The sequence below is a fragment of the Staurois parvus genome, unplaced genomic scaffold (assembly GCF_062004578.1).
Source record: "Staurois parvus isolate SC_StPar_1 unplaced genomic scaffold, SC_StPar_1.0 ptg000530l, whole genome shotgun sequence".
Taxonomy (NCBI): domain Eukaryota; kingdom Metazoa; phylum Chordata; class Amphibia; order Anura; family Ranidae; genus Staurois; species Staurois parvus.
Genome location: NW_028318326.1, coordinates 3,417,764 through 3,994,479, shown reverse-complemented (window position 1 = coordinate 3,994,479; position 576,716 = coordinate 3,417,764). Strand labels below are relative to the sequence as shown.

The 576,716-nt window shown below is 42.0% G+C and overlaps 3 protein-coding genes and 2 pseudogenes across 3 annotated transcripts; 3 read left to right on the top strand and 2 right to left on the bottom strand.

The window, feature by feature from the left end:
- Positions 1-63,721: 63,721 nt before the first annotated feature.
- LOC149451586 (U2 spliceosomal RNA) lies at positions 63,722-63,838 on the top strand (annotated as a pseudogene).
- A 9,256-nt stretch (positions 63,839-73,094) lies between these two features.
- HNRNPA3 (heterogeneous nuclear ribonucleoprotein A3) lies at positions 73,095-96,912 on the top strand. The gene is made up of 12 exons (XM_089690444.1): positions 73,095-73,225; positions 86,016-86,042; positions 88,424-88,546; positions 91,109-91,255; positions 91,355-91,565; positions 91,984-92,073; positions 92,154-92,276; positions 92,624-92,689; positions 92,892-93,032; positions 94,897-95,013; positions 95,584-95,671; positions 95,762-96,912. Exons 1-11 carry the CDS (start codon positions 73,205-73,207, stop codon positions 95,652-95,654), a joined length of 1,137 nt encoding a protein of 378 aa, XP_089546570.1. The 5' UTR covers positions 73,095-73,204; the 3' UTR covers positions 95,655-95,671; positions 95,762-96,912.
- Positions 96,913-119,665: 22,753 nt separating this feature from the next.
- NFE2L2 (NFE2 like bZIP transcription factor 2) lies at positions 119,666-167,881 on the bottom strand. Its single transcript, XM_089690443.1, has 5 exons — positions 167,671-167,881; positions 127,150-127,410; positions 126,985-127,059; positions 123,916-124,098; positions 119,666-121,369 (listed from the first exon to the last, which is right to left on the bottom strand). Exons 1-5 carry the CDS (start codon positions 167,710-167,712, stop codon positions 120,179-120,181), a joined length of 1,752 nt encoding a protein of 583 aa, XP_089546569.1. The 5' UTR covers positions 167,713-167,881; the 3' UTR covers positions 119,666-120,178.
- Positions 167,882-201,143: 33,262 nt separating this feature from the next.
- Positions 201,144-201,265, bottom strand: LOC149451583 (U2 spliceosomal RNA; annotated as a pseudogene).
- Positions 201,266-293,404: 92,139 nt separating this feature from the next.
- Positions 293,405-576,376, top strand: AGPS (alkylglycerone phosphate synthase). The gene is made up of 20 exons (XM_089690442.1): positions 293,405-293,626; positions 361,004-361,093; positions 380,495-380,585; positions 387,222-387,342; positions 388,560-388,634; positions 399,060-399,131; positions 405,205-405,284; positions 410,575-410,655; positions 420,439-420,564; positions 437,870-437,978; positions 444,495-444,622; positions 476,608-476,659; positions 487,057-487,133; positions 490,118-490,230; positions 508,948-509,017; positions 515,013-515,074; positions 523,899-523,988; positions 535,956-536,055; positions 536,914-536,971; positions 576,234-576,376. Exons 1-20 carry the CDS (start codon positions 293,481-293,483, stop codon positions 576,353-576,355), a joined length of 1,863 nt encoding a protein of 620 aa, XP_089546568.1. The 5' UTR covers positions 293,405-293,480; the 3' UTR covers positions 576,356-576,376.
- The last annotated feature ends 340 nt before the right edge of the window (positions 576,377-576,716 follow it).

Here is a 576,716-nt window from a genome sequence, read left to right as displayed (position 1 = left end):
TTGTATGAAAAAAGCAATATCAATTTAATTTGCATACAGTTTTGCATGACTGCGCAATTGCCATATAAAAGTAGCAGTGCTGAACAGCAAAAAAAATGGCTTTCCGAAGGTCAAGTGGTTAACTACCGTATTTTTTGCTCCATAAGATGCACTTTTTTCCCCCCAAAAAAGGGGGGAAAATGTCAGTGCGTCTTATGGAGCGAATATGGAGTGGACGGTCCGGTATTCCAATTGCCGCCGCGTCAGAATACCAGGCCGGCCGCTCGTATAGAACCTCACCTGTTCCTCGGTCCAGCGCTGTACAGTCTTCCCGTGCCGATATCTTTAGTGTGGGATGTCGGCTGTGACAGCTGGGTGCCCAGTGCGCATGCGCAAGAAGCGCTGTGCTTTGTGAATGGTACGGCGTCTTCTGGGACACATGACAAGTCCCAGAAGATGCCGGACCAATCACAAAGTGCAGCGCTTCTCACGCATGCGCAGTGGGCACCCGGCTATCAGCCGGGTGCCCATACTAAAGGGAGGACAACTGTCAAATTTAGGTACCCACTCCACCTCCCTTCCCAAAGGTCTGCAGTCTCTTAGTCATCCCCTGTACTGTCTGCAGTCTCTGGTCATCCCCTGTACTGTTCGCAGTCGCTGGTCATCCCCTGTACTGTCTGCAGTCACTGGTCATCCCCTGTACTGTCTGCAGTCTCTTGGTCATCCCCTGTACTGTCTGCAGTCTCTGGTCATCCCCTGTACTGTCTGCAGTCTCTGGTCATCCCCTGTACTGTCCGCAGTCTCTTGGTCATCCCCTGTACTGTGTCCGCAGTCTCTTAGTCATCCCCTGTACTGTGTCTGCAGTCTCTGGTCATCTCCTGTAGTGTGTCCGCAGTCTCTTGGTCATCTCCTGTACTATGTCCGCAGTCTCTGGTCATCTCTTGTACTGTGTCCGCAGTCACTGGTCATCTCTTGTACTGTGTCCGCAGTCACTGGTCATCTCCTGTACTGTGTCCGCAGTCTCTGGTCATCTCCTGTACTGTGTTCGCAGTCTCTGGTCCTCTCCTGTACTATGACCGCAGTCTCTGGTCATCTCCTGTACTATGACCGCAGTCTCTGGTCATCTCTTGTACTATGACCGCAGTCTCTGGTCATCTCTTGTACTATGACCGCAGTCTCTGGTCATCTCCTGTACTGTGTCCGCAGTCTCTGGTCATCTCCTGTAGTACGTCTGCAGTCTCTGGTCATCTCCTGTAGTACGTCCGCAGTCTCTGGTCATCTCCTGTAGTATGTCCGCAGTCTCTGGTAATTTCCTGTACTGTGTCTGCAGTCCATTGGTTCAGAATATTTTTTTTCTTGTTTTCCGCCTCTAAAACCTAGGTGCGTCTTATGGTCCGGTGCGTCTTATGGAGCAAAAAATACTATAATAATCTGTGAAAGTAAAAGGCTTATACTTACCTGTTTTGATGGTGTTCCTGTCCAGTACCATGATTGGCTCTCAGTGGTAGCTTCAGGGGAAAGGAGGGACATCGGATGCCCCATACCAAGTCTATGAATTACATCACCATCCGGGCATTTTCAGCCATTATGAGCATTCTCTCCTCTCTCCTGAAGCCAGCTGCTAGAAAGATAATGTGACCTAGCCGGAGCATCCTCAGAATAGGTAAGTATCAGCATCTTCCTTTCACAGGGCAGTTAGAATATGATTTAGAAGGGGTGGGAGCAGAATTAAGCATAGTGAGGAATAGCCTGAAATCCCACTTTAATGGTCCTGTAATCCATTTTTCATGAAATTGTTTCCTACTGGGTTTTCTGACTCTTTTTAGCATCCTCTGGGAGCTCCCGAACATCTCCTTTTCTCCTCACTTTTTCACTTCTTTTTTTGTTTTGGAACAAGCAGTGTATGTCACACTTGGTTCAGACCTATGTGTGCACACATGTCACGTGTAGGGCAGCCTTTTTTATTATTATTATTATTATTATACATGATTTATATAGCGCCAACAGTTTGCTCAGCGCTTTACATTATGATGGGAGACAGTACACGAGACAGTATAATAACAATACAATTCAATACAAGAGGGGTTCGAGGGCCCTGCTCCTTGGAGCTTACAATCTAGGAGGGAGGGGATAGTGGTACAGGAGGAAATAGCTGTGGGGGATGGAGTGGTAGGAGAGTAGAGGAGTTCAGTATTAGCTGAGGGCGGGGTAAGCTTCCCTGAAGAGAGAGGTTTTCAGAGTGCGCCTAAAGGTGAGGAGAGTAGGTGATAGTCTGATGGATTGGGGTAGGGAGAGTAGGTGATAGTCTGATGGATTGGGGAAGCCCTGGAGAAGTCCTGGAGACAAGCATGGGAGGAGGAGACAAGGGAGCTAGAGAGTAGGAAGTCTTGTGAGGAGCGGAGATTACGGTTTTGGTGATATTTGGAGACAAGATCGGTGATGTAATTTGGGGCAGTATTATGAACGGCTTTATACGTCAGTGTTAGCATTTTGAATTTTATCCGTTGGGCAATTGGAAGCTAGTGGAGGGATTGGCAGAGGGGGTGGCAGATACGGAACGGTTAGTAAGGTGGATGAGTCTGGCCGCAGCATTCATGATAGACTGAAGTGGGGATAGCCTGCGGTTTGGTAGGCCAATGAGGAGGGAGTTACAGTAGTCGAGGCGTGATATAATAAGGGAGTGGATGAGTTGCTTAGTAGTTTCCGAGGTCAGGAACGGTCGTATTTTGGAAATGTTGCGGAGGTGAAGTCTACATGAGTTTGTCAGCGATTGGACCTGGGGCTGAAAGGACAGATTGGAGTCTAGGATGACACCTAGTACTCTGGCTTGAGTGGTGGGACTCATGATGGGACTGATGATAGTGTTGTTGGTCTTGATGGAGAAGTCAGGGGGGGGGGGGCGCGGGCTGGAGGGAATAGTATGAGCTCAGTTTTGGAAAGATTTATTTTGAGGAAGTGGAGTTAGACCGGCCATAGATTGTTTGAATCTAACTATCTATGGGCTGGTTAATTGTACCCAATTGTTGTTGTAAGATTTGGGAACAACCAGTCTGTTGGATTTTACATGCAATTATTGCCAGCTAGCAATAATCACTGTGTTATCCCGGCAGGAATGGCTCCCCCCTGCCCCCTACTGGAAGAACACAATAGCTCCACGGTAGGGATTCCCCCAACAACACTGACTGTGTTTGAGTGAAAAGAAGAGAAAATACTTTCATATGTCACTTTGCAATCAGTGTGAATGGTTTTTCGATTAACTATCCTTCCACTTTTGCCTGCAAACCCAACGATCTTCAGACATTTCACAAAGGATTTTATTTATTGGTAGCAGGTAAGCTTTCATTGGAGAATAGACACTGTATGTTTTCTCCTTTTCTGCCTACGAGCAATTTTCTTATAGTTGTACAGTGAGCCATGCATGCGCAGCTCAGCGTACAAACTCAGCATACTATTGCTGCTGGGGCAAAACCGGCTGTGTGGGACATGTCATACAGTAAGTGCCCCCTACATCTGCTCTTCTGTATATGGCATCTTCAATAGTATGAGTAAAATTGAAATTCAGCTAAAAATAGAAGGATTTTTTTAACATGTCATCTAGTCTTGAGATTCCAAGACAGCACCTGCTTGATACCATGATTAGCGCAGTACTAAAAAAACTAGATCGCACATTGATTTATAGTATGTTAACAAATTAATCCCATCCTCCTATCCTTCACATTGCTTTATTATATGTCATGGTGAATATTAATTTGCAAAGCCAAGCAGTGTGTGAAATATAAGTATAAACTGGCCTAACCATGAATGTAGAAGGAAGCTTTTCATTTAGAAATAAATAACTGAGTAATGATAATTCACAGATTGCGGCTTAGCTAAGTGACTCCCAAAACAATTTCTAAGAACTCTTTTCATTGTGGTAGAATTAAATACGAACTCTTGGCAAAACATATATTGAGTCATAAATGTACTAAGTGAATAACTACTGTATATGTGGCTGGCTTTTACATCAGATGTAATGTTTGGAGAAACACCCCATCACATAAAACTCAGAGGCTGTGGTATGTCTGTGATACAATACCTCTAATGAATGAAAAAGTACACCTTTTCACATCCTTCATCCTCAATATCACCCTAAGATCTCATTCACATGGCCTCAGCCACTCAAAGGTCACGTTTGCCCACACGAGGATGCACAGGTGTTCCATACATCCCCATACAGGCAGTCTCATTCATATAAATTGGGACACAGCAGCTGCACAGACACAGTCGCTGTTCCTATTTTGACATCCATGCAGGTGCAGATGTATGGTCCTGAACACACATGGAACACCTGTGTACTTCCGCTGTAGTATACCCATGTGAATAAGGGCTAAATCAGTGGTGGTAAACTTTTTCGGTAAAATATAAAATCATGACAGGGGGGTAGAGGTTCATGCCTTTCCCAATTCTTTGGATTTGTGGCAGGATCTTTGGGACATTGGGCTGAGTCCCTGTCCTTGCCCATGTCTTTTTCTTGCCTTGTTCCCGACTTCCCAAGGAGTATAAGGATGTTGCATCCTGCTACCAAGATGTAAAGTTGTTAGAACTTGGGATTCACCCCGAATACACCAGCTGCTGGAGAAGGCCTCTGATGGGATCTGTAATTACTGTACATGGACTCTACCTTTGCAGGTATGCCAGGGCAGCACATAATCTGGTTAGGAGTAGGGTTTAGGGAATTAGGAAGAGACTGTGTAACAAGGAGTATTTGGAATATGAAGTATGGACTTGTTAGGTGCATAAACTATACACCAATTGATACAATAAAAATGATGTTTATTAACAAATCCTAAAACTATTTATCACAATATTAAAAAAGGTTATGCACTCAATATGTGGAATAAGGTATATTCTCCCCAAAATCAACAAAGGTACCTAGTTGTATTACAAACACTATAGGTGGCCCAGTAATCCAATTCCTCTAACTGTGGGGGTTCCACCTTCTACAGCTATGCCCTACATGTTTTGTGACTTGGGTCGCTTCTTCAGGAGCTTGTAGTGCAAATATATGAGAAATATACAAATAACCACTTGCCGACTACACTATAGCCCAATGACGGCTACAGTGCGAACGGCTGGTCCTCGGGTGGAATCTGTTGATGTCCTTCCAGAACCCCGCCCCCCTGCGTGCCCCCGTGGTGTGCATTGGGCATGCTCTGTGATCACTGTGTCCACCAGACACAGCTGATCACTGAGAGAGGTAATGGGCTAATCACATTGGCCCTTTACCATGTGATCAGCTGTGTCCAATCACAGCTGATCACAGTGTAAACAGAGTTGCCAGTTATCTGTGTTATCTGAGGAGAAGAGAACCAGTAACCGACGATTCTGATGGGGACATCTATACTGATAATCAGGGCACTGATCATCAGTGCAGCCACATATGTGAGCCCATCAGTGCCACCTATCAGTGTCCAAATGTGCCACCTATCAGTGTCCATCTGTGCTGCCTATCAGTGCCCATCAGTGCTGCATATCAGTGCAAAATTATGACAGAAACTAAGAAAAACATTTTGTTTTCAAAATTGTTAGTCTTTTTTCATTTGTTTAGCAAAAAAAAAAAACAATGTTGCATTTCCAAGCAGTTGTGATTCAAAGTGTGACAGCACTGAAAGCTGAAATTTGGCCTGGGCAGGAAAGGGGTGAAAGTACCCACCATTGAAGTGGATAATAACCAGATACAATCTTTTTTGACTACTTTACTACAGATAGTGCATGTACACACTTACTACGTACCGTTGAATAAAAATTAAAAATATCAATGCATACACACTCTGAGGGCTGTAGCGAGAACTCCACAGGCCATGCATGGATGCGGGGGCACACAGTATAAGCTGAGGGAAGGGGTTCCCTGTGATTATACAGTGAAGGAAATAAGTATTTGATCCCCTGCTGATTTTGAATGTTTGCCCACTCACAAAGAAATGATCAGTCTAAAAATCGAATGGTAGGAGTATTGTAACACTGAGAGACAGAATAGCAACAAAAAATTCAAAAGAAATGCATGTCTAACAAATGATGCACTGATTTGCATGTTCATGAGGGAAATAAATATTTGATCCCCTTTACAAAACATGACTTAGTACTTGGTGGCAAATCCCTTGTTGGCAATCACAGAGGCCAGACGTTTCCTGTAGTTGGCCACCAGGTTTGCACACATCTCAGGAGGGATTTTGGCCCACTCCTCTTGGCAGATCCTCTCCAAGTCATTAAGGTTTGGTGGCTGACGTTTGGCAACTTGAACTTTCAGCTCCCTCCACAGATTTTCAATCGGATTAAGGTCTGGAGACTGGCTAGGCCACTCCAGGACCTTAATGTGCTTCTACAGTGCCTTGAAAAAGTATTCATACCCCTTGAAATTTTCTACATTTGTCATGTTGCAACCAAAAACGTAAATGTATTTTATTGGGATTTTATGTGATAAACCAACACAAAGTGGCACATAATTGTGAAGTGGAAGGAAAATGATAAATGGTTTTCAAAATTTTTTACAAATAAAAATTTGAAAAGTGTGGGTGTGCATTTGTATTTAGACAATACTTTGTAGAACCACCTTTCTCTGCAATTACAGCTGCAAGTCTTTTTGAGTATGTCTCTACCAGCTTTGCACATCTAGAGAGGGACATTTTTGCCCATTCGTCTTTGCAAAATAGCTCAAGCTCTGTCAGATTGGATGGAGAGCGTCTGTGAACAGCAATTTTCAAGCCTTGCCACAGATTCTCAATTGGATTTAGGTTTGGACTTTGACTGGGCCATTCTAACACATGAATATGCTTTGATCTAAACCATTCCATTGTAGCTTTGTCTGTATGTTTAGGGTCGTTGTCCTGCTGGAAGGTGAACCTCCGCCTCAGTCTCAAGTCTTTTGCAGACACTAACAGGTTTTCTTCTAAGATTTATATATGTAAAAGTGTTATAAACAAACTTTAAATAAAAACTGTGAAGTCCATCAATCAGTCCATCAAACAGTTATTAACTCTCACTATCCTATAATATCAAAGTTCAAGATGTTCAGAAATTCTTCTAACGATCTCCCATGTGCATGTACCTCAAAAAAAAGGAAATAATATATAGTGCATTATCCTTTATATAATATAAACTTAATTCATCTCCCACAATCCAGTGACAAATAGTGATAATAGTGGAAAAAAAAAACGGTGAAAATAGTGAAATAATCAGTGAAAACACTGTGTGTGTGAATCACCCTTCAATCCCACACACAGAAAGATATAATTGGAAACTGGTGTGCACTTCTATTCATAGTAAGGGTACCCTTACCAACATTTCAGAAAACACATGCTTATATCAATCCAACAGCTTTCTCAGGATGAATGATCTCCACAATCCTCCCTGGATTGCTGATCCCACTGTTTCCAGGCACTTTACTCCATCCAGGGACAAAACATAAGGAACACAATAGTGTAATACCGCCAATAGTAAAATCAAATGACCTTTATTTGAACTGCTTACATCAAAACAAGCCTTTATGCACGTAATCACTTATAATAGAAACCTCACAGCCATCCAGGAAGAACGTCCAGGTGCTCCAGATCATTCGCTTCCCTTTTCCAAAATGGCCGCCGGTCAACTTCCGGTTCCTGTGTGCGTCTTGACGTCACTTCCCTTGACGCGTTTCGTCATTGGCTTAATCATAAGGGGCCCCCCTTATGAATAAGCCAATGACGAAATGCGTCAAGGGAAGTGACGTCAAGACGCACACAGGAACCGGAAGTTGACCGGCGGCCATTTTGGAAAAGGGAAGCGAATGATCTGGAGCACCTGGACGTTCTTCCTGGATGGCTGTGAGGCTGTGAGGTTTCTATTATAAGTGATTACGTGCATAAAGGCTTGTTTTGATGTAAGCAGTTCAAATAAAGGTCATTTGATTTTACTATTGGCGGTATTACACTATTGTGTTCCTTATGTTTTGTCCCTGGATGGAGTAAAGTGCCTGGAAACAGTGGGATCAGCAATCCAGGGAGGATTGTGGAGATCATTCATCCTGAGAAAGCTGTTGGATTGATATAAGCATGTGTTTTCTGAAATGTTGGTAAGGGTACCCTTACTATGAATAGAAGTGCACACCAGTTTGCAATTATATCTTTCTGTGTGTGGGATTGAAGGGTGATTCACACACACAGTGTTTTCACTGGTTATTTCACTATTTTCACCGTTTTTTTTTCCACTATCATCACTATTTGTCACTGGATTGTGGGAGATTAATTAAGTTTATATTATATAAAGGATAATGCACTATATATTATTTCCTTTTTTTTGAGGTACATGCACATGGGAGATCTTTAGAAGAATTTCTGAACATCTTGAACTTTGATATTATAGGATAGTGAGAGTTAATAACTGTTTGATGGACTGATTGATGGACTTCACAGTTTTTATTTAAAGTTTGTTTATAACACTTTTACATATATAAATCTGTTACACCTTCAGGGGAAGGTGTTGTTTGTGTTAAGGGTTATTGTTTATCACATTTATTTAGGAGGTGGTTTTTTGTTAAAATAATTTCTTCTAAGATTGCCCTATATTTGGCTCCATCCATCTTCCCATCAACTCTGAACAGCTGCCCTGTCCCTGCTGAAGAAAAGCATCCCCACAACATGATGCTGCCACCACCATGTTTCACGGTGGGGATGGTGTGTTCAGGGTGATGTGCAGTGTTAGTTTTCCGCCACACATAGCATTTTGCTTTTTGGCCAAAAAGTTCAATTTTGGTCTCATCTGTTCCAGAGCACCTTCTTGCACATGTTTGCTGTGTCCCCCACATGGCTTTTCGCAAACTGCAAAAGGGACTTCCTATGGCTTTTTTTACAACAATGGCTTTCTTCTTGCCACTCTTCCATAAAGGCCAGATTTGTGGCGTGCATGACTAATAGTTGCCCTGTGGACAGATTCTCCCAGAAAAGCAGCCTTGGGCATCTTGGCTGCTTCTCTGATTAATGCTCTCATTGGCCGGCCTGTCAGTTTAGGTGGACGGCCATGTCTTGGTAGGTTTGCAGTTGTGCCATACTCTTTTCATTTTCGGATGATGGATTGAACAGTGCTCCGTGAGATGTTCAAAGCTTAGGATTTTTTTCATAACCTAACCCTGCTTTAAACTTCTTCACAACTGTATCCCTGACCCATCTGGTGTGTTCCTTGGCCTTTATGATTCTGTTTGTTCACTAATGTTCTCTAAGAAACCTCTGAGGACTTCACAGAACAGCTGTATTTATACTGAGATTACATTACACACAGGTGGACTCTATTTACCAATTAGATGACTTCTGAAGAGAATTGGTTCCACAAGATTTTAGTTAGGGGTATCAGAGAAAAGGGGGCTGAATACAAATGCACACCACACTTTTCAAATATTTACAGTATTTGTAAAACATTTTTTGAACAATTTATCATTTTCCTTCCACTTCACAATTATGTGCCAGTTTTGGTTGTAACATGACAAAATGTGGAAAATTTCAAGGGGTATGAATACTTTTTCAAGGCACTGTATATCCTCAGACCAATCCAAATATTACTGGGACACAAAAATGCAGATCAGAGTCCACAAGAAACCTACAGGGCAAATCAAAAGGAGGGTTCTTATAAAATAAATTAGTTAATTGTAGTTGCAAATGCACTAACAGATGGCTGGATTAGTACCTTATGTGGATAACTTGGGGTACAGTGAGTGCCATCATCGGCCAATACATCTTCAACTAGACGTCTACTTATAGAGTTTTAGGCCATCCCACAACCGTCCACAAGATTACATGGATACAGCCACCAGTTTATCTTAGCAATCAGTACTAAAAAACATAAACCAAGCTTTCAAGAAAGGTCAGCCTCTATTAGTCACAATTCATATTCTACCACAATATAAATAAGTCAGAAGCTGCTACCACATTACAGCCAGACAATTACCTTCTACTGAAAATGATAAAGGTACGCTACCAACAACTGCGCTGAATATATAAAAAGGTGATAAATGCCATTATTGAGCAAATAATAACTGTGTATAACCACATAAACTAAGTTGCCACTTTACAAATAAATACATCACGTAAAAAGACACTTTAACAAGTATTCAAGTGGCGCATAATCAATATTCCATTCAAAAAAAAAATAAAATATATAAAAGTGAATAAAAATATTCCACAACAAAATATATATATATAATTGAAAATAACTGTGTATAGTCCAAAAAAAAAAGTCCAAATAATATCAATTAGTCCATCAAAAAGAAGATCACCACATGAAAGAATCTTGTGCAAAACGGGTGAATAAATAAATAAATATATATATATATATATATATATAAAGATATATATATATACAGTGGGGATCGAAAGTTTGGGCATCCCAGCTAAACATTTGTATTAATGTGCATAAGGAAGCCAAGGAAAGATGGAAAAATCTCCAAAAGGCATCAAATTACAGATTAGACATTCTTATAATATGTCAACAAAAGTTAGATTTTATTTCCATCATTTACACTTTCAAAATAACAGAAAACAAAAAAATGGCGTCTGCAAAAGTTTGGGCACCCTGCAGAATTTATAGCATGCACTGCCCCCTTTGGCAAGTATCACAGCTTGTAAACGCTTTTTGTAGCCAGCCAAGAGTCTTTCAGTTCTTGTTTGAGGTATCTTTGCCCATTCTTCCTTACAAAAGTCTTCCAGTTCTTTGAGATTTCTGGGCTGTCTGTCACGCACTGCTCTTTTAAGGTCTATCCATAGATTTTCAATTATGTTGAGGTCAGGAGATTGTGAAGGCCATGGCAAAACCTTCAGTTTACGCCTCTTGATGTAATCCCCCGTGGATTTCGAGGTGTGTTTAGGATCATTATCCATTTGTAGAAGCCATCCTCTCTTTAACGTCAGCTTTTTCACAGATGGCATCAAGTTACCATCCAAAATTTGCTGAAATTTTATTGAATCCATTTTTCCTTCTACTCGTGAGATGTTCCCTGTGACACTGGATGCAACACAACCCCAAAGCATGATTGATCCAACCCCATGCTTAACAGTTGGACAGAGGTTCTTTTCATTAAATTCTGTGTCCCTTCTTCTCCAAACGTACCTTTGCTCATTCCGGCCAAAAAGTTCAATTTTAACCTCATCGGTCCACAGAACTTGTTTCCAAAATGCATCAGACTTGTCTATATGTTCATTTGCAAAGTTCAAACGATGATTTTTGTGGTGAGGACGTAGAAGTTGTTTTCTTCTGATGACTCTTCCATGAAGACCATATTTGTACAAGTATCTCTTTATAGTGGAATAGTGTACCACAACTCCAGTGTCTGCCAGATCTTTCTGGAGGGATCGTGCAGTCAAACGTGGGTTTTGAATTGTTTTTCTCACAATCCTGCGAGCTGTTCTGTCTGATATTTTTCTTGGTCTTCCAGATGTTGCTTTAACTTCCACTGTTCCTGATGACTGCCATTTCTTAATTACATTCCGAACAGAGGATATTGACATCTGAAAACGCTTTGCTATCTTCTTATAGCCTTCTCCAGCTTTGTGAGTATCAACTATTTTCAGTTTCAGTTTTCTAGACAACTGCTTAGAAGAACCCATGGTGCTGATTGTTGGGGCAAGGTCAGATGAGTCTGGGCATTTAAAACCTTTGAGATTGACATCACCTGGTCTTCCCAGACGATGATTGAGAACAATCCATGACACTGGCAGGTCTCAGCTTGGCAAAGGGGGCAGTGCATGCTATAAATTCTGCAGGGTGCCCAAACGTTTGCAGACGGCATTTTTTTGTTTTCTGTTATTTTGAAAGTGTAAATGATGGAAATAAAATCTAACTTTTGTTGACATATTATAAGAATGTCTAATCTGTAATTTGATGCCTTTTGGAGATTTTTCCATCTTTCCTTGGCTTCTTTATGCACATTAATACAAATTTTTAGCTGGGGTGCCCAAACTTTTGATCCCCACTGTATATATATATATATATGTGTGTGTGGAGTGCCCCCCTCTCAGGTGTGCACTCACCAGCAAGTACTGCCTCCCACTCTCATGGTTGCGCCACTTGAATACTTGTTAAAGTGTCTTTTCACATGAATTACCTTCTACTGTGCCACAGATCAGTCCTTGCCTGTCAACTAGAATATGCTCTCTGATCGCCTATCACCTCTCAGAGTGTGTCATCAGGCAGGTATCAACCCCAGCTATTTATGTGGATTCTGACCAGGGCAGTCGTGCCAAGTGCTGGCGTGTGCCATCACCCAGACCGGCTGAACCCTACTGCACATGTGCGACATGTTTAGTGCTTGAGCATGCATTCATTTCAGTTGCCAGAATAAATTAATATTCTGGCCAATGAAATAAATGAACACCCAAGTGCTTGACTTGTGCTTGACCTAAACGCATTTGCAAAAACATGCTTTAGATGAGTTTTGATTGTGCTTTTCTCCTGCCTAGAGAAAAGCGATTTGGAAGACTTGGGCAAAAGCCCAGTGTTCATGGGACCTTAATGTTATGCTTCAGAAAACTCTCAGAAATCACAGAAATGCAACAGGAGATGGTCAAACACTATGGGCATGATACAAGAGATGATCAGATGCTGCCAGTATGCTATGGGAGATGGTCAGAGACTGCAGGCATATTTCAACACAGTCATAGTCTAGAGACACGCTATGAGATGACCATTACAGACCCTTTGCAAATCAATGCTTCTGCATTTGTGCTCTCTACAATCCCCTTAAAAATGACTTGTCCCTGTAAGCAAAACCCATTATAAAAGATGAGAGGAACTAAAATATAAAAGAGAAAAGGGATGGGCAGGACAGAACAAGTAGTATAGTGTGAAAAAAAATAAACCAAACCACCATAAGAAAGTCTAAAGTATATTTTCTTTCACTATCATGAGTATGTACTGTACATAGCAAGGAAAACAGACTATTATCTGTAGGGGCCCCGAAAACCACACAAATGCCAAAGGGCCACATGTGGCCTCCCAGGCTGCTGGTGAAAAAAAAGGCCTCATACCCAAGTTTGTAGATCTCATCGTTCCCTCTCATGAGTTTTTAGCTGTTGGAGTCTGCACACCATTCCATTCTGTGGGCCATGCACATGGGCAGGGAGTATAATGGCAGTCTCTGTTTTCACCAGAATTACTTTCTATGGCAAGGTCTACCTTGGTTCTCTGATCACATTTTTACATGGAATGAAATAAAGGTTGTAGATGCTGTGTGGGTATGTGGTACATATGAAACGCTTTAATAAAGGAGGATGAAGTGTGCAATCTTAGGGCAGGGGTATTGAGACTGGAGTGAGGGATTTTGTGGGAAACTGTGTTATGCGTAAATGCATTAAGTTCAGTCTTACACAAATCTGATGTCACACAACAAGGCAACAAAGCATTTATGTCACCTTCACTGAAAAATACTTTTATGCAATCCCTGACCACAGTAGAGAATAAAGTAGAACTCCATGTTTTTTTCTTTTTAATTGGCTTCCCAAACACTTTCCTGTTGTAGCACCTTCCAAGGGGGAGCTAGATCCCAGTGGTTAGTCAGGAGCTGTTAGCAGTTCAGATGTAATAGCCAGAGGGGTCAAATTTTAGTCAGGGCTGATAGACTCTGCAGACCAACCCCTCTTGAATTTCCACCTGCTCTAAGGCTTTTGGAGGAGGGTTTAGGAGGCAGTGGGAGGATCTGAGGAGTGACTGGCTGAACTCTTGAGGGACCTCAGCCATTGCTCAACAGAAGACTTGGCAAGGGTCTGGGACTCCCTTAACAGGTTAGGAACCTGCTCAGTAGGAGAGAGGAGTGTGGAAGGAGTAGGAATATGTGAAGCTGGAGGAGGATGGTTGCCAGGAGGCTTAATGGGTTGGGGCCTGCCTGCAAGCCTGGAAAGGAGGAAAACTTGGAGCTCACTGGCCCCCTGAGTAAGGACCACCTGTATGGCAGGGAAGGAGCAGCGCAGTTGATAGGCCAGGTAGCAGCAGCCAACCTGCAAGTGGTACTGGAGAGCTTCTTAGTGTGTACACCTGCACCCCCAGGGCGGAAAGAGAAGGAGCACTCTGCTGGGAAACCAGATTAGCCCCTACTAGTGACTGTTCACCTCATTTAAAGGGACAAGAACCAGATCCCCTGCTCAGGAAAAGTCTCCAGATGGGTGGGTGAAGAGGAGTTCATCTAGGGTCTGAGGTGGTACAACTGGGAGATGCTGGTTAGCACTCCAACAGAGACTGTGTTACAGAAGAAGAAGCTTGTGAATAGTTCCAGGAAGTTTTATTCTTGGTTATTCGTTCCCTTGGGCATCATATACCCCCCCTTACCCAATCCTAGTTAAATCCCCTCGATACAAAACAAAAGCTCAAGGACTGATTTCTGACTCAGAACACAAGTTTGTGTGGAGAGTGATGATTTTCTGGCTGTCCAGGGCTATAGGGGGACCCAATTCATCAGCAATCCCTAAGGGGGTAGTGCTACACTGTGTTAAAAAATATTGCCAAGTTCTACTTACCATCTTTATGCTCCAGAGCTTCATCAGAGTTCTCCTCGCTTTAGCTCCGCCAGTCCTTTTCAGGCAGAATTACACTAATGTCACCCAGTCTATTTCCAGTGACACCAGCATGTCACTAACAGGTCACTCCAGGACTGAGAAACACTCCCAGATTGTTATGTGAGCACTGCTAAGTCCAGGAAGAATTCCTGAATCTAAGGCTCCACCTGCTAACTGGAAATCTGCTAAAAAAATAAGTTATATTTTTAAATATTTAGACTTTCCATATTCTCTTTAAAGTAGAACTATAGACAAAGGTTTTTTTTTTCATGTTGGATATAGCAAAGGAGGGTTATAACCCCTGTCTGATCTTTTTTTTCGCCAACTGTGTCCCATTGCAGTGATTTCCCCTCACTTCCTGTCCCACAGCCAAACAGGAAGTAAGAGGAAATACCTGCAAATTAAGGGAATTCCTTGGGGGGCCCCAGGTCACCAGAACTAATGTCCCCATTGGAAGATTTCCCCTCTATTACTTTTTTTGGGGGCAACCCAAAATGTGGGATTTTCTTTTACTTTCACTTTCAATGATAATGGTAAACAGGACATGGTGAATCTCCCTAATGGGGGGGGGGGGGGCACAGACAGCAATAAACACTGACAGAGGTCTAATTCCTCTGCATTCTATCTAAAACTAAAAAAAAAGTTTTGCCTTTAGTTATCTTTTAACTTCACAGAGCATCTATAGTTTCCAGTCATCTAATTTTTAGAAATCAACTAACGTCCTACTTGCATAATTGCATATTTACATGAAATTCAACCTGTGTTAGAATGTACGTGTGTGTGTGTTTATGTCACTACTATTTCCCATATCCCTGTAATCTGCACTCGCTAAGATGCCCATGCAAACGTTTTTGAAAATATCAACACTCCTCGCTGACACCACCAACTCTAGAAGGCAGGTCCACATCCTTACCACTTTAACAGTAAAGAACCCCTTACTTAGTTTAAGAGTAAACAATTTCTCATTCAAATTCATTAACCCCTTCACGTTGGCACCTCTTGGCCCTTTAAGAGTTTCAGAAGTCGGGAGGTGGGACAAATGGGGCGGGGTTTAGGGATCATGTGACTGCCGTGACATGCCTTCACAGCGGTCACATGATCTGAAAAGGTCCCAATCGAAAGAGGAGACCGGGACCTTTCCGTGAGTACCGGACATGTGTGCTGGGAGCGCACAGGGCGCGTGCTCTCAGCCCATATGTTTTTTTTTTAATTGAACGCAAATGTGCGGCCGCTTGGCGTCTAGCCCCAGATGCCAGGAGGCTGCACATTTGTGTGCGGCCAGCATGAAGAGGTTAAGTGGCTGCATGTCCTCTTAAGAGATCTGAAGCTCAATAGTTTTGCTATGCTAGAGTCCCCATTTAGATATTTGTATATTGTGATCATATCTCCTCTTAAACATCTTTTCTCCATTGGGAAAAAGTTTAGTGATTGCATTTGTTCCTCATAACTAAGGCCCTATAGTCTCTTTATTAGCTTTGCTGCCCTTCTCTGGACTCTCTGGTGTTTCTAGCACATCCTTCAAAAGGCCTGGTGACCAGAAATGGACAGCATATTAAAGATGTGGCTGAATAAGAGTTTTTTTTTACAGTGGTGGAATTCTAGTTTTATCTCTTGATTAAGTGACCTTTTTAATGCTTGACAATAGTCTGCTGGCCTTGCTTGATGCAACTTGGCATTGCATGCTATTACTGAGTCAAGGATCTACTAGGACCCCCAGATCCTTTTCCATAATTGATTCCCCCAGAGGTTCTCCCCCTAGCAAGTAACTTACATTAATTCTTTTAGCCCCCAAGTGCATTGCTTGACATTTTTCAATGTTAAACTTCATTTGCCATGTAGTTGCCCACCCTTTTATATATTGAGGTCTTCCTGTAAAGTTGCTATATCCTGTTGTGAAGTTATTAACCTGCTTAGCTTTGTATTGTCAGTAAACACTGAGATTTAACTATTTACACCAACCTCTATATTGTTTATGAACAAATTAAGCAGAATAGGTCCCAGAACTGAGCCTTGGGGTACCCGACGTACAACTCCAGACCACTCGGAAGGTACACTATTGATCACCAAACTCTGCATGCACACCTGTAACCAGTTTTCTAACCAGGTACATACAATATCGGGCATGCCAACAGATCTCAGTTTGTAAATTAAGTGTTAATGGGGTACTGTATTGAATGCTTTGGCGAAATCCAGATATACCAAATTCACAGGCCTTCCTCTTTCCAGATTTCAGCTTACTTTGGTAAAGTCTCCTTTTCCTATGCATTACAGTACGTTAAACATGATTATCCTTGAATTGCTGTTTCCTAAATTATCCCTTACTACCACATTTGCATTCAGCTCTGTATTGTTTGTAATTAGTATGTCTAGCAGAGCATTACTTCTAGTTGGGGTTTCCATCAATAGACACATGAAATCTTCCTGTAAGACATTTAAGAAATGAGGAGTCTTAGATGACTGAGCAGTTCTGTTCTGTCAATATCTGGATAATTGAAGCCCCCATGATAAAAACATTGCTCTGTCTTGCCGCCATTTCTAACTGTGAGAGGAGATCTGTCTCCTTCATCCTTTCTAAATCCATCAGGTTAGGGGGCCTTTAGCATATACAGTTGTGCTCAAAAGTTTACATACCCTGGCAAAATTGTGAAATTTTGGCATTGATATTGAAAATGTGACTGATCATGCCAAAAAAATGCTCTTTTATTGAAGGATGATGATCATTTAAAGCCATTTATTATCAAATATTTGTTTGGCTCCTTTTTAAATCATAATGATAACAGAAATCACACAAATGGCCATGATCAAAAGTTTACATACCCTGGAATGTTTGGCCTTGGTACAGACACACACGGGTGACACACACGAGTTAAAATGCCAATTAGAGGTTAATGTCCCACATCTGTGGCTTTTTAAATTGCAATTAGTGTCAGTGTATAAATAGTCAATGAGTTTGTTAGCTCTTATGTGGAAGCACTGACTAGGCTAGATACTGAGCCATGGGGATCAGAAAAGAACTGTCAAAAGTCCTGCGTAACAAGGTAATAGAACTTTATAAACATGGAAAAGGACATATAAAGATGTCCAAAGCCTTGAATATGCCAATCAGTACTGTTAAATCACCTATTAAGAAGTGGAAAGTTCGGAGATCTCTCGATACCAAGCCAAGGTCAGGTAGACCAAGAAAGATTGCAGCCATAACTGACAGAAGAATTGTCTGGGATTCAAAGAAAAACCCACAGGCAACCTCAAAAGAAAAACAAGCTACTCTGGAAAAAGATGGTGTGGTTGTTTTTAAGGAGTACAATACGGTGATACTTGAACAAAAATGAGCTGTTTGGTTGAGGTGCCAGAAAGAAGCTTTTACTGCACCAATGCCACAAAATGTTTGACAACACCTTGACATGCCTAACTAGGCCTTTTTGTGTCATTGATGCAGTAAAGGCTTCTTTCTGGCACCTCGACCATGCAGCTCATTTTTGTTCAAGTGTCATCATATTGTGCTCCTTCAAAACAACCACACTGTCTTTTTCTAGAGCAGCCTGTATTTTTCTTGTGGTTACCTATGGGTTTTCCTTTGTATCCCGAGCAATTCTTCTGGCAGTTGTGGCTGCAATCTTTCTTGGTCTACCTGACCTTGGCTTGGTATCAAGAGATCACCGAACTTTCCACTTCTTAATAGGTGATTTAACAGTACTGTTAGGCATATTCAAGGCTTTGGACATCTTAATATGTACTTTTCTATCTTTTACAATTTCTGCCAGGGTATGTAACCTTTTGAGCACAACTGTACTCCCTATTAATTTCCCTTTTGTTTCTTCCCTTTGAAGCTCCAACCATTGGGATTCCAGCTACTCATCACATCTCATAGCAATCTCTCATATTTACTAGTAAAGCCTTCTTAACATACAGGTATACCCCTCCCCCTCTTTTACCTTCCCTCTGATACAGGGAGTACCCCAGGACAGTCGCAAGCCAGTCATGTGCGCTGTCAAACCAGGTTTCTGATACTCCCATGAAGTCAAAATCCTCCTCATGTATAAGTAGCTCCAATTCTTCCATTTTATTGACCAAACTTCTAGCTTTTGTGAACATGCCTTTTAATTTTGTACATGTGCATATTTTTTTCCCTGTTAGTTCTGAGGCTGCAATAGGATTTTGTCAACATACACAACTTGGTTTTAGGTACTCAATTTACAATACCAGTGTTGCCTTCGGTAGCACCCTCTGTTCTTCCAACCCTTTGGCCAGCTTCTCCACCAACAGAGCTACACTCTCCCCATTTAGGTGCATTCTGTCCCTGCTCTAAATCCAGTAATCGACCAGAGAGTCAGCTCAATTCTCTATGAAGCCAAAACCCCCCTTCCTGACCAGTTCCTCAGCCACTTGTTAAGTTCTCTAAACTCCTGCTGCCTCTCTGGTGTGGCTCGAGGTACACAAGATTTCTGAGAAACTGAGGGTGCTGTTAGGGCCTTGAGCTTCTGGGCTTTTGCCTCATTGCCTGAGTGCTTTTCTATCTCCTCCTAAACTCCTTTCCTTGGCGAAAATACCTTGAATATCTAAATCTGGATTAGACTTGCCTAGATGGCTGCATTCTCTTTCAACCCCTATCTCTTGAGAGCCGACCTGACCTGCCACCAGTGACTCTTGAGATTGCGGTCTCTAGTTTTGAAATAATAATGGACTTGCCGTCAAATTGAAATATGCAGCAGTTCTGCTTTCAGAATGGACCCACGGCCCATGGAATTAGCCACAAGGCCTTCCTAAATTCTTAAATGCAAGTTAATTCAATGGTCAGGAAAATTGCAGAATGAATCTCCCATTAGTAAGGTGATATTTTTAGAAAGTCTCTTGACCATGATGTACACTACAAGGGGATTGCCTAAAAATAAGGCTTCCGCTTCTGAGATCTGATACAGTTTGTGAAAATCATTGCTCATGGAGGACTTCTTGTCTACCTTCTTCCATTCATACTGTATTAGTTATTTTATTTTTTTTCCAATAAAGAGAAAAAGGAAGGCAGTTTTTTCAGGAACAGATTACATTTTTTTAATTACGTTTGGAAACTCTTCCATCCCCTTCCAACTATCAGCCTATTTTATCTCTATAAGGCTGTACCAGTGCAAAGTAAATTCAGAATGACCTGGTGCGCCGGCTCCTCCTCTGAGGAAGTAGACTGCTCCTCCTTTGATACCAGAGGATCTGGGCAAAGAGCTGAGGTAGGTATCTAGGAGGGAGGTGCTCTTTGAGCAGGAGTCATTGATGGTTGCACCACATGGGGACAAGGGCCTCTTCACCACAACCCTGGCCCAGGGGTTGTGAGGGTCTGTGGGTGGGGAGGTCATTAGCATCAGGGTACTCCTTTAAATAAGGGGGCACCCTGATGCTGCCCCTCCCCTTGTGAATCAGTAGGGGGTATTTGTACCCCTAACCATTCAATAAAGGGTTAAACTGAGTAAAAAATAAAGAGGCTAGACTTTTGAAAAATAATTTTATTGAATAAAAAACAAAACAACAGTTTGTCAAGTCGATCAAAAAAATGGTTCCATCATTGTAATTCATCGTCAATCACAGTATTCAGCACTGTTGCGACGATGCTGACTCACCGGAATTTTAAAAAAACACAGCTGACTTATCTGCACACGCTGAGAACTCACTGCAATCTGACATGTGTCGGTCAGATGTAAACAATTGGGCAGAGCTAGCGGTAATGTCACTGCTAGCTCTGGCCAATTGTGCTGTGATTGGCTGTGGTCAGGTGCATTGCTTTGGCCAATCACAATCCACTGTAAGAGTGCAGTGCATAGTGGGGCGCGACGGGCGAATAGCCCGGCAAACACCCTTACTGTTCGTGTGTTCGGCGAACACACGAACGGCCGATGTTGGAGTCAAACTTATGTTTGACTCGAACATCAAGCCCATCCCTACGTATTAAGTGTTTAGAAAATTTTGACATGGATGTTACTTGTTGACTTTCAAAATTCCTGTCCCTGGAGGCGTTTCAAAGACAGTCACAGCAAACAAGTTTGTTTGGCAAAGGCACTGCCCCACAAGCCCAATACTTTTTGACCTTTGGTTGCTATTAGTGCTCAGGTGGAAGAAAGAATGACATTTGTGAGAGCTACTGTATTTCAATGCCTAGCATGAGACTTGCAGGGGCTTGATGAGTTGCTCTCACCTTCCACACTCTAATGTCGCAATGACATTCTCAGGAACAGGAGCAGGCAGGACAGGAACAAACAAATAAACCAGTCGGTAATAGTGCACTGTTTTTTTTCTAAAGTACCTTAACTGATGATACCTTACCTTGGCATAAGAGGATCTTGAAGTTGTGGCAAGTGGCTCATGGTTACCATAGGCATTCAAGCTGCTACACATAGACTGCATTAAAAAAAAAAAAGAGGTATGTATTTAGGGAGGGATGAAACCAGGTAAAGCATGAGGGCAAGAAACAGAAAGGTACAGAAAGATAGAATGCAAAAGTACCCGAATGGCACCAGGCAGAATGGAAAAAAAGAGCTTCTTACTTGGAAGCAAAAGCTTGCCCCAAAACACCAAAACCTTTTCTGTGCTTTCCCTGGCTGCTTTAAACCCCATGGCCAGAAAAGGCATGACTGCACTGGACCCACCCTCTGCGGCACACTACACCAGGAAAAGTGTTCCCCAAGGCAATTGGAACATATATGTCGCAGCACTTTGAGACAGCTGAACCAGAAAAACGCCACCTCGTATGTACACAAGCAGCAGAGTCCAGGCTGGCACAGACATGGGAGGGAACATGAGGAGAAACCTGGATGACATATGCTGTAAAGTGGCACACTAACAAGAAAAAAATGCCCAGAGGAATGGCAAGAGATGACAGGGAAAGCGGAGGACAGTCAGATGTGAACCTTGAGCAGAGGAATGACAGGAAATTAAGGGAAAGCAGAGAGATTGCAGCTAAATTGCCCAGATGCAGCTCCAGAATATAAATGCCATGGCATAGAGAAGACAATTATAGTAATGTAGCTCTCCTTAGGGAGGGTTATGAAAAATGACCCTCCTCGTACAGAATGTTGTGTTACACCTGGAAGTAAATAAGAGAACCAGAACCTTTGCTATCTGGAAGAGTGGGTTTGATAATAAAGTCGTCAGTGCCTCCACCCAAGACAGAGCCTCTGTAAACAGAGGGAATACCCTTCCTGGGAAATGAATCAGTAATCTAAGCAAAGTAATTGAGAGCTGAAGAACTACTGCAACCAGCATATAACATTAACCATAAGCATATAGATGCACACCAGTATAGAAATAATACAAGCTTTATCTCAGATGAGATTAATAGCAGTACATACATACAATGTACAAACAGATATTATCAGCGCTAAATATATATACTGCTTAAAAAAATTAAAGGAACACCTTGAAAAAACATCAGATCTCAGAGGCGTAAAAATATCATGCTGGATATCTATACTGATATGGACTGGGTAATGTGTTAGGAACGTAAGGATGCCCCATCGTTAGATGGAAATTAAAATTATCCACCTACAGAGAACTGAATTCAAAGACACCCCGAAAATCAAAGTGAAAAAATTAAGCAGCAGGCTAGTCAATTTTGCTGAAATTTCATTGCTGCAACTCAAAATGGTACTCAGTAGTTTGTATGGCCCCCACGTGCTTGTATGCATGCCTGACAATGTTGGGGCATGCTCCTAATGAGACAACGGATTGTGTCCTGGGGTATTTCCTCCCAGATCTGGACCAGGGCATCACTGAGCTCCTGGACAGTCTGAGGAGCAACCTGGTGGCTACAGATGGACCGAAACATGATATCCCAGAGGTGTTCTAGTGGATTTAGGTCAGGCAAGTGTAGGGGTCATTCAATGGTATCAATTCCTTCATCCTCCAGGAATTGCCTGCATACTCTCGGCACATGAGGCTGGGCATTGTCGTGCACCAGGAGGAACCCAGGACCCACTGCACCAGCGTAGGGTCTGACAATGGGTCCAAGGGTTTCATTCCGATACCTAATGGCAATCAGGGTGCCATTGTCTAGCCTGTAGAGGTCTGTGTGTCCCTCCATGGATATGCCTCCCCAGACCATCACTGAGCCTCCACCAAAACGGTCAGGCTGAATGATGTTACAGGCAGCATAACATTCTCCACGGCTTTTCCAGACCCTTTCACGTCTGTCACATGTGCTCAGGGTGAACCTGCTCTCATCTGTGAAAAGCACATGGCGCCAATTCTTGTGTTAAATGGCAAATGCCAATTGAGCTCTATGGTGCTGGGCAGTGAGCACAGGGCCCACTAGAGGACCTTGGGCCCTCAGGCCACCCTCATGAACTCTGTTTCTGATTGTTTGGTCAGAGACATTCACACCAGTGGCCTGCTGGAGGTCATTTTATAGGGCTCTGGAAGTGCTCATTGTGGCAGGCGCAGCACCCTTTGGTGCCTTGTGCGCTGTGGCATTAGAAAAATTATGCAATTGCTGTTTCTTTGTTTGATTAGACTGACTTTACGTTGTAATTCCTCCAATGCCGCTCTATGGATGCAGTAGGTTTAAAGAGCACACCGAATACTTTAGTTAACTTCTTTAATAACTTCAATCTTCTTCATATAACACTGCTTACAATGGCTTGTTTCTTTCATATTACAATGGTTTAATTCGTATTACATTGGGTTGATTCAATAGCTTATCTCGATAGATTATTTTGTTAAATTCGATTATGATTACTCTACAGTGACTTGATTCGGTGGAACTACAAGTAAACACACACAACAGTTTTTAGACACAGATCTACCTGCACTGTTAAACAACAGAGGAATACACAAGTGCATTAAATATATGTCGACTTCTTCCTCCAACCATTGGTCTCACAAACGCCATCCTACTTACGAGATACTAAGCAGGTCCTCAATGAAACAAGCACTTTAGTTACATCCCCTGATACATTTTTGGTGACGGCAGATGTCGCCTCTTGATATACTAACATTAATCATAAAGATGGCATGGAAGCAACTGATTTTTATCTTACACACTATAGCACTTTACCTGCCGCCCAAAAGAATTTTATCCTGGACCTATTAGAGTTTGCCATGCACAGAAATTATTTCTGGTTTAACAAGACATATTATTTGCAAACTAAGGGCGTGGCAATGGGGGCTAAATTCGCCCCCAGCCTGGCAAATTTATTTATGTCCCGCTGGGAGGAGGACCTCATTTTTGCTAGGGATTGGCCTGAATTGATGTTCTATAAAAGATATATTGATGATATCTTGCTTTTATGGAATGGGGAGGAGGAGTCTCTTATTAACTTTTTTACCTCTCTTAATAATAACGATTTAAATATCAAACTCTCCTATACATACAGTCGGCAGGAGATTAACTTTTTAGATCTCACTCTTGTTAATTTTAATGGAAGAATTATTACAAAATCATTTTTTAAATCCACAGACCGCAACAGCTACATCCCTCTTGGTAGTTGCCATCATCCTAAATGGCTAACAAACATTCCGAAAGGCCAACTGATGAGAATTAGACGTAATTGTACCAATAAAGACACTTTTCAGGTCCAAGCAAATATTCTAAAAGACAGATTCTTGGAAAAAGGGTACAACGAAGTGGTTTTGGATTACACTATTGAAACTGTGACACAGATGGATAGAAACTCTATGTTATTGAATAAACCTAAAGGGAATCACACAACAAAAATATGCCCCTTCATTACTGCTTTTTCTAATCAGTACAAATTAATTAATAAAATTATCAATAAAAATTGGGGCATTTTGAAAATGGATCCGGTTTTGTCAAAGATTTTGCCTGAGAAACCTGAAATCATTTACCGTAAAGCAAATGCTGTTAGACAGATGATTGCACCCAATGTGGTCGATCCCCCTAATAATATTTCTCTATTCAAGGATTTAAAGGGTTTCCATCCCTGTAATGTGTCATCTGCAAATGTAATAGCATCAGAAAACACAGAGCTATTACATTTGAATCATCTGTCACCGGTAGAACGTACAATATAAAGCATTTCATATCTTGCTATAGTAAGTTTGTTGTATACTTGTTACAGTGTCCTTGCCAGAAACAATATGTGGGCAGGACTACAAGGCGTTTACGTTACCGCTTGCGTGAACATGTATCCAATATAAAAAAGGGTTTTAGAGAGCATTCATTATCCAACCATTATCAGATTCATCATAATAAAGACCCGTCATCTTTGAAGTTTGTTGGCATTGATGTGATTGGCCATCACTGGAGAGGTATTAATAAAACACGAGCGGTCTCCCAAGCAGAAACAAAGTGGGTGTTTGAGCTTAACACATTACATCCCGCAGGCCATAATATAGAAGTAGATGTCAACTGCTTCATTGCCAATAGCTGATTGATATACTATGCCTTCTCTTATTTTCTTTTAGTCTGTGCCCAATTTTATATTTTATACTGTATTTATTTTTATACAGCATATACGATTTTATTTGATATGTGAATATAGAGTGCTATATCACATTTTTATGTTTAATTGGCGTTTTCATTTTATCCATTCATACTTTATAATTCGAACAGAATGAGTGAGGCACCAATTTTGACATATTTTTAATATTTTTAATTTTTAATTCTTATACTATTAATGCACTGTATTCTAGATTTTATCATTCATTGTTTATTTGTTATAATATGTATATTCAGTGCACCCACCTTGCCGTGGTCCGCCAATATAGTTATTTGCCAATCACTGTGGGGCCACTTTAAGGCCATAGATATCACTGTTACATTATACAATTACTTGAGCACCGTCACTTTATTTTTGGGGTATATGGAAGATGTGTGTATATTAGCCACATATTTGTTCCCTGGGGTCTGTGGCTGGCTAGCTTTTAGCTAGACCTGAATGGTTAATGGGATTAATCTCCCTGTCCCTTCTATTCTGCTAGCAGTATCGCGGATCCACGGCAAAATGGCGCCGTCATCAACGCGCATGTGCACTGTCTGAAACTTCGGGAAGATGGCCGCGGCTGACTGCGCACGCGCCGTCTTCCCCTACATAAACCTTCGACGTCAGTCACGCCTCTGTACAGCCTCCCCTCTGATGATGTGCCTATAGCACGAAAGGCCTAAGGAAGAGCTGTGCAGAGCGTGACGTCATTCATACTGCCGGAGCCACGAGGAGGCTCGGCAGACATCTTTACTAGGGTCAGTATTGCTACCTTCCTATTTTAACCTTTTATGGGTCTGGATCTGCATGCTACCCTGTATTTTATGCTGAAGCAAATAAATTTTTCCTAAACATACTACACTATCTCTGGCACCTGTTTTTTTGGGGCTCCTTTGTGGAGCTGTTACCCCCACAGAGAAGGTGCCTGTACCATTCAGAGGAGAGAGTTTCACCACCAGTGTGGAGTGCCTGATTGACCTTAAAGGGGACCTCAGGATCCAGTTTTGAGTTTTCGGTGATCCACCGTGAGAGGGATGCCTGCCATCTGAACTTTGAAGGATCTGACATCTGGAATGATTATTCCTACATGCGCATAACCCATGCGTTTCTGGTGAGTGCGCATTGCTATTATTTGAGGCCGCAAGAGCTTTGGAAGTTTGCACCCTTTTATAAGAAACCACGGATATTAATACACTGACTTCTTACTGTTTTCAGTTTAATTTCTCTAGCGCTGCACCATATTACCCTTGTTTATATTTTGCATTAAATACCTATTTGGCCTTCTCTGCCTCCATGGAGCTTCTCTGATTGGAACTTTGTCTGTTTCCTCCTCTGTCTGGTGAGCATGTGTTTCTAGAATATTCTAGCAGGGAGTTTTACACAGGCACAAATGTGAAACTGGCTGGGATTGGTTAAGGCTCTGTACAGTGTGAGGCTGTCTGTGATTGGCTCAGCTCTATACTAACTCTTAAAGGCATATTTTCCTTTTCTGCTTCTGCTAACACAATGAATATATAAATGTCATATAACATTCAAAGACATAAATCACAGCAATGATTCTGCTTTTGGCTTTAACATATGCACATATATACTGTACTGAGGTTATTGGCAGGTTTGGTATACACATATATGTGAACCATATTAGCAACCTAGGACTGGTCTTAGCTGGCCAGCTACACTCATTCTGTTCCTCCTTGCACAAAGGAGCAGACACCGGTCCTGCTGATGGGTTAAGGACCTTCTATGGCCCTGTCCAGCTCTCCTAGAGTAACTGCCTGTCTCCTGGATCCTCCTCCATGCTCTTGAGACTGTGCTGAGAGACACAGCAATCCTTCTGGCAATGGCATGTATTGATGTGCCATCCCGGAGGAGTTGGATTGCCTGTGCAACTTCTGTACGGTCCAGGTATTGCCTCATGCTGCCAGTAGTGACACTGACCCTAGCCAAATGCAAAACTAGTGAAAAACAGTCAGAAAAGAGGAGTAGGGAAAAAAATGTCAGGGGCCTTCACCTGTAAAACCATTCTTGTTTTGGGGGTCACCAAAGCAGCTGAATGGATTAACAACCCCCTCTGCTACTTAACTGAGCAGATCAATATCGCAGGAGTTTAGTTGACTTGATGCTATACTCTGACTAAAAAGGTTTTTTTTGTATATAGTTTATAATTGAGATTCTTCCAGATGAATGTTGCAGCAAAGTCCAGTTTCAGAGGCCCCTGAGGGTGATGCCGCATCTATCCTATATTGTAGACCTGAAGACAAGATCTACAGTCTTCCAGCTCCAGCTGTTGGCCAACCAGCCGCGAATGAAGCTTCTCACCGGTAGGAACTGAGATGTGGCACTGGAAATCAGAGTCAAAATCAGACAGAAGGGGGTGCCAATCTGAGTGTAGAGGGTGAATACTTTAATGGTATCAAAAGGAGTGAAAACTACTGACAAACATACTATGTAGTTAAAAGGTTGCCCGCCGGGTCTGGGATCCGGGTCCACACTGGTAAACGGCGCCATTTTCAATCTCCTGCATCGCTGACAGCTGACGGCTTCTTCCACGTTTATCCCGATTGACAAGGACCCACAACTACACTGCTGGCTGACAAAAGGCTTACCAGAGGATGATTCTATACCGTGCCTTTTAATTACATATGCTTGCGAGTAGCTTTTACTCCTTTTGATACCACTGAAGTATTAACCATCTACACTCAGATTGGCGCTCCCTTCTGTCCGATTTTATCACCTGCAGAGTAGTGCTTCACTCTATGGGGAGCTGCCTTTGCCTGTCATTCCCTATCTGGGACCCTTGAACTTTTTGGACTTTATGCCTATTATATCATGTTTTATCTATACTGTATGTCATTGTAATTGCTGCATTTATTCAACTAGGATCTCCCTGCTTGTGGTTCCCTCCCAGCGCCAATTCCGTTTTTATTCTCCGGAAATCAGAGTCAACCTAGCACTTTAGTCCCTCTCTAATAGTTTCTAATTTGACATGCAACCAGACTTCTAAGCCTATGATCCTGATTTGGCTACCGGAAGCCTAACCTGGCTCTAGCCTATGCTGGTTATCGATCCCTAAGCTAAAACTAGCTATAGAATCCCAGACCAGAAGGGACATGGTTACCTATAATAACAGGGGCTGCATACAAACTAGATTGCAACAAGCAGGTTCACCTTCCAGTATACTGGAAGATGACCACTACACATACAGTAGCACAGACCTAGCTATCTGGCACTGTGCATGTGAAATAATAACAGCTACTCTGACATTCACAAGGATTTAGATATACACTCAGCAGCTATACTTAACCTATTAGATCATAGGAATGCTTGCATAATAGTCCCTTTGGCTTTGGGATTACAATCATGAACAGGACCTGTGACTAGGACTTTCTCTCGCCACTTTCTCCTTCTGGGGCTTCAAAGCCAACAAACCAGGGACAGGAAGTGCATACATAATAAATTTACATGCATTTACAAATTAAGACAATAGTGGGCAGCATATCCCTACAGTAAGAAATTTCCTGTACCCAAAAGATTCTTAGAAAGGGTTGCCCACCCTTCATGCTGCATTTAGCCATGCAAGGTGTGGGAAACGTTGAACCCCAAACTGCCTGTGCATCTATAGTTTCAGCTGTCCTGCTGGTACCCTGACACAGTCAAGACTTCACCTGCTCATCTAGAGTGTCTTCTGCTCTGCTGAGAATACTGCAAGGTCAAGGCCGTTTCAGGTGTCTCATCCACTCTGTTTTTCAAGGCAACTTTGCAGCTGGAAACCCGTGCTTCTCTGGGTGCATCACTCCCTGTTTCCACCTTCAGGGGTGCCTGGCATTCAGCCACGTCCAGGTACGCGACATCCCCCTACCCCCAGGCTGTCTAATACTCACCTGTTTTCAACGAGATCCTGGCTGTCAGGGCTGGATATGGGGGTATAGTAAAAAAAAGTTTGTGGTCATAATGTCAATAGTGTGTCTGAGAGGCAGGGTTCACCAGTATTCCCTGTTCACTTAGCACACTTCTGTACCACGGGTCACAACCCAGACGTTATGTCTGACAGTAGTACAGAGGTGGTGTAGGAGTGCAGGGAACAGGGAATGCTAGTATGTATCAGACTGTCATTAGATTAAGATGATTAAACAGAACCTGTGCCCCTTTATATCAGGTGTCTCTATCAGAGTTCCTCCTTACATCAGGGTTTTATAAGGTTCCCCCCTTACATCAGTTGTCCCCATCAAAGTGCCTCTTTACATCAACTGTCCTCATCAGAGTGCCCTCCTACATCTATTGCCCCCCTTAGAGAGCCCCCTTACACCAACTGTCCCCATTAGAGTGCTTCCTACATCAACTGCCCCCCGTTAGAGTGCCCACTAACATCAAATGCTCCCATCAGCGCCCCCCTTCCCCCACCTCTGTGTCAATTGTCCCCATAAAGTCTCATGGACTAGGGGATGCACTCTAAGAGATCTGGGGGTGCACAACTAAAATCTGGCGGGGGGGCATAGCCCACCCCAGCACTTCCCTAGATCTGGGCCTGCTAGCTGTGCAATCCTCTCAGCACCACACAGCCTCCAATCAGGATAAAATCATAAGTAAAGTAACATAATATTCACTTAGCAGTGATTTTGTTAGGTACACCGATCTAGTAGCAGGTAAAATACCCCTTTGCCTTCAGAACTGTTTAAATTGATCATGTCATCATAAGGATCTTGGATGATGGTTAGGATTCATGCAGAGTATCTAGAATGGATAAACGTACTCATTGCCAGTATGCTAAAAACAGGCTCTTGACAAATTTTTAGCTCTGTAAATATCCAGAGTTCACTAAAATTCCTAGTGATGGGGTTGGAATTTGTGCAGTGAAAGTGTATTCCTTGGTAGGCTATGGTAAATTACCAGTCATTACAAAAGTACATTATCAAGATAAGGCCAAATGTTATATCTAGCATGGCAGAGATGATGCCAGAGACTGAGACAGAAGTACAGATGGGAATTTTGCTAGAGGTCATTGCCAAGTGTAATCAGAGCCGAAGGGCAAGCACATAGTAAATACTGCAGGGATGATGTCAAAAGATGTTTAATCAACACTGGGGCATGCAAGGTCAGAAACAAAAAAGGGCATTCATGAGCTAACAAACTCTATGACAGAAAAATCTGGAACAACAGATGTTTCCTTAAAATAAGGACTTCACAACAATTCCCGTTCACATGCAGTGTGCTCAAGTAAAAGCCTGCTGCTACCTGGGAGTTCGAAGGTCAATAACAGCCTTATCTAGGTGAGAAAGCTCAATGCAAATAAATGAAGTCTGCAGTGGTCATCCAAGCATTGAAGGGTCTATTACTATAAATAGACAAACCCCAATGGTTTTCCCAAAACATCTTGCAGGTGTGCCTACAAACAATACTGCACAAGAATCTACAAGGGACATACTGACCAAGGCATGTGAACTCTTAAAGCAAATCTGAAGTGAATGCAAAACCAGCAGGGAACATTCAACAAATGTTTCTTCGGTATTTTGATACCACAAAGGCTAAATAACATCACTCAAATCCAGGTTTGCCAACCACATATTCATATTCTAAATCTCCCATTCTAATTATTCCCAGAACTGTTGCATTGGGTTGAGATCTGGACACAGTATATGAGGTGTGTCTAAAAACTTTGGTGAATGGAATCAGAAAACAAAACAAAAGATACAAATTACCTTAATTGGCCTTCAAAATAATCACCATCCTGTACAACACACTTTTGGCAATGTTCATAAAGCTTCTGGAAACCGTCAGCAAAGGCCTCTTTAGGATTCGATCGCAAAACCGCTGTCACACATTCTTGGATTGCCACCATGTCCGCAAAATGTGCACCTTTCATTTGGACGTTTGACCTTGGTCTTTTGTAGGCAACTCTTTTTGGGTTGCGGGGAAGACAGTGAATTCCATTTCATCGATTTCCACTTGGATTCTGGATCCAACTGGTAGCACCAGGTCTCATCCCCCGTGACGATGGTTCACAGAAAGGATGGATCCTGGTCACACATGGTAATGCAATCTCCAGAGGTTTCCATCTGTTGTACTTTCTGTTCATCCATCAGCTTGTGCATTACAACCTGGGAATAGATCTTCCGCTTACCCAAATCTTCACGGATGATGGTGTCCACTGTGTCCTTGCTAATGCCAAGTTTCTCCACCATCATTCATACAGTCAGTCTCCAATCTTGTACCAACATTTGTCATACTCGCTCGATCATGTCTGGGGTTCTGCTTGTCGTCCTGAACATGGCTCATCCTCAGTTATTTCCTTACTGTCGCGAAAGCGTTTGAACCACATCTTCCATCCCATACACTTGCACCAACATTTCACGTGTATCCATCACTGTTTTCCAATTTGTAGCAGAATTTGATGTTCACTCGTTGCTCCATTGCACTGTGACCCTGCCTCTCACACTGACTACATTCAAGTGCCTGAAGCGGCTGTACCCTGATGGTCACATGTACTCCATGCTAGGTGGCGCTTCTCAACATGTCTCTGGATAGCTATGTGCATGCGCGCAAACCTGGCCCATGTTTCCATTGAGATACCGGATCATTCACCCAACTTTTTAGACACCCCTCGTATTTCACTGGAGTGCACCAAACACCTGTGTTCATTGGGACATTGTGCATTATGTTGCTGGATGTAAGCAATGCAAAATGGGTTGACTGTGACAATGAATGGGTGCATTTTATTAATACAGTATGTAGTTTGGCTTTTTAGATTATGCTCAGTTGGTATTAGCAGATGTGTGGTAAGAAGACATTCTTTACACCATCACACTTGCTTGCCTGAACCTTAGGCACAAAACAGCATGCATCTATAAATTTATTCTGTGTGTGCCACAATCTGACTCCACCATTTTTAGTGTTACAGTGCCCAGCCTAGCCTTTTCATAGGCTGACAGTAGAACCCAGTGTGGTCTTCTGATGATGCATGTTTTTTGAAGTTCCAGATGATGTTTAGAGATGCCCTTCTGTTCATTACTTTTGTAAAGAATTGTAGCAGTGGAGTGCTTCCTGTCATCTGCAACATGTCTAGCCATTCTCCTCTCACCCTCTCCTTAAGGCGTTTTTGCCCACAGAACAGGTGCTCACTGAATGCTTTTATTATTTTTACACTATTCTCTGTAAACTCTAGAGACTATAAAATCTCAGGAGGACAGTAATTCCTGAAGTGATTCTACCATCACATTCGTCATGAATAATTATCCCATGTTCAAAGATGCTTATTCTGCATCTTTCCTTCTGTATGTGTGCAAACAACAATTGAACTTCTTGATTATGCTTGATTATGTTTGAATCCAGTTTTGCAAGTTGATCTTCAGCCAAAGGATTGGATCTTAGAGTACCTAATAAAGTGTGCATAGAGTGTAAGCCATAAGGTATTTCTTGGTAATCTCTTTGTAGGGACTATTCCCCAAATAGTGTTGTGCTGCACTTTTAGAATCTGTTTTGACTGTAAGAATCCAAGCTGTCCAGAGTATTGTTGAATTTATTAGTATGAGTTAGCTTTGTTGTTTGTTTTTAAGGCCAGCCAATTGCTGTGAGACTAGTCTACTGAGCTGTGCTTGTGAACATTTAAATATTTTGGACTGCAATACTTCAAACGGGTTTCATAGGAAGTTCCCTTGGCAACACAAGGCTGCTTCTGAGATCTGCTTTGACCTATTGAGACACAAGGAAGGCACATCTAGCTGCCCACCTGCAATAGGTAAGGCTAAACTAGCTTGAGGAGTGAAGCATGCATATGCATTGTTATATCAGAGCAGACACCAGTAAAATCGATAATGTTATAAGGGCTCACATTCACGGACTGCTGGTGTCAGACCAAACAAGGTCCATACTTTACGGCTTGCAAAAGATAGATAGGACAGGTCAAAGTTTCAATGGAACTCTTGGGATCACCACGGCGGTGACATGCCATTTTGCAAGAAAACTTTTAACAGTTTAACTTTTTTCATGACAAAGATACCCTTCCTACTGTTTGAATTCAAAGCTTGTTCTAAGTCCCATCTTCTTCCCTTCCTGTATTTAATTAAACAAGTTTTATATGAGATTAGCAATAATTGATTGCACAAGTAATTAAGAAAGTTATAAACAACTCACACAGCTTAATTAAATGCTTTAGCCTCAGGTTATTTTTGCTGATCTGCAACCTAACTTATATGTTAATACTTAAACTAGCAAAGATGGTCTATCAAAGAAGTTCCCATTTTGTCAATGCTTCAGGCACAGGAATTGCTCCTCTCCCAGAGAATGCTTTTAGCTTTACCTAGCAATATCCTGGTGTGAAATCCAGGCACCAAGAGACTGCGGCACATATCTGCTGTAAAGTCCATAAACATATAAGAATGGCAGCAAATTTTTAGTCCTAAATTTAATAAGTAGATGTCTTCACCCTAGCCTGGGCTTGCTTCAAATGTCCAATCAGTTTCAGAAAGATTTAAAAAAGAAACCAGTTCACTTGGTCTTTTTGGGGTATTTGCAATGGGAAGGAGGTTGAAAAAAGGCTCTCCTTTACTACATAATCTCTGAAAGCCAAATTGAGATTTTCCAACGCAAGACAAGAAACAAGTTTGTTTTAATGCCCCCCTTCCCTGCAATATACACTCACCTTTCTTTTGCCCCCTTGTCTCCCATCTGCTCAGCCAGCAGGAAAAAAGAAAATGTGCAGTACGTGTGGAGAAGCATGTGATTCACTCTACGCAACTGTGCCAGTGCTTGGTGACTGGCGCATCATTGTCAGATGGAGACATGGAAAGTCAGTAGCCCTGTGCAAGCACTCAATGTATCAACTCGTAATGTCATTGACCATATATAGTCAATGTTCTTTAATGGTCAATGATGTAACCCAGGAGACCCCGCTCTTTTGTATATATCAGCTGTAATCTGCTGGATCTGTCTATCGGCACGAGGGAAGCAATAGGACCAAACGTGTGACAGCTGTTGCTGGAGGTTTTTTCATCATGATTCACATGGATCTTTATCACTAAACCATGTGATTGAAAATGAATTTACATTGTGGGAAGTTTTTTGCGTTTTTGTTTAATTGAAAAACTGTCTGTCTTTATTTACACTTTACATTTTCTTTTTGTGAATGAGTAGGGGTGCATAGTACCCCTTACTCATTCACATAGGGGGCTTCCAGATTTCAATAAGCCTCCCTGCCCACAGACCCATCCAACCACCAGGCCAAGGTTATGGGGAAGAGGCCCTTGTTCTCATCAACAAGGAAAATACCCTGCATACTGAGGCATGTGGCCTGGCATGGTTCAGGAGGGGGAAAACTTATGCTGAAGGGTATGGTACAGAATTTGGAGGGGATTTTTTTTTTTGGGACCCCCATAAATTCATAAAAGACCAAAAGGGTGTGGTATGATTTGTGGGAGAACCCACATGACATTTATTTTTAACTATCCTTAGCTTCTTTGCTTACATGGCTGGGGATTCCCAGCCATGTAAGGGAATGAGGCCAATGAGATCACTGGTTGTTAAAGTGTCCGCAATTCTTGTTATTATGCGTGATGTTCGGCTCCTGATGAGCAGGTAAATGTTCTGGGTTTGGTCCAAACTTGTGTTCAGACCAAACCTTGAGCTCACACCTACTTAACATATTAAAAAAAAAACATTGTCAGATATGAACTAGTATAAGAAGATTAGTTTCACTGATGCACCAGTTATCATGACAGAATCGCCCTCTCTGTTCTCTAATACAGCCTTTTTCAACAAGGGTGCCCAGGCACACTGGGGTGCCTTGAAGTTTCTTCAGGTATGCCTTGGCAAAATGCCTAAAAATTGCCCAAAAATTGTATGCAAGCCAGCAGGTGGATCAAGCCTGCATTTTAGTTACACAAATTCAAATTTTTCATTGTGCACCATGACAACCTTCTAGCCGCGAGCATCCTAACAACCAATGACACTATCAGTTGATATGGAGGATGTCAGTTGCCTGCACAGCATACTTATTTTACCCTCCCCTGTCCCTCTCTGTCAGTAATGGGGTCATATTAGCTTAGTGATAGAGGGAAACTGTGTGCAAAAGTATATTTGTTTGGAAGAATAAATCTCTAACATCAGGTGTCCTACATGTGTGGGTGTTGCTGCATTAGGAAAAAGTATTAGAATAGTTTTTTACATTTTAGAATGGGGTGCCTTGCGACAGCCCATAATATTAAAGGGTGCCTCAAGACTGTTCATAACTTTAAAGGGTGCCTAGACTGAAAAAAGGTTGAGAAACACTGCTCTAATACGCTATCTTACCAGGCACAGCTATCCTTTCCAGCACATGTCATTATGTGAGAAGGACTTGGGCTGTCAGTCCTTCCAAGCAGGCAAATACTTGCACATATTCAGTACGTCACTCCAAGTCCACATGCTCAGTCAGTCACTCCAATCGTAGTTCAGTTATTTGGCATCTGACAGTCACTTCTTATTACTACCAGCTTTTCTGTTTAAGAAAATAGAACAATCCTTTTGTATCAAATAGATGTCACAATTTAGATTTTTACAGGTATCTGTTTTATCAGCAATGTAGTGTGGGTTGTGTTTGCTGCACTTTTTTTACATTTATAAATCAATAGCTGCTTTATAAATTAGATTTTCCATCTAGATTTTAATTTAAAGAATTACCCAGTAACTGAAATAAGGGTGACACTGAGATCTCAGAATACAGCCCAGGATACAGCATCATTGGGACAGAGTACCTAGATGTGGGACACCTGACCCTTTGCACTGTGTACATTACATACTCCTGACACCGACGTTTTGTACATTATATACTTTTGACCCCTGCACTCTGTACATAGGATGAAGTTTTAGGCCCCTCCTACTGCTAGCACAATATGGCTACATCCACCGATTGTGTTGACTATACCAATACGTTATGAGTAACATAAACAGTATGTCTTTCATAGTGTGACCTAAGGTTCATACATCCATTCAATGATGTTGTCATTGTAAAAGTAACACATATGCGAAATGTAAGCGGAGCTTCCCTCCTCGATACACATGAATATAACTTCGGTATAAACTGCATAGGAGGGTGAGCAGTAAAGTTGCAAATAAATTCTTTTATGGCATAGACAGTAAACACTTTCTCACCGGCCATTAACCTGTCAGCTATATTGTCAGCCACTTGTCACAAACCATCATTGTTAAAAGCTTGCTGAAAATGTTATAGTTATCACATAAAAAAATATCACTTCTAATTACAACCAGCTTTTCTGTCTGGGGAAACCAGCAAAATGCATTTGTATCAAATAAATGTCACCGTTTAGATTTTTACAGATATCTGTTTTATCGGATATAGGGTTGTGTTTGCTGCAACTTGTTTTCTATTTTTTGTAATATACAACAGTAAATATTACACTTACAAAAAGGTTTATAAATCAATAGTTGCTTCATAAATTACGTTTTCTATCTAGATTACTAGGACATGTTTCTTTAGTGTCCATTTAACTGAAAAAACTATGGTGAAAGAAAAAAAGCAGGAGTTCTGGATATTATGTATCCAACTAAAAAGGCACTATTATCAGTTACATTTTAATCCTAATGGGTTGGGCACCACAAAAATGATATTTCTGTGTAAAAGTGTAAAATAGAAATAAAAAAAAATTGTAAAGTGACAATACAAAAATAGAAATTAAATACATGAAAAAAATGGAAGAAACACAAAGAACATTACCTACCTTCCGACCGGCCACCATATACATATATACAGCTGAATGGGAGGTCCAAAGATTCGGGAGGATGTACTTATACATCCTCCTGTTCTTGACGCTCGTGTGCGGCCCACTTTGTCTGTCACCACAGGGACAAACAGGAAACAATTGTTTCTTATGTGTCCCAATTACACTGCAATGCCGCCTAGCACTGCGCTGCAGCATACTGCGGTAAAATGCAGATATGCTGCATTTTGTCACAGGACACTGAGCCAAATCACACTGCAATGTCAGGCAGTGCAAATAAAGCTGGTACAAAACAAAAAAAAAGTGAGTCGTGCAATACTGTATTGTGCACCATACTGCCCCATAGCATAGATGGCAATGCAGAGCAGTCACCACAGTGAATCACTGTGGCTTCTCTGGGACTAGGTGTGAATTTGCTCTAAGGCTACTTTCACACTGATCCGCAGGAAAAACACAGAAAAAACACAATCATTTTTGCTGCATTTTTACTGCTCTTTCTGAGCATCTTGTTTAAGGACATATGACTTAAATACTGCACCAAAAACACTTCTCATAGGTGTTTTCAATTGATTTCAATTTGAAAAAGGCGTTTTTGGAGTGTTTTTTTCAACTGAACAAACATGCTCCAACGATGCTGCAAGCAGGAGTTTTTACACCGCATGCTCCAAAGATGCTGCAGGCAGGAGTTTTTATACCGCATGATCCAAAGATGCTGCAGGCAGGAGTTTTTACAACGCATGATCCAAAGATGCTGCAGGCAGGAGTTTTTATACCGCATGATCCAAAGATGCTGCAGGCAGGAGTTTTTACACCGCATGATCCAAAGATGCTGCAGGCAGGAGTTTTTACACTGCATGCTCCAAAGATGCTGCAGGCAGGAGTTTTTATACCGCATGATCCAAAGATGCTGCAGGCAGGAGTTTTTACACCGCATGATCCAAAGATGCTGCAGGCAGGAGTTTTTACACTGCAACGGAAGCACAACGCCCCAGTGTGTCAACATACACTGACATACATAGGGAAGCATTTTTCTTAAGCTTTTTAAGCGCTTTTTTTTAACACAAAAGCATTCCTCAGTGTGAAAGTAGCCTGACGGCAAGTTCACACTACATGCATTTCAGTGTTCTTTTTTTCTGCATCTAAAATGCACAGAAAGTAGGTTATATGGTTGTCATAGTTCACATCAGTGCTTGCAATTCCAGTGTGTTCCGTTTGCAGAAAAAAAAGTAGAACAGGCTGCATTTTTCCTGCACAGAACAGTACTGGAATGTGGAAAAACGCATAAAAAATGCACCAAAAACGCACTAGAATGCACATGTCCCTATTTAAATTGAAGAAAAAGAGGGGAAAAAATTAACTGGAACGCATAAAAAAAACACACCAAAAACATGTCAAAAACGCACATGCAGAAATGCATCCGGAACACATCTGGACTGCATTTCTATAGTGTGAACCGGCCCTAAGTGTCAGTTAGTGGCAGTGTGTTTAGATAGGACAAAAAAGGAAAATAACTAATTTGTACTATTGTTTCTAGGCCCTACTACAGGTACAGAGAACAAAGAGCGCACACATATGTGGTAGAGCTGTGATCCTCATAAGCAGGAGAATTTACTTTGCATATTTTTTGTTGTTTGTGGGAACATGGTAATGACATAAAAATTTACAAATCAATGTACTATTTGGGGTCAGTTTTCCTTTCACATTAAAATAAAATCAGGAGGAAGCCTAATCTGTCCTGAAAAAAAAAGAAGGTATAATCCAACTGAATATACTAAATTGCTATGATATGTACATTTATACTAACACATGTCAAAGTTGCAGAAGTGGATTTGGGCGCTAAGGTTTTTTTGAGCCTGGTCATGAAGGGGTTCACTGAATCTGCAAAATGTTTTGTCTTTTTCACAAGGATCATTAGACTAAATTTTATCTCATGTTCACTCCTTTTTCCCATCAGGATAGCTTTTGTATCCAGTAGTCAGCATATTTTGACTTGTAGTAGATGTTGTACTTCTGTAAAAACCTGAAGGGAATACAATATTTATGTGTAACCAATCATTTTTCATAAGAACTGTATATGCCCTTGAAATATCTAGTGTAGGTCCACTGTGCTCAGCACATTACAATTATGTGCACATAGGAAATAATGGAGGTGAAATAGTACTTCTTTACTTGAATACACAGTATAACTGCTTGGAAAAAAAGTTATAATAAAATGTATTTTCAGAAAAGTGAATATGTACCTTTATAGCACCTAGTAGATCACATCTGAATTGTATTTTCGAAACTAAACAGTTTATAGCTCATACAGCCTTATCTGATCATGCTTCCATCAATGACATAGAGGCAGTGATCTGAACAGGCCATCTTAAAGGTTCCTCTGCCTAACTAAAGACTGAAGATGAATCCCAGGTATGTTTTTTTTTTTATATTTTTACATTGGTCCAGCTTGTATTTATCATATCTTGCTGATGCCCTTGGAAACTGGAAATCACTGAAGTAGACACAGCTATTCCAGTGATCACCACTAGCTTCTGGGACCCATGCTGAGTGGTCAGCCTGATGCATTGTAAACACAGAAGGTCAGCTGCACATCACGGGCACCATTTAGAGAATGTGTTGCATTTTTTGCTGAATGCAAAGTGTTCTGTGATTGGATGAGGTGGAGAGTGTGACATTATCACCCTGTCTTTCCACCTCATCCAGTTAGAGGTTTACATTCATTCACAATATGCAAAGCTGTCAGGAGCATGTAACACTCCTGTTTCATGATCCTGGTTTTGGCTGAGCTGCATTCTTCCTGTCTGCCCACCTGCAGGGTGATTGCTAGACACAGTCTTTGGGTGGTGTTCAAACCTGTTTTAAGCCAGCCAAACCTGCAGTCTTTTGCTTGTGATAGTATTTGTAACACATGCTTCAAGCTCCCTTTTTCACTGCCTTGTGCCAATGCTTAGACCTGCATCTAATGCTTGGTACTCACAGTGAGAAAATCAGATGAAAAAAAAAAAAATGCTTTCGGAGTGATCGTCCGATAATCTATTCATTAGTACAATGCTTTCAAGAGCCGATCACGACAGTTAATGCGAAAATATCAGAAGGGACATGCATGAAAATGTTCTTGTAAGATAAGAGAACAAATGATTTTCGTGTAATTAGTATAGTATTTGTGTGAAAAAAATTGAGTGACCTAGACCACAAATACTTGGAAACTAAATACATTTCAATATATTACATCACTTCTGAAGTGGTATTCTGTCTTCCAAGAATTTTTGTAGCTTACTAACCTATTTGTTTTCGGTATGAGACTAGCATGCAGCATAAATGGATGATAGTTCGTCTGATATTCTCATCATGTGTACTGGGTATTACCCTTGCCCTCCCAGCTTGTTTGAATCCCCTTGTGGATAACCTCGGATCAGATTTTGATAATGCTCAGAACTCAACCTGCCTTTTGATGATGGATTAGACCCTGACTACTGTTTGGATGCTGCCTGCCTTGAACCCGCACTGTCACTAGACCACTCTGCCTGTCTGCCAACCGCAACTACCTGTTCACTGTGGTTAGTTCACGCCTGCACTGCCATGGTGGCCAGGCACTACAGCATTGTATATAAGACTTGGAGGCAACCAAGTACCAGAAGCCAGCTAAAGTGCTTGACCATCAGTGCCAGGTGTAGGTGTGACAAAAGCATTCTCTGAATGGCGCATGTGACGAGCAGCTGACCTGCTGTGGTCACAATGTAAAAATATACCATGTCTTGAGTTCCTCCTTAACCAGTTGTCGAACGCAGATAGCTGAATGATGGCTACACTGCGGCCGGACAGTTCTGGGAGGGTGTCATATGACGTCCTCCCAGAACGCACTCTCCTGCGCGCCCACGGCGATCTCCGTGATCGCTGTGTCCTACGGACACAGCTGATCATGTGATGTGGTAAAAGGCCAATCACAGCAGCTTTTTACCATGTGATCAGCCGTGTCCAATGACACGCTGATCACAGAGAAATGCAATTGCCGATTCTCGGCTGCACTTTCCTCACGTTGTCAGAACGTGGGGAAAGTACTGCCAAGAACCGGCAGTTGTCAGAGGAGGGATCGGCACCGATCATCAGGGCACTGATGATCGGTGCTCAGCAGTGCCACCCACCAGTTCCATCCACCTGTGCCCAGCAGTGCCGCCCACCAGTGCCCACCAGTGCCACCCACCAGTGCCACCCACCTGTGCCCATCAGTGCCACCCACCTGTGTCACCCACCTGTGCCCATCAGTGCCACCCACCTCTGCCCATCAGTGCCACCCAGCAGTGCAGCCCAGCAGTGCTGCCAGTCAGTGCCCAGCAGTTGTTCCAGTCAGTGCCCAGCAGCTGCGTCAGTCAGTGCCCAGCAGTGCCGCCAGTCAGTGCTGCCTATCAGTGCTGACTATCAGTACCCATCATCAGTGCCACCTATCCGTGCCACCTCATTAGTGCTGCCTATCAGTGCCCTTCAGTGCTGCCTATCAGTGCACATCAGTAAAGGAGAAAAATTACCTGTTTGCCAAATTTTATAATAGAAACAAAGAAACCTTTTTTTTTTTCAAATTTTGTGCTCTTTTTTTGTTTATAGCGTAAAAAATAAAACTCCCAGAGTCAAGTAAATACCACCAAAAGAAAGCTCTATTTGTGAGAAAAAAATTATAAAAATTTCATATGGGTACAATGTTGCATGACCATGCAATGGTGATTCAAAGTGCAACAGCACTGAAAGCTGAAAATTGGCCTGGTAAGGAAGGGGGTAGAAGTGCCCAGTAGGCAAGCGGTTAAAGCAAATTCTGAATGATTCCAGTGCAATCCCAGGGTATCCTGGGAAGGGACTCTTAACCTTTTAATAATTACATACCCCTAATGTTCTATATGCCCCCATACCCCCTCTACTAGGCTGACGAAGTCATCAGTCATCATCATCACCAGCAGTATTAGGTACCAGTATAACTTCAAAAATGTCAATAGCATGTGTTCTGTTTCAAATGCCCCTTTATGCTTTGACATACCTCCTTAGACCCAGTCTGTCCAATCAATAGGGTCACCTGCTGACCTGGCACCATCCACAGGCAGCTTAAAGTGGAGTTTCAGCTGTTTTTGTGTTTATTAAAAGTCAGCAGCTACAAAAACTGTAGCTGATGACTTTTAATAAACACACACTTACCTGTCCCGGGGTCCAGTGATGTACTTACCCGCGCAGTTTCTTCTCTCCTTCTGTCCTCCACTGAGCCAGCATCTCTACTGTAGGCACCAGGCTGTGACAGCTTGCCCACTGCGCATGCGCAAGTCACACCACGCCTCCTGATTGGTCCAGCAGTCACCTGGGACCTGTGAAAGTTCTCAGGACACTGCGGCAGCATGGAGGGGGCCGAACTTCTGGGTCACTTCGCCGTGGCGAACTGAGCCGGAAGTGGGTGCAGGCACCTGTCAAAACCAGGTATCCGCTCCCCCCCAAAAGGTGCCAAATATGGCAGTGGAGTGGGAAAAGAGGCAAATAAGTGGAGCTTCCGCTTTTGAGTGGAACTCAGCTTTAACTGTGTCTTAGTTGAATCCAATGCAATTTTACTTCAGACAATTGCAGTACAGAGGATTTTTTTTCAGTCTTTTGAACTGTAAGAAGACAATCACTTTCCTGAGCCCTATCTTGGCAAAATACTAAAGCTGACTGAGGGAACAAGAAAGAAGTAGGGAGGGTTTAGGTAGGACTAAACCAACTAGCTTTAAAGAATAAGTAAACCCAACATTTCATATTCCTGATATGTACCTTTTGTACCATGTACTTGTATGAACTTGTATCATGTTCTCTTTGTATTGCTTCCTTTGTGTGAAATTCCTGGTGTTCCTGACCACACTAGGAAGGAGAGTACAACATGGTCAGTTCTCTAGCTGGAACTAATCGAATGATCGGCTTGTGCTGACACGCCCCTCTCTAGCAATACACACCAAACTGAGCATGTGCAAAAGGGCTATGGGTTCAGTCTGTCTTTTCAGGAGATAAGACGTGGACATTTGAACAAGAGGAGGCACAGAGAAGAAAGGATCAAACAGACTTTTTACACAATGCAGATAATTAACTCCTTAGGTTCCACAGTGAGTATAACAAGCATGTTTTACTGCATATACATACTGATTTTACTCTTGTGGGTTTAGTAACACTTTAAACTCCTCTGGGTGCCTGCACATAACATCAGCAGCTTTCAGTTTCCTCTACTTTACCAAAACATCAAGGCGGTCTGATTGAGAAAAAAATGTAGTACTTTCTGATCTGTGCTGATGCTTTCCTGCTTGCTTTACCCTCCCTGCCTCCCTCTTGGGAAGTGAGAAAGACCATCATAGTGATGTGCCAATTTGAATGTGTAGTGGGGGGGAAAGTGTTGGGAGTATTGCCTAACTAGACCAGACCAGCATTCAGGTGAAGCAGAAGATACCACATAGAAAACATACCAACACCATATTGATAACGTTCTAGTGGGAACTAAAGCAGGACCTTTGTGCCCCAAGAACCCAACACTAACTGCACAGGAACTGCACAGTGGACAGCGCAGTGGCTGAATGGTTAGCTCTCCCACCTAGCAGCACTAGGGTCGTTGGTTTGAATCCCAACCACAGCACCACCTGCCAGGAATGTGCATGTTCTCCCTGTGCCTGTGTGAGTGTCTCCTATCTAAACTGACCCTAGTATATGAATGTGAGTTAGGGAGCTTAGATTGAGGGTTAGGGACTGATGTGAATATATAATATATACAGTTGTGTTAAAAATAATAGCAGTGTGTTGGAAAAAGTGAATAAAGCTCAAAATCCTTCTAATAGCTTTTATTTCCATACACAAATGCATTGGGAACACTACACATTCTATTCCAAATCAAAACATGAAGAAAAATATATCAAATTTGTGTTGTTCCTTGAAGAAAAGTGAATATTAGACTGTTCAAAAAAATAGCAGTGTTTGTATTCTTCTTTACAAACTCAAACATTCAATATAAAAACTGAAAAATGTTTGAAGATTTTGCTTTCCTTTGAATCACTTAATGAATATTTAGTTGTATAAGCACTGTTTCTGAGAACTGCTGTACATCTGTGTTGCATGGAGTCACCCAACTTCTGGCACCTGTGAACAGGTATTCCAGCCCAGGATGATTGGCCTACATTCCACAGTTCTTCTCTATTTCTTGGTTTTGCCTCAGAAACTGCATTTTTGATGTCACCCCACAAGTTTTCTATTGGATTAAGATCCGGGGATTGGGCTGGCCACTCCATAATGTCAATCTTGTTGGTCTGGAACCAAGATGTTGCACGTTTACTGGTGTGTTTGGGGTTGTTGTCTTGTTGGAACATCCATTTCAAGGGCATTTTCCTCTTCAGCATGAGGCAGCATGACCTCTTCAAGTATTCTGATGTATTCAAACTGATCCATGATCCCTGGTATGTGATAAATAGGCCCAACACTGTAGTATGAGAAACATCCCCATATCATGATGCTTGCGCAACCATGCTTCACTGTCTTCACAGTGTACTGTGGCTTGAATTCAGTGTTTGGGGGTCGTCTGACAAACTGTCTCCGGCCACTAGACCCAAAAAGAACAATCTTACTTTCATCAGTCCACAAAATGTTGCGCCATTTCTCTTTAGGCCAGTCAATGTGCTCTTTGGCAAATTGTAACCTCTTCAGCACGTCTTTTTTTCAACAGTGGGACTTTTGCGGGGGCTTCTTGCAGATAGCTTGGCTTCACATAGGCGTCTTCTAATTGTAACAGTACTCACCGGTACAGTAACTTTAGACCTTCTTTGATCTTCCTGGAGCTGATTGTTGGCTGAGTCCTTGCCATTTTGGCTATTCTTCTATCCATTCGATTAGTAGCTTTTCGCTTTCTTCCACGTCTCTCAGGTTTTGTTTGCCATTTTAAAGCATTTGCGATCATTTTAGCTGAGCAGCCTATCATTTTCTGCACTTCTTTATATGTTTCCCCTCTCCAATCAACTTTTTAATCAAGGTACGTTGTTCTTCTGAACAATGCCTGGAACGACCCATTTTCCTCAGAATTTCAGAGAGAAATGCACTGTAACCAGCATGTACAACATTTGCTGCCTTCCTTCCTTAAATAAGGGCAATAATTGCCACCTGTTTTTCAAAGAATGAATGACCTCACTAATAGAACTCCACACTGCTATTATTTTGAACATGCCCCTTTCAATTAGTGATTCAATTACACAGAATCAGCAGCATGCATCTCATGACTGTTGGGTCTGTTGGATTTCTATTACTCTACTACACCTGCTACTAAATTATTTGCCAAGTAGAAATATAATTTCTACCAAAAACAGTGATTGATCAGGTTAGTGATGTCTGACTGCTATTATTTTGAATACAACTGTATTTATATAAAGTGCTGTGTAAATAGACAACGCTATATAAGTACCTGTAGTAATAAAACTGAAAACTGCTGAAGGTATAGTATGTACACACATCTCTGGGTGTCTGCATGTAATACTTGTCCTTTCACATGAGATTCTCCAGGAAGCAGCACTGATGTACAATGACATCACATACTCCTCCAAAAAAGGTCCAAGCCAAAGTCTGAGAAAATTATACTTTTAATTGAAAAGAAAAAATTGCATTTATTTATTTTGAAGGACTGTCAGTAAAGCAGACTGTACAGGATAGGATAGCTTGTAAGAGGTATCTCTGCAATAATGCATAAGTCTATTTCTCATCATACAAAGATGATCCTCCTTCTTGGGTCTCCTCATTCAAGGCAATCTAGGGTCTATAGAAGAGGAGTAAAATACAGGGTCCTACCCACATCCACTACCTTCAGTCTGGATGGAAACATTATAGTGCAGCTTACAGGACAATGTAAAACACGTGTAGAAAAACTATTTAAAACCTTTGAAAATGTAATAAAGTTTGCAAAGCAAATAGCAGGTTGACAAAATATAAGAGGCAGCTGGGCATTCCTTATATCATGTAGCATGTGTTGATTTACTAAAAGCAGATAGACTGTGAACTCTGCATGTGCGGTTGCTCCAGAACTTAAAGCAGAGTTCCACTCAACCTAACAAAAAATAAAAGTCAGCAGCTACAAAAACTGTAGCTGCTGACTTTCAAAAAAACAGCCACTCACCTGTCCCTCGGTCCCATGGTGTGTCCCCCGCAGCTCCTTTCACCGGCCGCCCTGTATTCCAGGAGGCCGGCATCTTCAGTGTGGGCACCCGGCTGTGATAGCTTGCGTCTTCACAGCTGGGTACCCACTGCGTATGCACGAGTAGCGCTGCGCTTCGTGAATGGTCCTGTAGTCTTCTGAGACCTGTCACTAGTCCCAAAAGACTACAGGGAGGTAGGGAGGGAGGACACCTTCCACTTCCGATCGCCTAGAGCCAGGGGTAGGCAACCTGAGGCTCTCTAGCTGTTGTGGAACTACATTTCCCATGAGGTATTGCAACATTACAAAACTGACAGTTACAGGTATGACTTGCAGAGGCATGATGGAACTTGTAGTCCTGCAACAGCTGGAGAGCTGCAGGTTACCTACCCCTACCCTAGACGATCCTTAATGGGGAGCAGTCCTTAAAGTGGAACTTCCCCTCTTGGGTGGAGCTCCGCTTTAATAAATGAGGTAAAGCTTCACATTACAAAGGATACCCAATCACATGCACTTTCTGAGTGGCAAACAGATGTAACGTCTGCGTTGGTGCCTGAAGTCACATATTAGAAGTGATGCAGCAGATATCGGGTAAGACCGAGACTGCAATACATATATATACACTGCGGTTTTGAAGTGGAATACTGGGGTTATGGCTGCATCTGGATACCATACTCCGGTATTAAAATATACAGCAGCCGCTGCTGTATCTGCTAAAAGTGATGCGAGCGACAAATTAGCCGCTGGATCACTTTTAGAAGCAGTGGAAGGGGTCGCCCTCAACCAAATGCCACCCCCAAGCCCTTTCCGCTGGTTCTTGGGCTTACCCTGCTTGATCGGTGAGCCAGGGAACCAATCTGGAAGTCGCGGTGGCTGGTCATAGAGATTAGCTAAGGAAAGATGGTCTCATCTAATCTCTATAACCTAGGAGAACCTGTGCAATGTAATTAGTTCTGCTCCCGCCCAAATGTAAACAAAGCCTTTTTTTTTTTTTTTTTTAGGAAAGCATTAGATTAATGCTTTTACTATTGAATTATTCCAATTGTTAATGCTATTTGAAAGGTTATCGTGGATCTGGATCTGCTTTTTCCAAAAATGTATTAGAGGGACTGGAGCTCCACTTTAAAATGCCATTTAATTCATTTTTAATATTCACAGCAAACTCCCCCATCCACCCATGTCGCCATGGTTTATTTTGTTGAGAAATCAGTTTTCCCCCTAACATATCTAGCTGTGGCTATCTTGAGTAAGGGCAGATGATTCATGTAGCATTTACTTCCTCAAATCTGTTTGCCCTTACGCCAGGTTTGCAGGCAGGACAATGTGCTTAACTAAGAAAGCCCCTCCTCCCATCCTTCAAATGAAAGAAAATAAGTGCACATGAAGACTCCAGGGATGTATGACATCATTTTGGTCTATGAAACCAGGAAGCAACTGAAGAAATATATAAAAAATAAAATTTAGAACAAGTAAATATAATATACCATCCTATCTGTTTAGTAATGCTAACAGCATAAGGATTAAAAATAGTTAATGTTGATTGATATAGTTTATTTCTGCTTTAACACAGCACCATGTTCTGAGCACCCTATCCTACCCCTACCACAGCTTGTTTTATATTGTTGATTCTATAATGTTAATTTATTCATGTTACTTGATGGCAGGGTTATGTTCGACGCATTTCATAAATACTTCTTCTAGAGCCTGGGAGAGTGTTTAATCTATGGAAACATAATTCATCATTATGATTATCATAATTTCACCTCAATTTACATAGGTTAAAGTTTACTTATAATCTACACTTACTATATTATAGTAACATGAATTGAAGCTAGACAGAGTTAAAACCTTGTGAATTGCCTTATGTCCCCAAGAGACCTGATGACACCAAGTTAAGTCATAGAACCACAAGAGACCTTGGATGTGCCTCACTGCCTCAATTTTATCTGAAATGGTAAAATCGTGTCTAATGCTGCATTCACACTGGCGAATAATGCCAGTGCAAACTGTAGCGGCAAAAATCAGAGATTATTACTTCGGCTGGGAGAAGCTAGGTGCGGCCACTGGCCCTGTACACGATAATGACAGGTTGCCAGCGGCTGCAACTATTTGCAACTCTCTGCACACTCAGTGATTACCTGCAGTAATCACTACCTGCACTCTGTGTGCGTCCAGCAGCAATCACTTTAGCTGTGTGGACAGCAACGAATAGCGGCAGCTGCCAGCAACCTGTCATTGTAGTGAATCTAGCTGCTGAAGATTCTTGCTGCTACAATTCACACTGACCTTTATCACTGGCCTTAATTTTCTCAATTCGCCTTTTGTATATGGAACTAACAATTAACTATCCAAACATTCTCTATCAGGATTTTTTTCTTTATTATATACTATAACAGTGACAGGATACATACCTGTTCATTTACAGCATACATTTGTTGATATAGAAGAAAAAGAGATAGGAAAAAGAAAGCCTTCCCTATCCTTTAATGCAACATTGGAATACAATGTTTCTGCTTCAATCTTCTCTCTGAAAGATCCAGTTCCACTAATATTTTAAATCCTGAATTAAAGGATAATGCCCAAATATAAATACCAAATTACAGTGGTAAGTGTTTCTTCCAATCAAATTACCATTTGGTTCTACTCTTCAAACATCGCAACCTTACCCTTTGTTTGATGGGTTCAAACCCTCAGTTATTGGAGCTATATTCTCTCTTTTTCATGCTACAAAACTGCAATAAAGTACATACACTTTCTTTGTGAATCTCTATTCATAGCACATGGGGAAGGTCACGTGCTCCACAAAAATGAAGGTCTCATAAGAATGAGAGCCCCAACTAAGCAGGGAATCAGAAAAGGAGTGTGGATGCATAAGTATACCTTGCTATGAAATATTGACTATCGGGAAACACTGGCACTTTGTTCTGATTGGGCAAAGTGATGGTGGCTGAGTACACATCACTACAGGAAAGAAGTTAGACTGCAAGAACCATTCAGGGAAGGGTCTGACATGAATGGTCTATATACTTTGTAAAACAATGCAGTGTGGTAATGGCAATATAATTGACAAAAAAGAAAAAAAAAAGTTATTAAATATTGTAAACAAATCGTTGGCATGTACCCATAAATGTAATATCATTTGTAACTAGAAAAGCTACAATTTCTGGGGAAATTGTGTGAAGTGTTCTTGCCTCCACCAGTAGTCTACAACTGGAGTGGGCAGAGTAACTCGGTGGAGTGGCTTGTCACTCTGCTGCCTGCTCACACACCTGGGTTCCTATGGCAACTCACCCTACAGCAAGGGAAGAGAAGAGCGGTTAAAAACAAACTGCTCCAACTTGCTCACTTCACTGGCGGTTGCCATTTTCAAATGGTTGTAGTTTAAAAAGTATAAATCTTACAGCGACGAGCTTTATATTGTGAGAATCACAAGACCCAGACCTACATTTTGATGCATAGTATGTCTCTGAAATATTAAAAATGAAGGCACAGTTGCATTTAGAAATTGCCCTTCAAATTTGAGGTGGCTAGAGTGCAGTTTCAATTAATGTCAAGGGCGGCATGAGTTGCAAACAAATGGTCATATTGTGAAAACTCTCAGGACTATGGCTTAGCCGTGGACATTTTTAGTGGCAGCAGGGATAGCTGAACGTTTTGATATAAGATTTGTGTAGGTGGGCTTGAAAATGAGGGAGTGATGGCAGTTTAGAAATCATGTCCTGATTTTTCAGCTCACACTCTAGCTTTTGTCAGCTCCCACTCTAGTTTTGAACATTCCGCCATTCATTCCTATGGGACCAATTTCACCACAAAAACGTCGATATTTCGTGAACCATTCGGCAAAACGTTCCACAAAGTAATAGCACACCAATCGGGAACAATCCGCACGTTTCGGTATATTACTGTCTATGTAGTGTAAAAACTGTGAGAGGAGTTAGGGTGGTAAATTTGGCTATAATAATAATATATATGTGAGATAACAGTAAGTGGTCTTGCCATGCAAGAACACTTAATAAATTGATATTTCAATACTGGTCACATATACACATGCTATTGTGAATACAATGATAAAATATGGACAAACTTGCCGTTTTTCTTTAGAGGGCTCTTGCTTTAATCTCCTTACCAGAGAAAATTATGAAATAATTACTTGTAGGTCTTGCTACCTCTCCGAGTACAGCTTTAATCTTTCACAGCAGAGAATCAAGTTCATGCCCTGAAGCATTTACAAAATGGGAACATCTTTGGTAGGCAATCTTTTTGACTTTCATTAAGTATTTACTGAAGTGGAAGTCGGAGAGGCCTGTTGAATACAAATTGGAACACGGTCATTATTTATGCAGATTCGATTGTACATAATTAAATAGTGTGCAGTATTCTTCAGTTATAATTTGTAGAGAGTTATTGAAGTTGCCAAGGAATATAGCTATAGTAGAATACATTTAATTCTCATACGTTTTTATTTTATAGCATGGAAGACCTGGATCAGAATTAACCTCTTTTTCACCTTTTCATGTAATGAAATGCTAGCATGCACCCTAGGGTTTTGTAGAAAATACAGAAACAATATGAGTTGGGCACTGAACACAAAAAAATTATAAACAAAGTACCAATTTGTATTCAAAATAATACATTAAACAATCATGATAAAAGCACCAGATGATCAACAACTGAATTGTGTACAAAGACAATCTTATGATACATGCGAGATAACAGCCGCAAGTAAATGGATGAACCCTATTTTTGTCAAACAAGTTTTTATCAGGGGGAAATGATGTTAAATCTGAAATATAAATACGCAAATGTGTAATAATATGACATAGAGCAATGCACAAGACCAATTGTTACAATTATTTACATCATTTACAACATACAGCTGTGTTCAAAATAATAGCAGTGTGTTGAAAAAAGTGAATAAAGCTCAAAATCCTTCTAATAGCTTTTATTTCCATACATACAAATACATTGGGAACACTACACATTCTATTCCAAATCAAAACATGAAGAAAAATATATCACATTTGTGTTGAAGAAAAGTGAATATTAGACTGTTCAAAAAAATAGCAGTGTTTGTATTCTTCTTTACAAACTCAAACATTCACTATATAAACTGAAAAATGTTTGAAGATGTTGCTTTCCTTTGAATCACTTAATTAATATTTAGTTGTATAAGCACTGTTTCTGAGAACTGCTGTACATCTGTGTTGCATGGAGTCAACCAACTTCTGGCACCTGTGAACAGGTATTCCAGCCCAGGATGATTGGACTACATTCCACAGTTCTCTATTTCTTGGTTTTGCCTCAGAAACTGCATTTTTGATGTCACCCCACAAGTTTTCTATTGGATTAAGATCCGGGGATTGGGCTGGCCACTCCATAACGTCAATCTTGTTGGTCTGGAACCAAGATGTTGCACAATTACTGGTGTGTTTGGGGTCGTTGTCTTGTTGGAACACCCATTTCAAGGGCATTTCCTCTTCAGCATAAGGCAGCATGTCCTCTTCAAGTATTCTGATGTATTCAAACTGATCCATGATCCCTGGTATGCGATAAATAGGCCCAACACCGTAGTATGAGAAACATTCCCATATCATGATGCTTGCGCAACTATGCTTCACTGTCTTCACAGTGTACTGTGCCTTGAATTCAGTGTTTGGGGGTCGTCTGACAAACTGTCTCCGGCCACTAGATCCAAAAAGAACAATCTTACTTTCATCAGTCCACAAAATGTTGCGCCATTTCTCTTTAGGCCAGTCAATGTGCTCTTTGGCAAATTGTAACCTCTTCAGCACATGTCTTTTTTTCAACAGTGGGACTTTGCGGGGGCTTCTTGCAGATAGCTTGGCTTCACATAGGCGTCTTCTAATTGTAACAGTACTCACAGGTAACTTTACACCTTCTTTCATCTTCCTGGAGCTGATTGTTGGCTGAGTCCTTGCCATTTTGGCTATTCTTCTATCCATTCTAATGGTAGTTTTTCGCTTCCTTCCACGTCTTTCAGGTTTTGGTTGCCATTTTAAAGCATTTGCGATCATTTTAGCTGAGCAGCCTGTCATTTTCTACACTTCTTTATATGTTTTCCCCTCTCCAATCAACTTTTTAATCAAGGTACGCTGTTCTTCTGAACAATGTCTGGAACGACCCATTTTCCTCAGAATTTCAGAGAGAAATAAACTGTAACAGCATGTACAACATTTGCTGCCTTCCTTCCTTAAATAAGGGCAATAATTTCCACCTGTTTTTCAAAGAATGAATGACCTCACTAATAGAACTCCACACTGCTATTATTTTGAATATGCCCCTTTCAGTTAGTGATTCAATTACACAGAATCAGCAGCATGCATGTCATGACTGTTGGGTCTGTTGGATTTCTATTACTCTACTACACCTGCTAGTAAATTATTTGCCATGTAGAAATATAATTTCTACCAAAAACAGTGATTGATCAGGTTAGTGATGTCTGACTGCTATTATTTTGAACACAACTGTATATGCCTAGTCTCCAGTAGGTTACAGCTAAATGCCATGTTGTGTCAACATAGAATCTGTCCCCCAAAGGGCTGTATGGCCAGGGGAACACAAGGGGCACTATTGATCCCCCCACCCCAAAAATACCTGTGCAGAGAAACATGAAAGAATGTTTTATATATGTTACAAAATTCAACTGTTGATCAGCTGGTGTTATCATGATTGATTTTAATGTATTATTTTGAATAAAATGTTTTATTTTTTGTGTGTAGTGAGCTGGAAGTTTGGCCCCCCTCCTTCCCCTTCAGTGTTCTGGGACATTTCTCAGGTGCCAGCAGACTGCCGGACCATTCAGGAGGCGCAGCGGGACTTGCACATGCACAGTGGGCACCCAGCTGTGAAGCCGCAAGCTGTCACAGCCAGGTTCCCACAGTTGAGATGTCAGCACCAGAAGAAGGAGAGAAGAGACAGTGCGGGTGAGCACATCGCTGGATCCTGGAACAGGTGAGTCTGTGTTTATTAAAAATCAGCAGCTACAACCTCCAGTGGGCGGGATGAAATGCATCAGGGGGTGTGGCCAAGGCGGCTGAGGCCGCTCTTTATACACTTGACTCTCTTGGTTGGTACGAGCAGCGTCCGTCCCTTTCTGAATATTGGAGTCACTGGAACCATTTCAGAATGTTGCTCCCTCTTTTCTCATGCCGGCATGGTGATCCTTTCTGTCCGGTCCAGCTTGGAGCAGCACCGTAAGCTTTCTTCTATGAGCTGTTGACTGTTGCATGCGCACTAGTGACAGTGCCTGGCTCACAGTGTTGTTAACAGGTTGCTATAGCAATGGCGACGCAGTGGGAATTCATGTCCTGTTGTTATAGCAACCTGTAAACAACACTGTGCGCTGGAAGCAACAGAATCAAGTGCGGTCGGAGAAAAAGATAAAGCTCCACAATACACTATTACGTTTCCCGAAGATTCCTGGGATACATGGTACCGATATCCCAGGAGTCCAAGGGAATCGCCTAATGACGTAATCACCTAGGAGGCTGGGACCAGAAGTGCCACCAAAATAAATAAAAAGGTATTTATACATTATTTTAAAAATTAGAATATCCATTTAGCACTGTACTGCAGATGGACATTGTGATCCAAGGGAGATGTCAAAATGGGTGGAGCTCCGCTTTAAAATGCATTAAATAAAGTAATAAGTCGAAAATCTGAGATGCTGTAATTGAAAGTAAAAGTAAATCGTGAAAACAAATATTTGCCAGCAGGCAGGGTCTTTTGGTAGAAGGGGGTCTATAAATCTGCTAAAAAAAACCTTTACTTATCTGCTAGCATTTTTTTAAATCTGTACATGGACTGTGGTGCACGCACAGTACAGTGTAGTCCCAGCATCTATAAGATGCCAGGAATGGAGCCAGTTCCTCAGATAATGTAACTTCAGTGTGCATACGTTACATCATCCATGCCTGCTAAATGGGTGAAGCAAGATGAAGCAGACCTGAAGGACATGTCACCAGCGGAGATGGAGTGGATTTGGGGAGCTCAGACCCCATGGTGCTGGAGAACAGTCCTAAAAGGTAAGTTTATCATAATGTGCATATACACTCACCGACCACTTTATTAGGTACACCTTGCTAGTACTGGGTTGGGCACCCTTTTGCCTTCAGAACTGCCTTAATTCTTTATAGCATAGATCCAACAAGGTGTTGGAAACATTTCTCAGACATTTTGGTCTATATTGACATGATTGCATCACGCAGTTGCTGCAGATTTGTCGGCTGCACATTCATGATGTGAATCTCCTGTTTCATCTCATCTCAAAGGTGCTCTATTGGATTGAGATCTGGTGACTGTGAAGCCATTGGAGGACAGAACTCATTGTCATGTTCAAGAAACCAGTTTGAGATGATTTGAGCTTTGTGACATGGTGCATTATCCTGCTGATAGTAGCAATCAGAAGATGGGTACTCTGAAGTCCTAAGGGGATGCACATGATCAGCACAATACTCAGGTATGCCGTGGCATTTAAACAATGCTCAATTGGTACTAAGGGGCCCAAAGTGTGCCAAGATCCCCCACACCATTACACCGCCACCCTGAACCATTGATACAAGGCAGGATGGATCCATGCTTTCATATTGTTTACATCAAATTCTGACCCTACCATCTGAATATCGCAACTGAAATCTAAACTCACCAGACCAGGCAACATTTTTCCAATCTTCTATTGTCCAATCTTGGTGAGCCTATTAAAATTGTAGCTTGTTTCCTGTTCTTAGCTGACAGGTGTGGCACACGGAGTGGTCTTCTGCTGCTGTAGCCCATCTGCTTCAAGGTTCAACATATTTTGTATTCAGAGATGGTATTCTGCATACCTTGGTTGTAACGAATGGATATTTGAGTTACTGTTGCCTTTCTATCATCTCAAATGCGTCTGTCCATTCTCCTATGACCTCTGACATCAGCAAGGCTTTTTTTTGTCCACACAACTGCTTCTCACTGAATATTTTCTCTTATTCGGAACATTCTCTGTAAACCCTAGAGAGAGTTGTGTGTGAAAATCCTAGTAGATCAGTTTTTTAAATACTCAGACCAGCCCGTCTGGCACCAACAACCATGACACATTCAAAGTCACTTAAATCCCCTTTTTTCCCCCATTCTGATGTTTGGTTTGAACTTCAGCAAGTCCTCTTCACCACATCTAGATGCCCAAGGGCCAGTTCACACTACGTGCATTATAGTGCGCTTTTTTTCTGCATCCAAAACACACAGAAAGTAGGTTATATGGTTGTCAATGTCATAGTTCACATCAGTGCTTGCAGTTCCAGTGCATTCCAGTTGCCGAAAAAAAAGTAGAACAGGCTGAATTTTTCCTGCACAGAACTGTACTGGAACGTGGTAAAACACATAAAAAAATGCACCAAAAACACACTGGAATGCACATATCTCTATTTGAATTGAAGAAAAAGGTTGAATAAAACGGAACGCATCAAAAATGCACCGGAACATGCCAAAAATGCGTCAGCAACGCATCCGGACTGCGTTTCTATGGTGTGAACCGGCCCTAAATGCATTGAGTTGCTGCGATGTGATTGACTGATTAGCAATTTGTGTTACCAAGCAACTGAACAGGTGTACCCAATAAAGAGGCCAGAGAGAGTATGTGCTGTGTTGGCCTTTCCCACCAACCTTTCCTTATGCTTTAGGCTCCATGCACACTGGGTGTGTTAATAACACTGGTAACATTAGCTGTGTAAAGTCATGTAAAAAAAAAACGTGAGTTTTTCAGCTTTTTTTTAGCATCTTTGTATTAGCGTTTAGTCACTTTTGCGTTTTTCTAGTTTTTTTGACCAAAAAAAACCATTTTTTTTTGGGTCAAAAAAAGTTCCAAAAATCTGGTTTGCCAAGATTTACTGCGTTTTTCAGTGTTAGAATGTTTTTACAGCTAAAAAAACTCCTCTAGAAACCCACTAGTTGTGGGTTTTTTTTCCAGCCAAAAAACGTTGATTACAGTTTATGTGTGCATGGAAAAATAGGATAACATGCTGGAGGGTTTACTGGCTGTAGAAAACAAACATTAAAAGCCAAAAACAGCAGCTGTAAAAACGTCTAGTGTGCATGAGGACTTAAATAGACACAATGACAAAAATTATTTAAATCTATGAAAAGTTTTATTTTTTCTCACTCCATGTCCTATTTTTAAAGCATAAGTTCACCTTTTTTTCCCCTTAATTCCAGCTCCCCTATGTACCAATATACTATTAACAGGGCTTTTTTTCAACTGGAACATGGTGGGACTCCAGCACCTCCACCATGGTGGTTCCACCACCTCTGGCTCAGGTCCTCTGCTCACCACTATCACTTGTAAACACAGAAGTCCGCTTTCTGTGTTTACAAGTGATAGTTTGTCTGTCAACAGCTTCCATAAATCTGAACTCCTGAGCAGCTCCCACTGAGTGCACGATGGGGACAAGGGAGACTCAGGTGCCCGGGGTGCAGTGCAGATGCCTGCACCCCCACTGGATGATCTCCCTGCAAGTGAGAGAGGCAGAGCCCCCTACAATGTGGGGAGGTACTAGAGCCGGCTGGGTGCTTCAGCTTAATACAGAAACAAAAGTAAGTCATGTAGAAGATGGTGGCACTTTTAAGGAAGAAGGGGGTAGAAGAAGGGAGCAGTGGAGGGGGGGTTGCATACAGAGGTCAGATTTAAAGTGCAATGAAATTGAGATGTGGTTTAGGAACACTGAGGTAACCAGTTGTGGAAGAAGGCTGAACTCTGCACTCCATGTCTAGCACACTCATGAACTCTGCACTATGTTCGTAGCGCACCCCTGAACTCTGCACTCTGTTTGTAACCCCCCCATTTTTCATTCTGTACATATTGCACTCCAGGTATTTAATACCCTTTTAAAACACTCCCTCTGTTAGTGAAATTGATCGCACCCATTATTTGATGCGGTTTGGAGGGTGTGTATTGGGGGGGAGGGAGGGAGAGTATATTGGTTGCAGAAAAATAGCCAGCCATACATGGGTCGAATTCCAAAAGAATTTTCTTTCAAAAATCTTTTCTGAGTATTTTCGTTCAAATTTCGCACCATTAGTAGGCCACAGCAAAGGCCAGTTTTTGAGCAACCATCGAATTTGAGTGATTAGGCATGCTGGAAATTTTTTGAAAAACTAATGACTTTCTAATCAGTGATGGAAGAATTGTGCAAGAAATGTAATTGAAAAAGAAATGAGCAAGAGCTGTGACCTGGAAAGAAAAGAAAATTCTTGGCCACGAAAATTCTTTTCTGTAGCAATATGAGGTGAAATTAAAAAGACTTGGTCGAATTTCAAATTCAATGGTGGCATCATCGAATTACAAAATGCACAAAATTTCCGATTTTCTAAAGAAAATTTGTTCTGAATTTGACCCATGTATGGCCTGCATTATATTTTTAGAAAATGACCTAACCTTAGTTCCTGCTGTGTTCCATAGAAAACTTCATGACTTCCTGGTATGTAGATTTGGAGCGTGAAAGGAAGTAGTTCACCAGCTGATCTCATTAGCGCACATACACACCCTGCACCCATCAACTATGTTTGCGTGGCAGCCCTAGTGTATGTCCAGGCGGGCCCAGGCCACATGCTAAACTCTCTGGGGCTGCGGGTTGGACACCCTGATGTAGTGCAAGGGCCTTCCTAATTAGGTATAGAGTGAATTAATAGATAGGTGGGTCCTCTTATTCCATAATTTTGGTAAATCTAAAGGAAATTGTACAATCAGATTGTATAGTGTATAGCCACCGTTATACATGCACATAGGAGAGAGTGGATGGACATACTCAGCAGAAGCAAACATTTTGCTGCGTGAAATAAACAAGCGTCAAACACAGCAAAATGCACAGTAAAAAATGTGCAACATGCCAAAATATCCAAATTAACTACTTTGCTGGATGTAGGGCAGCCCATTGAAATCATTGGGCTGTGCTCTGCACATTGGGGGAAAAATAGGCTACATTCACGTTTCTGAACAAAAACATGCACGCTTTGCCACGCGTTATGTAAATGTGCTGCACATGCACACGGTATTTGTGTGTTACCAATAAAAGTTAATGACACCGCAAGCATGGGCATTAGGCGCATGTTTGTCATACATTTTGTGGCACAAGAAATGTGCTGCAAAAGCACCAAAAAGAGGTAAAGAAACGCACCATGCTCAACTCAAAAAAAAGTTCTGGAGCTTCTTTGGAGTATTTGTCATGCATAGGGCAGTACATTAAAGTGAATTGGCTGCCCTATGCGCGATGAGCAGAAAAACTCCAAAACGTCCCCCAGAAACACATATAGAGATGTGAGGAGGGCCTAACAATGGAGTGTCTCTGTCCACTCTCTCCTATGTACATGTATAAAGTTGGCCATACACTACACAATCTGATTGTACAATCTCTGTACAATTTCCTTTAGATTTTCCAAAACTATGGAATAGGACCCACCTATCCATCCATTTAGTCTGTATCCAGTCAGGCAGGCTCTTGCACTACATTGGCCACAACCCACAACAAACCCACGGGCTGCATGCATGTTCTATGGAACACAACAGGAGCAAAGGTAAGGCCTTGTTCTAAAAATCAAAGAAAGCTTTATTTTTCTGCAACAAAGGTAAATATAATGGCATATTGGTACATAGGGAAGCTGGAATTGTTTTTTTAAAAAAAGGTGAACGTAGCCTTTAACACCTTCGTGTCGATACCTTCCATTTCCTTCCGAGGTTTCAGACACCAGGAGGCAGAGTTGGGCATTTCACTCATGTGACCACCGTGATTAGCTGCCACAATGGTCACATGATTGGAAGGCTTACAAGTAGCCATCCGGAGCGTTCCGTCACCCGCCAGTAACTGTGCCGAAAGCACGAAGGGCATGCACTCTTGACCCAGCATTGTTTACATTTTAGTACATATACATGCAGCCTCTCAACATTAAGGCCCACCTGCATAGAGGTTGCATATGCAGTGTTGACCAAAAATATTGGCACCCTTGCATTTCTGTCAGATAATGAACCACTTGGCACAGAAAATTGTAGCAATTACAAATGTTTAGGCATAATCGTGTTTATTTATTTTGTTTGTATTGATTTGACACAAAAAAGTGGAGAAACAAAAAGCCAAATCTGAACATTTCATGCAAAACCCCAGAAATGGACTGGACAAATGTATTGGCACCCTTAATTTAATATTTGGTAACACACCCCTTGCAAAAAAATAACTGAAATCAATTGCTTCCTGTAACCATCCTTGAGGTTTTTTTACACCTCTCTACTGGAATTTTGGAGCACTCTTCTTTTGCCAACTGCTCCAGGTCTCTCAGATTGGAAGGGTCCCTTTTCCAAACTACTGTTCTTAGATCTCTCCACAGGTGCTCAATGGGATTTAGATCTGGACTTATTGCTGGCCAGTTCAGTACTCTCCAGTGCTTTGTCTGAAACCATTTCTGGCTGCTTTTTGTCCTGCTGCAGGACCCATGACAAAGACCCAACTTTCTGACACTGTGCCCTACATTGCACCCTGGATTTCTCTGGTAGAATTCAGATTTCATAATGCCATGCACACGGTCAAGACATCCAGTGCCTGAAGCAGCAAAGCAACCCCAAAACATCAATGAACCTCCACCATGTTTGACTGTAGGGATTGTATTCTTTAAAGGCCTCATTTCTTTTTCTGAAAACAGGAGAATGATGGGCTTTACCAAAAAGCTGTAATTTTGTTTCATCTATATACAGCAGATTCTCCCAAAAGGATTTTGGCTCTCAGGTAAATTTTGGCAAACTCCAATTTGGCTTTCTGTGTCAGCAGTAGGGTCCTCCTGGGTCTCCTACCATAGAGTCCCTTTTCATTCAGATGGCAACATGTACTGTGAGCTTATGCAGTTGTACCCTGCGCCTGAAGGTCAGCTTGAATTTGTCTGGAAGTTGATCGAGGTTCTTTATCCACCAAACAATCCTTCCTTGCAATCTTTGATCAATTTTTCTCTTTTGTCCACATCCAGGGAGATTAGCTACAGTGCCATGGACTGTAAACTTCTTTACAATGTTTCGCACATTGGACACAAGAACATTAAGATCTCTGGAGATGGACTTGTAACCTTGAGATTGTCCATGCTTTTCCAAAATGTTTGTTCTCAGATCCTCAGACAACTTTTTGCTGCTCTCTTCTCCATGCTCCACGTGGCACACAGAGACACACAACAGGTTGAGTCACTTTTTCACCATTTTTACTGGTTGCCGGAGTGATTTCTATATTGTCAGCACCTGTTAATTGATATAGGGGAGTTTAATTACAAATTACAGGAGCATCACAAACTTGTGATGCAATTATTTCTTACAATTTTGAGAAGGTTCCAATGATTTTGTCCAGTCCATTTGTGGGGTTTTGCATGGAATGTGTCATATTTGGCATTTTGTTTCTCCACTTTTTCGTGTCATACCAATACAAACAAAAGAAACATGAGAATGCCTAAACATTTATATTTGCTACAATTTCAGGGCAAAGTGGTGCATGATCTGACAGAAATGCAGGGGTGCCAATATTTTTGGCCTGCGTGAAGAGGTTAAGCATATTTAACTTTCACAGACAATCCTAGAACTGTCCCCGCATATACCGTATTTTTCGCACCATAAGACGCACTTTTTTCCCCCAAAAAAAGGGGGGAAAATGTCAGTGCGTCTTATGGAGCGAATATGGAGCGGCCGGTCCGGTATTTCCACTGCCGCCGTGTCAGAATACCGGGCCGGCCGCTCAGCTCTACAGCGGGACCTTATAGAGATGACTGCTGACCTTTGGGGAGGGGGGGGAGCGGGTACCTGAATTTGACAGGTACCCGCTCCCACTTCCGCGGAGTTGTTCTTTCATCTTACCTGTTCCTCTATCCAGCGGCGCGGTCTTCCCGGCTTCTGTAGTGTGGGCATGACAGCCGGGTGCCAAGTGCGCATGCGCAGGAAGCGGTGCTTTTTGTGAATGGTAAGGCGGCACCTGGGACACATGACAGATCCCAGAAGCCGCCGGACCAATCACAAAGCGCAAGTGCTTCTCGCTCATGCGCATTGGGCACCCGGCTGTCATGCCGAGCGCCATTACAGAAGCCGGGAAGACAGTGCGCGGCTGGATAGAGGAACAGGTAAGATGAAAGAACAACTCCGCGGAAGTGGGAGCGGGTATCTGTCAAATTCAGGTACCCGCTCCCCCCCCTCCCCAAAGGTCAGCAGTCATCCCCTGTACTATCCACAGTCTCTGGTCATCCCTGTGCTGTCCGCAGTCTCTGGTCATCCCTGTACTGTGTCCGCAGTCTCTGGTCATCCCTGTACTGTGTCCGCAGTCTCTGGTCATCCCTGTACTGTGTCCGCAGTCTCTGGTCATCCTTGTACTGTGTCCGCAGTCTCTGGTCATCCCCTGCACTGTGTCCGCAGTCTCTGGTCATCCCTGTACTGTGTCCGCAGTCTCTGGTCATCCCTGTACTGTGTCCGCAGTCTCTGGTCATCCTTGTACTGTGTCTGCAGTCTCTGGTCATCCCCTGCACTGTGTCCGCAGTCTCTGGTCATCTCCTGTACTGTGTCCGCAGTCTCTGGTCATCCCCTGAACTGTGTCCGCAGTCTCTGGTCATCTCCTGTACTGTGTCCGCAGTCCATTAGTTCAGAATTTTTTTTCCTGTTTTCTGCCTCTAAAACCTAGGTGCGTCTTATGGTCAGGTGCGTCTTATGGAGCGAAAAATACGGTAAGTCATATGGTATGCATGATACTATTGTAATTAGGAAAGTTGACTCTGCCTCCCTCATATACATGTAACACCAGGAAAATGGCACAACGTAATGCAATGCCCCTACAGTTCGCTCCAGGGGCGGACTGACCATTTATGCGCTCGGGCACTGCACGGGGTCATTAGGGGGCCCAATGAGATGCCCCTGGTACCTTTCATAGGCTTTTTTGGGTGTGGTTTGAGTGTGGATAAGGACACAGGGGCCCCATGATTTCCTATAGCCCGGGGGCCCCATGAGTTGTCAGTCCACCCCTGGTTCGCTCTCTCCTCCCACACAGCCCCGTTCCCAATCCCCGGGTTAATGCAGTGATCCTTTAGCACCAGTTCAGCAAAGTGTGCAGTTTTGTCACATGACTGTGCATCCCTAGGGTAGGTAGAGTGAACTTACAAAGAGTCTCCCAGCTCACAGAGTGTAGGTTTGGGGAAGGTATGTCTGGTAGACAGCATGCAGTGGCCTGGCAATAGGCTGTGGCACAGCAGTTGTGAACTACTGTTCTAGACAACTGTATTGGGACTACCTCTGGCACTGGGTTACCTATAACCAATGCAAAGGTTTATGAAAATGCTGTTCAAGCACAGCTGACATTTATGTGTGTGTTTGTAAGGGTGTGTGCGTATATGCAGTATATATGTATTTGCATGTTCTTTTAATTTAGCTATAAACTGTACATCATATCATTTATTACCAGGATATGATTAATTGAAATGAAAATAAAATATGGCAAACTCAAATGATGTGTATCCTTAAGGCAAACATGTCAGCTCATTATATATTGCCGTAAGTATCTGTAACGTTCAGCATTTTTTTTTACCCAACCCCTCTCAATTTGACCTAGATTATAGAGATGATCAAACGCACAGTGGGATATTTTTTTTAAAAACAATGATGTGTAAACCGAATCATGTTACAATTGATGAACAATGATGAGCAGTGTTGTAATTTGCATGTGCAATATCATTCATTCTGTATAATTTTATAATAAGCAGCGCAAAGCGCAGTTATGCTTTTTATAAAAGATACATTTCAATTATAGTGTTTTATAATGCTCTATAAAACACTATAATCCAAATGTATCTTCTGCATTCTAGGTCCCACAGCACATCTATCAAGGATTAAAATTGCTGCTGCCCTACAGACTCCCTAGAGTTATGAACTGTGAGATAACATGCAGCATCAGAGTATAGGACGTGGTTAAAGGTCCCATGCCTCTTGGTTTACTAGCTAATTTGCTATATTGAAAGCAATAGAAAGTTGTGCTCAGCCTTTGACTCAGGGGTGTGAGAACTGCAGAAATAACAGTATCTCATTCTGAACTAGTAGGGCACCATTTCAATGGACCAAGACGGTTTTAATTTATGGAAATCGGCACATAACCCTTCATCAATTAAATTTCTTTCTTGGGGAATGAGAGGAGAGTGCAGAATTTGTCAATATTAGGCTTGAGCATTGAGAGTAGGACCCCCTTAAAGAGGCTCCATCTTCTTGAAGCATCTGCATCATGATTGACTGCTATCAATATGGCAGAAGAGCCACAGACTCTATGGTTTGGCTTTCCAGATGGCACACACCTTAACCGCTTGCCCGCCACCCTATAATAGAAGTACTGCTACAGGGCTGCGCAAAATCACGTATATATAATTTGCACCTTTAGGTAGGGGGCGCGTGTGCTGCCCTGCCCGCACTGCTATTGGCTAGGGATGTCAATTACCGGGTGTTGACCGGCGATTCCCGGCCGGCACTCAGCAATTGCCGTGTAAAGCTGACAGGGGAGAGACCTGTGTGTAAAGAAAACAGGTCTCTCTCCTGTCAGCATAGACTTGCTGTTTTGTATCTCTCTGCACAGCAGAAAGATACAAACAGCATGACTCCCTAGTAAAACAGCACACAGTACACAGATAACCCTTTGATCGCTCAAAAGTCAATCCCTTCCTGCCCCATGTCATTAGTACATTGTCAGTGCTTTAGCACTGATCACTGTTTTAGTGTCACTTGGGATGACAGAGGCAGTTCGTCAGTTCCCACCCAGTGTCAGAATGCCTGCTGCAGTCCCACTATAAGTTGCCGATCGCTGTCATTACTAGTATAAAAAAAATAAAAATTCCAGTATATATACCACCATTTGTAGATGCTATAACTTTCAAATAAACCAATTAATTATCGCTTCTCAGCCTTTTGGCTATGATCAAGTGTAGTATCTGTTCTTATCAGTGTCCAGTAGGGGTGCTCCACCATCATTCCTGCTTGCGGGGATGATTGGTTGTATAGTACCCCTGCTGGTAGGATGGGGGTCCTGATGGTTAGTACAGGCTGGAACAGAAACCGAGGCGCCCACAGGCTGCTGGGGCCCGGGAGTAATTCCCCCTGGAAAACCGGAGGGGCCCAGTTCCTCCTGATTTGAACGGATCTACCTTGTCTGGCCAGGGGCCGGGGAGGCAGAAAGTCTGCGAACCAGTGCCCCCTGAGAGTGGTCGCCTCAAGGGTGCTCTTAGAAACACTTGGGTGGGACCCCAATGTGTGAAAAGGCACATGGTCACTGATTCTACACTTTTCCTGCACTGCGCCTTTTAGGGCTAGGCCTTTTGGCCAAGTCCTGGGCAATTTTTGCTACGGGCCTAAGGGCCTGGCCAGTGCACAATTTGCATGGCCACTTATTTATTAATTTTTCTCCCACGTTTGTCACTCTTCACTTTTGTGTGTGTTTTCTTTCTCACAGGATGGTAGGGTGTGGGTCCTCGGGCCTACCCTGAAGTCTAGGGGGAGGATGTGTGGCCTTTTGGTTCCTTCCTCCCCTGTCCCTAGGGGGTTTTCTCTTCGGGAGAGCCCCCTTACCAAGTACTTGGTGGCTGGCTTCGGCTGGCCACAAGGAACGGGGTCCGCCAGGCCTTTTGGCTAGGCGGACCACATGGGAACCTTGTCCCTGTCGTGGACTTAAAAAAAAAATAATAATAATAATTTACACATATTGGGATTTGTTTTTAGCAAAGACATGTAGCAGAATACATTTTGGCCTAAATTTATGATGTAATTTGATTTTTTTTATTGGATATGTTTTTGGTATTTTTTTGTTTATAGCGCAAAAAATAAAAACCGCAGAGGTGATCAAATCCTACCAGCAGGGGCGGACTGACCATTTGAGCACTCGGGCACTGCCCCAGAGCCCGGGGTCAGTAGGGGACCCCATGAAATGCCCCTGGTACCTTTTATAGGCTTTTTTGAGTGTGGGCAAGGACACAGGGGCCCCATGATCCCCTGTTGCCCAGGGGCCCCATGAGTTGTCAGTCCGCCCCTGGGTACCAGGACAGAAAAAGTTGCATTGTTTTAGAACAGAAGGACAGAATATTTTAGGGATTCCAAATACTGTACATTCTATGGCTTTTCAACTATGTATTGGAAAAGGTTACTGCCTATATTAGACTTCTCCCGGCCAGTATTGAGTTTGGATGTTAGGGCACTCCTAGAGTGTCAGTTGAATTAGTGTGTTGGAGAAGTTCCGGAGAGCATTTGCCTCTCCTTCTTTGGCAGGCTAGGGGGGCATTGTGTGAGTGCCAAGTATCCCCCTGGGCATATTTGTCTGATGTGACACTGCCTTGAGATGTGGTGAAAGAATATTACATGATGTTGCTGGTAAATAGCCAGTAGTTTCCAATCCTGAATGCTGTACAATCAGAGCACAGACAGAAGCCAAACATGATACTATGCACTTATCAGGGTACGTGTGTTATACTATATGTACTCTTTTGTACTGTAAAGTACATGCGTTATATGGCTGTTTAATGTTTATAAAGTAATTCTAGGGTGAACTTCCACTTTATGCAATACATTTGGTAAATATATGTTCATGTTTTATTTCCATACTAACTTCACAATCATAAAAATGAAATACAAAATATTTGTAATGTGAAAATAATATTAATAATGGTTTGTGGATTATGAAGTAGGTTTACGTCAAATATGACCCTACTAAAATATCGAATGCATAGAGAGGAAATACAGTATATGATGGTTTTATATGACTTAAAAATATATATTGCGGGTGTGTTTATAATGAATGATTGTATTGTAGAGTTGCGTCAGACAGTCTGGCTCAGACTTGGCTACTGCAAACTTGCAAATCTATAGGTGCCTCATTTCCAGGAATTGCACAAATCAAATACAGAGGTTGACAGCAAGCTTTACTGTTTTTATCATCACCAGGCATCTACGTCCAGGAATTTACAAGCAGGGATTACATACCCTTGACCACTGGCAATATTTCAGTATAAAGCCAAGTTGCTTGGTCCCTGTATACAGCTACCAAGGAGCATGCTAAACATTGGTGACAGGAACAAGTCTCTGCTCTTCTCATGGCAGTCCCAACATTGCTGTCTTATCTGCAATGGTAGATCCAGTTCTATTTTTGTGGAGAGCGTCTGTATGGACAGGAGGAAACTGACCTCACAGAGCTTTACTGGTCTAGAACCCTGAAGATTGATGGCAATGGATTTATGCTTCTGCAGTATGCCACTAAGAGTCATGTCAAATTGGCAATTCTGTCCTGATGACACTTTGGGGGTGATTTCCTAAAACTAGAGAGTGCATGGTATCCAATCAGCTTTTAACCACTTGATGACCGGGCTATAGCCAAATGACAGCTACAGCGCGGACATCCAGTTCGGGAGGGTTTGATATGACATCCTCCCAGAACCGTGTCTCCTGTGCATTCATGGGGCGTGCTTTGTGATCGCTGTGTCCGTCAGACACGTAAAGGGTCAATCACAGTGGCCCTTTACCACGTGATCACCTGTGTCCAATGACACAGCTGATCACGATGTAAACACAGTTGGCAATTATTGGCTTCACTTTCCTCACGTTGTCACAGCATTAGGAGAGGAAAGCCAGCAACTGTGAAAGAGGACATCAGTGCAGCCCCATGTGGACATCAGTGCAGTCCCAACAGTGTCCATCAGGGCAGTTCCAATAGTATTTATCAGTGCTGCCAGCCAGTATCCATCGGTGCCGCCAGTCAGTGCAGCCTTGTCAGTGCCACCAGTCATTTCAGCATAGTCAGTGCCTCCTAGTCAGTGCCATTCAGTGCAGTCTATCAGTGCCCATCAGTGCTGCCTATAAGTGCAGCCTCATCAGTACCGCCCATCAGCGCACATCAGTGAAGGAGAAAAATTACCTGTTTGCAAAATTTTATAACAGAAATTAAGAAAAAAAAAAGTTTTTTTTCAATATTTTTGGTCTTTTTTATGTTTGCTTAGCAAAAAATAAAAACCCAGTGGTGATTAAATACCACCCCTAAGCTCTATCTGTCTCAAAAATATAACATTTCATTTGAGTACAGTGTTGCATGACCGTGCAATTCAAAGTGCTACAGCGCTGAAAGCTAAAAATTGGCATGGACAGGAAGGGGGTGAAAGTGCCCAGTAGGCAATTGGTTAACTTCAGCTTGTTCAATTAAGCTTTGACAATAAAACCCGCAAGCTGACTGGTTTCTATGCACAGCTGCACCAGATTTTGCATTCTCCAGTTTCAGTAAATTATCCCTTTTGTCAACAGAAGTCACCTCATTAACCACTTGCCCTCCTGAGGATTTACCCCCCTTCCTGACCAGGCCATTTTTTGCGATACAGTACTGCATTATTTTAACTGACAATTGTGCGGCCATGCAACGCTGCACCCAAATAACATTTACGTCCTTTTTTCCCACAAATTGCTTTATTTCGATGGTATTTTATCGCCTCTGTGTTTTGGTTTTTTTTTGCGCTATAAACAAAAGAAGACCAACAATTTTGAGAAAAAAAAAACAATATTTTTGACTTTTTGCCATTAAACATGTCCAGGAAAAAAATTAAAAAAATCAAATTTCATCATAAATGTATGCCAAGATGCATTCTAGTACATGTCTTTGCTAAAAAAAAATCCCAATACAAGTAAATTAATTGGTTTACGTAACAGTTATAGCGTTTACAAATGGCGGTATAGATACTGTAATTTTTTTCTTTTACTAGTAACGGCGGTGGGAACTGACTAACTGCCACTGACATCCACAGTGACACCAATACAGTGATCAGTGCTAATAAAAAGCATTGACACTATACTAATGGCTCTGGGCATGAAGGGCTTAACATATGGGGCGATCAAAGGGTTAACTGTGTGCTGTTTTACTATGGGAGCTGTGTGTGTGTGCTTCACTGTAAGCACACTGCTGTGTATGGCTCTGCTATGCATAGCCATACAAAGCAGTGTGCAGGAGCTAACAGGGGAGAGATCTGTGTTTATACACATGCCTCTCCTCTGTCAAAGATACTCAGCAATCACCAGGTGCCGGTGAGTTATCTCCAGCCAGGACCCAGAGATTAACTACCGAGGCCGCAAATGGCTGTGCAAGCAGGGTACATGCGCCACCTACCCAGAACTGCAATATCACGTATATATGATTTTGATTTTGCACACCCATGACACCCTGTATCAGTATTTCAGCTATAAGGCGGCGCATAACCGGTTAAAGGATAAGTTCGCCTTTGGTACATGTTCCACCCGGTTTTAGGGTGGAACATGTAACATGTTCCCATAGCCGCAGCCGTTGCTCCCTCTGACAGATAGTACGGGGAAACTTCTCCCCGTACTGTCAGATTTGAAAACAGCACGGTCGTGCAGGGCTCTGTCCACACGGCTGCACAGCTCATTCACAGTGTTCTGGGAATGAGTGCCTACAAGTCCCGACAGCATTAGTGGCTGTGGGCTTGTAGTTTTCAATGAAGCGCCGTGGTAGTTCATTGAAGCTTCCTGTCATTATATCTGCTTGCTCGTACACCCCGTATGGCAAGCAGATAGTCTGACAGGTGTGCAGGAGACCTGCATGGCATCAGCGATTTACTGATCGCTGGTGCAGTGCTTTACATGCTCCTTTTTACCAGCAAAAAAATGTGCATTTATTATTTTTGTCCAAAAGGTGAACTTATCCTTTAATCTTACGTCTCACTAGGCTTTTTTCATTAAAGGAGAAGTACAGCCAAAGCTTGTTTGGCTATAAATCCCGTGTGAATCACAGGAGTTCAGTTCGTTTTAAATGTAAAACGAAAAAAAAATCTCATATTTCTCTTTTAAGGCAGAACTCCGGGCAAAAACTTCTTTACATGTCCTTGTTGCGGATTTCCTATTTTCACTGAATATGTCATCCATATTCTGGTTCATTCAGTAGTTGTTCTGAAATAATCTTTTCATTTTCAAATTAAACCGTTAATTCTCGTTGGTTTCCTGTTTGTAAGACCAGTGGCTGCTATACCTCCTATTCCACCAGCCACTGGTCTTGGCACAGCCTTTCTGTAGTTCTTTTTCTAGGAAGCAGTGATATAATTCAGCCCCACTTGCAGTGGTGGGAGGACCAAGGTTCTCAAACACATTCAACATATTCAGGCCTAGTTTACCCGCCTACATTCACTACAACTCCTTGTGGTTGATGGGAACTGTAGTTTCCTTTTGCAGCAAAGAGAGGAGAGGATATGATGTAATACCTGCTGATCCACCTCCTCCTTGGCAGAGAAGATGCTGTTATCTTCTGAATTACAGAAATTAGGTCATGAAAATTAATTTAGACTTGTAATGGTAAGGATTTTCAAAATGTTATTAACCGTGTAGTGTTTTGTGTAGGGGGGTGTACTAATGGGTGATATTTTTGCATATCCCAGAGTTCTTTAAATTCCAAAATTCTAGCAATCGCCAGTAAGGAGCAATTTCATACTAAATTTGCTTGCTTAAGCCTGATCACTATTGCTTCTATTTAAAGAGGCATTATAATCAGGTTAAACAAATTATGAAAAATACGTTTCTCCTACTGAAACAACAGAGGGGGCTCTATTCTTCCTAGTGACACCAACGATGTGGCCTTATTGGACCAAAGGCAGCAGGCTAATCTCTAAAGCAGTGGTCTCCAAACTGGGGCCTGGGGGCTGAATGTGGCCCTTTGCAAACCTTTATCCGGCCCTTGGGCCCCAATTCCTTTAACTGACACCAATGATGGGGTACTATTCCTCCCACTGACACCAATGATGGGGTACTATTCTTTCCACCGACAAAAAATGTTGGGACACTATTCCTCCCACTGACACCAATGATGGGGCAGTATGTCTTCCGACACAAATGTTGGGGCGCTATTCCTTCCACCGACACAAATGTTGGGGCACTATTCCTTCCGCAAACACAAATGTTGGGGCACTATTCCTTCCACTGACACCAATGATGGAGCACTATTCCTCCCACCGACAAAAAATGTTGGGACAGTATTCCTCCCACTGACACCAATCTTTGGACACTATTCCTCCCACCGACACAAATGTTGGGGCACTATTCCTCCCACCGACACAAATGTTGGGGCACTATTCCTCCCACCGACACCAATCTTTGGACACTATTCCTCCCACCGACACAAATGTTGAGGCACTATTCCTCCCACTGATACAAATGTTGAGGCACTATTCCTCTCACTAATACAAATGTAGGGGCTTTCTGGCAGAAAATAAAAAAATCAGCTTTTTTTCTGCCAAGGGAACCGGCAGGTTTTTTTTTTTATGCCCAGTGTGTATGGAGCCTTAGGTTCCTTAACCAATTGCTGCCCGGCCTATAGCCAGATGGCGGCCGGGTGAACAGTTTGTCCCTCCGGGTGGACGCCATATGGTGTCTTTCAGAAACGCGAATTGTGCATGCCCGCGCGATCTGTCACTGGCCGTGTACCTCGGACACAGCCAATGTCAGATCGATGTACCAGCCCTGTTGCCAGTACCATGTGACCAATCACAGCAGGTAACATGACAGTTGTATACAATGGATGGCATGAAAAGCCATCCATTGTATACAAGTGTGTCTAGCTGTGAATGGTCACAGCGATCACATGCACAAGCTGGGCCAATCACAGCCCAGCTGTGTCATGTGATTAGCTGTGGCTAAGTCAAAGGACATAAAAAAACTCCTGAATGAATCGATTTCATTCAGGTAAATGCTTGGTTATAGCAAAGAAATTATTTGCTATAACCAAATTGTGAAAAAAAAATACTGATCACTTCCCCAAAGTAGTACAATGTTACTATGGTAACATTATACTACTTTGGTCATAGTGAAATATGAAAAAAAAAGAAAAAAAAAACAATAAAAAATTTAAAATAAAACAAATTGTCAATTTAATTTTTTTTCGTACTATCACCAGTCAGTGTCCCTGATCCCCGCCATGCCAGTTATATGATGATGCTGTACTGCACTGGTGACAGTATGTAAAAAAAAAAAAGTGAAATTTTTTTTAATTTCATTTCCCAAAAAATGACGAAACAATTACAAGTTCAAAAACATCGCCATGCCTGCTATGACATACGTTGGACTGTCTACATTGCAAAAAGGGGCCATTTGGGGGATATCTGTACTGTCCAGACATTTTTGGGCCTCAAGAAATTAGATTGGCTGTCAGTACTTCAGGATTGTTCAATATTCAGATATATCCCATAGTTTGTGAACTCTATAACTTTCCTACAGACTAAATAATAAATACTTATTTGGGTTATTTTTACCAAAGACATGTAGTAGAATACATCTTGGCCTAAATTTATGAAGAACAATTATTTATTTGTAAACTTTTTTAACAGAAACAAAGAAAAAAACGCAGGTTTTTTTTCAAACTGTCGGTCTTTTTTTGTTAATTTAGCAAAAAAGCCAAATCCCAGTGGTGATTAAATACCACCAAAAGAAAGCTCTAGTTGTGTGAAGAAAATGATAACATTTTAGTTTGGGTACCATTGCTGCATGACCGTGCAATTGTCATTCAAATTGTGAGAGCACTGAAACCTGAAAATTGGCCTGGGCCAGAAGGGGGTAAAAGTGCCCGGTATTGAAGTGGTTAAGTGCTTGGGTGTTCTTTCATGTCAACGGCCAGAACAAATGAATATTGCAGCCAATGAAATCAGTAAACATCCAAGCGCTTAACCTCCCTAGCGGTCTGATTATGTCAGTATTTCTGTGCTCAAAGCGGTACATTTTTTTGCATGGAAATATGTAATTTTTTTATTGTAGGCCTGTAATTTTTAGGAATAACTCACTGAAATCTGTCCGAACAAGAGTCTAGTAAGCATCCCGGGTATGATAAAATTTGAAACACGAAATCATAAATTATAATTTAATAATCATAAACAATAATATAATAATAAATTTAATGCAATAATATAATCAAACCAAAAACACTGAAATTTGAAATATAGCGCCAAGTTCGCACATCACTGAGCAAAGTCTCAAAATCGTTTTCAGTGTCTGATGACCAATTTCCCCACAAATCATTATCACTCAATTCTGCAAGTGGTTCTGATTTACTATCGCTGTTCTCTAGATGGTCTAAAACCGCTTTTGACCTAAAGGGACGCTTTTTGGACACCATGGACATTTCTCAGTTTCCAGGCAGAAAGAACAGTAAAAATGCAGGCAGGGCACAGGACAAAGCACTAGGGACAAAATGTATGTGAAATGGTTTGATACAGTAATGTTTTACTATGTGATTTTAGTGTATTTAGTGAATGTCACTTTTTGTCATTTTCAAATTTCCCGCCAGTTCTGTCCCCCGTACATCCCGACGCTCGCAGGGGACAGAACCCAGATGATAGATGCTGGCATCCACCGGATTACATTGCCGGGGACACTGCAGGAGGGACATCGTGAGAGCACAGGACAAGGTAAGAAAAAAACAGATGCCGGAGCAGCGCCGCATGGTAAGCCAGAGTGTAGCTCGGAGTCACCGCTTTTGGTACTGAAACTTTACCCCGAGCTACACTCAGGAATACCGCCAGGGAGGTTAAAGCACAGTTCAGTCCCCCCCGGTCAAAAAAAATTAAATACTGCCGCTGCTGTCTTTTAATAGTAGGGCACTTACCTGTCCAGGTATCCAGCGTTGTCCTCATCCTGAGCTAATTTTTCAGTCGGCCATCGGATGCTGGCGCCGCCATTTTGACTAAGGGAAACCAGCGGTGAAGCCTTGCTGCATCACCGCTGGTTTCCTACTGCACGTGTGGAGCGCACTGCACTTTGTGAATGGGCTGCAGTCCTCTGGGACCTGTTAAGTGTTTCAGAGGGCTGCAGGGGGCCCAAATTTCTGGCTAGTTTGCCCTGGCAAACTGAGCCGGATGTGGGAACGGGTGCCTCCCTAAACCAGGTACCTGCTCCCTCTCCCCCCAAAAGGTGCCAAATGTGGCAGCAGAGGAGGCAGATAAGCGGAGATTTCACTTTTGGGCGGAACTCTTGAACACATTTGCGTGGCTTCATGTATCTTGATGCTGCTGTTCTCCTGCCGGGAGGAAGGCGTGTAGACAAGCTGTGCGAGCACTCAGTGTAATGAGGCCTAAATGAAGGCAGTTTGGAGTGATGAATATAAAAGGTATATTTTACTGTGTATAGCCTAAGGACGGCGCCATGCTGGCCTCCCACACACGCCTGGTGCGGCCTAGCAGGCTGTAGTACTGGACACGTCACCACACTACAGCCGCTGTGATTGGTACCTGGGGATGGAAGATGGAGCCGGTGGGCGGGTCGCCGTGGAACGTGTGTCACGTAAGCGGGAACGTGCCCCCCCGCCTTCCTCTTTCTGTTCTCCTCGACGGCGGCGGCAATAGTAGAGCGAACTCAGAGTGATGCCTCGGCCCGGAATGGATGTAAGTGACACCGTCTACATAAGCGGGGCCGCCACAGTGCGTGTAATAGCGGACGGGGCTGCTGTGTCAGTCGCATTTGGCGCGCCATCGATGGCGGGGCCGGGCAGCGTGGTGTGTGCAGGCCGCGGCCTCTCCACAGAAGGAGCGCCAAAGCCGGGGAGGGATGAGGGTTATGTAAGGCTGGAGGGAGGCACCCAATGTAATGGGTAGCTGGCAGGGCATGCTGGGACTTGCAGTTCCACACACCTCTGAGTGGTTAGAGGCCAATACAGCAGCACTACAAGTACCAGCATGCCATGCGGCTGAGTCTTTTTGGGGTGTGCCTGTACCTGCAGGTCTGGGCTACGTGTGCCTGGTCCTATCACTAGTATGGGGGAGGGGGTCCAGGTGCTGGGATTCTACCATGGCCCCTGTTGGGCTGCATGCTCTCCTTGTTGGGTCTCTTGTATCTGCATAGCAGTGGAAGGTTTGAGTGTCACCTATCAAGGCTAATAAGGGGCAATCGGAACCTGGCTGCTGTAAGCATGCTGGGACTTGTAGTGCCACAACACCTATGGAGGCGGAGGGTGGTTCTCCAGGCCGGGTGGTGTAAATCCTGGCATATCCTGGAGCTGGCAGGTTCTGGGATGTACTGGATGTGTGTGGCCAGTATTACTATGAGTGGGATGGCTCCTCCTACCCCCACCCACCCCCGCACTCTGCAAATGGCAGCTGCCAGGAAATGAGCGAAGAAGAAAATGGAAGGCGGTTGAACTTGAAACCTGAGCGCGGAGGGCTGACCTTGTGTGTGTGAGGAGGGGGGGGTGCAGCTTTCATTTAATCACAGGAGAGCGTCTGCACTGTGCGCCCCTGATATGGAGAGACCCCACCATATGATCACATGCTTTAAATGGGAAAAAACGTAACATTTCAGTAACCCAACACTTCAGTGTTTCCCCTCTATCATTGTAAATCCTCCTGCTGTCTGTTCTTCAGCTGAGTGTATTGCCGGTTTTGAAGCCGCTTTGGGGTCATTTCTATGTCTCATTCATATAGCATAACTTGAGGGGGGGGGGGGGAGATAGAAACTTCAGATTTTTTTTTTTTCCTGAAAACTGCAGAATTTTTAAATCTTTGTATTTAGGGGTGGCTGTCTAGATGTTTGCCCTGTAATACTGGGCAGGCAGATCTTCAATATTAGGTGTAATCTAGAGTTGAACACTTTGCCCTAAGAAAGGGTTAAAGTATTATTAACCGCCTCCCACCCGCCATATAGTCCAATGACGGGGCGCAAGGCGGTTCTCTCGTTCTGGGAGTATGTTGTATGACGTCCTCCCATTCTCACCGTGCATGCATGGCTCCGGGAGTGCGCGGCGGTGCGCTGTGTCCCTCGGACACAGCGGATCACTGATCCACGGAAAGAGCCGAAGATGTCAGCTCGGTCATGTGATCAGCTGTGTCCAATCACAGCTGGTCGCATGTAAACAGGGAAATGCCGGTTATCGGCATTTCTCTCCTCGCAAGCCGTTACGTTGACAGCTGGAGAGGAGAGCCGGTAATCAGCATTCTTCGGAGGGAACATGTACACTGATCATCAGTACCCTGATGATCAGCAGCGCAACCTGTTAGTGCCATCTGTCAGTGCTCATCCATGCCACCTGCCAATGCCCATCTGTGCCACATCAATGCCACACATCAGTGCCCCTCTGAGCTGCTTTTCAGTGCCACCTATCAGTGCTTCTAGTCAGTGTTGCCTATCAGTGCCCGTCAGTATTGCCAGTCAGTGCCATATATCAGTGCTGCCTGTCAATGCCCATCAGTGCCCATCACTGCAGCCTCATTAGCGCACATCAGTGAAGGAGAAAAATCACTTATTTACAACATTTTATAACAAAAACTAAGAAAAAAACGTTTTGTGTTTTTCTTTTTTTTTACATTTTCAGTGGTTTTTGGTTTATTTAAAAATAAAAAATCCCAGAGGTGATTAAATACCACTAAAAGGAAGCTCTGTCACAAAAAAATGATAAAAATGTCATATGGGTACAGTGCTGCATGGCCACGCAATTGTCATTCAAAGTGTGACAGCGCTGAAAGCTGGAAATTGGCCTGGGCAGGAAGGGGGTATAAGTGTCCTGTAGGCTTGTGGTTAAAAGTAAATTCTCTAACGGAGCATTATATTTTTCTCTGTAAATTATTATTATTATTTTTTTAAGTTTTGGTCATCCTCTGGTTTTCTAGGTCCAGCAGTCTCCTCACCCCGAGCCGATTCTTCAGTTAACTGCCGAGTGCTGGCGCCACCATCTTGACTAAGGGAAACCAGCTGTGAAGACTTGTGGCTTCACAGCTGGTTTCCTGCGCATGCGTGAAGTGCACTGCACTTTGTGAATGGGCCACAGTTGTCTGGGATGTGAAATGTCCCAGAGGGCTGCAGGGGAGCCCCAACTTATGGCTCAGTGTGGCACGGCGAGTCAAAAGTGGGAGCAGGTACCTGTGAAAACCAGATACCCCCCCCAAAAGGTGCCAAATGTGGCAGCAGAGTGGGAAGGTGGCAGATAAGCGGATCTTCCACCTTTGGGTGGAACTCCACCTTAACACATTTGGCACCTTTAAGGAGCAGGTACCCGCTGTTCCGCTGCGACCCCCTAGGTGATCGGAAGCAGAAGTTGGTTTCTCTCCTTCCCATAGTCTTCTGGGACACGTGACAGAAGTTTATGGGACCGTTCACAAGGCACAGCGCTACTCGCACATGCTCAGTGGGCACCTGGCTGTGAAGCCGCAAGCTGTCATAGCCGGGTGCCCACACTTAGGATGCCGTGGAGCGAGGACGGTCAGTGAAATTGGCTGTGGTGAAGGTACTGCTGGATTATGGGACAGGTGAATGGCTGTTTTTTTAAAAATCAGCAACTACAGTTTTTTTTAGATGCAGATTTTTTTTTTTTTTAGGCTTGACAGGAGCTCCACTTTAACACTAGGCGAGTTTAGCACTTGAGCATTAATTTTGTTCTGGCCAATGAAATGAATTGACATCCAAGCGCTTGATGCCTGTAAACGCTTGTAAAAGAATTAGGCACTTTTACAAGCGTCAGGCATTTTTTTTTTCTGCCAAAACGCTGCTGTCAGGAGGAAAGGCTTGTAGGAAAGTCTGCAAAACATGCTGTGTGCGTGAGGCCTTATGAGATTTAATTGAGAGTGAAGATCTGAAGTAGGGCAAGACAACAGGCAAGGTGAACGCCATCCTACTGCGCATGCAAGGTTTTGACTGTGAAGGGTGGAAAAGCAGCTGAATTATTAGGAAGCAAATGTGTGCTGGCTTCAGTTGCCCTCAGTTAAAATGGCTACTGTAACATTTCTGGGTGAGTGCAGTTGCAGCCAACTTTTTGTTTTCATTGGAAATGGGCACATTTTGCTAAATGAAATGGATAAATCACATTGCCAACATTTTTACATGCTGGTTGTATTTGTTCCAGCAATTGAGCAAGTTTAACTTAACTTCATCTTTAAAACCAAATAAGATAAATAAAATCCCATATTTTTAGGTTGTCACCAGATAAGGAGAAGAGGGGTTAATCTTCCGATGGGGACACTAGTTCTGGTGATGTGAGGAGATTCCCACACTTTGGAGGATTTTCCTCACATTCTGTTTTGGCTGTGATACAGGAAGTGAATGTATATCTCCCCAATGAGGCACAGATGGGAACACACCTGATGGGTTATACCCCTTTCTTTAAAATTGAACACAATTGGGGGAGTTTTGCCTACTTTTAAATGTTAGAAAATTGCCCTCTGTGTTGTATGTTGACCACTTCCTGACCGCCTAACGCAGTTTTACTGTGGCGCAGCAGCCCCGCTGTGCCAGATCACGTTCAGGATCTGGTATTTACGGGTAGGGGGCACGTTGCCCCTTCTGTGCTGTCATTTTCTACAACACAAGGTGATCAGCAGGTCCCAGCCAAGGACTAGTGGCTGGGACCTGCTGATCGGCTTAGCAAATGACCGTTCAGAGCCTGTGTTTACTAAGGACATGTGACTTTGACCAGAGAGCAACAATCACTTCATAAAAGCAGCACATATTCCGCATGTTACGCATTAAGTACACAGTTAACCCTTTGCCCCTAGATGTTATCCCCTTTTCAGCCAGTGTCATTAGTACAGTGACAGTGTATAATATTAGCACTGATCATTGTATTAGCGCAGGGGTCCTCAAACATTTTAAAAAGGGGGCCAGTTCACTGTCGCTCAGACTGTTGGAGGGCCGGACTATAGTTTTAAAAAAAAAAAAAACTGAACAAATGTGGACACAGTACAGGAGATGACCAGAGACTGCGGACATACAACGGCGGCGGGAATACTAGGCCGGCCGCTCCATAAGACACACCGACATTTCCCCCCAAGTGTGTCTTATGGAGCGAAATAGTGCCCCATCGTTGGTGTCAGTGGGAAGAAACGTGCCCCATCATTGGTGTCACTGGGAAGAAATGTGCCCCATCTTTGGTGTCAGTGGGAGGAATAGTGCCCCATCTTTGGTGTCAGTGGGAGGAATAGTGCCCCATCTTTGGTGTCAGTGGGAGGAATAGTGCCCCATCATTGGTGTCAGTGGGAGGAATAGTGCCCCATCTTTGGTGTCAGTGGGAGGAATAGTGCCCCATCTTTGGTGTCAGTGGGAGGAATAGTGCCCCATCTTTGGTGTCAGTGGGAGGAATAGTGCCCCATCTTTGGTGTCAGTGGGAGGAATAGTGCCCCATCTTTGGTGTCAGTGGGAGGAATAGTGCCCCATCTTTGGTGTCAGTGGGAGGAATAGTGCCCCATCTTTGGTGTCAGTGGGAGGAATAGTGCCCCATCTTTGGTGTCAGTGGGAGGAATAGTGCCCCATCTTTGGTGTCAGTGGGAGGAATAGTGCCCCATCTTTGGTGTCAGTGGGAGGAATAGTGCCCCATCTTTGGTGTCAGTGGGAGGAATAGTGCCCCATCTTTGGTGTCAGTGGGAGGAATAGTGCCCCATCTTTGGTGTCAGTGGGAGGAATAGTGCACATCTTTGGTGTCGGGGGGGGGGGGGGGGGGGAAAGTGTCCCAACATTGGTGGCAGTGGGGGGGGGGGGTGGGGAAGTGTCCCAACATTGGTGGCAGTGGGGGGGGGAGTGTCCCAACATTGGTGGCAGTGGGGGGGGGGGGTGGGGAAGTGTCCCAACATTGGTGGCAGTGGGGGGGGGAGTGTCCCAACATTGGTGGCAGTGGGGGGGGGGGTGGGGAAGTGTCCCAACATTGGTGGCAGTGGGGGGGGGAGTGTCCCAACATTGGTGGCAGTGGGGGGGGGAGTGTCCCAACATTGGTGGCAGTGGGGGGGGGGGGGGGGAGTGTCCCAACATTGGTGGGGGGGGGGGGAGTGTCCCAACATTGGTGGCAGTGGGGGGGGGGGGGGGGGGGGGAGAAGTGTCCCAACATTGGTGGCAGTGGGGGGGGGGGGGGAGAAGTGTCCCAACGTTGGTGGCAGTGGGGGGGGGGGGAGAAGTGTCCCAACGTTGGTGGCAGTGGGGGGGGGGGGAGAAGTGTCCCAACGTTGGTGGCAGTGGGGGGGGGGGGAGAAGTGTCCCAACGTTGGTGGCAGTGGGGGGGGGGGGAGAAGTGTCCCAACGTTGGTGGCAGTGGGGGGGGGAGAAGTGTCCCAACGTTGGTGTCAGTGGGAGGGATAGTGTCCCAACGTTGGTGTCAGTGGGAGGGATAGTGTCCCAACGTTGGTGTCAGTGGGAGGGATAGTGTCCCAACGTTGGTGTCAGTGGGAGGGATAGTGCCCCATCGTTGGTGTCAGTGGGGGGGGGGGATAGTGCCCCATCGTTGGTGTCAGTGGGGGGAGGAAGAATAGTGCCCCATCGTTGGTGTCAGTGGGGGGGGGGAGCAATAGTGCCCCATCGTTGGTGTCAGTGACACCAACGATGGGGTGCTATTCCTCCCAGTGACACTTAACTTGCTGACCCCTGTTCCAGCATGGTGCTGCTGCAGCCAGCATACCTGGTTGCAGCAGCACCATCTGCATTGCACACTTAACTGTCAGCTGTCCTTCACTCCGTCCTCTCCCTCACTCGATGTTCGCGGGGCTGCTCAGCTCTGCCTCCTCACAGGTGATTGGCCACCTGTGTGCCTTTCCTGAGCTACAGTTCTGGCGCCCAATCACCGGTGAGGAGGCGGAGCCAAGCGGCAGCGCAAACATCAAGGGAGTGGCCGGAGTGAACGAAGGAGCAGTGCTTCCTGGACTGAATCGTTGTGGGACTGGGACCTGGAGCCAGGTAAGATACAGCAGCCCCCTGCCCGCCCCTGTACTTAGTGTCCCATCTCGTGGCAAATACGCCCCTGCCAGCGGGCAGGATAAATGTCCTCGGCGGGCCTTAGTTTGAGGACCCCTGTATTAGTGTCACTGGTGATGTCAGTCACTTCCCACTTAGTGTCAGTGTCGGATTGCCTGCCACACTATCACAGCCCCACTAAGTTGCTGATACCAGTATAGCGTCTATACCTATGTAAATTCCAGTGTGTGTGTGTGTGTGTGTGTGTGTGTGTGTGTGTGTATAATACATACACTATATTGCCAAAAGTATTGGAACACTCCTCCAGATCATTGGATTCAGGAGTTCGTCACCTCTATGGCCACAGGTGTGTAAAATCAAGCACCTAGGCATGCAAACTGCTTCTACAAACATTTGTGAAAGAATGAGTTACTCTTAGCGCAGTGAATGCAAGCATTGTACCGTGATAGGTTGCCACCTGTGCAGTAAGTCGATCTGTGAAATTTCCTTGCTACTAATTATTCCACAGTCATCTGTTAGTGGTATTGTAACAAAGTGGAAGCAACTGGGAACAACAGCAACTCAGCCACGAAGTGGTAGGCCACATAAAATGACAGCAGGGGCAGCGCATGCTGAAGTGCGCAGAAGTCGCCAACTGTCTGCAGAGTCAACAACAGTGTGTAGAGAGTTTCATGGAATAGGTTCTCATGGCCGAGCAGCTTCATCCAGGCCTTACATCACCAAGTGCAATGCAAAGCGTCTGATGCAGTGGTGTAAAGCACACCGCCACTGGACTCTAAAGCAGTGGAGACGTGTTCTCTGGAGTGACGAATTGCACTTCTCTGTCTGGCAATTCGGTGTACGTGTCTGGGTTTGACAGTTGCCAGGGGAACAGTGCTTGCCTGACTGCATTGTGCCAATTGTAAAGTTTGCTGGAGGGGGATTATGGTGTGGGGTTGTGTTTCAGGGGTTGGGCTTGGCCCCTTAGTTCCAGTGAAGGGAACTCTTAAGGTGTCAGCATACCAAGACATTTTGGGCAATTTCATGATCCCAACTTCGTGGAAAGAGTTTGGGGATGGGCCCTTCCTTTTCCAACATGACTGCGAGCCAGGCCTCATCTCACATCGGTGCCTGACCTCACAAATGCGCTTCTGGAAGAATGGTCAAACATACCATAGACACACTCCTAAACCTTGTGGACAGCCTTCCCAGAAGAGTTGAAGCTGTTATAGCTGCAAAGGGTGGGCCAAAGTTCATGTGCGTGTAAAGGCAGGCATCCAAATACTTTTGGCAATATAGTGTGTTTTGTGTTGGATCCCTTTTAAAGGATCTGTCCACCACTGGGAGAGGCCCCTAACTGAGCATGTGAAACCGATGTCTGGGGCCTCACACTTCAGTTGTGATGACTTATGTTGCTCATGGGTCCAATACCCATAACAGATGTGCAGAGCACTCTGGGTTAGGGTGCTGATGGCCACATCCAAAGAGCATCTACCTGGCTTGGCCTTCAGGGAGGTAATTTTATCTTGCACTTGATAATGTGTTCAGGGATGCCACAGTAGGCCAAAGCATACTTCTGCTTCAAGTGAAGAGGTCTAAGAAAAGGTCAGTTAAATCCCACCCTTTCCATTCTATCCACTTCTGCAGTTTGTGCCCTCAGAGGCTGAATAACAACTCATAGGGCTCAAAATCCGAGACCAGCTGAGCCCTCGGAAAAGCTGCCTGCGTGAAAGAATATATATATAAAATGGTGAAGCGCTCTAAAGTGAACTACATAACACACAAAAATAATAAATATGATCCATACACAGTGCTCAGATACAATCTGTATCCAATCGTGACCAACCGTGAACAGTAATGAAAAACAGGAGGTCATGTTTTATACAAAGTAACGTGACTTCTAAACCAATATTAACCCCCCCCCCCCCTCCTGTCCCAATCATGGGACTATATAAATGTGTCAAGTGAATCCCTTTTTGGGGACAAATAATAAAGTGTTAAGTGACACAAACCCCTTTAACCTGTATAAATGTGACTACTAAGGGCCAGCATGCTTTTAAGGATCACCTCCCGATCCTACTAGATGTAAACTGGTTCCAGGAATATGAATGCCACACAAGCTCCAAGTACCACCGCTCAGCTCCCTCCTTACACAGGTACCACAATGTAGCTCACCCCCACTCAGGATCATAATAGTGAAACAAAAAAGATTCCTCCATGGTGCAGTAACGTTTTTTAATCCATAAAGAATTAAGCAGAATTAACACTCGCATGTAATCTCCAATACACAGACTCTTATCCTCATGCATATAGGTGCACTACATGGATTTGTAAGGTGTACCAAGATGGCCACCTCGCCCGGAAGTGCGTCACCGGAAGTTGCATATCCCTAAAGGCGTACTGGCCCTTAGTGGTCACGTTTTGGAAGTGAAGGGGCCATCTTGGCCATTCCTGAGGAGTTTATACACCAGAGTAAAGATCACGCTTTTTCACGGCATCACTTGCATGAATTTTAGGAAGATCACTAATATATTTATATGTTTGGACATTATAAAAAATATTTTTGTTCATGTTGATGATTTATACAGGTTAAGGGGATTTATTTGTGTCACTTAACACTTTTTTTATTTGTCCCCAAAAAGGGATTCACTTGACACATTATATAGTCTCATGATTGTGACAGGAGGGTTTTTTTTTTAATAATGGTTTAGAAGTCACATGTTACTTTGTATAAACAGGACCTCCTGTTTTTCACTATTCACAGTTGGTCACGATTGGTTACAGATTGTATCTGAGCACTGTGTGTGGATCATATTTATTATTTTTGTGTTATGTAGTTCACTTTAGAGCGCTTCACCATTTTGTATACATATTTTTTTTGTCATACCAGTTGGGTCAGGTTGGGTGAAAGCAGCTTTATTTAGGGCTTCCATATAAGCGCAAGGGGTATTCATATATTGTTAAACTGCATGAAAGAATGCCTCAATTTCTAGGTAGGGGTGTGCTGATTGTAAACCTTGGTAGGTCCTTGGGTACTTCCTAGCGTTCTGTGTAGAGAGGTCCCCTTTAGGTTCATGGGCTAATCCTTTGCCTCTGGTACCCTCTTTAGCTGCTCCTTCTCACCTCTCCTATGCTATTGCATAGATTAATGCATCTTCCCTAGTGTCCATGGGGTGGGCCATCACCATGTGGGATTGGGAAAAACTGTCTGAAGTGACACATCAGATTGCAGAGGAAAGAGATCTCAGATGGAGCCCACTGTACTAGGCTCTGTTGATTGAGGCGAATACACTTTGTGAGGTTATACCTTCATTTCAAAGGTTTACAATCACTTTAAGTCCCTTTCTGAACATTCAAAGCAGTCTGCCTCTATGCTCTAGGCTTTTTTTTTTTTTTTTTTTGTGGCAGGGATCCTTTCTTCTCTGTCTTGAAGAACCATCATGCTCAGGGCGACTGTTCAGTAACCGGTAATTCTTCATGTCAGGGTATCCTGCTTTGTGCAGGTTTCCTGGTTCAGAATTCATTGGACACAATCTAGGTTTTTCTGTGCCTTTTACAACTTGGGAGATTGTGAGCCCTTCCTGCAGCAGGGAAGGTAGTTTGATCCCTGCACAGGATGAGTGTCAACCTTCCTGTTTCCTTAAAGCGGTGTTAAACCCAGAACCAAAAATGCGAAATATTTCCACTTACCAATCTTTAGATGTGGCTGCATTAGTTTTCTTTCTTAGACTTTTTACCCTATTTTCACCTGGTGATCTGGCCAGTAATACCTCCTGTATTAGAAATTAGAGTCCCTCCACTCTTGATGAAGGAATACAGGGACACCTTTGGACAGCAGCATTGTCAATTGGGAGGGGGGGGGTGTGTGGGAGTATTAAGTACCACCAGGAGATTGAAGTACACTAACAAATTGCAGCCAAACTCCAGCTCATTCTGCAGATACAAAAGCAGTAACAGCAACATTTTTTTTTTTTCTTTTGGGGTAAAGGTTTTTATATAAAAGCTGATTATTGTAAGCACCTAGTCAGTGGTGAATGGTTTGTCTCAACACTAACGTCTACATTTGAAGGGGAGCTTGTTCTGTTGAAAAACAGGCTTTTTGGTTGGATGACCAGATAAAAAAAAGTGCTTAATAAGAACTAATGCAGCCATCAGTCTATGAATTTGCAAGCTTTTTTGGGGGTGGAGTTTATTACCTCTTTTAGGACACTGCTTTGTGGACAGGTTCTTTTTGGCCTCTGGACTGAGAGTAGAGGTTCATGCACTTTGCCTGCCGCACACCTAAGGCTACGTTCACACTAGCCTTGTGTGCAGGCGGCAGAGAGGCGTTTGGGAAGCGTTTTTACCGCTTCCCAAACGCCTCTGCCAATTCTGCACATTACAGCACATGGTGCTGTTCTAACGGGAGCGTTTGCGTCGCGGCAAAACGGACGCCTCTGGACGAGTCAGGAGGCTTTGAAGCCTCCTATTCTCGTCTATGGTGCCGCTCCGCAGACGCCCGGCCGGCGTTTGCGGTGCGGTTGCGACGCGGTTGCGGGGCGTTTGCGGAGCGGTAACACCACTCAAACTGCATTATAGGCGTTTGTGGGGCGTTATTAACGCTCGGCAAACGCCTAGCAACCGCCGCTAAACCGCGCATGCGGCGTTTGCGGAGCGTTTGCCGAGCGTTAAAAAACGCTCCGCAAACGCCGGACCAATGCTTGCCAAACGCTATAGGGGCGTTTGGCAAGCGTTGGCAAAACAGCCTAGTGTGAACGAGCCCTAAGATCGTCACTGGAGAGCCCTGTGCCTCCCTGGATCATCAGCAGGTGGGACACGTTGGTTTCTTTCTTATAGGTATCCATCTGTCTTGATGTTGGACCTGTCCACTGTCCTTGGCAGATCTGCATCCTCTAGTGTTCTTTTCATACAGAGCTTTTCCATCAAGCTACTGCCCATAGTAGTACGGCTAATACTGTATATCAACCCTAGGCCCCACAACTGCTGATGTTTGATGGATGTGAGGAGTCGGGAGCCTTCTTAGAACGATTACCAGAGGTCAGGGCTAGGCAAGCAGGTTCTTTAGTAGGGATTCTTGTGGGAGTGTGCCTGTTTTTTTTTTTTTTGCCAGGGAGAATGCATAAGCTTCATCCTCCGCTCATCAGGTGACTCTAGCGTCGGAACTAGGTCTCCTCTTCATTCCTTTCTAACTTTGTGGGGTTGATCCATCCATCCTACTCCTTAAGTTACTTTGACTCTGTAGGGAAAAAAACCCTTGAGTTCTCTGGGTGTCGACTCAGGACTCGCTCTACATTATTTGTGAGCTATAGTGCTTTTGCTGATACAGGGTATTCCTAGTAGGTTTTGCCTAACCGTTGATTGTACAGCCAGGCATCCCATTTAAAGTGATTCTGAAGGTTGCAAATGTTGTTTTTTTAAATAACAAACATGTTATCCTTACCTGCTGTGTGCATTAGTTTAGCACAGAGTAGTTTCCTGTGTCCCCTCTCGGTATTTATCTTCTAGTGCCACCACTAAGAGACTGCACAGTGGGTGGAGTTATCAATAGGGGAGAGAGGGGAGCAGATGGGCAAGCTATTACAAATGGGGTGGGGGGGGCAAGTACTCACTGCCATGACCTCCAGTGCAGAAGGGGGAGTAACACTTTCCCTGCCATGACCACCAAGACAAGGAGGGTGGTTAACACTTTAACCATACATGGATCAGCAGGGACCAGATGAATTTCGATCCACCTATGGGCAGGTTGGTTTTACAGAAGTCCTTTCGATCAACTTCTGTACAACCAGCCTGTTGGAAAATTTTTGCTGATCAGTGCCACTGTTTATTGCCAGTGGTGCTGATTAGTGTATTCTGAAGGTGGGGAAGCCTCCCCGCTGTCAGAATACAATATCTGCACTGGAGGGATTTGCCCATCCACCTTGAATATGTGGATGGGGGAATCGATTCATTTTATTTCACCCTGCTGGTTTATCAAAAGAAAATAAATTTATGTATGGCTTGGCTTTCACTGCAATGACCACCAATACAGGGGGGAAGGTAGGGGGACACTTTTACTGTCATGCCCAACAGTACAGGAGGGGTTGGTATAATACTTTCACTACCATGATCACCAATCTGGGGGGTCAAACCCATGTGCATTGGAGATAATGGCAGTGACAGGTAAAATTTAACTGCCGCTGCCCACCAATGCAGGGGAGGGATGAGGGTAACTTTCACTGCCACTGACATGTGTATTAACATTAATCGTACTGACACCAATGCTGGGGGGTTATTGTACTCCAAGTTTAACATGTTATATAATACATTGCAAAAAACACAACAGGACTGGAATCTTCTGTGCTGCTAGTGTGCGATTCTCTGGAAGTGTCGGGGGCCACACTTGAGGCCCTCTATCCTTCCAGTTGACAGTCACTGGTTTAGAGTAAATCCTGACAGGTGGCGCCTACCTTCTAATGGGCAAATATGTTGTTGCTTAGGCTAGTTTTGTTAGGGTGATTGATGGCTTCTCTCATTTTAAAATTTTTTGTGTTTTTGTAGGAACGCTGGCCATCTTCAGAAGATTCTGTAAGTATACTTGGGTTTTTCAGCCTGTCTTGACAATTTTCACTTTAAACACTTACCATTTCAAAGCTGCCATATTACTAAACACTTTCCTTTTCTGGATTTTAAAATAGCCTGTTCTTTAAAAATAAACATTTAATGAGTTGACATGAGGCAACCAGTATGAGCTTTAGCCTGGGCTCACACTTCTGCGAACTCTGTGCGATGTGATTTGAACCATACATTTTCCAGGCCCCCCCCTTTTTTTTTTTTCCCCTAGCACTAGAATTGGAGGATCTCATGGGTATTCAAACCCATGCAATCTGATTCTGCGGTTTTGTGAACTGATTTCAGGGTGTTAACATACACATCCTCAGCGGTTCGCATGAATGGGGTGCGATTTTTGATGCGGTGCAGAATTCACACAGAAACTGGTGCAAACTCCGCACTGCATCAGTGTGAACCCGGGCTTAATGTGACCTTAAAAGTCAACCCCTGTTTGTCATAATAGGAACATCTTGATGCATGGAATAATCTCAGCCAAAAATCTTGGTTCTAGTTTGTTGCAGCTTCCCAGTGTTTTATAGCAGGGGTTTGTTTAGGTTTTTATTTTTATAGTTCCATGTCCCCAACCAGCTTTTGCATCCACTTGTACCTGTGGAATATGTAACCACAACCCTATCCAAAACCTGCTTTTGCTGCTATTCTAAAAAAATTGTGTTTGAAAGTATTGTAAAATTAGACGTTCATGCTTAGAGGCTGCAGAAAACGTGTTTTATAAGAGTGCTGTACATAAAAGATTACTTGTAGAAAGGCACTGTACAAGAGGTGCCTTGTGTTTAAAGGACTAAATACATGTTCAAGAGCCCTTCAGATTCGATTCCCTTCTTACTTTGTAGTTACCAGCTAGTGAACATAAATGGGCCTGATGCAGCACAAGGCACTTTACCCACCCTCTTTATACAATCATCCCAGACTGGGTAATCTACAGGCACCCAAGTTTGTTTTAGGACTTTTTTTCCTAGATTAGCTTGCTGGTTTGTGAAACCCTCATTTGATGACTTAACGTGCAGCTTATCTGCATATAAGGGGACTCTGTTTCTTCCTAGCTATGGTTTGGATATTTTTTTCTACTTGAAGTTCAGCCCTTGTGCCATGAGGCTTTGCATCACTGTCGCATAGTTCTGTGATAAATTGGTTGTAGTCAAAAGCAGAGAAAGCTGTAAATTGTTAGGCCGGACTAGTGACAATACTACACTGCTCTTTGCCTCTCTTAATGTCTACACTTCAGAAAATTACCTTCCTGTCTCAGGTGTATTTTTATTGGCTTTTTGTAAGGAAGCTTTTGTCATATGCTAAGGGATTTCTGTGAAAGTAAAATATATTTTCTGTACCGAAATAGAAATGTTGGACTTCAGAAGAAACAGTAAGTATACAAACTGATTTCAAACTCTGCTTAACTTTCATCACAACAGACTTTTTTTGCACACTTGGAGTTTGCCACTGTATTATGTGCACATATCTTTGCACTCTGGTGGTGTACATCTTTAGAGTAATTTGTGGCATTTAGCTTTACACAAGTATATTCACTTTTACCTGTAGTTTTTAGTATTCACTAGTAAATGAAATGTTAAAGCTCAACTGAATTCTGACTTGCCACTTTCCAAATATTGCAAGGCTTTCATGGTGATCCCCTTATTGTAAGATGTATGCAAATAATCCTATCCTATGAGATGTTTAGGTCTCTGAAATTGCATTAAAGTGGGTCTTTACCCCAAAAACTAGTTGTTTGCACTGGCTTCAACACTTTCCCTCACAATAGATGCAAAAAAGCAAGCATTTGCCTTATTTGTACCCAGGTAAGTATAACGTTGTGCTCTGGGTGCCTCACAGCTAATGTGCACCACTGGGTTTTACGTGTGCGCAAATGTGCCAAAGGGCTCTGCCTGTCCTTTGAGACCCAGCAGAAACGTTTAGTACATCTGCTCATGCGTGGGGACATTGCAGTTATGGAGATCCTGGATCTCAGATTGTCCACATGCATGGGGAAACTGTGCTTGTACAGATGTGCTTCAGGCCTCTGCCAGGTAGAGCCCTTCGACACACCTGCCACATGCTTGATTTTCTAAGGTAGTGCCACCTTTAAAAAATGTAAGTGTTTGAGGTGATTGGCATAAAATTGCAGTGGTTAGTATTTCAGACTTGGGCAAATTGTGAGGTTTATAGCTCCAGAATTATTTTCTAGTTTGTCTTGAAAAAGGCACGGGAAAGCCTAGGATTTTTTTTCTACTGTTGATATAAACAGAATATTTTTGTTTTTATATAACTTTTTTTGGATGGTGTGTTTATTAAAGTCACAAACTCTTTACTGGCTTACTAATGAATAATTTAATCTTTTTATCCAGGGACCTGAACCTAAGGAACCTGAACAGTTAAGGAAGCTGTTTATTGGTGGCCTGAGTTTTGAGACAACAGATGACAGCCTAAGGGAACACTTTGAACAATGGGGAAAGCTAACAGACTGTGTAGTAAGTTGTGTTTTTTGCATTTTGGGGGATTTTCGTGTGTATTTTAACCACTTGCCCTCCAGAGGATTTACCGCCCCTTAATGACCAGGCCTCTTTTTGCTACTCGGCGCTGCACTAATTCAACTGATAATTGCGCAGTCATGCAATGCTGCACCCAAACGAAATTTACGTCCTTTTTTTCACACAAATAGAGCTTTCTTTCGGTGGTATTTGATCACCTGTGTGCTTTTTTATTTTTCACGCTATAAACAAAAAAAGGCCAAAAATTTTGAAGAAAAACAATATTTTTTACTTTCAGCTATAAAAAATGTATAGTAAACTCAAAGTTGGTTATAAATTTAGGCCTAAATGTATTCTGCTCCATGTTTTTGGTAAAAAAAAATCCCAATAAGTGTATATTGATTGCTTTGTGTGACAGTTATAGTGTCTACAAACTATGGTATAGATACTGCAATTTACGTCATTTTTTTTTTTTGCTTTACAACGCTGCGCTAGTTTAACGGTCAATTGCGCGGTCATGCAAAACGATGCATAAATGAAATTTACTTTTTTTTTTTTTCCCCGCAAATTGAGCTTTCTTTCGGTGGTATTTGATTGCCTGTGCGGTTTTTATTTTTTGCGCTATTAAAAAAAAAAAGCTGACAATTTTGAGGGAAAAAAAACAATATTTTGGACTTTTTGCTATAAAACATATCCAGTAAAAAAAATGTAAAAATCAAATTTAGTTATAAATTTCTGCCAAAATGCATTCTGCGGCATGTCTTTGCTAAAAAAAAAAAAAAAAAAAAAAAACAATACGTGTAAATTAATTGGTTTACGTGAAAGTTCTAGCGTTTACAAATGGCGGGAAAGATACTGGGATTTTTATTTATTTAATTTTTTTATACTAATGGTGTCGATCAGCGACTTATGGCGGTGATCAGCGACTTATGGAGGGACTGCGGCGGACATTCTGACATTGGGGGGTACTGACTTGGGGTCACTGACATCCCCAGTGACACCAATACAGTGATCAGTGCAAAAAAAAAAGTGACACTGTACTAATGGCACTGGGGAGGAAGGGGTTAAGTTTATTATTCAGGGAAAGGGTTAACTGTGTGAGGGGAGTGTTTTTACTAGGGGGTGTGTACTGGAGGGAACACCGCTGATCGGGAGAGAGAAACTCTTCTGTCCCGATCAGCGTGTCCTGGACCTGTCAGGGAACTGACAGAAAGCACAGCTACTGCAGCTGTGCTCTCTGTCGGCGATTGCCGCCGATCGCCGGGACATGACCGGCTGTAATCCGGCGACTGACATCCGCGGCTGTGATCGGCGGGCCTTGCGCGCCCCCTACCTGTTTTAAAAACGCACGTTTTAAAACGTGCATTTGCCCAGCCATGCCGCCCTGCCACCGTATTTCTACAGTGGCTGGGTGGCATGTGGTTAAAGTGGTAATAAACTTAAACAAAAATTCTGACTTTTTTTTTTTCTTATGGCAAAATAGACCCTATTCGTCTCTTCTGCTGTAAATGCTTCACTCCTGCTTGTCAGCAGAATTGTACACTTAGCCCTGTTTGCGCAGCTCAGAGTAACTTACGGCACCCACTCTTTTCTGTGGTGTGGGACTTCCATGTGTGGGAGTGACGTCATGGCTGCTTGGCTATTCATGCGGCCCAGAGGCCCGAACCCAGAAGGAAGACTGGGAGAAGGAAGCTCCCCCAATTACAGCTTTAATGGTGCACAGCATGTCAAAATTGATAGCTTACTGTATAAACACTGGCGTACTCTAGATGCCTTACTCTGAAAATCCTGTGTTTGCTAGTATCTCTGTACCCTGGGTCTCCTTGTTCTTTTTAGCCTGTTTGTACTCGAGCAATTCCCAAGTTCTGAGTGGCTAGCATTCTGAGAAATCTAGGGTAATATTCATCACCTATACTGTTTTTTTTTTTTTTTTTTTGTAAATTTCATTAATTTGCTTGATGTGCTATGCGCATCTCATTTTAACTGCACAAACATGCAGTGGGGCAATTTTAACACAATTGTAAATTGTTAGGGTTTTTTTTTTTTTTTTTTTTTTTTTGTGTGTGTGAATTTTAGTGCTTACCCGGTTGTGGTCTGCACTTAGATACTCACCCAGCAGATCCAGCATTGTCCTGGTGAGATCCTCTCCTGACAGCGCTCGGTCCCATGCTGCCATGTTTTGTGTAACATTGAGAGGCTGCTGGCTCTTCCGGTTTCAGTCAGGGGGCCTCCTGGAGATGCACTGTTAGGCCTGCCTCCTTGTCCTTTACTGAATGAAAGACACTGCCTCCTGGGATATGTGAGGTTCATATTCCATGACGCATAGGGAGCACAGTGTCGGGGGGAAGTCCAAAGAGTGTTCTTTTAAAAAAGCACTATATATGTAGAGGGCTGAAGGAGGGATCATGGTTTTGAAGGTGAAGATCTGCTTTAAATCTGTACTACTGCTTAGTCCAATTTACATTAATTTTATAATTGCATCTGTACCCTGCATCACATTGTAGGTGATCTATGCCAATTTTATTCGCAGATGTATTTAATAGAATGCTTTACTACTTTCAGGTTATGAGAGATCCACAAACAAAACGCTCCAGGGGCTTTGGCTTTGTGACATATTCCTGTGTGGAAGAGGTTGATGCTGCAATGTCTGCTCGTCCACATAAAGTTGATGGTCGTGTTGTTGAGCCTAAAAGAGCAGTTTCCAGAGAGGTGTGTGATTTTGTATGTGGGTTTTTTTGTTTTTTTTTTGTTTTGTGTCCAGTCCCCAACTTTAGTAGGGAAGAGCCTTATCTATATTGTTAAATACAGGATTCGGTCAAGCCTGGTGCTCATCTTACTGTGAAAAAAATATTTGTTGGTGGCATTAAAGAAGACACAGAAGAATACCATTTGAGAGACTATTTTGAGAACTATGGCAAGATTGAAACCATTGAGGTGATGGAAGATCGTCAGTCTGGAAAGAAAAGGGGATTTGCTTTTGTCACTTTTGATGATCATGACACAGTCGATAAAATTGTTGGTGAGTAGAGTTTCATCAAGTTTTTTCCTCTGAACCCGATGTTCGTGAACTTGACCAACTGTGTACATAGCTGTTTTAATTCTTTTAGCTTTTGAGGAAAGCTTGACCTGTTTTACTTATAGGTCTTGCTTTTACAGGTTATGTCTTCTATAAACTTGAAATTTTATTCAGCACCTATCAGATACCACTTTCTTCTCCAGTAAGAGATTTGGATTAAGTAGCAGCTGGGAGGTTCCGTATTTTTTTTTTTTTGAATCTCTGTATTCATCTATTGGGTTATAAGCAGAGATGGCTGAGAAGCCTTGTACGTAAACAGCTAGCCTCAAAACCTTGAAAGCTGGTTCCACAGTCAGTAAATCTGCGTAGTCTTGGTATATTTTTGTACACCTTTTTGCTAACACCCTTTTTCTCTTTTTAGTTCAGAAATATCACACAATCAACAATCATAACTGTGAGGTTAAAAAAGCCCTGTCTAAGCAAGAGATGCAAACCGCCACCACCCAAAGAGGTACAGTGCTTGAACAATGGTGGCGCAGAATTTGTTTCCTTAGGAATGTTGTTTTTTAATGCTTTCTTTCATAATTTTAGGACGTGGAGGAGGTGGAAGCAACTTCGTGGGTAGAGGAGGAAATTATGGAAGCAGTGGAGGAAGCTTTGGAAGAGGTGGCAGCGGTGGTGGTGGTGGTGGTGGCAGCAGCTTTGGGAACAGAGGTATAATGCGTGTTGTGTGTTTTTTTTTTGTTTTTTTTGTGGTTTCCATCCCCCCCACCTCCTTATTGAGATCTCACAAGGTGGTACTTTCCATTCTATAGTTTGATGCATATACTGTTTGTGGTATTATCTGGATACCACTGCATTACTATAGGTCTAAGTATACTTTTTCTGGGTTGGGTCTGGCAGCTACCATTCTTTTCTGATCTAAGGACCTATGTTTGTGGTGCAGCAATGAATGCAGTGTTTTATGTTTGTACCTGGTATGCTAGCTATTGAAGGGCAGAACATAGAAGGGGCTTCTCAATCTTGGAGTGTTCTAATACATTTATCCGTCCTCTTTCCAGGTGGCTATGGTGGTAGTAGAGGTGGCTATGGTGGAGGAGATGGATACAATGGCTTTGGCGGAGATGGTACGTTTTTGTTTTGCCAGTAGGCTTCCTTTTCTTTTTTCCTTCCCCCATCTCCCCGCTCCTAGGGAGCCTTTCCCTAGTCTTCTGGGGAGGGAGGCTTTTTAGCCTTGTAAAAAGGTGCAGTTTTTCAGATCCTAATGATATAATCCCATGTTTTTACTATGTTTTTTAAACTGTTTTTGAATGGTTTTTTATAACCTAGGGCCTGGCAACTATGGTGGTGGCCCCGGTTATGGTGGCAGGGGTTATGGAAGTAGCCCAGGTTATGGAAACCAAGGTGGCGGATATGGCAGCAGTAGTGGTGGTGGATATGATGGCTACAGCGAAGGAGGAAACTTTGGTGGTAAGTAACTTTTATCCTGAATAGTGGTAAATACTTGACTGTTAATGACTGTGAAATGCATTCATAACATGCAAATTAGTGAACTTGTAACAGCCACAAAGCACTGTGGTCAATATTTAGTTTGTTTAAACCTTTGTAAAAATTCTGGAGCAAAAGCAATGCCTTTTTGATCTTATGAATTCAGAGCTGCCCTGTTCACTCTTGTATGTCAGTCTAATCAGCCTTTCCAGTTCATCCCTTGAACAAAACCACACCAATCCCCACTGTCAAGATTGGGAGCTGTTGTCATTTGGTAAACAGGCAGGGCTGACACCATTCCTTGCAATTTCATTCCACGTAAGGCACAGTTTGTCAGCCCACAATAGGAATTTGCGAGGAAACTGATTTTTGCAAGGAGCAATGGCTATTTTTCTATGCTTACATGGTCTTTAAAAATGGGTAAATGTGAATGCATAACTTGTAAGAGGTTTTTCCTCCTCTAATTTTCCCAAGCAGTGGGACTGTGCCTGCACTGCATGGGTTAAGTGCTTGTTTTTGTCTAGGGGCTCAGGGATGAGCTGTACTTGCCCTGTCCTCCCGATCCTCTGGAAAACAGTGTTCCCCCATGTCCAGGGGTAGACTGTTCCTGCTGTCTTCACGTCCAGAGCCAGTCTGTGTGTGTGATGCTGTCGGGAACAGCCCATTCACAAGACCACTAGCGTGCGGTGGCAGGAGCAGCGGAGACTGGTCTTGCGCTCGGAGGAGCAGCAGATTAGGTGTGTATATCTTTACTTTCAGAGCCACTAGACAAAAATGAGCATTTAACCCAGGGGTCCCCAAACTTTTTAAACGGGGGGCCAGTTCACTGTCCTTCAGACCGTTGGAGGGCCGGACTATAGTTTAAAAAAAAAAAACCTATGAACAAATGCGGACACCGTACAGGAGATGACCAGAGACTGCGGACATACAACGGCGGTGGGAATACTGGGCCGGCTGCTCCATAAGACACACAGACATTTCCCCCCAAGTGTGTCTTATGGAGCGAAATAGTGCCCCATCATCGGTGTCAGTGGGAGGAATCGTGCTCCATCATTGGTGTCAGTGGGAGGAATCGTGCCCCATCATCGGTGTCTGTGGGAGGAATCGTGCCCCATCATCGGTGTCTGTGGGAGGAATCGTGCCCCATCATCGGTGTCTGTGGGAGGAATCGTGCCCCATCATCGGTGTCTGTGGGAGGAATCGTGCCCCATCATCGGTGTCTGTGGGAGGAATCGTGCCCCATCATCGGTGTCTGTGGGAGGAATCGTGCCCCATCATCGGTGTCTGTGGGAGGAATCGTGCCCCATCATCGGTGTCTGTGGGAGGAATCGTGCCCCATCATCGGTGTCTGTGGGGGGAGGCCGCCTGTGTGCTTTTCCTGAGCTACAGTTCTGGCGCCCAATCACTGGTGAGGAGGCGGAGCTGAGCGGCAGGAGTGAGGGAGTGGCCGGAGTGAATGAAGGAGCAGTGCTTCCTGGACTGGATCGTCGTGGGACTGGGACCGGAGCCAGGTAAGGTACAGCAGCCCCCTGCCCACCCCTGTACTTAATGTCCCTTCCTCACGGAAAATACGCCCCTGCCGGCGGGCCGTAGTTTGAGGACCCCTGATTTAACCCATGCAGTGCGGGCACAGCCCCACTGCATGGGAAAATAAAAACCTTTTTTTTTTTTTCTTTTAAGAAAGTTTTGCATGGTGAGCGATCAGTTATGCTTGTTTTGACTTAAGACACATATTGGAATATTGCACTAGTGAATTAATACTTGCCTTCTAGTGAAAATCCTTCTGAATCATTCCTCCCTGAAACACTTAGAACCATTTTTAATTGTATATCTTATCCTGTTGTAGGGAGCTACAATGACTTTGGAAATTATGGGGGTCAACAGCAGTCCAATTATGGACCCATGAAGGGAGGTGGCAGCTTCAGTGGAAGGAGCTCTGGAAGTGGAGGCGGCCCCTATGGTGGTGAGTGGTGTAACTGTGCAGAGCCCTATTCACACCTGTGTTCTGTCATAAGTTTGGAGGCTTTTTTAGGCATACATTTATTTCTGGTCATTTTCATTGGTGTGTACACCTAGATGGATAGCTTGCAGTTGCGGTTTTAAATACTAATGTCATTGAAAGTGCAGAAGAGCAACACCTATAATGTTTTAAGAGCCTGAATTGGTTTGGCTTTCGTTTGAAATTTAGTCATATAAAGGTCTGTGGAAATGCAAACCCCGCTTGAAGCAGGTCAAATTCTGAATAATCTCGGCAGTGCCTCAAACTGATGCCCTCGCCACAAGCGTGTAGCTTGACGACATAAGACCTAAAGCATTTTTGGTAGTACTTTGAACAGGAATTGCTTGAAAAATTACCCCTGGCTTTCACCCCAATCTACTATCTAAAACAAAAGCTTACCTCTGACCTGCATATACAGAAAACGTGTCAAATATGTGCATTTTTACAATACACAGGTGTAAATGAGCCACTATGGTCATTCTACTGCCATATTAAAAGGGTTGTATGGTTAACTGGCTGTACTTATTTTTACAGGTGGTTATGGATCTGGTGGTGGTGGAGGAGGTGGTGGTGGCGGCGGCGGCTATGGAAGCAGAAGGTTTTGAGTCTGCAGTAGATACAGGTAACCTATTGGATATGTTTTGTGATGATGATTCAATCTGTCTGACAGATCACTTGAGTAATAATCTTCTTGTCCTGTATCATTCAACAGGCTACAGTTCTTAGCAAGAGAGCGAGGATTTGTCAGGAAAGCTGCAGGTTACTTTGAGACAGTCGTCCATGTGCATTAGAGGAACTGTAAAATCTACTACAGGAGCAGCGAGGATCCATAGTCAGAAAAGTTACCGCAGCTTATACAGGAGGCATTTCTTGTTAAGGACTGGAATAGCCACAGTTTTTTTTGTTTTGTTTTTTTTTTTTTTCCCCATCAGTGCAGCTGATGATTAATGCAATGTAGTGTTGATTTAGATGTACATTCCTGAGGTCTTTATATCTGTTGTAGTTTGTCTCCCATTTCCCCATGATGTCAGGTATATTGCCCTATCCTTTGTTCTAGTGATACCAGGAATAAAGAATTAAGGAATTTTTAACTTTTAAACCGTTTTTTTGTGTAGTCTAGCAACCCCTGCTTATCAGGGTTCAATGTATTGCTCAACAAAAATAAACTTTCTTTACTATTTTTGATGAGCTAGTGTCAGATTTTAGAAAACCATAGTGGTGTACCTGGAACCCTTTATAGGTACAAGCTTGTTATTGACAGAATGTGAACAAAAGGTGGTGTTACCGAATGTCCCTGTCTCTAGCTAATAAATAAAACAAATCTAGTCTGGATGCCATTATGATACAAGTAAAATAGATGTGAAGGGCGATCAGGCCTTGAAAAACTTGCTTGGTTTTAACATTGAGAATGCAGTTGGTTATGTTTGGTCCAAGCACATTCAGACCTGGAGGTGCCCAGTCTCCCCATCCAACATTCTTGGCACAAGGCTTCTCTAGCCTTAAACTTCCGATCTATCCCATTAAGCTGGCTGTTTGACTCGGCACAAGGCATCATAGAATGAGAACCTCACATTTCCATTTTGTACTATAATTCAGATCATGGTAGTATCTAATTTTGTTGCTGTAGCTAAAATGATTCAGTAATGTAATTGAAGAAGTATATCATAGTTTAGTGTTTTACTTTGTGGTCATTTCTCTACCTAAAATGACATTACCTGCCAAGGCAAAATAACTTGCCACTTACAAGTGGCCAAATGCCCTTGTACGATTTTGTTTAGCTAAGTTGAATGTTTACATTCTATACCAGCTTGAGGCTTCTGTCCCATGTATGTTTTCTAATAAAAACTGGCGTGTATCTGTAAACCTGCCTCAGTTATTTTAGCATACCATTCCAACATGGTTTTAACATGGATAGCCAGTTTGTTTTGGACAAGTGTAAATGTAAAATTTAATTTTCAGGAGAGTAAAATACCAGCTTGTTGAGAAGAGGGGGGGGAAACCCTCCAAGTATCCTATACTGGATGGATTTTGAGCTTTTTCATCAGTAGATACTGAGCACAGGTAATTTCAACATACTACTTATATTGTTTTGGAATAGCAGTGAGAACTACTGCTGTTTTCCCGCTCCAAAGTAGTATAAAATAATGTAAAAGTTCTACATCATAAAAATCTTCTAATTGTCCTCTGCTGAACTGGAAATAGTCAACGTTGAGGTTGTTACTTAATAAAAATATAAGGGACCAAATGCTTATCTGCCTGGTAATGGCTGTTACATGGCACTGCTCATGTTCTCTCATGACCGTTTGGAAAGCTGCTAGCCAGGCCGAGCAAGCCAGTGGATAGCTTTTATACCTGATCAGTCAACATTTCTCTGGATGTTGAAGACCACATGGCTAAGCATGTGTGGGTTTTTTTTTTTTTTTCTTAGGTCTAGTGGAACTCCGCTTTATCGAAAACTAGCTGCTGACTTTTAAAAAAAAAAAAAACAGCCACTTACCTGTCCCTTGGTCCTGTGGTGTCCCTCGCAGCTCGTTTCACCGGCTGTCCTGTATTCCAGGAGGCCGGCACCTTCAGTGTGGGCACCCGGCTGTGATAGCTTGCGGCTTCACAGCCAGGTACCCACTGCACATGCATGAGTAGCGCTTCATGAATGGTCCTGTAGTCTTCTGGGACCTGTCGTGTCCCAAAAAGACTAGAGGGAGGGAGGACACCTTCCATTGCCCGCTCCCCAAAGGTGCCAATCCTTAAAGCGGAACTTCCCCTTTTGGGTGGTGCTTTAATATGCTTGCTTTGTGGTGGTTTTCCACTGTAGGCATGCATACCATTTTTAAGGCAGTTATGGGGCCTTTAACTTGCATTTGAAGGGCCTGCCAGCCAAGGGATCTTTTTTTTTTTTTTTTAAATGTTCATAATTTTACCTCTGCACAGCCATGTAAGCAAGAAATAGAGCAGGTACCAGGAGGTACTTAGTGGATAGCTTGATCTGCAAAAATCCTAAACTAAGCATAAGTCATCTGCTGAGGAGTTCTGATTTGGTTGTTAAAAAGCCTGACGTAGAGTAGATTGAAAGGTAAAATTATTAGACTACACACACAGATATATTACACACAGGTCCGTCTATATTTGGACACAGGCACAATTTTGTTTTTTTTCAGGTATTTACCAAAATATATTCAAGCTATAGTTATATAATGGATTTGGGCTGAAAGTGTACACAGGTTTATTTTGAGGGTATGTACATCCAAATTGGAGGAAGGGTTTAGGAACTATAGCTCTTAAGAGTAGCTATCCCCCCCCCCCCTTTTTTTCAAGGGAACAAAAGTAATTGGACAATTGAATCTAATCATAAATAAAATGTTCATTTGTAATATTTTTGTTGAGAATCCTTTACTGGCAATGACTGCCTGGAGTCTGTAACCCATGGACATTATCAAAGACTGGGTTTCCTCCTTTCTGATGCTTTGCCAGGCTTTAACTGCACCTGTCTTCAGTTGTTTGTGGCTCTTTCTGCTTTTTTTTAGTTTTGCCTTCAGCAAGTAAAGTGCATGCTCAATTGGGCTGAGATCAGGTGACTGACTTGGCCATTGCAGAATATTCCACCACTTTTTTCCTTCAAAAGCTCCTGGGTTGCTTTTGCAGTGTGTTTTGGATCATTGTCCATCTGTACTGTGAAGCTCCGTCCAATCAACTTTGCTGCATTTGGCTGAAATCTGGGCTGACAGTATCTCTCTAAACACCGCAGAATTAATCCGGCTTCTGTCACATCATCAATAAACACCAATGACCCAGTGCCACTGGAAGCCATGCATGCCCAGGTCATCACACTGCCTCCACCATGTTTTACAGATGACATTGTGTGCTTTGGATCATGAGCTGTGCCAAGCCTTCTCCACACTTTTTTTTTTTTTTTTTTTCCCGTCATTCTGGTACAGATTAATCTTGGTTTCATCCATCCAAAGAATGCTTTTCCAGAACTGGTCTGGCTTTTTTTTTTTTTTTTTTAGATGTTTTTGGCAAAGTCTAATCTGACTTTTCTATTCAGGCTTACAAATGGTTTGCACCTTGTGGTGAACCCTCTGTATTTGCTCTTGTGAAGTCTATTCTTGATTGTAGACTGACAATAATACGCCACCTCCTAGTGAGTATCCTTCACTTGTGTGGATGTTGTGAATGGGTTTTTCTTTACCGTAGAGAGGATCCTGCGATCATCCACCACTGTTGGCTTTCGTGGACGTCCATGCCTTTTTATGTTGCTGAGCTCACCAGTGCGTTCTTTCCTCAGAAGGTACCAAGAATGTACCTGTTGATTTGGCCTCCCAATGTTGCTGCTATCTCTCTGATGGATTTGTATAGTTTTTGAAGCCTTACAATGGCCTGTTTCACTTGCAAGAACAGCTTCTTTGACTACATGATGTAGGTTCACAGCAATAGATTCCAAATGCAAATACCACATTTAGAATCCACTCCAGACCTTTTACCTGCTTAATTGATGAAGAAATAATGGAGTAGTCCACACCTGGTCATGAAACAGCTTTTGATTCAATTGTCCAATTACTTTTCTTCCCTTGAAAAAAGGGGGGTGGCTACTCTTAAGAGCTGTATTACCTAAAGCCTTCCTCCAATTTGGATGTACATACCCTCAAATTTAAACCTAAGAGTGTGCACTTGCACTTTCATACGGGGGCTGCCTTGGCTGACCTTACCAAAAATACTAGTGAACCTGCTGCCTAAACCTTTAAGCAGTTAGAGCTTTTGTGTTCCTACTACCCAGGGTAAAACGGCAAATGGATCTTCTGCCACTGTCCCTGCTGACATCCATCCAGGCTGTGTGGGGTCGTCCCTTTTTTTTTTTTTTTTTTTTTTTTATTACATGTTGAAGGACTTGGGTGTCTTTACAGCCATCCAAATCTTCTATGAAACTGATGACCAAGAGTGAAAAATGTAAAGACACAGCTCTGACTGCTGTGGGGGTCAGGAATTTGTTTACATGCCAGTGTAACTGATGCACCGGCTCCAGTGAAAGGTGATACTTTGTCCCTGCCATGGAACAAACATACAGATTAGAAAGTCTGGCCAAGTCAAAACACATGAACTGCATTCTAGATTCAGGTAAGCCCTTTGAAAAGTACTTAAAGAAGTAGGGCCAAAGCTGTATGGATCACCAGAGTGCAGTTTGGTCTCTACTCCTGTGACCTGTTTTCAGCCAACAGTGGGCTAAAGCCTGCCGTCAGCTAATACCACTCAGCCGGTCCAGTTTCTAGAAAGATCACGCCTTTTAAAATTAGGATCCACAGATGCCTGGACAGACAGCTAGCTCAGCCACTTGGCACGAGAACCTGAGCCTCCCGCTCCTTTCAAGCAGGCGCTCCAGTGAGTGCTGGAGGGGCAGAGAAGAGAGCCAATGACTGACGGTCATTGGCTCTCCACTCACTGAAGGGTAAGAACTGAGTGGTCGGTGATCTTTGATCGCTCAGTTCTGTCCTAGAATCAACGGTGAGTATAAATTTCTTTGAAGTGACGGAGAGTGTTGGCGGGTTTTTTCTTTTCTATGGGAGCTCGCTCCCAAGCCCCACTCCAGTCAACACACAGAGTCCCGGCTTGGCCCCACTCCTGCTTCTGTGTCTGAGCCAATGACAGTGGAGAAAGCGGATGGAACGCTCTGCTCTCATGCACATCACTTGATTGAGATCGGATTCGGGTAAGTATAAGGAAGGCTGGGGGGAAACTGCATATTGAAGGTTTTATGTATGAAGGTAAAAAAAAAGCTTTTAGAACCACTTTAACATAAAACTGAATTCTCAGGAGAAGCAGTCAGCAATGGCAGCCTCTATAGGCATGTTTCCTTTAACAAAATCAAAGTTGCTTTTAAAATGTAATTTTAGATACATACGTTTTATGTGCTATAACTAAACAGAACTATTATGTTAAATTTAGTGCATCAATAACAAACTACAGTGTATCATAATGTGTTTCCTACCTTAAGACAATTTAGCTGTTTCAGAAACCCATACTAATTGCAGCTTCTCTGGCCAACGCACAAGAACAAGGTAGATACAGCTTGCCCATATATAAAGAATAACATTGGTGGGTGGAGAGTACTTGTACCTTCACAGCTGGTTTCTCTGCTTCTTCTGCAGTCCTCAGATGTCTTTAGACCCTTATCCTGTGCCAGCTCCTTATATTTGCTTTTAAGTTTTTTTTGTGTTAAGCTTGAAGGCTTTCTTTCTCTAGTTTTGTATAAGTGGGAAGGATTAGAACTCTTGTTGGATTTTTACAGCTATTTGGGGCTCTTGGATGTTTACCTTCACTTCTGTCCTGCTGCCGATTTGATCAAAGTGAGATATTTTCTGCAACATAAAAAGATGAGGTTTCTGGCCTTCCTTTGCTCTATTAAAGATTTTTTTTTTTTTTCTTTTTCCCTTGTGTTGGGGATTTTCGTTTAATTCCTGTTTGGTAAATCAAGAAGTGAGGTAGAAATCTCACTAACAAAGCCCTGGATAGCAGCAATACCCTGATAGGGTGGGGTTCTAACCCTTCTCTGCTATTGGGTGCACATGCCTTGTAAGCTATATTTTATTTTCTTTCTTTTCTGACATGTTAATACAGGAGCAGAAATCTCATTGCAGCATTAAACAGGGCAGGTTTTGAGGAACATTCCTGTATCTAAAAGTAGACATGCCTCGCTATTAAGCTTGCAGAATTATGAGTTTAATGGGGCTTGAAATGAGAGTTGACCAAACTTCTGAGGTACTGAATAGAAAAACATAAGACCGTATACAGTATTTTTCTTACCGTTTGCCCAGTACATGGTCTACCATACAGGGGCCTGTCTAAAAGACTCGCTATTTCGAATGTCTGGAAGCAACTCACAATTTTTTCCTAGTAGTAAAAGCAAGGGTCTGAATTTCACATCCATATCGTTTATATGTGAATCCAAATAACACACTCAAGATTTGTTGTCCGCAGGAGATGGCTTGTATGTTTTGAATCATTTGCCAGGCTGCAAGAGCCATGGCAGGCTGCAGTTTTAACTGTCTGATATGGTGACAGTCACTTTTTGCCAAGGTTGTAAAAACCTGTTTTTCTGCCATGGGTGACAGATCCCCATTATGTTGTGTAATTTCTAATCTCAAATATTTTTTTCCCCCATGGGGTTCGGTTGTGGGCTCTGCAGTACACAGTACATCTTTGTCAGAAAAGGCCAATTGCAGTATACAAGTATCGTATATATTTTATGTAAACGTGAATCAGTTCTAAATGATCTTGTGAAAGATATAGCAATTGTAAAAGCAGTTGTAACTAGAATCTTGTGTAGAGGAAATGTTGCCTGTGGCAACCATATTTAACATAACCATTCATTTTTTTTACCCTAAAGGAAAGATGGCTGTTACTCATGTCGACGGTTCCTCTGCTTGTTTTTGTACATCCATACATTATGTTCTCTAGATCAGTGGTTGCTCAATGTTGGGAACACTAGGACCCAGTAGATACTTCCAAAATATTCTGTACCCCAACATAGCTGCTATGGACCTGTTTCTGACCCCCATTCTAGATCTTTCCGCTGCTGCTCAGATATATCCCACAGCAGCTGACCAAACTCTTACCCCAAAACTTGTCGATCTGGTTCGGTTTATATTGGTTACAATGCCGGTGATGTGCATATTCAATAATTTTTCTTTCCAATAGGTCTTGAAAATTTCAACTTCAATACTAGCACATGACAATATGATTTGCACGTATATCAAAGTGCAATCATTACGAAAAGGATAACTTGGTTTCCATTTAGTACAGTATTGTGCAAAACCTACCTCAGAAGGTACCTATGAGATAATGAAGTATTGCAAACCTAACCACAATTCCTTGTCGATCTTCTCCAAATCTTATTTTTAATGTGTCTCTGGAGGTGACCTGTCACATAAATGCACGCTCCAATCAGAATGTACACAAATTTGCAACAAGCAGTTTCAAACCACATTGGTGAAAGATCATTGGCAACCCCCCACCCCCACCTTCCCCAAAGCTGCACACACATTGCAGCAGTGATCGCTTACTTCCCTGCCAACCTGCCGTGTTTGGTGGAGTTCAGTCAAACCTGGTGGCCACAGGATGCCCCATGTGCTGATCAACAACCTCCTCTCCAGCTTCAGATGGACTCTGTCTGCAACTTGGGCTCTGCTGCAGTGTTGCAGGCTTGAGGATTCACAGACAAGCAGCAGCATAAACATTGAAAACCTGCTGGCCACTGGAAGGAGGTCTGTGCCGCAAGGCTCCCACTAGCCCACTGTAGCTGTTGCATTGTACTAGTAAAGGAAGCTGAAGCCTGGTGTGCATAACTCTGCTGTGAATGTTGGGCTCAGGGCAGCCAGAGCTGGCCAGAAGGACCCACATTCCTACCAATACAGGATAAGCACACTCTTGCTAAGCTGTGGCCCCTCTCTGCTCCACTAGCTAACATCTAGCTGTCAGAACAGACAGGAAGGTTATGGCCTGGTGTTTTTGAGAACCACTGCTCTAGATATTACAGTAGCAATTAAAAAGCAGCTTTGCTTTTTCAGTGAACCCGTATCCTGTCCTATGAGGCTTGCCTAGTCCTTTGTTGACAAAATCAAATCTTGTACAGTCTTTTGACAGCCATGAGTGTTTTGCTACACCCCATGGGGAGGATGGCCTCAGAAAAGTGAAGCTACACCTAATGTTGAATTGCCTAGATTTACCAAATGCACTTGTTTTACAGCACAATTCTAAAATTGTAGGAATGGCTCTGCTCACTCGGAAAGGTGTGTGTGAGCTGAGCAAAGGATGATCCAGGGAGAAAAATGATAGTATTAACCAGTATTTCAGATGTACAATACTTGAGGAAATGGCCCAAAAAGATCACTCCATTTTCAAGACTGCATTGCTGAATGCATGGAGAACATCCCATGCCAGAGTTTGGTATTGCCTCGAAGTAGTGAGCTTGAGGCATTAGGCTTCTTTTTAAATTGCATTTGACTATATGAGCAATGTGAATACAATTGGAATAGCTGAAAGTTGTGTGGGGGAAAAAATACTTGTGTTGTATTTTTTAATACAGCATGGAAGAGCTTCTCTCAGGTATTAGCCTGTGACCCCATTGTACAGCTTTTATCATTTTTATACCTGTGATACCAGAAAAAATTCAGAGGAATTGGGCGTTTGTCTGTACCCTACTGGCACGATTTCCTGTCCCTACATCCTCCTGTGATTAGGGCAGGTAGGGAAACTTAATGCTGAGACAGACGGCAACAAAATCATTAGAATTTCAAATGCTTTTTCAGTATCCAAAACGAGGAACTGTTTTAGCTGGGTATAAACATCAACTTTGCTTTTGATGGCCCTAAAGGGGTAACGGAATCTAAATATTTTATGTTGTACTTTAGTAAATCTAGGCACAATTCTCAGGCAAAATGATCTTTCACTGTACACCGGATGGTTAGTTGTTGCTTTTTGTATAAAATATTTTACAGCGTTACTAGTCTCTTAATGTAGTGTTTGTTTGGAGTTAAGCTATGTCTTTTGTACTAGAAAATTTCGAGCCATCCCTCTTTATAGACCAGTGGATTACATGAGAACTCTCTAGCACAGGACCTCTACAGCCTTTGCAGTATGGACTCAGTCAGCATTATTAAAGGAGTTACAGCAGGAACAAGAGCTGCAAGTTTCCAAGAAGTGACAAAAATCAGAATTCACTATGCTGATAGTAAGGAGCTTCCCCAAGACTAGTTACAGCTGAAATAAAGAAGACAGTCTAGCAAGAGAGCAACATCTTTTGGCGCCTACTAGAATGCTAGCTACTGCAGGTGTGACAAAAAGCCAATAGGTCTAGCAGTGAGACCTGAAAGCAAGGGCCATAAGACTAGGTAAGGTGTGCTTTTATTCTCTAGCCCAATGAATGAATATATAATAGAAGAGATGTACTAATTGTTACTACTTGTTTCACAGGTGCAATTGGCTGGCAACATATGCTATTGAAAAAGCATGAATGACATTTTTCCTGGGCTATCATCTCTTATAAACAAGTGTAAGTCAACTGTACATGTGGAATATGTATACTGTACTGTATTAGTTTGCATCTGAACTCCAGGAATATAGGAGAAAAAAAAACCTCAATCTAATTTTTAGCCGAGTGCCAATGTTTGTTTGCTGTCAGACCTGCATTTTACTGCACACTCGTAGCCTGTGAGTTTTCTCTCCTTAGTGTGACAGAGCACTCTGTGATTGAACTTTTGTATCAGACTTCATCCCTTATGGTACAGCTCAATCTGGGGGAGGGAAGGGCAGCAATTGAAGCAAATCTGACTGCTGTATGCACTTGACAAAGAACCTGCTCACAGGAGCAAAGACATTACTGTTGCCATTATTCACTGGCCAGTCGTTGGCTGGGGACAAGGTCTGTATGACAGGCTGTATTGCTGAACTACAATGAGAATCAGATCAACCTGACTGGCAAACACGGAACTCTGGCTAGATAGAAATACAAACCTTTTGGCGAGCAAAACCATTCAGAGAAACCTCTCCCAGGTTTATATATGGCAAAGAACCTAGAAAAGAAATATTCTCAAGTTCATTATGTGTGGGTTTTTTTTTCTTTCTCAAATTGTTCTACTGAACATGAAATGGTAGTGGCAGCAAAAGGGTTAATATGAACATCCTAAGGTCAAGGGTCTGACAGCAGTGAGGGTATAGACACGCTGCAAAGCCACCTGATCACTTTACACTACCAGAAGGTAAAGGCCTGCCCCTTCCCCATGTGTCCTGGGGCTTCGCTTTCCCACCTAGGAGACCAGCATAGCAGATGTTGTTGATCATCCCACCGGTATCAAAGTTTCTCCCCATTTCACAGGTGTGAACAATGTTATGACTAAGGCCTCTAAAAGGGGATGAAACGCGTCAATCTTTACCGGGTGTTTCCTTTTTTATGTCTTGATAAAACAATAAAGTGATTCTTTTAACCTCCTAGATGCTCTGCTGCCAGACCCTCTTGAGCAATTCTAAAGTGGAATTCTACATAAAAATAACCTTTTATGGATATGTAAACCCTTTATATTATACATTTATTGGAATTGCTTAATGTCTAATTAGAAACGGTCTAATCCAGACATTCAGCAATTTTGTGCTTCACCCACAACGGTGTGCCTGTGTAGCTGCTGTCGGTGTCTGTTAGCAACACAGTACACCCCCCTCTGGCCACACCCCTGTTTTGCTTGGCCAGTCCCACCCGGTCCCTCAATGATCATTCCCTCTGGCAGCAGAATAGCAGACGTGTCACTTCCAAGAGTGATGCTCCTAGGCAGAAAGACACGCCCACCAGCCAGCCTTTGACCGCAAAAGGAGAGACATTGAACTCGCTGGATAGCAGTGTGTAACAAATGGTACAAAAACAAAGCATTTTCAAAGGTTTTTTTTTTTTTAGACATATTAGATGAACTTTAATTACTGAAATTATTGTGGGGGATGGTTTGCATAAGACTTTCCTTCGCCTTTTTGAGGATGACATGCTGGGTATCCATTTAATCGATGTAAGTTAATTCTTTTTATTTTGCCAAAATAATTGTCTACCTTTTTTTTTAAATTTTAACTCAAATTTTTTTGTTACTCTGAAAAAAAATGAAAATACCACATTTTCCAGGATCTAATTTTTAATGTTTGGAATTGGTGATCGTCGGTTGTAAAATGTGCATTTTAACACATGCATAAATTTGCTCTGGCGGGGGAGGGGGGAATAAACGTGCAGCTGAAGAATGGGGGCATTAGAGTGCACAGGAAAAGTATATGTATTTTTTCACTTTTCCTGGTGCCTTCGTGACTTTATAGTTTTGTATGTAATAGAGGTGTGTGTCCTGTGTCTCTGAGGCCTCTTTCACAGTGGAGTTGGGCTTTAATCTAGTACTCTTCTTTATGTACTGCACAGGTGATGTTTAGGAGGATGCTTGGTTCTCAGAAGGCATTTTACAAAAACTGAAGGCATCGGGTGTAATATGTTCATTCACAAGAATGAAATGGGAGCATCAAAGCAGGTTAAAGCAGACCAAGGCCAGCATAACTGGGGGATACAAGGTAAGAATCACTTGCATTATTCTCGCTTTGCACTATGAGTGATCGCATATGCTTTATTGTAAAATAGCTGAATCACATGATTCATAAAGGGTTCCCGCTAATTGCTTGGTTTGTAGTTAGTATAAAACCTTAACCGTAATAAAATCAGGAGTAAGATTCAGTTAGGGCTTTGTATGTACTGTCGTTCATGCTGTGTCCATTAGCATTGTGCCATGATACTATATTGTTTAACTATTTGAAAGTGCAGGCCAGTACTTCCATCATGAAATTCTTATGGCTATATAACATTCTCAATGAAATGCCTCTTTAAGAGGAACTGAACTCTGCTTTTTTGTTTTCTGGGCACAGCTTGCAGACAGAGGGCACAGGATGGAAGGCAAGTCACCAGTATGGTCTAAGGCAGGGTTTCTCAACCATGGTTCCATGGAACCCTAGGGTTCCTCCAGAGGTTGCTCGGGGTTCCTTGAGCAGTGAGCAATTCCTGCCCCTGAGATGTTTTCACTGACGCCATTGATCTTTTTAGCTATCTGTAAGGGGGTAATTTTTTTTCCCAATGACCATTGTAAATGGCATTCTTCCCCCTGGCCTTATCACTAATGTATCATGAGTTGTGTACATAGTAATTTTTAGCAGGGGTTCTGAAGCCATTGTTATTTCATTTGTACCAGTGTGGTGAAAAGTTGAGAGAGGCTGGTCTAAGGTCTCCCAGCAGCTGATCTTTTCCCCATTACTGACTTTACCATTCTTTTTTGTATTGTGTAGCCATCTTAGTGAAGGCAGGCCTTGGCTTCCTTGTGTCAGTCTCCAGCAAAGAGAAAGGTGAGCAGTGTATTTGACATCACTAAATTGCGGTCCAGATTTCCTGTGACTAGCATTAGAGGCAGTCTTAGATCTGACACTACAGGTTATAGTCTATGAGGTTATATAGGCACAGGCATGCCTAGGAATCAATAACATACCAGAAAGTACATTGATTATTTCAGCAGTAGTTCAGGCTAAAGGTGCATCTTTCACGGTACTACTGCTTAGGGACAATTTATCGTTCATGTTCAAGAACACAGAAGATATGTTTTAAATTCCAGTCCATGTCAATGGCAATTAGTGTATTTTTGTTTTTTTTTTCCCCTAGCTTTTCAGTTTGTCGATGTACAAGTTGGATCTCTCACTACACAGACAGCAAAAAGTGGCATCGTGAAGATAAGTTTTCTTGAAGTGCTGGCGAAGAATTAGAATAATTCTTGAAACTTTGTTCCAAGGGGATCATTATGAGTCTACATTTGTATGTCTCCTATATATGTTGAGTTCTTCTGTTATGCACAGAGATAGTATCTGTTAGCTGCCGGTTTTTTCTTTCTTTTTTTTGGCCTTCAAGGCAGACTTTAAAATCCCAAAAAGTCCAGGTTCCAATACCTACCCCCCCTTTTTTGTTTTCTTCCCTGCCACTAAATGTCATTTTAAATTCCATCCAGTGTCATTCAACCCAAAAAAAGTGACATATTGTGAGTGTAGGGCAGTGGTTGTCAACTCATGAACTAAAGGGGGAGCTCAAATGTGGTTTTTGACATCATCGAAGTGTGGCACATAATGTTCAATACATGTAATGCTTGCCTGGACTTGCAGACCTAATAGAGCAAATGGGGAGTGGGGAAATGCTACATTTTTGGCTTGGGATGGATACAGAAGACAATACAAAACGGGACATGTTACATAGGACTAGTAGAGATCCATGCCATTACCCTAATCCAAGGTTCCCACTACAGACTGCTGAAGGCTTCGCATCATATACCAAAGAGTTGCTTGCAGTCTGCAGGCCCCAAGATGGGCACCAGGGGTGTAGGGCATCATGTAGTGGCACCTGGTACGCTGTACAGTGTATTGTCACACTGAGTGTTGTCCACCCTGAGAAGGTCAGTACAAACGGGGACACGCCTGAAAACACCTGGGAAAGTTAAGTGCAATAAAATCAGAAATACTGCTGCCAGAGACCTTCAGAGGGGAGAGGGTAGCCAACTGAGGAAAGAGCCTAGTAGTGTGTGTCTGGGGTGTTTTGTTTTTTTTGGGAGGGACAATCCTGTCTTGTAGGGGAACTTTGCTTTCAGAGCCTTGTTCACAACATGATTGATGTGAGAGGGGACATCTTGACAGTTTTGCATCAACAGGTGTCCTCTGTAGTAAAAGTTTAATTCCTCACCACTTTCTCTTGTGGTTACAATGGGCACATGAAGTAGTAGAATAAATCTCCCAATAAGGGTGACACAGCAATTGAACCTGATGTGTTTGAACACTTCCACACTATTTAATTTGTGGGGGGGGAGGGCCCACTATCCCTTTAATTTATGCACTAAAGACATAAAAGAAAACACATTTTAAACTCCCTGAACAAATCCCAGTAGGTGCTGCACATTGTGCTTTTATTACAGGTACTTATATAGTGCCATCAATTTACACAGCACTATACATGTATATTGTACATTCACATCAATCCCTGCCCTCGAGCTTACAGTCTAAGGTCCAGAACTCTCATTCATACACATACTAGGACCAATTTAGACAGGAGCCAATTGACCTATCGGCATGTCTTTGGAGCGTGGGAGGAAATCCATGCAGGCACAAGGAGAACATGCAAACTCCAGGCAGGCAGTGCCATGATTTAAACATATGGTCTTCAGCGACATAGAAAGAAATGTATAGAGTACGATTTAGATGCACTTCAGTCCAGTCTTCCTCAGCATTATAATCCAGAGATTATCCAAATATTTCAGTGCCTGCTCTGCAACAAGTTTTAGAAACACCGTACCGAAACTAAAAAATAAATTTACCGTTGGTCATCTAGCATTTTACTTTTCCCACTTTTAAGCTTCATAACACCTTATTTTTTAGTTGAATTTCTAAGTTTATGTAGCATATTGTATGTATTGTTTGAGCATAGCACGCTTCATTGGCATCTTGTAGTGTTCTTTTCTCCTGCTTTTTAAAGTTCCTGTTACCACTTATAAAGTACGCTTTAAAAATAAAGACGTAACAAACATTTTGTGATTTGTCCAGATTATTTACATTAGACTTGCTTTTTATAAAGATACCTATTAAAAATATTACATTTTTGTGATGGTGTGATAAAATGGTTAATCTATTATGCTTAAGATGCATTAGCTTTCTTTTAAGTGTGCAGGATGTTTTCTTTCAGAAAGGAAGCTTTGTGTTTTTGTTTTTTGTTTTAGTGCTCTGTAGTTGGTTGATTTGGCTTCATACTCTATCCTTTCAATTCACAATCAGAAACTGAAACTTTCCTCTCTTAGGTTTTCTTTGGTTCAAGGCTGTACTTTACCACTGAGCATGACTAAAACATGGAGCAGGTGGACGCATTAACCCTTTAATGTTGACCTCCTCCCAGCCCTTTAAGGGTTCTAAAAGCTGGGCGGTAGGCATTCGGATCATGCAACTGGCTGTCGGTCACTGCAGTCACATGATCGGAAAGCTCCCAACCGCTAGTATGCATTGGGAACTTACCAATCACTGCTGGCTGCTGTGCTGGGAGTGCGAGCTCAGCACTGTTAAGTTTTTAACAGGGCTGCATATATTCAGACGCTTGGCTTTAAGGCCTACCCGCCAAGCATATATGCGCACTGCTGGCACCAAGAGGTTAAAGTACTTGCTTTCCCATTATATATTTATTTACAAAAAAAAAGGAAAACCCTCAATGACCTTTTGTGGAAAGCATATATCCCAATGTCATTTTGTGGAATGAAGAAACATACTGGTATTAAGGTGGGTAAAACATGGTGCACTAGATACAAGTCCTACACACACACACACACAGAGAGAGAGGAGGAAGTGAATGGGTTTAAAAGCAGAAGTATAGCTAGTTTGGCTATACTCCTGTGGATCACAGGAGTGCAGTTAATTTTGCACTACCGTGACCCGTTTTCAGCCAACAGTGGGCTAAAGTTGGTTGTTACAGAGCCGGTGCAGGCTCTGAAAAGATCCTAACCATATGGTCCGGATCCGACCAGCAGCTGGCTCAGCGATCTGCTGACAGCCTCCACAACCCAGAGCTCCAGTGAGTGCTGGAGGGGCAAAGCAGAGAGGTGATGACTAATAGTGGTGTTTGATTGCTCAGTGCAGAGCCAGTGGGGGCTGATGCAGCATCAGATCGGCACTGCATCCACCTAGGTGAGTATAAATTTTTTTTTTTTTTTTTTTTTTTTTAAACCATACTTTTAACTCCTTCCTGCCAACATAACACAAATATGCACCCTCACAGAACTGGGCTTTGAGGGTTGCATATTTGCCTACCTGTCTTTGTGCTGGGAGCGTACTCCCAGCACAAAGGCCAGGGTGTCACTGAGCCCCAGGTCCTGTTCTAACGATTGGACTCCTGATTCTGGATCACATGATCACTGATAGCCAATCAAAGGCTATCACACTGATCAGTCACTGTACTGTACAGCCCACAAAAACAGATGCAAGAAATGTTTGCAAAACTGGAATTTTCTTTGAAAAAGGAAATGGCAGTGAGCCATAAGGATCCTGGACAAATGTTATCAAGGGTGGAAGAAGTGGAGGAGAAAATGGAGATACAGGCTTAGCAGATATGTAACCTGGCAACCTAGTTGGAAGAGATGTGAAGGGAACAGAGGAAATTGTCATACAAATTGAAGGACCAAGAAAATAGAGAAGAAACAACTTAAGGATCAGGGGCCTCACCAGAAGATGTGCATAAAGAGGACCTCCAGGAAAAAGTAAATAAAGTGTTCAATCCATTGTTCGATAGATTAGTCACAGACCCTTTGAAGATTGAGAGAATTTATAGATTAGGATACCTATCAGGAGCAGCTGCAGACACCCCTAGAGATGCGATTGTGCGATTTCATGATTATGAGCCCGGAGAAAATATGGAAAAAGCTGTGGGAGACTCCAGAGTTAAAATATGGAGAAATGAATTTTCAAGTCTTTGCAGACATTTCTTCTGAGACACTAGCTAGAAGAATGCTGAAACCCTTATTGGATCAGATGAAGGAAAAAAAGAATTCACTATAACTGGGGATCCCTGGCATATCTGATCGGGTGGAAAGACAGGAAATCAGCAAGGCTATTTCTCAAAATAGTGCAGCGCTAACCAAAATAAATAAAGTATTGTAATCAACTGTGCCACAATAAATCAATAAAATACATTTAAGTAAAGTGCCCAAACCAATGTGACCTATAATCAGTGAAATCCAACTGAACAAATGTGAAATCACTCTTGTAAATGAATAATACTAAAACCTATAATAGTATGACAAAGACCCCTATAAATGGGATATAGCACAAAAGTGATTAGTGCTAATGTGACCACACAACAAATCACATAAAAAAACACACAAACATAAAGTCGAATAGTCCATAAATATTCAAAAAATGGTGCTTCAAACAACAGTAAATCATGCAATGTGACAATGGTGGCGATATTCGTGAAAGTGTCAGCACACTTTATCCACAGTGGCTAAATTGCCTCCTCACCACCCAATGGACCACTTCGCTTTCAGGATCACTCCTAGATCCTACTCCAATCCTGGCTGGTAGTATTTCACCTGTAGTAACTCTCTCAGGTATTTTACAAGATACTCCAGGCCTCTCAAGAAAGGTGTATCTGCTAAATATGTTTCTCACCAATAACCATGGTGAGAAAGAAAGAGATCCTCAATAGTGTAGTAGTTTAATAAATTAATCTCCTTTATTAATATAAATAAATGCCCACTCACATTTACAAGGATAAAAAAAAAATTGCTTTACAACCTCATGCTTGGGTGTACTGCATGGGTTAGGGGTTTTAAGGGTTTTCCAAGATGGTGTCCAACACCGGATGTGCATCGCCGCACATCGGAAGCTGCATCACAGCGAACCTACACGTTGCGTCACTAAATTTCATGACTTTCTCAGGGTATCATAGTTGATTATATTTATTTATTATGGCACAGTTGATTACAATACTTTGATATTTATTTTGGTTAGCACTGCACTATTTTGAGAAATATTCTTATATCACATTTAAGGTATAAGTTTATAGTGTCAGCTGCTATAATTTACAGGCATTACTTCCTTTAAGCGCAGGATTTCTTTTATAAATCAGCACGGCTAAGATTCCCAGAAGAACTCAATGACTTTTGTGAAAAATTAGAACTGCAGAATGTGGGAACTGTGGGGTGTATAGATCGGTCAAAGGAACGTGAAAGGGTAAGGTCAAAAGAGAGAAGTGGCAGTCGGTGAATAAAATAGATTGAATTGGCGGTGGGAGGGGGAGCTACAGGCGATGAATCGCTGTCCCCAACCCCCCTTTTTTTTGTTATTTCTTTCCCCCTCCCCACCCCATCTGTGTTTTTCAGCAGGTTTTCGAGTAAGATAAGTAGAGTTGGCGGGGCGTCAGGAGGCCAAACAGAGTTTTAAACCCCTTAACCTCATGTTGAGGGGGGGGGGGGTGGTAGGTGTGCGTGGCCATGTTCAGAGTGTTAACCCAATTTAGGAATCACCAGTTGGGGAATCCCACATCAGATTCCAGGGCAAAATATAGACCAAGGGTTTTGGTGGGAGGGAGGGGTGGGATTGGAGGAAGGTCCATGAGATGGGTAGCCTACACCGCCTCTCTTTGAACAAGAGCGAGCAGAAATATTAAACAGCTATGAGCCTGGTTAATTTAATGACATACAAGGTTTAAATTCTCTCACCAAAATACATACAGTGGGGTAAAAAAGTATTTAGTCCGCCACCAATTGTGCAAGTTCTTCCACTTAAAAAGATGAGAGAGGCCTGTAATTGGCATCATAGGTAGACCTCAACTATGAGAGACAAAGTGAGAAAAAAAATCCAGACAATCACATTGGCTGATTTGGAAAGAATTTATTTGCAAATTATGGTGGAAAATAAGTATTTGGTCACCTACAAACAAGCAAGATTTCTGGTTCTCACAGACCTGTACCTTCTTCTTTAAGAGGCTCCTCTGTCCTGTACTCATTACCTGTATCAATGGCACCTGTTTGAACTTGTTATCAGTACAAAAGACACCTGTCCACAACCTCAAACAGTCACACTCCAAACTCCACTATGGTGAAGACTAAAAAGCTGTCGAAGGACACCAGAAACAAAATTGTAGACCTGCACCAGGCTGGGAAGACTGAATCTGCAATAGGCAAGCAGCTTGGTGTGAACAAATCAACTGTGGGTGCAATAATTAGAGAATGGAAGACATACAAGACCACTGATAATCTCCCTCGATCTGGGGCTCCACGCAAGATCTCACCCCGTGGGGTCAAAATGATCACAAGAACGGTGAGCAAAAATCCCAGAACCACACGGGGGGGACCTAGTGAATGACCTGCAGAGAGCTGGGACCAACATAACAAATGCTACCATCAGTAACATACTACACCCCCAGGGACTCAGATCCTGCAGTGCCAGACGTGTCCCCCTGCTTAAGCCAGTACATGTCTGGGCCCAGCTGAAGTTTTCTAGAGAGCATTTGGATGATCCAGAAGAGGATTGGGAGAATGTCATATGGTCAGATGAAACCAAAATAGAACTGTTTGGTAGAAACACAACTCGTTGTGTTTGGAGGAGAGAGAATGCTGAGTTGCATCCAAAGAACACCATACCTACTGTGAAGCATGGGGGTGGCAACATCATGCTTTGGGGCTGTTTCTCCGCAAAGGGACCAGGACGACTGATCCATGTACAGGACAGAATGAATGGGGCCATGTATCGTGAGATTTTGAGTGCAAACCTCCTTCCATCAGCAAGGGCATTGAAGATGAAACGTGGCTAGGTCTTCCAACATGATAATGATCGCAAACATACCGCCTGGGCAACGAAGGAGTGGCTTCGTAAGAAGCATTTCAAGGTCCTGGAGTGGCCTAGCCACTCTCCAGATCTCAACCCCATAGAAAATCTTTGGAGGGAGTTGAAAGTCCGTGTTGCCCAGCAACAGCCCCAAAACATCACTGCTCTAGAGGAGATCTGCATGGAGGAATGGGCCAACATACCAGCAACAGTGTGTGCCAACCTTGTGAAGACTTACAGGACACGTTTGTTATATATCCTTTGTTGGCAATGACAGAGGTCAAAGTATTGAGATGAACTTTTGATATTGACCAAATACTTATTTTCCACCATAATTTGCAAATAACTTCTTTCCAAATCAGCCAATGTGATTGTCTGGATTTTTTTTCTCATTCTGTCACTCATAGTTGAGGTCTACCTATGATGCCAATTACAGGCCTCTCATCTTTTTAAGTGGGAGAACTTGCACAATTGGTGGCTGACTAAATACTTTTTTGCCCCACTGTATATGGGCTAATAAGAAACCGAGAATTAGGTATGAAGTTCTGTGTAACAATATTGGGAAAGTGTAATCCTCCCTTCTCTTTCTTAAGAACTATTACACTGCGGTGATGCTGTCATGAATTGCAGATTGGACATATAATTCACAGGGGAAAAGTTGGGTTAAAATAAAAAGGTATATTAAGCAATACACGATTAGAGAGGATTATCTGGATACGACAACAGTTTTGCACTATGGATGAGACTAGTAGATTGACACACGAGGTTTTAAGAGTATGGAATAGAATGCACAATCAAGTGGACTAGAAGTATAATTTACTGTTGATTCCCCTGGTGGGTACTAAATTTAACGTTTCTGGGAAATGGTGTAAAGATGTAGATGCACGTTTGGGGGGATATAGTAGTTAAAGGGAAGTTGGGTACTTTTCAAGACTTAAAGAATAAAAAAAAGTTATTTGTGTCTTTAGATGCCTCAAACAGAGACTTTCACAAACTGATACTCGCAGCTTGATTACCCCTGGCTACAACCTATCGACCTGAACTCTACCCATCCTGTTCCTAGGCACGAGAACTCTAACTACCGGAAAACACAGTGACGAGATACGCCACTGCACGCTAGACTGTCTGCAACCAAGCCTCCCACCACACCTGTCCGCCACTCCGTGTACCTTCCTAAAATGCCTCCTCCACTCGTCATATTCCTCTCCTCTGTTCCCAAAATCTCTTCTCTATATCCCTCTGCTTCTCCCAAACAACTGTACATTATGCCCTCAATGCTTCCTTCGCCCCTCTATGGCACCCACTACCTCCTCCTAATACTCAACTCTCCCACTGACCCGAACACCTTCACTGGTAAGACTTACACACTCCTGCACATCCCGCTCTCATGCCCCCTTTCTCACCCTTCTAACTGCGGGGGACATTTCCCCGAACCCTGGCCCTCCACCACCTCGCTCACCCACAAAGCACCCTCCCACTTCCAAGTCCTGCCGCAACCCCCTCAACCTAGTACCTGTCCCTCTGCTCCCCAAAATCACTAGCCTACTGAATGACATATCAGATTGGATGTCGCTCGACTTCCTTAAACTGAACCTCTCCAAAACCGAGCTCCTAGTTCTCCCCCCGGCCCATGCACCCACCCCCACTGACTTCTCCATCACGTCCAACAATGCCACCATCAGGCCCACCCCGCAATCCAGAGTACTTGGTGTCATTCTTGACTCCAATCTATCCTTCCAGCCCCAAGTCCAATCGCTAACAAACTCATGCAGACTCCACCTCCGCAACATCGCCAAAATACGCCCATTCTTAACCCCAGAAACCACTAAACAACTCATCCACTCCCTCATCATATCACGACTCGATTACTGCAACTCCCTCCTCACTGGCCTCCCTCACCGCAGGCTATCCCCGCTTCAGTCGATCCTGACTATGGCAGCCAGACTCATCCACCTTACCAACCACTCCATCTCCGCCACCCCCCTCTGCCAATCCCTCCACTGGCTTCTGATTGCCCAACGGATCAAATTCAAAATCCTAACACTGACGTACAAAGCTGTCCATAATACTACCCCAAACTACATCATCGACCTAATATCCAAATACCACCTAAAAACGCACTCTCCGCTCCTCACAAGACCTCCTCTCTAGTTCCCTGGTCTCCTCCTCCCATGCCCGCCTCCAGGGCATCACCCATCCTCTGGAACTCCCTACCCCAATCCATGAGACTATCACCTACTCTCCTCTCCTTTAGGTGCACCCTGAAAACCCACCTCTTCAGGGAAGCCTACCCCGCCCCCTGCTAATTGCCGATCTCCTCCACTCTTCCTACCACTCCATCCCCCACAGTTTTTCCTCCCGTACCACTATCCCCTCCCTCCTAGATTGTAAGCTGCAAGGAGCAGGACCCTCAAACCCCTCGTGTATCGCATTGTATTGTTATTGTACTGTCTCATGTATTGTCTCCCATTGTAATGTACAGCGCTGAGCGAAATATTGGCGCTATACAAATACTGAATAATAATAATAATAGACGAATTGAGATATTGTCAGTTAAGGCATGTTGTTGCAAAGTTGCCCCAACCACTGGAGGATGATGGAGGACATGCTCCCGTTTGAAAAGATGTTGAACTCCAGGATGGCGCCAAAGCATGTTACTTCTGGGGTATATAAAATTCTTGTTGAATGGGGGGGGGGGGGGGGTCAGAACAGGTCCTCTACTGTTTTTTAGAGAAATGGGAACAAAAATGATGATTGAATCACAGAAAAGTAAAATGTTTAACTTAACACATGGGTCGATTAACGTGAACACAGTGGAAGTGAATTATAAATGTTTACGAGGTGGTATTTGACCCCGACGGTGACATTTGACATAAACGAGTAGAAGTCTCACCGTTATGTTGGAGGGGATGTGGATCTAAGGGAACAATGACACATATATGGTAGGATTGTCAAAAAAATACAGGGGTTTTGGCAAGATGTAATGCAGCTCACACAAGAGATTTTGTGGACAACTAAACAGAAGGATCCGTGGGTTTGTTTTATAGGACAGAAGCACCAGTGAAGCAGAATAAAAACAGTGAATTATACCATCTAATAAGTGCGGCTAAAGTGCTTATTCCAAAATTTTGGCAGGTACAAGAGCCTCCAACAAGGGACTAGTTAGATTATAGGGTGGAATATATAAACAGGATGGAGGAGTTATACCATTTAGACAAAGGTAATATGGGTAAATTTAGAAAGGATTGGGGAAGATGGTCTGACTTCAAGGCATCTGGAAAATATATGGAAGAAGTGGGAGGCCCAGGGATTTGATTGGCGGTAGGAGAATAAAGGGAATGTTCTGTAAGGCAGTAGCAGGAATAGGAGAAGGGAAAAGAAAGGTTGGAGGGAAAGAAAGCATAGTAAGAAAAAAGGAAGAGTTGGAAATGAGGATTGAGGAGAAAGATCATAGGTATAGTTGGAAAGAGATGGGAAGAGCTATATGGTAATGGTAAATCATTAGGGGGTTTGAGTGTGTGTGTGTAGGGGGGGGGGGCATAGCGGGGAGGTGGAATTGCAAAATGTAGGGGAACGGACGTATTTTGCTGTGCTTTTGTAATGAAAAAAAAAAAAAAAAAGTCTAATAAAAGATATAAGCACTACAGAGATAGGATGCATATGAGATGTACAGAAGGGGGAAGGGAGGGTGAGAGGGTAAACAAAAAATCTCACAACATTAACAACCCCCCTTAGCTTTGAATCTGCAGCTGCCGTCTCCCCTGGGAAGTCTTCATTCAATAAATTCTCTTTCCCTGTTTTCTCATTTGTGAGATGAAGAGGAGGGATCAATAGCATTTGTGATCTATCTGGTGATCACAAGGCACATAGTCACTCTGATTGGCTCTGTGCATGTCACCCATGACCTTTACTGTAACACATTCACATGTAGTGGCATTTCAGTGCAACATATCACTGCATCATTGGATAGGTTATAGAGACTTAGAACAACATTTGTGCTTCACTATACTATACACAAATGAAAGAATGATACCAAGAGAAAAAAAAAATGTAACAAAACATTTGGATGTTATATGTTTTATTAATGGTCATCAGACTTGCCTAACGAAAACATATAATATAAAAATTCAAAATTAAACTCAGGAGGTAAAGACAAAAGATACGTTAATAAAAAGATGATTCCCAATTTAATGTGGCCTGCAAAAGATAATGCTTAATGTACTAATAAATTGAATTCTTTTGGTACATAAAATAGGACATTTTATATATTTATATAAATAGGATGTATTGAACTATTTACAGTTAGAAAATTAAGGAAAACTGGGTGCATCTATTGAGGAAAGCATTGCTTTCAGTGCACTGAATCTTTTAAAAAGGAGGTTGATGTTTCTCCATAGCTATAGGGATTCCAGTCCCTCTCCAGTAAGTTGTCCAGCTGGTTTTTCTTTTGATGTCAAATTGCTATAGCAACAAAACCACCATCTTTCAAAAAGAATACAAACACAAGGGTGTGACACTTCTCCAGGAACTCTGATGACCCTCCATATATGCTACCCATTATATGCTATACTAAAGAAAGCCTTCTGGTGTGAAAATCTTCTAAAAACAGGTATTTCAGATTACAGGAGAAAAGTCACAAATAGAGTGAAGAGCACACACAATCAGAAACATTTAAAAAGTAATGTTAATTCTCTCAAAATACCCATTCTTGTAATAATCGGAACCCAGCAAATTATTGGAAAGTTGTTTTTATTTGTATTTTTTTTATAATCCAGAAATTTGAGGAGAGAGTGTAAAATGGCAACTCCAATTCCAACAACAACAGGTGCCCATTTTATGAAATGAACCCATGGGCCATTTATCATGGCCACATACCCAGTGAGCAAAATGTATTTCACCTGCCCTAATCTCAGTAACATCACTAGTTTGTAGTGAAAACTGAACAGTCATTGTTTGGCTTGCATACTGTATGTTCCAATCTTACACAATTATTGCCCGGTCAATAAACCTGACAGTACTTAAAATGTTCATTCTTAAATCCTGAGGCCTCTAAAATATAGTGATTTTAGTAGCATGTAGATTGGCTTAACTAGGTACTATAGTTTAAAAAATATATTTTAATATTATGTCATGGGCGTTAAGTGCTACAGTACAAAAATGCTAGTTCTAATAAAGCGACCCTTTAAGCACAACCCATTTACCCACACTATAGAAGCATAGAATTTTAAGGAAACAAACTAGTATTTTAGATCTGCTCTTTCTTAACTTCTATTTTTTTGGCTTTCGGAACAAGGAAGACATTCCCATCTTTTGTTTGTTGAAGGGAATATTCACGAGGAGAGTATGGTTTTCCATCCTCATCGCGCAACTTGTTGAAGACCTCCATGTACAAGGAACCGAGCTGCTTCTTCAGAAGACGAAGGCTGTGGTTATAATCTCCCTTCTCGGCGAGTAGTTTTTCTTTCTCGTTCTTCAGGTTATCTAGATCACTCTCCAGCTCCACAATGTTCTCCATTTTCCTCTTGCGACAATTTTGGGCTGCAACCTTATTTTTTCCACGCCTGCGTATATCTCGGATGAGAGCAAGTTGGGCGTCGTTAAACTGGTGCTTGGACATCAAAACATTGAAGTCATCCACAGGAAGGTTAACAATTGTATCGACTGAGAATGGTACATTAAGAGCTTTTGCTCTTTGCTCGTCTCTAGTGAAACGAGCCTCCTGGCGACTTGAAGCTTTGTCCTTTGTAAATGGGGTCTTACTGTGACCAGGCCTAACAGGCAACTCTGTTTCTGGAGAATTGTGAGATTCTGTTTCAAAGGATGCATCAAGTGGTACAAAAGGCGAGAGTGAATAAAATGCATCTTCTGTGATTGACATTGGGAACTCTTCAGTGGGATTTTTTGCTTGTACGGTTTCAGGTGTGCTATCCATATCGTCCATGTCAGAGTCACTGTATCCAAAAGGGGCATCTCCATAGACAGAGGAGCTCATAGACTGCCCTGGTGATGTAGCACATGGACTTGTGCCAACTGAAACTCCTGAATCAGAATCATTGTAATCTGATGGATTGTTCCCATTAAATGCTTTGCACATAGAAAGGTCCTTAATATCATCAACAGGTTCATTTAAAAGTTCAGTGAGTGACTGGCCTGAATTGTCTGTTAAAGGCACATTGGTCATTTTGGGGTCAATAAGGGTAAATATGTCATCACAAAAAGATTCCACGTTAAAGGTTTGGTTTGTGTTTACTGTGGGCACATTGGGTACAAAGGAACCTGCAAAGTCATTGGAGAAAACAGGTGCTGCATTTTCTACTGGCTTTTCCATAACGGATACTGGACTGTGAAACATATAACTGTGTACAGTCTCTGTAAGGGGTTCTTGATTTGGATACATACTCAGGTCTGCAAAGCCATCAACCTGATTGCCGAGACACTGTATGGAAAGAAGATACAAAGCAAATTAATCGAGGAAAAATTGCAATTTCACCACCTTAATATACTAGACCAATGCCAAGAGACAATATTCCTAAAACATTATTGACTGATCACAATGGAAGACTTTTTTTGACTTGGTAAAGTGTCACTAGCTCCTGGAATAGACTGACAAGTGCCAAATTTCAACATCCAATTGTCCACTCCAGATTTAAGATTATGAATATTTATTTACTATGCCCATGTAAGTAATTGTGAGCCAGTTTAGGAGTAATCTCCTGACATACAGGCCCTGTAAAAGGACTCTGCCTATCAATATTATGAGGTGCAAATGTGTGTCGTGGTTTAGGATAACAATAGTCAGTTTGTATCACTGTAGGCCACGTAGATCATCATGAGCGCTCTCTTAAGTACAGAGGGTGTTTTATCTGCAGTATTCCATTGTTATGGATACAGATACATAAAAAAATGTTTGTATATGTGTCAGTGTCTGTTTAGCAAACTGCACAAAAAATGATGAACTACAGGCACACAGAAAAGACTACCATTTAGTTCATAAAAATTTGTAATTCTATTTTAATAAAACATTAAAGTGTAACTACACTGTATCTGAGCCCCACAAACCAAAAACACAATTTAGTTCATTTTTAATATTGAAAGCAAATTCCCCCCACATCCATCCCAGTCTCCATGCTTTATTTTGCTGAAAAATCACTTTGAAAAAGCACCCCCTAGCATTTCTGGCTGTGGCCATCTTGAGTAAGGGCAGATGATTCATGTAGCGTTTACTTCCTGGAATCCTCCTGCCCTTAGCTCAAGCATAGAGGCAGGAGGGCATGCTTAGCTGAGAAAACCCCTCCTGGGATATAGGACATCATTTGCCTAGGCCAGAAACCAGGAAGCAACTGAAGAAATGTAAAAATAAATAAAATAAAATGTAGAACATATAAACATAATATACCTTTCTATCCATTTATTAATGCTAGTAGCATAAGTATTAAAAATAGTCAATAGTGTTGATTGAGAGATAGAAGTTCTGGTTTAAGAACTGGTTTACACCGTAGAAATGCAGTCCGGGTGTGTTTCGGATGCATTTCTATATGCACATTTTTGATGTGTTCCAGTAACTTTTTCCCCTCTCTTTTTCGTCAACTTAAATAAGGACATGTGCGTTTTTGGTGCATTTTGATGAGTTTTGCTGCGCTCCAGTACAGTTCAGTGCAGAAAAAAAAAAAATGCAGCATGTTCTACTTTTTTTTCCTGACACTGGAACTGACTGCACGGATGTGAACTATGCCATTGGAAACCATGTAACCTATTGTCAATGCTTTTTTTATGCAGAAAAAAAAAAAAAAAAAAAAAGCGCACTGGAATGCATGTAGTGTGAACTGGCCCTAACAAATATTATCCAATCTATTGCTCAAATATGCTAAATATTCAGATTAGGCAAATTTAATTGTTTATGTCTAAATCTTTTAAAGATCAAGTTGTCTTACTTTAAAGGCAAAGTCTAGACATGTCAACACAGTCAGTAGTTGTATGTGGAATTTGACAGTGGTCGTGGGAAAAAAAAAAAAAAAAAAAATCATCATTTCTGAGGACTATCAGAGCTGTCCCTAGCCCCACCCGCAAGTATATTCCTATTGGCTCATTAATATGTTGGGCAAATTCACTGGCCAATAAGAAAATGCAGAAGATAGGTACAGGATTCGGCTGTGATTAGAAGGTTTTTGCAGCTGTTGCAGTTATATGCATCTTTAGGTGTCTGCACTTAATATGTAAAGCAGTTTGCCACCTTTTCCCCAGTGAAAGTCTCTTTAACCCCTTGTCTACCAATATATGTTTATAAACGGCCTGGTATACAAAGGGTTAGAGCAAGCTCTTGGCTGCTCCTACATCCATGAGCTTGCTATTGATTTTTTACTGCTGAGAAAGAACTTTTATCTTAAAGTGATCCTGGCAACTCTAAAACCACCAAATCACTTTTATGACTCTGGAGGTGTGGGGCTTAAACCCCCCAATCACACCGATCCAACTTTGAAATCGTGCAACTTCCAGTGAAGTCGCACGATTGCAAAGTTGGATGGTATTCTGACTTGCAAGATATATGCTGCTTGCAAGACACATGTCTATAAAAGTTGCACCTAAAGTAGTGCATGCACTACTTTAGAAATCCGTGCAGCTCCGTCCAAGTCGGAATCGCACAGATATGACCACTGTAATTGCGGACAATAGGGTGCGACTTGCCATGCAATTTGCAAGTAGCATGGCAAGGCAAATCGCATGCCAAGTCACACCTGATGTGAATGGGGTCTTAAAGTATTTTTTTTTTTGCTAGAAGATTTTAAATGCATGCAAAAATGAGACTGCCCCAGTAGACACATGGTTAAGGAACTATGTGGTTTTTGTGCCCAGCCCACAACTGTATTGTATTAGACACTCTTTAGCTCTCCTATTTTTATGGTTGCCTTTTATATATAGACTTCTGATAATCAGAATTTGTATGCGATTGGCTTCTATAGCAAACATCACAGTAACAAAGCCTACCTGTAACTCAGGAATAGACAGCAGCTCCTCCCAGACCTGTTCCATTTCTTGCATGTTTTCTGCATTAGTGGCTGTGTTCTGCAGAGTTTCTGGTGCAGGAAGTTGCTCTGTAGGGTGGAAGTTCTGATTGACCTCTATGTGAGGACTGGGTGCAATTGCTGTATGGTAAGTCATTGTAGGTGCCTGAAAACATACATTGTATTTTTTATATCATATTTCAAGTGTGTTTACAATGAATCTCTCGATATCAAAAATATGTAATACAAGCTTAAAAACAAACAAACAAAAAAAAAAAGTTGCCCTAACAGAGAGGGTTAGATCCTTCTCTTCAAGTAAACTGTCTTGTGTAGCCCTCCATCATAACCCAGACAACTGATTAACCTTAGGCAGCCCATAGACTGTGCAGGAAAGAAATTAACACCCCCAAACAGTGCCGACAGGGGAATCCCTCCTGCTGAGCAATGGTCTTCTCCCGCTGGGGGAAGCGGTCCCTGCCGGGAGAAGACCGTGATTGCTATAGCAGCCACTAGCAATAATTGCAAGTGAATCGAGCATGGTCGATCATCAAATGGTCTATGGCCAGCCTTCGTATCACACTAACAAGATCAGACGTCAGACTCAAAATCTGCAGGAAAACAGAGGGGGAGTTTGTCTATTCTGTGTCTGTACACCTAGAAGCAACAACTAGGAGGCATTGGGCAAAGTGTCACAACCCTCTTCCACCAAGAATCACACACAATCTGTGCAGGTAGGACAAATATGGAGACTATGTGGCACTGGCAGGCTGGACAGCTGTAGTGGAGGTGTAATTAAATCCACAAAGAACCAATAATACAATCAGAGACTCTTTCTTAAAGTGGTATTAAACCTGTCTTGGGGTGGCTCCTCTATCTCGTGGACAGCAGCATTGTTTGGAGTGGGTAGTGTTAGAAGGACTTTACAAAAGTGACTAACATATTAAGGCCCAATTCCAGCTAATACTTTGTAAACAGTTACAGAAAGTTCTTTTTAATCCTTTTAGGATAAAGGTTTTAAAAAAAATAAAAGCTGACCATTGTAAGCACCCCTGTCAGTGCTAAATGGTTTGTCTCAGCCTTATAACTGCCATTTTTGCTTAACAGTTTGATCTGTTGAAAAGGAAGTTGAAAAAACAGCTGTATCAAAGCGTTACTAAACCCAGAACCCTGCATTCACTGGTCTCCCTCAGTACACAGAACATGGAAGTGCAATTATTTTAGCAAATATAAAAAAACTGAGGCTTTCAATCACAAGTTATGTGCTGGAGCTCCCTTCCTGGTCACCATTGTTCTCTTGACGTCAGGAAAACTTGTCATAAAAGTGACCCATGCAGACTGCAGAGAAATGAGGCAGACAGACTTAGTACTCTGGATTCAGACAAGTACACACTATACAGGGATATGCTTTGTTCATATTTTATGGCAGAGGTTTACAACCACTTTAACGATCGTTAAAATTGGAAAGGATGGAGTTATCCTTTATACGAATTCACAAACAGGGTAATTAACCTTCCATGCACGTGTAAATGTCCAGGCAATATAACAATCACTTTTCCCTGCATATGTGTAGGGCAGCAGCAGCTATCCAACAGCATTTGATGGACCAGGCAGCCTCACGGGTGTGTTAGGGAAGAACTTGGGATACCAGGGAGGGGAAAAGTTAAAAAAAAAAAAAAAAAAAAAAAAAAGAAGGAGAGAGAGGGATAATGTCATCCTCTGGCTCTTTGTGTAAACAGAAAACTTGCAGTAGTATCAGGTTGCCACCTGGGTTGCTGCAGAGGCATAAAATGTGTAAAGAGAAGGATAATGTCTTCCTTTGGCTCTCTAAAAAGGCAAAAAATTGCAGTAAATTAGATCAAGAATACTTTACTGCAATCCTTCGATGGTGTTCCCAAAACAAATCCATCCCAGGACTATGGCAGCATAATTAAAGAACTTGGGGTGGCTTGGTCCAGCCTCTCTCAACCAGGGTTCCTTGAGGTTTCTTCAGGGGTGCCTTGGCAAAATATCTAAAAATTGCCCAAAATTTGTATACAAGCCAACAGGTGGAAGAAGCCCGCCTTTTAGTTACACAAAGCCACAGGTTTTCATTGTTCACCATCACGACCTTCTAGGTAACCAATGAAATCAGTTGATGAGGATGTCAGCTGCCTGTAAAGCATCCTAGTTTGACCCTCCTCTGTCCCCTCTCCATCAGTTCTGGGGTCACATTAGCTCAGTGATGGAGAAAAACTGAGGGAGAAGAGAAACAGGAATACTAGTCAGTACCAGTGAGTGAAAGTGTATTTTGCTTTGGAAGAATAAATCACATTTAATGTTGGGTGGCCTATATGTGTGGATGTTGCTGCGTTATATATGAATTAAAATAGTTTTTCCCCATTTTAGAATGGGGTGCCTCGGGACTGTCCATAATTTGAAAGGGTTCCTCGGGACTGTCCATAATTTGAAAAGGTGCCTTGACTGAAAAAAAGGTTGAGAAACACTGGGTTGGTCTACAACAGTGATGCCTGTGGGTGCCTCAGATGCTCTGGCCAGGTACTATATGTATGACATATATGCATTTTAAGACTGACTTGTCTAATATTTAATTTCATCAATGAACATTAAAACACAACCTAAGTAAGTATACACAGTATTGATTTGATAAAAAGACATACATTGGCTGTGTGCGGCCTCAATGAAAATAACCATAGTTACAGGTATGGGGCATGTGCACACTCATTATGCCCTTCTGCAATGCTTCGTGCCTAACCAGCCAATCATCAGGTCCAAGCATTGTCACATGGTGGTGGGGTTGTTACTAGCAGAGTCCCCATACTGATCATAGGATATGGTCTGTGTTTGCATAGGATCTTTGTAGAAGCTGCAGCAGGGAAGTCAAGTCAAGGTATCAGAAGATGCCTTCCACCCAGCAGGGTAGGTTTATTTATTTATTTTGTTCGGAAATCTTGCCAGCATGTGCTGCAACTTATATTGCATAGACCATTGCTAGTTGCCCAAACTTGCCCCACACCATACAATTAAATACAAGATGCAGCTTAGAAATATTTACCTCCAACTGGAATGTATCAGCAAAAATTTTCAAGCATTCATCAAAGGACAGTCCTTGGCCCAGATCCAACTTATTCTAGATACAAAAAGAAATGTAAACATTATCTCATTGACCCCAACAAGTAGTCCATGCCGCACTGCAAGTAAACAAGTGTGGACTAATTACCTGCAAGGAGCTTGTGACCGCTGCAGCCTCCATGGGTGCTGGCTGCTGAACAGGGATGAATTCTCCAGTCTCTTCATCTAATTGTAGATTTGCAAAAAAGGCCTTTTCCTGCTCCTTCAGAAGCTGCTCCTGGTGTTCTTTTTCAAGCTTCTTCTGTTTTTCCAGCTCATATTCTTTCTGTCTTTGGTGGTAGTCAAAAACTTCTCGACCAACACCGAGGTCAATGTCTTGTTTCCATAGGATGTCGATGAGTTCGGTATCCTAAGAATAAAAAAAATACAATATAGAGTCAGTAAAAAGTAGAACCCAACTGCCTTCATTACACTGAGGTAAATGGATAAAATGGTCTGAAGAATGTGTTCTGCAGCAGGATAATGACCCCAAACATAACAGCCAATGTCATTAAGAACTATCTTCAACGTAAAGAACAAAAAAAAAAAAAATCCTGGAAGTCATGGTTTGGCCCCTACAGAGCCCAGATCTCAACATCATAGAATCTGTTTTGAATTACATGGAGACAGAAGGATTTGAGGCAGCCTACATCCACAGAAGATCTGTGATAAGTTCTCCAAGATGTTTAGAACAACCTACCTGCCAAGTTCTTTCAGAAACGGTGTGTAAGTGTACCTGGATAAAATAATGCTGGTTTGAAGCCAAAAGGGTAGTCACACCCAATGATTTAGATTTTTTTTTTTCTCAACTCATCTTGTTAATTGATAAAATTAAATCATTAACACTTCTATTTCTGAAAGCTTTCTTATTTTACAGCACCTTTTCACACCTTCCCCCCACACCTTGATTCTGGTTCAGCAGCATCTAACCCTCAGGGTATAGGAGAAAGGCTTTTTCCACCTTCTTTTGCAATCACATGCCATGTCACATGAGATCTAGTAACAATAGGGAACTATCAGAGGAACTGTGCTCATTTCATTTCCTGTCAAAATAATATTCTACAATCACACAATAGGCTGTGTCTAGCTCACAAGGAAAGATACAGATCAGTATATTTGTGGAGTGATGCAAGACTTTGCCTTTTATTAATCTGCTCACAACAAGCGACACAAAATACCTAAACCTACCAGTAATACATCAGTAAAATTCCAGTTAACCATTTCATTGGAATTTGGACAGAGCTTTTTATGTAGAAAAACATGATACAAGTTTCATGATAAGAAGCTCAATTCACAAAAAAAAAAAAACTAACACAGGGGTCTGCAAACTCTCCAAAAAGTCAGTTTACTGTCCTTCAGACTTTAGGGGGCCAGACTGTGACCAAGTAAATAAATAATGTCCAATCTTTGGCATTAGGGGGAGAAATAGTTGGTGCCAGTGTCCGGAATAAAACCCCCCATCCTTGGTGCCAGTGTCCGGAATAAGGCCCCCTCATCCTTGGTGCCAGGGTCCGGAATAAGGCCCCCCCATCCTTGGTGCCAGGGTCCGGAATAAGGCCCCCCCATCCTTGGTGCCAGGGTCCGGAATAAGGCCCCCCCCCATCCTTGGTGCCAGGGTCCGGAATAAGGCCCCCCCCCATCCTTGGTGCCAGGGTCCGGAATAAGGCCCCCCCCCATCCTTGGTGCCAGGGTCCGGAATAAGGCCCCCCCCCATCCTTGGTGCCAGGGTCCGGAATAAGGCCCCCCCCCATCCTTGGTGCCAGGGTCCGGAATAAGGCCCCCCCCATCCTTGGTGCCAGGGTCCGGAATAAGGCCCCCCCCCATCCTTGGTGCCAGGGTCCGGAATAAGGCCCCCCCCCATCCTTGGTGCCAGGGTCCGGAATAAGGCCCCCCCCCCATCCTTGGTGCCAGGGTCCGGAATAAGGCCCCCCCCCATCCTTGGTGCCAGGGTCCGGAATAAGGCCCCCCCCCATCCTTGGTGCCAGGGTCCGGAATAAGGCCCCCCCCATCCTTGGTGCCAGGGTCCGGAATAAGGCCCCCCCATCCTTGGTGCCAGGGTCCGGAATAAGGCCCCCCCATCCTTGGTGCCAGGGTCCGGAATAAGGCCCCCCCATCCTTGGTGCCAGGGTCCGGAATAAGGCCCCCCCATCCTTGGTGCCAGGGTCCGGAATAAGGCCCCCCCATCCTTGGTGCCAGGGTCCGGAATAAGGCTCCCCCCATCCTTGGTGCCAGGGTCCGGAATAAGGCCCCCCCATCCTTGGTGCCAGGGTCCGGAATAAGGCCCCCCCCATCCTTGGTGCCAGGGTCCGGAATAAGGCCCCCCCATCCTTGGTGCCAGGGTCCGGAATAAGGCCCCCCCATCCTTGGTGCCAGGGTCCGGAATAAGGCCCTCCATTCTTGGTGCCAGGGTCCGGAATAAGGCCCTCCATTCTTGGTGCCAGGGTCCGGAATAAGGCCCTCCATTCTTGGTGCCAGGGTCCGGAATAAGGCCCCCATCCTTGGTGCCAGTGTCCGGAATAAGGCCCCCATCCTTGGTGCCAGTGTCAAGAATTATCCCTCAAGGACCAGATAATGGCAAACAAAAGGGCTGCATCCGGCCCCAAGGTGCAGTTTGGAGACCACTGCTTTAACACAAGGATAAAGATCTTTATTACAGCCATGTAACTAAATTTCAAATCCCACTGGATGCAGCTAAAAACGACTGTCCCCTTTTTGAAAAAATTGATTTTTGCCCTGGTGTGTTAGCTTTGTGAACTAAGCTCAAGATATACGGTTTTCTGTATAACTGGCCAGTACTCCATATTCATGGCACGTATTATGGATCCAACATGATATGATTGAAAGTAATGAAATTATTGTGTCTTCACAAACTGGTGGAGAGATTGGTAAACGTTTGGTGGTCTGCTGGTGCCTCAGAATTGCACCACCAATGCATTAGATAAAATTGATATTTTGTGGTGGTCCAAGTACCTCATCCAGGTTCCCTTAGGGGGCTCCTTATAAAAAGGGAAAGACATGTACATCTCAAGGGTGTACAATTGGAGCCTACGACTTCATAATCTGCAATGGACAAGTCCCTTGTAAATGTTTAGATACTCCAACCCTAATCTGCAAATAGTATCCTGTGGTGTAGCCTCCTTTAGGCCAATTATTCTGTATGGATCTCTCACTTTAGTTAAATCTTTATATTTCAAGCTACTTGAATAATGTTTGAGTTGCACTTTATGCTCATTTGGTCAATGCAGAACATTTTAGATCTGAAAAGTGCAACTGAACAGTGCAGATTTGCAAGTTGTCAGAAACCTATTGATAAGTTTGATTATTTTATTTTCCAGGGACAATTTTCACCCTTTTGATCAGCCACTCCCTGTCTACATGCATGCACTCCACAAATGGCTACATGGCATTTCTCAGGGAAAGTTTCATGATGGTGACAACAGTGGGCCATGTCTGCATAATGTGTGACATGCAGGAACACAATTGTGAAACATGGTCAGATTGTTGTCACCCTATAACAGGAAGTGCCTAAACAAGCATCTTCATGGCAGAATCAACAGGTATTCTAAATAAAGACTTCAGATTTATTGCTCAGGCATACCAGCTTGGAATTGAAATCGCATCGATTGAATGAGAATGTCAGTGTCTTAACATTTACGATTTTCTGCAGTTTTGTTCCGATTTCACATACATAGAATAGAATTGAAATTACACTGCAAATTGCAAGAAATCATTGGAAATCTTCATAAGTAACAATAAAGTCTTCAAAAATCGCACCTAAAATTGCACATAAATCGCACGATTTTAAAATTGCAGCAGTGTGACCAGTGACTTAATTTTGAAAACAAGTTCTAAACAAAAAAAAAAAAAACAAACACACACACACTACAATGTTAACACGATATTATAGGGCTCATTCACACCAGCCCCTTTGGGCAGTGTTGACCAATACTGTCTCAGTCTATAGACAATTTGCCTCATGTCCTATTGTTTCAGTTTACATCAATGTGCTGAAAAACAGTGGGACAGGTTACATTTTTATGCAGCACTAATTGGGACCGGAAATATTTTCCCGTAAAAAAAAAAAAAAAAAAAAAAAAATGTATGTTTTTTTACAACTAGTGCAATGCTTTGTAACACATTCCCCCACACCTAACACAATGGAGCATAACCTGCATCGGCTGGTGTGAATGGCCCCTTAGCAATATATGGATAATTTCTCACCAATTCTGTTTTATGCAAACAAATATATATCCTGTACCACTAGCACAGAATTTAGCGGTGTGTAACGTCAACCATTGTATTAGTAAACCCTTTAGTGTTGGCTTTGTGGTTGTAGTGGAACCGGAAGAGTGAGCATTCCATACTGGATTCCACAAGTGCAGAACTCCTTATCTCATTATACATATGTCTAAGTTAGCAATGAAAAGAGCAAAGAATGTGCATAGTGCATTAACTCATAGTAGCCTTTGTTCATATCTCATGAAAAGTACTAGCAAATATCACATGGTCACCCCCACCAACAACTCTGAAAAACGATTCATTAGAGAAGCTGAAAAAAAATATGTTAGGACCACCATGGCTTCCACCAATCCAAGGGATGTTAATGATTTCCCCTTCTTTACTCTAAATGTGTATACCAGGCCAAGAATAATTTTAATACCAGGTAGTACACAGACCCAAACTCCCTCCCACGTCTATGGACACTACGTTTATAGGTGTTGGGGCAATGACAAGATTGCCAATTGGCCACTCTGGGTTGCTGCACACTCTTAAGCTGACAGAAGGTGACTTATGTATGAGATGTACAAGATGCAATACTGAAAAGGACATTTTTACTTGAAAGCTAAAACTTTTCACTGTCACTGACACCAATAACCTGGAAATACTTCAAGAACTCCTTTCTAATTGAAAAGTAAGACTGTGTGTTAAAATCACCCCCTTTAAACAAAGCCAAATTAACTCTTTAACACCATTCTTTCCAACGCAAGAACAGCCAATATGAACAGTATGACCTGGTATCTGGAATAATTTGAATTTCTGCCTAAACCGCACTTATGGCGATTCACAATACAGGAAGCATTTATTTTATCCAGGATCATAAAGCTTTTTTTATCCTGGTTTAGATCTCCTTAGATGTAACTTACCAGGGACATGGACCAGTAGTAACAAACCGGCATATAAATAACATACATTTATTAAGCATCCAGACCCTCTAAACTTTACATTTATGGTATGTTTGCAGCCTGATACTACAGTTGTTTAAATTCATTTTTCCCATCATTAATCTACACACAGTACCCCATAATGACAAAGTGAAAAACAGAATTTTAGAAATGTCTGAATTTATTAAAAAGGAAAAATCTGAAATATCACATGTACTCAAGTATTCAGACCCTTTGCTCAGTACTTTGTTGAAACACCTTTTGGTAGCAATTACAGCCTAGTCTTTTTGGGTATGACACGACAAGCATTGCTCACCAGGATTGAGGGAGTTTCTGCCATTCTTCTTAGCAAATCCTCTCAGGTTGGATCAGGACTGTCTGTGGACAGTCATTTTCAGGCCTCTCCAGAGATGTTCAATAGGGTTCAAGTCAGGGCTGTGGCTGGGCCACTCTAGGACATTCACAGAGTTGTCCTCAAGCCCCACCTGTGTTGTCTTGGCTGTGTGCTTAGGATCATTGTCATGTTAGAAGGTGAACCTTCGACTTAACTGGAGAACCTGAGTGTTGTGGAATTGGTTTTCTTTGAGGATCTCCGTACTTTGCTCCATTCAGCTGTCCCTCAACCCCGACCAGTCTCCCAGTCCCTGCTGCTGAAAAATACCACCACAATGCTTCACTATTGGGATGGTAATGGACAGGTGATAAGTGGTACCTGGTTTCCTCCGCACCCAACATTTAGAATTGAGGCCAAACAGTTCAATCTTGCTCTCATCAGACCAGAGAATCGTGTTCCTCACAGTCTAAGAGTTCCTCAGATGCTTATTTTTTTTGCAAACTCCAAGCAGCCTTTCATATGCTTTACACTGAGGAGTGGCTTCTGTCTAGCCACTCTGTCAAAATGCCCAGATTGGTGGAGGACTGCAGTGACTATTATCCCATCTCCACACAGGATCTCTTTAGCTCAGTCAGAGTGAACAGCGGGTTCATGGTCACCTCTTACTAAGACCCTTCTCCCCCAACTGCTCAGCTTGGCTGAGTGACCAGTTTTTGGAAAAGAGACCCTTTTGTGCCAAACGTCTTCCATTTGAGAATTATGGAGTCCACTGTGCTCTTGGGAACCTTCAATGCAGCAGATTTTTTTAGCCTTCACTAGATCTGTGCCTTGCAATAATCCTGCATCTGAGCTCTGCAGGCAGTTCCTTTGACCTCATGGCTTTTGCTCTGATACAGTATGCATTGTCAGCTGTGAGGCCTTTCCAAATTATGTCCAAACAGGTGGACTCCAAAACATGGTGTAGAAACATCTCAGCAAAGATCGAGAAATGGGAGGCACCTAAGCTAAAATTTCAAAGGGTCTGAATACTTATGTGATATTGAAAATTTTTCCTTTTTCATACATTTGCAAAGTGTAGATTAATCAAAGAAAAATGAATTTTAAAAAACTGTAGTATCAGGCTGCAACATAAAAAAAATTGAAAAAAAAGGGAGATGGGTCAGAATACTTTATGAATGCCCTATACATCCGTACTAAACTGTACATATGTATGGTTTATATTATGTTGAGGTTTAGATAGAAATCCAACTTGATATAGAAGCTCAAGTGCACCTCTGACATCACCGAAGGGCCATAGTAAATGTAATGCTACAGAAAGTTGTAAGACTGCAGAATTTCATCAGGGGATGGTCAAAGACTACCAGTGTGCAACGAGATAGCTTCAGAGACTGTAGGCAGGCTACAGGAGAAGAAGATCAGAGGCTGTAGGCAGGCTACAGGAGAAGAAGATCAGAGGCTGTAGGCAGGCTACAGGAGAAGAAGATCAGAGACTGTAGGCAGGCTACAGGAGAAGAAGATCAGAGACTGTAGGCAGGCTACAGGAGAAGAAGATCAGAGACTGTAGGCAGGCTACAGGAGAAGAAGATCAGAGACTGTAGGCAGGCTACAGGAGAAGAAGATCAGAGACTGTAGGCAGGCTACAGGAGAAGAAGATCAGAGACTGTAGGCAGGCTACAGGAGAAGAAGATCAGAGACTGTAGGCAGGCTACAGGAGAAGAAGATCAGAGACTGTAGGCAGGCTACAGGAGAAGAAGATCAGAGACTGTAGGCAGGCTACAGGAGAAGAAGATCAGAGACTGTAGGCAGGCTACAGGAGAAGAAGATCAGAGACTGTAGGCAGGCTACAGGAGAAGAAGATCAGAGACTGTAGGCAGGCTACAGGAGAAGAAGATCAGAGACTGTAGGCAGGCTACAGGAGAAGAAGATCAGAGACTGTAGGCAGGCTACAGGAGAAGAAGATCAGAGACTGTAGGCAGGCTACAGGAGAAGAAGATCAGAGACTGTAGGCAGGCTACAGGAGAAGAAGATCAGAGACTGTAGGCAGGCTACAGGAGAAGATCAGAGACTGTAGGCAGGCTACGGGAGATGAAAAGAGACAGCAAACAGGATATAAGGAGTTGTCGGCTACTGTGTGCTGGTCACATTATCAGCTTTCTGACCTCTCAGATTCTCGTAGAACCCTACAAACTGAAGCCTTTTTGAAGCAGATATAAAATGTTCTTCTGTTTTAATGGAAGATCTTCATGACAGGTACCCTTTAAATTTATCAGCGTGACGGGAGAACTATTCCTAAGCAGCTGAAGCGGTCACATGAGTAAATCTACAGAGACTTGTTATGACAACTCAATACTGAAATAATGAGTTCTTTGCACGCTGATTTCAGATGTTATTACAGGGCTGTTCACTATTAAAACAAAATGACATTATCGTTCTAGAAGTAGGATTATGGGGTTTATTGTTGAACAAGCCGGTACAGTCAAGGAGAGGGTGTGCACCGATATCAGGGCCTGGAAAGTGCACCTGTCCTTTAAAAGAAAATTCATTTTCATAGTTTTAAGCTTCTCTCAGATAGAACATCATGGTCTTAAAGTGTACCTATAACCAAAACGTGTTTTAGTTTCTTAGTTTTGATAGAGTAGGGAAGGATCAAACTCCCATCAGTTTATTTTTGGCTTTGTCCAGTTTGGGAGATTTCTATTCAATATCTGTACCAAAAGACATAAACAAGAAGTGAGAGCAAATCTCCATCAGGTGAAGAGAATCCCTCACTCCTTACAAATTTCCTACATATTCTAGTTCTAGAGAACTGTAAAAATTAGGATTTTTCATTAAAATTTCTGTTTCTGGGACAATGCTCACTAGAACAAATAAACAGGGAGAATCTCTACAAGGGAGCACAAAAATAAAACATTACATTTTAAAGCAAAATTAAACTCAAATCAACATTGACTATTTTTATTCCTTGTTGCGGTTAGTAAATAGAATAGAAAACAATATGACTTCCTATTCTTTATTACATTTCTTCAGTGACTTCCTGGTTTCTGGCCTAGGCTAAATTGAGGTCATATATCCCAGGAGTCTTCATGGGCATTTTTTTCGCTTTTATGTGGAAGAGGAGCTCTCTCAGCTAAGCACACCCTTCTGCCTGGATGTCTGAGCTAAGGACAGATTGATTCCAGAAAGTAAATGTTACATGAATCATCTGCCCTTACTCAAGAAGGCCACAGCCAGAAATGCTAGGTGGTGTTTTTCAAAGCGATTTCTCCACAAAATAAATCATGGGAGACATTGATAGATAATTCACTCTCTCAATTTTGACTATTTTAATCCTTATGACTATCATTAGTGGATAGAAAGCAAAGTATATCATATTTATTAGTTTTAAACGTTATTTCTTTTAGTTACTTCCTGGTTTCTATGCCTAGGCAAATGATGTCATATATCCCAGGAGGAGGAGGAAGAGGAGGTTTTCCCAGCTAAACACACCCTCCTACCTGCATGCCCGAGTTAAGGGCAGATGTTTTCCAGGAAGTAAAAACTACACGAGTCATCCGTCCTTACTCAAGATGGCCAGGACCAGAAATGCTAGGGGGTGCGTTTAAAAGCGATTTCTCAGAAATAAAGCATGGAGACATGAATGGATGGCAAATTTTGCTTTGAACAATAAAAATGAATTATATAGTGGTTTGTGGGGCTCAGATGCAGTGCAGTTCTTCTTTAAATCCTAAAGCTTGGTTCCAACTGCTGTGACCTCCAATGTGGTACAACTCTCTTGCGATTTCCTTGAAACTTTTGTGATTTAACATTGAGGTCTATGGCACTCAAGTCGCACCAAAGATGTGGAAAGGCAGTGCAGGAACTTTTTTTCTTTTTAATACGACAGCACCTATTGAAATGAATGTGTTTTGACTTGTCATGTGACTGTGTCAAGTTGCATGATAGGTCAGGGTACATCGGGTGTTTAAGGTTGTACATTGTTACAAAATTAATTTTACACTTTTCTTGAAGGTAAATCTAAGGGAAATTGAATAAGAAGAATGTATAATGTAGGCCAGCCTAAGGCTGGCCATACATTATACAATTTCCTTTAGATTTACCTTGAACTATTTAGTGCATTATCGGATACAACTCAAAGTCTTGTTTAGGTTTCAACTCATATTATATGTTTTTTGGTAAATCTAAAAGGAAATTGAAGAAAATTGTAGAATATAAGCCAGCATTAGGCTGGAAATACTGTATAATATAATAGTGTATTTATAAAGCGCCAATAGTTTGGTCAGCGCTGTACATTACAAAGGGGGACAGAACATGTGACAGAACAATACCAATACAATGCAAAACATGAGGGGATTGAGGGCCCTGCTCTTTCGAGCTTACAGTCTAGGAGATATACAATTTTATTACAATTTTCTGTCCAATTTCCTTTAGATTTACCTTCAACTATGTAGTGCAAGGACCTGCCTAAGTGTTGTTTAGGTGTGAACTCATATTATATGGTTTTTGGTAAACTTAAAGCAAATTTCTCAAGAAAATTGTATAATGTATGCCAGCCTTTGTCTTCTGCCTAGAAGTGTTTTTCCCAGCCCAGAAAGGCTTGACAAGGTCCAGGCTATACACTAGATACCTGTCAAGTAAACAACTTTGCACACTGCATTAACATTACATAAGGTAACGGACATCAAAGACGAACAGCTGTTGCTCATTAGAAGACCAGTTTGTGATTAAATTCAAGTCACAGGACTGTAAGTTGATCTGATCATAGAGACAAGACTTCCCAGTAACTCCCGTATTGAGTGTCAGGATGAGAACGAGGTAACCACAAAGTTCATTGGCACACTAATCTACAGGATCATGCCCATTACACTCACGACATTTTCATGCACATGAGGTTTTCCCCCCATTGACTGTGCCAAGTTCCAAACTCCATGACACTTTAGTATGCAAATTTTGACTGGCTGCAGTGGTGAGAGCCTGATCCTTTCCAGTATGTCTGCCAACCTGTCAATGCTTGCTATAGCCTCCTAGGATTTCGATGGCCCCAGGTTCATTCATATGAATGCCAAGCACCGGCAGCTTTGTCAAAAGGAGCCAATGTACCCAGAGGAAACAAATATGGGAGAATATATAAACTCTAGTACTTAGATGAATAAAGCGGTGTGCCTCATTTGCTAAAGTGTCCAAGGAAAGACTAGATTGTTGGCCACAACCACCACATTTTTGCTTTTATTCTCCTAGTGCAGTATGGGGCCAAGAAATGGAATATGATGCATATTCAACAAGTAGAATGTGCAAATAATGCAACCCCCAGCTAGGTCACTTTTAGCAGAAACCATATGTGCTAAGAGTAAATTTACACTCACTAGCCACTTTATTTAGGCACACCTTGCTAGTGCCAAGAAAATATCCCCCCACACCATTACACCACCAGCCTGAACGGTTCACAGCATGGATCCATCCTGCCTTGTATCAGGTTGTTTACGCCAAATTCTGACCCTGCCATCTGAATTTAGCAGCAACCAGTCTGTCCATTCTCCTCCGACCTCAACAAGGTATTTTCGACCACACAACTGAAGCTCACTGGATATTTTCTCTTTTTTGGACCATTCCCTGTAAACCCTAGAGATGGTTGTGCGTAAAAATCCCAGCAGATCAGCAGTTTTTGAAATACTCAGATCAGCCCGTCCGGCACCAACAACCATGCCATGGTCAAAGTCACTTAATTCCCGTTTCTTCCCCATTCTGAAGCTCAGTTTGACCTTTAGTAAGTCGTCTTCACCACATCTAGATGCCTTAATGCATTGCTGTGATGTGATTGGCTGATTAGCAATTTGTGTTATCAAGCAATAAAGCAGGGGTATCTAAATAAAGTGGCTGGTGAATGTACCTTTCCAGTGGCCAGAGTCTCAAAAACACAGCCATTTAGATGCTCCCCAGTTACTACAGGTATCCAACCTGTGGGTTGAGTCAAATACCCGTTTCACCTGCCACATGCAATGGTTCCTTCCGCCAGCTGATATGACCTGCAGTGACGAACAAGCCGGGGAAAAAACAACAGCATGCAGTGGGGAAGCAGCTATTTGACACATCAAAAGTATGGAAAACTTGAAGTGGTCAGGGAGAAGTGAAGTGGTGGCATTTCAAAGCATGGGCTGCTAGAAAGGGAAGTATATTCCTTCTTTTAGCAGTTGTGGTTTTGACTAGAAGTGACACTATGATAACAAAACAAAAGTAGAGGACCCAGCAAGCAGTCAGCACTTTTTACTAGTCATGAGTCAGTCAAGTGAATTCTAATGCTGCTGTAGCCTACATAACTGCCATTTATTGCACAAACATGAATCTGGTTATTGTTGGCAACAAGAACTGTTCTTTCTTGGATAAAAGAAAGCTTTTATAATGAACCTTTTTCTTGTCTTTCAAATACACATAAACCGCCAGAGGACAAAATGCAACATCAGCAAACTGTGTGTTCTTTAGTTCATAACATAAAAGGACCTCTGCATGATACATACTCAATAAAAAGGCGTATTATCTTACACATGTACTGATCAATATGACTTATTTGTTGTCGTTTGCCCCGTGACCATGCTATGTATGACAGGCATAATGGAGTTAAGGATCCGAGGGGTGTATTTATAAAGCAGTGAAAGCGATATTCACCAAGCATTCACTGGTCATGAATCATTATGTAAAAACGGACAAGCACCAGGAAGAATAATCAGCAGTGAATGTTTGGTAATGTCATATTCACACACTATATGAGAAATATGCACCAAGTTTTATTTTGGCAAGCAGATTCACAGTAATCTTAACGCAGCAGAACTTCATCCAAAAAAAAAAAAAAAAAAAAAAAAGGGGGGGGGGGGGCTTGTTTGCATCCCCCCCTCCCCCCTCCCTCTCTACCAATTGGCACTTTTTGGGAGGGTATCTGGTTTTAACAGGTACCCGCTCCCACTTCCAGTTGGATTGCCTTGGCAATCTGAGCAGAAGTTCGCCCACTGCCCCCACCTTTCCCTGCAGCCTTCTGGGACACATCACAGGTCCAAGAAGACTGTGGGACCATTCAGAAAGTGCAGCACAGATCGTGCATGTGCAGTGGGAAGCCGGCTGTGAAGTTGCAAGGCTTCAGTGCCAGTTTCCCTTAGTTAAGATACTGGCACCTGGACTTGAGGATGATTCAGGAACCAACTCGGGTGAGGACAGTGCTGGGTCCCTGGACAGGCAAGTGTCCTTATATTAAAAGTCAGCACCTATAACATTTGTAGCTGTTGACAATTTTTTGGGGGGAGACTGGAGAACCACTTCAAAGCCCAACTCCATGAAAAGTAAAAATCCTCCCATTCAGTGGGCCTGTCTCTGCACTGCAAGACCTAAATGTTTGTTTAAATGTGGGGGGCAGGAGAAGCAGTTTAAAAGAGGAATTCCAGTGCAAATGTAACAAAAAATAAAAGTCAGCAGCTGAAAAAACTGTAGCAAAAAAAAAAAAAAAAACTTAAAACAGACACTTACCTGTCCCTTGATCACAGGGTGTGTGTCCCCCCCTGCAGCCTGTTTCATCAACCCCCGTGTTCTCGATGCTGGCATCTTTAGTGTGGGCACCCAGCTGTGACAGCTTGCGGCTTCACAGCCGGGTACCCACTGCGCATGCGCAAGTAGCGTTGCGCTTTCTGAATGGTCCCATAGTCTTCTGGGACCTGTCATGTGCCCCAGAAGACTACAGGAAAGGGGGGGGGGGGGGGTTGGAAAACTTCCATTTCTAATCGCCTAAGCAATCGTGGCAGCAGTGGGAGCGGGTACCTTTTGATTTTGGGTACCCAATTCCCAAAAGGTGCCAATCCTTAATGGGAAGCGGGGGGCCCAGTCCTTAAAGCGGAACTTCCCCTTTTGGGTGCAGCTCCGCTTTAATTACCTGATCCTCTGCTCCACTGTCAGATGTTGCTCTCCAATGATCTGGTGGTGGACTTTTCCTCAGCATCCTTATGTGCAACACTGGGCTTTGGGCCCCTCATAGGTCTGGATGATGTCAGGGGCATCAGATCACCAGCACATAGGGAAGAAGAGGCTGCAGAGACCAGAGAAGATGCAGAGAAGTCTGCAGGAACAGAGGATCAGGTAAGTAAAAAAGTGCTGTTCCCAGTTCCCCTAGATGTAAATGAGCAATATTCACATAAGTGCCCTAACCCCCCCTTCTCTCCCTTTTTTTTTTTCTCTGACCCTCTCACTCTTCCCTTTTTTGCTACAGTGTCTTAAGTTTTTCTTATGTGCTTTATGACTTTTAGTTATTTCCTACCTTCTTTGTCTTTTTTCTTTCTATAATTAATCACAACGGACAGCGGGGTTTTGAACTTGGAGTCGCATTTGTGCCTTGGGAACGTATTTTCCCTGTACTATTTTGGAATTTGCACATACTTGTATTACACTTGATACCTCTCTTCTGTATTTTGTTGATGATTGTATGGATACATGTCTCCTGCTGTTCGGTTGTCATAAATAAAGTATTTGTTAAAAAAAAATAATAATAATTTTGCAGGTAAAAAAATGTGCATTTGTTTTTTTGTTACAGGAGTCTGTAAACCACTCCTGCAGACCTGTCAATATATCTGCTTGCCCGTATAGGATGTATGAGCAAGGAGATCTACTGACAAGGAGAATCAACGAACTACCACAGCGCTCCACAGCACAGTGGTAGATCATTAAGAACTACAAGCTGACAGCTGCCAAGACTTGTAGTTTCTCATTCACAGAGGATTTTTTAAATTTTGACAGCTAGCGGAAGGAGAAGATCCCCCGCTAGCTGTCAAAGCGGGAGAGCAGGGGGTCGGTCTATTCATAACAGGTTACATCCTGAATATGGGTGTAACATGTAACAGGTTATGAAAGGTGAACTTATCCTTTCAATCATGACCTACTTTATCTGCTCTGGCACCTAAGACATTCAAGTTAATCCATTGAACGTAATACACTTCCAAGCTCTTATTAAAATGCCACTACTAGGGGATGGCACAAGACGAGTAGAATGCCTCATAGATCTCAACAAGGCCACAAAAAGGGCAAAAAGCTTAAACCTAAACCAGCGGGATGTTCTAAATAATGATTTGTTTTGTCTTTACAATCACATCAGCCCTGTATATGATACACGTTGTGCCGTGATTCATACACTAATTACTCGTGTCCCCTTTGAGTGCAATAACAGCACACAAATGTAATTACAAGAGACAACAAATAAAAATACTACAGATTTACACAACAGATGAAGCACAATGCAGAGTCCATGTACACTGTATATGAAGAAAAGCAGAAGAAACCTCTAAAAAGGGATCCTGTAGATGCCATCTGATGATTTATCAGTCCAAATAGGAAGGAATGTTATGTTTATTTTGCAGAACTCCGAAGCAAATACCAGAGACAGTCATATGCATTTGCTTTGTATACATTCAAATGTCGACATTTCATGTAAAGAGGAAGGTACAGCCTAAGTGCAGATGGTAAAGGCAATAGGAGTCCACCATAATTCTCATTCACATACAGTATATATCTCCCCGTTATACAGCACAGAAAAATGGAATAACTCTGCTAAACAGATTTGATATAAGATGCTGTCCGTGGGCTGATGTCGATGGTTAGTCAATGGTTAGTGGAAGGCTGAGCCACCAATTTAAATGCATGTTGTTTGGGGATATGGAACTGAATTCAATCAGGCAGGAACCTTGTTAATTACTACCATACTTTGAAAACCCAGACTTCTTAAATTTGTTTTAAAGTCCTAAAATTTTTTTTTACTAATATTTAAAGTGGTTGTAAAGGCTCAAGGTTTTTTACCTTCATGTATTCTATGTACACTTGTGTGCAGCAGCCCCCCTAATACTTACCTGAGCCCCATCGTGATCCAGCGATGTGCACAAGAGCCTCAGCTCTCCGGGGACATTGTGATTTACAGTAGTGGGAGCCAGCCAATGAGGAGAAAGAGGGGGCGGAGCTGGTGTGTGTGCGCGCATGTGTGTGTACGTGTACATGCTGAGCAGCAGCTTGAGAGCCCCCATAGTAAGCCGCTTGCTGTGGGGGCACGTAGCAGGAGGGAGGGGTCAGGAGCGCTGGCAGGGGACCAGAGAAGAGGAGAATCCGGGCAGCTCAGCCAATGGCTGTGAGCGCTGATTGGCAGATGTTTTTCTAGCATGCCCCCTCTACAGAAGCCGGAAAGACCACATTTTTGACGAAACACGTTGGGTGAAGCTTGAGGCCGTGACATTACTACACATGCAAGCACTTTGCTGAAGCTTTTGGAATATGTGGTTTTATATGCCGCTTGTCAAGCCATTCGTTTGTAACCGACTTTAACCACTTCCCATCCGGCCCATGTATATAAACGGCCAGACAGTGGCACTGCAGGGTCAGGTGGCCGTTTATAAACGGCCTCCCTGCACCCTGGTTCTGCGCACTCCCCGGGAGTGCGCAGCACCGCGATCCGGTGCCCACTGTGTCCTCCGGACACAGTGAAACACCGATCATCGGACGGGACCTCTGTACGAGGTCCCGATCATGTGATCACTGATTGGCCAATCAGTGATCACATGCAAAGTGGTAAGCAAGATGTCACTTCTGACATCATTGCTTACTACGTGTGAAATCTGTGAATGATCACAGAGGTCACATGGTACAAGGCTATTCACAACAGCCTTATACCATGTGACAAGCTGTGACCAATCACAGCTCACTCAGTAGTTCTCAATGGCTGTAAGAATGCAGCTAGAGAGAAGGAGAAAAATGATTGCTTTTACATCCTATATGGGTGTAAAAGCAATTAGTGTTCATCACCGCCCAAAAGTAGTAGAGTGTCACAGGTGACACTGTACTGCTAGGGTGACAGTATGTAAAAATAAATAAATAAATAAATAAAAAAAAAGAAAAAAAAAAAGTGTAAAAAAAAAAAATGTTTAAAAATTATAAATTTTTGGTTATAAACTAATTTGGCTCATTTTATTTTTTTTTTGCTAAAAAGATAACGGAATACATTTTGGCCAAGATTTATGATTGAATATTATTTATTTGCAAAATTTTATAAGGAAAACGCTTTTTAAAATTTTTGGACATTTTCATTTACATAGCAAATAAAATAAAAATCCCAGCGGTGAATAAATACCACCAAAATAAAGTTTTATCGGTCTCAAAAACTGGTAAAAAATTCATATGGGTACTGTGTTGCATGACCACGCAATTGTCATTCAAAGTGTGATAGCGCTGAAAGCTGAAAATTGCCCTGGTCAGGAAGGGGGTAAAAGTGTCCGGACTGGAAGTGGTTAATAAATGAAGCAATCAGATTTACACTATTGGAGGTGTTATTTGCATTCCATTACATGTATGATGCTAATGAACATTGAGGGAACGATTTGGAGGCAAGCGATTGTCCCATGTACAACAGTGTTCAGAAACAACCTGCTTAATACAAACGCTGTTTATGACTTCTCGTGTGGAGGTCGCATATGTTTTGGTAAGCCTCAGAGTATTCTGGCTCTCTGGAGGACACGTGGTGGGAGCGGATTCACGGAGTTACCTTTCCACACGGTGTATTATGTTCACCCTTTAAAGGGCTGCCATTTCATGTGGGGTCACCCATCACGTCTACTAAATCAGTTATACACTATGGGAGGCATTATTTGCATTTTATTACATATATGATACTGCTACTGAGTGCGGAGTGAGAGATCGAGAGACTAGCGATCACCCTATGTACCACGGAGCGGAGGAGCATCTTGCTTGATACAAAAGCAGTTTGTGACTTCTCATGTTAAAGTCGCATATGATCTGGTAAGACTCAGAGGAGTTTTGTGTTTGTAGAGAGTACACGTTGAGAGTGGAACAAAGATATCCTGCTTATACAGTTTTGAACTCACCCTTCAGACGACTATTGTTTTGCATAAGGTTCACTTTTCAGAGGACCTTTAGTGTTATTGAATACGGATTTTAGATTTATAGTGGTAATGAAGTTGGCTCTTCAGAAGTGTTAACTAATATCCCTCTTAAGGGTGGAACTATGTATCCACTATTGAGCTCGCTTTTCAGAGTGTCATATCTCCATTCAGAGGTTTTTTTGTTTTTCATATTTCCATTCACAACGGTCATTGAGATAAACCGCCTTCTGAGGAGTAGGAGTCTATACTATTTATGACTTTAGTTTTGGTACTTAGCACTGCACACATTTTTATCACATTTAGGGTTTTTTTTAATTTTCTGGGGGTTTTTTGCACTAATGCAGCCACCACACCTAAGGCTTCAATAAATAAAGAAAAAAAAAAAAAAAAAAAAACCCACACACTTTAGTTCTTCGGTTTAGATACACAAAAAAAAAAAAAAAAAAAAAAAAAAAAGGTACATGTTTATGTATCTCTTTGCACAGAAAGCTGGAAAGCCCCTTCAAATTATAGAACTAAGCTGGGTCATTATGTATCTCAGTCCTAAGATAAAAACGGGACTATATGAATTTCATAATTAAAAAAACAGAAATGAAAAATATATGCACCCATTTCTCTTTTCTGAGATTTCACAATTTTTTAGGAATACTGACTAAAATGCCCCGATCAGAAACCACAGAACACAACAAATAAATACCATCTTGGCAGTAAACCCCCTGAATTTCAGAGATACAACAAAAATATTTTTCAACTATAAAAAGGAACACTTGTACACAATGCAATGTCATTAGGTACTCTCTGCCTACCAAACAAATCCAGGGGCCGGCAGTCAATTAAACACTAATGCTATCCAAGAAAAAAGCACATCTGTATAAATTCAGTTATGCTCAAAAGTTTGCACACCCTGGCAGAAATGTTGATATTGAAAATATCAACTGTCTTATTTAAAGAATAGTTATCATATGAATCCATTTATTAACAAATAGTTGTTTAGCTCCTTTTTAACCGCTTGCTGCCCTGCCACTGTATATATACACGTGTGCAGGGCGGCAGTGGAGCGCAAAAGCATGTTTTAAAATGGGCTCCGCGCTCCCGACACTTTCGCGGGTAGGGGGCGCGCGCGCTCCTGCCGACCCGCGGGTGACACGATTCGATCCAGGAAGGCTCAATCATTAGATTTCAGCCAGTGATTTCTGGCTGAAATCAGATGATCGGTCCCTGTCCTATCCTGTCCTGTGTTGACATTTACACAGGACAGGATATGATGTCATTCTTCTCTGCCTGGACACATTCCGATCCAGACAGAGAAGAAGACACAGTAAAAGTGAGTACAAAGCACTACACTAACAGTTAGAACACACCTAGGACATATTTAACCCCCTGACCGCCCCCCCCCCCCCAGTTAACCCCTTCACTGCCCTGTCACCAGTGTCACTGATCAGTGAAGCGATTTTTACTGATCACTGTCGCTGGCGACTTCCGATAGAGTTAGCGCCCCTCCCAGATAGCGCCAGTTTGCCCGCCAGTACACCAGTAATCTCGTTTAACCCCTTGATGGCCCCCCCCCCAGTTAACCACTTCACTGCCCTGTCACCAGTGTCACTGATCAGTGAACCAATTTTTACTGATCACTGTATCAGTGTCGCTGGCGACTTCCGATAGTGTTAGCGCCCCTCCAAGATAGCGCCAGATTGCCCACAAATACACCAATAATCCCGTCTAACCCCTTGATCGCCACGCCCCCCCCCCCCCGAGTTGACCCCTTCACTGCCCGGTCACCAGTGTCATTGATCAGTGAACAGATTTTTACTGATCACTGTATCAGTGTCGCTGGCGACTTCCGATAGTGTTAGCGCCCCTCCCAGATAGCGCCAGTTTGCCCGTTAGTGCACCAGAAATCCCATTTAACCCCTTGATCGCCCCCTCCCCCCCCCCCCCCCAGTTAACCCATTCACTGCCCTGTCACCAGTGTCATTGATTACAGTGAACAGATTTTTACTGATCACTGTATTAGTGTCACTGGTGACTTCCGATAGTCTTAGCGCCCCTCCTAGATAGCGCCAGTTTGCCTGCTAATGCACGGGATTTTTTTTTACCAAAAAAATGTAGCAGAATACATTTTGGCTTAAATTTATGACTACCTTTGAGTTTAAGATATATTTTTTATAGCTGAAAGTAGAAAATATTGTTTTTTTTTCAAAATTTTCGTGTTTTTTTTGTTTATAGCGCAAAAAATAAAAAAGCGCACAGGTGATCAAATACCACCAAAAGAAAGCTCTATTTGTGTGAAAAAAAGGACGTAAATTTCGGTTGGGTACAGCATTGCATGACCTCGCAATTATCACTTGAATTAGTGCAGCGCCAAACAGCAAAAAAAAGGCCTGGTCATTAAGGGGGGTAAATCCTTTGGGGCTCAAGTGGTTAAATCATAACAGAAATTACACAAATGGCCTTGATCAAAAGTTTACATACCCTGGAATGTTAGGCCTTGGTACAGACAGACAAGACAGGCAGACGTTAAAATGGCAATTAAAGGTTAATTTCCCACATCTGTGACTTTTTAAATTGCAAATAGTGTCTGTGTATAGTCAATTAATTTGTTAGCCCTCACGTGGATGCACGGAGAAGGCTAGATACCATGGGCAACAGAACTTTCAAAAGACCTGTGTAACAAAATAATGGAACTTTATAAAGATGGAATAAGGATATAAAAAGCCTCTGGAGAAATACAGACTGCTCTGGAAAAAAAGGACAGTGTGATCGTTTCAAGAAGTACAATACAATGTTACTTAAACAAAAATGGGCTGCATGGTCGAGTTGCCAGGAAGAAGCCTTTACTGTGCCAATGCCACAAAAAAAGCCTGGTTACAATATGCCCAACAACACCTTGACATGCCTCACTGGCCTTTTTAGGCATGATCAGTCATATTTTCAATATCAAAATGTCCAGATTTCTGACAGGGTATTAGATAGATAGATATCACAGAAGTGAGTACACCCCTCACATTTTATTCTATCTTTTCATGTGACAACACTGACGAAATGACACTTTGCTACAATGTGACGTAGTGAGTGTACAGTTTGTATAACAGTGTAAATTTGCTGTCCCCTCAAAATAACTCAACACACAGCCATTAATGTCTAAACTGCTGGCAACAAAAGTGAGTCCACCCCTAAGTGAAAATGTCCAAATTGAGCCCAAAGTGTCAATATTTTGTGTGGCCACCATTATTTTCCAGCACTGCCTTAACACTCTTGGGCATGGAGTTCACCAGAGCTTCACAGGTTGCCACTGGAGTCCTCTTCCACTCCTCCATGACATCACGGAGCTGGTGGATGTTAGAGACCTTGCGCTCTTCCACCCTCCATCTGAGGATGTCCCACAGATGCTCAATAGGGTTTAGGTCTGGAGACATGCTTGGCCAGTCCATCACCTTTACCCTCAGCTTCTTTAGCAAGGCAGTGGTCATCTTGGAGGGGTGTTTGGGGTCATTATGTTGGAATACTGCCCTGCAGCCCAGTCTCCGAAGGGAGGGGATCATGCTCTGCTTCAGTATGTAGCAAAGTGTCATTTCTTCAGTGTTGTCACAGTGTGGACAGCACTTTAAAAAAAAAACGTTTTACACAACTCAGTAAGAATTTAAAACAAGACCAGAACCCTCTAAAAGCAGCAGTATTCCGAGTTAATCCAGAATTCATGAATAAGCATCAATTACTATCATCCACCCCCATCACCGGAGCATGACAACATCTCCTGTCTAGGGCCAAGTTGACATGACTTCATGTACACCAGTCAATTCCCCGTCCAAAGTAACAATGTTCTTCAGCTTCAGTCACACTAAGCTACTGATGCTGAAGCACAATTTTATGGCTACATAAAATGTATACAAAATGACAAGGCTGGGATTTGGAACTTTTTAAAAGATGATCAGAATGTGTTCAAGAAGTACATGACTGAATACAGATCACAGAAAATGTAAAATTCCAAAAGTGTCATTAAAACAAATCTTTCAGAGCAAAGTAACAGGCTTACGGGACAGCTCTGGTGATGATACTTGAGCAGAGAGCCGTTGACATTAGTCCGATGCTTCATCAGTCCTCTGCCACTTCTGAGAACTGAACGATCAAACACTGGGTGTCCTCCAGCTAGGAAATGATGCAAGTTCTATTTGATTTGCTATAGCTTCTAATGCATACTGTGAAACGTTTGCAGTGTGCAGAGAAATCAATCATAGTAACTGTTTCAGTACAGCAGAGTTGTAGTTTGATTTTTCTGCATTGTCTGAGCTTTTCCATTAGCCCACACAGTCACGGTTCCCCTACAGCAACCACTGGGTGAGTTTGGCCCCCTCCACATTACCCTTGAGTGGATTCCAGGTCTGTTGCTACTGTAGGATAGATTTTAATTTTTAGTACAAAATCCATGTGAGCAGTTTTGTGTAAATTGATATACACACACACTACAATCTGCACAGGGACACATGGCCACTCTGTACATCACTAAGCCACACACAACTCATCTTCCATGTGCCCAGACTGGCTCCTTGAGTGTGCACATACCTGGACACATCACACCTTTATGAGGGATCACACATCTACTATATTGCCAAAAGTATTGGGACACTCCTCCAGATTATTTATTTCAGGTACTTATATAGCGCCATCAATTTACGCAGCGTTTTTACATATATATTGTACATTCACATCACTCCCTAGCCCTCAAGGGGCATACAATCTAAGGTTCCCAACTTACATTCATTCATACACATACTAGGGCCAATTTAGACAGGAGCCAATTAACCTGCCAGCATGTCTTTGGAGTGTGGGAGGAAACCGGAGTATCCAGAGGAAACCCACGCAGGCACAGGGAGAACATGCAAACTCCAGATCATTGGATTCAGGTGTCCCAATCACCTCCATGGCCACAGGCATATAAAATCAAGCACCTAGGCAGGCAGACTGCTTCTACAAACATTTGTGAAAGAATGGGTCACTATCAGCTTAGTGAATTCAAGCGTGGTACCATGATAGGTTGGCACCTGTGCAATAAGTCCATACATGAAATTTCCTTGCCACTAAATATTCCACAGACAGCGGTTAGTGATATTATAGCAAAGTGGAGGCAACTGGGAACAACAGCAACTCAGCCACAAAGTGGTAGGCCATGTAAAATGACAGAGCAGGGTCAGCGCATGCTGAAGCGCACAGAGGTTTCCAACTGTCTGCAGAGTCAATAGCTAAAGACCTCCAAATTTTGTGATTGACGGATCTACTTCGGGGGACATTCTTTTATTTTTCTTCTTTTAATAAAAGGACTTGTCAAAGACTGTCTTTTTTCACACTACACTTTTTTTGTGAATGGGTAGTGGTACCATGTACCCCATACTCATTCACATGGGGGGGGGTGGGACCTGGGGGCTTCCAGACTGATACGACCCCCACAACCACCGGCCAGCATTGGGGGGGGGGGGGGAAGAAAGAGGCCCTTGTCCCCTACGCTGTTTTTTTTAAACTGCCGGCAATTCTTTTACATTCAGCTGTCAGTTGGGAACCCCGCTGACAGCTGAAACATTAACACATGGTTTTCACTACTAAAATAACGCATGACTTGATAAAATAACTTATGTGGTATTTTAGTATAGTTTTTTTTTGTGAATTCAAACTTTTTTTTTTTTTTTTTAAATGTTGGGATGCAGTGAGCCTCTAACTGGGCCCCCTACTGGCTCTGGGCCCTCAGGCAATGCCTGAATGGTCAGTCCGCCCCTGGACGTGAGTTTTGCGGTTGCCAGGAGAATGGTACTTGCCTGACTGCATTGTGTCAAGTGTAAAGTTTGGTGGAGGGGTATTACGGTGTGGGATTGTTTTTCAGGGGTTAGGCTTGACCCTTAAGGAGTCAGCATACCAAGACATTTTGGACAATTTCATGCTCCCAACTTTGTGGGAACAGTTTGAGGGTGGCCCCTTCCTGATCCAACAAGACTGCACACCAGTGCACAAAGCAAGATCCATAAAGACATGGATAAGCGAGTTTGGGGTGGAGGAACATGACTGGCCTGCACAGAGTCCTGACCTCAACCCAATAGAACACCTGTGGGGTGGATTAGAACCGAGACTGCGAGCCAGGCGTTTTCGTCTGATCTCACAAAAGCGCTTCTGGAAGAATGGTCAAACCTTCCCATAGACACACTCCTAAACCTTGTGGACAGCCTTCCCAGAAGAGTTGAAGCTGTTATAGCTGCAAAGGGTGGGCCAACTCAATATTGAACCCTACAGACTAAGACTGGGATGCCATTAAAGTTCATGTGCGTGTAGAGGCAGGCGTCCCAATACTTTTGGCAATATAGTGTGTGTAATATATATTTACAAAAAATTTTTCTAAGATGGTTTAGTTAAACAAGAAGTTGAGAAATCTCCATAGAACAGTACACTGTGCTGGCTCTGCAAACAGCTGAAGCCAGATGTAGTAAAAGGAAAAAAAAAAAAAAAAAAGAAGTCTGCCCTTTGCAGAGGGAGTGGAAGGAAGTGCAGCGGGATAGTTGCGCAAGAGCCTCAGCAGTCCCAACAACTCCCTGCTGTGCACTGTGTGTGTAGGAGCTCACACGCAAAGGAGCGGGGATCCTTCAAGGGGACTGCAGACATCCAACCAGCAACGACGTGCCCAGTCCATGTGCTGTGCAGCTCTCGAAGACTTTCCAGCCTATAGATGTCTGATAGATGGAATTCATTTTCAGCAGCACTTTGTGACAGTGACATCTGAAGGGATTTTTACACATTTTAGTAGCAGGAATGGTACTTTCAAGCCAACTGAATATATCAATACCAATATTTTATAGAATCCAAACACATTTAATGCTGGCTTAGCACAACACATTATAATAATCTACCCAAGACTATTTTTAAAGTTTTATATCACCTTTACAATTTAATTTAAAGTGCAGTCAATGGCCCCCCAGTAGTCTATAAATCATGGTGCGGACCAACTGAGCTTCATTTAAATTACATACGTGTAGGCCAAGTGTGGCTTCTACAAAGCCTGGCCAAAAGAGTAGAATTCTGAGTGATCTGCATCATCCTCTAAGCAACTGCTGAGCTCAGTTCTGCTGCTATGGGGGAACACAGCACACTGTGCACGTGCGGATTTGTCAATGAGGAAGAGCGCTTGGTCCACTGTTTAAGGGGGGGTATGCTGAATGCACCATCCGCCCTTGGTTATATGAAGGACAGCACAGGACGCTCAGCACTGCGATCTTCTACACCAGACTTTGCGAAAACCGCACTTGGCCTACAGGTATATAATTAAAAGCAAGAACAAAATCACTGACTGAATACCCCGCACCCCCTTCCATGACGCCATTGTACAAACTTCAGCATTTACATATATGCACCACCAATGTCTTGAAGAGGTCTATGACCTGGCATAAACCACTGGTGCATCGGTGCACATGCCATGGATTTCAGCATGTATGCACAAACACTGCCAGCTTCTGCAGATCGCCACTATACTGCCTGGTGCATGTGTGCACATGTGCAGAAATTCTCTGCGTTTGTGCAGATGCAACTTATTAGGACACTACCTCCTAGGACAGCTGTGATGTAGCCATCCCAGACTAGGCTGGGAACCAGGTAATGCTGTCTTGCAGCACAAAAAAAGATCTGAAAAGTAAAAATTAGAATAGTTTTAATAACAATCTGTGTAAGAGAGAGACGGGAGGGATACGATTAAAAATGTTAAAGAAGTGTGAGAAATACAAAAAAATAAACATAGTATACTCAACGACAAGGCTAGATGCACACAGCCTGGCTCTGGAACAAGCTTGCACGAGTGCCCCCAAGCAGCTAGGACTGGGGGCACTCAGAAGGAAGGAGGAGCCAGGAGTGCCAGCAAGGGACCGCAGAAGAGGAGGTTTGGGGCTGCTCTGTGCAAAACCATTGCAGAGCAGGTAAGTTTTACAAGTTAAGAGGTCCAACAAACAAGCCCATTGACATCAAGGAGCTTAATATACAAGCAAGTACAGGGGGCTATAGCCTGGGCAGAGGGACTATGATGGCCAAGTGTCATTTCAGTTAGCTTTCCAACTATAAAACTTCCTTCCCAAAAGGTAAAATAGTTTGAGGGGTGGCTTGCGTAGACTAAAAAAAAAAAAAAAGTACCTACAGTACAGACACCAAATGATCATTGTATAAACATGCACATGTGCATTAGTTGAACTTGCATGTCTACAGAGAAGAGGAAGTGAAAGGGGTCACCAGCTTGTCATAAAAAAACAAAAAGCAAAGAAAAAAACAAAACAACACAAAAAAAAAAAAAAAAAAAAAAAAAAAAAAAAAAACACACATCAACTTGTCAGTCCTGGTTGATCCATTCTTCTTCCAAGCAGGCTCAGTCATCTATATGGTTGCACCAACACCATTTTTTTTTTTTTTTTTTTAAATCGGTAAGTACCAGTACTCCTACTCAAGTACTCGCCGATACCGGTTACTGATACCTTTGCGACTTGAGCCCATACAAAATGAAAAGGCTCAAATCGTACTACAAAGAATCGCATGCAATTTGAATGTGGTGCGTTTCCTGTCTGAATCACATGCGGTTTCCCTGCAGGTGCGGTGTGATTTGCAGTTCAATTTGAGCCATTAGTTTTACATGGCCTCAAACCACACTTGCAGGGAAACCGCATGAGATTCAGACCAGAATCATACCACATTCTTGTTCAAATCGCATATGATTTTTGCTGTGAGAATTGAGCCCATTCATTCTGAATGTGCTTAAATTGCACTGCAAAAGGTATTTGTTTTAGGTATTCAAGCATTTGCACGAGTACAAGTACTCATGCTCAGTATTGGCACTGATACCGGCATCAGTGCAGCCCTAGGTTGGCCATACACTATACAATTTTCTGTTCAATTTCTGCCTAATTTCCTTTAGATTTACCTCCAACTATGTAGTGCAAGGGCCTGCCTGATTGGATACAATTGAAAGTGTTGTTCAGGTTTGACCTCATATTATATGGTTTTTGGTAAATCTAAAGCAATTTTCGAAAGAAAATTGTATAATGTATGGCCAGCCCTAGTCATCTCCCATCTGAGAATGTTAGTCAACCAGGCTCTGGTGTCTCCAACTACACAGAAAATAGAAGGAACACCACATCAAAGGTCAGAAAGTCTAAAGTGATGTTATATTTCATAATCAGTAGTAAGAACGCCAACACATTCCAGGGGTTTGGGCAATCCCCCTTCATCAGGGCCTGTGCATTGTATAATCTCCAAATATGGCTGAATAGTTAGATTTCTGTCACTGGCATTCCGTTTAGCACGGAGACCAATGCAAGAAATTTTTTTTATATAAAAATATGTTATCGAATATGTAACTTTTGTTGCTCTTCAATCACATCCAGCCATATTAAGGCTCCATTCACACTTGTGCGACTCCAAAGTCACACAATTTCCAGGGTCACTGATGCGATTTTACACTCTATGACACTAAGTTGCACCAAAGTATTGCAGAAACCTTTTCTAAGTCGCATAGGTCCAAACGGGTGCCATTGGAAACAGTAGGCTTGTCATACGTCTTTATGGGGTTTGTTTACTAAAGCTGGTTCACTAGGAATCTCGGTCACCTGTGTGCATGGTAGCCAATCAGCTTCTAACCTATGTTTTGCATTGTATTGGTATTGTTCTGTCACATGTTCTGTCCCCCTTTGTAATGTACAGCGCTGAGCGAACTATTGGCGCTTTATAAATACTGTATAATAATAATAATAACCTCAGCTTGTTCAGCTAAGCTTTAGCAATAAAACCTGGAAGCTGATAGGATCTTGTGCACTTCTACATAGAAACTCAAGTGAACCAGCTTTAGTAAATAAACCCCTATGTGTCCAAAGTCGCATGACAAGTGTGAATGGAGCCTTAGGGCCGGTTTATACCAGAATACAGTGTAGGAAAGAAGCGTTCCACGTGTTTACCACACCACGGCCAATCGCATTGCCCGTGAGATCTGAGGTCATCACAGAGGACAAGGGGGCACTCTTTATGTCTGCAGGAAAAGAGATTTAATCTCCAAACACAGAAAGGTTTCTTCACAGTAAGAGCTGTGAAAATGTGGAATAGACTCCCTCAAGAGTTGGTTCTGGCCAGCTCTGTGGATCGCTTTAAAAAAAAAAAAAAAAAAAAAAAAAAAAAAAAAAAGGCCTGGATTCTTTCTTGGATACACAGAATATAACTGGTCACTAACATTTATAGGTAAAGTTGATCCAGGGAATATCCAATTGCCTCTCGGGGATCAGGAAGGAATTTTTTTCCTTGCAGGAGCAAATTGGATCTTGCTTTGTTGGGTTTTTTTTGCCTTCCTCTGGATCAATTGTGGGTATAGGATTATAACTTTTTTTTTTTTTTGGTTGAACTGGATGGACTTTTGTTTTTTTCAGCCAGACTAACTATATAACATTAACGGCATCCCCAATACGGATTGTAAACGCACCATGTTTGAAGGCACCAAAATCGCACAGAACCACTGCAAGGATGAATTTTTAGATTTCCTGGCGTTGAGCTTTAAATAAAACATCGCCATGAACTCTCCGAACTTTGGGTTTGTTTCCCTCCTACCTCCTGTAGAGCTGGATTAGTCTGAAGACCACCTCCTTTTAGGGGTGTGTTCTGGTAGTTGCGAGCTGCCCAAGGAAAGCAAGTTAGCCCAATCAATAAGATGGTGTTTGGAAACACCGGAAACCGATAACGGGAGATGAAGCGCCTCTGTATCTAGGCACCATATGGTGTACCCTCACAATGGTTTTACAGGAGGGAATGCAGCTTCTTTCCACACAAATCCAAGTTCTAATCAAAGACAACAAAACAACCTGCCATTCATCAGAGCAGAAAACTTTACAGTCTCCTGCCTCATCCAGGCAACACAGAAGCCATCAGACCAATCAGACATCCAGAAACACACACTTTACCAAGACCAACAAAGCACTCCATGTCTATTGTTCTCAGCTACACAGGTGATGTTCTGTTGTCACCACCGCCAATTAAAGTGACAGCTACCACTCTGGGTACAAAGCCATCGGTTTAGCAGTATAATCGGTTGCCATAGTAACAGGAAGCTGTCCATGTGCTACAAGTCTTGGAGGTATTCTAATTAGCCTATATCATGTCATCTAGGCTAATGACTTCCACCTGGGGAATATGGGGGGAAAAAAGTGTTCGCTACTCAGGTGACCTCTCCCAAAGCTTCACAATATAAAAAAGGAGAGGAGGGCAGAATGCAATCAATAGCAAACGCACCATAGGAAGTTATAGACTGCCATTTTGGTCATTATATACTATTCAAAAATAAGACGCATTTAAAAATTGGACTGATTGTTTAGTATTGTTGGTTAGTTGGAATCTGAAAGTCCACCATGCTGTTCAGGTTTCCCGTAATTACTCCAGTTGACATGCCAAAAACATAACAGTATGTTAAAGTGGACGAATCTGTAACTCTACCTGTCTGAGTGACTAAATGCCTTAAAATGCTGCATTGTACAACAAAATATTAATAAAAAATAATAATGTGACCAGTAAAAATACTGTGCCCAGGCCTGAAATGAGGTAGCCATCTGGCAACGCTTCACAAGGTGACTGTCCGAAGAAGGTGCTGAGCAGTGTTCTACAACGCTGGAAGTTTGGGGGAAATTTAATGCTACAGCTCTCTCCAAGACATGCAGTGCTCACATTACTGCCATGGAATACGTTTATCAGATAAACATGTAACCACAACAGAACTGAGCATGCACGTTTATGCGGTTCTGGGCCTGAGCGCAGTCAGTTTGTGCCTTCATGTCAGCCCTCTAAACCAGGGGTGCTCAGCCTTTTGAAGAACGGACCACTTAAGTGATTTGGTAACTGGTCACAGGCCACAATGAAATGGTTTAGAATTTTAAACAGCATAATGAACATTTTCCTTCTGCAGCCACTGAATGCCAGCGAGAGGGAGGAGGAGAAGGAGAAACCCGGTTTCAATTGCAGGAGGAAAATGCTCAATTTAGCTCATCAGACTGCTAGAAAGGTCCCAGGCGATATGCACTTGGTATCACTCCACCTCGGACAGAAGCACTACAAAGGAAACATTGGTCTATGCAGCTCCTGCTCCCTTCATTGCCAACTGCTTCCTCTGCTGCCGGCACTGGCTCTATGCACTCTGGTGCTCTGGCATGGCGGGTTGAAAAGACCAAATCAAGATCAATGGGTTGCCAAGCCCAGGCATCAGCTTTCCTGGTTTGAGGTCATATCAGAAGGCTCCACGGGTCACAAGTTGAACACCCGTGCTATAAAGTATTTGACCAAACATACAATTTAGAGGACACACCTGTTTGCACAACACAAGCACTAACAAAATTTTAATCCTGCAACTTGGTTTGCCAAAATGTGCAGGTTTATGTGAACTAAAAGGGGGAGTGCTGGGAGATCCAACCCTGCTGCTCCATCTGTACAAAAGTTCTCAGCACTTTCAAAGACTTTACGAATACAAAAGTACTTTAAAAAGGGAGTTTGCCTTTTATATTCAATCTTGGAATGGATTTTCCTGAACAAAAGCCACATGCACGGTTATAAATTTGTTCATTCAAGAAAAATATTCAGTCCAGCTCCTTCAAATTTCATAATCACTGTAGTCGAAGACGGTCGATTTGAGCAACTAATGATTAGAAAACAAACAAATGTTCTTAAAACGAAAAATATCTCCCAGAGTCAAACCTTTGCATTTGTTGGTGTTTGGGTGCCTTTTCATTGCGTTGTCACGGAATGTGTATCACAATTTAATTATAGTTTTACTAAAAGAAAAACTGGACAGCTCCCATCAATGAAATGGGGTCTTCTACAGACAATTGTTAGGAATGTTAGTAGAGGTCTTCATAAGAAAATGGACAGCAAGTCTGGTCTAAGGTGTCCAACTAACCGATCCTGTTCCATAACTTCTCAAAGGACCAGGAACCACAGCCTGATGTATTTAAAAGCTACAGTTACAAATTACAATGTGTTATAAAATATTGCAAAAAGACTTAAATTTTCGATCAGAGAACATAGCTCCTTTTTAACTAAAAACACATTCTGGCCTCTTACAAAGCACTTCATCTACTTTGACTACCATCTAATATGTGTATGCAGTTATTACTTTCCTAAATGGAGAAGGAGCATCTCCCTACGAATTTCTGCTGGCAGCCATTGATTGTGTGGGCATCTGAAGCCATTGCCCATACACTTTCTTTTTTTTGTGCAGCTGGCTACCCACTGTGCACCTCCTGTTCTCGCACCTGCACAGTGAAGACACTGTACAGTGCACAAAACGGGATTCCAGAAGCAGAGGATGCCCGTTGACTCCTGGGATTGATGACACCGATATCCCAAGAGTCAACAGGACATCCTTGATGAGGTAGATGGCCATAATGAAGTAGACCGGAAGTAGCGGCAATTTTAAACTACAAAAAAAGGTATTTAAAAAAAATAAACAAAGACAATTTCCAAACAGTAAATACTGAGGTATCATTAATTAAATGGGACAAACTTGTTAAAGAGGGTGAAGCTCTGCATTAGCCCGCATGTACACTGCTGCTTGTAAAACGTGAGTTTAGGAGCTTTTAGCATTTTTTTCTTGCCAAAGCCCCTAAACTCAACTCAATAAAAGCCGGTCTCCATGCGCACACAGGCTTTTATCAGAGTTTAGCAGCAGCGTTTAGGGGCAGTTAATCGCCCCCCCCCCTCCCAAACACAGAAGAATCGCGGTCAGGAGAGGAACGTTTTGGCCAAAAACCGCAAAAAACACGTGTAAATGCGCCTAAGCGCTAGGAGTGTATTTCAATGGAAAGTACTCTGGCCAATGAAAAAAATAAACATCCAAGTACTAAACACAGTACCGCAGTTACACCGGGTTTAGTGTTTTTCGGCTGCCAGGAAAGATTGGCGCCCAAGGGAGCCTAGCGTGCACGTAGCCTTACGCTGGCCATACACACAGGCTTTTTTCATTCAGTCTGAAATAGATTCCTTCACCCATGCTCAAAATACCCAAACAGTGCCTGTTCAGATGCACTGTTCGGTTAACAATTTTCTACCAGGAACCGGTCTAAAATTTGCGCAGTGTATGCTCAGTTTTAGAAATGGTTATATTTAGAGAATTTGGATCCTGAGGACTTGTTCACACACTATACAGTATGTGTCTGTGGGATGCAGCACTGTTTATTCCGAATGGCATCCCACTGCAGCTTGTCAATGGACGTGCATTACAGCACACCCACTGCAACGTACATTAGTGAACTGCTATGTGTTGCACTGCAATGCACACCTGTCGGCAAGGTGCGGTGGAGTGCCATTCAAGATGAATGGCACAGTATTGCACCAACATATAATGTGTGTTTGCATGCAACAGAACTTTACCACAATACACATTATGTGCATTGGTGTGATGGGGTGCCATTCATTTGAACAGCATTCCAATGCACCTCAGTGACGGATATACATTTTAGAACGTACTGACGCACAGTGCAGGCAACCTTATTTGGTGACACATGGTAACATAAATCAACGCATTGCCTTGCAACAGATTCATTTTGTTGTGTTGGAATGCCACCAAGAACGAATGGCACTGCATCCCAACATACGTAATGTGCATTGTGGTAAATGTGTGGAAAGGCATGCGCTATCATAATGATACAACGTGAATAGGCTCTAAGAGTATACTAAAAACCACGAGTATGACCTCTGTAGACTTCCTCTGGTGAGCCTCCTCTAGCCAAAAATGGCTGCTAACATGAACCCTGCTTACTGAACAATACAAGTCGATGGGGGAGATTTACTAAGATTGGTGCACTCAGTCTGCTGCAGCTATGTATGGTAGCCAATCAGCTTCTAACTTCAGCTTGTTCTAATAAGGTTGGACAATAAGACAGTTTTCGTAAATAACCCTCATTATCCTCTCCAGGTTGGAGGACTTTAGTATAACAGTTCATGGAAAAGATGAGATCCTATTGTCGCCTGTAGATCGGGGCTATCAACCTTTGTATCCCCCACTTGTAATAACTTCATACACTAGGTAGCGGTGATGGTTTTTAGAAGATTTGTGGGGTTGGTTGATTCATTTGTGAAAATCGGTGTGGTATATCGTATGTGATTTGTACCTCATTGCTGTGCAAATCACATGCGAATTGTGTGCGGTGAGATTGGAGCCATTTTATATGGCTCCAATCGCACCAAAAAGGTGCAGGACCCTTTTTCTGCACAATCGCACTGTGTTTTGCGAACAGATTATGGGGTTTTGTTAACAAACACACACGCAGCGGTTCGCATGAACAGGGTGCGATTGTGATGCGGTGTGGAATCCGCACAGAATTCCGCACCGTATCAGTGTGAACCCGAGCTGCAAAACAGACAGAGGGCTGGTTAACCGCAATTATCATCATTTTATTTATTCTGTTAGCTTGTTTTGAAACTAAGTGACTATGGGATGGATTTACTAAAAGGCAAAATAGGCTGTGCACTCCAAGTACACTTGGAAGTGCACTGAAAGTGCAGTTGCTTTAGATCGGAGGGGAATATGTAAGGAAAATCAGAAAAACAGCATTTTTGCTTGCATATGATTGGATGAAAGAAAATCAGCAGAGCTTCGCCTCATTTCAGCGCTTCCCCTCGGATATAAAGCAGCTGCACTTGCAGAACACAGTATATTTACCTCTAGTAAATCAACCCCAATGTCGGAGATAGGTTTTCATGCTGATGTTCTGTAAAGCCAGCAAATCCTTCTACCAGGTAACCGACAAATTAGCCACCAGGGATTCAGTGAACAACATTATAAAGAACTCCGATTAACACCAAAGATAACCATTTTTTTTTGTAAGTCCTCATGCACACGGGACGTTTTTACAGCGGCTGATTTTGGATTTTGAAGTTTTTTTCTACAGCCAGTAAACTCCCCAGCATGTTATCCTATGTGTCCATGCACACAGACTGTAATCAGCATTTTTTCACAGGGGTGTTTTTTGGCTGGAAAGAAAATCCAGGATTAGTGGGTTTGTAGAGGAGTTTTTTAACTGTTAAAAATGCTCTAATGCTGAAAAACATGTTAAAACACCGCAAACCAACGTTTTTGGACAAACACGCAAAGCGAGGAAAAACACCGCTAAAATGCTAATGCAAAAAAAAACTCACGTTTTTAATGTGACTTTACACAGCTAATGTTACCAGTGTTATAAAAATGCCCCGTGTGCATGGAGCCTTAAGAGCTCAGAAGTGCCGCAGTGATGATCCAGCCCCTGCAATGGTTGTCTGGCCGTTTCCCCAGAGTACATGCCACTTAAAGTAATTCTGTAATAAGATGCCACAACCCATCATCTCTTTCTGAAAATGCTTCTTGCCTGGCTGTCTGGCCGCGACAGTGACCCAGAATGTGTGCAGATCAGTAACTTCAGTGTCAGATCTAAACTGCAAGTTTATCCTATCCCATGGCTGAGAAGGAACTGAAATCAGGATACAAAGTATTTTCACAATGATAGGTCAACAATGGCAGCATCCATACTTCCTTATATCCTATGACTGTAATCAGCAGAAACAACAGGATTCCCAACTTCATTAGCCAAGAATCCACCTTCCGCACCCCTCTCTAGTTTTGTGTCACTTTCTTTCCCACATCCTTCTTCCCTGATTTCATGGCAAAGTCCATCGACTGCCAACCCCTTGTCCAAGGACATCACCATCATCAAGTCTCATCAGACCAGGGACTACTGCTGGGAAACCGAAACCACAGAGTCAGGGTCCAGTAAAAAGGAAACCATATCAGAGAGGCACAAGGAGACGCTTTCCTGGATAATAAAGACAGACAATCAGGGACATCTCATAAGGCCTGCTCTTATGGAAGACTTTCACAAATCCACTTTAAAAACCATTAACTCTACCAGTCCCTATAGGCAGTAGATGCCCATTGTTCATTCCCTTGCCCAAGACTACAATCAGGCAAATTCTGAAGTCCAACTAGTACCACCGGCCTATCTTGAACCACTATTTCCAGAGGAAACCTCAACTGCCCTGAATGCATTTTTTTGTCAAAAGCCCACTGTTCCTTTAGTGTCCCTGAAGTTATAAGCTCTTGGGTGTAACTTTAATTAAAAAAAAAAACAAAAAAAAAAAAACAACTTTTTTTTAACTTACTTTTTTTTCCCCATTACACAGGAGACAGATTCTCTCTATTGAGACATCCAGGGTCTAAAAGATCCTGAATGTCTCCCCTGTACTACACTGAATGTAATGCAGTGCACAACGCACTGCATTACATTACATTCTTTCCTGGCCTTGATGGCCGGGAAATCTGTCAATGAGGACCTGGAAGTGACGTCACATCACTTCCGGGTCAGGAAAAGAAGCGGAGGGGAGCAGATGTGTGCGTTCTCCCTCCTCTATACCCGCTGGCACCCATTGAACTGGTCCCAAGCCCGCAGATGGGCAAGCGAAGCCCGGCACCATAGTGGGCTGTGTGGAAGCAGCCACCTGAATGCTTCCACCTGACAGATGATCCCTGCTGCTTGCCCTCAGCAGGGCTAAAGGTTAACAAAAACTACCTGCCCGGCACCCAGAACTACATATCCCGGGTGTCGAGCGATATGAATTGAACATCCCTGATGAAGTATGGAGCTCAACTGTCCACGAAGAAATACAAAGTCTGATACTTTTCTTGGTAAAAACTGATGCAAAAATAATTTTCCATCAACAAAATTCCTGAAACGTCCTTCAGAAGAGAATAGTAATATATCTGTTCCCTGCTCACCTAACATACAATTCTGAGTTATCTTTACCGATAAAACGAGGGCCGCTCCCCTCAGCTCAATGTCACCAACAGCCAAGATAAGACCAATAAGTAAACCCTGTGAGCTCATACAGCTGATAATCGATTCTCACAGGACACCTGCATAGATTCCGATCTAGATTCTAGGAATGAGACAAACTACGATACAAATGTTATGTCATGCAGACTGCAAAGCATTCATTTCCTAAAACACCTTCAATCCGTATATCCAAACTTCAGCTGCAGAATAACAGGAGACCTTTCACTGTACACGGCCCTCTGAACCCCCTAAGGAGCCCCAGGGTGACTGTGCACATTCAGTTGTCAAGGAGAGAGAGAGCGAACATGCAAACTCGGCCCATTCCAACCCTGCCATTCAGACTGCAGATCCCGCTACAGAACCGCAAAGTCACATATTTTCGGGAGTAAAATCAGGAAAACCTGTCATTACACTGCACTGTATCAGATCAGACATTATATAACTGCTCAGAGGAATGTTCAACAACCAGAGAATCAGGTCGGCCCTTTTAAAGGAAGGAAAAAGGGCAAAGTGCAGGAAACCATAAACAGCCAGAAAAACTAACTTCCCACCCATAATGTGAAATCACCTAATCTGAAATGTGATTGGCTCTGTGGGTAGGGGGGGGGTTGTTATCTCACACTTTGTACTACCTACTGATGGAAAGCTGAATGTGTACAGTAATAAAGAGCTGGTTAACACCACATACAGTCCGGTGTGTTTTTTTTCTACATCAAAAGCATATGGACATTTTGTATGGCTTAAAACATCCAATAAAAACAAAACAAAAAAAAAAAAAAAAACGACGAATGGATTTTAGGTTACATGGATTCCAATGGCAAAGTTCACACCATTGCAGTGCATTCCAGTACAGTAAAACATGCTGCATTTGTTATGCAAGGAACTGCGCTGGAAAGTGGCAAAAATGCACTGGAATGCATTATACACAAACAAAAAAAAAAAAACCATAAAAAAGGAAAAAAGAAAAAAAATGGTAAAAAAAAAAAAAAAAGAAGAAGAAGAAGGGGGGGGGGGCATAAAGAAATGCATGTAAACACAAGCAAGCACATGCAAAAACGCACCCAGGAGACATCCAGACTACATTTCTGTGGTGTGAACCATCCCTACATGAAAGACATAGAAACTCTAATTGTGGAGGATCAATTCACTAAATAAAATCATAAAAAAAAAAAAAAAAAAAGTCAGAATTCATTCTCTCTCTCCTGACAGGGACTCTAACCCTTCCACAGTGTCCAAAGCCAAAAAACATTTTTTTAAAGCTCCAGCTTTACATACACTTTAATCATTACTTAGGTGGATTCATACTTCAGTTTGAAACTTATTTTATGTACAAGGAATCATAAGAAATAATAAAAGTAATATTATATTGAATATTGCTTTGTTAATAAATATTAGTTTTGTAATAATAATAATGCCCTTTTCACACCGACGGTCCAATTGGGTCCACCTGAATAGCCTGATCGGACCATCCATAGACCTCTATGGACCAGAGGGTGTTAGAGGACAAGTGACGGGTTAGATCGGATGACAGTAGGGTGGAAACGGACAGCCGAACGGCTTCCATCTGACTGCCCCATAGAAGACAGCGGGCTGCGTCACAGACTGGTCAGCGGGGCACAGACCTGTCATCCACCTGCTCAGCGGAGAGATCCCTAGCTGAGCAGGCAGATCTGCTGACCGGTCCTAAATATTGTTTTTTTTAATGACATTAATAGAACTTTTTTTATTATTACTTGTACTATTATTTCTTCTAATGGATATCACTGCTAGTAAACAAAAGTTTCAAAACTAAGCCCGAATCCATCTAAATAATGATTAAAGTGCATTTAAACCCAAAACGATTTTAACTTATTTTTTGGGTTCGGATAGTGTGGAAGGGTTAGAGCCTCTGTCAGGATTTTGTTGCCAACTGTGTCCCAGCTGGGAAGGCTGACCCTCTCATTATTGGTCTTAGTGGCCATGGTCACCAGAAGTGAGAATAAGGAAGAAAAACATTTTGGAGTTGTCACTATAAGAGAAAAGGGAGAGGGGTTCTTCTAATGGAGATACCTGTTCCAGCCACAACATCCATGAGGGGAGTTCCCTCACTTTGGAGAGATTTTCTCACTTCCATTTGTGTCTACAGGACAGGACGTGAATGGAGATCTCCCTGAAACAGAAGGCAAATGAACCCCCCCCCCCCAAAAAAAAAAAAAAGTGACAAGGGTTTTAACCCTTCTCTAGTCTAAGAGCTTAAAATATTCTAGCTTTAAATATATCTTAAAAGGGCTTTAGATATGCGTTAAATGTGTGTGCTGGTGTGTAGGCAGTGTGATGTTTTCTTTTATTATTTTAATATCCAAACTGAATATTTCATATTCCTAATATGTACCTTCTGTACCACGTACTTGTATGACAAAGTAACCTGTTCTCTTTGCATTGCTTCCTTTGTGCAAAATCCCTGGGGTTCATGTCAGTCTCTCTGCTTTCCAATTAAAAACTGACCACACTAGGCATGAGAAAACAGGGTGGGTAGTTTTCTGGCTGTGCTAGAAGCTAACCCAAATGATCAGGCTTGTGCCGACATGCCCTCCCTGCACAGCCATTTACTGGAAAGGATTAGTGTGATGCTGTTTCTCCTCCCCTTGCTACTTGGGCAGCTGAGAACAGAGAGTATGTGGCCACTTATAAAAAAAAGGAAAATAAATGAATATATATATATATATATATATATATATATATATATATATATATATATATATATATATATATATATATATATATATACACACACACATATACATACACACACACACACACATATATATACATACACACACACACACACATATATATACATATACATATACACACACACACACACATACACATACATACACACACACACATATACATACATATATACATACACACACACATATACATACATATATACATACACACACACATATACATACATATATACATACACACACACATATATACATACATATATACATACACACACACATATATACATACATATATACATACACACACACATATATACATACATATATACATACACACACACATATATACATACATATATACATACACACACACATATATACATACATATATACATACACACACACATATATACATACATACACACACATATATACACACATATATAAAGTTTTTCAGATATTTATACACAAATGTTTTGCCTTTCATTTCTATTTTATGAAGTGCTTGTTATAAAAGTGGAGGGTTTACATATGCTTTAAACTTCAGTAAAGTATAAGAAAATGACAGTTCAGTCAACACTACACATCAGATGCGGCGATGTGGTGAAGTGCGCTGCACAGTGTACAAATACAACACATCCGCAGGTTTAACACATGCTGGGAACAGGCCACAGAGAACAACTGCACTGATCTATGCAGGGAGACAAGGAGAGTCTGTCATTTCTATATGACCTTCACAACCCAAAGGAAGTTCTATAAAGCCGACCCAATTCTAATGAGATCTCCAAACCAGAGGACTCCAGCTGAGCATTCCCAGGTAGAAAGGACACTGGAAAGTCCATGCTGAGCTACTTCATGGGATCTGCTCCTGGGATTCAGTCACTGGATGGGGTCATGGCATCCAGTTTGTTGCATCTGGCCGTTGTATATGGGTATATGAGCATGGGATCCAGCTGGAAGATCTGGGCATGGGATCCCACTGCTCTCCATCCATTCACTGGACGCCCGGCTCTGACCACATCCATCCATCGCCCCATGCATGGTGGTCAGATGTACTTTGTCACTTTTTATTGCTATAGTTGTTTGATTTGTGTGTTGGTTCAGTGAAGAATTCATATATCGGTACACCAATTGTATTTCCAGGAAGTTTTGGGAGATCTGACAGCCACAATTCTGATTGGTTAGTGTTTAAGTGGTTGTAAACCTCAGATATGAAATATGAACAAAGCATATCCCTCTATAGTGTGTACTTGTCTCAGTCCAGAGTATTAAGTGTCATTTCTTGCTGCTGCTATCAGCATGAATCACTTCTTACAAGTTTTCCTGACACCAAGAGAAAAATGGTGACAAGGGAGGGACCTCCAGCAGATTGACAGCCTCAGCTTTGGTCCTGTGTAAAGGGGGGTGTGTCTCTTCCCTCCAATCAGATTTCCGAGCTCTCCTCACTGAGCTGTGCAGAGTGTAACATCAGCTCTTCACCTCTTTTTTTCTGAACCCTCAGACAAGCTTTAAAAATTCAACACACTTTGTACAGATGTAGAGAAGAGAAGACTGCGGATAAACCGCTACCAACTTAAGTAGAAGAATTTTTTCCATCTCTGTGTATCGCCTGAGGCCATTCACTTTGCTGGGTATGTGTACGGGTTTACAACCATCTTAAGGCTGAGACACGTCCCCCGTTCGGGAGAATAAAGATATTCTTCTAATGGGCAGCACAGTGGCTAAATAGTCCACACTTCCGCCTGGCAGCATTAGGGTCGTCGGTTTGAATCCCAACCACGGCACTACCTGCCTGGAGTTTGCATGTTCTCCCTGTGTGGGTTTCCTCTGGGTACTTCAGTTTCCTCCCACACTCCAAAGACATGCTGGTAGGTGAATTGGATCCTGTCTAAATTGGCCCTAGTATGTGTATGTAACGGACCTTAGACTGTACGCCCCTTGAGGGTTAGGGACTGATGTGAAAGTACAATATATATATATAAAGTGCTGCGTATATTGACGACTCTATACAAGTACCTGCAGTAAATAAAATAATCTGGACAATGAGGGCGAGTTCTGGCATCTGGGGACAATTCTGATTGGATGTTAAACTAGCAGGGTCACGTCAGCCGACCAATCATTAGCCTGGATCGCCCATTTGTGACTCCAAAGCTGACAGATTGGTAATGTGTCTGATCTCTATGGAAATCGTGAGAATTGATCATTAAGCTGGTCATACATTATACAATTTTCTTCTAAAACTCCCTTTAAAATTTACCTTCGACTATATAGTGCAAGGGACTGCATACAATCGGAAAGTGCTTAGGTTTGACCTCATATTATATGGTTGGGGTAAATCTAAACATTGTATAATGTATGGCCAGCCTGACTCATTTCTCCCTCTACTCCAGGACTGTGGATGAAGGGTCAGGCCTGCTCCCCACTCTACCGATCTGCTCTCCTCTAGATATAAAACTTTAGTCTCCTGGGATCAGAGATGACACTTTGTATCCCCTGCAGTGACATCGGCCCGTGTATGGGGGGAGGAGGCGGCGATCATGTGATCACGTGTGACAGCGATCAGAGCAGCAGCGCCTGTGTGTGACAGCTCCAGACACCCCGCCCCCTCCTTCACAAGCCTGTACAGAGGTGACAGCTCGGCCCCGCCCACAGGTGCCCCCCTCACCTGCATGGAGTGCTTGGCGGGGGGTAACTCTAGTTCCATCATGGTGGTCCCTGGCCCCGGCCGGGTGTCTCCTCGCTGTGGTGGTCGCAGTATGTGTTCCTCGGTGTGGCACTCCCTTCGTGTCCCCCTTCTAGTCTTCCCGGCCGGTGACGCTCTTCCCCTCCGCTCACAGGACCGTCCAAAGCGATATGACGGGAAAGTCCGGCGTAACACTGCCAAAGTACCAAGACACTCCCACACCGCCAATGAGGAAGCGCGTTCACCCAGCCACGCCCCGTTCGAGTCTGACGAAAGCAGCACGATAAGGTGGGCGGAACCGGCCATCGCCCACGCTTTGGTGTCACGCCCACTTCCAGTAACCCCCTCGGTGCCGGAGATTAGATGCGGAATTGAGAATATTGGGGCGAAGTATCCCTGAGCTGGGGGAGCGTGACCTATAACATACACTGGACAGGATGACGTCTTATGCACCTTTCTATATTCTGTACTGGGCACGTTCTAGGCGGAGTCAGGACAGGAAGCCCTCCAATTGGACCACAAATGAAATCAGAAACATTTTAGTGATGTGAGGAAGGGGTACAATATTTGCCAACAGACTCAATTCACAAAGTTTTAACCACTTCCCCTCCTGAGGATTTACCCCCTTTCCAGACCAGACCATTTTTTACGTTCGGCGCTGCGTTATATTAACTGACAATTGCGCAGTCATGCAACGCTGCACCCAAAATTAAATTACGTCCTTTTTTCCCACTAATTGAGCTTTTTTTTTGGTGATATTTGCTCGCCTGTGCGTTTTTTATTTTTTGTGTTATAAAAAAAAAGACCAACAATTTAAAAAAAAAAACAATATTTTTGACTTGTTGCTATTAAATGTCCAGTAAAAAAATTTAAAAAATCTAATTTTGTCATAAATTTTGGCCAAAATGTATTCTGCATGTTTTTGATAAAAAAAATACCAATATGTAAAAATGGCAGAATATATACTGGAATTTTTTTACTAGTAATGGCGGCGATCAGCGACTTATAGCGGGACTGCGGCGGGCATTCTGACACTGGTGGGAACTGACTTGGTGTCACTGACAACCCCAGTGACACCAACACAGTGATCAGTGCTAAAAAAAAAAGCACTGACACTGTACTGGCACTGGGCAGGAAGGGGTTAACATGTGGACGCTCAAAGGGTTAACTATGTGCTAGGAGTGTTTTACTAGGGGGCGATGTGTTGTTGGTTCACTGTAAGCACACTGCTTTGGATGGCTGTGTTGTGCACAGCCAACCAGAGCAGTGTGCCCAAGCAGACAAGAAGGAGTGTTAGTTAGCAAAGCAGCCCTCCTTCCCGTCAAAGGTCCTCGGTAATCACCGGGCTGGGACCCGGTGATTGACAGCCACGGCGGCATGGGTAGGGCGCGCGCACAGCCACCTGTAGCAGAATATCTGTTATAGGGCGGCGGGGAAGCAGTTAACCACTTCAGCTACTTAAGGTTTTACCCCCCCTTAATGACCAGGCCATATTTTGCTACTTTAACTGACAATTGCATGGTCATGCAACGCTGTAACCAAACAGAATTTATATAATTTATTTCACACAAATAGAACATTGATCACCACTGGATTTTTTTACTTTAAGAAAATATTTTTTACTTTCTGCTATAAAACAAATCCAACAAAAATAATTTAAAAAATCACATTTCTTCATAAATTTTGTCCAAAATGTATTCTGCTACATATCATTGATTAAAAAAAATCCCAATAAGTGTATATTAATTGGTTTGTGTGCAAGTTATAGCGTTCACAAATTATGGAATATATACTGGATTTTTTTTTTACACTACTAATGTCGGCAATCAGCAACTTATAATGGGACTGTGATAGTGTGGCGGGCAATCTGATACTAACTGACCATGGGAGGAACTACCTAACTGCCAATGACATCACCAGTGACATTAAAGGTTTACTTTTTTTTTTACTTACCTACTGTGTGCAGTGCTTTTGCACAGAGCAGCCCAGATCCTCCTCTTTTCGAGTTTCCCACCAGCGCTCCTGGCCCCTCCCTCCTGTAATTTGCCCCCACAGCAAGCAGCTTGCTATGGGGGCACCAGCTGCTCTTGAAATGGGTGTTCCAACAAGACAACGACCCCAAACACACCAGTAAACCTGCAACATCTTGGTTCCAGACCAACAAGATTGACATTATGGAGTGGCCAGCCCAATCCCTGGATCTTAATCCAATAGAAAACTTGTGGGGTGACATCAAAAATGCAGTTTCTGAGGCAAAACCAAGAAATAGAGAAGAACTGTGGAATGTAGTCCAATCATCCTGGGCTGGAATACCTGATCACAGGTGCCAGAAGTTGGTTGACTCCATGCAACACAGATGTACAGCAGTTCTCAGAAACAGTGCTTATACAACTAAATATTAATTAAGTGATTCAAAGGAAAGCAAAATCTTCAAACATTTTTCAGTTTATATAGTGAATGTTTGAGTTTGTAAAGAAGAATACAAACACTGCTATTCTTTGAACAGTCTAATATTCACTTTTCTTCAATTTTTTTAGAGGAACAACAAACATTTGATATATTTTTCTTCATGTTTTGATTTGGAATAGAATGTGTAGTGTTCCCAATGCATTTGTGTGTATGGAAATAAAAGCTATTAGAAGGATTTTGAGCTTTATTCACTTTTTTCAACACACTGCTATTATTTATTATTTATATGAACACAACTGTACGTGCCTGCTATTCTATTCTATTTTTTTTCTATTATATTCTTTTGTATTCTATTTTTTTTATTCTGTTCTTTTATTTTCTATTCTATTTTGTTTGATCCTATTCTTTTCGAATTTCAGAAGACAGCTATATTCTTTCTGTTCTATTCTATGCCAACTATTCTTGGCTATCCTGACTGACTGACCAGGAAATTACATGAACACGAGTTTATTCATTCTGGTGCAGAGCATGTATAGTGACCTGCACGTGTTTCGCTCGGTGTACATTATGAAGAAGATTTCAAATAGACTTCCAGCACTTTAGTTCCGCTTTAAGGGGCTAGTTCACCTTTACCAAAAAAAACAAAAACTGCCTATGCTGGTAAGGGGTGCCTGTAGATAAAATCAAACTGGCAGTTTTGCAGCTTTGACCAAAGTTGAATAATGTCCTTGCTATAGGTGGAGGCCATTTATGTACCTTCTGAAGCCTTACTGAAAAACTCTCAGAAATGGCATCATCCTGCCTTGTTGCTAGGACGTTTCTAAGAGACACCTAGCTCTACTGTTCACCTTCACCATTACAGAAGTGAGCTGTTTCTCTAATTCAAACCCCCTCACATGCACTCTCTCCCCCCTGATGGAGTAGAGTTGGAGAGCTCACTCCTGTGATGGTGGACGTGAACATTGGAGGTGAGCCTGGTGGCTCTACAGGTCCCTGATCACTTTTACAGTAACAAGAGTGGCCGCCCCCTTATTCATTTGGAGAGCCTAGAACCACAGCTAAAGGCTGGGATTCTTTCAGACAAAGAAGATGGTGAAGCTGGAAGCAAGAATGAATTTGTGCTTCCTGTTTCGAAGCTGTCATTCCCTAATTGTTAAAGCCTAGGGATCAGCTGATCAAGCACAATCTCTGCTTGATCAGCTGCATTGGAGGGCAGGGGAGACATTGGTCTTGTTAGCCCCCTGTGATAGCAATAAAGTTAAGTTTAATAAAAAAATGCATTTTAATAAAATAAATAAAAATAATAAAAAATAAATTTTAAAAGTGCCCCTGACCATCCACGCATGCATGCAAATGCAAACACATCATAGGTCCTGCAGATGTATATAAACAGCAATTGCACCACACATGCATTTATCTCTGTGAACGCCAGAGTGAGAGCAACAATTGTAGGGCCATTATTCACTATTAACTTTACACTGATAACCTGAGAAGGCAAATACAACATCTCCCATGAAACATTTTAGGGTTCCATAATTTGTCGCCTTTTCTCAGGTGCATGCAATTTTGAGTCTTAACAAGTTTACTTGATGCAAGCTTACCTTTTTTATTTTATTGTATTGTATATGTGTGGACAAAAATTTGTTTTAGTGTATTGTTTCCTGAAACAAACGCGCAAATATCATGTGAAATCAAAAATTGCAACAGCCACCATTTTATTCTTCAAAACCTCTGTTGTCAAAAATAAACACTATATTGCCAAAAGTATTGGGACACCTGCCTTTACATGCACATGAACTTTAATAGCATCCCAGTCTTAGGCCTCATGTACAGATGAACTCGCCTACTTGATAAACTCTTCTGGCAGCAGAAAAAGGCTAAACACGGCAAAAATGCATGTAAACACGGTACCGCGTTTAGCCACATTTAGCGCTTGGATGTTTATTCAATTGATTGGCCAGAGTATTTTCCATTGACGTGGATAAACGCCCAAGCGCTAAATGCAGCTAGCATATAGCCACGTTTAGACGCGTTTACGGCACATTTAACATTTTTTGGGCAAAACGTTCCTCTCCTGAACGCGATTATTCTGCGTTCAGAAGAGGAACATTTAACTGCCCCTAAACTCTGCTGCTCCTAAACTCTGGTAAAAGCCTATGTGTACATGGACACAGGCTTTTATTGAGTTGAGTTCAAAACACCAAAAGCTCCAAAACTCACATTCAGGAGCAGCAGTGTACGTGAGGTCTTAGTCCGTAGGGTTCAATATTGAGTTGGCCCACCCTTTACAACTATAACTGCTTCAACTCTTCTGGGAAGGCTGTCCGCAAGGTTTAGGAGTGTGTCTATGGGAATGTTTGACCATCCTTCCAGAATTGCATTTGTGAAGTTAGGTTCTGATGTCAGACAAGAAGGCCTGGCTCGCAGTCTCCGCTCTAATTCAGCCCAAAAGTGTTCTATCAGGTTGAGGTCAGGACTCTGTGCAGGCCAGTCAAGTTTGTCCACCCCAAACTCGCTCATTCATGTCTTTATGGACCTTGCTTTGTGCACTGGTGCACAGTCATGTTGAAACAGGGAAGGGCCAACCCCAAACTGTTCCCACGAAGTTGGGAGCATGAAATTGTCCAAAATGTCTTGGTATGCTGATGCCTTAAGAGTTCCCTTCACTGGAACTAAGGGGCCAAGCCCAACCCCTGAAATACAACCCCACACCATAATCCCCCCTCCACCAAACTTTACACTTGGCACAATACAGTCAGGCAAGTACTGTTCTCCTGGCAACTTCCAAACCCAGACATGTCTATTGGCCAATCAGTGATCACATGATCGGGACCTCATACAGAGGTTGGACACAGTGGGCACCGGATCGCCATGCCATGCGCTCCCAGGGAGCGTGCACAGGCAGGGAATGCGGAGGCTGTTTATAAAAGGCCACGCGATCCTGCACTGCTCCAGTCAGGCTGTTTATGTACATGGGCCGGACGGGAAGTGGTTAATGTAAATAGGTATTACTTGCCTAGAAGGGCAGTGTAAAATTTGTAAGTAGACCAGGGACAATTTTTTTCATGGATGCCATTTAACATAACTAAAATGGTGGTATAGCAATTCACAGACCTATGAAGTCATGGGCCAGACCTGGCTTCCATTATAATTGCAGCCTACATACTCACATAACATTGTTTTGCATGAGGCCATATTTTGTTAATCTTCACATCCCGTTCTGCTTTCTATTTTCTCCTCTCCATTGGGCTTATTAAGGCTGGTTCAGATGTTGGTGAGTGGCATTTTCCAGACACAGATCATTGCTCTCCATAGTAGCAAAATAAACTTTACAGTATGAATGGTAAGCTCTATTTCTCTCTACGGATGAATGGCGCTATTGCTTAGACGCAGAGAAATGGTACATTTTTTTGACCACCAATGCCCATGTTTGTAATTATCTGCATGTCTGAATGACAGTGACACTTGCCTATAGGGATAAATGGAGCCTGTCATTTCCCATGTTGCATTATATAGAATCCATCTGTTTTTTGGGTGGCAAGGTCTTTGATCAAAATAACTTACTCTATAGCACTACAACTCTTTTAAGCATTTTTAAAGCCCCCCCCATCTCCCACTCTTTTCTAGTAGACTCCCCCCTCAGGACCCATTATGTGATCCCCCTTTCAAATAACTATGTGACTCTCATTTGGAATAACTGGCTCCTAATATGGCACCGTTCACACTTGCGATTAGCTGTGGGATTCCCTGTGTTTTAGCTGCGGGCAGGAGGCCTCATTGAAGGGGAGGCTGACAGTTCCCACAGCTATTTGCGGCCAATCACATGATATCTGTGTGAGCTGCCAGCCTCTCATTGCTGTCAGAGGGGCTTCTTGCCTGCAGTTAATCACCTGGCACCCCACTGGTCTCCCAAAACTAATTGTAAACAGCTACTACCAAATTAAAAAAGAAGAAAAAAGCGCCACTTACAAAAAACACCAAAGTGTCAGCAGCATATCCCACCCAAAATAAATTTTGGCAACAATAATCCAAATTAAAAGGTATGCGCTAATAACAAACTTATACAAAAGTGTATGTCATCATCCAAAAAACATTAGTGTTTTAAATACATTAGAGTGTCCAAACATAAATTAGTGTCCAAAAAAATATATATATCTTCAGTGACTTGAACCAATTGTGAGAAATCCACCACCAAAGGAGATTAAATGAACTCACCAGAGCTAATGGCTGGTCAGATTATAAACCAGCAACAGCGCTTGGACATCAGGTTCATTGCTCCCAGAGCACAAGCGCTGTTGCTGGTTTATAATCTGACCAGCCATTAGCTCTGGTGAGTTCATTTATTCTCCTTTGGTGGTGGATTTCTCACAATTGGTTCAAGTCACTGAAGATATATATTTTTTTTTGGACACTAATTTATGTTTGGACACTCTAATTTATTTAAAACACTAATGTTTTTTGGATGATGACATACACTTTTGTATAAGTTTGTTATTAGCGCATACCTTTTAATTTGGATAATTGTAAACAGCCCATTTGAAAAGTGCGAATATGGCCTATATTACCTTTACATACCAATTGGTAATCCCTCTTAATTACCTTTGTGTGAATGAGATGGCACATATACACTCACTGGCCACTTTATCAAGTACACTTTGCTAGTGCCACAAAAATATTACCCACACCATTACACCAAAAGCAGCAGCCTGAACCCCTGATACAAGGCAGGATGGATCCATGCTTTCATGTTGTTTACACCAAATTCTGATCCTACCATCTGAATGTTGCAGCAACCAGTCTGCCCATTCTCCTCTGACATCAACAAGGCATTTTCTTCCACACAACTGCTGCTCACTGGATATTTTCTCTTTTTTGGACCATTCTCAGTAAACCCTAGAGATGGTTGTGCATGAAAATCTCAGTAGATCAGCAGTTTTTTAAAAACTCAGACCAGCCCGTCTGGCACCAACAACAATGCCACCTCCAAAGTCACTTAAATCCTCTTTCTTCCCCATTCTGATGCTCAGTGCGAACTTCAGCAAGTCGTCTTCACCACAGCTAGATGCCTAAATGCATTGTGTTGCTGCCATGTGATTGGGTGATTAGCAATTTGTGTTACCAAACAATCGAACAGGTGTACCTAATAAAGTGGCCAGTGAGTGTACTCTGCCTGGGCACATTAGCACATTGGTATTCTCTGACCAGGGACGGACTGACCATTTGGAAACTCGGGCACTGCCCGAGGGCCCAGGGTCAGTAGGGGGCCCCATGAGATGCTCCTGGTACCTTTTTCATAGACTTTTTTGAGTTTGGGCAAGGACACAGGGGCCCCATGATCCCCTATTGTCCGGGGGCCCCATGAGTTGTCAGTCCGCCACTGTCTCTGACTATGATATTGGATCATCCAACCTACCTGAACAGATCCCAGTGTAGAGATTATTATTATTATACAGGATTTATATGGCACCAACAGTTTGCTCAGCGCTTTACAATATAAAGGGAGACAATACAGCAACAATACAGTTCAATACAAGAGGGATAGGAGGGCCCTGCTCCTTGAAGCTTACAATCTAAGAGGGAGGGGATAAAGCCTCTTGTTAACTATAGATTATTTTCTTACCCTTTTTGTGTGTATTGATTCTTTTTTTTTATGCCTTTCCTGTTTTTTTTTCTTGTAAAAGCAGTATTAAACCCAGAACCAAAAAAAATGTATTATACTGCAGCTTACTAATCATTAGATGTGGTGGCTGTATTAGGTTTTTTTTTAGACTTTTTTTGCATCTGTGTTCATCTGGTGATCTGTCTAGCAGCACACCCCCTGTATTAGTAAGACATCACTCTGGATGAAGGAGCACAGAACACAGCAGACAGAAGCATTGCCAGTTGGGGGTGGGGGATGGGAATGCTAGATGTATTAGCAGATTTGAACACAATAACAAATTGAAGCCAAACACCAGCTCAGGCTTTATAAGTTACAGCAAACAGTTCTTTCCTTTTGGGATAAAGGTTTTACATGAATAAATAAAAGCTGATCATTTTAATCACCCCTGCCAGTGGTGAATGGATTGTTGTATCCATGTAAACTGATACATTTTGCTAAAGCCTCCACAAATGACTCATGTTGATTTCCCCTGGTGGTAGACCAATGGTGCTCCAAAGCTCACAGTGTCTTCCTAGCACCTTTAACAGCATGAGAGTATAAGGTAAAGAGCTGGCAACTTGTTCTCCTGATAAAAGTACTTTATTAATGAAGGGTACAGTGTGCAGAAGCTGTGTGACCTATTTCTTTTTTTGGTGTATCCAATAATCTTTATCCTAAGTCCTCATGCACACTGGATGTTTTGATAACGCTGGTAACGTTAGTCATGTTAAAAACGTGAGTTTTTCAGCTTTTTAATCATTTTTTGCATTAGCGTTTAGCGGTGTTTTGACAAGTTTAGCAGCGTTTTTCCGTGTTTGCATTTTTTAGAGTTTTTCTTACCAACAGAAATTCTTTTTTGGTCAAAAAAACATCCAAAAATGCCAGTTTGCGGCGTTTTGCCTCATTTTTCAGCGTTAGAGTGTTTTTACAGGTAAAAAACTCCTCTAGAAACCCACCAGTTCTGGGGGTTTTTTTCCAGCCAAAAAATGTCCAAGCCAAAAAACATTGATTACAGTCTATGTGTGCATGGACACATAGGATAACATTACTAGCTATAGAAAAAAATCAAAAGCCAAAAACAGCTGCTGTAAAAACGTCAAGTGTGCATGAGGACTTAAAGCTACTCAACCACCATCCTGGATGACCAGAGTATCCATCTTTGTCAGGATCAGGATCACAACTAATCATTCTGACAGGGTTTCCCTTACTGCTATCCACTCATATAGCCACACAAGCCCTACAGCAATCAGGGGTGTATTCACCACAAGGCAAACAAGGCATTTGCCTAGGGCGGCACTTTTTTGGAGGGGGGGGTGGCACTACCCCTCGGTAGAAGGGTGGAAAAAGGGATGGGAGAAGGGATGGGAGACAGGGGAGAAGGGACGGGAGAAGGGACGGAAAAAGGGATGGAACAAGGGACGGAACAAGGGACACTCGCTGTATGGGGACCTGGTGGGTTCCGAGACAGGCTGCAGGGTTTCATGATGGTGTATACACAGCCCGGCTCTCATTCCCAGGGATGTCTAGAGCTGTGAAGGTTAGTGTCTCTTTCTCTCTCTCTCTCTCTCTCACCATGGGGGATGGTGGCTGGTGTATGGGGGGCAGTGGTAGTGGAAGGCTCTCTCAGCTGGGGGGCAGGAGTGTTGTTGGTCAATGTCAGGCTCTCTCTGCGGGGGGGAGGGGCCCCAATTTTTGTGTTGCCTAGGGCAGCACAAAACCTAAATACACCACTGACAGCAATGTCTATGTAGGGATACCTTCCCCTTTAAATATAATGATAACCAAGTAGATTCTTTAGTGCTACACATTGTATAATAACAGTTTACAAATATCTAATCAGGTTACATTTATTTTCAATTCTGGATCAACATACAGTAATATTGGTTGGACATTTGTTATATGTCTGCATATATCTCCATAAAAAAACTTTCTCTCCAACCGTGAACTGAATGCACTTGACACACTTACTTGTTTTGTTTGGTCAGCAGTTCCAGCAACATTAACTTTAACCTACTCGCCCTGAAAACTCTTGGCAAGGTGTGCTGCAATCGGAGGTAAGCAGAGTTTTCTTTTTGACTTCACAACACTTTCTAGATATAATGAATATGTTGGGATGTGTTGCAATCAGAGGTGAACAGAGTTTTCTTTTTGACTTCATAACACTTTCTGGATGTAATGAATAGGTCGGGATGTCTTGCAATCAGAAGTGAACAGTTTTCTTTGAGTTCTTATGTGCAACACTTTCTGTATTTTTAGCCCTATATGATGAGAAGATCAGATGACTGCAAAAGTAACATCGGTGGCATGGTTATGGTAGATAGAATAAGAAGACAAAAGTAATAGTAATGTGAAAAAAAGTTAAATTACTTAATGCTCCTGCCTCCCCCTCCGAAACCCCTCCCCATGTTTTTAAAATAACAAACATGTCATACATACCTGCTCTGTGCAGTGGTTTTGCACAGAGCAGTCCTGACCCTCCTCTCCTGGGGTTCCCCCGCCAGCTCTTCTGGCTTCTACAACCTGCTGAGTGGTACTGGCAGAACTCTTGCGGGCTAGATTCTGAGCCGTACTCTATGTGTCCAGTGATACACAGAATGAGACTCAGCCCCACCCCCTGCTCCCTCCTTACTTGCTGTGATTGACAACAGCAAGAGCCAATAGCTCCCGCTGCAACCTCTGAGCCAGTGAGGAGAGAGAGAGCAGCGTTGCTGTTCTCAGGCACAGCACTGCATCAAGATAGGGCTCAGCTAAGTATAAGGGGTGGGGGGGGGTGCTGTACTCAGAAGGTTTTTTAGCTTAATGCATTGAATGGTAACGACCTTCTGCCTTTAGAAACATTCTAGGGCAAATTTCACACTAGCCCATGCTCTGCTAAGAGATCAGCGGTGGAACTCTTTTCAGAGTGCATCTGAGCAGCTTACAATTTACAATTGAACTAATGCACTACAACTGAGAACCAAGCAATTGGCTCACAGTTGCAGCACGGCCCCCTTTACATAAATGGATGAGTTTTAGCGGCAGCAGTGCCCATCACCTTGACATTCCATGTCAAAATTGCCATGACTGTGACACAAAGCATTGCAGTTGTGGCATGTGAATAGCCCCCTCCAACTGTTCAGTAGACTTTGGGTGGGCAAAGAAAGAGGCCCAGTCCTGCAACAGTGTTTACCTGTTGTTACTGTGAGAAGATCCATAATTTTTCCACTCCCATTAACAGGCCAATTGACAGTTAAAGGGTTGAGACAAACTACACTGACAGTGGTGCTTACAAAGGTCAGTTTTTATCCATATGCTTTACAAATTTCTTTCAAAAGAGAAAAAAAAGCCTGTTGCTATAACTTTCCTCCAACCAGTTCCCATATTTCACTCAGCTCTGTGCTCTAGCTCTGTAGTGTGTGTGACATCAAATCCCTACCCCCTGCTTTCTGCTGTTGAGAAAGATCCTTTCATCTGTATGTTGTAGAAGGCTGTACAGTGCAGATGGCTGCAGATAAACAGGTCCAACGTATGTAGGAGGATTTGTTTCATCTCTGTGTATCATTAGGTATATGTAACGGTTTACAACCACTTTAAAGGCACACGTGCAGAAAAAACACCAGTTTAAGAGGCATATTCATTTTTTTATTTTTTTTGGTTATGCCTCTGAATGCAGCTCTGTTTCAGCCATTACAGTATGTCTATGCATTTTGCAGCATTTAGATTTGTATTTTAGAGTAGCATTCAGGGTAAAAGAACAAAAAATGCCCCTGCATTTGGAGAGTGCTTACTGTCATAATTTACGCACATATGCACGAAAGCATGTGTAAATGCACACTAATGTGTTTAAATTCAATCTAGTGGCTAGCTGAATATAATGAACATTCTAGTCAATAGAATTAATTCTCTTCTAAACGTCATGCCAAAACAAACATTTTTCATGCTGAATTTTCTGCCAGCACCTGAGAGTATTTTAATATTCCCATGTGCATGCATCCTAAAAATAATTATTACCTGAAGTTGGACTTTTATTTGTCATTTACTCAAAGTCAATTTAAAATTACTAATGGTGGCCATACACGGAATGATTTTATATACAAAGTACTCACATTATTTCTGGTAGACTTTCTGTCTAATCAGAAATACAATGAGAAGATTGAAAAGTTTGGTCACTGCTCCATACACTGAAAGGCTAAGTTCACCTTTCAGGAAAAAATAATAAATGCACTTATTTTTGAAGAAAAAAAAAATGTGTATTTATTTATTTTTTTCATATAGGATCCTGCAAAGCATTGCACCATTGATCAGTGGATTGCAGGTACAGAGGTGGCTCTAGGCTTTGAAAAAAAAAAATAGACATGAGGCCCCACTTATGCCCATCCATCTGTACATCTGTCAGCTACGCAGCAGGCTTTCCCAGATTGAGATCCTCATGTGGTGTATGGGAGGGTTGACATGCGCGGACGCAATGTCACTCCTCATTGGCTGGCGCGCGCACTCCAGAAGTCTTAGGTTACATGAGAGATGAGTGTGATAGGACTCTTAAGACTGTCTGCTCACAGTAGTGTTAAGGTGCCTTGTCACCTCTAAAATAAAGTCATGCTGCGAAACAGCTGTTCAGCCACCACGAGGCCCACTTAAGTGAGACAAGGCTCCTAACGCTGCCTGAGCACAGCAGTGTTAGCCAGTTCATCTCCAGAGCAATTTTTTTCTATCTTTCACATACATGTAAAAATCTAACTTTTTGGCAATAAAATTACTTATTATATATTTTCTGAAAACAGAGGTCCTGTAGAATAAAAAGATGATATTTGCACATCTTTATGTCCCATGAAATTTGCGCAGCTGTTTATTAAATGCAAATTTTCAGGAAAAAAAAATCATCAGTGTATAGTTAACGAGGAGTTTACATGTGCACGCATACCCTGGGCTTGCATCTGTGTTTGCGCAGATGTGTGGGGCAACAGGGACTACAGCAATTTTTTATAATTTTAGTATAATTTTAATTTTTAAAACTTTTTTCTTTTTTTTTAATTATTTTTACTTGATTGCTATCACAAAGGATTAATAAACCCCATGTGATAGCATTTAGCATGTGACAGGTACTCTTTATGTAGACATTAGGGGTCTAATGGACTCCACATGTCTCCCCTACCTTTCACACAATCTAACCAAGCACAGATCAGCTTGGTTAGATGTGTCCCCTGGCTGTGCTGGCCAGGAGAGGGTGCATCTGAAACCAGAACTGACATCACTTCTGGTTTCACTGCTTGCATGTGACATCGAAGCATGGATTTGTCTCGGTCTCACATCGCTCTCCCTCCCCTAGTTAGGTGGCCGCGAGGACCCTGTAAGCGCAAGGCCTTAGGCGACCTCCTAATTTGCCTAATTACTGTAGAGAGTCGCCTCTGCACGGGTGCAGTGTAAGGAATCCACAGACACGTCCTCCAGCTTTCTTGGCCATACCTCTGGAGGAAGTGTTTGTGAACTTCAAGGGTGCTTCTCAGTACCCTTGCAGTCCATTGAGAACTACAAGTCTGTCTGCAGCAATAGTACATGGGACTTGTAGTTTCCTTATTCACAGATCCCTTTAAATGAAAGAATGACATTGTTTGCAGGTGGAACCCCACATAGCCCCTCTGCTTTTGAATGTGACAGTGGCTGTGAAGGAAAGGATCTCCTGCCTGCTGTTACAGGGAAAGGGAAGCGGGGGGGGGGTGAGTGGGGTAGGTACTGGAACATGCTACCTGTTTCACAATAGATTTGGGAGTGTAACATGCTCCAAAGGTGAACTTATCAGTTAACAATTATATTAAATTATCTACTTTCCCGCAATCTGAATTTCTACCCAAACCAATCAGAATAATTCTGATTAAATCAATCTGTCTGTGTCTCGGGCCAATCATCCACAGGTTATAGCCACAGGAGCAACTACATGTGATTAGTCGCAAATAGCTGCAGTAGCTGTCAGTCTCTCGTTGCATTCAATGAGGTTTCCCGCCCACAGCTAATCACTGGGAACCTCACTTGGTCTCCAGCAGCTAATGGCAAACAGCCCCATTCGCAAGTGTAAATGGGGCCTAAGTGTTTCCACTTTTATAAATTAGATTGTGAAGAAAATGAAAGAAAGTTTGAATTATATATTTGATTAGGATCCATGTGGTCTGTGTATCAAGGCATTCCATGTGACCTAGTAAGGAAACTTCCAATGACTTTTGCAAGCTAACCTTGAAATTAGTCAAAGTGTTATAAACATGGAGCTCCTACAGCAGGGCTAGCAGGAAAGTGATTGGACTAGTAACATAAAAAAGGAGATCATGAGCATAGGCTGCAACCTTATGGCAATGATCCACAACCAGTAATTCCTTCACCTCTGGATTGCCTCTGATGTGTTGGAAAATTGGTTCAATAGCAAAGACAAATAAAAGCAGTGAAAAAGCGAAACTCTGCTTGGTATTGTTATAGATTGGAAAGGGTTGGAAATGAAAACCACTAACCTTGTTGGTGGCCAGGAGGGTGGAATAGGGGACTTTAATCCAATTGTTCGTTGACAAAGGACTTCCATTTTGGACCAAAATTTGTTCCAAAATCACATTCTACCTTATCAAGTGCATTTTCTGCATCAGTTGCAGTCCTAGTTTATAACTGGAATAGAGCGCTGTAATCCAGTTGTTCATGAGCAAAGGATGAACAACAACCCAATATGGGTGAAAGCTTGATCCAAAAAAGTCCCAGTCCACCCTCTCTGACATTTTCTGTATCAGTCACAGTTCTGGCCTTAGCTTTCAGGTAGCTTTTTCTGCATCAGTTGCAATCCTAACCTTCACTATCAGGTTAATGGTTCCAAAATTTGTGAGTCCACGGAACCCCGGAAAAAAATTTTCATTGTCTCGGAACCCCACCCCTCCCCCAGAGTGAAAACATTATTAAATGCTATCAGGTACATTTTTTAAGACTTAAGACTAACAACTTTTATTATAGTACTACTATGATTGGAAACTTTAATTGAAAATGACATCTAGAAATATATAAACATCAATTCTATCATAGCATGTCATGAGCTTGATTATATGAGAATTGTAGTGTAAGAATCGTAGTATGCTATGAGCTTCACAGCCATACAGCCATACATACATGCATACATGAGAAGCCAATTATAAATATTGAAATCTAATGGGAAGCGTGAGTTTGCTTGCTATCGCAGATCAAACTTATTTGAGGCTCACTGGTGGACAAGCTCACACGCATTTGTTCAGTGATTATTTGAAGTCTCTTGTTTCTTCTACTTAATTTCCATTAATACTGAAAACCCCTGCTCGCAAAGGTATGAGCTACTGAACGGCAACAGCAATTTATTCACTTCCATGCTAAGCAGATAGAAGATTTTGAGCTTCCAAACATATCCAGAATTCTGAGAGCTCTTTCTCAGCAAAGAGATTTTTATACACCAGATAATTTCTCAAATCGATGAGGTTTTCTTCAGCTTCTGGTTCAAGAAGAATGATTTCATGTTTGACGAAAGGATTGAGCACCCACCCAATTCTGGAGACATCCAGCTTTGGGAAATATTTCTTGAAAGAAAGTTTTGAATATTTCCAAATCCTTTCTGCGGAACCATTGGAGCTTCTCACTTCCCTTGGGTTCTGCGGAACCCACTTTGGACAACACTGCGATAGTGTTATCTTCAGTTTCTCATGACAGGATAAAACCTTTATGGTTGAGGTGAATAGGGAGATGGAGAATAGGACAAGATCTGTTCACTATGATTTTAGATAAGTCCTTCAGCTTACAATTTAGTAACAAAAATGTAGTTGCCATAGTTCTTGGTGATGACTGAACTATTAGCATGTAAGAGGCCTGGGGGAATGCTATGGCCCTTTGTAAGCGCATTGAATGCTTCTATAAACTGTAGAGAAAATTGAAACAAATGTCATTCGTAGTAGGACATGGTAAGGCATCAGGACTTGGTACTGCCATGATCTGGGGTCAGGCTTGGAGTCCAGATGCTACAGCAGTAGAAAGGCTCCCACCGACCAGCAGGATAAGTACACAAGCAGGTGACCCTGGCAGATGACGCTGGGTCACCTGATGTATGGGGTCTAAGCATTAAGCAGGATTCACCAGAGCTCCTGATGGTGTAGTTGGGTTTTACTGCATGTTCCTACCAAGTCGCGTTCTCAGGATCGCCATGAAAGGAGATGAGAAAGCCGAGGTCCAGTAGCAGTTATAGTAGGTAGGGATCAAGCAGAAGCGTAATCCATAAACAAAGTTCATTAACAGGTGGTAATGAAGATAAGGAGAGCTGCAAGTACACAAAGGAGCAAGTCATTGGTGGGAGAGCGCACAATTATCTGGCCAACAAGAAGTGCAGAGACATGGATCACATAAGAAGGAGCAAAATGTTCAAGGTTCACGAGAAACAAGAGGCAAGGCAAACTTATTTTAAGAGAGCTGCCCGGCATCTTAGACAGCATAGTGAGTCCCCCTAAATCACCCCTCTTAGTACAATTCCCCCCATTTCTAACACAAACCCTCTCCCCCATATCCCCCCTCCTAGTACAAATTCCCCCCCATTTCAAGAACAAACCCTCTCCCCCAAGTCCTCACTCCTAGCGTAAATCCTCTCCTTAAATCTCGCCTCCTAGTACAAATCCTCCCTCCTAGTACAAATCCCCCCTACTAGTACAGATTCCCCCCGATCCCCCCTTCTAATACAAATTCCCCTCAAATTCCTCCTCCTAGCACAATCGCCTACAAATTACCCTTCCCAGCACAAATCCCTGCATACTCAAATCACCCTGGTAGCACATATCCACCACCCCCCTCCCAAATCCCCCTCCTAGCAGAACCCCCTCATTCCACCCTCCTAGCACAAATCTTCCCCAATCCTGCCTCCTAACACCTCCCCCCCATTACACTTCCCAGCACAAATAGCTCTTCCTACCCCTCCTCCACAAGCTCCCCCTCCCTCAATCTTACATGAGGCAACAACAGGAGTAGTGGAGTAGTTGAGCAGTCTTTGGAGGAGATGGGGGCGGGTAATGAAGCCATGTACTGTCAGATGTAATAGCAATCCCATGTAACCTGTTGTATGGAGGATCGCTATTATGACAGGAGGGGGAGATCACAGAGAGCTCGCACCTCCTCAATGCTTTCTCCTCTCTGCCGCTCCTGTCTGGACTGATCACTTTAGATGCGGCCGGCCTTGAGTGCAGGGATAGGGTGGAAAACTCAGCGGACACGGCACAAAGTACATTGAAAGAGAGGGGCACCTGGCCTGGGGGGCACAACTGAAATCTGGGGGGCACAGCCCACCCCAGCACCTCCCTAGATCCGGCCATGCAGTGCTAAGAGCTACAGCCAAATGGCACAGACGTTGCAGGTTCAGATCCAGATCCTGACAGGTGCCTTTCCACATGAGGTTGCAGGGAATGTGTGCTTTTTTAACAGTAAGATGTGCTTAACAGATCTTGTATCTCAGCAATTGTGCCCCATTAGAAATTCCCTGCACTTCTTTTCCAGTGACACAGCAGGACCTGAAGAGACATCTCTTCAACATGAACAGCAAACAAATCTGACTGAGTTATAACTGGGGTTCTACTTTAAATTGTTATGCAAATGAACTTTCAATATTCTTGTGTTTCAATATGCTCACACTCCTCACATCTGAAAAGTACTGAGTTGCCCCTGCATGTAAAGTTTAAATAATTATGCAATTGTGGCTATCCATAAAAAGAGAATTCTCCTAGGAGCATGTTGCAAAATGCACACATTGCACAACTTGGGTGTGGCTTATATATAAAATGAGCGACAGATTCAAAGAATAATTACAGTTGCACATACAAAGATTTTTTTTTTACTAGACTATGAAAAACAATGAAGGAACAGCTTGTGAGATTCAAGGGAACGCAAATAAAAACGACCTTCTTCTCAGAATAAATGAAGGATATGGCTTTAGAGGTTTATGGAGTACAACTTGTAGCACAATATGGTAAACCATAATATAACCTATGGCTTTATTCTAACAGCAGCTTTTGTGGGTTTGTTGTCCCGTTATTCAATGGTAAAATTAATCTAGTCTCTCAGAAATCATTTCTCACCTTATCATAGATATGTTAGTAAAGGGTCAAGGCTAGTAGTAGTTGGTCACATTCAACTAGACTTGTTTGGTAATGTTAAAGACATTTTGCTACTCATCCAAGTAGCTTCCTCAGTATCAGGTGGGAACAAGGCCATATGCATTTTATATAGTACATGTTGATTGAAAGGAATACCCATTTTTTCCCTTTTATAGTGGAGTAAAACTCTACATGCAAAACACTTTAAGGTTCTCCAGGCAGAAAGAATGGTTTATAGGGAAATAAATTTTAAAACCCAACTCCAGAAATTAGACAAAGTCTACCCTTTCAGTGGGGCTTGTCAGAAGTGATTCATGCTGATAGCAAAGGAATGAAGCAGCAGACAGAAATTACACTTAGTGATCTTAACTGAGACAAGTGCACAAGGCTATGCTTTGTTTATATTTCATGCCTGAGGTTCACAACCACTTTAAAATTACTTTTTGCGATGGTACACACACGCACGCACGCACATACGTTAAATACCTGTTTTTTCTGAAGGGATTTGAACAAGTAATAACATTTACTTTATTATTTGGCCCCCTGGTAGCCCATACTCTTCTCTGCTGTATGAAATCCTGCAATGTAGGTGGGCCCTTGCTTTACATGCAGTGCAGGACTGCTGAACCTATGCTGCATTGTATGTTATTGGAAAGCCTCCTTGGAGAGAAGCTTCCTGGGGGAGGGAATGAGGAATAGGGTAGGGTGCTTAGCTCTATCCTCCTAGAGTAAATAGGCGTAGGAGGGAGGCCCTGCAAGAATAAGATTTTTTAGCTAAGTTTGAACCTTTAAGTGATTGTAAAGGCTAATATTTTTTATTAAAATGAAAAAGATGTCTTACCTGCTCTGTGATATTGCACAGAGCGACCCCTTAACCCCACCTCTGGAGTTCCCTGCTGGCAATGTTCGCTCCTCTGGCAGCGTGTCACTGATCCGGGCTGTGTGGATCCATAGACACATGTGGCACCTGTAAGCCCTGCCCCCTCTCATTCCTCACAGGAGTTTGACTGACAGCAGCAGGAACCTATGGCTCCCACTGCTGCCTGTGTCTCCTGTGTGAGCAGGAAGAAAGGAGAGTGGGGTTGCAATCAGGACAATGCTAGATTGGTACCAGGACTCAGGTACATATTGAGGGATGGGGGGTGGGTAGAGTTACAGTATTTTTGCCCTTAATGTAGGGAATGCATCAAAGCAAGGAGAGTTAGACTTTAGAGTCACTTTAATGCTCTTTGATGAGCTAATTCCAAGACTTAGGTATTCTAATTTACTTGCCTAGAAATCCCACCACATTTAGTGGGCACTTTACCCGTAATGATACTGCTGTCCTTATGCGTACAATAGTTACATGGTACCTCAAATAGTCACATTACCTGTACACGTCTAGGCTGGAAACTGTGTCTACAGCCATCCACTGTACACTGAGTGTCAAATATTGACAAAGTTCCCACAAGTGTCAGTTTTAGGGCGTATTTAGAAAAAAAAAACTAGGAACGTTAGTAAATAATGACATAATCTACTTCAGAAGGCATGAAAAGAATATTTGAAAGGAAAAGAAAATTGACAGGAGAAGAAAAGTTTTAGAGTAGCAGTTTACTGAGCTTTGTGAGCAAACAATAGAACATTACATTTGCAAAGCTGTGTGTGTAGTTACTGTCCATTATAAGGATAGCCATGTATGGAGATCTATCAACTGAAAATGTGATATAGATGAAAAGAAGTACAATATGTGAACTTTGTTACATATTCATGCACATTTTACAATTTTATATGTAGCACTACCCCTGCAGGAACTGCTTGGTAATTTGGGTTCTCTGTTCTGCGCCTCAATTCCCAAGAACAAACTCAACCCCTCAGATACACCCGGTTGAAAGAAAGTTACTGCAAGCACTTATAAGAACCCAAGTATAGATACTTTTATACTGTGAGTTAGCACCAGGAAATAGACACAAGACTGTTTAGTAGTAAATGAACCCAGTGTATTTATTGATACAGGTTAGAATAAATGGTGGTTTGAGCATAAATTAACACACACAAGGTAAGTTCAGACACAGTCCACTAGACAGTATAACCACTATACCAAGGCAAATTAGAATAGAGTTCTGTACCAATAGATTGGATATAACTCATAAATCAGCAGTCAGCTATAAACAATGCATATGGCGCAATGTCTCCTGAGAGGTACCTCTTGGCATAAGCAATAGGTAAAGGTCTAGTGTAGCAGCTGTAAAGGGACAGTCTTTAGTCCTAACTCTTCAGCCAGCTGGCGTTGGGGCCCAGTTGTACCATTGGTGCACATGAGAACAGTCCCAGTTAAGCCTGCAGGCATCAGTAAGGTTAATAGATGGTTATATGGCCAGTTCCTAAAAGGCTCAGTCTCTATAGCAACAGATCGTTATTCCACACAGCAGCAGCTCACCAGTCCAAGTGATATTGCAGTTCACCATCTGGTTACACACAGTGATTAGTCTACTCTCTGCTCTGCATCCAGATGACTCTGGCATTTAGCCCAAACTGTCATCGCTGCAAGGAGAGGAAAGAAAACGGCAGGGATTTCAAATCCCCACCACTTTCTCTCCTCTTCTACCACTGACATTCAGCATAGAATGCCTGCAGGGAGGTTTCCCGCACCACTCCTGTGTGAACTGGGGGTATGACAAGCCTGGGTTCACACAGGAGCAGTGGGGAAACCACATATGACTCGGACAGGAATCGCATTCCTGTTCAAATCGCATGCTATTCTTTGCGGTGCAATTTGCATCCATTTTCATAACTTGCACCGCAATGTATCGGTACTCGGTATAGGCGAGTACTTGACCAAAAGTACTTGTACTCGTGGATAAAAAAAAGGGTATTGGTGCATCACTAATTTTTAACATCTTCATATTTAGTGCTGCAGAATCTTGGTCAAAAGTCCAGGCCGAGGTCAGCAACACAGGTGGGCAGCAGACATAAACGGGCAAGGGTAATCCAGAGAATAGTTGGACGTAGTCTGATCATTAGTAGGGTCAAGCAGCCTGCAAGAAGATGGATAAGAAGGGTATAAGCTGAAAGACCATCCAGAGATTATATCATGCAGATCTAAGGTTTAAATAGGTCATCAGGTGCCAGGATATGTGACATGTGAAATGAGCATGGCTGGCATGAGGTTCATGACAATGACCTTACAAAAGTGTAACAGTAGCCCATGTATATTTTACTGTGCATGCACAAGATTTCTAGGGCATCATCACAGTAGCAACAGATGATGGATTCTAGTAAGCAAATGCTACATGACTCATCTACCCTTACTCAAGATGGCCATACTAGAAATGCTGGGGGGGGGGGGGGTTTGAAAGGGTTTTCTCAACAAAATAAAAAAAAAATAACGAAATAAACATTTTGTCTACCTTGCAAAATATGTTAATTTTATGGGTGTTTCTCTTGTCCTAGCAAATAGAGAATCATATGCCAGAATTATGCGCCTTAAAGACCCGAAGGTGCTCATTGGATTTTGGGTCTCTTTATGCATCTAGGCATAGAGGATATATAACCTTGCTTATTTCAATGTATAGTTTGTGATTGCATATGACTACACAAAAATGGGTCTGTGTATTGTTAGAAATGGAAATACACTACATTGTATTCAAAATATTATTTTTGGTGGACAGAGCCTTTAGAATGTAAATACCCTAATGCATTTCAAATGGTTCTCTTTGGTAAATGGAAGGTGGAACATTAGCTAATTAAAATAATCCAATCTAGCTTGCATCAAATTGCAATATCTACAGCAGGTATTGCAAAAATTAGCCATTATCAGAACCATAGATAAAAAATTCCCGGTGCAAAATTTTCAAAAACCTAGGACTTGCCATGTAAACTGTGAACAGTCAGCAAAACAACAACCCCAAAATGTAAATGAAAAGTCCCCGTCTCTACAAAAGCAGCACGTCATATTTCCTTGAATTAGGCTGTTTCTGTGTTGTGCATGGAATTCATGAGAGAAAAACAGATGTACCAATATCTGTTCCATGCATCCAGATAAGCATATCATATGGCTGCAAAGCTAGCAGACAAAATGAGATTAAAGCACCATTCAGGAGGAGCAAAATACAGTAATATGACTGCTTTCAGCTTAACACGGAACTTCAACTAAAACCTGTCAGGCTTCTACTGTCTACTTTCCTGAGCATATTTTTTCCTAACTTCTTGAGTGCTAACGAGACAGGAGGTAAGGGGAAACCACCCCAATCGCTATACAGACTGCAAAAAAATCTGATACAGGTCTTATCCCTTCCCCAAATATACAGTGAGGAACAGAAGTATTTGAACACCGTGCGATTTTGCAAGTTCTCCCACTTAGAAATCATGGAGGGGTCTGAAATTTACATTGTAGGTGCATTCCCACTCTGAGAGACAGAATTAAAAAAAAATTCAGGAAATCACATTGTATGATTTTTAAAGAATTTATTTGTCTTGCACTGCTGAACCAGGGGCGGACTGACCATTTGGAAACTCGGGCAATGCCCAAGGGCCCGGGGTCAGTAGGGGGCCCCATGAGATGCCCCTGGTACCTTTTTCATAGGCTTTTTTGAGTTTGAGCAAGGACACAGGGGCCCCATGATCCCCTATTGCCCGGGGGCCCCATGAGTTGTCAGTCCGCCCCTGTGCTGAACATAAGTATTTGAATACCTGAGAAAATCAGTGTTAATATTTGGTACAGAAGCCTTTGTTTGCAATTACAGAGGTCAAACGTTTCCTGTAGTTCTTGACCAGGTTTGCACACATTGCAACAGGGATTTTGGCCCACTCCTCCACACAGATCTCCTCTAGATCTGTCAGGCTTCGGGGCTGTCGCTGAGCAGCACGGAGTTTCAGCTCCCTCCAAAGATGTTCTATTGGATTTAGGTCTGGAGACTGGCTAGGCCACTCCAGAACCTTGATATGCTTCTTACAGAGCCACTCCTTGGTTATCCTGGCTGTGTGCATCGGGTCGTTGTCATGTTGGAAGACCCAGCCACGACCCATCTTCAATGCTCTGACTGAGGGAAGGAGGTTGTTGCTCAAAATCTCACAATAAATGGCCCCATTCATCCTCTCCTTAATACAGTGCAGTTGTTATGCCCCCCTCGCAGAAAAGATCCTCCAAAGCATGATGTTACCACCCCCATGCTTCACAGTAGGGATGGTGTTCTTGGGATGCAACTCATCCTTCTTTTTCCAGCAAACACAACGAGTGAAGTTTAGACCAAAAAGTTCTACTTTGGTCTCATCTGACCACATGACTTTCTCCCATGCCTCCTCTGGATCATCCAGATGGTCATTGGCAAACTTCAGACAGGCCTGGACATGTGATGACTTGAGCAGGGGAACCTTCCGTGCAATGCATGATTTGAAACCATGACGGCGTAGTGTTCTACCAACAGTGACCTTTGAAACTGTGGTCCCAGCTCTCTTCATGTCATTGACCAGCTCCTCCCTTGTAGTTCTGGGCTGATTCCTCACCTTTCTTATCATCAGTGATACCCCACGAGGTGAGATCTTGCATGGAGCCCCAGTCCGAGGGAGACTGACAGTTGTCTTTAGCCTCTTCCATTTTCTAACAATTGCTCCAACAGTTGATCTATTTTCACCAAGCTGTTTGGCAATTGCCCCGTAGCCCTGTCCAGCCTTGTGGAGGTCCACAATTTTGTCTCTGGTGTCTTTGGTCTTGCCCATGGTAGTAGTTGGCGTCTGACTGACTGTGGGGTTGTCAGGGCAGGAGCTGAGGAACGGACAGGCAGGCCTAACAATGTAACGCACTGGCTGACGACAACCACCACCCACAGACCAAAGTCCCTCAGGGCGCGGAGTCTAAGTCCCAGGCTGCCCTTCACCAGGGCCCCTGATGGTGGGGATGGACTTGACGCAGCCAGGAACCAGGTCGCGGCCCCCGAGACACCTCAGCTGCGGTAATGGCCGCCGCCAATGGCGTGTAGCTGGTGGAAGAGACAAAAGAGTAGTCAGACAAGCCGGGGTCAACAACAACAGGACAGAACAGTACAGGACAGCAGACGAGAATCACAGGTCACGAGCCGGGTTCAGCAACAGAGGGTCAGATCAAAGGAGAATACAAAGAATAGTCAAGACAAGCCGAATCAGATACCAGGAGAGTCACGAGAGTCAGGACAGAGTAACAGCAACACAAAGACACAAGTGCAAAGAGCATGTGCGGGCCACAGGCTTATATGTCATCAGCCACACCCCTCTGGAGGATGGACCACAGAAACCTGAAGGCATAAAAGGGCTCCCATCATGCACAGCAGAATCCAAGATGGACACCAGCACATGAAGTAACATAACCACAGGAAAAAGGTAGGACCTTGACAGTACCTCCCCCTCAAGGGCCCCTCCCCCTCCGCGGCTCAACAAAAGGTTTCTGAGGAAAGCGGGTATGAAAAGCGCGGAGGAGGGCAGGAGCATGGACATCCGCGGAAGGAACCCAGGAACGCTCCTCGGGACCATAACCGCGCCAATGAACCAGGAACTGTAATTGACCGCGCACCAATCGAGAGTCCAGGATCCGGCTCACCTCATACTCCTCATGACCGTCAACCCGGACAGGACGGGGCCGAGGAAGAGAGGTAGTGAAGCGATTGCAGATCAGAGGTTTCAACAGGGAAACATGAAAGATATTGGAGATCCGCATCCCAGACGGAAGGGCAAGTGCATAGGCCACCGGATTCACTTTGCGGAGAATGCGGAAAGGACCGACAAAACGGGGAGCCAGTTTGGGTGTGGGCACCCGAAGATTGAGGTTGCGAGTAGACAACCACACCCGATCGCCGACCTGGTATGAAGGAGCGGGCAACCGTCTGCGATCAGCCTGGAACTTCTGGCGCTGAGCTGAGTCCCTCAAGGCCCTCTGGATCTGCCCCCAAGAAGAACGCAGGGCAGCAAGATGGTTCTCCACAGCCGGAATGTCCTGTGGTGAGAACCTCTCAGGTAATACCGCGGGTTGAAACCCATAGTTGGCCATGAAGGGAGACATCCCGGTGGAGGAGTTGACCGCCGAGTTCCTGGCAAACTCTGCCCACGGCAGGAGATCGGCCCAATCATCCTGATGGTCTGAAATATAACACCGAAGGAATTGTTCTAAGGCCTGATTGGAACGCTCCGCAGCCCCATTGGACTGCGGGTGGTAGGCTGATGAAAAGGAGAGACTAATACCCAACTGGGAGCAGAAGGCACGCCAGAATCTGGACACGAACTGACTCCCGCGGTCTGAGACAATCACCTTAGGTAACCCATGCAGGCGAAAAATCTCCCTGGAAAAGACCGTGGCCAGTTCCTGCGCTGTGGGTAATTTCCTGAGTGGAATGCAATGGCACATCTTGGAAAACCGATCGACGATCATGAGGATGACCGTATGACCCCGAGACACCGGGAGGTCTACAATAAAGTCCATCCCTAGATGTGACCAAGGACGCTCCCCATTGGGAATGGGTTGCAGAAGACCCAAAGGGAGATGCCGTGGAGACTTATTCTGGGCACAGATCGAACATGCCGCTACATAAGAGGCAATGTCGGCACGGAGGGTTGGCCACCAGAATAAGCGAGAGACGACCCAACACAGCTGGTTCTTCCCAGGATGCCCGGCAGTTTTGGCGTTATGGTAGGTACGCAGCAGGCGGGTGCGCAATCCCTCGGGTACGAAACATCTACCCTCCGGCCTCCCGGGAGGAGCATCAGTTTGAGCCGCCAAAATCTGCTCCCCAAGGGGAGAGGTCAGACTGGTGCGAATGGCAGCCAGGATCTGATCTGGAGGTATAAGTGAGATTGGCTCAGAGTCCTCCCTGGACAACTCAGAGTATTGCCGTGATAACGCATCAGCCCTGACATTCTTGGAACCAGGCAAATATGAAACCACATAGTTGAAGCGTGACAAGAACAGAGCCCATCTGGCCTGGCGGGGTGTCAATCTCTTGGCCTCCGAAAGATAAGTCAGGTTCTTGTGATCGGTAAGAATGAGGACCGGAACCGCGGAACCCTCGAGCAGGTGCCTCCATTCCTTGAGAGCCAGAATGATGACCAACAACTCCCGATCTCCAATCTGGTAGTTGCACTCAGCCGAGGAAAGCTTCCTGGAGTAGAACCCGCAGGGAAGTAGGGGTCCATCGGGCGACCGACGCTGAGACAGGAGAGCCCCTACTCCCGTCTCGGAAGCATCAACTTCGAGGACGAAGGGCAACCCAGGATTGGGATGCGAAAGAATCGGAGCCGAAGCAAAGGCAGCTTTCAGAGCCTCGAAAGCTCTGATGGCCTCGGATGGCCACTCGTGAGGGTTACTCCCCTTCTTGGTTAGGTCAGAGAGAGGCTTTGCCAATGTGGAGAAGTTCCTGATGAACTTCCGATAGTAGTTGGCAAAACCCAGAAAGCGCTGAATGGGCCGAAGACCATTGGGACGAGGCCACTGCAGAACTGCCGCAACCTTCTGAGGGTCCATGGAAAATCCCTCCGCGGAAATTATGTAGCCCAAAAAGGCAACCTGGGATCGATGGAACTCGCACTTCTCGAGTTTACAAAAGAGTCCGTTCTCACGCAATCGTTGCAGCACCTGCTTAACATCCTGGACATGGGACTCCATGGAGGTAGAGTAAACCAAGATGTCATCCAGGTAAACCACTACGCATTGCTGCAACAAATCACGAAGGACATCGTTTATGAATTCCTGAAAGACCGCGGGCGCGTTACACAATCCGAAGGGCATCACCAGGTATTCGTAGTGCCCAGTTCTAGTGTTAAATGCGGTCTTCCACTCATCCCCCTGTCTGATCCGTACGAGGTTGTACGCCGCCCTAAGGTCGAGTTTGGTAAAGACCGTTGCTCCCTTAAGGCGGTCGAATAACTCAGAAATCAAAGGAATTGGATATGCATTTTTAATGGTAATCCGATTGAGACCCCTATAATCGATGCAGGGCCTCAATTCCCCACCTTTCTTCTTTACGAAAAAAAACCCCGCTCCTGCTGGGGAAGTAGACTTACGAATGTGCCCCCGGGAAAGCGCATCCACCACGTACTCCTCCATGGCCTTATTCTCCGCAACCGAGAGAGGGTACACCCTGCCACGTGGAGGAGTGGCCCCGGGTTGCAGGGATATGGCGCAGTCGTAAGGACGATGCGGTGGTAAGGTACCAGCGCGTACCTTATCGAACACGTCCCGGTATTCCCCATAGTCGGTGGGCAACGCAGAGTCCGAGGAGGCACACAATACCTTAACCGGCCCCCGGATGCACCCGGCCCCACACCGTGGAGACCATGAGAGAATCTCGGCTGTCTGCCAATTGAAGGTTGGATTGTGCCTCTGGAGCCAGGGATACCCCAAAACCACCGAATAGTGTGGGGAAGAAATCACCTGAAAACAGGCCAACTCCCTGTGAACAGCCCCAATGGCTACCTCTATTGGCAGGGTCTCGTGGGTAACCTGCGGCGGCTGCAGGGGCCTGCCATCTATTGCTTCGAGAACCAATGGGGCAGCACGAGCCTGCAGGGGAATGGAGTGCTGCGCAGCAAACGAGCTGTCCAAGAACAACCCACCGGCCCCAGAGTCTACCAACGCCTGGGCCGTCACCGAGCCCCCTGTCCAAGAAAGGACCACGGTGATCAGTGGCTTATCCTTGCGGAACGCCGGGGACGAGGAAACTCCACCCAAGATCTGTCCCCGACATGATCTCAGGTGCGAGCGTTTCCTGGACGGACCGGACAAGACTGCCGAAAGTGCCCACCGAGGCCACAGTACAGGCAGCGACCCTCCCGACGCCGAGCGGCCCGCTCCCCCTCGGAAAGGCGAGCAAACCCCAGCTGCATGGGTTCCCCACCAGACAAGCTATCCCCAGGAGGCGTGGGAGGAGAGGGAGGAACGGGTGGGACAGAAAACGCAGGTGCCAGTCGATTGGAAGGCCTCCGCAGGCGTTCCTTGAGTGAAGGCCTCTCCCTGAGCCTGGTGTCAATCAGGATCAGGAAAGAGATGAGCTCCTCCAACACCACAGGCAGTTCCTTAGCTGCAATCTCGTCCTTCAATGAGTCAGAAAGACCATGGGAAAACGCAGCCACCAGAGCCTCATTGTTCCAACCGACCTCTGCCGCCAGGGTACGAAACTCTATAGCGTACTCGGCCACGGTCCGTGAACCCTGATGCATGGTCAGGAGCAGCTTGGCCGCCGAGGCGGAACGAGCCGGTACGTCGAATACCCTACGGAAGGCATCGACAAAACCAGAAAAATCTTGAATCACCGGGTCGTTCCTCTCCCATAAGGGATTTGCCCAGGCCAAGGCCTTGTCTGAGAGTAGTGAGATGAGGAACCCCACCTTTGACCTCTCAGACGGAAAGGCGTGGGGTATTAATTCAAAATAAATACCCAACTGGTTGAGGAACCCACGACACTGACTCGGCTCACCCCCAAAGCGCTGTGGAAGAGGGGCTGAACCGGTCATACCTCTGGACACCGCGGGTGCCGCGGCGGTAGGCACAGCAAGCGGAACAGCAGCGGAAGCGACCACCGGAGCAACAACCGGCCTAATAACACCAGGAGTAAGGTGCGCGGTGCGTGCAAGCAGAGTTTGCAACGCCTGAGCGAACTGATCCAACAGGTGATCCTGTTGATCGAGTCTGGCGACTAGCATTGGGAGCGAAGGCGTGCCTGCACCGTCAGGGTTCATGGCACTTGTGTAATGTCAGGGCAGGAGCTGAGGAACGGACAGGCAGGCCTAACAATGTAACGCACTGGCTGACGACAACCACCACCCACAGACCAAAGTCCCTCAGGGCGCGGAGTCTAAGTCCCAGGCTGCCCTTCACCAGGGCCCCTGATGGTGGGGATGGACTTGACGCAGCCAGGAACCAGGTCGCGGCCCCCGAGACACCTCAGCTGCGGTAATGGCCGCCGCCAATGGCGTGTAGCTGGTGGAAGAGACAAAAGAGTAGTCAGACAAGCCGGGGTCAACAACAACAGGACAGAACAGTACAGGACAGCAGACGAGAATCACAGGTCACGAGCCGGGTTCAGCAACAGAGGGTCAGATCAAAGGAGAATACAAAGAATAGTCAAGACAAGCCGAATCAGATACCAGGAGAGTCACGAGAGTCAGGACAGAGTAACAGCAACACAAAGACACAAGTGCAAAGAGCATGTGCGGGCCACAGGCTTATATGTCATCAGCCACACCCCTCTGGAGGATGGACCACAGAAACCTGAAGGCATAAAAGGGCTCCCATCATGCACAGCAGAATCCAAGATGGACACCAGCACATGAAGTAACATAACCACAGGAAAAAGGTAGGACCTTGACAGGGGTGGGCAGGTGTCTTTAAAGAGCTGAGACAGGTGCTACTAAGTTAGATTAATGAGTAGAGTAGAGGTGGACTTTTTAAAGGCACAGTAACAGGTCTTTGAGAGCCAGAATTCTTGCTGTTTCTTAGGTGTTCAAATACTTATGTTCAGCAGTGCAAGACAAATAAATTCTTTAAAAATCATACAATGTGATTTCCTGAATTTTGTTTTTAAATTCTGTCTCTCAGAGTGGGAATGCACATACAATGTGAATTTCAGACCCCTCCATGATTTCTAAGTTGGAGAACTTGCAAAATCGCAGGGTGTTCAAATACTTCTGTTCCTCACTGTATCTATATCTAACAAAAAGGTTTTGGCTGGCGTTCCACTGTATTTGTAAATATGCGCACTGAGTTCCCATTTACATGAAAGAGGCTGTATATTGAGGCTGCAAATCAGATGCAAAATTTATGCCCCTTGAAAGCCTGAAGGTGCTTTTTTGATTTTGGACCCCTCTATGCGTCTAGGTCGGGGTGTCAAACTCCATTTCATCGCGGACCGTATCAGCATTATGGTTGCCCTCAAAGGGCCGGTTGTATCTATAAGACTAGTTGTCCAAAGCACCCCACCTCCCCTTACATCAGATGTCAAGAATCCCACACCCTCCCTAACATCACCGTGCACCCCCTTTGGGGGCAGAGCTAGAAAGTAAAAAGTGCAGGGTCTGGAGGAGGACCAGTTACCAGAGTCTGCTGAATGCCGAGACCAGGGGGGCCAGAGATGAGGGGGTGCTGCAGCTGCACTGAGAGGTGAATTATTTGGCAGATGAGTTCTTTTCTCCGCTCTGCTGCCAACTGCAGAGACAAGGTGGGGGTGAAGAGAAGGGGGTACCTGCAGAAGAGGTGCAAGGGCCACATAATATGGCCTGGAGGGCCGGATTCAGCCCGCTGGCCTTGTGTTTGACTCCTGTGGTAGTGAAAAAGTCCTACACATGTGCAGTGGTGTATTTAGGTTTTGTGCTGCCCTAGGCAAAACAAAAATCGGAAACCCCCTTGCAGAAAGAACCTGACATTGACCAAGAACACCCCTGCCCCTCACCAGAGAGAGCCTTCCACTACCACTGCCCCCATACACCAGCCACTAGCCCCCATGGCGAGAGAGAGAAAGACACTCACCTTCACAGCTCCAGCATCCCCAGGAACAAGAGTCGGGCTGTGCATACACTGTCATGAAACCCGCAGCCTCTCTCGGAACCCACCAGGTCCCCATGCCGCTTGTGTCCCTTCTTCCGTCCCTTCTTCCGAGGGGCAGTGCTACCCCCCCCTGAAAGATTCCGCCCTAGGCAAATGCCTTGTTTGCCTTGTGGTAAATACACCCCTGCACATGTGGTATTCCACCATAAGAATGTTTGGGGATATAATTGTAAGTATGCCCATGCTGTCTGTGCCAAATAACTTGCTAAATTAAAACGTTAAATAAAAATAAAATTTTATTACTTTCTTTATTTTCCAAAAAACTGTGGCAAAAAAAATTACACCTTCAAAAAAACTTATCATGTTTCTTACTAATTAACTTGAAGTGTCTACTTTGCAAAATGGGAAATGTTGCGGTTGTTTGTGCTATCTTGGTGTTTTAGGGACTCACGAAATGTAATAGACAGGACATATGAGCTGAAAAATGTTTATTTGCAAAGTTTTTTAACAGAAAGTAAGGGAAACATTTTTTTTTTCAAAATGTTCAGTCTTTTTACCTTCATATAGTAAAAAAACTACCATCAAATACAACAAAAAATAGCACTATCTGTCTCAAACAAATGATATAAAATGTATTTGGGTACAGAACTGCATAACAGAGTAATTGTCATAGTATCACAGGGCTGAAAACTGAAAAATGGCCTGGATAGGAAGGGGGTTTAACATGCTGGTCTTCAAATGGTTAAAGCTGAACTCCAGACAAATGAAAAACACACATTAATACAGCTCTGTATTGATACACCAATAAATTATTTTTTTTAAAAATGCAAGTAGTGAAAATAACTGAATTCAACCTTCATCAGCCTCTTGCAGTCCTGTACAGCAGAGCTCAGTGTATAGCAGAAATATATCAGTCCCCTGCGCTCAAGAGTGGTGAACAAAGATGCAACTGTGACACATTCTTCGTGCAGCAAATATTAGCACTGGCCGGCTCTGAAGAAGAGGAGACCGCTCCTCGAAACGCGTCAGGCATAAAAGGGTCCTCACGAATTTGGGAGCTGATCCTGCATACTGGTCGCTTTGTATCTGACACTGAACTTTTTTTTCTACAATTTTGAGTATATTTTGCTTTGAATTAATAAAGGTATCACCCTAGGTAATGCACAAGGCTGGTGCACCCCCTTTTTCCAGCTCAGACTGGAAGAGGGAGAAAGCCTGCCCTAATGTTCATGGGGAAATATATACAGGCTTCCTCCTGTTAATCACTCACAGATAATCACTGTATCACCAGACCGCTTCCTCCAAGGTCCTAATGTAGATGATATCTCTATATCCTGTTCATTTATACCAGAGACCCCTCCAAAGCCATTACTGGTACCAGATGTTGGGCATACATCATCGGTCCTCGGTTACCACCAGGTATCATGATACACTAAGCCTGAATATGTTCAGCAGGGACAAACCAGGCTTATGCAGCATTGTACCTAGATTGATTTAGTCTTCTTTTTCTAGCAATATGGTGGAAGCTACTGGTATGGAAGGCAGTCACTGACCACAGAGTGAGAGCGGCTTCAGCTGCAGATGCATGTGATATTGCTGTAATATGGAGCAGCATCTACCAGGATTACAAAGTGGAGTCTCCAGGACAACTGGCAAAAGTGAACAGTTGGTCTGTGGAGTTGAAGACATAATGAGAAAAGAAGGAGAACCAGGCAGAACTCAACTCTACCGAGGTACTAATGCATCAACGGCAGGCTGTGAAAAGTGTCCTGAAGATATGTGAAGTGCGCTGTTAACAGCAGAAGCCTCTCTTTATTCTCCTGACAGTGTGGATAAAATCAGGCTGGTCACTAGAAAGAGAGTGGCCTGGAGTCCAGCATGCTGAAATTCATATATTATTATTATTATACAGGATTTATATATCGCCAGTCAGTTTACAATATAACGGGAGACAATACAGCAACAGTACAGTTCAATACAAGAGGGAAAGGAGGGCCCTGCTCCTCGGAGCTTACAATCTAGGAGGGAGGGACTAGTGGTACAAAAGGTAGTAACTGTGGGGGATGGACTGGTTGGAAGAGTAGAAGATTCCATTATTAGCTGAGGGCAGGATAGGCTTCCCTGAAGAGATAGATTTTCAGAGATCGCCTAAAAGTGAGCAGAGTAGGCGATAGTCTGATAAATTGGGGTAGAGAGTTCCAGAGGATGGGGGAAGCTCTGGAAAAGTCCTGGAGACGAGCATGGGAGAAGGAAACAAGGGAGCTAGAGAGTAGGAGGTCTTCCGAGGAGCGGTGAGTATGGTTTGGGTGATATTTAGAGACAAGATCATTGATGTAATTTGGGGCAGAGTTATAAATGGCTTTATACGTTATTGTTAATGTTTTGAATTTTATCCGTTGGGCAATGGGAAGCCAGTGGAGGGATTGGCAGAGAGGGGTGGAAGATCTGGAACGGTTAGTAAGGTGAATAAGTCTGGCAGCAGCATTCATGATAGACTGAAGAGGGGATAGCCTGCAATGAGGTAGGCCAATGAGGAGGGAGTTACAATAGTCAAGGCGAGAGATAACAAGGGAGTAAATAAGTTGCTTAGTGGTTTCTGAGGTTAGGAACGGGCGTGTCTTGAAGATGTTGCGAAGGTGAAGTCTACAAGATTTGGACAGTGATTGGATTTGGGGGTGAAAGGACAGATGGGAGTCTAGGATTACACCTAGTTCCCTGGCATGAGGGGAGGGAATGATGATTGTGTTATTGTATAACCATGTCCCACCTCTCCCAGTGAGCACTCCAGTTTCTGTTCCTACAGGCCAAATCTTCAAAGCCCCCATCATACCAGAAGAGATACTGTACAGCCATTCATTCTTACCAAAAAGGCCAGAATAGTGGCGTAGCACACCTACTGGACACTAATAAGAACAGATACTACGCTTGATCTTAGACAAATGGCTAAGAAGTGATCCTGCTGAGCTAAATGTTGCTCCTTTAACAGGCAGAGAATGCTAAAAGGCCACTAATCATTTCAGGGCACCTTTGCATTTGCTGTACCCACTTGGACTACAGAAGGTCATGTCAGAGGGTATGGGGCTATAAGCATAGTTACCTTTTAATAACAAGCGCAGGGAGGTTCAAAATAGTGCTCTAAAGGAGAAGGCCCTCAGGCACTGTCCCAATGGACAAAGAGGTCCTTTTTTGGTACTAGAGATAATAATGTAATGTTACAATCACCCTTCCAAAAAAAACCAAAATCTTTAAACTTGAAGGAAAACAAAGGTAGTGCCTACCCTACCTTCTTTGCTGCTTTGCAACATGCTGCTTTCTAAAACATTACAGGTTCGCTTTTATAACTGTCTGTTAAATACAGAAGTCTTGTCATTTGTAAAATGTGTCTTGTCTTGTCTGGGGGTATTAAAAAACTTTTCCTTAACTTATTCCTCACTCTCACAGGCTTCGTTCTCTTCGTGTGACATGTCCCCTAAAGCCTTTTCTTTTTGTTGCCCCATCTGTTGCAGATACTCTGATGTCACTATCTCCAGTCATCCTTCATTATAAGTGAGATTGCATAGGGCCTGCTCACAACTCGGAGCATCAGAGAGAAGAGGAGAGCACCAGCTGCTGGGTAGTGAGGTATAAGGTAAGTAAAACTTATTTTAAATATTCCCCTAGAAAATGAGCAATAAAATCTTGCAATACAGGGAGAAATCCAATGCGAGAATAACCATGGATTTTTCAGAGTTTAGCTTTAACAGTCTCTGTTTAGATAAATGTACTATTTAACTTCCTTGCTTAAAAAATTCTAGGTGTGTTGGATGCTTGCTCTCCTGCTGTGCTTTGTGGTCCCTTCCATTGGGCCCTGTGTGCTATAGTAAGGTAGGTGCCAGCAGTAGAAACCACAGAGCACAGAGGGGGGACCCCAGCACCTGGCTCCCAGTAATGTCAAATGCAGAAGATCTTTGAGCAAATTTCTCTCTTCAATACAGTGCAGTTCAGCCACACAAGCAACGGGGTGGTAATTAGTTATTTTTTTGGTTTGAAGGGATGCCTTTTTAAGATTTTAAAAACAGAGACACTGTTACTTTAAGCTTTTAATCTTCTGGCCAAAATATTCAAGCTCACTGCTTACGTCAAGAGTTTTCATGTCTAGCGTTACCAGGTTACAATAACCTTTTTTTGTTTGTGTTACATTCTGTTAATATAAAATATCAGATTCAACTCTCATTGGGTTTAGGCAAAGTCATAAGGTATGAGTTAATATTCTGGCCAGAATGTAACGTGAACAGCTGTGGCCAAGGCTGTTTTGTTTTATGATATAAAAAAAGAGAATTTGGCAAAAAACTCAAATTTATGTCACAAGGGTGTCAAATATAAGATTTTAGAACTGAAAATATTATTGAAGCAAAATGTTATTTGGCCCAAAGACTGTGCTAGAAAACAGACAGGTCTATGTTTGGTATTTGATCATGTTTGATGTTCTTCTTTATTCTTACAGAGTTACAAAGTATTTACAGTCAGGTCCATAAATATTAGGACATGGACACAATTCTAACATTTTTGGCTCTATACACCACCACAATGGATTTGAAATTAAACAAACAAGTTGTGCTTTAACTGCAGACTGTCAGCTTTAATTTGAGGGTATTTACATCCAAATCAGGTGAATGGTGTAGGAATTACAACAGTTTGCATATGTGCCTCCCACTTGTTAAGGGACCAAAAGTAATGGGACAATTGGCTTCTCAGCTGTTCCATGGCCAGGTGTGTGTTATTCCCTCATTATCCCAATTACAATGAGCAGATAAAAGGTCCAGACTTCATTTCAAGTGTGCTATTTGCATTTGGAATCTGTTGCTGTCAACCCTCAAGATGAGATCCAAAGAGCTGTCACTATCAGTGAAGCAAGCCATCATTAGGCTGAAAAAACAAAACAAACCTATCAGAGAGATAGCAAAAACATTAGGCGTGGCCAAAACAACTGTTTGGAACATTCTTAAAAAGAAGGAACGCACCGGTGAGCTCAGCAACACCAAAAGACCCGGAAGACCACGGAAAACAACTGTGGTGGATGACCGAAGAATTCTTTCCCTGGTGAAGAAAACACCCTTCACAACAGTTGGCCAGATCAAGAACACTCTCCAGGAGGTAGGTGTATGTGTGTCAAAGTCAACAATCAAGAGAAGACTTCACCAGAGTGAATACAGAGGGTTCACCACAAGATGTAAACCATTGGTGAGCCTCAAAAACAGGAAGGCCAGATTAGAGTTTGCCAAACGACATGTAAAAAAGCCTTCACAGTTCTGGAACAACATCCTATGGACAGATGAGACCAAGATCAACTTGTACCAGAGTGATGGGAAGAGAAGAGTATGGAGAAGGAAAGGAACTGCTCATGATCCTGAGCATACCACCTCATCAGTGAAGCATGGTGGTGGTAGTGTCATGGCGTGGGCATGTATGGCTGCCAATGGAACTGGTTCTCTTGTATTTATTGATGAGGTGACTGCTGACAAAAGCAGCCGGATGAATTCTGAAGTGTTTCAGGCAATATTATCTGCTCATATTCAGCCAAATGCTTCACAACTCATTGGACGCCGCTTCACAGTGCAGATGGACAATGACCCAAAGCAGACTGCAAAAGCAACCAAAGAGTTTTTTAAGGGAAAGAAGTGGAATGTTCTGCAATTACCAAGTCAATCACCTGACCTGAATCCGATTGAGCATGCATTTCACTTGCTGAAGACAAAACTGAAGGGAAAATGCCCCAAGAACAAGCAGGAACTGAAGACAGTTGCAGTAGAGGCCTGGCAGAGCATCACCAGGGATGAAACCCAGCGTCTGGCGATGTCTATGCGTTCCAGACTTCAGGCTGTCATTGACTGCAAAGGATTTGCAACCAAGTATTAAAAAGTGAAAGTTTGATTTATGACTATTTTTCTGTCCCATTACTTTTGGTCCCTTAACAAGTGGGAGGCACATATGCAAACTGTTGTAATTCCTACAGCATTCACCTGATTTGGATGTAAATACCCTCAAATTAAAGCTGACAGTCTGCAGTTAAAGCACATCTTGTTTGTTTCATTTCAAATCCATTGTGGTGGTGTATAGAGCCAAAAATGTTAGAATTGTGTCGATGTCCCAATATTTATGGACCTGACTGTAACTATGCCACAATGGAGTAAAGAAAGTACATTTCAAACAATTTTTCACAGGACAGCTGAATTCCCATATTTTTAAATGGTCCATTAAACTGGCCACACACTTCACAATCTAAATAAAATTTCTGCAACATTGCCACAGAGCTACCTAAAACTATGCAATGTGAAGGCTTGCCTAAAGAATCTAGTCAATTTACAATATTTAGTCTAGTGGTCTCCAAACTGTGGCCATTTGCTTGCTTTTATGTGGCCCTTGGGTCACTATTTTTCCCACTGATATGGGACACTATTCCTCCCACTGATATGGGGCACTATTCCTCCCACTGATACCAGGCATTATTCCTCTGACTGACACCAATGACGAGGCACCATTCCTTCTACTAACACCAACAGTGGGGTACTGTTTCTCCCACTGACACCAACAACAGGGCACTATTCCTTCCACTAACACCAATGATGTTGCAAGATCTCCTTCCCATACACCAATGATGGAGGCTATTCCTTCCACTGAGATCAATAATGGTGAACTATTTCTATCACTGACTCCAACGATGGGGCATAATTCCTCTCACTAACACCAATGACGGGACACTATTCCTCTTATTGACCAAATGTGCTATGTAAGCTTTTTACTCCTACTGATCACTAAGCCTGACACATTGTCCACTCCCTCTGATGCTTGGCTTTTTCTACTCTCACTGGCCACTGAAGGACAGTAAACTGGCTCTTTGTTTGAAAAGATTGGAAATCTCTCAGTCTAGTTGTACTACATAGTTGTCGGTTGGTCTACAGAATGCTATGCATTCACCTTGCAAAGTAAACTTGTGCTTTGTACATGCAGGGCAAAGCAACATGTTCCCTTTAAAACCCAACTCTGGGCTCAGGTTCAACATGCTCCCAACCCTCCCCCTTGGAGCACCCCACAATACTTTTAAAAACAAAAATGCCGCAACAGCTGTATATAGTGGCCAACAAGAGCAAAAGGAAAGAACTGTGCAAACTAAGAGTGACTGGAATTGTGGCTTATGCCAGGTTATATCCTCCTTGTGTGAGGAGTGGGTCACATGCTTCTGCATACTCAGAGGAGTCGGGTATGTCCTTTGATTTCCAGCACTAAATGGAGCTATGGGGGGAGCAAAGGAAATTGAAGTATATCCACTTGCCGACCGCTCACTGCAGCTTTACTGCTACAGTGTGGGCAGAATCACATATATATGCATGTGATTCTGCTTTTCCAGGTAGGGAGTGTGTGCACCTACCTACCCGCGATGTCACTGGCTCCTTTATATGCTGATCAGCCAATGATTTATGGCTGGGACCCTCCGATAATCAGGGCAAGTGACAGGAGAGAGATCTGTGTTGGTAAACAACACTGATCTCTCTACTGTCAGCGGGGATGTGCCAGTTTTTGTCTCCCTGCAAAGCAGTAAAACAGCACATATTGCATACATCACACATAGTTAGGCACACATTTAACTGTTTGGTTGCCCCAAATGTTAACCCCTTCCTGCCCAGTGTCAACAGTACAGTGTCAGTGCATTTTATTAGCACTGATCACTGTATTAGTATCACTGGTGATGTCATCGTCAGTTAGAAAGTGTCAGGATGCATGCTATACTATCACAGTCCTGATACAAGTCATCGATTGCCTCCATTACTAGTGTAAAAAAAAAAACAAATTACAGTATATATACACCGTAATTTGTAGACACTATAATTTTCACACAAACCAATATACACTTTTTTGGATTTTTTTTCACCAAAGACATGTAGCAGAATACATTTTGGCCTAAATTTATGAAGAAATTTGATTTTGTTATGGGATATGTTTTAGAGCAAAAAGTAAAAAATATATTTTGTTTCAAATTTTTCGGTCTTTTTTCATTTATAGCACAAAAAAACCAAAAAACAGTGGTGATCAAATACCACCAATAGAAAGCTCTATTCATACAAAAAAAAAAAGATGTACATTATTTGTGTACAATGTTGCATGACCGTGCAATTGTCAGATAAAATAGCACATTGCCGCATAGCAAAATAAATCGCCTAGACATGGGGGGAGGGGGGTAAATCTTCTGAAGGGCAAGTGGATATACAGGGTATAAATATATAATATATAAATAAATTATAAAATTGTAGCCAGGCAGCCAATCCTTCCACCTATCTCCCCCCTTTCCCGGCTCATCTGCCTGTCCTCTCTGCCAGTTTACTGTGTAAACTGGCAGCTGTACTGTGGCAAGAAAGAGGTAATGTGTGTGGACTCTCTTCTCCCTCTCTCCTAGCAACAGCAATGGACCAATTAGCAGTAAGGAGGAGAGAGGATGTTTCCGGAAAAAGGAATCTCCTTATAATGTGACAGGAGAGTGATATGACAGGAGTGTGACAGGAGCTGAGTGTGACAGGATCTTGTCAACGAATCCCTTCCTAATAGAGAAAGAGCCTGGTCAGCGAAGACCACAGCCGTGTGAAGGACAGCCAGAGGGTACAGAGTGTGACTGAGTACTGAGGGACAAAGCTACCTCCCAGAGTCATCATGGGTAACCCAGAGTGAGCGGATATGCTGTGTCGCTGGGTCTGGTGAGAGGGCCTTGTAGCCACTACTTGTTACCACTGTTAGAAACTGCCATTAGGAAGTACCTACCAGCTACCCCACAGCCCTAATACTGACTGCAGGCCTAACTGACAGCCCTAAAGTGCGCCAAAGAGCTCAATGTTTAGCTGTAGAGTCAGGACTAAAGACTTCCCCTAGCAGTTGCTGCCCTGAGGCCTTGTTATTTTTTTGTTAAAGAGGTACCTTTTAAGAGAGGCTGCATCCCAGGCAATAACTTAGAGTGCACTCTAACCTAGTGTAGTGGTATCATCATTTATACTGCACTTAATGTGTACTAATATTGTTTATTGCTGATTTACTAACTTACTCTTCTGATCCTAAAAAAAAAAATCACATTTTTGCCAATTTAACATAGTTATTTCACTGTCTAGCAGACTATGTCATAATCTTTCAGCTGTGTGCTCATTTATGTTTAATTTGACATTTAATCTAACCCATATCAGATTAGAAGCATTTACCACTAAAGAGGAGAGTTTATTTACTGATAGTAACCCACAGCCAGGTTAAAGGTGTTTTACACTCATGTATTTATCTGTGCTTGCAGTGATTTTTAGTCAACCAGGTATGTCAGAGGGGTCAAGGTTGTTTTTGGAGTCGAGTCACAGTACAAAGAACCCAAAGTCACCAAGCAGCTCCTTCAGGGGTGGCACTACAAAATTATGATAAAAAAAAATAATATATATATATGAAAATATAATAGAAAATATATTGTAAAATTATAAAATATTATATTTTAAATAAATATAAAATTGGAAAGATATTAACATTAAATAAACATATATTAAATATATCAACATTATAAAAATATATTAATTAGTAGACTAATGAAAAAAATATAGTAATCCATGACCTTAAAAAAGTTGCAAGATAAGTAAAATATACTAAAAGCACCAAGTAACAGGGGCCCTTGTTTTTTTTATTATAACGTTCAGGGCTAAATAATAATATAGATTTTTAATTAAATAACAGTGTGTGGCCATGATTGCCTGCTCTTCTGGAGCAGGCAACACTGACAACTTAATTTAATGCCTGTGTTTATACAGAAGTGATATATAATTACATAGTTAGTCTGGCTGAAAAAAGACAAAAGTCCATCCAGTTCAACCATTAAAAAAAAAAAAAGTTATAATCCTATACCCACAGTTGATCCAGAGGAAGGCAAAAAAACCCAGCAAAGCATGATCCAATTTGCTCCTGCAGGGAAAAAATTCCTTCCTGATCCCCCGAGAGGCAATCGGATATTCCCTGGATCAACTTTACCTATAAATGTTAGTATCCAGTTATATTCTGTATATCTAGGAAAGACCCCAGGCCTTTTTTAAAGCAATCCACTGAGCTGGCCAGAACCAACTCTTGAGGGAGTCTATTCCACATTTTACAGCTCTCACTGTGAAGAAACCTTCTGTGTTTGGAGATTAAATTTCTTTTCCTCCAGACGTAAAGAGTGCCACCTTATCCTCTGTGATGACGTCAGGGTGAATAACTCTACACCAAGTTCACTATATGAACCACTGATGTATTTATAAATGTTGATCATATCCCCCCTTCATCTCCTCTTCTCAAGAAAGAATACATTCAGTTCCTCTAATCTTTCCTCATAGGTGAGCTCCTCCATGCCTCGTATCAGTTTGTTTGCCCTTCTCTGCACTTTCTTCAGTTCCCCAATGCCACATTATACTGAGAACTGTTCACTTCAATTCCTGCTTTTCTCCCCATTATAGTAATTCCCACTATCAGTAGAATGGAAAATGTGGACAACTGGGGCACTATGTAAATAACAGCCAGTACACAACACAACTATTTAGAAGAAACATAATACTATATGTGATCACACCAAAGCACATTTGCATGTCAATTATACAGTGTTTTATATAAAAACATTTATACATTAGCATGTATAGGAACATTTCTTTTTTGTCAATGCACTGTGTTAAAATCGATGTTGTATTTATCGAAAATTGGACTGACCAGAATTTATAAATCCTTTTGAATTTTGTATTTTTATATGTATCAAAACATTCTGGAAGAGAAATGTCACAAGTTAGAGCAAGGTGTTCATTGGTAACTGGCTCAGAAATTTTTGTCTGGTCATAGCTGTGGGAATTGTTCTTTTTCATTCGAAGTAAGATCTGAGGTCATTATATAACTGGTATTATAATTGAAAGGATCATCGATCCAATCATGAACATTTCCAGATAGACATGAAAACCACCAAAGGCAGAATACCCAGGACGACCTTTTTAAATTGGCCTTTTGCCTCCAAGTACCTGTGTGAAATAACATTATCTGACCTAACAACCATAAAAAATGTGAGATCCAGACTTCACATAGAGCCAGTTCTTTCTGTGGCCATTTCTGCTACCAAGATCTGAAAACCTTATTTTCCACTGCAAAGCCCAAATTTCCAGTTAAAGGGACTTTAGCTGTTAAATATTTTTATTCTGTAGTTTTGCACATATGACATGTAGGCTTTTTTATTATTTATAGAACACAAATCCTGAATGACTGTATCTTGTTATTTCAACATATATGGGGTCTTTAAAATGTTCTGGCAATTGTTTTGGCACCCTGATGCATGTTGAACATACACATTCATTTTCAATATGCCCTCAACATGTCCTTAAACACACATGAGAATGCAACCTTTGGCATATTTGGTTCTCTCACTACTGATTATTCTGTCTAGTTTATAAAACCTCAAATCAAAAGTCATAACATGGATACAAATTGAAAAATTGGTTTTAAAAAGCTATAAAAGTTAACAAAAACACAAAATTTTTAAAAATATGAACCATCCCAAGAAAAGTCATTTTTCAGGTTCACTGTATGGACAATGATACTTTTTCAATTCGATAAAAAAAAGTTGGAAAGTCTTTACAAACTATAAAATTAGCTGCAAAATAGATTTTAGCTGGGTTATCTACTTCAATCAAAACAGAAAAATGAGAAAGGTTTCCCAGGGCAGCTTTATACATAAATAAATGTTAGAAATAGATTTTTATTGTACTAAAATAGTAAAAATAAATGTTAATTAGTATAACTGTGTCATAGTGAAAGTGCAAAGTGCATTTACCCCATAGCAACTAATGACATTTCACCTTATAATAGTAAGTACATGCAGAACAATCCACTCCAACAATACAGCAGCCAGACTGGCCAAATTAGTTATATTTTCAGCTGTCTAGGCTTTTACTGATAGGTGTAAAGGAAGTTTATATTATTAAAAAACATAATTTACTTTTTGCCCCTCTTTCGCCCTCTCATTCACATCTTGGTTTCCAATCTGCTTGTGTACTCTGTCCTGCTATGATCCAAGGCTGCTACTGAGTGGCTGATGTCTCCATGATGTCTCACATACTGAGGAATTAAAACACGACTGCCACCCATTTAAACAACCTCTTTTGGTGATGAATGAAAAGATGAAACTGCTGCCATAAGGCATTATGGAGGTGGAAAGAGTGCCAAAAAGACAGGAGAGGACAAGAAGATGGTGGGAAAATTGCAAAAGGATGTTCAAGTGAATCTGTACTTCATTTTAAACTTTTAAATGTAAAAATCCCATGTAGGAGCAGACACTTTAAGGTGCCTGCTATTATCTTCCACTTACATTGGAACATGGGATGATATTTGGTGAGGCTAGCCTTAAGTCAGGGAAAGTCAGGTGAAACTATTAAAAATATGTAATACTATTTTTTTTTAAATTTCTTTACTATTTTCTTCATTAGGATGAAATGAACAAACACTTTTGACTTTCAATTTTGAATGAGTTTTGAATATAAGTTTAAACGTAGTCATAACTTTACATCAAGCTTTGAAGCAGTTTCTCTTGCAAAATGAAATTTCCCTTGCAAACTGAACAGCCTGTTTGTTTGTTATAAATTAATCCCACTGAGGTCCATGTGTATGTGTAGGTTGGGATTTGCCAAGATTGGAAATGAGAAACTGCCATGTAGACACTGTTTGATGTTCCATTTGCCTGGGAGTATGGCATTGTTGGCCATGCTTCCCCTAGAGTCTTTTGGTGTGCCTCCCAAATAGAGTGGGATAACAAGATGAGCACGTGACCTCATAGTGCACCTGTTATTGCCACTAGTTGTAATACGAAACAAACTGTAAAAAAGGTTTTGTCATTCCACAAAACCCAATTGGGTGGATTCATGCTACTCCTATCCCACCATAAAGATTACCATTCTAAAGGTAAAAATGGCTGCTAGGGGAATGGGTTGCAAAGGCTTAAATCTTGTAATCTTCTGAAGACTTCAGAGTTGAGTGATCATTTGCTTTCCAACCTGGAGAGACAGTAGGAAACCATTGAAAAGCCCATAACCTAGTGAAGTCTTGTAACAGAGGAAGCATTCTGGGTTGGGCATTCTTTCTGTACAAGAAATGATGGAAAATCACCCCCCCAGCAAGGAGACACGCAATACATTTTTAAGTAGCATGGGTAAGAGTTAGAACTTAAGACACAATTTCTATTGATGTCAACCCCTTCCTTCTTATCAAGGTGTCACGGGGACAAGAAATAAGGAACTCATGAAAGGGAACCAGACAGAAGTAAAAACCCTATTAAATATTTAACTCTTTAGCAATCTATCCAAAACTTTTTTTAAACGACTGAAGTTAGGAAGGCTTAAAAGCTTGAGCAACAATTTGATTCCAAAGATTTTGTGAAGTTTTCTTGGGTCTAACTCAGCAGAAGGAAATGTGAGATCTATATCTTTTGTTACAAAGCACCTTCTTTATAAAGTAGTAATGAACATTTCTTTCCAACCACGTCTGAAAGCCATCACATGAAATGCTGAAGATCTCTGGGATACGACTGCTCCAATGGATGAAGAAAGAGAACAGCAGGATCTAGTTTGTAATGTTTTATTTATTATTTACCAGAGTAGAAATCAGATTGGTCTGTTTTGGAAAGGCCAGGGTTACAGGCATCTTGCACTGATCCTCCCTCTGGCAATGGCAGTTGTGGTTACAGCAGCCTCTTTACATCATTGATCATAATAGCTAACTAGTGCGTGCCAAGATCTTTGTAACAGCTCGAGTCGGTGTAATCCTCTCCACAAAGGAGTAACTACATGTATGTGAATCGCCCCTAGGGAAATAGAACAGCTCCTCATGTGTCTTAAGTGGGATTTATATATTTCTGTTTAAACAGAAATATATAAATCCCAGAGTTTATGTAGCTACAAGAGACAGAATATTTTCTGAACATATAAGAAATCTTTATGAAAAATATTAATTCATGTAACTTAATTGTCATACTAAAAAAGGTTGCCAACATACAGGGCCAGACTGGCAAAAAGCAAACAAAACTTGTTAGCCCACACTTATAAACATGGATAAACTTTGCTATGGTCAGTGGAGGAGTTTACATTGTATTTTGATACTGCTGAAAACTCTGCCAACTTTTTTTAGTTTTGGATAAAGTGGGGAAAAGTTAGAACGTTTGTTGCTTTTTTTTCTACAATTTGGGACTCTGTTAAAGAGATTTATCCTCTTTCACAGTCAGGTGTCAGGCTCAGAGGCCAATAGCTATAGCAGCAGAGACGCTTTCACCAACCAACAGGATGGTATACGAGAATGCGGGGTCTAAGCACTAACCGATATTCACCAGAGCTCCTGATGGTGGAGATGGGTTTTGCTGCATGTTAGTACTAGGTTGCAGTCCTCAGGATTGCCCCACCATGAGGTGAGCAAGCTGGGGTCCAGTAGCAGATATAGCAGATAGGGATCAAACAGAAGCATAGTCAATAAACATGCAAATAAAATATAAATAGATAGGCGCTACATTTGCCCAAACAATAAACTTCATATAGTGCAATAAATACAAGATTAGTACCACCTGAGGGTTATCTGAATATTAGTCCATGCAAAAAACTTTTAGCCTACAGCACTTAGTATTCTCAGATGGCTTCCCATCTAGGTACTAACCAAGTCTGACCCTGCTTAGCTTTTAAGATCAGGCGCATGCAGGGTGATGTGGCCGTGGGTGGCAAAGTGTGATTAGACCAAACAGATATTGTAACCTCTCCGTATAGCAATTCAACCAACAGTGAACATGTGAAGTAAATCATAAAAAACCCTGAATATAAAGACAACTCTTGTACCTGTCCCAAAATAGGGTACTAGAAAATTCCAAAGAGGGACAAAAAAATCAAAAAGTGTAAAAAAAAAATAAAAAAATATACAAAATATATAAAAAATAAATGTGGCTGTGATATTCACCACATGTTCATAACCGTGAAGTGTAGATAACTCACTCACCAGATCCTTTGACCCCAGTTATGGTGGTCAATTGCACCTTTGGTTATATAGGGAACCACCCTTTCATGTTGGATTCTCCATTTTTCTCCTTCTAAATCTCCATGGGTTATAGCCAGATATAAGGGATTCCAATAGGTTTTCCAGTAATATACTTTAGGTTGGTTTTAGATATTCCTCCCACGGGAATGCAGCCTGCCACTGAATGAATCAGACAAGTAAATAGCTTATCTAAGTGTAGTACTTTAATAGGAATCAAAATCACATAAATATTCCACTCACTTGTACAGGTGCTTGTAAACCAGCACCAGTGTGTCAGGCATATTTGTTTTTAAAGATGGCCGCTTTGCACTTCAAGCCTTGCTTTCACTTAGCTATTCCCAGACCAGAAGTGACGTAATGACACTCCGATGTACGTTTTGCCCAAAAAGGCGTCTTCAGGAAGTGACAACTGTGACAAATGTGCGCAATAGAGGCATGGACGCTGTACATGACAAGCCATCTTGTTAGGTCACGGCCATGTTGTCTCTCCTGTCCTCCCTCCTCCCTTTTGAATGGAATGTGGGGCTGTGGGTGGACAGAGGTCAGGAGTGCCTATTGTCCTAGATAAACACAGCTACATGAGCTCCTAGGCTGTAAACCACTATTTAGTCTGGTCCCAGAGGATCTTCTTTGAAAAACCACTTTTCGCTGCCCGATCGTAAAACAATAACTCAGTCAGTCATGACCTGTTAGGCCATTAGGGCTAAAGCATGCCATAAAACATACATTCCACATAAATCATTTTTCATACAAATTCATACACTTCAGCAGGAACTGGGCACATTAATATGAAGTACATATTTGGATAGGTCATTTTTATATGAGTCAAACAAGACCTTGCATGACTATATCAGTACCTACAAAAGAACATAAAGCAGTCTCTTTTATCCGGAGTGGCAAAGAAATGTTAAGTTTGGTATCTGTGCATTCGGAACATAATTCTAAATATTAATCTGCCAGTTGCTAGGATGCTACCGGTACCTATTGAAGGTTATTGACCTTAGTATGAACTTGTAAGGGATTTGGTCATAACCTTGGTTACCGCCTAACACCCATCCCCAAATGGGATGATTGGCCATTTGTTCTCAGGAGACACCCCTTTGAGATGATAGAAAAAGACTGACAACCTGGAGAAAAATGAGCTCTCCTTTAACATCGAACAGGAACCATCTCAGAGACTTGAGAGCAAAGGTAGCCTTTTGTTTGGACACTTGGACTCTGCTCAAACCAAGGACTTTTGCAAGTATTCTGCCTTCTAAACTTCTTTCTTTTATTTCTCTGTTGCTCTCTTTATATTTTTGTTACATCTTTTTCTGTAAATATTTTAATTGTACCATTTTGACCTTTTTAGTAATAAATCCTATTTTCTGAAAAGTGTTGAACTGCCTCTAAAGCTTTTAATGCAAACTAAAGAATCCCTGTCTCTGAAGAGTGCTACTGTATGTAATAATCCTCTGAATACATCTGTCTGTGGTGACAGTGTGTATTACAGACGCTTATACTAATATAGTGTTACTGCTACAATTTGTGAGTTTCCTCCTTCTCTGTAAAAAGGTGGTGGTGGCGGCAGTGTGAAGGGTTAATTGCATAGTTAACCTGACCCAGTAACAATCGCTCTCAGGCTGCTGGCACATAGATTGTGGTCCCTCGAGCTGGAAAATCTTTGTTTAGGGTGCAGCTGAGAGTGGCATTGGAGAGTGACAGCGCGTTGCAAGATCGGCTGGTCCTTCGGTCACGAGTTTGTGAGATGGGCTGGAGTCTGACACAGTGCACCGTCACAACGACTGCCATATCCGGGAAGGTTTATATAAGGACACCTGGTTTTCCATTGGACACCAGTCAGCAAGAATACTGAAAGTTAATTGGATGGCTCCAGGAACATGAGAGATCCCATATATTGGTCAAGAAACTTAGTGATTGCCATAACCTATACAAAAACTAATTAAACATGCTGTGAAACACTGGTTCTTTGGTCAAAAATTCCCTAGGCACAAGGAGTGAATATAACATGTACATATATTAAAACAATGGAGCATTGATATTTTTAGTTTTTGTAATATGTATATTATGTTATACGAAATCACCAATGGATATAAGGACATAGCAATGTATTAATATCTTTATGCAGTACCCCTCAACTCCAAATATTAAAACGTAAGATACTAATATACAATTAGTTATAAAATTGGTTATAAAATCAATTAAAATGAGTTAATGTTTAGAAATCGATACATTCTTACAGCAATACATAAATTGCAGCAATACATTACTAAACAATAATATGATTATGAATAGATACATGATTAGAGGGCTATATAACTAAAAGGTTACGAGCTTATAGCTGGAAGCTCCAAACCCAGGAAATTATATATAAGTATCTTGTGCATCTAACAGGACTAAGTTCTGCGGATGCATTACTAAACCCACCAGGGCTGGGAAACAAGATACTTCCTTTATCCCTCAGTAAGTCATCTGGGACCCCTAAAAGTAACTAAAATAAAACTCTTTTCACCAGTAAACCTAATTGATAGGTGAATGAAAAAATTGGTCATGTCCTATGTTTTTTAGATTTATGACCAATTGCAGATGTAGTAGGGGCGACAGAAATCCCCCTAAGTGAGGATATACATAAAATTGAGTATAGATAAATTGAAAAGACTCTGTGTTACTGATATTAATTGTATTATAAGGATCTGACTCTAAATATCTTAATGGGAGATCCACACTCTCAACAAAGCAATCATAGTCCTGCCAAGTAGGAGATCCCCCCGAAAGAGTAATTACATAGGGCTACTTGGGGGTAAAAGGCGGTATTTCCCCATTATCAATATATACATGATACTTCGTTAATCAAATCGTTATTACATGGGGTGCTTCCCCTTGTTTCATAATGAGGCAAAAGTGGCCAACTTGGAAGTTTAGCTTATAAATAGCTTTTTTTGAAGTAGGTCTGGATCGCTTCCTCAAATAGGTTTGAACTTTATAAATCATTGAACATTGGAGAGGAACCAATATGGCGTTAAATGTATCTCAGATGGAGACCCAGTGGATCCACAGGCTCCAAACTCTGGACCCAAGGGCCTTAATAGGGAAATTGACTTAAACAGTTTCCTTACTAACTACTGATATCGATATATGTTCCACTCTTGGGCTAGTCCTAATGTTACCCACCCCAAATAGAATCCTGGGTACTTTGGGAATTAGATATTTAGCCTCTTTTTTGTTCAAGATGTTAGCCTTACTTACTTTTTTAACAAATTTAGCTTAGCTTTAAGTCTTCTAGTGGGGTCACCTTTTAATTCATGATAGGTAGTATTATCTTTTAGCAACCTTAACATTTCTTTGTTGTAATCAGATTTGGAGAGGATGACCAGTCCTCCCCCTTTGTCCGTGGGCCTAATACCTATGTCTTTATTATTTTCCAAAGATTTTATTGCCTCCCATATTTCTTTAGAATGAAAATTCTTCTGATTTATTTGGATTTTTGATATATCATCCTGGACCATATGTTTAAATACTTCTATATGTTGTTGATTGGAAATTCTAGGATTAAAGGTAGACTTATTTCTTAGTCCTGTATGTGAATACCTATCTCCTGTTTTGTTTTCCCCTTCTTGGGGGTGTTCAAAGAAGAACTTTTTAATATTTAAATTTCTTACAAACTTCTCCACATCTATATAGTTTCAAACTTGTCTAGATGTTTACTTGGTGCAAACTTTAGTCCCTCATTTAAATTGTTAATTTCTTCTTGGCTTTTTAATTCACCTATCAATTAGGTTTATTGGTGAAAAGAGTTTTATTTTAGTTACTTTTAGGGGTCCCAGATGACTTACTGAGGGATAAAGGAAGCATCTTGTTTCCCAGCCCCGGTGGGTTTAGTAATGCAGCCACAGAACTTAGTCCTGTTAGATGCACAAGATACGTATATATAATTTCCTGGGTTTGGAGCTTACAGCTATACGTTTGTAACCTTTTAGTTATATAACTCTTTAATCATGTATCTATTCATAATCATATTATTGTTTAGTAATTTTATTATTGTTTATTTAATTGTAATTTTATTTATGTATTGCTGTACAAATGTATCGATTTCTAAACATTAACTAATTTTAATTGATTTTATAACTAATTTCATAACTAATTGTATATTAGTATCTTACGTTTTAATATTTGGAGTTGAGGGGTACTGCATAAAGATATTAATACATTGCTATGTCCTTATATCAATTGGTGATTTAGCATAACATAATATAAATATTAGAAAAACTAAGAATATCAATGCTCCATCGTTTTTATATTATTATTATACAGGATTGTCATTATATTCAGGGTTTTTTATTATTTGCTTCACATGTTCACTATTGCTTGAATTGCTATAAGGAGGGTTTACAATATCTCTTTGGTCTTAGCACACTTAGCAACCTATGGCTAAATCACCCTAAATGCACCTGATATTGGAAGCTAAACAGAGTCAGACCTGCTTAGTACCTGCATGGGAGACCACCTGGGAATACCAAGTGCTGTTTTGCATGGACCAAAATTGAGATAACTCTCAGGTGGTAATAATCTTCTATTTATTGCATTATATGAAGTTTATTGTTTGGGCAAATGTAGCGCTTATCTATTTATATTTTATTTGCATGTTATAAGTGATAATCACACTTAATTAGGGGCAGCTTCATTTAGAATAGAACAACACTAAGACAAGATTTGTCTAGGGTCACTACAGTTGGCCCAAGCTTTCGGGGCCTTACACTATATAGAGTGATTAGTTATAGGGATTATTTGTTTATACACATCCCTTCTATATTACATTTTGATTTTGGTATATATATATATATATATATATATATATATTTATAGCGCCCACCTATTCTATCTTTATTTCTATATAGTCAGTAAACAAGCCGAAGGTCAGTAACAGATGGTTGCAGGTTGGGATCAGGCAAAAGCATAGTTGAGGAACAAGCCAAAGATTGGTAATGAGTGGTACAGACGGCAGCAGGAGAAATGAGAGCGAGATATTGGCTGGAAAAGGCAAAATAATCTGGGAAATAGGAAGAGCAGAGACATTGCCTAAATCAAGAAAGTTCATGGGAGGAGCAAAGAGTTCAAGGTTCAGAGGAAAACAAGACACAAGGCAGAACTGTCCAATGGCATAGCTTAGTGAGAAGAGTTACTGCTAGACACAGCAGAGGTCCCGGGTTCAAGTAAAGCCTAGCAGGGGCTCTAATTTTTCCCTACTCCATCCAAAGCCAAAAAAATTAAACCTTTACATTCACTTTAAACAGAAACAGTAAACAAAAACAACAACCAAAATTTAAAAAAGATACCATACTGCTGCAGGTATAGAACACAGACAACTATAAGTACCTGCAGATGCCTACTGAACACTCAAATTCCTAGCTTTACAGCCAAACACTAAGCCATACTGACAGGCAAAGTTTCAGGCCTTTCTGATAATGTAGAAGATTACCTGCCCCTTTCTGCCTCCTATTCATTCTTACTGACCAGTGAAGGAGCCCATTATATTGATGAAGTAATAAGAATGTGTGGGAATGGGGTTAAAGGCGACCATAGATGGATTGAAATTTGGCCGGTTTAGTAGGGACAGTCTAAATTTTGATCCATGTGTGGTCACTGTAGTTCAACAGAAGTTGATCTACCAATCGACTTCTGTTCAACCACCCTGATGCATATGGATGCAATGGCTGTGGAATGATCTGTGTATTGTGAAAGCAGGGGAGTCTTCCTATTGTCAGAATTCAATAGTGCAGTGGGGAGGATTCTGCCATCCACCTTAACTGTTTGGAAGGGGGAACCAGTTAGGTTCAGTTTTTTTTTTGTTCAGACTGCTGGTCTATTGAGAAAAACTGAACCATGATTGGCCAGGTTTAGTGGCAATCTGCAACCCTTCTTGGAGATGTCAGAGCTTTGCCTTTCTGAATGACTTGGCCTTTGAATGGGGTATAGTATCATGTGTGGCAGGGATCAGCAACCTGTAGATTGCAATCTACCAGTAGATCACGGCCAGTTGATTTGGTAGATCATGGTCTGAACTTGCTGATCCACCATCCCAGAGCATCAGGCAGAGTGCAATGCAGAGGAACTACCTGTAAAGTTGGAGCTGTAGTAAGGAGCAAAAGCCACATAAGCTGATGCCTCCCCTGTAGTGCTGGCTCCTGTCCCATGCGGAGTGATACCAACTGCACTCCACCTTTTATCCCAGCTAGCGAGAGTGGTTCCAGCAGCAGGAAGGAAGAGATCTTCAGGTCAGTGTGAAGCAATACACTGGCATAATATTATAGGGCTGCTTTCACACTGATGTGCTGCAGTTTAACCATACTGCAGGTGCAGTGCAATGTACTCGCAGCTTTCCTGTTTGCTGTGCTTAGCCATAGACTTCTATTATATCCTGCGCTCGTCTGAAAGGTGATCAGTGTGTTTGACAGGTGGTGAGGAGGCGACACGTGGCCTCCTCACCACCTGATTTGAACCCATGATTGCTGTGCAATGCACACGTTTGTGATGTGGTAAAAATTAGAGGTTTCAATCGGGTCTGAGGAGGGAGCACTGGGCAACACTGTGCCCGGAGATCTTTGACTTCCCCCATGTTATTCAGGTAGATCTCCACCTCTTTAAAGTTACCTACCACTGATATATGGTATCTATGTACACGTTACTTCAGAGACTGCAGTCACAGACTACTAAAAGTCATAACACAGACAGCAATATGCAAGCAAAGGACAGCTCAATTGTAAGTAAACCAAGATGAATGTAGCATTACAAGGTACTATTAAAGAAAAACTAAAGTCAAAAAACTTTTTTGTCATTTTGGATAGAGTAAGGGAGGGGTTTAACCCCTTTCAGTTTTATTTGTCATCTGTGTCCCCATTAGGGGAGATTGCTCTTCCCCTATTGCCGTATAGCTAAAACAGGAAGTGAGAAGAAATCCCTAGAAATAATAAGAGCCCCTATTGGAAGATTTGTCCTTAATTCCTGTCCTGGTCACATGCTAACATTTTTTAACAATTTGAGACAAGAACAGCAATAAAAATCCCTGGCCCCCTGTCAACGTCACTTTTGAAGAAAAATGTTGGGCGGAGTATGACACCCTGACCTCACTGCATTCTCAAACTCTCACAACTTACTCAAACTCTCCAACGACCTGCTAACCGCCAAAGCTAACGGCCACTATTCAGTGCTCCTACTCCTCGACCTCTGCCTTCGAGATTCCTCAGAGATTCCGCTCTCTCCTGGCTCTCATCCTACCTATCACAACGCTCCTTCAGTGTTACCTATAATGCTACCACCTCCCCCTCACTCCCCCTCTCTGTTGGGGTCCCCCAAGGCTCTGTCCTCGGGGCCCTTCTCTTCTCCATCTATACCTCCTCCCTTGGCCAACTCATACACTCTCACGGCTTCAACTACCACCTCTATGCCGACGACACGCAAATCTATCTCTCGACCCCTCACCTCACCCCCTCAGTCTCCACCCGAATCACAAGCCTACTGAACGACATATCAGACTGGATGTTGCTCCACTTCCTTAAACTGAACCTCTCCAAAACCGAGCTCCTAGTCTTCCCCCCAGCCCGCACACCACCCCCATTGACTTCTCCATCACGTCCAACAATGCCACCATCAGGCCCGCCCCGCAGGCCAGAGTACTTGGTGTCATATTTGACTCCAATCTATCCTTCCAGCCCTAAGTCCAATCACTCACAAACTCATGCAGACTCCACCTCCGCAACATCGCCAAAATCCGCACGTTCCTAACCCTTATCATATCACTATTCGATTACTGCAACTTCCTCCTCACTGGCCTGCCCCGCCACAGGCTATCCCCGCTTCAGTCGATCCTGAATACAGCAGCCAGACTCATCCACCTTTCCAACCACTCCGGTTCCTCCACCCCTCTCTGCCAATCCCTCCACTGGCTTCCGATTGCCCAATGGATCAAATTCAAAATCCTAACACTGATGTACAAAGCTGTCCATCATACTGCCCCAAACTACATCACCGACCTAATATCCAAGTACCACCCAACACGCACTGTCCGCTCCTCACAAGACCTCCTTCTCTCTAGTTCCCTGGTCTCCTCCTCCCATGCCCGCCTCCAGGACTTCTCCAGGGCGTCACCCATCCTCTGGAACTCCCTACCCCAATCCATTAGACTATCACCTACTCTCCTCTCCTTTAGGCACACCCTGAAAACCCACCTCTTCAGGGAAGCCTACCCCACCCCCTGCTCATTGCCGCCCTCCTCCACTCTTCCTACCACTCCATCCCCCACAGCCATTTCCTCCCATACCACTATCCCCTCCCTCTTAGATTGTAAGCTCCAAGGATCATTGCCCTCGAACCCCTCTTGTATCGCATTGTATTGTTATTGTACTGTCTCGTGTATTGTCTCCCATTGTAATGTACAGCGCTGAGCGAACTGTTGGCGCTTTATAAATACTGTATAATAATAATAATTCTGTGTGAGATAGCAGGGCGGTGAGAGGAAAAATTTACTGCTTTGCTTACCTTTGTGAGCTTTAGTATTGCATCTTATTCATAAATGTGAAATTGTTTACGTGCACTATGTGGAACGCACTGTATTACATGTTATGATGGTATACTGATGGTTTGAGGAAACATCTTCATTTGATTATTGACTGTCTGTGTGCTGTTCTCCTCCTGGAGAGCTTACCTTTATGCGAGATAAGACCTCTTATGATTTTGAAGTCTTAATGTTTGGTAAGAGTCCTTAGTGCTTTTGGTGATGGCCAGTGTACTTTCAATTAAAGATTTGGTAGTGGACTGTTTTGGATCACCTTTTGCTATAAGGAAGCTCTTTGGACTTTTTGGTTGCACTACAACAATTATTTCAATTTTTACTTGTTTCGCTTTTTTGTTTGTACATTATGTGTTAATTCGATTGGTTTACTTTATTCACAATGTATATGAAAAGTGGTAGTGCAGCATATGTGGCGAATTACAGCAATAAAAAAACCCTTCAATGCGATCCAAAACTAAAAGAAAGTTTTGCCTTTAGTTATAGTTTAATCCACACATTGACAAACTCTGCAAAAAATATGCTTCATTATCCAATTAGTGGATTGGTAACTGCTACATGTACAGGAATTCTTTTTATGATGACAGGTTCTCTTTAAACATTGAGTTTCATTAACTCCTAGATTGTTTTCAGTGTTTCAAACATCAAAGTTTACATTAATGAGCAATACACAATTCCAGTGAGTAATAACCAACTAAATGTTGACAGCATTCTTTTCAGTCATGTTTATATGTGCTGTACATATAGAGATGTGTTTTATTTCAGTTGTAATGTTGGTTAAGAGTGTTGTGGGTTATGTTTATATCTAATGATGTATTCCCACTGTAATGCATGCTTCAAGCTGCCGTCCTAATTCGTTTTCTTTATTGTATCTCATAATGTTGTGTTGTTAATTCTTTAGTTATATATTTTATGTATGAAGATACAAGAGGGATCGTGAAACTTGATAATGTGAAAGTATTAAACCTAACTTTATTCTGAAAGGGTCTGTTCTTAGAGGCTGTATCAACTGAGAACAGTCAAGTTTTTACAGTATATTTGTAAAAAAGAGAGCAGAAGAGCAGTAGAATTAGATTCAGACTTCCATTATGTTGGTGAAAAGCTTGTATTGGGAGTCCTGGAGCTTTCAATATCAATTAGGTTCCTGTTAGGGTTTATTCTCTATTGATGATTTCTCTAGGCATCTTGTCACACATAAGCTGGTTGATTCTGTCTAGATATATGAGGGGCATTCAAGTCAAACTGGGACTTTTAATGTTACAGGTATAAAAGGGATACTAGCATGGCAGTACTACATGCAGTAGTAAGTGGCAAATGTGTCCTATCATTGATAGGCGCAGGGGCATGAATAAGGGGGGGTCAGGGGGGTCTGAACCCCCCCAGAGGAGAGTTGCCAACCATCCCTGCAGGCTGCAGCCCTCTAAATTTCCACTCGCCCGCGAGTGGAAATAAGGTGGGGGTGGTGAACAGTGCCGGGACTAGGGGTGTGTGGGAGGGGTGGTGGTGACAAGCAGCAACCTCCTGTATGGCTTTCAATAAAGCAGCGGGAAGCCGAAGGAGGGAGAGGAGGAAAGGCTGCTTCCAGCTGCTTTATTAAAAGCCATACAGGAGATCGCTGCTTGTCACCTCCCCCACCGCTGCACAGAACAGTTCAGTTTTCTTTCTGGCCGCCCTCCTCTCCATCCCACTGTGTTCCTGCCACTGTGTTCTTCTCACTGCCCAGGCCCTCCCTCCATCCTCCGCACTAATAGGAGAAGAGGGGAGAGAGGCTGGATCTGCTCTGCCTCCCCCCTGTGCCCGCCCACACTTCAGTCCATACAGCTTCAGAGGATATGTGGGCGGGAAACTGAACACAGCAGCTAACAGCTCTAATGCTTCTGAAGGAGTCATGGTGAGTCTGACCTAACCTTCCTTCCTACCACCCACTCCTCCCTTCCATCCACTCCTCCCTTCCTTCCTTCCTTCCTTCCTTCCTTCCTTCCTTCCTTCCTTCCTTCCTTCCTCCCACCTCTCCCTTCCCCCCTCCCTTCCTCCCTCCCACCCCTCCCTTCCTTCCATCACTCCCTTCCTTCTATCCACCTCTCCCTTCCACCCCTTCCTTCCCTCCACCCACCCCTTCCTTCCTTCCTTCCACCCCTGCCTTCCTTTCTTCCTTCCTTTCTTCCTCCCTTCCTTCCACCACCTTGCCTTCCTTCCTTCCACCCACCCCTCCCTTCCTTCCTTCCACCCACCACTCCCGTCCATCCACCCCTTCCTTCCAGCCTGCCTTCCTTCCTCCACTTCTTCCTTCCTTTCTTCTTTCCACCCACCCCTGCCTTCCATCCACCTCTTCCTTCCAGCCACCCCTCCCTTCCTTCCTTCCACCCACCCCTCCCTTTCTTCCACCCACCCCTCCCTTCCTCACTTCCTTACACCCTCCCTCCTTTTCTTCCACCACCCCCCCTTCTTCCCTTCCATCCACCCACCCACCCCTCCCTTCCTCCCTCCCTTCCTTCCCCACCTCCCTTCTTTCCTTCCTTCTTTCCACCCACCCTTGCTTCTTTCCACCCCTCCCTCCCTTCCTTCCACCCACCATTTCCTTCCTTCCACCCATCCCTCCCTTCCTTCCACCCACCCACCCCTTCCTTCCATCCACCCCTCCCTTCCTTCCACCCACCCACCCCTTCCTTCCATGCACCCCTTCCTTCCTTCTATCCACCCAACCCTTCCTTCCACCCAACCCTTCCTTCCACCCACTTCTTCCTTCCTTCCACCCCTCCCTTTCTTCCTTCCTTCCACCTACCCTTCCTTCCTTCCTTTATTTCTTTCTTCCACCCACCCCTTTCTTCTATCCACCTCTTCCTTCCTTCCTTCCTTCCTTCCACCCACCCTTCTTTTCTTCCACCCACCCCTTCCTTCCTTTCTTACTTCCACCCACCCCTCCCTACCTTCCATCCACCCCTGCCTTCCGCCCCTTCCTTCCTTCTTTCCTTCCACACGCCCCTTCCTTCCTTTCTTCCATCCACCCGCCCTTTCCTTTCTTACATCCACCCACCCCTTCCTTCCTTTCACCCCTCCCTTCCTTCAAGGGGAAGAAGTTGGTGGGGGGGGAGCTGTAAAATGCAGCTCAGCTTCGAGCTGAACCCCCCCAGAAAAAAAAATTATCTACAGCCCTTGATAGGCGTCGCACATGTTGCAGGCCAGTCCAGAGACCGTTAATCAAGATGGTAGACAGTAGTGTTAGTGCGTGCATGGAACAGCGTGTGGTGATGAAATTTCTTGTGACCAAAGGTGTAAAACCTGTGGATATCTACAGAAGACTTCAAGCACAGTACGGTGATGAGATGCTTAGTCACGGTAAGACATTTGAATGGTGTAAACGTTTTAAATATAGCACTACCCCCTTAGGTGTCACCGAGTTATTTTTGAGCTCCTTGACATTAGTGAACGCACTCTGGAGGCCCAACCACTGCTGACACTTCAGGCCAGGGGAAACCCTCTGGATGTTACCAGAAAATAGACTGACACACAGTTTAGAGTGAACTGATATTTTGTTTATATTGAAGTTAAATGAAAGCACAGTAAAGCAACATAAAGTAATAGGCAAAGTAAGCAAGTAATAAGAAAAAATAAAAGTCAATACTCACAGCAAAAAAATCTCAATCAATTCTAGAAGTCCTGCAATTCAGAATTTAACCAATAGCCTCAGCCCTGAGATGTTTCTTCCCCCAGTGAGCAGAGAAACTACCAACAAGCAAGGCTGGCTCTCATAGACTGGTGACAGGGATCAACTCTGAGGCGAGGAAAGAGCACTTTAATTAGAAGGGTCAATGTCCCTTGACTGCTGTGAGAAATCTTTTGCGCGCTCAGTGGGGCCCAAGTTGGTGCACTACTAGAATTCAGATCTCCTTGGATGCAAAACAAAAGTGGAAGTGCCTTAAAGGATTAATGCATAGAACAACACTACCCCTTTAAGTGGCATTCAGCTTGGGCAGTACCCCTTTAACACATAAGATGAGAAGCAGATTTTACACAGGGGGTTTTAAGGGGTGGGCAGAAGCACTTAGTGGTGAGGGTTAAGCCCTCTTTAGGCCACAATAGCAAATGGCAACAATGAAAGGTGTCTCTTGATGAATGTGGGCCAATTTATAAGGCTTTGCCCGTAGAGGGTGGAAACTGCAGTGGGCTCCTTAAACTGGATTATGCTGTAGGTTTGTTTGCTAATAGGCTGGGTGAACTAGGCATCAACCTGTGCAAGTTGTGAACAATGTCAGTAACTAAGTAGAGAATGGCCAGCTTGAACAACGTCAGTGACAACTCAAATGACTTGAGAATGGGACTCTCTCATTCGATCTGTGGCATCTTCTGTAGATGGGTGCCCCCAGCGGTCTTGCAGTTTCTCCTTCAGAGATCCCTCCTGACAGTAGCACTCTGAATTGCTCGCCAACAGGCTGGTCCCTCAAATTCCGCAGCAATGTCAACGGTCAGTGATTCCTCTCTTTTCCTCCACTCTCTCACCCTACGGCCTGGTCGGGTCCTCTGGCATTCCGCACAGCCTTCTCCTCATCCCTGCCTTCTAACTCTCCCTGCTCACTTCCTGCCCTTGGGTTCCCAGGCTTCTGTATATATCTGCATCTGCCCACATGCCAGCCCCTTTGGGAAATGTAGTCTTTTAATCTACTGCTTCATAGCAAAGTCCTGTGTCTCTTTTACCATCCTACAGTCTGAATAATAGCAGGGTGTTACATAAGATGGCTGTACTTCCATCAGTGATGATCCTAGCCACGGTGGTTGCTGGCCCACAGCAGTGAATCTTGTGAACATTCAGCATGTGGAACGCCTGATCCTGGATAATTGACGCATAACTTGACGAATCTTTCTGTGGAAACAGTGAAAACAATGATGATGAAGTGAAGCAGGCTGTCCTAGGATGGTTCAGAAGTACTGACAAATCTTTCTATGCTGAAGCTTTCCAGGCATTAGTTAAACACTGGGATAAATGTATAAATGTTGCAGGGGAGTATGTTAAAAAATAAAGTCACTTTCCACTCTTTTTTATTATATAAACGCAAAAATCCTGGTTTGGCTTGAATGCCCTTCGTAATCTATTGCTACATTCAATAAAGAACAAAAACTCTTGGGGGGTTCCAAAGGCTCCCTTTATCATAGCTTAAAGTGTTACTAAACCCAGGACTCTGCATTCACTATATCTGGTCTCCCTGGACCCTGCATTCACTATATCTGGTCTCCCAGGACCCCGCATTGACTATATCTGGTCTCCCAGGACCCTGCATTCACTATATCTGGTCTCCCAGGACCCTGCATTCACTATATCTGGTCTCCCAGGACCCTGCATTCACTATATCTGGTCTCCCACAGTACACACAACATGGAAATGCAATTATTTTAGTAAATATAAACTGTTAAATACCTTTTCTCATCACAAGTTAGAGCAGTCTTGTGACTTCTATCAGTGGTCAGCCCAGCACTAGCTAAAGCTTGTAGGATGAGTTTTCTTTTTGCTCTAGAAGGATGAAAAAACCCTAACTTTCTGTCTGGACAGTGCTGATTGGCCCTGTGCTGATCACATGCACTCTCCCAAGAAGAATTAAAAAAAACCCCTCTCTATCAATACAGACCAAACTGAGCATGTGCAAATGCCTTCGGTTCAGTCTGTCTTATCAGGAGATAAGAGGTGGTCGCTTGAAAAAGGGGAGGAAAAGAGAAGAAAGGATCAAACGGCCTTTTTAAAGAATGCAAAGGATTAACCCCTTAGGTTCCATAGTGAGTATAACAAGCATGCTTTACTGCATATATAGGCTGAATTTACTGCTGTGGGTTTAGTAACACTTTAACATATGTCTAAACCCAGAAACAATAATATAATATATTGCAACCCGTCATTAGATTTGGCGGTTTCAGTAGTTTTTTTGTTCAGATTAGGTACATTTTCTGCAAATGCAGTGTTGTGTTCCACTTATGTTGTATTTTTCTGTTGCACTGAACTGCACCGTGTTACTGATGTTCTGATGTATAGCGACATCTAGTGGAAGTTCTGCCCCACTACATCTTGTTTATCTTTGGATTTAGTATCTCCCTCCATTCTCCCCTTCTGCTTAGTGATAGTTAGTTCAGTACTAGCCCTCTCTGCTACTTCCATATTTCCTATGGCAGCCATTGTCATGTCAGGTACAAATATAATAAACAATACTACCTGTGCCTTACATTGTGAACCAACTGGAAATTAACAAATAAAATAGTGTCCCACAACTATGTGCCAATATGTGTATTGTACCATGTGACATAGTTTTATAAGCAAAATTGATTAGCCCTATGGATGTGCTACAAACCATAAACATACTGTATATATAATGTGTGACCACTGTGAATTGTTTGTTATTTTATATCCACAATATTCTTGTATCTACCATCAGGAGCGTATCCACAGCGAGGCAAACAAGGCGTTTGCCTAGGGCAGCATTTTTCAGGGGGGCACCCCCCCTCCCTGAAGAAGAGACACACAAGGCAGCTGGCAGGTGATGATGGGGACCAGGTGAGGGCCGGCACTGCATTAGCTCACTCACTGGCTGCTACATTCCAGGTCAGTGCAGCACTTGGTGTCTGCTCCTGGGCTGAGCCGGGTGATAGGTGAGTGATCCGCAACAGCAGAGAGAGGGGTCGGCTGGCTGCAGCCATGACAGTTGGTGTGTGGCAGTGTTGTGTGTACTGAGGGGATGGAAGGAGTATAAGCAGAGAGAGGGAGACACGTCAGCAGGAGACAGCAGAGCAAGTAGAAGGAGGAGATTAGGAGAGGAGGATGGAAGGATGGGATCTGCTGCTCCATGAAGTCTGAGAAGATCACAGCCAGGGAGGACTACAAGTACCAGCTGTATCCAGGATCCTGTCTGCTCTGGCTATGGAGTCACAGATCTGTAATTGTACTACACACATATTACATCTACTGTTGTTGTATACTGTTATAGTGAGCAGAGCTATACAGTTGGGAGGACTACAAGTACCAGCTGCACTGGGGATCCTATCTGATCAGCCTAGTCTCTCTTTACCTATCTCTCTCTCTTTATCTCTCTCCCTCCCTATTTATCTTTCTCTCTCTATTTCTATTCTCTTTGTCTTTCTCTCTCGATCTCTCTTTCTACACCTCCCTCTTTATCTCTCTTTCTATCCCTCTTTATTTTTCTCTCTCTCCCTCTTTATCTCTCCCTCTTTCTGTCTTTCTCTCTTGATCTCTTTCTCTCCTTCTGTCTCTCTCTCCCCCTTTATCCCTCTCTATATCTCCCTCCCTCTTTCTCTCTCTCTTTATCTTTCTCTCCCTCTTTATCTCCTTTTTTTCTCTCTCTTTATATCTCTCGCCCTCTAACTTTCTATCTCTCTCTCTTGATCTCTTTCTCTCCCTTTTTCTCTCTCTCTCTATATCTCTCTTTCTCTCCCTCCCTCTTTCTCTCCCTCTTTATCTCTCTCCCTTTTTCTCTCTCTTTATATCTCTCTCCCTCTATCTTTCTCTCTTGATCTCTCTTTCTCTCCCTCCCTCTTTATCACGCACTCTTTATCTCTCTCTTTATCTTTCTCTATTTTTCTCTTCCTCTTTATGTTTCTTTCTCTCCTTCTTTCTTTTTATATCTCTCTTTTTCTCCCTCCCTCTTTATCTTTCTCTCTCTCCCTCTTTATCTTTCTATATTTCTATCTCTCTCTTTATCTCTCTTTCTTAATCTCTCTTTATCTCCCTATCTCTCTTTCTTTCTATCCCTCTTTATCTCTCGCCATCTATCTTTCTATCTCTCTATCTTGATCTCTTTCTCTCCCTCTTTATACCTGTCTCTCTTTATCTCTATCTCTCTCCCTCCCTCCCTCTTTCTCTCCCTTTTTATCTCTGCCCACCTTTCTCTCTCTTTATATCTCTCTCCCTCTATCTCTCTTGATCTCTCTTTCTCTCCCTCCCTCTTTATCACTCGCTCTTTATCTTTCTCTCCCTCTTTATCTTTCTCTCTCTCTTTATCTTTCTTTCTCTCCATCTCTCTTTTTATATCTCTTTTATATCTCTCCCTCTCTCTTTTTCGATGGGGTGGGGCAGATGTTAGTGTTGCCTAGGGCAGCACAAAACCAAAATACATCACTGTCTACCATACTCTCAGTCCATATACACTAAAAAGAAAAAATACAGTCCCAAAATCAATAGTGAACTTTTCACTGTGCATGTGCTTGCTTAACCAAACAGAAGTGCTCCAAACATGGGATGTGCCACGCTCCCCTTACAGGTAACAACTCACCAGAGTTAACGTGACCCTCTATCAGTTTTGGGTCAGATTGTGCTCTATTACAAAGACCATAGGCTTGCTGCCATATTCCACTGCCTTGCCAGCCCAGCACTCCTCTCCAGATATGTCCTCCACACAGCTCAATGAATCACATAGGGAAGCCACAAACAAAAGATTGTTGCGCATCAAACTTTATTAGCACTTAAAAGATTCCCCCATTCATACAAGCTCTAGATGTAAACTCAAATGTAATAGTGCCTAAAACAGGCACTCAGTATTTCCAGAGTCTGATAGATAGCAATGGCTGACTGCGGCCCCACTTCTGGGACCAGCATGCGCTCCAAGCTCAGGAAATGTTATGTCAGCATCAGGTCCCACCTCAACACGTTTCACTCAATCAGGATGTCCTCAGCATTTAAAACAGAACATACAGGAAAATTCTTGTTGATCCTGATTTAAATCCTGATGAAGGGGGCCTCTTGGAACCTCTAAAAGCTTTGGCAGTTTATTGCATGCAACACTAAATAAATTATTTCCGGGCTGAAAAATCAGTCTGGTTCTCGCCTCATATTATCAGGTCCGTAATTTCGGAGCAGTGTTTCTCATACTGCAGTCCCCAACAAGACATGTCTACAGAAGTACCCTTAGTTTACACAGCTATAGCAATCGCTAATCCAATAAGATTAATTCACCCGTGTAACAGGGTTAAGAAGATCATGAAACTATGAAATGTTGGAATTTGCAAGTACCCAAGGACTGAGCTAAAACACAGACATAAAGCTTGTGTACTTATTGATTCTATATGTTATTTAAGGTCTTTGGGTTCCTTTATAGTGCATACGCTGCTGACTCCATTGGAATCTTCAGCGCTCGCTATTTTTCTTCATCATATACAAGATGTCCTGTCATGGGTAGCTGTCACATACCCCGATATGATGAGAGGGCTTCCTTTGCAGCTAAGGTCCAAGCTCCCATAGGGTTGGTGACAAGAAGTGCAAGGCCCCGGGTGATGGTTAGGCTGGTATGCTAGCACTACTTCTGGTAGTACTTGCCTGGTTGGGGCTCCAGGAAGACGGCAGAGACAAAGGGCACACTGGTGGAGGAGCAGGTGGTATACAGCAGCTGGTATCATGATGTTACCCATGACAGATGCAGGATCAGGCAGGCAAGGTGGTACTGGAAGCAGGTGAGCATGGTCTAGGTTCGCGTTGAGGTAATACACAGAGGGAGAACAGGATGCAAGGTCAGGGACCAAAGCCAAGGTCATACATGGAAGTCAGAATGGAAAGGTAGAAGCGTAGTCAGGAGGCAGGCTGAAGTCATACACAGGCAATCAGAGAAGCAAAGGGTCACAACAAGAGGTCAAGCAGAAGAGAAGTTCATAGGCAGGCCGGGTTGGTAACAGAAAATCAGGAACCAAAACAGGAATCACGGAGACAAGGAGCACACAGGAGCTTAAGAACATCCCGCAACCTCTCATGGCAGCTCACTTCCTTAAAGTGGTTACAATGAAGAAGGACACGCACTCAGCTGTGATCCTGAAAAACTTCTGCTATCACTGTTACTACAATGATTTGCAGCGTTCACAAGAATTGCTCATGTATGAGATATGCATACTTACATTGTTTCAGTGTACCTTCAAGCTGAACCAATGGTAGACAAAGCTGGACCAATGAAACTACGCAATAAAATTCATACCTAAATTTCAGTTTTAAACTCTTTTTTTGACTCCTCCCCTTCATTAAAGTGGAACCCCATCAATTTTTTGTCTTTTAAGTTATGAATGGAGTTGGTAAGGATTGAGCCCCCACTGTGTTTTCACTTTTTTCTTCCGGCTTTAGTAGTATGATGTCAATAGTTCCCTATTATTTTTTTTACAAGAATATATTGAGAAAAGACTTTTGCTAGTGGAAACAGGGCTCTAGTTGTCATGATAGAAAGGTGGGTCATATACAATAATAGAGAACCCAGAGGAAGATTACATTTACTGCCTCTCAAAGCCAGAAATGAGGAATCAATGGCTAGTCTTTAACTTTATATATATAACATCAAGTTTCTGACATGTTTGAACAATCTGCTTATGGTGTGACGTAGCCAGTAAATTTGATATGATCTACCTTGACACACAGAAACATTGTGAGAGAAATAAAACAGCCAAAGGAAAAAGATTTACAGATCACTGATTGGACTCCAGAATAGAATAGACATAGTCAGTGGCTCAGAATATTACATTTATGCATTAAAGTTTACTCTAGACTGCGGTGGCCCGAAGCTCTTTTGTTTAAAGTCAGCAGTAGTATATTTCATGTGGTTTCTGGATGGGATTTGGAAAGACAGACTACGAAATAAAATCTTTTATGTATATTTTCTTGCAAATGAGTCAAGAGGACTGTGACTAAACTAGTAAGTAGCAAAGAGGAAAATAAGTTTTAACCACACATATATTTGTAATGAAATATTCCTACAATTAGGAGGATCTGTTGCATAAACTTTATGCATCAAAACTTGCCACATAACATGACCACAATGTCATTTTAGAAAAAACAAGAACCTTTGTTCTTTTCCCTGAAAAATATTTATTTTAATTCTTTCAATGTCTGTAAAGTCCCTAAGCCTCAACTGCTAGAACAGAAAAAAAATGATAAACTCCTCCTGGGCATCTCATAGCTATACGTATCTCAACCACAAAAGAATGCCTGCTCCCCTACAAATGCAATAACAGCTTCCTTCAGGTCTCACACGCAGCAGTAGATGGGAAAAGAGACAACCTTCTCAGGGTATAAGGTCCAGTATTTCATGTTGAATCATCTCTGCTAGAAAGGATAATTGGTTATAATTATTTGGTTGTATGTAGTTATAATCAATTTGCTATAATTATTTGATTATATCAAAGCATAAGTAAAGCTAGTTCTTCTAGTGTTTAAAAGTGTGGGGAAAGGTTAAAACCCTGTCAGGTTTTTATTGGTGTCTGTAACTCTGGTAGGTGTATTAAAGTTGGCCATACACAGATTGAAATCTGGCCAGTCCAACAGAGATCAGACATATTTTTATTGGTGTTTGGGCTCCCTGCTTGACAGAAATAAGTTGTTTATTGGGTTTCTGCTGAAGGGACAGGATGGAACATTTTCCATCAATCAGCAGCTGTAGCCAATCAGGTGCAGATTCCTCCATCCACCTCGTACACGAACAGTGTATGGCCAGATTTACTCTCTACTTTAGTCATGGTTACTATTGTTTAGTACAAAAAGTAAGGAGAATGTGAGGTGAGGTTAGGTGATGTTGAAAATTCCAATGGGGAAGTCTGTTCCTGAGAGATATCCAAAATCAGAAAGTATTATCTACATATTTATTCCAGGTAACCAGTTCAAAGTTCTGAATTAAACAAGCCTGTTAGCATGAGAGCCAGGCAACTAGAATTTTTAGAAGGAGCGGTCAACAATGACAGCCCCCATGTTTCTCTCATTAGAGATTTTCTTTAACAGACGCTACCAGAGACTGAAATGCTCCAGGAAGGCTCTTTTCATGCTGAGCTAATCAAAATGACCACAGATGAACGTCAAATGGCTTTATCTGCCATTAAGAAGGTGATCAGCTACACCTGATTGAGATTTAGAAGGGGTGATCCTTTTTTCAGCTCAGTGATTCTGTATTTGACATTTTTCTCTGATAGGTTTGTGTTATATCTTTCACTTGAATGATAAGTAAATACAGTTTGATAAAACAAAAATGGTGTCTGTCTTCATTTCAGACTGCAAAGCAACAAAAATGTGAATTTTTTAAAGGGGTGAATCATTTCTATACCTATCTATTTACTAATCCTAGCAGCATAAGGATTAAAATATTCAATGTTTATTGAAAGAGCGAAGCTCCACTTTAAAGGTAATGACCATGATTATACAACTATTTTTATATTTACACCCAGTTTATATTTATGTGCATTATTGCAAATACATTGCATGTGTATTTTGGGAATATACTCATTCATTTCAAATGAAGCCCAACACACAGCCATGCAGCAAACAAGGCAACGCATAAACCAGTAAACACCTGAGCTCCTTGGTGATACATAAGAAAAAGACTTGTGTGTACATTTATTGGTGCACAGAGGTGCATTAAGAATCCCTAGGAATGGATTGAAACATCCAGCAAAGCCAACGTATTCACTTCGAATGTTGTAACATGTGTGTGCATGTGTGGATGGGACTCCACTCCAAGATCTCATGCCACTATAAATCTTTTCTTCCAGACAGTTTTAAAGGAGATTGACTGCCTTTTAATTACACTTCAGAAGGATGTGCAGTTAAAACGTCTTACAAGGAAACAATTAAAATAAAGGCAACAATGGAATCTCCCAGAGATTATCTTTCATTAAATTCCTTGATTTAGGGAGTATCCCTTTGCTTAATAGCCCAGAAACAGAAAGACTTATGGATCTCCTAATGTCTATGGCCATCTATACCCTTACTAGGGACAATTAAGTAGAACCTGCTAATATATTGTTAGACTGAAGGAAGAAAGCTATGGAACCACATAGAAAACATATCAACACCATATTGATAAGGATCTGGTGGGAACTAAAAGCAGGACCTTTGTGCCCCAAGAACCCAACATTAACTGCACAGGAACCTCACAGTGGGCAGCATAGTGGCTAAGTGTTATCACTTCCACCTGGCAGTACTAGGGTTTTTGGTTCAAATCCCAACCATAGCACTACCTGCTTGGAGTCTGCATGTTCTCCCTGTACCTGCATGGATTTACTCCAGGTACACTGGTTTCCTCAAACACTCAAAAGAGATGCTGGTAGGTTAATTGGCTCCTGTCTAAAATGGCCCTAGTATGTGTATCTTGTAAGGGCCACTGGATTTGTTTTGGGTCCCTCTGTGCTCTGCACCGCCAGGCAATGTGCATTTTCCACACTTGTACCTTGATAGTCAGTAAACAATACGTGAGCTGGTTTTTAATTGTTTTTTATTAAGGGGTTAGCAACTTGGATGGTCTAAGGGTATATGGGATGCCCAAGGAACTGTGAAACTCGAGAACAAACTTATTAGCTTTGTAGAAAAATAGCAACAGTCTCTGTTAAGGAATTCTACAGTTCTTTTTTTGTGTACCTCCTCAGACCCCAGATTAGTCCTCCTCTCCAACCAGCTGTTCTGAGGGTATCCCTGAATAAGGGGGTCTCAAGAGCTTGCAGTTAAGCAGTCGCGGATTAAAACTAGTTGGGTATTGCACTGGACTGCCCTCTTCCCTTATCTGGTCCAGGGGGTGTAGGAGTACGCACACTGTCCTCACCTGCTAGTGTGGTGGGTTGATGGCTGCCTTCAGGCCCTAGGCTGGTCTGGCTCCTTCCCTGCCAACAGGTTGTCTTCCCAAGGAGATGTTGAGGCAGTAGAGATCCTTATGTCCAGCATCCTGTCTGTAGGTAGGCTCCCCTCCCTGGGGTCCCCTCCCAGGCTCTACACTTCAGCCTTCTCCTCAGTCTATCTTCCACCTGACACTCTCCACTGCTCCCCAGGCTCTGTGATATTTGAGGGTTGCCCTGGTCATGCCCAGCCTTCTGTCAGGGGATTGCCAAAGGTCCCTCAGACATGCAGATCTGGGCCTCCTCCCCTCCTCCTCCCTTGTTCCAGAAAGTTCTCCAGTTTCTGGAAGGGTGAGAGGGCTCCAGAAGCCCTGACTTGTAGAACCTCCCAGCCTGTCCTGAGGTGAACTCCTGCCTTACTGCCAGGCTGACTCATCCCAGGCTGCTACTCAGTCTTTATCTAACCACAAATATGATCTAACTAGCCTGAAGGGCGTTACATGTATGTATGAATGTGAGTTAGGGACCTTAGATTGTAAGTTCCTTGAGAGCAGGGACTGATGTGAATGTAAAATATATACAGTATGTAAAGCACTGGGTAAACTGATGTGGCTATACAAGTACCTGAAAAAACTGCAAAGCTTTTATGTATTTATTTTTTTTTTTGTTGCTCCAAGATTTCAGTACAATCTGGATATACTGTGCATTTCTATTGCTTTATACACTTTACTGTTTAGACCAGCACTGTTTAAAGCAGCACTATTACATGTCTAGTTAGGACATTGGATTTCTATCAGTCCTGCAGCTTGTTCCCAAATCCCTGTTATATACTGATGAATTATTTATTTAGTCCAGAAACTTACTATTGTTATTGACAGTTATACTGCAATGAGATAACAGTTGGCCATGAAATATAGAAGGTTGCTATATCTAGTACAGCGTCAGCTACATGTCAAAGTCCAGTTTGGTTTTCTGGGCAGACTATTCTTCTTGTGTTTGGTTTAGTGCTATTACTATGCTCTACACCACGCCTTTTCCAATGTAAATACACTTTACATTGTTACACTTCAACACAGCCTGGCGTTGGATCAACTCTTATCAGTATGTTAATATTAAACAGAATAAATCCGTCAAAGGCAAATAAAGAAGAGGTGATTTTCTTACAAGCAATTAGCAAACACTTAAAAAAACAGATATTTATGACTCAAGCATTTGGCACATGAACATTATTCCTTTTTTAAAAAAAGCATAAAATTGTAAATACCTTCAAAAAGGGTACTGTTAGGAGCCGATTGGCGGTAGCCTCTAGTGACCCACAGGCCGGAATTCCCCAGGGCGTGGGGTCTAAGCCTCAGTCTGCTGATTCACCATAGCCCCTGATGGTGGGCATGGACTTGAAGCAGGCTGAAACCAGGTCGCGACTCCTGAGTACAACCAGCTGTGGTAGAGGCAGCCGTCAATGGCAGATGGCAGGTGAGAGCCAGGTGTGAAGAGGTAGTAGTGTAGTCAGGCAGGCCGGGTTGGTAACAGTGGGGACAAATGGTACAGAGCAGCAGGCAAATGGATAACGGGTCATGGGCCAGGTTCAGCAACAGGAAGTCAAACAGCAAGAGAAGGCAAGAGAATGGTCAGACAAGCCAGGGGTCAGGGCAGGACAAGGTCATGATAATCCAGGTCAGGCAGGTTCGGCAACAAGCAATTTCAGCACTAGGAACAGGAACACAGGAAAGACCATACGGCACTTGAGTACTGCAGGAGCCCGCTTTAAATAGGGTGCCCTGCGCTGTCATTGGTGACAATCACGTGACCGTGTGCGCGAGTGCGCATGCGTGGCCGTGACTGCTGCCGCGGTTGCCCAGGTCCTAGCGCCCACGTGTTAGTGAATTTTCGGCAGTCTGTGCATTCGGAGACCTATGCGCCGTGGTGATCCCTGACAGGTACCATCCATTGGCAGTGCCCTCAACTTGGACTAGCGCTCCTGCCTTGAGAATGTATAGTAGAAATATCCACATAATGCATTTTATTTGCATGGCATACCGATTCACTATCAGAAATTGTGTGTTTTTGATGTACATCATTGCATACATCAAATACATGGTAGCCCATACTGTTAACTCAAGTTGAGGTATGTTCTAAACAGGTATTTTCTGATCATGTATTAAAGTTCAATTCATGAACAGAGAGTTTCTATGGTGCAGATGCACTGAAAATACTGAAACTGGGCCTTGCATGTGTAGCAGTTCCCCCGTAGGAGCTGCATTATTAAAGGTCTCTTAGGTCTTCTCCTAGAGTTGCCCGCCAGCCAGGCACACAGTCATTTCTTTAGCTCAATGAACAGTCTAGGGGTATGCTCTTCTGATGCTTTATTGTAATATGTGAACAGGTCCAGGGTAATTGTGGGATACTCCAGTAACTCTTAGTAGCAATTTGAGGACACTAAAATTTCCCCTTTAAAGATATGAGCAAAATCCTTGCACAAGTAAATGGTGGACTGAGCTTTGTAGTAGCAACTTATTAATAATATTAATCTTTTTCCTATAGATAAGAGTCCTTGTAAAACAAACAATGAACTGAGCTCTTCAGGGCACCAGACACTATGTCCCCTTTGAACACAGCTGACTCTGTCACACCAGAGGGGTGGAAACAGCACACAGTCTTAAAGCAGAGTTCCACTCAAAAGCAGAGGCTTATTTGCCTCCTCCCCCCTCCACTGCCATATTTGGCACCTTGGTGGGGGAGCGGGTACCTGGTTTTGACAGTTCGCCACTGCGAAGTGAGCCAGAAGTTCAGCCCCCTCCTCCCTCCTGCAGTCTCCTGGGAACTTTTGCAGGTCCCAGGAAACTGCCGGACCAATTAGGAGGCACAGCACAACTCGCGCATGCGCAGTGAGCACCAGGCTCTGAAGCCACAAGCTGTAACAGCCTGCTTCCCACAGTTGAGATGCCGGCACCATGGAGGAGAGAAGGGGAGAAGGGACCGCGTGGGTGAGAACATCGCTGGACTCTAGGACAGGTAAGTGTGTGTTTATTAAAAGTCAGCAGGTATAGTTTTTGTAGTTGCTGACTTTAAATAAACACAAAAACGGCTGGAACTCCACTTTAAGGATCTCTAACACCAGCTTGTACTCACAAATGTCCTTGGATAATTGGTGGCCTCCTTTCAATATATTTCAGACACTTTCCCCCAGCAATACCAGGCTAGATCCTCAGATGAAAAGCCCTTCAGTCAGCTCCAGCAGCTTTCAGCAAAGTAGGACCCCCAGCTAGTCCAGCTGGGATCTCGATGAACTGCAGACACACAGAATATATGCCTAGGGGGCAAACAGCCGCCCTAAGCTGTGATCTCCTCCTCAGGGACAAGACATCTCTGTTCCAGGTCTCAGAATATTTATTAACACGCTCAGCTACCACCTTGCCAACTGTCCCCAGGGATTGGCCAGGGCTACATAATTATTCAGCTGCTAATTTGACTTTCCCAGCCCTCTATCTTTCAGAACATGTCCAGCCACAGAGGGGGAAGCAGTCAACCCTGCAGCCAGTGAAATGCAGAAAAGATCTAACTAATCACATGCAGATACACAGTTTACAGTAAGCCAAGAACTAAATTTACCTAATCTAGCACCTATCTAGGAGGGTGGTACACATAAAAATGCACTAAATAAATAATTAAAAATAGGTATTTCCCCAGATTTTGGCTTACATTCACCTGGAGGTGCAGGTCAGGTCACTTAGCCTTACCAATGCCTCCTGCCCTGTTCTGGAAGCTGATGGAACCCAGGGCTGAGGTCTAGGGTAAGTACTTTTTTCCCTTTAACTAGTACATATTTTTTCAACATTCTGGGTCTTCCAGAAAGTACACATTGCATTTTCATTCAAGGCCTGTTTTAAAATGTAGTAAAACACATAAATGGAATGCACCTTTCTTAGAACATGCACCCAGAACTGTCCTTCAATTCATACAACCAGGTAATACAAACAAACAAAGTAACAAAATGTGTCAATGAGAACAAAAAAACTGCTGAAATACTGTAAATGTGGATGAAAACAAGGCAAAACCAAGCTTACAGCATAGACAACAAATGAGACATAGTTACAGGAACATGAATCAAGCAGGCTGCAAACAAAACACTAAGAGAACTGGATAACAGATCATTATTATTATTATTATTATATTATTATACAGGATTTATAAAGCGCCAACAGTTTGCTCAGCATTTTACAATATAACGGGAGACAATACAGCAACAATACAGTTCAATACAAGAGGGTTAGGAGGGCCCTGCTCCTTGGAGCTTACAATCTAAAAGGGAGGGGATCGTGACAAATAAGTCCTAGAAACACCCATGTGAAGGGGTAAGGCCATATGAAGAAAGGTAGTGCAGGAAGAAGACCCCTGCTGGTAATACCTGGAATCACTCTCAACCAGGGGTGAACTGACAACTCATGGAGCCCCCGGGCAATAAGGGATCATGGGGCCCCTGTGTGCTCGCCCACACTCAAACCACACCCAAAAAAGCCTATAAAAGGTACCAGGGGCTTCTCATAGGGCCCCCTACTGACCCAGGCCCTCAGGCGGTGCCCGAGTTCCCAAATGGTCACTCCGCCCCTGCTCTCAATGTCATTGACTTCAGCAGTGGAGAAAAATCATTGGAGAGAACTTTTAGCTCTTGCCTGGTATTTTTCATCTGCTATGAAGGATTCCATTCGGTCATGTCAAATATAACAAGCCCGGTCTTTAGGGAAGAAATCTCAAAACCTGATCTAGGTAGTCAGCAAAATTGGTTTGCTGATTGATTTGTGATTTTAAAGGCGCTATTCTTACCTGTCCATTGCTATAATGTGCAGTAAAATGTGATCCACAGTACCATATCATTCATTTAGAATTGCAACCCCATGGCATCTACAGTACAATGCAACAAACCCACATTGCAATGCACCACAAGACACGTATCGTGAAGGTGCTGAAAGTCAGTTGTCCTGCATCTCTGAATAGTCATTTTACTTTTTTGATGTGAGTAGGCTCCAATGTGGTTATTTATTTAGAACAAACAAAGCTGGATGACTCAGAGCAAGAACATTTACCACTCACCTAATCCAGCTCATCCAGTTTTGGGAATCTCCTCAGTTGAGGCAGAGACTGACATAAATGTGCTGCTATTGCTGGGCTTTCTTATTTGAAAAAATAAAGTGAATGTTCTATAAACAGCTTAGAATTAAATGTTTCTTTGTAAAAGAACACTATCATAAAATGATAATACAATGTCATGAAAACATGATATAAAAGATTAGTTTATAAACAAGCAAACATAAAAATAGAAAGAAAACTGAGAATGGATTTTTATAGTTTTCCTTTTAGGTAAGCAGATTATTAACTGAACCAGCCAGTGTACGTAAACAGCCAGGCTACTGCCCTATTGTTCCTAGAGAGCAGACTGGTACATCCTCATGGGACTGTACTCCTGTGCACAGTCCCGAGATTGGACACAGCAGATTACAAGCAAAAGGTACAGAGCCAAGGAAAGTGTCTCTGTACTACATAATCACTGAGACCCTTTAGAGCACCATGTGCCATTAGCAGCCATGTCTCGCTTACTGGCTGGAGATCAGGAACCCCTTACCTTCCGATCTTAAAGAAAGCCTCCTGGCCACAAAGCAGCAACCAGCTGGTAAAGGACAGCTCTGGATTATGGGACAGGTGAGTGTCCTATTATTAAAAGTCAGCAGCTACAAATACTAAAGCTGCTGACTTTTAATTTTTCTAACAATGATTGAAGAACTGCTTTAAACACATTTAAACCCCAAAACAAAAATATAATATTGCAGCCAATCCTAGATGTGGTGGCTGCATTAGTTTTTTTTTCCTCTGGTATTATTGAAAAAAATACATTTCCTGTCTCTTCATGGTTACACTCACTTCTCCCTGGTATCTGAGGAATGTGCCATGGTTGCCACCCTGACTGAACTTCAAACATATCTGGTTTTGTTCATGTCAATTACATGAGAAAAGGAGTTTACAGAAGGTTTGTGCTTTCAGATCAATTTACTGAAAGTAACAAGGACATTTGTGACAAGATCAAGTATTTCCTGTACTTACTGAAAATGTTCTTAGTCTGAAAAAAGAAAACTAATGCAGCCACAACATCTAAAGCCCAGTACACACGGGACAAATATCGGATTGTTCAATAGAAACCGGCCAACATTCGGCCTGTGTGTACAGCAGCCAGCCTGATGGAAGTGTTCAGCCCGCTGGGTTGAACAAAAAAACAAGGGATAGTGTGTACGGGGCAAAGGTAATGGCATATATTGTGCTTTTGTTCTTGGTTATCCAATATGCTTCCAAAGAATAACTAGCAACATTTAGTTTTGTTCAGAAAACTGAAGGGTATATAGCTAGTGTTCAATAAGCTGCACTTCAAAAAGAACTTTGAACTAGAGAACTAAACAAAAATGTTGTTTTCACTGTAGATCTCTATCTATAACCAGGGCTTTTTTTCCTCAGAGAATAGGTGCAGGAACTCTGCTTTACGAGTCACCCCTTATCTCCGCCCCCTACCTACCTCCAAGCACCGTCCCTTGGTTCTACCCCCTGTTCACCTCCCAGTTAGGCCTCTTTTAAAGAATACAGACTCAGGTATCATTTTTTGGTGCTGAGTAATTTGTATGGAATTTTTTTTACTGATGAGCTGTAAAATTGATTCTCCGCAGACATCAATAATACACCCACCTTTCAACAATAGATCTCCCCAGCATCAATAGACCCCATCTAGCATCAATAGGCTCCACGTAATAAAATACCCCGCTCAGCAACAATAGATCCCCCCAGCATCGGCGGACCCCCATCTAGCATCAATAGACTCCCCGTAATAAAATACCCCGCTCAGCAACAATAGATTCCCCCAGCAGTGACAGACCCCCATCTAGCATCAATAGGCTCCACGTAATAAAATACCCCACTCAGCAACAATAGATCCCCCCAGCATCGGCGGACCCCCATCTAGCATCAATAGACTCCCCGTAATAAAATACCCCGCTCAGCAACAATAGATCCCCCTAGCATCAACAGACCCCCATCTAGCATTAATAGACTCCCCGTAATAAAATACCCTGCTCAGAAACAATAGATCCCCCCAGCATTAATAGACCCCATCTAGCATCAATAGACTCCCTGTAATAAAATCAACCCATCAGCAACAATAGATCCCCCCAGCATCTGCAGACCCCCATCTAGCATCAATAGACTCCCCCCATCTAGCATCAATAGACTCCCCGTAATAAAATACCCCACTCAGCAACAATAGATCCCCCAGTATCAATAGACCCCCATTTAGCATCAATAGACTCCCCGTAATAAAATACCCCGCTCAGCAACAATAGATCCCCCCAGCATCGATAGACCCCCATCTAGCATCAATAGACTCTCCGTAATAAAATACCCCGCTCAGCAACAATAGATCCCCCCAGCATCAATACACCCCCATCTAGCATCAATAGACTCCCCGTAATAAAATAACCCCATCAGCAACAACAGATCCACCCAGCATCAACAGACCCCCATCTAGCATCAATAGACTCCCCCCATCTAGCATCAATAGACTCCCCGTAATAAAATACCCCACTCAGCAACAATAGATCCCCCCAGTATCAATAGACCCCCATCTAGCATCAATAGGTTCCCCGTAATAAAATAACCCCATCAGCAACAATAGATCCCCCAGCATCAATAGACCCGATCTAGCATCAATAGACTCCCCATAAGAAAATACCCCCATCAGCAACAATAAATCCTCCAGCATCAACAGACCCCATCTAGCATCAATAGACTCCCCATATTAAAATACCCCCACCAGCAACAATAGATCCACCACAGCAACAATAGATCTCCCAGCAGCCAGCATCAATAGACCCTCCAGCAGCCAACAACAATAGTCCCCTCACTCAACAGTAGATCCCTCCCAGCACCAATTGACTTCCCAGCAACAATAGATCCTCCATCTGCCAGCATCAATAGACCCTCCAGCAAACCTCAGCACCCCTTGCCATTACATACATTCAGTGCTGGAGGTGCCAGGACTGCGTCCCCCCCCCCCCCCCATTCCCACTGAAAAAAGCCCTGTCTTTAACTCAATTTCGTCTCAGTATTTGAAGTGGACAGGACTGATAAAACTAATTTCTTGAACCAAAAAGCCAAAAGAATTTGTAGTCTCTACCACCTCGTTTTAAAGTTGACCTATAGTGAAAAGCTAACATAAAGCAATGGTAACTGTCTTGCTGGGATGATTTACCAAAAAGAATTAAAAAAAGCTTAAAAAAGGCTTAGGCTCTAGATCATGTGATATCTGCTAAAGGCAGCAATACGCCAGTGTACGGTGATTGTCTTGTAGCAGAAATCATAGGACCAATTCCCCTAGCCTTTGTACATGTGACCAACACTAGAGAAAACCTGGAACAGCATTTTCCCCAGGGAAGGCAGGTCTATCGGTGGTTCTAATCAAATTTATTTAGCCATATTGACAAGACTGTTAACATAGTTTTACACTAAGATTTAACCACTAACCTACAGGGCACTTATACCCCCTTCCTGCCCAGGCCAATTTTCAGCTTTCAGTGCTGTTGCACTTTGAATGACAATTGCGCGGTCATGCAACACTGTACCCATATGACATTTTTATCATTTTTTTTGAGATAGAGCTTTCTTTTAGTGGTATTTAATCACCTCTGGGTTTTTTTATTTTTTGCTAAACAAACCAAAAAAAAGAGTTTTTTCTTAGTTTTTGTTTTAAAATTTTGTAAAAAGGTGATTTTTCTCCTTCACTGATATGCGCTAATGAGGCTGCAGTGATGTTCATTGATAGGTGGCACTGATAGACACTGATGAGGAGGCACTGGTAGGTGGCACTGATGGGCATTGAAAGGCATCACTGATGGACACTGAAAGGCAGCACTCATATATGGCTCTGATAGGCGGCACTGACTGGCACTGTTAGGTGGCACTGACTGGCACTGTTAGGTGGCACTGATAGGCAGCACTTACGGGCACTGATAGGCGGCAGTGATGCGCACTGATAGCCGGCACTGACTGGCACTGATAGGCGGCACTGACTGGCACTGATTGGCAGCACTGATAGGTGGCACTGACTGGCATTGATAGGTGACACTGAAAGGCAGCTCAGATGAGCACTGATATGTTATTATTATTATTATTATACAGTATTTATAAAGCGCCAATAGTTCACTCAGCGCTGTACATTACAATGGGAGACAGTACATGCGACAGTACAATAACAATACAATGCGATACACGAGGGGTTCGAGGGCCCTGCTCCTTGGAGCTTACAATCTAGGAGGGAGGGGATAGTGGCACAGGAGGAAATAGCTGTGGGGGATGGAGTGGTAGGAAGAGTGGAGGAGGTCGGCAATTAGCAGGGGGTGGGGTAGGCTTCCCTGAAGAGATGGGTTTTCAGGGTGCGCCTAAAGGAGAGGAGAGTAGGTGATAGTCTGATGGATTGGGGTAGGGAGTTCCAGAGGATAGGTGACGCCCTGGAGAAGTCCTGGAGGCGGGCATGGGAGGAGGAGACCAGGGAACTAGAGAGAAGGAGGTTTTGTGAGGAGCGGAGAGTGTGTGTTGGGTGGTACCTGGATATCAGGTTGGTGATGTAGTTTGGGGCAGTATGATGGGAAGCTTTGTACATCAGTGTTAGGATTTTGAATTTGATCTGTTGGGCAATCGGAAGCCAGTGGAGGGATTGGCAGAGGGGGGTGGCGGAGACGGAGCGGTTGGTAAGGTGGATGAGTCCAGCATGGATTCTTCAAAACTGATAGCAGTACAGACCTGAAGGAAGAAAAGTGGGTAATGAGAAGGAGAAATTCTGACCAGTTTGGCTATGACATGTTAAAGGGGATTGGCACTGAATGTCTCCTGTGGGTCACAGAAGTGCACTTAGTTCTACACTCCTTTAACTCAGATTCAGCAAAGAGCAGGCTAAAGTCCGCCGTCATCTGACATCATTCAGCTGCTCCAGACTCTGGAGGGTTTCTAATTTTAATGTCGGAATCCACCCCAGATTTCTGACCGTTAGCTCTCTGACCATGCAACTATGGGGTTTATTTGGTAAAGCTGGAGAGTGCAAAATCTGGCTCACTTCTTCATAGAAACCAATCAGCTTCCAGGTTTTATTGCCAAAGCTTAATTGAACAAGCTGAGGTTAGAAGCTGATTGGTTTCAATGTAGAAGTGAGCCTGATTTTGCACTCTCCAGCTTTAGTAAATAAACTACTAAGAGTCAGCCTTTCCTACCCCCTCCACAGTCTGGCACTCCAGTGAGCACTGGAGGGGCACGGCAGAGAGCCAGTGACTGACAGTCACCATCTCTCTGCTCACTGAAGGCCAAGAACTGAGTGATCAGAGGTCTTTGGCTACTTAATTCTCAATCTCAGAGGCGGAAGCAGCATCCACCTAGGTGAGTATAAATATTTATTTTAAAATTCCACACTTCTCTGTTAATTCTTCCACGAGAGGAGAGCTGAATCACACTCCGCAGAGCTCAGTGAAAAGAGCTGTGTGAGCTGATTGGATGGAAGGGACACAACCCCCTTCACACAGCACACAGGAACAGAGCTGAGGCTGTCAATCTGCTGGAGGTCCCTCCCCGTCACCTTTTTTCTCTTGGTGTCAGGAATACTTGTCAGAAGTTACTCATGCTGATAGCAGAGGAACACAGCAGCAAACACTAATGACACCTAGTGCTCTTAATTAAGACAAGTACACACTATGGAGGGGTATGCTTTGTTTGTATTTCAAGTCTGAGATTTACAACTACTTTAACCTTTTATTCTTTGTTCTAGTGACAACTCTAAATTTTGGATTTTCTCATTTATTTTAGTCCTGGTGACAACAGCTACCAGGACAAACAGAGAAAGAAATCTCCCTAGTGAGGAGGCAGACAGCAATAAAAAAAAAACGATGGGTGTTCTAACCCTTCGCCACTTTTTCTAAAACTAAAAACATTTTGGCTTTAAATCTTACCAGACTTACAGAAGATGAAGAAATCAAACATGGCAGCTCCGCCATATACTCATCAAAGATATACCATGAATCAGACAGGCACAAGAAGATTTATATTTTATATCCATTTATTAGAATTACACAGCAATTCCACATAATACAGCCCTGTCTGGCAGGGGGATGGGACCTGATCTTTCTCTGCTGCAGTTTCACTTTCACTTACAGCTATTTTCCCAGATCCCACTGTGAATAGATTCAGGGACTGTGCCCTCTTGTGCCTTGCATTAATATGCTACAATGTGTGCCTTAAAACAGTACCACAACAACCTGCTGCATGTGCCCTGTGTTCTAGTTCCATTCATTGTGAAGGGCACCCAATACATTGTACAACAGAGTGCAATGAATAACGCATGGTAATGAACGTGCATTAACACACTGCAAGGCATCACTAAAGTGTGGAATGGCCTTAAAAAGGTGAAGCAGCACACTGGTGAGCTCATCTGTTGATCACTCTGCTCTCTCCTCCGTCAGCAGGATTTTTGCACTGCAGCTCACCTGATTGGCTTATCATGCTGCTTCCTTCTCCTTCTGCATGTGCTCTGCCATTCATTGACTGCTGATACCAAGTCAAATTCAGCTATTTACACTGCTTGTATTTTAAAAATGTGTTCCATAATCTATACAATTATCACATAGCAGCAGTTATCTTAGCTCTTTATATCGGCCTAGAGTTTAGTTTAGAGCTGAGGTTTACCTATTTAATCCAGTGATATATTCATAAAACTGTTCACATAGAACTAGCATAAGAAGATAAAATAGGTCATGTACAGTATGTGTGTTTATACTGTGCATTTAGCCATTTTGCTAGAGAGCCAAAAATAACAATCTAAAAAAAAATATCCTGTTAAAAGAAAAAATAAGAAGACCAGCCTTTGCTGTAATGTTCAGTTTCAATCCAGTGGTTTCTCCTGCCAGACTTTTTTTCCACTGGATATTCTTAGTCTGATAGGCAGCATCATTCTATTCCTCAAAGCACAGATTTTCCTGGACCCTCCTCAGCCTGTGACTGGACAGTGAAAAGAGAAGCAGCGCAGTAACAAGCTCATCTATCTGTCACTCTGCTCTCTTCTCCTATCGGCATGCTACCTGTCAATGCATGACCCATTAGGCTCCTTGTACTGCTTCTTCTATTCCAGCTATGCTATACAGGGACTGCAAGAAGCTGCTGCCAGGACAGGTTCAGGTGCCTACACTATGTCCATTTAAAACGCATTTAATGATGTATAAATTATTACAGAGCTTGTGTCTTAGATGTCAGATTTAAGTATAAGGCGCGGTTCCTCATCAATTATCTTGCAAGTTAAATTAGCCAAAGTTGTGTGTTCAACATGGTCATTTTATCACACGATTATGAAAGACTGATGTGATCTCAGTTTTAAATCAGTTTGTTATAGTTTACCTTGGACTGTTGACTTACCAGTTGTACTTTAATATTTGGCTCAGTTTTGGAATTTTCTACATTTGCCAAGAATCATTGCTTATCGCATTAAGAAACCGTATTGAACAAGTCCTGAGCAACAGGGTAACCTTTTCCTACAATCCAGTCAGTTAAACTTTAACTTTTTCGACTGTGTTTTTGAAAAATTGTCATACATCAATAGTTGCAGACTCTAAAATTACTGATGAAAAAAACTAATATGCAATCACAGCATGGAAGTGTACTCATAACGTATGTTCACTAATATGGAAACAAATTCCTCATTGAAAATGAAATTATTATATATTTCCATAGACACTAATAGTGAGTTATAGCTATAAAGTTTTTTGTACTTTCCATTTTTAAATTCCTGTAGTGTCATCTTTTATGATCGGATTTCCTCTACAGTACAGGTTAGAGGAATAGTAAGCAAAAGAAAAGTACTGAGATACTACTACTCCTACTATTACTACATGAAATGCCCATTCACTCCAGATGTGTTGGGACTGTGCTGGGACTGCAACGCATGCCAAATAAAAAATCTTTTTTCCCATCAGGTCATTTCACAGCAATGTACTGCGGTGGTGAGGAAAAGTACGGCATGCACAGCATGGTGCAATGCAATCCACTGCGTCAAGCTTAATGAAATTAAATTTTGTATGTGATATTGCAATGGAGGTTGCACAAAAAAAATGTAAACAGTAAAATGTGTCAAGATCAGAGCATCAGCACCTCTGTCATTATACCGCACACCAGAAGCTGCGTTCTAACAAACCTATGCTGTAACTGCAGTGCATTATATTGAATTCAAATTAAATTGGTTGCAAAACCCTTTGTGATATTATTATTATTATTATACAGGATTTATCTAGTGCCAACAGTTTGCTCAGCGCTTTACATTATGGTGGGAGACAGTACACGAGACAGTACAGTAACAATACGATTCAATACAAGAGGGATTCGAAGGCCCTGCTCCTTGGAGCTTACAATCTAGGAGGGAGGGGATAGTGGTACAAGAGGTAATAACTGTGGGGATGGAGTGGTTGGAAGGGTGGAGGATTCCAGTATTAGCTGTGGGCAGGGTAGGCTTCCCTGAAGAGATAGGTTTTCAGAGTGCGCCTAAAAGTGAGCAGAGTAGGTGATAGTCTGATGGATTGTGGTAGGGAGTTCCAGAGGATGGGGGAAGCCCTGGAGAAGTCCTGGAGACGAGCATGGGAGGAGGGGACAAAGGAAGCTAGAGAGTAGGATTTCTTGTGAGGAGTGGAGAGTACAGTTTGGGTGATATTTGGAGACAAGATCGGTGATGTAATTTGGGCAGAGTTATAAATGGCTTTATACGTCAGTGTTAGCATTTAGAATTTTATCCGTTGGGAAATTGGAAGCCAGTGGAGGGATTGGCAGAGGGGGGTGGCAGATACGGAACGGTTAGTAAGGTGGATGAGTCTGGCCGCAGCATTCATGATAGACTGAAGTGGGGATAGCCTGCGGTGAGGTAGGCCAATGAGGAGGGAGTTACAGTAGTCGAGGCGTGATATAATAAGGGAGTGAATGAGTTGCTTAGTGGTTTCCGAGGTTAGGAACAGTCGTATCTTGGAGATGTTGTCTACATGAGTTGGTCAGCGATTGGACCTGGGGCTGAAAGGACAGATTGGAGTCTAGGATGACACCTAGTACCCTGGCTTGAGGGGTGGGACTGATGATAGTGTTGTTGGTCTTGATGGAGAAGTCGGGGGGGGGGGGGCATGGGCTGGGGGGAATACTAGGAGCTCAGTTTTGGAAAGATTGAGTTTGAGGAAGTGGAGTGACATCTAATCCGATATGTTGCTTAGTAGGCTTGAGATACAAGCGATATGTCGTCAGCATAGAGGTGGTGATTGAAGCCATGGTAATTTATCAATTGGCCAAGGGAGAGGTGTAGATGGAGAAGAGAAGGGGTCCGAGGACAGAACCTTGAGGGACCCCAACAGAGAGAGGGAGTGAAGAGGAGGTGGCACCGTTATAGGTAACACTGAAGGAGCGCTGTGATAGATAGGAGGAGAGCCAGGAGAGAGCGGAGTCTCTGAGGCCAAGAGAGTGTAGTTTTTTGAGGAGGAGGGGGTGGTCAACTGTGTCAAAAGCCGCAGAGAGGTCGAGGAGTAGGTGTACTGTATAGTGGCTATTGGCTTTGGCAGTTAGTAGGTCATTGGTGAGTTTGAGTAGGGCAGTTTCGGTGGCGTGTAGGGGGCGGAAGAGGATCGAGGAGGTTTTTTTCGGTGAGGTGAGAGCTGAGGCAATTATAGACTAAGCGCTCTAGGAGTTTAGAGGTAAATAGCAGCAGGGAGATGGGTGTTAAGTTGTTCAAGTTGGTGGGGTCCAGGGAGGGTTTTTAAGTATGGTAGTGATGTGATCGTGCTTTAGAGGGGAGCAGAAGGTGCCAGTAGAGAGGGAAAGATTGAAGATGTGAGTGAGGGAGCGCAGGATGGAAGAAGAGGGTGACTGTAAGAGTTGTGAGGGGACAGGGTCCAGGGGACAGGTGGTGAGGCGGGCTTCTGAGAACACCTTAGTGACCTCTTCAGTATTAGTGATATGTGGGGTTCTTAGCCCAGTGGCGGATGCGTTTTCCAGTGAGTCCACGGCAGTCAACTATTAGATTTAAGGGTGTGTCAGCCTGTTTTTATTAAAAGGAACAAAAATGAACGTTCATACACACATGGATTACATACACAGGGGTTCTCCTCCAGTGAATACAACAAACAAGAAAAATACTGAGCTACCTTGATCACCCTGATCAGCAGTACCCAGTTCTTCACATAGGCCTACTTCTGGCCTCAACAGGATTCTCCAGCCCCCCTGGGTTTGCTCACTCTCCTTGAGACTTATGGACTTCCTCCAGCCCCTGTGGACTTGCTAGCCGCCTGGCTTTCCCAGCCTCCCAGACCTTCTCTTGGTCTCCCAGGCCTATGCAGCCATCCCGCCCTTCCCCATCCTTCAGGCAAGAAGTCCCACTCACCAGGGATGCAGTCTCAGAGAGACAACCAGGTCTCCCGACAGGGTTCTGAATCCAAACGGCAGCAACTGCTATTCTGCTTCCACCTCCCCTGAGCTATGCCCAGATCTGCCTTATAATGGTCCTGACCACCTGTGCCCTCACACAGGCTGTAGGTAATTAGCAAACCCTGGACACAGTACTAAAGGCTCCGTCCCGCCCAATGCTCTTTGGAGTCTTCAAGCTTCCAGCCGCTAACCAGACTTACAAAATCCAGGGAAAAAGTAAAACATAGTTGTCTCTGCTCACAAATCTTCTGCTGCAGCTTCTCGAACTGACTCTTTGAGAGTCCTTTGTCCATTTTAAAACATTTTGCATAGCGGCAGGGATTCTCCTTGTCACGCCTTACATATACCCACTACAGTGACTAACCTCAGGTGATACACAGCGACGAAACATATCCTCCTACATAAGTTGGACATGTTTATCTGCAGCCCTCTCTTCACTACAGCCTCCTAAAACACACAGATCAAAAGCTATTCCTCAGCTCCAACAGGCCAGGAGCAGGGATCTGACTTCACACACTGCAGACATAGAAAGGAAAGCTAAGTGTAATCTGAGACCTGAGTGGAGTGAAAGGGCACAGTCTCATAGGACAACATACACAGCTAAGGCTGTCTGTCACCTTTGTGTGCTGGAGGGGGGGGGCAGGGCTGTCTTATGAGATTCTGTGGTTTCGGGATAACCTATCAGATGTGACTAATGCAGATAGCAGAGGGAAGAGCAAGGAGACAGAAATCACACTTGGTGATTTGGATTGAGGCAAGTATACACTAGAGCAATATGCTCTGTTTGTTTTTCATTACAGAGATTTACAACCATGTTAAGGTACATTGTTTGAACTTTCTGACCTATTTACTCTTAGATTGTAAGCTCCAAGGGGCAGAGCCCTCCTAACCCTCTTGTATTGAACTGTATTGTTGCTGTATTGTCTCCCGTTTTGTATATTGTAAAGCGCTGAGCAAACTGTTGATGCTATATAAATCCTGTATAACAATAATAATAATAATAATATTTATTAGACAGCTTTTCCCTGATTGTTGTCTGGAATTTCTTTTTTCTACTTGCCCTCCAGAGGATTTACCCCCCTTCCTGACCAGATCATTTTTTGTTATGGTGCTGCATTACTATAAAGGACAATTGCTCGGTCATACAACTCTGCACCCAAATGAAATTTACGTCCTTTTTCCCCCACAAATAGAGCTTTCTTTTGATGGTATTTGATCGCCTGTGTGTTTTTTTATTTTTTGCGCTATATAAAAAAAAGACCAACAATTTTGAGAAAAAAACAATATTTTTTTTATTTACCTAAATTTAGGCCAAAGTGTATTCTGCTACATGTCTTTGCTGCAAAAAATCCCAATATGTCTAAAGTAATTGGTTTACGTGAAAGTTATAGCATTTACAAATGGCGGTATACAGTCAGGTCCATAAATATTGGGACATCGACACAATTCTAACATTTATGGCTCTATACACCACCACAATGGTTTTCAAATGAAACAAACAAGATGTGCTTTAACTGCAAACTGTCAGCTTTAATTTGAGGGTATTTACATCCAAGTCAGGTGAACAGTGTAGGAATTACAACAGTTTGCATATGTGCCTCCCACTTGTTAAGGGACCAAAAGTAATGGGACAGAATAATAATCATAAATCAAACTTTCACTTTTTAATACTTGGTTGAATTTTTTTTTATACTAGTAATGGCAGCGATCAGTGACTTATAGCGGGACTGCCGGACTGCGGCAGGCATTCTGACACAAGGGGGAACTGACTTGGTGTCATTGACATCCTCAGTGACTCCAATTATTTGATCCCCTGCAGATTTTGTAAGTTTGCCCACTTATAAAAAGAAATTAATGGTCTATAATTTTTATCATTGTATTTTAAATGAAAGAGACAGAATATCAACCAAAAATCCAGAAAAAACACCTGATACAAGTGTTATAAACTGAGTTGCAGTTCAGTGAGTATTATTATTATACAGTATTTATAAAGCGCCAATAGTTCGCTCAGCGCTGTACATTACATAGGGGGACAGAACATGTGACAGAAAAATACCAATACAATGCAAAACATGAGGGGATTGAGGGTCCTGCTCTTTCAGAACAATACCAATACAATGCAAAACATGAGGGGATTGAAGGTCGAGTAAAATAAGTATTTGATCCCCAAGAAAAACATGACTTAGTACTTGGTGGAGAAACCTTTGTCGGCAAGCACAGAGGTAAGACGTTTCTTGTAGTTGGTTACCAGGTTTGCACAAATCTCAGGAAGGGTTTTGGCCCACTCTTCTTTACAGATCTTCTCTAAATGCTTAAGGTTTCTTGGCTGTTGCTTGGCAACTCAAAGTTTCAGTTCCCTCCATACATTTTTTATAGGGTTAAGGTCTGGAGACTGGCTAGGCCACTCCATGACCTTAATGTGCTTCTTCTTGAGCTACTCCTTTGTTGCCTTGGCAGTATGTTTTGGGTCATTGGAAGACCCATCCACGACCCATCTTTAGTGTTCTGGCTGAGGGAAGAAGGTTCTCATCCAAGGTTTTACAATACATGGCCCTGTCTATTGGCCCCTCAATGCAGCAAAGTCAGCCTGTATCTTTAGCAGAGAAACAGCCTCAAAGCATAATGTTTTAACCTCTGTGCTTCACTGTAGGGATGGTGTTCTTACAGTCATAGTCAGCATTTTTCTTCCTCCAAACACAACGAGTCGAGTTAATGCAAAAGAGCTCAATTTTGGTCTCTTCTGACCACAGCACTTTCTCCCAATCCTGCTCTTATTTATTTAGATGTTCATTTTCAAACTTCAGACGGGCCTGTACATGTGCCTTCTTGAGGTAGGGGGCCTTTCGGGGCACTGCAGGATTTCAATCCATGGCGGTGTATTGTGTTATCAATAGTTTGTTTGGTGACTCTGGTCCCAACTGCCTTTAGATCATTCACAAGCTCCTCCCCTATAGTTCTGGGCTGATCCCTCACTTTTCTCATGATCATCCTTACCCCATGAGGCAAAATCTTGCATAGAGCTCCAGACCGAGGGCAATTGGTGGTTATTTTGTATTTCCTCCATTTGCAAACAATCGCTCCAACAGTTGTCTCCTTCTCACCAAGCTTTTTGCTGATAGTCTTTTAGCCGCTCTACAATCTTGTCCACAATGTCCTTTGACAGCTCTTTAGTCTTGCCAAAGGTGGTGCCCAAGAAAGAGATTCTGTGGACAGGTGTCTTATATACACATAATGAGTTGTCGTTAGGAGCACCTGCTTAAATTGACAGGACTAATCTGTGTACCACATGAGCACATGGCCAGTCTGTGGGAGCCAGAATTATAGTTGGTTGGTAGGGGATCAAATACTTATTTTACTCACTGAACTGAAACTCAATTTATAACATTTGTATCATGTGTTTTTTTCCTGGAGTTTTGGTTGATATTCTCTATCATTTAAAATAGACCTATGATAAAAATTATAGACCCTTAATTTCTTTGTAAGTAGGGAAACTTACAGAATCTGCAGGGGATCAAATAATTATTTTCCCCATTGTAGGTAGGAACCAAAGCACAAAGTACTGCCTCTTCTATGGTGAGAGAGTGTTTTGATTTGTTTAGGGACTTGACTGGATTTTTTTTTAAACCCAAACATGCTGGAATAATACATTTGTCCTTGGGAAAAAGATAGTGTCTCCAGGCTTTCTGTTTGTTGCCCAAATGTGAAAGAAACTGGTATGCAAAACAAAAGGTAATTGTTTCATATTGCCTGATGGCCACAGGCAGAATATTCTAATAAACAAAACATCCCCAAAACAGGTCCTTCCTCTTGGACCATAGCCATTATACTGTATATAGAGGCCAACCTATAGTGCTGGTTTAGTGAAAATTCCCTGTGGCTCACAGTACAATGTACATCCTGAGGGCTTGAAGGAAATTCCTATATTGTCCATACAGTCATGTTTATGTTCATTTTGTTGTCTGCACTAGATAAAAGTTGGTTCTGGTGAGCTGATTTAGGTAATTGTAGACATTTGTTAAATTTCACACATATTTGATTTTTTTTGTCTCCTTTATAACTTTTTTCATTAACTAGAAGGTCTAAAGTATGTTGATACTTCTGACTGGATTGATAATTAAATCAAACTTATAGTGAAGTCTGAATGTGTATACTACCAAATCCTTTCTGTACTTTCATTCATTAAACATATTTGATAACTTATTTCTGTATTCCTTTCATTGTCACAATGGTGTCTTCAAGGTTGCCCCCTTTTGATTCTGTGGTGGGATTCCATATTTTTTTTTCATTTATAGGCACAGTACAGCCAGTTTTATGGAAATCAACATCCCCTTTTAACCCTGGATCAAAGATATTTTTTTTTATTCAGAACAAAGAAATGCTAGTTAAGTAGCCACCCTTACAACTATTTTTTTACTTTTCAATTTTGTTTTCTAAAGTTTTTCTGTGCAGAGGGTACAAAATACACGGCCATATGTACATGCAGCATTTAGCAACACAAAAGTGTATAAAATTGTACAAAGAACAATTAGGAAGCAAAAGTAAATTGAACAAGTGTATGTGGATACAGAATAACAGTAAGTCCATGTGAGGAAAACAGATTGGGGGTTAAAGGCCCAAGCTGGGTTTCTGCAATCGTGGGTGGCAAGGGGCAGCAACAGGAGGTAGTAGCCAGGCGCACAGAAAATGTGGGTAGTGGTTGGTCAGGAGTATGGATGGGGATAATGGAGAAGAGGGATGAGGAGGACTCATCTTTCCGCATCTGGACTTGTCTCTGACCTTGTATATAGACTTGTTATAGAATCCAATGTGTTGGCCCTGTTTTCTGTGCTGGATTTAAGGTGTTTGCAAACACACACATTCAAACTAACTGTTGTTGCACATGTTCCTGTAATGTCAATTTTTTAATACATCATACTTTCAATTAAATCATACCACCAATGTACATCAACAGTCTCTTCCTGTCCTAGGGTGACAATGCTTTATCAGCTCCGCGGCTGAGTTCACATTCTGCTAGTGTCATTACAATTACTTCCAAAGGAATTAAAAAAAGGTTACAGGATATGAACAGTGTGGAGAGAATATGCACAAAGTAAGGGGACTATTATTTATTTCAGGTACTTATACAGCGCTGTCAATTTATGCAGCACTTTACACATATATAATGAATATTCACATATTTTATTTATTTCAGGTACTTACATAGCGCTGTCAATTTATGCAGCGCTTTACACATATATATATTGAACATTCACATCAGTCCCTAACCCTCAAGGGGTGTACAATCTAAGGTCCCTAACTTACATTCATACATACACATATTAGGACCAATTTAGGCAGGATCCAATTAACCTATCAGCATGTCTTTGGAGTGTGGGAGGAAACCAGAGTACCCAGAGGAAACCCACGCAAGCACAGGGAGAACATGCAAACTCCATGCAGGAGGCGCCATGGTCAGGAATCAAACCCATGCCCATTTAATGCAAGGCAGACGTGCTAACCACTAAGCCACTGTGCCGCTCTATATTTTCCATTAAGAAAAAATTGAGATCCTTTTCAACCTAAAGTGAATTCCAGGCATGGTATATTTTTATATAGTTACATACATTTATGTAAATACCATACCTGGCTGATCCTGGAAGCTGGAAATTACTGAAGTAGACACTGCTACTCCACTACTCCAGGCCTTATGCATTGTGAATACAGGAGGGCTTTGGCCATACATCTCCTTTAATAACATGAAGCTTCTTCAGAAGACCAGTTACTGCAGGAAGCACTTCCCTGAATGTTACCAAAGTAATCCAGTTCCAGTGGGGTGGTTCTATGTTCTTGCAGGGCCTGCAATTCCTCCAGCTGCTGCCTGTGTTGCTAGAGATACCCTGGGCGCTGTGTGGGTCACTGTTTAACCGGATTCCCGCTGCCCTATAGCAGATACACTGCTACAGGGCGGCAGGGGTGCACAAAGTCATGTATATATACGTGATTTTGCATTTCCGGGTAAGGGGCGCTCGCACGCCCTACCCGCGCTACCATTTGTGGCCACAGCTGTCAATCACCGGATCCAGGCCAGTGATTACTCGCCGGCGCCTGCTGATTGCCGAGCATCTACGACGAGGGGGAGAACTGTCAGCTCGTGCACACTGCTTTGCATGGCTGTGCACAGCATAGCCATGCAAAGCAGTGTGCTTACAGTGAAGTATACACACACATTCCCTAGTAAAAAAAAGTACACAGTGAACCCTTTGATCACCCCAGATGTTAACCCCTTCCTGCCTAATGCCATTAGTGCAGTGTCAGTGCTTTTTATTAGCACAGATCATTGTATTGGTGTCAATGTGGATGTCAGTGATACCAAGTCAGTTCCCCCCAGTGCCAGAATACCCGCCACAGTCCTACAGTCTTGCTATAAGTCGCTGATCACCACCATTACTAGTAAAAATAAAAACAAAAATTCCAGTATCTCTACCGCCATTTGTAAACACTATAACTTTCACGTAAACCAATTAATTTACACGCATTAGGATTTATTTTTAGCAAAGACATGTAGCAGAATACATTTTGGCCTAAATTTATGATGAAATTTGATTTTATACATTTTTTTACTGGACAAGTTTAATAGCAAAAAGTCCAAAATATTGTTTTTTAAATAAAATTGTCGAACTTTTTTTTTATAGCGCAAAAAATTAAAACCGCATAGGCAATCAAATACCACCGAAAGAAAGCTCTATTCATGGGAAAAAAGGACGTACATTTAATTTGGGTGCAGCGCTGCATGACCGGCCTATTGTTCATTAAAGTAACACAGCGCCGTAACGCAAAAAATAGCCTGGTCAGGAAGGGGGGTAAATCCTCTGGAGGGCAAGTGGCTAAGAGGATAATTGCATGTAGATGTGTTCTGTACTGTTTTACTGAGGTAGCGATTCTCAGCTTGACTCTCTTTTGCTATAAAGTCTTGTAGAGACTATGCAATGCAGCCACATTTTGGTTTCCTTTTATGATGCAGTGGTAAATGACCACTGCTCAGTTCTCCAGCATTCTCAGAGAAGACAGTTCTCCTCTAATGCCTTTTTATGAAGCGGTGTAGATCACTTCTCCGAATGAAGAGAGAAGCGATCTACAAACACTTTGAACGCTGGAAAACAGCTGCTTTTACTATAATCTTGCGAGATTACAGTAAGAGATCAGTCAAACACCATTTACTAAGCAGTGGTAAATTATCATTGCTTCGTTTGAGGTTCCTCCGATTCTCCAGTCTGGGCTGGAGAATCTGGAGGGAGAACACAGATCGCCAGTGAAGGGCTGACATCGCTCCTTCATACACTGGCCATCTGTGTGCTGAGATGATCAGTGGAGAACATGTTCTCCGCTAATCATCTCTGTTTCCTAAACCACTAATGATAGGAGATGAGCAACGATCCTCAGGATCGCCGCTGCTGATCTGTTTCATAAAAGGACACCTTTATCCTGACTGAGTCACAGAGACATTGCTATGAAGTGTCCATGTTTTTGTACAGCTTTCACAATCTGTTTTGTATTATTCTGCAGTGTATACATGCCCTTTGCCATTCCAGCTCTGTTTTTCAGCTACTCCCTGTCTGACCATTCCCGCAATTACATATCCTGTTACAAGAACCGATAAACACATGTTGGTAGGTTAATTGGCTCCACTGAGTTTGGCCAAGATGGCTGCCTCACCTCTTAACCTCCCTAGCGGTCTGATTATGTCCATATTTCTGTGCTCAAAGCGGTACATTTTTTTGCATGGAAATATGTATATTTTTTATTGTAGGCCTGTAATTTTTAGGAATAACTCACTGAAATCTGTCCGAACAAGAGTCTAGTAAACATCCCAGGTAGGATAAAATTTGAAACACGAAATCATAAATTATAATTTAATAATTATAAAAAATAATAATATAATAATAATACATTTAATTCAATAATATAATCAAACCAAAAACACTGAAATTTGAAATAGAGCACCAAGTTCGCACATCACTGAGCAAAGTCGCAAAATCGTTTTCAGTGTCTGATGATGAATTTCCCCACAAATCATTATCACTCAATTCTGCAAGTAGTTCTAATTTACTATCGCTGCTCTCTAGCTGGTCTAAAACCGATTTTGACCTAAAGGGACGCTTTTTGGACACCATGGACGTTTCTCAGTTTCCAGGCAGAAAGAACAGTAAAAATGCAGGCAGGGCGCAGGACAAAGCACTTGGGACAAAATGTATGTGAAATGGTTTGATACAGTAATGTTATACTATGTGATTTTAGTGAATGTCACTTTTTGTCATGTTCAAATTTCTCACCATTACGTCCCCCGTATGTCCCGACGCTCGCAGGGGACGGAACCCTGATGATAGATGCCGGCATCTGCCGGATTACATTGCCGGGGACACTGCAGTGGGGACATCACAGAAGCGCAGGACAAGGTAAGTGAAGAACAGATCCCGGAGCAGCGCCACATGGTAAGCCCGAGTGTAGCTCGGGATTACCGCTTTTGTTACTGAAACTTTACCCCGAGCTACACTCGGGAATACCGTCAGGGAGGCTACGCACTTTGATTTGCCAGACAGAAAAGTGCTAAAGAAATTACATTAAATTGAAATATATATTATGTAGAAACACAGACAGGTGTTCCACACATACAGTACATTACATATATGGTATATTTAATATATACTGCATATATATCAATGTATTGGCACCATACATTTATATATATTTCCTGAACACTGGCTAGCATCCAACATAGCAGCATTAGTTGCTCATAAATCATACAGCATATCTCTGTCATCATATGTTTGCTTGTTGCCATTCTTTGTTTGTAAAGCTTGCAGTTCCAAACCAAAGTAATTGTGCCCACTATGCTTTGGAATCTGCAGTTACATGCACATGGCATTGAAAAAATAGTAATTCAAAGCTTTGGGGCTTTGTGTAAGGGTGCGGTCTTAAATCAGTGGAACCAGCAAACTCTAATTTGTTCTGGAACCGAAGGGAATTCCAAGCAGCTATTTCATTGTCTTTATGGAACGCCACACCTGGAAGCTTTACACAAATAATAATAATCTTTTTGGCTAGCTATCTAGTACACTTACTGAGCTACCCACTTTTTGACTCTACGCCAACTTTCTTCCTTGTGCCAGTTTTCCTTTTTTGCTGTGAGAGGTTATTATTCTAAGGTTTAGCAATTCTGAGCAAGGTCAGTTCAGGCAAATTACAGTTTGTTAATATTAACACACAAGGTTAACATGCAAAAAAAAAAGTAAACAATTAAATAATTAATTTAGAAAAAAAAACAAAACAAAATGAAAACAAATTATATATATATATATATATATATATATATATATACACACACACACATACAGTGAAGGAAATAAGTATTTGATCCCCTGCTGATTTTTTAATGTTTGCCCACTCACAAAGAAATGATCAGTCTAAAAATCGAATGGTAAGTGTATTGTAACACTGAGAGACAGAATAGCCACACACAATTCAAAAGAAATGCATGTCTAACAAATTATACATTGATTTGCATGTTCATGAGAGAAATAAGTATTTAATCTCCTATCATTTAGCAGGATTTCTGCCTACCAGGTGTCTTTCATACAGGTAACAAGCTGAGATTAGAAGCAGTCTCTTAAAGGGAGTGCTGCTAATCTCATTTGGTTACCTGTATAAAAGACACCTGTCCACAGGAGCAATCAAACAATCAGATTCCAAACTCTCCACCATGGCAAAGACCAAAGAGCTATCCAAGGATGTCAGGTACAATATTGTAAACCTACACAAGGCTGGACTGGGCTACAAAACTATCGCCAAGCAGCTTGGTGAGAAGGTGACAGCAGTTGGTGCAATCATTCGCAAATGGAAGAAATACAAAACAACTGTCAGTCTCCCTAGGTCTGGTGCACCATGCAAAATCTCACCTCGTGGAGTGTCAATGATCATGAGAACAGTGAGTAATCATCCCAGAACAACATGTGAGGATGTTGTCAATGATCTCCAGGCAGCTGGGACCACAGTCACCAAGAAAACAATTGGTAACACACTACCATGATCAGTCTGTATATGGAACCTAAGGGATGAATGCTATGCATTGTGTAAAAAGGCAGTTTAATCCTGTCTTCTCTGATCCTCCCCTTCTTCTACTGTCCCCAATCCATCTGCTGATAGAGCAGAGCCTTGGGGGCAAGCTGCACATGATCAGTTTGGTGAGTATTGCTAGAAAGTTTTTTTTTCTTTGGGAGGGTGCATGGGATAAGCACTGGGCCAATCATCGCTGTCTAGACAGAGGGTCAGGAGTTATGCAGCCTCACGGGACAATCAGGGGAAAATGAAAACTCCTCCTACAAGATTACCAGTGTTCTGCTGGACACTGATAGAAGTCACAAGACTGCTATATACTGCTGATGAGAAAAGGTATTGAGCAGTTTATATTTACTAAAATAATTGCATTTCCATGTTCTTTGTACTGTAGGAGACCAGATATAGTGAATGCAGAGTCCTGGGTTTAGTAACACTTTAAGCTCTTGTCACTTTTGTTACATTGTATAAGCACTTTTAAGTTGTTAGCCCTGACTCACATCTGTGTGGTTGTGTGGGCCGCATTTGCGTGGGCATGAGAGCCCATTCATTTGAATGGACTCCCGTGCCCCAGGACACGCAGGGAAGAAGTCCCTGCACTACTTTGGAAATCACAGGCCGCACGGGAACCGAGGTTCCCAGTATGGTTGCGATTATCAGTGTTGGCGGGTGGGTGGTGCGGCTGCAGGTATTTGTGCAGGTCCAACAGCGGCACAACCCACACAGATGTTAACCAGGGATTAACGTTTGTTGAATATTTTAAATGGTTACATACTGATCTACATCATAGTATAATCAGAGTGAGCGCTGCCATTTTCTGCTGCTAACTGAAGGATTTTTTTCAACTTCACATACTGACAGCTGCTGCACTGAGTATACTTTCTGTAGAGTGGTTCATAATTTTTAGTTTACTACACTAAGCCCTGGTTCACACTGATGTGGTGCAGTGTTTTCTGTGTGAATTCCGCACCATACCAGAATCGCACCCCGTTCATGCGAACTGCTGCGGGTGTGTATGTTCAGTTAACAACACCCCGAAAGCAGTCCGCAAAATGCGGTGTGATGTGCAGAAACAGATTGCATAGGTGTGAATACCCATGGGATCCGATTCTACTGTGGACCAAAAAAATGGGTCCTGCACCTTTTTGGTGTGGGTTTGGTGCGATTAGAGCCATACAAAATGTATGGCTCCAATCACACCGCATACAAATCGCATGTGATTTGCACAAGAATGCGGTGCGGTTCCTGTGCGAATCACATGCGATATACCGCATCACATATATGTGAACCCAGGCTAAGTGACAAATTGTGACAAGACAGTCTGTGTTGCCCAAAGCAACCAGAGTTTTCTATTCAGTCTGAGATACTTGTTATCCTTACATCAGCTACTGACATAACGATAGTAGCTTTGATTGTTTGCTATTGCCATAAGGCAATATTTCCATACATGAGGCCCATCAACACTTTAGGCATCAAGTAAAATTAATCAGTGAATTGCTTTTGCAAGCAAAAAACATGGTTGTGATACTATAGTCAGAAATTCTACCCAAATTATGTTTATTTGCATTTTATATGTTTTAAAGCAGATTTGAGCCTTTCATTGTATTTTTGAGAGAGACTACAGACTGCGCTTTTACAGTGTTCTGTGTTGTTCGACTTTCCTGAGGACTGCAGAGAATAGGACCCGGAAAAAGGGAATGCCTTGGAAATAATTTATTTGCAGGATGTGAAAACAGTTAGAAAACAAGAATAATGACAGCCATAAAGGTTAAAGTGTTACTATACCCAGGACCATGCTTTCACTTTATCCAGTCTCCCACAGTACACACAACATGGAAATGCAATTATTTGAGTAACTATAATCTTTAAATACCTTTTCTTATCAGCAGTATTTAGCAGTCTTGTGACCTCTATCACTATCCAGCTGAGCACTGGTTAAAGTTTGTAGGAGGAGTTTTCATTCTGCTCTGACTGTCCTATGAGGCTGCATAACCCCTGACCCTCTGTCTGGTCAGTGCTCATTGGCCCTGTGCTGATCACATGCACCCTCCCAAAGAAGAAAAAAACTCTAGCAATATACACCAAACTGATCATGTGCACAGTGACTCCAGCAGATGGATTGGGGACAATAAAAGAAGGGGAGGATCAGAGAAGACAGGATCAAACAGCCTTTTTACACAATGCAGAGGATTAACCCCTTAGGTTTCACAGTGAACATAACAAGCATGCTTTATTGCATATACAGACTGATTTTACTGTTGTGGGTTTAGTAACACTTTAAATGAGAAAGACATTCAATTATCAGGGTGACAATTAGAGCCACTCAGAGGGCATGCTGTATGCCAAGTCAGTTCAAATGCAAAACCCATGTGACTGACCTCAGTGCCCTTGTAACCTTCATAGGTGAAATAAAAAGAAAATGCAAAGAAGTCATCAAAGCAAAGAATATATAAAATAAAATGAACAAATAAGTTAATAATAACACTGGCTACATCTTGAAAAGAATTTTAGAAGCCATTTTAATGTATTGGAGTGTTTATTTTTATCTGCTTTTCAGCTGAAACTCCAGAGGAGCAAGGCTGTGAGAATGAAGTACCTTCTCAGCCAGCTGATTTATAATATGGAACTTCAGAGGTAAGTAATAACTTGGTGTTGTGTCAACTCCCAATAAGTGATTAGTGTTGATGGAGTTATCTTTTGGAAGATGGAGAATTAATTTGGACATGGTTACGTAAAGGGCCAGTCCACCTAGAAAATTTGAGACGGAACACTTACATTTTCTGGGTGGACATCAAGAGAATCAGAAATTATGGCAGGGAGCTCCTGCTACTCTAGTATTAAAGACATATAAAAAGCTAGGGCATTACTCAACCCATCAAGTTCCACCTATAACATATAGCCCTAATGGGTGGACTGATCCTTTAGGCCTGACCAGCAATACAGTATAACATTGTGAGGACAGACAACTCATGGGGCCTCCAGCAATAAGAGATAATGGGGCCCCCTGTGTCTCTGCCTACACTCAAGCCCAAGCCACACCCACACAACACCCCTCTTACATATTGCAGTTCAGATGCATAGAAAGGGCATTAAAAATAATAAAAAAAAATAATAAAACAATGTCGTGGGGTCCCCCCTCCCATCCATACCAAGACCTTTGGGCCTGGTATGGGTTTTGAGGGGAACCCCCACGCCAAAATTGAAAAACAAATGGCGTGGGGTCCCCCCCCCCAAGATCCATACCACACCCTTATCTGAGCATGCCGCCCGGCAGGTCAGGAAAGGGGGGGGACAAGCGAGTGCCCCCCCGAACCATACCAGACCACATGCCCTCAACATGGGGGGGGTGGCTTGGGGGGGTTACCCCCCGAAGCACCCTGTCCCTATGTTGATGGGGACAAGGGCCTCTTCCCCACAACCCTGGCCTGTGGTTGTGGGGGTCTGCGGGCGGGGAATGCGGGCCTTATCGGAGTCTCGAAGCCCCCTTTATCATGGGGGCCCTAGATCCCGCCCCTTCCCTCCATGTGAATGAGTATGGGGTACATGGTACCGCTAGCCATTCACAAAAAAAAAGTGTAGTGTGAAAAAAGACAGGAGACAGTCTTTGACAAGTCCTTTAATAAAAGAAGTAAAATAAAAGAATGTCTCCTGAAGTAGATCGAACATCAGTCACAATGCCCGCCGCTGCTACTGCTATCGGAAAAAAAAAAGGCTCGGCTCCCCACGCTGGCTCCCAGCCGTTTGCCTGCTCCAATGGCTTGACAGTTCTTAAATATGTAAGGAGCGGTGCCACCCAGTGACATCACGCATGTGGTAGCACCTCCTTGTGGCATCATTGACCCAGCATGCCCCAGTTGATGACGCCACAAGGAGGATGTCACTGGGTGGCCCCACCCCTTACATATTTAAGAACTGTCAAGCCAGCGGAGCAGGCAGATGGGCGAAAACCAGCATCACGAGAGAACTTTTTTTCTCTTTTTTCGGGTAGCAATAGCAGCAGCGGGCATTGTGTACCCCATACTCATTCACATGCTAGGGCAGGGATCTAGGGGCCCCCTAGTTAAAGGGGGATTCCATATTCCGATAAGCCCCCCCACCCGCAGACCCCACAACCACCGCCCAGGGTTGTGGGGAAGAGGCCCTTGTCCCCATCAACATGAGAACAAGGTGCTTTGTGGGGGCCCCCTCTGCCCCAAAGCATACCCCCATGTTGAGCGCATGTGACCTGGTATGGTTCAGGAGGGGGGGAGCACTCGCTCGTCTCCCACTTGCCTGACCTGCTGGGCTGCATGCTCAGATAAAGGTCTGGTATGGATTTTGGGGGGGAACCCACGCCATTGTTTTTTAATGTTGGTGTGGGGGTTCCCCTCAAAATCCATACCAGACCCAAAGGGCTTGGTATGGATGGAGGGGGGTACCTACGCCGTTTTTTAAATTATTTTTTGCATTGCCGGCAATTCTTTCTTTTTCATTCAGCAATCAGCCGGGAACCCCGCTGACAGCTGAAACATTAATGCATGGTTTTCACTACTAAAATACTGCATGACTTGATAAAATAACTCATGCGGTATTTTAGTAGCATTTTTGGTGAATTTAAACTTTTTTTTTTTAAATGCTATGCGGTATCCTACCGCATACTCAGATGCGGTAAGATACCGCTTGGTGAATTGTGCCCAGTGAGCCTCTCGCCGGGCCCCCTACTGACCCTGCGCCCTCGGGCGATGCCCGAATGCCCGATTGGTCAGTCTGCCCCTGATTGTGAGAGAATTCAGCTCCACCAAAAGAGAAAACTATGCTTGCGTTCTCCCATCAGTAATGCAGTAGCTTCATTACTGCTTGAGTTAGGAGGAGACATGTCTATCTCTCTTTCTTGCTCAAGAGCAATTAATAGTTAAATTTCAGGATGGAAGTCTAACCATGTTCTGTAAAATGACTGTCCACATTTACAGCTTTATGATGCTTAGCTATAATTCTAATAAAGTCCAAGTTTTTATCTTTTATTCTTTAATTTGGCAATCAATTTATGTTTCCCCTTTGTTTTATTTTATTTTATTTTTACAGTTAACCTATGAAATTGTGCCATTTGTAAGTGTAAGTAAGAAAAAACATAATGGCAGAACAAATGAGATGTTTTTCTTTTGTACATAATTGAATATGGTCTTTGTCTCTGATTTTTCTACCGAAGATAGTCATATATTCCCATTCACTGTTTTTTTACCTTAAAGTTTAACTGTAATAAATAGGATTCAGCTCCCTGGAACCCTTTCTGAAGTTTTGATTTACAAGCACCCATGTGGTTCAAACTGCTGAATTTATGCCTTAGTCTTTTAAAAGGTGTAACCTTGCCTTAACTTTTTACTCTATAAATCCTGTCCAGAAACTGAGCATCCTTTGAAGAAAAGAGAGTGAGAGTTTAGTGTCAGATCCCAGCCAGGGTTTAAAATGTTTTATTTAGTGCCTGGATTTAGATCAAAAATTCAAATAACTCAAAGTAGACAAGGCTTGTCTTGAAGGAGCAGTTCTCTCCTGTAAGCAGCACAAGCTTTGGTGTAATACAATCCATCATTGTCCCATATTCAAACATACAGACTTATTTATAGACAGTCTATACAAGGGGTTCTACACATGATAGAACTTGTAGGCCAGGGTAAGACAGTGAGAAAATATGGTGTCCATAGCTTAAAGCATCATAAAAACTTATATTTTCAGTTGGTTTCAGTTTGGTTATGTGTACTATCACTTTAAGATATATTTTTAAAGTTTGTTTGCCTTTTTCATTGGAAATAAAGGTAAATGTAATAGTTGAATTCATCAGGCTAATATTCATCAGCATTATATCCTATAAATGTGAATTAAAAAGTCTACTATACACACAATACCTTTAGAATATTAACCTAAATTAATTAAGTGTAGGTCATCACAGATAGATGGAATGTGCTCACACTGGCAATGGTAAGAACCTCTCTGTTGATTCAAGTTTAATTTAATTGGACTTTTAATGTAGAGGTAACTTTATACATGCAATAATTGTTAGATATTTTTATTTATTTATTTATTTGTTATGGCTATGCAGTATGATGCTATGTAGAAGTAATTGCTGTCAGCTGAAATTTGCTCAGTGGGTGACCCTGTGGGTTGCCTTTCACCCAATATCCCTTGATTGAAAAATCAAAGGAGCCCCTTTCATAGTTTTGTTTTAATCTGTCTCTCGTAGCACCCTCCTAGTTTAGCTAGGGGGAGCTAGATCCTAATGGTAAGACAGGAGCTCAATAGCAGCTAAGGTGAAATTGTGGTCAGGGCTGAGAGGCTCTGCAGGCCAGCCCCTCTGGAATTTCCCCCTGCTCTGAGGCTTTTGGAGGAAGGTCTTGGAGGTACTGGGTAGACCTGAGGAGTGGCTGGCTGCACTCTTGAGGGACCTCAGCCAATCCCCAACAGACTTGACAAGGGTCTGGGACTCTTAAAAGTGTTGGAGCCTGCTCAGTAGCAGGAGTGGGGAGTGTGGAGAGTCGAGAGAAAGATGTGAGGCTGTGAGAGAGGAGGCTGCCAGGCGGCCTAGTTGCATGGGGCCTGCCTGCAATCCTGGAGCTGGAAAGGAGGACAACTTGGAACTCACTGGCCCCCTGAGAGAGGACCACCTGTATGGCAGGGAAGGAGTAGGCCAGCTGATAGGCCTGGTAGCAGCAGCCAACCCACAAATGGTACAGGAGAGGATCTGAGTGAGTACACATGCACTTCCTGGGCGGATAGGGGAAGGAGCACTCTGGTGGGAAACCAGATTAGCCCCTTACTAGTGACTATTCACCCATTTAAAGGGATAGGAACAAGATCTCCTGCTCAGGAAAACCTCCAGATTGCTGGGTGAAGAGGAGAATTTAATCTAGGGTCTTGGGTGGTACATCAAAGAGATGCTGGCTAGCTCTCTAACAGAGACTGTATTGCAGAAGAGAAGCTTATGAATAGTTCTAGGAAGTTTGTCCTCAGTTGTCGGTTCTCTTGTGCATCCTATACCCCCCTTACCCTATCCCAGTTCTAAATCCAATCAATAAACAACAAATCAAAAGCTCAAGGACTGATTTCTGACTTTGAATGCAAGCTTTTGTGAAGATTGCAGATTGCCTGGCTGTGCAGGACTATAGGGGGACCTAAATCTCTTAGCAACCCCCAAGGGGGTAGTGCTATATGTGTGGACTCGTAAATCCGAGATTCACCTATAGCAGCCTACCTGCCATTACCCCTAGCAATGAACGATCTAGAGAAAAAAAAGTGTCTTTCTAAAAGTTTTTATGCCTTTTCAAAACAAAGCCTACCTCTGAGGCTGCTGGGTGATCCCGCAAAATTGGTCAGGATGGCATTATCTCTGGAGTTCTCCTTGGTGGTGATCTTCCGATGGCTACAATGACCTTGATAAGTATATGGCCACATATACATATGGACTGTATATCCCATTACACAAAGGGACTCTTCATGAATCAATGGCTTATGCCTGACCTACAGCGCTGGTGAACTCCATGCTCAACAGGGTTAAGACAGTGCTGGAAAATAATGGTGGCCACGCAAAATATTGACACTTTGGGCCCAATTTGGACATTTTCACTTAGGGGTGTACTCACTTTTGTTGTCAGCGGTTTAGACATTAATGGCTGTGTGTTGAGTTATTTTGAGGGGACAGCAAATTTACACTGTTATACAAGTTGTACACTTACTACTTTACATTGTAGCAAAGCGTCATTTCTTCAGTTTTGTCACATGAAAAAGATATAGTAAAATATTTATAAAAATGTGAGGGGTGTACTCACTTCTGGGAGATACTGTGTATGGACTGTGTATTTTTATAGATATTTTGATCTCAGTGGAACTGATATGGAATGAGATTTCTAGGTACATATTTATATGTGCTGCCCAATACTAGGAGTATAGGCGAAGTGAAGGATTTATTAAATGAATCCTTCCCTGGATCGCACCCCTTAGATGGGTGTGAGAGGGAGGTGAAGATATTATAAAGCATAGTATTGATACATGCAACCTTTCCTTCTCTGGACCACATCACTATAAGGAGCTTTGTGTTGCCCTGGTCCACATCGCCTGGCTGTGCAGGACTATAGGGGGACCCAAATCTCTAAGCAACCCCAAGGGGGTAGTGCTAAAAAGTATCTTATCTAATTTTACAGCATGGGGGTGTAGCAAAAGACATGAGGTTCCCATACTTTAGATCATAATACCTGTTGAGGAGCATATGGAACCAGGAATCCAGGAATTTTAGTGGAGACATTTCTGTGTTAGTTAACCTAAGGGGGTTAATTTACTAAAAAACAAATAGGCTGTCCACTTTGAATGGGAAGTTGAACTTTCCAAGGAAATTTGACCCAGAGCTTAGTGAATGTGGTGACATTCACTTTGCAAAGAATAGCCAATCATGTGCAAGAAGAACAATAAAAGCAAAGCAGCTTTTTTGCTTGTACATGATTCGATGGTGAGCTGAAGTTCTGCTGATTTCCATCATCCAATAATGTGCAAGCAAAATGCAGTTCTTTTCCTTGCATTTGATTGAGTATTCTTTGCAAAGTGCAGCTTAACCACATGCACTAAGCGCTTTGGAAAATTCTGTTGCAGAGTGAAACTTTGCAAAGTGAACAGTCTATTTGCCTTTAGTAAACCAAGAGAGCTCCTTGCTTTTCTGGAAACCAGACACCCGAATATAGACAGATTCAGATCCACAATCTAGACCAGGGGTGTCTAACTCAGTTACATCACAGGCCACCTCAGCATTATAGTTGCCCTTAAAGGTCCGGTTGTATCTGTAAGACTAATGTCCAGAGCACTCCATTACATCAGATGTCAAGAGCCCCCCCCCCCATCATCAGAAATCCAGAGTCCTCCACCCTCTCTTACATTACAGTGGACCCCTCTAACCCTGTGCTGTTGTTGGGAAGAAGTTGGGGACAGAGCTGGGAAGCAGAAAGTACAGGGTCTGGAGGAGGACCAGTGGAGGGCTGTAGTGAGTTTTCTGAGTCTGCTGAATGTTGAGATCAGGGGGGCAGAGAAGAGGGGGTGCTGTGACTGTACAGAGAGGTGCAGGGTCTGTAGGAGAAGTTCTGTCCTCCTTTATGCTGCTGACTGCTTAGACAGGTGGGGGCAAAGACAAGCTTCTCCACAGCTGCACTGAGAAGCAGAGATGTGAACTAAGCCTTTTGCTGATAGAGAGCTCACTTTTGTGCACCTCAGATGATCAAGTCTGTAATGGTTGTGCGCACTGGACACATGAAAACTGTATGCAACATCCATTTTGTTCATGTCTCAACCATTTTGTTATGAGAAGAGTCATAACCAGAGACCGAGCAGCTCTGATCCCCCCACCACCACCACATTCCAGAACATAGCTGTAGTTTCAAAGGTGCCTTGAGCAAACAAGGGTCTAGGTCTTCAAAGAACCTGTTATCTCAGCTTGGAGATCTGGCAGGGTCTGCTAGCAATCAACTCCCATGCTTGTCTTTTTCCTGAGGAGATTGGAAGTGACCAATAGTAAAACTATAACAAAATTCTTTAGTTATGTCAGATGTGTTTTGCAGGGCAATTAAATCTATTTGGAATACGTAGCCGGCCATAAACTGTCTACCCAGAACTAATGGGTATTGTAAAAAAACATCTTGGAGCTACCTTTCCAAGACCCCTGCTCAATTCACAATTTAGCAAAATCCACACACAATTCATAAAATTAGACAGGACCCCAACACATTAACATTAAGTATATATTTGAATGAGGAATATCATACTGAACAAATCAAGGTCATACATGTCTAAGATAGAGCATACAGAAGGGGAGATAGCAGTCTCCTACCTCCTGGGTGACAAGCTCATCCAATACACTCTGTTAGGAATCTAGGAATGACCAGAAAGGTGTGGACTGACACAGGGAAATGCTGGCTTCAGGTATAGTATAACAATACAGTTTATTATTAGCCACCCAGATATATATATATATATATATATATATATATATATATATATATATATAAAGGCACAGTGAACAAACTAACCTTCCACTAATCTTAGTAGGTGCAGGAACACAGGCGTAGTCAGGGCTGGAGAGGTGGAATGGTCAGGCCGGCCGTAGAATTCTGTAACGACTGCCTGGTGGTACCTCTAGCGGTCCTCAGGGCAGGATTCCCCAGGGCGCAGAGTCTAAGTCCCAGTCTGCTTATTCACCAGGGCCCCTGATGGTGGGGATGGACTTGGAGCAGACAGGAACCAGGTCGCGGCCCCTGAGTACACCTGCTAGTGGTAGAGGGATCCGCCAGAGGTATGTGCAGGTAGAAAGCCTGATGTGAAGAGGCAGAAGGTGTGAGCAGGGACGGCTGGATCCGTGCAGGATAGATGGATGGCAGAGTAGTTAGCGTGGTCAGATGGGCCAGGTCAGCAATGTGCGGGCAGCAAGGTACCAAAGGAGCAGGCAGAGAATGGTCAGGGTCACAAGCTGGGTTCAGTAACTCACGGGCAGCGCGGTACAGGGGATCAGGCAGAAGGATGGTCAGGCAAGCCAGGGGTTCAACAGGAGACGGTCAGCAGAGGTCAGGATCAAGCAGGGTCAGCAACGAAGCAGGAACACAGGATACCAGGTACAGGGGCTCATGGGAAAACATACACCAAGGCCCTGATCACAGGCCTGGTCATGCCTTAAATACACCTTCTGCAATCAGCCCCAGGTTTGGCTGATTGCAGGAGTGAGCTTCTGGCTGCTGAGAGCACCCGCTGGTCAGCCCTGGTACTGCAGCCCACACGGCAGGTGAGTCCCACCACCAGTGCTGAGTCCATTCCTGACACACTCTGTGTTTGGTATCCCTGGACATAAAATTTAATGCTGAATATTAATCTACCAGTTTCCAGAATGCCACCTGTACATATTTTAGGATATTAATACTGGTATAAAACTGCATGTAAGAGAGGGCCATACAGTCATAAACACAGTGACCTCCCATGGCCCCTCCACAGACACTTAATTGTTCAGATGGCCTCTGTCAACACACCATTGATACCAGAGAGAAGGGGAATGCCAACACATTTTGACAGCTCTTGTGTACCATCAATCAAATGAAAACCTGTCAAGTTAAGAGAGCCAATATATTACCTTGATCATGGATTGAAATCTGCTGAAACAGGACTTGCAAGTATTCTTTATTTTCACCCCTTTGTCCTTCTGTTGCTTGTTTTCTCTTTTTTACATTGTAATATCTTTGTTTTTTTTTGTAAATATTTTATTTGCACCATATTACCATTTTCATTATTAACCCCTTGGCACCTCCCGGCCCTTTAAGTGTTTTATAAGCCGGGAGGCGGGGCAGGGTTTTAGGGTCATGTGACTGCCGTGATACGCCGTTATGGCGGTCACATGATCAGGAAAGGTCGAAAGAGGAGATCGGGACTTTTCCGTGAGATGTGTGCTGGGAGCATGCAGGGCGTGTGCTCTCAGCACATATGTTTTTCTTAATTGCACACAAATGTGCTGCTGCTCGGCGTCAAGACCCAGACATTTGTGTGCGGGATTAAACGATATTTTGAAAAGTGTTCAAACTGTCTCTAACGCCCTAATGAAAAGAATCCCTGTCTCTTGAAGACCGCTACTGTAGTATAACCCTCTGTATATACCTGTCTGCGGTGACAGTGTGTGTACAGATGGTTTCTTTAAATTCATAATTGTGCTTGCTAATATTGTGGACAAGTGATAGGCCGATCCTATCTGGTTGTAGTTTGGAGATTAAAGAGTTAATTGGTTAGTTAACTAAACTCAGTAACAAACGCTCTCAGTCTGTTGGCACCTAGAGTGGCATTATTGCGTAAATGGTAGCCTGGTGTGAGGTTGACCAGTTTTTGTCACAGGTTGGTGAAAAGGGCAGGGGTCTGACACTGCTCGTCACAAGGCCAACTTTTTATTTTTCACATGCACTGATCAGTCACAAATTATGGTTATTTCACTAAAGACCTCCAAGCTATATTCTTTCTTGGGCCAGTGGTTTTTGGTGCATGGGTCATTGGGTAACTAGGAGATGAATAGCCATGTAGTGGTTTATGCATTATTGACAAGCACAGGATTACTTTAAGAAACCCTTAAAGAATAACTATAGTAAACATGCATAAAAGTGAGCACTAAAAATGAGCTGCTGTACACCGAAAGGCACCAACAACCTCCTAAGACCAACTATTGAATAAAGGTGAAGTGCTAAAACATCAATACAATAAATATGATTATTATGAATATAAAGTGAAAATGTTAACAACCTGAGAGGTAAATCTTTCATCAAACGTATGTAAAAAAAATGACAATATTGCAAATCAGGGGCGGACTGACCATTTGGAAACTCGGGCACTGCCCGAGGGCCTGGGGTGAGTAGGGGGCCCCATGAGATGCCCCTGTTACCTTTTTAATAGGCTTTTTTGAGTTTGGGCAAGGACACAGGGGCCCCATGATCCCCTATTGCCCGGGGGCCCCATGAGTTGTCAGTCCGCCCCTGTTGCAAATGTATATTCCCAATTGCAGGAAAATAAAGTGACAGGAGTGCAAATGCACATCCAAAATAGTGACTGATGGTGCTAAAGTGACAAAGTCTATATAATATTCAAAGGATGGAGCCTGGATCCCTCACTTCCGGTCCTCTGATGGATGGTTAGCAGTAGGCTGGCCTGTGCTGTGCCCGGGGGTTGCTGGCTGTGCTGCAGAATTGGGCTCTTGTTGAGCCTACCACCCACAGAGCCCATGTAGAAAGGAGTTGAGAGGTGTTGCATTCCATTGATGATCCAGCGGGAAATCCTTACCAGGATAGAGGAGTCCATAAGCGGATCCAGCTGACTCACTGAGATGTGATAATTTCTCAAATGCATGATGGAATTATGCATCTGGTTAGTGTATAATTCTAATATTTGATCACCAGAAGATGCACAGTGGATCACTTGATTAGTAGCTTCACATCCTTTGAATATTATATAGACTTTGTCTCTTTAGCACCATCAGTCACTATTTTGGATGTGCGTTTGCAGTGCTGTCACTTTATTTTCCTGCAATTGGGAATATACATTTGCATTATTGTCATTTTTTTTTTACATACCTATTGATAAAAAGATTTACTTCTCAAGTTGTTAACATTTGCACTTTATATTGATAATAATCATATTTATTGTATTGATGTTTTAGCGCTGCACCTTTATTCAATACTTAAAGAATAACTATATTTTCCATGGGAATACCCTTACACAGGTGTGGAAATTTATAATGTTTTTCCTTGTCCACATACATTGACAGCCATCAAAGCATCACAAAACTGAATTCCTGGTCCACTGATTTGCAGACCTGTGCTGAAATGCAGCGTGACCCACAGTAGCCTACATCTATCAGTGGGAAATAGAGGACAACCATTGGCCAATGAGGACTGTCAAAGTTGGTGCAGAAAAATGGATGTAAATATGTTGGAACTTGACATCTGTGTCAAGACTATCATTGGCATTTGTCCACCTGTGTGCAGCAGAATAAAAGGAGACAGCCTCACAAGACATTTACTTTGTGAGGTTTTTTATCTAATTGCGTATTGTCTGGGAGCCACTGGACTTTATTGGGTAATTCCAGTAACACAGTTTAAGAGGAAACAGTCATCACACAGTCTGTAACTAAAAGTGTTTCATCACTTCCTCTTTCCCTGTAGAATCTACACTGGAATCCACCAATGCTTACAGTCAGATACTTAACACTATTAACCACAAATGCTGCCATCCAAAACTGGACATCCCATCTGCTGAATTTAGCCACTGCAACAGTCATTTACTTGTATGTGAAAACAAACTAGCTAAAAATTCCGTAGCAATACAAACTAACATAAAACTGAGCTTCCAACAAAATATCCAGCAATTTGCATGAAATATTAATATTTATCCATTAAACGCAATAGCTAATTTTCCCCTTGTGAGGTTTCTGAAACCACTTAAAGTTCTGCCCTGCTGTGATGAGCTAAAAGCTCAGTAATTTATGCAACAAGCAGTATACTGATCATTTTTACTTTCCTTGTAGATGGTTTACAGCACTGTTATAGGTATTTACTGTATGCAATATAAAGTATATGTAGCAGCACAATATTAAAGAAGGACTTAACTTACCATCTACTCCAGTAGTTTTCAACCTTCCTAATGCCGTGTCCCTTTAATACAGTTCCTCATGTTGTGGTGACCCCCAACCATAAAATTATTTTCGCTGCTACTTCATAACTGTAATTTTGCTACTATTATGAATCGTAATGCAAATATCTTACCTTCAATACTGCTGCTTTCAACACAGTAGCTGCTTTCTACACAGTAGCTGCTTTCTACACAGTAGCTGCTTTTAACAGAGTAGCTGCTTTCAACACAGTAGCTGCTTTCTACACAGTAGCGGCTCTTTACACATGTGTGACTGGTCCACATAAGTACATTATGGCGCCAAGCCTGTCACATACACCTGTATTTGTACGGGGTGTATGTGATGGGGTTGGCACGATGATGTCATCACGCTGAGTACTCGTATGTGGGCGTATCTGTATGTGGGCGGACCCGCCTGGAGACGGATAGAGGAGCAGTGTCTCGGTTCCTAAGACCATCGGAAATATGTGTTTTCAAATGGTCTTAGGCGACCCCTGTGAAATGGTTGTTTGACCCCCAAAGGGGTTACAACCCACAGGTTGAGAACCGCTGATCTAGTCTAAGGCTATATGCGCTGATCAATAACTCAAGTTATTTTTACCTTGAGTAATTTATAATTGGTAATACTTCTTTATAGTCACATCCTAAAGGGAAAAGATGGGGGCTATGGAGTAATCAAAGAAGATTCATATTAACAATCTATTCTACTAACAGTTCTGAAAGTTCTACATATCATACCTGATTGTGTGTGTAAGATGCTTATGTAGGCCATACAATTGTCAAATTATGAAAGATTTTTCTTCCGAAAATCGAAAACGTTGTTTACTCGGTAATGCGATGGTGCCATCAATGATTTTGAAAATCGGCCGACCGAGTCATAAAGTTGTGTTCCTTCCAGGTCACGGCTCATGCGCATATTCTGTTCAGAAAAACGATCGAATGATTTGATCATCAGTCTAAAATCGGTCATTTTTCACTAATTTTCCAACATGCCCGATCGGCGAAAAGGGGAGGAACCATGAAAATCGGCCGGTGCCATTGACCCATTAACAGAGTGAAAATCGGTCGATTACTCTTAGGTCCAATTTTCGGACAAAAAAATCGGTCGAATTTTGACCCATATTTGGCCGGCATAAGGGTGGGATCTAGAAGAACCATTGGATGGCTTCCTCTTTGGGGAAAGTGAGAAGTAAGTATTATATTATGTCCGCTTTTAGAGTTCCAGCTCAGCTCCCTAGCACATGTATAAACTTTGCCCATGTCTATCCTGTGTAATGCCGGCCATACATGATCGCACCATCGGATTACAGAGCGAACAACGTTTTCGATTTTCGGACAAAAATCGTTCAGAATTTGACTCATGTATGGCCTGCATTAGACAGCAACCACATGACCCAACAGCATTGCCTACTAGCAGGCCCGCTGATAATGGGGTAGAACCAGTTCTCCTGTATGGGGCCCAAGCCAGCAGGGAGGCCCAGATGGCATTGGAATCAGATGTGGGCAGAAGAGGGGGTGATTGGTGCAGTGGGAGGGCAAATACAGGAACCAATCCCCTGTGTGTCTCTCCCTGCAACAATTGAAAGCTGACTTCTCCTCTTCTACTTACCGCTGGCTTTCAGCTGCTGCAAGAAGAGACACACAGGGGATTAGTATCAGTAATTGGTACTGATCACTAACTGTGTTCCTTCATAATGGAAGCATAGTAAACTGTGTTTGATATGCTTCAGTTTGTGAAAGAACAGGAGCCTCTGTACAGAGCGATTTCTGTTCATTCACTGTCTAGTGCAGCTGTGGATGCAGAGAAAGGGATGGAGGAATCTATGTCCTCAGTCCCTTTCTCTGTCTTAAAAGTGAAACATCAGGGTCTGTTTGGACACCCTGATAATTCAACAAGCCCCCCCCCAAAAGGGTTGTAAAAATACATTAAAAAAATTAAAAATAGTACAGAATATATTAAAAGATGAAGGTTCTCTGGCCCATACAGTGTGAATGAGTGGTTTGTGCAGCTGGAAGCGCCTGTTACTCTATGAGGATGCAATTTACTGCAGTGTTATCTTTTAGATTTTAGAAGTTATTTTGTGTTTGATTTTAATGTTTTTTAGCAAAAATATTGTTATAATATTTTGAGGGGGGACGTCCTCTCAGACAAACGTTCCGGGGTTCCGTGATTTCTAACAGCAGCCCTGCCTACTAGATACTGGTATAAAACAGTGGGGAATAAATTAGGCTAGGGTTACATTGGGCTTTACGTTTACTTTAAAAAAAAAAAGTGCACTACCGGTTTGTACCTAAGGGGAGCCTTATCACTTAAAAGCTCTCTGCCCAATGGGGCAGGGCACTTTTGATTTCTTAAAAATTATATATTTTATTAAATTTTTATTGCGATACATATTTCAACTGTATATCATTTATTAAAACACATACATTCCAAAATAAACAACTTTAACCCCATTCCCACCTCCCCTAATCCTTCCCCTCCCAATAACAATCCCTGTCCAAGTAATTCTTACCATCTCTTTCCTTCCCTGTTTACCAACCCAAATCTATAACCCTGTTTTCTGTTATCTAGTTATCCCGTCCAATTCTCCAACCCTGCTACTGGGGCACCCCTTACTTTAAAGTATCCTTCAGAGGTCTTAAATTCACACCACCTACTCTAATCCTTTCTAAATCTTTCCATCCTGTCCTCCTCCACATGACGTAATTCCTCCATCCTATATATATATATATAATCGATCCTCTCTATCCAGTCCCTCATTGTTGGAGGGTCTTGTACCTGCCAAAATTTGGGGATTAAACTTTTTGCCGCACTTATCACTGACATCTCTGACTTTTAAAAAAGGCACACCCACGGATCCTTCTGGATAGATATCCCCAAAATCTCTTCTATATATTGAAAACAAAAATTTGAAAAATAAAAGTGAAATTGGAAATGGAAATCTTGGCTGAGACGGGAAATCAATTTTATAGGATGGGGAAAATGTTGAAACTAAGGTCTATTTGTTCAGAAAAAGATTGTTTCTTCTTTTGTTCATAGTGTCTCTTTAACCACTTGCCTAACGGGCACTTTTACCCCCTTCCTGCCCAGGCTAATTTTCAGCTTTCGCACTTTGAGTGACAATTGCGCGGTCATGCAACACTGTACCCATATGAAATTTTGATAATTTTTTTCACACATATAGATATTTCTTTGGGTGGTATTTAATCACCACAGGGTGTTTTATTTGTTGCTAAACAAACCTAAGAACCGCAGAAAATTTAGAAAAAAAAAAGTTTTCTTAGTTTCTGTTATAAAATTTTGGAAAAACAGGAAATTTTTCTCTTTCACTGATGTGAGGCTGCACTGATGGAAACTGATAGACTGCACTGATGGGCACTGATAGGCAGCACTGATGGGCACTGATGTCACGCTGTGACAGCGTGAGGAAAGTATTGCCGATAGCCAGCAAATGTGTTTACATGGTGATTAGCTGTGATTGGACACAGCTGATAACGTGGTAAAAGGCTGCTGTGATTGGCCCTTTACTGTGTCATGTGATCAGCTGTGTCCAAAGGACACAGCGATCACAGAAAGCGCTAGGTGTGTGCCACTGGGGGCACGGGCTGCTCTGGGAGGACGTCATATGATGCCCTTCCAGAACTGAGTGACCGTGCTGTAGCCATCATTCTGCTATAGCACGGTCAAGAAGTGTTTTAAGAGGAGTTCCAGACTCTCCCAAAAAATTAAAAGTCAGCAGCTACAAATACTGTAGCTGCTGACTTTTAATACAAGGACATATATAAGGACTTTTAATATAAGGAAACTTAGCAGTGCCGTTGTCACCCGGGCTAGTTCTTCACTAGCATCCAGGTTACCAGTGCTGGCATTGCAAGCAAGGCCTTATGGCTTCACAGACGGTTCCTACTGCGCATGCACGAGCTGCGATGTGCCTTGTTATTGGTTGCTTAGTCCTCTGGGACCTGTGAATTGTCTCAGAAGACTGTGGTGGGAAGGAGGGGGGCCACACGTCCGGCTTAGTTCACAGCGGAGCACTGAGCCCAAAGTGAGAGCGGGTACCTGTCAAAATCAGGTACCTGCTCCCCCAAAAAAGTGCCAAATGTGGCAGTGGAGGGTGCAATCAAGCGGAGCTTCCGCTTTTGGGTGGAGCTCCGCTTTAAATATTTGTATAATTAGGTAAAAAGAGATCAAATACCCAAAGTCTTTGTCATGGCATGTGGTAGTATCATTTTGGAGGGTAAAAAAATTTGCACCAAGGAACCATGTTAGGTTGACCCAACCCACATTTCTCTAAAACTGACCTCCCCTCCTTGGTGTACAATGAGACAACAAATGGCATGTTATCCATCTTCAGTCAAGGACTACAAAGAAAGCTGAAAGGTCATAAACATATTCATATCTATTTATATCTATATCAGCCTACCAGGCATGTGATCCTCTGTAAACTGTACAATGGTATGATTGCTACGTATGTGACCTCGGCTTTTAATGAACATTCCACTTGCACTTGGCTTGCACTACCCTGTTTAATCCTGACCTATCTTCTAAAATTGGGCAAACAAAAAAGTCAGTCTCCCTCTGCATTTGTAACACAGCTGATGACTCGGACTACGAGGTTCACCTAGTGCACATTTTCTCCAAAATCTGTAAAGGTTTATTTACTAAAGGAGTTGAGAATCTTCACTGCATAAATTGTAGCAATGTTTACTTTGAATAGCCATGCAGATGAAATTAATAAACATGGACTTGCTTAACTTATTGAGTGACAATTCTCCACTCCTTTAGTAAATATTTATATTCAATCCAGAATATTACCCCACAGTCCTTTTTTCGAATGCCGCTAGATGTTCTGAATCTGATGGCCAGCATCATTTAACCCACTTTTTCTGAGCCCAGGTTGTCCTGAAACCCCTTCAGTCTGCTTACTTAGCAGTAAATAAAGAGGCTGAGCTCAAATCTTCCCTTTATCTCCCCAGCAGCATGTTGTGTCAGCATGTAGCAGGGTGTAAGAGCATTTGGGTCAGGTGCAGCACTTTTTTGCTGCAGTCTGCCTTTCTAGGGTTCATTATAAGTAATACTGGGTGGAATTGCATCAGGGTGTCCACTGAGAACACAGAGAACCAAATGGTCACACAATCTCTGTTGTTCTCTATGCTGTGGAGCGAAACCTGCTGTACTGGGATCCCAGTGGTCATTTGGGGGAAGCCCTACCTATTACAGACACAGCATTTCAAAAGATTTTGAGGGAGAAGGAAGTGGAGCAGAGGAGTGTCATAGCATCCTAAGCTATGGGGCCATGTGTTTCTATTGACGCACACAGTGTAGGGAGACACAACTCTTGTCCCTGCATACAAGAATTCTGCAAGACAAAGAAGACACCCTGAAACAGGGTGGGGCAGATGTCAGGGCACCAGCTTAAAATGGAACATAGGCAAGGATTACAGATAAAAAATCTGCATACTCAAAAAGTGCTTAACAACTTCTTAACCAATTCTGACATTTCTCTTATACCTGTAAAAAATTCCATTCCTTCTATTCCTCTCAGTTTATGCAATCAAAACAGTTGACCCCAGGCTCCCCGGTGGGACAGGAGAGGCTGGGAAAGGTAGGAGTGAGAGAAGGGGGACCTCCATTCCACTGCCTGTAAAAGTGATTAGGCGGCTGTATAGTTGCTCAGATCACTTTTACTAAAAACAGAATTGTCTGCTGTAAATAAAGCATACCAGGATCATGGTTGTAGCTGCAACCAGGGCTTTTTTTCTCAAAGAATAGGTGACGGTAACCCCCTCCCCTTCTGAGTCACCTCTTGTCTCCACCCCCTATTCCAAATACCATCCCTTGGTTCCACCCACTACCCACCTCCCAGTACTGCCCCTTTTAGAGAATACAGAACCAAATATAATTTTGTGGTGCTAGGGAATTTGAATAAAATTTGTTTATAATTATTATTATTATTATACAGGACATATATAGCGCCGACAGTTTGCTCAGTGCTTTACATTATGGAGGGAGACAGTACAGTAACATTACAGTTCAATACTAGATGGATTAGAGGGCCCAAAAAGAAAAGCATTAAACTAGATCCCCTGCAGCCAGCAAAAATAAATTTCCCCAGCAACAATAGACCCAATCCCTCCATAACAAAATGACTTGCCAGCAACAATAGGTTTTCCTGCAGCCAGCATCAATAGACTCTAGAGCAGCCAGCAACAATAGTTCCCTCCCTCAACAGTAGATCCCTCCAAGCAACAACTGATACCCCAGCAACAATAGACCCCCAAAACAATAGATCCCCGAGTAACAATAGATCTTCCTGCAGCCAGCCTCAATAGGCCCTAGAGCAGCCAGCAACATTAGCCCCCTCTCTTAACAGCAGATCCCTCCCGGCAACAATAGACCCCCAACAGCATATGACGCCCCCCAGCAACAATAGATCCACCCACAAAAATAGATCCCCCAGCAGCCAGCATCAAAAGACTCTCCAGCACACCCCACCACCCCTTGCCATTACATATATGAAGTGCCAGAATTGCATTCCCCCACATTGCTGCTGAGAACAGCCCTGGTAAAAGTACTTCAGACATTCAGACATTACAGCTGTAGCATGCCTTAGCATGTAGTAACTTCACCTGAGCATAGGTGCAGATTGAGCTGTTGGTAAGAGAACCAGAGATGGGGCACTGGAAAAGAAATACTTTATTGTACATAACTGTACATACAAACACATTGAAGCATGGGATTTCTAATCGGCGGCCTTTCCTATACTTCTTCCCAGACCTGTTGGCCATATTAGTGGAAGTGATTATCTGCTTGGTGTAAAATGGCTTGTCATGTGCCGAGCGAGTGGTTTATCACATGTATGCAGTCCTTTTCTATGGGCTAAGCGGCCATTGTTCCATAGCTGCTAGAGTACCCTGAAATTTCTAAATAAGGATCAAATGTCAGAAAGTTAGAAAACCCGAAAGCTTAACAAGAACCCTCTACACCTGTACACAACTGTACCCCCTACACTTTTACACATCTGTACCCCACTAAACCTATACACATCTGTACCCCACTACACCTATACACATCTGTACCCCACTAAACCTATACACATCTGTACCCCACTACACCTATACACATCTGTACCCCACTACACCTATACACATCTGTTCCCATCCTACACCTATACACATCTGTGCCCCACTACACCTATACACATCTGTACTCCTCCTATACTTGTACACACCAGTACTCTTCTACACCTGTACACATCTGTACCCCACTACACTTTTACACATCTGTACTCCCTATACCTGTACACACCTGTACCCCCTACACCTGTACACACCTGTTCCACCTACACCTGTGCTCCTCCTTTGTCTGTATACACCTGTACCACTCCTACACCTATACACATATGTACACTGCTACACCTATACACATCTGTACCTGTCCTACACCTATACACATCTGTACCCCTCCTACACCTGTACACACCTGTCCCCTTCTACACCTGTACACATCTGTACCCTCCTACACCTATATACACCTGTACTCCTCCTACACCTGTACACACCAGTACTCTTCTACACCTGCACACACCTGTACCCTCCTACATCTGTACACACCTGTACCCTACCTTCCTACACATGTACATACCTGTCCTCTCCTACACCTGTACACATCTGTACCCTCCTACATCTATATACACCTGTACTCCTCCTACACCTGTACACACCAGTACTCTTCTACACCTGCACCCTCCTACATATGTACACACCTGTACTCTACCCTCCTACACCTGTACACACCTGTCCTCTCCTACACCTGTACACAACTGTACCCTCCTACATCTATATACACCTGTACTCCTCCTACACCTGTACACACCAGTACTCTTCTAAGCCTGTACCCTCCTACATCTGTACACACCTGTACCCTACCCTCCTACACCTGTACACACTTGTCCTCTCCTACACCTGTCCCCTCCTACTCCTGTAACCCTCCTACACCTATATACAACTGTACCCCTCCTACACCTGTGCACGCCTGTCCCCTCCTACACCTATATACACCTGTACTCCTTCTACAGCTATACACACCAGTACTCTTCTACACCTGTACACACCTGTCCCCTACCCTCCTACCAAGTGTACTTGGTTGCACTCTCTAACGCCCTCAGTGCCAAGAGGAAGAATTTTTCTGGGCAGTTTCATAAAATATTGGGATCTATTTAACCATTATAATGTAGCCATTATATGGCTGCTGTATCAAATTACGACTCCCAGGATTCTCAGCGCTCTGCATAGAAGTCTATGGGTTTGCTTAGATTTAGCTCTCCCCCAGCTGGCCAAAGGAGGATGGTGCAGCATAACATCAGTATCTCAGCAGAGGGAGAGAAGTACAAATGGCAATACCTCCATCTCCATATTGCTGTAGCCCAGTACCTGGCTACACGTGTTACTTTAATAAATGAATAAATTGCTACATTTCCAAACAGTCTTATTTTCTGACCGATTACACCAATGGTAAACCATGCCAATCCTCATTCTATCCCATCTAGCAGTATCTGTGCATACAGGATGTTACAAGCTCTTTATTGTTCCCTCTCTCATACTACAGTTTCAAACTACATTTTATCAGAATGGAAACCATTACCAAAGAGGTCCATAAGTGCAACAGTATCAACAAGCCCAGCTGTGTGAACCTGATTTATTGCAGCCACATTTTCCCTAGTTAATGTTAACAGGTGACTGAATGATTGTATTCATTGTCTGGTATCAGTGCAGTACACAGTACACAGTAGGGATGGACCGATACCAATACTAAACATTTGCAAGTACTTGTGAAAATGCTCCAATACTAAAACCAATACTTTTTTTGCAATTTCATTGTGACTTCTTTTAACTTCTGTTCAATAAAGTTGCAAGCCACAATGAAATCAGAGGTCCATATTGCACTGATCTGTGGCTTTGAAATTGTGCAAAGTGCACAGTGCGGCTTTGAAATCATGCTACTTCAGTGCCATTTCAAAGCCGCAGATCAGTGCTTTGAAATCACGCTACTTCAGCGAGATTTCAAAGCCGATCAGTGCTTTGAAAATGTGCTACTTCAGTGTGATTTTCAATGTCATTGTGCCTTGCATTGCATCTGTTAAATGAAGTCACAAGCTGCAATTAAATTGCAAATGGGGTGCAACTTGTCATGCGATTTTGAACTGTCAAATAGCATGACAAATTGCACTGGTGTAAACCGTAAAAAATAAATGAATCCAAGGGCAAAATAGATTGTAAGCTCTAACGAGCAGGGCCCTCTGTCTCCTCTTGTACCAAATTGTATTGTAACTGTAATGTCTACCTTCATTTTGTAAAGCGCTGCGCAAACTGTTGGCGCTATATAAATCATGTATAATAAAAAATATTAATAATAAAATAGGTATTGGTAATTGGTATCGTTGAGTACTTGAGAAAAATTATTATCAGTGCATCCTTATGTAGCTAGAAATGATACATCACACAGACAATTGGCATTGGCTGGGTTTGCAAATCACCATTGCTCCTCGCTTCATGATGTCTATAAACATGGATACTTTGTGATCCTAGAACAGGTTGAAGACAACATCAGAAACATTTACGGTAGAGAAAAAGAGACACCTGTTGGTAGAAAATGAACTGCATAGAATCTGAGCTGCATTTACTTACAGATTTGCATACATAATTATCACCCCACCTGAGGGTTGGAATGTGATAAAAGAAAACATCCGTGTTCCACTTCAATACAAATACTTGACACTGTCATGAGAATTTGAGGTTTTGGAATGTTCTCCATAATGCTAAATGTGTAATTCTTGAGAGCTAAACAATATCCTTATTCTTCAAAAATAATCCATACACATCCATTACTTTATGGTCCTGCAATCTATTTTTCATTAAATTGTTTCTTATTGTGTTAGTATGTTTTTTTCTTCCTTTTAGCATCCTTTGTGAGTTCTTAAACCTCTCCTTTTTCCTCCTCACTTTCCCGTGTTTGGAAAGAACAGTACCACGTTTTTTGTGGTCATCTATACTACTCATACCATAGTCCATGGTCCATCTTGAGCATGAGCTTGAGAGGTTTCCTAATTTCCTTCATACAGTGAGACAATGAAGAATGAGTGTAGCCACCCTCTAACAGGAAGTCTGCTCACAAAAAAAAAAGGAATTTTGGAGATTTGGAGGAGGCTGAGAGCAATATTATAGAAGGCACTTTTTTGAGGTATGAATACATAGTTGAATATAATTTTCTTTTTATAAACCAGAGTTTGGTGTCACATTAAGTGACATACATAACAACCCCCACCCTTACAAGAAAAAAATCATATCTTCATTACATGCATGAAAGATACATAAATATTCCTTCCTAGAAAAGTAATTCCTGAAACCTTATTACCCCTATCATTTTTTGTGTCTGTAAAGCATTATGGAAGGTACCCTTTACTTCCTGTCCTAGAGATACTACAGATGAAATCTCACAAAGTCAGTTTATTAAACAGTTGTCCCCAGAACAGGTGTCCCTGTATGAAGATTTCCTCTTGCCTCTAGTTTTGGGAACAACTCTAAGGACTGGTACACACATACCGTACTTTGACTGGTACAGCAGGAACTGGAAGAATTTCGGTACATGTGTACCACTGTCTTTTCAACAGAATCTAGTCTAATGAACATCCTCTGTTGAACAGTCCTCTGGAAAACCAGCATTTGATCAGTACTCGTAGCCAATGGCTGCAAGCTCTGATCTGTGTATTCTGACAGGGGGAGGAGTCCCCATTGTCAGAATATAATAGAACAGCAGGAGAGATCACTGCATCCACATCACTTGTGTTGATGCAGGGATCTGTCAGGCTTTTTATTTCTTTTAAATTCACCAAGTTTCTTTACCTGCTCTGTGCAGATAAGTATAACATGTGCAGGTGCACACAGCAGCCTCGATCCAACTCTTCTCAGGCCCCCCAGTGGCTCTTCTTGCTCCTCCCTGCTGCAGAGTGCCCCCAGACCAGCAGCTTGCTATAGGGGCACCCAAGCAGGCTCGCTTCCAAGCTGCTGCTCTGCTTGTCCATTCATACACATATTCGTGGCTTGGCCCTGTGCCCTCTCTGCCCTCATTGGCTCTCTGGTTGTGAATGACAGCAGCGAGAGCCAATGGCTCCGGCTGCTGTCTCAGCCAATGAGGAAGGAGAGTCCCCGGAGAGCCAAGGCTCTTGTGCACATTGCTGGAGTGTGATGGGGCTCAGGTAAGTATTAGGGGGGGCTGGAGGTACTGCTGTACATAGATGATTTTTTATCTTCATGCATACAATGCAAGAAGGTAAAAAATCTCGAGCCTTTACAACCACTTTAAAGGTTTAACATTGTCTTAAGTTTTTTTTTTCATATTTTTTTTTCTATTGCATGCACACTGACCTGCATATGCACAGCTCAGCGTTCATTGTGCCAGAGTGACAGATTACCGTGTGCATGCACAGGGCGATGTTGTTTCCCCACCGGACAATCAAGAGGCCAAAAACCAAGCACCCAGAAGTAGCCAGGGTGAGCATGACATCAGCTGGAAAGGGATTGACGCCATATTGTTGGAATAGAGAGGTGAGTATTTCAGGGAGTTTACTTCCACTCTCCTAAACACATCTTCCCAATTAGCTCCAATTCACACCTGAGCGGTTTTATGTCTAAGGCTGGTCATACACTATACAATTTTCTGTCCATTTCCTGCCAAATTTCGTTTAGATTTACCTTCAACTATGTAGTGCAAGAGCCTGCCTAACTGGATACACTTGAAAGTGTTGTTAGGTCTGACCTCCTATTATATGGTTTTTGGTAAATCTAAACCAAAAATCTCAAGAAAATTGTATAATGTATGGCCAGCCTAAACCTACATGAGACAGTGCTCAGCAATAGAAACCCCATTATTTTTAGTACAGGATGTTCACAACTCTATACAGACGTACCTCTGTTTACGAACACCTCGTTAATGTAATTTCTGGTTTACTAATGAAAATCCATTGAAAATAATGCCTCGGTTTACAAATTTTTTTCGCAATACGAACGGATTAATTGGTTTTCATTGCATTTACAGTTTTTTTTTTTAATCATATCCCTGAACAGTACTATGGCTTTAAAGTGCACTTTATAAAGAGTTTTGAACAGATAAGACTTTTTTTTACTTTTTTCTGACCTCCGGAACGGATTAATTGGTTTTCAATGCATTTACGAATTAATTTTTAATCATGTCCCTGTACAGTACTATGCCTTTAAAGTGCACTTAATAAAGAGTTTTGAACAGATAAAAGACTTCATTTTTACTTTTTTCTGACCTGAATGGATTCATTGTTTTTCAATGCATTCCTATGGGAAACTGCGTTTTGGTTTCTGAATTTTTTGCAATACAAAAAGTCCCGCAGAACAAATTAAATTTGTAAACCGAGGTACGTCTGTAGGCAAGCTCTCCAAATTGAAGCTTGAGAAGGTACATGAACTTTTTTGGAGCTGCGTTGCGTGTTTCTGGCCCCATATATATTCATGGAAGCGTTTTTGCATCCAAACAACTCTTTTCCTCTCCTTCCAACCAGGAGTGTACATACATATGCACAAATGCCTGCAAAACACTTCAAACACACACACACAAAAAAATGCCTATACAGTATAAGTGCTCACTAGGTGTGATTACAGTCTGAAAGAGTTCCCCTCACTTCCAGGACAATAAAAAGTAAATCACCCCAGTGAAAACACATGGCAGCTACAAAAACCTGACACAGGCTCTGACCCTTCCACTGTCTGTACAAAGTTATAAAACTGAGTTTTAGATATGCTATAAAGCGGTAGTTAACCCTGACAGGAAGGGTTTTTATAATACAAGAGACCCTAGTGGCCTGTCAGTGGCAATGTAATCTGCACTGTGCATGCACAGCTCAGACCACGTTTACAGCCCGCTCTATGTGCAATGGTGAAATGACTCCAGCGTGCATGTGTGGGAGTGATGTCATCGCGGCCTGATCATTTAAGCAGCCTGATAGCGCCAACCTGTAAGGAAGACTAAGTGAAGATGGAAGCCCGCCGGGACCTGCTGGAGCCCCGACAGGGCATCACTGGAGGGCTGCATTTTACAGCTAAGTCTCTCATAATGTGTTAACTGCTTCTGGACTGCTCACTGTTCATGTATGGCTACACGGCAGCCCAGCTGTGCTGGATCACAAACATGTACATACATACCTCCCAACTTTCTGAGATGAGAATGAGGGACACCTATAAGCAAAAGTATGTATTCATAGGACACACCCCCTGCCACGCTCCCTTACAAGGACATTTAATACACAAACAATGATGGGTTAAACTCACAAGTGTTTTTCTACCACTATTATTCCTTTATATTGGCTTTTGAAATGTACAAATACAACAATTTAGAAATTGGATGAATGGTTTGACACTGTAAAACACTATTGAAAGACAAATAGTGCAATTTATATACAACTATATAGGTCAGACCTAAATGATGACCAAATGAGGAGGAAAGAGGGACAGAGGGACTTTGTTCCAAATGAGGGGCAGTCCCTCGAAATCAGACAGTTGGGAGCTATGTGCATGAAGTACTACCCTCTTGAGGGCCGCTGGATTTTGCTGGGTCCCCCTAAGCTTTGCACAGCAAGGCAACACGCATTTTTCCACACTTCTCCCGGAGTCAGTAAAACAGTCCTGGAGTTTGGTTTTGTTGTTTTTTATTAGGGGTTAACAACTTGGATGGGGTCTAGGGGTATATGGGATGCCCAAGGAACTGTAGAAATTTGAGGGCAGCTTCCTAGCAAACACTGTACAGAATGTGGATCACAAATCAGCAAAGGTCTCTTTAAGGAGCACTAAGTTCCCTTTGATGTACCTCCATAGACCCCAGATGAAACTCTTCTCATCCACCCGGCTGTCCTGAGGGTATCCCTGGGCAAGGAGTGCCAGAATTCCCTGTAACGCAGTCCCAGATCAGGACTAGTTGGGTATTGCACCTGACTGCCCTTTCCCTTCTGTGGCCCAATGGGTGTATAAGTACTCACACTTGTGACAATTGTGTGCCTAGATACACGGATGCTGACAATCATATTTGTATCATACTCTGCAAATATCATTCTCACTCCATCCAGTCCCCCCTCCCTCTTTGAATGGAATGTGGTCTGTGTGTGCACATAGTGCACAGCTGGATAAGCTTCATGGTTGTAGCCTGGTGCCAGGGGGTCTGACAAACACTTTCATTTGCCCAGTCATAAAACTATAACTCAGTCGGTCACTTGACATGTAAGCCTTACATCAGAGTGGCCATAAAAACGTACATCCCACATGAGTCCCTTTTCATACAAAATTCATAAACTTCAACAGGAACAGGGCACTTTAAAATAAAGCATATATTCAGATAGGTCATTTTAATACGAGTCACCTGACACCTTACACCCCTAGGTAGCATCTACAAGAGAGTAGAAAGCAATATATTTTTATCCAGAATGGTAAGATATGCCATATTTGGTGTCTGAACGTTCGGAATATGATTCTGCATATTAATCTGCCAGTGGCTAGGATGCTACATGTACCTATTGAAGGTTATTGACCATGGTATAAACTTGGGAGAGATTTGGTCATAGCCTGGGTCCCCCGCCTAACACCCCTCCCCAAATGAGGCGATTGGCCCTGGGCTTCAGTAGACACCCCCTGTTGGGACACTAGAAAAAAGGCTGTCATGCCTGGAAAAAAAAAGAAGAGATTCTCCCTTTTAACACCAGGAACCATCTTTGGGAGAAAAAGACACCCTTTTGTTCCGACACTTGGACTCTGCTTAAACCAAGGACTTCTGCAAGTATCCTACCTTCTTAAACTTCTTTTTTTTATTTCTTTGTTGTTTTATTGCTCTCTCTCTCTTTATATATATATATATATTTGCTACATCTTTTCTGTTAATATTTTAATTGCACCATTTTGCACCTATTTTCTGAAAAGTATTGAAACTGTCTCTAAAGCTTTTAATGCAAACTAAAAGAATCCCTGTCTCTGAAGAGTGCTACTGTATGTTTTAACCCTCTGGATACATCTGTCTGTGGTGACAATGTGTATACAGATGCTTATTCAAACAGCATAGTGTTACTGCTAAGATTTGTGAGTTTCCTCCTTCTCTGTAAAAAGGCGGTGGTGGCAGTGTGAAGGGTTAATTGCGAAATTAACCTGACCCAGTAACAATCGCTCTCAGGCTGCTGACACATAGATTGTGGTCCAGCGAGCTGGAAAATCTTTGTGCAGGGCGCAGCTGAGAGTGGCATTGTTACGCAAGTGACAGCGCGGTCTTAGATTGGCTGGTCCTTCGGTCACAAGTTGGTGAGAAGGGTTGGGGTCTGATGCCGCGCCTGTCACAACACTGTCTTGTTTTGTTACCTTGGTGGGTTGCAGTTGCTTTCAGGCCTTACACTGGGCTGGCTCCTTCCCTGCTGACAGGCTGTCCTTCCTAGGAGACTGTAGGGCAGTGGAGAGCCTTCCGTTTTCTCCAGCCTTGAAGTAGGCTCCCCTCCTTGGGGCCCCCTCCCAGGCTCCATGCTCCAGCACCTTCCTTAGTCCATCTTCCACCCAAACAACAGCACTACTACTGCTACACAAGCTCCCTCACATTTAAGGATTGCTTTTAGCTACCATGCCTGGACTCCTGCCTGGGGATTGGCCAAGTTCCCTTAAACATGCAAGTCTAGGCCTCCTTCCCTTCTCTGCCCCTCTTTTAGAAGTTCCACCAGTTTCTAGAATTGTGGGAGGGCTCCAGAAGCCTTGACCTGTAGAGGTTCTCAGCCTGTCCCGAGGTAACCTCACTGCCTCACTCCCAGGCTGACTCCTCCTAGGCTTCTAACAAGCCTCTAACTAACCACAAAAAATCCTATCTACCTAGAGGGCACTACACATGTAATTCTGCATTTCCGGGTAGGAGCAGCCCCGCCTGTGCTGTCATTCGCTACAGCACAAGTCAATCAGTGGGTTCTGAACAATGATTTATGGCTGGCACCCACTGATCAACTGAGTGAATGACAGAAAAGAGACTCGTGTTGGTAAACAATACAAGGCTCTCTACGAGGGCAACGACATGGCTTTTTTTTCTCCCTGCAAAGCAGGGAGTAAAAAATAGTCACATCCATTCGTAAAAGCAGCAAACATTACACAGTTTAAACTTGTTAAGCACACAATTAACCTTTTGATTGCCCCTAGATGTTACCCTTTCCCAGCCAGTGTCGTTAGTACAGTGACAGTGCATAGCATTAGCACTGATCACTGTATTAGTGTCAGTGGTGATATCAGTTCCCACAAAGTGTCAGTTAGTGTCGGATTGCCCTCCGCACTATCATCGTCCCACTATAAGTCGCTGATCACCACCATTACTAGTATATATATATAGAAAAAATCCAGTATATATACCATAGATTGTAGATGTTATAAAATTTCATGCAAACCAATCAATATACACTTATTGGGATTTTTTTAAGACATGTAGCAGAATACATTTTGACCTAAATTTATGAAATAATTTTATTTTTTAAATTTTTTATTGAATATGTTTCATAGCAAAAAGTAAAAAATATTGTCTTAGTCTGTAGGGTTCAATATTGAGTTGGCCCACTCTTTGCAGCTAACAGCTTCAACTCTTCTGGGAAGGCTGTCCACAAGGTTTAGGAGTGTGTCTATGGGAATGTTTGACCATTCTTCCAGAAGCGCATTTGTGAGGTCAGGCACTGGTGTTGGACAAGAAGGCCTGGCTCGCAGTCTCCGCTCTAATTCATCCCAAAGGTGTTCTATTGGGTTGAGATCAGGACTCTGTGCAGGCCAGTCAAGTTCCTCCACGCCAAACGCGCTCATCCATGTCTTTATGGACCTTGCTTTGTGCACTGGTGCGCTGTCATCTTGGAACAGGAAGGGGCCATCCCCAAACTGTTCCCATAAAGTTGGGAGCATGAAATTGTCCAACATGTCTTGGTATGCTGACGCTTTAAGTGTTCTCTTCACTGGAACTAAGGGGCCAAGCCCAACCCCTACAAAACAATCCTACACCATCATCCCCCTCCACCAAACTTTACATTTGGCACAATGCAAGTAGCGTTCTCCTGGCAACCGCCAACCCAGACACGGCCATCGGATTGCCGGACAGAGAAGCGTAATTCATCACTCCAGAGAACACATCTCCACTACTCTAGAGTCCAGTGGCAGCATGCTTTACACCACTGCATCTGACTCTTTGCATTGCACTTGGTGATGTAAGGCTTGGATGCAGCTGCTCGGCCATGGAAACCCATTCCATGAATCTCTCTCTACGGACTGTTGTGCTAATCTGAAGGCCACACGAAGTTTGGAGGTCTTTAGATAATGACTCTGCAGACAGTTGGCGACTTCTGCGCTCTGTGCTCTTCAGGATGTCCTGACCCCATTCTGTCATTTTACGTGGCCTACCACTTCATGGCTGAGCTGCTGTTGTTCCCAGTCACTTCCGCTTTGTTATAATACCACTAACAGTTGGCCGTGGAATATTTAGTAACAAGAACATTTTACGGATGGACTTATTGCACAGGTGACAACCTATCACGGGACCACGCTTGGAGTCACTGAGCTCCTGAGAGCGACCCATTCTTTCACAAATGTTTGTAGAAGCAGTCTGCATGCCTAGGTGCTTGATTTTATACACCTGTGGCCATGGAGGTGATTGGGACACCTGAATCCAATGATTTGGAGGGCTGTCCCAACACTTTTGGCAATATAGTGTACCTGCAGAGGACAATTTTAACAAAACTTCTCAGTCAGGCTTAGTACTGCTTTATCAGCAAAAGGCTGATCTCTTTTTATCGTGGGGGTCGTATTTGTTTCAGGTTTTCACTGATTTATTTCGTTCTGGAAGTTGCGGAGACTAAGAGCGAGCCTCCGCCCTCCACTCCACCTTACCCAACTTCAATGTGGAGTTCCTCCTGAACACTGAGCTCCGGGCTCCCCACAACAGCCCCTCTCCTGTCACATCTGTCAAAGAAGAGGCGCTGATTGGCTGGAGAGGGTCACGTGGCGCCGGGCCTCCCGCCACTCTTAGCAGGTGAACTAGGAAGTGTGGGGACCACAAGAGGAGACGGCGTTCTGCGGTTGCCAGGCAACGGCGGGCGCGCTGCATGCTGGGACGTCAAAAACGAAATGCCCACGCTGTGACCTCTCCCTTAGGCCCCCTTCGCTGCACAACACGGAAGTATGGCGGCCGCTCAGGAGAGCCCGGTGTCCGCCTGTTCACAGCGCCGGCTGAGGGTTCTCTCGGGGCACCTGCAGCCCGGAGTCGCGACCGCCATCTCCGCCAGCGAGTGCAAGGCCCCGGCGGCTCCCTCCATCCCTAGGAAGAGGTAGGTGGGGTGGGTGCGGTCTTGGCATGGCAGCAGGTGGCTGCACACCTGGGGACTGACATCTCCAGCATCCTTCATGGCCCTGGGGACTGCAAGTCCTAGTATGACTGAGAGAACCAGTGTGCACACAGCCATACACATAACAATCTGATTGTACCATCTGATCACCAACAACACGTAACAATCTGATTGTACCATCTGATCACCAACAACACGTAACAATCTGATTGTACCATCTGATCACCAACAACACGTAACAATCTGATTGTACCATCTGATCACCAACAACACGTAACAATCTGATTGTACCATCTGATCACCAACAACATGTAACAATCTGATTGTACCATCTGATCACCAACAACATGTAACAATCTGATTGTACCATCTGATCACCAACAACATGTAACAATCTGATTGTCATATACACTATATTGCCAAATGTATTGGGACGCCCACCTTTACATGTACATGAACTTTATTGGCATCCCAGTCTTAGTCCGTAGGGTTCAATATTGAGTTGGCCCTCCCTTTACAGCTATAACAGCTTCAACTCTTCTGGGAAGGCTGTCCACAAGGTTTAGGTGTGTCTATGGGAATGTTTGACTATTCTTCCAGAAGCACATTTGTGAGGTTAGGCACTGATGTCGGACGAGAAGGCCTGGATCGCAGTCTACGCTCTAATTCATCCCAAAGGTGTTCTATTGGGTTGAGGTCAGGACTCTGAGCAGACCAGTCAAGTTCCTCCACCCCAAACTCACTCATCCATGTCTTTATGGACCTTGCTTTGTGCACTGGTGTGCAGTCATGATAGAACAGGAAGGGGCCATCCCCAAACTGTTCCCACAAAGTTGGGAGCATGAAATTGTCCAAAATGTCTTGGTATGCTGATGCATTAAGAGTTCCCTTCACTGGAACGAAGGGGCCAAGCCCAACCCCTAAAAACCAACCCCACACCATAATCCCCCCTCCACCAAACTTTACACTTGGCACAATGCAGTCAGGCAAGTACCGTTCTCCTGACAACCACCAATCCCAGACATGTCCATCAGATTACCAGAGCAGAGAACCGTGATTGGTCACTCCACAGAACACGTCTCCACTGCTCAAGAGTCCAGTGGCGGCGTGCTTTACACCACTGCATCTGACACTTTACATTGCACTTGGTGATGTAAGGTTTGGATGCAGTTGCTCAGCCATGGAAACCCATTTCATGAAGCTCTCTATGAACTGTTGTGCTAATCTGAAGGCCACATGAAGTTTGGACGTCTTTAGCTATTGGTTCTGCAGACAGTGACTTCTGTGCGCTTCAGCATGTGCTGACCCCACTCTGTCATTTTACATGGTCTACCACTTCATGGCTGTTGTTCCCAGTTGCTTCCACTTTGTTATAATACCACTAACAGTTGACTGTGGAATATTTAGTAGCAAGGAAATTTCACAGGTTGGCACCTGTGCAAGAAGTCCATCACAGTACCATGCTTGAATTCACTGAGGTCCTGAGAGCGACCCATTCTTTCACAAATGTTTGTAGAAGCAGTCTGTATGCCTAGTGCTTGATTTTATACACCTGTGACCATGGAAGTGATTGGAACACCTGAATCCAATGATTTGGAGGGGTGGCCTAAAACGTTTGGCAATGTAGTGTATATATATTTTACAGTCTGATTATACCATCTAATCGATATGTATATATTAGTCTGATTGTACCATCTGATCGCCATATACATATTACTCACTTGAAGACCAGGCCTTTTCTGACACTTTTTGTTTACATGTAAAAAATCATTTTTTGTGCTAGAAAATTACTTAGAACCCCCAAACATTATACATATTTGTTTTTTTAGCAAAGACCATAGAGAATAAAATGGCAATCGGTGCATTTTGTTTGTCAAACATTTGTGCAGCGGTTTTTGCAAACACAATTTTTTTGGGAATAACACACGTTAATGAATGAAACAAAACCCTTTTATATAAACCATTTTTTTTTTTTTTTGTTAAATTTGAAAGATGTTACATCATGTAAATGGATCCCTAGCATGTCACACTTTAAATATGCACACGTGCATGGAATGGCGCCAAACTACGGTACTTAAAAATTTCATAGGTGATGCTTCAAAAGCCTTACAGGTTACCAGTTTAGAGATACACAGGAGGTCTGGTGCTGGAATTATTGCTCTTGTATAACATTCGTGGTGCATACGCTGCTTACATAGGTGGACGTGACCTATATATACTGTAGTTTGGTAGTATGCGTTTACCAGTGTGTGAAAGCATGGGGGTGCTTTAAAATGTTTTATTAATTATGTATTTTATGACTTTTTAATTTTTATACTGTCCCATTTAAATTTTTTTTATCACTTTGATTATCTCAACAAATGTAAACATCCCTTGTGATAAAGTATGAGAGGTCCTCTTTATGGACATCCATCACCCAACATCTCTCCTCTATGGTGGAAAGCATCGGATTAAAAAGAAACCCCATTGATCTAATGCTTTGCTAAAACAACCCCCCCCCCCTTATTTACATTCGGTCAGATCCAGAAGTGACTTCACAATGTCGTTTCTGTCCTCCTAGGACTCAGGGGTGTCAAACTGGTGGCCCTCCAGGTGTTGTGAAACTACAAGCCTCTGACTTTGGGAGTCAAGCTTCTGTCAGCCTTGCAATGCCCCATGGGACATATAGTTTGGCAACAGCTAGAGGGCCGCCAGTTTGACACCCCGCCCTAGGTTATAGAGATTGGCTGAGGCCATTATTCCAAAGCTAATTTCTATAACTAGTTGCCGCAAACGCTTGATCAGTTCACCAGAAAGGGGCAGCGGGCCACCCTGAGCAACCCGGGCGATCCCTCCCGCCGCTTCTAAAAGTGATCCAGCAACTAATCAGCCACTCGGATCACTTTTAGCAGAAATAGCATTGACTGCTGTAAATTTTAATGGAATTGTTATGGAATTCAGCTGCAGCCATAACCTCAGTATTCCAATTCAGAACTGCAGCATAATATACGTATTATGGTCTTGAAGTCGTTACAATCTAATTGTCTGATCTGATCACCACACAATCTGATTGTCCGATCTGATCACCATACGTATTACAACATAGTTAATACAATCTGATTGTACGATCTCCTTTAGGTTTACCATCACCTTTGTAATAAGGGGTCATACCTAAACTATCCAGTCAGTCTGTAGCCATCAGGCAGACTATTGCACTACATAATTGATGGCAAATCTAAAAGGGATTGTACAATCATATTGTATAGTGTATGGTTATCTTAAGGTGGCAGTACCCGGTGTGATAGAACGGATTTGACAAAAATGGGATGTCAGAGTGATGAGAGATAATCAGTGACGGTTTTGATTGACCAGAGTCAGTGGTTGTGACAGAAAATTTTTTTCCAGGGATCGGTGGTTTTTTTTTTTTTTTTTTTTTGCGCCAGTATGGCGTTTTGCACACAGGGTGTTTGCTCAGCCCTTCTAAATGTCTTTCCTCCTGACAGTAGGATTTTGGCAGAAAAACACTCTTGATCTATCTAGATGTCTGTAGGTGATTCAGGCACTTAGGTGTTAATTTATTCAATTTCGTTAGTCAGAATAATCATTTTTTCTGGCGTCAGTTTTCCAGGCAGTGCTGATCAGAAGCTCCCTGTAAGGCCTCTTTCACACGGGGCAGACTCCAATCGATCATCAGGGCATCTGTCCAGTGATCCTCGCAGAGAAGGTACACGACAGGTCCGAGTCCACTCAGTGTATGCAGAGCACACCCAGACAGAGCCCACTTTGCTCTATGGGCTGTCTGGTGTAAACTGACTCCTCTGTCTGTTTACCCCCAACTGCCTTCTGATCTGCCTAGCTAGAGGGAAATGGACTCCCCTTTCTTTTTTTTTTCTAGGTACATGGGTGTACAGTGACACAAGTCCATTTACAGCTGCTGGCCCATAGGGCTAAAGGGAGGGTCCAATCGGGGTCTGCCTGAAAAACTGACAGGCAGACTTTATTGGCCTAAGTCTATTGGCTGGCAAATGTAAACTGACATGTGTCTGTTCAATTCTGTATTACCTCCGAGTCTGTCCTGGTCCGGAAAAAAAATGGGAACTGTGTCTTTTTTCTGTTCTTTTCTTGGCCTGAATGTGATGGATAGGAGGTAGCCTGATACAAGCGGACAGAAGTCCCTTTTCATCTGGCCACCCATAGATCTAAGACCGGTACAGAAAGGTCTGGCGTCAAAAGCAGCAAGTAACTGCAATGGGCACAGATCTATCCCATTCTGCTCTGATTCCCCAGCAGATCTTTTCATGGATCCCCGATTAATGAACTGGACATAGCCCACGTGAAAGAACCTGAAGGGTTTGGATGTACCTTTATATCACACTTCATTATGTGTGGACTTATTCAACAGGTAATTCAGCAGCAACTTCAGATTTTTTTAAAGATTTTGGCAGGCTCTAGCAAGGCTATAAATGTAGAGTTCTGACTTGGCCGACGTTTGAAGTAGAGTCTCAGCACAGCCCTTTGTACACACAGACACCTTGGTCACCAATGGTGGATTGGATTGTGCTGGAGCTGAGCAGACCTTGCTCTATGATGATGAAATCTGCTGTAGAATACAATTCCCAGGATGCTGCTGCTGACTTCCTTTTAAAATGCCAGTTTCCAGACTCTTTATTTTCAGTACTTTCCTATTCAGTGATCTCGAACAAGAATTTAGACAGTAAAGTCCAACCTTATGATGTGTAAGCTTGGTCCAGGTATGAATGTATGGAAGCCAGGGGATGGCATGACATTCAGAACATGAGCTCTTAAGGCCTCATGCACACGGAACATTTTTACTGCTGCTTTTAGGGGCTTCAGGCATTTTGTTTTTTCTTGTTTTGTTTCTGAATGCCTCTCCGTGTTAGCCCATGTGTTCATGTACACATAGATGTTTAGCAGTGTTCATGGTAGAAAATAGAGCAAATGAGCGCTAAAAGTCCAAAAAGCTGCTGAAACACCAAAGGGTACCAAATAACCTCCAAAGCATCAATTTAAAGTAAGGTGCAGCGCTAAAACTCTAACCACATTTGTGAAAACTCCATATGTTAAATACATAAATAGACATATAAATATATAAAGTGACTTGTGACAAAGTGCAAAATATGTCATTCAAAATAGAAGTGATTCGGTGGTAATGTAATATCTGTCACTATATAGTGACCAATAGTGCTTTATAGTGCTAAGATATTGTGGAAATATAGGATCTGATAATCTTCAGTTATAGGTGTTCCATCCGGTATTGTGGTGATGTGACCAATGATATAAAGACTGCGCACTCACCAGATGCGCAATCAGTAAGCGCATTTAGAGACAGTGCTCTCAGTAGATAAACTGGAGCTATTTCCTCCTGTACCACTATCCCCTCCCTCCTAGATTGTAAGCTCCAAGGAGCAGGGCCCTCGAACCCCTCGTGTATTGAATCGTATTGTTACTGTACTGTGTCATGTACTGTCTCCCATTATAATGTACAGCGCTGAGCAAACTGTTGGTGCTATATAAATCCTGTATTATAATAATAACTGGAGGCCCCTTTAAGGATGAGTATGTTCTGGTCAGGTATTCCCCTCACTGCTCACTCTACTGTCAATAATGGCTCTATCACTCTTCTCCTGCAGCTATCCGGGTTATTAGAAACTCACTGGGAGCCCAGAAAAGAGGATACCAATAGCGTGATACCATTTGATAAGGTGTATGTTTATTCCAACATAAATAGCAAGCGTGTAGGGAACAGAACAGAAACTACTGACCATAAGCAGAAATCCAAGATGGCTGCTGGGACCCATGTGGTGTCGGCGGCGTGACGTCATGACGCTGTAGCTCCTTTCTGACGCATTTTGTGCTATTGCACATAATCATAGGGGGTGTGGTAGGCATCCGAAGTGCATTTTTGTAGTGTGAACGGGCCCTAAAAGAGTCTTAACACTAGGTGTGTTTAGTGCTGGAACGTTAATTCATTTCAATGACCATAATAAATGATTATTCTGGCCAATTGAATTAATGCCCAAGCGCTTGATGCCTGAAACGCCTTTAAATGCTTGTAAAAGCGTTAGACGCTTTTACAAGCATCAGGCATTTTTTCTACAAAAATTCTGCTGCCAGGAGGAAACGTTTTCAAAACATCCTGTGTGCATGAGGTCTAATGAGGGACATGGGTAGTTTTATACAACAGGCTGTATAGTATGTATAATGTCATTATGGCATCTGTCAGTCTATGAAGTCGCAGTGACTGATCATATCTACATGCGGCTTTTTGACACCATTGCAGCACTTTGACATATTGAACTTACCTGTATGAGCATTTCAGGTCCAACTGATTTTTTTTATGCCATTTGCCATGGCAATTGTTTTCAATACTGTAAGTGTGAATGGACATTTCATCTCCTCAAGCCCTTTCATCTTGTAAAACAATATAAAGAGACAGGATGGGATGAGAACTTCAGAAATCTGGTCATTGCACTTTGCATATTGGGGGGTTTATTAAATCAAGCTATTATAGTAAGGTGGAGGGAGTGTTTGATGTGGGGCTTCCTCCTTGCCGTGTGGCATTATTGGACAAAATCTGGTAAATATGGTTTGCAGGTATCTGACACCGAGCAATGTTCAGCCAGTTTTCAGTCTTTAATCACAGAGGAACGTTTGCGTAAGTACTGTAGGTTGCATCCATTTCCCCTTTGTTATAATTTAGGGTGTAACATGTTCCAATACCTGCCCCAACCCCCCACCCCTTCCCCCGTGACAGTGAGTGGGGAATCCTCTCCCTTGCAGCTAATGTCACGTTTAAAAATCAGTACGACTGTGTGGGGCTCTGCCCATATAGCTGCAGGAATCTAAATGAAGAAACTACAAGTCCCATCTGCCAGTGCAGCAGATGGCTTGTAGTTCCTAATAAACTAGGAGGGTGCTAATGAGTGCCTTGGCAAATCATTGACACGTTCTCCATCTTTCTAACTAAAACCCTATACAGGGCAAGGAAGCTGGATGATGTGTCTGCAGGAGCCTGACATCTTTTTTCTGCAAAAATACATGCATTTACAATATTTTTTTTGTTTCTTTTCTCCAACATTTTTATGTTACGTTTAAAGTGATACTCCCTTACAACTTTACCCAGTGAAGTGACTGGCCTCAGGTGATGGACAGGGATGAAACAAATCCTCCTACAGTCGGCAGTCTTCTCTTCTCTACAGCCCTTCAAAGTCCAGAATGTATACAGCTTGTCTGAGCTGTCAGAAAACAGGGAACTGGGAGCTGAATTTACACTTTGCAGAGTTCAGCGAGGAGAGCTCTAAGAGCCGATTGGAGGGAGGAGACACCCCCCCCCCCTTCCACAGGAACAGAACTGAGGTTGTTAATCTGCTGGAGGTCCCTCCCCTGTCACCATTTTTCTCTTGGTGTCATGAAAACTTGTCAAGTGATTCATGCTGATAGCAGAGGAACGAAGCAGCAAACAAAATTACACTTATTGCTTTAAATTGAGACAGGTTCACATTATAGAGGGATATGTTTTGTTCACATTTCAGGTTTACAACCACTGTAAGGTTATGCAGCACACAGAGTAAAAGCATAACAGGTCTGAGATGTCTACAATGCATTAAACACCAGTGCTTATGATAAAGTCCGCAGTCTCTGTTAATGCATCAGAAGCACTGTTTTTTTAATGCGTTGTTGACTTTGCCTGCCCAGGGGGTAAGTTTGTTTCCAGCAGCTGGGAAATTTCTTAAGTATATCCTCAGGTGCTGCGTACTTGGTTTTAGGTCTTAGATGTTTGCATAATAAAGTGTAATTAAAGACAAACATTTAAAATGTACAAACAGGCAGCTTTTTATTGCAGAAAATTATATGAAATGTCTCTTCTACAAAAAAAGAAAAGTAAACTTGCCTGCCTGTTTGCAATCCCCTGCTGAATGTACACAGAGCTACACATGCACAGCTCCGTTTACATTTCAGGCACAGGTCCATTGTGAAAGGATGAACGACTCCCACCATGTTGAGGAACGATGTTATCCCACACTGGTTAACACTGGAACCCTGAATAAGCAGGGATGAAGATGCTGCCATCAGACCGTTGGAGCATAGGTAAATATTGCTGCCTTTAGTCCCTCTTAGGATGAGCATTACGATTAAGTCTGCCTGTCAGTTTTTCAAGTGAATCCGATTGGAAGCTCAGTGTTAGTCTATGGTCAGGCACCTTGGAGTTTGTCTGCGCTAAAAAAAACAGAAAAGGTTTGTATCCTTTTCCTTCTTTTCAGACCTAAATATAGATCGATCAAAGGTAAAAGGAAGTAAATGGATGCTTTTCAGTTTAAATATGCTTGTCCATAGACCTAATATGGGTCTCTTACAAGATTCAGAGGAAAAACACAAAAGTGATGTCTGTTCTGATCCGATTCAACAGAGGATCTATTCACGGATCCACTAATCCAGACGATAAAACATAGATGCCACCTGTCTGAAAGGACCACAAGACAAAACAGGTGCTAGGGCTAGCACACCGAATACTCTGTAGAACATCTTCCAAGTATGTCTATGGAGAAACTGAACAGGTGAGGGAGAAGTGAGAAGTGTGTGGCCATGATGTGTTGAGGAGTATAAGGGGTGGGATGTAATAGCAATTTTGGAAAACCAGGAAACTCCGGACACGGACCTTGAGGAAAACAAGCGATTTATTTAAAACAGCGCTGTTTGACCCAGCTGGGCTCATGCCTACAAAGCCAAGTGGGTTGTATCCACTAAGAAGTGGATATACCAATAATTACGTCACAATGCATGTTTTTCCTCTTTCACTTTCTATACATTCAAAAGACTTTCTAAACTTTCTAAACAGAATATAGCCTTGAATTCCAGCTGCAGATAAGGGTGCTAGCTACAGGCTGGTACACATTACCTTACAGGAAATAAGGGAGGGGAAATGTGAGCTGAAAACTTTGCTTTGCAAGCAGATACTGTTAGAAATGTTAAAATTTAAAGGGGAACTCTGCAATATCTCGGTGCTACCACAGGAGTAGGGGTGGGTGAGTGCCTTAGGACTTTGGAAGAAAACTAGGGTCACCTAACAAAATGGAGTTGAAGTTCATTTGTTCAGGTGGAAATGATTAATCCATTCTTTCCAAAGCTCCTGAAATTTGGTCATGGTGTCTGAGTTTTTCAGTTATTATTTTATTATACAGTATTTATAAAGCGCCAATAGTTCGCTCAGCGCAGTTGGTTTTCCATTCGAGAACTTGCAATGGAATCTAGATTTAACCTCAGACAATCATGCGGTTCTTATGGTTTGTTTCGTGGCCATTAGAACATGCGTCCTAGAAGTTGATATTTTGTGGGGTCTAATGGTTTTAGATTAAGAAGTGCTTCCCACCAAATCTTGTGGATAATATGTAGCAATCTATGGAGCATTTTGTAGACCTTCCCTCAAATTGTCTGATTTCTTAAGATATCTGGCTGTAGATGTATGATGGTGATGATGTGATCAGTGCCTACCTGTGCAAATAGTATGCAGACATCCCACTGTATGACATAGGTCCGTACAGAGTAAAATACGGGTGTGAGGCCCCATGTACATGGGACACTTCTGAACAATGGAAACTGACTGCTGGAAAATGTAGGTTAAAAAAAGTGTGTTTAGCTGCATTTGCATAACACGTTTATGCGCGTTTGCGTTTAGAACCGTTTTTTTAAGATAAGCACAGGAGAACCTCCCAAATGCCCAGAATGCACTGAAAAGTGGTAAATTATTAACTATTTCAGACTGTTTCAGAGAAATACAGAGAGTAGAAGCAGAGACAGCAGTATGTGTTGAGATAATTAGGTGTGAGTTGCTCATTAACATTTCTTTTGTTTCCAATGGTGGGAAAGGTGTCTGGTGGAGTGAGTCATTAAGGTCACCTGGCAGGGGGTCTTCATGAGGAATTTGAGGTGTGAATGGTCATTAACATATCTTTTGTTTCCAAGGGTGGGAGAGGTCCGAGGTGTGAATTGGTCATTCCAATGTGTGACAAGCTTGGTAGAAGGAACATCCTGTGTTCAGTGTTTTGTCCATCTGTGTACATTGAAAACACTTTGCATGCATTTTTCATGATGAAAAATGGCTCTGGACAACATCAGGAACTGGAAAAATTTAAAAAAATTTGCAAACGCTTATAAACGCGATTTGCCGCGTTTAGATGCATTTAGCCACGTTTTGCATTTGAACCGCTTATAAAATCGACTGCTGAACGCAAGTTTTCTGCGTTAAAAAAAACGAATGTAAACTCAAATGCCTGTAAATGAAGATGTGTACATGGACACACAGGAAAACATTAGGGAGAGTTCAGGGGCTGCTGGAAAAAAACGCTGAACAGCTCCTAAACGTGAGTTTATCAGCTGCAGTGTACATGAGCCCTAATTATGGTTTCGAGAGCCACAGCTGCTGCAAAATTTCTGCCATCGACATGAATTACAGAGTATGCTATATTTGCGTAATTGGTGGTACTTGTGTTTGCACATGTATGGACATAATTTCTGCAAATCTATCCATACACGTGTGCATGTAAATGTATGTACCAGCATTTTTGTGTATGCATCTATGGGCAGAATTATGCAGCAGCTATGGCTCCCAGGTGCCTGGGTTACTTTGTATGGCCATACACACTTATATATGTCCGTGTGTGGCAGCCCTACTGAGAATTGCATGTTTGTAAAATTTACATCCATGCACATGTAATCGGCAGTTCCGGAGTTTACACAAGATCATATGTGCGCAGTGTATTTTGTAACACCGTCCTATGGTTAGAAATACACCACATCTCGGGCTTCTGGGCGCAGTGAATACAGGCGTGTTTTATGATCTACGTTGGTGTCAATGACACCTACACGCCTTCTACACAGTTAAATGCTTAGACAGAAGGGTGTGAACTGACCAAGAATTCTACCTTTTATAATCCCAGATTAAAGCTAAGAATGTCATTTTACTCGTTTTTCTGCCTGTTTCCACTTTAATTGCATTGTACTGTATGGTTGAAGCGTCTTAGTTTGATTGGCTGATAATCTATACCCGCTGATTTTGGTCCACCTGCTGTTTATTTAAGGAATATTTTAGGAAAGCATTGAAAGTGAATAGTCCAAAAGGAATTTCTGTAGGAAATCTCTGTGCAGAACAATGACAGTGTTGCCGGCAGAGGTAGAACAGTTGATGTATTATGTTCGTGGTGGAGCAATCACTGCGAGAGGGCTGAGACTGACTAGTGCCAATATGTTATCAGACTCCCTTTTGTTTGGGCTGGACAAGCCTTCCCATACACCAATGCCAACAGCAGCACAGTACAAATGGGCATTAGTTTTGTGGCCTCTTGAAATGAAAGCCCGATGGTTTACTGATCATAGATGGAGTTGCTTTATTTTGGATTCATTCACCAAAATGTGTGCACCATTTCCATTCCTATCTGACTTTTCTAGAGGTATCCAATTGACATTATTATTATTATTATTATTATACAGTATTTATAAAGCGCCAATAGTTCGCTCAGCGCTGTTAATGTTAATGTCTGCCAAAAACGGATATGTTGCCTTGGTGCTGGACACATCTCAGGAGCCCGGAAATACAGGTATTTGCAGGTAAGGTAAAAAAAAAAAAGCTGGTGCTCTCTCTTTTTTTAGGTTGTGAATGGAGCTAGTTCTTAACCAGTTGCCCTCCTGAGGATTTACCCCTCATTCCTGGCTAGACCATTTTTTTGTGTTATGGTGCTGCGTTGCTTTAACAGACAATTGCGCGGTCAGGCAACGCTGCACCCAAATGAAATTTACGTCCTTTTTTTCCCACAAATTGAGCTTTCTTACGGTGGTATTTGATTGCCTGTGCGGTTTTTATTTTTTTGCGCTGTAAGCAAAAAAAGACCGACAATTTTGAGAAAACATTATTTTTGCCTTTTTGATATTAACCACTTCCATACCGGGCACTTTTACCCCCTTCCTGCTCAGGCCAATTTTCAGGTTTCAGCGCTCTCACACTTTGAATGAAAATTGCGTGGTCATACAACATCGTACCCAAACTAAAATTGTATAGTTTTCTTCACACACTAGAGCTTTCTTTTGGTGGTATTTAATCACCACTGGGGTTTTTATTTTTTGCTAAATTAACTTTATAAATTTAGGCCAAGATGTATTCTGCTACATGTCTTTGGTGAAAATAACCCAAATTAGGATGTATTATTTAGTCTGTAGGAAAGTTATAGAGTTCACAAACTATGGGCTATATCTGAAAACTGATCAATCCTGAAGTACTGACAGCCAATCTAATTTCTTGAGGTCCAAGAATGTCAGAACAGTACAGATATCCCCCAAATGACCCCTTTTTGCAAAGTAGACCGTCTGACATATTTCATAAGAGGCATGGCAAGGTTTTTGAAGTTGTAATTTTTTTGTCATCATTTTTCGGAAAATAAAGAAATTAAAAATTTTATTTTTTTTTTCATACTGTCACCAGTGCAGTACAGTCATGAAATAACTGGCATGGCAGTGATCAGGGACAGAATATAGGAAAAAAACCCCTGCTCTTAAATGGATAATCCCTAACCTAAGCTGCTCGCACCTTCCTTTAACCACAAAGTGAAAATAGATGAATGAATAAATAAGTGTTGTAGCGCTAAATAAGTACTATTACATGTGCATCAATATATGAAAAATAAATGAAGAATAAATCAATACATAAATAACGTGTAAACACAAACAAGTGAAATTTCACAAGCCTATAAAGTGACCCCCCCCCCTCAACATACATATCCCCAGTCTGGGGGATCAAATAAAAGTGAAACAAGTTATTCCCTTCTCGGGAACACAACTAATACATAAACACACAGCTGCAAGTGTACAATATTCCATAAAACACACGATATGTGATAAATCATAAACGTCCAATCCAAATGAATGTCCACTAAATCCACTATTTTGTGTACAAACACAAATCAACATAACGGGAAAATTTAATCGGCACAACGTGGGGTGAGTTTAGTGCCAAAAACTTGTGATTTCTATCCTTAAGTAGCCTGAGTGCCCTCTCACCTCCGCACAGTGACCACAAGGGCCAGCTTGCTTTATGGATTATCCACGTTCGCACAGGAACTACCACGTCACCGAAAAGACCCTTCTGGATACTCCAGCAGACTCAATACTCCTCCTGTGCTCTCTCCAATCACCTGGTACCCCTTATGTAGCCGTTCACTCTAAAGGATCATAGTAAAGACAAAAGGGATCCTCCATAGTGTGAATCCGTATTTTATTTAAGAGAAAACATGATAAAATGCCCACTCACATAGTATTAGTATACATCCAGGTTTTTCCCCATACTATGGGTGTACTTGCATGGTTCCTATATGGTGCGTGCACCGGAAGTCCTGTCACCGCGTACCGACGCATTGCGTCACGATAACCACGTGACTTCTTCAGGGTATACGCTCATAGTGACAGGAATGCCTTAAATAGGCAGCCTGGGCGTCAAGCCAAAAGACAACCCCTGGCGGCCATTTTCCCGGAGTCCAGTGCTTACTATACACTGCTGCCATGGATATATTCACCCTAATAAATCCATTGACAGCAATAAGGACATTATATTGGAAAACCGAATACTAATAGGCTGGGAAACACACAATACGCTTGGAATACACATGGCAAAACAATGATATACTCATCTTCATAAAAATGCCTCTTTATATAAAAACAACCACTTTATTAATGCATCTATTGTATAAAAGTGCAATATATATATATATATATATATATATATATATATATATATATATATATATATATAAAATCTAAATCGGGGAGATATATTCAATAGTATATTATAAATAATATATATATATGTATATTATATATATGTATATCTAAAACCGGGGAAAAAACGCAGCTAAAAACACACTATTACCCGGAAAGGACGCCATATGGCGTCCACCTGGAGGGACAGTTATGTGACCGCCTATAGCCAGATGGTGGCCGGGCGGCAACGGGTTAAACATGTTCAGTAAAAAATTAAAAAAAATCAAATTTAATCATAAATTTAGGCCAGAATGTATTTTGCTACATGTCTTTTTGCTAAATAAAAATCCCAATACGTTTAAATTAATTGGTTTATATGAAAGTTATAGCTTCTACAAATGGCAGTATATATACTGAGATTTTTTTTTTTTTTACTAGTAATGGCAGCAATTAGCGGCAGACATTCTGACACTGGGGGGAACTAACTTGGTGTATATTCTGCGCTTTGAATGGATGCAGGGGACAGACTCTGTAGAAATACAGGCAAAATTTACGAAGGATGATTTGTTTCATCTCTGTGTATCACATGAAGCCAATCGCTTCACTAGGTATATGGAGAGGTTTACAACCACTTTAATTTCATTTCTACTATTTTGTCTAAATCAACCTCCATTGCCAAAATGTAGGCAACAGTATATTGCGCATCGGAAAATCCTGATGCTAAATACAGGCGTACCTCGGTGTACAAATTTTAATTTGTTCTGCAGGACTTTTTGTATTGCGAACAATTCGTAAACCGAAACGCGGTTTCCCATAGGAATGCATTGAAAACCAATTCATTCCGGAGGTCAGAAAAAAGTAAATAAGTCTTTTATCTGTTCAAAACTCTTTATAAAGTGCGCTTTAAAGGCATAAATACTGTACAGGGACATGATTAAAAATTAATTTGTAAATGCATTGAAAACCAATTAATCCTTTCCTGGAGGTCAGAAAAAAGTCGTCTTATCTGTTCAAAACTCTTTATAAAGTGCACTTTAAAGGCATAAAGAGGTATGATTACTACCTTCCTGCCCGGCCAATTGCAGGTTTACAGCCGGACGGGACACTCGCCATTGTGACTGGGCGTCATATGAGGTCCTGTCAAAACGAGCCGCCCTCGGGGCCACGCAGTGGCGCAATCTGTTATCAGCTGTGTCGACAGGACACAGCCAATGACCTATCACTACACCGGCCCGTTGCCAGTGTCATGTGACCAATTGCAGCAGATCACATGTCAATTGCAGACAATGGATGGCTTCCTGTCATGCCATTCATTGTATACAATTATGTTGTTAGCTGTGACTGGTAAAGGCAGTCACATGATACAGACAGGGCCAATCACAGCCCATCTGTATCATGTGATCAGCTTTGCCTAATCAAAACAAAAGACTGAATGAATCAGTTCTGTTCAGTAACAATGATTGCAAATATCAATGAAATACATTGGTATTAGCAATCATAATGTGTTTAAAAAAAAAAATCCTGATCACTTGCTCAGAGTAGTTCAATGTTACTATGGTAACATTGTATTTCTTTGGTCAAAGTGTGCTGAAAAATAAAATCGTAAAGAAATGTTATTTAAAAAAAAAAAAAAAATTTAAACATTTGGGAAAAAAAAAATCTATTATTTTCACCAAAGAAATGTAACAGAATACATTTTGACCTAAATTTATGAAGAAATGTTATTTATTTGCAAAGTTTTATAGCAGAAACAAAGAAAAGTGCGTTTTTGTTTTTTTTTCCAAAAGTTTCAGGTGTTTTTTGTTTTATTTAGAAAAAAATAAAAAACTCAGTTGTGATTAAATACCACAAAAAGAAAGCTCTATTTGTGTGAAAAAGAATGATAAAAATTTCATATGGGTAAAGTGTTGCATGACCGCGCAATTGTCATTCAAAGTGTGACAGCGCTGAAAGCTGAAAATTGGCCTGGGCAGGAAGGGGGTATAAGTGCCCGGTATTGAAGTGGTTAAAAACAAATTCGTAAATGCATTGAAAACCAACTAATCCGTTCCTGAGGTCAGAAAAAAGTAGAAAAAGTTCAAAACTCTTTAAAAAGTGCACTTTAACCCCTTGACTACTGGGCACTTATACCCCTTTCCTGCCCAGGCCTATTTTTAGCTTTCAGCACTTTTTTTTTTTGTAAACTGAAAATTAACTGAGGCGTTTGTAAACTGAGGTACGCTTGTACCTGTATTCCCTTCTGTATACCCCTGTCACATGACAGGTTCTCCACATTGCACTGTGGGGTTGGGGGTGGAGCAAGCTGGAAACCTTTTATGTAGCCTGCAGGAAGTTATGCATTCCTGTGGCTGCAGATGAGCACAATTTAAGTGCTGTTGCAGTCACGTGCTAAAAAATGCATTCGAATATAAAATAAAAGCAGTGAAAAAAAAAACCATTATGTAAACCATTATTTGCATTCTAAAGCAGACAAGAATGAAAACTATTGCTTTCATTGTATTGCCAAGTTAGAGATGGAGATTGTACTGACAGCCTTGCACTCAGGAAACCTGTCCTGCAAGCTCATGCTTAAAGCGGAGCTCCACCCAAAAGAGGAAGTTCCGCTTTAAGGACTGCTCCCCATTAAGGATCGGCACTTTTGGGGGGGGGGAGAGCGGGTACCCGAATTTGACAGGTACCTGCTCCCACTTCCGGTCCGATCGCCTAGCGGAAGGTGTCTTCCCTCCGTCCCTCCCCTGTAGTCTTTTGGGGACACTTGACAAGTCCCAGAAGACTACAGGACCATTCATGAAGCGCAGCGCTACTTGCGCATGCGCAGTGGGTACCCGGCTGTGAAGCCACAAGCTATCACAGCCGGCACCCACACTGAAGATGCCGGCCTCCTGGAATACAGGACGGCCAGTGAAACGGGCTGCGGGGGCCACACCGTGGGACCGAGGGACAGGTAAGTGGCTGTTTTTTTAAAAGTCAGCAGCTGCAGTTTTTGTAGCTGCTGACTTTTTTATTTTTTGACAGGGTGAGTGGAACTCAACTTTAAGCCACTTGGGGTGGCTAGCAGGAGAGAAGAAACTTCCATCAGTCATGCCTGCTGGAAGCACCCTACAAGTCGCCACAGCTGATCATGTAGGGAGAAGAGGAGAAGGATGTCATTCAACCTACTGGAGCCACTCTGCACTCTTGACGAGTCACGTGGGGTGCCTGCCACAGGCCAAATGAGCAGGTGAATGGCTTCATAACGGAAAATTCAGAGCACGTGCAGTGACAGTGGCAACGCAACAGCAGGGGGGTCTGCTGTTATAAAGTTGCCACTCACAATAAAAATTGCTAGGAAATGACAGGATCAACCAGGTATTTTCTGTTCCTAAATAACTGAATATGACAAGCTTAAAGGGTAACTCCACTGTGGCGAAAGGAAATTTTAGCAAAAAAAGAAAAAAGTAACATAGCCTATAGCAGTGTTTTTCAACATATTTTCCGTTAAGGCCCCCTTTAGAATCTTGCATAATTCTGGGGCACGCCAGTGTGAGGGCTCGTTCATGGCAGGAGGTGCATCTGAGTGCATATGCTTTTTCGTGCGTTCCCAAGCATTTTTTTTTTTTTAATTGTGTGAAACACAAAAAAGGGTGCTGGTTGGTTTTTAAAATTACGCAGCACCAAAACACATGGTACTATGGTACTTAGGAGTTAATGACACACATGCGCGTCTGCAAAACGCAGCACATTTTTGTGTTGTACGGGAAAACATGTAATTTCACACCTATTACTGTACTGCGCCTGGTGTGAACAAGCCCTAAAATGTACTCTGTGAGGCAGAACTCGGTGGTCTGTAGGTTGTAAACCCCTCCCTTCTAGCACAAATCTGCCATCCTAGGGCAACCCCATCAAATCCCTCCTTTCAGCTTAACACCTCCAAATCCCCCCTCCTAGCACAATCTCCCCACTCGAATCATCCTTCCAGCACAACCACCTCACCTGCTCCCAGATCCCCCACCCAGACCAACTACCCCCCCCCCCCGCTTGCTAGTACAGGAGCCCTGAAGAAGTCAGGTGGTAGCGTGACGCAACGCATCGGACAAGAGCGTGGTGATGTCATATTACGCATGGATGGCAGTCACCATCTTTGGACTCCTTGTATGTACACCTAACTGGGGGTTTACACAGTACATGCCTGATGGGTCTGTGACCCTGTTTTAAAGTGTGAGTAGCTTTTTGGCATTGTGGATTTCGTTAATAAATGCAAAAATACTACACTATGGAAGTTCTCTCTCTGACTTTCATATGAGCCGTTGAAGATTTGACCATTTAGTGATTGATCACGGTGGGAGCTAACCCTGTGTCCAGCCAGAGGGAGAGATCCATCCTGCCTGGGATCATCTGGTGATACATTATACTTTGACTCCTTGAGGGTCAAATATTTAAGGTGACGGATAGATTGGCACACGTTTTTGAGCACGCAAAATATATAAAGTTGAAGATTTTAAATCTAGTACTTTTATTTAGTTTTTATTTTTATTATATTTTATTTTTTAATCTTCATACCTGGAACTTTGCGATATATTGTTTATTTTTACGGTGTATTATTTGGTCACTGATGATTTCACTTTCAATTGTCTCCTTGTCACATTTCTGCATTCACCATCCTTTTTTTATTTGTTTAAATTATGGTAAAATATATATATATATATATATATATATATATATATATATATATATATATATATTTGAAATTTAAATTGAAATTTTTTTATTGATCATATACAGTGTCACATCACTAAGTAATATTTATTCAATTCTTATAAAATTTTTATTGCCTTTCACTACTTATTTCAAGTATATCACAGTATACACAGCGCTACACCATTTCTTTGTCAGTTTATCTAATTTTAATGTTATTACAAGTTGCTTTTCTTTAACTGCAGCGCTGTAATTTTCTTTATAATTCAATGCAATATGGCAACCTGGAGGTGTTTTATACACAGCTCGAGTAAAGAGCACCTCCAGAAATATAATTTCTTGCTTGGGTGAAGAACTCAGGTTTTAGGCCTTCTATGGAACAAAAAAAAATAATTTTTGGTGAGATACTGTCCAAGGGTTATTCACTTCTAGAGGGAAGTAGACACTGCAACTTTTCTCATTAGAACATAGAAAACGCTGATTAATAATGAATTAGTAATTTCCAATCAGAATCACTGTGCGCAGGGCATTTTCTAACAGATTGCTATTCTGTCAGAGAAGAAACAGGTCTGCAAGTTTGGTAAAATCCTTAGTGTTCATTGATCACTCAGAAGGCAATGTTTTTTGTTTTTTCTCAACAAAAGTTGAGTTACTCTTTAAGCACACAGGAAAAGATGATGCTTTGAAATAAATGCAAACAATATAAAATTGGTTCAAAGACTTTAATGACAAAAAGGTACAAAGTTTCTGATGTTGTTCCTGTGTATTGTGATATGCCTGAAATGTACTCATACAAACCTAAAAAGCTACTAAGAGGCTCATTTTGGCCCCATTCACATCTGAGCGTTTTGTAGGTCAAAGCTCCAAAAATACTTGGGGTAAAAAAATCAATATTACTCTGGAGATGGTTCACATCTCCACTCAAAGTCGACTGAAGCTCAAAAGAGTTTTGGAGCTACTTTTGTAGCTCAAATTGGTCAGATTTGCACATTTTTGGCTCGGTTTTATTCCCATAGAAAAGAATAGAGTTTTTTCATGACAGGTTGCCATAGCAATGGCGGCGGAAGTTCCCGCCCCGTTGTTAAAGCAACCTCTCCCGATCTTGTTATTTCCGTTTTTTTTTTTTTTTTCAGTATTAGGCAATTCCCAGGGACTCCTGGGATAGATGGTGACAGTATCCCTGGAGTCCAAGGAAATTGCCTTATGACGATATAGCCTAGGCGGCCGGATCGGAAGGGCCGTATACACAGCTCTAGATATGGTATTTATTCATTAAAAAAAAAAAAGAAAAGTCTAGCCATTTATAAATTAATTGCAGATAGCATTGTAGATTAAAGGAAATTGTAAAAATGGGTGGAATGCCGCTTTAACTCTAACCCCTTACCCTAACAAAATAATATTGAATAATAATAATAATAAAAAAACTAAAAGCTGATGGAAAAACTCGAAAAAGCAGAAAAACCTAGCAACAAATGATGCAACAGATAATAGTTTTCTCTATTGGCTAATAAAAAAAGCCAGAGCTCAAAAACAGCTAAAAACACGCAAAAATCATGGTAAAATCTCTGCGAAAAACGCTATGCTCAGATGTGAATGGAGCCTTTTATGTAGGTGGTTCTAAGAACTGGCTGTTCAATATGTCAACACCAAGGAAGTTGTTTTCTCCAAATAGTGTGTGATGTCATTGCCGTCCAGTGTCTAAATGTTACATTGGTGATTGATGCTGCCTTATTTTACTACTGTTTCTTTACTTAGAATGATGTGGTCTTTTGCTTCATGTTTGCATCATATAACTGTTTGGTAATACTGAACCATGAACTGCTTCATCTGCCTTCAAGACCTGATGTAAACGTGTGAAATATGTCAATTGCTGTTTTGCAGTTAAAGTTTACCATTGCCCAGACTATGGACATTAATCATTAGCATATTTTAACAAGCGCTTCAAAGGAGTTCTGTGGTCACAATATACACTTTCAGTTTATTACATCAGCATTGTAATAGCAAAAAAAAGTTATATTGGACAATCCAGTATATACTTAAATTGGCTGTAAACCCTCACATATACCCAGTGAAGTGACTAACCTCAGGTGATACACAGAGATGGAACAAATCTTCCTACATATGTTGTACCTGTTTATCTGCAGTCTTCTCTTCTATACATCTGTTCACAGTGCTGAATTTTAAAACTTGTCTGAGAGTTTAAAAAAAAAAAAAAGTAGTCGGTGAGCTGACGGTACACTCTGCAAGTGAGGAGAGCTCTGAAAGCTGATTGGAGCTCCTCCTTAATGCTCACAGGAACAGAGCTAAGGCTGTCAATCTGCTGGAGGTCCCTCCCCTGTCACCATTTGTCTCTTGGTGTCAAGAAAACTTGTCAGAAGTGAGTCATGCTGATAGCAGAGGAAGGAAACGGCAAACAGAAATGACACTTGGCACTCTTAATTGAGACAAGGATATGATTTGTTCAAAATTTTGTTTGAGGCTTACAATCACTTTAAGGCTGGTACAGATTGGGGATCTGCTGGTTCAACAGATATTCAGCGCGTGTGTACAGGAGCCTGTCCAACAGAAGCCCGGCGCTAGACCTGCTTTTGACAAATGAGCATGCTGGAAACCAGCATCCAATAGCTACGAGCGCTGATCAGTGTGTTCTGGTGGAGGCATTCCCTTATTTAGTACAGCAACCTCTTAGTTTTTTTAGTTTAGCCTGCTGGGTTGAACAAAAAAAAATCTTTTTGGATTCCCTGCATGCTTTTGCAACTCCTCCTCTGCTGTTTACTTTCAATGTCTAAGGACCACATATCCCATGGTACCTTGCTGCTTGCAGGCAGTGATTCCTGTACTGACTCCGCCTCCTGAAGCTCCTCCTCTCAGTACCTCTGTAGTTCAGAAGGCAGGCTCTGTGAAATGTGTGACACAGTAGTGCCTACTCACAGGGCATAGTGAATATGCATCAGAGAAGTTTACAAACTTCAGGATCATTCAGGTTAATCTGGATGGACTAGAAACAACTAAAATACAACATGGTAATGAAAATATGTATTAAAGTGGAACTTTACCCAAAAGGGGAAGTTTCACTTGTCCACCTTCTCCCCGCTCCTCTTTAGGATTTGGCACTTTTTTCTGGGGGCTGGACCTGGTTTTGACAGGTCTCGCTCCTGCTTCAGGTCTGATCTCTGCGGTGATCTGAGCTGAAGTTCATCCCCCCTTTCCCCCGCAGCCTTCTGGGACATGTCACAGGCCTAGAAGGCTGAAGGATCATTCACAAAGTCCAGTGTGGCTCACCCGTGCACAGTTGGAAGTTGGCTGTGAAGCTGCAAGCAGTCACAGTCAGCTTCTGATTGTTAACATGCCGTTGCTGAGGACCTAAAGACTGGCGCCGGGTGAGGACCAAGCTGGATCCCTGGACAGGTAAGTATCATATTTTTAAAAGTCAGCCTCTTCAGTATTTGTAGCTGCTGACTTTTTTAATTTTTTTTTTTCTAGGGTGAAGAATTGCTTTAATATTTTGATCATAGATATGCCCTAAAACAAGCCATCACCAACCTCTCTAAGCCCTGGATCGCATTGAATGCAACTTTGAAATTGCACAACTTCACTTGAAGTAGAGCAATTTCAAAGCCATAGGTCAGTGTGACTTCAGGTGCCACTTTCCTGACATCTGTGCGGCTTCATGCACAGATGTCTATGCAAGTTTCCCCTGAAATTGCCAAAAAGAGTGCAGGAACTATTTTTAAAATTGGTGCTACTGCTAAGGTGTTGGAGTCGCACCACTTTGAACAGTTCCTTGTAGACAATAGGGTGCGATGCCACCTATCAAATTGCATGACAAGGTGAACCGGGGCTTACTGCTTTTATTGTGAAGTTATTTATTCTCAAAGATCACAACACAGAGGCTAGAGTCCAGGCTGCCAAGATTCTGTTCCTGTGCTTCCTGTATTGTGAACATTAGAATACATTTCTTAATAATTATAGAGAATAATGAAGCTTTTTCTGCCTGTTCGGAATCCTTTAAAACCTACAGTAAGTTTACATTTAGGCCCTGGTTCACATATGTGTGTGTGGTGCCATTAGTTCTAATGGCATGCCGCCCGCACTGGAACACGCAACCGTACTGGGAACCAAGGTTCCTGTGTGGGCTGCATTTTCAGAAGAAGTGCAGGGACTTCTTCCCTGTATGTCACGGGGCACTGGAGTCCATTCAAATGAATGGGCTCTCATGCCTTTGCAAAATGCGGCCCGCACGGCCAAATGTATGTGATCCAGGGGTAAAAAAAACAAAAAAAAAAGTACAAGAGACATTACTAATCTCCAGTGAAATTTTGTCCTCGAAATCTTCAGATGTGTCCCCCTCCCCACACCTCCATAATCTTCCAGTGCAGCGGGAGTTAATAGAACTAATGGAGCATAAAGAGTGCCCAACTACGCCTGCGTTTTCCGCCATGCTTCTGCATTCATAGAAACTGGTACTACAGCTTTTATGAATGAAACCTAATCTATGAATGGAGGGGGTGAGCGTTTTAATCATTCACCAGTCCTCCCTTCATAGATGCTGTTTTATTCATATCCTAGATTGCTTCAGGGTCCATTTATGCAGTAGGAAGTGGGTGGATCTAGCGGTGTGTCATCAGCGGTCCAGGGTGTCGGAACCATAAAAAGACATACAATGACATTGGGACCAAAGATGGAGGCGTGGGACCTGGGCTTTGACAGCAGCTCAGTGGATCACAGGAGGACAACCACGGATCTGCTGGGCAGGTGAGTATGTGAACGGAGCACCAAGTTTATATGTTTAATAAAAAACCTTTAGAAAACATTAAAGCGGTAGTTAAGTCCCCAGTAATTTTTCTCTTTATGGGGTCCCCCAGGTGAGTTATGCCATAATGTGCTAGTATGCATAGCATTATGGCATATTACACCATACTTACCTGTCAAACTCCTATGCCCTCCAGCACTGCGCTGTGAATGATCCGACGGGTCTCAGATGCTTCCATCTTTGCCCAATCTTCCTTCTGGGTTCTATGCCTTTGGCTGCTTGAATGGCTGGGCTGCGATAATGTCACTCCCGCGCATAGGAGTCACATTGCAGTGGCACAGATCGGGGCTGTAAATGTTCGCTGGGCTGTGCATGCATGGCTCAGTTTACATCTCGGCTGACAGGCAGGAGGAAGCATTTATGACAGAAGAGCCCAATAGGGTGTCTCCTGTCATATATACCCTGCCTGTCAGAAACTTTTCAAAACACTTACAGACTTTGGATGTTTTGCATATGGTTTACATTTTCGGCAAAGTCTGAATTGTTTTTGGTAAGCAGCTTGGCTGTTCATATCGAGGGAATAATGGCAAAATTGCCTGTTTTTAGCAAAGCGTGTGTAACGAAACCGACCCAGACTGCGCTTGAGTACTTCCGTCAGACTACCACTTCCCCATCCAAACACTGACAACAGACACCACAGCCGACCATACAAGACTAGACGACACCAGTCTTGAAGTAAACCAGGAGGTAGACTAGTTTATTTGAACAGAGATACAAGATATATACACTCAGGGGACAATTCCCCCTCCTCCCTGCATAATGACACAGGGCGGGGCAATCTACATTTAGTAACAAGAGACACACAGGTAATTCAAACTTCACACCATCAGGCAGTCCCACCAGGAGGGAGGGCTGCTGGAGACCCCCCCCCCCTACTAAGCTAATGCACATAAACACATACATCCCATAATAATTTGCTCCCAAGCCAGACAAACAATAGAACAATGGGATGCAGCCACATAACATTAAACAATCAACAGCCCCCCACCCCACCTATCTCCTAGACATATCTACACAGTCTGAGACAAAGCCCACACAATATGAGGACAGATCACCCTGCACCCCTAACAGGCACAGGGTGATTTACACATAAGAGGGATATGGGGAGCTGAGACAGGGGCCTCCTCACCTATCCAAAGTGAGCTGGGTTCCATGGGCCCCCCCACCCAAAGTGACTCCCGTCACAGCATGTAAACGATTTCTGTAGTCTGCTGACCAATTCTATGGTTTAGTGGTGTGTAGTGTACACACAGAAGGGGGTACAGCATCCCGTATAGCTGATTCTTGACAATTAAGTGCTTTCATTGTGAATCTAGAATATACCATGTGCTGTTTGGTAAGAACATTTTTGGAATGTTCATTCTATTTTTAGTTCTGGGCTCTGTAATTAAACATTATTTAGTTCTGTAATTGAAAAAAAAACAAAAAAAAAACTCTAAAGACTTTATTTTAAGAACAGGGCGTACTCCTGTGTGTTGGATATGTTCCACCAATTTGTATCATGTCTTAATTGAGAATATATTACAATGTGTGATCTTTGTTCAAATAAACCAGCCTTTTTCAACCAGGGTGCCCTGGCAAAATGCCTAAAAATTGCCCCAAAATTGTACAGAAGCCAGAAGGTGGATCAAGCGTGCCTTTTAGTTGCACAAAGCCATAGGTTTTCATTGTGCACCATGACAACCTTCCAGCCTCCGGCATGCAAACAGCCAATGACACCCCACCAGTTGATATGGATGATGCCAGTTGCCTGCACGGCATCCTTGTTTGACCCTCCCCTGTTCTTCTCTGTCAGTAATGGGATCAAATTAGCTGAGTGATAGAAATTGAGGGAGAAGTATCTGTGTGCAAAAGTGTAATTGGAAGAATAAATCCCCTCTAACATCAGGTGTCCTACATGGGTGGATGTTGCTGCATTAGGTAAAACTATTAGAATATTTTTTTTTTTTTTTTTTTTTATAATTTAGAATGGGGTGCCTCAAAACTGTCCATAATTTTTAAAGGGATCCTCAAGTTGTTCTTAACTTTTAAAGGATACCTTGACTGAAAAAAGATTGAGAAACACTGAAATAAATAAATATATGCAATTTATAATGCTTTATATTGTTTATTGCTGTCTAGTCCGCCAAATTCTGGTAACCACACAGATAGTGTTTCTTGCCACAAAACTGTGCTGCTCATTCTGATCTAGTGGATCTACCACCATGTATCCGTGGCAGTGGAACACTTTGGGGGTTATTTACTAAAACTGGAGTGTGCAGAATCTGGTGCAGCTCTGCATAGAAACCAATCAGCTTCCAGGCTTTATTGTCAAAGCTTAGTTAAATAAGCTGAAGTTAGAAACTGATTGGCTACCATGCACAGCTGCACCAGATTCCGAGTGCTCCAGTTTTAGTAAATCTCTTTGCTTCCATTAATTAGTGTTAGTCCTCATGCACACTGGACGTTTTTGGACTTTTTTTATACAGCTAGTAAGCCCCCCAGCATGTTATACTGTGTGTCCATGCACACATAGACTGTGATCAACGTTTTTTGGCTGGAAAAAAAACCCCCAAGACTAGTGGGTTTCTAGAGGAGTTTTTTAGCTGTAAAAACGTTCTAACACAGAAAAACGCCGCTGCTCCTCTTCCCTGCTGAGTGCCCCCACTGGCTGTGATTGACAGCAGTGGGAGCAATGGCCCCACATGATACAAAAAACACATGATACAAATGTTATAAACTTAGTTGCAGTTCAGTGAGTAAAATAAGTATTTGATCCCCAAGCAAAATATGACTTGGCACTTGGTGAAGAAACCCTTGTTGGCAAGCACAGAGGTAAAACTTTTCTTGTAGTTGGTTACCAGGTTTGCACAAATCTCAGGAGGAATTTTGGTCCACTCTTTTAACAGATCTTCTCTAAATCCTTAAGGTTTCTTGGCTGTCACTTGGTAATTCAAAGTTTCAGCTCCCTCCATAAATTCTCTATAGCATTAAGGTTTGGAGACTGGCTAGGCCACTCCACTACCCTAATATGCTTCTTCTTGAGCCACTCCTTTGTTGCCTTGGCGGTGTGCTTTGGGTCATTATCATGCTGTAAGACTCATCCACGACCCATCTTCAGTGTTCTGGCTGAGGAAAAAAGGTTCTCATCCAAGATTTTATAATACATGGCCCCGTCCATTGGTCCCTCAATGCGGCAAAGTCAGCCTGCACCTTTTAGCAGAGAAACAGCCCCAAAGTATAATGTTTCCACCTCTGTGCTTGACTGTAGGGATGGTGTTCTTGGGGTCACAATCAGCATTTTTCTTCTTCCAAACACGGCGAGTCAAGCTAATGCCAAAGAGCTCCATTTTGGTCTCATCTGACCACAGCACTTTCTCCCAATCCTTCCCTGAATCCTTTAGTTGTTCATTGGCAAACTACAGACGGGCCTGTACATGTGCCTCCTTGAGGAGGGGGACTTTGTGGGCACTGCAGAATTTCAATCCATGGCGGCGTATTGTGTTACCAATGGTTTGTTTTGTTGGTAGTGGATCAAATACTTATTTTACTCACTGAACTGCTACTCTGTTTATAACATTTTGTATCATGTGTTTTCTGTTTTTTTGGTTGATATTCTGGGGTTTATTTACTAAAGCTGGCGAGTCCAAAATCAGACTCCCTTCTGCATAGAAACCAATCAGCTTCCAGGTTTCCTTGCCAAAGCTTTATTGAACAAGCTGAGGTTAGAAGCTGATTGGTTTCTATGCAGAAGGGAGTCTGATTTTGGACTCTCCAGCTTTAGTAAATAAACCCCTCTGTGTCTATCATTTCAAATACACCTATGACAAAAAATATAGACCCTTCATTTCTTTGTAAGTGGGCAAACTTACAAAATCTACAGGGGATCAAATAATTATTTTCCCCACTGTATCTTTGTAGGGAGTCGTATTTGCCACCCAGGCTAAATTCCAAACTTGTCTTTATTACAATGGGAGAGTAATAGGACTAAATAATTATTTACACAAGAAAGCTAACATTGCTTTTAGGACAGCTCATAAGAAGTAGCTGCCTTTTTGGCAAGATCAACGGGTATTTTCCTTACTTGCTGAAAACCTTCTTAGCCCGAAAAATAAAAACTCATGCAGCCACCACATCTAAGAACTGAAAAGATGGAAAATATTACATTTGTGTTCTTGGATTTAGTTATCCTTTCATTTAAATGGTAACTTCCTTAAACAAATTGTCCAACTCTGTTCTGGAAGAATTTTGCAATGCGTAAGACTGGGTCATTGTGTTCATGAGGTTGGTATCGTCTTCCCTAAACTGAAACAGTTGTGTTTTCACACAGCACATCCTTTCAGTGAATGTGGGGGTGGATTTTGAGGAAGCATAGATTTAAAGTCTTAATTTTCTCAGCCGATCTTTTTAAATCATGTTTGTGGGCATATACAGCCATTGAAATGGTTCAACCTGCTGATTGAACAAAAAGAAATAGCTAGTGTATGGGATGTCTTTGAGCTGTTAGATCAGCCTTTCTCAGCCAAAGTTCCTCCACAGGTTGCTTGGGGTTCCTTGAGCAGTTTGCAATTTCTACCTCTTATAAGTTAATGACCTTTTCTGCAAATTATAAGGGGACTTTCTCATTCTCATTCCGTTAGCCAACAATGTAATGATGTCCTTCTCCATCAGATTCCAATCTAAAGCCTCATTTACATGGGCGGCAAGGGAGCATTACAAGCAGGCAGATCGTTACTCCCCCAATCACCCACTTAAAACAGAACATTCAGCCTTTAGGGGTTGTACACATGCTGTGGCAAATTTAACTCTGCGTGTCCAGTTTGACAGGTGACATGGTCTATCAAACTTGCCCATTTGAGGTCAATTGACCACATCATAACTGTGAGATGAACGGTTGCGGTGCAGTAACTGCATGCAAAATCCCCTTTGGCAAAAAAAAACTGGCAAAAAAGTTATTCAGTAGGTGTCATTTTTGCTTTCTAAACACCTGGAAGTCACTGCTCTGTCAAACTCTGAAAAGTGATATAACATAGAACACTTTTCAGAGGGGTATTATAAACTACCCCTTTGTGTAAACAAGGCTTTGTGGGGGGGGGGGGGATTCTCCACTGCCCACAAAAGGGAGCGCTTTTCTACAGACTGCCAATATGAAGGATCACTACACTGAACACTAATACAATGAAGCACTAAGCTGACCATCAGTATAATGGGCACTTTTCTACAGAATGCCAGTATGAAGAAGTACAGTTTTCACAGTTTGCATTTTTTCTCTGGTAATTTTTTGTTTCAATTCATTGTTCCTGAAAATAATTTTGTCTCATGCTATCTTTTGGTTTCAGATGTGCTAAATACACCACACTACCTCTTTTATTTTTTATTATATCAACAAATTCATGCTTCTGCTGTGGGTACAATATTTACTAGCAGGAGTTTCCTGAGACCTGAAACTTGTTTCCTTAAAAAGGTTGAGAGAGGCTGCATTAGATACTTGTTGGCCAGTTAGTGTCTCTGCCTTGCATGGATCTCCACTTGCCTACTGCCCTATAGCAGATATACTGCTACAAAGTGGCGGCTGCTTTGCATAAAACCATGTGTATATATGCATGATTTTGCAGTTCCGGGTAGGGGGCGTGCACACCGCCCTACCCACGCTGCGATTGAATGCAGCCGATGTCAATCACCGGGTCCTGGCCGGCGATTATCGTCCGACACTTGGTAATCGCCACTAATGCTGAGAGGGGAGAGATCTGTGTGTAAACGACACAGATCTCTCTCCTGTCAGCATGGACATGTTGCTTTCTCTTTCTCTGCGCTGCAAAGAAAGGATGTAGCATGTCTCCCTAGTGAAACAGCAGACAGTGTAAGCACAACACACAGTTAACCCTTTGATCACCCCAGATGTTAACCCCTTCCTGCCCAGTATCATTAGTCCAGTGTCAATGCTTTTTATTAGCACTGATCATTGTATTAGTATCACTGGAAATGTCAGTGGCCATTTGTCAGTTCCCACCCAGTGTCAGAATGCCCGCTGCAGTCCCGCTATAGGTCGTTGATTGCCACCATTACTAGTAAAAAAAAAAAAAATGACAGTATATATACTGCCATTTTGTAGTTGCTATAACTTTCATGTAAACCAATTAATTTACACGTATTGGGATTTTTTTTTTTTTTTTTTTTAGCAAAGACGTAGCAGGCTACCATGCACAGCTGTACCAGGTTTTGGACCCTCTAGTGTTAGCAAATCTACCAGATCCTTAATGGGAGAGTGAGCTATATTCTGGCTACCTGTACCTGGAGGGGACCTGAGATGTGTAAGTGCCACCATTGATGGGATCTCTTACGAATACTATCCTGAGACGAATTACTACCTGTGAAGGATCTTGGTTTGATCCTAAAAGCGTGCTGGCCCATTGGGTCACAGTAAGGAGGTGAGGGGGCAATTTAGCCATTTGGGGATTTTCACCTTTGCTGTGATCTCACATTCACCTCATCACCTGCATGAATTTGGTCCATTGGATCACGTTTTTACTTTTTACACCATTGTTTGGACTTTATATGTGTATTTATTGGTATTTTGCATTTTTGGTATATATTTCACTTTATGCTGATTGGTATATTGTGTTTTGTGTGTTTTCAATACGGTTATTTATTGAATTATTAAGCACATACCACTTTAATAGGTTGATTATCCCCCATTTTGGGGATTCACTATTGTTTACACTTGATTTTATACCTTTATGTCTTGATCCCATTTTTAGGGATATGGGGGTTTGAAGGTTTTTTGTTTGTTTGATTTTCACTATACGGGGTCCTGACTGGACCATTTTGCGATTTCACGTTTGACTGATATGTATGTCACCATTGGATCCTGATTGGATCAGATCACTTTGGATTTGGTATTTAATATTTCATATGTGCATGTTTTTGCATTTTATTTCCATATTTATTGTTATGTGGTATTTAGATTAGGGCTACACCTATTATTTCATATTTTGCACATACACCTATTGGATATAGGTTTGGGTGTTAGCAGCTTACTTTGAGGTCATCATTTATTTAATAGAAGCGCAGGAAGATTTAATATAATTTTTTGATGTAGTAGAATACATTTTGGCCTAAATGTATGAAGAAATTTTATTTTTATTTTTTTATTGGATGTGTGTTCTAGCAAAAAGTTAAATTTTGATGGTCTTTTTTTGTTTATAGCGCAAAAAATAAAAAACAGCATGATCAAATACCACCAAAAGAAATCTCTATGGGGAAAAAAAGGACATACATTTAATTTATGTACAGCATGGAATGACTGCATAATTGTCCGTTAATGTAATGCAGTGCCGTATTTCAAAAAATGGCCTGGTCAGGAAGGTGGGTAAATCCTCTGGAGAGCAAATGGTTAAAGGAGAAATTCACCTACCAAAACATGTTATACCCATATTCAAGATGGTAACATATTACAGATACAGCTGCCCCCCCCCCCCCAATCCCTCATTTTGACAGAGTAGGGGACCTTGTCATACAACCCTGCACCCCCTCCCCAACCTGCTCGCTGTCCATTATAAAAAGCTGTCTGCTCATATATGAGGTATGAGCAGATAGCTTACACAGACTGTCTGCAAGAGCCCTGCATAGCACATGTGATCTGATTGATTGCAGGCTTATAGCAAAAAAAAAATAAAACAAAAAAAAACCTTATTTTCACCCACAAAAAGATGTGTATTTATTTATTTTTTTTTACAATGGTGAACTTATCCTTTTTAATGTAGCTCAGACCCAGAAATGCCACCAAAGCAGCTAGCCAGCTTATTCAAAAGCCTGGTACCCATGGTAAGTTGGGGCTGAACGAAAAAAAGACTGAGGAGCTCGGGAGGAGTACAATGTGATTTTTTAGTAGAATGATTTCCCTGCTGAGATATTGTGTTCTGACAGATTGACCACTCCCCCCGCCTGAACACACTGGTTAGCGCTTGCTGCCATTGGCTGAGAGCGCCGATTGGATGCCAATCAAGCATGTTCAACAAAAGCTGTCTGAAAGATCGGCTTCTGTCAAACAAGGACCAGTACACATGGGTCGAATGTTGGCTAGTATCTACTGTACCGGCTGATTTCGACTGATATTTGGCTTGTGTGTACGGGGCATAAGGCTACATTCACACAGCAGGTTAGCAGCACATAGTTTGCGGTGTTCAGAGGTAGCTAAACGCTGTCTATGGACACAGCAACACTGCTATGCTCGCATGCAAACTGGTCGATTAGTTGCGGCCAATACTCTGCAGACACACCAAACCTGGACGCACACTAGCTGAGTCCAGGGTCGATTGGCGGTTCTATTCTCAAGTAATTGCTCAGATGAGCATGTTCTAATTCTGTTCTACTATGTAAATGAGATGATTTACTAAAGAGGCCAACCAGAATAATTGTAGTCTGTGCCCACTCCACCATGGACTGGTAGGGCAGGCTGGGGTCTATAATCTAAAAGACTTTACACCCCAAGAGTGTTTGTTTATTTTTCTAAAATTCCAGGAGCAGTAATTTAATTCTAGCCGCTGATGATGTCTGGTGACTCTTTACAGGTTCTCTTTAATAAGAAAACCCCAGATGACCTTCTTATGTGGAGGAAAGTACTATGATTAGGAGTGACCATAATGATGAAGTGCCATGCTGTTATCAGCTGTCAAATATTGTGGTTGTAGGTTTGACAGGTAGTAGGGAGTATTTATGGTTAATCTACCCATGAAGTGCTTTAGGCCTTGATGTCTGGCTTAATGCCTGGAGTCTTATTTTCCTGGCAGCAACCCTTACAGTAAACAGGACAAGCAGCCACATTCCATCGCTGATCCTCTCATCTTGTGTACAGGCCACTGTCAGGAAGGGAGATTTCCTGACTGCTAAAAGTGAAATGCACTGCCTGTGTTTTATGGCATTAATCCAGTTTAACGAGGCAAGTAAAGATCTTAAAGTAGCTGGTTTCTAGGGAAAATGCAGCGGCCTGTTACGGGTTTTACTGGCAATAGTTTAGTGAGTGATATATGCCTTTATATTTTAACCCTTTAAATGTTGGAGATGTTGGTAGTGCCATGGTATTCAGTGACAGTGAAACTGAAAATATGATATATTGTTACAATGATTAATAATCTTACTTTGGCAAGTTTTACTTATTAAGAGAGAAGTTTAGGATTAAAACAAAAAAACGTATACTCACTTAGGGGTACAATATTGCAATTATTCCCCGCAACCTCTACACTGAGAACTGAGCTATCAAACACTGCTGATCGCTCAGTTCTCGGTCTTCAGTGAACAGAGTTTGTAAGGCTACGTTCACACTAGCCTTGTGTGCAGGCGGCAGAGAGGCGTTTGGTAAGCGTTTTTACCGCTTCCCAAACGCCTCTGCCAATTCTGCACATTACAGCACATGGTGCTGTTCTAACGGGAGAGTTTGCGTCGTGTCGCGGCAAAACGGACGCCTCTGGACGAGTCAGGAGGCTTTGAAGCCTCCTATTCTCGTCTATGGTGCCGCTCCGCAAACGCCCGGCCGGCGTTTGCGGTGCGGTTGCGGGGCGTTTGCGGAGCGGTAACACCACTCAAACTGCATTATAGGCGTTTGTGGGGCGTTATTAACGCTCGGCAAACGCCGGACCAACGCTTGCCAAAAGCTATAGGGGCGTTTGGCAAGCGTTGGCAAAACAGCCTAGTGTGAACGAGCCCTAACTGTCAGTCACCAGCATCTGCTCTGCCCCTCCAGCGCTCACTGGAGTACCGAGCTGTAGAAGGAGCGGGAATGGCTGGCTCGGGCTCTCAGCGACGCGTTGAGCTTGCTTCCCGCTCCAGGCATCTGGTGAATCTGGATTGGCTCTGTGACGTCAGTTGACATCTGGCTTTAGCCTGCTGTTGGCTGAAAACAGGTCACTGGAATGTTGTACAGTGTGCACTCCTGTGATTCCCCAGGAGTACTAGGGCCAAAAGAACTTTGGCTCTACTTCTCCATTTAAAGTCCCAGTATGGGGAAGTCCAGCTGCTCAATAATAATACTTAAATAGAAACTAAGGTCTTTTAACTAAATCTGAAGTTTGCCGAGTGGGCCCATGACCATTAGTAAAAACCGCAGGTTTAATCATCACCCACTGATATGACCTGAAATTTATGGTCAGATACAGTATATTGGTGCTCTGTGAACACATTTGCCGTTATGTGAAAGTATGAGCCCTTGGGAACGAGACTCTCTGGAGAGCAGATATGATGCTGAGTAGTGGGAATGATGTGGCCGGAAGAGAAGCCACATTTATACAGTGCAGTGTGCTCCGGTCACAAACTAAATATTCTCTGCTGTGCATGGTTTTTGGAACACAAGCTAGCCATTATTTCCTATGAAATGTACAGTATCAGGGACATAAACTAGCTGTTCTATAATATGCAAGATGTTGAGGGACACAAACTAGCCTTTCTGTATTATACATTGTGTTTAAGATACAAGCTAGCCATTCTATCCTATGCGGTGTATTCAGGACACAAACTATTTATTCTCTACTACGCATGCTGTTCACAATTTTTTTATTATTATTATACAGTTTCAATCTATTTTGGACACACTAGTCATTCTAAATATTTTCTGCTATGAATGGTGTTCGGAATGCAAACTCAGCATTTTATACTATTTTAATGTATTTGGGGCACAAACTAGATATTCTCTACTATGCAGTGTGCTTGAGACTCACACTGGATATTTTATAGTATTATGCAGTATGGCTGTACCGATATATCGGCCCATAATAGGGTTGTTGGCATTTTGCAAATTGAAAAAAAGGTGCCAATAAAAAAACGTTGCATCTCTAAGACTTTGATGCAAAAATGCCCCCTTTGTGACCTTAATGCAAAGTCTATGGGATGTGACTTTGCATTAAGGTCACAAGGGGGCATTTTTGCATCGCATCCCATAGATGTTAATGCGAAAATGCCAGCCACATTAGTTACATTTTTAAAAAAATGTTTTAAAAACTGTCAGTTTTTTGGTTTCAGTTTTCGGCCAAGTGCATCCTGAAGTTTTGGTTTCGGCACCGAAATTGTCATTTCAGTGTACCACTACTATGCAGTGTTCAGGAAGCACATTAGGTGTTCTATACTATGCAGGGTGTTCTGGGTGCACACTAGGTATTCTATACCAGCCTTTCTCAACTAGGGTGCCCAGGCTTTCTCAGGGGTGCCTTGGAAAATTGTATACAAGCCAGCAAGTAGATTAAGCCTGCCTTTTATTTACACAAAGCCATAGGTTTTCATTGCGCACTTTTACAACCTGCCAACTCCAGGCATCCTAACAACCAATTACATCATTAGTTGATAAGGGGGACATCGGACGCCTGCACACCATCCTTGTTTTCCCTATCCTGCCCCTCTTTATCAGCAGTGGGGTCACAGTAGCTGAGTGAGGGAGAGAAACTAAGGGAGAAACACTGGCATACTAGTCAGTACCAGTTTGCAAAAGAATATTTGTTTGGAAGAATAAATCCCCTCTAACTTTGGGTGTCCTACATCTGTGGATGTTGCTGCATTATATAAAACTATTAAAAAAATATTTTTTACGGTTTAGAATGGGGTGCCTTGAGATTTGTGCAGAATGTTAAAGGGTGCCTTGAGATTTGTGCAGAATGTTAAAGGGTGCCTTGAGATTTGTGCAGAATATTAAAGGGTGCCTTGAGATTTGTGCAGAATGTTAAGGGGTGCCTTGAGATTTGTGCAGAATGTTAAGGGGTGCCTTGAGATTTGTGCAGAATGTTAAGGGGTGCCTTGAGATTTGTGCAGAATGTTAAAGGGTGCCTTGAGATTTGTGCAGAATATTAAAGGGTGCCTTCACTGGAAAAAGGTTGAGAAACACTGTTCTACACTATGTTGGGTGTTCATGATGCACACTAGACATTATCTACTATGCGGGGTGTTCAGGAAGAAAACTAGGTATTCTATACTGTGCAGTAAAATGTGTTGAAGACCACCATGTTTCACACATCTGGAAGAAATATGCAGCTGGTGAAATGTGGACTAGACTTCCACACTTGTCCCATTCAGTAAAAAAAAATGGGGCAATTATGACAGACGGCTATGATTGTTAAAAATGTCACCTTGGGTATTTTTTTGTCATTGTTTGTTTGAATAGGAACACTTGAAATATCATCGAAGATTTTTTTATTTTTTATTTTTTTTTTGAGGGAAGCATCATTTTACGTCCATTTAGATGCAGAGTGGAGTTTCCCTTTAAATCTGCTTCCAATTCCAGTGCTGGATTTCCCCTTCCCAGAAGCAGCTCATAGCCTTGTTCAGTGGTGATCATATGTGCTGCATTCACAATCTAATATGTGAAGGGTTTGTGTCCTGCAGTGACATCTGGCGTCTGCTTTGTCTGACTGCAGATTTCTCTCCAGAGCCTGCTTCACATGTGCTCAGCAAGTCCGTATGACTCAAAATGGATGCTGAGCAGTTAGTAGTGATATATGGAGTCGTAAACGCTAGCAAGTCTCTGCACCATTGCCTGTTTGTATGCTCCTGCGAGCTTCAGATAAATACAGTCTTCAGTGGTGAATTTTTTTTAACGTCAAGGTTTTTTTTCTGTTGTGCAAGGCATTGTGGGTAACCCAGAAACACTGTATTATGATTTCCTATATTTGAACTTATTCAGTAAAGCGGTAAAATAAGCCATATTTTGAACCTACAAAGTGCCTACAGACAGTCGTCCGTAACACTCCACTTTAGTGTAGTCATGTTAGTGCTGAGATTCTTTTTGTTCTGATTGATCTCCATGGGTTACACACTTTCACATGTCTTATTGAGGCAGGGCATATTTTTTTTTTTTCTTATGCACATTTAGGAGTCATTAATTAAACTTGATATTTACGGTATCTTTCACAAATCTGTGGTTGAGGTTTTCGTTTGAAATTTGTTCAATGATCACTACATAGATGAATGAAATTTTTATGGTTTGAAGGGGACTGACTGAAGTTCAGTTTATCTATGGCTGTACCTTCTCGACAAAAAGTCGATCTAACAACTTCTGTCAAAGTGAATGTTGGAAAATTTTTATTCGATAAGCCCTGCTGTCAAATTACAATAGAACAGTGGGGAGGATTTCTCCATTCACCTCACTTGTGTGAATGGTGAAATCTGTACATATACACTATATTGCCAAAAGTATTGGACGCCTGCCTTTACACACACATGAACTTTAATGGCATCCCAGTCTTAGTCCGTAGGGTTCAATATTGAGTTGGCTCACCCTTTGCAGCTATAACAGCTTCAACTCTTCTGGGAAGGCTGTCCACAAGGTTTAGGGGTTTGTCTATGGGAATGTTTGACCATTCTTCCAGAAGCGCATTTGTGAGGTCAGGCACTGATGTCAGACAAGAAGGTCTGGCTCGCAGTCTTCGCTCTAATTCATCCCAAACTCGCTCATCCATGTCTTTTTTTTTATAGGCCTTGCTTTGTGCACTGGTATGCAGTCATGTTGGAACAGGAAGGGGCCATCCCCAAACTGTTCCCACAAAGTTGGGAGCGTGAAATTGTCCAAAATGTCTTTAGTATGCTGATGCCTTAAGAGTTCCCTTCACTGGAACTAAGGGGCCAAGTCCACCACTGAAAAACAACCCCACACCATAATTCCCCCTCCACCAAACTTTACACTTGGCACAATGCAATCAGGCAAGTACCATTCTCCTGGCAAAAGTCAAACCCAGACACACCCATCGTATTGCAAGACAGAGAAGCATGATTTGTCAGTCCAGAGAACACGTCTCCACTGCTCTAGAGTTCAGTGGCAGCATGCTTTACACCACTGCATCCAACGCTTTGCATTGCATTTGGGGATGCAGCTGCTCAGCCATGAAAACCCATTCCATGAAGCTCTCTACACACTGTTGTGCTAATCTGAAGGCTACATGAAGTTTGGAGGTCTTTAGCTATTGACACTACAAACAGTTGTCAACTTCTGCGCACTGTGAGCTTTAGCATATGCTGACCCCACTCTGTCATTTTACGTGGCCTACCACTTCGTGGCTGAGTTGCTGTTGTTCCCAGTTGCTTCCACTTTGTTATAATACCACTAACAGTTGACTGTGGAATATTTAGTAGTAAGGAAATTTCACGGATGGACTTACTGCACAGGTGGCAACCTATCACACTACCATGCTTGAATTCACTGAGCTCCTTAGAGTGACCCATTCTTTCAAAAATGTTTGTAGAAACAATCTGCATGCCTTAGTGCTTGATTTTATACACCTGTGGCGATGGAGGTGATTGGAACACCTGAATCCACTGATTTGGAGGGATGTCCCAATACTTTTGGTAATATAGTGTATGTGTAGACCAATCTATGGTCCCCCTAAGCCCTTGACCCTGTAACAATAAGGTGGGCCACTGTAAGAACGGACAACACGATAAAATGTTCAAAATTCCTAAGGATTTTCTTGGGGGGTGACAGTCTAGTTCTAATACCTAACTCACACTATGGTAACAAACCTCATAAAGGTACATTGGTTTATTATCATTAGAAGAACTACGTACAGTGTTTTCCTCCCCTAACCACCACTTTAATTGTATTTGTTATTACTAAGGTACAGGTCTGATGTTGTGGGGTAGTCCATTTCATGGACTTAGTTTCCTGGAGGAGATGATTTTAGGATAGCTTTTATGAGTTATTATGGATATCTGTGGTGCTTAAAGCACTTTACCTGACGATGGTGGTTCTTAAGATGTTGAAAGGTTGCATCCTTATGAATATTAGGGCCTGTGTCTACAGGTTTTTGTTCATATCAGAGCTACTTCTCTTGCCTTACAAGTCAATTGGAATGCAAAAACTATAGCTAGAAACAGTGGCCCACAATCTGGATATTTAATTGGAAATGGCAGGGAAGCATTATCCAGGACTACATACCACATGCAGTGGCTTGGGAGCAAGCCTGCTTGAGTGCCCACATAGCAAGCTGCTTGCTCTGGGGGCACTTGGCAGGAGGGAGGGCAAGGAGCTCCTGTGGGGGATCTAAGAAGGGGAGGATCAGGGCTGCTCTGTGCAAAACCACTGCACAGAGCAGGTAAGTCCCAGGTCACACAGGTGCAAATTGTCATGCAATTTGATTCTTTCAAATCGAATGACAAGTCGCACCCTATTATCTGCAATGGAAGTGGTCAAATTCGTCCGATTTTGAAAGTTCTTTGAAGTCGCATTTTTTTTTTTTTTTGCAGTCGCACAGATGTCTTACAAGTCACACCTGAAGTCACACTGACATCTGACTTTAAAAATCGGGCAAATTCAAGAGAAGTCACACGATTTCAAAGTCGGATTTGGTGTGACCGAAACCTAAGTATAAAAAAAAAATATATATATATATATCGATCTGTGCTCAAATCCTAACAGCTAGTGCATGCATTTATCAGGTGCTAAAGGGGTGTAACCATATATTAACACTAGAAATTCTGAAGGTCCCCCTGCACACTGGTATATACCCTTTCAGTCCTACTCTGCTCTGCCTACGCAAATTCTACTGTGGACACAATGCCAACATAGGGGAAAAGGTAAAGTGGTGGAGAGCTACCAGGTTCAGGTCTGGCTACTGACCCAACAATACAACAAACAAGATATACCTGTGCTCAAATCCCAACAGCTAGTGCATGCATTTATCAGGTGCTATAGGGGTGTAACCACTTATTACATCGGTGCAAATTGTCATGCGATTTGATTGCTTAAAATCGCATGAACGGTCGCACTTTATTGTCCGCAATGGAAGCGGTCAAATTGGTGCGACTCTAACGGAGGCGCACCGATTTTAAAAGTACTTCATGCACTACATTTTGCAAGTTCAGGTGTGACTTGTATAGACATCTGTGCATGAAGTCGCACAGATGTTCTCCAAGTCACACCTGAAGTCACACTGACATCTGACTTTGAAACCTGGCGACTTCTCTTGAATTTACCCGATTTCAGGCTGATTTAGTATAACATGTTTGTTATTTATTTATTTTTAAATGAATTGCCTTTTAATATCACTTTAAACAATGATAAAGCAGCAGTATATTATTAATAATACCTTTTTAATACAAGGTTTGGCAGACTGACAGCCTTGGGAGATGTTAAGTACTTTTAACAAGCTTCCTGTGAAAACAGACCAAAAAGCACTGAAAGTTAGATGCCAGCTATACTAATTTGGCTCTTTAGTATTTGTAAATTGACCAGTTTTGATATAGTAGAACCTATGATCTTTTACAATCCAGCATTTCTCCATCCTGCTGTGTAAAAAATACCCATGCAGAATAATTGTTTCACAATATTGTCCGATGCTAACTTCAGAAATCTATAGACCTATTCTATGTATAGACCTATTTCAGAAATGTATAGACATACTACAATCCAGCATTTCTCCATCCTGCTGTGTAAAAATACCCACGCAGAATATTTTTCACAATATTGTCCATTGCTTGATTCATAAATGTATAGACCTATTCCCTGCTGCTGGATCCATATACAGTATCTCCCAGAAGTGAGTACACCCCTCGTATTTTTATAAATATTTTATTATATCTTTTCATGTGACAACACTGACAAAATGACACTTTGCTACAATGTAAAGTAGTGAGTGTACAGCTTGTATAACAGTGTAAACTTGTCCCCTCACAATGACTCACACGGCCATTAATGTCTAATCCGCTGGCAACAAAAGTGAGTACAACCCTAAGTGAAAATGTCCAAATTGGGCCCAATTAGCCATTTTCCCTCCCTGGTGTCATGTGACTCGTTAGTGTTACAAGGTCCCTAACATCCACCAGCTCCGTGATGTCGTCATGGAGGAGTGGAAGAGGACTCTAGTGGCAGCCTGTGAAGCTCTGGTGAACTCCATGCCCAAGAGGGTTAAGGCAGTGCTGGAAAATAATGGTGACCACACAAAATATTGACACTTTGGGCCCAATTTGGACATTTTCACTTAGGGGTGTACTAACTTTTGTTGCCAGCGGTTTAGACATTAATGGCTGTGTTGAGTTATTTTGAGGGGAAAGAAAATTTACACTGTTATACAAGCTGTACACTCACTACTTTACATTGTAGCAAAGTGTCATTTCTTCAGTGTTCTTACATGAAAACATTATTATTATACAGGATTCATATAGTGCCAATAGTTTGCTCAGCGCTTTACAATATAATGGGAGATAATACAGCAACAATACAGTTCAATACAAGAGGGGTAAGAGGTCCCTGCTCTTTAGAGCTTACAATCTAGGAGATTAATAAAATATTTACAGAAATGTGAGGGGTGTACTCACTTCTGTGAGATACTGTATGTTTCAGATGGTCTTCGAAAGCGTCATTTTTATCCTTTTTTCTATGTAGCAATCCTGTTGGTAAACTGTTTTTTTTTTTTTTTTTTGATTACCAAACTGTTTGTTTTTTTTTAGTTTTCCATATTGAGTTTTCAAAAATGTGTTTTCTTAAAGATCTCCATCAGAACTATTATTCTATAAACCGATGACCTTGCAGGTTTATTGTGAGACCCAATTTGGAGTCCTAACCAGATTGTGGAACACTAAGGTTTTGGATAGAGTAGGGAAGGATTGGTACTCCAGTTTGGTTTTCCTGCAATGAGAGGTTCCATTGGAGAGATTCATTCACTTTGTCTGCTAAAAAGGTTGTCCCCAGGACAGGTAGTAAGAGGAAATTTCTCTAACCGTAACACACAGTAATAAAAATTTTCCTTTTTAAGTCCAGTAGAGGAATACTAGAACATCTGTCAGCTTTTTTATTGTTTCCCTTTTGCAGATTTTCACTACATTCTGTCTGGTAAAACATCCCCAGAACAGAAAGTGAGGGTCAGCCTGCTTTTTGAATAAAGTCATTTTTATTATAATGGATAGGTATTTATTACAAAATAGTAGATATAATACAAACATATTTTGTGTACAGTATGTGTGCACATGCTGAAAAAGAGGAACATCCAGTCCAGAATGACTGCCAAGTCACATTATAAATAAATCCTGGTAAACAAGGTAACATCCAAAAGCAAATGATTTGATCCCAATAGGCTGGGCCCATCATTACAATAGTATAAAGTCCATACTGGCATAGGTTACATGATATATCAGCAGTAATTGGAAAAACATTTGGTAATTATAGTACCATTACAAAGTCACCTGTCCTGTACAATAAGGCTACAGTCACATCAGCAATTAGGGCCGGTGCGAATTGTAGCGGCAATTCTCCCTGCGGCTGTCGGCGGGTAGGTGCTGTTGCCGGCCCTGTTCCTTATAATGACTTCTGACCGACGGCCGCACAAATTTGCAGTTCTCTGCACAGCCAGCGATTACCCTTGCTGATGGACACGCTTTTTCTGCATCTTGTAGCGATCATCGCAGCGATCTGTCATTATCGTGAACAAAGCTGGCAGCCGCACCTACCCACTGACCGCCAAAGGGATATCTGCCGCTACAGTTTGCACTGGCCCTGATTGCCGGTGTGAATGTAGCCTAATGCTTTCTCGATTTAATTGGTGTAAAATGGCGAAAGCATGTGGAGCATTGTAGATACAAATATCTGAGGTGGTCCTGTGTAGTTTTGTCCAGTGTACACTAAGGGGTATGCAAGGTTGGGTAACAAATGTAGAAACGTAAGTATGATACAATGGGAATAGAATAGGCAGATTCAACCCGTATACCCAGAGTTTGTAAAACTTCTAGGGGAAGCCGCTATGCTGTGCAGGGTTTTTCCCGCTCAAGTAAATGGTTAAAGCTGGCTATACACATGTAGATTTTCGGACGAGCATATTTGTAAGAAAAGTCGTATTAAATTTCTTTGAACATTTGATGAATGTCATGCGAAAATTGTCTTTCACTTTTAACATTTGTTTTTAAAGAATGTAATTTCTGAATGATAAACACATACTCGGGCCAAAAATTTGTTTGAGAAGTTTTCCTTCCTGCCTCTTCAAATTTTCCTGTCACTGCTTTAGAAAACGAACACCGATTAGAAAATCAAACAAATATTCTTGAAATGAAAATAATCGAAAGAAAATCTATATACAAATGGCCAGTTCAACCTTGTCCTTCCATTGGGTAAATGGAGGAGCATGCTGTGTTTATTTTCAATCAATGAAATGTGATCTCTTCGTATTTGTAAAGAACCAGGTTTTCAGGGAGCATGCCTACTTTGTAATGGTAATGAATAAAGTACATCCGTTGTGTGAAATCTGAATCCTCAGTATCTGGAGTTTTGGCAATGTCCATATTGTGTATGAGGGTGCCTATAACCCAGCAATGTCTGGTGCAAGTAGTTAAAGTTCTATGGCCCCAGTAAAGCATTTCTGCATGGTCAGGTGCACACTGTGCAGTATGAACAGTCAGGTACGCTTCTGGGTTGATGATGGCTAAACAGTGGGGACAGTTTCCCAAGACTTTCCCATTTAGGCAAAAATATCTAACGGAGAGATAGCAGTTCAATCGGACAGAGGTTATAACCTTTCCATATTCAACCAAAAAAATTGGATATAGATTGATTTAGTTAATGGCACATTGTTGGGTAGTATACTCCTAAGCCATTTACTACTAATGGATACTGGACCTTTGCTGGGCATCAGTCTTTTTCTATGTCATTTTGTTTTTATTTATTTCAGATACTTATATAGCGCTGTCAATTTATGCAGTACTTTACATATATATTGTACATTCACATCAGTCCCTAATCTTCAAGGGGCGTACAATCTAAGGTCCCTAACTCACATTCATACATACATATACTAGGGCCAATTTAGACAGGAGCCAATTAACCCACCAGCATGTCTTTGGAGTGTGGGAGGAAACCGGAGTACTCGGAGGAAACCCACGCCAGCACAGGGAGAACATACAAACTCCAGGCAGGTGGTGCCATGGTTGAGATACGAACCAGTGACCCTAGTACTGCCAGGCAGAAATGCTAACCATTTAGCCACTGTGCTGTTTTTCTTTTCATACACCGTTGATACATCCCAGTTCATATGCAAATAATATTTTAATTTTGGGATGTTCTACCTAAATCATGATGATTTTTTTCCTGTTCCAGTTTAGGTATAAAAACATATAATATGGCATTTTGGTAAAAGCTATGATGCCAGTTAGTAAAGTAAATATAAACACCAAAATGTGTTCTTTTTGCTGTAAATGGCGCATTAATATTTGAACATTTACCTCTAAAACCTAATCTGTCCATAACCGTTAAATACGCCCATTTACTTGAAAGGCGGTGAATGATCGCTAACTGTGCATTAACAATTTATGAGCCTACTGAATTGACCTCTTTAGCACATAAATGTCCAATAAAACATAATATTAGGTCTTTTTTATTTTTTTTTTTTGTAGTTAGGAAAAAAAAAAAAAAAAACCTATTTTATTATTTTGCATCCTGATCATCATAATCTGAGTAATGTTGTTAAGTGACGTGCTGCTTTCCAGGCGTTAAATGTGTCCTGTTTTACAACCGGTCAGAGAAAAGGACAAAAGCATTATTGGTTTATCAAGAATTGTGACTCTCCGGTCCCCTGCCCCCACCCGCCATTCTTTCCATGCCCTGTAAGTCCGTCATACTGTAGAAGGGAAAAAAAAAAAACTAGTCTTGCTGCAGAACTGTTCCAGAACATTAAACCTTATAAAAAACAGCCATCCCCAGCCACGCAGCAGTTTGAAAATGTTCAATCTATTCAGCGCCAGTTGTATTTAATATTTCTCCGATGAACTCAAGTTCAACCCAGCTCTATAATTTTCAGTTTATTTGCCTTCCGTGTTCACGTTCGATAAAACAGTCACTGCCAGTTTCATCCGGTTCTGCGTAACTCTTTCGTCCTCAGGCAGGCCTGCATCACGGCTCCAAGCTTTGGGGCTGCAGAACTGACTGGAGCCTTAAGGGTGGAGGGAATAGCTAGGCAGCAAGGGCGGGTGTCTGTCTGTGTGAACTGATTTGCATGGGAGGTGGAATCGCACAGCACATACATTTGCCTTGTAATGAATTGTCTTGTATATTATGTGTTTATGGCTTGCTTTCCCGTCTGCATCTGTTAAACTTGCCTCCCTGCATAAGCAAAGAGGATAGCCCACCCTCGTCTCCCCTACCGTAGACAACACGCCTTTCCCAAGCAGACTCACCATTTCAGTTTGTGGTTAGCATCATTCCATTGAAACGTAAAATGGTGTTTCCTGGTATGTATATTGTATATCTAAAGGAATGGGACAGATTTAGATTGTAAAGAAAAGGGAAGTGTGTGCTGCCCGTAGCAACGTATTGTGTAAGCTGTACTAATTACTGCCAAACTTTGACATACCTTTCCTCTAGTTCTGTAGGGGCTCATAGATCTGATTGGCATGACTACTCTTCAGAATGATCTGGACATAAAGGGGTTTATTTACTAAAGCTGGAGAGTCCAAAATCAGATTCCTTCTGCATAGAAACCAATCGGCTTCCAGGTTTCATTGCCAAAGCTTCATTGAACAAGCTGAGGTTAGAAGCTGATTGGTTTCTATGCAGAAGGGAGTCTGATTTTGGACTCTCCAGCTTTAGTAAATAAACCCCAAACCGTCAACAATGCATGAGACCCCCCCGGCAATGGACTCTCAGGAGAGCAATAGTGATTGGCTCAGTGAGTGTCCAGTCCAGACAATCTATCCTTTCCCTGAGATCAGCTGGCCAAAGGCTGTCTGGACAGGTAACCTGAGCACCTGTAGTCTGATGATACCCTCATTATAAGGATTCCATCCCTGTGCTGTAGAACCCGTATCCATCAAAGTATCTTTTATTATGGCAAAAGAATAAAACCATGTAAGGCTCATTGCACAAGCCTTTTCCTTTATTCTCCTTGTGAATGTTTGTTCTGGGACCGAATCTTCAACGTAATCCTCACGTTACCCATTAGACCCTGTGCATGCAATGCTGGCGTTTCAGTGCACCCGGGAGACTCAGGTTCAGCGTCCAGACTGTCGGTCTGTGACAAGCTGAAATACACGGCTGATGAACACTACTGTCTAGTATTCATGTGTAGGGCCTTATGCTTTCAGGTACAAATGCCCCCCCCCACGTATTAGGAGAAAGCCATGTAGTGAAGGATTCCTGTTGGCCCATTCTTTCCAGGGATCAAAGCCCTTAGCTATTGTCAGTATTCCCATTGTGCACATTCTTGTAAAGGGGCCCAACTGTAGCAGGTGCTGCAGCAACTACCATTGGAATCGTCACAGATCAATGCACATATTCGCCAGCACACCGTGGATCGTCAAGTTGTCCAAAGCAGAAAGATCACATCGCAAAGGACCAAGTGCAACATTTTGGAACCGCACAGGACCCCTTCATCTTGTGCATACAGTGATTTAACAGTATTTATAGTGCTATCCACCAATCCAACCACATTAAAAAAAAAAATTATTCTATTATAATATATTTATTATTATTATTATTATTATTATTATTGGTACTTATATAGCCCCGTCAATTTATGCAGCACTTTACATATATATTGTACATTCACATCAGTCCCTAACCCTCAAGGGGCGTACAATCTAAAGCCCCTAAATTACATACATACACATACTAGGACAATTTAGACATGATCCAATTAACCTACCAGCATGTCTTTGGAGTGTGGGAGGAAACCAGAGTACCCCGAGGAAACCCGCACAGGGAGAACATGCAAACTCCAGGCAGGTGGTGCCGTGGCTGGGCTTTGAACCAACGACCCTAGAAGTGCTAACCATTTAGCCACTGTGCTGCCCTGTGTGTATGTATATGTGTGTGTGTATGTATGTATATATGTATGTGTGTGTGTGTGTGTATATGTATGTATGTATGTATGTATATATATATATATATATATATATATATATATATATATATATATATATATATATATATATCTATATCTGTGCAGCTCTACTGCAGCAAAAATAACAAAACCAATACAAGGGTCAAAAATTAAAAAATAGAAAGTCCAAAATGTTTCTTCTTAAACAATTCTTCTTCCTGTGACCACCAGGTGCAGCTAACACAAAATAGGTGCTCTATTCCTCCACTCAATATCTGCTCCCCTCCAGCAGTGCGACCTCATGGCATACAATGTTTGGTCTAACCGCACTGTTGGTCCCAATGATATGGACTCTGAAGATCAACTTGATAAATGGTAACTCCAAATCACTCACTCCAATAGACCCTTTTGATCAGCAGTAATCCTCATAAACAAAAAACTTAACATAGTGTTTACCCTTTAAAAGCTTTATTTTCACAGAGATTTTTACACTTATGCACTCACATTTGACAGGTGCTAGACCGCACCAAGTATAACAAGCATCCACTGAAAACTCCTCAGACCCAAGATATCTGTAATCATCCACATCAGCAAAGCCAGTATCAAAAGATAAACGCTCCAGCCAGTCACAAGACCATGGTATATTAGCAATAGCGGCCCTATGCAAGATAACAAATTGCCTCACAGTCAGGAGAGTCCTGGAGCAGTGTGTACTGCAGAGCACTAAGCCGATCGTTTGTGATGTCATCCGCAAGCTCCTCCCCCTTTTTGGACTTTTTTTTTCTTCTTTGACCCTTGTATTGGTTTTGTTATTTTTAGTTCATGGTATTTTGGTTTTCACTTTGTTTTAATAATATTGTGTAGCGCTGCACAGATATTTGTGTGGTGTGTGTGATATGTGTGTATAATATATATATATATATATATATATATATATATATATATATATATATTTTTTTTTTTTTTTAGTCTTTACATTTGCCTACTATTTGAGACATGGGTTTTGTGCACTAGTAGCTACTGTTAGTGTCTATACATACAAATATTCATAGTAGCGTGTACGTTTTTTTTCACTTTTTTATTACATTAAAAAAATTGACTCCCCCTTGCTCTCTGATGTCCTAAGATGTCATAATCCTGCCAAAATGAACATATCACATCATAATTTATTTAATTCTTCAGTATAGCAAGATATACTTGAGCATTATTATACTGCTGAAAGGGAGTTTGGGGTAATGTACACCAGAAGGGTCAAACCCCGAATTCTTTATAAGAAATTATTGGGCACATGTGCCATATGCGCCTGATCAATAGTTACAAGCAGCGGGGCCCAGTGTGAATTTGGAGTTTTACTCTTCAGGTGTTATAATACATGCCACCATACTCCCAGCAGTATAATAATACTCGAGCACGTTTGCTATACTGGAGTGTTCAGAATAAAATGTGATGTGATATGTTCATTTTGATATGATTATGACATCAATGGATGTCAGAGGGTGGGGAAATGTCACTTTTTTTTACTGTGGTTTGATTGGTTGATAGCACTATAAATACAGGTTGTATCACTGTATGAAATGTATCATATACCTGAAGAAGGGGTCCTCTGAAATGTTGCACTTGGTCCTTTTGTGATGTGATCTTTCTGCAATAAAAGCCTTTGACTACTTTTCACGATCCATGATGTGCTGGTGAATATGTGCATTGACAAAGCCATTCTCTAACACAGGGCTTGAAATTTCTACTCGCCTGCTCACCAATGGCGAGTGGAAATTATGGTGGGGGCGAGTGTGTCCCCCAGGGCCGTCTTGCTGAGCAGGCTCGGAGCTCAGGCCGGATCTGTCACTGGCACTGGGAGCCGTCAGACTGCTCAATAGCTGAGCGCAGTGAAAACAAAGCAAGGAGAGTGTGATGTGCTCTTTGCCTCCCCCTAGTGTGCAGTACCCGGATCTGTGAGTGAGCAACGAAGTACTGCAACTCTTGGGGGGGGGCTGTGTGTGTTTGTGTGTACATGTGTGTATCTATACATGTGTCTGCATGTATGTACATGTATGTGTGTGTGTGTACATGTCTGTGTACATGTGTATGTATGTACATGTGTCTATGCATGTGTAGTTCTGTGTATGTACATGTGTCTGTACGTACGTGCGTGTGTGTATGTACATGTGTCTCTGTGCGTGTGTGTACAGGTGTCTGTGTGTGTTTGTTGGTGGCGAGTAACTCTAAGGCCTGGCTAGTAGCTCAGGACTTGAAATTTTAATCCCTGAACTAGAAAATCTACAATTTCTGGGGAAATTGTGTAAAGTGTTCTTGCAAGCAACCTTTACCAAGTAATGATGAAATGTAAGCAGTGCACATAGCAAGCCTGACAGAAGGAGAAATGGATTTCAGCTTGTATTTTGGAGCTCACAGTCCAGCCTTTGTGACTCAGCTGCGTGTGAGTCATGTTTGGTTGCTATAGCAACTCAGTTAGGAATGTCAGCAGCTCTGTTCTAAACACGCTGTTTAAACTTGCCAACTTCACTGGCGGTTGCCATCTTCAAACACTTGTAGTTTTAAAAGTATAAATGCTACAGCAAAGAGCCTTATATTGTGATAATCACAAGAAGCAGGGCTAACTTTTGATGTATAGTATGTGTCTGAAAGATAAAAAATGAAGGCACAGTCGCAGTTTAAAAACGTCCCTTAAAATTTCAGGTGTCTAGAGTGTATTTTCAATGAAAGTCAATGGGAGGGGTGAGTTGCAAACAAATGTTCATATTCTGAAAACTATCCGGAGTATGTCCTAGCCGTGAACATTTTTAGTGACAGCAGGGTTAGCTGAACGTTTTGATATAAGATATGTGTAGGTGGGCTTGAAAATGACAGAGTGATGGCAGTTTACAAATCATGTTCTGATTTTTCCTTTGCACACTTTAGCTGTGCTCTGCTGCCACACTACATGCACCATTCATTCCTATGGGAAAATTTTGCCACAAAAACCGCGATATTTCTTGAACGCTTCGGCGAAACGTTCCACAAAGTAATAGCAATCCAATCGGGAACAATCCGCACGTTTTGATATATTACTTGTCTTTGTAGTGTAAAAACTGTGGGAGGAGTTAGCGTGGCAAATTTGGCTATAATAAGAATATACTTGTGAGATAACAATGCCATGCAAGAACACTTAACTAACACATCTTCCCCATTGTGAATTATCGGAAGAGTCAAAACTTGAAAGTCCATCTAATACATATACAGCTACCTCCTATTACTAAAACCTCCACCTGGCTCACTCCTGGCAAACCTGGTTGTTACTGCTGTCCAGCTTGTACCACATTGCTATATGCTCACCAGACAATTCTTTCTACACCACAATTGGGCAAACATGTAAATGATCAGCCACAAAAAAATAGACCACATCCTTCACTCTATGGCTCTCTCCAGAGTAGCAAGTGGAAAAAAGGCCATTCGTCTCTGAAAGCAATAAGGCCCTAAATACCTCTCAGAATCACTCATGGCAATCATTCCTGTCCAGCCATCGCATATTTCAGTAGACTTTGACAGGCTGTAGGCAGTGGGACTGTGGCCTGTGCCTCCTGGGAGGACTAAAAAGCCAGGTTTGCATGCACAGGGGCTAGATGCCCCATGCGCAAGGGGCCTAACGTCTATAGTAATTTGGAGATTTGGTCACAGAGCAAACATGCACAAGAAGAGGGTATTAAGGAAGAAGCTGGCAGCTACATGCCAGTAAGTTTTACATCTGTAATAGCTAAATTTAATGGAATCCCTCCTAAAAAGAAGAGCCAGCGATCATCTAAAGAAAAAAAAACCAACTTGCTGGACCCAAAACACCATGATTTTATTAATACTGTTAAACTAATATGATTGGATTAGGGTGGTACTGTGGACATAGCCTGTCTTGGTTTCAGCAAAGCATTTGATACAGTTCCACAAAATCTCAGAAAAAGAATAAGTTGTACAAGCTTGGACTTAACCCTACAATGGTTGGATATGCAGATGGCTAAAATGTAGATATCACTTTGTGGTTTTAAATGGATTATGGACCCCCTTCCCCATACTAAATGGGACTTTGAAGGCATCATACATAAAATGTGTAAACTCTTTGTCAGAATTTCCTTAAAATTATGGCACAACACGCCATTGTTGCAAAGCCGTTATATTGTACATTTTACCCTATCGCCATTGAAGGATATTGTACACATTGTTAAACTTTGATCCTAGTTGATCACAGAGATGTTTTTACAAAATTCCAATGCGTTTTGGAGACATATAGCTCCTTCCTAGGAGCTATATGGCTCCAAAATGCGTTGGAATCTAATCAGATTTAAACAAAAAAAAAAACTTTGTTGTGATGGATCACTTATTTTTTTGCCGCCACTCTTCTATGTTTGTTTCACAGATGTGCATTAAGCTGGATAACCTGTCTGCAGATAATATGAGATCCTTGAGTCTGTGCCGTGTTCTCAAAGAAACTCATTCATTGGCATTATGACCTCTCATTGAATAATTTTATGATTCCACCTTGGCTCTTGTAATAAATGGCTGCTAAACACAGGGCATAGGACAATATTTTTCCCTAGTGTTTTTTGTAATCTATCGTGCCTGGAGCGCCGCATCCTCTGTTCAGTATCTTCCCAGTCCTACAGCCTTATTTACATTCACTTCAATGAAAAACCTTTCTACAGCTCATTACCCTGTTGATGGGCTTTCCAATAAAGAAAAAGGCATTTGGGCCACAATTTCATTAGGGTTGAGATTCAGGACTTTGAGGTTCCATGCACACTGGCTTTTTTTTTTTTTTAAAGCTCAAAAAATGCTGGAAAAATGCTGGTAATAGTGTGTTTTTATTAGCATTTTTACAGTACATGTAGAAAAAAAAAAGCTAGGAAGAAGCTATTAGGAGCATTTTAGGATCATTTAGCATTTGTTTGCTGCTGGAAAATCTCTGCAAAAAACTTTTTTTTTTTCTGCTTCTACACGCTGAATCTTAAAAAAACACTAATAGCCTAAAGTAGTGTGCATGGACACATAGGATAACACTGTTTAGCTTCTAGGAGCAGAAACAAATGCTAACAGCAGCTTCTAGGCGCTTAAAACAACAATAGAGTTCCTGGAGCCTTAAAGTAATCTTTTTTGTTATTTATAATAAAAAGAAAGTCATACTTACCTGCTCTGTGCACTGGTTTTGCACAGAGCAGCCCAGATTCTCCTCTTCTTCGGTCCCCTGCTGGTGCTCCTCACACCCATAGCTGTGGCTTGGCCCCGCCCCCTCCCTTTCCTGATTTGGCTCACTGGCTGTGATTGACAGCAGTGGGTACCGAAGGCTGCAGCCTCAGCCAATCCGGAGTGAGAGTACCTGGAGAATGGAGGCTCTTGTGGACATCGCTGGATTGGGATATTGTTCAGATAAGTGTTAAGGGGGGGGGCTGGTTTTAGAACCACTTTAAGATCATAAAAATGGCCTGTGCCATGTTTCACAGGCCACAGTGCAGATCACTAGCGGCATTTCAGGTAACTATAGTACATTTCAGAAAAGTGATAGAATGGAAGGGGGGCCTGAAGAGGGTAAGTAGCTTTCCTACGTGCTGCATTGTGCTTTTACCATTTTAAGGGGCGGTAGGGGAATATTTTTTGTGCACTTTTTCCAGACAGAATGAACACTGCCTTTATATTTTCTGTTACATGTTGGATCATTTAAATGTAGGCTACTGCTGGGAGGCTGCAGTATGCACACACTTGAGAAGAATCATACTTAAACATCTGAATTGCACTATTCTAAAAAAAAAAAAAAAAGTGTTAATTTTTCAGCTGCTGTGGACATGCAATAAAACTGTAAGGTTTGAATGAGCCCTGGCATGTGATCATGATCCTATATGGTCAGTCTTTAGGGCACAGGTGTCAAACACAAGGTCCACAGGCCAAATCCGGCCCTCCAGGCCATTTCATGTGGCCCTTGCACCTCTCCTGCAGGTACCCCCTTGTCTCCGCCCCATCTTGTCTCAGCAGTCGGCAGCAGAGAGATTAGAACTCCTCTGCCAAGTTCTGCACCTTTTAGTGCAGCTGCAACACCCTCTCATCTCTGCCTCCCCTGGTCTCGGCATTCAGCAGACTTTGGCAGCTGACTCCACTCCTCCTCTGGTCCTCCTCCAGACCCTGCACTTTCTGCTTTCCAGCTCTGCCCCCAAAGTGGGTGTACGGTGATGTTAGGGAGGGTGTGGGATTCTTGACATCTGATGTAATGGGGGGAGGGGTGCTCTGGACATCTAATCTTACAGATAGAACTGGCCCTTTGAGGGCAACCATAATGCTGATATGACCCGTGATGAAATGGAGTTTGACACCCCTGTTCTAGGTACAAATGTTTGTACCAAATGTGTGTTGCTACCTTACATGATTTGTATGTTTTGTACACACAAGAGCTGCACACTGAAGGTTTTGTACCTTCATGCATTCACTTTAAATGGCTTCAGTGCACTGCTGTGGACTGTAGAGATGAAACACTCCACAATACCTGTATTTAACCTCCTTGGCGGTATTCCCGAGTGTAGCTCGGGGTAAAGATTCAGTACCAAAAGCGGTAACTCCGAGCTACACTTACCATGCGTCGCTAATCTGGGATCTGTTCTTCACTTACCTTGTCCTGCGCTCCCGCAATGTCCCTCCTGCAGTGTCCCCGGCAATGTCCTCCAGCAGATGCCAGCATCTGTCATCTGGGTTCCGTCCCCTGCGAACGTCGGGACATACGGGGGATGGAACGGCGGGAAATTTGAAAATGACAAAAAGTGACATTCACTAAATTCACTAAAATCACATAGTAAAACATTACTGTATCAAACCATTTCACATACATTTTGTCCCGAGTGCTTTGTCCTGTGCCCTGCCTGCATTATTACCGTTCTTTCTGCCTGGAAACTGAGAAACATCCATGGTGTCCAAAAAGCGTCCCTTTAGGGCAAAAGTGGTTTTAGATCAGCTAGAGAACAGCGATGGTAAATCAGAACCACTTGCAGAATTGAGTTATAATGATTTGTGGGGAAATTCGTCATCAGACACTGAAAACGATTTTGCGACTTTGCTCAGTGATGTGCGAACTTGGTGCTATATTTCAAATTTCAGTGTTTTTGGTTTGATTATATTATTGAATTAAATGTATTATATTATTTTTTATGATTATTTATTAAATTATAAGTTATGAATTCGTGTTCCAAATTGTAACATACCCGGGATGTTTACTAGACTCTTGTTCGGACAGATTTCAGTGAGTTATTCCTAAAAATTACAGACCTACAATAAAAAAAATGCATATTTCCATGCAAAAAAATGTACCGCTTTGAGCACAGAAATATGGACATAATCAGACCGCTAGGGAGGTTAAAGAGGTCACTGATTGTTTTAAAGCCCATTTGCTACTTGTTAAGAATAATTAAATAGCTGAATGTTCATAGCCAGCACAGTTTTATTTTATTCTGACTGATCTATGTGTGGGTATTTTTTCTTTTTTTTTTTTTGTATTGCAAATTAATTTTTAATCCTACTATTTTGGTTTGCTGAAAGGTTTTGTTTGCAGGCGGCTCTTTATTACATTTATCTTGACAGGCAGTGAGGCGGCCAAATGTCCAGATATGGACGGATTGTCATAATAACAAAATTAGATGAAAGCTTTACTGTAATATTTTGTCTGCCATGATAAATAGACTGTCAAAATAAAGTTTATTAGGGGTTTGAAGGCATCCATAGATGACACCAAAGAGCACAATAAATTTTAGTATAAAATAAAGTATAAATTCTTGATTAAGTGTATGTATCTTAGACAGATGTGATAAGGACATCTCAAGTGCTGCAATCTGTATTATGTTTTCAGAAACATAGACTCCTATACAGTGCCTTGATAAAGTATTCATCTCCATTGAAATTTTCCAAATTTTGTTATGTTACAACCAAAAATGTAAATGTATTATATTGGGATTTTATGTGTTGGATCAACACAAAGTGGCACATAATTGTGAAGTAAAAGGAAAATGATAAATGGATTTCAATATTTTTTTACAAATATGTGAAAAGCGCGGCGTGCATTTGTATTCAGCCCCCCTGAGTCAGTACTTTGCCGTTCGCTGCAATTCCAGCTGCAAGTCTTTTTGGGGATGTCTCTACCAGTTTTGCACATCTAGAGAGTGAAATTTTTGCCCATTCTTCTTTGCAAAATAGCTCAAACTCTGTCAGATTGGATGGAGAACGTCTGTGAACAGCAATTTTCAAGTCTTGCCACAGATTCTCAATTGGATTTCAGTCTGGATGTTGACTGTGCCATTCTAGCACATGAATATGATTTGATCTAAACCATTCCATTGCAGCTCTGGCTGTATGTTTAGGGTCGTTGTCCTGCCGGAAGGTGAACCTCCGCCCTAGTCTCAAGTCCTTTGCAAACTGTAACAGGTTTTCTTCTAAGATTGCCCTGTATTTGGTTCCATCCATCTTCCCATCAACCCTGACCATCTTCCCTGTCCCTGCTCAAGAAAAGCATCCCCACATGCTGCCACCATGTTTCACGGTGGGGATGGTGTGTTCAGGGTGATGTGCAGTGTTCATTTTCTGCCACACATAGTGTTTTGCTGTTAGGCCAAAGAATTCGATTTTGGTCTCATCTGACCAGAGCACCTTCTTCCACATGTTTGTGTCCCCCACATGACTTCTTGCAAACTGCAAATGGACTTCTTATGGCTTTCTTTCAACAATGGCTTTCTTCTTGCCACTCTTCTATAAAGGCCAGATTTTTGGAGTACACGACTAATAGTTGTCCTGTGAACAGATTCTCCCACCTGAGCTGTGGATCTCATCCAGAGTTACCATGGGCCTCTTGGCTGCTTCTCTGATTAATGCTCTCCTTGCCTGCTCTGTCAGTTTAGGTGGACGGCCATGTCTTAGTAGGTTTGCAGTTATGCCATACTCTTTCCATTTTCGGATGATGGATTGAACAGTGCTCCGTGAAATGTTCAAAGCTTGGGATATTTTTGTAATATCTAACCCTGCCTTAAACTTCTCCACTACATTATCCCTGACCTGTCTGCTGTGTTCTTTGGCCATCATGATGCTGTTTTTTCACTAATGTTCTCTAACAAACCTCTGAGGGCTTCACAGAACAGCTGTATTTATACTGAGATTACATTACACACAGACTCTATTTACTAATTAGAAGACTTCTGAGGCAATTGGTTCCGATAGATTTTAGTTAGGGGTATCAGAGTAAAGGGGGCGGAATACAAATGCACGCCACACTTTTAAGATATTTATTTGTAAAACGTTTTTTGAAAACCATTTATCATTTTCCTTCCACTTCATAATTATGTACCACTTTGTGTTGGTCTATCACATAAAATCCATATACGTTTTTGGTTGTAATATGACAAGATGTGAAAAATGTCAAGGGGTATGAATACTTTTTCAAGGCACTGTGTGTTCTGTGTTTCCTCTATACTGAAATTGTCAGTTACTTATCAGTTACTAATTCATGAGAAATTATTATTTTTACTGTGAATGAAATCCAAAGCACAACTTTTAGCCAAACCGCTGAACCTGAATTAAAATGTATACACCTGAGCCATCTGCTGTAAGAGGACTAGTTCAGCTCAGTCGTTTTGTGAGATTTACACTACTGCCATGCTATCTAGTTGGTAAAGGGGGTTGTTCACAAATAATCATAAAAGAAACCAGTACATATGATTAGGACATGTGAGCAGCTCTGTAAGTAGACTGTTTGCGTCCAGCGCTGCTCATTTGTCCCTAATCACAGGTAATCGCTCTGCGTGAGTAAATGCATTTATTTGTGTAGCCTGTCATTGATTTTGTATAGACTGAGGGGCCCCAGCTGATCGCAATCACCTTGCCATACCCGATGCAGAAATGCAATGATCTTGGTGGTATTGTGAGTAAAGCCGGCCATACATGGGTCGAATTCTGAAAGAATTTTCTTTAGAAAATCTTTTCTAAGAGTTTTCATTTGAATTTCGCACCATTAGAGGGCCACAGCAATGGCCGATTTTTGAGTGACCATCGAATTTGAGTGATCGGGCATCGGAAATGTTTGGTAAAATGAATTTCTAATCAATGATGGGAGAATCCTGTGAGATGTAATTGAAAAAGAAATGAGCATGAACTGTGACATGGAAAGAAAAGAAAATTCTTGGCCACAAAAATTCTTTTCTGTAGAAACATGAAGTGAAATTGAAGGCTTGGTTGGTCGAATTTCGAAATCAATGGTGGCACTATAGGATTACATTATGCACAAAATTTCAATTTTTTTTTTTAAGAAATTTTTTTCTGAATTTGACCCATGTATGGCCTGCATATGCCTTTTTAGTACCTGTGTGCATGCATGAGATCGCAGGGAGACTGTCTGAAGCCTCCTGGGATGTGACATGACCTCTCAAGAGGCTGTGGTTACCAAAGACTATGTAATCCTTTGTCAAGAGAGGAGGAAAGAGAAAGTGAGAGCAATTTCCTAAAAAACAAAAAAAAACCCCAAAAACAAAAAAACGAATGGTGAGGGAAGCAGAAATTAATTTCTGGTGTTAAGGTTTGCTTTAAAAGAACATTCCAGGCAAAAATGGTTATATGCTCGTTTATGTCTAGGGGTTCCCAAAACTTAGACATACTTACCTAATCTGCCGATCCACCGAGCTCAAGACTGGTCCCTGCCCCGCCCCTCTACGCTAGATATCTTGTGAATGGGCTGTTCCTGACTTCATCACACCCGTAGTTCGGCTCCAGATGTGAGGACTGGAGGAACAATCCACTGCTGGATGTGGGGGAGCACAGTTTTCTGGAGGACATGGTAAGTAAAGCCTTTTCCCGAGCCCATTGACAAAACAAGCAGTTAATGCCCGCACTGCATGGGAAAATAAACATTCTGGCTGTTCTGCTTTAAGCTCACCATATGTGTTACAATCAGGGGCGGACTGACAACTCATGGGGCCCCCGGGCAATAGGGGTTCATGGGGCCCCTTTGTCCTTGCCCAAACTCAAAGTCTATGAAAAAGGTACCAGGGGCATCTCATGGGGCCCACTACTGACCTCGGGCAGTGCCCGAGTTTCCAAATGGTCAGTCCGCCCCTGGTTACAATCTGACTGCAACCTCCATTTAGGCTCCCCACACATATTAAAGTCCAACTGTAGAATCATCTTTAGAGCTGCCAACAACATGTGATGCAATGGCCTGCCGGATTGCATAAAAATTATTTGGATAGATTTAGGTAGGTTCTAAAATTTCCTAATTTTGGAAAGTTTTAGATTGTTTGTACAAAGCTTGTTTGGTCAGATTTTAATTTATATCATGAGCTTTATATCATAAGGACCTACCTAAACTATCCAATCAATTTGCTTCCAATTAAAATTGACGGCACTGTATAAGTTCCTGTAATAAATAAATTAGGCAGGCCCTTGTTGTAAATAGATGTTCTTAGATCTAATGGAGATTAACCCATACCATCCAGTTTGCTCTAATGGAAACATTCCTTCCTGATCTCCAAAGGCACCTGCATATTCCTTGGATTAACATTCTGTAGAATTTACTATGAATTCTCGGTGTTGCCATCATTTATTTGCAGAGTTGTACCCAGTATTTTCTTTTTAATAAACTGTTTATGCTAAGTTACTTAATAAAAATGATTTGTGAGAGGTTTTGAAGGCTTCACTAAACTGAGATACTAGTTGGTATGGGCAGAAGTTTATTCATAGTACAAAACAACTGTCAGTAGATGACCACTAATTTTGATCTATGGTTGCCAATTGACTGTTATTAGTATGGCAGGAACCTGCCCGTATTTCCTCTAGATCAGCCTGTATCAATCCAGGGTGCCTTCAGGCTTCTTCATGGTTGCCTTGGCAAAATGCCTAAAAGTTTCCCAAAAACTGTATACAGGCTTGCCTTTTAGTTACACAAAGTCAAAGATTTTCATTGTGCACCATTACAACCTTCCAGCCATCGGTGTCCTAACAATCCATTACGCCATAGGTTCATAAGTAGGGTGTTGGGCACCTGCACAGCATCCTTGTGTGAACCTCTGCTGCCCCCTCCATCAGCACTGGGGTCACATTTGCTGACAGAGGAAGAGAAATATTGTAATACTAGTCAGTACTAGTATGCAAAGGTGTGTTCGCTTTGGAAGAATAAATCGCCTCTAATGCTGGGTGCCCTACATGGTGGATGTTGCTACGTTATATAGAAGTGTTTATTTAGTTTTTTTTTATGTTTTTAAAATGGGGTGCCTCAAGATTGTCCATAATTTTAAAGGGTGAATTCACTGATCTAGACTGTGTTCTTTACACTAGATATTGGTTAAGCTTAGCTCTACTATAGCTTAGGAACGGCTTCCATTGTGTACCACCTAAAAAAAAAAATCAGATTGCACATCAGTTTCTGGTATACATCTATTTATTACAGGTATTTATATAGCACCCATTTATGCAGCACTTTGAAAATTGCACTCCCTGTCCTTGAAGAACTTACAATCTAAGGTCCCTATCTCGCATGCATACATACAGTGGGGATCGAAAGTTTGGGCACCCCAGCTAAAAATTTGTATTAATGTGCATAAAGAAGCCAAGGAAAGATGGAAAAATCTCCAAAAGGCATCAAATTACAGATTAGACATTCTTATAATATGTCAACAAAAGTTAGATTTTATTTCCATCATTTACACTTTCAAAATAACAGAAAACAAAAAAAGGCGTCTGCAAAAGTTTGGGCACCCTGCAGAGTTAATATCTTGTACTGCCCCCTTTGGCAAGTATCACAGCTTGTAAACACTTTTTGTAGCCAGCAAAGCATTTTCCGATGTCAATATCCTCTGTTCGGAATGTAATTAAGAAATGGCAGTCATCAGGAACAGTGGAAGTTAAAGCAAGATCTGGAAGACCAAGAAAAATATCAGACAGAACAGCTCGCAGGATTGTGAGAAAAACAATTCAAAACCCACGTTTGACTGCACGATCCCTCCAGATACGAGAGCCAATTTAGACCGGAGCCGGCTAACCTACCAGCATATCTTTCGAATGTTGGAGGTAAAGAGTACCCAGAGGAAACCCACACAGGCACAGGGAGAACATGCAAACTATGCAGATTGTGGCCTGGGTGGAAGATGAACTGGGGACCTCAGTGCTGCAAGGCAGAAGTGCTAACCACTGTGGCAAAGGGCATTCACATGATAATGCAGTGAGATTCAATGCACGCTCTTTTTTGGGTTGGGTTAGGAAGCCCTTTTATTTTGAATGGGCTGTCAGTGCACCTCCATGCATTAAAAAAAAAAAGCGTCCCCAATCCCTTTTTTAAAGCACAGTACACCGCAATGATGCAGCCATGATTTCTACTAAGAGTTTCAGTGCTCTGTAAGGGTTCATGTACACTGCAGCTGCTAAACTGACATTCAGGAGCTGTTCAGTGTTTTTTTGTTTTTTTTTCAGCAGCCCCTGAACTCTCCCTAATGTTTTCTTATGTGTTCATGTACACATCGTCATTTACAGGCATTTGAGTTTACAGTCGTTTTTTTGAACACACCAAACATGCGTTTGCAAACGCTGTTAACCGCGTTTATAAGTGTTTGTGTTTAGAAGCGTTATTTAACTGTTCCATGTCCAGATGCTGTCCAGAGCAGGGGCGGACTGACAACTCATGGGGCCCCCGGGCAATAGGGGATCATGGTGCCCCTGTGTCCTTGCCCAAACTCAAAAAAGCCTATGAAAAAGGTACCAGGGGCATCTCATGGGGCCCCCTACTGACCCCGGCCCTCGGGCAGTGCCCGGGTTTCCAAATGGTCAGTCCTCCCCTGGTCACGAGCCTTTTTTTCATCATCAGAAATGCATGAAAAGCATTTTCAATGTATTCAAATGGACCCAGTACACCAGCGCAGTCAGTTCCAGGTTTCGTGTGAAGGAAAAAATGGTAGAAGGTGCTGCATTAATTATGCTCATGATGGGATCCATAGTGAATACAACCAGAAAAGACAGGTAATCTCAACACATACTGCTTTCCCTGCTTCTACTCCCTCTATTTCTCTCAAAATGTCTGAAATATTACATTTTTTACTATTTTTCAGTGCATTCTGGGCATTTGGAAGGGCTCCTGAGGTTATCTTTTAAAAAACGCTTCTAAACATAAACTGTCATAAACGTGGTATGCAAATGCGGCTAAACTGACGTTTTTTGACCTATGTTTTCCAGCAGTCAGTTTCCAGCGTTCGGAAGAGTTTTTCAAATGCCCCGTGTACATGAGCCCTAATACTATGTATATGTGTGCTGGGCTGCAGTTAACAAGGAGTGGCAACACCTTATATCACCATTCCATATTATGAGTGTAGTGGTGTAAATGAGCCGTTAGATACACTTAAGGGTCCATAGATACACTTAAGGGTCCACTTACATTTGTGTGGTGTGTTAATGGATGTGTGTTACCATGTACTGCATTAAGGCAACCTTTTGAAAACAATCAGCTGCTAAGACCTAAAAACATTTTTTAAGTATCAGACACACTAAACTATAGAACATTTCAATGCATTGCATGTGTGCTGCCTTAGTGCATTGTACCGGTATTCAAATTGTATTGCACCAGAATGCATGTAATGTGTTGCTGTGTGTCCCACGATCCTGCAAGGCATGTGTGTTTATTGTGCGCTGACCTGTGTTTCAATAAGGCAACCTTTTGAAATCATGGGCTTCCTATGAACATGCCAATGTCAGACATGCCAAAAAACGTGTGTCACATTGCATTGTGGTGCATTGCCATGTGCATTGGGATTTGTTGAAAATAAGTGGCACAGCAATGTCTCGTAACATGCGTTGTAACACATAAATGTAAATTGTCCTTCAAAATTTAACGCAGGCTGATGCTTTTATTAGTCTGTTGCCCAAAATCCCAGTGCACATTTTGCTTTGTTTTGGCTACTACTTACCCAGCACTCCATTATAAGGCCAATTTCCAAATACTAGAGTTACCCCTAGCAACCAATCAGGTGTTACCTGTCAATGCATTTGTTTGCTGTAAATCACCATTTCATCTTTGCTCTGGATTTTTGTAGATCAGCCCCTGTGTGGTAATGTACAATATTATAGAAGCAAACAAGATCAAACTTGGAGCCAACAGACCGTCTTTATTATTAGATCTGATTTTTTTTTTTTGTTCTGAACTAAGCAACATCTTAAAGCACGTTGTTGCTGTAATATATATATGTCGCCCTCCCTTGTGTTGAAGAATATTTTAGCTAAGGCCAATGCCTCCCTTTCATTGTAATATCTGTTTGGTGTGATTGAACAATGAAGAGTCTGTGGGTGGGTTCTGCGAAGAAGAATAGTGCGGCAAAGGAGAAGGTGTAGAATGGAGTAACACTGCCACTTAGTGGCCAGCAGTGTGTAGTGTTTGTGGATTTTTTTTTTTTTCCTTAACCATTTGGAAACCATTTGACGGGAGGGGCTTCCTTTGTGACGAGGCACAGTGAGCTGTATTTACAATTGGCATAGAAATTATTTATTTTTAATGTTCGTGAATCATAATTCCAGTTTGCAGCTGCGGCCTTAAAGCCTAGAGCTATAATATGGTGTGTGGAAGCAGCCTATGGCTGCAGCGATGGGTGTGCCTTATAGTCTCTATTCCCCCAATCTCCGAGCTGCTGATTATGCAGGATGGTTCATACAGAGGTTCAGTACCTTGGTTGACCTCGATCGATCTCTTTCTGCTCCCCGTGCTTTTTCAGTTCTCCACTTTGCGATACAGCCTTTAAGAATGTGTGCTGCTTAGAATAGATGTTCACTAGCAGCAATCAAAGGAGCCAGTGTTCTTGAAAGTCACAAGCCGGGCTTGTCAAATACTGCAGTCATGCTTTAGCTGTTCTCTTGGAAGGCACATCACATTGCTTTAATGTCCCACATCATCTAATAACGGCTTCGGAGCTGGCAGCCCATCAGTACAGATCTCCGGAACTGTATCACCAAGAACTCCCTGATCTCACAAATCAAGATTATAAATATGCAGACAGAGCTTGTAGAATAGACAGAAAAAATGCCAAACCGTATACCCCTTTCTAATGATACAAAATTGCCCAACCTATTGCATGCCAATGTGTCAAATTAAACTGTAATGAGACATAAGGTGAGGTTCACAGTGTGGGTCTGCTTGTTGTTGTCCGCAGCCTTGGAGTTCACCTAGTTGGCTCTGGCACAACTGGCCTCCTCTGTCTTGCAGCATTACATGCTATAAAAATGACTCCAGGACAGGGTACTAATCAGTCAGAATACTTCAAGGCCCCATTAACACCTGAGTGTTTTGTAGCTTGAAGCTCCAAACTCTCATGGAGAAAAAAAAAAATATTACTCTATGGAGATGGTTCACATCTCCACTCCCAAGTCACCTGAAGCAGAACGTCTGAAGCTCAAAAAAGTTTGGGAGCTACTTTTGTAGCTCCATTCAGGCAGATTCATGTGTTTTTTGGTGCGTTTTGGTCCCATAGAAACGGGCAGATCGCACGGTTTATCGCGCGATCAAGAATGTTTTTCTGGCATGGCAACAATTGATGTCACAGATTAAATTTTTCTCTATTGTCTAATAAATTTTCTCTATTGTGAGAACTCAGCCTGAAGACGCATTAACAAATTGCGCACAAACGTTTGCAAATGCGTGACCAAATGCGCAAAAAAAGCTACTCTCAGATGTGAATGGAGCCTTACTGGTCACTTAACAGCTGCAATAAAAAAAAACAATCATGTTCCCTTTTTTTCCACAATTACGTAGAAAACAGGCAGACAGAAAATGGGGAAAGATTAATTTGGGGAGCAGTAAAAACAGGCAATTGAGCTGTGTTTTGAGGCCCCGCCCCTCCTTAAGCTGCAAAGGCAGCCATACAGAACACATGTTGAGGCTGCAGAAATGATTGGCCTCCCTGTTGTGTTCCAACAGTCAGTACTGCCTCCATAACCCTTTCAAGTGAATAGGGTAACGCCGCAATCGTGTGTATTGAATACACTTGTGGCACATGGTTCAGTATTTTCTGAGTTAAAACGGGCAGTGAGGATGCAATCTTCTGCCTCCTCACCGCCAAACGTCTCTGAAAATGATTCACTGCAGATCGCTTTTCAAGGGGTAGCAAAGTCTGCTGCAAATCTAAACTTAGCCTAAGGGTGACAGCAAAGTTGACATCGGCACTTTAAAGCGGAGTTCCACCCAAAAGAGGAAGTTCCACTTTAAGGACTGGTCCCCTGCTCCCCATTAAGGATTGGCACCTTGGGGGAGCAGCTACCCGATATTGACAGATGCTCGCACTTCCGCGGCAATCGCCTAGGCGATCCCTCAATCCCGCGTCCCCAATGTAGTCTTCTGGGACACATGACAGGTTCCAAAAGACTACAGGTCCATTCACAAAGCGCAGCGCCACGCGCCGAGGGCACCCGGCTGTGAAGCCGTTGCGGTCAGCTTTGGGTGCCCACACTGAAGATGCTAGGACCGGAAACACCGGATAGCTGGTGAAACGGGCTGTGGGGGGCACTGCGGGATTGCGGGCAGATAAGTAGCTACCGTTTTTGTAGCTGCTGACTTTTTTAATTTTTTTTTTTCTTTTCACTGAAACTCTTGTTTAATATAAAAAGTGGGCCTAGCGGTTAGCATCTCTGCTTTACAGCACTGAGGTCCTCCGTTTGAATTCCAGCCAGTACATTATCTGCCTGGAGTTTGCCTGTTCTCCCTTCTCTTGCGTGGGTTTCCTCTGGGTACGCCGTTTTCTTCCCACACTTCAAAGATCTGCTGGTAGGTTACTTGGCTCCTGTCTAAAACCTGGCCACACACGGATCAATCGAATTCCTGCAGGATCGGCTGTCATTTTTTTTTTTTTTTTCTGCGGATCATCCTGCCGGCACCACCAGGCTCAGTAAAAGTCGACTTTCATTAGAGGAGATGGACAGAAAAGTCTCCGCTGAATTGTGCCTTTATCCAATCAGATGCAGTCATTATTCAGGTATTCAGGCAGCTGCTGGAGAAGTGGCTGTCAGAATACAGTAACTGGAACTTCTGGTTCATCCATGCACACTGTTTAACATGGATGGGGAGAATTCAAGTGTGTTGTCACATTCTGCATGCCAGTCCATAGCCCGATCAGATGGGGAGGGTTGAGGCTGCTGACCTACCTAACAAAAAAAAAATGCTAAGAAGGTTTTATGGCAAAAGGCTCTCTGGTATATCAGGCATGGTACCCAGAGAGTGTGAGATGACTGTGTTAATCAGGGGCAGACTGACAACTCATGGGGCCCCCGGGCAATAGGGGATCATGGGGCCCCTGTGTCCTTGCCCAAACTCAAAAAAGCCTATGAAAAAGGTACCAGGGGAATCTCTTGGGGCCCCCTACTGACCCCGGGCCCTCGGGCAGTGCCCGAGTTTCCAAATGGTCAGTCCGCCCCTGGTGTTCATACATACATACATACATACTAAAAGTATCAGCATTCTTGATGAGGGATTCTAAAAACCTGACAGGTAAAACTAAATAAATGACTTTCATCTGTATAATCCCGAATACAATAATGCAATTCAGGGGATCTTGAAGCCTCAAAAAGGCACAAATCGCAGAGTGCAATCCTTTCTGATCTGATGGGCCATAGTACCCGGTGGGGTCGTTGAGACCAATGCAGAGCAAATGATGGGACTGTCCAAACTACTTCAGTGAATTTAAATGGCACATGTGTGCACCGAGCTATCGATAAGATGCATGTCATACAGAGGTTTGCAGTCAGCAGCACATTCGTCTTTGCTGCGACATGTGTAATCCATATAGGGGTTGAAGCATTTACAACATCTGTAATAGTCCCGTCACTCCGTAACGTGTTGAAAGAAGAGGAAATCCAGCCACAGCTGTCTGATGAGGGACTGGCCTGTGATTAGACTGCCACCTGGTGTCTGAACCTGGCACAGTCTGTGTGACCTGCATTTCACACCAGTAAAGGCACAGACGCACCAGTGCTCCGCAGACCTGTCCACAGTCCTCTATTTATTATACTGGAGGTGGCTTTCTGTTTTGTCTAATTGCCCACTGCTTGTTTCTTTTATTTCAGGGCTATGTTTTTTTATTTATTCTGATTATTTTAGAGGTTACTATAAAGGAGATTGGTCAGATATTGTGGCACAAAAAAAACAAAGATATCATGTATTATTATTTGAGGTTTCCACCCCTTTTATGCTCCTCTTGTTCATTTTTTTGTTTTTAAATGAAAGCCTAATTCTTTAAACTCCATCTACATACAAAGATTAACCCCCTCCCATCCATCCACTCTATCCCATCCCTGTTAACCAATCCTGTAATCCTCTGGTAACTAGTACTTGCTTCACAATGTAAGTTACAAAAAACAAAACAAAAGACCAAAAAAAAAAACAAAGTCCTTTGCCTGGAACCTCCTGGGTGCAGGCATGCTTGTTCCCTACACTCCCTCTGCATGAATGTCACTCCTCTTCTGGATCCTGAAACTCAACCTCTGGACAGGCAATAGCAAATGTCCAGGTCATGCAGCCCATGAAATGGATATATGGTTATGGAACTACCTATTTTTCTTTTTTAAGCCAGCAGTTCGTTAGAGGGTGGAGGGAAGTGGGTTAATATTTGCTAAGAGATGGGCTTTAAAATTTATGCAGATGACAGAATTAAATTTTATGATCATGTCAAGGTGCAACAACATAATTTGAATAAGTACTTGTCTAGTAGAAAAGTTGTGAAGACATGCAAGTATTTCTATTAAAAGCAATAAACGTGAATGGTTTCACATGGAGCAAAACCCCCCCCCTCCTTAGAGCATGTCCACCAAGGGTTAAAAAAGTTGGAGAAAATTTTAAGTCATGTTTTAAATTTATAATTCTATACCTTTTTTTTTTTTTTTTTGTTTAAAGTCATGAAGAAATGGAAATTTTAAAATGTAAAATATAAACAATATAAAAAAAAAAGTGGCTAATAAAGATTTTTTTTTTTTTTAAATGGGTAGCCTTGTAATAAAGACGAGGTCCAAAACAATGAAATAATTGTTTGTGATCTTGTTTGAGGTGATTGTAGCCGTATTAGTGCGTTTGCGACAGAAACAATTGAGTACTGTCCGTGATACTTTTTTTTTTTTATGTGCACTAACATACAATTTTGAGGACAAGCTTTTGGGGAGTGTCCCCTTCTTCAAGGTCCAAGCAGTACTTGAAGAAGGGGACACTCCCCAAAAGCTTGTCCTCAAAATTGTATGTTAGTGCAAATAAAAAAAGAATCACGGACAGTACTCAATTGGTCTTGTTTAGAACTCAAATAATTTTTGTACATTTGTTGTACATGGGATAAAAATAGCCGGATTTTTTATTTATTTTTTTTTTTTTGCGTTTCAAACATTATTCTGTAACTGGAATCGGATTACAATGGATTACATTGTTTGTGTTCATATATATAATAAGAAGATAATAAATATGTATGTGCTGTGTATATCTACATCCCTTCAAAACAATATTTCACCTATTAATAGGTTGAAAAATACATTGTTCACACTAATTAGGCAATAGCATGATCATTGGGCCACCTCTGTCTAGTTAATACTTTCTGGGTATGCCAATATTAAACCTCTGCAGCATTAATGCCTAGGGCAGTGTTAGACCTTCCTAATACAAGTGATTTCTATGGAGCAGATGGTCTGCTTTTTGAAAAAGTGGAGATTTCAACAAAAGCTGGCAAAATATATAATTATGTATATGTCTAGTTCCTTATTACATATACCTGTTTGTGTAATTATTATTATTGTTTTTTTTTTTTTTTTCTGTTGGTCTAGAGAACTTTATTTTTTTTTAATATCTTGATATTGTTTTCTCTATAGGACTAGAGACCTTTTTATTTTGAATAAAAAGTAATTTCCACAAGCCCATCAACAGACTTATTTATAGAATATACTGATGAAAGTTCTTTTATCTATGAGCTTATTTTCTAGTGATCTCAGGATACAATTCAATCTACTTTACAGAGGGCAACCTCTGTAATTCTGTTGATTAATCCAGAAACCAAAAACAAAAAAAAAGACATATCCTTTACAACACATTACAGATACCTTCTGGGTATACCCTCATTGAGATTTCGATGCCCCTTCTATCAGAGCAAAGATGATATTAGCGGGTTTATCTGCATTTGTCTTCAGTGATATCCTAAATATATTGCTGCACATCTTATAAAGTAAAAAAATGCAATCTTCTTCTTCATTCACACTAATAACCCCATAAAATCACTACCTATTCCAATTAATTGTTGCATGTCATTTACGTTTAATAAGAAATTCTTTCTGTATTTCTCTTTATTGAATTCAATATGAAAACCCAGTCAATGTCTACGGGACTGAAGTTCTGATTTTTCTTCACAGGCAAGAGCTTCTGAAGTGGAATGGATGGGGGTATAATGATTCCAAATTCACCTTCAACAAGAAGGGGCAAGCTGAATTTACTGGCAAACGGTAAGTGTGAGGTCGGACCCTTTTTTTTTTTTTTTTTTTTTTTTTTTTTTTAAACCTGGGGTGTGTAATTAAATTGAATATTTCTACAATCATAAAGACACCATTCATGTGTGTGCTGCATATTGAGCTGCCTAATACAGGTTAGATTTTAATTGATTCATTTATTTTTGTTAGGATCATTGATTATTAGATGTTAATTGGCCCATTTTGTTTACCAAATGTTGCTATCTGTCAAAAAGTCTGATATTAATATGTAGCTGCTGTGATCACTTGCAGCACATAATACACTTTTTTTGCCTGAAGATGGTGCTAGAGTACAGTCAAGCTGCCTGTAGCTGCAGCGGAACCCTGCAAGGGGTTAAATAACAGAGGTGTGTTTATGCAGATTTACTGCTTGAGTCATACAGGACCTCATCCAGTAATACTGTTTGTTTATTTGTAATTCACACCCACTGACCAATGATTGTAGATGTCCTGTACCACCCACTTCAGACGCTAGCCAGTCAGAGTGGACTTAGTGTTTGGTGCAGCTATGTGTAAACGGAGCATGAGCTGAGGGCTGGAACAATTTAAAGAGACAGATGCCTTTTGTGTTTTGCTTGGGGAAAAAAAAAGCCTGCAGATTTTTTTTTTTTTTCAGCTCCTCTGCCTTGAGGAAAGAAATGACAGTAACTACCGGTTACACTTCTGTGTCATTAGATGCCTATACTTTTCATACTAGTTTTTAAGCATCTCTGTAGTTTTGCTACTTTGAAATGCTAACAATAGCAATTAAAAAAAAAAATCAGCTACATTTTATTTATTTTTAGAAATTTCCTTTAATTTTTTTTTACCTGATTATTAACGTACAAGAATGTTTCTAGTGTTTTACTTCGTATAGTCACAGTGAATGTTAAAGTTTCAAGCTCCTGTGTCCAGCTGAATAGAATTTAATCACCAATATTTTTGTTTGGTGCCATAAAAATATGGTTTTACATTTCTGCTATACTTAACACAGCAAGTGTTTCTGGTACATCTGATTCACTGGAACTAACAACCTAATATCTCTACCTCGGACATGTCTGTAAATATAGTGAGTAGGGATTAGCAAAGGAATTCATAGAAATTGATTTAATCTTCAGCAAAATTTTGCAGTTGGAACCTCCTGAAGTTGGTTTTCTGAGTTGCTTAAGTGAAATGTGCTTGACTTTTTTTTATTTTTTATTTTTTGTAAGATGGTGTACGCTTTGTATTTTTATCCCCTTCCTTTTTATTATCCACTTTCCATTTGTGTATTTTCCTTTTTTATTTCCTAGTTGTCCCCTTTCTGTGCAGAAAACATTTGATATCGAGGCTAACGGGTTGCTTTTTGAGGCAAATTCAGTCAGTATAGATCTTATTTAGAACACATTCATAGGTTTTCTCTTTTTTTTTTGGCTGACTGTTAACAAGTTAAGAGAGAGACATTTGTACACTGCGGTGTGTTTGTGGTGTTGTTTTTATGTTTTTATATATATTATTATTATACAGGATTTATATAGTGCTAACAGTTTGCACAGTGCTTTAAAAACAATGAATGTAGGCATTACAGCTACAATACAATTTGGTACAAGAGGAATATATCTATATATATATAGATAGATATATGCAAGTAGATGTCGTTATTATTTTTCTTTTTTTTTTTTTTCGGAATGGCAGTATTCTAATTCTAGATGATTGTGTTTGTCTATAGGAGGTGGCCACCTTCAAATGATTGGTATCTAAGGATGCTTATATGTGCATTTACCCTTTTCTACCACATGTAGGTAGTATGGTGAAATGGTAGGCTGAAGAAAAATATCTATGTTGTCGTCGTTAAAATAATCTTAACAAGCCCTTTCAAGTTCTTAGGTTTAGATAGAGAATTTTTAAATCATTTGCTTCCCATAGACTGAAGTGTATAGCTGTGCAAAGATAATGTGTGTGCATAGGTGCTTGTGTGTGCATGTGTATATATAATGTGTGTGTGTGTGTGTGTGTATATATAATGTGTGTGTGTATATATGTATAGAGATATATAGATGGATATATATGTATATGTATATATATATATATATATATATATATATATATTTGTGTGTGTATAGATAGATAGATAGAGAGATATTGTAATTTTATTTTTTTCCTTCTTCTTTCTTTAATCATCTATGTAAACACACCAAAAAAATTATGTGTGTGTATGTATATATGTGTGTGTATACACACACACACTCCCACATATATATGTGTGTGTGTGTATGTATATATATATATATATATATATATATATATATATATATATATATATATATTATAATATAATTTTTGTATATGTTTACATAGATGCTTAAAGAAAGAAGGAGAAAAAAAAATATAACATAAACGCACACTTTTTAAAATGCCTTCCCCCACCCCAAAATAATTTTACCCTTAAATATGCTTTCATTAATGACAGATGCTTTCTCCTTTGCTAGTAAAATTGAGCTGGCCTTGCCAGCCTGCATGTGCCTAGTTTTCTTTGAGAATTTTAATGCAGATAGAGCTTATTCTCACTTACACATATGAGCTGTTTTTGTACAAACTTCTTACTTCATTTAAAAAGCGGAAGTATGACCATGTTGCAGCCCACACCACTGTTTAAAATAAAACGACGGCACTTCTAAAGCACAATGAGTTCACGTGACCTTGTAGAAGTAGTTCTTCTTTAATCACGAAGCTCTTTCTGCTGCATTAAGCAGTGAAGAACTTCATGGGGCACTGCAGGCTCCACAGTGCGGCCCACTGCTTATGAATGGGCCATAAAGTGTTGGCCTCAGTGTGTGTAACCCTGCAGAGAAAAGCGTAGAGCAGGTAGCAACATCTACGGTCTGTTCTAATCGGCCCCGGAGGTTTCACTCATACAGGTTTCAAAACTGGAGGTGCTTAGCACACATCATCTTCTCTTGCCAATTGGCCACCAGCAGTTTTGAGACCTTCTTTCCTTTCAGTTTTGTTATCCTAATCTGGCACATGCACTGAGCTGAGGACAAGAAATGACTATAAAAGATATCAGCCCCACATCAAGGAGTCCGTAGGAAGAGGAATATTGTCAGCTGCCAGGTTCCTCCCTGCTATGATGGTCTTTAAAAAAAAAAAAAAATACAAGACAACTTGAGAAAATAATCACTGCATTTGTCATTGACATTTATTTTGACATTTCTGTTAGCATTCTAAAAAAAGACAAAATATATAAAATAAATATATGTATTTTTTTTCCACCAAGGGTAAATTTTTTACACTTTTACAAAGTTTGCAAAAATATGCAACTATCTTTTAAAAGACATTGACGTTCTGCACTTTAGGTAAACCTGGGCAATCCAAACTAAGCATGTGATGAAACAGATGGTTACCATCAGTGAAAGCCACACACAGAACATTCAGTAGCTCCAGAGAGAGAGGCAGTTACATGTAGATGCAACTCTTGACTTTTTATGTAATAAAACAATTTCATGCCTCACAATTGGCCACTGAGGCTGCTACACACATGAAGACATTAAAAACTTTAAGGGCTCATGTACACTGCAGCTGATTAACTCACGTTTAGGAGCTGTTCAGCGTTTTTTTCAGCAGCCCCTGAACTCACCCTAATGTTTTCCTGTGTCCATGTACACAGCTTCGTTTACAGTCATTTACAGGCATTTGAGTTTACCGTAGTTTTTTTGAACGCAGAAAAATGGCGTTCAGCAGTCGATTTTATCAGTGTTTCAAACGCAAAACTCTTGTAAACGCGGCAAATCGCATTTATAAGCGTTTGTGTTCGAAAATGTTTTTAACTCTTCCAGTTCTTGATGCTGTCCAGAGCCTTTTTTCATCATGAAAAATACATGCAAAGCGTTTTCCTGGTACTCAAATGGACAAATCACTGAACACAAGATGTTCCTACCAAGCTTGTCACACATTGTAATGACCAATTCACACCTCAGACCTCTCCCACCCTTGGAAACAAAAGACATGTTAATGACCATTCACACCTCAAATTCCTCATGAAGACCCCCTGCCAGGTGGCCTTAATGACTCCCTCCACCAGACACCTTTCCCACCCTTGGAAACAAAAGAAATGTTAATGAACAATTCACACCTAAGCTAATCTCAACACATACTGCTGTCTCTGCTTCTACTCTCTATTTCTCTGAAACAGTCTGAAATAGTTAATAATTTACTACTTTTCAGTGCATTCTGGGCATTTGGGAGATTCTCCTGTGCTTATCTTTAAAAAACGCTTCTAAGCACAAACACGCATAAAGGCGCTATGCAAACGCGGCTAAACAGATGTTTTTTAACCTATGTTTTCCAGCAGTCCGTTTCCAACGTTCAGAAGTGTTCCATGTACATGGGGCCTTACTGGGAAGAGCAAGATTTGCACACAGCATTAGCTGCCTATATGTTTGGATTCATTGATCATTTAGAGATGTAGGAAACCTAGCTACACACCCCAGTATGCCCATCCACTAAGCAGTGTTCTTCCCATGCACAATCAGCTTTTAAAGGCTTCTCAACAAAATGACCCATGCTGAAGGTAGATTAAAAACATACAGTGGTGGAACTAGCAGCCGCAACCTGTGATTGCACTGGATCTTACAGCTGGCCAACATGGTTTCCAATCATTTGATCACTATGGCAGCCAGTTATAATATTACATGGCTCTGTTTACAAACAAGTGCCTTTCACATAGAGAGGCACTTTGACAGAAGTGGTCTGGAGACACAGACTGTTAAACAACAACAAACAAAAGGTGAAGCCTTATGTACTGATGTCATGCAGCCATGTCCGCGACTCAGAGCAGCGGCCATTTTGGTATGTGTTTTTACATGTTTGTATGCTTTTCCATGTGGATTGTTTTATACTTCCTTTTAATAAATACTACATTATATATCGAATCCCGGGCTCCTGTGGTGAGCTTTTTTCCTTAGGAGTATTCCCCTTTCTGATCTGAGCTTACCAGTACTCACTGGAGAAGTCTGCTCTGTAAACACGGATCCCCGAGTATTCACCTATGAGATCAGCATTAATGCTACTTTACCAGTAGCTTTCTGCTGAGGTCATAGCCATTAGCGGTGGTGGATTTCCTCACTGGATTAAGAGCACTTTTTTGGATATTCAGCATTGGTGTTGCTGTGCCTTGTAGTACTACGGACACTTTTTTTTTATTTTTATTAGTTTTTCTTCACCTTGTTTTTTTTTTATTGGATGGACATATATGTATCATACCCCTTAATCACTTCAGTGTTACTGTTTATACACTTTATTGTCAATTTTGCACTTAATGATGACATTTAATGTTTAGCGCTGCACTTTATTTTACAAAAAAAAAACCTTGCTTTTTTTAAAGTAGAAGTTCATCTTTCGTAACATGTTACATCCATATTCAGGATGTAAGATGTTACGATCCGACTGACCCCTGTTCCTGCTCGATCCCCGCTTTGACAGCTAGTGGGGGATCTGTGAATGAGAGACTACAAGTCCCAAGTCCCAACAGCCTTAGCTGCTGTCAGCTTGTAGTCCTGAATGAACTACAACGGCACTGTGAAGTGCTGTGGTAGTTCATTCATTCTTCCTGTCAGTATATCTGCTTGCTTGTACATCCAGTATGAGCAAGCTGATATACTGACAGATCTGCAGGAGATCTGCATGGCATCAGTGACCTGCTGATTGCTGGTGCAATGATTTACAGGCTCCTGCAGACAAAAATAACAAATGCACATTTTTTTACCTGCAAAAAAATGTGCATTTTATTATTTATTTATTTATTTTTTCTAAAAGGTGAACCTATCCTTTTAATGGTAAATTGCATTTATAATATGGTGTACTAATTGAAGTGTCATGTTCTTTAGGGGTTCTAACACCTTAAGGCCCCAACCCCCTCTCGATACTGACCTGAGCCCTCTCTTGATCCAGTGACTTGCATGGGAGCCTCAGCTGTCCTGGGACTCCCTCTGCTCATTGGGCTATCAATTACAGTCAGTGAGCCAGTCAGGAGAGAATGGGGGGGGTTGGTGAGGAGCCAGGAACGCTGGCGGGAGACCCGAGAAGAAGAGGATAAGGGCTACTCTGTGCAAAACCACTGCACAGAGCAGGTAAGTATGACTTTTGTTTGTTTGTTTTTTTTTAAACAGAACCTTTTAATACCACTTTAAGGTAAAAAAAACATCTGTGCTGCAGGATCCCCCCCCCGACCCTGCTTATTCTTACCTGAGCCCGTTCCGATCCAGCGATGTGCACAAGCGCAGCAGTTGTTGCCAATGTCTCCCTCTTCATTGGGCAGATTGATGGCCATTGGCTCCTGCTGTCAGCCTAATTATGTGGTGGGGGCAGGGCCGAGCCGCTTGGTCTGTGTCAATTGATGCACATTGAAAGGCTTAGGAGCGAGCCCGCACTGGTGTCCCCGTGGAAAGGGGCTTTCCATGGGGGCATTCGTCAAAGAGGAGGGGCCTGAAGTGCTGGTGGGGAACCTCGGAAGAGGAGGATCGGGCTGCTCTGAGCAAAACTATTGCACAGAGCAGGTAAGTATAACATGTTTGTTATTTTGATTAAAAAAGGAACGTTTTAATGTTATTTTAACTATTTATCATAATTAAGTAATTTTTATTTTCAAGTTAACTGACACATTTTGACATTGGTAAATTTGGTTTTGGCATCTGGGTATTCGTGACCTCTACGGTAGATCCCACAGAGATCTATAGTTTCATGCCTGCTTGTAGGTTATTGGAGTATGCTGGAACATGTAGTTCTTCACCATTAGGATGGCAGAATTCTGTATTCTAGTCTAGAGCCAGTTTTTCTGGCTTTTTTTTATGTTTTGTATAATGTGGCAGATATTGGTTTCTTAGCTCCATGGTGAATTGTATTTTTGCAATTTATTATAGTCTCGTATAGATTAAATAAAGGAACGCAGGGTATGTGCGTTTCTTCAGCTATGGTCAGGTGAGATATATATGCTATCAGCTGTATTGGGCTGCCCATTATCAGTCACGTCTCCCTTTCCATTGGTCAGCCTTATCACTAGCTCAGGATGAAAGATGGTTAACGCTGATTCTTATTGCACAGCCCCACACTTCTTTGCCTGGTGGTAACAGAATTTTTCCAGTGTTTACTTCTGGCCGCTCAATCCCTGAGCCACCCAATAAATAACACACATCTGTTCCTTGCATGCAAAAGTGCCTGGCGCTCAGTAGATAAACCCCAGACAATATTCTTTCTGTCCAGCCCAACCACCCAGGCATCTCTGGGAGCCACAGACAATAGACACAGTCAGAAGCGAGGCACTGTATATCTTGGCAGGCGGGAGCCGGCTCTGCACGCTTGATGTTGTATTATTGTGTCTTCATTAATTAATAAGTATGTAGGCAAAACTGGAGGGTTTAAATCAAACGCAGGGCTTGTAAGGGAGCTGTGCGTTTACCAGGCATGTCACAGAGGTCCGTGCACTGTTTACTAGGGAGGTATACACAGATAATGTGGAGTATGCCGTCTCTAACAGATCATAAAAGAGCACTGATTTAAACATGTTCGGGGCAGTAGGGGAAGGCCTTGTACAGTGTGTTTAGCTCAGGCATGTTAGATTTCCAGTAAATATTTAACATGGAAGGTATTTGCGCACAGTGTGCTTTTTTTTTTTTTTTTTTTTTTTTTTTTTTTTTTACCACTAGACATCAGCTTTCAATAGCAACAGAATCTGTGCTCAATTTGTATTTCAGTAAAGGAAATTAAAGCAAGTTCATCATCATGAAATTTACATGCTCCTTATACATTGCCTACACAACATAATTGGACAAGACCCTGTCTGCTTCAGTAAGGGATTTAAAGCAGAAAGTACACTTTACAAATGCCATGGGTTACATTTATTTTTTTTTTTAAATTGAAGAAACTGTTGAGCTGCTTCTAACATACAACCTTGCCATTCCTCAAAATTGGGTGCTGCCCTCTATTAGGCTTGTCCCCACCTCCCAATAGCGCAGACGGACGAAAAATAAAAGCTGCTCTCTGGATCTCTTAGGCTCCATGTACACGGGACACTTCTGAACGATGAAAACTGACTGCTGGAAAACGTAGGTTAAAAAACATCTGTTTAGCTGCGTTTGCATACCGCATTTGTTTAGCCGCGTTTGCATACCGCGTTTATGTGCATTTATGAGTGTTTGCGTTTAGAAGCATTTTTTAAAGATAACCTCAGGAGACCTTCCAAAATGCCCAGAATGCACTGAAAAACAGTAAAAAATTAACTATTTCAGACAATTTGAGAGAAATAGAGAGAGCAGAAGCAGAGAGAGCAGTATTTGTTGAGATTAGCTGTGTTTTTTTTTTTTTTTTGTGTGGTGGTTGGATGTGTACCAGCTCATTTCTGCGCAGAAATTATTGCAGCAGTGTCTAACATATTTTCTTTTATTCGTAACCTCAAAGTATGGTGTACCAGATCTATTTGAGTACCGGGAAAACGCTTTGCATGCATTTTTCATGATGAAAAAAAGGCTCTGGACAGCATCTGGAAATGGAAGAGTTAAAAAAATTTCCAAACTCTTATAAACGCGGTTAGCCGCATTTACCGTTTGACACGCTGATGAAATCTCCTGAACGCAAGTTTGGTGCATTAAAAAAACAACTGTAAACGCAACTGCCTGTAAACAACTGTAAATGACATAGTGTACATGGACACATAGGAAAACATTAGGGTGAGTTCAGGGGCTGCTGAAAAAAGCGCAGAAAAGCTCCTAAACATGAGTTTATCAGCTGCAGTGTACATGGAGTCTTAGCTGCTGTATACTTTTATTGATCTACCCGGCCCAAGGTAGAGCACCTGAGCTGCTTGGTCTGATGTGCTATGCTGAATAACAGCTTAGCCCCCGTTCGTTCACACCAGTGCAATTTGTCATGCGATTTGACAGTTCAAAATCGCATGACAAGTAGTACCCTATTTGTGCCTATGGAACTGTTCAAATTGGTGCGACTCGGACCTTTTGAAAAAGGTTCCTGCATTATTTCTGGCGATTTCATGTGCGACTTGCATTGACATTTGTGCATGAAATCACACAGATGTTGGCAACCTGCGCATGAAATCGCACTGACCGGTGGTTATGAAATCGCACGCTTGTCAATGTCACGCTTTCAAAGCCGCATTCAGTGGGAACCAGGGCTTATTGGCACTCTGACGTGTGAAGCGTGGCAGAGGAGAGTGCTCAGGTGATCTGATTTGCATACAGGGACTAAGGTCCAAAGTGTGACTTTTTTTTTTTTAGTCTACATGTCATTTCCCTAGCCAAGCGGTTTTTATTTATTTACTTGTGGTACTTTATAGCACTGACAATTTACAGAGTGCTTTACATATATATTGGACATTTACATCAGTTCCTGCCCTTTAAGAAGCTTACAATCTAAGGTCCCTAACTCACATTCATGCATACACATGCTAGGGCCAATTTACCTACCAGCACGTCCTTGGAGTTCGAGAGGAAACTGGAGTACCAGGAGGAAACCCACGCAAGGCACAGGGAGCACATGCACTCTCCAGGCAGGTGCTGTTGTGGTTGGGACTTGAACTGATGTTATAGGTACCTTCCAGACTGCTGGCAAACTACCTTCATCCCTCCACTTCCCTCTACCTAAATGCTCCTTTATACATACCTAAATCCACTGGTCACCTGGCATTCCAGTCTTCTTTCTTCTGTGTACAGGAGGCTGGGTCCTTCTTCAGGTATCCACATCACTGTCTGCGTGACACTGATACTTCCGATTGGCTGTCCAGCAGCAGGGTCCTCTCAAGATACAGAAAAGGATGATGTCAGCAAAAGGGGACCACCTGGCGCACACGCATCTGCTGCATTGGAATATAAGTCCCTCTAATGCCCGTACACAGCACTGATAATGAGCATTGACAGTGGACTTAGGTGAGTATAGGAAAAAAAAATTATCTTTAAAATTCCTCATTTTTAACTGCAGCTAAAATAAGGATGTTACAGTTGCATTGTACAATCAGGTTTTTAGATCAACTACTATGTAAGTACAAGTATAGCCAAAATCTAACCACTATGCCACTTCCATGAATCTCTAGAACTATAAAAACTGACAGGAATAACTCCAAATCAGAAATAATTGGACTTTACTGGCACAACATTAGATGTACCCAGGGTGGATATAAATTGATGATTTAAAAAAACTGGATTTTTTTAAATTAAAATCTGATTTTTTTAAAAATTAAAATCTGATTTTTTTTTTAATCAAATTTATTTGAATAAAATGCTTTTGAAATACAAATCTATCTAAAGATAGTTTTCTATTTAAGATACATTATTTTAGGCTGTATATTCTGCAATATTTAAATTTTTGGTAAACTCATTCAATGAATCTGAGCTCTGCAAACTGAGAACCTGCACTGCATTGATGCATTCACACAATTTCACAGTAACCATGAGAAAAAAACATGAAATAAAAGAATTTGAGCAGTTCTCCAGCTATGTGTGATTAACCTAAAATCGGTTCTGGTATTGCTATTTTACTAACCTGACAGCTTATTATTCTAAAAAGGAAACCTTCATTTGGTTTGCAAATATTAAAGATTCTAACTACCAGCAAGAATGAGTTGGATTCCTTACGTTTTGAAGATCACCTGTCATTTTAGATCCATCATGGCAGCACCTGTTTGCAGGCATCCACTCCCCTGCTGCCACCACGTCCCTCACCTTGTTGTGTCACTGCCGCATCACCAGCCGTCCCAATAAAGTCAATGGGACTGTCGGCGAGTCAACAGCAGGTCAGAGGAGCCTCTGCGGGACAGAGATAACAGTTGCTTTTTAAAAATTATGATTTAAATCCAGCCTTTTCATTAGTGATGTAAATCATGATTTAAATAAAATCCACCCTGGATGTACCATTATTAAAATTCATATTTTTTATTACAAACCTATACAAAAAATTGGATGAAAAGTAAAAAGAAAGTCACGGCCCCTTCTTGAAAGTGACTCCCCACTGAAGGGGCCTAAATATGCAATTTCCCTTTTAGAATTGGAAACAAAGCACCTATATCAAATGATAATGATCAGAAAGCAGCTTAATGTATTCCAAAGGTCAGCATGTATCGCACAAAGCGTAGCTTCCTCAGGACTGTAGGGTGTGAAGATGTCCTTTACACACAAACACACACACGTATTGAAATACTTATGAAATCCTGATGTTTTGGTATAGGACTCCTGAGGTTCTTCATGCTCGTAACCCGAATGTTTCTTCTGTCTGCTGGCGTTGTGGCAAGGAAACTGGCACTCTTTTTCACATTTTCTGGGCTTGCCAGTTTATAGCACCCTTTTGGAGAGAGGTCCTTGCCCTACTACGGTTACTTTTGCGTGCTACTATCCCATTTGAGCCCATGTTGGATTTTTGAGACCCATATAATACTTCTTTAGTGTCTTGAGGCGATTATGAATGAAAGAGCCGTTGAAATAAAAAATAAAGTGTGATTTTATTCTATTACACAATGGCTTAAAATAACAAAAGTAAAGTGTATCATGAACAGTTCCATGTATATAAAACCAGAAATATCAAGCAGAAGTTTAAAGATGTGTCACCATTATGTCCATTGTCTCATGTCCTTCTTGTCTTGTTCAATGCAATTGAGTCTGACCACGTGGTGTTTGTCCTTCATGTAGTCTTGTCTTGTTCAATGCAATTGAGTCTGACCATGTGGTGTTTGTCCTTCATGTAGTCTTGTCTTGTTCAATGCAATTGAGTCTGACCACGTGGTGTTTGTCCTTCATGTAGTCTTGTCTTGTGAAGCTTCTACTTCTTCAGAGTCTTTCCGGAAGTAGACGTTAGTGACTATTTCTTACAGCATGCACCTGTTCCAGCTTCTCAGAATGTGCTTGAGTCTGTCTGTTTGGACAGACGTGTGTGTGTGTGTCACTGTGTATGTGTATGAGTGTGTGTTCCAGAGACTGTCCCTTATGGTCATTTTATGAAGCAAGTAAGCATCATAACTTGTGATCTTAAGGCCTTGTATGGCAAACAATACTGCTTAGCAGAGCAATTTCATAGAAGGGAGGGGACGCTACATATATGGTCTTTTGATTGACAGGTACATGTGTAATGACCACATTTATTACTATAAATTAGGAATGTATCTTTACAACATCTCAATGTATAACCACAAATCTACGTATGTAACAATATTACCAACTTATAAATCAAACTAAATACATACAGATACTATTAAAATACATAATGTAATACTTATTCTATTTTGGTTACTTGTAACACCCTGGACATTTTATACTACAGTCTTCTAACCAGCTATGCCCTATTATAGAATATTCAGCTCTCAGCTGGTTAGCTAGCTCAGTTTATAACTCCTGTCATATTTTTCTGTCTCAGCTATAACTGAAGAATTTTAACACTATCACTTTTCCAAGGCCATTCACACATATTAATATTAATTATGATTAATCATAAAAACCAAATATTTTGCAAGCTTGCAATCAATATAGTATAAGTGCTGAATTATGAATTTGATATAATGTTTATCAGCCCATCTACTTTTTGCTGGGCCTACCTTTTTTCGGGTATCTTCAAATTTACACGGAAACTTTCCACTCACGTTTTAACGGCAGCCAGGAGAACCATTCCCATGCATTGGCTTTCTTCTACACCCCCCACGTTACTGGAATTGATGAAGGTTATAGTAGAGATTAGAAAAATGGAGTACCTAACTGCACGCTAATTCTGTTCCTGCATTTGAGGCAGTTTGAGACCCATGTGATACTTTTACCTCTGACTTGTCTGCTCAGATTGCTTGCTATTTCACTATTCTGTATCTATGAACCTCTCATTGATGAGCCTGTTTTTCAGTTTTCTCTCTTTCTCTTCTATTGTTTTATGTTTCCTTATGCAACTTATTTCTTGTAAATGTGTAGAAATTATTAAAAAGTTAAAAAGTTAAAAAAAAAAAAAAAAAAAAAAAAAAAAAAGGAAAAGCTAAATTCAAGATTGCCAGTGTGAATGAGGCCCAATTCTTGCATCTGTGGCGCCGAGTTGAACATACTGCCTTAAAGGGGCCCAGACAACAGTGTTGCCAGAACTGCTTGCCCTGTTTCATGTCTCTGTTTTGAGTAGTGGTGTTCCTGTAGCGCTCAGCTCGGATTCTTTCTTCACTGACCTAGCTCCTTTCTCTTAGCCTCTCCATCATTGCGTGTGTTGCATCACCTTAGCACAGGACGCAGCGCGGTTTATGTCAGTTGGCCAGCATAGTACAGATGCTTAGCAGATTTGTTTTTCTAAGCAGAAGTACTTTGCTGAGGCAATGTTCATCAGGCATCAAATACACATTTGATACGGTTGATCATGGAACAGAAAAATGAGCTGAAAATGCTCCCTCTTAAGCAGGACAGCTTAAGTAAATAGTGTCTGCGGGAGAGAGTAATATAATATTTTGGCAGACCAGTTATTTTTCTACACTGCTTTAATAAATCTTACGGAGCCGGTCCTCTCATGTCTTGTGTATGCGGCACAAAGTCCTGTTATGTGATGGGAGCATCTTCTTGGTAATTGGAGGACGTTTATCCTTCTGTTGTGTCTTGTACAAACATTGATTTATGTACATAGGGTATTATTTAAAGGGAGGCTATTTATTTTTATGTTTATTGTGAAATTTACTTGGCTGTATTTTTTATTTTTTTTTTATTTAAGTGATTTAAAAATTTTACAGCCTTCTTTTGTCATATGTCGTAAACATAATTTTCAATTTATTTATAGGTGTTTTATGTAATGGCTATATGTATGTAAGAGATTGCAGGCAACGTGCCCAGTGACACACCCCCTTTTAATGAAACTGTCAAAGTTGTCTGTAGTGTGACATTGCAATAGGGCAGTGGTGGGCAACCTTTTTTTTCAACTGAGCCAAATCTCGCCAAAACCACGATTGAAATTTTATTTTGAGAGCCACATTTTTAAAACTGAAAATACATCTCCCATATAGTAATTCATCTCCCATATAGTAATTCATCCCCCATAGAGTAATTCATCCCCCATATAGTAATTCATCCCCCATAGTAATTCATCCCCCATATAGCAATTCATCCCCCATAGCAATTCATCCCCCATATAGTAATTCATCCCCCATAGTAATTCATCCCCCATATAGTAATTCATCCCCCATATAGTAATTCATTCCCCATATAGTAATTCATTCCCCATATAGTAATTCATCCCCCATATTAATTCATCCCCCATAGTAATTCATCCCCCATAGTAATTCATCCCCCATAGTAATTCATCCCCCATAGTAATTCCTCCCCCATAGTAATTCATCCCCCCCATAGTAATTCATCCCCCATATAGTAATTCATCCCCCATAGTAATTCATCCCCCCCATAGTAATTCATCCCCCATATAGTAAGTCCTCCCCCATATAGTAAGTCCCCCCCCATATAGTAAGTCCCCCCCCATATAGTAAGTCCCCCCCCATATAGTAATTCATCCCCCATATAGTAATTCATCCCCCATATAGTAAGTCCCCCATATAGTAATTCATCCCCCATATAGTAAGTCCCCCCTGTGTCAATTCACTTACCTTTGCTCCGCGCGTTCCTCTCGCCGTGCTTCCCGCGCCGTTCTGGTCTTCAGGGCGGACTGTGAGAGGAGAGGAGTTTGTCACTCTGCCCCGCCTACATCCTGGCTGCCCCGCCTACATCCTGACAGCTGCAGAGTCCTGACTTTTGGGGCGGCCGCCCGAGAGGAGGGAGGGGAGCGGACGGCCGTCCGAGAGGAGGGAGGGGAGGTGAGGGGGCGGCCGCCCTGCACACGCCCGTCCGAGAGGAGGGAGAGGAGGGAGGGGAGCGGGCGCCCGGCACACAGAAGAGCCGCATTTAAGCTTGTAAAGAGCCGCATGTGGCTCGCGAGCCGCGGCTTGCCGACCACTGCAATAGGGGAAAAAGGAATTTAAATTAAGCCTAAAACTGTCCACAGATCGAAATTCAGCCACTACAGCAGAGACTGGCCGAATTTCAATTCATGTGTGGCAGCTCCTGCTTGACAGAAGTTGATCTAACTATCGTCTTCTGTTGAACCACATCGTTGGAAAATGTTTCTCAGTCGGTGGCTGCAGCTGCTGCTCAGTGTATTCTGACAGCAGAGAGTCCTCACTGACAGAATACAATGACTCTGTGAGGAGGACTCCTCTATCCACCTTGATTGTGTGAGGATAAAGGAATCTTTTGGGTTTTTTTTTTTTTTTTTCCATTCAGCCTTGTATCATGGAGTGCTCAACAATGGCTGTGAATTCTGGGAGCTATGATGTCACCCATAGGCTCCCATGGCCAAGCTGTTGGCGCTTCCTCCTTCCCCCTGCAGCCACCACTCATTGACATGGGGGAACCAGAGCTGCAGGATCATGTGACTGGACTAAAAAATGGAAGTATACAGATCTCCTTTTTGTTGTATTTTTTACACAGGGTAGGTAAGAGAAGAAGGGAATATTTTTTAAGAATAGTGTTCGGCTTGAATTCCACGTTAAATCAAACCCCCCCCCCCCCCCAGCCCTTGAATTCAGTGGGGTTGAGCTTTAACTGCTTCCATACCGGGCACTTTTTCCCCTTCCTGCCCAGGCCAATTTTCAGGTTTCAGCGCTCTCATACTTTGAATGACAATTGCGCGGTCATACAACATTGTACCCAAACTAAAATTTTATCATTTTCTTCACACAACTAGAGCTTTCATTTGGTGGTATTTAATCACCCCTGGGGTTTTTATTCTTTGCTAAATTAACAAAAAAAGATTGAAAAATGTTGAAAAAAAACCCACATTTTTTTTTGTTTCTGTTATAAAAGTTTGCAAATAAATAATTGTTCATAAATTTAGGCCAATATGTATTCTGCTACATGTCTTTGGTGAAAATAGCCAAAATTAGGATGTATTATTTAGTTTGTAGGAAAGTTATAGAGTTCACAAACTATCTAATTTCTTGAGGTCCAAGAATGTCAGAAGAGTACAGATATCCCCCTTTTGCAAAGTAGACAGTCCGACATATTTCATAAGAGGCATGGCGAGTTTTTTTGAAGTTGTAATTTTTTTGTTATAATTTTTCGGAAAATGAAAAAAAATTAAAAAAATTATTTTAACAAATTTTTTTTTTTTTACATACTATCACCAGTGCAGTACAGCGTCATCATATAACTGGCATGGTGGTGATCAGGGACACTGACTGGTGACAGTATTGAAAAAAAATAATTTTTTAAATTTTTTTTATTAGTTTTAATTTTTTATTACATTTTTTTTCCTTTTTTTCATATTTCACTCTGACCAAAGTAGTACAATGTTAGTGTACTACTTTGGGGAAGTGATCACTATTTTTTTTTTTTTTTTTACACAATTTGCTTATAGCAAAGAATTACTTTGCTATAAGCAAGCATTTACCTGAATGACATCGATTCATTCACGTTTTTTTTTTTTTTTTGCTTAGCGGTGATTTGACCATGGCTAATCACATGACACAGCTGGGCTGTGATTGGCCCAGCTTGTGCATGTGATTGCTGAGACCATTCACAGCTAGACGCACTAGTATACAATGGATGGCATGAAAGGAAGCCATCCATTGTATACAACTGTCATGTGACCTGCTGATTGGTCACAGCAGGTCACATGGTACCAACAATGGGGCCGGTACACAGATCTGTCATCGGCCCTGTCCGAGGCACATGGCCGGTGACAGATCGCGCCGCTGCGCGGCTCTGCGGGCATGCAAACTGCGCATGCCTGAAAGGATGCCATATGGCGTCCACCCGGAGGGACGAGGTGTTTTGCAGGCCGGCATCTGGCTATAGGCCGGGCGGGAACCTGTTAATGACCATATCCATTTTTTTTATGTGCCCTTATTAAATTGGTAGTAAACTCCTCTTCATAAAAAAAATAACAATTAATAAAAATAGCTGCTCCTTGTGCAGGCGTATGCTAAAATGTGCTAGGATGTATAATATAGTAGCATATCATGACAGACTTGCCTTCCAAATGGAGTCCTCCAGCGCTGAGATGTCACCACTCTTGTCACTTCCATTTCACTCGGTCTTCCTTCTGGTTCTATGCACTCCAGCCATTTGAATGGTCGGGCCATCATGGCCTTGCTCTCGCATATGAACACAGAAGTCACGATTGCAGCACAGCACTCTGCATTGAGGACACACTCAGTGTGCCCTTAATGCAGAGTGCACTGCGCATGTGCCGAATATGTGCAACTGAATATCTCCTCAACAGTGCAAGTTTCCACTCTACCTACAGGTGAGCTTTATTATGAACTTGCATGTAGGCACATATGAAAAATGTTTACTACCATTTGAAGAAGCCTTCTCTCCCTTGACAGGTGTCCACTGTCCATTTGATAGGTGTCCGAACAGACATCTTTCAAATCCTCATGCAGCAGAAGTCAACTTGTAGATTGAGGATGGTTTAGAATCCATCTTGGTTTTGTTTCTCAAAGCCAAATCCATTGTTTCACTTCACTTTCTTTACAGGTGATGTGTGTCAGAACAGGAAGAGATGAGAATTCTCTGTGGGGACACAAACCCCAATATGACAGAAAATATCTTTGTGATGGATACACAGTATTCAAAACCTTGAAAGTTTTATAACTGTTCCACAAGATGTTTTGTCCAAAGTTGGGCGTTTAAGCACTCTCCTAAGTAGAGAATAGTAAGAGGACTGCGGGATCAACATCTGACTACTCCACAGAGTTCCCCAGTGCTCATTAAACTCAGTGCAAAATTTTGTACACAAACTGAGAATTGGACTTTTCAGTAACAAAGCCGCACATGAGCTGCATTTGATAGTTAACTCTTTGATTAAAAAAAAAAAAAAATATTGCAGAGAGCCTCAATAAAATTCCACAACCAGCAAATCCCTTGCTGTTTGGAAAATGCCTCTCATACTTTTAGAATTCCATCTGTAGCTGTTTTATGTAAGGTATGACAGATAAGCAGCACATTGCTGAGTTACAGGCTTATTGTAGATTTGTGTTTTAAAAAATCCATGTACATTTATATATACATCTTTATAAATGCATCATTTGAAAAGCTGAAGGTAGAAGAGATTTGTTGACTGCAGGAACCAGTACGACTTAATTTGGCTTTAGGATTGGGAAATGAAAGCAAACATTTTGCTTGTGCAGTGAACAACATCAGCAATGGCAATCCGTGTATACCAGGAGGTACACCCAGACTTTTATAAGAAGACCGAAAAAAAATTGCAAAGATAGTGTACCTCAAAGGACAGCAATCAGTAGTATCAATTCAGATTCTTGCACTTCCCTAGTGGTGTGTGTGCTCTTCAGAGATGCAGAGAGCAGTGCTGATGTGATCACCTTAGTACCACTCTTTGCCTGAGCGTTTTTTTTTTTTTTTGCTTTAATACTGCCGGGGAGCGTTTTTTTTTTTTTTTTTTTTTAATGAACGTGCAGCTATGTACCTCTCACACCTGAAGGGGGGCAGGCACCCCTTATTGTTAAAGGGGAAATCCAGATTCTGATGAGCCCCCAGCCTACAGTCCCCACAGCCACCTAGGACAGAGGCCTTTGCTCTCATCCGCATGGGGCACAAGGTGTTTTGCCAGGGTGGGTGTCCCTAGCGAGGTAGTCCCCCTTTCATGCTGTGGGCACTTGGCCTGTTATTTCAGGGCAGAAGGCACGTTTGCCCCCACCTTCTTTCCTGCATGCATGGGCAGGGGTCTGGTAAGGATTGAGTGGGAACCTCCAATTTTCTTTTCTTTTTCTTTTGTTTTTTTCTTCCTCTCTTTTCTTTTTTTCCTTTCTTTTCTTTTCTTTTCTTTCTTTTTTTTTTAAACACTGCCTCCGCCCTTTAAATTCACCTGTCAGCTGGGAAACCCTGACTGACAGCTGAATGTGCAAGCAGGAGTCAAGGGCTTCTTGACAACCACTGACCTTGAACAGGAGCTATCACATTCAGCAGCAGTAGCAATGCCACAGCTAAATGTTTCACTTCCTGCTGCAGCTGTCTGGACTGTGATAAAATATGGTGTGAAAAATGCATTAAATACAGAAAAAAAAAGATTACCACATGCATTAAGTAATGCGTTTTTTTGGGTTTTTTTTGTGAAATACCTGCTTATGAGATAAATACCATATTAGTGATTTTATTGCAAAAATTCAGACATTATCTCTTAGTGAACTGACCCCACAGTGTTTCAGCAAACTAAATGTTACCTGGTTGTGGCTTATATCTACTTTACAGAGAAATTAGACTGCTCACATTTTATCATAAACCTCATGATCTATACAGATTTGTATTTTGTGTTAGAAATAGAAATGTGGTTTAGGTCTACTGCTGGTCCAGTGTAAGAATTTGGTAGAGTCTGTTTCATGTTAACTAATGCGTCACTCGTTTCCAGGTATAAACTGAGTGGTATGGTGCTCCCGGCTTTGCGAGAATGGATGGAAAAGACATTCGGTGCTAGTTTGGATCACAAAACTACCTCCAGAGTAAGTACATATGGGACTAATGTCTTTTAAACCACAAATGCACAAATGTTTGCTAGCAAAGGTGTTTCTACTTTAATATGAAGTATTGCTCTTTGTTGAATTGTAATTATGCCTGATGGGTACAAATCATTCAGGCAAGACTGAGCTCTGTTATTCTGCCAGTCTTCTGTGTTGTCAATATTCAGTCTTGGTGTTAAATACATATACATTTTAGGACAACTCATATGTGTGTATCATTTGATACTGTGTAAGAATAGAAAGTATTCCTTAACATATTTTCCACCAGGTTGAAAAATCATTGTGACTGAGAGAGCTCCACCATTGTCAGCGAGGGCTCTGAAGAACCCTAGGGTTCCTATAGAAGTTGCTGAGGGTTCCATGAGCTGTGTCTGGTTGGCTATCAATTTGATTTTGCTTGTATAGTTCCAGGGCATATGCCACTTGGCAAAGCCAGCTCCAAGACACTTTTTTTAGCTGTCTGCAAGGGTGGCATTCAGACTAACACTGTAATGGTTTCATTTCCACCAACCACCAATGTAAGATGAATTTTTCCCATTGACCCCCTATTTAATTAGTTTTTTGTTAGTTCCCCGAGACCTAAATTATTTAGGGGTTCCTCTGTGGTAAAAAGGTCGAAAGAGTGTGGTCTCTCTGTCCATTCTCAGAGACTTACTCCTCCTATGTCCATGTTTAAAAAGAAGTTCTAGGTCTATCTAAATTCTACAAGAAGCATCCTATATACAATATATATGGGGGATTCAGTCACATTATACTTAAATCTACTCCCACTCCCATTCTAAGCCTATTCTATCTAACCTGTAACATAAAGATCTGCATACTTACCTATGATGAGGGCACTCCCGTCTGGTCAAATGATCGCAGCCCAGTGCCGGCTGCAGTTAGGAGGAGAGATCTCTGATAATGGCTGGGGTGGTCAGAAAATCTCATGAATATGAGTTCTAGTAATTTATAGCCAGCAGAAGGACACCGTTCCAGCTGCAAGTTGCCCAATAAAGGCATATAGAATTTGGTATTTTATAGGAGAAGGGTTCTGTAACCCTCTGCAATGGCAATACATTTGTGCATAATATATTATTTTTATTATTATACAGGTTTTATATACTGCCAACAGTTTGTGCAGTGCTTTACAAAATGAAGGCAGACATTACAGTTACAATATAATTTGGTACAAGAGGAATCAGAGAGCCCTGCTCCTTAGAGTTTACAATCTAAGAGGGAATATATCAGATTATGTAGCCATCAGTCTTACTTTCTTTGAGCAAAGTATGCCAAGTTAATAATAACCAATTCTGCTGTATAATGCTCAAAATATTTTCTATTTAAGGACGTATTGATGTTTGAATGTGTTCTGCTTCACTAACTTTCTGATGCATTCATATATCTCAACTAGGCTTCGATAAACTAGCTTTTCCTAGTGTAGTATAAGTGTGAGTAATATTGGTCCTATAGAGGAATATTGATCTGTTCTGGGAAGCCTCCCATGTTGCTTAGCGATTTTCTTTCAGGTGTTCATTATGCAATACCTATAGCCATGGAGAGAGCAATGATAATGCGTTGCAGTCTGCAATAGATGTATAGAATTTGGCAAATCTTCATTTTTTTAATTCAGGTCCACTTTAATACTAAGCTTTACTTTTTTTCCATTTAGCTGTAAAGAGGCATCTAGCAGCAGTTTGTGGAAATATAATAAATGTAAGAAGCAAGCACTCTCTACCTTACCTACTCCTTTTTTTTGCAAAGCATTTCTTGACTACTTAAAGCCCGACTGACTTTTTAGTTTGAAGAATGCCAGCAAAAATTAAGACAAAAAATTGCACATTAAAAGGTATAAAGTAACAAGTAACAAAACCAGCATTTGCAATATTCATTAATTCAGAGAGTTCCATTTGAATACTTTTTCTTTCCTGCCATTAGATGCTCTAAACCTTTATAGCCAGTGACATTCAACCCACTTCTCTGAGCCCAGGTTGTCCTGGACTCACCTCAAGTCTCACAAAGGGCAGTGAAAGGAGAAGCAGCACAATGCTGAGATCACCTGTCACTCTGCTTTCCAGGTCCAAAGCTGTGGCACAGCCCCAGTGTTACCCTGTCTCTGAAAACTCTTTTATTGAGTAAGCTCCATGTAGCTAAAATGCTGGGGGACTACCTCTTCATTTATACTGCTAAGCACCTGTTTAAATTTCCCACCACTGCTGATATACTGTGGCAAGGGTTATGGCAGAGGGATTGGATAGTGAAATTATCTGTTCTTGTGTGCTCTGCATACTGTTTCTTGCTGGTAGGCTTTGAAGAAACACCATTCCACTGCTGCTCCTAAAGCATAGCATGAATCTCCGATCTCTGTTCTGTTTCCACTGAACACCTACAGTGACCTTGTTACTTCTAGCTGCCATCATTCCTCATCAGAACATATTGTCTAGGTTTATGGGCCTTGCTCACGTTGGGCCTAGTTGCATTACAGCTGTGCCTTCACCAAGATGCAGAGAGGACAGTCCATGATCAAGGGTGATCTCATCCCATACTCTCCTAGCGTTTTTTGGGGGAATTTTGCCTAGTATTCCCAGAAGAAACAGACACCTGTAATCAAGAACTTGGGACCCCTATTGTTATAGGGTCACCATCATCAGAGTCATCCTCAGCTGCATCTGGTCAGGCAGTCTCTCACCTTATGTTCACAGGGACCACTGTGTCCACTCAGAACATTATACCTGGCTGTACTTGGCCTCTGGGTATTCTGCTCACATAGGCTTTGAGTGATGTCTAGCACAATTTCCTACAGAGTCTCCCTCTGGCTCTCTCAGGCCATTTGATCAGTCCAGGTCTCTAGCTCCTGTTACCATCTCTGACTTCAGTGTTCCAGCAGTGTACCTCTTAAGGAACTGTTATTGAGGTACTGAGTCTCCTGCCATCACCTTACATTCACTGGCCACTTTATTAGGTACACCTGTTCAATTGCTTGGTAACACAAATTGCTAATCAGCCAATCACATGGTAGCAACTCAATGCATTTAGGTTTCTAGACGTGGTGAAGATGACTTGCTAAAGTTCAAACCAAGCTTCAAAATGGGGGAAAAAAGGGGATTTAAGTGACTTTGAACGTGGCATGGCTGTTGATGCAAGACAGGCTGGTCTGAGTATTTTCAAAAACTGCTGATCTACTGGGACTTTCATGCTCAACCATCTCTAGGGTTTACAGGGAATGGTCCGAAAAAGAGAAAATATCCAGTGAGAGGCAGTTTGGACGAAAATGCCTTGCTGATGTCAGAGGAGAATGGGCAGACTGGTTTGAGATGATGATACAAAGGCAACAGTAGGGTCAGAATTTGGTGTAAACAACATTAAAGCATGGATCCTTCCTGCCTTGTGTCAATGGCTCAGGCTGGAGGTGTAATGACGTGGGGATATTTTCTTGGCACTAGCAATGTGTACCTAATAATGTGGCCAGTGAGTGTAGATTTACGGTGCTTCATGTCAGACCTTATAGATGCAGCAAATTCTACCCTGCATCTAGACGATAAATCTGTTGTTACCTGCTTGTGTCTTTTAGGGTTCCTACAGCTGCAAAGATATTACAACTAAACCCGCTGTTTGATATATTCCTCTATATGGAGGTACCCTGAGGAGTTCTGGCCTTCTTCTGAGAGTTTGCCTGAACTTTTCCCATTTAACAGAGAATTTGTGAACAGATGTTCTCACCATAGATATACTCATCTTAATAGGAAGATCACTTAATTGGCTGAAAAAAGTGCTTTATCTTCTGGGCTCTCACTGACAGGCAGATGGAATCCCACCTTAAATCCCAGTTTGAATTGCCTGGTTTGTCCTCCATCCCATTTAGGGTTTGACTTTAATCTTTCATCATGGGTGAACTCCCTCAGAAGGGACCTCTTTGCCATTGGCGTAGGTCCCCGTTTCCTTTAATGGAGAAAATCTCTCAAGCCCTATGCTTCAATTGTCATGGCTTATAACAAGCAACTAAGCTTGTCTCTCACATGGGTCTGTTGTTCTTCTAGATGAGCAGAGTCCCCTGGCTGCGTGCTTGGAACACTGACTCTAATTCCAAAACATTTTTGACTTCCTTAGCCTTTTGATATGGTCTATTCCAGCCTTTTTTAACCAGCGTGCCTTCAGGTTTCTTCGGGGGTGCCATGGTAAAAGGCCTAAAAACTGCCCAGAAAATTGTATACACACCAGCAGGTGGATCAAGCCTTTTAGTTACACAAAGCAGGTTTTCATTGTGCACCATTACAGCTATCTAGCCGCCAGCGACATGACATCATTGGTTGTTACCAGTTGAGAAGGACATCTGACTCCTGCACAACATCCTTGCTTGCTCCTCTCCATCAGCACTGGGGTCACATTAGCTGAGTGTGAGAGAGAAACTGAGGGGGAAGAGAAACAATGGAATACTGGTTAGTACCAGTGTGCAAAAGTGTATTTGCTTTGGAAGAATAAATCACCTCTAACGTTGGGTGTTCTACATGTGCAGATATTGCTGCATTCTGTAAAACTATTAGTTTTGTTTTTTACATTTTGTAATCGGTGCCTCAAAATTGTTCAGAAATTTAAAGGGTGCCTTGAGATTGTACAGAATTGTAAAGGGTGCCTTGACAGAAAAAAAGTTGAGAAACACTGATCTATTCAGCCCTGGCCTTGATAGTGTGATTAGCAATTCCACAGGTGGCCAGGGTGCCTTTCTGCCTCAATGTAGGAGGTCTTCAAGGAGTCAGAGGAGTTTCCTCATCCTCTTCGGCTGCAGGTTCCTTCACAGCCTGGCTCCTGCTCAGACCATAGTACTCAAAACCAGAGGTCGGCTAACCCCTCTGAACAGCAGTTTGCATGAAGGTTCGCCTTCGGCGGGGCGAGGGAAGGAGGACTTGGGCATGAATGAGCGAGTTTGGGGTGGAGGAACTTGATTGGCCTGCACAGAGTCCTGACCTCAACCCAAAAGAACACCTTTGGGATGAATTAGAGTGGAGACTGCGAGCTAGGCCTTCTCGTCCAACATCAGTGCCTGACCTCACAAATGTGCTTCTGGAAGAATGGTCAAACATTTCCATAGGCACACTACTAAATCTTGTGGACAGCCTTCCCAGAAGAGTTGAAGCTGTTATAGCTGCAAAGGGCAGGCCAATTCTGTTTTGAACCCTACGGACTAAGACTAGGATGCCATTAAAGTTCATGTGCTTGTAAAGGCAGGAATCCCAATATTTTTGGCAATATAATGTAGGTCCTCCTTGTGTGGTTGTATTCATGGCCCTAGGTTCTGTGCTAAAATTCAGGCAGGTCCTTCAGAATTCTTTTAGCAAGCACCAGAGGCTCCCCTGGCTGCAGAGTTGTTGTTTTTCCTTTTTCATCCTCTGGGATTACAGTATACCTATTAACCCTGCCTACTTTTGAATATGCTTGGATATCTTGTTAGCAAGATTGGTTGTTTGCTAAGCAAGCTACTCTTTCCTATTAAAAATTTCCATTCTTCGAAGGAAATTTTCATTACTTGTCTGAGGTTCTCTTGGGGACCTGTTCTTCTAGAGATTGTCCCAGTGTTGACACTATCATGTTACAGGTCTGTGCTTACCTAATCATGTAGGTATATTGTTCCACAACTGTTTTTTGTAGTTGATTCATTACTCTCTTGTTTTTATCCTGGTTATGTTTACCCCCGCTCCCGAACAAGCCCCACTCCCTCGAGCCCTGTCAGTGGTTGTTTCCCCACCCTTTAGTAGGACTGGTTTTGGACATCCCAACTGTATCTGAATTCATATTTTCATCATGGACAATACATTTTATTTTTGTACTTGCTGTAAAATTTCTTTCTTTGAGTCCATTGGAGGACACCGCTCCCATCCCTGTGTTTTTGCTCTTGCCTTCAGTATTTCTTTTCCACAAAACAGTCATGCCCGGTAGAGGAGGGTCACAATGTTCAAACCTCCTGTAGGCTACATTTTGACCCAACTGTATCTGAAAACCTGTGTCCTTTTAATGGACTGCTAGAAAAAACATACTGTAGCTGCATTAATTTGTGTCCTTTTATATCTTTATATCTGCCTTGAATTCAGCTTTAAATTGGTGAAATATCTTCCAGGTGCATCAAAACATAATGTGTGCAGTGCCTTATGCTGGCTTTGGACTTGTGTGGTCTGTTATAACATCTTATGTTAAGGCAGCCTATTCATTTTAAATGGACCTAATCATGGTCAAAACTGCTCCTGATACTTATTCACAAAGTGTTACAGTGAACAGTGCAGGTGCATTGCCCTAAAGCATTAGGGTGTCATTTGAAATGAATGGCATCCCAGCGCACTAACATAGTTCTTATATGCCCCTGCCCATTTTGAGGCTTTTTTCAATCTATCGAAGTATAACATATTAATACTTCTTAACTTACGATTAAAAGTAAAAAGGGCTTAAATATAGTAAAAGATGATATAAAACAAAATATATTCACATTACATAAGTCTATATTATTGTGACATACATGAAGATCAGATCACATTTTAGGAGTCATTCAGAAAATGCTATGGGGTTCTCAAATCTTTCTCATTTCTCACTTTTCTATTATTTAAAATATTTGCTGTCACATCTTCTATTCAATCACCTATGTTTCTTCATTAGGCATCTTTAAATGTAACTGATGCTCCACCAGCCATTTTAAACGAAGGGTTTATCCAGGATGTTAAAGCCATTGGCATTCCATTTTCTCATGATGTTGAGGATCGGGTTTTCCGAGCTCATGGTAAGCACAATTCTTGTCTGTGTATTGTAAATCACATTTATCATGATTGGTGCCTTCTTTCAAGTTAAAACCTTTCTTCAATTTAAGTCCTTATGCTAATGCAAATTTATTTCTTTTAGTGGAATTCCAGTATTTAACATGTGTTTAACATGTTGATTTTTAAACCATCCAAGGTGGTATAACTTAAATATTGTAATAGGTATAATGTTAACTGTTAACCACCACTATGCAGGAAAACACATAGGGCGGGTGTGAGTAACAAAGGACACAGGAGGGTGCAAACGCTTAGTGCATTAGCATGAGACTTATTAGTACAAAAAACCAAGAGCCAAATCGATACTCACAACAGAAGGTGTCAAGCATTGTATCATATCAAATCGTGATCCAGTGTGGCATCTTCTGAGCTTTGAAGAAGGGGGAATGACCCCTGAAACGTGTCAGCTTTCCAACACTGTAGCGTACCATTCAGGTCACTTGATGCCACATACTGGATCACGATTTGATATGATACAATGCTTGATACGTTAAATTTTGTAAGTATTGATTTGGCTCTTGGTTTCTTGTACAAATAAATCTTATAGTAATGTGCTAGGCATTTGTGCCCTCCATTGTGCTTTATTACAGTTGTATATTGGATTTCGCTATGGGGGGCGGGATCTGGGGGCTTCCAGATTCCGATAAGCTGCTTTCCCGCAGACCCCCACAACTACCGGCCAGTTTTGTGGGGAAGAGGCCCTTGTCCCCATCAACAAGGTGCTTTTGCCGTGTGGGTTCCTCTCAAAATCCATACCATTCCCGAAGGGCCTGTTATGGACTGGGGGGAATATCCTTCACATTCAGCTGTCAATGGGGAACCTGCTGACAGTTGATGACTCTTTACAGTATCGCATGTTTTCACTGCTAAAATACTGCATGACTTCATAAAATAACTCATGTAGTATTTTTTTTTTTCAGTAAATGCCAGCAAACTTTTTTGAAAAATGCTGTGTGGTATCTTACCACATACTTGGATGTGGTAAGATACTGCTTTGTGAATTGTCCCCAATATATTAGAAAATATCTGTAACATTATTATGAAATATCTGTCCTCTATAATGCACAGTATCCTTTTAGAAGCCTTTTCTATTCATGGGCCACGGGCTGGGGGGGGGGGGTAATAGTTTGGCTTGACATCTTTTTCTTTTCTAATGTGTGTGTATAAATGTGTTCGTCTCTAGGTCATTGCCTCCACGAAATGTTTACTCTCAGGGAAGGAATGTTTAAAAGAATTCCAGACATCATTGTGTGGCCACGTAAGTATGCAGGACCTAATTTCTGATCACTTCATTAGGGACCTACTCATTGACGTCTTGCTTATGTTGCAAAACTGTATCAGATGGCTGCTTTTTGAGAGTGTAATTCATTTTAAAATTTGAAAGGACTTTCCACCAAAAAACTGGTGTTTATGGCTTGTGCAGATTGTCTGTTGGTCCCTTATGTGTTATGGGGAAGGGTCTGTGTCTTATGTCTCATTGCTATACATGTGCCAGCAGTGGTACTATTCTAGATTAGAACAGAAACTACTTCAGAGACAACTTGGTTGTGGTGGGTAGCCTCTACTTATGTTTCCCAATGTATACAACGGAGACCTCTGTTCTTAGCATAATGCTATGAGCCAGTTTTAATGAAGACCTCTCTGTCTGCTATCAAGGCTGGGCTGCAGGGAGGCAGTTTTATTCAGTTCCTGTCAATTGCACTTTCCACACATGCACTTTGCTTGCTAGTTATAAATTGATGAGCTGCTTGTAGTTTTCTCGTTTTGCTGTGTTGGCACAGAATTGGATGGGAAATTATCAGTCAAGTAGTGACTACATCCTATCAGATGCAGTCACTGTTGGGGTGTTCAAACAGCCTTGGGTGCTGTGGCTGTCTGCATGCAATAGCCGGCAGTGCAGTCTCCTCCATCCACACTGTTTAGGATAGATATAGGAATTTGTTAATGAATGATAAAAATTGGAGTGTATATGGCTAGCTGGTGTCAGTAGACAGCTCAAATTTCAGCCAGTTAAGCAGAAATTTGGTCTGTGGTTGGCCCTGCCAGGACTAAGCCAGATGGAAAATTTATCAGTTGAACAGTGACTGCAGTTTAGCAGAAGCAGTCACTGTTGTGGCAGAGCCTCTGTATTTAGCACCTGTGGCTATTGAATACAATAGATGACAGCGGCTAGTCTTATAGATTGGGAGTAGGACCACATTTTCAGTGAATGTATTTGTGAGGCTTCTATGTATATTTGCATGTTCATGCAGCAAAGATCACGGTTTTTATTGTTCTGATGGAAGCAGGTTTCATTTAGGTTCCTTTAATGGTCTAGCCAGGGGAGCTCGTGGTGTCTGATCCACTAGTAGTTAACTACTCCTCCCACATGCACCTCCTTTTTTCAGTATAAATGGAAATAATACATTTCGTTATTGCTGAACATTATCTAATACAAACAGTACAGATATTTGCTGTTTATAATATTTGTTGGTGATTATTTATTACTTCTACACAAAGGTTCAATGCACCTTAGCATTTTTTATAAGCTTAAAAAAAACTCTGGATAAAAAACGCTGATAATAGCATTTTATTTTTTTTGCTGGCTTGTAGTAGCATTTTAGAAGTGTATAGGAGCGTTCGTGTTTTTACAGCACATGAAGGAAAGAGAAAAAAAAACACGCTTGAAAAAAGCTTTTAGGAGCATTTTAGGAGCTTTCAGCATTTTTTTTCTGCTGGGAAAACGCTTCCAAAAACTCTACAAAAGCAATTTATTTTTCTGCTCCTGAAAAACTCTTCTAGCATAAAATAGTGTGTGTAGACACATGAGGGTTGATTTACTAAAGGCAAATAGGCTGTGCACTGAAAGTGCAGTTGCTTTCGATCTGAGGGGAACATACAAGGAAAAATTTTAAAATTTTAAAAATTTAATTTTTGCTTGCACATGATTGGATGAAATTAACAGAGCGTCCCCTCGGATTTAAAGCAGCTGCACTTGCAGTGCACAATATATCTACCTTTAGTAAATCAACCCCATAGGATAACACTAATAGCTTCTAGGAGCTTAAAAATGCTTGGGTGAATGGAGCCTAAAACTATATGTAACAAATGTATGGCCAGATAAACAATCAATTTAGAGTTTAAAAACTCCTGTTCCTTTATTACTCAACACAAAAGCTTACAGGTGAAACTCGAAAAATTAGAATATCGTGCAAAAGTTCATTTATTTCAGTAATGCAACTTAAAAGGTGAAACTAATATATGAGACTCATTACATGCAAAGCAAGATAGTTCAAGCCGTGGTTTGTCATAATTGTGATGATTATGGTTTACAGCTCATGAAAACCGAAAATGAGAATATTGTGAAAAGGTACAATATTCTAGGCTCAAAGTGTCCCACTCTAATCAGCTAATTAAGCCAGAACACCTGCAAAGGGTTCCTGAGCCTTTAAATGGTCTCTCAGTCTGGTTCAGTAGGAATCACAATCATGGGAAAGACTGCTGACCTGACAGTTGTGCAGAAAACTATCATTGAAACCCTCCATAAGGAGTGAAAGCCTCAAAAGGTAATAGCAAAAGAAGTTGGATGTTCCCAAAGTGCTGTATCAAAGGACATTAATAGAAAGTTATGTGGAAGGGAAAAGTGTAGAAGAAAAAGGTGCACAAGCAGCAGGGATGACCGCAGCCTGGAGAGGATTGTCAGGAAAAGGCCATTCAAAAGTGTTGGGGACTTTCACAAGCAGTGGACTGAGACTGGAGTCAGTGCATCAAGAGCCACCACACACAGAGAGATCCTGGACATGGGCTTCAAATGTCATATTCCTCTTGTCAAGCTGCTCCTCAACAACAAACAATGTCAGAAGCGTATTACCTGGGCTAAAGAAAAACAGACCTGGTCTGTTGCTCAGTGGTCCAAAGTCCTCTTTTCTGATGAGAGCAACTTTTGCATCTCATTTGGAAACCAAGAACTCAGATTATGAAGAAAGAATGGAGAGGCACGCACTGCAAGATGCTTGAAGTCCAGTGTGAAGTTTCCACAGTCTGTGTTGATTTGGGGAGCCATGTCATCTACTGGTGTTGGTCCACTGTGCTTCATTAAGTCCAGGGTTAACACAGCCGTCTACCAGGAGATTTTGGAGCACTTCATGCTTCTCTCCGCAGACAAGCTTTATGGTGATGCTGACTTCATTTGCCAGCAGGACTTGGCACCTGTCCACACTGCCAAAAGCACCAAAACCTGGTTCAATGACCGTGGGATTACTGTGCTTGATTGGCCAGCAAACTCGCCTGACCTGAACCCCATAGAGAATCTATGGGGCATTGCCAAGAGAAAGATGAGAGACATGAGACCGAACAATGCAGAAGAGCTGAAGGCCACTATTGAAGCATCCTGGTCTTCCATAACACCTCAGCAGTGCCACAGGCTGATAGCTTCCATGCCACGCCACATTAAGGCAGTAATTGCTGCAAAAGAGGCCCAAACCAAGTACTGAGTACATATGCATGCTTATACTTTTCAGAGGTCCAATATTGTTCTATGTACAATCCTTGTTTTATGGATTTCATGTAATATTCTAATTTTCTGAGATTGTGGATTTGGGGTTTTCATGAGCTGTGAGCCATAATCATCACAATTATGACAAATTACAGCTTGAACTATCTTGCTTTGCATGTACTGAGTCTATCTCATATATTTCACCTTTTAAGTTGCTTTACTGAAATAAATGAACTTTTGCACGATATTCTAATTCTTCGAGTTTCACCTGTATGTAAGTGGCAAATCTATGGCCAGATAAAGAGGAAAATGAGTTGGTAAATGTTTACAGCCTGTTCATACCTGTCTGTTGTGATGCACTAAATAAAACACATGCATTTTACTGCTTGATAATGCTGTTCAAACCAAAATATTTCCATATATTCCTTTGTAGCTGATTCACTTCTATTCTCCACAGTTCAGCACATTTTTTAAAACATGTAGGATTATTGTGCATTTACCCATGTTAAGTATGCCAATTGAAAAGGATGTTCAATGTAATAAAAATAAATTCTGGTTTTGAATGTCTCTCCTTCACTTTGCATAATGAGCGACCCAAAAAAGGGTGAATACAACTAAAATGTGTATAAACGCATAATAAGTGTGCATATTGGTTCACATGCATATGTCTAACAAGGCCCTTATTGCTAATCAGATGTGTGCGTGTAATGGAGCTGGACCAATAGAAGTGAGACTTGGTTATAAGGGATATACAATGGAGTGCATCTTCCTTCAAAAGAACTGATATGTAATGAAGGTATAGGATTGGTGGACCTTGTTCTGGTGCTAGGCCAGGGGCATCAAACAACTTTTCATCATGGGCAGCATCAGCATTATTGTTGCTCTCAAATTGCTGGTTGCATCTGTAAGACTAGATGTCCAGAGCACGCCACCTCCCCTTACATCGGATGTCAAGAGTCCCCCACTCTCCCTTACAGTGCACCCCCCTTAACTTGTGCTGCTGCTGGGAAGAAGCTGAGAAGCAGAACGTGCAGGGTCTGGAGGAGGGCTGGAGTCGGCTGCCAGAGTCTGCTGAATGCTGAGACCAGGGGAGGCAGAGACAAGGTGGTGCTGCAGCTGCAGAGAGAGGCGCAGGATCTGTAGGAGGAGTTCTGTTCTCTCTGCTGCCGACTGATGAGACAAAGATGGGGCCGCAGCTGCAGGGGAGGTGCGAGGGTCACATGAAATGGCCTGGTGGGCCTTGTTTTTGACTTGTGTCCTAAGTTGCTACCTGTCTTATTGCAACAAAAGTAGTGCTCAGTAGATGATCAACTCTGGGGTGGGTATTGAAGAGCACCTAGTTAAGGTTCATATCACATAGTGGTCTTTTTAAAATATTTATTGGTTAAGAGTATCAAATACAGCCAACCTGTTTCAGGGGAAAGGCCTCCCCTTTCTTCATGGCTAATGTGCAAAGGAACAAAAAAAAAATGAAACCTACCATAAATATCGAATACAAACAATATAGTAATATATAACAAAGTAATATGTCAATAAAATAAATTTTGTAATTTATTTATTGCAATAACACGGACATGGTAATGCTTAGTTTGTGTCAGTCTACAATTACAGGTTCAGTAATAAAGTGATTTGTAAAGAACAGTGGTCATAGACATTACGTGAGACAGTCATAAACCTGTGATTGCCAGAATATCTCCTGGAGCACAACCTGAACACTACAGTCTGTGTAATTGAAAGTGAGCACACCGAAGGTTATGAAAGAGTGTGCTGCTGGTGGGGTAACAAAAAGTCCCCACAGATTTTCAGTAAAATATAATGATAAAATCCATTTAACAATCAAGTATTATAATATTTTATTTTTCATTAGAATGGTGAATCTGACACTCAAACTTAATCAATAATCATATAAAATATCTTGTAATAAGCGGCAAGCAGGACTAATCTTGAGCAGTGGATGTAAGTTGAATCAAGATGGAATGCAATAGGAGATGTTAGGGTTTGATAAAGACTGTGGGTGATAAAATTTGAATTAGAAAATAGTATAAAGCAGAGGAGTCCAGATAGAGGTTGGAAAAGAATGAATGAAGCTGGGCATACACTGGTCAGTGCTTTGTTTTTTGTTTTTTTTTGATCTGCCAGCCAGGCACTGTGATTAGGGGATTCTTCCTCGTGTGCTATATTATTCTGGAAGCAGGCACTCCTCTGCTATCAGATTACTCTGATCAGCGCTGCAGGACTGCAACACAAATTTTACATTTAGTAGATAGACTTCTCACGAATAGGAATGGCCATAGATAGTTTGAAATGCAGCAAGTCCCTGCTGAACCAGGCGAATTTCATTTAATCTATGGCCAGCAAGAGAGGGTGGAGTAGTAGGAATATAAATTGGTGAAGAATAGAAAGTAGAGCTGCAGAAATATGACCAAATATCAGAAAGGATATAAAGTAAACTGTGATGTAAAGGGTGTAATACTAGTTGCCTTTTTGTCTTTTGGCTTTAGTACTTTAAGGCCTAGTTCATATTAGTGTGATAAATTTTGAAAGTGATTTGAAGCACAATATGCAGCACAAGTGATATGCGATTTTTGTGAAAGTGCTTTGCAATTGTCATGTGATTTTATTTGTGTGTGTTTTTGCCATGATTTTATGGCTTACGACTATTACCTCCTCTATTCCTCTATTACAACTACACTGTGTGCACAATTATTAGGCAAGTGAGTATTTTGACAAAATCATAATTTTTATGCATATTGTCAAACTCCAAGCTGTATAAACGTGAATGCTTATTGGAGTTAAGCATATCAGGTGGTTTGTAGTGTGTACTGAGGGAGGGTGTGGCCTAAGGAGATCAACACCCTATATCAAAGTGTGCTTGATTATTAGGCGGCTTCTTTTCCTCAAGCAAAATGGGCCAAACTGGGATATTTAACTGACGCTGAAAAGTCAAAAATTGTAAAGTCTTTTAGAGGGATGAAGCACTCTTGAAATTGGTAAGATTTTGGGGCGTGATCACAGGACCATCAAACGTTGTGTTGCAAATAGTCAACAGGGTTGTAAGAAACGTGTTGAGAAAAAGACGGAAATATACTGCCAAAAATTTCAGAAGAATCAAGCTACCAGAAATCAATTTTCCTCCAGTGCTGTCATATTTCAGAAGTGCAATCTACCTGGAGTGCCCAGAAGTACAAGGTGTTCAGTGCTCAGAGACATGGCCAAGGTAAGGAAAGCTGAAGCCCTACCACCACTGAACAAGACACATAAGTTGAAACGTCACGACTGGGCCAAGAAATATCTGAAGACAGATTTTTCAAAGGTTTTATGGACTGATGAAATGAGAGTGACACTTGAATAAGCCCGTGGCTGCCTCAGTAACCGGGCACAGAGCTCCACTTAGACTCAAGCGCCATCAAGGTGGAGATGGGGTACTGGTATGGGCAGATATTATCAAAAATGAGCTAGTTGGACCTTTTTCGGGTTGCAGATGGACTCAAAATCCGCTCCCAAACCTACTGCCAGTTTTTAGAAGACACTTTCTTCAAGCAGTGGTACAGGAAAAGGTCTGCCGCTTTCAGGAAGACCATGATATTTATGCAGGACAATGTTCCATCACATGCATCGAAGTACTTCACTGCGTGGCTAGCCAGTAAAGGCCTTAAAGATGAAAGAATAAGGACATGGCCCCCTTCCTCACCTGACTTAAACCTTATTGAGAACTTGTAGGCCCTTCTTAAATGTGATATTTAAGGTGAAGGAAAACAGTACACCTCTCTGAACAGTGTCTGGGAGGCTGTGGTTGCTGCTGCACAAAAAGTTGATTGTCAGCAGATCAAGAACTGACAGACTCCATGAATGGAAGGCTTATGCCTGTTATTGAAATGGGTGGCTATATTGGTCACTGATTTGTTTGTTTTGTTTTTTTTTACATGTCAGAAATGTTTATTTGTAAATTTTGAGCTGTTTGTTTCTTATTCTTACTTTAACAGATGACAATAAACAAGTAAGATGGGAACATTTTCATTTAGTTGCAAAATTAGTATGCACACTAATAGTTGCCCAATAATTGTGCACACATAGATATTCTAAGAAAGCTAAAACCTCACTTTTACTTTTTTTAAATAATCATGTTTGAGGTTTATTAACATTTTGGATTGACCGAGAGCACTGTAGTTGTTCAATAATGAAATTAATGCTCAAAAATGCAACTTGACTAATAATTGTGTACACAGTGTATTATTATTACACTGCATTGCACCAAAGTCATACAGGACCATTCCCCAAAGCTGCACTGCAGCAGCACTGAATTAATGTGAACGGTCACCCTTAAAAATGTTATATCCATTGTCATGCGATTCTGCGCAGCTCAAGTCACATCAGAAATTACACTAATGTGAACCAGGCCTAAAGGATACTGTAGCATCGTTGTCACACTATAGATGTCCTATGCTTCGACTGAAAACTGAGCGATTACATGGTCAGTTAACTCTTTGTCTGCTTGTAGCAGTCAGTCACTCTGTCAGTCTGACTGTCAATCACCGCTCTCCACTCTGCTCCTCCAGCACTTGCTATAGTGCGAGGCTGAGGAGAGGACGAGCTTTGGCCATACTTGTCTTTTAAGTCACAGAACTCCTGATTTGCATTTATGTTCAGTATTGTCACTTGAAAACTATTGGAGCGTTGGTTCAGCCGGTCAACTGGCATTTTTGGAAGGAAAGATCAGCTATGGCAACCTCTGTATTCTCTGGGTAATGGTTCCCTTTAGGTGCCAATGATGTAAGTGACCAGATTTATCTCATTTTGGTATCCTGTAAGTCCCTTCCCGAGCAAAACTCTGAGAGAAGGAAAGACCGTACTCTGAACCAGTGCATAGTAATGTTAGTTTAACATATGAAAGCTGTTGATTGGTAGTGGGAAAAAAACTGACTTCCTTACTGACCAACCAGCAGGCTGAGGGTATGTCCTAGACCTAGACCAAGCAGTGCTACCAATGTACTGAAGGTCCAGGGCCTGGTTGTGCTGTCTGGGAGAATGTAAGGATTTTCAAGACTAAAGCAGCCCATAGATTAGTCAGTTTTTTTTGGTTGAACGAAAAAACTGATTCGATTCCCCCATTCAAACACTTGATGTAGAGTCGTGCCTACTGAGTCTTTGTATTCTGACAGTGGGGAGACTTCCCTGCTGTCAGAGTACACTGATCAGTGCTGCAGGCTATAGCCTGGGAAAGTCCGACAGGGTGGTTTTACGGAAGTTAGTCTGTAGGTCGACTTCTGTACAAAATCCCTTTCAATACATGGTTCGAAATTCGTCCGGTGCCTGCAGAACTGGTTGAATTTTTTTTACATAGGTAATCTGGTTAAACAAAAGACACCAAGTCCATGCATGTATGGCTTTATGTATGTCTGGCTTTACCGAATAGAATCACAAATCTTTTGGACGGCAGGGCAATTCATATATATGTATTTTAACTGATTATTCTTGGAGTTCAGCTTTAAATGCAATATTGTTATAGATTGGAGTGCACCTATACTGTAAACTTTGCTGTATATTTGCTTATATAAAACTTATTTGCTTCCACTATCATAATAAATCTCCCAAATGAATAAGTGGCAATAAGCAATCCCATTAATCCTCTTGAAAAGCAGCATTTTACTGTATGCAGGGTGCTTTGACTGCCCATGTGAAATGGACTGTTAGTTAGCCATGTTTCTCTAGTGATTAGGCAGCGCCAATTAGGCAGAATTGAGACTCAAAGTGGCAATTAACAGTGCAGATATACACCACAGTAATGGTTAAATATTTTTAAACACGTCATTATCACTATTGCTATTTAATTGCATGTAGGTTAACTTTGCAAATAGCTCAAGGCCCATTCAGGATAGCCAAATTAGTCATTGTACATTAATTAAACGGAATAAAGATAGTTAAATATTAGCTGTTCTAATTGTATTGCTGTTTTATGCAATTACGCTTGAAACGACTAATTCCTTAAATCCAAATGAAGCACTTGCAGGGAGGTTGTGAAGTACTGTGTATAGTGGCTGTCTGGATTTTGATTCAATTCAGCCTCCCTAGAACAGATAGAAAAAAAAATTTAGGCAGGTTTTAGCTCACGTTGGGGATGCATCAACAGTCTATTATTTTGAACGGGCTGCCTGAGGCCACAAACCTCAGTGTACGAAAAGGAGTCCATTGCAGCACACTGCGTTATAGCGTGAATAGGCCCAAAGTCAGCTGTGCTTCTTTTCCAACATGGTAGATGATCTCTTGGTGGATGCTGACTACTCCAATACATGCTTGATGTTTCTGATTCTTAATCCCTTATCCCCTATGCTGCCCAATTGCGTGGCATGAAAAAAAAAATAATTTTTTGTGTGTCATTTAAAATAGTACTTTAGAGGCAATTAAAATGTATTTCAGTAGAGGATCAAGTCTAGCAGAAAACTTCCCCAATGTCAGTTGATTGTCTCTATTGAATCACTTATTAGTCCCCATTGAGATGAGTGCTGACACCTGTAATGTGCTGCAATTTAAAACTGGATACCTGTTACAATAAAGGTCATGATCCCAGGAAAATTGGGACTGAAGACCAATGGGGGGGCATTGGGTGGTTTAAATTTATTTCAGTCGTGTGGTTAGTGGAGAACCCCTACAATGTATTTCATTTTGTGTAGAAGTCAAACTAATTCATTGCACATGAATTTGATTAACTAGAACTGGTAGGCTCAGAAATATGTTTTCGTTTTCTAATGTACCAGGCTCAGGTTAATAACAAAGCATTCAATGAGTGGTAATTTGCAAAGCTTAGTAATCTTTATTATCCACCATATTTCACATTGCTAAAATCAATTAAAGTAGCACTTTTTCATGTTTTCCATGGGCTATACCGCGTTAAACAAGCCTGCAGATAACATCTTGGTTAGGTTTTTTGTTCCTCGTGTGCACCCCTACAGGTTCATACCTCCCAACTTTCTGAGCTGAAAGAGAGGGATACCTTCCAGCACAAAGTATATGGGTAAAGGTCATACTTCTAGCTACGTGAAACATGAAGAATTAATATGCAAAAAATTATTGGTTCAATCTCAAGCATTTTTTTCACCACTACTTTTCCTGTACAGGCTTTGCAACATAACAAAGGCAGTAATTTAGAGTGAATACAAGGTTTATTGTGGTCTAACGCTTGTTTAAGAAATTTTGTTTTTTTCACTCATGCAGAATGTCATGAAAATGTAGTACGAATTGTGGACCTGGCCTGCAAACATAATGTCTGCATTATTCCATTTGGAGGTAAGATTTCTGACTCTTGGCTATTAACTTCTTTACACTGTCTAGTTTCTCTTGTCAGTGTTAACAGGTTATGTTCATCATGTTCAGTGAGTACCTGTAGACAGTGTAGGTCTAGTCGGTCATAGAGAAGATTGTGACATTTGTCCTTTTACCACTTGCTTACCAGGCCACTTCTAACAGTTCTGTCATATATGTAAAAATCTGCATTTTGTTTCTTGCTAGAGAATTGCTTATAACCTCCAAACATTTTATATATATATATATATATATATATATATATATATAATATAATATACACACGGTATTTGCAAAGTGGCTTTTCAAATGCAAATTATTTGCATATCAACGGAAGAACATCTGAAAAACAATTTTTAATATGTCCTGTTCACACCATAACGCTGTCTTGACTTGCATTGTGCTAAAATGCACCATGTATGCTTTTGAACACAACGCAACGGATGCATGTGGATGCAAACAGATGTCAACACAATGCACAGATATCCTGTGAAAATACAGTACGCTTTAATGCACGCTACAATGCATATAAACGGATGTCAAAAATGTATGTCAACTGACATTAAAATGGATGTCAGCATGGGACTGAAATGGATGGAAATGTACATCCATTTTCTATTTTAGCGCAAATCAGTGTGAACTGGCCCTAATGAATTTTCATGATCGCAAATTCAATATAATGCACAATTTTATCAATCATGTAAATGGATATCACTCCTGTCATGCTTTAAAAGTGTGCACGCCCTAAACCCCAATGGGTTAGTATTGAAGCCCTGTCTTGTCATCCTTATGCTATTGGCTCTCTTATGTGGCTTCCCAATCGACTACATCCTCCCATTTTATACCCTGCATTATCTTACTCCTTAGCAGTATGGGACAGGCTGCGCACCCATAAATCCTTATCTTCCCCCCATAACCCGTTAGCTCCCATCTTCTGTAATTCTAAATTTGTACCTGGGCTTGTACCGTCTTTATTTCAGTGGTAGATCAATAAGAGCTTTCTATGTATCTGGGATTATTTAGATGGGGATCGCCTGTACTCTTTACAATATTTTTGGGATAAACACCAACTCACATCTAGTGAAATCTTTCAATATAATCAAATTGTGTCCTTTATAAAATCCAAACTTAAATTATTAACAGGCCTCGTAATGCTTGCCTCCTTTGAATTTTCCTTTCGAACCACTGGTATGTTGAAAGGTCGAATATCCACTATATGTACTTCCTTTATTAATCCAAAAACCAAGCTCCCTTATGTGATTCAGTGAGAACGGGACTTAAATCTCTCCTTAGAACGAACTAACTGGCAGGATACGGCTTACGCTTTGTTCAAGATTTCTATTAATACCACACCTACTGAATCTACTTATAAAACACTTCTAGGATGGTACTTAGTCCCTACACTCCTTGCAAAAATGTACCCTGCCACATCGCCTTCCTGTTTCCGGCACTGTGGGCAGGAGGGAACCATGTGCCATTTTTGGTGGCAATGCCCTGTGGTGACAAGATTTTAGATCCAAATATTTTACTTTATTTACTCAGTGAATATCCATAGGTCCCCGGAGGTAGCCCCTTTTCAGAAATTACCTTCAGGAACCCCCAGGAAATCGACCAAATTGATTCTTTACATTATCCTGGCTGGGAGAATTACAATTGCTAAATATTGGAAGCGATCGGTGATACCACTTGATTATGTCAAAAATAAACTGAATTGGATCATGATTAATGACAAACTCACCTGTATTCTTAATAACGATGCATCAAAATTTGACAGTACCTGGGATCCATGAATTTGATACCTCTCAGTCCCTTAGCAGGACCATGGCTGACCCTCATTTACTTTACCCTTCCTCCTGCGATCTTTTTCTCATTTTCTTTTTCATTAATTTTTTTTACATCTTTTTTTTTTTTTTTTTTTTTCCAACATTACTTTTTAATGTATCACATAATGGTGCCTGACTATGGTTTGTTAATGCTTGTGGTTAATTGTTTTTCACTGTGTACTAGATTTCTGTTTATTGTTGCGGTTTATCCTCTTTCTCTGTAGACTACACCGGAGGGACTATTTGGTCCCATACATATTTGCTATGTCTGATTTCTTCATCTTTCTATATAATGTCCGTGTCATTTCTCTTCACAAGTGATTATTGTTTGAGAAGTTATACATTTCTCATATGTTGGTATTGTTGGTCTGTATGTTTGATTCTTTCAATAAAAAAAAATTGAAATATAAAATTGTGCACGCCCATGGAATGGTAACAAACTATAGTGCATTCAATTATCCATAGGCAATGCTTTAAAAGCTTTTGCAGGTTACCAGTTTAGAGTAACACAGAAGGCGTGTGAGTTTAGAATTATTACTCTTGATCTGACATTCACGGCGATGCCTCACATGTGTGGTCAATCACCATTGACATAAGCTTGCGGGACCAACATGCACATTCACATTTGTTCATGATCACAGAGGGATGGGGGGCACTTACATTTTTTTTCATTATTTTATTTATATTTATTTTTTTTAGCACTGCATCTTTAAGTTTTTTTGGGGTTTTTTTTTTTTTTTGAATCAACTTTTTTGCTATCAGAAGGAATGAATAACATCCCTTGTGATAGCATGGACCATGACAGGTCCTCTTTTTGGAGAGATCTGAGGGCTATTAGACCCCATCTCTCTCCTCTGGCCTCCAAAGCATCTGATCAAACTGAGGATTAGTTGGATCAGATGATTTCACAAGCTGGTAATGGCATGTTCATATCAAACCGAATTTGCAAGCGCCAAAATCCTTGTTGCTTTTGATCTCTGATGTCACTCAGTGGGAGGAACAACATCAGTTCCTCACACTGTATCTGATGCCGCCTGTCTCATCCTTATCGGGCTCTCCTATTGGACAGGAGAACCCTCTTCCGTTGCCTTTAAAATGAATCCAGTGGCTGTAAAGCTACTCAGATTACCTTTGCTAGAAACTGAATCACAGGGTGTAAAAAAAAAAAAAAAAAAGATACCGGGATCATGCTTGTAGCCTCAACCATGATCCCGGTATAACCTCCTCAATACGAGTGTGTGTCTGTCCACACACACATATCTACACACAGTGGTGGTTAAAAGATAATTTCACCTTCGGAACATGTTACCCGTATTTAGGGTGGAACATGTAATATGTTCCAGCTCCTGCCTCCTCTCTCCCCAGATCCCCCCCCCCCCCCCCTTCCTGTGACAGCTAGGCTGGAAATCCTCTCCCCGCACCCGCTAGAACAATTCAAGAAATAAAGCGTTCGTGCGAGGCTTTGCCCACATTGCATCATTCATTCAGTTTCTTTTGAATGAATGCCTACAAGTACCGTCAGCCATTGCTGCTAACACCTTGTAGTTCTTAGTGGACTGTGAGGTTGCTGGTGAACGCTCTGGTGTAGTCATTTGATTCTTCCTGGCATTCAGTAACTGTCTGCCCGTACGATGTCTGGACAGACAACTTACTGAGTGTCAGCAGGATCCAGGCATTGCATCTCCGATCTGCTGATTGCGGGTGCAATACCTTACAGACTGCAATACAAAAAAAAATAGTAAATGCACTTTTTTTTACCTGCAGAAAGCTGTGCATTTATTATTTAGTCCCTGATAGATAAAAATACGCAGAAAAGATGTTCTGACTTCATTTGTTGAATGCACTTTTGGATGTTCAGATTGAACGCTGGTGGACTGAAAATATGACTACAGGGCTTGAAGTGTCAGTGGTATATTCAGCATTCCTGCAGATAATCTGTGTGCTTTCAGTTTGGCTGTAATACACACTGCTGTAGCTATGTTAGCTAATAGATTGCAGCTCAACCAAACCTAATGCAGGGTAAGGTGGGCTGCAAAGCGGGAACCTACAGTGGGGCAAAAAAGTACTTAGTCAGCCACCAATTGTGCAAGTTCTCCCACTTAAAAAGATGAGAGAGGCCTGTAATTGGCATCATAGTTAGACCTCAACTATGAGAGACAAAATGAGAAAAAAAATCCAGACAATCACATTGGCTGATTTGGAAAGAATTTATTTGCAAATTATGGTGGAAGATATGTAATTGGTCAATATGAAAAGTTCATCTCAATACTTTGTTATATATCCTTTGTTGGCAATGACAGAGGTCAAACGTTTCCTGTAAGTCTTCACAAGGTTGGCACACACTGTTGCTGGTATGTTGGCCCATTCCTCCATGCAGATCTACTCTAGAGCAGTGATGTTTTGGGGCTGCCGCTGGGCAACACGGACTTTCAACTCCCTCCAAAGGTTTTCTATGGGGTTGAGATCTGGAGACTGGCTAGGCCACTCCAGGACCTTGAAATGCTTCTAAGAAGCCACGCCTTCGTTGCCCGGGCGGTATGTTTGGGATCATTGTCATGTTGGAAGACCCAGCCACGTTTCATCTTCAATGCCCTTGCTGATGGAAGGAGGTTTGCACTCAAAATCTCACGATACATGGCCCCATTCATTCTGTCCTGTACATGGATCTGTCGTCCTGGTCCATTTGCGGAGAAACAGCCCCAAAGCATGATGGTGCCACCCCCATGCTTCACAGTAGGTATGGTGTTCTTTGGATGCAACTCAGCATTCTCTCTCCTCCAAACACGACGAGTTGTGTTTCTACCAAACAGTTCTTATTTGGTTTCATCTGACCATATGACATTCTCCCAATCCTCTTCTGGATCATCCAAATGCTCTCTAGCAAACTTCAGATGAACCCGGACATGTACTGTCTTAAGCAGGGGGACACGTCTGGCACTGCAGGATCTGAGTCCCTGGCGGCGTACTGTGTTACTGATGGTAGCCTTTGTTACGTTGGTCCCAGCTCTCTGCAGGTCATTCACTAGGTCCCCCCGTCTGGTCCTGGGATTTTTGCTCACTGTTCTTGTGATCATTTTGACCCCACGGGGTGAGATCTTGCGTGGAGCCCCAGATCGAGGGATATTATCAGTGGCCTTGTATGTCTTCCATTTTCTAATTATTGCTCCCACAGTTGATTTGTTCACACCAAGCTGCTTGCCTATTGCAGATTCAGTCTTCCCAGCCTGGTGCAGGTCTACAATTTTGTTTCTGGTGTTCTTCGACATCTCTTCGGTCTTCACCATAGTGGAGTTTGGAGTGTGACTGTTTGAGGTTGTGGACAGGTATCTTTTATACTGATAACAAGTTCAAACAGGTGCCATTGATACAGGTAATGAGTGCAGGACAGAGGAGCCTCTTAAAGAAGAAAGTACAGGTCTGTGAGAACCAGAAATCTTGCTTGTTTGTAGGTGACCAAATACTTATTTTCCACCATAATTTGCAAATAAATTCTTTCCAAATCAGCCAATGTGATTGTCTGGATTTTTTTTCTCATTTTGTCTCTCATAGTTGAGGTCTACCTATGATGCCAATTACAGGCCTCTCTCATCTTTTTAAGTGGGAGAACTTGCACAATTGGTGGCTGACTAAATACTTTTTTGCCCCACTGTATGTCCCTGTGGTTTAGCACTGAAGACTCCCTGACCTCTGTGAAGGTTGAGTGTTGATGAAAGCTTTATAGCAAGACGGGTAATACGACTTAAGTGGCTTTATTTCCTTAATTGTATGTAGGAAGTTCATCAAAATTTATATGTAGAGGAAGCCGAAAAATGGGTAACAGAAAACACTGAAAAGGAATAATGCAAATGTATTCGGACACATAAATGTTACCGGATGCAGATGATCAATATTTGTGACCAACGTCAAACCTGAACCTATAAAATCTGAACATGTAAAGCCATTGAAATGGCTTATTTTTCAACCTCTATAGAGATTACCCTCAGTGTAGACTTTATACTGCATAGTATGCAGCAATATAGGAGAGACATGGGGTTCAGCAAAGTTTAAATGACAAGTGCTGAATTGGTGTATTAGAAGGTTGTTTGATCCCCATGTGCTCCTAGTATGAGACCCCTGGTCCTTTCATGTCCAGATTTCATTCTGAATATAACCTGTAATGTCAGCTATCCTGGTTTTCAGTGTCTAAATAATTAATGGATTTGTTGTGATATATGAATATTTGGTTTGCACTTCAGGTGGAACAAGTGTATCTAATGCGTTAGAGTGTCCCGAAGATGAGAAAAGAACCATCGTCTCAGTAGATACTTCACAGATGGTAAGAACTCTGAACTCTGGGTAGCCTGTTAGTAAATATGTTCCATATTATGGTAGGTATTTTAGAAGATCATTAAAATGGTAATACATACACATTTCTTCTTTGCTGCTTATATATACATTTTATGCCAAACACCTTTTTGTCAGATGGCCCATGCTTTGTATGTCTGCTTGATTTGCAGTATTTTTATTTTTTACTGATGAATGACTGTTTTTAGTTAATTGTTCTGAAGCCGTATTTGCACACACAATTTTCAGAGCACTCACAAGATTTGTAAAGCCTTGGGCACTGTGTGGAGTTAATATATTTTAAAAAGGATAGCTATGCTGTAGAAGATCTTGAAAATGTCAGAAAGGTAGACACCTGCCAATCATTTAGTCCTCGTGCACACTGGACGTTTTTACAGCGGCTGTTTTTGCCTTTTGACGTTTTTTTCTACAGACAGTAGAAAAACTCCCCAGCATGTTATCCTGTGCGTCCATGAACACATAGACTGTAATCAACATTTTTTGGCTGGAAAAAACCCAGAACTAGTGGGTTTCTAGAGTTTTTTTTTTTTAGCTGTAGAAATGCTGTAAATCGTGGCAAACCAGCGTTTTTGGACATTTTTTGACTAAAAAAAAAACCTCCAAAAAATGCAAATGCTAATACTAAAACACTGAAAAACGCAAGTTCTAACTTGACTTTTCACAGCTAACGTAACCAGCATTATTAAAACACCCAGTGTGCATGGAGCCTTAAAGTATATGTAAACCATAAATGAAATTTAATCATTTGCTCCTTTTTGGTCCATTAAATATACAACTTAAAGTGTTTTGTTATGTTTGATCAACATACCTGGTGATCCTGCCAGATGTCTTTAGAGGTGATTATTTCCAGTAATATCTGCCTGTGCTGCAGCATTGTCCCCATTTCTCTTTGTCAAATACAAAACACTCCCTCCTAATTTTATAAAGCAGGGGAGAGGGGAAGGTGTTCTATAGTGCTAACACCCTTCTGCCATAGGGTGATGCTGCTCCTCAATACAATAAGCAAGCATTGTCATGTTAGAATAGGAATTGTGTAACTGGCAAGATCACCAGATGAAAATAAAGGAAAAATGCTTAAAAAACCCCCCAAAAAAACAAACTAATACATCTACAACATCAAAGGACTGGTAAACTGTAATATATAAAATTTTTGGTTTTAGTCATGCTGTGCTCTGCTTTTAATATCCTTTTAAATATTTACTGGATTAACAAGTATGCTTGTATTAACTGTATGTAGCCTCAGCTACATACCATACAGCTGTGAATGAATACATAGCTGGAGATTGGGTGAGGCAGAGAGATGGGCATATGATGTCACGATCACCACCTCAGCCAATCAGAGGAAGCTTTTTATTTATTCATAGAATACAAAGCTTTCTGTGACTGTCTGAGCAGCACTCAGCCTGACTATTTTTTATCAGGAGTGGAACGGAAAGTCTCTGTCTCACTGTTGGCACACCACTCTGCATACTGTATGTAGATGAAGTTACATACAGTTAATACAGTGCTTCCAGAAAACGCACCTGTTCGTGCAGTAAATGGCTTGTTTGGGTCAACTTGGTCAAAACTGTTGAGACATTAAACCTGGAGATCAGCTTATAAAGTGGTTCTAAATGCAGAATGTTTTGTCCCTTAATACATTCTATGCATTAACCCCTTGACACAGAACTCACACAAATATGCGGCCTCACTGCACTGGTCTTTATGCCGTCAGTGCCAGGGTTAGTGTTTGGGTCAAGTAAGGATCACGGGTCGGGGTCAGTAGATTTTTTTTTTTTATTTTGTATCCGTGTCCCCTCCCCCCCTCTCTCCTCCCCCTCCCCCCCTCCCCCCCCTCCCCTCCCCCCTCTCCCCCCCCTCCCCTCCCCCCTCTCCCCTCCCCCCCTCTCCCTCTCTCCTCCCCCTCTCTCCCCCTCCCCCTCTCTCTCTCCTCCCCCTCTCTCCCCCTCCCCCTCTCTCTCTCCTCCCCCTCTCTCTGTGGAATAGCACAACACTAATTCATTATAAATGAACACACAGAGCTGGCTCGGGAGCAAGCACACACGAGTATCCCCCATTGCAAGCGGTTTGCTTATGGTGGCATTTGCTGGGGGATGGAGCCAGGAGTGCTAGGGGACCCAAGTAGAGAAGGATTGGAGCTGCTCTGTGCAAAAGCCATTGCACAGAGCAGGGGAGTATTACATGTTTGTTTGTTAATTAAAAAAAAATATATATGTTTATACCTTTTTAGAATCACTTTAAGGTGGATTCAGACAGTCATCTGTGCACTATGTAGCAGTAAACTGAAAGATAAGTAGGTCATCCTGTATGCAGGATACCATTGAATGATTCTTATGACATGACCGTCTGCTCTTTGGAGGCACTAAAAACCTGCAGGGTCACAGCAGCATGAATTATCAAAGCTTTATATCCACCAGTATGTACAGTATGGTAAATGAGTATCACAACTTGGTATGAATTTTGCAGACTCCAACAAAGGGAAGTACACTGATTGGTTCTAATAATAATTTATCCAAATGTAGTTTAGAAAGACAAAGTGTAACACTTCTATTGCTATAAGTAACGGCCCCAATTTTCTTTTTGAGATCTTAATACAAATGAAATAACACGAGCCACATGTTGCCCTGGGTTCTCTTTTATAGTTTTCTAGCAGTCATATTTAGAATAGAGTGGATACAGGTGATACTTAACATGTCATTCTTCAGGTACTGCAGGCCAGGTCAGCAAGTTAATTGCTCTCTTGCAGGCAGGAAATGGTATGGACTAGAAACAAGCTCAATAAACAATATAAAATTGATACAGAAATGTTTTGAACATGCTATAGTGCTTTAAAGGTAAATTTAAGCTTTTTGGCTGCCACATCAAGGTCCTGGCATTCCTAGCTCAGCACATGTGATTAATCTACTTCATAAGACTCCTACTCTAGAGCATGTGACCATCTACTACTAGCTACAGTAAATGAAGATAAGCTATAAAGACAAATAATATCTGTTTTATTTGTCTTTATAGCTTATCTTCATTTACTGTAGCTAGTAGTAGATGGTCACATTCAACTGGACTTGTTCTGTAATGCTGAAGATATTTCATAGCTTCTCAAAGTCACTTCTTCAGTTCCAGTGAGTGTCACGATGATATCCCTGCATTTATATCCACACAGGTACTACAAGGTGGGAACAAACTCTCTTGCTGAGACACAACCTGTCTGTCAGGCTGTTAATTCTGGCTGTGACCCATTAGACACAGTTTAACCACTTGCCGACCACAGATAGCCGAATGACGGCTACACTGCGGCCGGCCAGTTCTGGGAGGGCGTCATATGACGTCCTTCCAGAACGCGCTCTCCAGGGGCGCGCACCCGGCGATCTCTGTGATCGCTGTGTCCTACGGACACAGCTGATCACGTGATGTGGTAAAAGGCCAATCACATCGGCCTTTTACCACGTGATCAGCCGTGTCCAATGACACGCTGATCACTGGGACATGCAATTGCCGGTTCTCGGCTGCACGTGAGGAAAGTACTGCCGAGAACCGGCAGTTGTCAGAGCAGGGATCGGCACCGATCATCAGGACACTGATGATCAGTGCCCTGATGATCGGTGCCCAGCAGTGCCACCCACCAGTTCCGTCCACCAGTGCCCAGCAGTGCACCCACTAGTGCCCATCAGTGCAGCCCAGCAGTGCTGCCAGTCAGTGCCACCAGTCAGTGCCCAGTGGTTGTGCCAGTCAGTGCCTAGCAGTGCTGCCTATCAGTGCCGCCTATCCGTGACACCTCATTAGTGCTGCCTATCGGTGCCGCCTATTAGTGCCCATCAGTGCTGCCTCATCAACGCACATCAGTGAAGGAGAAAAATTATCTGTTTGAAAAATTTTATAATAGAAACAAAGAAACTTTTTTTTTTTTTTTCAAATTTTTTGCACTTTTTTTGTTTATAGCGCAAAACGTACAGTGCCCAGCGGTGATTAAATACCACCAAAAGAAAGCTCTATTTGTGAGAATAAAATTATAAAAATTTCATATAGGTACAGTCTTGCATGACTGCGCAATTGTCAATCAAAGTGCGACATCGCTGAAAGCTGAAAATTGGCCTGGTAAAGAAGGGGGTATAAGTGCCCTGTAGGCAAGTGGTTAAAGGATGTACAACTATGAACAGAATATGTAACCATGAACTTTGTGTGGACATATAGACGAAAAACTGAGTACCGTAAAAACAACTTTATTATGTACCAATGTATAATTGTATCCAATGTAAGTAAGTCACTATAAAGACAGCATGGTAGTCAAAGTAGTCAAGGCACATATATTCCAAAGAGGGGGCTCTTGATAAATATCTTAGAAACAAACTCTGTTCACATCAATCCAGACTTATCCTTTAGAGAAGGGGTGTCAAACTCAGTTTCAAGCAGGCCACACCAGCATTATGGTTGCCCTCAGTGGGCTAGTTGTACCTTTGAGACTTGATGTCCCCGAACACCCCCCCTCTCCCCTACATCACAGTACACCCCCCCTTACCTGCTGCTGCCAGGAAGAAGTTGGAGGAGGAGCTGGGAAGCAGAAGGTGCGGGGTCTGGAGGAGGACCAGAGGGCTGGAGTCTGCTGAATGCCTAGACTAGGGGACTTAAAGACAAGGGGGTGCTGCAGCTGCACAGAAAAAGGCAGGATGTGTAGGAGTTTTACCCTCCTCTCTGCTGCCAACTTCTGAGACCAGGAGTGGGGGGTTGCCGAGACGAGCCTCTCGCGGGGGCATGGAGAAGTGCAGGATTTGGAGAAGTTTTATCCTCCTCCCTACTGCCGACTGCTGAGACGAGGTGGAGACGAGGGGGGTGCCACAGCTGTAGAGGAGGTCGGAGGGCCACAAGAAATGGCCTGGAGGGTCGGATTCGGACCTTGTGTTTTGACACCTGTGCTTGTAATTTCACCTTAAAGTGTAACTTTTTTTTCAAAATTTTGAATAGATTGAGGGTTTTTTTTTTTGGTTTTTTTGCCATCTGTGTCTCATTGGGGAGATTTCCCTTCATTTCCTGTCCCATAGCCAAAACAGAAGGTGAGAGGAAACGTCCCCAGTGGGGACATACATCACAGTTAAAACTCAGTAGGGGTTATAATCCTTCCCTAGCCTCCCCAAAATGTCTGGGCTTCAGTTACACAATAATCCAGAAAGCATACCAGAAATACTTTCACCAAGCTGCAAGGAAGAACTTTATAAAAATGTTGGACTTTTTATGTTAGCGGTACCCTAAATATGTTTTGTTTATCTCTACAGAGCAGAATCCTATGGATAGATGACAAGAACCTGACTGCTCATGTGGAGTCTGGTATCACAGGGCAGGATTTAGAAAGACAGGTATGTGAATTCAAGGTGATATAATTGATTGTATATCAGATCTGAAAAATATCTGGCCACTGTTTGGCAATGAGGCCTTATTCACACCTAGTGATATGGAATCGCATGTAGATTAGGTGTGGTTCTGTCCGCAATTCCAAATCTTGCTAAAACTGTGGCAAATGCGCAATGCACATTTGGCTGCCATTCATTATTATTGGCACCCTAATTACGGTGTGATTTTTGCCATGTAACAAAAACACTCAGAACTCATCATTAAAATAGGTGGAGGACATTTTTTTGCATGACAAACGCACTTAGGGCAGCCCATTCAAGTGAATGTCCTGCCATATGCGCAACATACGGAAATGCGTGTAAATCATGAGTAGGAGCTGTGAAGTGTGAATGGGGTCTGAACATCAACATGTGGGTGGTAAAATTTAGCCTGATGACTGCTGTTCAAAAGATAACCCATTGCTTACCAGAGGGGGACTGAACCCTCAAGGCTTCCTTGGATAACAATCTTGTTCAGTTTCTCTTACACAGAATATGATATTTTGTTTCCTATCAATGTGTGCATATTTTGGCCACATGCCAAGTTTTTACCATACTTGCCAGTTTATACCATTTATACTATATATTTACCATATATACTATATCTTATCAGTTCTATACTGTATATATGAACAGAAAGCAATTCCATTGGTGCATTTAGGTGTTGATTGGAATAAACTGGATTTTTGTTGGATTTAGAAATATTAATACATGTATAATTACATAGTTTATATCAGAGGTGGGCAACAGGAAAATTATAGAGCGCTTCAAGTGCGGCCCCTATACCTCCAGATGGCCGCACAACAGCAGTGCATTTTTGCACCTCTATGCTGCAAACAAATTTTGTCCTGTTGCATATTTTGCATCATATCACAATGCGCACTGAAGAATTGGAGTGCAATAACCCATAGCATTGATTTCATTGGACTCACTGGTGTCAGTGAACTCAACAGTAACCCCCAGCATTGGTGTCAGTGGATGCAGTAGTAGCTCCCAGCATTGGGGTCAGTTGATGCAATAATAGCCCCCAGAAATGTTGTCAGCAGTATTAACCCCAATCCCCCCACCCCCACTGTAACTGTAACCCCCCTGCATTGGTAGTCATTTGTAGTAAAATTGGGTAGTGGCTTTATTCCACTTGGGTGACATGTCTCTTAAAAAAACATCCAAGCTGCCTGTTGCTTACAGGCTTAAATTGGTTGTAAACCCTTACATATATCCAATAAAGTGACTGGCCTCAGGTGATACAGAGCTGAAACAAATCCTTCTACATAACATACATTGTACCAGTTTATCTGTAGTGTTCTCTTCTCTACATCTAAGTGCTGAGTTTATAAAGCTTGTCTGAGAGTTCGAAAAAAGGGGGCGGAAAGCTGAAGTTGAACACTGCAGGGCTCAGTGAGGAGAGCTCTGATAGCTGATTGGAGGGAAAGGACACAGCCCTCTCCATACGGCTGCTGAACAAGTAGACTGTAATCCTCACTGAAACCAGACCTTGATGTCCCGGAACCCACATGTGTGAATCAGCACTAAATCTGGGGGGAGGGGAGTGTTGGATATATTAGCAGATTTAGATTCACTAACAAATTGAAGGTGAGCTCCAGCAAACACTTTATAAGCAATTACAGCAGTTTTTTCTTTTTTGGGATAAAGGTTTTAAACAAATAAACGATCATTGTAAGCACCCCTGTTGGTGGTAAATGGTTTGTCTCATCCCTCTAACTGCTACATCTGCAAGAGAGCTTGTTGAGTCAACATACTTGCTGGCCAGATCACCAGGTGAATATAAGGGAAAGAAAGCCTAAAAAGAAAACAAATGCAGTTACATCTAAGAATTGGTAGGCTGCAATATAATAAATGTTTGCATTTATTTATTTCAGGTACTTATATAGCGCTGTCAATTTACGCAGCGCTTTACATATATATTGTACATTCACATCAGTCCCTAACCCTCAAGGGGCGTACAATCTAAGGTCCCTAACTCCCATTCATACATACACATACTAGGGCCAATTTAGACAGGAAACTATTAACCAACCAGCATGTTTTTGGAGTGTGGGAGGAAACTGGACTACCCAGAGGAAACCCACGCAGACACAGGAAGAACATTTTGGGTTTTATACCACTTTAAGTCATTTTTTTACGATTGCCTCCACAATCTTATCACAACCCCTTTCAGAAATCATAAGAGCTCCAGTTTGGTCGAGTCTGTGTTCTGTTCTCTAGGTTAGTGCAAGTATATTATAGCATTATCACTGAAATTCTACCAATGAGCAACATATGTTTTGCCAATATAACTGATACATTTCATCAACTTCACTAAAATTCACTTTTTACAACTCAAGCTGTTAACGGTAACATGTTTTAGATTTGACGTCCATTTCCTCCTCATCTCAGACACCTCAATTGAAAGTATTAATACCGATCCTTCTAAACGAAAAAGCTATTACAAACTGCACTTTCTTGTACTTATCAAAAGCCTTTGTAAATGAATATGACTGTCCTGGACGTTTTTTTTTCCACATTTTTTATTGACATATTACCGGAGTGGAAATTCTCAGTTAACCAAAATGGATTACCTCTGATTGATAGCCTGGTACACCATAAACCCCAGCTTCACAGATGGTTGAGTCTGTACCGTTTAATGCAAGACTGCTGAGCTTTGAAAATAATTTCACTGGGACCGCTCGCTTTTGTTGCAATTTAAGGGCATCTATTCCAACTCAGGTGCTGTACAGATGGCAAAGCCGAGCTAATATAGAAAAATGAGGAACAAGTGACTATTTAATGTACAGGAATGCATGATCTGCATCACTAATAGATGGTGCTGTTGCATACCGGAAACCCATCCAGATGGCTGTACATTAAAACACATCAGTTCTTGAGAGAATTAAGTGTAGGCAATTTGCTCACATTATTGAAAGGCTGCTTCAGATCACATTAGAGGAAAGGGAACGCGAGATTAACGACTTTATTTATTGGGGTGATTTACATGAAGTTAGAGGTATTTTTTTAAAACATAATCTGGTGTTTGCTTGCTCTTTGAGGATGTATTTGTTCATGTTCAGATTTGTTTGGTTAAGAAATAATTCACTTGCCAAAAGTCATCAGCTGCTGTTATAGAGTTCGGTGTAGTTATGTATGACTAGATATTGGATTACGTTTATATTCGTTATTTGTACATAGAAATTATTAAGATACTTTGTAGCAGGACTGCTTGAAGTCCAACACATGCTCTAAATATGTGAAAAAGCTAGTTACAGTGGCAAGAAAAAGTAAATGAACCCTTTGGAATTAACTGGGTTTTTTTTGTGGTAATTTGCCAGAAAATGTGAACTGATTCTCATTTATGTCACAACAATAGACAAACACAAAGTGGAACTTTATGTAAAAGCTAAAAAAAAAAAGAAAAAAGGGTGAACAGGCAGGATCTTTAATGCAGAAGAGACTTTTATTGTCTCTTTTGCATTAAAGTTACCTAAATGCCTGTTCTGTGTGCTCACAGCTCACTGTATATAAACGCTCACTGCAGAAATTCAGCATTGCTGAATCCGACTAAACTCCCACGTGTGCGCAGGAGTGACGTCATACTGGCCTGGCCAATGAAAGCGGCGGGTGACGGATACCTGTTTGTGACCGATGGGGAGCTTCAGGACGCTGCATTGCTCTAGCCAAGGTGAGTATAGTTACGCTTTAAGCTAATGACACACAAGCAATTCTAATTTCTTGTCTTTATTAATCATGCCCAGTAAACTTTCACCGTGTTGGAGGGAAAAGTAAGTGAACCCACAGACTAGTTACTTCAACAAATGCCTATTGGAGTCATTAGTTTGCACACCTGGAGTCCAATAATGAAATGCATTTGGAGGTGTGGTTTAGCTGTACTTTGATAAATGACACGCTTTAAGATTTGTTGCTCTTAAAAAAGGATAGGGAAAGGGATACAAAACAATCTCAAAGTATTTAGGCATCCATCAGTCGACAGACAAATTTTCCATAAATGGGCACAGTTTAGTACTCTGACTACTGTTCCTAAAAGTGGGTGCCCAGCCAAGATGACTGCCAAGGCACAATACAGAATCCTTAATGAGGTAAAGCAGAACCCACAAGTAACAGCTAATGGCTTGAAGATGTCACTGGAACTGGCAAACATCCAGACAGAGTGTCCATGGAAGAACACCATGGAGGAAACTGCTGCTCTCCAGAAAAAAAACCCATTGCTGCTTGCCTGAAGTTTGTCAAAGAGCACCATGGCAAAACCACAACATTATTATGTCAAGGTGGCTGTTTGCCAGCTGATGCTTAGTAGAAGTTGAGTGATGTAGCAGGACAATGACCATAAGCATCGAGGTAAATCCACTGCGGACTGGCTTCAAAAAAAGAAAATGCACATTTTTGGAGTGGGCCAGTCAAAACACAGTCATTAACCCCATAGAGATGCTCTGGAATGACCTCAAGAGAGCTGTTCCCACCAGACATCCCACAAATGTGAGCTGAAGCAGCTTTGTAAACGCAATGGTGAAAAATTCCTCCTGATTGTTGTGCAGGTCTGATTCAGAGCTACCGAAAGTGCTTGTTTGAAGTCATTGCTGCGGAAGGAGGTTCATCCAGCTAAGGTTCAACCAGTTAAATTAAAGGGTTCACTTACTTTTTTCTCCATCGCTTTGAATGTTTAATGGGTGTGTTCAATAAAGACACAACAAATTAGAATTGGGTGTTATCAGCTTAAGCACACTTTGTCTATTGTCTGCTGTGACTTATGGTGGCCATAGACGGGACATTTATCGGCCGACAAAATTGCCCCACTAGCGGTGTGAATATCGGCCAATTATTCGTTCGGCCGGTAAACGTCTCGTCTATGGCCTGCATTAGATGAGGATCAGATCACTTTTCATGGGAAATTACTGCAGAAAACCAGTTCACGTACTTTCTTTGCCATTGTCTCTGGTCTTGTTACAAAGTGCACTAGTGAAGGCTGAGAGTTCTGCAGTCACTTTTACAGCAGTTGTTTTCCTATTCTGGGTCACAATTCTGCGCAATGTCCTTTTTGTCTCTTTGGTCTGTTGACCGAAATTATGCTTCTCAGACTATGTTTTTCCAGAAACTGTATATGCCATCTTAACCTTTGATACTGTACCTCACGACACAGCAAATTATTTGGCAACTTCAGTCAGAGGTACCATATACGTGAGCACCAACAATTTACCCTCTTTGAAGCTCTGTAAGCTCTGACATGACTTCGTATTACTAGCAGGTGTCTCATCACACAGCAAAAGCAAAATAATGGTACAGCACTTCCGCTTTCAGCGTGAAACATGTCACTTTCACACCTTCATATCATGTAGTGTTTTCATTTTTTTTTGGTGTAACCCCTGTATTTACCTTTCATTTCTATTTTAAACAGATTGAGTTGTTTTACACAGTGAAGGTTTATATATACTTTAACTGTACTTATATTATGACTTTTATGTTTTTCTAGTTTTGTTTGGAAAGTGAAAACCCTTGGAATGCTGTGTAATGCTTGGAATCCTTGGTAATCTGCTCTTGTGCAGAAAAAAAATCTTTCCCAATGATGTTGAAATAATCTCCCAGCAAATCTGGGGATTTTCTACATTCTAACTGAACCTGGAAAATCCCTCTAAGACTTTTTTGTTCTGAGCACTCAAAAAAGAAAATTGTTACCCTATTAAGACCAAAAAAGGGTCCAAATGTCAGCAAAGCCAAAGAAGAACAAATAACAATAGACTTATAACCGGTTCAGGCACTCCTCGACATTTTTGTAAGCTTTATTAAAGCCGAGTAATAAACTCTGTCCCCCATCTTGCATTCTCTCTAGTCCTCAACACATGTTCACGCTGTCAGTCATATCTTTTGATTTGTTTCACAGGTTTTGATAAAAATGGTGGTGTTGTGTGGAAATGTTAAACTTTCATCCGAAAGAAACAAAACTCTCTGTGATACATTAACCGAATTGTATATAAGATACAACTTAGATCATGGCAGTATTCAATTTGAAACATAGATAAAGTAAGCTTTTTATCTTGCCAGTAATTTTGCATTTGGATAAACTAGGCTAAGTTTACTATGTAGTCATGGGCCTGCCTGTCAGTTACATCCATGATTTGGGTCCTGACTCATACTTTAAGAAGCCCTGCTTGAAGCATTAAGCATCATTACCACTCTAAACCTAGCCATAGATGGATCAAAATTCGAACAGTTCAGCAGAGACTCGATCCATGTGCGTCTGTGCCTGTTCCACAGAAGTTATTTATTGGATTGAATTTTGTCAAATGGGTTTGTTGGAAAATTTTCAGCCACTGATCCATGTAGCAGAGAGTGCCACTGTCCGAAAACAATGTTCCAGAGGGAACCATTCTTCTATCTACCTTGATTGTGTGGATGGAGTAATCTGTTTTGGCGAGCCATTTACTTGAAGAGGTCCTGCTGGCTGAACGGAAAAAAAAAAACCCAAATCATCTATGGCCAGCCTTAAGGCTGGGCATACATTATACAATTTTCTTGAGATTTGTTGTTTAGATTTACCAAATACCATATAATAAGAGGTCAAACCTAACAACACTTTTAATTGTATCCAATTAGGCAGGTTCTTGCACTACATAGTTGAAGGTAAATCTAAAGGAAATTGGGCAGAAATTTGGACAGAAAATTGTATAGTGTATGGCCACCTTATCTATAATCCAGATAGTTGCACTCATGATAGCTTGGTATTTAAAGGAATCTATAATGGTTTAATGCCAGTTCCAGGTTGGAGTTTTTAAACTAATGGGTATATTTGGCTGAAGCTGGGCTTAAGGATCAAAGTGTTGATACCTCCTTTCCCCCACCTATAACTGAACAATGAAGGAACCAAAGGGGGGGAAAAAAGGAGGTTTTGAATGTTCTCTCTCATATGGTCAGCTTATTCATTGTCAGCATATAGTTGCATGCAGCTCACCTTATTGGCTCCTTGTGCTGCCCTCTCTGTATAGAAGATTGCAAAATCTGACAGCAAGTCCAATTCAGGGACTGGTGTGTTTGTGGCAGCGATGGACCAGTTAGGATGAGAATTCTTTTATATGTAAATCCCACAGAAATCAGGGATGGGGGCGCACTCCTTTTATGGAGCTGGATTCGTTGACCGCCCTTACTGTTCCAAACTATTCCTTTATATACTATTCAAGCTCTAAAGAACGAGTCCATTCCCCAAAATGCCCTGAAATGTGTTGGCTATATCTGACATTTCTGTTCAATAAACCTTCAAGCAAAACAAAAATTTCTTACTAAACCACGTATCGGGTCAAATTCAGCTTGCAAATATTTTAAATTATTGTTTATAGAGCTACATTAAACTGTGTTTTTAGAGTGGTTGTAAGGGCTCAAGGTCTTTTACTTTCATGCATTCCGTGCCTCCCCTAATACTTACCTGAGCCCCATCTCGAATCAGCAATGTGCACAAAAGCAGCAGCTCTCCAGGGACTCTTCTTCCTCATTGACTGATACAGCAGCGGGAGCAATTGACTCCTGCTATTGTCAATCACAGCCAGTGAGCCAGTTAGGAGAGAGAGGAGGCTAGGGAAAGCCATGCTTCCTTTGTGAGTGGACACACAGAGCAGCGGCTCCGGAGCCCTAATAACAGGCTGCTTGCTGTGGGGGCACTCTGCAGGAGAGGGGCAAGGCGCTACGGCGAGGGACCCAAAAAGAGGAGGATCCTGGGGGTTCTCTGTGAATAACTTGTTTAGAGCAGGTAGCCCCTTTCACACTAACGGTTCAATCGGGTTCACCTGTCAATTTTTCAGGCGGACCTGATCGAACCATCCAGGGCTCTCTATGGAGTGGTGGGTGTCAGCCGACATGTTTCCACTGATACCTGCTGGCAACAGACGGATCTGTCTGGTGGATCGGATGACAGTTTGGTTGAAAAAGACAGGCGGTCCGTTTCCATCCGAGCGCCCCCAACAAATACAGTGGGTTGTGTCTGCTCTGCATAAGCGGAGCGGACACATACCTGTCATCTGCTTGCTTAGCGGGGATCAGCAGAAAGATCCCCCGCTGGGCACACTAATCCACGGACGGGTCTGTCCTGGGCGGCTGAAAGGGGCCATAAGTATAATATGGTTGTTGTTGTTTTTTTTTAAATAACAATCTGCCAAGATCTAATAACAATATCAGTTTAATATCTGCCTCATGTTCAGCTTTAACCAGATAAACATGGAAAAAAAATGCCAGAAAACCACCTGCTGCCTAGAGATATTAAAGTGATTCTAAAGGGGTTTTTTTTTTATAGAAAAAACAACAAACATGACTATACTTACTTGCTGTGTGCAGTGGTTTTGCACAGGATAGGTCTGATCCTCCTCTTCTCGGGGTCCTCCGCTGGCACTCCTGGTCCCTCCCTCCTGTCGGGTGCTCCCACAGCAAGCAGTTTGCTATGGGGGCACCCGCTGCTCCATGTATTCATTTACATACGGAGCCACAGCTGGGCCCCGACCCTTCTCTTCTCATTGGCTCACTGGCAGTGATTGATAGCAGTGGGAGCCAGTAGCTCCCACTTCTGTCTCAGCCAATGAAGAGAGGGAATCCCGGGCTAGCCGAGACTCCAGTGCACATCTCTGGATCGAGAGGGGACTTAAAGTTGAGTATTGGGGGGTTGGTGGGAGTGCTGCACACAGAAAGGTTTTTTTTTTTTTTTTTTTTTAACCTTCATGCATAGAATGCATGACCGTAAAAAACCTTGAGCCTTTACAACCATTTTAAATATAAATGAACATATACCTGAAAAATGAAGAATTTCTTAAAATAATAAAGAATATGTATCCAAACGCACTATATAGTATATTCCCTTTAAAGATGTTCTATAGTTGCAGCATACAGTAACTTTATAACATCAGCATTGTAATAACAGTACAAACAATGGCTATTTTTGACAATCCAATGTACAGCACGCTTATTCAAAGGTCGCCTTTCATGTTATGAATTCTGCCTGTCTGCTGGTCATCTTTCCACAACTTCCTGGATTCCCTGCATGCTTTGCAGCTTCCCCTCTGCTGTTAACTTTCGATTTCTAAGTACTACATATCCCATAGTACCTTCCTACCTGCAAGCATTGATTCCTGTACTGTGTTGTTCCTGAAACTGTGAGCCTGGGTTCACACTAATGCGGTCCAGAATTTGCAGCGTTTTCTGTGCGAATGCTGCACCGCATCAGAATCGCACTCCGTTCATGCGAACCGCTGCGGGTGTGTATGTTAAGTTAACAAAACCCTGAAATTTGTCCACAAAACGCGGTACGATGTGCAGAATCGGATCACATAGGTGTGAATACCCAATTCTAGTGTGGACACAAAAAAAAGGGTCCTGCACCTTTTTGGTGTGGATGCGGTGCGATTTGAGCCATACACAAATTGCACCGCACACAATTCGCATGTGATTTGCACAGGAATACAGTGTGGTTCCTGTGCAAATCACATGCGATGTACCGCACCGATTGTGAACCTAGCCTGAAATGTGTGGCACAGCAGTGCCTATTTACAGGGCATAGTGACTGTGTCACCGAATTCAAGGAAGTAAATGTGTGGCATTCTTCACAAAGTAAGTTTACAAACTTCAAGATCATTCAGATGAGTAGAAGTAAGCGAACATAATTTGAATACATATATGTGGAAACGAATCTATGATTTTACATTTTGACCATAGATATGTTATAAGCTGTTAAGTTCAGCTGTTGTTAATCTTTTATGTGATCTTTTTCAGCTCGGGGAGAGTGGGTACTGCACAGGCCATGAGCCAGATTCCATGGAGTTTAGCACCTTGGGGGGCTGGGTAGCCACACGGGCATCGGGCATGAAGAAGAACATCTATGGAAACATTGAAGATCTGGTACTGTAGTTTTCTATTTTCCTTTCTCACGCTATGTTTCTTAAATGTGTTAAGATCATCTGGATGATATAATATACTGTTTCCTTTCTCTGTGGTTCTATTTTTCCCCACGTCTAATGATGGATTAAATTCCCATTCCATGCAGCATCATGAGCGGCTGGTATTAAAACTCCATGCAGGCAGAGTTGTTTGACTTCAATGCAGTCATGTCAAACATATGCATATTATTATTTGACTTCCCTTCAGAATTTTTTATGTGAATTTATAGATGAATGCAGTATTTGCATGTTTGACAATGTTTGATGTCTTTGTTCTCTACTGCTTTCAATTGAACCTGTGCTATGCTCTGGCAGGGCAAGCCACCAGGGTCACTTTGTCACCCTCCCCAGCAGCATGTACGTCTCCCTTTTTTTTTTTTTGTGTGTGTGTGTGTAAGCTATGAATCTCTACTCTATAATCATCTTTGATTGGCCAATACTGTCCCACAAAGTCAGTATTTCATTCAGCTCCCATTGCTTGTGGAACTACTGGAAAAAGTGGGGGGGGGGGGTACATGCTGAGGGTATAGGAGGGATTGAAGCACACTTGCTTTGATATAGTGGAGGAGCAGGCACAGGGTATGAGAGGGTTTCAGGCACTAGAATACAAATGTTCTTATTCCTCACTGTGGAAAAATAAATATAAATGGAAATTATGTTTAGTGATTTCAGCAACTCTTCGTTTTAAACTGTACATAATTGAGCTAAATTAGATTGGCTTTTTAATTTCAATATTTTATAAAAGGTTTCAGATGTCCCCCAGTTCTGCTATCTTCATAACTTTTGTCCAGCTGGATATCTACATCGTTTTACATGGTTAGTCTGGCTGAAAAAAGACAAAAGTCCATCAGTTCAAACATAGAAATAAAAGTTATAATCCTATACTCACAGTTGATCCAGAGGAAGGCAAAAAAAAAACCCAGCAAAGAATAAACCAATTTGCTCCTGCTGGGAAAAAAATTCCTTCCTTATCCCTCAAGAGGCAATCGGATATTCCCTGGATCAACTTTACCTATAAATGTTAGTATCCAGTTATATTCTTTGTATCTAAGAAACAATCCAGGCCTTTTTTGAAGCAATCCACTGAGCTGGCCAGAACCAACTCTTGAGGGAGTCTATTCCACATTTTCACAGCTCTTACTGTGAAGAAACCTTTCCGTGTTTGGAGATTAAATTTATTTTCCTGCAGACGTAAAGAGTGCCCCCTTGTCCTCTGTGATGACCCCAAGATGAATAGCTCTACACCGAGTTCACTATATGAACCACTGATGTATTTTATACATGTTGATCATATCCCCCTAATCTCCTCTTCTCGAGAGAATAAATTCAGTTCCTCTAATCTTACCTCATAGCGGAGCTCCTCCATGCCTCTTTATCAGTTTGTTTCCCTTCTCTGTACTTTCTCCAGTTCCCCAATGTTCTTTTTGTGAATTGGTGCCCAAAACTGAACTGCATATCCCAGATGAGGTCTTACTAATTACTCAATTATTTCCCCGCTTCTTTTTCCTCTGGGTTATGCATAGAATACATACTCGCGTCCGGTGAACCAACAGAGTTCTGTAGGGAGCTGTCACTGCACAGCCAGTCTCATGCTGACATCTTCTGCTGTGATCTCAACAGGGGGCCAGCTGTCTCTTATGGATTCTTGCAGCTGACCACCTGTTGATGCCCATGTGCTGTGGATCATCATCAGGGGGCTAGCTGCAAAAGCCAAAAAGACACAGCTGGCCCCCTGATGATGCGCCATGGCCCATGCAATGAAAAGTACCAGAGGCCTTCTGGGATACATGACGTTGGTATTCCAGGAGGCTGTTTTCGACAAAAACATTATTTTCTCCCAGGCGAGAATCCAGGAAGTGTGGTAGGGATTCCCCAGAAAGGTATTTAAAAAGGTTGAATGACAGAAAGTGGGTGAAGGTCTGCTTTAAAAAGGAACTATGGTATTTTTTTTTATAAACCATGTAATTTTCTTAGAACGTAGTCCTATTAAAAGTTGTTTAATAGGTCTGCTTTAAACTTTAAGAATTCTTTTGGGCACTCACCTTGCATTGGGTCGTCATCCTTTAAAATCTTGCCATTCCCTTAGTGCACAACAAGTTTTTGGCGCTATTGTAACTCCGTTTTGGTCCAACAGCTGTGTTCACTTTCAAACCATGTTTAGAAAAATATAATGCAAATTGAACAAAACAAAGTGTGCTGATCACCATTCAGATTTGCTTTTAACCCTTTTGCTGCCACCAATGTAAGGCACACAGCACCACAGAACCGTTTAAAGTTGGCTAGGTCAGTATATCTTATGTCGACTGCATTCCCCATTCTATTATAAACTCACAATCACTTCACTTTAGCAACACTGTTGGCTTCTCCTCCTCTCCCTCCTGTCAGCTGCTGGGGAATACGAGGGATCAGGTTTTCAGGTTGGAGGGTACAGGTAAGTAAATAGATCATATTTTTTTACCTCTTCCTTTCCTGAATGAACACAGTGGATGATTGGAACCGATCACTCCTGTGTTCACAACTAAAAGTTCTTTACTATGCTTTGTGAATGAACAGGAAGCCTCTGTACAGAGTGCTTCTGTTTATTAATTATGCAGTGCTCCTGGGGTTGCGGAGAAGCAGATTGAGGGCTCTGTGTCCTCTATCTATCTTTTCCTTTATCTCAAAAGTGAAATATCAGGGGTCTGTATAAATCTCTGATATTTCAACAAAGCCTCCCCCACAACAGGCCTAGAAATAAAATACATAGTTAAAAAAATAGAATTGTATGGTTCATAACAGTTATTTTCTCCTGTGCAGTACTTCATGCACATTGATTACAGGCAATTTTCAATTGTTTGGTAGCAGAGTAGATTATGTACCAGTGCATATATAGTATGCCGGAGAGACCAGTCCACCTGTAAAGAGAATGGTATCTGGCTGTTTTTTAATATAATTTTTTGCTTTTAGTATGAATCGCAAAGATAGTGTTCGAGGACTGAGATATATCGGAGCACTGGCAAGTATTATCTACCAAGTTTCATTGTGAAACTTTTTGATTTAGCTTTGTGCGGAGAGCATCTAGTACACATTTTTTTTCTCTATATGGTGCTGAGATATTATGCAGTGAATTACAGGATATAATGTACCAATTCCCGTTACTTTCTACTTCATGGTATATCATTGTATATGGATTTTGTGTTTGATGTAAAAATTTCAGTTTACCTGTCTTTAAAGCAAAACTCCAGTTACAATTTTGTTTTCACCATGCAGCGCCCCCACTGCATTGATCGGCTGCTCCTTTTTTTCTAGCGGTGAGGACAAAGCTCAAACTCACCTGACCCGCCGATCCTATGAAAACCATGCTCCCCCATGGTTAAGCAGTGGACTGTTCCTGTCTGTGGAGCGTGCATTGAGCTTGCTGACCTCAGGAACAGCCCCGAGGACCGGTCTTGCGCAGGGAGGATCGTCGGGTCAGGCGAGTATGTCTTTAGTGTCCTGTCCCCTAGAACAAAATGAGCATTTGACCCGTGCAGTGCCGGCACAGCCTCACTGCACGGGCCAAAAAAAAAGTTTTCCCGGATTTCTACTTTAGAGCTGATTCACACATGTGCGGATTGCAGCTCAGGTTTCACAGCTAATTGATACAGTAGTGTCCAGCAGTTCATGTCAGGTTTACATCAGGGTCAGGACAGGATTAGCTCTGGATTTTATCCTGTTCAGACATATGAGATTTAGAAACGGTTCCCATAGAAGCCAATAGCCTGTTTACCACACCTGAAGCTGAAGGCACTGCTGAGAAATCGTACAGGACTCTTTTTCAAACTGCACTGAATCCGCACCGCCAGTGCACCAGACATTATGTAAACAGGCACCATAGGAAGCAATGTTTTTTCACATATCATGCGTATTGAATGCAGTTCAAACCCCATTCGTATATATGTGAAGTAAAAACAAAATCGATCGGGCTTCCCCAGCCCTGTTTTGGAGCTGCACAACCTTGAAATATACTGGTGGTCGCTTGCTCTGGTGTTGGTTCCATCTATTTATCACCGGTCTGGGGCCTAGAGCGCAGGAGAAATCGCAGCCACATATATGTGAACTGGCACTTAAAGTAGAACTATAGGCAATGTATTTTGTCCATTTTGGACAGAGTAAGAGAGGGTTATAACCCCTGTAAGATTTTTTTTTTCGCTCTCTGTGTCCCATTACGGAGATTTCCGATAGCCAGACAGGAAATGAGAGTGAATCCCTGCAAATTAAGGGAATTCTTTGTGGATCCCCAGGCCACCAGAACAAGTGTCCCCACTGGAACATTTCCCCTCCATTACTTTTCTGGGGACAACCCAAAATTTGGGATTTTCTCTACTTTTAATGTTCATTGTAAACAGGACAAATGGAGAGGGTGAATCTCCTTAACAAAAGCACAGACAGCAATAAAAACTTTCCCTTTCCGCTCTATACAAAACCAAAAAAAAAATTGTTTTTTTCCCCCTATAGTTCTACTTTAAATTGTAACACAATTAGCGGTGTCTGTTCCTGTAGTCTTTAGACAAAAGCTAAATTTAAGTCCGTACATTATTTGTAATTGTGTTTCCCCACTTCTACCTGCAACCCCTCATGTTGTGTACATTCTGCTAAGCAGTGGAAGAAGCTACCCACCCCTGGGAGCCACTAGAGGGAGCTCTATTTGGACGAGGGGCTGAATCCTGTATGCTAGTCATACATGCAACAATTTTGGTTTCTGATCAACTGTTTGGTCAGATATTGAAAGTGATCACTTAATTTGAGAGAGAAAATAGTTGCCTGGGTTGTTGTAATCGATTTGACAAAATGTGATTGGACAACACTAATTTTATATATATATATATATATATATATATATATATATATATTATTAATAATAATAATAATAATAATTTTGTTAGTTTAAAGAGCGTGCAAATCTTGCTTCCATTGAGACCTGATTGACATGATGCTGAGAACATGCATGGTTACAGTTTGCAGTAACTATGTGTGTAAGGAATACATAAACATCTTTTATGTATTTTATTAGTGTCTGGAGCTGAGCTTCATTGTTTGAGATATATTTTCTTTTATCTATGTTGTGTTGAAATTGGCATGTAAACAATGCATACAAATAACATTTAGAGGTGTAAAGTAAAGCATTTGTTTTTGCATACTCCAATCTCTCAGATGTCCTGTTGTGTTTGTAGATATATGCATTGCTTCCACGCCATGTATTGTTTTATCGGCTTTCCAAGAAGCTGAGGACATAAGGGCATACCGCGGAGTCAGACACATTAGACCACAGCAGCACTTTGCTCGGTTAAGTTGCTCTCAAAGGGGTTTGTCATGTCTCCCATCATTTTTCATTTTACCTGCATCTTGGCTGTTAAGAATGGCCCACCAAATATAGCTGCATAAACTGCTTTGGTTGTATATTTGTAATCCTCCAGTGAGTAGAAGTTCAATATAGTGTAACATTTGTACACCTTCCACTGTACAGGTAAGAATTCAATTTATAACATAAAATCATCCCTAGTTTGGTTAAATGCTGTATGTATATTGAGACAAATGAGTGATGGCTTTAGGAACCTTTTTATATAGGGAAACCAAACAAAAAACCAATTAGTTATGGACTGTGTATATGTTTATATTGGAAAATATATGATGATAAATAAAAAGGCTGGTGGTCAAAGGCACACAATGATTCCTTTATTAAACAAAGACATCTCTAAAAACCACAAAACAATCACACCATACTCCGCAGGTCTCAAATAATATCCCCTATTGGGGGGGGGGTACCCATCAAATCAGTAGATAAGCAAGTTGATAACATTTTATAACTATCTAAAAAAAATATATATTGCTCAGTGCATAAAGTTCCAGAGCTTGGTCCTTTACAGTCCTCTTTGAAGGGAACACGCCATGCATCATGTTTAATATATATATCTGCCACTCAAAGAAGATCACCATGAATGGAAAAGTGATTGGAATCCCATGTGTAAGTGAGATTGTGTAGTCCAGTGGAGGATGCTGCAAGCTGGATGAACCTCCCTCTTACACTGAATAATCAGACACATCATATTGGGAATAGCCATAAAGGAGTCCCAGACAGTGCACCAATATACATGTAGTCCAGAGGAGGAAACCAGTAACAAAAGCTGTGCATATATTTGAGTGATGGCTTCACCTCCCTCTGGTGCCCAACACTTAAAGCACCATCCAGGGGAGGACATATATATTATTATTATTATACAGTATTTATAAAGCGCCAATAGTTTGCTCAGCGCTGTACATTACAAAGGGCGACAGAACATGTGACAGAACAATACCAATACAATGCAAAACATGAGGGGATTGAGGGCCCTGCTCTTTCGAGCTTACAATCTATAGCTTATATCAGGTGATCCTCCCTCATACATTAATTAGGTGGAATCTTGATCTGGGACATGACCGAATTCACATCCATGGAAGGTAAATTGGTGATTGACAGTCCCTTTGATGTGCATAAACACTCTGGTTTTTCCAGAGTTGATGAAATTGAAATATCAAGGCAGTATTAGAGCAGAGTTGAAGAAATTGAAATATCAAGGCAGTATTAGAGCAGAGTTGAAGAAATTGAAATATCAAGGCAGTATTAGAGCAGAGTTGAAAAGTAATAGTGGCAATCCCCTTTAGTGCATGTTGGCAAAAGGGTTCTTCCAAAGTTGGTGAAATTGGAACATCAGAACGATGTTAGAGCAGAGTTGAAAGTACTTATCGTGTTGTGAAGATCCATTGGGAATTTCCTGAGAGACCTCGGAGTGTGGTGATAGCCCTTTCTATATATTCAACAAAATGTTTATACCGTGCCTTTAATGCAACTGAAATTACAGTTATATAATCTTTAGCCCTTCCCTAACACAAGGAAGGAATATATGCACAATTCTGATGACGTATCACTACAGAAGTGCCATGGTAGTGTTTACATCTCCCTGTGCTGGCTACACATGTTACTCCACTAACACCACTTAGATGCAGGGAAATCCATGGGCTGTAACTTACAATGGCTCAGGGATCAAAGGATTTCACCTTTGGGAACGTTACATGTTCCAACCGATTTTAAGGTGGAACATGTAACATGTACCCATAGCCGCAGCCGCGTCCTGCAAAAAAAATGTGCATTTATTAGTTTTGTCTAAAAGGTGAACTTATCCTTTAATGTATGGGAAGTCCATGGAAGTCTGTGCAGCTTAGCAATGCAGTATAGAATTTGGCCAGTTCAGTAAAACAAGATGTAAAAAAAATAACTGAATAGATATTTTTTGCAGTAAAGAAATATTTTGCTATATTTCATAGCAATGACAAATCGGCGTCAGAGTTAACGATATGCATAATTACACGATTGGAGATAGCAGTGCCCATATATTGGAAGAGTTGTGATACAATAACAATAGAGCCTATTTTGGGAAATATTAGTGATACTTAACACACAGTTTAATTTACATTATCCCTTCTCTATATATGGATGATGACACTCTTAATTATTTTAATTTTAAAAAATCTAAGTACCCTTTTCCTAATTGATATACAGCTGTCATGTGACCCAGCTCTTTCCCAGCCTGCCTGCAGGAAACATAAGCAGAAGGAGCTTCTATGTTCAAAATAAAAAGCAAGCTTTGGGATACAGAGTAAAAATATCAATCAACTGTTTTTAATCATCATACGAATATATATTTGAAATCAAATCTTTATTATTTTTGGCAAAAACATGGTATGGGTGGATTTCTGCCAGTCATAGGCATTGTCACACCTCTTGGAATAACAGGGAAGTGAAGCATCCATCAATCAAGATGTAATATCCCACCCCCATTGTGTTTAGCTAGTTAGTGGGCATGGAGTAAGAGGGGGGAAGGCGTAGACTATCATTTACCACTTTGTATATGCCCACATGTGGGACTGTGTAGTCAAATAGGCTGCTCAGATGTGATAGCAATGCTCAGGATAGAAACTCAATGAAAATAGAGCGTGTGCAGTTGCTACCAACGCTGCTCTGCAAAATCCCCAGCTGCATGGGGACATGGACAGAAGGGGGAGATAGAGAACAGCAGGATCAACCAAGTTTATTGCATAATACTAAAAACGAATCCCAGAGTGAGTATGAACAGCATGTAATAGAGCATTTACTGATTAGTTTTTTATGATGTGGGATTAGTGACACTTTTTAAAGATTGTGCCAGTTGTATAGTATGGTGGTTCAAGATATATGAACTCCCTCATAGCAGGCAGAAGAGACAGTTGTATTTCTTACGTGCACATTAAAAAAATACTCAAACTAAATTTGACAAAACATGCAAACGTGGATAACTTACTTGTCTAGAAACCACTGAGACCCAGGACTATTGACCTCTTTCTTTCTCTTTCTTTTATTTCTCTCTACTTAATTCTCTTGATATTCTTACTTTCCTTACTCTTATTTCCATTGATCCAAGTCCAGACCTAGAGGGAATCCACTTTTTCCTCTCCTATTGTCTTATTAACTAGCTGGAATGGTCTGTCAGCTTTGAGGGATTCAGCTCACATTCATTGGTTCCAAGGATGAACCACACTTGCCAACATTCATTTCTTTGCTTATTTTTAGTTTAAAGTTCCTTATACTTTGGATTTTTCCACACAAGGCTTTTTAGAGGGACACCGACAAACTTTCCTGGCTATTCAGACTGCATAGTCCCTGAGCTTCGCTCTGCGCAGACTCACTAATTGGTCACTCATCTGGCTTCGGCTAACGAAATGCTCAGCTTGGGTCTGCATAGGCTGCTTCCTATTCAACACTGTCTCTTTCGGACAACAGCCTGGTCAGATCACCTTGTCTGTTCATACATGCACTGCTCATGCAGCTGTTTATCTCCAAGGGTTGGTGGAACCATAAGGTGTTGTCAGCACTTACTAAAAGGGCTGTGTGCACCCGCACAAACAGGATGCTGGTTGTCGGCTTCCCATAGACAGAGAGATGGAGGCTTCGTTTCTTTCAATAGTTTCCAAAGCCTCTGGGTTCCAAAATGTATACAAGGATCTACCAGTCCTGGAGAAACTGCAAAGCTAGTTTCCTCTGCTCAAAACATACACCTTAGAGCCCCTCAACATGCACAAATGGAACTCCTGGGTGACATCTAACACTTCTAAAATTATGACAGTGCTGCCTTGTCTCATTACACAGACCAGCATTTCTCAACCTTTTCTTTAACATGGAGGAACTCTTGAAATAACTTTTTGGCTTCAGGGTAACCCTTCTAATAATTGTTATATTTACAGTTCACAGTACCTTACGCAGGCCATAGACGGGTCGTTTATCAGCCGAATCTTCGTTCCGCACAAAAAATTGGCCGATAATCACGCCGTTATTGGGGCCAGCCCGTCGGCCGTTTTTTGCAGATCTCATTTATTTTTATCGATCATGCTGGAAAATCCGTGAAAACGGACGTTTTTCGTGGACATGGGTGGCAGCATCGGCAACGGGACCGACCGATTTTTCGTTTATCAGCCAAAAATTTGCCCAATCAACGGCCTGTCTATGGCCTGCATTAGTGTGATAGTCAATGCAAAGAGTGCTCTCAATGATTATTGGTGTCAGTGGGAACATATCTAAGTGGACAAAAGTGCTTATTGCTCAAGGAACACCTAGCAACCACTGAAGGAACCCTGGTTGAGAAACCCTAACCTAGACATTTAAGAATATTCCAGGATTGGGCTGGCAATGGCACAATGTATACCATGTTGTCAGCCTGCCGTGTGCACTCTTTGAGTTGGCCATTGGGCTGCCTATCTGATAGACAGCCCGGCAGCCAAATGAAGATGCTCACACAGCAGGCTAACCACGTTAGTATACATTGTACCATTGTAGTGGCTTACCATTGTCTGCCTGCAACCGGAAGTGAAAAAATGATTTGCCGAAAACAGCTGTGTACGCTGAAGTGTGATGCCAAACATCTTGAAAATAGATAACGTTTACATACAATTTAAGTAAATTGGATGTGCTCATTACTGTGTGTGTGGTAGGAAAAATTCTTTGCAGCCCATAGCAGCCAGCCAGATTCCTTTTCTTTCTTTAGTACCTCATTAAAAATGTTATGGAGAATGTGGTTTCTGTGAGCAAAAATATGTAGTAGATTCTTTTTTTATTTTCTTTTACAGATCATTTTTGATCATAATTTAGAAACTACTTTCCTATGAAAATCTTTGATTACAGTGTGGCTGCCTAGATAAACTACAGTGATGATGTATTTGTTGGTGTCCCAAAACACCAGACCTCCTCTTTACAATCTCTGCTAGTCATTGTGTAGGCACTGATAAATGTATTGAGGATTCAAGTCCCTTGTATCTGGATGTCTTCCCCGAAAGGAGGTACTCATTTAGGGAAGTTTAAAAATGAGTAATCAATTGCTGTGCCTCCTGGGGGAAGAGGTGTTTTAATTGGCAGAGATGATTGAGGATGCTAGGGAAGAGCTCTTTAAAATGAAATGCTTTAACTGTCTCTTGCCTGTTTTGCCATTCTTTGATCTTTTGCGTGGTAAATAGTTTTCTTATAAATGGCTAAGTAAAAGACTTCTGCTCATGGAACAGGAACTGTCTCTTTATATCTTGAGTCACCCAGTTTAAAGAGGTGATGGTCAAGCCTCAACTTTGTATATTATATTTAAAGCTGATCTCCAGGTCAACTGCTAAATACAGTGGGGATCGAAAGTTTGGGCACCCCAGCTAAAAATTTGTATTAATGTGCATAAAGAAGCCAAGGAAAGATGGAAAAATCTCCAAAAGGCATCAAATTACAGATTAGACATTCTTATAATATGTCAACAAAAGTTAGATTTTATTTCCATCATTTACACTTTCAAAATAACAGAAAACAAAAAAATGGCGTCTCCAAAAGTTTGGGCACCCTGCAGAATTTATAGCATGCACTGCCCCCTTTGCCAAGCTGAGACCTGCCAGTGTCATGGATTGTTCTCAGTCATCGTCTGGGAAGACCAGGTGATGTCAATCTCAAAGGTTTTAAATGCCCAGACTCATCTGACCTTGCCCCAACAATCAGCACCATGGGTTCTTCTAAGCAGTTGTCTAGAAAACTGAAACTGAAAATAGTTGACGCTCACAAAGCTGGAGAAGGCTATAAGAAGATAGCAAAGCGTTTTCAGATGTCAATATCCTCTGTTCGGAATGTAATTAAGAAATGGCAGTCATTAGAAACAGTGGAAGTTAACCACTTCCAGACCGGACACTTTTACCCCCTTCCTGACCAGGGCAATTTTCAGCTTTCAGCGCTATCACACCATGAATGACAATTGCGCGGTCATGCAACACTGTACCCAAATGAAGTTTTTACCATTTTTTTGAGACAGATAAAGCTTTATTTTGGTGGTATTTATTCACCTCTGTGATTTTTATTTTTTTTGCTATATAAATGAAAAAGTCCAAAAAATCTTTTAAAAAGTGTTTTTTTTATAAAATTTTGCAAATAAATATTTCATCATAAATCTTTGCCAATCTTTATTCCGTTATCTTTTTAGTAAAAAAAAAATCAAATTTAGTTTATAACCAAAAATTATAATTTTTAAACATTTTTTTTTTTTACATTTTTATTTTATTTTTTTATATTTTTTTTTTTTTTTACATACTGTCACCCTAGCAGTACAGTGTCACCATGGTGACACTGTACTACTTGTGGGGGGTGATGAAGATTTTGTTTGTTTTTTTTTACACTGATTGCTTTTACACCCATATAGGATGTAAAAGCAATCATTTCTCTTTCTCTCTGTGTGCATTCTTGCACTCATTGAAAAGTACTGAGTGAGCTGTGATTGGTCACAGCTTGTCACATGGTACAAGGCTGTTGTGAATAGCTTTGCACCATGTGACCTCTGTGATCATTCACAGATTTCACATGTAGTAAGCAATGATGTCACAAGTGACATCTTGCTTACTACTTTGCATGTGATCACTGATTGGCCAATCAGTGATCACATGATCGGGACCTCGTACAGAGGTCCCGTCCGACGATCGGTGTTTCACTGTGTCCGGAGGACACAGCGGGCACCGGATCACGGTGCTGCGCGCTCCCAAGGAGCGTGCACAAGCAGGGTGCGGGAGGCCGTTTATAAACGGCCACCCGACCCTGCACTGCCACCGTTTATATGCAACGGCCAGTTGGGAAGTGGTTAAAGCAAGATCTGGAAGACCAAGAAAAATATCAGACAGAACAGCTCGCAGGATTGTGAGAAAAACAATTCAAAACCCACGTTTGACTGCACGATCCCTTCAGAAAGATCTGGTAGACACTGGAGTTGTGGTACACTATTCCACTATAAAGAGATACTTGTACAAATATGGTCTTCATGGAAGAGTCATCAGAAGAAAACCTCTTCTACGTCCTCACCACAAAAATCATCGTTTGAACTTTGCAAATGAACATATAGACAAGCCTGATGCATTTTGGAAACCCGTTCTGTGGACCGATGAGGTTAAAATTGAACTTTTTGGCCGGAATGAGCAAAGGTACAATTGGAGAAGAAGGGGCACAGAATTTAATGAAAAGAACCTCTGTCCAACTGTTAAGCATGGGGTTGGATCAATCATGCTTTGGGGTTGTGTTGCTGGCAGTGGCACAGGGAACATCTCACGAGTAGAAGGAAAAATGGATTCAATAAAATTTCAGCAAATTTTGGATGGTAACTTGATGCCATCTGTGAAAAAGCTGAAGTTAAAGAGAGGATGGCTTCTACAAATGGATAATGATCCTAAACACACCTCGAAATCCACGGGGGATTACATCAAGAGGCGTAAACTGAAGGTTTTGCCATGGACTTCACAATCTCCTGACCTCAACATAATTGAAAATCTATGGATAGACCTGAAAAGAGCAGTGCGTGACAGACAGCCCAGAAATCTCAAAGAACTGGAAGACTTTTGTAAGGAAGAATGGGCAAAGATACCTCAAACAAGAATTGAAAGACTCTTGGCTGGCTACAAAAAGCATTTACAAGCTGTGATACTTGCCAAAGGGGGCAGTACAAGATATTAACTCTGCAGGGTGCCCAAACTTTTGCAGACGCCATTTTTTTGTTTTCTGTTATTTTGAAAGTGTAAATGATGGAAATAAAATCTAACTTTTGTTGACATATTATAAGAATGTCTAATCTGTAATTTGATGCCTTTTGTAGATTTTTCCATCTTTCCTTGGCTTCTTTATGCACATTAATACAAATTTTTAGCTGGGGTGCCCAAACTTTCGATCCCCACTGTATATGGTTTTATAAACCTATATTTTGGACTGTTTTACTTGCCAAGGGATTTGTATTTTTGATCACCTGTTTTTAAGATTTACACATCCTTGGGTCGGTTCACACCACAGAAACCCAGTCCGGATACTTTCTAGATGAGTTTTTGCTGCACCCAGATGTGTTTCTTGGGGGCGGGGTTGTACTGTTCTGGAACTGACCACGCTGGTGTGAACTAGGTCATTGGAACCCATGTAGCTCCTGAAGATTTTACCCCCTTCATGACCGGGGCATTTTTTGCTATTTGGCACGGTTCTAATTTAACTGACATTTTATTGCCATTTTTCCACACAAATTGAGCTTTCTTTTGATGGTATCTGATCAACACTGGGCATTTTATTTTTATTATAGTAATGTTTTTTACTTTCTGCTATAGAACATTTAAAAAAAAAAATAAAAAAAAAATAAAATTTCTTTATAAATTTAGGCCAAAATGTACCCTGCTTTAAGTCTTTGGTAAAAAAAAAAAAAAAATCCCAATAGGTATATATTGGTTTGTGTGAAAGTGTCTATCTACAATTGATGGTGTTTATATATATATATATATATATATATATATATATATATATATATATATATCTATATTAGAATGTATATTTAATTTATTTTACACTACTAATGCCGGTGACCAATGACTTATAGAGGGACTGTGATAGTGCAGCGGGCAAACTGACACTGAGTGGATACTGACTACTCACCAGTGACGCTAATACTATACAATGTCACTACTAATCAAAGGGTTAACTCTGTGCCTAACAATGTGTAGTGTGTGCTGATTTTACTAATAGATGTTTGTTCTCCCTGCTTTGCAGGGAGAAAAAACAGGCACGTCACTGCTCCTATGTACAGAGCCATGTGTTAGTAAACACAGGACCCTGAACTGTCATTTGCTAAGCTGATCAGCAGGTCCCGGCCATAAATCAAATGCTGGGATCTGCTGACCGACTTGTCCTGTAACGAAGGCCAGCACAGATCGAGTGGTGGACATGCTCCCCCTACCCGGAAATGTGGGGCTTCTCTGCTGCAGTAAAACTGGGATCGGGGGTCCACAACTGGATAATCTACTGTCCATGTGTTTTTTCATGCAGCAAATTAAAAAAAACACACGACTGCACCTGTTGTGAACCAGCCCTTAAAATGGTAAATGGTTGAGTTCAGTTCTCAAATGCACATTTTTCAGTACATACATATAAGCATTTCATGAATCTGTCCGTATATTTAAAACAAACTGGCCAGTTATGTTGTTTCCAGCTTTCAAAGTGCAGGTTACGTGATCACTGTTCTTGTCAGACTGATTCACAGACCTACAGGTGGGCCTGCACAGAGCACTACATCATTGCAGGAAGTGACGTTTGCTGACGCGTGTCCTCATTTCCAAGGTGACTGCGGACTTACATCACTTCCTGAGTGCGTGCAGTAACCCTCCCTTAGATGGTGAAGGTACAGTAGGATGCTAGGGAGCCGCCATCAATCAAAGGAGGGATGGGGACACGTGGTCTTACGCTGACCATGGAAGACAGAGGCACGCGGAAACGTTATCTGACAGAGGAATGACAGAGAACGTAAACTGACACGCTAGCAGCCGTGCTTAACGTAGTCAGTTTACTACCAGGAAAGAAGGAAACGGCAGGATCAACCAGGTAATAGAGAAACACTGCAGGCACAAAAGAACTATTTAAAAAGCCCATAGGAACCCCTTACTGAGACAGAAAAATGTTTTATTGTATTTAAACACTGTGGGAAGTGTTAATTGCCATAATTCATTCACATAAATCATATATATCCTACCACTGTATTTTTTTTTTTTCTAATCCTCTAAGTACCTCATTCTCCCAGCACTGTTGTCACATGATCCTTTCCTGTTCTTTGGCATTTACAGGGCAAGATGCTTGGGAGGGGCTTCTTTTACTCTACTGATGAATGCTATCTTCAGTTTGAGACTGAGTGTGCACAGCCTTGATTGGTGCTGTGCCGGTCACATTTATTTATTTTTATTTATTTCAGGTAGTTATATAGCGCCGTCAATTTATGCAGCGCTTTACACATATATAGTTTACATTCACATCAGTCCCCAACCCTCAAGGGGTGTACAATCTAAGGTCCCTAACTTACATTCATACACATATTAGGGCCAATTTAGACAGGAGCCAATTAACCTATTAGCATGACTAAAGTTTCAGAAGAGCAATTCAGATTAAATTTATAAATATCGGAAACCGTTTTACAGAATCAAAACCACATCAAATGTGTATTTTTTGTTAATTAATATGGTGTAGGGGGAGTCAGAGGATTGACACTAGCTTTCTTCTTTTTTTGTTTTGTTTTTTTTTTACTTTATAGGCATTCACAATTACATTTCATATTGTTTAAAACTGAATAATATTAACACCTAAGCCTTTTTGTGAGTTTCTTTATGAGTGTAATCAATCGGCATACCTCGGTATATCCCACCGCCATATTGTTTAACAATAGGGGCACATGGAAGAAGAGGAGAGTGAGGAGTGTCATTTAGCACTGTGTATATGCCCACATGTGACTCTGTAGTCATGTGGACTGCACAGATAAGAACAAGCAGGTAATGAAGAGCTTAGAGGGGACCTGAAACTGGAGCATGTTCAGTAGATGGCAACAGCTGGTCTACATAATCTCAGGTTGCAGTGGGGATACAGAGAAGATGGGAGGGACAGCTGAAGGCAGGATCAAACAGGTATATTTCACTGTGCACAAAGCGAATGCTTTAGTGGTTTTGTGAGTATGCCCACTCTGTTATATAACATATATTGAGATCATTTGATAGTTTGGTTTAAATGATAATCTAAAGTGCACCTGTACCCAGACTATGGACATTAGGAGTCCATTTTCTCCATAATTTATTTTGTATTGCATTAAAACTGAACAGAATTTGTAATGTAATTCACTACAAAAAATGTTGTGTGTTGTGGTGTACTGCAATGCATGTACATTGCCTTAGTGCAGTGTTTCTCAACTCCAGTCCTCATGGACCCCCAACAGGTCATGTTTTCAGGATTTCCCTCAGATGAAACAGCTGTGGTAATTACTAAGGCAGTGAAACTGATCAAATCACCTGTGCAAAATAATGGAAATCCTGAAAACATGACCTGTTGGGGGTCCATGAGGACTGGAGTTGAGAAACACTGCCTTAGTGCATCAGGGTACCATTTAAAATGATTAGCACTGCAACTCATCAGTGCATGAACCATATATTGTAGTTGCACATGTGTTACTGCAGCACAAAGATATAAATGGGCTCTATAGTATTTACATATTCATAACAAACAACAAAAGTGCTCTAAAACAAGCAATTCTTGACCTCCCTAACTGCAGGTACTTTGAAGGAATACATTTTTAGAGATAACAAAGTTGCCTGTAAAGTTCATTTAATTTTTTTCTTTTTTTTTCTGCAATAAGTAATAGTAAAAGCTACGAATTCATTGACTCTGTTGTGAACTTTGAAAATGAATTTATCCACAGCTCCTAAAAGGGCTCATTTACACAGCTGGGGGTGGTAAATTAGGCAGTTGTGTTTTCACTGCTACACCATTACCCCACCCTACCCCAACACACCCCATCCCAACACACACACTTGAGCTGACAGTGGTATACATTTGCACATAATTAGCACACAATGCACTTGCATTCTTTTAACACATCACAATGCACAGGCATGCAGTATCTCTGCTTAGTCATGTAGTGCCTTGGAAAAAAAATGGTGCTGGTGCAGTAAAACCCAGTTTTGTGGTGCATTGGCAATGCGGTAACACACTAGAAGTGTCTGAATGTGGCCTAAAAGGGACTGCTGTGACCTGCATTGTACTGCAGGGTTCCTGAATTCTGCAAATATCTGTCCAGTTTTGTGATGAGGTACCCTGAAGATGGAGGCTGTGATGAAAAATCTAGCATTTATTCTATTTCAATATAATTTTTAATGCAATCTCTTCTTTTTATGTGTTGCAGGTAGTGCACTTAAAAGTGGTAACACCAAGAGGCATTGTGGAAAAAAGCTGCCAGGGGCCAAGAATGTCCACGGGGCCGGATATATACCATTTCATTATGGGGTCTGAAGGTATGAAAATGTGTTTTATTAGAAACCGATATTGAAGTTTTATCCTAATCTGCTATCCAGAAAGTAATGAAAGATAAAGACACAAGAGCAAGCTAACACCAGGATTATGTAAAACTGTAATTGGCACAGAACTGAATGATTGATTTTAAAGCTGGAACCAGGCAAATGGTGAAATACATAGAAAACCTTTTTATATATACAATCTGTTTTACCCACTACAGCATTTGTATTTCATTTTATCCAGTTCTGAGTTTTGCAGAAGACATGATTTCTATCTGCTGCAGTTCAGTAACATATAGGTCTTGTCCATTCCCCAGCCTGCGACTGGACAATATTAGGTGAGGAAGGTATTGTCAAGGTCCTACCTTTTCCCAGAGGTTATGTTACTCCATGTGCTGGCATCCATCTTGGATTTCTGCAGAGCATGGTGGGAATCCTTTATGCCTTCAGGTCTCTGAGGTCCATCCCCCAGAGGGGTGTGGCTGATTACATATAAGCCTGTGGTCCGCGCATGCTCTTTGCACTTGTGTCTTGGTGTTGCTATAACTCTGTTCTGACTCTCGTGACTCTCCTGGAATCTGACTCGGCTTGTGACTCGACCATTCTTTGTATTCTCCTTTGATCTGACTCTCCGTTGCTGAACCCGGCCCGTGACCTGTGATTCTCGTCTGCTGTCCTGTACCGTTTTGTCCCGTTGTTGTCGACCCGGCCCGGCCGACTACTCTATTGTCCTTTCCACCAGCTACACGCCATTGGCGGCGGCCATTACCGCAACTGGGGTGTCTGGGGGGCCGCGACCTGGTTCCTGGCTGCGTCAAGTCCATCACCACCATCAGGGGCCCTGGTGAAGGGCAGCCTGGGACTTAGACTCCGCGCCCTGAGGGACTTCGGTCTGTGGGTGGTGGTTGTCGTCAGTCAGTGCGTTACATTGTTAATAGGCCTGCCTGTCCATTCCAGCGTTCCTGTCCTGACAGGTATATTATGATTCCTATTTACTTGGTTTAAACTTTTTTTTATTTTATTTTTTTTACATATCTTCTGTTGCTTCCTGGTTTCTGGCCTAGGCCAAAATGATCTCTTGCATCCCAGGAGTTTTCAGGGGCATTTTTTTCTTTTCTACGGGAGGAGGGGCTTTCTCAGCTTGGCACACCCTCCTGCCCAGATGCCTAAGCTACAGGCAAATGGATTAAAGAAAGTAAATGCTACATGAATCGTCTGCCCTGGCCACAGGTAGAACTGCTAAGTAGGTGTTTTTCAAAATAATTTCTAAACAAAATAAAGCACGGAGACACAGCTGGATGGATATGTTTTCTTTGGTTACTAAAACTGAATTAAATTATGTTTTCAATTTGTGGTGCTCAGATACGGTTAGGTTTCGCCTTAATAAAGAATAAAAGTTGCTATAGCCAGGAGTGACAAAAAATATATAAAGGAATGCACTAAATACCAAATCACATGAAAATGCAGATAAATACATAAATAAAATAGAAAATATATTTATAGATGTCCGTAATTCATATAGAAGTCCAAACGCCAATATAAGTGAATAAAAAATCTCTTAAACAAGAAAAAACACCGTGTAGCAAAATCCACCACCGAATGAAATGGGTAAACTCACCAGAGCTATTTGCTGAACAAATTATAAATCAGCAAAAATAGCAATTGCTCTGGGAGCGATGATCTGTTGGAGTATCCTGATTGCAATAGACTGCAATCAGCCAAATCAGCACACATGGAACAGCCTTAACTGCAAATGGTCATCATAACTTTGGAATTGCTCGGGGATTCAAAGAAGAGTATCATGGTGCAGTATAATAAAACAAAGATAATTTTTATTGTAGCCTTAAATATGCACTCACAAGAAAGGTGTCCAACTGACACCAGCAATATCCGTCTCAAAAAGCTAAAGCAGGGACGAGCCTCGCTCACCGCGATCACAGCTGACAGTCTCGAGGAGCGTCCTACGCGTTTCGTCATCCGATGTCTTCAAGGGGCGGCATGGATGACAGACGTTGAATACCAACACACATATATATATAGATAGATAGCCAGGAGTGCGGTGATTCAATTCCTTTTCTGATCAACTACATACTAAATTGAAATATGCATATAGTAAACTGTTCCACCACTAAGGCCTTACCACAGTGGTTGGCAAGAAAGGTGACTCGACTATTTCCTAATGCATTGTAGTGAACCAGAACCAGCACCTACTGCCCCAGGTCTGTGCCGTGACAGTGTGACTCCTGTGTGCATGTGCAGGAGTGACTTCATCGCAGCCTGTCGCTGGAGGGCTTCTTTGGCAGGTAAGTTTGCCATAATGTACTAATATGCTGTGCATAATAGCACATTATGGCATAACCGACCTGTTGCCCCCAATCCGCCCCACAAAAAAAAAACCTGCATCCTTTACTGCCACTTAAATGGCTAAAGACCCTTGTGGAAATATTTCCATTACAATAGTCTAGAGCGGGCTATACGTATACAGATTTTTTCATTTCTCCTGCAGACTGAAGGAAAAAAAAATAAGATTCCTCCATCTATGTCATACAGCGCATATTACATTACATTACATTACATTGAGTTTATATAGCGCCAAAGGGTTTGCTCAGCGCTGTACAATAGAGGGGGGGACAATACATGAAACATTACAGCAGCTTCGAACAGCACACGAGGGGTAAGAGGGCCCTACTCTTTCGAGGGCATATGGATGAATCGCTGCAGCTATTGTGTTATGATAGCTGGCTCAAATATCTGATTAGATGCAGCCGCTGTTCAACCAACAATTTTCTACCTGGCTCTTGTGATTTATCAGTCGAGGGATGTCAGGCAGGAGGCATCAGATAGGACCACCCACTGAGCGAATTTTGGTCGGTTCATCAGAAACCGGATGAAATTTTGCACTGTGTATTACCAGATCAACCTTGGTTTGAATTATTTTTCTGCAGCTTTTCTAAGAATGATGAATTCCTAGGCTGTTGCTTGTTTACACTTTAAGGAAACGTAGATGTTCTGCAGTTTTATTACATTATCTCTTTTCCCTTAGAGGAGGACGAATCAGGTCATACCAATAATTGTGATAGATAGCAAAAGAGGCTTTTTGAGGTGATGAATTAAAAGAAGGAAAAAAAAAAACCAAACCCAAGCAGTCCTATAACTGAACTTGTTATACTTTTTTTTTTTTTTGTAAGAATGCAGAGCGTTTAGATTTATAGCACTGACAGTTATATTGCAGTATAATACAATTACATCAGTTGTATATCTTACAGCGTAGTTATAATGTTCACAGCCCTTTAAATCCTCCTTACAGTTATGGTGGCATTTATTGCCCATTGACCTTGTGGATAACATTTAATAATGTCACCATAACCTTTTAACCCCGCAGCTTCACTGCTTTTTAAAATGTTCATTTTGCGCCTTAGCTGAAAAAACGCTCTGCTTTTTTTTCTCTATAGGGTTCTTAGCGTATGTATTTGTGGATGTATATATCAAATTAATTTGCATTCTGCAGCACATTCATCATTGTGAATTCTACCGGTAATATACTCTTCCATGGGAAATTTGTTGTATATAAATTGTACACAGCACTCAATAAAGTTGACTGTTATTGTGATAATTTTTAATTTGTCTCTTTATAACTGCTCTCGAGTGATACCAAGACAGGCAGTTGAGAAGCAGATCTAATTTACAGGAAATGAGATTGTGCTGAGATTTAAGATGCAAGTTCAGGATTTTGTTCTGTGGGAAGTTGGAGGAATGACAATCATTTAAGATGCAGTCACACTTGTACGTTGCGGTAACACGTACATTTTAACAAGCTTTTCCTAATGCATGAGTATTGTGTGTTGTGGTGTGCTAACATTCATTGTCAATTGCATCCCAGTGCATATATACAAAATGAAAAAAAAAAAGCACCTGCATTATATCATACCACAATGGGCACATAACTCTGTGCTTTGTATTGTTCTGTTGCATTTTTTGATGCGTTGAGGTGCCTTGACAAAAAAAGCACATGTTAAAGGATAAGTTCACTTTTAGCAAGTCACATGTTACATTCATATTTAGGGTGTAGCATACTCCTGTGCATCCTCCATCAGCGCCCCTCTCTCTGTGACAGCAGGTGGAGAAATCCTCTCCCCACACCTGCTGTCACAATTTGAAAACCATACAGCCATGCGGTGCTCTGCCCACACAGCCACGTCATTCATTCACAGTTTCCTGTGAATGAATAGACTACAAATACCATTAGCCCTTGTGGCTGATCGTTTGTAGCTGTCAGTGAACTGTGAGGTTGCTGGTGAGCACTCTCGTAGTTCATTGGTTCTTCCTGCCTTTCAGTAACTGCCTGCCTGTACAGGACGTACAGGCAGACAGTGTACAGAGAGTCTGCAGGATCCTGGCATTGCATCCCTGAAGTGCTGATTGCGGGTGCAATGCTTTACAGACTGCAATGTAAAAAAAAGTAATAAATGCATATTTTTTAACCTGAAAAATGATGGGCATTTGTTGTGGTGTGTGTTTTTTTTTTTTTAATTTACTTTACAAAAGGTGAACTTAACCTTTATCATACTTCAAAAGTATGAATGGGCTCCTAGATCTAGTGGCATATGTGGTCCAGAATGTCATTGATGGGTACAAACTGAATCTTTGCATAAACGGGCAGATCTCAGAAAAAGTAGCACAATATCTGCCTTGTCTGCACTTGAACTGACGCAACATCAGGCTTTGCGCAGTCTTTGGCAGTGCACATGTGCTAAAAGGTTCATTTCCTTTTCTCCTTGGGAAAGGGCCAAGTCAGTACAGAGATTTTTTTTCAGTGTTCTGGCAAATCTCAGCCTGCAGTAATTAGCTATTGTTTAACAGAAGATCGTCCCTGTCAGGCCAGCATAAGGTTTGTGCACACTTGAGCTGAGCATCCTGGTTACTTTTTTTTTTTTGCATGAGTTTCATGCTTAAGGGTTCTATAATTATTATTTTTAGCCAATAGAAAGCTATTTATACGGAAAGAATAGAAACCAAAAAAATTAGTGTTTCACTCATTTTTCGTGTGCTCCCATTGAAGTCTGTTGGGGCCAGCACACATGACTCTACGCCAAAAGAAGCTCATGTACTTTTTTGAGCAGTAAACTTTAAATGACAGTACACTCAGGTGTGAAAGAGTACAATTGAATACAATGTAATACTTTTTGTTGAGTTTTGAAGCATTTCTGGTGATGTTTCAAATCGTGCTTCAGATTACTTGGGTGTGAACTGGGTCTAAAGCTAAAGTTGTAGATCAGTATATACTCTGAGCACCACAAACAAAAAACACTGTTTAACATATTTTTAATATGCAAGGCAAACACATCCATATGTGTCTCCATGCTTTATTTTGCTAAAAAATTACTTTGAAGGACACCACCTAGCATATCTGGCCGTGACCATCTTCGGCAGGGGCAGATTATTCATGCAGCATTTACTTCCTCACATTCTTCTGCCCTTTAGCTCAGCCATGCATGCAGGCAGGTGTGCTGAGAAACCTCTCCTCCCCTCCTGAATACAGCTGGGATGTATGACATCATTGTCCTGGAAACCAGAACATAACTTAAAAAATGTAAAAAAAAAAAAAAATTAAAACAAGTAAATGATATACTTTCCCATCTATTTACTAATGCTAGCATCAAAAGAAGTAAAAATAGTAAATTTTGATTGAGAGAGTAAAGTTCTGCCTTAACATGTGGCTGAGGAAATACATTAAATGTTTTGCATAGGATTTAAAGGAGAAGTACAGCCAAAGCTCTTTTGGCTGTACGTCTCCTTTGGATCACAGGAGTTCAGTTCGTTCTGCATTCCTGTGACTCATTTTCAGCCGACAGTGGGCTGAAGCCTGCTGTCGGGTGACGTCACTTAGCCTGTCCAAGCTGGAGAAAGATTCCGACTTCAAAGTCAGGATAAACCCCAGAGTTGGGAGCAGCGGCACCTGGCTCAGCCTCTCAGAAAAGTGGTGAGTGCTGGAGCCAGCCACTCCCTCCCCCTCCACAGCCTAGCACTCAAGTGAGCATTGGGGGGGCAGAGAAGACAGCGGTCACTGACAGTCACCGCTGTATGCTCAGAGTGGCTGTGAGAAATCAGCGATCATGTGATCGCTGAGTTCTCACCCTTAGAGCCAGCGGGGGACAGATGCAGCATCGGACCGTTGCTGCATCCACCTATGTAAGTATAAATGGGGAGAACGAAAAAGGACATACTTCTCTTTTAAGTATGGATGGGGAGAACAAAGCATAACATGGCATCAGCAATCAACCTTCATAAAATGGGGGTTTCCACTTTTGATGGGGTGTCAAGTGTTTGATCCCCTACTAAGTTGTTGAAGATCTGTGGACCTCAGAGGATGAGCTCTCCCCACTACCACTGTGGCAATGACAGATCAAGCTAGGGGGTAATTGCTGTGTGATTCAGATGAACATTTCTAACTATAAATAATGTTACCGGTATGTATAAAATACTGTATGTTTACATTTTTTTTATTTTTTTTAACAGGAACACTTGGAGTAGTTACAGAAGTCACAATAAAAATCAGGCCTCTTCCAGAATATCAGAAGTATGGATCAGTGGTCTTTCCAAATTTTGAGCAAGGTGTGGCCTGTTTGAGAGAAGTTGCAAGACAGGTGAGCTTGCCTATGATATTTGCATGAAGATGGCTTTGAATTTAAAATTAGAAAAAGAACAATGCAAAAATGTATTTTCTTGACCATGCTTCACTTTCCCATTTTTGTGATCATCATTTGGGTTCACTATACTTTATATTTTTGCGATTATTTTATGTTTTTTTTAAAAAACAGTGCGGTTATGCGGGGCTTCACCTGGACAGCTGCATCATTTATTCACAGGAATCTGAGAATGAGAGCCCTACTAATCTCATCTGCCACTGCAGCAGGCAGCTTGTTCTCCATGAACTGCAAGGGCACTTTTTTGAACACATGACATACATGTATACTCTTTTTTTTTTTTTTTTTTTTTTTTTTTTTTTGGCTAATTTTAAAGCTGCAATCACACAAATAGGTTCGTTTTTTTTAAAGGCAAAAGGTGGGGTTTTTTTTTCTAATCCTAATGCATTCTCTGCTTTAAGGTAAAAAAAAAACCTTTCAATGTCTGTGCCTTTCCCCTTCCCAGTCATCTCTAAACACTTCCTGGAGTCCTCTCTCAATCCAACTCTCTGTCTTCCTGCATTCACAGGAGAGACTGGCAGCAACCCGAGCCATTGGCTTCTGCTGCTGCCTTTTATATCCTATGAGGAAGGAGCAGAGGGCATATCAAAGCCATGCTGCATGTGTCTATGGAAGCACACAGTGTGGCTAAGGAGCACGCCCGCGTGAGTGCCCCCTGGGTTCACAGCTTGCTGAGGGAGCACTCAGAAAAGGAGTTGCCAAGAGCATCTTAAGGATACTCCAGAAGAGGAGGTAATAAACTGCTCTGTGCAAAACCATTGCGTGGAGCAGGTCAGTATAACCTGTTTATTTTTTTTAATTAAAAAAACGGTTTACAATCACTTTAAAGCTGAAGTTTAGTTACCATTTTTTTCCCCTCTACATTACTTGCCTGCATTGAAGGATGTCCCACAATGTGCAGGCTGCTGGATTCTGTATAAATCTTCACTGCAGGGCTGCTCTGTCTTCTTCCTGCTGCTGAATTTCTAGTGCTTTGAGGGTGCTGCACTAATGATAATCTGATGAAAACACACCCCCTCCTACGCTCTCCTTTGAGAAGTGGTCATACATTGGTTACACTGCTTGTAACACCTTCTGTGAATGGGGGCGAGAATCCTGTGACTGATCAGACTCTCCGATACTCACATATCTGGGTATATGCAGTGTAATCAGCGAATATTTTTCTCAGTGGAGAAGAGGGCAAGAGGGGGTATGTCTAAAGATCATCTTTAGTGCATCTTAAGAGACCCGAAGCTGTTAACCCTCTAAGCACTGGATGCTCATCCACAGGAAGAGGACAGGGCAGTTCTGCAGAGAAGATTTCTACAGAATTCAGCAGCCTGCATATCATGGAACATACTTCATTTCAGGTAAGTAATGCAACTAAAGCTTTCAGATTTAAAACCTGACCTGATAAAAGAAAACAAAATCCCCAAAGTCTGATTACCCACCCGCCCACACTGTACCGCACATCCCTGTCCCTTGTTTTTAATTATGGTGTTGAAATTATTAGTGCATGTTTAACCACTTGCCCTCCAGAGGATTTACCCCCCCTTCCTGACCAGGCCATTTTTTTGCCTAACGGCTCTGCGTTACTTTAACTGACAATTGTGCGGTCATACAACACCGCACCTAGATGAAATTTACGTCCTTTTTTTCCCCACAAATTGAGCTTTCTTTCGGTGCTATTTGATCACTTGTGCGTTTTTTTTGTTGTTTTTTTCTTCGCAATAAGCAACAATTTTGAGAAAAAAATATTGTGGACTTTTTGCTATTAAACATGTCAAGTAAAAAAATAAAAAAAGCTAATTTCATCATACATTTAGGCCAAAATGTATTCTGCTACATGTCTTTGCTAAAAAAAAAAAAAAAAATCCCAACATGTGTAAATGAATTGGTTTACGTGAAAGCTATAACGTTTACAAATGGCAGTATAGATACTAGGATTTTCTTTTTTCCTACTAGTAATGGCGGTGATCAGCGACTTTAGCAGGACTACGGTGGGCATTCTGACACTGGGGGGAACTAACTTGGTGTCATTGACATCCTCAGTGACACCAATACAGTGATCAGTGCTAAAAAACATCACTGACACTGTACTAATGATACTGGGTAGAAAGGGGTTAATGTGAGGGGTGATCAAAGGGCTAACTGTGTGTAGGTAGTGTTTTTTACTAGGGGGCGGGGTGTGCTTCACTGTAAGCACACTGATCGGGATGGCTGTGCTGACATCCTGAGCAGTGTGCCCGAGCTGACGGGAGAATACTGTTTATAAACAAAACAGTCTTCTTCCCCGTCGGTGATTGTCGGTAATCACCGGCCGGGACCCGGTGATTGACGTCTGCGGCCAAGACAGGGTTGAGTTTTAACAAGAACTCCAGTCAAATACACATGTGCCAGATGTTTTGTTACTCTATTTAGGAGCTCTGATTTACATACTTCTGTCACCATGCTGACAAATGGTGATACCATGTTCAGCTGAGCAGTGTCCTGTCATCTCCAGTTTTGCTCTTTTAAAAGTGTGGTAGAGATATCTATATAAGACTAGTTGAATAGGTTTGCAAGTCCTTTGATGAGAACGATGGTATGCACGTTTTTAATTGTTTGTGATCTGTGAAATATATAAAATTTACAATACATCAGCCCCTAGTTTGCTTTAATATACTCACCCTGGACCTTTTTTCCCAGCTCCACCCATCTGCTTCTCCAATTGTGATGAGTGGTGATGTCTTTCCTTAAATGTTACCTTTATTTTACCTTACCTGTAGAATTCAATTTTAGATGGCTTGCTCTTATGTTGTCAGTTAGCCATATACCTATTTCTCCAAATACAAGTATTCTGTTTGAGATCAGCTTCCAATTTTCTAACCAATGTCACATGATGGGACAAAACTAATCATACCAATCAAATTGCAGCAACTATAATTTGCTCTTGGTATACTTAACATCACCATGTCATGCTATGTCCTCATCCCATGGCTTCCAATACCATTTCTTCACTGATGATACCCAAATCTATCTCTCTACCCCTCAGCTCACTCCATCAGTCTCCACACACATCAATAATTTACTAACAGATATATCAGTCTGGATGTCACACCACTTCTTCAAACTCAATCTATTCCAATCCGAGCTCATAATATTTCCTCCCCACATGCCTCTTCCCCTGACTTCACTGTCGAGATTAATGGAACAACCATCAAACTGTCTCCGCCTACCAAGGTCCTAGGAGTTATCCCGGACTTTTAACTATCCTTTCAGGCCCACATCCAATCACTGTCCAAAGCTTGCCGCCTCAACCTCTGCAGCATCTCCAAAATACTCCCCTTCCTAACCAATGATACCACAAAGCTTCTGATTCACTCCCTGGTATTCTATCACCTCGACTACTGCAACTTCCTTCTCATTGGAATGTCTTTTATATAGGCTATCCTCCCTTCAGCCTATCCTGACTGCCAGACTCGTCCACCTTACCAACTGTTCAGTATCTGCTACTCCTCTCTGCCAATCCCTTCACTGGCTTTCCCTCACTCGACAAATTAAGTTTAAAATACTAACAATAACTTACAAAGCCATCCACAACGTGACCTCAAGCTACATCGCTAACCTAGTCTCAAAATACCAACCAAATCATTATTTTCGTTCCTCCCAAGACCTCCTGCTACATTGGGGAAAATAATTATTTGATTCTTTGCAGGTTTTGTAAGTTTGCCCACTTACAGAGAAATGAAAGGTCTATAATTCTTATCATAGGTGTATTTTAAATGATAGACAGAATATCAACCAGAAACCCTGAAAAAACACATGATACAAATGTTATAGATTGAGTTGCAGTTCAGTGAGTAAAATAAGTATTTGATCCCTTACCAACCAACAATAATTCTGGCTCCCACAGACTGGTTGTGCTCATGTGGTACACAGATTAGTCCTGTCAATTTAAGAAGGTGCTCTTAATAACAACTCGATATGTGTATAAAAGACATCTGTCCACAGAATCTCTCTTGGGCACCACCATGGGCAAGACCAAAGAGCTGTCAAAGGATGTCAGGGACAAGATTGTAGCCCTGCACAAGGCTGGAGTGAGCTACAAGACCATCAGCAAGAAGCTTGGTGAAAAGGAGACAACTGTTAGAGCAATTATTTGCAAATGGAAGAAATACAAAATAACCATCAATCGCCCTCGGTCTGGAGCTCCATGCAGGATTTTGCCTCTTGGGGTAAGGATGATCATGAGAAAAGCGAGGGATCAGCCCAGAACTACACGGGAGGAGCTTGTGAATGATCTCAAGGCAGTTGGGACCATAGTCCTCAAAAAGCATTGGTAACGCAATACGCCGTCATTTACTGAAATCCTGCAGTACCTTCAAGGTCCCCCTCCTCAAGAAGGCACATGTACAGGCCCATCTAAAGTTTACCAATGAACATCTAAATGATTCAGAGAAGGATTGGGAGAAAGTGATGTGGTCAGGTGAGATCAAAATTGAGCTCTTTGGCATTAACTCGACTCGCCATGTTTGGAGGAAGAAAAATGCTGACTATGACCCTAAGAACACCATCCCTACAGTCAAGCACGGAAGTGGAAACATTATTCTTTGAGGCTTTTTCTCTGCTACAGGCCGATTGTGCCACATTGAGGGGCATGTATTGTAAAATCTTGGATAAAAACCTTCTTCCCTCACCCAGAACACTGAACATGGGTTGTGGATGACTCTTCCAGCCTGACAATGACCCAAAACATACCGCCAAGGCAACAATGGAATGGCTCAAGAAAAAGCACATTAAGGTCATGGAGTGGCCTAGCCAGTCTCCAGACCTTAATCCTATATAACATTTATGGAGGAAGGCGAAACTTTGAGTTGCTAAGCAACATCCAAGAAACCTTAAGGATTTAGAGAAGATCTGTAAAGAAGAGTGGACCAAAATCCCTCCTGAGATATGTACAAACCGGGTAACCAACTACAAGAAACGTCTTACCTCTGTGCCTGCCAACAAAGGTTTCTCCACCAAGTATTAAGTCATGTTTTCCTTGGGGATCAAATACTTATTTTACTCACTGAACTGCAACTCAATTTATTATGTTTGTATCATGTTTCTTTCCACTGTATATAGCTCCTTGGTCACCTCCTCCCTTGCTTGCCTCCAAGACTTCTGAGCCTTCCCCATCCTGTGGAACTCCCTACCCAAATCTGACTATCTCCTACTCTGTCCACTTTTAGACAATCCCTGAAAACCATTCTTTCAGAGATGCCTATCCACCTAACTGTACATTTATTTTCTCCATCAGTTCCATCCCGCACAGTTGTTACCTTTTTGTATCTCTTGACCCTCCCTTCCTAATGTTAAGTTCTAATGAGCAGGATCCTCTGATTTCGACTATATTTAATTGTATTGTAACTTTACTGTCTACCCTCCTGTTGTAAAGTGCTGCGTAAACTGTTGGTGCTATAGAAATCCTGTATAATAATAATCAAAACTGATCGTGCCATTTCAGACGCAGGCAGTAATCCTAGAGGTGATTGCCTGACTGCAGGTTAAATAATTTTAAATTTGCACATTTATAGAAAAAAAAAAGTTAGTGCATATTCCCTTATATGGCTAACATTGTAATACATGCATTGTGTTTCAGCTTGGAATTGCTGCAGCCTTCAATGTTTATGACAGAGAGATAATTTATTATTGGGGGAAAAAAACGCTCGTAACAGCACATTAATTAACCAGAGTGTTTAGAGAGGTTAGAGTGCTGATCTGTGGATTCAGAAGGATAAAACAAAATTAGGCAGGTATTAAATTAATTTAAGTAGGGGGTGCAGTTAGAGTAAGTAAATAAAGTCACTGGAAGGGTTCTGAACTTAGCAGCACAGCCAATAACAACTAGATTTATAGGTTTGTCCAACCTGGATTTAAAGCCCTTAGAGTGTGCTACAGACACAGATCCAACTTGGGAACAGTTGTAAAATTGTCACTGATGCTGAACTGTTCACAAAGTCATGGCAGCTATATAACATCCTGACCAGCTGCAGGGCTTTTACTCATTGCAGACTTCTAGATAAGTGGTCCATTTTGTATAGTTATTGTCTGGATTAACACCTTCACATTCAGAGGATTTTGTATTTAATCAAATACTGCACAACTCCACAAAGTACTGTTTGCCTCAAATTGACCTCATAACATAAACCCTATGCCGTTTCATGACATGGAAGAAATTGAAAAATAATTTCACTCCTAGGTAATTTATTACAGATGTGATGGAGATCAGGCTTGTAGGCAGTACAAGTATTCTGCAAGCAGTCTGTGTTCCATCTGGAATATGCAGTTCAGTTTTGGGCACCAATTCACAAAAAGAACATTGGGGAACTTGAGAAAGTACAGAGAAGAGCAACAAAACTGATACGAGGCATGGAGGAGCTCAGCTATGAGGAAAGATTAGAGGAACTGAAATTATTCTCTCTTGAGAAGAGGAGATTAAGGCGGTATATGATCAGCATGTATAAATACATCAGTGATTCATATAGTGAACTCTGTGTAGAGCTACAGTCAGGTCCATAAATGTTGGGACATCGACACAATTCTAACATTTTTGGCTCTATACACCACCACAATGGATTTGAAATGAAACAAACAAGATGTGCTTTAACTGCAGACTGTCAGCTTTAATTTGAGGGTATTTACATCCAAATCAGGTGAACGGTGTAAGAATTACAACAGTTTGCATATGTGCCTCCCACTTGTTAAGCGACCAAGACCGAGATTCGATCCAAAGGTAATCCTACAGTATAGATGTGCCAACTGATTCCCTTTTACTAATTTCTCCGCTGAGACTCCTCTTATGGATCCTGAGCTGATCATGATACTGGATAACTAAAAGGAAGTGCGAACATCACACAGGCATTGACATAGATGCCCCAAGAGGGACCCTGCCTCCTGTATACAAAAGAAGAAAGTACTTGGGATTGGAGCATCATGTAACCATGAATTTAAGGCATTTAGAATTTTTTTTTTTTAGCGCCAGCAGTTAGTGCAAGGAAGAGCCCAGAGTTCATCATAAAAGCAGCCAAACTCCATTACTCATTAAAAGCATTAAATTAATATTTCAACAATATTGCTTGCTGTACTCATTGAAACCATTTTCATCAGTGGGTTGCCTGGTGACCACAATCACTGGAAGTGAAGTAAATTTCCTAAACTGGGACATGGACAGTACAAAAAAACCCTAACAAACTCTAACCTTGTCTCATGCTATCCTAACATCCACAATAAATCTGGGTATTTGGGGGTTGTACAAACTGTTATTATTTCAGACACTTTAATAAACAAGCTTTGTGACTCCTACTAGTGCAAATTGTTGGACTTTTTGGACCATAATGGAAATTACTTTGCAATAAATGTTGACTTTGAATTATTTATGCATGCCAAGGCCTATTATGTCCAGTTCTGGCTAATGCTAGTTTCTTTTGTTCTACATTTGTTTCTCTTGAAAGTTTTCTATAAACAGAGCCTTTTTTATTCGTGTTTTCTTTGGTAGGAACATGCCTTAAAATTACAGCCAAGATCCGCTTGGTAATGTTCAAAGCTTATTTAACTTTATCTTAAGAAAGAGTCTGTTCCTGCGTTTAATTAAAACATGAGAAAGAAATGAAATTCTTGCCAGTAACCCAGGAGTTTGTTTGGACTCTTTGCTGAGAGAGAGAAAATTAATAGTTCCCTAAAGTATTTTGTTATCCAATAAAGTATGCAGTATTTTGCCCACCACCGGCCTTCCTGTATAGCTTTTTTTCAAAGTACGGTTTACTGTGGCCTATCACAGTGGAAACCATTTTGCGCACAGAACAGTTGTAATGGTAACTCTTTTATGAGAGCCAAAGAAAACCACTTAAGCACCTTAGAAGTATCCATTCCATATGCGTTCAACCAGTATTTGTGGGCTTACAGCTGATGAATTCAGTGGACTTTATTGTTGCTATGCAAGGTTTTTTTTTTTTTTCATTCATAGTGATTGTAATCCCTCACATATGCCCAGTGAGGTAAATGGCCTCAGGTCATACACAGAGATGAAACAAATCTTCCTTCATACGTTGTACCTGTTTATCTATAACCGTATTTCCCCTACATCCATTTAAAGTGCAGAATTTACACAGGATCTCTCAGCTCTGAAAAGCAGGGGGCAGAGAGCTGACGTTACATCAGTGAGAACTCTGAGAGCTGATTGGAGCGAAGGGACACTCCCCCCTTCACACAGCACACAGGAACAAATCTGCCCTCCCCGTCACCATTTTGCTTTTTGTGTCAGGAAACCGCATCAGAAGTGGTTCATGCTTATAGCAAAGGAACAAGGCAGTGGACAGAAATTACACTTGGTGCTCTGGATTGAGATAAGCGCACACTATAGAGGGATATGTTTTTTTTTCATATTTCATGTCTGATGTTTACAACCACATTAATGTACAAGCTCTCTTATTTTTAAAAATCCCCTCAGCCCCCCTCCATAGCTCCCTTAAAACCGTAAGCTATGATGCCTCCCCCCAGCCCAACCAATAAAAAAATCTAGCAACAGACTGTTTACAGTATATACTAACTCTCCATATACTTCAATGCCCCATACTTGTGCTACATGAACAATGTCCAGTTCTAGTCTATGGGACATTCATGCACAGGTGCAGACAGCATGACACTAGATTATTAATGTTTAAAAAGAATAAAAGCGAGCGCTGGTAAAATACTAAAATAATGCAAATTCAAGATCATAAAATAGCAGCTAGCACTCAGGATATCAGCAACAGTCCCAAATTCAAATGTCAGAGATTTAGTGCAGCGCTATAAACGCATGTCCAATGTTATAAACGCATATGACATCAATAAATAAATGAATAAATTGCAGAAAAGTGCATCAAAAGTGCAACTGAGTGTCTCACTCTATAAGTAGTGACAAACTGTGAAAAGTTCATACAGCGGATAGTAAATACTGCTAATGTTCTTTGTGGAAGGATATTAATTCAAAGTGCTCTCGTTAGCATGTGCGGTTATTCGTAAAAAACAGATGTGCAGGAATTTGTGAAAGGAATCCACCCTTGGGATGGATGTACACTCACGAGACGGAAAGTATTAATGCGCATTGGTTATTATCACACATCTGGGGGTGCAGTGGTATACTGACAGCTCCGGGTCTAGTCATGCGACTCCATCCATCCATAGGGGCAGATATCTTGTGGTCCTGGGGAGGAATTAGCTCAGCCACAGGAGCCAGAAAGGTGCTTTTTTGGTGTAGTATTTATTATATCACATGTAAATTACATTAAAAGGTATCATCCACATAGAGTATGCAAAATCAAATGTAGTTAAAATGCGTACCAAGATGGCAACCGCTCCACCCAATAAGGCTCTACCCAATGCGTTTCATGCGACAGCATGTCTTCAGGGGTGGAGCCTTACTGCTGACGTCACACTGCTGGTACCGAGGAGCGGCGGCCATCTTGGTACTCATTTTAACTACATTTGGGCAAACGTGTATTTGTGAATGCACATTAAAACCTAATGAATGGTTTCACAGTAGTTCATTGACTTTCCTGCCATACTATAAAGTGATGGTGTTTTTGATTGCATTCACCCAAGTGATATCAGAGATTAAATAGGCAATAGCAGGGTGGGTCTAAATGGTCATTGCCTGCATTTTGTGGGTTCCTAATATCCCACTTTCTCAGGCTCTTTAAATAATCTTAAAAAAAAATCCTTTGTAAGAGTTCATCCAATAAGATGATATAACAACACATGATTTATGCAATATACTGTGTAATTCTATTTTTATGAATAATATGGTCATGAGCCTGGGGACCACCACATCAAACCTCCCCTGAGAGGAGAGCTAGGAGAAAAAGTGTAGACAACCTATGGGAGACATAAAATATAATGGTAAATATACAGTACATACCACTCAGTGGGGTCTCACGGAATAGCCCTTCAATATAAAAGGAATATGTACCGTTCTGTAAGCTGCCTTTCTTTTGCCCCACAGTAGGTGGTGTGTAATCCTTGGAGGACAAAGACTACCGGTATATAGCTGTATACCACAACGTAGAACATTCAGGGATGCCAGTTTCAATATCTAAGCAATTGAACCATTCCTATCCATTTCACATTGTCATTGTAATACATACAGTACATCTGGCCTTTAGGGCCCCTCCTAAACTAAGATGTAACTACATGTATTATATGTCTCTAGAGTACCCATATATCAAAACCGTATTTAAGAATGCCCCACTATTGAATCATAAACAATAATAGTGACAGCTTTATACCAAAATTAGTACTAAACAGCCCTTATATTCAGCGGTCTATAAATAAACTCCCAAGTGTATTCACAAATACCCACCTGTTTCTTCAGGTAGGGAAGGGGAAAGAATGCAGCAAAGCATATTCCTGCTATTTTATATATTCCCTCCATTGAAATCCCCTCCCTCGGCAGGTGACATCACTTCCACCATAACCGGAAGTCATCAATCTGCCATATTGGGTTAGGGTGATCATAATGTTCTGATGCAAGTTGGTGTGATATAAAAACTGGTATCTTTAAGGAACCAGTGACTATCTCCATTGGGAATAGCGATGGTGGAAAACGGTAAGTTGCCTTTTTATATTATTTAGCTGTAAATCTGAGATTTGTTCAGCCCTGTTTTAATGTCTGGGTAAAAGAGCATATACTCTGCCCTGTTTGGCTGTACTCCAAAATCCTACACTGCATTGAATTTCAAACCCATGGATTTGTGGATGTTGCATTTGTCTTTTCTTATTGGATCATCTTGTATTCTGTGTTAAGGGAACCTTTTTTGAACCTTCATAGTTTTAGATCCATATGGAAAGGGACACAGACGGCCAGCAAACATGTTTGATGTAACCTTCTGTTGATTGGCCATTGCAAGGCATAACACTGATCAAATTCTAATCCGTAAATTTGGCATATCAATGGATAGCAAAATAAATCAATTACACGGCAGGCCATCTGCTTTCCCTCTGACTGATAGTTGGGGACGTGAGACGTACAGAGTAATGCCTTGGGCTTTGCTAGTCATTCTTCTCTGTCATTCCAGAGCACATCTGTCTTGCAGTGTCATTGAACCTTGTATCCAAAATGGCGGTCTTTCTGCATAACACCAGCCAAGGGTCAAACAGGCGAGGATGCACAGTATGTGTTTGGAAAATACAATTTTAGAGGCAATATGATTACAGAGAAGTTTTTGTCCTGCATGCCCATGTTAATTCTTCTCGAGGGAAGAAAACCAACAATTGAAGTATGGCAGTGATGATTGAAGCTGACCACAGACATGAGCGATAGTTGGGCTGTCTTTTTAAAACAATGAACTTGAGATTTGATTTGCTTTTTATAGTGATTTTTCACAGTGAAGGTTTTGCCAACAGGATGGATATCAAAAATGTTTTAGTTTACATTGATTTTTTAAAATATATATATTAGGTTTGCCAGGAAACACTCTGCCTTACTGACCTTTTTTAGACTCTACGGAGCACCTAACTACGTGGCTTAAATGGTATGATCTTTATCTGTTTGGTTGTGCCTGTCGTCCCTAACCTAAACCTAATCTGTGTGCTTAGCACACTCAGAAAATGACCTAAGATGGGGTTGGAATGCTAAAGGAGCCCATGCACAGGATAAATGACTGGGAATGGAGAGATCAGGTAGCCTACAGGGCTGTATGAAACTGCAGCTGACGTTTAAGTTTTCTGAGACTTTCATTGGTAGCAGAATCTTATGTCTCCTGGTGGTATGGACTGATACATTTAGGGCCCATTCATACTTCAGCCACAGTGCACCTCAACCTTGTGTTGCAATGCCATTCATTTTAATTAGCACCTGAATGCTCTTTTACAGTAGCGCCCAATGTACCCGCACTGCAGGGCCGCACTGTGATTTAAAAAAAAAAAAAGAAGTTATTTCTGTTATTCTCTGCGTTATATTGCACTGACAGCACATCCTTAATGATAATTGCATGTGCGTTAATGCATAATGTGAATGAGACCAAAATGTACACCTCTGTCAAAACTGAAAATTATGATCTATTTTGCTCTCAAGGTTGCTGTACTCTTCTCCTCTTTATCAATAATTTGGTAATCTGGGATCCCCTGTGTTTAAAGTAGATGTAAATTCAATTGCTGAAATTTTATATCGGCCTTAACACCAAAAATAATATAATGCAGCTTTCCAGTCATTGGGTGGCTGCATCAGTTTTTTTTTTTCCTTAGGCTTTTTTTTCCCCATCTGATTTCACCTAGTGATCTGTCCAGTAACACATCATTAGAGTTCCTCCACTCTGGATGAAGGAGCACAGGGTACACCTTTGGACAACAGCACTGTAAGTCTGGGGGAGGGGAGTGTTACTTGGATCAGCATATTTAAATACACTAAGCTTATACTTAATAAGCAATTACAGCAAACAGCTATTTTTTCTTTTGGCATAAAGGTTTTACATAAATAAAAGCCAATGATTGTAAGCACCCCTGATAGTAAACTGATACATTCACATGGAGAGCTTGTGCTCTTAAAAAAAACCAGACTTGCTGGCTGGATCACTTGGTGAAAACAGAAAAAAGCAAGCCTACAAAAGAAAATGTATACAGCCATCACATGAAATGGTAAGCTGCAATATAATGCTTGCTTTTGGGTTTAATACCACTTTAATGTGTTTAATGTAATCGCAAAGGCAATTTTAAAGTACCGTATTTGCCGGCGTATAAGACGGCTGGGCGTATAAGACGACCCCCTACTTTTCCTGCTAAAATGTAGTGTTTGGGCTATACTCTCCGTATAAGACTACCCCTCTTCCAATGCACACCAGTGGGAGGAATAGTGCCCCATCATCGGTGTCAGTGGGAGGAATAGTGCCCCATCATTGGTATTAGTGGCAGGAATAGTGCCCCATCATTGGTATCAGTGGCAGGAATAGTGCCCCATCATTAGTATCAGTGGGGGGAATAGGTGCCCCATCATTGGTATCAGTGGCAGGAATAGTGCCCCATCATTGGTATCAGTGGCAGGAATAGTGCCCCATCATTGGTATCAGTGGCAGGAATAGTGCCCCATCATTGGTATCAGTGGGGGGAATAGTGCCCCATCATTGGTGTCAGTGGGAGGAATGGTGTCCCATCATTGGTGTCAGTGGGGAGTGGAATAGTGCCCCATCATTGGTGTCAGTGGGGGGTGGAATAGTGCCCCATCATTGGTGTCAGTGGGGGGGGGGGAATAGTGCCCCATCGTTGTCAGTGGGGGGGAGGAATTGTGCCCCATCGTTGGTGTCAGTGGGAGGAATAGTGCCCCATCATTGGTATCAGTGGGAGGAATAGTGCCCCATCATTGGTGTCAGTGGGAGGAATAGTGCTCCATGATTGGTATCAGTGACACCAATGATGGGGCACTATTCCTCCCACTGACACCAATTACACTTGTGACCCTATTCTAGTATGGTGCTGCTGCAGCCAGCATATGTGGTTGCAGCAGCACCTCTACACTGAACACTTACCTGCTGCTCCTGCATTCGATTTTCGCGGGGCCGCTCGGCTCCGCTCCCTCGCCGGTGATTGGCCGCCTGTGTGCCTTTCCTGAGCTACAGTTCTGGCGGCCAATCACCGGTGAGGAGGCGAAGCCGAGCAGACGCGCGAGCATCCAGTGGCCGAACTGAAGGAGCAGCCGCACTTCCTGGACCGGATCGTCGTGGGACCGGAGCCAGGTAAGAAACAGCCCCTGCCCACCCCTGTACTTCCGTTAGAAGGGGGGGGGGGCGGCGGCGGCACCGCCCCCCTAAAAAGTGTCAGTATGCCGTATACCGGCGTATAAAATGACCCCCGACGTTTGAGAAGATTTTCAAGGGGTAAAAAGTCGTCTTGTACGCCGGCAAATACGGTATGTTTTTTTTTTTTTTTTTAATCATACTTTACCTAGGTGGATGCAGTATAAATCCAATGCTGTATTTGTCCCCCGCTGGCTCTAAAGGTGAGAACTGAGCCATCAGACACCGCTGATCGCTTAGTTCTCCCTCCCACTCGGAGCAGAGTGCGGTAACTGTCAGTCACCGCTGTCTACTTTGCCACCCCAAGCTTTGGTTGTATTCCTCTTTTTAAGTTTACATGTTCCACCAAGTACTTTATAAAAAAAAGACCGTTGTTTTATGATACGCAATGCTTTAGCAAACTGTCATTTAGTTAGGGTTTGCATGTACCAAAACTGATCGTAGACTTCTTGCTGTCTCTCACGTACAGAGAGTATTATGTCTCTGTGTATCACTACTAAATTTCTTGAAGCCATCCAACAGGTACACACGTCTATATGTGAAATAATCCGCAGTAGATTATGGAAATAACCACTTAAGATAAATTGAGTGTGTTTTCTGGCTTGCACAGTTTGTGTTTCCTGGATATCATTAAAGGTTACCTACTAATTGTCTGGAATTACTTTTGCATTTGTCAGTATTGGTTCATATTTTAAATAGGGTGGTTAGTTTAGTGGTGAAATTACGGTCTGTGTGTGTATACAGTATATTGTTCATTTGGTCATTCCCTTCCATCCTCTATGAATGCAGAGACTTAGCAGGGATACTAGAAATCCAAATTGTTCAGATTAGGTCACACACTTTTATATGGAAAGGTGGACAAATACGGTGCAATCACACCACTGGAGTTAGAGACATTCCGGTTGTTAGCTTCTTTTCTCATGTTTGTCCATCTTTTTTTGTTTTTGTTTTTTTTTTGTTTTTTTTTTTACTTTGAAGAAGCAAAAATGTACTTCGCATTTGCAATCATTCCAGGGCCTCCAAAAATAAAAAAACATGAAAAGAAAAGTAAAGCCTTGTCTTTGGTTTTGTGTCTGTCTAACAAATCACACTTAAGATTGTAAATTTGCCTTTTGCTGTATAGCCAATCAGTTAATACGCTGCAGGGATTCGGGGGCTGTGCAGAAAAGGAAGTACAATGCTCAAAAAAATCAAAGGAACACTTTGAAAACACATCAGATCTCAATGGGGACAAATATCATGCTGGGTATCTCTACTGATATGGACTGGGTAATGTGTTAGGAACGTAAGGATGCCCCATCATTTGATGGAAATGACAATTATCAACCTACAGAGGACTGATTTCAAAGACACCCCGAAAAGTGAAAAAATGATGCAGCACGCTAGTCCATTTTGCTGAAATTTCATTGCAGCAAGTCAAAATGGTACTCAGTAGTTTGTATTGCCCCCATATGCTTGTATGCATGCCTGACAACGTCGGGGCATGCTCCTAATGAGAGGATGGATGGTGTCCTGGGGTATTTCCTTCTAGATCTAGACCAGGGCATCACTGAGATTCTGGACAGTCTGAGGTGCAACATGTCAGCGTTGGATGGACCAAAACATTATATCCTAGAGGTGTTCTATTGGATTTAGGTCAGGTGAGCGTGGGGGCCATTCAATGGTATCAATTCCTTCATCCTCCAGAACTGCCTGCATACTCTCACCACTTGTGGCCGGGCATTGTCGTGCACCAGGAGGAACCCACGACACACTGCACCAGCGTAGGGTCTGACAATGAGTCCAAGGATTTCATCCCGATACCCAGTGGCAGTCAGGGTGCATTGTGTAGCCTGTAGAGGTCTGTACGTCTCTCCATGGACCATCACTGACCCACCACCAAAACGGTCATGCTGTACGATGTTACAAGCAGCATAACGCTCTCCATGGCTTCTCCAGACCCTTTCAAGTCTTTCGCATGTGCTCAGGGTGAACCTGCTCTCATCTGTGGAAAGCACAGGGCACCAGTGACTGACCTACCAATTTTGGTGTTCATTGGCAAATACCAATCAAGCTCTTTGGTGCCAGGCAGTGAGCACAAGGCCCACTAGAGGATGTTTGGCCCTCAAGCCAGCCTCATGAAGTCTGTTTCCGATTGTCTGGTCAGAGACATTCACACCAGTGGACTGCTGGAGGTCATTTTGTAGGGCTCTAGCAGTGCTCATCCTGTTCCTCCTTGCACAAAGGAGCAGATACCGGTCGTGCTGATGGGTTAAGGACCTTCTATGGCCCTTTCCAGCTATCCTAGTGTAACTGCCTGTCTCCAGGAATCTCCTCCATACTCCTGAGACTGTGCTGGGAGACTCCACAAACCTTCTGGCAATGGCACATATTGATATTCCATCCTGGAGGAGTTGGACTGCCTGTGCAACTTCTGTAGGGTCCAGGTATCGCCTCTTGCTACCAGTAGTGATACTGTCCCTAGCCAAATGCAAAACTAGTGAAAAAGCGTTAGGAAAAGATGATTAGGGAAAAAAATGTTAGTGACCTCCACCTATAAAATCATTCCTGTTTTGGAGGTCGTCTCATTGTTGCCCATCTAGTGCACCTGTTTTTAATTTCATTATCACCAAAGCAGCTGAAACTGATTGACAACCCCCTCTGCTACTTTACTGACCAGATCAATATAGCAGGAGTTTAATTGACTTGATGCTATACTCTGATTAAAAAGTGTTCCTTTAATTTTTTTGAGCAGTGTATATTTGGTAGGACTGCATGTTGTATTGCTTGGCAGCTCTATCTCTGCATGGTAACAAAAGGTGGTGTTTGATATAATTGTGCAAAGCACAATTAAAAGCGCAAACCATTACCTGCTTAAATTAAGCCTTACTTGGGCTGACTGTAGCAATCTGAAATCTGATTGGTTGCTGAAACCCACAGAAGCCAATCAGATCACACTTTTGTTTAGTAAGCCTACTCTGTGTAGACCACATTTTGCACTGACATGCAAGAAATAAGATTAAAATAAATTGGGTTTTTATTCTGTTTGAGCAGTTTATTATATAGAAGCATTAGAAAAGCGTGTTTCTTACAAAGAGCATATTTTTCTCAGTAGCACAGAATTAAATGAAATAAAGGGTTGATCTCTAACCAAAACAGAGGAAAAAAAGGGCGTACCGTTAGATGATTAATTGCTTGGACGTTGATTGCAGATAAACGTTTCTTCCCACCGTTGTTCCCAAGCCGCTCTGACATTGATGAATGGCCCAAGAGCATTAATGAAAGAAGAGCTTTGATAGTGCTGATAAACATGTATTTGCTTTATATGTTAAAAATATAAAAGCACAGACTGGGCAGATGAAGAGGACCGTTCCAGCTTTCTGCTTTTATGCAGCTCACTTCCCTCTGAAAATGGACTGAAATTTGATTTAGATTTCCAAACTTGCCTTGTCTTTAGATCAAAGCATTAATAATGGTCCATGGATGAAAAAGATTTTATTATTCAGATTGATTCAGTAGTTGGCTAAATCATGACAAATTGTAGGTAATGGGTAACTCAAAGTGTTAAAACTCAGCACCACTCAGAATTGATGTTTCAGTTGTGGTTGCTGTTTTTTTTTTTTACATCTCTTGGACACTTCAGTGGGTGGATGTTACAAACGGCATGTTTAGTTACACTTAGCCTTCATGAGGATGGCAAGGATATGTTATTTTCCCACCAGCCCCCACCATCCCCTTCCACAGATAATTTGGAGTACACAGTTAGTTGGGGAGTTCAGCTGGCAGAGAGTGAGGTTCACTATAATCTGGTGATGGTGAAATCTTACTGCCAGTCTATCTGAAGATATATAAATAGGGCAGGCGATTCAAACTATCGGTACTATCCAGAAAAGCCTTGGGTAAAGTTGGCCTAGCAAGGCTTGTTCAGTCCAGAACTGATACTTTAAGAGAGACTTTGACTTTGCACATTCAGGGGTCTGCTGATAGTCCACCCTCCACAAACTATACTTACCAGTCTGTGCTCCTTTGTTCTGTTGTCCAATAGAGCCAGGGCTTCCTGGTAAGGTGGAATATATGACTTCCTCCCCCATGTGACCATGATCAAGCCTGAGCGCCCAAAATACAGTCCTGAAAACTTTCCTTTGGGTTGGGACAGTGATATTACCCACCCTGCTAAACTTTAACTCCTGTGCTTTCCCGGGGTAAACTCCTATATTGGGGAGATGGATGAACCATGCATTAGGGACTATACCCTGCTGGGGAAAAGGAGGGGGTGTATATTATCAGATTTAAAGACCGCATGTACTGAGAAAATACGATTACTGCCTCCTGAAATGTTAGTTGCCTGTCTATAGCGTCATGCTAGTATATACAGTGATTCAGAAAGCAAGTAGGTGGACCCAGTGTGGAAGGAAAACTCCATGTAGACCTTTTCCTCAAAAAATGCCACTTATCAGGTTGTCATGTTATCTAATGATTTGATACTTTAAAGTGTTACTAAACCCACAACAGTAAAATCAGCCTGTGTATGCAGTAAAGCATGCTTGTTATACTCACTGTGGACCCTAAGGGATATCCTCTGCATTGTGTAAAAAGGCCGTTTGATCATTTTTGCTCTGTTCTGCCCCTTGTTTAAGCGACCACCTCTTATCTCCTCATAAGATAAACTGAACCGTAGCCATTTTGCACATGCTCAGCTTGTTGTGTATTGCTAAAGAGGGTTTTTTTTTTTCTTGGAAGAGTGCATGTGATCAGCATAAGGGCCAGTCAGAACTGCCCAGACAGAGGTCAGGGGTTTTGCATCCTCCTAGAGCAGAAAGAAAACTGCTCCTACAAGCTTTAGCTAGTGCTTGGCTGAACACCGATAGAAGTCACAAGACTGCTCTAACTGCTGATGAGAAAATGTATTTAGTAGTTTATATTTACTAAAATAATATGGGAGACCAGATATAGTGAATGCAGGGTCCTGGGTTTAGTAACACTTTAAGTCACTGAGCTGGATCAATTGTGCAGCTGAGGAGTTCTAGCTACACTTGCTGCACACTTGTTCAAGGAGGGGGACTGAAAGTTGGAGACAGGTAGCTGGTATTTTCAGAAGGCACTTAACAGTGACAGCCTAAATACTGTATTTCTTCTGCTCCACGTTTTCTTGGACATATCCGTTCCTTGCCACCAGGTTACATTGATACTGGAGCCATTAACCCACTGGCTGATGATAAATCAATCTGATGAGTCCACACACTAGCAAATGTTGCTGATCCAAAGTAGGTGCCATAGCCTAGTGTCAACACTGGTGCTGCATTGGAACCCCCAAGAGGATCTATTAAGTCATCTACTATACTATTTTGATCTTGAGGTACTTATTAATAAAGGTGCTGTAAGTAGGCAAGTCAAGACTTATAAATGAAATGCATTGCAGTTTGATTCTTGTCCACACTTTTGAATTAGTACCGTGTACTCAAGGTTAGTAAATATTTCTTGGTTCCTGATCATAAGAGTAGAGGGAGATTTACTAAAACTGGAGCGCTCGGAATCGAATGCAGCTGTGCATGGTAGCCAATCCGCTTCTAACTTTAGCTCGTTCAATGCGTCCTCATGCCCACTGGACGTTTTTACAGCGGCTGTTTTTGGCTTTTGACTTTTTTTTTTTCTACAGCCAGTAAACTGCCCAGCATGTTATCCTATGTGTCCATGCACACATAGACTGTAATCAACGTTTTTTGGCAGAGGTGTTTTGGGCTGGGAAAAAAACTCCCAGAACTAGTGGGTTTCTATTGGAGTTTTTTAGCTATGCAAATGCTCTAACGCTGAAAAACGTGGTAAATTGCGGCAAACCAGCGTTATTGGACTTTTTTTGACAAAAAAACTCTAAAAACTGCTAAAAAATGCAACTAAACACGAATACAAAAACGCAAAACAAAAATTTAAAAACGTGCGTTTTTAATGTGACTTTACACAGCTAACATTACCAGCGTTATCAAAACATCCAGTGTGAATGGAGCCTTAAGCTTTAGCAATAAAGCCTGGAAGCTGATTGGTTTATGTGCAGAGCTGCATCAGAATTTGATTTTTTTAGTTTTAATAAATCTTTCTCATAATGTTTTCTGTATGATACTGAAAGTACAGCAAACATAGATGTTGTCTTGGTTGCTTATTGAGTAAGAAGGAAGTAATTGTGAGCACAACTAAACAACAGAGTGGTAGTACCTTGTGATTATGCTTGAATATTTTGCATGAGCCTTCATTTGTGGATGAAGCCTTTTTCCTGGCCCTAACAATACTCCCCCACCACACATAGTGCAGACTGAGAGCGATTTATGGATAACAATTGGTAACTAGCAGGACCAGCTCCAGATCATATAACCACTGTGACAGCCAATCACAGCAAAAGCATGATCGCTGATTGTTCCTGCTCCCTGTGCGTACAGACCGTAAAAAAGGGATGCCGGTGCTGTGGAACAGGGGATTAAACTACCCATAGTCATGAGATATGCGACAAAAGCAACCAGATCAGGTGGTCTTGTGCATAACTTCCAGTTAGCTGATTTTTCCAGAAACAATCTGCATGTCAGACAAACTATCACAGCCATTATTGTTTTTCCTTTTTGTTCTTTTTCTTACCTTTCTGTTTTAGGATATGTAAAGCTAAAACATTACTTAGTTTTTTATTAATTATTGTGGAGATTTTCCTTGGCTTTCTATCTTAAAAAAACAACAACTGGACTTGCAAGAAGAGCTCTGCAAAGGAAGGGAAATCCTTAGCTGTCAATGGAACAGATGTCCCCTTTGGAAAACTTTCCCTCTATTCCTGTTCTGATGACAACTCAAATTTTTTTAAGTATTCTTCACTTTCTGTCCCGGTGACTGTGGTCTCCAGTGTAAGCAGAGAGGGAGAATCACGGACTCTAACTTGTGGCCACTATCTTTTTAAAACTAAAAAAAGGCTCTAGATAAACTAAACATAAGCAGGTTGCCAATTTGAGCATTTATATTTAGAAGTTAGAAGTGTGCCGTTTTGACCCCGCTGCCTCAAGGCAGTAAGATCCATTCATGTATGTATGATCTTGCTGTGTGCAGCATTACATTTTATATTATCCCAATATCTCTTTTAGGAAACTTGGTTAATTTTTGCTGTTGGCTCTCTTTAACGTTGCACAGCTGATAACTATGTAAATCCATCCAGTGCTATTCACATGATGTAAACCTGCATCACTTGGCTCTGTGATCTGTGATGTCATTAGGATGATGTAGTGCATAGGAAGGGCAGAGACTCGGTTTTCAAGGGTTCATGTTGCAAATCAGCTTGTTTTTCATTGCCAGAAAATTAGATAATACTTGATTCTATTTTTTACAACACCACCGAACAATTCTCTGCTTTCAATTAGGTCATAGTTGCTGTACTGTAGTAACTGAGTACAGAGAGAAATTAAGTGCTCAAATTAGTAGAAACCAGTATGAATGATTGCTTTTTAAAGTCTAAGTTCACTTTTAAGAACATACTACCTGTTACACCTGTAGGGTATAACATATTCCAGCCCCCATCCCATGAGATGATCAGCTCCCTCATAGTCCATTCACTCTTCCTCCAGCCTTCCTTCCAAGCCAATATGGAGGTAGGGGCAAAAAACTGGAAGGAGAGTGCGCAGACACCGCACCCACAATCCACTCATTGCAAGTGCAATGCTTTGCAGGCCCCTATTTTATGCACAAATAAGTGCATTGATTATATTTTTCATAAAAGGTTGACTTTGGCCTTTAATGCTCTGTAATTATTGTTAGAGTATTCACGTTTGCCTGTTTCTTGGCTTGTCAACCAGCTAAGGACTTCTGTTTTTATGCTGCCTTCCTTTATGTGCACTCTTGTCTTGATCAGTGACTCAGAAGTTATTAAAACCATTGGGTCACTATAAAAGCCAGACAACTAGCATTTTCACAAGGTCAACTATATCACCTTCAATATTTCTCTTGGGTTTAAAGTAAACTTGGGCTTTGCCTCCGCAGGGCAATGCAACAGAGTCACGCTAAGGCCTGTCCGCCCCCTCCCCCCACCCCCAGCAGCAAATACTTAACCTCCACTTCAATCCACTGCTGTTACCTTGATCTGCTGGGAGTGATGGAAAATTCTGGTACTATCGGAGATAGAGGAGCCTTTGTTTCACCCTGGGTGACAACTCCGGTGCTTGGCCCTGCAGTTTCGCCTGAAGGAGGGGAAACTAACTGACCTGTGAAAGCTTCAACTGCAAATCAGACTTGAGCAGAGCTCCTTTTCTTTGCTTCCTGAGGCTGAGCAGAGTGGCAGGAGAGTGAAAAGAATGAAAGTATAAGCTGCCTAGGGTGATTGGAGTATATGCCTTTCTTTGCCTAGGAAAAGCATGATCCACTAGAACAGTGCTATCCAAACTGCAGCCTTGGGACTGGGTGTAGCCCTTTGCTTGCCTTTTTACAGCCCTTTAGGCATTATTCCTGCTACTGACACCACCTCTGAGGCACTATTTCTTCCACTGACACCAACAATGGGGCATGATTCCTTCCACTGCCAACAAAAATGGGACACTTTTCCTCCCACTGACACCAACTGCTTCTCCCCCTAATATCAAAGTCTGGGCATTGTTTACTTCCATTGGGCACAGTCCGGCCCCCCAAAGTCTGAAGGACCATAATCTGGCCCTTTCTTTAGAAAGTTTGGAGACCCCTGCACTAGAAGATTTTACCACGAGTATTCAGTGTAAGTGATCTCCACAAGTCACCTCTGCATGAAAACGCAAGCCACATGTAGTTGCAGAATGTAATTAGTAAGATAGTAATTACTGAAATATTGTCATCTCAAAAATTATTCTGTATTAAAGTATACCTAAAGGCAAACACTTTTTTGTTTTTGCGTTTTGGATATAGTGGAGAGGTAATAGAGCATCTGTTAGGTCTGTTAGGTCTTTATTGCTGTCTGTGCCATTGTTTACTGTTCTCACCCAAGAGTGAAAGAAAATCCCAAATTTTAGTTTGTCACCAGAACAGGAATGGAGGGGAAATCTTCCCATGGGAACATTAGTTCTGGTGACAATCAGGGATTCCTTCTCTTTGGAGGGAGTTCCTCTCACTTTCTGCTTTGGCTATGGGACAGGAAGTGAAGGGACCTCTCCCCAGTAGGACACAGACAGTGGTTATAACCCTCCCTTACTCCTATCCAAACTGGAAAAAAAAAAAAAAGTTTGCCTTTTAGTTCTGTTTTTATTTAGTGTAAGGCTGGCCATACACTATACAATTTTCTGTCCAATTTCTGCCCAATTTCCTTTAGATTTACCTTCAACTATGTAGTGCAAGAGCCTGCCTAATTGGATACTTGATACTAATTGAAAGTGTTGTTAGGTTTGACCTCCTATTATATGGTTTTTGGTAAATCTACAGCAATTTCCTAAAGAAAATTGTATAATGTATGGCCAGCCTTAGGAAGGTTTGTCTTACAGGAAACGTTTGCCTGCTTTTTAAAAATGTGAGTTGCAGGTTTACATGTAAACACAGAGGGGTTATTTGCTAACCCCTCATGCACACGATACATTTTGATAACACTGGTAATGTTAGCTGTGTAAAGTCACGTTAAAAACATGAGTTTTTCAGCTTTTTGTTCGCATTTTTGCATTAGTGTTTAGCGGCGTTTTTCCGCGTTTGCGGTTTTTAGCGTTTTTTGACCAAAAAAAGTATTTATTTTTGGTTAAAAAAAAAAGTCCAAAAATGCTTGTCTGCGGCACTTTGCCGCATTTTCAGCGTTGGCGCTAAAACAACTCCTCTAGAAACCCACTAGTCTTGGGGTTTTTTTCCAGCCAAAAAACATTGATTACAGTCTGTGTGCAAGGACATATAGGATAACATGCTGGGGGGTTTACTGGCTGTAGAAAAAAACATTTAAAAGCCAAAAACAGCCGCTGTGTGCATGAGGACTAAAGCTGAAGAGTGCAAAATCAGGTGCAGTTCTGCATAGAAACCAATCGGCTTCCGGGTTTTATTGCCAAAACCTAACTGAACAAGCTGAAGTTCGAATCTGGTGCAGCTGTGCATGGTAGCCAATCAGTTTATAAATGTTCCAGTTTTAGTAAACCTCCTTCTCTGTGTTTTTCTTGTTCTGGGCTGTCTAATTTTAGTTGATCAGTTCTTTATACTGTTCTGCTATATACAGCCTACCCTAAATTCTTTTTTGGATAAAAACTATTTTTGTAGATTTTAGACCTGTTACAGGTTTCAGCAAATACTCTGTTGATTTAATCTGTGTTAATAAATGGTGCATTGTGTATGCATTTTAACTGAACATGATTACATAAATTATTGGAATTTCTTTTTCTTTCTTTTTGTTTTAACCTCGTTTGTTGTCAGTAGGTCTGCAAATTTGCAGCAAAATATTTTCAGTGTCTTGGGGAGCTGTTGATTTATTAGATGGCTTTGTTTCCTCCTTTCCAGCCACATGGGTTATATAATTACAGGAACCAGGGCAGTGTTATGGGTCACAGAATCAAAGCTCAAAATGACCAGCTCTGCCTCTGCAACTACCAGGTTGGAATCGGTGGCACTTAAAAAACAGCACACGTCCACCCTGCCTATAAATCACCATTGACATTAACTTTCCTTCCTGTGTTTGGATGTAGGGGCCTGTGGTATATATTAGTTTGGTTAGGGTTTGTCATTACTGGCGAGTAAATGTTGGCAAAACAAATGTGTTCTCACATCGATCTGAGTGATGGTTTCCTGACTTTTGATCAGGGATTTCTAGCCTTATAAACAGTGTATCTTATAACCCACTGTAGTGTATAAATTTCTCTCCTTTGCGGGAGAATTGTATATTTTCAGGCGCAATGCCATCTGTTACACTGCTAAGCTATTGTAATAAACAAGCAGTAATGCAGGTCATACATGGGTTGAATTTCGAACAAATTTTCTTTAGAAAATTGGAAATTTTGTGCATTTTGTAATTCGATGGTGCCACCATTAATTTCAAAATTCGAACAACCAAGCCTTCAATTTCTCATGTTTCTACAGAAAAGAATTTTCGTGGCCAAGAATTTTCTTTTCTTTCCAGGTCATAGCTCATGCTCATTTCTTTTTCGATTATATTTCTCGCACGATTCTCCCATCATTGATTAGAAATTCCTTAGTTTTTCAAAAAATTTCCAACATGCCCAGTCACTCAAATTCGATGGCTGCACAAAAATGTGCCATTTCTGTGGTCCACTAATGGTGCGAAATTGAAACGAAAATTCTTAGAAAAGATTTTCTAAAGAGAATTCTTTTGGAATAAGACCCATGTATGGCCGGCTTAATGCTGCCTTTGTTGCAGCACCAGAAAGGTCTTTTCAGTTTTTATCCCTACTGGCTGAATGACTATACTAAGGCATGTTAAGCATGGAATTGGACTGTTTTACCGTTTTTGCCAGATATGACTCGGTTATTAATTTATTACAGGCCCTGACCATTTACACAGTATTTTACATACTGTATGTTCATACAGTCCCTGCCCTCAAGGAGCTTATAATTCAAGGTAGCTTTCTCTCATGCATGCACACTCATACTAGGGCCACTTTGAAGAAGAGGCAATTATCCTACCAGCATGTCTTTGAAATGTAGGAGAAAACAAGAGTACCCAGAGGAGATCCCACAACCATAGGAAGAACATGCAAACCCCATGCAATTAGTGACTTGACAGGGATTCAAACTGGGGACCTAGGCAGAAGTTCTGACCACTAACCCACTAATGATTCTTTCCATCGGAGTCTAAAACAGGGGGTTCCCAACCCCCCGATAGAGCAGCTTTAAGGAAATCCAACCAGAATGGTAATGGACCAATATTGTGAATTAAGTGGGTTTTTTTGCTTTTTTTTTTTTTTTTTTTTTTTTTTTTTAATACTTGTTGCATCTGGCAAAGAATTTATTATTCTGTGCAGCAAGCCTTGCGATCCACTTACCTTTGCCCCACAGCACTGCCATATTCTCAACTCTTCCTGCCTTGGAGTCACAAGTCATAAATAGGACTGTCATATAAATAATTTTAAAGTAACCCTATTTTATAAATTATTGTATTATATTGTTTATAAATGTTTATATTGCATATATTTATGTTGTTTAGCCACTTGACCTCTGGAAGGTTTTACCCCCTTCATGACCAAGGCTTTTTTTTTTGTTAGCACTGTACTACTTTAACTTGCAGTTGCTTGTTCATGCAAAACTGTACCCAAATTACGTTTTTTTATCATTTTTTTTCACATATAGAGCTTTCGTTTGGTAGTATTTATTTGCCACTTTTTTTGTAATTTTTTTTGCTCTGTAACTGAAAATTACCACCAAAAAACAAGTTTTTCTTAATTTTAGTTATAAAATTTTGCCAACAAATGAGTTTCTTGATATAATTAGGCCAATATGTATTCTGCTACATTTCTTTGATAAAAAATAACCCTAATCTGTGTATATTATTTAGTCTTTATTTTTTTTTTACTTTTTTTTTTTACATGCTTTCAGCAGAGTAGTTTACTGTCACCATAGTGACACTGTACTATTCTGGGAGGGGGGGGGGGGGCCTTGGTGATCAGGAATTTTTTTACACTGGTATTGCTTATAACAGTGATGGTCAGTGCTATAAGCAATAATTTTAGCTGTCATTAATGGCTTTCCATTCATGACCACTTGCTTATTGTTGACATGCTGTGATTGGCCACAGCTAATCAAATGGTGCAGGTTGCCAGGTACCATGTGATAGCTGTGGGCCAATCACAGCATCACAACAGTAATCAAGCTGTCATGAATGGAAAGGCATTCATGACACTTTGTTTACATAATATAATGTTTTGGCTATGATCAGTCTTAGTGATTACATGATACCTCGACTGATACCGAGGGCTGTGATGTCCTGCAGTCACAGGATCATGCTAGTGCTCATGTGCCAGGTGACGCATCAGTACGTTGCCTGGCCTGGCATTGTCACCCGCAGTAAATTCCGATTAACTAGCCATGTTTCTCATTTACACTATAGACTATCATGAAGATACACAGAAGGGTCGGTAAAACTGTAACCCAGAGAGGTGCCCATTATAAATTTTTATATATGGTTTAAATAATTTGTTTTATAGTTTTTCCTTCCCTTGTCATTGTCACTTCTGCTGGTCAGCTTAGCCTGCATGTAAATATGGAGGAAATTATAAATAATAATCTGTGAACAAAGATGTGAATAACAGGCACTATTTATCACAGTAGTAGCTCTTTAAGGCAGCATCTTGCACCAATTTAAAGAGGCATGTAAGCTGGAAGCATGTAAACTCTACAGATGGGCGAGGAATGGAAGATAATGCTTTAAAAATGAACAAATAAAGCAGTCAATCATGCAATGTTACTTCCCGATAAATCCAGGGAGCTCTGTGTATGCACACTTTGAAATGAAGAAGTATAGAAAAAGAACAAAACTTGTATGTTCAGACAAGGAATGAAAAACGTCTGAAGATTATGAGCAGATTGTATAATGGTATCAGCCTGGTCTATGGCTCATGTCTGTCCTACCTATGTAATGTCTGTGCAGGCAGATAACCAGAGCTGTGGCCTCTGGGTGAATTATGCTGCATCTCACAGCAGACCACTGACCTGTGTGTTTCCATTCCTCGAGAGCTGCAATCCCTGTTATCAGACCCCTCTGGGATTCTACTTCCTATCGTGTTAAACACCTGTTCCTCAGCTGCTGCTAATAATACAAGATCTGTGCATAGCAGCACTCTGCATCTTCAGTGTGTTTTTGTTACATTTATGTAATTCCTCATCCTTGTTAAATGCTTGTATTTAAATGTTCACTCCTAATCTTTGCACAGATGGCAAATATCAGATGATTTCACTAGAAAATTACATAAAAGCGGACCTTGCCATAAAATGCCAGATCTGCTTATGATCTATGGGTCTTCTCCCTATGTAAAAATCACGTGCCATGAGTATGTGCAAAATGTACCTGTGAACTACAAAAGAAATTCGATTTTTTATTTGTCCTATGCCCATCTTCCAGCCACAGCACCTAGGCAAGGGTGACCTCAAACTGCTCCTGGTTAGAAGATGTTCTTGCATTGAAATTGAGTGTCTTCTAGTGTGATTTGGCCTGCTCTTCATTCCCTAAACATTTTCCTTGAAGAACTGCAACATCACACCCAGACATTCAGAGTACAGGGATGAGTCAAGTATCACATCTGACTTTTTGCTTTACACATAACTTAGGCAGATACTTTTAGCAGGTTATTTTCATTAGACATGATAAGTGGACCATGCAAAGGTGTTGGTGCTGTCTATGGCACTAACTTGGTACAAGCATGTAAACCAGTGGTTGTGACTTTTCAGTTGACGTGACCTTTTTGTGGATCAATTGTCTCTGTAAGTTTTATTTAAAGCTAGTAGAAGGTGTATTCTTATGGAAGCAAACTGGGTAATGTACATCTTTCGGATGAACACCTCCTTCTATAGTTTAGCAATCCGCTTTCACTTTAGCAGACTTGGCAAGTTGGGAAGTTTTGGGACCCGATTACACTTGTTCTTGCATTTTTATTTATTTATATTTTAAAAGCACACTTAATGGTTGTCAAAGGACAAAAAAACACATCTGCATTTTTTCCCATGGTTGTTTGTTCATGCATGTGCATTTTGTTCATAAATGCTTGTTGAATGCCACTGAAAATTCGTATCAAGAAAACACACATGCATAATGTGGTGTTGGTCCCTGAGACTGACTTATGGTCCATTTTGCACAAGTTGTTTGAGACCTTTACCACCACTATGAAGCTATCTTTAGATGACAGAATGCTGGTCCACAACTTTACTTCATGGCCCTAAATTTAGACTTTGGTGCTTGTTACTTGGTTGCAAATACATTTCTAAAACTTAGAGTATAACTAAAGGCAATCTTTTTTTTTTTTTTCTAATTTTTGAATAAAGTGGAACTGGATTAGAACTCCTGCCAGTTTTTATTGCTGGCTGTGTCCCCATTAGGGAGATTCGCCCTCACTATATGTCCTGTTTACCGTTCTCATTAAAATGGAAAGTAAAAGAAAATCCTAAATTTTGGTTTGTCCCCAGAAAAATAAGAGGGTGTATCTTTCAATCAGGGCACTAGTTCTGGGGACCCCAAGGGACTCCCTTAATTTGCAGGGAGAATCCTCTTACTCCCTGTTTTGGCTATGGAACAGGAATTGAAGGGAAATCTCCCCAATAGGACACGCATGGCAAACAATGACAGAGGTTTGTAACCCTCCCTTACTCTATCCAAAATAAAAAAAAGCAACAAAAACAAATTTGCCTATAGTTCTACTTTAAATTTTGGGTTTGCACAGGTTGGTTTAATCAGTTACTATCCTGTCACCACATTTTAAAGCGTCCATTAGATTAGTGTGCAGCCATCATTTTACAGGAAGCACAAATCAAGTCATTGGCATGGTACAGAAAACCTTAAAGAAGATCTACCTTGTGGCATACAAACCAAAAACGTTATTTCATTAAGTTTTAATGTTCAAAACAAACTCACCCATCCATCCATCCATGTCTGCATGCTTTTATTGTGTTGAGAAATCCCTTTGCAAACCACTCCCCTAGCATTTCTAGCCACATCCAGCTTGAGTAAGGGCAGATGATTCTTGTAGCATTTACTTCTTGGAATCCATCTGCCTTTTGCTCAGGCATGCATGCTGAAGGGTGTACTTGGCTGAGGAAATGCTTCCCTCCTCCCTTCCTGACGACTCTTGGGATGTATAACATCATTTGCGTAGGCTTGAAGAGCAGGAAGTAACTGAAGAAATGTTAAAAAAAAAAGTTTCAAACAAGTAAATATGATATGCTTTCCTATCTATTTACTAATGCTAGCAGTATAAGGATTCATGTTAATTGAAAGTGTGACGTTCCACATTAATATTCATACTCTTTCATTTCCCTTATATAGCAATTGCATAGTGTTTCCACAGTGGGGAAAATAATGATTTGATTATATTATCTCAAGAGGGATTTTGGTCCCCTCTTTACAGATCTTCTCTAAATCTTTACGGTTTCTTGGCTGTCACTTGGAAACTCGAAGTTTCAGCTCCCTCCATAAATTTTCTATAGGATTAAGGTCTGGAGACTGGCTAGGCCACTCCATGACCTTAATGTGCTTTTTCTTGAGCCACTTCTTTCTTGCCTTGGTCGTATGTTTTTGGTCATTGTCCTACTGGAAGACCCATCCACGACCCATATTCAGTGTTCTGGGTGAGGGAAGAAGGTTCTCATCCAAGATTTTACAATACATGACTCCGTCCATTGGCCACTCAATACGACAAAATCTGCCTGTACCTTTAGCAGAGAAACTGCTCCAAAGCATAATGTTTCCACCTGCATGCTTCATAGTGGGGATGGTGTTCTTAGGGTCATAGTCAGCATTTTTCTTGCTCCAAACATGGCTGAGTCGAGTTAATACCAAAGAGCTCAATTTTTGTCTCATTTGACCACAGTACTTTCTCCCAATCCTTCTCTGAATCACTTATATGTTCATTGGCAAACTTCAGACCGGCCTGTACATGTGCCTTCTTGAGAAAGTGGACCTTGTGAGTGCTGCAGGATTTCAGCCATGGAGGCGTTTTGTGTTACCAATGGTTTGTTTGGTGACTATGGTCCCAGCTGCCTTGATATCATTCACAAGCGCCTCTTGTGTAGTTCTGGGCTGATCCCTCACTTTTCTCATGATCATCCTTTACCCTATGAGACGAAATCTTGCATGGAGCTGCAGACTCCAGGGCGATTTGATGGTTATTTTGTATTTCTTTCATTTGCAAATAATCTCTCCAACAGTTGTCTCCTTTCAACGAAGCTTCTTGCTGATGGTCTTGTTGCCCATTCCAGCCTTTTGCAGGTCTAGACTCTTATCCCTGATGTCCTTTGACAGCTCTTTGGTCTTGCCCATGGTGGTGAGGTTTGAATGGAAGAAAGATTCTGGGGGCAGGTGTGTTTTATACACAGAATGAGCTGTTGTTAGGAGCACCTTCTTAAATTGATAGGGCTAATCTGTGTACCACATCAGCACATTCTATGGGAGCCAGAATTATTGTTGGTAGGGGATCAAATACATATTTTGCTCACTGAACTGCAACTCAATTCCTAAAATTTGTATCATGTTTTTTCTGGATTTTTGGTTGATAATCTGTCTCTATCATTTAAAATACACCTATGATAGAAATTATAGACCCTTCATTTCCTTGTAAGTGGGCAAACTTACAAAATCTGCAGGGGATCAAATAATTATTTTTGCAACTGTAAATATAATTGCACGGTCTCTTAGGCACTAAAGTTTGACTACCCCTTCCAGTGCACCTGATAATCTCATAGACTTGTCCAATAATGCCTACCTTTTGTTCAGTGCAATATGAATGTATAAGGACACTCATGATGTGGGTTTTACCAGTTATTCATCTATCCTTGCTTAGAGCACTGGAATAGGAGTGTGGGAAACTAACAAAAGGGTGTTTAAGGCAGCTTACAAGTAATAATCAGTTACAGTACAGGGCTATGAAGAGCAAAAATGGTGTGGAACTTCATTCGAGATTTAGGGCATGTTCACACCATGGTGCAGAGTTGTCCTTTTTTTTTTTTTTTCTCTGCATGTGATCTGCAAGGGCTAATGAAATCAGTTTATTTTCCCTGTTCACACCACAACACTAGTATCACGTGCAGATTTTTTTCTGTGCAGAAATCTATAGCGTGTATAAAGCTCATTAGCACGCACATGAAAACTGATGTCTCTGCAAGTGAAATCTGTGCGTCCGTTTCCATCAGTTTTTCTGCACGGATGGTGTGAACTAGGCCTTAAGGCAGTTGGATGGAATCATTAATTCTGCTGGAAATCTGTCTTTACTATGGTCCCAAGTGATATTAGGAACCTTACCTGTAACCATGCTAAACTAAAATCTGAGTTTTTGTATAGAACTGGCCTCTGACTCCCACACAATCTGATTATTGCAAGTGATGTTTCAGAAATTCTTTTTGCTTGCAAATATCAAGACTTGTGGGGCTCATTTGCTGCTTGCTTAGTTACTGATTGGCTATTGGCTGTTTTTGGCTTACTCCATGTGGGTATATTTTTATGTCGCCCATAGTGTGAAGATATTCTTATTTTCTTCACTTGATGCCCTATTTTTATGTGTACCTATCTTTCTGTTTCAGAGATGTGCTCCAGCTTCGATTCGCCTTATGGACAATGCTCAGTTTCAGTTCGGTAAGTGTCACGGTTTTGCTTAGTGTGCGTAACTATTTGTGCTGATGAGACAGTGTAAATAAGCACATGTATCCAGTCCCTAATGTGCCTGCAAAATACTGCAACAGGATTATAACATCAGACACACCGGCTTGTTTCTCAATCAATACCAATCAATATGTAATTATTTTAACCCTCACAATGTCTTGTTAATATGCCGTCCAGTTATCTGAAGAGTACAGTTAGGGATTGGAACCTTAATTAGTGAACAGTCACTCTCCTGTATTTGACTGAGGGAACAAATGAACTTCAGAAGAATAAATTGTGCAAGGTATCAGACAGAACTAAATTGTCAGCACAAAGAAGAGTGAGCTTACCAGTTGTATATTATATGCTTTATTTTATCAGACAACTAATAAATATTTATACGCTTAGGTGATACCACAAACTAATTGTATGATATAGAAATAGCCCAGGCTCACGTTTCATATTGTAAAGATTTCAAGTTTGCTGTATTGTTTTTCAACACTTTTTTAATTTATTTCTAATTTTATTAGTGTATGTGTGTGTGTGTGTGTGTGTGTGTGTATATGTGTATATATATTAATTAATTACACACACACACACACGTTGGACAAAATGTGGAAAATGTGACGGCATGTTTCTCATTGCAAGCAGAAGTGATGTAACATTCTTTTGCTTTTGCTGTGTGATGAGACACCTATCTAACAAGTGGGAAGCCTCACTTTTGTCATTCGCTGCATGCGATGCTAGTAATACAGTCATGTCAGAGCTTACTGTGTTTCAAAGAGGGCAAATTGTTGGTGCCTCTGTGACTGAAGTTGACAGTTTTTTGCAGTGTTGTGAGCTACAGTATCAAAGGTTATGACCGCATATACAGTTTCTGGGAAACCATTGTCTGATAAGCAGAAGCACGGCCGACATTGTGACGGGCGCTGCATCAGACCCCAGACCTTCTCACCAAACTTGTGACCCAAGGACTAGCCAATCTAAAACCACGATGTCACATGCGTAACAATGCTGCACCCTGCACAGCGATTTTCCAGCTAATTGGACCACAATCGATGTACCTGCAGCCTGGGAGCGTTTGTTACTGGGTCAGGTTAATTCCGCAATTAACCCTTCACACTGCCACCATCTCCTTTTTGTACAGAAAGAGGAAGCTCAGCAATACACTAGGATGATTGGTTAATCGTCGGTAAACCGCTATCTCCACAGACAGGTTATACAGAGGGTTAAACACTCATAGCGCTCTTCAGCGGCAGGGATTCGTAAGTCACATTAAAGAGCTATAGAAACAGTTCAACACTTTCAGAAAGTAAGATTTATTACTAAAAGATCAAAAGGGTGCAGTAGAAATATTTACAGAAAAAAGATGTAACATTATAACAATATACAGAGCACAGCAAACAGATAACAGAAAGAAGTTTAGGTAGATAAGTACTTGCCAAATATATGCCTGGGGTTAAGTAGTTTCCAGTCCTATGAGCGCAAGGATGCTTTCTGTGTCTCGACTGCTAGTTTTGTTGGTTCATCGCAGGAGACATTGCTTTCTCTCTGTCTGCTAGATGTTAAAACGCAGACGGTCCTCACTTCTCTCACTACACACAAAACATAACAGCCTCTTTTCTACTCAACATCAATGGTATCTTCTTACAACAGAACCCAAATGCCTTATTTGGTAAAAGGATTGTTAGGCAGGGAGCTCAGCATCATACACTGATTGCATTCCTGAGGGAGGGGGAAAATCGGAGGAGGGAGACTGATTTGGAATTTAAGAGAAATACCAAAATGCTGAAGTTTGGAGCAAAATGGAGAACTGCGCCTCTCCCTGTGTGCATGATTGTTACAGACATGGCCAGCTGACTGAAAGAGACAAAAGGACATTGCATAGGATTGTGCTTCTGTCAAAGGGAAGACACACGTCACAGGTGAGGGGTGATCCGCTTATAATAAAGTACTGGTTTTATTATACATTGATCCTGGCGCTCTGTCGCTGTTTTTGCAAGTTTGATTAAGGGTCAGGTTATCCCTTAAGCAAATATACAGTGTGTGTGTATACGAGTGTGTATATAAATATAGTAATACCTTGGTTTATAAATGCCTCGGTTAATGTAATTTTCGGTTTACGAATGAAAATCCATTGAAAATAATGCCTCCGTTAACTAATTTTTTTCGCAATACAAAGTGTATGTCGGTGCTGATTTTTAAATGCAGTTGCCTGCTTTTTTTTTTTTTTTTTTCTTCACTATAGCTCACAGAATAAGCTGTCACTTTCCCAGGGTTAACAGAAACTTTGTTTCTTTTAAGAAACCAAAAGGAAACATTGTTTCTCTTAACTCAGGGAAATAAACTAAAAGAAATTCTTGCCAAGATGGATGTATGTAGGCTGCCATTGCTGAACAACACCTAAAAATGCTAGTTATTTTCACTGACCCATACAAGTAGTCAGAATATTCATCTGTCTTTACTCGTTACATTTTTATTTTGGCTCAGTGACTTAATTATTGAAACCAGTGGATCAGTGTGATGGCCAAGAAGATACACCATATTGCCAAAAGTTTTGGGACACCCCTCCAAATCATTGGATTCAGGTGTTCCAATCCTCTCTGTAGCCACAGTATAAAATCAAGCACCTACCTAGGCATGCAGATTGCTTCTACAAACATTTGTGAAAGAATGGGTCGCTTTCAGGAGCTCGATGAATTTAAGTGTGGTACTGTGATAGGTTGCCACCTGTGCAATAAGTCCATATGTGAAATTTCCTCGCTACTAAATATTCCACAGTCAACTGTTAGTGGTATTATAACAAGGTGGAAGCAACTGGGAACAACAGCAACTGACCACAAAGTGGTAGGGCATGTAAAATGACAGAGTGGGGTCAGCACATTCTGAAGCATATACTGCACAGAAGTCACCTACTGTTTGAAGAGTCAATAACTATAGACCTCAAAACTTTGTGTGGCCTTCAGATTCGCACAATACTGCGTATAGAGCTTCATGGAATGTGTTTCCATGGCCGAGCAGCTGCATCCAAGCCTTATATCACCAAGTGCAATGCAAAGTGCGGATGCAGTGGTGTAAAGCACACCGCCACTGGATTCTAGAGCAGTGGAGACGTGTTCTCTGGAGTGATGAATCATTCTTCTCTGTCTGGCAATCTGATGGACGTATCTGGGTTTGGCGGTTGCCAGGAGAACGGTTGCCTGACTGCATTGTGGCCAGTGCAATGTTTGGTGGAGGGGGGCTTATGGTTTGGAGTGGTATTTCAGGGGTTGGGCTTGGCCCCTTAGTTCCAGTGAAAGGAACTCTTAAGGCGTCAGCATACCAAGACATTTTGGACAAGTTCATGCTCCCAACTTTGTGGAAACAGTTTGTGGATGGCCCCTTCCTGTTCCAACATGACTGCATACCAGTGCACAAAGCAAGGTCCATAAAGACATGGATGAGCGAGTTGGGGGTTGAGGAACTTGACTGGCCTGCACACTCCTAAACTTTGTGGACAGCTTTTCCAGAAGAGCTGAAGCTGTTATAACTGCAAAGGGTGGGCCAACTCAGTATTGAACCCTGCGGACTAAGACTGGGTTGCCATTAAAGTTCATGTGCGTGTAATAGCAGGCGTCCCAATACGTTTGGCAATATAGTGTAGTTTTCAGAGGGAGGAAGTCTACATTTTTAATCATTCATCAAAGGACACATTAGTTCCAAAACCAATGAGTTTTGCAGCTGCCTACAGGTGACTGAACACTGGCTTAAGCTGTAAGGACTGCCCTGTATAGCTCCCCCTATTCCCAGCATGCCTTTTGTTTTTTGCTTGCTGTCCTTAGCTGAACAAATTGCTTTTATCCACTGTGAATAAAGCAAACCATTTTTTCTTTGTTTTCAAGCAAGATTTCTAGCTGCCACATACAGTATCTACTGCAGCTTCTTTTTGCATGTTTCCTGTTTACTCCATACCTAAGCCTTGGGGAACTGTACCGTCACCTTGGCTTATAGTAAATTGGACTGAGTTAGCTGCAGGGTGCTATACAGGTCTAGGACTCCATCTGCCAGTGGAGCCCTGTTTCTGAAGACTCCTTAGAGGGTGAGCACACTGACTGGAAGGGCAAAGATCTGGATGTGGCTTGTCCATACAATCCACCTTTGACTGCCATGTGAGTGCTGTGAGTTGTGAAGTATGCAAGGGCTTCAGCTCCACAGTGAGCCCAGTCCGCTGCTGTTTCCTGGTCCCTTCATGGTTAGCTGTGGAGCACTGGATGTGACTTACTCTGTTGCAGCCAGCAGAGATTGCAGTGTGGAATGTTTTTTTTTTTTTTTTTAGTTTTAAATTTGATGCCAGTTATGCTGTCTGAAGTCGCTTGGGCGCCTGCGCAACCTGTTTCCCCACTCGTCTGTATTGTGCATGTACAAGCCATTTTCTCTCTCCTTTTGTGCTGACCAGCTGCTCCTCTACTCCCTTCCAGGATTTGCAGCACAGAGATCCTTGTGCATGCGTTAACCGTTTTCTTTTTCCTCACATGCTGACCAGCTGCTCCTCTGTTCCTTTTCAGGACTTGCAGCACAGCAATCTTTGTTCATGCTCCTCTGCCTTCAGTGATTGGTTACAGAAGTTTCATTCTTTCTGCTCTGCAGTAAAGGACATGAGTAGTCCTTGTGGGATATCCCTCACCACACACAGGAAATCATAGGCCTCAGACCAAAGGCACCACACGTGAACCCCTTCATCTTCTCCCCCAGAGTCTACCTCTGGCATTACTTAGACTGCCCTTGTGCTTCTGAATGAGTAAGATGAGGATGGCGCCGCATCTGGTTCTGAGGACTCACGCACAAGGAGGACCAGTCCGAAGACTTTTGTTCCAAACTCTAGACTACGGTTACTATCCTCAATAATGCAGTGCAAACATCCCTAAACCTAGAGCATCCTTTGCCAAGCTTACCAAAGATCATTAGGCTGGGATCCCTATAAAGGCCCTGGCCCGCAAAGTGACCTTCCCTGTTCATTGACATTTACAACCTGTATGTATGATGACTGACCTCACCTTGAAAAAATTTTCACAGAAATGTTTTTGTATCTTATAGTGGAGGAATTCATGAAGAAGTTGGCTGATCTGGTGTAGGCCCAGCCATTTCCTGCCCTAACAAAATCCTTACTGTCCCTGTTCTTTATTCAAGGACCGTATGGACAATATGTTTAGATTCCCTGTTCAAGGTAGTGTTCACTATGATGGGCCCTGCTGTGCAACCTGACACTCCAACCATGACTGCATGCCGAAGTATAGATGTCTGGTCCAATCTGGATCTATACTGACAAATCCTTCTGTACTCAAGCAATTTTAACTTTTCCCTTTCAATCTGTGCTATTATGTCAACTGGCTGGCAGATACTCTTCATGTACTCAGGATGGGTTTCCTTTCAGTTCATATGAGATTGATTCTTTGGCTCAAATGCTTATCTGTCCAGCTCCCATGCAAGAAGTTCATGGGAAATGCTTGTTTGGTGAATCCTTAGATATCTCTATCAAGGAAGTCATGGGGGGCAAAACTACCGTTATTTTTATTTTTTTGAAAACTATCAGATAATCACTGATCATGGATTGAAAGAGTTTTTCTTTCCTTTCAGGCCTCCAGAGCCAAGTCAAAGGTGGGAACCAAGTCCAAGAGCAAGCCCTCTTCAAATGAAGGGGAGCCTACACTTGTCTTGTCTGCCATCTGGTGCAAGGCTAGGAAGTGCCATGCCAGGAAGTACTCCATAGGACAAATCTTGGATTTTCTACAGTTGGGTCTGGATCCACGTTTGACCTTTTAATACCATCAAGGTTCAAATCCGCCCTTAGTGGCTTATTTGATTCAACTGGATTCTCACTTGTGAAGGCCTTCATACAGGGTGTTGCTCAAATTGTTCCTCCTGTGCATTCCCTGATGACTTCATAGAATCTCAGCATAGTCCTGTTGGTCCTCCAGAGACCACCCTTTGAGCCTATCAGGGATATTCCTCTACCTACCTTTTAGCTAACAAGATTTCCTTTCTCCTCACCCTTACTTTTGCACAGCGTATTTGAGTTGGCAACCATAAACTGTAAAGAACCATTACTTGTGTTACACAAAGATAAGGTTGTTTTGGGGCCTAAGGCCTCCATCCTTCCCAAGATGGGAGGGTCTTAAAGAAGCATTGCTAAATAAAACTAGAGTTTAACACAGATTTTAAAGAAAAATGAAACTCTTCCATTAAATTTGCTTTCATTCTAACTTATAGAAGAGCTTCATAAAGAAATATCTGTTGACAACATTAGCAATCTTCACATCAGGAATCCACCTTTCACAGTAGGAGCCTCCCTTTCACATCAGCATTCTATGTAACATCAAGAGCCCTCTTCACAGGACTCCCTCCATTCACATACCTTGTAGTGCTACATGAAATAAACAGAAACCAAGTCTCACCGTTCGGGAAATGAACTTATGATTATAACATGGAAAGATTAATTAGTTCTGAAATTTTCAGCCGATCTGGAAAGGTATGGCACTTTCACATGAGTATCAGAACCTTCTGATTGGCTGCAGTACCAGGGCATCTGATTGTTTACACTGCAGAACTGCAGAATCAGCTGCTGTTTATTTCATCTTGGACGTCCTTTCTCCAGGTATGCGCCGCTGTGCAGGTTAGCGAGCACTGGCGTGCCGTGTTGTGTTGTGGGACAGTGCTGAGTGGGATTACTGGATTTGTCGAAATCCAGGATGGTCCTGCAGAATCCGGGACTTTTGGGCAGTATGCAGGAATCCTATTACTGCTATTGCAGGTATTGTGTAAGGCTGTGAAAAGTACAGGCTTCTTAGAACACTCAGGATTGTCATAATTAATTATTGCTTCATATCTTCGCGCACGGAAGTTTCAGATATCACGCGCATCTTAACAGTTTAATGGTGTTAAATTTTTAAAGAACTTCCCTGCTTAGCTCCAACAAGTCATAAGCCATAAAACCAAAAAAGAGAAAATACACAAAAATAAACTTGCAATTAGAAGTCCTCATGACGCTACCAAGAGCACATGGACAAGACCTGTTATCTAAATTGAATTTCCTATTATAAAATGAACGTATGCATTAAATGCAGGCACCTGTCGAAGTTTACAAGAGTTTCCTGGGACATCCTGAGATGCTCGGAGTATAAGTAGTGTAATAGCCTGCAGTTTACAGCTCTCTGGGTTTTAGAGTCCCACTGTGCTCTTGAAGACATTAGAAGGTAGATCTCTTTACAGTGCGTGTTTTTTATTTTGAACTGTGATCACTGTATATCTTCTAAGTAACATATGCCTCCTGAATGTAAGTGCTGTATATCAATTGCATTGCATTTAAAACTCCCACAAATATAAACAGATACAGTCTGTGTAACCTAAGAACTGATAATGCCAAATTTAACAAAGCCCTGGCTCTCAGTTCTGTGATGTGCGTTACTGAGCTATTGTGTAGTAAGGGCTTATGTGACTGGTTAGGAGGCAGTAAATGCACACAGTTGAGCCACGGTTTTACTGCCCCTCAACTGCCCCCCCTTTAGTTGTAAAGGCAGTAGCTGGGGAGCCACTATGTTTTGCTTCAAGTAAATGGGGCCGTGCTGCAATCGCCCTGCAAAACAGATGGCTAAGCCGTGGTTCTACCACTCCCAACTGCCCACCTGAAACTAAACATTACAGCCTATCCGGGCTGTTCTCATGACTTTTTAAAGTGGATCTTCACTCTGGAAAAAAGCTTCTTTCCGCTCCATCCTTCCTCCCCTCAACTACACAAATATATTTTCTTTTCTTTTTTTCTTTTTTTTTACCTTTTTTTCATTGCAGTGCTTTCGGTCCTGCTCCCTCATGTTTGTCACTTGCCAAGGTGAATGACGAGCATTGTGCTCCTTGTGCCCCCTGGTATAGTCACTTCAAGTTTCTCAGTAGGCATAGTCTTTCATTCATAAAAGGAGGAGGGGGCATGCTTAGTGACACGTCACTGGAAGGCCCACCTGCTGAACCCGAAAGAGTATTCAGCTTCCCAATGATGTCACTCAAAAACATAGCGGTGTAGGACCCCAGTGGTGGCAGCAAAGAACAGGATCTCAACAGGACAATGCTGGATCCACTGGGTGGGAGAGTTTTTGAATTGCAGATAAAATACAACCCAGTAAGCAGGGGAAGAAAATGGGGGGGGGGTGTTAAGTTCCTCCTTAACTTGGGCTGCAGAGTTTGACGGTCCTGTAAAACCAGTTGAGATCAATATTGTGTGGTCGTGAGGCATTTCCTCACTGCCTTTCAAATACCCACTGAAAAACAATCTTAATGTAGATTGTTCAGAGGTCACCACAGGTGGGAGAGAGCCCTAAATCAGGGTGTCTGGAGTCAGAGAACCACTGAATTGCATGTTTTTGTACTCTTAGAACTAGGAGCCCAATAATTTGTTCATAATTATATATGGTTTGTTTTTGGTTTTTTTTTTAGTTTTTTGTAAAAAAAAAATGTTATGGTTTCATTTTGGTTAATGTACTCTGTTTTATTAGGTATAGTTTACAGAGTGCAGTAAGTGTGTCCAATCAGAAATCCTCTGTTACTGAAAGCTGAGGAGTGAGACTGAAGTTGGGCATATCATTTTCCTCCATGTAGCTTTCAGGTCTATTTGGCAATATGCACTGAACATCATAAAAACCTTCATTATCAATTCCCCCCAATAGATTTGCATGTTTTACAGTTGTTCATATGAACGGATATGTACTGTTACATTGGATAATCTGCCAGAGAATCTTTGATTTACTTGCTGTTTTCCTTAAAGCAGAGTTCCAGCCCCCGCCACCTCCCCAAAAAAAAAAGAAAATTAAAAAATTAAGTCAGCAACTACAAATACTGTGGCTGCTGACTTTTAATAGCAAGGCACCTACGTGTCCATGCATCCAGCGGTGTCCTCACCCCGAGCCTATTCAATCAGTAGCTGAGTGCTGGCACCGCCATCTTGACTTAGCGAAGCAGGCAGTGAAGCCTTGCGGCTTCACCCCTGATTCGTTACTGCACATGCTTGAAGTGCACTGCGCTTTGTGAATGGGCTGCAGTCCTCTGGGACTTTGGAAGTGTCCCAGAGGGCTGTGGGGGTGCTGAATATCCAGCTCAGTTTGCTGCGGCGAACTGAGCCAGAAGTGGGAGCAGTTACTCTGCTTTAAAGTAGAACTAAAGGCACTTTTTTTTTTTTAAGTTTTAGATGGGGAAAAGAAAAATTAGAACTCCTGCGGGAGTTTTATTTTGGGATCTGAGCTCCTGTTAGGGTGACTCACCCTCTCTATTTGTCCTTTTTACCATTATCACTGAAAATGAAAGTAAAGGAAAATCCCAAATTTTGGGTTGTCACCAAAACAGAAATAGATGGGAAATTTTCCAATATGTAAACTAGTCCTGGTGGCAACCTGGGATTTTCTTTTTTGGTTGTGGGACAGGAAGTGAAGGGAAACAGATGGCAACATAATCTTGGGTTATATTCCTCTCTTAGGGCTCGTTTACACTTGACTGATTTCTAACGCTTGCCAAACGCCCCTATAGCGTTTGACAGGTGTTAGGCGTTTGGGAAGCATTTTTAACGCTCCCCAAACGCCCTATGAGTGTTTTTGAGGTGTTTGATAGGCGTTGCCAAGTGTTAAAACCGCATCAAAAATGCCTACAATGAAGTTTAATAGTATTAACGCTCCGCAACTGCCTGGGAACTGCCTCACGAACGCCTGCCAGGCGTTTGAGGTGCGTCACGATAGACTTGAATCAGTGGCTTCAACTCCTCCTGACTCAACATGAGGCGTCAATTTTTCCGTGACGCTAACTCTTTAATGTGAACAGCACTGTGTGCTGCCATGTGTAGAATTTTCATAAGCGTTTGAGGAGTGTTAAAAACACTTCCCAAACGCCTGTCTAACGCCTGCTAATAAAGCTAGTGTGAACTTAGCCTTACTCTATACAAAAATAAAAGGAAACTTGGCTATAGTTCTACTTGACTTGTTCTGCTTTAAACTGGTAAAAGGTGAAATCTGATTGGATACCAAGAGTTAGTGGACTCAGCCTTGTTGCTTTCACTGCTTTATTTAATAAAAAATATATTTTCTGTATCCCACTACAAGGAAAGTATGCTTAAACTGGCATGGCTGTCTTTAACCAAAAGCATGTGTTTTTTTTTGTTTTTTGTTTTTTTGTTTTATGTTTTGTTTTTGTTTGCTGTTCTCTGACTGGCCAGCTCTCCACTGTAGCAAACACACTGATTTACAAAAGTGAAATGACTTGTTTCCATTATAAACTCCCAACAAAAAGATATTACTCTGCTACAGGATGGAATAGCTGACCACTCATTACAGCTGCTTGCCCATCAAACTTTTATTTATTTGTGCCTGCATCTTTTTTTCCAGGGCATGCTCTTAAACCTCAGGTGGCCTCACTTTTTACTTCATTTTTGGATGGCTTAAAAAAATTCTACATCACAAAGGTATGAAATTTGGATTCTACATCAAAATTACTCACAGTATTAAGTGTTATTAAAATGTGCAATTTGTGGCAGATGTATGTATTCTGTACATTGTTTATGTACTCCGATACAGAAATGGTAGTAACCAACTCTAGATATTCTAAAGCATTCCCTGTCTTGCAGTCTGTAGATACCTAGCTGTTGATTAACTACAAGTTCAAGGATGTTGGACTTGCATCATATCTGATTTGTGTTTAATTACCAACCCAGAGGGTTACCCCAGCTGGTGGACAGAGCTGGGATCTCACTACCGGATTTCTGGGCACTTGTGGAGCCATTGGTAATTCTACCTGGAGGGATCTGCTGTACGGTTAAAGTGGAACTAAAAGGGAAGTTCTGCTTTAAGACCACCCCCCCATCAGTTTCGAGACAATTCTTTTTGGGGTGGGATGGGAGGAAGCATGTACCTACTTTTGACAGGTACCCACTTCCATTGAAAGTTCTCCCCCCGTCCGCTACAGGACTATTCTAACAGTGCAGCTTGTGCATGTGCCATGGGAAGTCGGCTGTGTAGCCACAAAGAGTCACAACCAGCTTCCCACACTAAGCATGTGGATGCTGGGGACCTGAAGACTGGCAAAGAACCAGCCTGCCTTAGGACAGTGCTGGATCCTTAGACATGTAAGTGTCTCTTTATTAAGAGTGGCAGAAGCCTTGTGGAGCCATTGGTAATTCTACCTGGTGGGATCTGCTGTAAGGTTAAAGTGGAACTAAAAGGGAAGTTCTGCTTTAAGACCACCCCCCCTTGTTTTTTTTTGTTTTTTTCTGCTTGATTTTTTTCATGACTTTTAATTTACACTAGTGTACTTTTTATACTTTATCATATGCTTCCTATGTGACACTGTGGCAGAAACCTTTCTGGTCACTTGACCACCAAAACTATGTGAGGTTTTTAAGACCTTCCATTCCCAATCTTTTGGGAAGGCTTTCCATATGGTTTTGGAATGTGCCTATGGAAGTTTGTGCCTATTTAGCCAAATGAGCACATCTGAGGTCACTTACTGATTTTGGAGTATAAGACCTTGCTTGTAGTTGGCATTCTAATTAATCTCAAATGTGTTAAACAGAGCTAAAGTTTGGGCCCCAACAAGCCACCTGTGTTTTCCATACCAAATTCATCAAGCAATGTCTTTTAGGAGATGCCTTTGTACACAAGGGCACAGTCCTGCTGGAGCAGAAAAGGTCCAAACTGCTGCCTTGACATTTGTCTACTTTTGGCCATATAGTGTATGACAAAGCTCTTAGTACTGTATATAGGCAATAATTAAATGCTTGTATGCTCCCTGTAACAAAATATGTCTTAAGCTAGCAGTGCAAATAGAAGCAATAATCTCAGATAATCGTGCAGTCCTATGTTGGTCTCATTATCGGTTTCTTCTGCAAGAAGTCACTTCTGCTTGTTCTAAAGCTTGATGTTAATCACAGTAGCAACAATCCTTGGTTTTATGGGCTAAACTAAAAAACAGCACCGCTCTAGGCCTTTGTTCACACTAGTTGTATAAGAAAGCAATCACATGTTCAAGCCATCTTACCATTCTCAGACATTTGTCAGCAGCAGTTGAACAGCCATCATTTGGGTTGATTTACTAAATCTGGTGCAGCTGTGCATGGTAGCCAATCAACTTCTAACATCAGCTTGTTTAATTTAGCTTTGAGAATACATCCTGGAAGATGATTGGTTTCTGTGCAGAGCTGCACCAAATTTTTGCACACTCCTGTTTTAGTAAATCACCCCCATTGTATTCCAATACAGAGGGAAGGAGCATTGAAACTCTGCCAGTATTAACATTGGACAGGGTAATGGGGTGTTGACCAGTGTCTAGGGATACATTATATATGTTATCCAGCAGATTTAGGTGACTGTCATCCCGTATGTATGGGCTTCTATGGCAATGAAGCAATGAGGTAGATGTTAACATTGTACTGAGACGTAACATTTATTTATGATTCGTTTATCACAGGTACTTATATAGTGCCAATTTACTCAGCGCTTTACACATGTATATTGTACATTCACATCATTCCCTGCCCTCAAAGAGCTTATAATCTAAGGTCCCTAGCTCATATTCATATATACACATACTAGGGCTAATTTAGACAGTAGCCAATTAACCTACCAAAAAGTAAAAAACGAGTAACTCTGCTGCACAGGAGTAAAGTAGTGTAAGGGTGAAAAGGATAAAAATGATAAAATTTATAAAGTAAAAAGTAAAAGATGATAATGGCAATATTGGCATACAAGTGCTTAAAACTGGGTATGTAAATGCATTGGTGTACAAAGTCCTTATAAGAGTCTCTCAGGCAATTTGCCTGGAATCTTTTTAGCACAAAAAGACAGCAGCCATCCTCAGAGCAAGCCAGCTCTGTATGCAGGGACAGAAGAAAAGAGACAGGAGGCGCCCGTCTGAGTGTAGTAATAACACTGTATTTAATAGCAAAGGATTAAAAACACTCACAAAGGAAGTAATAAAACAAGCCCATCCGTGTATATGAGAGATGACCGTTCCTCAAAACATCCTGCAGGCGCCACCAGTGGTTGGTGCAATAGCAGCTGGGCTAATGAAGATGGTGAGAGACACTGTAGTGGTCAATCCTACCGAATGGTGGTGTTGTAGAGTCGATCCAGCTGCGTTTGTGCAGGAAGGAGCCTAGTAACCACAGTAGCATGGAACACACTGGCAGGATGTGACATCACAGGAAGAGGGTCAGTGGGGAGGAAGAGCACAGACGTGGGAAAGTCAGGCTACGCGCTCGGAGCCTCTAGCTCCTTCTAGAGGCTCCTAGCATGTCTAGAAGCTCCTGTCTGTTTTCTTCATTAACCTACCAGCATGTCTTTAGAGTGTAGGAGGAAACTGGAGTGTACCCAGAGGAAACCCACCCAGGCACAGGGAGAACATGCAAACTCCACGCAGGTAGTGTCATGATTTCACGTTCTTTTTTTACAGGTTAAGGGCTTTGATCCGAATCGCCTCTGTGTAGCGACTTTGTTGTTTGAGGGTGATCGTGAGAAAGTTCTGCAGCACGAGAAGCAAGTGTATGACATTGCTGCAAAGTTTGGGTATGTAGGACTTTGATTTTGATGGTTCTATAACTGAGTCAACACTTAATGTTAATGATGAGGACACATTGGGATTTATAACTGGTTGTGCACCTCTTACCGTTGCCTGTTGTTGGCAGAGTATCTATATTTTGTTTCTCAAGTGAAGGAGGTGAGTGAAAGCACAAACTAAACTAGGTGCTACAGACAACACATAATCTTCTCATTTGTTTGTCAGTTTTCAGAGAGTTGCCTTGTAAAGGTACCTTCACACTGGCAGTTTACAAGACATATAAAATAACACCCCAAATACAATGGTAATTCATTTTTATTTAAATTCTTAATTATTAAACAATCATTTACCTGAGTTTATTCAAGTATTGCTTTCATTTTTAATGTACATTTAATGAGAGAGGAATGTTTTTCAACTTTTATAAATTCATTTAATATGTGCTTCCAAAAGTACTCATTGATTACTCACTTGCCCTTGCTTTCCTATGGTCGCTATGTGCACAACAGTAAGTGTAGCCTTCACCTCCCACATATTTATGCCCAGGCCTGTAGATAGCAGCAAGACACACCCAAGGTTTTCACTGTGGGAAGTCTAATGTCCACAACTAGACAATAGAGATAGTATATGAGGTCTCTGGATGTCGCTGCAGTAACAGATCATCAGGGTTAAGCTATGTGCTACCAGCTTTTGCTATTTATGTTCATAACATTGGAAGCTTGTGGATCAATATCATGGTCTGACCTGAAGCTTTAGGTGCAATTTTAGGCAGCTCTGATGGGATTACTCTTGGCACGTCCTTGCATGATTTGTAGCCTTCCACCATAGAGCTTACACCCTAGTAGTAGAAGGCAAACTTGGGGTCTCTTTACTAGATGGATTCTCTTAAATCTATCTTAGTTTTCAAGACCCACTGGGGACAGGTTTTGCACACAGAACCGATAGACTTAAAGAATAGTTTTCTATTGCTATCTGGTAGCCAGTGGTGGTAGCCTGGACTCACAGGATGGGCTGACCACCCACTTTCTCTTGCAAAATGCCAGCACTGTGAGCAGAGTGTCAACACAGCTTTCCCAAACAGGATGGGAATTCTTGTGTTTTTAATGTGAGAAATTCTATCCAGCTTGGAGGTTCAATTATCTGCCAGATAAGCTGGTAGATGTTCTGTTAACTTTGTTTTCTTTGGTCTTCCTTCATGATCACTTCCTGCTTCCTTCAGCCACCATTCTACCTTATGGGTCCAAGTCCTGGGCCCTCTTCATCCTTGCTTTCTACCTGAAGGTGAGGAGGGTCCAGAACAGTCAGTCTCAGGTTAGAATTCATTGCATATCTTCATTTTATACACCCCAATGTGAAGAATTTATCAGTATCCTACCCCACACAAGTATGGGACATTTGAGGAATGAAAGGAAGGGAAATTATATTTTTCACTTTTCCTCTGTATTTGCAGGTAGGTGGATATTAATTGTCAGGTTTGCATGTTAAATGGAAACCTGATGATTTTTACTGGAGTTTTTTCTGTGCATATGTGTAATATATGAATGTGTGTATGTACAGTGTATCTGGTTATACTTTGGCTAGAAACAAAATATTCATTTGCATACATTTGCAAATACATGTTGCTATACTGCCACATTGTCACCTCTGCTAAGTGTGGTCCTTAAAGTGATATTAAAGGCATTTTTAAAAAAAAATAATCATGTCTCTTACCTGCTCTGTGCAGTGGTTTTGCGTGGATCAGCATCAATCCTCCTCTTCTTAGGTCCCCTGCTGGTGCTCCTGGTCCCTTCCTCCTGCCTAGTGCCCCCATAGCAAGCAGCTTGCTGTGGTGGCACCAGAGTAGACTCGCTCCTGAGCCACTGATCTGAGTATCCATTCACACACACAGTGTGGCTCGGCCCGACTCTTGCTCTCATTGGCTCACTGTCTGTGATTGACAGTAACTGGAGCCAATGGCTCCTGTTGCTGTCTCAGCCAATGAGGAGGGAGAGTCCTGGAAGAGCTGCTGATTTTGTGCAAATCACTGGATCCTGAGGGGACTCAGGTAAGTATTAGGGGCCTGGGGGGGGGGGGGCAGGGAGAACTTCACACAGAACATTTTTTACCTTCATGCATAGAATGCGTGAAGGTAAAAAAGAAGCCTTGAGCCTTTACAACCACTTTAATTGAGAACTATCAGAGTTTCTCACTTATGGATAGCCTTTTGTAGGCTATCCATAAGTGAGATACACTCTATAGCATTGCACAGAGAGCAGGCTTGCCTGGGGGCAGCCCTTTCCTCCTTTAAGGTACAGCAATACACCGTAAGACAAAACATTGCATTTATAAAGCAGAGGCTTATAGCTTGTGTATACAGTATATATCCCTTCAAAAGGCTATCCATTTTACAGTCTTAGATAATGAAGGCTGTATACAGTATATTCACATTTAAAGATTCATATACAGAGAGATTTCTGGCCTAATCATCCATTGGTATTACATGCATTCATTGCTCTACTTAACTGTATTCTCCAGTGGTAAAGAAGAATGCGCATACAATATTATACATGGAGCTCCTACTGAGCATCTTAATGACTGTGGCTTCTGAGCAGCAGCATGGTTTGTACTAAGCACCTCAAATCTGCGAATATGCATATTGCACCCTATTAAGCCTATCCATGCTCAGGGCATGATTTTTAGCCTATGCTTTGAAAATGTATTAAACGAACATTCATTTGTCCTGTGTCAGATACTGTGTTACAAGGGTGAGTGCTTTCACTCTCTTGTCGCTCCGGTATATTAGTCTAAATGACATCGTCGCTTCATTAATCAACACCATGAGATCAGAGGTAAAGTGTTCAAGGGAGACATTGCTGTGGGGCAAATCGTTTCATTGGTCTATCATGACCTTGCTGCCTCTTCTGCCTGTGAGAGGATCTCTCCCAATATCTTAAATATAGCTTTCTTTCCCTGCGGAGAGTACAGCTGAGGCTGACAATGAGCACTCTCTGCAATGCCTAATGAATATTAATTGGCGGGAGCTGAGCATGTTCAGAAAGTATAGTCCCTGATCAGAAAGGTTATTGTTATCACAAGTATGCATAGAATATTTTCTGCTGACACCTCTACTTCCGTGCTACTCTTATCTTTTTATTTTTGTTTCCTTTAATCTCTGCAAAACTCTCACATTTTGTGTTTTTGTAAAGCTTTTGCCTTTTTTGTGATTTTGCGATTTCTTTTCTCATTTGGCTGATTTTTCCCCACTTCTCTTTAGAGCTGGTCATTTTTTTCAGGGCTGTTGCCTATATTGTGCTCTCTTGCCCATTTTTTCTTGTGCCCCTTGTTGCCTCTACCTTACCCTACATTACTTACTTGCACTCTTTAAAGTTTGTTTATGAATTGTGTACTAGTCATGAACTAGGAATCAGAACTGGAAACTAGGCAAGAAGTTTTCTTGTTGGCACACTTTTTTATACAAAAGCCCCTTCACCTCCCCTCTCATGTTTTTAAACAGAATGTACTTTTATTTTCAGTATAATTTGTCAGGTAAATAAAAGTTGATTTATTTTTTATTCACTGACAAAGTTGTAGTGTGCAGATGTTTTATTAAACCATTTTTTTGAACTCTATACTTTTCCATCTTTCTCTTCCTATTTTCACGGTGATGGTTTCGCAGCGAGTCCTGTATTGATTTTATCTTTGTAGATAAAGACCAGGGAAAGTTAATATTTAATCCTTTTTGTGTAGCAGCTCCAGCTTAGACTCCTGCATTTCTCTTAAAAAGGAAACTAAGTAATCAAGAAGATTTGATAAATAGTCAATAGCCCACCCCCTGTCACTAATTGTTTTGTGCCGCTACAAAGGGACAGAAAACATTTCACTCCAGTAACAGGGTGAGTAATGATGGGGAGTTTTCTGTCCGTCTCCTTTGATGGATTACATGGCTGATCGATGAAAAGCATGGCAAATAAAATGGCATTTGCTCAGCCTGCCCCCCCAGTTTCCCATTGAGTATCCAAATTTGACATACCCTCTGTCCAGGCCTTAGTGGTGTGGCAGCCCAGTTCTACGTTTAATTTCACTTTCTTGCACCGGTCCATCATTAGCACATTGGAGGGAAGAGAGATTTGATGGATCTACGTTCGGTGACACCGATACACAGTTCCTCTCATCTTTCATGTGGTGCTGCTTGTACATCATGAAATCATTTTGTGTCACAAAGGGTGAAAGACTGCTCTGCGGGTAGGCAGTTATCCAGAAGATCAATCATGAACAGGCCACACTCATTTCCAGAGTAATTAAGATAATTATCTGTGTTTTTAATACATATATATTTATTTCACATGAGCAGACAACATTCTTGACCAGCTATGTTCTCCGAGGTGATCATAATTACTTTCTGGTTGTCATGGGATACCGTTCTCTAAATTTTATGTGGTTAAATGTGGGTTTTTTTTGTTTGTTTTTTTTTTTAGTTAAATGCAGAGTTGAGCATTGAAGAACATAGTAAATAGTAAGATACGTTTAATGTACACATCTGTATTATGTACTTATTCATATAAATTTCATGTATGCTAGTTCCAACATACACAGAGGGGTTTTTATTGTTGTGGAAGTCATAATATGCTTTATTTGATAACAATGTAATGTTTAACGAGCTTTGGTAACCTTTAACAACCAGTATTCATTTTTCATCAGTTTAGAGTTGTTGGAGTAATAAAGGATACACTTTGGTTATATTACTCTTTAATCACTAAATAAGTGCTCCGCTCTTTATTTGCTGTCAGCATTCTGTGGTTCTAGATTTTAAATAGATGGCTGAAGGAATTTAAATCTGTGGCTATACGCAACTACATGGTATTGAGAACGCACTACCCCATTAGTTCATTATTGTCTCATTCTGTGGGGATACCTCAGGACTACATATTTAAAGATATGGAGATGTTTCATGAATTTTAGATCTGCTTATGTGATAACTGGTCAAATTCATATATGGTTGAGTCAGTGACAGTGCTTCTGTAACGTGGAGAAGACAACCAACTTTAAAAGGAGCAATTACAGTAGGTAGGATATTATTTTGGTTATTGTCTCAATTCAGAAGTTCTATACTTTAGAAAGGATATATTAACTTTATCTCCAGTGCCAGTTAAAACCCAATCCCTTCTATCGATGGAGCTAACACTGGTCAAACTCCATAACACCCTGAACATTTTGATGCCATATGGGAACCTTGGAGTCTAATTAAACCAGAACTTATGGTGATACCCTGAGTAACTGTACTGGCACTGGTGTCTCTAGCAAATGAAAATATATACCCACTGCCTTTGTTCTTTATACTTAGTTTTTTCCACCTTCTGTCCTTTCCTGGATTCTACCTAAACCTTACCTCTCTCACAATTAAAAAGAAAAGCCAAGCTTTTCTGCAAAATGTATCCCCTTTTTATCACTGCTGTGGGCTTAGAGATTTTGGTGTCTGTGCTGTCATGATGTACCAAATGAACATAGTACAAGCAACTCTTCCAAAGTTAACCAACTAAATTGCTAAGATAATCAGTGATGATCAGTCTAAAAATCTAATGGTAAGTGTATTGTGACACTGAGAGACAGAATAGCAACACATAGGTAGTTGCACTCACATGTAAACCATGAAAGTATCGCCTCTAAGTAAACGGAGCATCAAAGGAAGGATCGTTTCCACTCCAGATGATGACCTCAGCAGCGGCATCCAAGGGCTATGACAAGGAACAGAGGGGTATCCGTACTGTCGATGGATGGACACCAACTTCCTGGATCGCCGTGGACTGTGGGACCGGAAGTGATGTCAAATATAGTGTATGTATATATATATATGTGTGTGTGTGTGTGTGTGTGTGTGTGTGTGTGTGTGTATATATATCTATATATAGATATATATAGAGAGAGAGAGAGAAATTAATAGCTGCAGGAACTCAACCACAAGAACCACACACACACACCTCTTCATCCACAGCTGCTTACCTCTGCAACCCCCATCTGCATCTCACTCTCAGCCCTTTTTCAGCCCCTCTCTTCATAAAAGCTCTGCCATCTTTCTGTAGCACTCGCCTAGTTAGCTAATGGGAGCTAAAAATATAATTGTTAGAGAGGAGGGCTGAGTAGCAGCCTGGGTGTAATATTCAGAAGGGTTAGGGAGCCCACTCAGCAGCAGGAGTAGGGAGGAGATGGACGAGGGAAGTTGAGGTACAGGATCCTGGGAGGGAGCCCAGGCTGGAAGGATAATGGAAAGGAGGAAAGCTGTGGACTTCACTGGCCCCTTGAGAGAGAACCACCTGGCAGCAGGGAAGGAGCAGCCCAGTTTAAAGGCCTGGTAGCAGCCATGAATCCAACAGCAGCACAGGAGAAGGACTCAGTGAGTGCACCTACATCCCCTGGGCCAGAAAGGGAGAGAACATTTGGGTGAGAAACCGAATTCGCTCTACAGCTGGGACTATTGCCCTTCTAGTAGCAACTGGAATCCTTGTCCAGGGATTTCTCCATACAGCCAGATTAAGGAGGATCTAGGGTTGGAGAGGTACATTGGGAAATGCTGGCTAGCTCACCAGAAGAGGATTTTTATGCATAGGACTTGTAATATAGTTTCAGGAAGTTTGTCCTCAGTTGCCATTCCCTTGGGCATCCCATATACCCTTTACCTTATTCAAGTTCTAAACCCCTTCAAAACAAAGCTCAAGGACTGTTTTCTGTCTCCTGGTACAAGTCTGAATGGGAAAATGCATGTTGTCTGGTTGTGCAGGACTATAGGGGACCCAAATCTTCAGTGACCCATAAGAGGGTAGTGCTACATTTTCTTTTGTTGCTGTATTAAGCTGAAGTACCCAGCCAATTCTAGTAACACCCCACAAACTGTAGGTGGTTCTGCCTCTCTCTTGCAGGGTGATCATCCAGCAGGAGTATCTGCATCTGGGTACCAGGGAAAATGGAGATCACAGAGGGTCAGCCTACCACGCAATGCCCCTCTCCTGCCCATGACCACACTGCACCCCAGGCACCTGCATCTCCTTTGTCCCCATTCTGCATTCAGTGAAATCTGATCAGGAAATCATATCTGTGGGAGCTGTTGGGAGACAAGCTGTCACTTGTACAGTGAGGAAAATAATTATTTATTTGATCCCCTGCAGATTTTGTAAGTTTGCCCACAATACAAATCACAATACAATGTGAAAAATCACAATACAAATGTTATGAATTGAGTTGCTGTTCAGTGAGTAAAATAAGTATTTGAACCCCAAGCAAAATATGACCAGTACTTAGTGGAGAAACCCTAGTTGGCAAGCACAGAGGTAAGACGTTTCTTGTAGTTGGTTACCAGGTTTACAAACATCCCGGGAGGGATTTTGGTCCACAGTTCTTTACAGATCTTCTCTAAATCCTTAAGATTTCTTGGTTGCTGGTTGGCTATGCCTGTTCCTGAGCCACTTCTTTGTTGACTTGACAGTATGTTTTGGATCTTTGTCTTGCTGGAAGACCCATCCACGACCCATCTTCAGTGTTCTGGCTGAGGGAAGAAGGTTCTCATCCATGATTTTAAAATACATGGCCCCATCCATTGGCTCTTCAGTGCAGCAAAGTTGGGCCTGTACCTTTTTAGCAGAGAACCAGTTTCAAAGCATAATATTTCCGCCTCTGTGCTTGACTGTAGGGATGGTGTTCTTAGGGTCATAGTCTGTATTTTTCGTCCTTCAAGCACAACGAGTCAAGTTAATGCCAAAGAGCTCAATTTTGGTCTCATCTGACCGCAGCACTTTCTCCCAATCCTTCTCTGAATCATTTCAGATGTTCATTGGCAAACTTTGGGCGGGCCTGTACATGTGCCTTCTTGAAGAAGGTTACCTTGTGGGCACTGCAGGATTTCAAGCCATGGCGGTGTATTGTGTTATCACTTTTTTGGGGTTTTTTTGCTGACTGTGGCCCCAACTGCCTTGAGATCATTCACAAGCTCCTCCTGTGTAGTTCTGGGCTGATCCCTCACTTTTCTCATGATAATCCTTACCCCATGAGGCAAAATCTTGCATGAAGCTCCAGACCGAGGGCGATTGATGGTTATTTTGTATTTCTTCCATTTGCAAATAATCGCTCCAAGTAGTTGTCTCCTTCTCATCAAGCTTCTTGCTGATGGTCTTGTAGCCCATTCCAGCCTTGTGCAAGTCTACAACCTTGTTCCTGATGTCCTTTGACAGATCTTTGGTCTTGCTCATGGTGGTGCCCAAGAAAGAAATTCTGTGGACAGGTGTCTTTTATACACATAACGATTTGTCGTTAGGAGCACCTTCTTATATTGCCAGGACTAATTTGAGTACCACATGAGCACTTAACCAGTCTGTTGGAGCCAGAATTATTGTTGGTTGGTAGGGGATCAAATACTTATTTTACTCACTGAACTGCAACTCAATTTATCACATTTGTATCATGTGTGTTTTCTGCATATTTGATTGATATTCTGTCTCTATCATTTAAAATACACCTATAATAACAATTATAGATCCTTCATTTCTTTGTAAGTGGGCAAGCTTACAAAACGTGCAGGAGATCAAATAATTATTTTCTCTACTGTAAACACAGAAGCTGGATTTCTGTGTTTACAACTGATAGTGGAGAGCCTGAGCCAAAGGTGGTGGAATGGAGTTCCAGCTAAAAAGAAGCCTTGTATTTATACACCCATAACCATACATACATACATCCTCTTATTTAGCTCCCTATTTCGCTCCATTTACATTGAAATAGAGTGGTCTTTTTTCATCCAGATTGACTTAAATAGCATAGTTGCCATCCTAATCTCACAAACATGGTCTACCATCATGAGTGCTGCTATTTTTCACTTAGCTTTTAAGGGGCAGATTCCAAAGCAGTCAACTTGAACCTGGTTGCACATCTAGTAAGTCACTGACCTGAGATATGCATTCAGCCAGTAAAGTCTGTTTCCTTCCTTTATACTTGTCTCAGGTCACCAGGTAGCTAAATCAGGATGGGGATGGTGGCCCTGCAGCCTGCCCCTTTAAAAACAAGTAAGAGAAGACAGGTCCTATGTTTTTTGATCTCACAGATGACCTCTAAATAAGAGGATACAAGTAAAGCTGGCCATATGCTGTTCGAAATTTCTCTAGTTAAGCAGGCTGAAATTCAATCAGTGTGTGGCCATGTTAACATAAGTCAATCTTTGACTTCTGACAAAGGGACGTGCGCGAAAACCTTTCTTGATCAGTGACTGCAGCCGGTTGTCTGTGTATTCTGACAGTGGATGGTCAGTCCCTCTGTTAGGATTCAGTGTCGCAGCGGGGGAATTCTTTAGTCCACCTTGTTTGTGTGGATGAAGGATCCTGTTAATTTTCCATTCAGCCCACTGGCTGAACAAAAAAAAAAAATCAAACGGTGTACACTTATACTCTTGCAGTCCCTGAACAGCAGTGCTCAGACTGATCCGCTGGGGGTTTAACGCAGTGTAAACATGTTTTTTGCGTGGGTTACCCACACTTTGCCATAGACTTCCATCAGATCGCCCAATTCTGGTGTGTATTCTGAAAGCGCACCAAAACTGCCGGATTTAATGGCTGTACATGGCAAAGCACGGGTAACCTGCATTAAAATCGCAGGTACAGTGCCTTGAAGTATTCATACCCCTTGAAATTTTCCACATTTTGTCATGTTACAACAAAAAACGTAAATGTATTTTATTGGTATTTCATGTGATAGATCAACAGAAAGTGGCACAGAATTGTGAAGTGGAAGAAAAATGATAAATGGTTTTCAAATATTTTTTACAAATAAATATGTGAAAAATGTGTCGTGCATTTGTATTCTACTTTGTAGAACCACCTTTGTGGGTATCTCTCTACCAGCTTTGCACATCTAGAGAGTGACATTTTTGCCCATTCTTATTTTTGCAAAATAGCTCAAGCTCAGTGAGATTGGATGGAGAGCGTCTGTGAACAGTAATTTTCAAGTCTTGCCACAGATTCTCAATTGGATTTAGGTCTGGACTTTGACTGAGCCATTCTAACACATGAATATGCATTCATCTAAACCATTGTAGCTCTGGCTGTACGTTTAGGGTCATTGTCCTGCTGGAAGGTGAACCTCCGCCCTAGTCTCAAGTCTTTTGCAAACTCTTAACAGGTTTTCTTCCAAGATTGCCCTGTTTTGGCTCCATCCATTTTCCCATCAACTCTGACCAGCTTCCCTGTCCCTGCTGAAGAAAAGCATCCCCACAACATGATACCGCCACCACCATGTTTCACAGTGGGGATGTTGTGTTCAGGGTGATGTGCAGTGTTAGTTTTCCGCCACACATAGCATTTTGCTTTTAGGCCAAAAATTTCAATTCTCAATAGAGAACCTTCTTCCACGTGTTTGCTGTGTCCCCCACATGGCTTCTCGCAAACTGCAAACGGGACTTCTTATGGCTTTCTTCCAACAATGGCTTTCTTCTTGCCACTCTTCCATAAAGGCCAGATTTGTGGAGTGCAGTTGTCCTGTGGGCAGATTCTCCCACCTGATCTGTGGATCTCTGCAGCTCCTCCAGAGTTCCCATGGGCCTCTTGGCTGCTTCTCTGATTAATGCTCTCCTTGTTCGGCCTGTCAGTTTAGGTGGACGGACAAATCTTGGTAGGTTTGCAGTTGTACCATACTCTTTCCATTTTTGGATGATGGATTGAACTCTGCTGCATGAGATGTTCAAAGTTTGGGATATTTTTTTATAACCTAACTCTGCTTTAAACTTATCCACAACTTTATCCCTGACCTGTCTGGTGTGTTCCTTGGCCTTCATGATGCTGTTTGTTCACTAATGTTCTCTAACAAACCTCTGAGGGCTTCAGAGAACAGCTGTATTTATACTGAGATTAAATTACACATAGGTGGACTTCTTACTAATTAGGTGACTTCTGAAGGCAATTGGTTCCACTAGATTTTAGTTAGGGGTATCAGAGTAAAGGGGGCTGAATACAAATGCACGCCACACTTTTCAGATATTTGTTTGTAAAACATTTTGAAAACCATTTATCATTTTCCTTCCACTTCACAATTATGTGCCACTTTGTGATGGTCTATCATATAAAATCCCGATAAATACATTTACGTTTTTGGTTGTAACATGAGAAAATGTGAAAATTTCAAGGGGTATGAATACTTTTTCAAGCCACTGTACACTGCACTGCACCCACACTGAGAAGAAACCGCAGCAGACCAGTGTGAAAGTGGCCTTTGGCTGATAAAACAGCTCTCATTTATTTATTTCATCAGTATATTTAGCTGTTTGCTGGGAGTTCAGCTTTAACTTCACTTAGCACTGCATTTTTAATATTACTTAGAATTATAGGTTGAGGTTTTGTATCCAGAGGTGTTTGTAACTTCTTTTTTTTTTTTTTTTGCTGGAGTTTATCCAATTTGGTCAGATGGTCCTCCATGCGGAACATGATAAACCCTAAATTCAAGGGAAGTAGAGTCTAATGCTAGAGAGCGCTTCCACTATTACTTTTACATGTTATGAAACTTTGATATTCTGCAATAAGATCTGTCATATCTTTTAAGCCAGTTTCTGTAAAGTTTTTTGTAAAAGGTTTTTTTTCTCTAAATGTGGTTTATGTATTTGTAGTGAGATTCTCTAGTGTGCGTTTTCTTAGAGATGTACTTCACTATTTTATCACTGATTAATTTAATTCCTGCTTATTTAGTTTCCTAATCGTCACTCATAAATAGGACTTATTCTGACGCACCAAATTGATGACATGAAAACATAATTAAAACAAAAAACAAATGAATGGCTGTGTTAGTTGTGCAAAGTCTTACAAACTGTTTTCTATAAAGAAACAGCCACAGCCTGAGTAGAAAAGCCTGTGTTCTGCCAGCATGCTGTACAGTGGGACCCTTGCTCTCTGTGCAAAGGAGTGATCTCTTTGCGGTGAACCTGAACTCTACAATCAGCAGGAAGCTTGAGCTTTAACTGCAGAGCTATAGGTCTGATTCAGTAGGGGTCATTTTGGACCTCTGCAATGAGACTGCTGCTTCCCAGCAGAGTGAAAGGGCCCACTCTGTAGCTGCTGTCAGGGGATGGGATTTTCTACTAGACCTGTGGTCCATCACACCCCCTGCTGAATCAGAGCTCTACAATCAGCGAGAAGCATGTGCTTTATTGCAGAGCTAAAGGTGGGTCTCAATAGGGGGCATGTTGGATTGCTTCTATGACATTACTGCTTCTGAGCAGAGAGAAGGGGCTCATTCTGCAGCTGCTTGCAAGGGTGGTCTTTTCTACTGAAGCTGTTGGCTGCTTTAGATAGAAACCAACTGTAAAATGCTTACCATTTGTTTTGATGCACCTAGAAAGTATATAGTTGATTTAAACTGAGGGTTCAGCTGAACTTTAAGATGTTGCTTTTCCTTAACTGGTAAGTTAGCTTTTATTAAGAGGGGAAGAACAGAGAACACATTTTATGTTTTCAAAGTGTTAAATTTGGTATTGTCTTACAGTATACCGGTTTTATGATTGTGTGTGTTGAACTGTAGAATAGTATGACTGGAATGGATTTCAGACAATTGCGTGCCAAACAGTATTAGTTATTTTGCTTACATTAAATATAAGCAATATGTTCTTGTAGTTTAATTGTAGTTTTGTAGTTTCATAAAAGTGTCATGTACTACATATCTGGAGCAGAGAAAGTTCCCATTCCCTTCTGCATGCCAAAATGGCCATAAAAAGTGGCTCCTGTATATACAGTGCCACAACCCATATGTGTGTGTATAAGCACCAACAGTGGGATTATTAAATCACTTTTGCTGATTCATTGATTTTGGTTATGACCTGTCCAGCAAATAGTGAGGTTTTGTGCCAGCTTTGATTCCTTGCATGTTTAAGCTCCAAGGAAGGAAGAGGTTTTTGAGCTCCGAAATGCGTGGTCTCTTCTGTGTTGTCATTTGTGAACCAATATAAACATTAGCAGTATTTGGACACTCAAACTGTTTGGCGCTCTCATTGGACCTTATACTAGTGAATCTTCAGTTTTGGGTGCTTTCTTGATGGACATTCTTCTTTTTTTTTTTTTTTTTTCTTTTTTTGTTATGAGTGGCATTACAAGAGCCATTGTATCTTATTGTGAGCTAACTGATCTTCTGATAATTTGAATCCAGTGCCTCATTTCTACTTGCGACTTTCCTGCTGATTTCAGACAAGTGATGGGTAGATCGCGACTGACCCCACCATGCCAACTCTCAGACCTCATATCAGAGTGGCAATGTGAATACAGAAGCAAGGGAAGTTTTAAGCTGCCCATAGACAAAGTGATTCCCCCACTAACAGTGTTGATGGGGGAATCCTCGCGCAGAGCGCTATGTGTTCTCCCAAGTAGGTAGGGGGGCATCTGTAATAGCTGCTAGCAAAAATCGCAGGTAAAATACGACAGACTGGTTGTACCTAAGCTGGTCAATCAACTTGGTACATTCAGACAGCCCATACATGGTTCTAATCTCGGATGGTCTGTGCTGAAGCTGCTGAGATTCAAACCATTTATGGCTGGCTTTAGGCTTGTCCTTAGCTCTTGACGGGTCATATGACACAGCTGAAGGGAAACTTGGGTGCATTTCCCTCACTCTGCTAGCACTGCTGCATCTGGGGTGTGGTAAGTACATTTTTACAGGGTGAAGGGGGTATATGTTAGTGCGGGAGTGTTATTTTTTGCTTGTGGGTGAATGTGTCTGTTACTCCTGCACTCTGCATTACATACTACCAACCTCTACACTCTGTTACTTCTGCACTCTGATATATTTTGCTGAACTGCGTTACCTACTACATGCACTCTATTTGTCACTTACTGCCCCTACACTCTGTATTTCTGTAGACCTCTGATTTGTGTTCCTTATTCCTGACCAATGCACGCAATACATACTCCTGATACCTGAACTTCTTGTTACATCCTACTGTATTCCGCACTCTGCATTACTATTGATCTCTGCACTTTGTATTAACCACTTGCCCTCCAGAGGATTTTTCCCCCTTCCTGACCAGGCCATTTTTTGCGATATGGCGCTGCGTTACTTTAACTGACAATTGAGCAGTCACGCAACACTCCACCCAAATGAAATTTATATCCTTTTTTTCCCCACAAATTAAGCTTTCTTTTTGTGGTATTTGATTGCCTCTGCGCTTTTTTATTTTTTGCGCTATAAACAAAAAAGCCAACAATTTTGAAAAAAAAAAACTATTTTTGACTTTTTGCTATAAAACATACCAAGTAAAATAATAAAAAATCAAATTTCATCATAAATTTAGGACAAAATGTATTCTGCTACATGTCGTGCTAAAAAAAAAAAAAAAAAATCCCAATACGTGTAAATTATTTGGTTTGCGTGAAAGTTATAGCATCTACATATGGCTATATATTTACTCAAATTTTTTTAAAAATTTTTTTATACTCGTAATGGCGGCGATCAGCAACTTAATAAAAAGCACTGACACTGGGCAGGAAGGGGTAAACATCTGGGGCGAAAAGTTAACTGTGTGCTGTTTTACTAAATGTGCTGTGTGTGCTTTACTATGTAATCATGCTGCTTTGTATTGCTCTGCTATGCAGAGATCTGATATGGAGAGATCTGTGCGATTTACATACAGACCTCTCCCCTGTCAGTGTTCCTCGGCGATCGGCGGGGAATCTCCGGTCGGGACCTGGTGATCGACAGCTGTAGCCACCAATGGCGGTGTGGGTAGGGGCAGAGCTGTTTATAGCCAGTTAACTATTTGTGTCTTTGTTTCTTACTGTTCTCATGCAGATTAGCTGATCTGCTAAACTAGATACCCAGAATATGGTTTTGCCAAGAGTTATTGGGAGACTTGTGTTTGTACCTACCATAGGTATTATCATGAGAGATTCACTGTGAACACACATAAAGCAGAGCTCCTACTGGATCATGAGATCACTTATTTTTCCTGATTCCGGACTGCTTAACTATAATAGCTGAAGAGGAGGAGTGGACACACAAAGGTCATGGGGTAATGGTTTGTCCATAAACAGCATTTTGCTCAGAAAGGGCCGTTACTTTGCTGAAAACTCGCTCTGTAAATGGCCAGTTTAGATCCAAATGATTTTTAGCCAAAATCTACTTTTAGGGCTGATTCACAAATGTGTGGTGCGGATTGAAGCTCAGGTTTCACAGCTAATTGATACAGTAGTTGATCACAGGTTAATGTCAGGTTGAGGACAGGATTAGCACAGGATCGTATCTTGTTAACACATATGCAGTTTAGAAACGGTTCCCATAGAAGTCAATAGCCTGTAATTCACACCTGAACTGGACCTCACTGCTCAGAAGCCGGACATGACTTTTTTTAAAACCGCACTGAATCTGCACCCCCAGTGCACTGGACATATGTGAACAGGCACCATAGGAAGCAATGTTTTTTCACTTGTCATGCGGATTGGATGTGGTTCAAACCACATCCAATCCGCATATATGTGAACGGGCACTAAAGGTGCACTTGATGGTTATACAAATGTGTAAATGTAAATAAATTAACATGTTAATGTTTGTCAAACATTAAAGCTGAACTTTAGTCTAGCACAGATGTACATGTTTCTCTCCTATACTGAAATTGCTTACTCTGATTTTACTGCACACTGTGAACTTCTCATAATATGCATTAGAAGCTGAAGCAAGTCAGATCGTCTGCCTCATTTCCTGGCTGGAGGACCTCTAGCATCATCTTATCTCCCCTGTCCCTGACTTGGCCTTGTTTATATTACGTTTCAGTTTTCTCAGTCATGATGGAGGTTTAACATCACATGTGGGTGTTAGCAAGGGGTGGTCTGCTTAAGAATACCCACTCCGCCTGACTCCTTTGTCCCGCCCCACATCCTCCCTTTTCGCTTAAGTGAATGACATGCAGCGCTCCCTTCGCCTGCTGGAATATGTATGTCGCATATCCCGGGGGCATTGTCTTCCATTCACAAAAAGAGGTGGTGAGCTTAGCGGCACATCATCAGGAGGTGACGCCTGAACCCAGAAGAAACAGCAGCCTCCCGATGATGTCACACAAGAACATGGCAATGTGGACCTGAGCAGTAGCTACAGGGAAGTGAATGTCAGCTGGGCAATGCAGGATCTACTGGGTGGGTCGGTGAGTGAGTACCTGAATTGTGCACAGCCCAGCATCTGTTAAGCAAAGGTTAAAAAAAAAAATGGGGGGGGTGTGGGGGGTTAGAGCCTCTAGTGAGACCAGGAAGAGGAGAGAAGAATTGCAGCAGAGGGGCACAGCACTGGATCGAGAATTAACTCGGGGACGTGTTTAAGGGAGGGATCTGGGGAGAGATTTTACCGAAAGGTTTTTTTTGTTTGTTTTTTTTTTTTTACCTTTGTGCAGAGCATGCATTAAGGTACAAAACTTTTTACCTTAACCCCTGGTTAATATATCCGCATTCCATCAGGCTTCGTTTTGTGGGGACATGAGAGCCCATTCATCTGAATGGACTCCCTTGCCCCGGGACATGCAGGGAAGAAGTCCCTGCACTACTTCTGAAAACGCAGCCCACGCGGGAACCTCGGTTCCCAGTACGGTTGCGACTTCCAGTGCAGGCGGCGTGCCATTAGAATTAATGACACCCACCCGTGGGTCCGCATTATTCTGTGTGGGTGGTGCTGCTGGACACCCGCACATATGCGAACCTAACCTTAGTTTATACCTTTGCAACTCTGTGAGCCGCATTTGTGTGGGCACAGCAGCCTATTCAAATGCCTGCATTTCATGCAAAAAAAAAAAGCTTCTGGCACCCTTTTTAAAATGCAGCCACATGGATTTCCCACACATCAAACATGCTGCATTTTTAGATGCATGGGGGTGCCATTAACAATAATTGTTATCCCTGCGTGTCTTTAAAAGAGCAGCTCATTTTGACTGTGGGTGGTTGCTGGTGCCGTAACAGGTGCAATTCCCGACCTGTGGAAGTGTGAATTTAGCCTTAGAACTTGAGCTTTAACATTTGTTTCTTGATAAAGTTTCAAATACATATAACATAAATGTGGCTATGTTTTGCCATTTAGCTATAAACCTACTCTTCCTATTTAGTAATACATCAAAAGATTGGGTTTATTTCAAGATATTTCAGGTCTATGCAATCCCATTCACAACTAGCCCCTTTACAGCTATAATTACCATTGCATGATGGACAATGTAGTTTCTCATAGCGGCACAGCACAGAGAGTGGATGCAACACATCCACTCTCACTGCTTCCTACTGTGAGAAATTTTCTTCTAAATGGGTGCTTTTTGAATGTAAATTGGAAGATTTCTGAATTTCATACGTGGCAGCACTTATGGTGCAGGCTGTCTTGTATCCTGAAGTTCAGCTTTAAAGTGGACCATGCATAAAAATGAAAGGTGGGCTTATCCTTTTGACACTTTATGTGAAAATGTGCAGTGAAACATTTAAAAAAAGATCTCACATTAGTATTAGAGTGAAAAAAATACCTTGTAGCTAGGTGGGGTTAATGCCACTGCCTTCCAGCTAGATCCTGAGAAAGCTAAGGATCCAGAATCACATTCCTGCACTTTCGGTGAGTCTTCTCCTGATCCTTTGAGATTTTCTGGTTTCCCATGATGACAGGACGACTAGTTATATTACCCTAGGTGCTAGAATTTGAGGTCCTTTTACATGTAGGACGGATTGTTGGAAGGATAAGCAGAATTTGGAATTTTGGCACAATGCCTGCTTTAAGTAAAAGTTTAAGCATAGTGCCCATTTAGAACCCATTTAAATCAGTAGGTTTAATGCACTTGCATTAAAGTGTTACTAAACCCAGGACTCTGCATTCACCATATCTGGTCTCCCACAGTACACAGGACATGGAATTGTAATTATTTTAGTAAATATAAACTGCTAAATACCTTTTCTCCTCAGCAGTTAGAGCAGTCTTGTGACTTCTGTCAGTGTCCAGCAGAGCACATGTTAAAGCTTATAGGAGGAGTTTTCATTTTGCTCTAGGAAGATGCAGAACCTTTGTCTAGACAGTGCTGATTGGTCCTGTGCTGATGACATGCACTCTCACAAGAAAAAAAAAATTGTGAATGAGCCTTAAAATAACTAGCAAAACAAGGAAAATTAGCTTTATAATAAATGGTAAAGTTCAGTTACCATACGATCCTATATATATATATATATATATATATATATATATATATATATATATATATATATATATGATAACTAAAGCGAGTATTGTTGCTGTGGGTTACCACATACTTTGCTCCATTTGAAGCTTTATTGTCTGTTTATGGAGAATATCCTATGTATGTGCAAGTCAGCATTTCAGATTTAAGGTTTATGTGTGTTTTTAGCACATTCAGAAAAGTAATAAAATAACATGTTTTATTTTGGTTTAGCCTGAAGCCATGCCACTACTGCCAAGAAATAGAATTTAGTGTAAAAAAAGATGAATCAGACAAAATGTTCCTCTTCCTAGCTGTATAATTGTGCAAAACATTGGCAGGTCTGAATAATTTATCTAAGCCAGAAACAAGACAAATTATCCACAATTGCGATTAACAGCACAGCGCTTGGAATTGTAATTAAATTGTTACATTGTATTAATCGCATACATTTTTTCCAGCCAGACGTCATTGTTTTAAGCTTTGTAAATGTGTTTGTGTGTTTTTATTCCTTTGAAATACTATAGAGCAGCATGTAACGATTGTGCATAAATACGCAGTTAATCATTGACCATCTTTACAATTGCAGCGGCCTAGCAGCAGGCGAAGATAATGGCCAGAGAGGTTACATGCTGACATTTGTCATTGCTTACCTTCGGGTAGGTCACCCTTCTTTTCCTCTTCTCTTTGTCTGCTCATCAATGTGGATATTGACATATTCTGACCCCAGAGAATATTGAGCGCTTTATAAGAGAGGCCTTTTAAAATGTGTTGCACATCTTTGCTTTTCTCTTCGAGAAGATGCTGTCATTTTCTCTCTCCTTCCCATAGAATTCACATAAAGGCTTATTAGTCCAGGGGGTGCAGATGTTGCTGGGTTTAGATATGAAAGCGATCAATGGAACAGACAGTGTGTTATTTGCTACTTATCCAGTCAACAATAAAGTGGGCAGCCTCCATTCAAGTGGTTTCGAATGCCATGTATTCAGGAAGGCCTTAGTGCTCTATGATATCACAAAACCATTTATAAATGTAATATGCACTGTTCCAGGCCTGGACAAATCCTACTACCAAGTAGCTGCTGTGCATAAAATACAACTTGTGGGTAACTTTTAGGGGTATTGTGGGCTTGTCAATGAAAATAAAATTAAATAAAAATAAGCCTGTTTATTTTTATTACAGGTACTTATATAGCACTGGCAATTTATGCAGCTCTTTACATATGTTATACATTCACAGCTCTCCCTGCCCTCTAGGAGCTTGCAATCTAAGGTCCCTAATTAGCATTCATACTTACACATACTAGAGAAAATTTAGACAAGATCCAATTAACCTATCAGCATGACTTTGGAGTGTGGGAGGAAACAAGAGTATCAGAGGAAAACCCACACAGGTATTGTCATGGTTTGGATTGAACCAATGACCCTAGTGCTGCCAGGCGGAAGTGCTAACCACTTAGCCTCTGTTAACTGCTTTTTCAGGAAATACAGTTGTACTGCCCACTTTCTGACCCCCATAAAGCAGTGTGTGCTTGTGGATGCAATAGATTAGATACATCAACTTAAAGTCCAACTAAGACTTCTCAAAAGGACAGGAAGTGATGCAAAATGTCTTCAATAGGGAAAAAAACAAAGAAACCTTTTTTGGTAGAGTGGGGGAGTGTAAGAACTTTTATTGCTGTCCATGCCTTCTTCCAGTGACAACCGCTCTTCCATTTCTTGTGATAGGAAGCTTCCCTTAGTAAAACAGCACAAATTGCATACATTACACATAGTTAGGCACACATTTAATCCTTTTTTGCCCAGATGTTAACCCCTTCCTAGTAAAGTGTCAGTGCGTTTTTATTAGCACTCATCACTGTATTGGTGTCACTGGTGATGTCAGTTAACAAGGGTCAGAATGCCTGCCGTACTATCACAATCCCGTTATAGGTTGCTAATCTCTGCCATTACGAGTATAAAAAGAAAAAAAAAATGTCAGTATATGTACCATCATTTGTACACACTATAAATTTCAGGGAAACCAATTAAATTTACACTCATTGGGATTTTTTTTTCAAAGACATGTAGCAGAATAAATTTTGGCCTAAATTTTTGAAGACATTTTTTTTATTTGATGTTTTATAGCAAAATGTAAAAAATATTTTGATATTACAATACCAAAAAAAGCTCTGTTTCTGTGAAATAAATTATACATTTCATTTGTGTACAGTGTTGCATGACCGCACAATTTTCAGTTAAAGTAGCACAGCGCTGTATAGCAAAAATGGCCTGGGATAAATCTTCAAGAGGGCAAGTGGATATTACACAGCAAGAGATGAAAAAAGTTGTACTCTGTTAAATTTTTTTATTTGATATTATAAATATAGCACTAATAGCTATAATAGCTGTTTCACCCACAATTAATAAGTGTTCACAGCACTCTAGTACACGATTATATCTCACAACCAATGGATATAACTCTAACTGATGCATTTTCATCATAAATATTAGTCAAATCTTAGCAGAAGCAGCTCATTCTTGCAAGTTCTGTTTGGATCTAAAGACCATACAGCTAAAGATAAAAAAAGAAAAGCAAAGACAAAGAGAACCAGATAGTGCAGATGAAATTATTTTAATGAATACAATTATAGAAGTTGCATTTACAAACAATAACTGGGATCAGGGCAGAAAACTATAAGAAACCTCCTTCTGTAGGGTACCCAGGCTACACCCACTCTAATTAGGCATCCGGATTAAGAGTGCAGATAACAGAATTCTAAAACTGAAGATGTGAAAACCTTGGATAGGGGCACTACAAATCATCCACATTAGTAAGGTGGCAAAGGGACCAAAATTGTATCTTGGAAAATGAAGCACCTCAACACTTTGTCATGATGATAACAATAATAATCACAAACTTTATTTTATATAGCACCTTTTAAAGGTTGCTTCTCAAAGTGCTTTACAAGGAAAACACCAGAAAAACACAGGATAGAACAAAGGGGAAAAAATGGACAATTACAAGAAAGCTTGTCTAAAGAAAAAAGCAACGAAGAGCCTTATAGGTGAGAACAAGGATCTTGAAGTCTATGCGAAACCTGACGGTAGCCAGTGCAAGGACTCCAGGATAGGGGTAATATGATCACTTGTACCGGACCTAGTGAGGATTCTGGCTGCAGAATTTGGTACACATTGTAGTTGATATATATATGGATCAGTTTTTCAGCTACAGTGTATGATGGCATAGGTCGCAGCCGAGCAATGTTTCTGAAGTGGAAAAAATTATATTCTGACAATATTTTGTACTACTGGATCAAAGGTTAACCCTTTGAGGACCGTAAGGTTTTGGAACGCCAAAAGAATCAATTTTTTTGTTTTTAAAGTTTGTACACTTCAGTTGCTGTAACTAAGCCATTTCATGAAATAATTGGCAAAAAGCTAGATCCATTTGTTGTTTGTTGATAAGAACTAATATTTTGACTCAAACCAAAAAAAAAAAAAGAGTTTTTTAAGTTCTTAATCAGATGATACACGCAATTACAAACATGGGACAAATACGTCCCTTGGTCCTCAAAGGGTTAAACTAGCATCAGATATTACACCTAGATTTTTCAATTTAGACTGAAGCTCCAGTACAGTGCCATCTATAGATAGGCTATCAGGACTGGCCTTACATAATTGATGGGGGGTGCCAATATGTATGACTTCAGTCTTGTTATAGGTTAGTTGAAGGGAGATTGTGTGCCATCCAAGTTTTCATATCACAAATACAGTTAGATAGGAGAAAAGCATCTGTAGTAATAGTGTGGATGTATATCTGAGTGTCATCAGCATAGAAGTGATGATTGATCCTATGTGATCTAAGCAGTCTTAAACACTGACTTTGTTAAAATATTTGAAAAAGTGTTCTTGATGTAGTGCAGGAGTTATATATGTGTTGGTAGTGAGATATAATAAAAGTACAGTGTAAGGCAGGCCATAGATGGTAGTTGCAGGAAAGAAATTTGCTCAGTTCCCCCAAAAACACTTACCTATCTGTAATGGGGAGGTAGGGGGGCCACAGGGAGTCGTCCCTGCCAGGAGAACACCGTGGTTATTGCTAGCGGCTATTGCCATGTAGTTGTACAACAATCAAATTGAGTACAGTCAGCCTGTCCATAGATGGTTTGAATCTTGGCCAGTCCCTGCTGAACCGACCGAGATTCCAACCTAGACTGTGGGGTAAAAGAAGTTATGGATTGGCAGATCACTTGGGGTAAGAGGGAATAAAGGGGACTTAACTTTGAATATATAATACCATATATAAGACCAGCCGTGGTATACTTTCACAGCCCGCACTACCTCTTGCCTACCACCGGAGAGAGACTCCACTCCAATCCAGATGGCTGACCACGCACTGGCAAATCCAAATCTTATATACGATCTGGTGCACTGATTAGAGTTGAGGAGCAGCTTAGCAATCATACACCCTTCTAGGATCCCTCCAGCTATCCTACAGCTAGAACCCCGGTGTTAATCACTCTTCCACTGTCCACACACCCCCACAACAGACACACCACAAGCGGTAGCTGGCCACCACCCAACAGTTTATCCGCATAACGGTCTGTTGGGACACCACACACACACAGATCTCCGTCTGGCAGACCTCCTACCTTTACAATCTGCACACAATCTGCCTACACGCAGTGCAATTGCATACAGATTGGCAATGAGCTTGACCGAGCAAATTAAGGCACTAAAATGCAATACAATCTAATCTCTCCAATATAATCTCTCCGAAGATATGAGCCCATGCTTAAATACACTGAAGTCACTTATTAATTTTAACATTTAATATCCCGAAAGTGGGCAGTGCATAAAATATGTACAAAGTATAAAAAGTTACAGAAAATACAAGAAGACACACAAATGACTATTCACTATAAAATAAAAGGGATTAAAAAACAGATAAAACTTTTTTCCAAGATCTATCCTGTGACTGGAGCAAGTCAGGGAAAATCAGCAATCCGTTAGTCGATCGAACCAGCTCCATACGAATTACTATGTCCCAATGTCCGGGTATTCAATTTATGGGGATATGGACGTAGGCGGGACATTAGTCCTTGGCCAATTGACCTTGGGGGGTGTTTCTGTACCCGCCCACAGGATGTTCTGGGTGCCGAACTGCGCAAGGTCAATCGGACCAAGACTGACTTGAATCACCAAGTCGGGGATTGGATTTCTGACACCAGCGCATCAGTCCGATCGTAACAGTACAAATCGCTGTTCGGCTGTCGCAATCCAGTGCCACCTAACCATTTCCTGCATTTTCCTGGCATTCTACCTAATCCACAAATACGGTTTTTATATGTCAATGTGATCCATAGAGTGCCCCATCAGAAGGAAGCATTTTCATCTCTCTGCAACTAATATTTTAGCTTTTATGGGGGATGAAACATACTCCTTTGATGTATGTATATTCTTTTAGAGCTCCCAATGTCAGGGAGACAGATCGGCGCCTTCCTAGTGTCATGAAGCCAAATTGTCTCCAGCCGTTTCCTTCCCTGTTTCCCCAGAAGGTGACAAAATCTTATTAGCACCCAGGTGCCACTTCCAGTGGAAGCTAGTCTTTTCAGATGCTAATTGATGACCATCTGTCCCTGAATACCTTATTTCTTTAATGACAAGGACTGAAACTACATTTAGGATTACATTGTCATATTTTCTACAGGTCACATCTTATCTACTCAAATCTGTACATTTATGTCACCTCTTATTTATGTCACACCTTACTGCAATGGGAATACGGTAAACAATCATAGGAGATGCATGTGAAGCTGAGTTAACTCTCTGTAATGGGGAGGTACTAAAGATGGTGCATGTCTGTTGAATTTGAGGAGCTCAATCACATTAAAGTGGTGAGCACTTAAGGTGGATTTCAGAAAAAAGCAACGTTTTCAAAGTTTTTATAGACTGTATTTTGTGATGCACATGGTTATACATTGAGAATGATTTCTAATTAAGTCTTGGTCTGCTTTTAATTGTACTTTTTTTTTTTTTTTTTTTACATGTTAGAGCCAGTGCTCATAGCTGATAGTCCTTAGAAATTATATATTTATCATGCAACCAATTTTGTAGAGACCTAAAACACAAATGATGGCCAAGAAAGTTTGTCATAGATCCAACTTGACAACAATAAGCACATAATGTAGACCTTTTTTTTCTGTGTCAAATTGAATATTGATCAACCTTTCTTTCAGAAATCAGACCAGACAGTGTTTACTGTATGATTTGTCATATAATGTTTTCAGGCCTCCGAATTCCAGCTCAAGCTTTTTTGTGTGGGTATGGCCTGTTTTACCCTCTGAAAGAATACTGAATTAAGACTAACAATTTATCTTGATTAAAACTGGCAATACATTATACATTTTTCGTGTTCAATTTCGCTTAGTTTCAGCTATATAGTGCAAGGGCCTGACTGATTGCATACAAATTGAAAATGTTTAGGTTTGACCTCATATTATATGTTTTTGGTAATTCAAAAGGAAAATTGTGCAAGAAAATTGTATAATGTATGGCCAGCCTTAATCTCTGTGTGGATATTAGTGTTGTCTTAAAAGGGGACTGTAGGTAATAACATTCTTTCATATCACTTGTATTTTCTTAAGATAATGTTTTTGTTTTGTTTTTGTAGGATCTTGGCATGGATTATTATTTGATAGGAGAGTCATTTGAAACCTCTGTTCCGTGGGACAGGTAAGGCTCTATATACACTGGTAAAGCTCATCTCTAGACTTCCTTTATGCTGAATCACAAGTAAATAGATTAGTGCACGTTTAAAATAGATAGAGGGGAGCTATTTTACCAGTAAAAAATGTTTTGCAATTTTCGTTTATCAAGCTCTGATATGTAGACAGCAGAACCCGGTTGGTAACCTGACTTTGCAGTTAGGCCACACAGCTAGGCCACCTTCCTGCTCATAGCAGCACACAGATGAGCTTATTTCTAGCCCTCTCCTCTTGTCAGCATGTTCCTTGTAAGCACATGTGCATGCTGTAAACCTGATTGGCTGATGCTGCTACCCAACCTGTGTAATACTTTACTGTACAGAAGATAACAAGAGGCTGATAAACCAATTTTTGGTACTTACGCTATTTATTTATTTCAGGTACTTATATAGCGCCGTCAATTTACGCAGCGCTTTACATATATATTGTACATTCACATCAGTCCCTAACCCTCAAGGGGTGTACAATCTAAGGTCCCTAACTCACATTCATACATACACATACTAGGGCCAATTTAGACAGGATGCAATTCACCTACCAGCATGTCTTTGGAGTGTGGGGCTAGTTACATTTAAAAATAATTGTAAAGACTACTGTCAGGGCTCCCAGGTATGACCAGAGGTGTGTGACTGATGCAGGGAAACGCAGACCTCAGATATGTTATAAACAATATAATTTATTAACACTAACAGTACAAACATAAACGCAGTGCAATACTAAAACACAATACAGTGCAACCAAACCAAACCAACCACCCACAGATAACAGTACATACAAGCAAGCGTCGTCAGGCAGGCCGGGTCAATATCAATTGGGCAGGTAGGTACCGGGGGAGCAAGCGGAGAATGGTCGGGGTCACAGGCCAGGTTCAGCAGGTAGCAAGCAGCATAGTACAGAGGGTCAGGCAGAGGGATGGTCCGGGTCACAAGCCAGGGATCAGAACAGGTAGCAAGCAGCGTAGTACAGAGGGTCAGACAGAGGGATGGTCAGGGTCACAAGCCAGGATCAGAGCAGGAGAAGTCAGCAAAGGAACAGAAACAGGATGCAGGACAGATACAGGGCCCAGGACAAACACAACACCAAGGCAGAGTCTGCAAGTCTGGCCATCCCTTAAATACCCCAGTATCATCAGTTCCAGGTGTTAGCTGGCTGAAAGGTTGAGTCTCTGATTGCTGGGAGCACCCGCTGGCCAGCCCTGGTACTGCAGATCAAAAGGCAGGTGAGTCCCACCATTGCTGGCCAGTCCATTCCTAACAGTACCCCCCCCTCAAGGAGCGGCCTCAGGACGCTCCAAACAGTCCTAGCTGGGCAAAATGTTCCACCGCCCGGGTCTGGCAACTGGCGGGATATCAAAGACTGGCACACCGGGCAGGACTCCGGGCAGCGGCACACCGGGCTGGACTCCGGGCAGCGGCACACCGGGCAGCGGCACACCGGGCAGAGGCACACCGGGCAGAGGCACACCGGGCAGAGGCACACCGGGCAGAGGCACACCGGGCAGAGGCACACCGGGCAGAGGCACATCTGATTACCAGGCGGAGCAGCAGGCACCGGGCCACCAGGCGGAGCAGCAGGCACCGGGCCCCCGGGCAGGGCTACAGGCACCGGGCCCCCGGGCGGAGCAGCAGGCACCGGGCCCCCGGGCGGGGCAGCAGGCACCGGGCCCCCGGGCGGAGCAGCAGGCACCGGGCCCCCGGGCGGGGCAGCAGGCACCGGGCCCCCGGGCGGGGCAGCAGGCACCGGGCCCCCGGGCGGAGCAGCAGGCACCGGGCCCCCGGGCGGAGCAGCAGGCACCGGGCCCCCGGGCGGGGCAGCAGGCACCGGGCCCCCGGGCGGGGCAGCAGGCACCGGGCCCCCGGGCGGAGCAGCAGGCACCGGGCCCCCGGGCGGAGCAGCAGGCACCGGGCCCCCGGGCGGAGCAGCAGGCACCGGGCCCCCGGGCGGGGCGACGGGCATCGTGCTCCCAGGCGGAGCGGCGGGCGCCGGACCTCCAGATGGAGCGACAGGTCTCGGGCCCTCAGGCGGAGCGGCGGGCGCCGGACCCCCAGGAGGAGCGACAGGTCTCGGGCCCTCAGGCGGAGCGGTGGGCGCCGGACCCCCAGGCGGAGCGACAGGTCTCGGGCCCTCAGGCGGAGCGACAGGTCTCGGGCCCTCAGGCGGAGCGGCGGGCGCCGGACCCCCAGGTGGAGCGACAGGTCTCGGGCCCTCAGGCGGAGCGGCGGGCGCCGGACCCCCAGGTGGAGCGACAGGTCTCGGGCCCTCAGGCGGAGCGGCGGGCGCCGTACCCCCAGGTGGAGCGGCGGGCGCCGGACCCCCAGGCGGAGCGACAGGTCTCGGGCCCTCAGGCGGAGCGGCGGGCGCCGGACCCCCAGGCGGAGCGACAGGTCTCGGGCCCTCAGGCGGAGCGGCGGGCGCCGGACCCCCAGGCGGAGCGACAGGTCTCGGGCCCTCAGGCGGAGCGGCGGGCGCCGGACCCCCAGGAGGAGCGACAGGTCTCGGGCCCTCAGGCGGAGCGGTGGGCGCCGGACCCCCAGGCGGAGCGACAGGTCTCGGGCCCTCAGGCGGAGCGACAGGTCTCGGGCCCTCAGGCGGAGCGGCGGGCGCCGGACCCCCAGGAGGAGCGACAGGTCTCGGGCCCTCAGGCGGAGCGGCGGGCGCCGGACCCCCAGGTGGAGCGACAGGTCTCGGGCCCTCAGGCGGAGCGGCGGGCGCCGTACCCCCAGGTGGAGCGGCGGGCGCCGGACCCCCAGGCGGAGCGACAGGTCTCGGGCCCTCAGGCGGAGCGGCGGGCGCCGGACCCCCAGGCGGAGCGACAGGTCTCGGGCCCTCAGGCGGAGCGGCGGGCGCCGGACCCCCAGGCGGAGCGACAGGTCTCGGGCCCTCAGGCGGAGCGGCGGGCGCCGGACCCCCAGGAGGAGCGACAGGTCTCGGGCCCTCAGGCGGAGCGGCGGGCGCCGGACCCCCAGGAGGAGCGACAGGTCTCGGGCCCTCAGGCGGAGCGGCGGGCGCCGGACCCCCAGGCGGAGCGACAGGTCTCGGGCCCTCAGGCGGAGCGGCGGGCGCCGGACCCCCAGGCGGAGCGACAGGTCTCGGGCCCTCAGGCGGAGCGGCGGCGCCGGACCCCCAGGCGGAGCGACAGGTCTCGGGCCCTCAGGCGGAGCGGCGGGCGCCGGACCCCCAGGCGGAGCGACAGGTCTCGGGCCCTCAGGCGGAGCGGCGGGCGCCGGACCCCGAGATGGAGCGACAGGTCTCGGGCCCTCAAGCGGAGCGGCGGGCGCCGGACCCCCAGGCGGAGCGACAGGTCTCGGGCCCTCAGGCGGAGCGACAGGTCTCGGGCCCCCAGGCGGGGCGGCGGGCGCCGGATCCCCAGGCGGAGCGGCGGGCGCTGGACCCCCAAGCGGAGCAACAGGTCTCGGGCCCCCAGGCGGAGCGGCGGGCACCGAGACACCAGGCACGACAGTGGGCTCCGAGTCAACTGGTATGACCGCAGGCACTGGGTCAGACATTGGATGGTCTGGCTGGACAGCGGGCATCGGGTCACCAGGCATCAGGTCATTTGGCTCGACAGCGGGCACCGCGTCATCTGGCAAGGCAGTGGGCTCCGAGTCAACTGGTATGACCGCGGGCACTGGGTCAGACATTGGATCGTCTGGCTGGACAGCGGGCATCGGGTCACCAGGCATCAGGTCATTTGGCTCGACCGCGGGCACCGCGTCATCTGGCAAGGCAGTGGGCTCCGAGTCAACTGGTATGACCGCGGGCACTGGGTCAGACATTGGATCGTCTGGCTGGACAGCGGGCATCGGGTCACCAGGCATCAGGTCATTTGGCTCGACAGCGGGCACCGCGTCATCTGGCAAGGCAGTGGTCTCCGAGTCAACAGGCACGACAGTGGGCACCGGGTCATCAGGTACCGGATTGTCTGGCTCGACAGCGGGCATCGGGTCATCAGGTATGACAGCGGACACTAGGTCACCAGGCATCAGGTCATTTGGCTTGCCAGCGGGCACCGCGTCATCTGGCAAGGCAGTGGGCACCGAGTCACCAGGTACGACAGCGGGCTCTGAGTCAATTGGCACGACAGCGGGCACCGGATCAGGTACCGGATCATCTGGATCAACAGCGGGCATCGAGTCAACTGGCCTAATAGGATCGTCAGGCTGGATCAGTTCATCATGCTGGGTAGAGGCATTAGGCCGAGTAGAGGCTTCAGGCCGAGTAGAGGCATCAGGCCGAGTAGAGGCATCAGGCCGAGTAGAGGCATCAGGCCGAGTAGAGGCATCAGGCCGAGTAGAGGCTTCAGGCCGAAGAGAGGCATCAGGCCAAGTAGAGGCTTCAGGCCGCGGAGAGGCTTCAGGCTGAGGAGAGGCTTCAGGCTGAGGAGAGGCTTCAGGCCGAGTAGAGGCATCAGGCAGCGTACAGGCATCAGTCTGAACCACGGAAGGCAGGCTCACCGGTTTGGATACTGGCAGGATGGTATTGGTTGGAAAGAATTTTCGCTTTTTTCTGGTTTTAACTACTGGAGCACTGCAAGTAAACGCAGGTCTGCAAACGAATGGAGCAACTGGAGACAGAGAAGAACTGGAGGATGGAACAGGAGAAGGAGCGGTTGCTACAGAGGGCTCTTTTACAGGGTTAAAGGCAGGATAGGTGCAGCGAGTGGGAACAGGGTACTGACATGCGGTAGATAGCCAAGTATACTGGGCTGTAACTGGAGGAGCTGGTGGGAATACAGGAGTAGAGTTAGAAGCAGGACTGGGTCTTTGTAAGCTGACTGAGGCTGGGTGCAACAAATCTGTCCATGTCTGCAGTAGGGGTTGAACAAAGCTGAGCTTACACAAAGTCTGTCTGGTCAATGACTGCACTGCGTTTATACAATCTCTTAGTGTCTGTGGTGAACATGTGGAATAACGCTCCAGAAAGTAACCCACATCATCCTCTAATAACCACACCAGGGACTCTACCTGGTCTGCACTAAATGGTGGCAAAAATTCATCCCTGCATTCGGGGGAACCAGATGAAACCAACTCTGCACAAACCTCAATCAATGGCTGCACCTCAGAGAACACTGTGCCCTGATCTACTAGAACATGAGCGAGCCGTATACATTCTAGTAGTTGATCCCGGGGATACTCCTTCAGAGTTTGATAAGCATACTCTCTGTCATCAAACACCAGCAGATATAAATACTCAACCTCCTCAAGATCCATCCTTCCCATCAACAAGCCAAGATGGCTTCCCTGTGCAGCCACTTCTGGTCAGGATTGGCCTTGGTGTAATGTCAGGGCTCCCAGGTATGACCAGAGGTGTGTGACTGATGCAGGGAAACGCAGACCTCAGATATGTTATAAACAATATAATTTATTAACACTAACAGTACAAACATAAACGCAGTGCAATACTAAAACACAATACAGTGCAACCAAACCAAACCAACCACCCACAGATAACAGTACATACAAGCAAGCGTCGTCAGGCAGGCCGGGTCAATATCAATTGGGCAGGTAGGTACAGGGGGAGCAAGCGGAGAATGGTCGGGGTCACAGGCCAGGTTCAGCAGGTAGCAAGCAGCATAGTACAGAGGGTCAGGCAGAGGGATGGTCCGGGTCACAAGCCAGGGATCAGAACAGGTAGCAAGCAGCGTAGTACAGAGGGTCAGACAGAGGGATGGTCAGGGTCACAAGCCAGGATCAGAGCAGGAGAAGTCAGCAAAGGAACAGAAACAGGATGCAGGACAGATACAGGGCCCAGGACAAACACAACACCAAGGCAGAGTCTGCAAGTCTGGCCATCCCTTAAATACCCCAGTATCATCAGTTCCAGGTGTTAGCTGGCTGAAAGGTTGAGTCTCTGATTGCTGGGAGCACCCGCTGGCCAGCCCTGGTACTGCAGATCAAAAGGCAGGTGAGTCCCACCATTGCTGGCCAGTCCATTCCTAACAACTACATAACTGTTTTAATTGGTGTTTTCCATTTCTGTCTGGCATTCGCTTTTTACCAGTTGGATAGTAGTAGAAAAATGTGCAAAAATAAATGAATATTGTCTTAGTATTTCAAAACTGTCCAACTTATGGGAGTCTATTTTAAACCGGTAAACTGGTTTTGTCCTTGGAGTTTTTTGACATACTTGTCCCTGCGGCCTTTACAAACTAGATAATCATATGGGCAGGCCTGGAAGTCCTCATGAGAGTGGTATTTATGAAGAAACCTGAACAACCGTTATAATGCCCTGTCTACACTGTGTGTCTGTTGAAGAACAGAACAGCCAAAGTACACAATGTTTTGCTCCGCCAAACAGTACTATAATATGTATGGCCAAGCTGAACTGCTTTGCACAGCTAGCCAGTGGGGAGGATCATTCATTAACTGAAAATGGCTTAGAGGCAGCAAAGCACAATATGGTCCACAAGGTGACGAGGGAGAATAGTAAGGGCTGTTCCTACACTATCATTTGTGACTTTCTTAAAGACTTATACAGCAGTTATTCAACTGCTGTTTTCACATCATTCATTGTTGCTTTCTTGCCATTGGATTAGTGAGTTTTCATTTTTAGTGACTTAGGACTCCATGCAGATCACATGAGGTTATTTAGGTGATCTGACACATTTTTTCCTCAAATATCACATGCAATGCTGAAAATGTCAATTCACTATTCCTTTATGCAGTATTTATCTATAAAAACAAAAATGCATTGTAAATACCACATAAAACGACGTTAAAGTAACTCACTGCAGGAAATAAATGCATTCATTAAATAAGTAGTGGTCCACGCATGCTACAGTTAAAGAACTCTGGTCAAAAATTTTTTCACTGCATGGATTAACTGCTTCTTTTGTCCAGGGGCTCAAGGAAAAGCTATACTTAACCTGATCCTCTAGAAAACAACACTCCCGTATGTCCAGTGGTGGACTGTTCCTGCCGTCCTCACGTCCAGAGCCAGTCTATGGGCGTGATGACATATGGAATGGTCCATTCACAAGACTGCTAGCTTGCAGGGGGACAGGAGCAGCGGGGATCAGTCTTGCGCTCGGAGGATCGTGGATTATGTAAGTATATTTCTGCTCTGCAATCCCCTAGACAAAAATGAGCAGTTAACACATGCAGTGTGGGTGTCGCCCCACTGCATGGGACAATAAAAAAAAATTGCTCAGAGTTCTTCCTCAAGTGATGTTTCATTTTAGCTGGTTGTTAAGGAGCCGGCAGCCAGCGCATTTTAAACAACCATGACTCGTCTGCTGTCAAGAATACTCCCTGCTGACAGCAGAATGTAAACAAAAGTGCCGGCATGCCCCGGTCGATGACGGCATAAGGGGGTGTGATCACCCAATGTTGTCATTGAGTGGCCCCACCCTTTATTTAGCAGCTGGTAGGCAGTGGAGCTGTCAATTTGCGGGAGCCAAGTGTCAATGCGGGTCGGGTTCTTTTCTTTAGTGTGTGTCGGTGGCCGGCGTTCATCGTGATTGATGTTGCATCTTCTTTTTTTTTTTTTAAATAAAGGACTTGTCAAAAAACTGTCTGAGTTTTTATTTACTTTTTGCTTTTTTTTTTTTTTTTTATTTAGGTGAATGAGTACCAGATACTCCTTCACATGAGGTGGGATCTAGGATGGAGGCAAACACGGGTGAAACTTGTTAGAGGGGCATTTCTGATGAGTGGAAAGCCAGCTGAAGCAATTTTGTGATCATTTGTTTTGTGCTTCATTATATTGGTGTGCAGTCTTTGGAAACTTTTGTGGCTATTTGGTCAGGCATGATGTGCTCTTATCAGTGATCCAGCAGCCTATATGAACCAGCTGGTACATCTGACAGGAGCATGTGAGCTGTGCTGCTTTTCATCCTTATAGCGACAGTTTCAGGTATCCTTGCCCTTTTCCAATCCAATGGTGACAGGTCTTCTAACCTACCCAATTGATGTTGCTACCCCAGGGCTGTCAACTTGTGGGAGTATGCATATCATAGACAAGAGATTTGTCACCTGATTCAGCTAAAACCTGCAAAGATGAAGCAGATTTCATTTTAGTGTCTCTGGGCTATTTAAGAGTTTTATACATAGAGCCATAAAAATAGTGCCGGCATCTTCCAGTGGCCTTGTTACCATGTTTTATTCAGCCAAAAGTTCTCAGTTTTAAATGTCTTACCAGGGACACAGATAAAACACATGTTCATTAAAGTGGGGAAGGGTTAGAACTTCAGACAATATTTTTCTCACTGTCTGTGCCCTCCTATCCCGGTGACAACTGCACCTCCATTTCTGATGCAGACGTCACAGGGAAAAGTGAGGCAAAATCTCTCTAGAATGAAGAAAGCCCTATCCAAAACTAAAAATAAAATTGGCTGGAAATAGGCTTGTATCAATAGCCAAGCATTTTTTTTAATACAAAGCCCCCTCTAGTTGTATTTGTAAATCTGAAGCTACTGCTAACACACCCATAATGTTGTTTTGCAATAAAAAGATTTTTCTGTTACAGTTCTGCAGTTTCTGTATGCATGCACATGTGCATTTAGATTCCAAATGCTTGGAGAAAGTTGACACACAAATCAGTCAAATATTACCTGTTCTTTATGAAAACACACTTGTTTTATCTTCTAATTCAATGTGTGAGTACAAAGAACTGTTCATTTCTCCACTGCAAACAGATTTCAACCTCTCGTGAAAAAGTAGATTTGAAATTTAATGCTTGAAAGTGGATAGTGAGGGGGAAATAACAGATCTTAGTGTGAGACGCATAAGGGACCAAAATGCATTGGAACGTCTTGCGTTACATAGTTACAACTGTTCTTTTCTGTTTTGCAGGGTGCTAGATCTTTGTCGAAACGTCAAAGAGAGAATTGTTCGAGAATGCAAAGAAAGAGGCGTTCAATTTCCACCACTATCAACATGCAGGTACGTCAACTCTTGCCTTGTAAGAACATTTAGTACACTATTCTAGTTGCAAGTTTGTTATGCATCATGTATCCATAATTGTGTAGTTCTTGCACATGAAACAGCATTACCATACAGTTTAGTGCCTTCGCTGCATAGTTTTATGACCAAAGGACATCTTAATACTATACCACTAGAGGAAGCATCATAGCTGTTCTTGGTTAGTCATCTGTGGTTTTATAACACCAGCCAGGCTAGAGTAAGATTGATTGATTGGAGTGCTTAACCTTTGTAAAAGTCAGCACATTGATTGCGATTGAAACTGAATAGAAATCGCATCAAGGTTTCACGACAGAAATTTCAAAACGAATAAAGACCACTTGACGAACATAATATAAATAAACTATTATTGTGTGGTCGTTAATTCCTACGATCAGCACTTTATGAGTTTAAAATTGGAAAGAACCACTCAAGAAAAGAACTGTTGGGAGTTTTATTTTTTGTTTTATACAAGCTGAGTAACATTTTTATCTCTCTTTGACGTGTTATTTTTTACTCGATTGAGCTAGATTAAATTGTTAGCAGTTTGGGTTGTTAAAAACTTCCAAAGCTGTAAACAGAATTGTAGATTATATTTAGAACTTAAGAAAATAATTGAGGGATGTGGTAAAAAGATGAATAACAGATCTCTTAAAAGCCTCAACATCTGAGGAAATGCCCTTAAAACTTTCTTGGTGGTGCGTTGCAAATGTGTCTCTATTATCTATTCTCTCCAGTTGAGATAATTGCAGGGCATATATCTTCACGCGGCAGTGCTAACAAAAACAAAGCTTGAATTGTAAACCAAATTCTTTCACACAAAAATGTCAAACATATTCTCTGGTTTGTCATTACATGTTTATGGTCCGGCTTGGGTTGATTATCTTTCGTTGTGGGTTCCTCCAGCAGCATGGACAGATGTAAATCTTGCCCCTGCACTGGTATCGAGAAAATGGTTTGTTAGACTCTTTACGTAAACTTTTAGCCCTGTAGGATGGCCACACGCAAGCAAAAGATGATTTAGGCTGATCGTTTTACTCATGCATAGTTATCTTTGAAGCTATTTGGCCAACAAATGTAATTTGAATTGGAGGATAATCTGTTCAAGAAAAGTCCAGCTAATTTCAGCATGGCTGAAGTGTATATATATATACCTGTTAAAAGATTTGTACTTCTGTTCAGCTAGTCTTGTGATTCTGATACTCCTAGCAGACGGCTCAATCAGGTGCAGATTAGATTAGAATGTAATTCCTCCTGGTCCATATTAATGAGGTCATTCCTCTGCTCTGCCTCTTGTAAGTTGCAGTTTCTTACTGAGTTTCAAATGTGAATGCTTATGGGGTGGCCATCCATATCCTGGCTTTACTACCTAGTGAATTATTGATCTGGAACAACCATTCAGGACTCATTCAACTTTTACTGGTTGCCTACTACTGGTTCCTGGTTCCAGTTGTGAAGCTAGGGTCTGGATGACAGTCCTGAAGTCTGCTCCTTTAGCAGAACTCAGCCTTGGCAGTTCCCTTTTATCCACTGCCACAGGTTCAATTTAGTCAGACATATCCTTTGAAACTTCCCATTGTGTTGTGTTTTTGTTTTTTTTTCTTCTAGTTCAGTAGGGTGGGGTAGTGTCCACACCCAGAAAGAAACATTAAGATTTCTCCACGTGGGTCATGGTAGTTTTAAAGCACCATATATTTTCCTCATGGAAAGTGTTTTAAAGCTAAATGTTTATGGTTTACTGTATTTTATGCTCATTTAAGCAAGGTATGCACACCTAAGTCCATTCTGGCCCTTCCGGTAAATAGAAGAGGAGAGAAATATTGGGGCTGGATCATCACATTATCATGGATTTAGGTGAGTAAAGAAAGCATTTAGATTTTAGTTTTTATGATTCCAACAATCCAGAGGTGGTGGGGGTCAGAATAGGGGAGTTTAGAGATTAGGTTTAATTTGTGAGCTGCATCCCTGCCTTACCAGACATACAGTACCTGTATCTGGCAAAAAGACAATAACAGTTAAAGAGGCAAAACACAAAGTACAAGAATTGCAGTTCTGCAAACTATATGCCACAGCCTTTTCTTTTACATGCTAACAGATATCACACTGGCAACACCCACACTGAGCACCTCACCTCCCATAAGCCTACACACACCACTCCTGTACATTAGCTTTTAAAGTAGACACTCAGTTTGATGGGTAGCTCCCGGATTTAAGCTGGGTATTATTATACAGTATTTATATAGCGCCAAAAGGTTTGCTCAGCACTGTACATTATAGTGGGGGACAGTACATGAGACAATACAGTGACAGAACAGTACACGAGGGGTTTGAGGGCCCTGCTCTTTCGAGCTTACAATCTAGGAAGGAAGGGATAGTGGTAAAGGAGGAAGTGGCTGTGGGGGATGGAGTGGTATGAGCAGTGGAGGAGATCGGCTGTTAGGTGAGGGTGGGGTAGGCTTCCCTGAAGAGATGGGTTTTCAGGGTATGCCTAAAGGTGAGGAGGGTAGGTGACAGTCTGATGGATTGGGGTAGTGAGTTCCAGAGGATGGGGGAAGTCCTGGAGTCGGGCGTGGGAGGAGGAGACCAGGGAGCTAGAAAGTAGGAGGTCTTGTGAGGAGCGAAAAGTACGAGTTGGGTGGTATTTGGGTAGCAGGTCAGTGAGGTAGTTTGGGGCAGCGTTATGAATGGCTTTGTATGTCAATGTTAGTAGTTTGAATTTAATGCGTTGGGCAATCGGGAGCCAGTGGAGGGAATGACTAAGGGGGGTGGCAGAAGCGGAGCAGTTGGTAAGGTGGTTGAGTCTGGCTGCTGAGTTCAGGATAGACTGAAGCGGGGATAGCCTGTGTTGGGGCAGGCCGGTGAGAAGGGAGTTGCAGTAGTACTGCAATTCAAGCGGGTCAGCAGGACCCGTCCAACTTCTGGTAAGTGTGTTCTCCTCTCCGTTAAACAGAAGGTGGTCTAACAACTGGCTTGTGTCGAACGGGCATGCTGGAAAACCAATATTTGATCAGCGCTTGCAGCCAAGTGCTGCAGCACTGATCCGTGTATTTTGACAAGTGGAGACCTCACTATCAGAATACAATAGCACAGCAAGGGAGCTCCCTGCATCCACATTGCTTGTGTGGATGCGGAGATCTATCAGTTTTTCTTTGTTCAACATGCCAATTGAACAAAAAAACAGTGTGTGGATACCCTACTTAATTCTATATATGGATGATCCCACACACACTTGTTAAAAAAACATGTCTATTCATACAAGGCATACTGCCAAAAGTTTTCGTCTGCTCCGGGATTTACTTTGAGTGGATTGGGCTGTGGGTCAGGTTTGCTTAAAAACAGCACTGCAGTATGATCCAGACTACACAGGAAAACACAGCTAGTCAAACACATGTACGTTAATTGAGAGAGTTGTGTGGGCAGGGTGTTGCTTCCAAATCCCTGTCCTACACTGGGTTATGTCACAGGCCCACCTCATGCATTTTTTCCTACCTGAGCAGGCCTGTCAGAATTGTAAAAGGCTCCATGTTGTCAGTCTTGGTGATCTTGCAAACCCTGCATTATGCAACCTTCTGAAATTATTTATGGACCCATCTCTCCTCGAAGCATCCTCATCCTCCAGCAGGTGACTTCATCTTCAAAAATGATGTAAACATAGCTACAACAATAATGTTATGCTCATCATGCAAAGCCGTAGTCATCACTGTGGTAGAACATTCATAGATAGCTTCCCCAACATAGACATTTTATGTATTTTCCCAGGATATTTTTGGCCAGGAATGAATAAAGCACACAGGATAGTTTTACACTGCAGATCTTGGTGTTCATGTCCAAATAAGCACAAGTTATTTTTAGCTCTGAACTCCATATATTACGCTCTATGTACTTTCATCGTACATTAAATTAAACCACATTGTGTGGAAAATCCACAGTCGTGTTTCTTCTGTTTTTCCGTTATAGTTAAGATTTTATGATGTTCCCATTCCGCTGCTAAAGCTGATCATAGCTGACATTGTATTATGCACCTTGGAGGTGACACTGGATAATATCCTGCAGTTAATTTTTCGTTTCTGTATTTTAACCTTTGAAAAGTTAGATAGAGGCATTAGATGATAGCCTGTTACTGGATAGAATTTATTAACCTGATATGTGCAGACATGCAAGCTACTATAATCTATGCATGCTATTGTGAAGACCCCCAAATCCCCAGCTTATCCCAGGGGGACTATACAAATCAGTCCTAAAAAGCCAACACTAGTCTTTTTTTTTTTTTTTTTTTAAAGGAACCAAGTCAACAGACCATCAGATTAAACCACAATCTTCCTATAAGATTATAGCTGCATTTTATGTATTTTATGCATGTTATTTACCTGTAAAAGAGTCTATTGTATAGATGTCAAAATGTTTTGCTAGATGCCGCCATTTTGAATATGACGTCAACAGTACCGACAGATTCTGTGACACTCTGTAGTATTCCCCTTCACTCCTCCTCTGGCAGCTACATAAACGTTTATGTAGGGAGTTGAAGGGATGGGAGAAGCTGAGGCAGCATAGACCAGAACTAGACAATATCAGATGAGGAGAGGGCTATGATGTGAAAGGAGGGTGGGGGGTACAAATGCTGGTAAATGAAATAAACCGTATGAGCAGGGACTTGAGGGTACTTGCATAGCATTCAGACTTGCACTTTAGTGTTAAATAAGGAAGAGTGGCTTTATATACCACCCTTTGTTAAAATATGATCTATTGAGTGTACTTGCATAGCATTCTGCAAGAATGTAGCAAAAACAGAAGCCTGTGCTTGGCAAATTTTCCAAAGATTTCAGCAGTTAACGATTTTAAAATGTAAGATTAGTTGGATATTTGTTGAATACCTGTCACAATCCTAAGCATTTATTCTTCAGTTTTCACATTTTATTTCTAACGCTGAGCAAATGATACAATGCAGAATAGGTACAGCATATGGCAGGGCTCAAAATTTCCACTCGCCTGATCACATTTGGCGAGTGAAAGTAATGTGGGGGCGAGTGTGTCCAGGGCTGGCACCAGGATAAGAGGGGCAAACTGCACATTCCCCTGAGAAAAATCCTTGCCTTGTTCTGCTAACATTCCTCCGGTGCCTCTTCCTCCCCCAGCTCACGGCCAGTGTTTTGCTTTCTCTCCCTTCTCCCCCCACAACTCTGCCTCGTCCTCTCCCTCTGCTTGTATTTCTGCACTGTCAGTTTGGGGCTTCTTTCCCTTGTGGGTCCCTGATTGTGCACCGGGTGTGTTTCAGCTTCCTGCAGGACAGTGGCATCGCTAAAGGGGGGGGCAGTTGCGCCCCCTAGGTTATTCCTTGCCCTTGCAGATGCCAGCACTGGAGAACGGGACTCTGATGAGGACACCCGATGTAAAGGGGCACTGATGGAAACACCCGATATAAAAGGGACACCTGATGGGTGTTTAAATTTTTATTTTTGTAACTAAATTCTGCATAAAACATTTAACAGTATCATTTCATGAGATAATTTACAAGGCTGTGTTTAGGGGCAGGATTTGGAGTGGGCAACAGGTGGCAAGTAACTTTTAAAGCCTGGCTAGTACCTCAGGACTTGAAATTTTAAGCCCTATTGTCCTTAAAGTTGGTCATAATCACATTTCATGCAGGTGGTGTAACAGCACTGTGAGTAACATGAACATCTGACTTATGCAGGCCATAGATGGGTCGAAAATCAGCCGAAAATTCGTCCGAAAGAATAATTAGCCAATTTTCGGATCGTTAATGGCTGAATTGGTTGGCCATTTTTCGTGATTTTGACACATTTTTTGAATCGGTTATGTTGCCAAAAAAAGGTCGATTTTGTCCATCGGCCGATTTTCACGGCAATGATGGGCAAATCGGCCAATCTTTTTACCGATTAAAAAAATGCGCATGAGCCGTGACCTGCAAGAAGAAGAAAAAGAAGAAGATGAAGAAAAAGAAGAACATCTGTATCTATTTGTATCAGTATACAGATGTTTCTGTTCGGATACAATGTTACAACCGCATTACTTTTAAATGTCAAATATAATAGCGGTGTCCCTGCAGAGAGCTCCGCTAATATATTTGACATTTAAAAGTATAGCAAAGTTGCAACATTGTATCTATTTGTATCCAAATAAAACCATCTGTATCCGAAATGGATACAAATAGATACAATGTTGCAACTGTGCTATACTTTTAAATGTCAAATTTAATAGCGGAGCTCTCTGCAGGGACACCGCTAATATATTTGCCGGCTGTAAACAGGAAAATCAGCCGATTTGTTTTTTCTTACCAATGCTGGTAACGTCGGCTGATTGAACAACCGATGTTTCGTTTTTTGTTTTTTTTTTTAAAAAACGGACGGTTTTCTCCCCGTCTAAGGCCTGCATTAATGTCCTGATACTGCAAAATGTAGAGTGCAATGAGCCCAATTTGCACCTTCAGGCTTCCATACACAATTAAACAAAAAAATTATTTGGAAAATGTGATATCCCAAATATCATCTGTGTTTGGGTCAAACCTTTAAACTGCTACCATGACTGTAAAAGAAGACGTTTGTATGAGTATTATGGAAATCAGATTTCACATTAAGAACTTTAAAGAGCAGCTGAACTGTGGAAGCTGCCCCCCCCCCCCCCAAAAAAAAAGCAGAAGTCACCAGACTAGTAATCAGTGTTGCATGTAGACTCCCTGCAATTAAACTTTTTTCTTACATTTTTACAATGCCTTGTTCTGCATTGTGTCTCTGTGTCAGGAGGCCATCATATTGATAGAGGTAGTGCTTTGCCTTACTCATGTCAGATCCTCCAGCAAGGAAGACAATGAGCAACACATGAACTTTAATGGCATTCCAGTCTTAGTCCGTGGGGTTCAATATTGAGTTGGCCCAATCTTTGCACCTATAACAGCTTAAATTCTTCTGGGAAGGCTGTCCACAAGGTTTAGGAGTGTGTCCATGGGAATGTTTGACCATTCTTCCAGAAGCGCATTTGTGAGGTCAGGCACTGATGTTGGACAAGAAGGCCTGGCTCTCAGTCTCCGCTCTAATTCATCCAAACGGTGTTCTATTGGGTTTGGGTCAGGACTCTGTGCATGCCAGTAAAGTTCCTCCACCCCAAACTCGCTCTTCCATGTCTTTATGGACCTTACTTTGTGCACTGGTGAACGGTCATGTTGGAACAGGAAGGGGCCATCCCCAAACTGTTCCCACAAAGTTGTGAGCATGAAATTGTCCAAAATGTCTTGGTATGCTGATGCCTTAAGAGTTCCCTTCACTGGAACTAAGGGTTCAAGCCCAACCCTGGAAGAACAACCCAACACCATAATTCCTCCTCAACCAAACTTTACACTTGGCACAATGCAGTCAGGCAAGTACCGTTCTCCTGGCAACTGCCAAGACACATCCATCGGATTGCCTGACCGAGAAGTGTGATTTGTTACTCCAGAGAATGTCTCCATTGCTCTAGAGTCCAGTGGCGGTGTGATTTACAACACTGCATCCAACGCTTGGATGCAGCTGCTCAGCCATGGAAACCCATTCCATGAAGCTCTCTATGCACTCTTGTGCTAATCTGAAGGCCACACAAAGTATGGAGGTCTTTAGCTATTGACTCTGCAGACAGTTGGCGACTTCAGTGCACTGTGCGCTTCAGCATGTGCTGACCCTGCTTTGTCATTTTATGTGGCCTACCACTTCATGGCTGAGTTGCTGTTGTTCCCAGTTGCTTCCACTTTGTTATAATACCACTAACAGTTGACCGTGGAATATTTAGTAGCAAGGAAATTTCACGGATGGACTTATTGCACAGGTGGCAACCTATCACGGTACCGCGCTTGAATTCACTGAGCTCCTGAGAGCGACCCATTCTTTCACAAATATTTGTAGAAGTAGTCTGCATGCCAAGGTGCTTGATTTTATACACCTGTGGCCATTGAGGTGATTGGAACACCTGAATACAATGATTTGGTGGGGTGTCCCAATACTTTTGGCAATATAGTGTATACAGTTATGGGGCTGTAAACACATTCCTATACCAGGAAGTGTACTGCTTACTTTTCAGGGGTGGGGGGGGGTGTTGGACAAAATAAACATCTTTTTAGAGTATTTTCCTAGGTACAATTAACATTTCTAGATATTCCTTATAACAAAGCAGATCTTCACTTTTTTTAGTTTAGGTCCACTTACATCCATCCATCCACCACCACTCCTGACCTCCCAGAATCTAATTGTAATTGGTATAAACCAGAGTTGATTCTGTCCCTTTCAAAAGTCATCCTTTGCAGATGATTGCTATAAAGATATTCCTTTAAAAAGATGAGTGATTCTGAGTTGACTTGTCCTTTAGGAAGAGCTGATGAGTAGTCTGCCAGGGAGCAGTAAACTATATCACACACTGATTCTATGTATGAATTCTGCTTCTCTCTCAGTTTTATGAATATGTTTTAACAGCTGGAATTCAATAGCTACTACAGCATTCAATCTTTCAGCAAGAGTAATGCAGCGGGACAGCAATTCCTTTGCAGCTCAATGGATTCCACAAGCATGGGAAATACTGAATCCTTTATGCCTACATGCATTCTGTTTATGGGGATGTGTATATCTTGGTGTATCTGATCTACATGGCAGCTGCTGCTTTTAATACTTGTCTTGATAGTCTTGGCAGAGGCTGGAAGTACATATTATAGTGGTATATGAAGGGGAATACTGTTTTGTAATCTAAATGTAGTTGGGTATTTAAATACACATCTAAAAATAGAAAGAAAAGTTATTCTTGTGGTTTATAAAAGTTTTTGAGTTGCCTTCAGTTAAATTTGAAATATAGCTGGTGCTCTAAAATGAAGCAGAATTATATTTTTAAACTAGGGAGAAATTAAGCTTTAAATGAAGTTCAGTAGAAATGAACGATCTTTTAAAGAAAAATAAAAATACATCATTTCTTTTTATTCTAGTTTTTGATGCATTAGTATTAAGCGATTTTTGAGTGCAGCTGTGGACATTTTTTGATAATTTTTAATTGAGGCACTAAGCACAGTTTTTTTTTATTTTTATTTTAGATGTCCTAAAATGATAAATCAACCTTGTTTTAGCAAAGAGATAATGAAGGGGAATTTGCCATGCACTGCTTCTCCAGATTGTAGCTGCTCCAGTTCTGATAACCAGTCAGCTTCTATTTTTCATTTGCAACAATTAACTGAGCAAGCTAATGATAGAAGCTGATTGGTTGCCATGCACAACTGATCCAGATGCTGGCATCTCCAGTTTTGATACATTCCCGGCAATGTATGTACTGTGGTTCCTGTCATTAAGATCGCGGAGCTCAGTTCCTCCTGTTTTGTCCCCGTTGATTTCTTGAGGAATGGATAACTTGCCTTGGCTTAACTCAAGTCATATCAGAGCTTTTGGGAACTAAGATATATACCAAACCAGGGCCACCAATAAGGGGATAGCACCTGCCCTCCTGTACAGGGCCTGGGCCCCATCAGTTCAACAGGGGGGGCCCAGGGAACTGACAAACTGGGGTAAGGGGATCATGGACAAGCAGTCGGTGATCGGGAGTGGGGGCTGTGGAGGAACAATCCTGATTGGGATCAGTTCCAGTAATTACCCGATTTCAGGCTTGTGCAACAGTAACCCAGAAGAGGCTGATGTAGATATTTTGCTTTTAATTAAGCCATTAATTGAGTAGATTAGTAAGGTGAAAAGGATTCATGCATGGTTCCTCAGTGTCCTCTACCTGAGAAGAAACCATCAATCCACGTGAGAAATGAAAATCCTAATAGGACTGGCATTCTCCCAGGTAGGTCAGGTTTTACCTTTCATTTTACAAATAAAAAAAAACACAGACTCCAGTTGGCAGCTTTGGACATTGTGTCCCCCTGTGTAATTTCTGTTCAAGTTTATTACCTTTCCTCCTGAATTCACATGCTCTGGCCCCCAGTGAATCCAGCATTATCCTGCCACTCAGATGTCACACACCAGGTCCCATACTGCCATCTCCTTTTGTGACTTTATTCGCGAACAGCAGTCTCTTTTGGGTTCAAGCAGCTGGCCCCTAATAGCACATGCCTGCTCCACCCTCCGCCAGCCACAGTGTGTGGAAGCCAACACTACCTGGTAGGCATATCTCTGGGGGATTCTGGAGCTGGGGAACACCGTTCTCACCTATGCATGAGCTGAATAAAAAAACAATTAAAAACCGCTATTTTCCCTCTGAAAGGGAAGAGAAACACAATGGGTGATTTTTTGTCTTTCAAGTGAATTCTTTTATCTAACATTTTTGTGAATTACACTCTTATGGGCATATTTAAAGCAGTACATATGATCACCAAGCATTCACTGCAGGTGAATTAATCTGTATAATGTAAAACATATACACCAAGAAGATTCATCTGCACTAATTGTTTCATGTCACAGTTAGTGCTTTATAAATATGCTCATTGGCCTTTTTTATGTGCTAACCTTGTAGGTAAAACTTTTGTCTTTGTTTTTATCCTCATTGTGTGCTTGGATATGTGTCCACATAATTGCTTACATGTTACATAATTGATCTTTATTTCCAGCTGTCTTCTCATGTGTGGAGTTTTGATCACAATGTTTCATTTCAGAAATCTGGTAACATTTACATTTTAGAATCTTCTCACAAAGTCTAAGAAATTGTGGAATGTTCAATACCGCCTTGTTAAATTTAGGTTATAATGGATAACCTCTGACCTCCCACACTATATAACTATCGCAGCAGGTTTCTAACTGCTATTTTTATTTATTGCCAAGCTTAAACCACACAGTCAGCACAGACCTTTCTATACATGCATGTCAAGTTTAAAGTATGACTTATCCTGTAAAAAAAAACCCTTGAATGTTCCCAAGATGTACATGTGTGTTCTTTGGCATTAAAGTGGCATTAAACCCACAATTGTTATATTTTGCAGCTTACTAATCACTAGATGTGGTGGCTGCATTCGTTTTCATTTTTTAGGCTTTTTTCCCCTCTGTTTTCGCCTGGTGATCTGGTCAGTAACATGCCTCCAGATTAGAGTGCTTCCACTCTGGATGAAGGAGCACAGGGGGCGTCTTTGGACAGCAACATTGTCCATCGGGGGGGGGAGGGGAGTGTTAGATGTACTAGCAGATTTAAATACCCTAACAAGCTGAAGCTGTAATGCAGCTAAAACTTTATAATCAGTTACAGCAAACAGTTTTTTTCCTTTTAAAATAAATATTTTACATAAATAAAATTGATCATCTGTAAGCACCCCTGCCAGTGTAAAATGGTTTGTCCCATCTTTGTAACTTTATACATCTGCCAAAGAGCTTGTTCCTTTGAAAAACAACAGACTTACTGGCTGTATCACCAGATGAAAATAGAAGTAAGCCTAAAAAAGAAAACAAATGCAGCCATCACATCTAAGAATTGGTATACTGCAATATAATAAATGTTTGCTTATGGATTCAATACCGCTTTAAGTTATTGCAAATGATTCCTGCCTTTTTTTTATTACAAGCAGTCTTTCCCCAAGAAAAGGAGTACCTAGGCATGCCCTGCCCCCAACCCCCCCCCCCCCCAATCTGGAGAGGCTTGTGCGCTCACATTCAGGTAGAATGTGACCAGCACCAGCCAGTAAGGATTGGAGGAAGGAGTGGTCCTAAAGGGTCATTAGCCGTAAGCTGAAGTTCATTTTAGATGGTTTGGGATAGAACCTTTGCCAAGTTTTTCTGTTTGTTGGGGAGTACTTCCATCATTTCCTGTCTCAGTATAGGTGGTTACTTAGATAGGAAGAGAGATCACTACAGCTGGGAAACTTTTTTGTCTTTTTTTTAAGTAGTCTTGATGTGGGTTATAGTTTATAGTTGTCTGCAATGCTAACTGCACCATACCATTCACCTTATCTTTAAGCTATATATAAGCTATGTATGTTGAAACTAATTATTTTCATTGATTTCTTTTTAGAGTCACACAAACATATGATGCCGGTGCCTGTGTATACTTCTACTTTGCCTTTAATTACAGGGGCATAGGTGACCCAGTACACGTCTATGAAGAAATTGAGGTAATGTTTAAGTAGACAATTGATCCAGATTTCTGAGCAGATGTAAAGTTAAGAATCTGATCTGACATATGCTATAATGATAATGACATTCATGCATCCTTTCGTTTTCAGTGTTTCTAAAAAGAAACTTTAAAGTTTTTAAGTTAATATTTCAGAACATGTTACATGTTCCACCCATATTTAGGGCTGAACATGTAACATGTTTCAGATGCTAACACCCCCCATTGTGACAGAGGACAGGGGATTTTCTGTCTTCTGTCCGCAGATCCTGTCACAATCTAAAATCAGCATGGCTGTGTGGGGCTCTGGCCACACTGACAAGTTCTTCATTCACAGTTTCCAGTGAATGACTTGAACTACCATCAGCCTTTGTGGCTGACTGCTTTCCCTGGCATTCTTGTATTAAAAAATTAGGAGGATTTAATACTTCTTTAAAATCTCCCAAATGGGACACAGACCGAAAAAAGACTAATTTAAACCATTCTTTAATCTATCCAAAACAGTAGGCAGTACTGCAGGCTTTTATACCATTACTCTACTATGAGATAGCTTCCCTTTTGTCCCCTCTGCACAGTTTTAAGGGCATTCAAGAAATAAAGTTACTAATAGCTGTTGGGAGGGAGGGGGCTTTAAATGCAGCAATGTGCACAAGATTACTGCTGAGGGGAATATTGAGCTGTTCTATTGTATTTTGGTTAAATATTTTGTTCATTGATTTGTCCCAACTTGGTTTAGAGTTACAGAACATTTGTATTTATTCATTTAAAATGTTACATTTTGTGAGTTACTTAACACCTCCCTGTTGTGATCCATATTGCAGTAATAAAGCACTTTTTACTTGTATCTGTTCCAATGCAGTTTGCTGCTAGAGAAGAAATTCTTGCCAATGGAGGAAGCCTTTCACATCACCATGGAGGTAGGACATTGTAGCTTATAATGTGAATTGTCACCTATTCACATGTGACAGAGATCTTCCATGCTGTCAATATTTCTTACTTTAGGCATACTGTATGTAAAACATAATACAATACTGTTGAAGTTTTCTTTAGTGCCAGCTGCTTTCTTGGAAATCCTGCTTAGTTGCAAATAAACTGCAGCAGAACTATAGGGACTGCACTTGGTCTGGATGTGATCCCTCGGGACTGGCCTGAATTGTGCCTCTATTTGTTTCAAACTGTATGTGTTGATATTAATACTATACAGAGAACATGTGCTATAAGCAGTAATGGTTTTTGGACACCTTTCCTTGATTATTTTAGTTCTTTGACTCCTTTCAAGTGCATTACCATTTCTATAAACTTTAAATAACATATGAATGTCATGTTACTGGATTATTGAAGAGCGATGACATGCCATAATATTGTCACCTTGTAACAGCATCCCGTGTCATTGGAAACAGTTTGCAGAGAACCCCTACACAAGTGTCTGGATGAGTTAACTGAGGCTTTACAAAAGCAGCATTGATTACCATGCATTTTCAACATTTTATCAGTGTTCTATGATTTATTCCTGAAATGTTCAAATGTCCAAGATGTTCTATTAAGTTCTAGGCTCATTTCTGGCTGAATAAGTGTTGTCACTTGTCTATAGCAGTCTGGGCAGTTTTTACTAAAAGAGAATATTTATTATAACATCATCAAATGGAGCAGAAGTGGTATTATGAAACTGATTAAAGACCATTATGAGCTTTCCTTTTGTATGTTCACTACCGAAGCGAACAGTACTTCTGAATATAACCAGAAAGGTAACATGTTGCCTAAAGAAATAGCTCTTTCTCTTATGCTCCCTTCTTGCCACCAGGTAAGACTCCTGGCAGATGCACCATGGGCTCTGTCGGATCATCAGGTTCTAACACCTTCATTAAGTCTTTCATTTCTATGATGCTGAAAGCTAGGAAGTCTACGTCTTGCAAGGTCTGTCATTAGACGTAGGAGTACTTCAGTTGGTGTGAGTTTTGAGCCTTCCATCCTAGAAGTTTCTTCATAGAATGAATCCTCTCCTTCCTGCAGCTGGGTGTTGGCCAGCATTTAGGTCTCAGCAATATCAAGGGTCAGTGCTCTTGTCATTTCTCTTCTGTTTCAGAGGGTGTTGCTCTCTCACTCTTTGGCTTAGGACCTTTGTAGACTGGGTCTGCCATGTAGTTTCCTCTGCTTGTTCCCCGTGACTCCATGGGATCTGAATCTGGTTCTCTCTGTACTTCAGAACCTACTGTTTGAACCCAATAGGGACATGATTCTTTACTCTCGTACATAAGGGGTTTCCTTGTAGCCATCATCTTCTGCTAGGGGAGTGTTTGAACTGTTGGTCTTATCCTGTGAGAAACTTATTCTGGATTTGCATAGGGACAAGGTGATATTAAGGCTCAAGACTTCCATTCCCTCTTGCCTAAGGTAGGTCCTGCCTTTCACCTCAGCCATTACACTGTTCTTCAGTCTCTCTGTCAAGTTCCAGTTCACCAAAAGGAAATTTCCTTCAATTTTCTAATGGATATAAATCCTGCTGCACATCCAGTACCCTTAAAGTGCAAGAATTGCAGCAAGCACTCAACCATGATCCAAACAGTGTAAGAACATATAGCAACTGATGCTGCGCTACTCAAAATTTCCAACAGAAATAATATACACCACAAAACATTAAATGCAATCAAAAAGGTAATCCATAAAGTATAAATCATACATAAAAATGTGATCAGACTATAGTAAGCGAATAAATATTCATAAATGATTAAATGCAGTGACTTAGAAATAAGTAGTGACCAATATTACACACATATGACCAAATAAATAAATATTGTGAATACATAAATATAATGTAAATAAACATATATTGTGAAACAATATAGTGGCAAGTCCCAATCAGTGTATATATCTTCAATAAAATGTGAATCAACCAGTGACCACTGCAAAAATCCTCCACCAGCTTGCGTGCGCTCTCCCTTCCAGCCAAGACCCATAAAGTGTCATACACGGTTTAAATAGATATGCTCAGCGATGGTATCCTTGCATATCCCCTCGATAAAGTGTCAGGGAAATCCTCTTTAAGTGGATTAAACACCAACTCAGGCACAGATTATGCACGCTCCAAATAAACACATCCAGCAGTAATACCTTGGATGTCCCCTCCGTGATGCACCAAAAGACTCCTCTTGAATGGGCCACACTTGGAAGAATAAATTACAAGGAACTTCCCATAGTGCAATATGTTTCACAAATTTATTAAATTAAAATGCAGAGTGCTTACTCATAAAAAACAGGTCCACAGACTCATAGAGGCATGTAGGTAAAAATAGCAGAGATGGGTGTACCAAACTGGGTATAAGCAAGATGGCGGCTGCCGTCCTTACTGGAAATGTCACCACGCTTCTGTCCTACGTGTTACGTCACAAATCAAGTGACTTAAATTTTCTGTGTGGTTTAGGAATGAAAATCTCTCTCAGCTTCAACTTTTTTCAGGAGAACTGATTACCCTTTTATCATCCCAAATGAGCCTTGTAAGGGTGTTTCAGCTTCTTGTTCCACTGTGTCTAGGTGGCATATCTAGACTATCATCCATGCTTATTGTCCACCCTTTCCTGTCAAGGCATACTCTACTAGATTTGTGAGTAGTTCCAAGGCTTTTCAGTGTTAAACAACTCTTTCCTGGTGTTTTTTTTTTTTCAGATATTCTCTAAGCTCTGCCAGATAACGTTTTGGCTTTTCTGAGCTGAAAACAGTTCCAAGTTCTCTATTTTTCTTGAACCCAGTAGTGATTGTTTGCTGTGTTACACACTCCTCACTTTCTTTTCAATATCCCAGATATTAAAGACTCCTGCTGTCCCTTAATTGAAGAGAAATAAAAAAAGGATCTTTTTTTACTCATGTGAAAACCTTTTTCTTGGAATCCATTGAGGAACACAAGTCTCACCTCTCTGTGTTTATGATCATTCTCAGTATATGTTTACTACAAAGCTGAGGCATACTGGTAGAAGGGCTGTTTTTTTTGTGTTTCCATTGTCCAATCCTCCAGTAGGCAACAGTATAACATGAAGGATTTTTACAATAGGTACAAAACTCCTATTAACAAAAAGTATAAAATATATATATATTTTTTAACTTATGAGTTTATTGCCATCACATAGGGGACCAATAATCCCCTATGTGATAGCATATGAGTGACAGGTCTGCTTTATAGGAGGGAGGGGGTGGGGAGAGGAGCAGGGGAGGGGGTGGGGAGTATCCACTACTCCCCAGGGGCAGGAGAAGAGCAGTGTATACAGTGAGGTAGGAGTGTATACAAAGAGGCTCCCTCACTGGCTGTTACTATATGTTGGTGTCGATTTGTAAATGCAATTGCCGGATTTTATTTTTCTTCACTATAGCTCACAGAATTAGCTGTCACTTTCCATGGAGCTAAAGGAAACTGTTTCTTGTATCTCGGGAAAGAACCTAAAAGGAAACATTGTTTCTTTTAACTCCAGGAAATAAACTAAAAACTTTTTTGTTTCTTTTAGCTGGGGGGAAAGTGACAGTTGATTCTCTGAGCTATAGTGAAGCAAAAAAAAAAGCTGGTAATTACATTTAAAAACCGTCACTGACATATAGTGACAGCCAGTCACTGTATACTCTACTCCTATCCTGCCTTTCTCAGCCGCCCCCCTCACATCTTCAGTACACACAGTCTCCTGTATCGGCTACATTTTTTCTATCGGCTCAATGCTGAGAGGGCTATTTTGGCCGATTATGTTTCAGTTCATTCTTATTTTAAAGCAATTACATTTATTCAAGTCTGCCTTCTTAGAAGCTCAGCACATCTGCCCTGCTGCTCCTTTATTAAAGAACCTGCTCTGTGTCTACGTTACAGATGATGAGAATGCTGAATGGACATCAAGTCACTGCTGGGAGAGGAAGCAGGGTGATCTGAGCTGATTGAGAGCATGATTATAGCCATATAGAGTAGACTGATAGGCTTGGACTGGGGGGGGGGGGGGGGGCAAACAGCTTATGTAATGAGCAGATATGATTGTGTAAATGTACATAAGCTCACTCTCTCTTTCTCCCCATTTTTTTTGTTCTCCCTACACTCTCCCTTTTTCCTTTTCCCCTTCCTCATTATGTATATTTCATTATAGTCATTCTAGCACTTTTGCATTACTTGAAGTCCATACATTAAAGATATCAAACATACTTTATCTCCTTGTGCTTTAGGACTTGAGGTCACCGGTAAATTATCAAACTCATGAACACTAGTTGCGTTCACAGGCCGTCTACTTTCTCTGCAAGCTGCTGACAGCTTGTATAACAGTTTATGGTCCTTGTTATCATGGGTATGCTCTGCATTACTCAAGATCTTTGTTCCTGGCTTCCCCGGACAGTCTTGTTGGTCCTTGTGACTCACAGCTTGTTTTACATACTGAGGGTAATGGAAATTTGTTTTAACATTTAGTGTATGAGCTTACTGCTCAGATTTACTGATTAATTTACCTTTATTTACTGACCTTCTGGACATGACCTGACATTCATAGACAAGCTTTGGAGTTTCAGCGAGGAAAAGGGGGACAAATATTGATGCAGTTTCACTTGTACTGTTGGTCCTGTAATTGTGATAAATAACAGTTGCTTTCACTATCTAAAAACAGACAGGCTGGTTTGTCTGTCTACAATCATGCTGTGATAAATGGAGCTATTTTAACTCTGGTTTTGTGTATTAAAGAAAACAGATGTAGTCTAAGACTTGAGGCTATGAGGAAGTATAAATGCTGTTTAACTCAACTTCCCGATGCTTGTTATGGTAAATGAGGAGCCAGCCACTTTTCTCTCTGTGTACTGACTTTTTCTCTCTACTCCTTGCAGCATGGACTAAAAACTTCTTAATATCTGTACTTTTTTAAAACATTAACTATTTTGACTTCTCCTGGGACAAGCACCTTCCCAAACATGACTACTTTTGCCTTTTCTTTCACTTCGATTTAAGAGCTATCATCACAAGCACAGGCAAGTGAAAATCCTGCTTTGCTTACATTCAGTCTGTCTGTACTGTATAGCTTAGAAAATCAAATTTGTCCAGACAAAAACTGAGGACAAGGAAGGCGTTAAGACAACTCTAGATGTGCATTCTGCTTTTATCAGTTGGCTGTCAAGTGGGATGAGGAGTGGGAAGGGCTTAACTGATTGTATGTAGGACTGTCTTCTAGCGGTTTAGCATCTGTTTCTCCAATGTTTATATGTGTGCAGCACAGAAATATAAATTTGAAGTTCTTGGCATTGAAAACATTGAACCAAACAGTTCCAGTATTTGTTGAACAATATCTTCTTTACTGTTCTAAGTCCTGGTCTTCAGACATGCCATTCTACACTGTAGGATGCTGACTGCAAACACACCAAATGAAAAAAAGTAATATTTCCAAATGCCAGATAACTGTGAAGACAGTTCTCAAAGCACAATAAAAGAAAAGGCAAAGTTAGGAGGTTGTATTTGCTAAATTGCTTAGTATCCCTGGATATATAAAAGGTTATAATGGGTTATTATTGTGCAGCTTCTAAAAATAAATAGGATTACTCCACAAAAACTGTAATAGTCATAAGAAATTCCTCCTAATGTGCTATGTTGCACCTATGAAAATTATATAGTGCTTGAAAACCTAGTGTATCAGCTGCTATGCGCCTATTGTGACTCCCATATATTTCAACAAAAAGAAACTGTAACCATTTAATACAGCACTGATTAAAAATATATAACATATAATATTATTATTATTATACAGGATTTATATAGCGCCAACAGTTTGCTCAGCGCTTTACAATATAATGGGAGACAGTACAGTTCAATACAAGAGGGATTTGAGGGCCCTGCTCCTTGGAGCTTACAATCTAAGAATATAACACCTTACACCATATCACATTATATGTAATAGTAAATAAACAAACATATAAATCATTCAGAAAAACAAAAAGAAAACCCAAAAAAGGAAATAATTTAAAGTCCTCTACAATCAATCCAAGAGATAGACAAACAAAACCAGCGCTCCAATCTTCATGCAAACCAAGGAATTGCCAAAATGCCAATCGAAGAGGTGCTGCCCTTCTGAGATCGGGAAATCTGACCACTGGTAAATGAAAACAAACAAGGGCGCACTCTCATCGTGCATTACCGTGGTATACCACGTAACTTATTAAATAAAAAAGGATGTATACTCACAAACCAACGTGATTATAGGCAGTATGAGTGATCCACAAAAACAGTCACAATACAACTGTGTCAACTGTGTCTAATGATACGGATAAGTTGACGCGTATCGGGGGCTGAACCCCCTTCCTCAGCCAGCTCTGAGGAAGGGGGTTCAGCCCCCGAAACGCGTCAACTTATCCGCATCATTAGACACAGTCGTATTGAGACTGTTTTTGTGGATCACTCATACTGCCTATAATCACGTTGGTTTGTGAGTATACATCCTTTTTTATTTAATAAATTACGTGTTATACCACGGTAATGCACGATGAGAGTGCGCCCTTGTTTGTTTTCATTTTCCTCTACAATCAACTATAATGTCAGTGTCCTGTGTCTTCTAATGTGTGCCACCACATTGCCTGGTCATAATGCGCTTTTGTCTCTTTAGTGGACCATGAAGAACTCCTTGGAAGGAGGTGAGTGATAAGATGCAGATATTGACATCGGGTATACCAAGGAGTTCTTCATGGTCCACTAAAGGGACAAAAGGACATTATGACTGAGCAATCTTTTGAGGTCATACAGTGGAGGTGAGCGGACATCTGGTGGTGGTGCAGTCACTCAGTATTGTTAGATGTAGCACAAATGGTGGCACACATTTAAAGACACAATACAGTGATATTATAGTTGATATTGGAGGACTTTAACGTAATATGGTGTAAGGTGTTATATATGTTATATATTTTTAATCAGCGTTGTACTAAATGATTAAAGTATCCCTGTAGGGTTTATCCACCCATGAAGGGTAAGTTCACCATTGGAGTATGTTACACATTACACCTGTATTTAGGGTGTAAAATGTAATATGCTCCAAGCGCCCCCCCTCCTTGTGACAGTGGGCAGGAGTTCCTCTCACCACACCAGCTGTCACACTTAAAAATTGGCGCAGCTATGCAGGGCTCCATCTGCATAGCCGCATCATTCACAGCAATCTGTGAATGAGAAAACTACAAGTTCCATCTTCCATTGCGGCAGATGGCTTGTAGTTCTCACTGAACTTCAAGAGCTCTGATGAGCACCTTTTGCAGTTCATTCAAAGCCCTGCAGCTTTCAAAATGACAGCCCATACAGAGGCACGGGCAGAAAGCTGTAGGACTTGTCTGCAGGAGCCTGCTATTGCACCCACAATTCACTGATTGCAGGTGCAATGCTTTGCAGGCTCCTTGGGGGGAGGGGGGGGGATAATAAATGCACTTTTTTCTGCAAAAATGTATTTTGTTTTGTTTTTCAGCGAGGTGAACTTTTAAACATTCAATTACAGTGTGTTAATGCACGCTTATGACACACATCGACTTTTTTTTTTCCTTAAGATTTATTTATTGGATTTTCACAAAAAAAAAAACACATTTCAAATAGAAAACAGGACCAATAACACATTTATTGGATTTTCAAGAAAAAGAAAATACATTACAATTAAAAACACAAGAGCAATATCAAATAGTCATCATGCACTCTACCAATGTGAATAAAGTAAATCAGAAATGTTGGGTACTACAAAAAAAACTCAGAGCTATATCAAAGGGACAATTAAGATATGTAAACAATCAGGATCTTGACTCTAAAGAGGCCAGGGTGAGAGGATTCTCGTCCCATCAGAGCCACGCTATTATCAAAGGTCTATGGCTTTTTAGTTTATAACGGGAGGTTAGCATTGATCAAGCCTTTCCAAGTATCTATAGAAGGTGGGGAGTTTCGTTTGTACACCAAAAACAATTTTTAGGAGGTAGTACATTAGGGAGTCCCAAAGCAGAACAAAAAAAGGCTTTGCCCTTGCAACAGAAGGCAAGTCCAAAGGCAGTGTAGAAAAATCAGCTGTAGCTCCACAACGCTAGAAACAATCAGCAGTAAGACTATGCAGTCTGGCTGGGGTGAAATGGCTGTGATGAAACAACTTCAAATGGATTACCTTGTCTTTGGAGGAAAAACCAAGTTCTTGTAGGTGGTTTCAAACTTTGATCAGTGAGTTGAAGCCCTGATATAGACCATTTGAGTTGGGCTTCCAAATATCTTGGCCTAGAATTAGCACATACAGTCAGTGGTGTATTTTGGTTTTGTGCTGCCCTAGGCAAGACTAAAATCACACACCCCCATCTAAATTTGTCCCACCTCTTCCTGTTTAGGATCCACCTCTTCATCTCTAAACTCCACCCCATCTGCTTTAGGCTCCACCTCTTCCTATTAGAGCTCCACCTCCAGGAATTTGTCAGAGACTCAGACAAGATACAGGAGACGGTCAGAGACTGCGGACAGGAGACGGTCAGAGATTGTGGACAGCATACAGGAGACGGTCAGAGATTGTGGACAGCATACAGGAGACGGTCAGAGACTGAGGACAGGATACAGGAGATGATCAGAGTCTGCTGACATACTATAGGAGATGGTCAGGGACTGTGGACAGGCTACAAGAGACGGCGGACAGGATACAGGAGACGGTCAGAGACTGCAGACAGGGTACAGGAGATGATCAGGGTCTGCTGACATACTAAAGGAGATGGTCAGAGACTGTGGACAGGATACAGGGGATGGTCAGAGACTGTAGACCTGATACAGGAGATGATCAGAGTCTGCTGATATACTCTAGGAGATGGTCAGAGACTGTGGACAGGATATAAGAGAGAGAGACTGCGCACATAGTACAGGAGGCAGTCAGAGACTGCAGACATAGTACAGGGGATGATCGGATACTGCAGATAGGATACAGGAGACAGTCAGAGACTGTGGACAGGAGACAGTTAGAAACTGCGGACAGGATACAGGAAACAGTCAGAGACTGCGGACAGGATACAGGAGACAGAGACTGCGGACAGGATACAGGAGATGGTCAGAGACTGTGAACCAGCTGGAGAGGCCTGGTCTATACCACGCACTATAGATATCTGGTTTGCCTACACGCATTAGATGGGTGCTGCACAACCTGTTAGACCCTGAAGCCACTCAGAGTCTAGTCTACATCAAGCTTTCACCAATATAGTTAAACATCCAGCACCTCAGAGAAGACTCACATACTGCACCTCCTAGTAAAACGAGTAGAACCTCAAGATCTTCATAGACATTTTGCCCTTTATTGGTCATGGCCAGGCCTGGAATGGGACAAAAAATAGGCCCGGGCACTTTGAACTGAGTAGCCCAAAGCCCAGGGACACTTTCCTCAGAGCCTGGTGGCGGAAAGCAAGGGTCTGATCGCAAGAGCGGCCTTTGCAACCCTGGTAGCCACTAGTGTCAGTAGGTTTTTATTTTTATTTACATTTTTATTTTTTTACATTTTTTTGTAGGAGGGAAGGAAGAGAGAAAGGGGAGAGAAGAGAGAGAGAGAGGGTAGAGGAGAGAAGAGAGAGAGAGAGGGTAGAGGAGAGAAGAGAGAGAGAGAGGGTAGAGGAGAGAAGAGAGAGAGAGAGGGTAGAGGAGAGAAGAGAGAGAGAGAGGGTAGAGGAGAGAGAGAGAGAGAGGGTAGAGGAGAGAAGAGAGAGAGAGAGGGTAGAGGAGAGAAGAGAGAGAGAGAGGGTAGAGGAGAGAAGAGAGAGAGAGAGGGTAGAGGAGAGAAGAGAGAGAGAGAGGGTAGAGGAGAGAAGAGAGAGAGAGAGGGTAGAGGAGAGAAGAGAGAGAGAGGGTAGAGGAGAGAAGAGAGAGAGAGGGTAGAGGAGAGAGAGGGGAGAGGAGAGAGAGGAGGGGGGAGAGGAGAGAGAGGGAGGAGAAAGAGGGAAGCGAGAAGAAGGGGGGGGGGAGAGAGGAGGGAAGAGGGAGGGGGGGGGGAAAGAAGACACAAGGCTGGCTGGAAGTGTGGGCGGGGCAGACACAGGAGGATAGGGCGGGAGGAGGAGAGGCAGCTTTCTCCCTGCTCGCGTGTGTGTGTGTGTGTGTGTGTGTGTGTGTGTGTGTGTGTACTGTCAGCACTGGTGACTGCATATGCTGACAGATCCCCTGTATTGCTGGAAGGGGGGGCGGCCGTGGGGAGCATACAGGAGCTGACCGCATGCAGGAGATGGATAGGGGAGGCACATAGAGCAAACGAGAAATGCACGGTCCTCTATGTGCCACCCGGCCCCCTCTCCAGCCGGCTCCATGGCTGACAGGTTCTTGTTCTCCTCACCCATAATCGCCGCCGAGCACACGCGAACACGCCCAGCTCTAGCACATACGAGCACACCCCCTGGCCAAGCACAGCCCTTTGCAGCGACGGCACTGGTCCCTTCTGCCTGGGGGCGATGCCGCCCCCCTGAAAAGTGCCGCCCAAGGCAGATACCTTGTTTGCCTCGCGGCAGATACGCCTCTGCATACAGTACTGTAAGTGTAAAATAGTAGTCAGAAATCAATTTAGTGGTATCCGGTTTATGTAACATTTCTTTTGAGGGGGGTAATTTGTAGTGGACTTACTAGAAATCCAAATTTCTGATGGATAGCATGGCGAAGTAGGTATTTGTAAAAGAAATAGCTAGTGGGTAGGTTAAATTGTTCGCTAAGTTGTGGGAACATCTTGAATTCCTTGGTGAAATACCTGTTAATGGTACAGAAATTTTTTACCTCGTATGTCCATTTTGTACATCAAGAATGGTAAGGAGTTCAGGGAGGAAAGGGTTGGACCATAAATTAGAAGAACAATATTATTTTGGATGTAGGACTGAAGGGGTAATTGTTCCACAACTCCAAGATATCTGAAAGACTAAATCACCTGATGATGAGAACTTGGATGAATCACAGAAATGGTCACCGAGTCAATGGTAGAAAGGTTAGATTTCTGTATTGTGTGGACAGTCTTTCCATACTTCTTGACAATAAAGAGCAGGGGGACATAGATTTTTATGACAGAATTCAGGCAACAGTACTATGTCAGGTGAGTGCTGTGATATGACAGCTAGCATCAGCATGGGATAAAGCTTGATTAATGTATATGTGTGTTTTTTTTCTCCTATAAATGCAATCTATATTTTAAAGCTTTTACTGGTCGGACAGAAGATAAATAAAAGTCGCTGCGGGGGCTGGTGTTAAACCTCAGGTTTACTTTAAATATCTGTCATCTTTATATCACACTCACAGCATTATTTTATGTGTGAGAATTTGCTTATTCTAGAAACAGTGACCAAAGATTTTCTCAGTGGTGGCAGGTGCTGCTGAAGTCGGTAGTCGAGGTGTCATGATGTGCACAGATCGTACAAAAACTTCACCCCAAAAAGTGAATGGCAGAGTTAGAAGTGGAATTTAGGATGTACTCGCCTGGGCACAGTTGAACCAAACTGTGCTCAAGTTCAACTGTCCTTTCTTCCCACTCTAAACTGGTCTGCACTCAGACTGTGTTGTAAAGGAAGTGTTCCTAGGCATACTTACATCATCAACAGACCACAATGATCCCCGCTTTTACAGTTTGGATCACTGACATCTCTTTAACTATCAAAACTTTGGGCTATAGCTTTAGAAAACACTTGTTGGAGCTTTACCTGTACAAAACAGGTTTTAGCTTTATTTGCCTTTTTACTTGTTTGTCTGCTAATATGTTTTAACCTTTCTGCAGTCCAACCCTTCCTGTTCCAACATGACTGCGCACCAGTGCACAAAGCAAGGTCCATAAAGATATGGATGCGCATGTTTGGAGTACAGGAACTTGACTGGCCTGCACTGAGTCCCGACCTCTACCGAATAGAACACTTTTGTGATGAATTAGAGTTGAGACTGCAAGCCAGGCCTTTTTGTCCGACATCAGTGCCTGACCTCACAAATGTGCTTCTGGAAAAATGGCCAAACATTCCCATACACACACTCCTAAACCTTATGGACAGCCTTTCCAGAAGAGTGTGTGTGTGTGTGTGTATATATATATATATATATATATATATCTGTGTGTGTGTGTGTGTGTATATATATACACATACACACACACACACACACGATATAAAAAGTCTACACACCCCTGTTAAACTGTCAGGTTTCTGTGATGTAAAAAAATGAGATAAATAATTTCAGAACTTTTTCCACCTTTTAATGTGACCTATAAACTGTACAAATCAATTGAAAAACAAACTGAAATCTTTTAGGGGGGCGAGTAAACATAAAAAACTAAAATAATGTGGCTGTATAAGTGTGCACACTGTGTTCACAATTAAGCAATCACATTCAAAATCATGTTAAATAGGAGTCAGTACACACCCACCATCATTTAAAGTGCTTCCGATTAACCCCAAATAAAGTTTAGCTGTTCTAGTAGGTCTTTTCTGACATTTTCTTGTTGCATCGTACAGCAAAAGCCATGGTCCGCAGAGATCTTCCAAAGCATCAGAGGGATCTCATTGTTAAAAGGTATCAGTCAGGAGAAGGGTACAAAGTAATTTCCAAGGCATTAGATATACCATGGAACACAGTAAGGATAGTCATCATCAAGTGGAGAAAATAGTTATATAGTTACACTGGCTGAAAAAAGACAAACGTCCATCAGTAGCATTACCAAGAACTGGACATCCCTCCAAAATTGATGAAAAGATGAGAAGAAAACTGGTCTGGTTGGCTGCCAAGAAGAATACAGCAACATTAAAGGAGCTTCAGGAATATCTGGCAAGTACTGGCTGTGTGGTACATGTGACAACAATCTCACGTATTCTTCTTATGTCTGGGCTGTGGGTTAGAGTGGCAAGATGGAAGCCTTTTCTTATGAAGAAAAGCATCCAAGCCCGGTTAAATTTTGCAAAAACACATCTGAAGTCTCCCAGAAGCATGTGGGAAAATGTGTTCTGGTCTGATGAAACCAAGGTTGAACTTTTGGCCATAATTCCAAAAGATATATTTGGCACAAAAACACTGCACATCACCAAAAGAACACCATACCCACAGTGAAGCCTGGTGGTGGAAGCATCATGCTTTGGGGCTGTTTTTCTTCAGCTGCAACTGAGGCCTTAGTCAAGTTAGAGGGAATTATGAACAGTTCCAAATACCAGTCAATATTGGCACAAAACTTTGTCTTCTGCTAGAAAGCTGAACATGAAGAGGAACTTTATCTTTCAGCATGACAGCGACCCAAACCATACATCCAATATATATATATATATATATATATATATAAATAAAATATGTGTGTGTACACGCATAAACACACAGAGGTAAAGAAACACTTGCAGGACCTGAAAAGGAAAAATCGGATTCATTACAGCAGTTGTAAATGTCAAAATGTTTTGGCAGGATGCAGCCCACCTTTTTCCATGCAACTCATGTAGCAATGACTCATCCCTGACTATGCAAATACCACCCACTGTGTAGGAATCACGAAAACAAGGATATACCAAACTAACCATATATATATATATATATATATATATATATATATATATATATAATTAGTGTATCTAAACGCTAAATTGTTTTTGCATTGGATAGAGTTGTGAGCGCTTAGAACCGCTGTCATGTTCTTTTTACTGTTTGTGTCACCCCCAAAGAATACTCAACCCTCTATTTTGTCCTGTTGATCATTGTTGGTGGGACTGAAAGTGAGAAATACAATTTTTTGGGTACGTTTTGTGGGGGAATAGAGAGAACATTTTCAATAGGGACCTTTGTTCTAATTACAGTTATCTAAATCCTGGTTCACATATGCGGATTTTAACTGCATCCAATCCGCATGACGTGAAAAATAATTGCTTCCTATGGTGCCTGTTCACATATGTACTGGCGGTGCAGATTCAATGCGGTTTTAAAAAGAGTCATGTCCGATTTCTGAGCAGTCCGGTTCAGGTGCAGATTACAGGCTATTGACTTCTATGGGAACCGTTTCTAAACCGCACATGTGTGAACAGGATAAAATCTTGAGCTAATCCTGTCCACAACCTGACTTGAACCGGTGTATAACTTCTGTATCAATGAAACCTGAGCTTCAATCCGCACCACACATGCAGATTACAGGCTATTGACTTCTATGGGAACCGTTTCTAAGCCGCATATGTGTGAACAGGATAAAATCTTGAGCTAATCCTGTCCACAACCTGACTTGAACCGGTGTAGGACTTCTGTATCAATGAAACCTGAGCTTCAATCCGCACCACACATGCAGATTACAGGCTATTGACTTCTATGGGAACCGTTTCTAAGCCGCATATGTGTGAACAGGATAAAATCTTGAGCTAATCCTGTCCTCAACCTGACATGAACCGGTGTACAACTTCTGTATCAATTATCTGTGAAACCTGAGCTTCAATCCGCACCACATATGTGAATCGGCTCTCAGAGGGGTTTTATCTTACTTCATTTCCTCAGTTCCTGTTGTATCTTCAGGAAAGTGTCAGGGCAGGGCTGTGGAACGGACAGGTAGGCCTAGTGGCAGGGTAACGCACTGGCTGACGACAACCACCACCAACAGACTGAAGTCCCTCAGGGCGCGGAGTCTAAGTCCCAGGCTGCCCTTCACCAGGGCCCCTGATGGTGGGGATGGACTTGACGCAACCAGGGACCAGGTCGCGGCCCCCGAGACACCCCAGCTGCGGTAATGGCCGCCGCCAATGGCGTGTAGCTGGTGAGAATGACAATAGCGTAGTCAGACAAGCCGGGTCAATACAACGGGACAAAACAGTACAGAACAGTAGACAGAGAATCACAGGTCACGGGCCGGGTTCAGCAACGGAAGGTCAGATCAAAGGGAAACACAGAGAATGGTCTTAGTCACAAGCCGAGTCAGAATACCAGAAGAGTCACGAGCGTATACACAGAGCTGTAGCAAGACAAAGACACAAGACACAAGTGCAAAGAGCATGTGCAGATCCCAGGCTTATATGTACTCAGCCACACCCCTCTGGGGGATGGACCTCAGAGACCTGAAGGCATAAAAGATTCCCATCATGCTCAGCAGAAATCCAAGATGGATGCTAGCACATGGAGTAACATAACCTCTGGGAAAAGGTAGGACCTTGACAGTACCTCCTCCTCAAGGGCCCCTCCCCCTCCGCGGCTCAACAAAAGGTTTCTGAGGAAAGCGGGTATGAAACGCGCGGAGGAGGGCAGGAGCATGGACATCCGCGGAAGGAACCCAGGAACGCTCCTCAGGACCATAACCACGCCAATGAACCAGGAACTGTAATCGGCCGCGCACCAATCGAGAGTCCAGGATCCGGCTCACCTCATACTCCTCATGACCGTCAACCCGAATGGGACGGGGCCGAGGCAGAGAGGTAGTAAAGCGATTGCAGATCAGAGGTTTCAACAGTGATACATGAAAGATATTGGAGATCCGCATCCCAGGTGGAAGGGCAAGGGCATAGGCCACCGGATTCACCTTGCGGAGAATGCGAAAAGGACCGACAAAACGGGGAGCTAGTTTGGGTGTGGGCACCCGAAGATTGAGGTTACGAGTAGACAACCACACCCGGTCGCCGACCTGGTATGAAGGAGCGGGCAACCGTCTGCGATCAGCCTGGAACTTCTGACGCTGAGCCGAGTCCCTCAAAGCCCTCTGGATCTGCCCCCATGAAGAACGCAGGGCAGCAAGATGGTTCTCCACAGCCGGAATGTCCTGTGGTGAGAACCTCTCAGGTAATACCGCGGGTTGGTACCCATAGTTGGCCATGAAGGGGGACATCCCGGAGGAGGAGTTGACCGCTGAGTTCCTGGCAAACTCTGCCCAAGGCAGGAGATCGACCCAATCGTCCTGATGGTCCGAGATATAACACCGAAGGAATTGTTCTAAGGCCTGATTGGAACGCTCCGCAGCCCCATTGGACTGCGGGTGGTAGGCTGAAGAAAAGGAGAGACTAATGCCCAACTGGGAGCAGAAGGCGCGCCAGAATCTGGACACGAACTGACTCCCGCGGTCCGAGACAATCACCTTGGGCAACCCATGCAGGCGAAAAATCTCCCTGGAAAAGACCGTGGCCAGTTCTTGTGCTGTTGGTAATCTCCTGAGTGGAATACAATGGCACATTTTGGAAAAGCGATCGACGACCATGAGGATGACCGTATGGCCCCGAGACACAGGGAGGTCTACAATAAAGTCCATGCCCAGGTGTGACCAAGGACGCTCCCCATTGGGAATGGGTTGCAGAAGACCCATTGGAAGATGCCGTGGAGATTTATTCTGGGCACAGATCGAACATGCCGCTACATAAGAGGCGATGTCGGCACGGAGAGTTGGCCACCAGAACAACCGAGAGACGACCCAAGACAACTGGTTCCTCCCCGGATGCCCGGCAGTTTTGGAGTTATGGTAGGTACGCAGCAGACGGGTGCGCAACCCCTCGGGTACAAAACATCTACCCTCCGGTCTCTCGGGAGGAGCGTCAGTTTGAGCCGCCAAAATCTGCTCCCCAAGGGGAGAAGTCAGACTGGTACGAATGGCAGCCAGGATATGATCCGGAGGTATGACCGAGGTTGGCTCAGAGTCCTCCCTGGACAACTCAGAGTATTGCCGCGATAATGCATCAGCCCTGACATTCTTGGAACCAGGCAAATAGGAGACCACATAGTTGAACCGCGACAAGAACAAGGCCCATCTGGCCTGACGGGGTGTCAATCTTTTGGCCTCCGAAAGATAAGTCAGGTTCTTATGATCGGTAAGAATGAGGACCGGAACTGCGGAGCCCTCGAGCAGGTGCCTCCATTCCTTGAGAGCCAGAATGATTGCCAACAACTCCCTATCTCCAATCTGGTAGTTGCACTCTGCAGAGGAAAGCTTCCTGGAGTAGAACCCACAGGGAAGTAGGGGTCCATCGGGCGACCGACGTTGAGACAGGAGAGCGCCTACTCCCGTCTCGGATGCATCAACCTCAAGGACGAAGGGCAATCCAGGATTGGGATGAGACAGTATCGGAGCCGAAGTGAAGGCGGATTTCAGAGCCTCAAAAGCTACGATGGCCTCGGATGGCCACTCGTGAGGATTGCTGCCCTTCTTGGTTAGGTCTGAGAGAGGTTTTGCCAGCGTGGAGAAGTTCCTGATGAACTTCCGATAGTAGTTGGCAAAACCCAAAAAGCGCTGAATGGGCCGAAGACCATTGGGACGAGGCCACTGCAGAACTGCCGAAACCTTCTGAGGGTCCATGGAGAATCCCTCCGCAGAAATGATGTAGCCTAAAAAGGCAACTTGGGATCGATGGAATTCGCACTTCTCAAGTTTACAAAAAAGTTCGTTCTCACGTAATCGTTGCAGCACCTGCTTGACATCCTGGATATGCGACTCCATGGAGGCAGAGTAAACCAGGATGTCATCCAAGTAAACTACCACGCACTGCTGCAACAAGTCACGAAGGACATCATTTATGAATTCCTGAAACACTGCGGGCGCGTTACACAACCCGAAGGGCATCACCAGGTATTCGTAGTGCCCGGTTCTGGTGTTAAACGCGGTCTTCCACTCATCCCCCTGTTTGATCCGTACGAGGTTGTACGCCGCCCTAAGGTCAAGTTTGGTAAAGACTGTTGCCCCCTTAAGGCGGTCGAACAACTCAGTAATCAAGGGAATCGGGTATGCATTCTTAGTGGTGATTCGATTGAGACCCCTATAATCGATGCAAGGCCTCAATTCACCACCCTTCTTCTTTACAAAGAAAAAGCCCGCTCCTGCTGGGGAAGTAGACTTACGAATGTGCCCCCGGGAAAGTGCATCCGCAACGTACTCCTCCATGGCCTTATTCTCCGCAACCGAGAGAGGATACACCCTGCCACGCGGAGGAGTGGCACCGGGTTGCAAGGATATGGCGCAGTCGTAAGGACGATGAGCAGGTAAGGCACCAGCGCGTACCTTATCAAACACGTCCTGGTACTCCCCATAATCAGTGGGCAACGCAGAGTCTGAGGAAGCACACAACACCTTAACCGGCCCACGGATGCACCCGGCCCCACACTGTGGAGACCACGAGAGAATCTCGGCAGTTTGCCAATTGAAGGTTGGATTGTGCATCTGGAGCCAGGGATACCCCAAAACCACCGAATAGTGCGGAGAAGAAATCACCTGGAAACAGGCCAACTCCCTGTGAACAGCCCCAATAGCTACTTCAACTGGCATAGTCTCGTGGGTAACCTGCGGTGGTTGCAGGGGCCTGCCATCTATTGCCTCGAGAACCAATGGGGTAACTCGAGCCTGCAGGGGAATGGAGTGCTGGGCAGCAAACGAGCTGTCCATAAACAACCCGCCGGCCCCAGAATCTACCAACGCCTGGGCCGTCACCGAGCCCTCCGCCCAAGAGAGGACAACGGTGATCAGTGGCTTATCTCTGCGGAACGCCGGGGACGAGGAGACTCCACCCAAGATCTGTCCCCGACAGGATCTCAGGTGCGAGCGTTTCCCGGACGGACCGGACAGGACTGCCGAAAGTGCCCACCAAGACCACAGTACAGGCAGCGACCCTCCCGACGCCGAGCGACCCGCTCCCCCTCGGAAAGGCGAGCAAATCCCAGCTGCATGGGCTCACCACCAGACAATCTATCCCCAGGAGGCGTGGGAGGAGAGGGAGGAATGGGTGGGATAGAAAACGCAGGTGCCAGTCGATTGGAAGGCCTCCGCAGGCGTTCCTTGAGTGAAGGCCTCTCCCTGAGCCTAGTATCAATCAGGATCAGGAAGGAAATTAGTGCTTCCAGCTCCACAGGCAATTCCTTGGCTGCGATCTCGTCCTTCAATGCATCAGAAAGACCCTGAGAAAACGCAGCCACCAGAGCCTCATTGTTCCAACCCACCTCTGCTGCCAGGGTACGAAACTCTATGGCGTACTCGGCCACGGTCCGTGAACCCTGATGCATAGACATGAGCAGCTTGGCAGCCGAGGCGGAGCGAGCCGGTACATCGAATACCCTACGGAAGGCATCGACAAAACCGGAAAACTCGTGAATCACTGGGTCATTCCTCTCCCATAAGGGATTCGCCCAGGCCAAGGCCTTGTCTGAGAGTAGTGAGATGAGGAAACCCACCTTTGACCTCTCAGTCGGAAAAGCGTAGGGGATTAATTCAAAGTAAATCCCCACCTGGTTAAGGAACCCACGACACTGACTCGGCTCACCCCCAAAGCGCTGTGGAAGAGGGGCTGAACCGGTCATACCTCTGGACACCGCGGGTGCCGCATCAGCCGCGGCGGTAGGCACAGCAAGCGGAACAGCAGCGGGAGCGACCACCGGCCTAATAACACCAGGAGTAAGGTGCGCGGTGCGTGCCAGCAGAGTTTGCAACGCCTGAGCGAACTGATCCAACAGGAGATCCTGTTGATCCAGTCTGGCGACCAACATTGGAAGTGAAGGCGTACCTGCACCGTCAGGATTCATGGCACTTGTGTAATGTCAGGGCAGGGCTGTGGAACGGACAGGTAGGCCTAGTGGCAGGGTAACGCACTGGCTGACGACAACCACCACCAACAGACTGAAGTCCCTCAGGGCGCGGAGTCTAAGTCCCAGGCTGCCCTTCACCAGGGCCCCTGATGGTGGGGATGGACTTGACGCAACCAGGGACCAGGTCGCGGCCCCCGAGACACCCCAGCTGCGGTAATGGCCGCCGCCAATGGCGTGTAGCTGGTGAGAATGACAATAGCGTAGTCAGACAAGCCGGGTCAATACAACGGGACAAAACAGTACAGAACAGTAGACAGAGAATCACAGGTCACGGGCCGGGTTCAGCAACGGAAGGTCAGATCAAAGGGAAACACAGAGAATGGTCTTAGTCACAAGCCGAGTCAGAATACCAGAAGAGTCACGAGCGTATACACAGAGCTGTAGCAAGACAAAGACACAAGACACAAGTGCAAAGAGCATGTGCAGATCCCAGGCTTATATGTACTCAGCCACACCCCTCTGGGGGATGGACCTCAGAGACCTGAAGGCATAAAAGATTCCCATCATGCTCAGCAGAAATCCAAGATGGATGCTAGCACATGGAGTAACATAACCTGTGGGAAAAGGTAGGACCTTGACAGAAAGGAAGTGAAGTTGAATCTCCCAGGTAGGACACAGATGCCAAAAAAGACTAACTCTTCCCTTATCTATCAAAATGGGGCATTAATGATCTCACCTTTTAAGAAGATTCTTAGTTCCAAACTTAAAGTAGAACTATAGGCAAAACTTTTTTTTTGTCATTTGGGATAGATTAAGGAAGAGTCATAACCCCTGTCAGTTTTTTGCCATCTGTGTTCCATTGGGGAGATTTACCTTTACTTCCTTTCACATAGCCAAAACAGGAAGTGAAATGTCATCCCCACAAATTAGGACAGTTCCTTGGAGCCACTCCAGGTTACCAGAACTAGCGTCTCCATTGGAGAATTTCCCCTTTATTACTTTTCTGGGGACAGTCCAAAATGATGATGGTAAACAGCACAAATAGAGAGGGTGAATCTCCCTAAAGGGGGCACAGACCACAATAAAAACCTTATAGGCGGTCTAATCCATATCCACTGTGTCCAAAACTAAGCAAAAAGGTTTTGCCTTCTTTATACTTTACTGCGGACCTGTACCTCATTTTTAATTTTCAGTTGACCCTATCACTACATTATACATAGGAGGCACAACACTTAAATGTAGTCGATAAGCATTTACTAAAGCTTTCTCTAAATTTGTGCTACTGTTGCAGGGTAAATGCCTCTGCTTATTAGCACAATTTCCAACACTTTTGGTTATGTTGGAGGCTTACTCTTTCCATGTGCATGCAGGTGCATCTCTGGGTCCTAACATCACCAATGCAAACTGCGCCTGCACCATACTTGGTAACCGTTCAATGTACATACTTACTGTAGTAGCTTTGCTTCGATCTGGGCCTAAGGGAGAGCAGCTGCAGGTAGTTGGGTGATCACCTTGGGTGATCAAAGTTTGGTTGGCTTGAAAAGTTTATTTGGGGGGTACAAGTACATTGAGCACTTTTATTTATGTTTTGCATTCCTGATGAAGCCATAATTTAATATGGCAAAACATGTTGGATGAAAAGGGTAGACGTTTGATTTTGTGGCTTTAATGGTGGATCTTTAAATAGCTGGAGATTAGCTTGTCCCTATATAGGATAGTAAGATGGTAACTAGATTGTTTTGTTTAAGAGGAAAGTTAGCTGATGATCAGGCATGGAGGTTGAAGAATATTGAATATTTTATCAGGAAATTTAATCTTTATCCAGATTGACTGAGGTTTCTGACATATTGGTACTAATATCAGCCTGGAAATGTAAGGACAGACAAAATAAGATAATTCACCTTCCAAAATAGTGATTATGCTAACGTGAAAGAGTAAAAAAAATACATACAGCAGATAAATTAAGTATTGAACACATGACCATTTTTCTAGGTAAATATATTTCTAAAGGTGCTATTTACATGAAATTTTCACCACGTCAGTAACAACCCATACATACAAAGAAACCAAAACAAAGAAGTGCAGAGATTAAGTTTTATGTGTAATAAAATGGAATGACACAGGGAAAAAGTATTGAACACATGAAGAAAAGGAGGTACAAAAAAGGCATGGAAAGCCAAGACACCAGCTGAAATCTGTCAGTAATTAGAAAGCAATCCTGCCACTTGTCGGTGCAAATTAATATCAGCTGGTTCACTCTCAACTGATGGCCTATGAAAAGGTGTCTCATTACCAAGGTGTTACACAAGAAACATCTCATGATGGGTAAAAGCAAAGAGCTCTCTCAAGACCTTCACAACCTTATTGTTGCAAACCATACTGATGGCATTGGTTACATAAGGATTTCTAAACTTCTGAATGTTCCAGTGAACACTATTGGGGTCATAATCTGGAAGTGAAAAGAACATAATGTCACCATAAATCAAACACGGACAGGTGCTCCTCACAAGATTTCTGACAGAGGATTAAAAAGAATTATCAGAAATGTTGTCCAATAGCCGAGGACCACTTGTGGAGAGCTTCAGAAAGACCTAAAATTAGAAGGTACAATTGTTTCAAAGAAAATTCACTCAACTGCCATGGCCTGTATGCACACTCACCATGCAAGAAAAAGCATGTTGAAACTCGTTTAATACTTGCTGCTTGGATGCCATAATGCACACTGTTTGGAGGTCAAATGGCATTGCACATCACCACAAAAACACCATACCATCAGTGAAGTTTGGAGGTAGGAACATCATAGTGTGTGGTTGTTTTTCAGCATTCAGTACTGGCAAACTCCGTGTCATTGAAGGAAGGATGAATGGAAACATATACCAAGACATTATTGATAAAAATCTGCTGCCCTCTACCAAGATGATGAAGATGAAACGAGAGTGGACATTTCAGCAAGACAATGATTCCAAATACAAAGCCAAGGAAACTCTCAATTAGTTTCAAAGAAGGAAAGTAAAGCTGCTAGAATGGTCCAGTCAATCATTTGACATGAATCCAATAGAAAATCTATGAAAAGAACTAAAGATCAGAGTTCATAGAAGAGGCCCACGGAACCTTCAAGATCTGAAGACTGTGTGGAAGAATGGGCCAAAATCACACCTGAGCAATGCATGCGACTAGTTTCTCCATACAGGAGACATCTTGAAGCGTTCATCACCAACAAATGATTTTTTACAAAGTATTAAATACTTTTCAGTTAGCGTGTTCAATACTTTTTCCCTATGTCATTCCATTTTATTACACATAACTTCATTTCTGAACATATTTGTTTTGGTTTCTTTGTATGTATGGATTGCATGGTTGTTTCCCACGTAGTGAAAATTTCATGTCAATAGCACCTTTAGAGATATATTTACTGAGAAAAATGGTGCCGAGTTTAATACTCATTTTACCCGCTGTATATTCCACATTTTTTAATGAAATTATAATTCATTTTAATAAAGTTTGGTTAGACTCTGGTGGGAATAAGAAAGCAGAACATGCTGATGTGTTGGTAGATCTCCCAGCTGAAGTCCCTGACAGCAGGGAATCTGATCCTTCTCCATTCTATCACTCTCCATCTAGAATGCAAAATTGTTTACACGCAGATGTGATGTATGAAAAAAAAAAAAAGAACACTATACATCCCCTTCAAGCAGAGTAATGTAACTTTATGGATTGTGTGTTTGATTGAGTCCCATTAAGAAATGACCAGATTCTAGCGAAATAATTGCGGATATGTGACCTTTGACATTTGAATGAATAGTTACAATTGATCTTTGAGTGGTGGCTGGAACTTCTAATCATTGGCATGTAATCAATCGGTATCATATTAAATAGGCCTGAAATAAAAGTAATGTCCCTTTTACCCCTTAGTGATTTTTGCTCAAGAGTGGAATGAAGATAAATGAATGTTTAAGTAATCTGTATTTATTGCTGTTTGTGTAATTAAAAAAAAACAAAAACATAAACTGCTGCAATTTGTTCTTTTTTTTTTTTTCTCATAGTAAGCCTTGTGAATATATTGACTTAACATTTTTTGTGCAGTTTTCCTTTTAATTTCAGCTGTTTTGTCAAGGTATTTTCACACTTTATAGAAACCTTGGACCTGGCCCATGGAGTCTGCTTTTCTTCGCTCTAGTGTGAGGACAGAGCTTGGCTTATCTTGAGCATATTTAAATTAACTTACTTTTGGTTTTCTCTTCCTTTCACTAATTTGCTTGAAATATAATCTAGTTCCCTCCAGGTTGGCAATTTTATTGGTGCCCTTTGAAAACGGACTCCTGCAATTTTAGCAAACATTTAGTTATACTGTATAAAACAAGAATGCATGTTGAAGCAGCTAAATACACAGTTAAACTACATACATGGAAACTGTTTTACCTGCCATACAATTTGTCATTTTGTGTAGCCAGTCTTGTGACCCAGGCACCCTTGCCAAGTCCAAGGCCTCTACAGCAGCAGCGCCACATCTTGGTCAGATGGTTAAAAACTCACCCACCTTACTGATTGGACAATCATCACACTGACAAAGTCATCTCTCTGCTCACTCTGCTTTTTTTTATCAGATTTTCCATTGCCAATACATGTCCAGTGACACAACAATTTGCACCTCCCTCTTTCAGTTTTGGCTGTACCAGGATTGTAAGAAGCTATGAGCACCATTTTGAGTATAAGTAAAGGCAAAACTTTTTTTTTTTGTTTAGTTTTGGTTGGAGGGAAGATGGATTAAAATACCTTTCAATGTTTCTTGCTGGCTGTGTCCCCATTTGTTCTGTTTACTGTTATCATTGAAAGTAAAAGAAAATCCCAAATTTTGTCCCTTGAAAAGTAATAGAGGGGAAATCTTTCAATAGGAACACTAATTTTGATGACCCGAGGGGCCCCAAAAGATTCACCTAATTTGGAGGGATTTGCTCTCACTTCCTTATTTTGGCTGTGGATCAGGAAGGGAAGATAAATCTCCCCAATGGGACAAAGATGGCAAAAATAAACCTTACATGAGTTAAAACCCACCCTTACTCTGTCCAAAATGGGCAAAAAAAAGTTTTTTTGCCTATAGTCCTACTTTAACCACTTCCCGTCCTGCCCATGTACATAAACAGCCAGACAGAGCAGTGCAGGAGCTGTTGGCCATTTATAAACGTCCTCCCGCTTCCCTGCCTGACACAGACACAGCGAATCACCAATCGCTGTACAGGACCTCTGTGTGAGGTCCCGATCATGTGATCACTGATTGGCCAATCGTTATTGGCCAATTATTACGTGTGAAATGAGTGAATGATCACAGAGGTCACATGGTACAAGGCTATTCACAACAGCCTTGTACCATGTGACAAGCTGTGACCAATCACAGCTCTCACAGTATTTCTCAATGGCTGCAAGAATGCAGTCAGAGAGAAGGAGAAATTATTGCTTTTACAGCCTTTATGGGTGTAAAAGCAATCCGTGTATAAAAAAAAAAAAATCTTAATCACCCCCCACAAGTAGTACAGTGTCACTATGGTGACACTGTACTGCTAGGGTGATAGTATGTTAAAAAAAATTCATAAATAATAATATAAAAAAATATAATTGTTAGAAAAATGTTTTAAAAATGATAATTTTTGGTTATAAACTAATTTGGGATTTTTTTTTTTACTAAAAAGATAGCTGAATACATTTTGGCCAAAATTTATGAAGAAAGATTATTTATTCGCAAAATTTTATAAGAAAAAAAACTTTTTTGTCAAAATGTTTGGACTTTTTCATTTATATAGCAAAAAAATAAAAATCCCAGTGGTGAATAAATAGTACCAAATAAAGTTTTATCTGTCTCAATAAAATGCTGAAAAAGTCATATGGGTGCAGTGTTGCATGAGCGCGCAATTGTAATTCAAAGTGTGATAGCACTGCAAGCTGAAAATTTTGCCTGGACTGAAAGGGGGTGAAAGTGTCTGGACTTGAAATGGTTCAATACTTATACCTCATAAATGCATTCATTGATGTTTTTTGCCAGGAATTCAGATTTCAGCATGGGCTAATATTTGTCTAAATATATATTTTTTTTACATTAGCAAAGCTCAGTTTAGGATAAAACTTAACACAACACGATAACTTTTTTTTTTTTACATTTTTTTGTGAACCATTATTAGTTTTGCAGTTTTCAGATTAAGAACGCTAGAATATTTAGACATCATTTATGCCCTGTCAGAGGTGGAATCTAATATATTTATTTTTTCTTTTTTGGGGGGGGAGAAAAAAAGTACCCCAAACCAGTACCAATTTGTTTTTATTTAGGTGTTGCACAAATGCTTTTGATATGGTGTTTTTTTTTTTTTTTTTTTGTTTTTTTATTGGTAGTTTCTGCAATATACAGGAAGCATAGTCTGTTGATGGTTGGTCTATGCTTTGATGACATCAGTTTTGTGAGCAATGGCAATATTATATGGTTTACCATACAAATTGTGCTTTGTATTGTTCACATTTTATTTTGTTTTTTTTATATTAACATTTACTGTATACCCGTAGAGAATTTAATTAAAAGTAAATGTATGATTGTAAAACTAGTGACAGAAGCCAGGCTTGAGAGTTTTCAGGTTTCAGAAGTTTATTATACATTTGAGGGTCAGCACAGTTTTGCTCAGAAAGGGAAAGTTCATAATAATGGAGGTTACAGTTCAATACGATTGTTGGCAGCATTCATGTTTAATTGTTGCAAATTAGATGTAATTGCGTTAACAAAATGTACTTTCCTTTTCTAATTTTTGCTGTCACAATACTAATAAGAGGGAGAGAACCACAAAAGCCATACATCAGACTTAAAAGTAGATGAAATATTTTACAACACCAAATATGTAACTTTCACTTTCCAAAATCTGTATTTGTAAAAAAAAAAATTCACTTTTTTTGAGAGAAACTGAAAGTAAGCTAGTACATTTTTGGATATCAAGTGAGATTGTTAATTTCTCATCTACTAAACTTTAAAGGCTCATGCATGAAGGCACTTTACTATTCATCCTAGGTAGATACCAAATCAGTTTGGTTTTCAACTTTTTACTTTTTTTTTGTGCGTGGTAAAGAGAATATATTTTTTTATAATACTTTAAAGTTTTAGCTGCTCTTCTATACCACTGTTATTTATTAATCTGGTCCTTTTTTCCCATTACATTTGTATTTTTCTTTGGCTTATTTTAAATAATTTAGAGTTCTTAATCGTGCTTTCTTTTTTTTCTTTTTTTTGCTTTTCTTATCCTTTGATGCTGTGCAGCTTGCATTTATTTTCCACTCGTGCACTTTTTATGACAATCACAAAACACAAAAAATATATATTCCTGAGGAAATTCAGAAAGTAATTGTTTTCTTAACTTTTTTTTTTTTGCATCTTGCCAGGTATAGATGGTACAATGCGGTGGGGTGTTCTGCCCTCACTGTGTAATATATGTTCATATTTCTGTTAACGCATTATGTTAAGCTCTTGCACTCCCTCAGGGAAACTACATATCAGATAAACACTTGTGCTTATATCACATACATTTATAGAGGACTTGTGGAAATTGCCGGCCCCTTTTCCTCTCCCTCTTCTCCATTTCCACTCGGCTAATCAAATGCACATTAGATTTATTCTAGTAAAAGTGTAAACCATGGAAAATTTGACAAGATAGATGTGTAAATTATCACTCTGACAGAACTAATGATGCACTCCAAGCACCTTCTGTTTTCCAGCACTTGGCGAGCGACTTCATTAAATATGCAATGGCCGTTTGGTGGCTGCTCGCAAGTTGGTTGCTTTCCTTGTGGAATTGCTGTATTTCCTGAGGTGGATGAGCAGGCAGGCACGCTGGCTGCCGGACACCCCGCTGTGGCTCTGATGTACTCCATCTTGTGTGTGCAGTTGTTTGAAGTATTTTCAGGACAATTGCATCTATAACCACAGGACATATTCCCTGCAGCAATAATACAGACCGCAGTTACAGAAAGACGGGCACTTTTTTTTTTTTTTTGCCGCCTTCTACCTATAATAAATCAGTTCAGTGGCATAGCGTATGATCATTCTAAGTTAAAATAGTGTTTAATTAAGGGAATATTATTCATTTAATTTTTTTTGATGTTTGTAATTGATATATCAAACAAAAAAAGATTTCTTGTAGCAGTGTCAATGTTTTGTTTTTAATTTAACATACATTGACCAAATGTGCATTTTTCATATTGTGATAACATATGCTTTAAAGCTGAGATTTTTATATTGGCAGACATGTTAGGCCAAGGAAAGGCTTACTGCAGATTGCTTAGGAATGTCTAAGAAAATAGTTACCATACAGTCACAATATTTTTTTAAGCATCTTTATAATTTCTTATAAACTGATAAAACATTTAAATAAATACCTTTTTTTTTCTCTCTCTCGTGCATGCAGACTAATCTGTATTTAGGGTTTCTTTCTGAATCCTGGAGTATATAGATCTTTCATTTTATAGGTTATTTTTACTTTGATTTTCAATATGCTTATAAGAAGAAAAAAAATACTCAATAAGCAAATATACAAAAATAAAATATTATAGTTTCAATCATTAAATGGGTAGTTGTTGTACCAATTCATGGACCCTTGTCAGTCTGTGGTCAAATACTGAATGTTTTACAATGGCAAATATCCTAATGAATTTTTAACTATGAATTTTTTTTTTTCTTTGAATCTCATTTACTGTTTTTGGCTTATTTAAAATAAACTATTATTGTGTTTAAAATAGAATTACAGTATAAACAATTTTGTAAGAAGGGGGATACTTATTTATAACTGTAATTGGTTCTGCATTACTTTATTATTACTAATTATTTTTTGAGTTAAATCTCAAAAAATAATTAGTAATAAAAAAAATCATATTTTTGATTTCCATACCGTCCTTTGATTTACTACCTAAAACAGGGATATTAAACTTTATGGAGCACAAGGATTGGTTCATCTTGTTTAATTCCTTGGTATTCCATCATGAATGTTCATGGACTTCCTAGTGACCTCTGCCAAAATGTAGTCTAAACTAAACATGGTCACAAATATTACTGGAAAATGTGCTGTGATAGTTCCTACATGCATAAACCATATCTAAGGCAAACATCCAGTGTGTGTAAAATTGTTTTGTTTTTTTTAATTATTTATTTTAATTAATGGTGAAAAAAGAATCCTATTTGATCACCACTATATACTGTGTAGGTATGCAGCAGATTGCATAATACCTCGCTATTAGGTAGACATAAATGCTAACATTATTAAAACTATTGGAATGAATTGTATAAAATACTTTCAGTACTTTCTCCCCTAAGATAAGCCATTTTAAGACTCCTTACAATATTATCTGGGGCACAAAATTTAGGATTTGCTTAAGTTTTTATAATCTTCTTTTATAATGTTCTTCTTTGTGAGTTACTAGGCAGCTCTATTATATAACAGTAGTAGAACTTTTTTCTTTCTTTTTCAAACTTTTTTTTTTTCAAAGTTTTTTTTTTCCCCACTCTTAGGGATGAAATAGTCTAGCATTGAATAGGAAAAACAGACTCTAGTTATTATGAACAGAGCAATCTTGAGATGGATAAAAAAAATGTGTTTTGCCTTACCTTCTGTCCTAAACAAACATGACTTGAAAAGTTACTGTGGCAGTATCGTTAGTTATTCTGATGACAGTTTGATGGTCGGAGAATTGAGTACAAAGACTACTCCACTTTAACTTCTCTGTAAAGAAGCCTTTCCATCACTTACACTGACAGGTGGGATTATGTCTGCAACTGACAAGATGTTTTTGTGTTTCACTGTGACCTGATACATATGGTGCACTACCCAGGAATCTGTACATACATTCTTTATAAATATGTTTTAAGATTACTGTGAAATGTGTGTAGTTTGCTAGAAGGCAATTTATCCAGATTTTGTAAAGTCATTTTTTATCAAAATATAAAACTGAGCAATGGACCCATGGCCTGTGAATTCATGATTCGGGTAGAGGTTTTCTTGTTTTTTTTTTAAATGTAGATATTGAATAGCGGCTTTTCACTTTCAATAAATTTTTAATTAACTTTTGTAAGAAAACTTCAGCAAAGTTACAGAGTTTCTTAATTTGGTGCATTAGATAGTCAACTGTCATGCTGTAAAAATCACTAATATAAGACCACATATACATCTCAAGTATGTTAAGATGGTGGCTTTTTAGGATTCAAATTGCCTGTTGAGCAGTAGCTGACCATGATAAACACAATAATAGGGGTAGTTCATATATCTTTAGTTATTTTTACAGTCTTTCCTAATTTTATCTTATCATTTTTTAATCAAAATATATAGTTCATAAAATATCATGGTATTGGAATGTAGGTAGTATTGCCCCATATGAAGTGAAGACTATTGAAAACTGTTTCATTGCTCTTAATTTCTTTGTATTTGAAATGGCTTCCTTCTCCGCTTTCTGTAATTGAGACCTCTTAGAAACTTTAACAACAAGAAAGCAGTAGTATTTTTAGGAGCAAAAACTACTGGGATGTTTGTAAAATGACTTTTTTAAATACAGAATACTGAAAAAAATTTATGTATGCTGTACATTCAGCTACTTTATACGATTCACCCTCAGTGAAGTAATTAAAATCTGATCATGGATTAACCAATAAAGTAAATTACCACAGATGTTATGCCTTCGTGAATTGACTGTATAATATGCCTATGCACATTAAAATGTCATAGTATTTGGAAAGGTAAACTCGGGTAGGATTTAATTTGATATATATACTTCAATATAATATACAGAATTCTGCAAAAAAAAATTATATACACACGCGTGTATGTGTGTGTATATATGTGTGTATGTGTGTGTGTGTGTGTGTGTGTGTGTGATTATTTATTTTTTTTTAATTCAGTCAACTATAGAATGGTAAAACCAGCACTCAATCCAAATAGTTTGCCAAATGAGTAATACACATTTTTATATAACCGTTGTGTGTGAAAATATATATATATGTATGTGTGTTTTTATATATATATATATGTGTGTGTGTGTGTGTGTGTGTGTGTGTGTGTATGTGTGTGTATATATATATATATATATATATATATATATATATTGCAAGACAGTCTGGAAAAATACAATCAACTCTAAACACAAAGCAGTAATTTTGTTCTTGACCAGGGGCGGACTGACCATTTGGAAACTCAGGTACTGCCCGAGGGCCCGGGCTTAGTAGGGGGCCCCATGTGAAGCCCCTGGTACCTTTTTTCATAGGCTTTTTTGAGTTTGGGCAAGGACACGGGCCCCATGATCCCCCTATTGCCCGGGGGCCCCATGAGTTGTCGGTCCGCCCCTGTTCTAGACACAATACATGTATATAGTATACAGTATATGTATAGAGTAGCCTACATTTTTCACTACAGACATCATCCCTCCTACACACCTATGTTTATGAAGTTGTCAACACTAATTAAAAAAATTACAAAAAAGGTCAGTAGCTAGCATTTGCTAGTGCAAAATGTTATGATGGGAAAACAATAACCTATATAATAAAAAAGCAGATCCCTCTTCAGTACTCCCCTTCAGGCTGGGGCTGGAGTACTTCTTTTCTTCCACTAGATGGCCTCAGTTTTCAGGGTTCAGTGAGGACCAGTGTCTTTAAACACATTTCCTCCTAACCTAGGATGTCATTGACCCGCCCTCAGCTGTGAATTGAGAGTGAAGCTGCCTGCACCAAACAGCTAATTGTCGAACAGTGACTGCATGCAATCAGTTGCAGTTATTGTTTGGGTATTCAGGCAGCTGCAGCAGCTGTCTGAATACAGTATCCAGCAGGGAACATTCCTTCCGATTTAATTTCTCTCAATCAGCCTGTGGAGTTATGAGAGAAATTTACATTTGTATGGCTAGCCTAAAGAAGAAGCAGTAAAGTGATGAGCTCATATCTCTGTCAACTTGCTTTCTCTTCTGATCAGCAGGCTCCTTGTGCTACTTCTTTCTTTCTCTCCTAGTCAGTGCACAGCTATTCAGTAACTGTAAGAGTCAGATAAAAAGTCAAAAATGTTACTTTTTACTGCTAGCAGTTCAGTGATGTATGAACACATACAGAACTGCACTAATGTGTATCTTTTATATCTTCTATAGTTCATCTTTAAAGGAGAAGTACAGCCACAGATCATTTGGCTGTACTTCTCTTGTGGATCACAGGAGTGCAGTTCATTTTGCACTCCTGTTACTCTTTTTTAGCTGACAGCAGACTGAAGCCTGTTGTCGGCTGACATCAATCACCTGGTTCAGGCTGGGGAAAGATCCCGACTCTAACCACTTCCCGCCCGGTCTATAGGAAAATGATGGCCGGGCAGGACTCTCGCAGATCCAGGAGGGCGTCATATGACGTCCTTCCGGGTCGTGCCTTGCGTGTGCCAGCAGGGTCGCACTGTGGCGAGATCTGTCACTGGCTTTGTACCTCAGACACCACTGAAGACAGATCTGTGGCCTCTACCATGATCGGCCCTGTTGCCACTACCATGTGACCTGCTGTGACCAATCACAGCAGGTCACATGACAGTTGTAAACAGTGGATGGCTTCCTTTCATGCAAACCATGGTATACAAGTGTGTCTAGCTGTGAATGGTCACAGCGATCACATGCACAGACTGGATCAATCACAGCCCATCTGTGTCATGTGATTAGCCATGGCCAATCACAGCTAATCACAACAAAAACTGAATGAATCTATTTCATTCAGTTAAATGCTTGCTTATAGCAAAGAAATTCTTTGCTATAAGCAATCAAACTGTGTAAAAGAAAAAAATACTGATCACTTCCCCAAAGTAATACAATGTTACAATGGTAACATTATACTACCTTGGTCATAGTGTAATATGAAAAAAAAAAATTTAAAAGAGAAATTTTTTTTTTAAAAAGTATAAAAATTTTTTTTTCGTGCTGTCACCAGTCAGTGTCCCTGATCACTGCCACACCAGTTATATGCTGACGCTGTACTGCACTGGTGACAGTATGTAAAAAAACAATTTGTGAAAATTAATTTTTTAAATTTCTTCATTTTCCAAAAAATTATGACAGAAGAATTACAACTTAAAAAAACTTGCCATGCCGCTTATAAAATACGTTGGACTATCTACTTTGCAAAAAAGGGGTCATTTGGGGGATATCTGTACTGTTCTGACATTTTTGTGCCTTGATAAATTAGATTGGCTGTCAGTACTGCAGGACTGATCAATTTTCAGATATATCCCATAGTTTGTGAACTCTATAACTTTTCTACAGGCCAAGTAATAAATACTGATTTGGGTTATTTTCACCAAAGACATGTAGTAGAATACATCTTGGCCTAAATTTATGAAGAACAATTATTTATTTGCAAACCTTTATAACAGAAACAAAGAAAAACGTATTTTTTTTTCAACATTTTCTGTCTTTTTTTTGTTAATTTAGCAAAAAATAAAAACCCCAGTGGTGATTAAATACCACCTAAAGAAAGCTCTTGTTGTGTGAACAAAATTATAAAAATTTAGTTTGAATGACAATTGCGCGGTCATGCAACACTGTACCCAAAGTGTGAGAGTGCTGACACCTGAAAATTGGCCTGGGCAGGAAGGGGGTAAATGTGCCCAGTATTGAAGTGGTTAAAGGGGGGATTCCCCCCAGAGTCTGAAGCAGTGCCTGGCTCAGCCTCTCAGCGATCCACTGAACGCCTGAGCCAGCCACTCCCTCTCCTCTACAGCCCAGCACTCCAGTGATTTTTTGGGGGGTTTTTTCATTGTTTTTGCTGGGATCAATCCATAACGGAGTTTTATATTAAAGTTTAACTTTGAGCACAAAAAACTCACCAGTGTTGAATCAGATATACAGGTATACTGAATGAGGAAAGAACAAATAGAGGGCGCACAGGCCTAGTGCATTACCATAAAAAATGTTTAATAAGAAACAAAGTAGGTGTTGTACTCACAAATGACAATAAAGTAAAGGCACGTCATAAAAGAACAGCTGGGTCAACACTGTGCTGAGTAACAGTCCGCAATAGGGAGTGTAGACATCCAATAGGCTGACGCGTTTCGAGGCCTTGCCTCTATCTCAGAGCTCTGAGGAAGCGTCAAGTCCTCGTAACGCGTCAGCCTATTGGATGTCTACACTCCCTATTGCAGACTGTTACTCAGCACAGTGTTGACCCAGGTATTATTTTATGACGTGCCTTGACTTTATTGTCGTTTGTGAGTACAACACCTACTTTATTTCTTATTAAACATTTTTTATGGTAATGCACTAGGCAGGGCGGATTTGATTTAAATCACGATTTAAATCACTAGTCAGTAAGGCTTGATTTAAATTCTAGTTTTCTACATAAAGACTAATTCTTGCTGGTATAACTTTAATATGCAAGTAGATGAAGATTTTTAGAATAACAACTTTTCATATTAGTTTTTTTTAATAGGTTAATCATTCATATTTGTTCAACTTTTCTGTTGTACTTAGGAAGGAGAAAAAAAATCATTACCTTAATAATAACAATTTAAATAGATTTATTCAACTGAAACAATAACATTCCAGCATATGTTATTTGCCTAAACAAACATCCATGTTTGTTAACTAATTTGGATAAACAAAATATATATATTTTAAGAAACTTAGACTGTCAGCCCCTTCCTCCTCACACTTGGTTTCACTTTCTTCTTGTGCAGATCTATTCCACTCCAAACAATCAGAAAAATATTGTTTCTATTCTATTCACTGAACTTCTTGAAACTTAGCACTGAAGGGGTTGATTCTCTGTATTCATAGGTTTGTAGAAGTTAGGATTAAGGTCTTTTTCTTAACTCTGTTCATGTTATAACATTTTTGCTGTGAAGAAGAGGCATGTGATCTCCGCTGAGTCAAATTCAGTTTTGAGAACTGCAAAAGTAAACCAAGCATCTGTGATAATATCTTGTAGGCAGAGAAACTGCCCAATAATCTTACAAAAACCTCTGGAAGAGCATGACATTGTGAATGGATTAATGGAATTTATTTACCAAAAAAATTAAACATATACAGCCTTATTCTACATAATTAAAAAACTAATCTTTATTTCATGATGGAATAACCTTTGGATGGTAATATATTTTCCTCAAAAAGTATTTTATTTTAAAAAATCTGATTTAAATAAAAAAAAATCTGATTTAAATAAAAAAAATCAGATTTTAAATAAAATCCGATTTTTTTTTTTTTTTTTTTTTTTTTAAATCATTGATTTTTATCCACCCTGGCACTAGGCCTGTGCGCCCTCTGTTTGTTCTTTCCTCATTCAGTATATTTGGATTCTCCCAGTCTATTTGAGGGCAGCAAGGTGTGCATGTTTCAGGACATTCTTAATGTGGTTGTAGCCTGCATCGAGTCCATCCCCAAGTGCAGGAACATTTGTGTTTGCTAGATATACAGGTATATTCCACTGCCTAAAAAGCTACTCCTCCACAGCCCAAAGCTTTGTTTTGTGAATGGACAGGAGTATGGGGTGGAGTAGTGTATATGAGACCTGCACCACTTACATCAGAGTGGGCTCCTGCTGTACTCCCCCTGTCGTCCTGTTTATAAAGAAGGTGGTTTGTCTAAAATAGGAGAAAGTCAGCATGATGGTGTTGGCTTTTTAGGCAAATTAATTGTATAACTGTATATATACAACCTTTTTGTGAATTATAGAAATAAATAAATAAATCAATTTCAAATTATAAACATATAATGTGCAACAAAGTCCCACTAATCCAGAAAAATGTCCAAAAAGAAGTCCAAAATAGTGTCCACAAATATCCCAAGTTTATTCGCTCTTTCCATCCACTGAAAGGATTGGCTGCTATTTCATCCAAAACGCACCTCGAAATAAGATATGAAAATATCTAGTGCATTACTTCAATAATAATAAAAATAACAATCACCCCGTGCAACCATAATACACTTCAAAAACGCTTTTAGTAAAAAAAAAAAAAATTAATTAATTTCTTATAGTGCATATAATCACACACATCAAACTGTGAACACTCTGTGGTCACTGCAAATCAGTGTCTACCATCAACCAGCACACAGTAGTACTAAATACTATTACTCTCTATGAGTATTGAAAATGCTCAGACAATATTATGGAAAAGTATTCCTCCACCTCATCGTCCAAGATTTTTTTTCCAGCTCCTCAGAGAGATAAAAAGGGTCTCAGGACTAATATTCCAAGCATAGGGATAACATTTTATTCAACACTTACATTTAAAATTTAAATTATCAGCTCCAGACATGGTTATAAACTTTTCCAACCAAACATCATGTGTTGAAAACCAACAAAATGGCCGCGGTGACACTTCCGGTCTACGTACGTGCGTCTTGACGTCACTCCCCTAACGCGTTTCGTCACTTCCGGACTTTGAAGGGATCCTGATTTGCAGTGACCACAGAGTGTTCACAGTTTGATGTGTGTGATTATATGCACTATAAGAAATTATTTATTTTTTTTTTTTTTTCACTAAAAGCATTTTTGAAGTGTATTATGGTTGCATGGGGTGATTGTTATTTTTATTATTATTGAGGTAATGCACTAGATATTTTTATATCTTATTTCGAGGTGCGTTTTGGATGAAATAGCAGCCAATCCTTTCAGTGGATGGAAAGAGCGAATAAACTTGGGATATTTGTGGACACTATTTTGGACTTCTTTTTGGACATTTTTCTGGATTAGTGGGACTTTGTTGCACATTATATGTTTATAATTTGAAATTGATTTATTTATTTCTATAATTCACAAAAAGGTTGTATATATATTATTGCACTTTCTAGGGAGAAAGTATTGACTTTTTGAGGTTTATAAGGGTATATATTGATTGAATAATTGTATAACTGATTGAACGTTGGTATGTTTTTTGTGCCTGAAGATGAGCTTTAGCTTACTGTGCTAAAACACATTTTTTGTCTTATCCCTGGGCTGTAGCAGTAATGTAGTCCTAGTCCAAGAGCTGCATATGGCTACCCTAAGCAATTAATTTAACTGTATTTCTGGAACACACTACTTCCAGCCCTTTCCCCTCTGGGTGTTTGTATTTTTAAGAAGCTTAGCAGCGAAACTCACACTTTCACTTTTTCATCTACAGCCTGTGTAAATATGACAGAGGTTTTTCTAATGAGACAGTGTAGAGAGCTGTAGTATACATTATACAATTAACCTCATTTCACCTTTTTATCACCAAGTATAGCCAGATAAACCTCTTTCTGCTTGGGGGGTGCTACATTTCGCACATTGTTAAAAAGACCCAGACAGGGAAAAAAAAAAACACACCTTCCACAAATAATATGGTTGTGAAAGGGAAGTATTTTGATTTTTCATGACCATTTTTCTGTAAATTGTCAGGGAAAGATAAAAGGATGGCTGATCCTGTGAAGAACTGCAGCAGCTAGGGCCTAGGAACCCATACTGAGTTGTAGTACCCTGGGACTGAGATGTCAGTAATAGAAGTTGGTTACATTTGCCTTTTTTAATAATTTGGAAGACATTTTCACCATGCATCCTCAATTTAAATAAATCACCATGGTGGGAAACTGGCACTAGGGTCACGAGAAGCCTGGTAACTGGGATACTGACTTATCCAGAGATCACAACAAATTTGGCAGCACCGATATGTTAGTGGGCATAAGTGTAATGGTCGTCATTTAGGACAGAGATTTTCTTCACCATTAAACTTTTATTTTATTGGTAGTTTATTTATTTTATTTATTTCAGGTACTTATATAGCGCCGTCAATTTTACGCAGCGCTTTACATATATATACTGTACATTCACATCAGTCCCTAACACTCAAGGGGTATACAATCTAAGGTCCCTAACTTGCATTCATACATACATATACTAGGGAAAATTTACACGGGAGCCAATTAACCTACCAGCATGTATTTGGATTGTGGGAGGAAACTGGAGTACCCGGAGGAAACCCACACAGGCATAGGGAGAACATGCAAACTCCAGGCAGGAGGTGCCATGGTTGGGATTAGAACCAACGACCCTAGTACTGCCAGGAGGAAGTGCTAACCAGTTAGCCACTGTGCTGCCCATGGTAGTTTGTCAGCTTCACAAAATGCTGGATATCACAGCAATTTTTCTATTTTCTGTTTACTTTAATCCAGTGGTCTCTAAACTGTGGCTCTTTGCTTGCCTTTAACTGGCCTTTGGGGCACTATTCCTTCCACTGTTAGGAGACCCTGTTCTGCCAACTAACACCAACAATGGGGCACCATTTCTCCCACTGACTACAATAATGGGGCACTGTTTGTCCCAATGATAGGGTTCTGTTCCTCCCCCAATACCGAAATCCCAACCATGGCACCACCTGCTTGGAGTTTGCATGTTCTCCCTGTGTCTGCGTGGGTTTCCTCCCACACTTCAAAGACATGCAGGTAGGTTAATTGGATCCTGTCTAAATTGGCCCTAGTATGTGTATGTAGGAATGGGATTAGGAGTTGGGGAACTTAGATTGTACGCCCCTTGAGGGTTAGGGACTGATGTGAATGTACAATATATATGTAAAACGCTGCGTAAATTGACAGCACTATATAAGTATCTGAAATAAATAAACTGGCAATATTTACTTCCACTAATTTCCACTCCCGCTGGCCACAGTCAGCCAACCTCCCCCCCCCCCCAAAAAAAGGTTTGAAGAACAATAAACTGCCCCTTTGTTCCTTTGTTTAGAAAAGTTGGAGACCATTGCTTTATGCTACAGTTTGGATTTATTTTTTTCATTTATTCTCATTATTAACTTTCTATGGTGTAAGGCACAAACAGAAGCAATTGGGCATACCCTGGCTTCTTCATACACATTATAAAAACACAATAAACTGAGTAAGAGCTTAGTACAGTAAAAACCTAGGTACACTAATAAAGATATATAATAAGAAATGCATTGGGTTCTCATATTTTGTGTAGAAAAATATTCAGGAAGCTCATTGGATAGTTTTTAGTTTTAGTACTAGTGCTGTTAGCTTCATGGAGGTAAGTTGCTACACAAGTAAAAGCATATAATGAAGCATGAATAATATAATCACCTATTTAAAGTAGATATACATTCAGCAATAAAAAAAATAAAAGGTTAACTAAAATTCTTTATAGTATAAGATCAGTATATTTATCCTATTCTAGTTTTGTTAACATTCTTTAGAAGGATTGTTTTTAGTATTTCTGATCCCCGGCTGTTTAATGCACATAGAGGTTTCAATAATGTTTCTGCACACTTGGCACTTAACACAGTAAACTCTCAAAATGATATGTTGCTGCTATGATCGCTTTTCAGGTGCCATGAAAATCCACATGAGATTTTACTTTGAGCGAGCAGTTTGACTTTTTCCTCCTCAGTGTGCATTTTTTGTCTTTAATAGATCATTAGATTAAGATTTGAGTTCTTTGGAAATAAATGTAGTTACCATTTCATTATTTGCTAAGCAACCCATAATCCCTGCCTAAGCCTCATCTGCATTTTGCAGTTTGCAGAGAAAGCAGGCGATGGCTGAATGCAGGCTTCCTTTGGGAATACAGCGAATGTAATGAGCTTGATAGTCTGGTGGGCTCAATAAATCAAATAAAGGAAAACATTTCTCATTTCTGAATAAAAGCATTTATCACCCCGTGTTTATTCATTCATGGTCACAAGATTGATTGGCTGCTTGTATCATGGATATATACCAAAGCATTTATTTTTATTTATTTAATTTTTTTCCTGTTTTCTGTCCCCTCCCTCCTTCTCTTTCAGTGGGCAAGTTGAGGAAGCAATGGTTGAAGGACAGCATTTCAGATGTCGGAATCGGCATGCTCCGATCGGTCAAGAATTTCGTGGACCCCAACAACATCTTTGGCAACCGAAACCTTTTATAAATGCGGCTATCTGTAATTCCATTTTTGCGTCCAGATGTTTTATTACTGTACAGTTATCCCACTATAACAGCACGGTCAGGACAGGCTTGAGGAGGCAGAACTGAAACGTGATGAAGTGAGAGAGAGAGAGAGCGATAAAAAACAAATTCTTTTCTTTGTCGATCAAATGTTCTTTTGTTCTGATAGATTGTTAAGGAGCAGTCTTGCTAATAATTGGGCTTGGCAGTCAGTATTAAGGGGGACAGCTGTGCTTTGCCGACTGCTCCTGACCCTCCAGACATATGTTACATTAACGTGCCCTCGCTTGTCGGGGTTTGAAAATTCACTTTGTCTCAGCCATGCTCTAACCTAAAATGCATAG

Bases quoted from the DNA above. Each gene is read 5' to 3' on its own strand.
- HNRNPA3 (XM_089690444.1), top strand. From the start codon at position 73,205: ATGCCTCGGCCCGGAATGGAT. The intron at 92,277-92,623 runs GTATAATGCGTG...TCCTCTTTCCAG, and splicing joins CAGCAGCTTTGGGAACAGAG to GTGGCTATGGTGGTAGTAGA. The intron at 92,690-92,891 runs GTACGTTTTTGT...TTTATAACCTAG, and splicing joins CAATGGCTTTGGCGGAGATG to GGCCTGGCAACTATGGTGGT.
- NFE2L2 (XM_089690443.1), bottom strand. From the start codon at position 167,712: ATGATGGAACTAGAGTTACCCCCCGCCAAGCACTCCATGCAG. The intron at 127,411-167,670 runs GTGAGGGGGGCA...TTTTATTCTTAG, and splicing joins CCGCCAAGCACTCCATGCAG to GATACCGAACTCATCGACAT. The intron at 127,060-127,149 runs GTAATTAGTCCA...TTTTGTATCTAG, and splicing joins CGGTCACAAGCTCCTTGCAG to AATAAGTTGGATCTGGGCCA.
- AGPS (XM_089690442.1), top strand. From the start codon at position 293,481: ATGGCGGCCGCTCAGGAGAGCCCGGTGTCCGCCTGTTCACAGCGCCGG. The intron at 410,656-420,438 runs GTATGTGAATTC...GATCTTTTTCAG, and splicing joins GGCAGGATTTAGAAAGACAG to CTCGGGGAGAGTGGGTACTG. The intron at 536,972-576,233 runs GTAGGACATTGT...CTTCTCTTTCAG, and splicing joins CCTTTCACATCACCATGGAG to TGGGCAAGTTGAGGAAGCAA.